We start from the raw sequence: 470,421 nt of genomic DNA on the forward strand, positions 1-470,421 counted from the left end.
TCTCTCCATAACTCCTCCCCATTCACTGTCATTTTACCTCCTGGGTTCAAATAAAACAAGCATAATTTTTCTTTCACACTATGACCCTTTAATACTTGAAGAACATAGTCATCTCTCATCTATATGTTCACCTTGCCCTCAGTTCATGTCTTTTAGTTCTCTCACTAGAAAGAGCCCTGTTTTCTCCCTTGAACCAGTGCCAGTTCATTCATCCTATTATACTATGGTGTTCCAAACTGAATACAGTTCTCTAAGTATAGTTAGCAAAGAAAAGAATTTTCAGGGCTTAATGACATACCATAGGCATGGTAATAAATGTTTATTAAAATGAATTAGTCAACTTCCTCATTTTAGATGGTATGAACTACTAAATACCTAAGTAGCTTCAATAAAATTTAACCTAATTTTTCATAATTTTTAATATATTCATTATATTATTCCAGACATATACTATTTTAAAAATATAGGAATCCTGGTTTTAATATGAGGACATGACAAAGCAATATGTAGAAATTGTATTTATTTGTTTATTGTGATTCTACCTTTTACGATAATAACTCCTCCACAGATATGTGTGTACATACATGTGTGTATAGATATAGAATAGAGATATGTATGTGTGTTTATGATTATGCATATGTAAGGAGAAAATATGTAAAGATACATACTAAGTTGTTAACATGAGTTACCTTGGATATAGGTGAAAGCTGGTGTGGTTATAATAGGCATGAGAGGTTGCATGGAGATGGATCTAGGTAAAAAGGAAAAAAAAACCCTACACTTTAAAAAAGCATGTTTAGTATTGTATAATATGAATATATAACCATTTACTTATTCATTCTACTGTTAGTAGACATTTGGACTGTCTCCAGTTTGGAGCTGAATAGTGTTTCCCTGGACATTTTTATTATGCAGGACATAGGTACAGTTTTCTTTGGGGTTTATACCTAGGAGTAGAATGAGAAAGAAACTACTGGTGTACATAACATGGATGATTCTCACAAACACAATATTGAACAAACGAAGACACAAACACAATGAGTTCATACTGCATGACTCCATTCATATAAAATCTGGAAATTAATCTATGGTATTAGAAGTCAAGATAGTCATTACCTTTCAGGGCTGATTGACTAGGAGGAGGCAAAAGATAGGTTCTGGAGTGCTGATGAAGATAAATTTTTTGATCTAGGTGCTAATGGAATGCATTTACTTCGAGAGAATAAAATTAGATACCTAAGATTTGTGTAGTTTCTACATACATGTTATGAAATTTTACATAAATGTTTATTTTTAAAGTATTTATATGCTCACTTTTAATCATTTATGCAAAACTTTATACATGTGCAGGTGTACATGTAAATTAAAATTTTAAGAAAAAAAAGATGGTGACTTGAGGCCATGTATTTACCTACCTTCTCTGCTCAAATCTCGCTGGAATGACTAGGGAACTAGGAAAATAAGAAAGGAATGTGTAGCAGTGCTAGCAAAAGAGCACTGATGGCCAGAGATGTTGAGAAAGGTCTTTTGAATGAAGATAAAGCAGATGGCATCAGACTGAGAGAAAAAGCCCATCAGTACAGACCAGCCCAAAATTCAAGGTACCAGAGGAACAAATTTTACAAAACTATCCTTTAAAATTCCCCAGGGCTTCCCTGGTGGCGCAGTGGTTGAGAATCCACCTGCTGATGCAGGGGACACAGGTTCATGCCCCGGTCCGGGAGGATCCCACATGCCGCGGAGTGGCTGGGCCCATGAGCTATGGCCGCTGAGCCTGCGCGTCCGGAGCCTGTGCTCCGCAACGGGAGAGGCCACAACAGTGAGAGGCCCGCGTACCACAAAAAAAAGAAAAAAAAATTCCCCAAACTCAGAGCAGCAGTGATTGGGAAGAAAGTGGCTGTGGGCCATCCAAAGAGTCCAAATCAAAGGATTTTGAGATCTGCATCAGGGTAATATTTACAGCCTATATTTGTACTCAGGCTTTGTAAACTGGGGACATTGCTCCACTATGCTGAGGAAGGGATCCCAGCTAGCACCACAAAGAAAAGTACACCCAGAAAGTTATCCTCATACAATGGAATTTCTGTTCATTCACTCATTCATTCATTTATGCATTGAGGACTAATATCTACCAGTTAGAGAATAATAGATATGGGAGAAAAGAGAAGACCTCTTTGATAATGTGGAATCTGGGCAAAGAACTGTGGAAAATGAGGCAGTACGGGCTATGAGGAATCTTGGGGGAAAGCATCAAAGCATGGGGAAAAGAAAATGCAAAAAAAAATGGGTGAAAGTATACTTGACATGTTTGTAGAATAGCAAGTGAGATGATGTAGCTGGAGCACAGTGAGGGAGATGGAGACCAGTAGGATGTGGGGTCAGAGAGGTTCTGTGGGGTCAGATCATGTGCTATCCTGTAGGCTTTTATGAGGATTTTGGATTTCATTATGAGTAAGATGGAAAGCTGTATGAAGATTTTGAAAGAAAGAATAACACAAGCTGTCTTAGGTTTCAGAAAGGATCGCCCTAGCTATTCTGTTGAAAATGGACTGTAGGGGTTGAAGGGAGAAGCACGGAGATCAGTCAAGGGGCAGTTATAATAACGTGAGAGAGGATGGCAGCTGGAATAGGGTGGTAGTAGTGAGGATGGTGAGCAGTGATTAGATGATGGATCTATATTAAAAGTAATATTGATCATTCCTTCCCTGCTTCCAATTGGCAACTGTCTCTTTACCCCATTCTTGGACAACCCCCAGATATTACAGCATGGGAGTGGCCAGGCAAGGGAGCATGTAGCAAGGAACAACCTGAAGGAATTTAGATAATCCATCAGAGGCCCACACAGAGATGCAGGCCACAGTCTTCCCTCCTTAGGTTTACTTGGATGGCACCCCAAGTAAAGGAGGGCTTTGTAGTACCTCTTCTTATCAGAAGAGAAGCCCCTACATTCTGGTTTAATGTCTGTGAGCACCAAAGGAAAAGTCTGTCTGCCCACCACCACACAAGGGATAAAACCTGCCTTTAACACCCCCAAAGTCAACAAACAGCCATCCAAGTTTTCTAGTCCACGTCCAAGATACCTATTACAGAAGAAATTAACTGCTCCCTTCATTATTCACTAAATTATCACATATACTTGAGCCTAATTTTGGACTTTCTAATCTGCTTTCCCTTAGCTCTATCTATTCCTACAGTATTATCCTGTATTGATTACTGTGATTCATGTTGTAAATTTCTATCTCATTTTCTTTTTTGGAAATTTCCAGTTATTCTTTCATATTTATTTTTCCAAATAAGACTTATGATTATTTTGCATTTAGTTTTTAAAAATTCACTTGGGATTTTGACTGAGATGCGATTGTAAAGATTAATTTAGGGAGAACTTCCATCTTTACAGTATTGAGTCTTCCTCTAGAACAAGATATAACTCTCCATTTATTCAAGAAGACTACTATGCATATTTGGGGTACCAACCTTTTCTTTCACTTCACCTTATCCTCCCTTCACCAATGCCCTCATTTAGGAAAAACCTTGTTGTAATTCAAGAGTTAATTAGCAAAACAAAATTTAACTTAAAACCCCCAAATTCTATAATTTGCATAACTACATCTGAATTATGTGATTGTGCGTAATTAATTATGCATAATTATGGGCCTTCCTGGTATTTACAAGTCTTGTATGTTTTCTCCAGTCACAAGTGGTCCCAAGGCTTCCAGTTTCTGATTCCATCAAGAGGTGAGTGTCCTGATGCCCAGCTTGTACCCACTCATCTGCGCCTTGGGAAAGCTCTTTTCAGGGCCTGCCCATCTAAGAAACTACAGATCTTCTCTAGTTTCTCCAGGGAGCCAGGAGCTACCAGGAGCTTCTATAGCTTTCACGCTTCCAATCTCAAACCTTGGGTTGATCTAGTCACCTGTGCTCTCTGCTTTGGAGTGCTGCTGGAAGATTTCACATGGCCAGTTGGTCATGTGAGTTGAAATCACTGCAAATGTATGGTCTCTAACTTGAGTTGAATCCAACAACAGACATTTTATATTTTCCTCTTCAACTTCCTCTCCTAGGGAGTAGGACTAGAGATACAAATCTGGGATTCACAATGTCTGGACTATTCTAAACTTTCACCACTCTTCTCAAGTTCTCTCTCTCAGCAGATGATCTTGTCCCCATTTTCACAGAGAACAGTGACACCATCAGATATACACTCCTTAAATTCCCACACCTCTTAAAATATACAATTGACTCTTGAACAATGCAGGTTTGAATTGCACAGACCCACTTATATGCAGATATTTTTCCACAGTAAATACTGCAATACTACATGGTCCATGCCTTTTGAATCCGAGGATAAGGAGAAACGAAGGATAAGAGGGCCGACTATAAGTTATACATGGATTAACCCCCAGTTAATCAGTTCAAGGGTCAACTGTATTTCTTTCACTTTCTGATTCCTATCTTAGTAAAAGTATTCTTTCTCTTGCCCAAAATGAAGCCCTTTTCCTGTGTACTCATCCCATCCTCTTCAGTCTCTTTCAGAACTTTGGTCTGTCAAATTTTCCTTCTTTTCATTTATTCCCCTCTTTCTTTCTCTAGGGTCTCTTTTCTCTCCATATATGAATGTTAGGTCATTACTATCTTTAAAAAAAAGCTCTCCTATCCTGTGTTCAATGAACAGCTGATTTTAGATCCCTTTACAGGAAAACTTTTAGATATAAGTCATTAGTACCATATTATAGCATTAGGAAACATTACAAAAGATATGTAGTCATTAGCAATACTTCAGTACCTCTATTCAGTTCTCAGTTTACTGCAGTCTCAGTGAGGACACCTCAGGCCACTGCAGTTTCTTTTTCCAGGTCAACAATAATCTAATTGCCAAAGACACTAGACATGTTTCAGCTCTCAATTTGACCCTGTCATCGAATCTGATGATGCTGATGGCTCTTTTTCTGCTTTGGTGTGACTTTTTCTCCTTGGCGTCTCTCTATTTGTTATGTAAAACTTAATTTTCTGATTAATAGTTTCCTTCTTGCTGAAGAATTACTAATTTTTATCTTCCTCTTTTCTGTGCAACACCCAACTACACACATGGAAAGCTCCACCTGAATGTGTCTCAAACTCAGTATGTTCAAAACTGAACTCTATATTTTCCAGCCAGCCTGCTTCTCCTAATGCATGTTTTCTCTTGGTAAGTGACACCATTCTTTTAATCATCCAAGTCAGAAGCCTGGAACTTATGCTCAACCACTCTTTTATTCTTTCCCCCACTTTTGCTCACTCATTAAATCTTTCTGCATATACCTCTTAAATGTCTATCACGTTGTTGTTGGTTTTTTTTCCTCCCCTCTATCCAATTGCCTCTGCTTTGATTCAGGCTCTCATCACTTCAACTTAACCAATGCTTTCCCTATAGTCCCACTTCCTGCCAATCGATCCTCTACTCTACTGTGACAGCAACCTCCTGAAAGGGAAATCCACTCACACTGCTCCTCTTGGAAGGTATTCATGGTCTCCAAACTCTAACACCTGTCTACCTCTCAAGCTCATCAACCACAAACTCCCAGGAACAACCCAGGCTCTGGCCACAACTATAGTTCTCTGAATGGCATGGGGTATTTCTGTTCTTGGCACATGCTGTTCCCCCTCCCTAACTGTCCCTTGACTTTACGGCATACTCCATATACCCTTAAAGATTTAAATCAAGGGTCTTCTCTGTGAAGACTTTAATTCTCTCTGATAGTATTATAATCATTCTTTTCCTCATGACTCCAATTAAAGCCAGCATATGCCCTATATACAACACCTGTTCCACTGTATTGTGATGCTTCCAGGTCTTTCCTCCTTGACAGGTTACATGTTCACTGAAGGCAGGGACAAAGAACCTACCACAGTGCCTGACACATGCTTGGTGTTTGATAAAAATTTGTTGAATGGTTTGAATTAATTGTCATGCCACAGGGTCCTATATGGTATAACTTAAATACTTTCTGTACATGACCAATCAGAGTAGAACAATAATTAGAGTACAAAGAGTAATGTTTTTGTCTGCCATGAGAGCTGGGGAGGGTGTCATTGTGAGAAAATCAAATTTCTTTTCTACAAACTAGAAGCCCTGTATGGTCAAGTAAAACTGCTTTCTCATGAAAAATATGAGTGCAGATTTTAAAATATATTTTCATTTCAAATATTTTATCTGTAATATTGACTTTATAAACATACATAAACATAGAAAAAGAAAAAATAATTTTACCTGTACATTTTTTTATTTCACAGAAATTTCAGTTTCTGTCATTAATTAGTTAAAAATTAATTGGGTACAAATGGATCAGAATCCATCCATTATTACTGATGGGCAAAAAAACGCCCGTCCAGCTCTAGGTGAGCAGTATCAAGTGTGTCCAAGGAGCAGTTCGTTCCCTCAGTAAAGGCTGCACAGGCGGCTGTGGGCCACCCTCCCTCTCCTCCTCCTCCTCTTCAGCTTTGCTCTGCCAACCGTGACAGCCTCTGATAAAGTCATGTCACTGTCTCTCATTATCATGATCGCCACTGCACCGTTACAGGGGTGTTTTGACCTCAACGTTGCTTCTCTCTTGTCTTCCTCCCAGCGTAGCCAGAGAGAGGAGAGGGGAGCAGAGACTCCTGGGGCCTGCCTACAGGTGAGGTACTCCCAAAGGCCACCAGGGGATAGTCACTCACCTTATCCCAGAGAGAGGATGGATTCCGGGGCAATCCGAGACAGAACAGAGTCCACTCCCACTTCTTAATCCTGTCTTGCAGCAGCAGGCACGACACCCTCTCTACCGTGGGGCCTGGTGTGTACACACTACCCCGCTGCGGTTGCCTAGGAAACCCGCCCTCCGCCTCCCGCGACCTCTGGGTGGGGAGGGGGGGAAAGGGGCGGGGAAAGCGGTGGCCGACTCGTTTATGGATCACGTGGTGGCAAGCTCCAACCAATCAGGAGAGGTCGGGGTCCACCCGGAAGACCCTGCTGGTGCTCCTGGGAAAGGGTGGAGAGCTTCCCGAGCTGCGGGTCATCTGATCCCTGCAGGTAGCTTTTCACTCACCTTCGCCGGATCAGAGGCCCGGACGGGAAGCGACGACTTATGGCGGGGACTTAGTCGTTGCCTCTTCCAGCCCCGGCTCTTTCCTACTGAAAATCTTTGACCTTCATTGGAAGCCCGGAGCCTCGCTGGACTTGAACCCCAAAGACACGACGCTGTGATGTCAAGGCGGTTAGATGGGCGGAACAGGCCCTGATGCCCCCCGCGCGCTCTTGGTCCTGCGGCCCGCCACCACCGCCCTCCAGGAGTGTAGCTGACTGCAGCCCGAAGCCGCTGAGCGCAGAGCGAGCCGAATGGAAGGACAGCGCAGGCCTACGTAATGCCCTGGTGCCCTTCAGAGAAGACATAGGACCTCCAAGGGTCTTCTTGTCGTTCGTCGACAGACTTTTGAGGGCCGTTTATGTATTCCAAAGTGTACAGGAGGCCAAAAAATTTTACAAGATAAAATTTAAAGAGGGAAAGGAAAGAACTTTTAAAAGAGTGGGCAGAGGGGCTGAGAAATGAATGAACTTAGGCAAATCAAAGTAACTGCAGGTCTCGTTTCATTTTCTAGATCTGCGCTGTCCCACATGGCAGCCACTAGCCACAGCCACGTGAAATGTGGCTAGTCCGAATTGAGTTGTGCTGTGAAACACACATGGTATTTTGAAGACCTAGCATGAAAAAAATATGTATTGATTACATGTTGAAATGATAATGTGTTTTGATATATTGGTTTAAATAAAAATGCCTTATTAAAATTACCGTTTCTTTTTACTTTTTAAAAGCGGCGATTAGGAAATTTTAAATTACATATGTGATTTCTATTATATTTCTGTTGGAGAGCACTACTATATTTTTTGAGGTTAAGTTGATTTGTGTAGAATATTTATGACGTTCAGTTCATGCAAAATAGTGTCTGTAGTGCTCTTTTCCGTCACCAGATGGCTGCCTCATTCAATAGACTATAGTTTAAAACTGCTTTCTCATGAAAAATTTGAGTGCAGATTTTTAAATATATTTTCATTTCAAATATTTTATCTGTAATATTGACTGTTTATAAACATACATAAACATAGAAAAAGAAAAAATAATTTTACCTGTACATTTTTTTATTTCACAGAAATTTCAGTTTCTGTCATTAATTAGTTAAAAATTAATTAAAATATTTATGGTTTAAGGGTTTAAAAAAAGGACCAGAAAAATCTGATTCATATTTGTACTTTTAGTATTAACTTCTCTGAAAATCTAGTTGAACAAGACCTGTCTGGGTAAATTTTCATCTTAGAGTGTAAAAGCTAGATAACAATAGTTTCGAAATTTAAACTTTTAAATTAAATTAAGAAATTGGATCGGAAATCAGTTAGGTGAATTATCTACATAAAGCTTCTCATTTTGGGAGATGCAACTCTTGCATACAAGTATAGAGATTATCTACTTTGATATTGTTAGAAATTTTTATTGTGACTTTCCTAACCAGTAAAGGACTAGGAGAAAGCTAACACAGTTTTCGTTATATAAATGAGTAATTTTAAGAATGTTATTTCTAGGTAAAGCTCAAGGATTTGGTCAGCAACTGAGTCAGAGTTCCTGTATAGCTGTAGACTGATAACCATTGGTGAGTTGCCAAACTAAAGCCCTTGTCCTAGTAATTCTTAAAGGAAGAATTGCCTGTTAGCATGTTCTAGATGGTATTTGGAGCAAAAGGTGATTACAGTTAAAACCAGAGAAAGCATACAGAATCAGTGACCATCCTTGTTAATCTCCTTTTCTTATTTTAAAGCTTCTTTATGATATGGTTTTATATGTCTGTACCAGAAACAACAGAAGTAGAAGCCACTAAAAGTCAAGCAAAGTAAAACATTCTAAGTGAAATAAGACTTCATTTCATTCATCAGTCTGTTCATACTCCTAGACAAAGGCCAAAACATATAAATCTAAATCTACTTTATTTATGGATAAAGGTATCTTGAACCTGAAAACAATTGGGAAGCTATCTTACCACTGATTATGGCACACTTACTGTGTCACCACCTGAATTAAAGAGGAATTACTTAAACAAAATAGAGGTGACTATAGACCTAAATAAGAAAATCTTTCTTTATTAAAATCTTTTGAATAGATGGTTAAATTGATTTCCCCCAAAGCCCTATTCTTATTGGTAGACAACAGTGGAGACATCTAATTACAATTTGGGTTTGTAATGTCTTCAAGTTTAATTCCAGAGAACCAAAAGTCTGGAGATTTCAAATGCTAATTTAATTTTTATATTCTTGTTGACATTTGATCCTTATGCAAATGAGTACTTTCCAGTTAATGATTTTATTAGATTATCTGTGAAGATTTGCTGTCACATGTTTAAATTTGATATTTCGTGAAAACACGAAGGCAGCACAACTTAGGGTTTACTTTGGCAGCGGAAGAGATAATTTTGTGGTGCGTATAAAGTCATCAGCAGGGGCCCTCTTATTACTCATGTCTGGCAATAAATATATATTATTCAATTAAAAGGTAGGAATTATCCTGAAATAAAACTTTAATTAGACCAACAGAATGCTATTTCTAATGAGTCTATCTAAAAATGTTAAATAATCTTTGTCCATGATTTGTTGACATATAATTAATGCACAAGCTTTTCTTAAAAGGCAGCCAGAACGGAATTGTAAAAAGATACTCCACTTCAGACAACATAACCTCCTTATTTTACCTTCCTAATTCTATTTGTATTTAGCTTTATGGTAGCAAATTGAAGGGTAGTGAATTTAAGAAGGGATGGTAACCATTGTAAAGCAATTATACTCCAATAAAGATGTTAAAAAAATAAATAAATAAATAAATAAAAAGTTAAAAAAAATAAATAAATAAAAAAAATTAAAAAAAAATAAAAAAAGAAGGGATGGTAGTCTTAATTCGCTCGAGAGCTGACCAGTTCTTTGTGTGGGAGAATTCTTTCTTCTACCTCCTTTCTTTTGTGTCTTTTATTTATTTATTATACCTGAAGCTCAGAAAGTTGATTGTCTTCCTCAGATCACAGCACATTATCGACATTTGTCTATATAAGGCCCTTGTTTTATTTTATATCCAGTCCCACCCCCATCCCAATAATAGGCATACATTTGATGTTCCTTATAAACCTTGAGTTGTGCATCTATCTTTGAAAAACAGGCAGTACTGTTTTGTGTGTCTGTATTTTTTATTTATAAAAAGTTATTGTGGACTTTTGCCAGAGCCTGCGACCGAGTGGGAGTGGAGTGGAGCGGCTGTTGTTGCCAACTCTTTCCTCCTCCCCACGGTCCAGTCAGCTGGTTGATTAGGCCATCGGCCCTCAAGCCGAGACCTGTCTCTTATTTAGTTCTGGGGAGTGCCTGGCCGACATGAGTGATGTAGAGAGAACAACTTCGAGGGCAGAGAGCCTCGCTCTCAGTCAAAATCTCCAACAGGAATTCCTGCTCATGTAAAATCAGAGAGGAGGTCAGGATCTCATAGTCCATCAAGAGTTTCCAAACACTCTGAATCCCATTCTCGATCAAGATTAAAATCCAGGTCGAGGTCAAGGAGGCATTCTCATAGACGTTACACTTGATCCAGATCCCATTCTCACTCTCATAGGAGACAATCTCAAAGTAGGTCCTAAACACCAGAATACCGGCGTCGCAGGAGCTGAAGTCATTCTCCAATGTCTAACCAGAGAAGACATAGAGGCAGCAGGGCAAATCCAGATCCCAACACTTGTCTAGGAGTGTTTGGCCTCAGTTTGTACACGACAGAGAGAGATCTTTGCGAAGTATTTTCTTGATATGGACCATTGAGTGGTGTCAATGTGGTTTATGACCAGTGAACTGGACGATCACAAGGATTTGCTTTTGTTTATTTTGAGAGAATAGATGACTCAAAGTAGGCTATGGAAAGGGAAAATGGAATGGAGCTGGATGGTAGAAGAATTCGTGTAGATTATTCTATCACCAAGATAGTGCACACACCTACACCAGGCATATATGTGGGCAGACCAACTCACAGTGGTGGTGGAGGCGGTGGAGGTGGAGGTGGAAGTGGAGGTGGAGGAGGTGGCAGACGTCGAGATTCTTACTATGATAAAGGATATGATCACGGGTACGACAGATATGAAGATGATGATTACCGGTACAGAAGAAGATCACCTTCTCCTTACTATAGTCGATACAGATCACGTTCAAGATCTTGTTCCTACAGCCCAAAACGCTGTTGATAAACAGAGTGGCTGCTGTTGAGGACATCTTTTTCTTTTTTTTTTTTCCCTTTCTCTTTTTTTGTTTAATTCTGGATTTCTCCAAGCTTCTAATCCTTCCTATTCCTTAAAAAGAACCCTTAAAAACATCTTTGGTTTATTTAGCATCTACAGTTTGTTGATTGTATTGCTGTTTTCACCCCTTTTATTATATTCTTAAAGATGTAATTGTTGTCATTTTGAGTAGTTAAACATCTTGGGTAAAACAGGAACCCCTAGTGTTATGCTTTTGTAAATGGTTTTTTGTTTGTTTGTTGCTTTTACAGAAAATTAACTCCTGCCTAATCGAATGAAGAAAGAAATGATCTTTTTAAAGCTTCTTTTGTGTTAGATATTGTATTAGACATGGTATTAGAGAGCTGCATTTACTACAAACTCCTTTTTTAACTTTCTTTTGGGGAAGTTAGTAACATAAAGTAGTTCAGTCATGTCAGGTTTGTCTGGGGTGGCATGGAGCAATCAAATAATTGAGTGTAGAAAGTTTGAAGCTATAGAAGAAAACACTTGGTCATTTCTTTTGAAGAATGGAATTTTTGAACCCTAAAAATTATGTCGTTTTTTTAGAGATGAAAAGCTTGTGGACTCCTACAAAACATGTTGTATTTAAAATACATTTGTTAAAACTTAAAAACGTAAAGTTTGATTTTTGTGTTGAAATTTTTGAGGTTTAATCAGTGAAGGACAAGCCTTATTATTTAGAGCAGTTGTATGCTTTGCTGTTAGAAATTTTGGTATTGGGAAAATGGTTTAAGTAGGCTATTGTATAGAGTCCTTAGAAATAGTGAGGGGAAGGGTAGTCTCCTTTCAAATAAAAGTTAATTTCTTTGAAAAAAATAAGTTATTGTGCTATAAATTGTATTTTGATTCTCTTTCATTCAGTGCTATTTTAGGATCTATCCTTGTTTCTGTATGTTCATGTAGTTCATTGTTTCTGTATTATGCACATTATTCCATAATATATATCTACCATGTTTTATCTTTCATTTGTTCCCCTAGTGATGGGCACCTATTTTGACTACAGTAAACAATAGGGTATTGAACAGCCTTGAAATTGTTTTCTTAAGGACATTTTCTCTGGGGTATATGCCAGGAATAGAATTATTGGGCAAAAGGCAAACATATACTTCACTAGATATCATCTGATAACTTTCCAGAATGGCTGTTCCAGATTTCCCTCCCACCAGTAGCACTTGACAATTCTCATTCCCCTTTCTGGGGAAATAAAATTAAAACCAGAATCTCCTGGCTACCCAGAAAACCTCTCCACAAAGGTAGAAGGAAAAGAAAGCAATTTTATTACTGAATAAACGTTAAACCAGAATATTATTCATATCACAGGCAATCCCCTGAAGAGATGGAAGACAGAAAGAAACCTAACCCTTTTATATAGCCAAGCAGATACAACCCATCCCATACATGTTCTCAAATGATAACTAGGCCTTAAACAAGAGGACGTGACATAGAGAATGGACTTGAGGACACGGGGACGGGGAAGGGTAAGCTGGGACGAAGTGAGAGAGTAGCATGGACATATATACACTACCAACTGTAAAATAGATAGCTAGTGGGAAGCAGCTACATAACACAGCTCTGTGCTTTATGACCACCTAGAGGGGTGAGATAGGGAGGGTGGGAGGGAGATGCAACAGGGAGGGGATATGGGAATATATGTATACATATAGCTGATTCACTTTGTTATGCAGCAGCAACGAACACAGCATTGTAAAGCAGTTATACTCCAATAAAGATGTTAAAAAAAATAATGTACTGCAAAGGCAAAGGTCGGGGAGGACCAAAACCACAGGCCATATTAAATAGAAAGTCAGGGGACAGCCAGCACATTCACTAACCCGAGTTCTCATTTGTAATAGGGGAAAAATCTCCCAACCATGATTATCTGATCAAATTCCTCCCTCCACACTTCCCCTCCCCCCAATACCTTACCATCCTGCCTTCCTTAATAATTCTATCAAGTTCTTTTGCCCAGAAACCCCCTTATCCTTGATGGTTCCTCTTGGCAATTTTCTTTAATCCACTGACCCCTCTTTACCTTGCTCCTTGGCTGTAAGTCCCCACTTGTCCTTGTTGTATTCAGAATGGAGCTTCATACTCATGTCTCTCTTCCCCTATTACAATAGTTCCTGCATGAAATTTACCTTCACCACTTTAATTTCTGTCTGGCTCTGGTTTTCTCTGACACTATTTTCCTTGATGATTCCATTTCAAAAAGATGGCTCCAAGGTCCTTGAGAAAGACGTTCCTGGGTTATAAAGTTGGCAAGAGGCTTAGGTTTTTAAAAGGGACAAAGAAAGAATTCGCAATTACAAGTACTCTAAAGAAATGCTCTGAAAGAAAAGGAGGAGAGAAGAGTCTCTTTACCATTTTTATACCAGGGAAAATTAATTTCTTTTTCTTTTTGGATTTGTATTTACTCTTACACCTATATCTTTGCTGAATGTTTAATGTCTGCCTCCACCACTACGCTTTGAGCTCTGTGAGGGCAGGAATCGCATCTCTCTCATTTCCCGTTGTGTTCCCAGCATCTACCTTAGTGGCTGTCACATAGCAAGTGCTCAAGAAAGACTTGTGGAATGTATGAATACCAAGTAATATGCCAAGGGCTTTAGATGAACAGTCTCTTATTTTGATCACTTTGGTGTATTAGGCCTCTAGAACACACCCATAGAATCCTATCCCTCCTTCACTTTCTTTGGGAAAGCAAGAGTTAGCAAATAATTTTTTTCATCTGCAAACTTACAGGAAATTCCAAGATGAAGATTGTGATTTATAAAACACAAATTGATAATGATAGTTTACCCTAAATGTCCACCTCCTTTCCCTGGAAGATAGTGGTGTCTCTCCAAAATTCAAGTCTATGTGGGACCTCACAATATGACCTTATTTAGATTTAGGTTCTTCACAGATGTAATTAATTAAGATGCAGTCATACTGGATTAGAGTAGCCCCTAAATCCAGTGACTGTGTCCTTATAAGGATGCCATGTGAAGACACAGACACAGAGAGAAAATCATGTGAAGACAGAAGCAGAGATTACGGTCATGCACCTGCAAGCCAAGGAATGCCAAGGATAGCTGGCACACACCAGAACCCAGGAAGAGGCAAAGAAGGACTCTTCCTGAGAACCTTCAGAGAGAGCATGACCTTGCCCACACCTTGATTGCAGACTTCTAGCCTTCAGAGCTGTGAGAGAATAAGTTTCCGCTTTAAACCACCCAGTTTGTGGTAATTTGTTATAGCAGCTCTAGGAAATAATTACATGTACTGTTAGGAAGGGGAAAGTATCTTGCCCAAAGTTATACATACAGGAAGGGATCCAAAGCAGAACTTAATAAAAGAGCCAGAAATAAGATTAGAGTTGAGAGCAGAGCCCAGTTTGAGCCAGGCAGAGACAAGAAGAGTGTAGCCAGACTTTTCTGCCCCACCTCAGGTATGAGGCAAGTTAACTCATACTAACATCCCTATATACACTTTGACCATCCCGTTTTCTTTCCTAATTCCTGCCCCAGTTGGTCCAGCTCATCTCCTTCTCTCTATTTCTAACACTACTGCCTTAGTTCAGGGTGCAAAATTTTTTTTTATCAATAGCCCCTAAATTATTTTCCAGCCACTAATCTTTGCCCACTAGCCTATCTTCCTCATTACCTCCACGGTTATGGTCTTAAAAAACAGATCTGATAAAGTCATGCTTTAATAGACCTCCCATGCATCATCCTTTACATGTGTGTTCATTTGTGCATTCATTAACTCAGCAAATATTTATTGAACTTCCACTGTGAGCCAAGCACTCTTCTAGACACTAGAGATACAGTTAGTGAACAAAATAGGTTAAAATATCTGTCTTTATGTAGCTTGCATTCTAATGGAGAAAAGACAAATAAATAAAATGTATAGCAGGTTAGCTAGAGGTAAGTGCTAAGAAGAAAAGTAAAGAAGAGAAAGGAGATAAGAAGTGTGTGTGTTTGTGTTTATGCAATTTCAAATTGGATGTCCAGGGAAGGCCACTGTCAGTAGATGATATCTGAGTAACGACTGGAAGGAGGCAAGGCATGAATCATGATGATGTCTGGGGAAGACTATACAGGATTGGATGTGGGGTGTGAAAAAAATGAGAGGATGATTCCAAGGCTTTGACCTGAGCAGTTGTAGAAAAGACATGGCATTTTCTGAAAAGGGAAAGCTGCAAATGAAACAGGATTTAGGGGTGGGAGGATATTAAAGCATAGACTTGCATATTTTAGGTTGAAGATTCCAATTAGAAATGCAAGTAGAGAAGCTAAGTAAGAAGTTGGACTTATGAGTCTGGAGTCCAGGAGAGAGATCCAGGCTGGAAATACAAATTTCATCAGCCTAAAGATGATATTTAAAGTCATTAGACTGGATTAAATTTCCAAAAGAGTAGGTGTGGGTAGAAAAGAGAAGAGGTTGAAAGATTAAGCTGTGGGACACTTGGATACTTAAGTTAAGAGAGATGAGAAAGAACCACCAAAGACTAAGAATCTTAGCCAAAAAAGTGGGAGGAAAACCAGGAAAGTATGGTGTTCTAGAGCCAAATGAAGAAAATTGAGTAATGATAGGTCAAGGAAGATGGACAGTTTCTAAGGAGTGGGTTCAAGAAGAATGGAAAGAGAGAAATTGGAGAACATGAGTATTACAGAAAACTCTTTCAAAGAGTTTTGCTATAAAAGGAAGAACAGAAATGGGGGCATAAGCTAGAGGAGAAGTAGGGTCAATGAAGATATTTTTCAAGTTGGGAGAATAACAGCATGCCTTTATGCTAATTAGAATGATCCAGTGGGGACCAAAATGTATCCAGGAGATAGAGGGAGAATTGTTACAGCAACATCCTTGAGGAGTTGAGAGAAGGTGGGTGCACACAGGTCACAGGGTTAGCCCTAGCTAAGAGCTTGGACAGGAGATCAGGTACAGTGGATTCGTACAGAAGCAGGTGGGTAGGTATATATGGTGGTAGAGGTGTGTAGAAGCCTTATTTTCATGGTTTCAGTTTTCTCAGTGAAGTAGAAAGAAGGTCATCTGAGAGTAAGAATTTGGAAAGATGCTGAGGTTTGATGAGAGATGAAAAAGTACGATGTAATGATCCAGGTGAATGAGTGGACTAGGGCAACAGTGTATGATTGCCTAACAGCATTACTTTCTTATGAGTTTAGTGATCAGGAGTGTAAGTGATACTTGTCAGTATGGTTGTGATTTTCCTCCGTCTACAGTCAGCTGTGTGGCTGCTAGCATGGAAGATAAGAAGAGTTGAATTTGGCCAGATATATGTAGCAAAGTGAAAGAGTGCAGATAGCTTGAGAGTGTATTCACAGGAAGGTTAATAGTGATTGACCTTGGAATTTAAGCTGGATGTGGAAGGAAGTGACTTCATGAAGAAGGTAAGGGGATAAGAGTGGTAGGATCTATGGATTATGAATACCAGTGGGGCCACACAAGAAAATCCCAAATTTTTAGCACTTCATAAAATACAAGCTCAAATTACCTCTTGCTTCCTCAACCCCACACCCCACTTGGCAGCAATTCCTCCATCCACACCAAACTTATTTCCAGAGTATTGCAAGGCCTTGTACCACATTACCCTTTTGTACTTACTAGTTCCTAGGCCTCAAATGCTTTTTTCCCCTTCCTGCCTACCTTATCCTACAAATCCCTTTCAACACCTTCACTCAATACCCCAGCAGAGTAAGCTGTTCTCTCTTCCCAACTTGCACCCTGGTTTTGGTTCATGCTTCCATTACAGATATAGCACATTTATCTATGGTGAGTCTCTTCAACCAGACTGTGATCTTTATGAGTCAGGGCTACATCTCATTCATCCTTGCATTTCTGTAGATAATAACAAAGTAGAAACCTAAAAATAATGCCTGAATGAATAAATGAATGAATGAATACCACTAGACTAAAGAACCACCACCTTAGTCTAAACCAAAATAGACTGCAAACCTATTGTTTGCAAACCTATCTGATTATTAGAATCACTTGTAGAATGTTTTTAAGATTCTAAGGACATATCCCAGAGAATACCATTCAGTAGGTTTAGAGTAAGGTTCACAAATTTGTGTTTTAAAAACTTTTCCAGATGCTGTTAGTAATCAGTCATGTTGAGATACCCTAGCTAATTATCAAGCTCTAACTAGAAGCTGATTCGATGATGAAGAAATTAGCTTCTTTATCTCTTTATTTTCCTTAGAAAAAATACAAGCATCCTTGATAAAAATGTCCATTATCCCACTGTCCTTTCTCAAAAAAACTGGTAAAAAAATTAACACTAAGATGATAGTTAACACTAAGAATTGATAGTATAATACTTCTCCCAGGAAAAGATTCCTCTTGTGGCACAATTTTAGGTTTCTGGAAAAAAAGTTTTTTTGGCAAGGGAGTTTATTAACCTGGAATCTTTTTGATGTTAAGTGAAGAAAATCCAATTCAAATGTTTAAGAAAATTGAAAAAAATTGACCTTCACAAGCAACAGGTCAAATGTCCACGGGTAGGAATAGGTTTAGGGAAAGCTACACATCCAGGATTCATTTAAATGAAAATATCTGGACTCAGTTTCTCCATGACTCTGATCTATTTTAATCAGCTTCATTTTCAGAGAGGAGCATCTCCACATAGTGCCATCTGCCAGCTTAAGGACCCTAATGGAAAGAGGGGGTCTTTTTCCTACTAGTTTCAACACAAGTTCTGGTATTCAAGCCTGATTGGCCTAACTTGGGTCATATGCTCAACTGGAATGCTCTGATTGGTCTGGGCTGAGAGGTGGGGTCAGGTCCACCAGAATCTCAGGTATACTGTAAGAAGAGAGTTGATACTTGAGGAAAAATTGAGGTGTTCTTACCGAATGTTGAATGCTGGGAAGGCAAAACCAGCAGATGTGCACTGTAGAGAGAGTGGCTGTCTCCACAACCTTTATATCACAATGTGTAGGTAAGCATTACACCCACATACACCAAACTAGGGCTGCTTTGACTTTGTATAGATTTATCCTCGTTTATTTTCCATCTGTAGTATTTTACAGTAAAATATTTGAGAAGTTAAGAGAGCAAATGTGAGACCCCACCCCCCTTCCCCACTCCCAATCTACTACAGGAGATTTGCTCCTGATTTCATCTGTTGGTGCCCCCAGATTAGTGGGAGGCAGCAATTTTGCCTAAGTGAATCGCCTGAATAGACCCAAATTTTCCCTCGAGTGCGCTCTAGCAAGATCTAGTGGGAATAGGGGATGCTAGTGAGCCTTTCTATACAGATACACAACGATTCTCCCAATGACTTTTCCAGTATTAAAGCTGATATTTTAATCTCCTGTTATCTGTCTCATGTCTATTTCCCAGTTGGTTCCAAGCTTGGGAAGGCAAGAAAGAGGTATTATTTATTTGCTTTTTAAAGCCTAATTCTATAGTTTGGGTTAAGTGTACTTTTGTGTAATCCAAATATTTGTAATTTAAAATGAATATTGACACTGAAAAAAACAAAGTATTCCATTATTCAGAATAAGGAACTCTTTTTCAATTTCGGGAAAGTGAAAGTTTGCTATACTGTTACTACAGGCTTACTTCTTAGCCACATGTACACAAAGATGACAGTATCTGTAGAAATTAGAGCCAGCCTACATAGAAACACTTGATTTGCTTTACAAACCATGGCTAAAGTACACATCTGTTCACTTGACAAGAGATCTTGGAAAAAGATGTAACACTGTTATTAAATACAGAGAACTCTGAGACAATTCCTAGTGGTGGCCAGCACCATTTTGCTAGCTATGCCAGAATGATCATTATATGATCCAACCTGCAAACACAACACCTGAATAGAAGCAGAATTTTAATTGTGCATATACAAGATGAATACCAAGCTGAACATTAGATTATAATTAACTTTAAATGACCCTCTTAAATCAAATCCAGGACCTCAAAAATAAGCCATTCATGCCCTTGAAAACATTAGTAACATATGGTAAAAGCTAATACATGTATGATGTTAATGTCTCATATGTATTTTCATTTATATATATGTATTTATACATATACTGAAGAATTTTACCTAAGATAGTGCATTTTGTATCAGAGTTATCAGAGTTTTAAAATTTGTGTGCTTATGAGACCTTGGCCATTTAACTCACCTTTTGTCTTAAAACAGAGTCACATTAAAAAATCATCCCAGATACTCTTTATTTAAAAGATATGTTAGCAATCTTTCAGTTTAATTTTTAAAAATCCCTATTGACAGAATGTTTATCTCCAAGCCTGACCTAAACCTGAAATTCTATAGACTCTACCTTTTTTTGTCTGTTTTCATCTTCAGTGAAGATAGCTACTGACCCCCATATTAAAAAGTTTGTATTCTAGATCAACCCTGTTCAGTAGAAACAAAATGTGGGCCATATATGTAATTTTATTTTTAAAATATTGATTGATTGATTGATTGATTTAATGATTTACTTATTTATTTATTATTGAAGTATAGTTGATTTACAATATTATATTAGTTTTTGCACAACATAGTGATTCAATATTTTTATAGATTATACTCCATTTAAAGTTATTACAAAATAATGGCTATATTTCCCTGTGCTGTGCAATATATCCTTTTTGTTTATCTATTTCATACATAGTACTTTGTATCTCTTAATCTCATATGCATATATGTAATTTTAAATGTTCTATTAGCCATAGTAAAAAAGTAAAACAAACGTGTAAAATTAATGTTTTTACAATATTTAAAATATCACATATATTATCATCAGAAAAGTCTTTTTTTTAAATTGAAGTATAATTGACATACAACATTATATTAGTCTCAGGTGTACAATGTAATGATTTGATATTTGTATGTATTGTGAAATGATCACCACAGTAAGTCTAGTTGATATCCATCACCATACTTAGTTACAGATTTTTTTTCTTTTGATGAGAACTTTTAAGATTTACTCTTTTAGCAACTTTCAAATATGCAATACAGCACTATTAACTATAGTTGCCATGCTGCACATTAATTCCTCATGACTTATTTATTTTATAACTGGAAGTTTATATCTTTTGACTCCATTTACCCTTTCATCACACCTACCCCCAACCTCCACCTCTGGCAACCACCAATCTGTTCTCTGTATCTGTGAGCTTGGTTTTCTTTTGTTGTTGTTTGTTTTTGATTCCATATGTAAGTGAGATCATACAGTATTTGTCTCTTTCTGTCTGACTTATTTCACTCTGCATAATGCCTCAAGGTCAATCCATGTTGTCACAAATGGTAAGATTTTATTCTTTTTCATGGCTGAGTTTTACATATGTATATATATATATATATATATATATATATATATATATATATCACATTTTTCTTTATCCATTCATCTATCAGTGGACACTTTGGTTGTTTCCATATCTTGGCTCTTGTAAATAATGCTGCAATGAATCTGGGGGTCCATATATCTTTTCAAGCTAGTGTTTTTGTTCTCTTCAGACAAATACCCAGAAGTGGAACTGCTGGATCAAATGGTAGTTCTATTTTTAATTTTTTGAGGAACCTCTATACTGTTTTCCACAATAGCTGCATCAATTTATATTCCCATCAACAGTGCTCAAGAGTTCCCTTTTTGCCATATCCTTGACAACACATATTTCTTGTCTTTTTGATGATAGCCATTCTGACAGGTGTGAGGTGGTATCTCATTGTGGTTTTAATTTGCATTTCCCTGATGGTTAGTGATGTTAACCATCTTTTCATGTGTCTTTATGTCTTTATGTCTTCTTTGGAAAAATGTCTATTCAGATCCTCTGCCCATATTTTAATTGAATTATTTGGTTTCTTTGCTATTCAGCTGTATGAGTCCTTTATGTATTTTGAATATTAACCCCTTATCATACATATGATTTCCAAATATTTTCTCCCATTTAGTATGTTCCCTTTTCATTTTGTTGATGGTTCCCTTTACTGTGCAGATGAAATTAATTTTAATGATTTTTTTTAACCCAACATATCAAAATATTTTCATTTCAACATCTAATCAATATAAAACATCATTAATGAGTGATTTTACATTCTTTATTTCATATGAAGTTTTCAAAATCCAGCGTATATTTTATCCTTGCAGTATATCTAAATTCAGACTAGCCACACTTCAAGTGCTCATAGACACACCTGTGAATAGTGGCTACCATATTCAAATGTGCAATTCTAAATGATTGTTTTTAATTTAGAATTTAGATGAATATTAAACTTAGGTTTGGCTGCAGTGAAAGAAGACACAAAATAATCATGGCTTTATAAATATAGAAGTTTATTTCTCTCTTATACAATGTTGGGAAATAGTGGTCTGGGATTAGTAAGGTGTCAGGGACCCAGCTTTTTTTATCTTGTTGCTTTGCTTTGTACGGCCTCGATTAATAAGATCACCTCATGGTCTAAGATGCTTGCAGCAGAGAGGAGGAAAGAGAAGGCGGAAATTTCATATGATAGTCATATACCATCAGCCAGAACTTAGTCACAAGTCCACAGATAGCTGCAAGAGGTGGTGAAAAATTTTAATGTTAATTTAAGGTAGCCCTATATCCATCTTAAAATTGGAGATTTCACTACTGTAGAAGAAAAGGAAATGGATAATGAGGGGAAACCAGTAGTCTTTATTTCAAGAGGGTCTTTGAAAACTCAATCGATTTTTGAGGAGATTGTCTTGAATATACTCATCACTGTTTGGAAGTGTAACAAGACATCTTTAGGGTTATATCTACTTCAATAGAATTAATCAACAAATTTGTTAATTTACTGGCAAATCTACTGACATTTAACATTCCAGAAGATAGAGATGCAAATGGGTTGTGTGACCTTAGAAGTAGAACAGTATGGTGTGTAACATTCAGAGAGGCTTCTGCTACAGTAAAAAGGTCCCCTCGGTTTTGGCTTATAAGCAGATCACTTGAGATGCCTTTTCTTATTCCAGCTTCCCAATCTTATATTCATACATGCACATATTTAAATGCCTAGTTATTAAATTTGAGTTTTCATGTGTTCAAGAAATGTATTAAATCTAGAAGTTCTCTAAATGTGGAGTAGTTTCTGGAGAAAAAATGGGCTAAGTGGAGGATGGACTCCATTTCTCCTTTTTTGGCAGGTTTGCTTTTTTACCATTTAATCATTTTGTTAGGTGTTTTTTTTCTTCCTAAATATCTCTAAATATCCAGAAGGCAAGGGCCTATAGTTTATTGTTTTTGTGTTTCCCAGACACAACTTTAGTAGAGTATTTGAATAAGCAGATATTTGATATTTCTAATTTGATATTTCTAATTAAAATATTTGATATTTCTAATTAAAAAATTTCTAATTAAAATTCTAAAACCACTACTCTAAGGCTATGAAATCTAGGGCAAATATCCAAGGATCAAGGTTACAGATAGTACAAAAAACTCAAAGCCATACTTTTCCTGCTCTTCTTCAAAAACAGTTTGCCTACTTTCTCAAGATATATCCTAACAGTTGAAACAAAAATTCTCTCATTCTCCATCCCTCAATCAATACTCTTAACTTCTGTTCCAACAAAAAGCATCACTGTTTCTGGAAAATTATTTAAATTGTGTGGAGACTTGAAGCCTGGTGATAAATAAATGGGTTTCCAGCTAAGTTTTTATGGCAACTTAGAGTGCCTTCAATAATCTAAATGGCTGCAGCAAAATTCTCAAAATGAATTCACTTTTATTTAAGTTAGTAAATGAATGCATTAGTAGACAGTTTAGGTTTGTCTGAGAAAGGGAAGGAGAGAGGAACCACCCAGGGGAAGTAAAATGTCATACAATAAAATAAATGGGAAAGAAACATCAAGTCAGCTTGAGCCTCACTGTAATTTTCTCCACTAGACTGGGCAGCTCTCAGAGGACAGGGTCCCTCTCTCAGGCTTCTCCTGCCTTCAGGCCTCAGGAGCACACTTGCCACTGAGTGGTTACTCAACACATGTGTGTCGCGAAATGACAGAACAGTTAAGACTCCTTCTTATTACAGTGGCCCCAAGAAATAACCCCTGAAATGCTGCCAATATACTTTTACTAACCAAAGTTGGTGAGCTAAAAACGTATCTGAATAAAAATGATGACTTTAAAGGGATCACGTTTGCCTTTCACACATCAAATCTTTTTAGTGAGTGTAATCATGTTGCTATTCTCATTTAAAACTATTTCAGCAGCCGCTTGATCGGATTCAAAAGGAAAATAAATGAGAAAAGATTTAAGCCCTTTCTAAAGTTGTAGATCTGAGAATGGAGAAGAAAGGATAAATGAGATGATTGCAGACAAGATCTTTGTGTTCTTCAGTTGTAGACGTTTCTCCCTTCCCTGAAAGCACTTTATATCTTTAAATCTTCACTTTTACTTCTTCCTAATTCAACTGAAGTGATTATTGAATTCATCTGCAAATCTTGTTTTGAATGCCTCAATTCTTTAAGTTGCTGTTAAGAATTTTCCTACTGGATATCCCATTTAAAGAAAACAAACCAAGGCTTATTTTTTCAAGGCTTTTAAAAATATTCTTAGATTTTGTCACTAATTTTCTTCCCTTAGGTTTTATTTCTTAGTTCAATTTAAATGAATTGCTAATCATTAGGAATATTATTAAAGCCATAAATACAATGACTCAGATGAGTCAATGACTGTAATGAGTGACTGACAGGTATTTCAAATCACAAGTTTATTGTGTTTCTATTTTTTTTGTAATAATAATACACTTGACTAATTTGTAAAATATCCCTATCTTTCCCCGCTTTCTAGAATATCAAAGCTTATTTATACTAGAGAGAGCTTTTAATTTAGAATTTCACCACATAAAAAGCTCTTAATTAGAACAGGAATACTCAACATTTTGGTCTCCTTTATACTGTTAAAAATTATTGAGGACCGCAAAGAACTTTTGTTTATGTGAGTTATGCCAATTGATATTTACCATTCAAAATTACAACTCAGAAATTTAAAACATGTTTATTCATTTATTTTAAAAACATTTCATGCTAACATAAACAACATATGTTTGTGAAAAATAACTGTACTTTCTTAAAGAAAAGGTTTGGTGAGAAACAAAGCAACGTTTTACATGTTTTAAAAATTCTTTAGTGTCTGATGTAAGGGAAGATATTTGAATTCTCATGCCTGATTTTGCAGTCAATCTGTTACAGAATCTCAGATCACGTAGCTTCATGCACCCATGAGAGAATGAGAGTGAAAGGCAAATAATAACTTAATATTGTTATGAAATCAGTTTTGACCTCACAAACCCCAAGAGTCACTGGCCACACACTGAGAACCACTGGTTTAGAACAATATTTGACCCATGAAAAGAAAAGGTGCAATGTATGTAATTGAAAGTAAATAAATTTAGAATTCTAAGCCTAGATGGTACTCCATCGGTTACTGGAAAACAATCTTAAGATACATTTTAAAATAACCTCTTTACTATTTAAGTTGTAGAGGTAGAGATTAGTTTTTAAATTCTGAAAAATTCCACGTGTTTGACACTGCTGAGTGCCAGTAATATAAGGATAGATATACACATGGAGCAGAACTTTAAAAAATAGTCTTCAGAAGTTGTCATTTGTGATCTTTGTTTCAACTAGTTACCACTGTCATATTGCCTAACAGAGTCAGCTCAAGGTTTTGAATTCTAACTTCAGAACTGACTGGCTTTGTGAATGTGGGCCAGTTACTTCACTCCTCTAAGCCTCTAAGCCTTAGTGTACTCATCTGTGAAATGGGAAAAAGTGCCTGCACTGCAGAATTGTAAGGATCAGAGGGTGTGTGTGTGTGTGTGTGTGTGTGTGTGTGTGTGTGTGTGAAGTCAGAGAACTAATAGCTGTGACTATAAGGATTAAATTTACAGTTTGGGACAGATTTTGATGGGCAGCCACGTTGAATTCCACCTGAAAACAGGTGGGGGCAGTGGTGAACTGCATGAGTTGGGAGGCTTTGGCAAACCTTAGCTGCAGATGGACTGCTAAGACCCTACTGAAAGAACGTCAAGCCAAATGCAAGCAAGATGCAGCGATGGCATCAGAGGAGTGTGCAGATTAGTTACAACAAATACAGAGACACAGAAGCCAGAAACCAGGGTTAACCCAGGGATGAAAACCGAAGAGCAAGGTGCCATGCTACTAGAGTGGAGAGTCAGATCAAGGCCAGGAACTAGGACCAAGGACCTAGAGAGGGTGCAGAGAATCTTGGGAGATAGAAGTCAGGTCCTGGTTGAGCTTAGTGAGGGATGACACCCTTTGAGGTGATGGCCTGGGCCAGTCACACAGCCCCAGCCTGATCTGAAAGACAACCTGCCCCAGTGTTGCCGTAGAGAAGGGGGGCGCATTGGGGGCTTTTACCATGCTTCCACCCAGGCACAAGATGGATCTGGCCTGGGTGAAGTGAATATTTTCCCCTGCTTCAGCCCCTCTTCCCCCTTTCTTTTGTAACAGAACTGCTTTTTCCTGTGGAGAACTCATTCCAAATAGAAAAATGGCTGACCCACCTAGGGTGATCAATCTTCCAGGTTTGTCTGGAACTGAGGGGATTCCCTAGTATATAGACTCTCAGCTTTAAAACTGGAAGAATTCCAGGCAAACTGGGACAAGTTGGTCATCCTGCCCTACATTATAACTAGCCCTCTTTCTAAAGGACCTCACATATCACCCCAAATCAAGGTGATGGAAGTCCTCCCCAGGGCACTCTCCTCAGAGCTATCAGCAAAGATGGTTTTATTGCTCCTGGCTGGACTAAGTTAGTGGGATGGATGTTATGATCTGCCAATGGTCATTTCACCCATTACAGGGAGAATTTCTGTCCGAGAGATAAAGATGAATCCTGATCCCTGATGATCATCTCAGTCCAGCTGAGCCTGAACTTATAAATTCTGTCTTCTGCACCAGGAGAGATTTAGAACAAATGAATGGACCTTTTGCTTAATCTTTGGACAATTGGATGCTGTTCTCGGTTGTAACAACCTGTTTTTGTCCTTATTGGAAACATGGCCCTCTTCCAAATAATACTCTCAGGCTTTCTGTGCTTTGGTTCTTAAGAGCTTCTTCTCCCATATCATATAATTTTGGGTGGTTAGATGGGCAAGGGATAGGGAGTGGGAAATTTGCGTAATAAATTTGTGAAAATGCTGAGTCAGGGCTGAATTAGGAAAGGTGCTTCCACAGCTGTAATTTTCAAGTTTTAGTGGATATAAGAATAATTTCAGGTGCTTATTTCCAGTGAATCTAATTCAGTAGGTCTGGGGTAGGGCCCAGGAATAAGCATCTTAAGCAAGAATATCAAGTGATTCTGATGTAGTTGGTCTCTAGAACATACTTTGAGAAATATTCCTCCATGGTATGTTCAGAACAATATGCTTGGGGAGAGGAAAGACCCTGATAGTCTGGGTGTACTAGAATAGATGCAGGATGGACCATCTTTGTGGTTTTTAAATGTCTTTTGGGCCTTTAATGATGCTTGGCTTATTTTCCTTAAGCAGTTTGGTAAGCTTGGAAGTCAGGATGAAGAAATATGGAAGAAGATATGTTTATATATCCCTCCCACATCTCTCCTGTCATATCCCACAAACCCCAAAAGTACTACCAACTGTTGGAGCTTGGTGGCCTGCCCCAATCATGCATGTCAGGGAATGTCTTGAGGGAAGATGATTCTAGAGAATTGACCTTTACAGTCTCATATTTGGGTTGATTCATTTCATCAAAGAGCCAGAGTTGCCAGCAGCAATTCAGGGTCATATGAGAGAATGGGCCAGAACTCCCTGGAATTGTGAAAACAATCATCCAGAATATGACTGCACCCCAATCCAACATGTAAAGAATGGTGTTCCTCAGCTGGGGCACTGTCAGACTGGTTGGAAGGAAGTCTCAGAATCCTTGAGTCTGTATTCTCAGAGGGATGAACATTCCCCATCAGAAGTGGGACTCCCAGCACCAGGGTGGTAGCTTCCATGGTACTATAAGTGTACTGGAAGTTTTGATATTCTCTGCATATCTCAGGAACACTTTGCTTGGCTGCTGGTTTTTGGACAGAGTCCAGGAAAACCATAGACCTTGTTAGGGGAGCAAAATGCCAGCTTTGAGGCAGACCACAAATTTTGAAACCTAGGAAAAAGTGGGATACATATTACACTCAGGATTACAGTCTGTTAGAGAAACAGAGTAGTTATCATGAAGAGATAGTTCTCAAGGTTGGTCTCTCACCATTTCAATTCCAGTGAGGCAATGAAGTCTGCTGAAGTGTTTGGCTCCTGGGAATGCCATTCACATAAAATGCGATGGGCATGGAGCTCTGTGGAATTTTTGAAGTATGGTAACATTTGGGGAAATATTGGGTAGAAGTAAATGTGGTCCTTAGTTATCAGTCAAAGTGTATAGTTCCCAGAACTTCTTAGGTTGGTAGAACTTGTTGAGGAACTGTAGAATGATCGATAAAGGTGCTGGGGTTGCTCCCTGATGAAATTCATCCTTTGGTAGGGGCCTCATTGCCCAGAGCTGGATTCTTCCACTCCCTCTCTCCAGTGGGGGCTTGTAAATGGCATAGTGGCTTGCCTGCCCAAATTCAAAGAGGAAGAGAAAGCTGGAGTGAGTGTAGCCTAAGTGTATCAGTTTAAGATGGTGCCTGAGAAGGCCACCAAGTTTGAAAAAAAATTACAGACACATCTGAGCTGGTATTTAAGGGGCATTGAATCAGCTTCAATCAGTAGGCACAGTAATCTGGACAGAATCACAACTATATCCTCTTAGGTAGCCCAAATGGACTGACTATTCAGACCTTCCTTAAACTCATTATCTAGAGTGGCTTTATTCCAATCCAAACTGAGCGAGCTAATTTAAATGAGCAATTTAGGAAAAACTAAGCTATGGCTCTGCTACTGCCACTGAAGCTTCCAGACTCAGCCATCATCTTTAGGCATCCTTCAAAATCCACCCCAATTAAGCTGTGTATTCTCCATAGCAGCAGAGAAGGAGACTGTATTTATTATCACTGGAGATTTGAATCTCTATCCCTCCTGGTGATTTATGAGGAAGCCCAAATTTCAAGGTATCTGTGCTGAAGTCTACAGGTCAAAGATTTTAGCTAAAGCTAGAGCCATGCCAAGAGTTTGGACAGAGTCTTCTGTTTCTTTCAAATTTATTTGGAAGGCTGAGGGAGAAAATTATAGGAGAAACAAGGGAAAAGTGCAATGGACTTCAGTCTTTGAAATATTTAGGAATGCTGTGACCTTTTACATGGCTGTGGGGTGGGGGTAGTATTCCTCTATGTGTCTTAGGGGTTAATGGGCAGAATAGGCAAGGACTGACAGAACGCAAGAAGTTAATTTTAGAGCCTGCAGGGGCCACAGCTGCACAAAGGCCTCTATCCCATGGGTGACAGACATAGAGAACAGAAAGCCAAGGAGTGGGAAGCTAGTGACTCTGCTTCATCTGGGAAGTGAGTGGAGACTTGCAAGGTGAAAAGAGGCTGAAGTGAAACTAGGGAAGGCTGAGTTCTCAGAAGGGAAGCCATATGTGAGGGAAAGACCAGGACAAGCAGAGATGGAAAGCTGAAGTCTCAGCTACTTCACCTCCAGAAGGAAAATGTGCATCAAAGCCAGAACCCAGGAAATCATAGCATCTGGAGGTATCTGGTGGAGACCCTGGGTAGATATCTCAGGAATCATATGGAGTAGTGTCCCTTGGAGGTGATGGCCCTGCTTAGTCTAAAGGATCCCCAATGTCTCTTCTTCTAGTGGGACTCTTCACACTTCATTCATTTATTTAGCCCAAATGTATTATCTACTGTATGCTAGTCACTTCTATAAAATGTGCATATAAATCAGTGAGCAAAAAGACATCCCAAGAAGTCAGTGATTCCCTGTTTAACACAACATATAGGAAGAAGTTCATTTTTACAGGACTGAAATAACTTTTGGTCAACATATATCAGTTTTTTTTTTTTACTACTGATTTTATTTATTTATTTTTAAACATCTTTATTGGAGTATAATTGCTTTACAATGGTGTGTTAGTTTCTGCTTTATAACAAAGTGAATCAGCTATACATATACATTTATCCCCATATCTCTTCCCTCTTGCATCTCCCTCCCTCCCACCCTCCGTATCCCACCCCTCTAGGTGGTCACAAAGCACCGAGCTGATCTCCCTGTGCTATGCGGCTGCTTCCCACTAGCTATCCATTTTATATTTGGTAGTGTATGTATGTCCATGCCACTCTCTCACTTTGTCCCACCTTACCCTTCACCCTCCCCATGTCCTCAAGTCCATTCTCTAGTAGGTCTGCATCTTTATTCCCATCTTGCCCCTAGGTTCTTCATGACCATTTTCTTTTCTGTTTTTTAGATTCCGTATATATGCGTTAGCATACGGTATTTGTTTTTCTCTTTCTGACTTACTTCACTCTGTATAACAGACTCTAGGTCCATCCACCTCACTACAAATAACTCAATTTCGTTTCTTTTTATGGCTGAGTAATATTCCATTGTATATATGTGCCACATCTTCTTTATCCATTCATCTGTCGATGGACACTTAGGTTGCTTCCGTGTCCTGACTATTGTAAATAGTGATGCAATGAACGTTGTGGTACACGTATCTTTTTGAATTATGGTTTTCTCAGGGTATATGCCCAGTAGTGGGATTGCTGGGTCATATGGTAGTTCTATTTTTAGCTTTTTAAGGAACCTCCATACTGTTCTCCATAGTAGCTGTACCAATTTACATTCCCACCAACAGTGCAAGAGGGTTCCCTTTTCTCCACACCCTCTCCAGCATTTATGGTTTGTAGATTTTTTGATGATGGCCATTCTGACTGGTGTGAGATGATATCATAATGTAGTTTTGATTTACATTTCTCTAATGATTAATGATGTTGAGCATTCTTTCATGTGTTTGTTGGCAATCTGTATATCTTCTTTGGAGAAATGTCTATTTAGGTCTTCTGCCCATTTTAGGATTGTGTTGTTTGTTTTTTTGATATTGAGCTGCAGTCTTTTCAATGTAGTTTCACAGCAGCACTCCTGGCAGTGGATCCAGCTGGTCAGCTCAGCACTGCTGTATCTTAGCATTTTGTAACAAAGCAGGGGCATCGTTGCCTGTGGCTCTGCATCCATTGATTTTTATGATGTTTCTTCAGCTTGCAATTATTTTGCTTTTTTGTTCACATTGGAGCACCTACCTAATATCTTGCAGCTGTTTGTGCTTTACATGTGTCCTGCTCAGGTGCAGTGTTTAATGTACCCTTATTTCTAGGGTAATTTAGTTTTCAGAAGCCCAGCTTTCTACATTTTGTGAAAATGCATCCCATTAATGGTAGTTGGAATGCTAGCATTGTCAATTTGGCTTTAGGTAAACCAGTATTTATTATGGGATCAAAGTGTCTTGAAGAGGCATTAAGAGCTTTCCCTTTAGAATAATTTAGAGCCATTTATTGAGTGCTGACTATATGTCAGGTATTGCGCTAAATACAAAATAATAGATAGTGTTTATTAAGAACTCACTATAGGGGCTTCCCCTGGTAGCACAGTGGTTAAGAATCTGCCTGCCAATGCAGGGGACATGGGTTCGAGCCCTGGTCCCAGAAGATCCCACATTGCTGCGGAGCAACTAAGGCTGTGTGCCACAACTACTGAGCCTGTGCTCTGGAGCCTGCAAGCCACAATTACTGAGCCCGTGTGCCACAACTACTAAAGCCTGCATGCCTAGAGCCCGTCCTCCGCAACAAGAGAAGCCACCACAGTGAGAAGCCTGCGCACCACAACGAAGAGTAGCTTCGATTCGCTGCAACTAGAGAAAGCCCGCGTGCAGCCACAAAGACCCAATGCAGCCAAAAAATAAATAAATTAAAAAAAAAAAAAGAACTCACTATACATCAGACACTATGCTAAGTCTTTTATATTATCATGTCATTTAATCTTCACAACAGTCCTGTGGAGGACATACTATTATTCTGATTTTCCAGATGAGGAAGCTGAGGCACAGAGAGTAGCTTACGTAAGGTCTCACAGCTAGACCATGGCAGAGCTGGCATCCAAATTCAAGCCACATGACACAGAGCTCATGCTCTTAACCTTAAATGTATGACCCACCTTATGCAAACATCACAGTAGTCTTATGAGGTCTACATTATGACTGTACTTTTATTATTATTACAGATATTAGAAGCTGAGGCTTTGGGGGAGTTAAGTTATTTCCCTGAGTTGAGTAGGTTGGATAGTCACAATTTGGACCCAGGAAGTCTGATACCACAATGCCCTTTTGTTCTTTCTTGCTATACTATACTGCTAATAAGTGATGCAATAGATATTCAAATCCTGCCTGACTTCAGAATCCCTAATCAGTCCAATACTGTCCATCTGGAAAGTCAGTCTCAGATGGTTTTCTTTGTTTGTTTTTCTGTTTGTTTTGGATAATGATTTGTACTAAGTGGGATAACTATTGGAGTTACTGAAGAAATTTTAGAAATAAAATACCTTAAGCATACCTTAAAATGCTTTGATGAAAGTTCAAGTCTATTATTCATTTGACAATATTACCTTCCAGAGAATGATCATATTAGAAAGCTTTTAATAAAGAGTAGTCAGAAAGCCCTTTGATAATTTTGGTATTCTCCATTTGAAGAATTAGAGTCTAGCAGATCTGAGAAAAAATGTATTGTAAAATTATAATGAAAGTCAATTGGAAAAAGCAATACAAATTACAAATACTAGGCTTACATGCAATTTTTCTTCTGCTGAAACCCTGCTGTTGCCACCTTCATGCTTTGCAGATGACTCTGCCTTACATGTAACCATCTGATGTGAATCTCCCTCATCACCAGCTTGAACTTTTTCTCAGTGTTCATCTGCCTTGTATTCTCTTTCTTCTATCTCTGAAAAAGAATTAAGTTTCCTACATTCTAAATTTAATCCTTGCCCTCAAGGGCTTGTACCAGGTGTGGGGTCCTATGGAGAGACTAGATTGGGTAGGGTTTTTTCCTAGGCTAGATGGGAGCTAACAAAAGTCTAGAAGTGATTGTGAGCTGTGGACCAAGAGGGAGGTCAATGTATCAGAGATAAGTATCAAGCATCTGCTGCAAGGAGAGCCTTCAAGTTTCCAGGGAAGCGGTCAGGATCCAAGGAAAGCAGGAGCAGACCAGAAAGCGACGTTGTGGTGGCTCCATATGAAATGGTTTAATACATAGGCAAAGACAAAAAGAAGGGATGGGTACTTGCTTCTTTTGGGGCGATAGGTATGGCAGGCGAGGAGAAGCAGGTGCTGATTCCATCTTAATCCACTGACTTCATCAATTATTTCCTGTCCTTGAATCTACAGTTTTCCCCTCTCCACTGTATTCTCCCCCTTAGCTTATATGTTTTCCTGTCCTTTTCTAAAAGCCCACAATTTCCTTTAATCCCTTTACTTCTTTAAGCAAGTATCACCTTTCTTCCCTGTCCCTCCTAGTGGCCAAATTCAGTGGCCAAATTCAATGGCCAATTCAGTCATCATCATCATCAGGCTCTCTGTGGGATTAAACATTGTTGAAGGTGTTCACACTTGAAATTCCTCCCTTGGGTGTGCTCCCCCATCTCTGTGGATATTCTTTCTTCTTCTTTGAATTCAAATAAATATATATTTCTTAAGGATGTGCTCTTGGCTGGCTTCTCAGATCTCAATATACTGTCTCCCGTTGCAGACTCATCCAACCTTATGACTTGGATTATTCTCTCTACCTAGGTGACTCCTAATCTCAATCACCAGCTTTGACCTTGACCTCCTTTTCATATTCTAGGAGCCAGCTAGATACCTTCACCTAAGTGTTTTATCTGCACATTAAATTCTGCATGGCCAAACATTAAAGAGTTATTCTACAACCAGCTTCTCTTCCTGTGTTTTTAAGTTTCCATTAATGACATTTATAAATTATCTGTCCCCCAAATTTTTTGGATCAACTTTTAGTCTTCCAACATTCAGTCAGGTACCAAATTCAGTTGATTGAAATATTTCTAATATTTGTCCCCCCATTTATATTATTATTTCCTCTTTCTTAGTGCTCTTCATCAAAACAACCTTAATAGCCTGCTACCCGGCCTCCTTATCATTAGTTTTCTTCCCCTAAAATCCATTTTAATTACTGCTGTCTTTTCCTGAATGACATCTATTTATGTCTCTTTAAAACTCTTATTTTAAAAACAAATCCAAACACCCTAACCTGGCTTTCTAGGTCCTTCACAATCTGATCCCAACCAATTTTTCTATTTTTATTTCCCACTTTACCTACCTTTTGCTCTAGAAAAATGTACTTAGTCACTCTTCTCTGTAAGTGCCCTATAATTGCTCTCTTCCATGCCCTTGCTGTTCCTTAGATCAGAATGATCTCTATTCATCAGCTCCTCATATACAGATCCTACAACTTCCAAAGCCTCGCTCAAATAGCTCTCTTTCCATAAAGCTTTTCTTGATATCTCCAGATGGCAGTAATTTGCCATAACACTTTATCTGAGCCTTTTTCCTAGTGCTTATCAACTTCTACTTTGGATTTTGATTATTCGCAGGCACATTTTATTATCTCCATGGTTTGATTATAAACATCTTGAAAAGCTGATTCATCTTTGTATTCCCAAAGTGTCTGGTACAAATGTTTGAACAAAGTTTATAAGACTCACCAAATATTCGATGTACTTCCTTACATTTCCCAGTATCCTTTGCATTAGACTTGGGGCTTATGACCCGTTTTGACCAATATTCTATAAGAAGTGATATGTGAAACTTTCAGTATGAGGTATTTTGGAACAGATGAGAATTCTACACTCTTTCTTCCCTTTTCCCCTTCTATGATGATCTACAAGGCTGTGTGTCCCAAATGGTCTAATGGCAAGTTGATGGACCATTATAAACATTTTCACAATTGTAGAGATAATTTCTGCTACACTATTACAATCTGCAAGGATTGTTGAACATGTCCATAATTTGCTGAAATATATTCATCCCTGGGGAAGTTTAGCATCTTCCTCTGACTCCTAAGGCCTGCAGTTGCAATCCCGCATGCTGTCCTACTTGGGCAGTGTGAAGTGCTGGCTGTTCTCTTTTTCTTACCAAAATCTAAGCTCAGCTTAGTAAAGTTACCTGATAATCCACTATAAGATATTAATACTGAGTTACCTTATGGGGGGATGCTACCATTTACAGCACTAGTGACCTTCCAATATTAAAAAGTCAAAATGTTGAATTTCCAAAACCATTGACAAGCTAGAGTAGGAGCAACATTTGGTAGTAAGATCTTTCTAAAGTCTCCAAAGTAAAGTTGCACAGGAAGCCACGATTCTGTTGAAGAATAACATTATTCCAGAGTATCATCTAGATGTTTCTGCAGAACAATTGTTTATGTTCTCTATTTTGCTTATTTAATCAAGTGAAACAAGTATTTCTCTTTACTGACTATGTGTAGATATCCTGCACCATCTTCATGTTAAGGACTTCTGTTTGGAACCTTCTACTATCATCAGGACCTTCACGTAGGTTATTTTTCCGGTTATGATAGGCTTATCTTGATTTATCACTGCTTTACACCTGTAACCAAATAGGAATCAGTGAGATAAATGACCAACGATGGGACAGTTCATAAGGCATACAAGCCACAGAGTTTGTGTAGTCCTGTCTGCTCTGTGACACCAGTGGTCAAACTTATATTATGGTGTACATGGAATTAAAAATAGAGCCTGGCTCTGAGCCCTTTTACCTCAGTATTCCCCTTAATTCCCTTGGCATTCTCATATAAACTTAAGCTTCTGCCAAGTTCTCTTTTAGGTCCCCACTTATAGTGGATTTCCTGCTTAGTCCCTAAATTTGATGAAAAGGCATCCTGATGGATAAAGAGCTGCAAGAAAGAAAAGAAAGAAAACATTTTCTCCTCAGACCAGGCTAACCCCAAAGAAACCCCTGGGACCTAGGATTTTCTAACATATTTTTCAGGCCCAAAGATGAAGGTATGTCATCTGACAAGACTACAGACTCTTGGAAGATGGTATGACCCTCTTCACCAAGAGAGGTTGGGATCATATTAATAAGGCCAGAACCCCTTAAATTGGAACTAACCCCGTAATGTATGAGTCAACCACTAATCTGGGGTTGCAGTGATTATAGTCAGTTAGAAGAAAACTGGTTTTTGGCTAATGCTCATACTGAGCTGTCCAGGGTTCTGACTTTGGCATGAGACATTCCAATCCTTGGGCTTGATGCTGGTGATTTTGCTTTAAATTCTGAGTACTTTGGATGTAGTTTGTGATCACTAATCTTGACTACCTCTGTAGTTTACCTTGAGCTCTATTGAGCTAGGCTATTGTTAATGACATACTGTGTACAAACTGTAAAATTGATTATACTGTGTCAGGACTTTTAAGTTGGAGAGCATGAGGCTTAGACTTTAATCAAAAGTCTTAGACTTTAATAACAGCTGCATTAGCCATGTGATTTTGAAGAAGTCTCTGAAGATTTTTCAGAACCTTGGTTTTCTCATCATCCTTGAAAATAAAATGTGAAAAATATCTGTAACATAAATGACAAAAATATAATACAAAGAGCATTTAAAAATATATGAGAAAAAAACTTGGAAAAGTAAACATGGGACACGAAAGTGCAATTTACAAAATAAGAAAGACAAATTGCCCACAAGATATGTAAAAATTAACTCAAAATGGATCAAACACCAAATTTTAAGACATGGAACTATAAAACTCTTAGAAAAAAACATAGCTGTAAATCTTTTGACCTTGGATTAGGCAATTGTTTCTTAGATATGACACCAAAATCACAAGTGACAAAAGATAAAATAGATGAATTGAACTTCATAAAAATTAAACAATTTTGTCCTGCAATGGACACCATCAAGAAAGTAAAAAGACAATCCACAGAATGAAAGAAAAATATTTGCAAATCATATATGTGATAAAGGACTTGTATCCAGAATATTTAAAGAAATTTTACAACTCAATATTAAAAGAAAAATAACCCAGTTTAAAAATGGGCATAGGATCTGAATAGACATTTCTCCAAAGAAGATATAGAAATGGCCAATAAGCACATGAAATGGCCAATAAGCACATAATGATGCTGAACACCATTAGCTATCAGGGAAATGCAAATCAAAACCACAATGTGATTCTACTTCACACCCTCTAGGATGGCTGTAATGAAAAGACAGATAATAACAAGTATCGGCAAGGATGTGGAGAAGTTGAAGTCCTCATAAACTGCTGATGAGATTTTTAAATGGGCCAGTTGATTTGGAAAACAGTATGACAGTTCCTCAAGTAATTAAACACAGAGTTCCCATATGACTCAGCAGTTCTAATACGAGGTATATACCCAAGATAAAAGAAAAATTACCCCAAAAAACTTATACACAAACATTTATAGCAGCATCATTTATAATAATCAAAAGGTGGAAACAACCTAAATGTCTATCAACTGATGAATGGATGAACAAATTTTGTTATATCTATACAATGGAGTATTATTCATCAAAAAAAGAAATGGAGTACTGATACATGCTATAATGCAGATGGACATTGAAAATCTTACGCTAAGGGAAAGCAGCCAATCACAAAAGTGCACATATGGTATGATTCCATTCATATGAAGTATCCACAACAGGCAAATTTATGGAGTCAGAAAATAGATTAGTGATTGCCAAGGACTGGATATGAGGTGGTAGGGATGGAGAGTGACTGCTAATGTGTATGAGGTTTCTTTTTGGAGTGATGAAAATGTTTTAAAATTGATTGTGGTGATGATTGCACAACCATGTGAAGATAGTGAAAATCATTGAATTATATACTTTAAATTGTACTGTATGCAAATTATATCTCAATAAAGCTGTTATTTTAAAAAAGAAATACAAATTATCAAGAAGCACATGAAAAAACTCCAGATTCATTGGTCATCAAATAAATAAAAAATTAATAATTACAGTGTTACCATTTTTCTTATCAAATTTTGGAAATTAAAATCATGTATATGTGCATGTATTAAATGAGATCGGTTTGTAAACTTCAAAGAAACTATTCAAAGAAAATTTACCTTTATCATGTGTATATTTCAGTTTTCTTGTCAAGCTCAGAATTTTTAAAAGAGGCTTTGTGAATCCAAAGCATGGAGAATTCAAGTTTCAGATCTCCTAATTCATGTTTTTGCCCAAATAAAAAAGTCTTTGTAGTTTTACTCGGATGTGCAAATTAAATAAGAAAAACGAAACTGGGTTCAATGAAAAGTGATCAACTCTCTTCTTTCCACCCCTACTGGAGTGGGAAGCATCTATGTTTTATGCATTAGAAGCATCTATGTTTTATCCCCTTGGATGGCAGATTAAGTAACAGCAGCCACTCCCTATGGACAGAAGGAGCCTGGTGTGTTCCAAATGTGCTGTGTGACATTTGTGAATGATGTAGTGGTCTCCTGGAGAAAACACAGCTGTCTCGGGCACCAGCCTGTAGCCTCTATAAATTAGTTTCAATCTAAACATTCTTTCACTGCAATAGGAATTGGAGAACTCTTCCTGATCAATTTCAAGAGCTTCTACATATTGTGGAAGGGTGAAAACCATGTTGCAAAATGAGCTGGTTGCTCCATAGACAAATTAAGTCCTGAACCAACCCCGCACATAATGATTTCAGAGAAATCTGAGGCTCCAGCGTGAATCTCATCTTGAGTCAAACACTTATCTTACCAAGTCGATGGGAGTGTTTCCACAGTTGCAGTCTCTCCTAAAAAGGTTCAAAAGTAGAGCCTTGGCTTGGATGCTAAAAGTTTTTAAATAAACCAGAGAAGGCAAATACTTGGCATGTGCTGCCACACCCCCTTCACTTGCCTGAATGTAGCTATTTCTTACCTTTCTAGACGCTCTTTTTTACTGACTCTGGTTGTGATCTAAGACTCTTTCTCAACACAGTGCCCCAAGCATTCATTATTAATCTATCAATGAGCTCTATTTGCCATTCCTGTTATAGGAATGGCAAGTTGAAATATGTATACATGCTTATGTGTGTTTTACACAACTACTTAGAAGAACCTTTGAAGTATATTTATCTTTATGTAAGGTTTGCCTTTCAGAATATAGAAACTACTAGAAATCTGTAGAAACAGATCAATAGCCACTCAATATCATTCCTTATCTAATTTGCTTTGAATGCCTGAAATGGTCACTGTTGACTCTCTGTTCTTTACAAATAGAAATATGCAGGCAGAGTGCTAACCATTATAAGCCATTTTCTGGAAGTAATTTGACATGTGCAATTAAATCTTAATAACATGCGTTACCTACGTCAACTCATTTAGTGCTCCCCCAAATCCTTTAAAGAAGGTGCTATTAAAATATCCAGATTACAAATGAGGAAATTTAGGCACAGAATGATTAAATAACTTTCATATTGAGGCTGGAAAGGACTTCATCTTGGTTAAAGTGTTACTTGTGGCACTCTTTCTCCATGTCCCCACACTTCTTCCCCCATGATATAAGCTTTGATCTAAGTTAAGAAGCTAGTGTTAAATAAATGCTCCGTACCAGATTCCTTCTTTTGAAAAAGTGAACAAAACTTTTCTTCTAAAAAACAATAGCTTAAGACAAAACCTGACAGTTCTTTTGTCTCAACTATCCTTGCTATGACTCCTTTAAAAGTGCCAACCCCATTTTTCTTTGTCACAAAAGCATTTTAGAACAACTCATAACTTAGAGCAACTCTGCAAGCCCTGGAATCCCATTGTTAACTGTGTGTTATGCCCATACATCGTCCTATTAGTCAAGGTTTGTCAGTTCACAGGGGTGCAAATGTAAAATAAATGATAGTGATAGACATTGGTAATTTCAAACCATAGCATAAAGTTGAAAATTCCTTCAACCAAATAGATAATTATTTGTCCACATCCAGTAGTAGAGCCTAATAAAGATAGTTGTGAAAATTGCTAAAACTAAACAGTGTGAACACCTCTTTAAAGCAGAGCAAAATAGAATAATTTATCAAAGTGGAATTTCAGTTAAATGGGAAATGGAAATGAAAATTTTCAATCAAAATGGAAAATTTCAATTTTCTCTAACAAGTAAAATCTAAATATACTTTAACTGGCTATTTCTTTCACACATTCTCAATTAGAGTATCGATCAGTATCTGATGAACCATGAAAAAGAACTGGAACCATATCCCAAAACTCCTTATCATTTTAGGTGTAAGGAAGTCGTGAGGCTTGCATAGTTACTCCAGTTTTTTTAAATGATGAATTTCATCAGTGTTTCTCAGAGAAACAAAATAACATTCTCCATATATTTCTGTATGTAATTCCCTTACCATAACAATTCTCAAATATTCAGTACCCATCGATAAGCACTCAGTTTTATATCATTAGTTTTCTATATTCTTGGCATGTTGTCAATAATGAAACTGTGAGAAATTTCCATCTGGTATTTCTGATATTCTAAACAATGGATTTTAAAAAACTCAGAAATGCCCCTGATTATATGAAAGGATTAAGCTTAATGGAAAGAGAGCAGTGTAATAGCTTTTCACCTTAAAGATTTCTTAAACAGGCTCATTTTTCCCATGGAAAGATTTTGAAAACCATGATGGTTCAGGGTAACCAATAATTGTTAATGTCAAAGGGGGTAACTTAAAAACAGCTTTAGGGCTTCCCTGGTGGTGCAGTGGCTGAGAGTCTGCCTGCCGATGCAGGGGACATGGGTTCGTGCCCCGGTCCGGGAAGATCCCACATGCTGCAGAGCGCCTGGGCTCGTGAGCCATGGCCGCTGAGCCTGCGCGTCCAGAGCCTGTGCTCCACTATGGGAGAGGCCACAACAGTGAGAGGCCTACGTACCGCAAAAAAAAAAAAAAGCTTTATTCAGGTATAATTGGCATACACTAAGTTGCACATATTTACAGTAAGTGATCTGATGAATTTTGACATATGTATACCCCTGTGAAGCTATCACCACAATCAAGCCAATGAAAATGTCCATCATAATTTTTGAAGATATCAATAATGTAAAATTTTGGTGATCATCATATCCCCAGGGGTATCTCGCCCTAGTAGGCCATATTTCTTGTCTATTGAGTGAACACATTTTCTCTAATTTATTGTCACTGAACAGAACAAATGGTTGGGCAGAATTCAGGCTTTTAACTTTCAGCATTTTTGAGGAGCATCTGCATGGTACTGAAGTTGGCCTTTGAATATATAAATTGACAGGTATGAAATCCTCAGCATGTCTATGGTGGCTTTGCAATCCCACAAAGCCTCACAGTAGCTTGCCTGATGCCCCACCTTCTCTAGAGAAGGAGCAGTGGATGGGCTTATTCCTCCACCCTGTGTGTTATTTTTTTTTTCCAACCACATCATTTCATAGACAACTTAGGAACCAATAAAGCATAAGTCTTGTTTGAAAAGATGTATCTAAATATAGGAATAATACATTATAAGCCAAGTCATTTCCCTCCTCTGAGTTGCTGTTTATCTGTCAAATATCTTGCATTTTATCAGAGAGAGCTGTAAAGGAAAATGGGTGGGTGGGGAAGCAGCAGCAAGCTTTCTGGAATGTCCAACTTCTCAAATAAAATAGACTGCACAGACAGCTTATAATTTGTATGGCTTTGGCTCAGGGTTTCTGAAAGGAAACATAAGTTGTTTTTGTCCTGCCTATTGCTGTCTTATTCACCCTCAGTGCTGGTAGGAATGAAGTCTGGTAAGTTTTATTCGGAGGATCTCCTGATAGCTCTTTCCTGTACTCCACTCTTTTAGGTTCTGTTTTGGAAACAGTTTATGGATGCAGCATTTAACCTCGGGGTTGCAGATTCCCTCGTCTCCATCTGTCAACAACCATCTTCACCCCTCCCCGCGAAGACAAGTCCCCTCCACAGATGATACTGGTCACCCTCAGAACTGTGGCCTTGAGGGCTCCAGCTTCCTTTCTTTGCCTCGGGTCCCAGGACACCAGTCCAGGTTTAACTTTATGAGTTGGGAGGGCAGCTTGCCTAATCAGTCACTCTTCAGCTGGGGGCTGTTTCTACCTGCTCATCCTCTCTGATTCTCCCCCAAATGAGAGGAAGATTCAAGTGGATGTGGCACATCCCCTAATCTAGGCCTGCAGACCGGTGGCTGACGTGTGCAAAGGAAGACTCGGACCAAACAGGCCTTTTTCACCTGCGTAATGACAGGTTTGGGAGTAGCAAGGCAGCAGCGGTGGCGGCGCCGGCAATAGGAGGAGGAGCGCAGGCAGCGGCCGGGGCGGGGCCGGGAGGAAGTGGAGGGGGAGGAGGAGGAGCTGAAACGCGGAAAGCGGCAGGCGGCAGCTCGGCCGGAGTTGCAGCAGCTGCGGCGGTGGCGGCGCTGACACCGCAACCTCCCCAAGCCCTGAGTCCCGGCGGGGGCAGCAGCAGGGAGCGCCTGCCCGCCCTCCCGCCCGCCCAGTCACTGCACCTCGGCCCCGCCAAGCAGCAGTCGCTGCGTCCGGGGAACTGCCAGCTATGGCCGCGCCGCCCGATCCCAAAGAAGAGCTGCTGCCGCTGGCCAGTCCCGGGTCCCAGTGGTTCGGGGACCGGAGCGAGGGGGAGGAAGAAGCAGTGACGCCGAAAGGGGCCAAGCCCGAGCCGCAGGTGGGGGAGCCCGGCCTTCGGCTGGGCTCCGAGGCCCGAGAAGCTGCGCCGCGGGAACTGGGCTCGGGCCCCGCCCGGCCGCCGCCCGTTGCCATGGAAACTGCATCCACAGGTAAGGCGGGCGGATGCCGCTGTCCCGCAAATGGCGTCGGGGACTCGGGTCCCCCAGCCGGTCCCCTTCTCTGCAGCTCGCCTATGCACCTACCTCGCGCTCTCTATCTTGAGCACCAACCTTAACTCCCCTTCGCCACAGGCGACTGTAAATATTAGCGGACTGGTAGGGACAGAAAATTTATTTTTCCAAAGGCTCGGAAGAAAACAAAATATTATTGATCCTTTTATTTCATTATCATTTTTCCGGCTTTCAAAGTTGTTCTCAGAGGCAAACCGCAGCATCCTGGCTGCCGCCGCGCCTGTATACAAGTTTTTTCCTTCTTGGAAGGGGCTGGGGGCCGTAGGGCCCGTTTGGCCAGTTGGGATGATATTCTGAGGCGTGTTTGTGCGCCCGGCGCGCGCCAGCGACAGGGGACGCTGGAAACAAAGCGACGGGAGGGCCTGCTGCCCCTAGACTCTGCTCGATCCAGGGCAGAGATGTGACTTTAACTCTCCCTTCCCTCCAAGAATTTCCACACCCTACTCCTAGCCCCTTTCCCTTCACCTCCTCTATCTCCCCCTCCCCCCGCACACTAAACCGAAACGCCACGGTGTGTCTAATTCCAGAGGGACAGCGTTGCCAGAAGGTTGGGAGTTGTGGCGGCTCCCGCCCAGAACCCTTCTTTCCCAGCTGCCCGGATGCTCCCATCTCGAAGGGAGCAGTGAAACTTGCAACCCTTTAGAGCGGCCGCTGGCTGAGGTGTTAGAGGGCTTGAGTGGCGGTGAGTGTTCAGGCACAGTTTACCATCAGTCTGAACCTGCCTGGTCCTTTGGAAATTGTCCTGGATTCGCCCTCCTTTCGCCTGACTTCCCCTTCCGACCTGGAGCACGTTGGTGCTCAGCGGGGACCAGGGATCCTGAAGCATTCTGTCCGAAGGATGCCTGAGGCGAGCTTTGGGGAGGGGCTGCCGGCTTGGGTAGGTCTGTGTTTCCAGGGAGTGGGGTAGAGGGTGCTGTGTTGTGTTTTTCCCGGAGAAAGCTTTGCTGTGGTGGAATGAGAGTTGTGTAGTTTTGGAAATGTAGCTCTTGAAGGCCGGTTGCCGGGTGATTCTGCAGGAGGGGAAGCGGGACGGGACTGGCATGCTTGTTCATGGCAGCTGATTTAGGGGAACCCCTTTCTTAAGCTATTGCCTCTCTTAAGGGTCGTGTGGAGTGTCTTAGGTAGTCCTTAGGTAGTCTTAATTCTTCTCTAGTACAAACGATTTGAGCTGAGGAAAGGAGGTTTAGGGAACGTGTCAAATAAAACATTATGAAGGGAAGAAAAAAAGTAAAGAAAGAAAAAAGAGAGAAAGGAAAAGGAAAGAAAGACTCAAAAGCAGAAAACCCCATTTGTCATATATTAGTTATTATATGGAGGAGGGGAGGATTTAAGACTAAGAGAGATCTCAACTTCTTCATCTAAATGGAGAGAAAACAAAACTTTTTATAATTGCAAAAGAAGATGGCAGAAGCTAATAGACAAAGGAAGGTACACATTTCATTGGTTTACCATTACCATTCTTCGTTGAGAGTAGCTCATAGTACAGAACCTTTATCCACTGTCATCAAAGTAAATCATTTATAAACATTGCCCACCTCCCATTGGTGTCCCCAAGGTTAGATGAACTAGGGAGAGGAAGCTAAGCGCCCCCTGTTCAGTAACATACTATCCACTAAAATGGTTGCTATGCACAAAATGCCTAGAACAACTGTGACAAAGTAGGCATTTGCAATTTTTAACATTATTATAGAAATATTTTACTTTGTTGAATATATTAGGGGTTTCCTATCCTAGGCAACAAATACACTAATAAAATCGAACATGATGCTAACTTTGGATGGGAGGAGAATGAAGGGAGGCAGAAGGAGCACATAGTTTGCATATTTATATAGAAATTTTTAAGTTTATTATTGCTGCTTGAAGGAATTTCTCATATAGTTGTTGGTTATTTAATGTTTTAAGTTTGTATATTTCTTTTTTAGTAGACTGTATGGGCTGTTATAAGAGTCCCAGATGCCAGAAATGGTATCTAAATAAATAACTAGATCTTGAAAAATTCAAATAAAATCTGGGCCAGCTTCCTTATCTGTTGTTTTGGCAGTTCTGTTGCAATAAGCAGAGTCAGCAGGTGCATCCTCAACTTAACCAGGGACAAAATCCAGAGGAAGCCTATTAAGCACATGACTTTCCTTTTTTTTAAAAGAATGGTGCTCTTTGGGACTCAAATCAAACTAAGAAGTAACTTAGACTTTGAGTGTGATGCACTGTAAATAGCTTTTGTTTCTTTCTCAAATGGAATTCTAAAATTTAAGACAGATATTGCTGTTTTAAAAACTTTTTTTCTGAAAAACACCACTAATCATGGCTATCTGGAAAGAAATTCTGTTATTTATTTTTATACATTGATGGTAATTAAAGTTCCTAAAGAAATATTTCCAAAAATATTTCTCAGCGATGTCCTGGAATGAATATATGTTTAAACATCATTAAAGTTGCACTATAAAGCTCTGTCAGTACTGTATTCTTTACCAGTACTCCATCAGTACAGATATTCTCATTGCTTCTGTCCCTTTTGTGGGATGGAAATGTCCTTAACAAAAAGTAACACTTTTTTCTAAAGCTACAATTTTTCATGTCTAAAATTGATAATGGGCATGTGATATGATGTCTGTTGCCAAGGGAACATTTAATGCACTGTATGTAGGCTACAACATGTTAGATTGTTAATCATGAAACAGTGCTATCATCAAATAACTTTATACAAAGAACGTGAAGAGCAACATTTTTGTTTTTTCACGATCAGTTATTTTATTCCTGGAAACTATTCAAAAGGAGCATACAATAACACAAGGATAGAAGAATCATCCTTTGTTTAAAGGAAGAATTTAAAATAGAATATTTGAACAAAATGCAATGGTAAGAATTAACTCATTGGCCACTTTGGAAATTAACTCATTGCCTGATTCATGCATAGAAGGCAAAATGAATAAGAGAATGGAGAATGGTCTGGAGAAAGCAGCCCAGTGTGATGATTTGCTTTAGTGATATTGACTTACAGATAATTTGACTTGAATTTCTAGATGATTGCCAAGGGGGAGGGAAGTGAGAGAGGGAGAGAGAGGTATTTTTCCAATTTACTTGGACTACAGTGCACATAAATTTATATTTTTCAAATGCTGAATGTGATACTCTATTGGAAAAAACTATTCTTAATCTATCATTATTTAAATACCTTTCAGAAATGTTTATATGTCCTGCATTTATTCTGTATAATATAATAAATTGTACCATACACATTACCAATCATCTTTTAAAATCCATGTAGAGACTGGATTAGCTGTCTTTTCTTGTGGTTGTGCTTGATAGATGTGTACATTTTTTAAAATTTTTGAGTCATTCCCAGCAATCCTCTTCAGAAGGTGTAAATTTCAGTCTTCTGTTTTCTTTCATCTTTTAAGAAAGGTACAGTTCTATTGAAATGGGAAGGAACACTACACTAGCTTTTACAATATTTTACAGAACCTATAAGAAAAATAAGAGTTTCTAATGCAATTTATTTCTCTGGACATAGGCTCTGAATATAATCAATGACACTTCTGGCAGTAACTACAGTACTTATCCTTTCATATTGGGAACTCAAATTAGGTTAAATTAAAATTTAGAAACACTTACATACCCTAAAAATACATTGATAAATAAATTTTATCAGAGCTTTCAGCATAACTTCCTTTTCATGAACTCACTGTTCCAGGAAACCCATCCTACTCATTGTCCCTCAGATACACCATAGACCTACCTGCTCCCATCTCTTCTCTAGGCTGTTCATCTACTGACTCTGAGGGTTTGGAGAAGAGTTGTGGATTATTTTGTTCATTGTACTGTCTATCTTGCATAGCCTGGAAGATAGACAAAACTTCCAAAAAGTTTATGGAAAGTTTTTATTATCTGTAAAGTGAAAGACCATTGAGATTCAATTCAATTTAGTAAACATTTATTGAATGCCCCCTTTGTGTAAGGATCTGTGCTAAACACAGGTTTTGGTTTCCTAGAACATGTGCACCTTTCTGTTTCACATTAGTATTTAGTTAAACAGTTCTTTTATGTCATTTTTAATTTTCCTCATTCCCAAGTCGTTGCTGGAAGATTGTTTAGAAGGGTATTATAATAATCTAACCACATGGGCACACAGGCATGAATTAGTTTTCTGAGGTCGACATAGGATAAATAAATACTAGCATAGCTTGCTCAAAGGGCATAGCTGGGGGAAAACAAAATCTATCTATCTACCTAACTAGCTAATTCTATCTTCCTCATAGAAGTAACTGTGGCTGAATAGTACTCAGAGATCCTTGTATTAGTTAGTAGTGCTTTTATTTTAAAGTTAAAGGAAGTGATCTCAGTGGTGACTAAGGGAGATTTGAAAAAAGGCACTGTAAAATATAGACGGCAGTGAAAATAAAAGACATATTTCAAGAGACTAGTACATCCACACAGGAATGCTTTCCATGAAAGAATATGGTCAAAAGATGAAAGACAACCAGTTTTATTTGTTTAAATAATATTTGAGGGCAAAAAGAACAATGAGAAGAACATGAGCTAGAGAGGCTCACTGCTTGTGGAAGGTGCTCTAGTGAGAGTAATGAAAAAAAGGAGAGGGAAGAGTTTCTCAGTTCACATTTAACCCGTATTATTTAAAAGGGACAGTGATCATTTTGAAATGTATAGGGATATTGAACCACTATGTTGTGTAACAGGAACTAACACAGTATTGTAGGTCAGTTATACTTCCAAAACAAACAAACTCATAGAAAAAGAGATCAGATTTGTGGTTACCAGAGGTGGGGGAGTGGGTGGAGGGGGAATTGGATGAAGGCAGTCAAAAGGTACAAACTTCCAGGTAAGATAAATAAGTACTCAGGATGTAATGTACAACATAATTAATATAATTAACAGTGCTGTATGTTATATATGAAAGTTGTTAAGAGAGTTTGAGTTCTCATCACAAGGAAAACATTTTTTTCTATTTTTTTAGTCTTACATCTATATGAGATAATGGAACTTCACGAAAGTTGATCATTTAAAAATAAATAATTAAAATGGACAGTGATTCTTAAGCTGGGCAATCTAAAACATACAGAAAGAAAGACTGGAAGCCCAGGATAAGTGAACAGCAAGTAGAATACTGTATCACTGCTCTGATAAGACTGGCTCTTCGGAGCCAACTACTTTATATCTCATGGTACAGAATGAGTGTGGTGAGCAGTTTTGATGTCATTTCTAGTATCTCCTGAGAATAAGACTAATGTTAGAAAAGTTGAAATGGGGAATGATTTTCAGAAAAGGGAAAACAATGGATATTTAAAACTTACAAGCCAATATATTTGTTGCTGAGTGCTGGTAGAATCTAAGAATGCATTATTATGCTGAATATTTATAAACCCTTAGAAAATAATAAACATGTTGATCACCGGCAATTCCCATTGGTTCACTAAAAAAATAATGCCCATAAAACATAATTTTCTCTTTTTCATATTCTGAATCACCAACATATGCACAGCACTTACTATGCACAGGAACTCTAGAAAGTACTCAACTTAAATTAGAAAGCACGCTCTTTAATTTTGCAAATGGCACAAAGTTTCAAAAGATGATTGATATGGTAGAGGGTAGCACTCCTATTTAAAATTTTTGATTTTAATGTTAACTCAAAAGCAAATTCTTTTTATTAAAATAAGTTTTTACTCTAGTTTAAAAAACTCCTTGTTGGGGTAAGAAGCACATGCACGTGACATTAAAATTTAAAAGCTACAAAAGGGTATACAGAGAAAAGGAAGTTTTCACACTCAGTCTTTCAACCAGCCAGCTGTTATCCCTCTTCAGCAGCAACCATTGTTATCAAATTCAGCAATAGAGCATTATTTAATTAATTCATGATTATACTATTATTTATTGAACCCCTGCTCTATGCCAGGCATTGTTCTAAGCACTAAGGGTACGGTACAGAAAAGGACAGATAAAAGTTTATCTCCTATAAATTATATATCCTACTGTGTGTGTGTGTGTGTGTGTGTGTGTGTGTAGGCAGGGAAGGAGAGAAGACAGAGAGGAGACAAAGAACAAAAAATATACGTCAAGGTATGATAAGTCCTAAGGAGAAAGTTAAAATAGAGCAGTAGAGTGAGAGAGATAGTCAAAAATGTCCTCTTTGATAAGGTGGCATTAAAGCAAAGACTTGAAGAAAGTGACAGAATAAGTCATGCAGATGCAGAAGATCATTTTAGGCAGAAGGACTAGTCTGTGCAAAGGCCCTGGGTGAAAGTACTCCCTGGAATGGCAGGGAGGTCACTGAAGTGGGGTGAACAAGGTGAAAATGGTAGGAGATGGGCTCAGAGTGTAGGGTGAGGGGTGATGGGCAGATTAGGTCCTATAGGCCATTTTAAGAGTTTTGGATATTACTCTGAGTTTGCTGGGAGCCACTGGAGGGTTTACAGTAGGAGAGGAACATGTTTAGAGTTAAGTTTTAAATTAAGTTTAATGGATCACTCTGTACTGTATTGAGAATCTAAAATAGGGGAGGAGGGGAGGAATATGGAGCAAGAATGACCAACTAGGAAGCTATTGTAATAATGCAAATAAGAGATGCTAGTGGCTTGCACTGGGGTGATACATTGGAGGAGGTGAAAAGTGCTTGGATTCTAGATATATTCTAAGTGTAAAGCTAACAGTGTATCCCTAATGGGTTTTGTACGGGTGTGAGAGAAAAGAGTTAAGGATGACACCATTTTATGGCCTGAGCAAATGCAAGAATGGAGTTGCTATTAGCTGGGATTGGGAAGACTTTGGGAGGGGCAGGTTTTGGGGAAAAGCCAGGAGTTTGGTTTTGCAAATGCTAACTCTGAAATGCTCATTAGATAGCCAAGCAGTGATGTCAAGCGGGTAGTGTAGAGGTCAGGGGTGGGGAATGGTCTGGTCTGGGTATGTAAATTTTGGAGTTGTTGGCATAGAGTTGAGATCACCAAGAGGGAGTGAGTTTTGACAGTGAAGAGGTCAAGGAGTCCTGGGATGCCCAAATACTCAGAGTTTCAAGCAAAGGAAACTGAGTAAAAATGGCTTAATGGTGTAGAGGGAGAACTGAAAAAGTGGGATTCCAGAAGGCAGGGAAATGTATTTAAGAGGGATGGAATGAGTGACTCTGTCAGATGCTGCTTGTAGGTTGGGTAAGATGAGGACTGAGAATCAGCCATTGGATTTGACAATGAGGAAGCCATAAATTTGATGAAGCTGTTTTATTGTGAAGTGTTGGGGGAAAACTTTGGTTGGAATGAGTTTTAGGGAAAATGAGAAAGGAGAAAATGAGAGACAATATTATAGACATAACTCTTTTGAAGGAGGAAACTAGAAAAACAGGAACATAACTACCTGGAGGGTTGGGATCAAGAGAAGGGAAAGTTTTATTTAATTATTTTTTTACTATGGGGGATATTAAAGCGTATTTGTAAGATGATACAAATGATTTAATAGGGGTGGAAAGATGGATGGTACAGGAGAGGGAGGGGGCATTTCCTGTACTATGTCCCTGAGCAGGTGAGGGGAAATGGATCAGGACACAGTGGAGGGATGATGTTAGATAGACGTAAGGACAGTTCACGGATATAACTGGAGGATGGGGGCACAGGTGCAGGGGTGGGGCTGAGGATAGGTAGAAGTTCAATGAAATAGGAAGAAAGGTCAACAGGAGAGTGAAGGCAAGAGTGGAGTTGGAAGTTTGAGAGGAGGGGAGAAGGTATACAAGTTTTGTGTAGGAGATTGGGAGAGTGAAACGTCTAGGGGAAATGGTAGGAATTCTAAGCATCCCCAGTGCCCACCTGGAGTTGAAGGTCATGAACTTAAAGCGAGACCAGTTACCATACATGTTGTCTTTTTTTCCCATCAGTGTTGATTTCAAGTAGGTGGACAGTTGGATTGGTTTTTGTTTTTTTCTGGTAAGTATGACAAGATGAGATGGGCGGTGGAGTTAAGGATGTGTGCAAGGCAGTGAGAGTACTGGAGGGTTGTGGAATCTGGGGAGGAGGAAGGAGGACAGAGGGGGATGAAGCACAGTGAAAAGATGATGTGAACAGTGGGTTGTGCGTACCGGCAGGGTTGAAGAAGAGCAGGAGCCGGGGTGCTAGAGTAAGGGGGCTGAAAGGATAAGATTCAAGGTGGAGTGTTTGATATGGAGATTATGGAGGGGGTACAGTTATTGAGGGGATTGGGAGACAGATGTAGTGGAGGACGACAAGGTCATCAGAGGAGTGGCGTCCAGAAGAATGGTAAGGCTGGGAGTGAGATTATTACCTACATGATTTCTGAAATTGCCAAGATTGTAGCACTTGGAGAATACAGTGAACTGTATTTCCTAAAGATAAAGGACACAGTGGCCTGGGCTTCAAAGCTAGGGGATTTTAGAGGGGAGGGAAGAATAGTAGCCTGTAAAATTATGAATTTCTGACTGTAGGTTCTGTAAATTCTATTTAATATGTTCAGAATGTAGGAGACACAACTTAAAATAGTTCATTGTGGGGGATGGGAGCTTTGAGGGTTGTAATTAACTAAATATGAGCTAGTGGTATGGTGAAATTACTAAAATATCTTATGTAATTTTAGGTAGTATTAATAGAAAGTCTTGGGTACACATTATATGAGGTAATAGTTCCCCTAGATTCTGTTCTAGGCAGACAAAATTTGGAATCTTATACTAAATGATGGGTGTCATGGTTTAGAGACACTGTAGTACAGTGAAAGGTGACTAGATTGGTGTGGCTTCTAGAAAAACAAAATGCTGTTTGAGAAATGGTTGAAAAAATTCAGACTTTTTAGCCAGAATAAGAGAATGAAAGGAGATCTGAAAGCAAAATTCAAATACTAGAAGAAATCTTATTAACCAAATGAAGACTTGACCGAGGTGATTTCACAAGGCAAAATTGGGACTGGTGGGTAAATCAGAGAAACACATTTCAACTTAATGAAGGAGAAAGTTCTAATAATTAGAATTGCCCAGAAAAGAGATAGATTGCCTCTCAGTTACTGATACTTAAGCACAAGTGAGGTTGCTGTTTACTGGGGGAAACAGAAAGGAAAGTGTTAAGTTATACCAAGATCTTTATTCCTTCATAAGAGAAAACAATACACCTAACCTTACCTGTGGTTGTTAGAGAAGGCATATTTCTCAAGAGTGAACAGCTCACAAATGAAACCAGAAACAGTACTCATCACAAAAACCACAGTTAACTTCAAATTGGCTCTCTAAAAAATGCACTCTCCACAGAATTGTGGCCATCTTTAAATTCTTCTCTAGTTCTCCATTGTTGAGAAAAACTCTATAATGTAACATACTTGCCTCTTGAGAACTATACAGTTTTATACAATTTGGGGTTATTAACCTAAATGTGAAACATGCTATCTGCAAGCACCTCTTTTATTTATTCTTTTTTCCTGAACTATCTTCTTCATTTTTTTTACTACAGACTCTAATTCCATAAATATTTGATATATTCTAAAATGTTTGGGGAATTCATTAACTAATTCCGTATTGCTAAAAGCATCGTATGATACTGTCCTTAGTCCTCTGCCTCACTATCTGCATGTTTATGCCAGATCATTTATTGTAAAATCATGTTTGCTGAGTTGCCTAATGATTTACATTCTTAGCTGGAACTGTTCTGCATTCTGACTTCCATGTCCAATCCCCAAATGGATTTTTCAATTCATCTACTGCATGAGATTGTTATAAAACCAGTTATAGACCAAATTCTTGCTTCCTGAATGTGGGGAATTTGTTGACTATCTCTCATCCTTAAAAGTACCTAGAATTTTGTTTTATGCATAGCAAGTCTTCATTTTTTAAAAACAAGTCTTGGACAACAGAAAATTGTGTGTATTCAAGTTACTGCTGATCCAGTTGGTAAGCATAAGAATAAAAAGCAGTGTCACATCTCCCTTTGGCATGAATTTTTCAACAGGTCCCGAAATATCAGGCCTTTCAAAATGTGGTCTGTAGATGACCTGCTTCAAGATCCCGTGAGGCGATTCACGGACCTCAGCTCAGGGAAACAAGCCTGCCAAATGCATGTTAAGACTTTAAGAAGCACTGATTTATTGACTCTCGTCCTTATGCTCAGCTAGGAGCTGTGGGGGATGATGGAACATGAGCCAGGTCCTCTTTCTCCGTTCTTCCAAGCTTACTGTCTAGATGGGAGATGTGACTAACCCACACAAAACAAAGGTAGTTTGTCCAGCCTGGTGCTTGGATGGATGCTACAAGCTATAAGCACTGTACAAATTTCATAATGTTATGGGTTCCAGGGTACCTGGTGTCTTGAAAGAGGTGGAGTGTGACTTACACCTAAAGGATAGGTAGATTAGAAATAAGCAGAAGTGGCAGAAAGGCAGTTTTAGGTGAGGGGAGAGACATGGGTGATGAAATAGAGATGAGCAATGACCAGCGCGTTTTAACCTGCCCATTCGGGTTCAGGGAGACAGATTCTGGGGGGTTTGAAAGCTATTCATGGGACTGTAGACTCCTTTTATATGGATTCAGGGACCTTTGAAGGTTTATACGTGACGGAAGTAATACAGTCAGCCCTCTGTATCCTTGGGTTCCACATCCACCTTCACTGATATGAAGGGCCCACTGTACTATACCATTTTATATAAGGGAATTGAGCATCCATGGGTATTGGTATTTACACGGGGTCCTGGAACCAATTCCCAGTGAATACTGAGGAATGACTGTATACAGCTGTGTTAAGGAAGATTAGTCCAACAGTGGCATAGATGATGAACTCAACGGGGATGATCCTGAAACCTGCACTTTTGCTGAAAGAAGGCTGACTCAATAACATCAGTTTCAGAGGCTTGATTAAATAAACATGGGAATGAAGAGGAAGGTACCTGGGAAGAAAGAGGAGGAAAGATGAGCACTTCATGGGAACATTCAACAGGACTTTGTGACTGACAGGACACGGGGGATGAGGGGAAGAAGGAATCAACTCTAAGGTTCTGTTCCTATGGCTGGGAGAATGATGGTGCTATAGAGAGACGGGAGGGGGCACTGGTCAGACAGATGAGGATATTGCATTCATTTTTGTCATATGGGGCTCAAAATGAAGAAAAGCATTTGAGTGGAAATCTCCACTTGGCTCTGTATATTAAGGAACGGATTTTGGAGATGAAAACAGGATTGTAGATAAAGGTTTAGAAAATTAGAAAAGGGGACTTCCCTGGTGGTGCAGTGGTTAAGAATCCACCTGTCAATGTAGGGGACATAGGTTCGAGCCCTGGTCTGGGAAGATCACGCATGCCACGTGACTAGGTGCCACAGCTAATCCTGTGCACCACAACTACTGAGCCTGTGCTCTAGAGCCCGCAAACCACAACTAGTGAGCCTGCATGCCACAACTACTGAAGCCCGCGTGCCTAGAGCCTGTGCTCCGCAACAAGAGAAGCCACTGCAGTGAGAAGCCCGCGCACTGCAACGAAGAGTAGCCCCTGCTTGCTGCAACTAGAGAAAGCCCGTGCGCAGCAATGAAGACCCAATGCAGCCAAAAATAAATAAAAATTTTCTTAAAAATTAAAAGAAAATTAGAAGAAAAGCCATAGAATAAATTAGTTTTTTGGAAGAGATTATGTAGTATGGGAGGAACAAAGGGCCAAGAACAGAGCAAGTGCTCCTTGTGTCTTCCTAGCTGAGTGGCATTAGGCCAGTTATTGAACCTCCCTCAGCCTTAGATTCTGTGTATGTGGCACTGGCAGAGTGCCTGGCAATTAGGTGGTAACTCCCCTCATTATTATAGTGTCATGGAAATCAAGATGGCGTGGTATAGAATTAGTCTTGACCGAGAAGACAGATTTGTCTAGTCTTGGCTTTGGCACCTAATATCATGTCAATGTGGGCAAATTTGCTTTATGTCTCAGTTTCTTCATATGTAAAATGGGCATGATACCATTGTCCTGGCTACCTTACAGGGCTGTTTTGAGGATAAAATGAGATAACAAGAGGAGGTACATGCAAATTGCAAATTACTCGACATCTGTAAGGAACTACTGATAGGAAGCCTGGTAGCACTGTCAGGTGCAGAAGAGAGGTCTAAGAGAATAAAGACTGAGAAAAAACCATGTCTCCTCGGCCCTAGGTGTTTTAATAGAAAATGCTTGCTGTGCTTAGCTGAACCTCAGCCCAATGTTAGTGGGGAGAGCAGGAGAGCGAGGAAGAGTGGGGCTGGGGAGAAGTTGGTTCTGGCAATCCACATTGGGAGACATTTTGGCTATGAAGAGTGCATTTGGAGTGGCGCCCCACCCCATTCTTCATGTCCTAAAGAGTGAACTGTGGCTGGAGCAGGGCTGAGGCGTGCCCATAGGGGCCAGGTGAGGTCTATTCTTAATCTCTTGCTCAGTGGAAGGGCAATAAATGTAGAAAGCTGCCCCATGTGTGCATGGTAGTCTGGAAGAGGCTGTCTCCCAGAGAGGCTATCACAGTGAAAGCCAGCCCCTGCACCTTACCCCCACCTCTCCCCCAAAGCTTAAATTAATTGGCCCTGTGGGCTTATAGGTACTTACATGCTACTCTTACAGCTCTATAGATTTAAAAGTCTTCCATAAATAGATTAATACTTCTGGAAAGATGGAGTAGACAGCTTTTCCTTATCCCTCTTGCTAAGTACAGCTAAAAATTCTGGACATTATATACAAGATAAGCATAAAAGACTGTGCAGTGAAAGTAGCATACCTGTAAGGCATTAACGTAGATGAAAACCTATCTGAACTAGAGTGAGAGAGAAAAGCTGGGTGAGGGAGACAGTAGCTAAAACTTGGAATGACAGAACTTGAGAATCCAGAGATTTTTCTTGCAGTAGGATTCTCAGACTAACTCTATGAACAGAATAGGAGGGTCACAGTAAAACTGCAACACGTATAAAGAAAAAAATAGAGGCGCTTTATTTAACCATAGTTAAATAAAGTCAGTCAATGGGGCAAGCCAGCTTCCCTCCAGGTGAGGAACTCTTAGTCTTATTAACTCAGGTTGCCCAGAACCAGGAGCTGAGAGTTGTGCTTGGCTCCGGGACGGTTGACCACATGCAGGGCTGGGCCAAGTCCTGAGGGTACTGAGAGCACCGGAGCAGAGATGGTAGCAGAAACCTGGACTCTGGTTGAAAGAACTGAAGATTTACAGCCTGCACAAGAGAAGATAGGATGGGTTATGACAGCCACCTAAAAATACATAAAGAGCTGCCAAGTGGCATAGGGACTGGGTATGTTCTACGTGACTCTGGAGGACGGAACTGTAGTCGATCATGAGTTAAGCCGTGAAATATGAAAATAGCTTGGACTACCTCATATGGTGGTGAGTTTCTTGTTACTGCAGGTATGTAAGCATAGCTGGGTTGGTCGCTTATATGACAGAGGAGACATAATAAAGAGGATACATTAGGTTAGTAATTCTTTATCTTTTCAGGATCACAGATCCCCACTGGAGAATCTCTGCTCAGGAAAGTGTACTTAAGGAATCTCTGCTCAGGAAAGTGTACTTACAAACACCGTTTTGGACACAAATTCTGGCATTTTTTCGGAGGCCTTTTATGGATGGAGGAATTAAATAACTTTCTGACTCTTAGAGATCAATAATTTCAGATACTGTCATATAAATCACTTTATACAGCAGCAATAGTTTCATGGTTTAATAAAATCTCATTGAATCATCCATTTATTTATTCAACAAATATTTATTAAGCACGAACTACGTGTGTGTGCGTTTGCATACACACACACACACACACACACACACAAGGTATGTAGCTGAGTAGGTGATACTTAAATATGTAACCAGAATATAAAAATAAATGCAGTAAAATAACAACATAGACTATTATGAAGAGTCTAAATTAAGGAAAAGTCTGCATTCCATAAATTCTATTTTGTTAGTTTCAAGAATATGTGGTAACTGAATTTGTGGCTCTCAAAGGATTACTGAGCCATCCTCTTTCCAAACTGGCCCTGGTGAAGTGGGAGAAAGAGTGTGAACTTGGAGACGCCATGCTGGTTTCCCATCTCAGCTCTTCCAATGGCCAGTAGCTAGTCTCAGCCTCTGTGGGAAGGGCTAAATGGTGGGTCTATATGAATCTGTAGTGTCTCGATAACGATGTATCATTTGTCTATTCACTGTTCCTATGTACACTGTACACTTCTGTGTACAGTTTAGTCATTACTAAAGTTTTTAGAACCAGTGGTTACTTTAGGCAACATTCCTTTACTGATTATCAGGAGATGCTTGAGGTTGGAGTAGGGGAAGATATTAATTCTCCCTCTAATAATATCCCCATCAGCCATCTAAAGTCACAATAAATAAACAAACAAATAAATAGATATCCTTTGATGTGAACAATTAATGTTTTCTCAATTTTATGTAAAATATACATGCGATATTTTAAAAAATTTGTACTACTTTTATTATTTACATATGAGCACATCATCAAAGTAAAAAGGTGCTCCCTGTGCAAATCCAGCTTTAAAATACTAAGTCAACTGGCTTCTACTCCAACCAGACTGTAGCCCCTAAGCACCATCATATATAGAAATTTTGGAGTTACTACTACTGATCATACTATTAATTTATTTAGCAAACCTTTTATTATAGATAATACAAGGTAAATTAAATTGCAACCCAGCATGTTTGCATTACCAGAATTGAACTTGTGTGAGCTTATTTTTTAAATTGAATCCATGGCATTAGAGAACTGTTCCTATATTATTTTACCATAAGCATGAGAAAGAATAAACACCTAGAAATTGTATAACCTTTTAAAGGCCAAGCAGCTCCTGTTTATAATTTGTATGTTTGCATATCAGAAGTCTCAGAAGAATTGGTTTCATTTCTGTGAATAAAGTGGAGCAATTTAAAAATACATTTTTAAAGAGAAGTAATGTACTTTCTAGAGAAATGAGTCCCAGAAGTATCCTATCTTGAAGGTAAACATGTGTTAGGAGTAGGGACAATTTGCAGTGGCCTGTCAAGGCCGTCTGTGTTACTATTTTTTTTTTTTAAGTGTAGTAATCTTCTCTGTGCTCAGTAGTTATCTAACTATTATAATAACTCCCAGGAACATTGGTTCCTAAAAGGAATCTTTATCAATCTGTTAAAAGCAAAAAAAGGTCCGCCATTCTGCCAGATGGGGGACATCAAGGTCAACCTTTAACTGTATCAGTTAACGCATAATGACTATGTTTGCACTGTTGATGGCTCTTGTGAAGATGTCTTTTTGATATTGAATTGATGTTGACTTGCTCCACTGTATAATCACATTATTATGAATCTTGTAAAACATAATTTTCAGTTCATAAAAGGAAGGGTTGGTACATCAGTTGATCACAAGAACCTAGAACTTTTTTTTTCTGTGAAGGTCCCTGTCCTTTAAGGAAAAAAAAAAATCAGCAGATGACTGTGGATAAGTAAAATGGGACTTAATTTAGTTGATTTTCTTAGTGAAATGGAAATGGTCAACTTTACAGCCTTGTTTTAAAATTGTAAAAACAATAGTAAAAGAAATGTTTGCAAGAGAAAACATTTATTCATGATCTCACTTTCTTTCTCTTTTTTTAAAATCTCACCCTGTCTTCACAACTCTTAATGCCAACTTCATATGGTGATTTGAGGAGTCAGTGAGCTAATATTTGTAGTTCTTGACACACAGTAATGACTGTATAAATGTTTGCTATTCTTATTGTTGTTATTAATTCCCTATCAACTTTATTTATTTGCATAATAATCACCAACCTCCCTTAAGAACTTTAGAATGGATGAAACACTGATGTCCTTTATGGAGTGATCCTCATTTTACAAATGTGAGCCCCATCTCTGGCTCCCGAGTCTCATGCTCTCTCTGTTGTACCACAGTGCCTTGCTGCCTTTGAAATATAGTATAAGGAAAAATAACACTGTCGTACAAGACAACAAAGCCAGGACCTGGAATTCAGCTTTATCTTTCAGAGAGAGAAGACAATAATGGGAGTCTTAGCTGGAGAGACTGGAGAAGAGACAGGAGGAGAGATGAAGGTGGAGAAGAGAGGGGGCAATGGGGCTGGAGAGGGGTGGTGATGGAGGGAGGAAGCTTGACCCCTGGAATGGACACAAGTAAACAAAGGGGAGGGGAGTTAAGACAGGGAAAGGGAGAGAGTTAGGGAACAGAGAAATACACAGAGGGAGGGAGGCCCTTCAAGGAAGCCAAAAATATATCTGTATTTCTATCTTTATATAAAGGAGTAGATTTGTGAAAAAAAGGAAAAGAGGAGTAGGTAAGAAAGCTTTCCTAAATTCTAGAATCTGGAGTGAGACCGGGTTCTTGGCTTTACTTCCCTTTGAAATGGTAATTTGCATTCTTACAGTTGCTTAGATCCTTAAACCTCCAGTGACTTTTCTAAATGGGGTGACCCCAGCAGGCCCCTGTGGCTCAAGGGTAGGAGTTGTTCTCAAGGTGTTCCGTACAGGGCTGCCCAGAGCTATCTCACCCCCAGGCTGGATGAAATCAGGCCGTGGGCTGAGTCAGGCCTGTGGGCCAAATGTTCCTTCCTCTGTCTGGGGATTTTCCAAAGGACTCACATTAACTTTGTCTAAACGGAGAAGAATTTAGCTCAGCGTTTTCCCTTAGATGTAAGAGATTTTTTGTAAACTCTTCCCCTATGTACAATGAGCACTGAGGTTTGCAAATGCAGTGGTCTGGGTATCGATATCAAGAAGTTAATTGGTTTTTCTTTTACCATGCTCAAGTATAAAAATGTACTCATACCTTGACTGGGGAACAAGGCTAGTTAAGGAAAAGAGAGAAAACAGATAAAAGTGAAGGAAGTTAACATTTATTTAGCACCTAGTGCTAGGCAGACAGGCACTGTGACAAACACTTTATATACTTTCTTAGATTAGTTTAGGATCCAGTGGCCTATTAATAGGTAGCAGAGGACTGTATTGTCATTTAGCTAATCTGAGCAGTGATGACAGATAATTTGCATAATTCTCTTTATTTGCTTCCAGCCAAGACCACAAACTAGACACAGGTAAGTCTTCTAGTGAGATCCCAGGATGTGGGACCAGATGTTGGGGTTCATGTCCTAGTTGGTAACACGTGTGCATTTTCAGGAATGTTTATTTAAACCACAGTCTTCCTGGGGCCTGTTGAAATAGTAAGCTAAGCATTTGGGGTCCTTCCTATCCTTGCGTCAATGATGATTTGCATACATGTACTTGTTTGTGTTCTATCAAGTGCATGCATGTTTCTTCTTGTATAGTCTGCAAGTCCCTTGAGGCAGGCTTTATGTCTCCAATAGTCTCCATAATCCCTAGCAGAGGGTCAAGTATATCAGTGTCAGAATTTCATTGTTTGATGATTTATTTTATTTTTTCCCTTGATTACATAAAATTCTCTTAGTACTATATTGGGATCATAGCACATTTTCATAAGCTTTCAAAGTTCACAGAATCAATGACTACTCATAGACATTAAAAGTAGGATTTGTATCTTTTGTGTATGACTCATGTGACCAGTATTCAATCAATTACAGTGTAAATTCTTTCTCCTGTTTCTGTGTTATAAGAATAATCAGCAAAAAATTTTCATATGTCATACCACTTTGAATTTCTTTTAAAAACTCGAGAGTGCTAACTTAAAAAATAAAAACAATTATTGGCAGTTATGATTAAAACTATCTGATGATAAATGAATTCTGTTGACATTTTAAAAAATTAATTGGATGGATGTCTTTGATAAGGTTTTCAATTATCCTGAGAATTTACATGATAAAATGCAGTCGTTTGCCTTGAGATTAGTTTGACACAATTGCCATTAACAGCTCCTCCTCTTTTTTTTTTGCGATATGCAGGCCTCTCACTGTTGTGGCCTCTTCCGTTGCGGAGCACAAGCTCCGGACGCGCAGGCTCAGCGGCCATGGCTCACGGGCCCAGCCGCTCCGCGGCATGTGGGGCATGAACCCGTGTCCCCTGTATCGGCAGGCGGACTCTCAACCACTGCGCCACCAGAGAAGCCCAACAGCTCCTCCTTCTTAGCACCTGGCAGCTCACCTGGCAGCTCTGCCCCCAAGAAGGGGATGCTGCACTGAGATGTAGACCATTACAAGTTAAATCTTCGTTTTCTTTTAGTAATAGGAATAATAATGGTGCATTCATTTTTCATTAGTTTGTGGAGAGCAAGGCATTACAGTCTTTCCAATTCAATTCTAGCCTCTTAAAGTGTGAGCAGTTACTTGAGGTGAAAGAGGCTCCAATGAAGTGGAACTTAAAAGCAGGTTTGGGCCTGGTGAAAATTTTATTTCAGGAGTTCCCGGGGTAGATGGCCTGGCTAAAAGTCTTCATATGGGATTTGTAAGTGAATTCAGGCATTGAGCCCACTTCTGACTGCTGGGCTGGGTAATCTGTGCCAGCTTCTTTCATCTCTACTTGACCCTGCCTATATGTATGTTGCTGTCTCTTCATATGGCAGGAAAAGTCTATGGTTCGAGAGTTAGAGCTGCTCAAAAGGGAATATAGCATGAAGTAGCATGTTCCCCATCCCTGGAAGGGTTCAAGTACAAGACTGCATGATCACTTATCGGGGATGTTTAAAATAGGGTTATTTTCAATTAAGTGAGAAGTTGAACTACACTACTTCAAATATTTTTTATATTCCTTTTGTCTCAGGATTCTACGATTTTACAATAAAATCAGGGAATTGTTATATACTATTGTTATATACTAAGTATATAATTGTTATATACTAAGTCCTGTGAATGACTTTGTAAGACACCTATATTTTGCATGTTGGGGATTTAGACCTTTAGCTAAAACCTTTAGCTAAAACTTTAGACCTTTAGCTAAAACTTTAGCTAAAAACTTGTATGAACCCATATGAGCAAACCAAAACACCAACAATCTAAATTTGCAAGTAATTTTAACAAAAAATACTTTCAGCTTATTATTTTTATGGCATGCTCAGGTAAAATGTTATTGATTAATAAAATGGAAACATTGATTAATCATTACATTCTGTAAAATACTATTGGTAGACAAAAATATTTATAATGTAGTGTTCACCGGGGACAACAGCAAAGAGATGGGAACTAATTATTCATTATTATACACTTACATGCCAGGTATTATGCTAAGTGCTGTGGATAGAGCGTTAAAAAACCTCTTTCCTCAAGAACTTATAGTCTAATGAAACAGTTAAATAGAGCATCAATTATATTTTATTGTGAAATATGATAGAATGATGTACATGATGCTATGTCAAGCATCTTAATAGAAGGGAAGGTTAGAAGAAGAGTTTTACTGGAAGTGGTTCTGGAACTGAGATTAAAAGGATGAGAAATTAGCAAGATAAGGCCCAGACAAGACTGTTCAGAGAGAACAGCCCTGCTTAAAGTCACGTTTCTCCCTTCTTTTTCAAAGAGGAATCCTTTGTTCTGAGAGTGCATATGGCTTTCAGAATTGGACAGACTGTGCATCTCAAACAGGTATGCAGACACTTGGCTAAGGATCAAGGGCACTCAGAGCCAGACTAGACAAAGTCAGTTTTTTCCAGTAGCAAGCCTTTTAAAACACTATTTTTTATTACAAAATAGATGGATGCATTGAAGAGTAAATTCACATGCAGTTTGCAAAACTGAGACTTTAAATAAACTTCCTGCATCATATACTAGACTTCACCCACAGGCCCTTGGGATACACACTTGATTTTCTTTTTCTGTTGTGCTTACTTAGTTGGAAATATTTGAGAACTACTAGGCAGAAAGGTGTCTGGGTAGGTGCTCTGGGGTGAGTACTGAGAACCTCAGGATCAAGGTAGCAGATGAATGTTATACGAGTGGGTGTGCATGCGTGTGTGTTGTACATGTGTATGTGCATGCACTGACTCATCGATATGGGTGCTGAGATGAGAAGAATGCTGTGAAAAAGACTGCTGGGTTTGGTGAGTGCTGTCTGCTATGGGTGAAAAATGGGAAGGAATAGAAGCAAAGCTGGGCCAGGATTTATGCTTTAGATCATTCTATTTCTCCTTCCTCACAAAAGCACTAGTGAACCAGGAAGGTTAGGGGAGACATCATCGTTCTGGTCCTGGTTCTTTCCTTCCATCATCCTTGTTATGCAGTATCGCTGACCTTCTGTTATGTCCCAATCTGGTTCACGGCCCATAGTGACCCACCCCTGATTGGTTACTTACTGAAATCAGGGCTGTTACTACAGAGAGTTCTTGGGGGTTTTTTTTGCATTGTTCCAAGTTCAGATTTTTAAATATATAGCCTTCGTCTATGGTACGTTTATAGTTCCAACTGCTGTTCCTAATCTACTATAGTGGAGTTATATATGATGCTGGAATTTAGGAGATTTGTTTCTCCTCCCCCATGTCCTCTTTAGACTTGTCCATGGCAGCTGCCTGAACTAGCTTCTTTTTCTGGGTCTTGAAGGATGTCATGTGCTGGAAAATTGTGCAGGGAAGACTTCCTAGGGAGAGGTTCCGGGGAGTACAAATGAATAGAGTTGTAAAGCTGGCATGATGGGATAATGACAAGTGGTTCCAGGTGTGCCTAGACCCTCCTGGGGAAGGGAACGGAGAATGGAATGGTGGATAGGACTAGTCTGTGAGAAGCTTAAAGCTGTTGGATGGCATAGTAAGAACTGTAGATTTTATTCTGTTTTGACAATAGAGAGTCATTTGATGTTTTATCAGTGAGATAGGAGCTCTCTCATATTGGTGTTGAGAAAGCGCTTTGGCGACGTGGAAGGTTGGAGTAGGAGCAGGCAAGGGGTGGGAGGTGAGTTGAGAGGCTTCCACAGCAGTCCCGTGAGACATGGTAGGGCAGAAGCTGTGGCAGTGGAGAGCAAGAGGCGTTGGGATGGAGAGATTTTGTGTGAAGTACAGATAGAACTTGGAGAGTTATTTCCGTTTCTGGCTTGGACGTGTGGGTGCACGGTGATGCTCTTAAGTGAAATATGGATACAGGAAGAGAGAAGAGAGAATCAATGTAAAACGCTTTCAAAGATAATAGCACTCCATTGCAAATGTAATGTATTAATATTGAAATAATATATCACTGAACTTATGTTTAAGGTAATGGTCATCCACAGGATTGATTATACAGATGTAGAGAAACCATTAAGAGTCACAAAGCAAGTGCTTTTATAAACACTATAAAAATGCAAACTGAACGCTTTGAATTTTTAATTTCTAATTGATGCAGGGAATCTACAATGTCAAGTTCGTGTATAAGGTGATTACATTTGTTTATAGATTTTACTTTATTAGTGCTTTTTGATGTGGAGAAACATTGACTAGTTCTACTGATTGAATATAACTGGATTCGCAATTGCTTTCTTATAATCTCATTATCTAGCATCCATAAAAAGTAACTGAAGTTGTTGAGTCTTAATTAGGCAACAAATTAAAGTTTGACAAGTTCTGATAAGTTGCAAAAGAAAGATCCTTGATTATATCTTAACCCATTTGATAATTTATTAAATAAAACGTCAGGAGAATTCATTATTTCATTATTTAATTTCCTCCTGTGATTATCTTTTTTAAAAATTATTTCTGGGCTTCCCTGGTGGCGCAGTGGTTGAGAATCTGCTTGCCAATGCAGGGGTTCGAGCCCTGGTCTGGGAAGATCCCACATGCCGCGGAGCAACTAGGCCCGTGAGCCACAACTACTAAGCCTGCGCGTCTGGAGCCTGTGCTCTGCAACAAGAGAGGCCGCGATAGTGAGAGGCCCGCGCACTGCGATGAAGAGTGGCCCCCACTTGCCGCAACTATAGAAAGCCCTTGCACAGAAACGAAGACCCAACACAGCCAAAAATAAATAAAAATATTTCTAATTGTGATAAAATGCACATAATGTTTACCATCTTGACCATTTTAAAGTGCAGTTCTGTGGTGTTAAGTACATTCACATTACTGTGTAACTAGTACTCCATCTCTCTCCAGAACTCCCTCTACCCATAAAACACAAACTCCCTATTCCCTCCTCCTCCAGTCCCTGGCAACCACCATTCTACTTTCTGTCTCTATAAATTTGACTATTCTGGAGCGCTTATTACTTTTTGAGCAAAAGAAAGTAATATAGTTTTTCTATAACCTGTTATTGGTTCTCTGGGATGGCTCACATGTAACTGACTCATGATCAGAATAACCTTCAAAAGGTTTTAAAGCGTCACAGTGCTTTGGGCTTGGTAAGAAAGTAGCACATTGGTGATCTTTGGACAAGTCCTTCAGATGCTGCCCAGTCCCAGTCAGAATCAGCAGTCTCCTGACAGGCAGTCATCTGAGAGCATAGTATCTGGAGTAGCTTTGCCTGGTTTGAATCCTGGCCTACCATTTTCTAATCATGCGATGTTGGGCAAATTGATTGAACTCTGAGAGTCTCAGTTTCCTCTTCTGGAAATCAGTAGAACATGCCTTACAGTATTGTTGGGAGGCTTCAATGAGTTGTTATATATAAAAGCATTTAGAACAGAGCCTGGCGCATCATAAGCATTTAATCAATATTAACTACTATCATTTCTCAGGTGAGCTCTTAATCTAAGTACCTTGTATTGTCGGTCTGAGCTGACCAGGGACATGATTGAACCATGATCATGGAATATTTTAAGACCTTGCCACAGTGTTTTTAAAATCAGCCAGAACTGGGATGTCAAATATAGTCATGGTTGGTAAAATTTCTGGGGTTCTACTTTGGTCCCAGTGTGTTTCTCCAGTTTTGATAATGGAAATATGAAGTGTGAACATTCTTGTGGCCTTAATATGGTGACTCACAACACTGAATATACGGTGCACTATTCAAAAAATTGTAAATCAAAGCATCACATACTAGAAGGATTGCTCAGGATCCTCCATATCATAACAGAAACTGGTCAGGAGATAGATTGTGGCCCCGTGTAAGGATTTTTCCCCTTTACGTTAGCTGAAACTTCCTTCCTCTTCCCCCAGGGTTTAAGTGGAAGAAATTGATTGCTCTAGTTGAAAAATCAAGAGTTCCTCCTACCCGCACTGCACCCTGTTACAATTTCTTTCCCATTCCACATTCACAGACTAAAATAGGGTTGTTCTTTCTCCAAGAACAAAGGTTTTGACCTCTACTTACTGCCAGTATTGTCTGACTGACATGGTGAGACAAGCAAGGGTTGTATCAGCAACTCTGTATTCAGAAACCTGGGGATAACAACTCACTTGTGAATACCTGGTTCATTTTTCATGTTTGGAAACTTTATGTTCCCTGAAGTCTCACTGTTATATCTCCACGGCCTAGAACAACGCTTGGCATATAAGAGTGTTCAAAACATGTATATTGAATGAAAGAATGATTGAATGAATGAATGGCTAGATTTCTTTGGTGAAGAAGTCCTGGGGAGATTACAGGGAGACATCAAGCAGAAAAGTCTTACAGGGAGACTGTAAGGGAGATTACAGGGAGACATCAAGCAGAAAAGTCTAAGCCCTAAAATTTCCAGGGACTCCATTTAGTTCTTCCCTGTTCAGAAAGTATCATGTGCTTCTTCACTTCACCTTGCCCATTTTACTTTTGTATTTTTCCATTTTAAAACATGTTTTCCACATAATCATCACAAACTCTTCATTTTCTTCTCATATGAATAGAAAGACCACTACTACAATCTCGTTTTTATTCCCTTTCCATCCCTGAAGTTGTGTTTATTAGATCTGGGTAATTGTGTCTGCGAGAACACCCACAAGCTTTTCTTGTTCTTTTGCCCAGACAGGACTCACTCCTCCCTTGCTGAACCAGCCTGTATTCTTGCAGAGGCAGGGAGTAACGGTGTCCCAGGAGGATGCTGAGATTCTCAAAGCAGTTTTTTTCATGGAACAAATTAAGGACAAACACAAATCATTTTGGGATTTCGACCTAAATCTTAACCCATTTATTTTCTTAAAATAAATTTTTTTTCCTAGTGTCTTTACAATGTTTGTAAAAAAAGCACTATTCTCTAATTGTTGTTTTCCAGATTGAAGACTTTGAGAATAAATGACACTAGTGGCAAAACTCCAATAGCTATGTAATTTATAAACATTTTATAAAGTTTATCTGACCATTTATAGGACATAGATTCTACAAGTTTTGTATTTCTTCCGATGTCTTACTTTAGTGAATTTGCGCTGGCTGTGTAATTTATAAACATTTTATGAAGTTTACCATTTATAGGACATAGGTTCTACAAGTTTTGTATTTCTTCCGATGTCTTACTTTAGTGCAGTTGCACTGGCTATGTAATTTATAAACATTTTATGAAGTTTATCTGACCATTTATAGGATATTCGTTCTACAAGTTTTGTATTTCTTCCGATGTCTTTCTTTAGTGAAGCTGTGCTGGCTATGTAATTTATAAACATTTTATGAAGTTTACCATTTATAGGACATAGGTTCTACAAGTTTTGTATTTCTTCCGATGTCTTACTTTAGTGCAGTTGCACTGGCTATGTAATTTATAAACATTTTATGCAGTTTATCTAACCATTTATAGGACATTGGTTCTACAAGTTTTGTATTTCTTCCGATGTCTTTCTTTAGTGAAGTTGCACTCAAAATTTCCCTCTCAAATCACGCATGCCTTCCTTTTTCAATTTGTTTTAGCTTATCCTTCAAAGGGTGTGCAGTTATACTTTCTTAACAGATATTATTAACAGGTATTTAAGTTAGAATAGCAATAATAGCTATAGTTTATGAAACATCATCCATGAGTCAGGCTGATTCTGTGATATAACTTAATTATACCATTTAATCTTTCAAAAATACTGGATGTAATTTACATACAGAAAAGTAAACAAATGTTATTTGTACAGTTTGGTGTATACACGTCCATGTAACCATCACCCAGATCAAGAAGGAATATTTCCATCATCCAGGAAGACTCTTTCATGCCACTTCTCTCAGTCAATCCCCCATTCCCAGAGGCAACCATTATTCTGGCTTCTATCACTACAGAATAGTTTTGCCTCTTTTTGAATATTTATGAAGGGAATAATTCAGTGTCTGGCTTTTTTTGCTTAATAAGATGCTTTTGAGTTCATCCATGTTATTTTCTTTATGGAGAGTTATTTTATTGTATCACTGTGTAGTAGCCTACAATATGAATATATCACAATTTGTTCATGGACTTTTGGGTTCTCCCCTTATTTTTTGGCTGTTAGGGATAAAGCTGCTATGAATATTCTTGAAACATACCATTTTGTGGATCTGTGGAAACATTCCTCTTGAGTATGTACTTAGGAGTACTTCCTTCCAGGCATAGGGTAGGCCTATATGCCTATATTTACTTTTATTAGAAACTCCTAAACAGTTTTCCAAGGTAGTTGTATTATTTTGTACTCCTATTCGCAATATATCAGTTGTTCCACATCCTCACCAGCACTTGTTATTGTCAGATCCTTTAATTTCAGGCATTCTAGTGAATGTGTAGTGAAATCTCATTGTGGGTTTTTTTCCAGCTGAAATGTATCAAGATATAATTTACATATAATAAAATGCACTCACTTTAAGTGTATAGTTTGATGAGTATTAAAAAAAGTTTAAAACCATGTGACCACCATCTCAATCCGTTTTTAGGTATAAATGGTCTGTGATTGCCATTTAGGTCAAGTTAATAAATAATCTGTTTCAGAAATAGAGTCACAGATGTGGAAAATAAACTTATGGTTACCAAGGTGGAAGGGGGGTGAGGGATGAATTGGGAGATTGGGATTGACAAATACACACTACTGTATATAAAATAGGTAACTAATAAGGACGTACTTTATAGCACAGGGAACTCTACTCAATACTCTGTAATGACCTATATGGGAAGAGAATCTAAAATAGAGTGGATATATATGTATATGTATAACTGATTCACTTTGCTGTACAGCAGAAACTAACACTGTAAATCAATTATACTTCAATAAAAATTAATTGCAAAAAAAGAAAATATAGTCAGAACAGCAAAAAAATAAATAATGTGTTTCATATCATCTCTGTCAACTCCCTTTGCTAACTGGAGATTCTGCAGATAACTAAGCCCTAATGCCTTAAGGTATTCATTGTTTGGATTTAGAATGGTGCTGGTTATATACCATCTTCGGGAAAATTGAAAAAAATATATTGTCATTCAAACCATTTTTAAGTGCTTAAATTTCTTGCACAACTCTAATTTATTAGAAACTCCTAAACAGGCTGTTCTACATCCTTATTGGTTTTTGTCTACTTATTTTAACCATTCCTGAAAGAGGGATATTAAAGTCTTCAATTATGATTATAGATTTTTCTATTTATCCCTTCAATTTTATCAGATTTTGCTTCATATAATTGAAGCTCTGTTATTAGATGCATACACATATATGAATGTTATGTCTTTCTGATAAACTGACCCTTGAAAAATTATAAAACTATGCTGATACTCCTTATTTTGAAGTGTACCTCATCTACTTGTTTTCTTGTGCTTATTGTTTGCATGTATATCTTTGCTGTTCAACTTTCAATCTATCTACATCTTTATAAAGCATGTGTCTTATATACAGCGTACCGTTGAATCTTACTGTTTTATCCAGTCTGACAATCTCTTATTTCTAACTGGAGTGTTTAGACACTTTTTACATTTATATTATTATTGATAATGTTGGACTTAAATTTACCATATTTTTGGTTTGTTTTTTATTGGCCTTATCTGGTTTTTGTTCCTTTGTTATTTTGTTTTTGCCCTTTATCAAGTTAATGAAAATTTTATTACTATCAATTTCATTTCTTCTATTGTCTTTTTTCCCACAGGAGGAGTTATATGACTTTTAAAAAAATTGTTTTATTGGGGTATAATTGATTTACAATGTTGTGTTAGTTTCACGTGTACAGCAAAGTGAGTCTGTTATACAAATACATATATCCACTCTTTTTGTAGATTCTCTTCCATATAGGCCATTACAGAATATTGAGTAGAGTTCCCTGTGCTGTACAGTAGGTCCTTATTAGTTATCTATTTTATATATAGTAGTGTGTATGTGTCAATCCCAATCTTCCAATTTATCCCTCCCCTCCCTTTACCCCCCAGTAACCATAAGTTTATTTTCTACTTCTGTAACTCTATTTTGTTTTGTAGATAAGTTCATTTGTAACCTTTTTTTGGATTGCACATATAAGCGGTGTCATATGATATTTGTCTTTCTCTGTCTGACTATTTCACTGGGTATGAGAATCTCTAGTTCCATCCATGTTGCTACAAATGGCATTATTTTGTTCTTTTTTATGGCTGAGTTATTTTCCATTGTATATATGTACAATATCTTCTTCATCCGTTCCTCTGTTGATGGACATTTAGATTGCTTCCATGTCCTGGCTATTGTGAATAGTGCTGCAATGAACATTGAGGTGCATGTATCTTTTCCAATTATGGTTTTCTCCGGATATATGCCCAGGAGTGGGATTGCTGGATCATATGGTAGCTCTATTTTCAGTTTTTTTAGGAACCTCCATATTCTTTTCCATAGTGGCTGTACCAGTTTGCATTCCCACCAACAGTGTAGGAGGGTTCCCTTTTCTTTATACCCTCTTCAGCATTTATTGTTTGTAGATTTTTTTGATGATGCCTATTCTGACCGGTGTGAGGTGATACCTCATTGTAGTTTTAATTTGCATTTCCCTAATAATTAGTGATGTTGAGCATCTTTTCATGTGCTTGTCGGCCATTTGTACATCTTTGGAGAAATGTCTATTTACGTTTTCTGCCCTTTTTTTTTTTTTTTTTTTTTGCGGTACATGGGACTCTCACTGCTGTGGCCTCTCCCGTTGTGGAGCACAGGCTCCGGACACGCAGGCTCGGCGGACATGGCTCACGGGCCCAGCCGCTCCACGGCATGTGGGATCTTCCCGGACCTGGGCACGAACCTGTGTCCCCTGCATCGGCAGGCGGACTCTCAACCACTGCGCCACCAGGGAAGCCCTCTGCCCATTTTTTGATTGGGTTTTTTTTTTTTTTTGATATTGAGCTGCATGAGCTGTTTGTATATTTTGGAGATTAATCCTTTGTCAGTTGCTTCGTTTGCAAATATTTTCTCCCATTCTCAGGGTTGTCTTTTTGTCTTGTTTATGGTTTCCTTTGCTGTGCAAAAGTTTTTAAATTTCATTAGGTCCCATTTGTTTATTTTTGTTTTTATTTCCATTACCCTAGGAGGTGGATCAAAAAAGATCTTGCTGTGATTTATGTCAAAGAGTGTTCTTCCTATGTTTTCCTCGAAGAGTTTTATAGTGTCTAGCCTTACGTTTAGGTTTCTAATCCATTTTGAGTTTATTTTTGTGTATGGTGTTAGGGAGTGTTCTAATTTCATTCTTTTACTTATAGCTGTCCAGTTTTCCCAGCATCACTTATTGAAGAGGCTGTCTTTACTCCATTGTATATTCTTGCCTCCTTCATCAAAGATAAGGTGACCATATGTGCATGGGTTTATCTCTGGGCTTTCTATCCTGTTCCATTGATCTATATTTCTGTTTTTGTTCCAGTACCATACTTTTTTGATGACTGTAGCTTTGTAGTATAGTCTGAAGTGAAGGAGCCTGATTCCTCCAGCTCCATTTTTCTTTCTCAAGATTGCTTTGGCTATTCTTCTGTTGTATTTTTAGCTATTATTTTTAATGATATAGCTCATATCCTTAACTTATCAAATTCTACACAGAATTGAAATTTAGCATTTCAACCATTTAATCTTCTCATTTGCTCTATGAAGTATGTATTATTATCCAGACTTTTTTGATAGATGAGGAAACAAGCCCCCCAAAAGGGTAATTACTAACTTGCTTAAGGTCACCTATGGGAAGAGGTGGATCAAAGACACCATCTAAAGAATGCTCAGTATGGTACTTAAATGGCCTCAATGATAGTTCAATGGATCTCTCCAGATAGTCATTGCTTGTGCAAATTATATTTATGAATGGCATGAAACAAATGTTTGTGCTAAGGACTTAGTGAAGGTTCCATGTAGTTTATCATCAGATGCATCTAATAAAAGAGGTTAGCATCTAGTGGCTGCAAGATTGGCTACTTACTCACTGAAAAAATTTTTTAATCATGAGGAAATATTAATTTTACCCTAGAGAACAAGTCTATGGAAGAGTACTTACAGAGGGAAAATGATGAGTGTTTTGAAGGTTGGACATGAAGAATATTTCAGTTTTGGATGTATTATAAGAGTGAAAGACTGAAATGATATAAATTTAACTGTACTAATATTACAAAAATTAATTGTACTAATATTTAATTGTACAAATATTATCACAGTTTTTCTTTTCTTTTTTTATTACTTTGTACCCTTTACTTTGAACCTCTCCCTATTTCCCACACCCCTTAGCCCCTGGTAACTACTTTTCTACTCTTTATTTCTGTGAGTTTTGACTTTTTTAGATTCTACATATAAGCGAGATCATGCAGTATTTGTCTTTCTGTGTCTGGTTTATTTTACTTAACATAATGTTCCCTGAGTTCATTCATGTTGTTATAAATGGCAGGATTTCCTTCTTTTTTTAAGGCTGAGTGATATTCCATTGTATATTTCCTTCTTTTTTTAAGGCTGAGTGATATTCCATTGTATATATCTGCTACATTTTCTATATCCATTTATCTCAGAGGACCCTTAGGTTGTTTCCATATCTCGGCTGCTGTGAATAATGCTGCAGTGAACATGGGAGTGCAGATATTTCTTTGAGATAGTAATTTTATTTTCTTTGCATATGAACCCAGAAGTGGTATTGCTGGATCCAAATATTATCACATTTAGCCCTTACAACTATACATGGTGCTTTTTGATCTTCAATTTGCAGATAAGGAAATTGAGGCACAGAGAGGATAAGGTATGCCCAAGATCACACAGCTGGAAAAAGATAGAGCTAGTTAGGCTGAGGAAGTCTGAGTTCTTAACCACTAAGTAAAATTAGGTGGAGAGGAGAGAATGGTTTTCATTTTACAGATCTTCTGGACTCTATTTTATGTAAGCCTCACAACAACTTTCTGAAGTCAATAAATGTAGTTATTATTTTAATGATGGGGAAGTGGAGACAGTGGTCAGGTGAGCTCAGCAGCATCCAAGATTGCTGTCAGTAAAGGTCTGCCGAGTCCAAGTCTCCTCCCAGTGATGAGGATGGATCCGTCCTGGAGTGGAGTAGAGTCAGAAGAAACAGAACCATATCAAATGAGGTACAAAGCAGGCAGTGGGTTCCAAACGCTAAAATTGGAAGAGTTTGGAAATGATTCTGGATAACTACTTTGAACAGTTTGAGAGGGTGAAAAAAAAAGATGGAAAGAAAGATTAAGTATAGAATACTAAGAATTCAGATAATTTTAGAACAGAGAGGAGAGGTTAAGCTTACAAGACAGGAAAAAAAAACAATTAAAAAAATTTTTTTTTGTATGTTTAACACCAAAAGCAGATTCTCAGTTATTCTTTGCATGAATGAGAATTCTACAAAGGAACTTCATTGCCTAAAATGAATTGTATGTATTAGAGAGAAAACAAAGCTGAGTTTTCCCTATGAGTCAAACTGAATTTGTTGAATTTTTAGCCTTAATTTATGGAAAGAATTTCCAGTGTCAGAATTGGAATTAGTAAAGGTTGAGTCACTTTGGATATATTTCCACTGATTTTCTTATAAGTGTGTAGATTGATACTTTGCAAAACCATAATACATTTTGCTAATGGTCTGAACTTGTGCTTTTTTTAAGCCTGTAAGACCAAAGTAAAACAAATGTTTTAGAAGGTGCCAAAGGACAATGGCCAGTTAATCTGTGTTCCTTAGGAGAGTTGGATTTGGGTGGAGGGAAGAAGATTATCAACTCTATAGTTCTCTGGGTTGTTTGACAGGTTACAAAAAGTAAGCAGGCATTACTTTGAAAGAGCAATAATTACAGTAAGAATAAAAGGAAATCATAATGTATTTTATGAGCTGGAGCTAAAGACAAACTAATGTGTGTCTTAAACATTCTTAGAGGAAGAATATGGTGCCTGTAATGAAAGTATTTTTGTAGTAATAGATACATAGAATGTTGATTTCTAGTGTAAAAGTAGTTACATCTGCATATATTTGTTAGGAAAGTGAAAAAAATGGTAGAAAGCAAAAAAACAAAAACAAAAACACCCCTGAATGTTATCTATTCAAGTGAATTCCCTTGATAATCTAATTCTAATCGATCATTCTCAGTCTTTCTTTTTGATTCATAATGAGGGATTTCGATGAGAAATCTGGAAGATTTTGCTAGTAAAAAAAAGAGAGAGAGAGAGAGAGCGCGCTTCTTTTTATTTTTGTTGGATGCTCTTTCCTTATTCAACTTTAGTAATATATACTACACTACAGAGTCAGTGGAAAGGGCTAAATAAACGAAACTGGACCATTGTAGAGGGAAATGGCAACATTTGAGACAAGCAGAGACAAATTAATAGAAGACTTTCTAGGTCAGAAGCACAGCTGTATTTCAGTGATCTCAAAATCCTCAGTCATACATGTCTGTGATGGCCAAAATACTACATGTAATTTTTTCTGTGTATGGATTCAGAATGGTTGTAAGACTATCAGTTGTTTCCCGTTGTGATCACCTCTCTCACTGCGAGCTGCGGCTCACTGCCCTGCCCAACATCACGAGAGAGGATTGAACTGCACATCACTAGACAAAGGAAAAGATCAAAATTCAAAATTTGGAGTATGGTTTCTACTGAATGTGTATCGCTTTTGCATCATTGTAAGGTTGAAAAATCGTAAGTTGAACTGTCCTAAATCAGGGACCACCTATACAAAAAAAAAGTCAGTGAAAATTTTTGATTGAAATGGGTATGTCTCTATTTATTCAAGTATTTCTTATGGTTTTTCAGAAGAATTCAACAGCTTTCCTCCTTCTGTACATTCTGTACCTTTCTATACTTCTTCACTCTTTGCTTCCCTCTTTCCCATTTAGCACCTTTTGGATTAATTTGCCTAAAGTTCTCCTATGATTGTGTCATCCCTGGTTTCTTGTCTCTGTGGCCCACTTTTACCCAAGTCCAAATCCTGTCCTCTTCCAATCCTGTTTCCACCCCCCTTTCCAATTTTATCACCCCTTTTGCTCTGGATATCCTGGACTCCTTGCCTTTCCTCAATGAGGAATTTAACTTTCCTACTTCCACCCCTTTATTCATACAATTTTCTCAGTCTGGGTTGTCATTTCTTCTGTTTTCATCAGTTTTTCCTAATAGCAACAGATTGTAGCACATCCATACATGAGAACAAGAGAGCAAAACCTCTAGAAACCATGGTTTATGAAGAAGCATTCTAAGAACTGACAAACTTAGGTGTGTTTCTTGCTGGGAAGTTTCTTAATGTCTCTAAGCCTCAGAGTCCTCATCTGTACAATCGGGACGACAAGAGGACTCACCTTATAGGATTGTTGGCATGATTAAATGGGATGATGCATGTAAGGTACTTGGCAGCGTGCTTGGTGCATAGTGAATGCAGTGAACGCTAAAAAAAAGGTTAACTGATGTGGTAGGCAGAATAATTCCACCCATCCCCCAAAGGTGTCCATGTCCTAATCCAAGCAAACTGTGAATGTTACCTTGCACGGCAAAAGGGACTTTGCAGATGTGATTAATAAGGACTTTGAGGGCTTCCCTGGTGGCGCAGTGGTTGAGAGTCCGCCTGCCAATGCAGGGGACACGGGTTCGTGCCCCGGTCCGGGAAGATCCCACATGCCGTGGAGCGGCTGGGCCCGTGAGCCATGGCCACTGGGCCGGCGCGTCCCGTTACGGGAGAGGCCACAACAGTGAGAGGCCCGCATACCGCAAAAAAAAAAAAAAAAAAAAAAAAAAAAAATATATATATATATATATATATATATATATATATATAAAATAAGGACTTTGAGAGGGGGAGATTATCCTGTATTATTCAAGTGGCCTAGTATAATCAAAAGGGTCTTTAAAAGAGGTAGGTGGAAGAGTCAGAGGCCAAGAAGATGTGATTACAGAAGCACAGGTTAGAGTGATGGGATGAAGGAATTGAGGCAAGGAATTGATTCTCCCCTAGAGCCTCCAGAAGGAACACAACCCTGATGACATCTTGATTTTAGCCCAGTGAGACCCATGTCATAATAAATTTGTATTGTTTTAAGCATGTGCTAATTTGTGACTGCATTGATAGGAAACTAATACAGTTCTATAATTATTTTTATCACCATCATTATAGCAATTATTCACCCTGGAAGAAAGCATTAGGAAATGATCCAGTCTTAACACAATTAAAGGATTTTCATATGGAAGAGTGATTCTAGGTGGTCCAGGGGACAGAAGCAAGGTCAATGGTTGGAAGTTACAAGGACATTTTGAGCCAATTATAAAAAGAAAACTTCCTGAGATGCAATAAGAGTAAATTACTGACATGTAGGAGTAGTTCAAGCAGCCACTGGAAGACATCTATTGTTTAGTTGTATATGCATCCTGCAAAGGGTGGGGCTAAATTTCAGCCTTTGAACTTAGCTTTCATGCCTTCCCTTTCAGTGTGTTTTCCATTATCATGCTAGCAAAAGTAATCTCTCATGCACAGTCTATCTGCTTTATTCCCATTACTCTTGGCTGTCCCACTTCTATGATATTTGTCACATGTGACCTTATATCTTGCTTCCTGGACTCTTGAGGACCAGGGCAGTGTCTCGCACACTTAGTAATTCACACAGAGCTTGTTTATGGTTTCTTGAACTCACCAAAAATATGTTGGAGGAAGGATTAAATTCATCACCGTTCAAGTGTAGAAAATATTCAAATTATCATTTGTCTTCCTTTGAGTTGGTTCATGGGATTAGAGACTATTTCTGCAATTATTTCAATGTTGATTCAGATTTTAATTTTGATGAAGTTATGAAATCCAGGATATGTGGGCAATAGTTGTTTAAAGGAATGCCTATTTCTCTGCTTCACCTTGTACTTAGGAACTGTATAATCATTTGTATTGTTTTAAAGCCCTAAGTTTTTGAGCTCCCTGTTACTGAATGCTTCCCATTTATCTTTTATATGATTTGCATACAGGACTTTTGAAACCCATGTGGTCTCCTGGAAACCTGGATTCTACTTCTGATCACTGCCGCCCTTAAACCCAGGCCAGAGGGAACCCTTATCTGGATCTTTCTCTTTAGAGGGCTCTGTGTATTACAAATACTGAGACACAGAGATTTAAAATCTTAAAACATTCTTTTTTCCATTTTCTAAAATTTTTTTTCCAAGTTTAGAAACCAACTGAGCGAATGAGATGACTGCTTGAGCCTTGTGCTCAGGCAAGCTTGCAGAGGTGAGAAAGCAGGAGTCCAAGAGGAGGAAGGAGAAAATTAGAGCCTCTGTCCTGGACACCAGAGGGTGCCTAGGCCTGATCTCGGGGTGGCCACAGTCTGCGGTGGCTGGAAGCAGGACCTGGGTCCTTGTCTTCTTTGGAGAAAGAATTCAGCAAAGAGACAGTTTGTGAAGGAGTAAAGCATTTATTAGAAGCAAAGTACATGTGGAGGAACACAGGGACAGACTCAGAGTGAGTTGTGCCCCAAAGGAGTGGCTTAAATCACTTATATGGGGGCAGTTTTCCGGGTTCCCTCTGGCCAGTCATATTGCCTGTGCCCATATTTGGTCTGACTCAGGGCCCTTCCCGATATGGGCGCACATCTTTTAGCCAAGATGGATTCCAGTGCGAGCATTTCCGGGAGGTTGGCAGGACATATTACAGGCTGGCACCCTCTCCCTTCTCTGACCCCTGAGGATCTTTTCTGTGCATGTGTGGTCTGGGAGGTCTCCTTGACCACAAGAATGAGAAAAATGTGGTTGTCTTATCTTTTGTTCAAAGCAGAGCTCTGCTCCTGTCATTAACAGGAGACTGTCTGCAGCTGCTCAGCGTGGGGCCCAGCTATCTCCTGCCTCAGGCCCACCAGGTTTTCCAGGTAACTTCATTCCTGTGCTGTGCTTTGCTCAGACAGTTTAGCTTTGGGAGGCACCTGGAAATCCTGAGTCTGGAAAGTGAAGCCTCAGGGAGGAGCTTGATCCTGTGAGTCTGATCAGGTTGAGAGGGGCCTGGCTTCTACCTAGCTGCTGCATTTTCATGGCCTCCTTCAGGCTTGCCCGGGGCCCAGGAAGGGTAGCTCCTTAGCCTCTAGCTCTTGGGCCTGAGAGAGAATGTGGGCTAGGAAGGAGCACAGCTTGATTTCTTGTTTTTGTGTGTTAAATCTGTACTGTGAGCCTCTATTTGCAGTCTTGACCCAGGCTCTGCAAATGTTAGGGGAGGACCTGCTCCTCACTCTACCAGTTTCTAAACTTTTTCCTGGCCTTAAACAAATCATTTTATTTATAAAAACAGAGATAATATTTTTAGAGGGGACCACAGTAGGGATTTTTGTCTACAGTTGACCATTGAACAACGTGGGGGGTTAGGGGAAGCCAACCCTCTGAGCAGTTGAATAGCCATGTATAATTTATATGGGTTCCTCTGAATCCCAGATTACTCCATATCCATGGTTCCTTAGCAGTGGATTCAACCAATCTCGGATCCATGTAGTACTGTAGTATTTACTAATGAAAAAAATCCACCTAGAAGTAGACTCGGGCAGTTCAAACCTGTGTTGCTCAAGGGTCAACTGTGGTTTACTCACTGTTGTATCCTATACCTATAATGGTGCCTGGTACAGAGTAGATGCTCAACAAATGTTAAATAAAAGAATAACATTTTTTTTCTTTTTAAAAAAGTTTGGTTGAGGTATAATTGAAATATAATAAACTCTACATATTTAAAGGTATAATGAGTTTGACATATGCTAAACCTTTGTAACCATCACCACAATCAAAGTAATGAACATTCCCACACCCAAAAAGTTTCCCGGGGTCCCTTTGTAATCTATCCCTTCCACTCCCACACCTGCTTTTTCTGTTACTATACTATTTTGTATTTCCTTGAACTTTATTTAAATGCAATTTTACAGAATGTACTTTTTTTTGGTCTAGCTTCTTTCACTCAGGGTAATTATAAAATTCATTCATACTGTGTGATAAATATTTCACTCCTTTCTATTGCTGACTCCATGTGTGGATGCACAATTTGTTTATCCATTTACTTTTTGATAGCCATTTGGATTGTTTCTAGTTTTTGGCTTCTACAAACAAAGCTGCTGTGAACATTATGAACAAGGCTTTGTATGGATGTAAGCTTTCATTTCTCTTGGGTAAATACCTGAGAGTAGACTGACTGAATCATAAGGTAGGTACCATTTTAAGTTTGTGATAAACTGACGAACTGTTTTTCCAATGTGACTACTATTTTTCATTCCCACCACCCATATACTAACAGGTATATAGTGGTATTTCATTGTGCTTTTAACTTGAATTTTCCAAATGACTCATGATGTTGAGCATCTTTTCTGTGCTGATTTGCCACCCTTACATCTTCTTTGGTGAAATATTCAAATCTTTGCTCAAGTTATTATTAGATTTTTCCTTATTATTGAGTTTTGAATGTACTTTATATATTCTGCACACAGTTCCTTTATAAGATATGATTTGGTTCTCTCAGCTGTGGCTGTCTTTTCATTCTCTTAACAGTCTTTTTGAAGAGCAGAAATTTTTTTTAATCAACTCTATCAATTTGCTCTTTCATGGATTACTGTCTTTTATGGATTTTGATGTTGTATCTAGAAATCTCTGCTTAACCCCAGGTGCCAAAGTTTTCTCGGAACTACGTTTTCTTCTGGAGTTTTATAATTTCAGGTTTGTGATCGATTTTGAGTTAGTTTTTGTATATGGTGTAAAGTATGGATGGAAGTCCCCCCCTTTTTTGCATGTGGATATCCAACTTTTCTGGCACCATTTGTTGAAAGACTCTCCTTTCTCCACTGAATTGCCTTTATGGAAAATAAGCTGTTCATATGTGTGTGGAACCTACTTCTGGACTCTATTCTATTCCACTGATTTATCTGTCTATCTTTAAGCCAACACTACACTCTCTTGATTATTGTAGTTTTATAATGTCTTGAAATTTGGTGGTGTTTGTCCTCCAACGTGGTTCTTCTTAATGAAATGATTTTTAAACAAAAGGAAAATTCTGAAACATTGTTTAGAAGAATCTTGCAGTGTTTCAGAGTTAGCATTTGCTTTGGGGATAAACATGTCTACATGACCTTTCTTTTTGCCTGTGCTCTGGATAAATGGAAGTTACCATATTATTTACCACTATGCGTGTTCTCTAAAACTAATGTATAAATCATGTCATTAACCTTTTCACTATTATTTGATGCATTCCTATAAGTAAATTTTTTATATTACTAATTTGAATATATGTTAATCACCATGAGACAATCAATATTTATTATATTCTTTTTCATTCTTTCTGTCTCTCTTAGACTTACATCTCCCATATGAATCCATGTGGATATAAATGTCTCATTCTCAGATAAATCTCTGAGTTATGAGCCATTTCTCTAGGATTGTGGATTCTGCTACTTGGAAAATATTTGTTCAAGCTTCAGTTTGGCAGCTACCCAGATGCATCTTATCATTAATTCTTCTCCTGAGGCCCTTTGTCATATTCTCTTCTAGACACGCTCTGTGTACCTCAATTATAAAGACACTTCCTGGTGTGTAATCTTTTTGGAGTACAGTCCTCATTTGTTCTGCATAGTTCCTTTCTTGACTCCCTGTGCTCTAAGAGGAGTGAGGGGAAAAGTGAGGAAGTGGATTCAATGACCATTTGTGGGCTCTTGGAATGCATGGATAAATAAGAAAAAGTAAGATAAATAAATTGTCTATACTTTATTACAGATAATTATAAATAATTATAAATTATTCATAAATAAATCAAAGAGCTAATATATCTTTATAAAAGCTATCAATCTTTTTATCTTTATAAAAATATAATTTAATTATTTATATTTGTAGATAAATATAATGACCCTTTTCAGGTCCTTACAACCCTAATTTCAGATTATAATTTTCCCATCTCTGCTCTTCAGGTACTGTGACTCTCAGAAACCTGTGGTCTTGAGTCTAAGTCAGATTTACCAGGGTGTACAGAGTTCATCAGTGGTAACACCGGGGAAATGTTGCCTCAAAAGGCCTCCACTTAAGGAGGCATCTTCTGTGCCCCATGGGGTCAGGGGTGAATAAGGCAGAGTGTTGGTTAGGTTGAGGTGGTGTGGCCCTTCTTTCAAGTGGAGGGGAAGAGAATTGGATTTTTTCTGGTGTCAAGAGGCTAGCAAAGTAATAATTTGACATTTTTTCTTTTGATTTAAAACCCATACCTTTAACTTTTATCTTTAAACCGAAACTCATTGGGAAATTGATCTAAAATGTACTTGTATCTTTTTTTGTGAATTGGTCCAGGACACAGAGCTGAGAGTTCTCAGGGTTGTTTCTGTGTCTTCCATTTTGATTAGTAATAGAAATAATAATAATAATAACAGATAATAATTATTTAGCCCTTACTACATAGCAGGCCCTGTTCTAAGGGCCTTACATATGTTAATTCATTTATTCATTACAACCATGCTGTGAGCTAGGTCCATTACTATCCTCATTTTACAGAAAATTGAGGCACAGAGAGGTTAAGCACTTGCTGAGGTTATACTGCTAATTAGGGACAGAGCTGCTGTTCAGGCACAAGTGATCTGGCTCTGAATTAGGAAGGTGCTCAGAGATGATCTGGTGCAATCCTCTGATTTTAAAGACAAAGAAAAGGAGAACTGGAAGAGGGTAAATGATTTGCTCAGAGGCACACGATCTGTAGGAGGCAGAGCTGAGGTTTGTCCTCAGGCACCTGTCACCCTGTCCTGGGTTCTTTCCCATGAAGCTGCCCTTGCTACCCTCTGTCACCCGACTACAGTCACTGTCCCCTGGGCTTCACAGTCCTCACTCAGCAGTTTGCCTTATTGCTGCCTGGGCCAGAGAACTCCCTGAGTTCCCTTTACTTTATGAGCAGACTCCGTGGGTAAGGGAATTGGGTTGGTCTCGTTACCGCTTGCTGTTTGATCCTTTGCTTACAGTGTGTGCCTGAAGAGTCAGCACAAATCATCTTTAATGTTGGCACTGAAGATGTTGGACCACTTTAAAATTCAGACTCAGATCCGGTGTAGCCAGAATTGCTTTCCAGCCAGCATTACCCACATCGATCCAGATTCTCTCTTATGCCTTCAGGAAGGCATTGTAACAGTAGTGTGCTACTGGCAGGCACATGGCTGAAGCAGCAGAGAGACCTCACACTCGCTCGTTCTGTGGCTGACCAGCTTGGGTGACTGTGCCAGTTAAATTCCTTTCAGAATTTACTCTGTTGTTATAAGAAAATCATACTTAAGACACATGCCCCAAGTACCTGTGGTTATCTTACATAGAAAACTCTTCAAAAACCAATGCCTGATGACACAGTTTGTGTTCTTGGGGACAGTAGTCATTAGTGCTATTTGCCAAATAGTTTTGGTTTTCTTCTGGGAACATCCTTGTCCCCTGGAAGCTAGATATGGCTGTGTGATTTGCTTTGGCCAATGAAACAAAAGTGCCATGTGCCTCTTCAGGGTGGAAGTTTTAAGAGCCAGGGTGTGTTTCACCACCTGTTATTTGTCCTCCTTTCTGGAGGCACAGAGGTAGAGCCTCCTTCAGCCTGTTGGTGGGTGAGGACTGCAGGGCAAGCCAACCTGCCTGAACAAGCAGCATGAGCAAGGAATGAAATGATGTTCTGTACCCCCTCACCCACCTGCCCGTTTATTTTTGTTCATATTGCAGTACCTTTAGATTTATAGGAAGTTACAAAAATAGTACCAAGAGGTTCCTTGTACCATTCACCCAGTTTTCCCCAATGGTTCTATCTTACATAACTATAAAGTGCGTCTTTAAGTCACTGAGATTTTCGGGTTACCTCAGCATTATCTAATCTCACTGATAGAGATATTTCTTTTTTAAAAACAATGCATACCTTAATTGCAAAGACATAAAACTCTTCCAAACTCACATCACATTCTGATTGCCTCTCTTTTACCAAATGGAACGTTTTTCCTTGTATTATAGTCACTCATATATATTTTTATTCTCCTTCTGCCAGATCACAAGCTCCCTAAGAGAGCACATCTGATTTATTTTTGAATCCCTCCCAAACAGTTCTGTGTGTGTAGAAGGCACTCTAAAATGTTTATTAGTGAATGAATGATGGATTGCTGTGTAGTTGCTAGCCTCTTGAGTAGAAAGGATGGGAAATAAGAAGCTCATTTGGGGACCTAAAAAAGACCAAATATCCTAAAGTTCATCATTATCCAGCTGCTTCAGTATGGAGCTATGAGATCAAACAGAGAAATGGTGAAAGCCTGAGAGGCTGAAAAATATAATATTTGGGAACTTCCCTGGTGGCGCAGTGGTTAAGGATCTGCCTGCCAATGCAGAGGACACGGGTTTGAGCCCTGGTCCAGGAAGATCCCACATGCCGCAGAGCAACTAAGCCTGTGCGCCACAGCTACTGAGCCTGTACTGTACAGCCCGCGTGCTGCAACCACTGAAGCCTGCGTGCCTAGAGCCCGTGCTCTGCAACAAGAGAAGCCACCGCAATGAGAAGCCCGCGCACCGCAACAAAGAGTAGCCCCCGCTTGCCGCAACTAGAGAAAGACCACGCACAGCAATGAAGACCCAGCACAGCCAAAAATAAATAAATTTAAAAAATATATATATAATATTTGGTAGAAGTGGGGCAGGCAGAGATAAGGCATTTACTATCCAGCTTTACTTCATTAGGAATAAGATTCTGCCTTGTACCTTTTATAGGCTACCTTGCTTCCTTATTGCTTACAGATGTTCAGTGCTTCAGAAAATTTATTTGTGACTATATGTCTCTTTAGAGCCAAGAATTTCGTACTGAAATCATAATACTTCACCCTCCCTCACAATTAGATTTTCATAACCATCTACCTTTGGGCCATGGGGGTGAAAAATCACCTGTTGGTTGCAGTCGGCAGTGCATTTACCCCTGTGGTGTAGCAGCAGGCAGCTGGCCAGGTGTTTTATGATCAGGAGCCTTCTGTAGCTGCATCTGTAGTAAGCCATTGCCTGAGACCAAAACTGGGAGATAATTAGACCACTGGCATCTGGTTTTAAGGCAGTTTGCAGTTACTCTGCTGCTGGTATGTAAATGGATGTTCTGCGGCCTTCCCTCCAGGCCACGTAATACCTGCTCATTCTCGCCAATCTCTTCTTTCAGGCCTCCGTCATTGTCCCTCTGTGCTCCTATCCAGTGACCTCCACAATCCTCTTAAGGTGGGCTTTGTCCAGCCCAGAAATCAGCACAGCACTCCACGGAGAGTCAGACTAGTCAGAACACAGTCCTTGCCTTCTGTTTAGGTATTACAGCCAGGCTCTCTCTCTCTCTTCTAATGATATACTTAACCCAATACTTCAATATTGAGAGAATGATTAGATCTTTGGATAGACTTGATCATGCATGTTTAATTCTTTAGCTTTCCTTTTAGAATAAAAACCAAGGACAAATATTTGAAGATCTTCAGGAAGTGATGGCAAAGATGCACAGAAAGAATGTCTGTGTCAGGAGAAATGATTCTGAATTTTTGTTAAAGATGTAAGATTGCATTTGCCAAGCTACATTCCAGTGCGAGGCGAACAAAAGTAAACAAGCTTCCCCTGAACTCATTTCCTGGGAGAGAAATAGCGTGGTAACTTATTTTGGTCCTGCATGGCTCATTAAACATGGAAGTATCCTGTTCATTTGCTTATATGGGAGAACTTAAATACCACAGATGAGTGGAAATAAACTGTACATTCGCTGCAACTTCTGGGAGTATGTCGTATTTGAAATCAAAGGACTTGTCTCAAATGCAAATATATGCAGAGGGAAAGTACGGGGAAGTTTGAGTACACAGGGGTAGAGAAGAACATCATGTGGCATCAGACAGGGCTATTCTGGGTCACTTGGGTTGGCTGACTGCAGCCTTTTGTTGAAAGCAAGGTAGAAACTGGTTTGAGAAGCCAGTGAAGGATAGGCAATGACTGAAGATTTCTCTTGGGACAAGGCTGCCTGATTTATTTTCAGTTACGGCTGAATAGTACTTGGAGCTGATGTAAAGAGTTATGGAGTCTATTGTTTTCTCAATAATGTTTCCATGACTAGTTGCTAGGATTGAGTGTGTGCTGAGTGTGGGCTGATGAGCGACTGGGTGGGCAAAATAAAATGGTCTGCCCAGGTTGCTATGGCAGCCAACAGGAGGGCAAGTCCAGTGAGAAAATGAACTCAAGTGAGGCAAAGAAAAAAAAGGCAATAAGAGCCACATATGTGCATGTCCTCATTGGCTGTAGGCCCATTTAGTGCCCCCTAACCTTCACTTGGCTGGGTGCTTCTTATCCACCAGGTACCAGCTGCAGCACTACTTCCTCAGAGGGGCCCTCCCTGACCACCCACTCTAAATACCACACCCCACCTCCCATTAATCCCTATCAGTGAAATCTGTTTTATTTTCTTTTTTGCACTCATCACTAGCTGATTCTATGTTTTTGCTTATTTGTTTATTGTCATTAGAATCTAATAACTGTGAAAGCAGGGGCCTTTCCTACCTCCATGGTATGCTCAGAGCCTGACATAGACCCCAGCACAGAGTAGGAGCTCAATAAACATTTGCTACATGAAGAACTGTGTACTGCTTGTGGGGGAACCTTATATTTTATTCATCTCTGTACTTTGAATTTCTGGCTTAGAAACATTTATTGAGCAAGTGTGGGCCATGATAAAGCAGGGAGATTATCCCTGTGACCTTTGTCTTCCTTGTCACTTGTTCCCAGGAGCCATTAGCCAATGCAAAGTCTGGAAGGAACTCAGGGGCTTCCAATGAGCAGCTCAGAATTATGGTTATGTGGCCAGACTGGGATTGGAAACATGGCAGACTGAATATGGAGGTGAAAAAGACACAGCTTGCTAGAAAACAGGACAAGAATTACTAACAGTTATGAAATGCTTACTATGTGCCAGACACTGTGCTGAACATTTTATATACACTGTGTCTTTAATCCCACAACTATATAGAGAGGTAGGTTCTATTATTATACCCATTTTACAGGTGAGGAAGCTGAGGCACAGAGAGTTTAAGTAACTTACCAAAGGTCACCTGATTGTTTAGTGGTGGAGCCAATATTCAAATGTACATCATAGGATCATGTTGAGAACCAATTGAGATAATTAGTTAAAAGTATTCAGTTTGTACTCATAAATGTGTGTTATCTCCTCCCCTCTTCCCCTCTCTCCTCTCTTCTTGTTAGTATTTTTCTGATCTCCTGATATTGTATTTTAATGCTTTTTCATCAACTTCTCTTTTTTTATCTGTCTGGTGGAGATACGTAAGTATACTATGATATGTTTAGTAGCGTAAAACATGCAGGTACAAATAGAAAAGCCAGTGCTAAATAATGAAATGTATGAACTAGGACACTGGGGATGGGTACCACAAACTGTTGGGGGCTCAATTCCACCATGCCTGGAAAGAGTGGCATGTGATGATGTTATAGGCTTTTGGTCTGAATTCAGTTGCTAAATAGCTTTGTGACGTTGGGTTTGTCATTTAGCCTCTGCAGACCTGTTTTATCTTCTCTAGAACTGAGGGTAAGATGGGGCACTGAGGCAGGAAAACTCTAAAATTCTTTGTAACTCTAAGAGCACATGATAACTTCGTTCCATGGTGCTTTGTGTGCTCTCGTGGTTTGATGAATGCTGCCCTGGCTGGCCTGAGAGCAGTGGTGCTACTGGAGACCAGAAGGCCCAGATGTGACACGTCTGTATTCTTCTCACACTGTGGGCTGTATAGTAGACAGCTCCCCCTCAGGCTGATAAAACTTTGAAAAATCAGAAAATGCATTTTAACTATTTTATTATTAGTTTACAGCAACTTTCTCTGAGTTAGAGCATCTTTCTGGATACTTCAGGCTTTTGAAAACAGGGAAAGCTAGGAGGAGAACAAGAACAGTGTTTGCCTAAAACGTTTTAGGGCCGGAAGCAAGGGTCGTAAATCAGATAGCCAGAGGTCAAGTTTATGAGGGTTAGCTAACATTCTCAGCAGGAGATGGGGGAAAAGTTCTCTCCCCAGGGAATATTTGGCAGTGTCTGGAGACATTTTTGATTGACATGACTCGGGGGAACTTTGGCATCTAGTGGGTAGAGACCAGGAATGTTGCTAAACATTCTATAATACACAGGATGGTCCTCCATAGCAGACAGTTATCCAGCCCAGAATGTCAATAATGCTGAGATTAAGAAATCCTAAACTAAGACGGGAGAGCAGAAAAAGTGTCACATCTACAAAATCTGAGATCAGAGATCAGGAACCAGGCAGGCAAACTGAGCAACAGCAGGGCAGGCAGCCCAAGGTAGGAGGTTTGAGCTACAGAGCTTCGGGAACCCAGCTGAGGATTAGGATTTAGGCCAGACATCTGGAAATAGGCACAGGCCACCCGCAGAAAGAAACTTCTAATGTGCCATCGGCTTTCTGAAACAGAAGCCTCTTTTAATTTTTTTAAGGGGCTTCCTGATGCTGGCTTGCTTGGGGTCAAACCTGGCATCAAGAAATAGGCAAAATTCTAGCATCTGCTCCTTACTACAGCTATTTGGGATAGGCATGGTCAGTATTATTATTATTATCTCCATTTTACTGCTGGGCCCTCTGAAGCTGAGACGGGTTAAGTGATTGCCACATATTACCAGTAAGTAAGTGACAGAGTCTTCAGACTTCAAGCCTGGCACTTGTTTGACTGAGGAGAGTGGAGGGGTCAAAGTCGACTCACGTGGCTGGAGCAGGGGAAGTACGCAGTTATCAAGCATAGAGTTAAGCTGTAGGTAGTTCTCCAGAGCCCTTCCCTATCAAAGCTGGAAGATGGGACGAAAGTGCTCATGGAAAGATAGTGTGGTTTATGCTCAGATTTTAGCACATAGGAATTTGGGAGAATTTTGTTACCTTTTATTGAACAAGTCTCATTAATGAAATCAGGAATTTTATACATTATGACAATTTTTTTTTCCATGCCAAACTGTGCCCAGCTTTATTAAAGATACTTTTCATAAACAATCATGGTATTTCAGGCAGGACATGGGCAGACAATCATTAACAGAATACAACAACTTTCAAATGCCCTTTTTCAATGGACAACCAAAATCAAAAAGCCACTATAAAACCTAATGAAGTCTTCATGTGATGCTCTGAACAGGGAAAGTTTAGAGTGAGGGTTGACATTTAACATTTAGCATGTTGTTTAACAACTTTGCACAAGCTGACCCTGACTTTCAGGAAACGGAAATGAAAATGGCAGAAGTATCAATCTGAAGATTCACAATCTAAAAAAGGAACCGCTACTCTTTTTTTGTTTGTTTTTTTGCGGTACGTGGGCCTCTCACCGTTGTGCCTCCGTTGCGGCACAGGCTCCGGACACGCAGGCTCAGCGGCCATGGCTCACAGGCCCAGCCGCTCCGCGGCATGTGGGATCTTCCTGGACTGGGACACGAACTTGCGTTCCCCGCATCGGCAGACGGACTCTCAACCACTGCACCACCAGGGAAGCCCACTACTAGTTTGTTAATGTCTGTTTAACTAAACATTAGCTAGAGGTCCCGTGAGGACAGGGACTATCACTCTTGTAACCCCCAATCTTGGTTGAGTGCTTGTCACACACAGGCACTTAGTAACAATTTCCTGAATAAGTGGGTGCATATATATTAGGACTTGAACTCTATGTTTGACTATTGCCTTCAAAGCAGAAATATTTCTTATGATGCCCCCTCTTGTTTTCTAGTAAGTTCACCACATACTGTTCATCATGCTGAGATCTGCTTTTAAAACATACACAAAATAAGCCTTACTAGTACTGAGTATTTTATAATTTAATCCTTCACAGTATTATTATTGTATCACTTCCCTTCCCCCTCCTCCAAATCTTCTGGATATTGGTCACAACTTGGTTTGAGTATTCCATCTCAAAACTCATTTCTATGTGCAACAAATACTTATTAAGCCCCTACTTTGTCTCAGGCACTATGTGAGATGCTGGAGATATAGAGCTAAATCTGATTTCATTCTGATTTCTTAGATGTACCTCAGGGATTGGAGAAGGCAGACAATGAGCTACATTACCATGTGGTCAGCTCTGTGGCAATAGAGAAGTGGACAGTATGCTATTGGAGTTGTGTGAGGATAGACAGCAGCTTCCCGGCGAATGGCTATTTTGTTCTTTACGAAAAGTCTGAATCAGCATTAATTAATCATTTGAGTACCTATTGTATTCGCATGCGTGTTTATGTTTGTGTGTATTTGCACCTCCCTTAGTCTCTAAGATTATGCATGTAGCATTAAAGATAATCATAAAAGAAATTGGAAACAAGGATCCTACATCAAGCATCAGGGAGAAATTGTGCTTCTGTGTATTAGCGGAGGTTGGGTAAAATAAGTGAGGTGGGGATTAATCAGGGAAGTACATGGAGGTACTTCATATTTCTGTCTAAGGAAGGACAGGTGGCAGAAGTGACTGCACAGTGGCAGGGACAAGGGGCACTGCTAGCAGACGTAGTACCCTGAGGAAAGGCACGAAGGTGGGAGTTGGTAAACAACACAGAAAATGGAGAGCAGATTACCTGGGCAGCTGGAGAAGGATGCAGATAGACAAAGGGCCTCTGGGGTTCTCCCAGGCCTGGGAATCAGCATTAAGGAAATAAAGAAGAAAGGGAAACTAAGAAGGGAGGTAGGGTACTGAACAGGCTGACCGCAAGATCGGGGCTGGGAAGGGAGGAATGGGAAATCAGTATGAGATGGGAGAAAGGCTGAGCGGTGGAAAGCTTGAGGTGGAAGGAGAGCTAAGGGCACCTTTGTGTTCCCAGGAGGGCACAGAGATTCTAGGTGTCCATAGATACCTTCTGCAGAATTGCCGGCTCAGTAGGCATTGGTTGATGGACCAGGAGCTGGTGGAGAGAGTGGGAGTCGAGAGGTGAAGACAGTATAGATTACCATCTAAGAATCTTGGTCTGAAGAGTATGAAGTAGAGAGACCCTGGCAACTGCAGCGGTATGTAAGGGTTCAGGAGGGGAATTTTGAAGTTAGGAGAGAGACTTAAGTTTGAGAGGGAGAGGGGATGAGCAATGCAGTGCCGTCTCCAAAGAAGCAGCAGGGAGGGCTCCTGTGGGCTGGAGGGAGATTTGCAGTCTGTATTGGGGGACCCCAAAGACTCTTCTTTAGTTATTCCAGAACTATCACCCTCAGAAGGTAAAATCCAAGAGAGAAAATTCTGTTTAAAATTGTAGAATGGAGCTTTACACAGTGCAGTGTGCTGCAGGGTAAAGAATAAACATTAGGAGGGGCGTCAGTGCCTGTGACAGTGACCTTAAAGAAGAAAGCTCTCTGAGAAGAAATCATTTTTCAGAGTAAATATGAACTGTCTTGCTGTAAGTGGTTGCATCTCAGGAGTAATTTATTGCATGCCCTGTTTGGAGCAAGTGAGTAATGCACAAGACTTTTGAGCCTTGAGCAATATAAAATAGCTCAGACACACTGTTGTGAGAGATATATAATCTTGGCTTTAAATGTTACTATTTCTGCTGTTTTAACAAAGTAGCTGATTCTAACTATTACAGAGCAAAAATTTCAAAAATACCGTATATGAGAAAATCATACAGAAGACAAATCAGGATAATTTGTTCCTTTTCAGGATAAAATTATCCCAGAGAGAACTTGGCTGCCATTCTAAGCCATGGACTTTCTATATTTCTTTCTTTGTTTGGGTTGCCTGTCATTAGCCTAAAATCATGGAATTTGCTTTACATGGTAAACGAATGACACCATTCATAGAATAATTTTTAGCATTTCCAATCAGGGTTTTCCCAAAGACTACTTTGAAGTAGCCCCCAATCTGGCTTGCTAAAGCCATAGATGCGCTGATGTACTATTGTTTGCAAAAATGAGTTAATGGGTTAAAAAAAATGAGATGGAGTGGGGCTTGTGAGAAGTTCATTTAGCTAGTCCTTTCTGTAGTCTTTCTCTACATTGAGCTGATGACTCTTTCCAGAGACGTGCTGACTTTACGTCTTCAGAGCTTGTACTTTCAGATGTAGAGCAGGTACTGGGCTGCTGCTCAGTGAGGACCCCATGCACACCTGCCCTGGCCGCACTCTAGGACAAGTGGGGCCCCTCACTGCCAATCCAATATGCGGTCAGCTAGAAATCAGGCTTTCGGCTCACTTTTCTACAGGAGCTTTCGTTGATGCCCAACTTTTAGCCTCTGACTCTGTTGCCTTCCCTGATGTATATATAATACAGGAAAAGCCTTAGTTGACCTCCCTAGATTTTTTTCCCTTGGGTGCCTAGCCCTGGGTTATCCGTTGAGGCCTTCAGCTAATGTGCATGTTCTATCTTTTTCCCTTCACCTTTCCCTCAGCTTCCTGCCTGAGATGTGGATATGATGTGTCCACATCCCAGGGTGCAACATGCCCCCAGGGGCATGAGGGAGAGTCCATATTTTAAACAAGACTGTGGAAAGACAGAAGGAGTCTGGGCCTTTCATGAGTCCCAGCCTGGGACTGTTCTACACCTAGGCTTCTTTTACTTAAGGAAATTAAACCCAGAAGTAGGATTTCTGAAAACTTGTAGTTAAATGCAGTCTCAACTGCTTAATCTCCCCATCAGCTTTAGCAGTGGTCCTCAAACCTTTTTGATCATGATGTCTATCAATAAAAATTTCAAGTATTTATATATATTAATTTGTATTTATAATTATTTATAAACTATCTACATGTACTATGTTAGACATAGAGAAAAAGGAATAAGTTAAAGACAAAAAACATTTTAAAATAGTATTGTATTTTTATTAACAACACAAATTTTTTTTTAACTTTTGATATTGAGCAACATGATTGCAATTTAATATGCTTTTGAATTTTTTGAAAATCTAAGCCAAACACCTTTTGATTGAATGATCTCAAGGTCTGTCTTCAAGGTTAGTTTAGCTCTACACTTGGTTTTATTGGCTGTCAAGTCTGAAAAATATACCTGACAAAGACACGTATTTCCAAAAGGAATAAGTAAATCATTGGTTGAACTTACTATATCTAGGTACTCATTTTTCAATTCCATCCCTCAACAATGCAAAGTTTTTTTTTTTTTTATTGAATTTGGCCAGTAAACCTCCATCTTCCCTGATGACTTTCCCTGCAAACTAACTGGAAGTGATGCTCTTTATACATTTAACAATTGGTTTCAAAACCTACTGACAGAAACTCCTCATGTTGAAGATTTTTAGATGGATTGGAAAATTCAGTTTCCAATTTAATGTGTGCAGGTTTGAGAGTTTTTATATATGACACATATCATTTTCAGCAAAAAATTACCCAATAATGGAATCATTTCCAGTTATTCATTTTCAGAATGCTCCCTTCAGAGCTATTCTCTTTTGAAAAGCCATTATTTCCTCCCTTGTGGTTAAAGGGAGAGTTTTTGTGTCTACTTAGTACTGTATTACAGAAAGCATTTGTCATATCAGGAGAGGTCCAAATTTAGCTTACTTGTCTTTTTTTGTGAAATAAAGATGGATAACTCAACATAAAGTTCAATAAATCTTTTATTTTCTTTACAATGAGATAACCTGCAAACCTTGATTTGATGTAAAAGATTTTCTTGGTCACTTTCCACCTCATTGCAAATTACTGAAAGATTATGCTATATTTCATTGTGTTGTTTTTGTAATTGTAAGTGGGCAGTTCTGCTATAAAGCTTATTTGAAAATGTGAGTTTGTTCCAATGCAATTGATATTTTAGGGAATACTTTGAGCATAACACAAATTTTGTGTTTGCTTATGCATAGTTTCATTCACGAGAAACACTATGTGAATGTGGGTGAATGCAGAAAATAGCTGAATCAGGACACATGCACATACACACACACCCCCGCAAACATTTATTAGCTGCCTCAGTTTACCACGTTGTGTGTTATGAGTCATACTCATTCACATCTGGTGTTGTAACTTTCCATCCAGTTTCAGATAACCCTCCTTCACCACTGCACAATAATCCACAAGCTGCAACACAAACCTTCAGGCCTTTTTCAAGGGACACTGCCATATCTATTATATATTTATGTATGTCTTAGCCATTTAACACATGTAAAACTGTGCTTCTGGTTTTATTAAAATTTTGTCTTTTTAAAACAGTCTGACACTGACAAAGTTTTTGAGCGTTGTGCTCATTTTCTTCGTAAGCCCTGTGATTTTTATTGCAATTTTGCGTAGTGTGGTGCTGTGATTTTTAAGAATGCATTTCATGTTATAGCAGAACTGACTATACACTGATGACCTCTAGTAGCAGTTTGTGCAATCCTGGCTTTAACTTCTTTGTAGCAACAGTTTGCTTGTGAATGATTCAGCAATGGGTTTCACATTGAGATGCTATCACTGCAACCTTCCTTCCTTTTCTCTTTCCTGACAAAAGAAGTATTTATAGTAATTCCGATTGAATTGGTCTGGGAAGGGACCTGGCCATGGGCATTTTTTAAAAACACACCCAGTTAATTCTAATGAGAACTTTGGGTTGAGAATCACTGCTTCATATATCACCAGAAGTAACTCTTTGTGTATTTTTTACTTCAAACTAGCAAATACCATAAGCCGAGACATGTTGAAACCCCAGTATTTTCACCCAGCTGTGTAGCAAACCTCCCGTATTGTATAATTTGTACTAATACACATCTCTTCAAATATGCAGCAATGTTTAAAAAATTTTTGTTTTGGCTGCGCTGCATGGGTTGCAGGATCTTATCTCCCCAACCAGGGATAGAACCTGGGACACCAGCAGTGAAAGCCTGGAATCGTAACCACTCGACTGCCAGGGAATTCCCACAGCAATATTTTTAATGCATCTTCCAACAGCATTTTCTGGGTTGAGGCACATATAATATTAAGTAGCACTGAAAAAACTGTAATGTTTACCTCCATGTTTAGGATGCTCAGTTTTTAAATGTCTGGCGAATTGTGGTGACTTGACACCAACATTAGCTAATATCTCAAGAATTAGCAGACACTTACAGTGAGGTTCATCTTTACCAATGGTGGATATAGATCCATATTTCAATTAACAAGGAAATGAATTCTTGTGGCTAGATCTGATTAAATTGTCATTGATTTTAGCTTATAATGTGGCTGATTGAAGAGGTGGACTAAATATGTCAGCCCATTTTCAGGTCATTTGTTTGTATTTGCATCATTACTGCTATTGTCAGCCTGTGGTTTCTGGAATCTTTTTAAGCCAATTGTCCCGTATTGTAAGAGTTAGCTTAATAAAACAAGGTAGTATAATCTGTACATATTCTTGACTGAGTACTCATAGATTGTAATGTTATAACATGCTAAGAGCCCACCAGTGATTGAGGAGCTTAGCACTGTTCCCCCGGGAATGCCCATATTCTGTGTGATACAGGATCATCAGAAATACAGATCAAGTGAGGGAGGCAGTGTCAATCCATATATTATATGTTAATAAAGTTAAATTATGATTTTTTCCTGTCACAGAAGACCTTTAATGGTCTCCTATTTATGGTTCTTTTGTTCATTTGTCCTGTTAGAGTTGAATAGACCATAATAACTTACCTGACATAACAAGGAATGCCACAGGTACAACAGATAAATGTGGCGGGTGGCCCAGGAATAAGGGTGTCACAAGAGAATCACTTAACAGAAGGGCCACAGACCTGGAGACCAGTCTCAGCCACCTGTCACTCCCCACACCCAGGATCCACTCACAGTGCCAGGCTAAACGCCGGCTCCTATTGGAAAGGAAGACGCAGCCCCCTCCGCCGGCATCTGTGGCTAGACCCTAACACTGAGCAGAGATGCTCCAGGAAGACGGTCCATTCTACACTCATCCCCTGAGTGCTCTCAGACCTGCAGGATTCCTCCAGAGACCCTTTAAGCAGCAAATTTCCCTCGAGCAATTCTAAACGGATTCCATTCCCACATTTGTGGTCAACTGATTGTGTGGGCAACAGGCGGGTCCCTGAAGAGAGGCTGGTCCCCCACCTGCAATCCCCCAAATTCTCTTCCTACCGGCCTGCCCCTCTGCCCAGGTCCCTCACCAGGGCTGACTAAGAGGTGGGCACTTTGGGAAGACTTGGACCAGCCCTTGGCACAGAATCCTGCCTGGCCCCCACCCAGGGTATTCCAGGTGAAAATGTGAGACTCAGGGCACAGCACGCCACGTGACATGGGAGGAATAGCCAAGTGCTATTTTGTGTTCAGTCCGAGTGTGCCCTTGGGAACCTGACCTCAGTTTCTCCTTGTGTAAGGTGGAGATAGTGCCAGGCTCTGCCCACCTCAAAGGAATTATTGCAAGGGTCATGGGAGAGGTGGGTATGAAGGGGGGCTCACAAATTCAGGGTGCGGTCATGGCCTGCGATAAAGCCTACATATTTGTTTGTATATTCCAATATATTTTTCTAGTGCCGCAATGGATTGCCTTGTGTGCCCCTCTGTGGAGACCACTGAGTACAACCAAAATTTAGGCTCCTGTGGAGAGATACAAGGGTCTCTATCTTTTGGCCTGCACCAACCATTCCAGCTGTAGTCTGAGTCAATCCCATGTTCACAGTTGATGCTTCAGCACCAGTGAATCGTTTACTTCTCTGCACACACCATGTTTTGCTGCCACAGAAACCTTTCCTGACTGTCCCTTCCTGCTGATTTTGCAGTGTACCCATAGCCATATGTCTAACACTCCATGTACACGTTATTTTAGAATATTTTTCTTGTTTTTACTTCCCCCAGAGACCTAGAGCTCCTTGATATGAGGAATTGAATGTGAAGAACTGTGAGAGGTTGGAGATTCTATCCTGCTTGCAAGCTAACAAGCCAGCCTGCCATAGTCTCGTGGAAGCTGACAGAGGACTGAGGACTCCTGGGTCAGAGACAGAGGACATATTTACTCACAGCACAGCAGGCAGCATGTGCTTCATGTTTGCGTCAGTTCCCTGTCCCCACATCCCAAACCCCATGGGGGCGATGCAGAGCAGCCCGGGTGGATGCTGCACACAGGGTGGGCTTGTGTCACAGCCCAGGAACTCTGAGCTTAGGGAATCCTCCAATCTTTTAAGGGACTGCCAGCAAACCTGTCCCACTTTTGCCCCCCAAGGGAGACTTCACGCTCTGGATGGGAAACAAATCTGCCCCTGCTTGGGAGGGAGACTCTTCCTATCTTCCAAGGCTGTTTGCTACACAAACATTCTTGAAAGGGTAGTCAGCAAGCCATCAATACCTCATCATAAGACATGTGGAATTAGGAAGAGACCCATGGAGATTTATATCCCAATAATAATCTTCTTTTCTCTGGCGGCTAGCACAGGGTTGGGAATGTAGTGGGTACTCAGTAAATATTTGTTGAAGAACGAGTGAAAGCAGCTGGAAATTTTTTAAAAAATCTTTGGGAGGAAGTGAAAAAGTCCCTATTTGAGAAGGTTTCCTTTTAGAATCCTTGGACAGAGACCAATTACTTTTAGTTTTTTTAAAAAAATTAATTAATTAATTTATTTTTGGCTGCGTTGGGTCTTCGTTTCTGTGCGCGGGCTTTCTTTCGTTACGGCGAGCGGGGGCTACTCTTCGTTGTAGTGCGCAGGCTTCTCACTGCAGTGGCTTCTCTTGTTGCGGAGTACAGGCTCTAGGCACGTGGGCTTCAGTAGTTGTGGCACGTGGCCTCCATAGTTGTGGCTCGTGAGCTCTAGAAGGCAGGCTCAGTAGTTGTGGTGCACGGGCTTAGTTGCTCCATGGCATGTGGGATCTTCCTGGACCAGGGCTCGAACCTGTGTCCCCCGCATTGGCAGGCGGACTCCCAACCACTGCGCCACCAGGCAAGCCCCTAGTATTTTTTTTAAAACCATGACAATCAACATGAAACTCTCTTACTACTTTATCAGGAGCAGCTGGGGCCTCTGCTGTGCGCTCTTCACTGAGTCAGTCCTCAGCCTTAGTTTCAGCTGCTCTGTAGGGTGGGCCCAAAGCAGGGAGACCTTCATAGGAAAACCTCTGGCCAACTGCCAGGCAGCCTGTGAAACTCTGTTCTTTCCTGTCCATTGGCTACGTTAAAGCTAAGTACCGAATACTGATGCTCACAATAAGGAAAGACAATTAGCAGATTTATTAATTAGGTTCCCGTTTACCCTTATATCCCACTAAGCCATTAATTTATATAATTATGGCCTTTTGCTTTGGCTCAGTGATATCGGAATAAGAAAAGTATTTGCCAAACCTGACTCCCTGCTGTAAAATGTTGGGACATTCCAACATGCTTATAGAGATGAAAACACACTTTTAGTCATTGTAAGTAAGAACAATTAATAATGTGCCTTAGGGTATATTGAAGGAGCAGGGCTCATAGGCTTCAAACAAAACCTTTATTCCCTCCTTACCCCTTTCCAATCTGCTTTGTGGGACTGGTTCTTCCCTGCTTTTTTGGATGCACTCTGGAGTGATTCCATAACTTTTCTGGTCACGCTGGGAAAACAAAAGGTCCTCAGCAACCTCAAGGGGCAAAAACATAGTCACATATTGCAATCAAAACGTCACATCCTTGTAAACTTCATCCCAGTTTCTTTTAAAGTTAAAGCTTTTCCCTGTCACAAATCAGAGCTATTCCGTTTGGGAGGATGCAGTGGAAAAGAGGGGACCAGTCAGTTTTTCTATTAATTCGGCCAGGTCCTAGCACAGCTTGTGACCTTCCAGGGTGAAAGTGGGGCTGGAGAGAGGAAGGGTCAGGAAAGATTTCACTTGAATGACAATGATGTAAAAGCCTGTTGCCTTCCTCCGAGTGTGGCAAGTGTTTAAAGCTTTCAATGGAGTATTGTGGATTCTTTGTAGATCACCCACATCCCTAAAGGTCTCTCGTCTGCAGTTCCTTTGGATCTCTAGTGTATTTTCACATCCTGAGGATCAACTCAGGCCTCACGTTCCCAAAGTCTCCTAGTAGTTCTAGGCTGACCTCTGGGGCTGGATCCAAGACAACCTCACGTCACCTTTCCTTTGGCCATAGAAGGAGACTGCATCTACTTCCCAAACTTAGGGCTGCACTCTGCAGCCATGTACCTCCTCACTGGCCACCAGCCCACAGTGCTTCAGGCACTATAGCATGTACCAAGCTTGGATATGTTCTCCAGAAAGACCCTCTCATTTGACTTGAAATCACACCTCATTGAAATATTCCTTTCAGTTGCTAACTGTCTCAGCCTCTCCAACTTTATCACTTTTAACATGTTGAATGAGTTACGGGCAAAGAGTTACAAAGCTGGTTTTCCCATTTCCTTTGGAATATGGGAGTACTCGCTACCTATTTCATTCTCAGCCTTTTGGAGCCTCAGCCAAATCTGAGATAAAGAATCCCATTTAAAAAATTCAGCTTTGAAAGGTAAAATCTAAAAATATACTACAATTTATGTTAGTTCAATTTTAATCTACTGGATTATAGTCAGACTTTTCAAAAATAAAAATGGTATCTCCACAGATCAACTTTGAGGAAAAAGATATATGATAATGAGAGGAGAAAGAAATATAATTTTACGGGCTATGATTCATAATTTTATTAAATCAAACATATATAGTTGTTTGTCGTTCATATCATCCATAGCAGACATCCTCTGATGTCAGTTTTATGAAACCCTCCTGTCGGATTGAATTCATCAACAAAATGAAATACATTGTGCATTCTTTGTCTTCGTTCTCTGCTCATTCCCAATGACATCAAAGATGTCCTTTGGGAAGTACCTGATAAGGTAGAGTTCATAATGTCCCCTTTCATTAAAAAAAATTTGGATGTATCATCCTGGGAACCTAACTGATGAAAAACAAAGGCTTTCATGGAAGAAACCTTTTGGACAATTTTTTAGGTCAAACTTTTGTTTTATCATAATCAGGGTTTATGACACTGTGTAGGCCTTCTAGGAAAAGACTCATTTATGGATGTGATTAATCTGAGCATCAGTGTTTGGTTCTTAGCTGTTTTATGGTCCTAAGGTTTATCCTTTGCTATAAATTAGAGCCTTGTGGTGGGGCAGGTGGGCAGCCATGGTTCAATCCCAGTCAGAATGTCCAGGGAGAGACCTGGTCATACACAGTTAGGTTCTTAGGTGCTCCATGCTGGGGACCTCCCTCTCTTCCCCTACCTTGCTTAAGTCTGTGAGCCTGTGTGCTGGAAACTATTTTGGAATTTGGGGATAGAGCAGTGAAGAAAGAAAAGTCTTTGCTAGTATTGAGTTTACGTTCTAGTGGGGATGGGATAGTACAGTAAACAAACAGTGTCAGCGTATGTAAGTATCAGAAAGAAAAATGACCAGAATAAGGAGATAGAGACTAGGACTTGGGGATGCTGTTTCAGATGTGGTGATTAAGGAAGGCATCCCTGTGGAAGGGGTCTTTGAATAGATGAAGAGATATAACGTTATTTGAAGATAGATTGTGATATATATCTAAAATACAGATGTATAAATATATCTAATATCTATACTTAGATATTAGAGAAAACCCCACTATTTTCAGTTCTTCCCATGCTGTTCCAAGTAAAATTCATGAGTAACACATGAAAAAATGTATCCCATAATCGAATACGCTTGGAGTTAGACAGTGCTTAGCAAACTTCTGAGGCCCATTAACGTGCTCTTCCATCTTATGCAGCATTTCCCAGGCGCATTTGAGTATGGAAACATCTCACAACTCACTTGTGTTCTAAAGAAATCGATCTGGGAAACGGTGTCTGGATATAGCACGTCATGGACAACTGAAGTTTTTGAAGCGACTGGTAAAGTTACTAATGTTGAATGAAATCTGCAAAAGAAAATGAGCTATTTTTTCTTTTTGGTTCCATTTATTTACTAGTAAAAATAAAGTCATGAAAAATTAGAGGATTGATTAATTGAAACCTTTTAAAACAGAATTGTGACTTTTTTAGAGGGAGGGGCCTCTAAAATGTGGACCATGGTCTAGTAGCATCAGCGTCACTCGGGAGCTTGTTTGAAATACACAATTTTGGGCCAAGCCAAAGACCTCCTGAATCCCTATCTGTACGGTGCTAGAAAAAGGCATGGCACTAGGCTACAGTAGAATGGAATATGACTTTCTCCATGTTATTTTACATCAGGGGATGCGATTTAAATCCGTTTGAATTTAAATCTGAGTCTGAGCTGTAAGAGCATCTGAGTTTGCATTTACTTCAATGACTGTTACAAAACTCAATCCAAATTCTGGTTGTTAATACATACTCTTTACATATAATGTTTATATGTAAATTCAGATGAAATAAGCATTTAGAGCTCAGTAATACATTTAGAATTTATACATTTAGCATTTAAGGTTTCCTTTAGTTACCATTTCCAGTATCCAAGCAGACATAGCAAAGAAAGAGGCTTCTAGATTTGTCCAAAAATTTCATCACTGGGGAAGCTTCACAGGTTTTGCCCTCCCAGCATCTGACCGTAACCTAAACCAAAATCTCACTTGCTAAAATGGCAACTAATTTCAGTTATATTAACAAATCTTTTTTCTTTATCCAGAATGATGTCGCCATCTTGCTAAGATAGATCACTTTTACAAAGAGGAGAAATGGAGCTGGGAATTTACAGGTGACATTTAATTCTCTCAGCTTTCACTCTGAAAAAAAAGAATCTACACAGCAATCCACCATCCCCTTGGTGAAACTGATAAAGACAACATGTCATTTACTCTGGGATAAACACCCAGGCCAAGCAGAAAATAGCGGTCTATCTAAGTGAAATCACGAGGACAGGATGCCTCCTGTTCTCATTTGGCTAAAAACAGCTGGAGAGAGGACACCTGTAATCAGAGTCCCCTGGAGCTGTGATTCTGGCAGCTCGCCTGCTGCCCGTTGAACGGAGAGGGGAGTCAGTTCCGTTTGAGTCCTTGTGCTGTGTATGACTCGCCTCTACCCTCAAGGACTGTACCATGGAATGAATCCCTTTACAAGCTCATAGTTCAATACAGATGGGAAGTTTCCAGACCTTTCCTTTCATCCTCCAGGAAGGGAATGTGTATCTCAGGGAATGAATGGCCTATTTCCCTCAAAGGCCAGGTCTCCACAGTCAAAGCAAAGAATTAGGGCAACTATCCAGATAATTCAGGCCACCCAAATCTACTCTGGCCTGAATCATTCAAGTTAAAAAGCAACCTTCTTTGCAGGATCCGGTCCCCCATATAATTCAGAGGGGTCGAGAGCCCATAGCGTTTTCTGCCCTGGGAAATCGGCATCATTTACTGGCCCACACAAGTGAGAAGTAAGAGTATTAATGTGACCCACTTATTTCTGTCTTCTGGTTCTTTCTGCCTGGATACATTATACTTTGCTTTCCATTCTAAACAGCACTTTCCTGAGATGCACTACCTGTGACCTGAGAGAGAAACAATAGTAAATAGCACATGAGGTAGTAAGCAGGTGGGTGTTTTGGGGCTGTCGACCTGGAGATTCAGAAATCTGAGGCCCCAGTATTCTATGCTCTGTTGTCTGTATGGGATAGAGACTCCATTTTTACACTGAACGTTTTGTGTATTTATTTATGTATGATGACTTATTTATTTAAACGTTATTTTAGGGTAGTTTTGGGTTCACAGAAAACTTGTCTTACAGGCTTCAAATTCCTCTCACTGTGGGATGCTGTTACCTTGTGCTTACTTGTGGTCATATAGTGCCAAACGGTTTTTCTCAGTTTTGCTGCTTCCCTCTCAGCTTGCAGCAGGCCCCTCCCATCTACTCCATGGAGGGAGTCTCTCCGTCTCTCTCCTTGCTTTTGCTTCTCCCCCCAACCAATAGACTTCATTTGCATATTACTTGGAGCAAAGCTTTTGGTGGTGGAGGTCGGAATTCTCCTGGTGCAGCTTTAGTTTTAAGCAGGTCCTCTGTGCTTAGAGATAAAAGTAAGGCTTCCTCAGTGTTCTTGTCTCTGTCCCCCTTAGGCCATCACACTCTGCCTCATATCGCTGGCAGCTCCTGGGAAGTATAGAATCCTCTCCCTCAGCCACCCCCAACCCCTGCCCATGACAGAAGACCTCTGCGATGTCTTGGTTCAGGATCCTGGTCCCCAAAGGTTTTCCTGCCCTTCTCCCAGCAGCAGAGGGCTCTTATTTCCACCTTTCTCCCTGAGGCAATAGAGTTTTGCTTGAGTCCTGGCAGTGGGAAGGTTTCCTATCCTCTTCCCCAGTGGTGTAAGGCATTTGCTTTGTAGGAGAGAAGATTCTCTTGAAGTGGTTGGTATTTCATGTCTGCCCCACCCTGGCAGCCAGTCACCACCTGCGAATCTGTGCCACCAAGTGCTCTTTCATGGTCTGCCCTTTTCAAGTCTTTCTTACGAGCACTCAGTGGGGACCCACGGAGAAGAGTGTCAACTCCCTACGTGTCTGGGACTCCTAGTTACTGTAAACTTACGCACTAGCCTATATTCAGCCTCCACAAATTTGCTAAAACTCTAGCTTATTTATTCTTTTATAGCGTCCATCTCTTCTTCCCATGCTCTGTCAAAGGTAAAAGAGTTTGTGTGTCCTATATCTCCTTGGGGAGGACTTGTCCCTGTGGAAATTCAGCTCAGTTCATTGACTTACAACCTATGCTCTTTGATGGCCTTGAGAAAATTGATGATTTTGTAGATTATCCAAATTTTTCTCAGTGTTAGAATGGGAGTGATGTTCTCTTGAAGCTTTCTTCTTAAGAGGAAGCAGAATTTTCTTCTTCATGGTTATTATCATGAGTGAAGTTTGATGAGTGTGGCTCACCGACTTATTCTCATTCCATAGGCATTTTGTTTTTGTTCACACTGAGTGTCCTCCTTGGCCTCGTCTATGAGTGCCACTGGGAGAGAATTTTTAATTCTTCTGTATCATCTCAGATCATGAGGTAATACCTCAAGTTGTATAAAGCAGATTATATGTTTAGAACAATAGTACATTTGTTTACGCAGTCAAGTCATAATTCACTTGACCTCATTGGAAAGAATTATTACATTTTTAGAAAATTCAGACACACCAATTGCCTTAAAAGTCTGGGAATTGTTTTTCAAGTGACCTCGGCAAATCACTGGCTGTTATTGGGGTGCTAAGAATCCTTTGCTGTTATCATTTTGCATCTCTTTTTAAGTCCTCAGTATTTGAAATGCTTTATCTGTAAGTTTATTAATTTCACCACCATTGAAGACAGAATAATGCCCCCTTCCTTCAAAGATGTCCATGTAAATATGTTAAATTTTTAACAAAAATCTAGTTCATATTTACAGGTTTACTGAAACCTGTAAATATGTTACCTTATATAGCAAAAGGGACTTTCAGGTGTGATTAAGTTAAGGGCATTAAAATGGAGAGATTATCTAGGTGGGCCCAATGTAATCACAATGGTCCTGATAAGAGAGAGGCAAGGGGATCAGAGAAGGAGATGTGATGATGGAAGCAGGGTCATAATCAGAGAGAGAGAGATTGGAAGATGCCACACTACCAACTATGAAGATGCAGTATGGGGCCATGAGCTGAGGAAAATAGGCAGCCACCGCCTGAAGGCAGAAAGGGCAAGGAAGCTGATTCTCTCCTAGGGCCTCCAGAAAGAACCTTTCCCTGCCAATATCTTGATTTTGGAACTCTGACCTTCAAAATTGTAAGGTAATAAATTCATGTTGTTTAAGCCACTAAGTGGTAATTTGTTACAGCTGTAATAGGAAACTAATCATAAATTTTGAAAAGCTAACATCCGATTTGCCTTCATTGCATAAGAAAAGGAATTACCCAGTGGATGTGACCATTTTAAAGAACTTTCAGTCAAGTGAGCAAGATTAGTTAGTAATCTTGAAACGGGTCCTTTATAATATCATATGAACTGTAATGAATTTTGTCCTATGATAAATTAATGATAAATGATCCATTTTAACAGAAGGAGAAGAGTCATTTTAAGAGTCATGCCTTTTAGTGGCCTCTCTTCCTGGGAAAGTGGATACTAAACGCTTTATTCCAGAGATTTACTGTGATGCCCTGTTTTATCATGGTTAATAATAGATGACACCCTATCTTTATAATGGGGAATATATCTTGTTTTTTTCTGGCTTAATATTTAATACATTGTCTCTTCACTTTGGATGTGATGGCCATGATGGGTTAATGCCCCCTCAGAGCTGGGCCATTATTATTTGCAGTAGCAACAATAACAACAGCAGCAGCAACAACAATAATCATAAATGTCCATTTATTATGAGCCATATACTATGTTAGGCACTTAACATTTATCTCATAAAATCTATATAACTTTAGAAGTAAGTATCCTTATCCATATTTTACAGGTAATTGAAGCTCAGGAACCTGATGTAACTTGCCCAATGTCGTACAACTAATCAGTGGAAGAACTAGATTTGAATTAAGAGACATGTGCTTCTAAGTCTCACGATCCTCTTCGCTATAAAACACTGCTCCTCGATAGTGCTAGCGGGGATGGCACTAGGCAAAAGTAATGAAAAGGCAGAATTTTACCTTTAATATGACTCCAGTGCCTCCGCTCCCATGTAAGGAAGAGGCAGACCTAATGTCTTAAAGCAAAGAAATGGCTCTAATAATGGGCGGATAGTTGGCAGCATTCAGACATGTTGGTGTATCTCTATTTTCACGCCATGCAGGTAGCCACCATTTTGGCTATGCTGAGAAGCATCCCTGGGTTACTCTTCTTACTAAGTAGTAGGTTCTGGTTACTCGTTGCACAATGGACTTTTGAATAGCTGAAAAGCAAGGTCTCTCTACAGCTTCACAGGAGGGAAGACTGCTGGATGTTGCACAAACTTTTCTGAATCAGAATCCACAGGTTCCCACTTTAATGTTTTCCAATGTTGATATTTAAATGGCACAGCAGTTTGTGTTACCAGTAAAAATAGTCCACTTCAATTAGGGAACCCAAGGTGGTTGTTAGGCAAGGGGATTTTCCCCATAGTAGTATATTACTGTCATATATTCTCTGTGCTTGTAGAAGTTGCTCAGAAAATGGTGCAGAGTAGTGGTGATGAAGATTTATTTCATGTTTAGCAATAGTTTGTTACATGGAGGAATTTCAAAGAGTTTGTTACATAAGAATTTCAAATTGTTTCATGCACAGTAAATCTTCCAGATAATCCTCTGTGGAAGCCAAAAGCTTGTGTTATTTCAAACAGTCATGGGGGGAAATGTTCAGAGAATTCAGGTGACTCCCTTGTAATGTGAAGGAGTTACTCATGGATGACAATAATTTGCACGGAGTTCATTTACAACCTTAACACATCTGATCCTTTACTCATTCACTCAGCAAATTTGTACTGAATTTTTATCTTGGACAAGCCACTATTCTAGGCACAGAAGATATGAAGATGGACAGGATGAAATCAGTGCCCGCCCCGGAGCCCATATTCTAGTGAGTGAAAGAGGTCAGTAAATTAACAGTGAGAAATAATGTGATGGATGCAACCAGAGAGGATGATTTCTTTGGAGGGAATTAGGAGGAGTAACTAATACTGTTTGAAGAGGTTGGGGAAAACTTTCTTTGTAAGGGAGGTGAAGCCTGAGCTGAATCTTGAAGAATGAGCAGTTAAACAGTGAGACCAGGCTGAGGTGGGAGTTTATGTAAAGGCACAGAGATGTGAAACAGCATAGAATGTTCCTGCAGCTACAAGAACTGTTGTAAGGTTAGGGTGTATTGTGTTACAGGGATGCGCCAAGTAAACAAAAGACAGGACATTATTAAAGCCCCGTGTATCTTGCCAAGAAGTAGGGGTATTTTCCTGTAAGCACCGGGGACACTGAAGGTTTTAAAGAACAAAAAATGATATGATCAGTGCTTTATTGATCCACAGCATTGCCTATATTACCAGACTGAACACATCACAGGGGCGTGGATGTCTTGTCTCCTTCTTCTTTTTTTTTTTTTTTTTTGGCGGTATGTGGGCCTCTCCCTGTTGTGGCCTCTCGCATCATGGAGCACAGGCTCCGGACGCGCAGGCTCAACGGCCATGGCTCATGGGCCCAGCCGCTCCGCGGCATGCGGGATCCTCCCGGACCGGGGCACGAACCCGTGTCCCCTGCATTGGCAGGTGGACTCTCAACCACTGCGCCACCAGGGAAGCCCTCTAATTCTTCGTTAACTGCCCCAGCCCCTCACATAGTAATTGGGACATAGTTGGCAATTAATACAAGATTTTTGGATTGATGTACATTACTTTAACAATTATATTTATTATAAAGCCCCTTTCTGGTCTGTTCTGTTTCCCAAGTACATATTACATTCCTGAGTAGAGCTCATACTGGGCCATTGGGATGGCCGAAACAAACACATCTTCTCTGACATTAATCAGCAACAATTACATGTATATACAACTAAATCGTTCAGTCCAGGTAAACTATTTGCTGCATATATACCAAGTATCAGTGTCATGGTTTGGCCCTTTATCTTTCAGGGGACACCCTAATGAGATGTTTGTTTTAAAACTCTACAAGTGAATGCAGCTTCCTAGGCACTGGGAAGTTATTTACAGTAAACTATGTAGATGAACACTAACAGATAATACAAACAGATGGATTTTATGTACTGGAACAAGTTCAGAATTCTGGCTAAGGCTACCATTGTCCGTAAGATTTAACATGAACTTAGTTATTTCTAAATGGTTCAAAAAACAAACTATTCTCTCATTAACTGGCCTTAGAGAGTAAACCCCACATTTGTTATGCTACTACTTAAAAAAGAAACACTTAAATGTCATCAAGCGAAAACAATTTAGTCTAATTCCAGTTTGTTCTATCAAAAATTAAAATTAGTCACAGAATATTGAAATTAGCCAGAGTTTGAACTTTAGTTGCTATGCACACAAACATACACACAATATGGAATTATTTTCATGTAGAACTCAGCAGATGGAATTGAGACTGCTAGATTGGGGTAGATATTAAATAGGTATAAAAGAACAAAATAGGGGCTTCCCTGGTGGCGCAGTGGTTGAGAGTCTGCCTGCCGATGCAGGAGACACAGGTTCGTGCCCCGGTCCGGGAAGATCCCACATGCCGCGGAGCGGCTGGGTCCGTGAGCCATGGCCGCTGAGCCTGCGCGTCTGGAGCCTGTGCTCCGCAACGGGAGAGGCCACAACAGTGAGAGAGGCCCGCGTACCGCAAAAAAAAAAAAAAAAAAGAACAAAATGAAATGATTTTGTAGATCGTAGAAGACAGATTATCGTACCCATAAGGGACAAACTGTGGTAAAGGTCAGGGTGCAGAACTGCTGTTTTTCTTCCAGTATTCATCCTTTTCTTCCCCCATAGTGGAAGACATGTTAGCAGGACATATGGCTGTCCAGACAAAGACTACATATATCAATCTTTGTTATAGCTAAATGTGGCTATATGACCATCTTCTGGTCAGTAGAATATGACTGCGAGTAGTATTTGGTACTGTTACCGACCCTCCCTGAGTCAGTTCCCAGCAAGAGACCTTCTGCCCATGTCACTCGCAACAATAAAAGAAGACCCAGGTGGGTTCAGAGGCAAAGGAAAGCTTCATTCTTTGATCAGAGAATGGAGAGGTGGGAGCTTCTGCTCCAGAGTCCACGCTCTCCCAACAGGCCACGGGCGGGGCTGCTTTATAGGGGTCTTGTCCGCAGGAGGGGAGGGGGCGGGGTTCTTACTGGGCTGGTGCAGCTGTGCAGCTCAGGCTCCAGATCCAGGTGCCGGGCGCAGCGTCTTTGCACACGGCCCGCCACCGCCGCCATCTTGAATTGAGTGCCCCGCGCCGCGCTTCTCCAGAGAGTCCTGAAGCAGAGGTGCTGTCGCACCAGACACTCTGAAGTGCCGAGGGCAGGGCCTCTGCCCGTGGCCTCCTGTGTGCTGGGGAAACTAGATGAAGCACAAAGGAAAAGTAAATTAAAAAGGTCAGTCTTGGGCTTCCCTGGTGGCGCGGTGGTTGAGAGTCCGCCTGCCGGTGCAGGGTACGCGGGTACGTGCCGCGGTCCGGGAGGATCCCACATGCTTCGGAGCGGCTGGGCCCGTGAGCCATGGCCGCTGAGCCTGCGCGTCCGGAGCCTGTGCTCCGCAACGGGAGAGGCCACAGCAGTGAGAGGCCCGCCTACCGCAAAAAAAAAAAAAAAAAAAAAGGTCAGTCTTTTTTATTACCCAGGTTCTATTTTTATTGCCCAGGACTTGTTAATGGACTTTGCCGGTGACACTACCTCTGAATTGTGCCCTTAAAAAAAAAAAGTATGCCCTTTCCTTCCTCTTTTTTCCCTTCTTCATCCTTCATCCAGGAACATAGGCTTGGTAGTGAGTCGCCTTCACCACACAGATGACACCACATTCGAGGTATGACAGTGCAACAAGGTCAAAAGAACCTGGGTCCCAACACCTTGGAGCTGCCATATTGGTCCTGGACCAAGTCATTTTTATTTTGAAAATTTGTTATAACAATGAAAACTTCAGTACAGTTGGGAAGCAGGAGGAATATGTATCAGCCAAGCACCTTTGTGTTGCAAATAACAAATTCAGTTGAGACTGTCATAACAATAAGGAAGTCCATCAGCTGATGAAATTGGAAACTTGAGGTAGATAGGCTTCAGGGGTGATTTAATACAGTGGCTTACACTCCCTTCAGGGCTCTGATGCTTTTTGTCCATAATTCTTTCCATCTGTCTTCCTCTGTAAGTCAACAAGATATTGCTAGCAGCTCCTGGGGCTACATGCATTTGATGTTAACATCCAGGGGATGGGGTGGGGTGCAGTGGGATGGGGAGGGCTCTTGTGCCTCCACCATTGAACAGAGAAATTGAGTTTCGTTTTGCCTGGTACAATTTTAGGTCACATGTCTACGCTTGAATAAGTCACTATGGCCAAGATAATGCTATATTCTCACTGACTTATCTTTGGGTTATCAGTAACTGAGGTAAAGAGGATATACCATCCTGGATAGCTTCAGTCAGTGAGCATCCGTGGGACTGGAGGAAGCGTCAGTCTGACTCAAGATTCTGGTTGCTAGTCAGTGCTGCTCTGGGGAGGCACCTAGACAGTACCCACTACTAAAGGTGGTCACACCTAAGGAAAGAGTGCGAGGCTTATGTGGCTTGGAGTGGAGTACACGCTGTGGTGTAGGGCACTGTGTATAGAGTTGGGTGGGGCTGCTACAGAAAGTGTTTGCAAGTTATGATCAGGATTTTGTATATACAATAACTTGGGCATTTGGGCTGAGTCTAAAGCAGGACTCAAAGAAGGTGATTTCTGACAGTAGCACAACAGCAAGTATAAATCAGTATAATGGCCCTTAAGAAAGTCAAAGGGAATATATGTCTGGGTAGATTTTGGATCTTGTTACTCTATGTGTGTGTCTGTATAATCCTGAGAAGGTAATGATATTTTTTTGAATTCCCTGCTAAAAGGTCCTGGGCAAAGGGAATGAAACATGTGATTGAAAACATACCCGATTACTTACATATAGTAGTCTGTTTCTTACTAGATTCCTAAGGTTAGGAATTGTTGTTGTCTTTGTTGTTGTTGCTCTTGTTTTTTTTTTTTTTTTTTATTGGAGTATAATTGCTTTACAATGGTATGTTAGTTTCAGCTTCACAACAAAATGAATCAGTTATATATATACATATGTTCCCATATCTCTTCCCGCTTGCGTCTCCCTCCCTCCCACCCTCCCTATCCCACCCCTCCAGGCGGTCACAAAGCACCGAGCTGATCTCCCTGTGCTATGCGGCTGCTTCCCACTAACTATCTACCTTACGTTTAGTAGTGTATATATGTCCATGCCTCTTTATCGCTTTGTCACCGTTTACCCTTCCCCCTCCCCATAGCCTCAAGTCCATTCTCTAGTAAGTCTGTGTCTTTATTCCTGTTTCACCCCTAGGTTTTTCATGACATTTTTTTTTTTAATTCCATATATATGTGTTAGCATACGGTATTTGTCTCTCTCTTTCTGACTTACTTCACTCTGTATGACAGACTCTAGGTCTATCCACCTCATTACAAATAGCTCAATTTCGTCTCTTTTTATGGCTGAGTAATATTCCATTGTATATATGTGCCACATCTTCTTTATCCATTCATCCGATGATGGACACTTAGGTTGTTTCCATCTCTGGGCTATTGTAAATAGAGCTGCAATGAACATTTTGGTACATGACTCTTTTTGAATTATGGTTTTCTCAGGGTATATGGCCAGTAGTGGGATTGCTGGGTCATATGGTAGTTCTATTTGTAGCTTTTTAAGGAACCTCCATACTGTTCTCCACAGTGGCTGTATCAGTTTACATTCCCACCAACAGTGTAAGAGGGTTCCCTTTTCTCCACACCCTCTCCAGCATTTATTGTTTCTAGATTTTTTGATGATGGCCATTCTGACTGGTGTGAGATGATATCTCATTGTAGTTTTGATTTGCATTTCTCTCATGATTAGTGATGTTGAGCATTCTTTCATGTGTTTGTTGGCACTCTGTATATCTTCTTTGGAGAAATGTCTATTTAGGTCTTCTGCCCATTTTTGGATTGGGTTGCTTGTTTTTTTGTTATTAAGCTGCATGAGCTGCTTATAAATTTTGGAGATTAATCCTTTGTCAGTTGCTTCATTTGCAAATATTTTCTCCCATTCTGAGGGTTGTCTTTTGGTCTTGTTTATGGTTTCCTTTGCTGTGCGAAAGCTTTGAAGTTTCATTAGGTCCCATTTGTTTACTTTTGTTTTTATTTCCATTTCTCTAGGAGTTGGGTCAAAAAGGACCTTGCTGTGATTTATGTCATAGAGTGTTCTGCCTATGTTTTCCTCTAAGAGTTTGATAGTTTCTGGCCTTACATTTAGGTCTTTAATCCATTTTGAGCTTATTTTTGTGTATGGTGTTAGGGAGTGATCTAATCTCATACTTTTACATGTAGCTGTCCAGTTTTCCCAGCACCACTTATTGAATAGGCTGTCCTTTCTCCACTGTACATTTCTGCCTCCTTTGTCAAAGATAAGGTGACCATATGTGCGTGGGTTTATCTCTGGGCTTTCTATCCTGTTCCATTGATCTGTCTTTCTGTTTTAGTGCCAGTACCATACTGTCTTGATTACTGTAGCTTTGTAGTATAGTCTGAAGTCAGGAAGCCTGATTCCTCCAGCTCCATTTTTCGTTCTCAAGATTGCTTTGGCTATTCGGGGTCTTTTGTGTTTCCATACAAATTGTGAAATTTTTTGTTCTAGTTCTGTGAAAAATGCCAGTGGTAGTTTCATAGGGATTGCATTGAATCTGTAGATTGCTTTGGGTAGTAGAGTCATTTTTGCAATGTTGATTCTTCCAATCCAAGAACATGGTATATCTCTCCATCTATTTGTATCATCTTTAATTTCTTTCATCAGTGTCTTATAATTTTCTGCATACAGGTCTTTTGTCTCCTTAGGTAGGTTTATTCCTAGGTATTTTATTCTTTTTGTTGCAATGGTAAATGGGAGTGTTTTCTTGATTTCATTTTCAGATTTTTCATCCTTAGTGTATAGGAATGCCAGAGATTTCTGTGCATTAATTTTGTATCCTGCTACTTTACCAAATTCATTGATTAGCTCTAGTAGTTTTCTGGTAGCATCTTTAGGATTCTCTATGTATAGTATCATGTCATCTGCAAACAGTGACAGCTTTACTTCTTCTTTTCCGATTTGGATTCCCTTTATTTCCTTTTCTTCTCTGATTGCTGTGGCTAAAACTTCCAAAACTATGTTGAATAAGAGTGGTGAGAGTGGGCAACCTTGTCTTGTTCCTGATCTTAGTGGAAATGCTTGTTGCTCTTGTTTTGATTTTGCCTAAATTATCCAGACAGTTGACACAATCATCTGCTTTGCCTTGGCTGAACAGACCTGGAATGGAGCCTGGTGCTGCTGTACCTAAGAAAAAAAGTGTTGCATTTATAGTTTAACTCCACCTTTGATTCTAAGGGCAGCTGAACGTAAAGGTGGAGACATAGTTTACATGTCCTGAACTATCAGACTGTGCCCAGCATAGAGCTCTGCTGTCACTTGGCAGGATGAATAAAACTGAGAAATCAAGTTTCTGTAGGAAAAAAAAAATCTTAGTTTTGTCTAGAACAAAGGAAAATACTACATATTTGTTTAAAAAATGTGTGTTCTATGTTTATTAGTACTTAATAGCTATGCTAATGCTAAGTTTGTTTCTCAGTAGAATTACTATGATGTGTGTTCTTCAGATTTTGCCAGTTTCAGTAATTTCTCCCTAGCATTGTCATGGTCTGACCTTGGGGCCAGAGTGGATCAATTGCTTAAAACAGTATTTTTAGAGCCTTTTAAAAAATACCAGGCTAAAATTGTCACATGATTTCAGGGAGGTTTTCATTGCCTTATTACTTTGTTGTTGGCACATGAAGTAATATAGTTCATTTCAATCCAGCATGACACAGAATGAAAAAGAAACTTTATTGTTCATCCTGGGGGCCACAAAAGAAAATCTTTTAACAGTTCTCTTTACTCACAGAAATTTACTGGAACTCTCAGGAAACCGAAGTATTATTGACCATTTCTTGCTTCTTATTAGTACTTTCTGAAGGACTCTGCCTTCAAATTCAATTTTTGAGGTCATAATATTCACCCTTAAGTGTGATTGTGTTAGAAATATGTTGAGAACACATTGGTATTTTTGATGAAATGGGAATGACAGTAAATACAGAGAAAGCGTGAAATGGGGGATTTTGATTCCTGTTTTCAGAACTGAGCCATAAAGAGTGTTGTTGATCCTGGTTTAAATTTCTTGGTGATACTAAGGCAGTTGTTATCTTGTCTTTTGTAAATCCCTGAAGCTTACCCAGTTAAATATGTCCAGTTCTCTATTTGGCTTTCATGTTTACTTATACTTGCACACACATACATGCATGTTATCTCAATAGATCTGTTACCTCAGAGCCTTTTTTTTCCCTCAGATTGAATTGATAGCCTTTTATATTTTCACTGTTGAAGAGTAAAACTTACTTTCAGTTACTTTGGGGAGGAAAGTCCCTGATATATATAGCCGTAACTCTACTTCCAGGGGAGGATGGTGGAGTGAAGCCAATCGCAGAATCTCCCTCTCCTGAAAGCCAACAGCATGCGCAAAGACTGAATACATTAAAAACCAGGAAAAAGTATGCTGGCTGCCATCAAATAAAGGCAGAGGTACAGCTTCCTGCAGTCTTAACAGCTGGGGAAAGAAAGAAGCACAAGACTCCAGGAAACTTCATGGCTCCTAATTTCATTACTTTGCTCCCTGTTCTCTTTGAGGGAATAGACTGTGAATGGACAAAGTCCTAAGAAGTCTCTTCAGTACTCCTCAGTTTAGTTAGAAGCCCTTGGGGAGAATTTGAAAATCCCTTTGTATGCCCTCAACGTCTCACCAAAGAGAGAAAAAACATCAAGACTAACCTTTTTGAAAATGACCAGGTGGAAAGAAAGCTGAGAGAGAATGGAGAGTGACTGTAACTACCCTGAGCAAATTATCTCCAGCATTGATAGTGATTTAGCCAACTGGAGGATGAAGGGTAAAGTAAATGGGATAAGCAGGAGCCCAGAGAGTCCAGTTGTTAGACCACAGGAGATGTTAATGTGGCCAAAATGCTTTTCTTTGGCCTCTGTTGGATGGGAAGAGAGTGGGATCCACTGTTGGGAAGAGGAGGGTGACACAGAGAAAGTAGACGCTGGGCCTGTCTAAATGAAGCTTCCGTGGCTCTGCCTTTTTGGGAAACTGGGAAAATGAGTGTAATGTCCCTTGATACAGGGTGAATTAGATAGTGTGCACCCAGATGCCAGCTCTTTATTTATCCAGAGCAGAAATGTGAAAGCAGCAGGCAGGTCGACTAGCCATAGCTTCTCATGGTCCCAGCTGAACTCACCCCCGGATAGAACCTGAACTTCCTAACTCTCAGACTGAAGATAAAAGGAGAAGATGAAGAGGGGTCCGATAATATGGAGGAGAGCTAAGAAGCAATTATACTGTCTTGACGGAGGACTGTTCAGGTTCAACATGAGCAAGGTGAAAGCAAACACAAGGAAACTAGGCAAGAGTAAAGGAGCAAAAAGGAAAACAAAGGAGAGGAGGATAGAATACCAATAAGAGGGAAAGAATTTGTTCTGGGAGAAAACTAGCTATGAAATGGAAACATATGATCTAAATGTTGCTTTTCTGTATAAAGAACTTTAAAGAGCATGAATTCAATGAAAAGGGGAACAAGGACAAGATGATACAGCTGCAGAATGAGATAAAAAGGGAAATGCCAGAGTCAAGGAAATTGAGGGCCGAAACAATGTTGTCACCCCAGTGACAAATAACTTGGAAATAGGAGGAAGAGGATAGTAATGGATAAAACCTGCAATAATGACATAGAAGAAAGGCTTGAAATAATCAGTAGGTGTAAAAGGGAAAGGTAGAGATTTAAACATTAGACAATAATAGTTATGGAATTCAAAGGTGATACAGCAAAAGGAAAATTGGTAGATCTGAGTTAGAAATAGAACAAATGGGACAGAAAAAATACTAAAAGAAATTACCACCCCCCCAATTCTGAAATAACTGATTCTCTAGATCAAAAGAAGGTACTGTGTTCCAGGAAAAATTGATACAGAAGCCTCAATGCCAAGACACACATTCTCTGATTAAACTTTGAAGCTAGAGAATGAATTCTGCAAGCATCTTCCTCACACATAAAAACAAATCACCTTCAAGTAGGAAAAATCTGACTCATCTCAGAATTCTCCAAGGTAACAATGAAAGCCGAAGGACAGTGGAGCAAAGTGTGCAAAGTTCTGAAGAAAGAGTGATTCGAGAATTTAATATAATTATTAGTTTAAAATTTAATTATAAACAAGCAAAAAAGAACTCAATCCCCTATTGCTACCACTCAGAAATAACTACTATTAATGTTTTTTCACATTCTTATTACTTTTTCCTAAGTGTGTGTGTGTGTATATGTATGTGTGTATCAGACATAATGAATGACTACATTGTTACCATTTAAAAAGTTACACGATTACAGATAAGTTAAATGTTCCAAGACACACATCTAGACTCTTTAGTATGTGTATCATTCCAGTCTTCATTTTTACACTTTTATGTATGTACCTATAAAAACCATACAACATTTTGTGTATTTTCTTTAATGTATACAAATAGTATCACTCTGTATGCATCATTTTTCAACTTGCTTTATTTTTTAACAAAAAATTTTAGATCCATCCTCATTAACGTTATTAATGTTCCTTATTCTTTTTAACTTATGTATTTTATTGTAGATATTTAGATTGTTTTTAATTTTGTTAGTTTTACAAATAAAGTGGCATTAGACATCCTTAGGTGTCTCCTTGTGCACAAATGTGACCTTTTCTCTAGGGTAAATATTAGAATTTCTGAGTTGGCAGGGTTGGTATATTTTTTAATTTGTCCCAAGAATGTTATACCCAGCCAAATTGTTGTTGAAGTCTAAGGCCAACAGAGTATTTTCAAACATGCAAGATCTCCAGCATATAATTCCTAGAGAAACATCCATTTCAACCAGGCTTTCAAACTTATTTGCATAAAAGTTTGCAAAGTATTCTTATAATTCATTTTGCTTTCTTCGTTAAATTTTCTTGAAGGATAAAAACCATATGATCATTTTAACAGATGCCAAAATGTACTTGATAAAATTCAATTCTTAAAAAGGAACAAGTGACTTTTAGCAAAATAGGAATGAATGACTATTTTCTTAACATTAGCTTAAAAAAAAAGGTAAATCGTACAACATTAAAAATTTTCCCATTAAAATTATGAACAAGTGCCATTTATCCTTATTACTTAGCATTTTCCTGTTTTTGAAAATGCATTTAGACCAAGGAAAGAAATAGACAGTGCTAGAAAGGAGGAGGCAAAATACTGTATATCAAGAAAACCAGAGAGAATCACACTAAAAAACTGCAAATATTACTAGAATATGGTAAGGTCACTCATTACATAACTGTTAAAGACATAAGTAATAGAAAATTTGAAGGAAGAAGAGATGCTATTTATAATAACCAAATGATAAAAATATATAGGAAAAAATTAACAATATTACATAATATGCAAAAGGCTGCTGTAAAATTAACATTAAAAACCTACCAAAGGACATACAAGAAGACTTATGTAAATTTGTACCTTATTCTTGAACAGGAAAACTCTAAAAGATGCTATTTTTCCCCTAAGTTAATTTCTAAATAAATACCAACTAGAAATCAAGATATCCATTTTGGAATTTGACAAAATTGTAATCAAGTCCATCTGGAAAAATAAGTCTGTAAGAACAGCCAGAAGATTACAGGGAGAGAAGAATGATAACCAATTAAAATATGAAAACAAATGATGGCGCTCTAATAACCAAAACTGTTTAGAGCTGAAAAAGAAATAGATAAGTGGAAATGAATACAGATTCTAGAAGTAAACTCAAATTCATGTAAACATTTGGTATTAAAAAATGAAGCATTTGAAATTAATATAATAAAAGATATTATAAATGGCCAATTAGATGACAAAGAGAAAGAAGAAAATCTTTAAAAAACAGAGAACTGGACAAAGAATATAAACAGCAATTTCATAGAAAAATAAATACAACATGAGTGAACTTGACATCTATAGTCAAAGTGAATATTTTCAAATTCCCATATGTTTAGTATTTTGCTAGACAAAAATGTGCCATTGATTGATTTTATATTTCTTACTGTCGTTATGAATAACAATATTTGTAGAGAATATACACATACACTATGTATCTAGTCTGCAAAGAAGTGGTTGAAAAAGGGAAAGTGTTTACCATATGTTTTGTCAAATACCAGTATGAGCTCTGCCAAAATTGATAAAAATGAATATTTTTACAGCATACAGACCCCCTGAATTGATTGAAATAGTAATAGCTGATACTTGTTTGAATGCTTATTGTATGTTAACCAGTATCATAATATTTTACATACATTAAATTTATTTAATCCTCATACTAACCCTTTAAAGTATGTATTACTATCCCTCTGTTACAGGTGGGATGCACCAAAAAGTTAAGTAATTTTCCCAAGTTCACACAGCTGATGACTAGAACCACAGGATTTCAGTACAGAACGTCTGACTCCATATACTTTACCCTATACTGTTTCAAATATAGAATATAAAGATTACTATCATACAGAAGCAGATAGTTTAAATTTTTTTATGACTCAGAGTTGAGGATCATACCATTTAAACATGTACACATCATGAGGCCGTCAATTTGTGCTTATGTATTTTGTTAAAGTAATTATTGGTGGTATGTAATTTTAATTCAAGGGAGTTCTTATAAGACCATAAGCCAACTCATTAAAATTCTCTGAATACTACTCAATCCAGAATCAAGGGTTTAAATAGTGACCTCTGAGACACAAACAGAATTGTTAGAGACAGTGTTTGAATTAGAAGTGTTTGAATTACTTATCATGATCAAGACAAACGCACATTAGGACTGAATGAAAATATAAATCTTGTGATCCTCAGCTTATTGTTTAGTGCTTTGCAGATTGAATATCTTCTCTTTCACAGATTACTATTCGACCTTGGGCATCAGATAACTATTCAAGGTTATTTAAATGATATCTGTGCCAGCAATTTTATTTCCAAATCAATATGTACTTTTTTTTTTTTTTTTTTGGTTGGGGTGTTGTTGTTCTGCAGTGTTGTGTTGGTTTCTGCTGTGCAGCGAGGTTGGGTGGAGTTCCCTGTGCTGTACAGCAGGTTCTCATTAGTTGTCTGTTTTTGTATGTATTGGTGTGTATATGTCGGTCCCGATCTCCCAGTTCATCCCGCCCCCTGTCAGTTTCCCCCCTTGGTGTCCATGCATTTGTTCTCTGCATCTGTGTCTCTATTTCTGCCTTGTGTGCTAGTCATCTGTGCCATTCTTCTAGATTCCACATCAATATGTACTGTTAATGGTAAGATTATTATATAGAGTTAACACATGCTATAATTTGAGTGTTAGAAATGCACATTATTTAAAAGCAAACTTTATTTGTAATATGTTCACTACCTAGAGAAAAAAATGTCTAAATAAACATTTTCCTCATTCCCCCCCAAAAAAGAAAAATAAATACAAATGGCAAAGAAACATGAAAAACAAACAAGTGCTGTGATTATATCCTTCATAATCAAAGAAAAGTCAAATAAAATGAGATTTTACTTTTCATGTGTCTAATGGCATGCTTGTGGCATTTGCTAGCCCTCAGTGTTGGCCAGGGTGAGTGGAAGCAGGAACTCTCGTGCTGTGGGTAGGTGTGCAGATTAGTGCATTATTTTTAAAGGAAATATTTGGCAGTATTTCCCAACAGAAAAAAAATGCGCATACCTATTACTTTAGCAGCCCCATTGCTGGAAATTTACCTTCTGGATAAATTTGCAAAAATATGTGAATTTATTTGTACAAGGATGTTTATTGAAGGATTATTATTATAAAGTGCTGAGAAAACAAATTAAATATCCACTGATAGGGGTCAGGTTAAAAAAATTAGAGTACGTTCATTCAATGGAATACCTCTACATCATGACAGAGAATGAGGCAGATCTATAATTGCACATATGGAAAGAGCTCTGAGATGAATTATTTAATGAAAAAGGAAAGCAGTGAGAAAGATCACATGTAAAATAACCCTGTGTAAATAAAGAGTAAGAGGTTTTGACACAGGTATAGGGATAAAAAAAGGAGTAGTGATTGCTTTAGGCTAATAGAGGTGTACAAGAATTTCCTGAGGAGCACACAAGAATATGCAATGATGGGCTATCAGAAGGGGAGGAAGCATTTTCTTTCCATCTTACGCCTTTGTCCTGTTTGCATTTTTAACCATGGGCTGGGCTCACATAAGGGTTATACCAATTACCGAGCCTACATGCGACCCCAGTCACACCAGTTCTGCCACCAGGCCCTCTCCTCTTTCTCCCCATTAGGGGAGTACGTGTCTACCACATTCATGGCTTTTTCTTTAGTTCGGACTTCAGTGGCAGGTGAGAGCTGCGTAGAAGAAAGATAGAGAGATCAGGCTTCACTTCTGTTACTAATATTAATGCGAGTGGTCACTGACATTTACTCCGAGCACTTCCCAGACATAGTCTCAGTTCCTGCTCATACGGACCCATGTGGCTGGTACTATTTCCCTGTCCATTTGACCAAAGAATTATACCATTTGGGACCACGTGGATGGACCTGGAAGACATTATGCTAAGTGAAATAACTCAGTCACAGAAGGACAAATACTGCATGATTCCTCTTATATGAGACATCTGAAATAGTCAAAGGTGTAGAAGTAGACAATAGAATGATGGTTACAAGGGGATGGGGGAAGGGAGACACGGGCAGTTGTTGTTCAATGGGTATAAAGTTACAATTATATAAGAGGAGTAGGTGGCAGAGACTGCTGTATAAAATAGTTAATAATTTGCTATTGTGGACTTAAAAATTTGTTAGGAGGGTAGATTTCATATTGAGTGTTCTTACCACAAAAACAAAAGCAAATGAAAAAAGAGCACAAGAAACTTATGGATGTGATGGGTATATTTATTACCTGGATTGTGGTGATGATAATACAAGTGTATACATATGTCCAAATTCACCAAATTGTATACATTAATTATGTGCAATTTTTCTTTACCAATTATATATCAATAAAGCTGGAAAAAAAAAACCCCAGTACTCTGAAGATTATAGACATGCAGTTACTTGCCCGGGCCTCCACCTACCTAATAAGAGGCAGGTCAAGGGTTCAAACCCTGATGTGCTTAACCCCAGCTAGAGCTTTCAACATGATTACACTACCTCTGTTGCACTCTTCAGAGTGCAACACGCTCAGCTCCACGGTGAGTCAAACAGTTCCCTGGACCCACCATTTATGCCTTTTTTTTCTTGATGGGGATGTTTTTCATGTTCCAAATACTGACCCAGATGGACTTGGGGAAATGCAACTCCTTTATAAGCGTGGACCATCTGCACTCAATGTTCATTTTTTTTTTCAATGTTCTTTTTAATAATACACTACAGCGGGAGTTCCTTAAGTACTTCTCTGCCCCTTGATTGCTTTCCCCAAATAATTTCTGATTGCTCAATTTTATAGCTGTCAGGACTATTTTTGGCTCTTCAAAGGTATATTTTTGGAATTACTCATTTTGCTCCAGTTCAGTTACTAAGTTCTGACACAGTAACTCTTACAGCTAACCATTGTTCCAGGCAGGTTGCTGATTTTCTCTCACAATGGCTGTGTTGCTCTCAGACAGCAAAGGTGAAATAATTGGCCAGAAGTTTATGCTGATGATAGAGTTTTAGCCTACATATTCATCAGACTCTTTGAACAGAAATTAACGGGGAATTTTTCACAGGTTATAAATTTTTGTCATTTTGTGTTCTTCTCTCTTCTTTATCTTATACTCTTACCCTTTCTCATAACTCTTTCTGCCGTTCCCTAAAATCTAGAAGCTGAAGGGGACCTTGACAAGGCCAGTTACAATCTTCCCTGTTAATAGGAATAGTGATGATGATGATACCTATTGGGTGCCCATTATGGGCCATGCATTGTTGCAGGTACTTTATATTCAGCATCATTTACTTCTGCATAGAAGAAAGATAGGCCTACACTTCTGCTCAGGCCTACACTTCTGTTACTATAATCCTAATTGTAACTGCTATTTACTGAGTGCTGTGAGATGGGTCTATTCATTCCATTTTATAGATAAGTAAAGGCTCTAAAAAGTTGCACCCAAAGTCACAATAGTAAGTAGTGTCACTGGAATTCAAACGTAGGCCTCCCTGACTGCAAATGCTTTGTTCCTTCCATGAACTTCTGTTCAGGATAGGGTTTCATCTTAGACACACAGGTAGTTTTAGTAATATCTAGCAAGATGCTGGTCCCTTTCTCTGTTGCCTATAGTCCTCCCCATTGGGCCGTTGACTTCTGTGGATTATTGATGGGATCTTGCACCTTCTAGATGGTGAGGCAAAGAGCTGCTTTCTCTACCCTCCTTTTTGCAGAATGGAGAGGAAATTTTGGCCAACAAGAGCAAGTACAGGGAAGACTTTTGGAAGAGAGAGGAAAGGACTGCTTCCATGGGTGACCCAGTGTTGGTCCATAGCTGCTAGACCTTAAGAACTCTCTCTCATACATGCTTCCCTAAAAGATACCATTAACAGCTCCAACCCTGGAGTCCCAGTCAAACAACATCAGACTGACCTTCATGGATGAATGGAAGGGTGGAAGTGTCATGTACTGGAAAAAATAGGGAGTGCAAAGACAAGACTAGTTCAAATTCCAGTTATACCACTTGAGAAATGTATGACTTTATGCAAGTTACTTAACTTCTTCAGACTTAGTTTCTTTATCTGTATACTGGGAGTAATAATAGTTATAGCATAGAGTGTATGATGGGGACTAAAAAAGTATGCAAAGTTTCTTCAAATAAACATACTTGTCATTTGATATGGAAGCCAGATTAATTCTGAGAGAAATGTTAATTTACTTAAATAAGTTTCCAAACAGATGGGAAAGAAACAAATGTACTTAGGTAGAGACAAAGCACCAGATGACAAAATTTATCTTGGCACTTAGATCTTATGTGTTTAACTTTTGTTATAATTTTTCATATGGGTTTTAGCAATGTACTTGTGTCATTAGGCACTAAAATTAACTCCTATAATGCAAGATTAAGAAGAAAAATGAAATTAGTGTTGCAGGAAGAATTAAGTATAACAGCTTGAGCACTGATCAGTTTTATTGATTAGGCTAACATAATGTTTGGAAAGCACATTATTTTGTAAATGGAAAAGGTGTCCAAGGCGATACCTGCTGCATTAAGGTTGGTAAACACTCAGACATCTAGAACATGAGCTAACATATTTACGGTTGTAAGACACAGAAACCTCTCTGTTTGAAGGAGTTACTGCAGGATTCATCCAGTAAGGTAAACTCTGGATCAAGGTTTGCAGGGTTTGTTGGATCAATGAAAATGGGAAACAAAAAGTGACAGTCGGAAATATATTTATCAGGAGATTCAGGAAGACTTTCTGTTATTAAAATGTATCAGTTAAAAATGGAACTGTAAGTCCAAGAAGCTTACCAGTTCCCAGTCCAATTTCTGTCCTATTTTTCTTGCATTATATGCCCCAGCAGTTATAGGATTAAAAGTATCACTAATTACTTACTCTTCAGCCACTAAGAGTCACTTAAATATCCCAGAAATATGAATTTGCATTTTGTATACAGTTTCTTTCTAGCAAAATATTCAAATGAAGAAAGAGGGAATAACATGTTTCACAAAAAGGAATTTTCAGTATGAAAAAGAAACACTGCTAAATTTCCTTTCCAAAGGGCTCAAACAAAGTGTACTCCCAAAGTATACCTCAGTAATATTTTTCCCACAATATACAAAACCCAAAAGACATAATGACAAATATTCACAGATTTAACCATATATAAGCTAAAACTGCTGTATAGCCAAAGATACCATAATTCAAGTTGAAAATAGTGAGAATGGAAATTTTTGAAACATATACAAAGATGAGATCAACAATCAAAACATGTTAAGAGTTTCAACAAAGTAATATAAAAAAGACAAATGACCCAATAAATGTACAAAGGATATGAAGAGTCATTGCACAGAGAAAGAAATGACAAATAGCCAATAAGCATTTGTAAAGATTCATACCCTTTCTGGAAACCAGGAAAATGCAAATTCAAACTGTGAAATATCTTTTTTCTGCCCACCAGATTGGAAAATTTTAATATTATAAGATTTTATTACCTCCTTTTTTTTCCATTTATTTGTCTATACCATGCTGTTTTTATTTTTATTTATTTTTTATTCAACACGCTAGTATTTATTCTTCTAGCGTATAGGGACCCTCTCTGTAGGAGTGGACTTCTTCCATCACATATTTATATGATACATTCTTTTTGCTTTTATTATTTGAGGTTTATAATGCATTTTGCTAGCTGGTGGGGAAAATGCCCCTTGATTATCTCTTCCCTTGTGTGTTCCTCAAAGGAAGGAACAACATCCTTGGTGATGGCCCTCAGTGATAACCCTGTGTTATCAGGTGTCACTGGCCCCACTCCCTTCCCCCTTTTGCTACAGGGAAAACAGAAGGTTTCATCTCACTGTTTATATTGCATCTGTGATTTTGATTCTGGTGACTGTTCCTTCACTGTTCTCAAGAAGAAATCTCAATACCCAAAGCACTTTCTCAGTTTAGTTTCTTTGCTGAAAATCAGAAGGCTGTGGGGGAAGAAGCATATTCCACATCACACAGCTTTGACCACCTCACCTACTGCTCCTCTCTCCTCCTTTTCACATCCCCAGTCATCCCACCCTCCACCCCTTCCAAATTTCAGGTGTTACATTCATCAGTACACCCAGCCTCCTGGGGAATGTAATCCAGGCACCACTCTAACTGCTCCTTCCATGGGATGTGACCCCACAGGGTCACTTTCTTGCCTGGTTCTCTCTCTGCGCCCCACTTCATCCAGATTTTCAGTGAACATATTTGTCTCCATCTTATTGCACGTAGAGTAGAAATTTGGACATATTTGTGATTGACCAAAAAACACTTATACATAGGCATGTAGGGTGATCACACAGCATAGGGATCAAGAGGTAGGTCTTGATTAGAAACTCAGGCACTGTGTGTTCTTGAACAATGTTCTTTTTTTTTTTTTTTTTTTTTTTTTTTGGTGGTATGCGGGCCTCTCACTGTTGTGGCCTCTCCCGTTGTGGAGCACAGGCTCCGGACGCGCAGGCTCAGCAGCCATGGCTCACGGGCCCAGCCGCTCCGCGGCATGTGGGATCTTCCCGAACCGGGGCACGAACCCGTGTCCCCTGCATCGGCAGGCGGACTCTCAACCACTGCGCCACCAGGGAAGCCCTTGAACAATGTTCCTTATCTCTCTCTGTCTTGCTTTCTTCATCTGCGCAATCAGGTTGACAGCTTTCTTTACGAGGTTGTTGAGAGCATAAATGCAATGATATATGCAAAGTTGCCAAGTGCCTAGCACAGCACAGGGGGTGATGGTAATCTGGTCCACTGCAGCCATCACTGAACCGTCGCTCAACATAGCCCACAGGGTAGACTTAACTCTAACCATTTCCACCTCCCCTTTGTGGATGATGATCAAACACTCATTCTCCTCAATAAAACAGGGAAGCTCACAGCTGAGTCAGGAAAGAGAAAAATCGCACCGACAAATATCTGTTGCAGTTCGACAACATTACATAACAGCCATTTGAAAAAGGTATTGGTGAAGTTCATGCCTCTTCTTGCAGTACAAGGGCAGCTAAAAATGAAGGTCTCAACCTGAAAAACAAACCGTTATAGCCTCTTAGGAAATCAGGATCGCATATTATTCTACCTCATCATTTGGTTGCATTTTGCCTCTTTATCGGCTCTTAATGATTAATTTAGGTGAGAAATTTGGGATAAAAGGCTGACTTAACTCCTTTCCATTTCCGCAACTGCGTGCAGTGAAGTTTTATTGGTGCTTTAAGATGGTTCTAGCTCTGCTAACCCAGGGGAAAATTGTACTCTCTAAACTGACAGAGTTATTTTATCTCTTCAGCTTTAATTTTTGCTCCTGGCTACTTTTCAATGTAAAAGAAGAGTCCAAAACCAGGGGATTATAATGCAAATATACTTTCTCCTTCCCCTACATGGATTTTATTGGATAGTGTTGCCAGGTAGCTATCTTCCAAAAACAATATCTGCATGACCCACCTTTCTGTACTGCGAATCTATATACTCTTTTATCATATCTTCATGAAATGTCTATCTTTACATAGATGTTTCAAAAGCTATCTGTTATTTCATTTTTAAAGTAATTCTTATCTACCCTACTCACTTCAACATTTTTGCAGTTTTAATCAAGTCAGGTATCCAAAGAACTCAGTGAAGAAAAGTGAATTTTAAATGAAAGGCACATTATAAATTCTTATACTTTGTAAACACCTAAATGTCAACTAATAATAACAGGAATAGGGGGGAAAGGGTACATGAAATGTATCCATGGTTATTTGGAAGGAAACCAAATAGTGACCAGAATGGAATATTTTATTGCCATTAGAATGACAAGTGGTGTGAACCATGTCAGAAGATGGGGCTGGATTTTGAAATAACATTGAATAGGAAAAGCAGAGACTCAAAATTATATCCTGATTACAACTAAGTAAAACCAGCATATATAGTAACAATAATTGGAGCAGAACAGTAACAAGAACATAAATAGTTGATAACTGAAATTCTGGAGATTTTTGTTTCTATAAAGATATTAAAGTGTACAAGAGAGTTATTTTAAGAAGAAATAAAATAGTCCAAGTGGTCTATTCTGATTTTTGTTCTGATCTGCTCTGAAAACGTAGAAAGGAGATGGCTAAGTGCTGGAGAGCCTGGGCTCTGGTATCAGTGAGAACTGGATTCAGATCCCAGCCACCCCCACCCCATACTGTCCATGTGACCTTGGTCCAGATATTTCTGTTCTCTTATCTGCATAGGGAGGCTAAGACACCAGTTCCACAGGGTTGTTGGGAGACTAAATGAGATGATAGAAGTAAAAGATGCTTTGCATGTTCTGCTCATTATTATGATGTACTTTGTACTTATTATATATTATTATATTAATTCTGCCTTCCATGCAGGTGCCATGCCCTGGAATAGCATCCAATAATGGTGCTATAAGGAAAAGGGTATGTGAAATCAGAATTTGCAAGGCTTTCACTCTACTTCTAAGGCAAATGCCTCCACCTCTAACATCATATCTATTGCTGTTACAAGTTGCAAGTAAAATGAAAAAATATTTGTGGAACTAATGGTTTTGCAGCACCTTCCTGTATTTACCTTGCTGTCTATGGTATAATTGGATTCATTGCTACAGAAATGAGTTTATGTTGTGGTAATTCACAGTCTTCTCCGTCCTTTAATTATTAGAAAAACTGGTAAAGTGTATCTGCAGTAGACCTTGGTTCTCTACTTTCCATAGCTTCTTCATTCAGTTAAAATGGTTCTGGTCCAAATTTCTCTTGAGTTTGATAACCACCAGCTTTGATTACCTCCTGTGTGATTGGCACCATTAGGTAACACTTGCTTCTGTTATGGTTTTTCTTCCCCCAAACTTCCTTTTGGTTTCATGACAATTGGATGTAAATCCAAGGTGGCATTTTGTTTCATTAGTAGACTCTCTAATTTATTGCATTTCTTTACTTTTATGGTTATGTACATGCTAAGAAAGTTAGGTTTCAGTACAAGCATCACATCTCCTCTCCAGACCCGAGGATGGAATTCGGCAAACTCTCTCCACCACTGATGGCACATACAAAGACCTCTTTCACAGCACAAATCACAGTGCTTTTAACTGTCAACCGGTTCAGCCTCCAGCAACCTGGAAGCTCCTTGAGAACACGGATCATGTGTTTTTACCTTTTATCCCTAGTACCTAAGCAGTGCATGGCAAAAGAGTGGTGAATGAAGGAACAAGGCCAGAATGTACAAGAAGTACCAGTAGTGCAGGGTTATCCACAAATTCTTCTTTCAAGTCCTGCCCTGCTCTTGACTAGTGATGTAATCCTTGCTGAATCATTTAACATCTTTGCCTTAATGTTCTTCTCTGAGATTGCCGGGTGGAGGTAGGGGGGAGAAGAAAAACAATGAGATTGTGAGCAGTCATTAGAGAAGTTAGCCCTATATGGACAACTTAAATGTGTATGCACAGAGCTAGACTGAGTTCTCTGAAAGAGGTCAGGCATTCTCAGAATCACTAAGCAGACTGGTAAGAATGTGCCAGAACACCATGAAAATGCCCCCCAAAGAAACGTAATATATCAGGAGGAGAGTATGATTTTCCTTATGTGGTTGGAATGTTTTCCATTCTCTATTGTTTAGAATAAAATTGTGGGGAATCATGTCTCTTTTTTTGGCTCCTGTTCTTCAGTCTACACCAAAAATGTGGGTTTGGTTCCTTGAGATTCTGTCTTCCCTCTCTGCAGCCTTCCCCATGGCCTCATTCACAACCATGGCTCCACTTACCAACATTAAGGTGAGATTTCCCGTATTCATTTCTCTAGCCCGGTGGGCAGCTACACTCATACGTTTTTCAGGCAGTTTAAACTCAGTGGGCCTCAAAGAGAATTTATTCTCTGTCTTCCAAGCCTCTTTCTGCCCTTTGTATGTGGGAAAGTTGTATTATGGTCCACCCAATCAGCCACACCCAAAACCCAAGGATCACCCCAGTCTCCTCTTAGCTTGCACACCCAGTGGGTATTAGATCCTGTTGACTCCTCTTCCTTTAATATCTCATATCTACTACCCTCCATTCCCACTGCTACTGCCCTAATTCTGGACTTTATTACCATTGTCCTGGGCCACTGCTGTATCCTTTATTCTGTTCCTTCAGTTTCCAGGCTCACCTGCTCCTAATCTGTCTACCTCTCTCCACTTCCAGAGTGACTTTTTTGAAATCTGGTCAGATCTTTCTTGCTTAAGACCCTTCAGTGACTCCCTATAGCTACAGCATAATCTCCAAGGTCCTTATAAGACATGTGAGGCCCTACCTGACTTGCCCTTGCCCGTTCACTCCAGCCTCATAACCTGTGTTCCTGTATCTCCAGTCTGTTCGCTGTGTCTCAGGGGGCCTCGCTCTCATGGTCTTCTGTGCCTTTGCTTCCAGGGCTCCCTCCACCCTAATGCCCTTATTACTAGTCTTTTTGGTAAGCACTTGCTAGTATTTCAAGATTCACTACTCTTCTGGTAGACCTGACCACCCTCTCCTGTATATGCCTGCTGGATGCTAGACAAACATCTTAGCCTGTGTAGTATTTTATTTGACTTATTTGTTTACAAACTTCTCTTGCTCAAATAGACTAAGAGTTCCTGAAAGAATTGTGACTTATTTGTTCCTTTATCCACTGTCTGGCACAGGGCAAGGCATGCAGTGGGCACTCCATAACTATTGGATGAACGCATGAATAAGTATGGTCTCGGGCTCTCCTAACTTACTGTAACTTGGACAAATCGTTTACTCCAGCAAACAGTGCTTCTTTGTCTTTAAAAATTTGAGTTTAAAATATCTGTAGCACAGGATTTTCTGAGAATTAAAAAAAGCCACTCATTCATTAATTCAAAACATGGCTTAAACTACCATGAGCAAAAACGTACATAATCCCTGCTGTCCTGGAGCATATGATCTAGTTAGAGAGAGAGAAAATAATCACAAAAATAAATAAAATTACAACTGTGATCAGTACTTCAAAACAGAGCCACATGTGGCTGGAGAGTCTGTGATAGAAGGACTGACCTGGTCAGAGAAGTCAGGGAAACCTTCCTGGAGGAAGCGATGAGTGAGCAGAAATCTGAAGGCTGAGGAGGAGCTGTTAGGTGAAGAGGGAGGAAAATTTTCCAGGCAGAGGACATCAGAGTATAGCATGTCCAAGGAACTGAAAGGAAGTCAGTGTGCCTGGGATGCAGAGAGCAAGGGTAAACGTGGAGCAGGGAACAGAGGCAAGTGGAGGCTGCATTGTGAAGCCCTGACTTGGCACAGGAAAAGACACAAAATAAATGTTAATTTTCCTAGTCTTGACTTTCCCTCATCTTTGATTTCTAAAGACTTAGAAAAAAGCTGGAAGAAAAAGATCATTCTCTTTTGCTGGAAATGTAGTGTCAATCTCATTAGATACCCACGCATTCCCCATGAAAGGGAGAACATCCTTTTGGTCCTAAGAGTACTCCTGAAAAAGGGCAAAAGTTCTGGGATTCAGAGTCCAGAATTAAAACATCCTTCAGCTGAGCAAAAAATACCATCAATGACTTTCATTTTATTCTGGAAAGTGATAGTTTGCAAGAAATGCCACCAAGTTAATGGCCAAAGGGAAGAAAGAGCCAGTGGTAGGTACCAATTACAATAGAAGGACATTTAGATGACAAAGCCACTGGGTTGGCACAAACTTAAAAGGGACTGAGATGGGAAGTGGTCTCATTCTTGCAGCTTTAACAAGTTTAATGTGCTCTATTTCCAGCTAATGAGTACTGTAACTACTATTGGGAGAAGGAGAAACATTGAGGGGTGAAAAGTCTGTGGGCCCTGATGAAAAACAAACAGAAAAAGCAAGCTGATTCCCCAGGATTTTAGGGTGTGCCTCTAAACCGAGCGAAGACGGATGACCCATCATGCTCATGATGATGATGTGTAGCATGTGCTCTCCTCCAATAACCTGGCACAAAACAAAGGAGGGCACAAGTTGGAGAGTCCACATGCTTCTCTGTGACATGGTCAGAATTCCGATGCTGAGGTTCCCTTGCCCAGGGACCATGTTTGCTGCCACCTTCAGTCTTCTTAGATGAGGGGCATGTTGCCCTGAGATGAACACTGTCAGCCATGGCAGGTGGATTATTTTTAGTTTGGAAGCTATAACTCAAATAATTTAGGATATCTGTGGGAGTTTGAGTGCCGATTAGTCTCATTCCTTCCCCTGAGTTCTGAACCAATCCAGTCAGATTGGAGCCTACATAGCTGCCTTATTTCTGGAAAACCTGGGTTGGAGGGCACAGCCTGGACCTGTGATTATAAATTGGGCTTCTTACTCCTTCATCCTCCTGAAATGAATTTTCCATCCGGTCCCCAGCAGAGCCTCCTACTGGATGAAGGAGAGGAGCCATGTGCAGCTCCAAAGGAGTATCAGAGAGGGTGAGAGGCAGGCCCAGGGTCGGCTCTAGATTGAAGATCCTTGGCTCAGCTTCTTGTCTTGGGCAGGGCAAATGAGGCAGAGAGAAGGGCTTAAGGGGTTGTGTCTCCCTCCCCCAAACCCCACACTTCCAAGATGAAGGAAGTTCCTATTGTATGGACATGTTCAGAAATGAAGAGAAAGAACAATGACTTAACAATGTTTTTCAAGTGTTGGCGCAAAGTATTTATTTTATTTATTTATTCTCCAAGATGCAATAGGCTTTTGACTGTAAAATAAAAAGGAAAGTGACAGAAATGAGCTCAAGTTGATTATAATATGGTATCTTATTGAAGGAAATTTTATTTAATTTTTAAATTATTGGATATTATTTATACTGATTGATCTCTGCAACCCCCAATTTAAAACTTCTTGTCCCTGGTTGTGAGAAGAACAGTTCAGACTTCAAATAGCTTCTCTTTTTTATTTCAGTTATTAGAAACAACTTGCTGTTCCATGAATGAATGGTCTTGCCTATTTGTGGAATGTATTAAAATATACATTGACGTAGAGGACCTTGATATTTGTCATGTAGATATAGAGCACAGGGTGTGTTATTATTGGTCTGGAGATGCATCATCTGGTATTTCAGTTCAGTTTCTGTTGCTGTGTGTCCTTAGCCTCACTGTACTTCAACGTTCTCATCTGTAAAATAGGAATAATGAATAATACCTACCTCGTGGGGCCATTACAAGGATTGAGTGAGTTAATAGCTGCAGAGAATTTAGAACATGGTCCCACCACCCACACCAAAAAAAAAAAAAAAAAAAAAAGTAGAATATGGTCCCACCTAGGAAGGGAGCTGGGAAATGTAGTCCCTGGCTGGGCAACTACATCCCAGCAACACCTGTACAATGTACAAGGGCAGCATGAGTAGGTGGACTGGCGGCCATTGTTGCCATAGCTTTGAAGGAGGTTTCTGTTTATTATTGCAACATTTGCTCCTGAAATGTTCATTCAGTAAAGTAACATAGAAGTAGTTACTTGGCCGTCTTTGCCTCTTGGAGTAATGAGAAAAAGATAGTACTTTAATTATCAGGAATACTTTTTGGAGGAGTGACTTCAGGTCATGTGGTCTCCCTGTAGGGATATTTGTGAGCTTTGTGAGTTGGCTCTTGGCTGACTACCGTATCACTCCCCAGACTCACCTATGGTGGTGGTAAACAGATTTATGCACATTGACTGCAGTTTATTCAGAAGGGAACATTAAGAATACATATATGAATATTAGATTCCAAATGAAAATTACTTGAATTTCATTGACTTCACGTGTCTTCATTTGAGATCTTTGGGGGAAAAGAAACAAAGTAAAGAATTGGACTATTAGGAACTGATTTTCTTCAATGTAGAGAGGGACTGCCAAATAGCTTTTTTCTCAGTCATTTTTTTGGCTTGAATTATAGGCCTAATTACTTTAGCTCTCAATTTTGCCCATGTTGACACAGCTAAAACAGTAGGTGACTTAACTAAAACTGCAGAGGTTGAAAGAAACCAACCCTTCAGAGCCAAATTATAATTATCTGTACAGTGTTTTGTAGATTATAAAGCACTTTCATACACTTTTTATTGAGTTGATTCCACATTCTACCAAGTGGGATGAAGAATGCTTTGGGGGGAAATTCAGCAAGTTTTCAAGTCAATTTAGTAGGAAACTCACATTGTTTGTCATAGAACAATAAAGAGCTGTGCTGTCGTTAACTCAGCAGTTGCATTATGTTTTAATTCTGCTACTTAAGGCAGCGGTCCCCAACCATTTTGGCACTGGGGACCGGTTTCATGGAAGACAATTTTTCCAGACTGTGGGTGGGGGTGTGTGGATGGCTCAGGCGGTAATGCAGGCGTTGATGGGGAGCGGCAGAGGAAGCTTTGCTTGCTCGGCTGCTGTTCACCTCCTGCTGTGCGGCCCGGTTCCTAACAGGGTGAGGACCAGTACCAGGGGTTGGGGACCCCTGACTTAAAGCATTTAAAGCTTCCCTTTCATTTAAGTTTAACTGGCAGTTCACTACAGATACTCTTTTACCCCTAGTGTGGATACTAGTCCAAGATTTGTAAATCTGGTATCCTAGTTAGCAAACATGTATGCAGGTTAATCCCAATTGTTTAATAACAGAGAAATAAGAGTAACTCTCCCTTATTAACACAAAAGAAAGAAAGGCCTGGGTGAATAAAACCTTCAGATAATCTAAAATCCTTTTTTCAGTCACCATATTCCGTCATCCTATTATGTTTTTCTTTTTTTTTCTGAAAGTGCCAAAAAAGAAGTACCGGAAGATGGACTGAATATTCATTTCTTTTCCTGTCTCTTGTCCTTTTCTTTCATCTTCTCTTGGGTAAGATAATGAGATGGTCATAAGCAGGGCGGGAGGAAGAAGAAAGACATTTAATGAAAAGCCAAGACAAATCAGCCCCTGAATACCTGAGAAATAGCAGTGCTCCCACCTACTTTTAACTTCATGGGCTTGTCCCGTTATATCTTAGACATAGCAATAGGAGTTGGCAACTCAGGTGGGTACTCTGCAGTGTCTTCAGGAGATTCTTCACTTCATGGAAAAACTACTTCTGATACTCAATTATGGAAAAAATATCTTTCATGAGATATTTAAAGTCTTAATCCAAAATGGGAATATTTATATCTGTAAATGAATATTATTATTGGTTTAAAGTGAGTTCTCGTATGCTGGTTTATTTGTCAGAAATTAGCTTTTAGCATCAGAAGATGCATAATAGATATATAATAATTCCTCATTTATTGGAACAACTACAGTAAATTACACAATATAGTACTATCTTTAGTTTTTTCTTAATTAGATTTAATAAGATTGTTTTTACTATAACAAGAAATCAATCACGAGAATACTTTTTCTAATATAACTAACCAGGTATTTTAACAGTTTATAACTAATGAGATAGAATACCCATATGTCTCATAGATTTACACTTTGCTCTTTGGGGGGTTCTTATCTAAGAAGCAACTTAAAACAGATAAGGAAAGGATAATGCAGTTAAAGCCTAATTTATGAACTCCTTTAAGGTAAGGAATTATATTCTTAATTAACAAATCTACTACTATATTAATTTATAGCAAACCATCTGAAGTGCATTGCTTTGAAATTTTCATTAGAGACAGTGTTCATTAGAGACAGAATGAAGTATAAGTTGGCCATAACTTGAGCATCGTCCAAGGGAATGCAATGACTTATTCACCAAAGAGCTCCATTTACCTGGAGTTCATTCACAGGGATCCCAGAGGCATAGCCACGGCGTTTCATAAATAATACATCTTTTCATTCTTTTTTCTAAGCCCTAAATTTTCCATCTCTAAAATGCCAAAAGACTCCCTTATGAACAAATAGGGATATGGTTAGAAGGTTGTCCACGTTCTTTGAGAACTTGAGATGTTAAATAATGAAGGACAAAGGGCTGTGTCTCAGTCTCATTCATCTTGGGGGATGAGTATTTTTCATAGTCTGTGAGGTCCCTAGAGGAGAAAAACAGTAACCTAAAAGATGCACAGTCACAGTTGCATGATTTAGCATCATGTTAGCTAAGGAATCAGCCAGCAGCAAAGATTTCCTGTTAGTGTACTTTTTTTTTCTTTATCTTGGAGAAGGAGAGGAAGGAATTAGACTGCCATGGAACTTAATTTGGAAGGGTGTAAATTGTTATGTTCACCTTCTTTTGCTTCTTTGGTAGCACTCAAATTACCTAATAAAGTGCTGAGCACATTGAAGGCAGTTAAATGTACTTGTTGGTAAGTTGAACAATGGGATTGGCATATAATAAGCACATTTGTAAATGAAAGTGACTAAGGAGTCAAAAAAAATCTATGAGGGATAACAACTCATGCAGATTTAAAATCATCTCAGGATCATTCTAAAAGATGTGGAAACAGCAGGTTGATTCACACAGTTTGGTTTTTTAAAAGTCAATTACATGATACAAAAGCCAACAGATTTTTTAAATGTTCTGTAGACAAAATATTAGTTGATTGACTAAAAATTTTATTTTTCCAGAATTTGTGTGTCCTCAGCCTCCATATATAAAAGGTAATTTTGGTGCTGTTGTCTTCAAATGTTCTATTTGTTCAGATTTTATGAATTTTTTTTAGTCTATGTATTCTCAGAAGTAATTACAAAAGGCAATAGCAATAAATAATGAGTAGCATACTCCAGTCTAAAATAAAATGGTTCTTCAGCAATTTAAATGTAGACATTTCTTCTTACTGTGTTTCTTGTTGTCTCATACTTTTAAAAAAAAGCACAGGGCTTCCCTGGTGACGCAGTGGTTAAGAATCTGCCTGCTCCAACCCAACCATTTTGCAAATAATGGACCAAAATATCAGTTGGAGAATGAGAATGTAAATGGGTTGTCTTGCATCAGGCTATTAGAGAAATAATTCAAAATACAGATTCTGTTGATGATGGAGGACTTAGATATAGGAAGGAATTCATGTCAGTACACAATTCTTTTTTTTTTTTTTTTTTTTTGCGGTACGCGGGCCTCTCACTGCTGTGGCCTCTCCCGCTGCGGAGCACAGGCTCCGGACACAGGCCCAGCGGCCATGGCTCACGGGCCCAGCCGCTCCGCGGCATGTGGGATCTTCCCGGACCGGGGCACGAACCCGTGTCCCCTGCATCGGCAGGCAGACTCTCAACCACTGCACCACCAGGGAAGCCCACTACACAATTCTTAAGTAAAATATTTAAGACTGCAAGCCTTTCGGGAAGTAAATCTGATTTGAAATTTTAAAGTGTCTATTTTCATTTCTGAATACCTGTGGTTGAGCTAATCACTATTAATTTCCATGAATTTCTAGCTTATGAAAATAGATATGTATATACATACATACACACATACATAAAGCTTGACCATAGCATTGAGGTTTTAGATGATAAATTCTGGGAGAGAACCATAGAAATGAGTAGAGCTCTGAAACCATTGAACTGGCCTTAATGCAAACTTGATACATTTCCAGATCCCAACCATCTAAATAAAAGGAAATCATGCATTAATCGTTGAAATCCCAAGTTCTGTGTTGTTTTTGGCTTTTGGTTTGTTTATTTGTTCTATTGTGTTCCCCATATGTGGCATACACTACACCAGATGATCTTTTTCTTAAGACTCAGACTTTCCCGTGGCTTTGCTTATTCTGTGTTCTCTGCCTGGGGAGGGTGGGACTTCTGTCTCCTTCTGTTGCCATCCTATCCATCCACCTAAACATCAACTCCTCTGGGACGCTCCTTGGTGTCCCACAAGTCAGAAAGGACTGCTTTGTTCTCTGCCTTCCCACACACATTGTCCTTCCTGTATCTTCAGGTCATTACCTTTCATCACAGCTGTAGCCAATGTACTGTAAAGTCCTGGAGGGCAGCAGACTATGTCTTACCTTGGTATCATGAGACCTGCTTATTGACTCTGTCCTTCGCAGATGGGATTTCAGTGACCACATGATGAGTCAAAATGGATCTTTTTCCCCCTCAAGCCAGCTAAGAGGTGCCTACACCTTTGATGTTGGCGGGGATTGTTTAGACTGTTGTGTGATAAAGCCAAAGAGAAATAATCCTTTTTATTTTAATTCTGTTTATGTTTAATCTTAATGCAAACAAATTCTGCATGGCCTATCTTATAAGACTGCATTTCAGAGTTCTACTTTCTCAGCTTCTTGCACAATGTGACAGGTTCTGCAAGGAGCAGGGCTTGCTCCTTCAGGATTCCCAGCAGAGTTCTCATCAATTATTCTGGAATTCTAGCAGCAAAACACTCATTGCTGGGGAAAGTGTCCATGAAAATTTTTTCATTTATCATGAGGTTTAGTGGTGAATCTTTTCTTATTCATGTTCATATTGTAGAGCCTCAGAAATGCTATGTATTGATACTGACTTTACTCGGGTGCCAAATCAAAAAGCATCTTTCCTAAAGTGCATATGTTAATAGTGTCTTGAAAAACACCCTAGTGGAGATTGCAGTGCAGAATGGCATGACTTCATGTAAAAGACCTTCCGGCTATTGCTGTTTCCATTTAACATTTGCTAAATACCCTACAGAGAACTTCCATTCTTTTTAGTAATTGTCTGCATCAGCTCAGGTGGCTATAACAAAATACCATAAAATGGGAGGCTTATAAACAACAGAAATTTATTCCTCACCATTCTGGAGCCTGGAAGTCTAAGACCAGGATGACCCGTCTGGTGAGGGCCCTCTTCTGGGTTGCAGGCTTCTTGCTGTGTCCTCACATGGTGGGGAGCAGAGAGCAGCAAACTCTCTCGTGACTCTTACAAGGGCACTGATACCATTCCTGAGAGCTCCACTCTCATGACCTCATTTAATCCCATTATTTCCCAAAGCTCTACTTCCTCATACCATCACATTGAGCTGTAGGATTGTAACATATGAATTTGGGGGGACACAGTCTATAACAGTAATGAATACTTAAAAAATAAGCAGGATAACATCATGATCAAGAGCAATGGCTTTAGAGTTCAACTATCTACGTTCAAATTCTTCTTCAGTTATTTATAGGGTAACCAATTTGTCTTGGTTTGTCCAAGACACTCCCAGTTTTAGCGCTGTAAGTCCTACATCCTGGATAACGCCTTGGGCAAGCTAAGATGATTATGACCGTAGAAATTTGATGCCTTGTTCACGTCATGTACTTTCTCTAATTCTCAGTTTTCCCATCTATAAAATGGGGATAACAATAGTGCCTTCCTCACAGGATTGTTAAAGAGCTTAAAAGAGTTAATGTATGTATAGCTATTAGCACAGTGCTTAGCACATAGGAAAGTTAAATAAATCCAGCTATTGTCATCCTAGCTAGTATAATTTTTTTAAACAATGAGTCACACAGAATTAAATAAAAGGAGGGGAAGAGAACCATGTTAATATGTTAGTGACAAAGTTCAAGGCCCTGAAACAGTCATTTCATGGATAAGACTCCCCTGCCGTCATCTCTGAGCCATTGATAGAATAGAAGCTGGGGCGGGGGATGGGGGTGAGTCTATGTGTAGCCCTCTAGACACAGTCCAGGGCCCTGTAGCCTATGGGCAAGGATGACAAAAATAGACCAGGTCAATAGCCATGATGCATCCACCATTCTGAGATAGAGCCACACTTCAGTTAACCTCTAGTGGTCCAGCCCTTGTGAGGACAAGACAGATGATCTAAATCCTGATTTTAGTCATTGGACCATGACCACATTTTTGGAAGAGCTGTCTTAAAAGATACAGTTGCTTTGAGGTCCTATTTTTGTGTTGCCAAAGAAAAGGGAATTTTTCAAACATTTGGTGAGTCCTTTGTAAACTTAGTCATTCAGTAAGAGTTATCGAACTCTCATTAAGTGCTAAGTACTGTGCTAGAGATACAGAGACAGTAGGAATATTCTTGCCTTCAGGTATCTCCCAGTCTAGTGTGACTATAAGTTAAGGTAGACAGCCATGCAATAAGGTTTATAACTGGCTGGTTAACTGATGTATGTGGCTTTTCACATAAAAGTGACAACTGTGGCACATTCAGAGAGATCAGGTACCCCAGTAATGGACCTATCCCAGGGCTTTTTTTTTTTTTTTAAGCTGTATGCGGGCCTCTCACTGTTGTGGCCTCTCCCGTTGCGGAGCACAGGCTCCAGATGCGCAGGCTCCAGATGCGCAGGCTCAGCGGCCATGGCTCACGGGCCCAGCCGCTCCGCGGCATGTGGGATCTTCCTGGACCAGGGCACGAACCCGTGTCCCCTGCATCGGCAGGCGGACTCTCAACCACTGTGCCACCAGGGAAGCCCTATCCCAGGGCTTTCATACTGGTGTATAATATTTGCACTCTGGCCCATGGGCAGGAGTAAGAACAAAGCAGTTGAAACAGAGAGAGGAAAAAGTCAAGGATTCCATTATGTTTCACCAAAAGAAAACAAAAAACTGCATATTGCCTCTTCTCATCCTTTAGGTCTCAGCTTGAATGTCACCCCCTAAGAGTGTCTTGAGCATCTTTTCTAAAATAACCCATCTCTCTCCACTGATAAACTTTTATTTTTTTTTCTTATCCAGTTGTTGGTTTCCTTCAGAGCACTTATTTTAACTGTTAGTTATTTTACTTGTTTGCTGTATTAATTAGGGTGTAGGCTAAGCTTCTGTAACAAAAAGATACAAAAACAGAGTGGCTCAAACAAGTTAGAAGTTTATTTCTCTCTTTTTTGACAGTCCAGAGGCAGGTGAACGGTCAGGTGAGGGTCTGCCCCAGGGCTCCCGCTTCCTTCTGTCTTCTTGCCCATTTTCTGTGAGTACTGCCTTCATCTGCATTGTTAAAGCTGGCTCAAAGAGATCTTGTTTATAGACTAAGTCATGGGAAGGGCAAAGAAAGTGGAGGCCAACCAGCTTCGTTTTGAAGGATGTGATCTAGAGGCACATACCTCACTTCTGTTCACATCCTGGTAATGCGTCCACACCTAGAGGGAAGTTGGGAAGTGTATAGTCTTTATCTGGGTGGCCATATACTAAAATTCCTTGAGGGGGGTCTATTGCTAAAGGGAAGAGGGACAAGTTAAACATTGGGCGACAATGAGCAGTTCTTGCTATGCCTGCATAGTTGTGTTTTTGTTTGTTTGTTGCTTGTTATTTGTTGTTTAGTTCTGTCCTCTATGGGGCCAGGGACTATATATCTGTCTTATTCACTGTTATTTCCTCAGAAACTGGAATAAGTGCCTAGCATATAGTAGGCACTCACTATATTTGGATGAATGAAGTTAAACAACTAAACACTGAAAAATATAATTTGCTATATCATAATTGGGTTTGGCTTGTCTTCATAATTCTCATGGTACTACTAAACAGTTACTTTAGAATGTTCATGTAGTTATTGATTGGCATCATCTAACATGGTGACTGGCAGGCACATAACAAGTATTCAACAAATGCCGTTTCCTTCCATTTCTTTTAGTTAGGAAGAAAAGATTCGTATATAGGATATAAATATATGTTAAGAAATAATATTGAAACAATTAATCTTGACATTCAGAGAAGAAATATGAAACATTAAAGAATCAAAGAATTTACCTTAAAGGATAGCATTTTCAAAAATTAGTTCTCTCGGGGATCATCTGACAAACAATGACCAACAGCCAACAAGCAATTGGATAGCTCTGCTTTAACTGTTGCTTTCTTCTCAAAATATAAGTGCATCTTATTGGTGTCTGACTTACCAACTTCCAGATAACTAAAAAATATGTTGAATAATGTACATGAGTTTGGAGCAAAAATAATAAAAACAAAGGTAGAAGAGCAGATATATATTGACTCTGGCCTGTTCCTACACAGTTAGGAAAGGGAAAGCTTGATCCTGTATTTTCTTTCCAATTGCTTTTTTCAAGAAACATTTATTTTGAAAACCACTTTGTGTTAAGGGACAGATTAAAACTTCAGCTAATTGTTACCCAAATTTTCTTAAAAAATAATACTTAAATGTGATTGACTTTTGTTTGTGGCCCAATCTGTTAATTCAGTCCTTAAATAGAACAAGTACAATTCTTAGGAGTCATGATTAGAGGGCTTTAAACAACACATGTGGGAGATAATGTCCTGCAGATTCGTTTTAGGAGTTTATAAAAAAAACCATGAAAATTTAATGCTTATATTGAATTATTTACGTAGTAATTGGTTGCTGGTTCCTCTTCCAGGACACATTTGGTTTTGGCTTCTGCTCTCATTTTATGAAATCTTATAGAATGAAGAAATGCAGTATCCTCTGCAAGCTTTTATTTATTTATGGTTTTATCCAGACTATTTAAACTGTTCATATACTAGCTTGTTTAGGGAGTCTATTTTTTTGCTCTCAAACATGACAGATTCATTTCAGACTACTTAAAAAAGATGCCTGTGAGATGGTGTCCAAAATTTAGATGAGATTTGTAGAAATTCATATAACTCTCTGAATACATTTGCCTGAACATCAGAGCATCAAAATTTCTGTCCTTGGAAATTTATTACCTATACTTTGGCCTATACAAATCCTCCACATCCTTCAAGATTGAGCTCAAAACCCTTCACTTCTGTGAAACTTCCTGAGCCAGGCACGTCTGTATTAAAGAACTTTCTTCTGAACCCACCTTCTCTGGTCTCTTTGAGAGCTGTGCTCTCTGGAGCCTAGAACTCCAGGAGATATATATATATATATAATTTTTAAAAATAAATTTATTTATTTATTTTTGCGTTGGGTCTTCGTTGCTGCGTGCAGGCTTTCTCTAGTTGCAGCAAGCAGGGGCCACTCTTTGTTTTGGTGCACGGGCTTCTCATTGCTGTGGCTTTCCTTGTTGCAGAGCACGGGCTCTAGGCATGTGGGCTTCAGTAGTTGTGGCTCGCAGGCTCAGTAGTTGTGGCGCATGGGCTTAGTTGCTCCGTGGCATGTGGAATCTTCCCGGGCTAGGGATTGAACCCATGTCCCCTGCATTGGCAGGTGGATTCTTAACCACTGAGCCACCAGGAAAGTCCCCAGGCTATATTTAAAAGCAAGTCCTGGTGAATGTTCACTACTTTTTCATGGCATCTGCTGAAACCACTCTTTTTCTTAGCCTCTGTGTACTTACGTATTAAAAAAAAAATGTTATAGTGATCATGTAATATTGCTTTTATAATTAAAAAAAGATTACAAATTAATTTGACATGACTCCCAAACCTGTATGCTGCCATTGTGGGAGCTATTATTGGACTAATTGCTCTAAAACAATCACTGGATCCTTGTTTCCCACCATCTCTATTGAAACCCTCACACTGGCTTCATAATCCCAGCCACCCCTTCTAGCCTGACTTCCCACTGCTTCCCAAGGTCTCCTGTTGGAGTTGGGATTCTTTCCTACTCATTACTTCATCTTTACCTTTGCTATTATTTTCTGCTCCCAAAATAACTTTGTACTGCTTCCCTCTGCCTCTCTAAAGCATATGTATTTTCAGATCCCCAGTGCAAGTCTCATTTTCCTCACAATAGCAATCTTTCTCCAAATTCCCCAAAACACAGTGCATTTTTATTGATCATCATTCAGGTAGCTTATACTAGAACAGTGCGATATTTCAGTTATCCCCTTCAAATATGCAGTTGATTGAAATTTTGCATTGATGGCAGAAATTATGTGTTTTGAATTTATTGCTTATTATTTATTGTTCTTTTTCTTCTTGGAGATAAAAGGAAGGAAAATGGGAAGAAAAGGAATCTTGATGTAGTTTCCTGACTGAGCACTCAAGCCACTTAGATCAATACTCCCAAACTCTGGCACATCAATGGCTGAGTTATTGTTTTGCTTTAAACATGACCTCGGCCCATAGATCAGATAGCTCAGAGAAGCAAAATGAATGCTGTTGTTGATAAAGGGCATTAATCTTTCTTTTCTTTCTCCTTGATTAGTATAGCTACTTCTGGGCTCCATTTTCTGTACACCTTAATAGAATAAATTTTCTACATATATTTGGATTGTGACTGCATGTGATTGTTTGTATATGTGTGTTAAAGTCAAGTGGTTTGCCTTTGAGCCTACCAAGTGATGCATCCTGAATTCCAGTTTTATGTTAATTTGTCCCCACATGTCATTCACCTGTTTCTACTCTTACAACCTGCATTCCACATGAGCTTATGTTTAAAATTAGGAATGCTCAAAATCCCAAATTAAATTTCAAATATTCTAGAACATAGGAGCTAGATTTTGAAAACTTGAGGAAGAAGGGGTACTGTATAAATGCAGAATGGTAGCTAATGTTAATCATGCTATTGATCCTTTCAGGTCCAACCACAAAAAGGGTCCTCCTGCCCAGTGTGGCTCACACCAATAGAACAAGACTGAGTTCTTCGTTTAGGAAGGAAAGGAAAGCTTTATTCTTTAATAAAGAATGGAGAGGTGGGAGCTCCCATTTCAGAGCACATGCTCTCCGCAGCAGCCTGTGGGCGGGGCTGCTTTATAGGGATCTTATCAGAGGGGAGGGGGAGTGGGCGGAGTTTTCCCCTGGGGCGGTTGCAGTGTCTGTGCTCACAGCCTGCTGCTGTGGCCATCTTTTTTTTTTTTTTTTTTTAACATCTTTATTGGGGTATAATTGCTTTACAATGGTGTGTTAGTTTCTGCTTTATAACAAAGTGAATCAGTCATACATAAACATATGTTCCCATATGTCTTCCCTCTTGCGTCTCCCTCCCTCCCACCCTCCCTATCCCACCCCTCCAGGCTGTCACAAAGCACCAAGCCAATATCCCTGTGCCATGCGGCTGCTTCCCACTAGCTATCTACCTTACTACGTTTGTTAGTGTGTATATGTCCATGACTCTCTCTCGCCCTGTCACAGCTCACCCTTCCCCCTCCCCATAACCTCAAGTCCGTTCTCTAGGAGGTCTGCGTCTTTATTCCTGCCTTACCCCTAGGTTCTTCATGACATTTTTTTTCCTTAAATTCCGTATATATGTGTTAGCATACGGTATTTGTCTTTTTCTTTCTGACTTACTTCACTCTGTATGACAGACTCTAGGTCTATCCACCTCATTACAAATAGCTCAATTTCGTTTCTTTTTATGGCTGAGTAATATTCCATTGTATATATGTGCCACATCTTCTTTATCCATTCATCCAATGATGGGCACTTAGGTTGTTTCCATCTCCGGGCTATTGTAAATAGAGCTGCAATGAACATTTTGGTACATGACTCTTTTTGAATTATGGTTTTCTCGGGGTATATGCCCAGTAGTGGGATTGCTGGGTCATATGGTAGTTCTATTTGTAGTTTTTTAAGGAACCTCCATACTGTTCTCCATAGTGGCTGAACCAATTCACATTCCCACCAGCAGTGCAAGAGTGTTCCCTTTTCTCCACACCCTCTCCAGCATTTATTGTTTCTAGATTTTTTGATGATGGCCATTCTGACTGGTGTGAGATGATATCTCATTGTAGTTTTGATTTGCATTTCTCTAATGATTAATGATGTTGAGCATTCTTTCATGTGTTTGTTGGCAGTCTGTATATCTTCTTTGGAGAAATGTCTATTTAGGTCTTCTGCCCATTTTTGGTTTGGGTTGTTTGTTTTTTTGTTATTGAGCTGCATGAGCTGCTTGTAAATTTTGGAGATTAATCCTTTGTCAGTTGCTTCATTTGCAAATATTTTCTCCCATTCTGAGGGTTGTCTTTTGGTCTTGTTTATGGTTTCCTTTGCTGTGCAAAAGCTTTGAAGTTTCATTAGGTCCCATTTGTTTTTGTTTTTATTTCCATTACTCTAGGAGGTGGGTCAGAAAGGATCTTGCTGTGATTTATGTCATAGAGTGTTCTGTCTATGTTTTCCTCTAAGAGTTTGATAGTTTCTGGCCTTAACGGCCATCTTTAATTGAGTGTCATGGGCAGCACTTCTGCACGGGACCCACCTACCTGAGGTGTCAGCACAGCCCTGTCTTGCTAGGACCTCTGATCTGAAGGGCCAGGTGCTAGGCCTCTGCCTGAGGCAACCTATGATCAAACGAAACTAGACTAAGCACAAAGCAAAAGAAAAGAAAAAAAAAAAAAAGGTTAGACTTTATTACCCAGATTCTATTTTTATTTCCTGGGAATTGTTAATGGGCTTGCTGGTGACAAAACCATTCAGTCTCCTTTAATCCTCACAGCAGTTCTGAGAATAGTGCTAATAGCATCTGTTTTGGAGCCAGATTGCCCTAAATCCGAGATCTGAGTCTGTCTTTTCTGGCTGTGTTCCTCAGTCAGTTCCTTAACCTCTCTAAGCTTCCATTTCTTTATCAATAAGTATGGGTGTAGTTTTAAAAAAAAGCCCTCAGATTGTTTAAGCTTGAAATGAGATAATCCATTTTAGTTGTTGTTATCTTCCTTTTGCAAGTGTGGAAACAGATTTCCTGAGAATTTAATGACTTATTAAAGGTAAGTAACTTGATGGAGATGGAAGGCCAGGTCCTCTAAAGCTTGGGACTTTTCTGTCACAGAATGCCACACTCAAAGCACCCTCACACAACAAACCACAGCATGTCCTAGCACTCCATACTGCGTGCCCTGTCATGTCAGGCCACAATACAACACAGCACACACCATGTCACACCACACCACAGCATGCTGTAACATACTTTATACCATGTCATGCCACATGACATGTCATCTTTCTAACAGAATTATCCCTCAGTCATCCTCCTTTGTCCTTCCTTATGTGCCTCCCAAATCGTATCACTTTACATAACATTGTTTTAGATTCCAGGGATCTGTGTTCAATTCCCAATGCAGGCACAAAATCCAAGATTTTCAGCAGAGGATGCATGTCTCAGGCACTGGTCTGTATCTGCCAGATGAAGGACATCTTTTTTTTTTTTTGGTCAAGACACAGTATGGGCTGATGGCAGCCCTGCAAGGGTTGCCTTATGCTGTGTGGACATAGATTTCCCTTTATAAAACACATTCTAATGAGACACGCTAACTCTAGCTTTATCTTGATCTTGTGGATTATTCCAGAGTGAGGTAAATTCCTTTTCTAGGGTCTTCTTCAATCTGTTCTAAATGATAGATGCAGGTCATAGGCAGTTACAAAAAATCTTTGCATCTGACTTTAATGTCTTTCAAACTTATGAGATATACCCAGTGCTGTGGCTAAAAGTGCAATTTGAAATTATACAGTTTTTAAAAAAATTTGTATACCCACACGTTTTAGTTGGACATAAATGCAACATGAACTAATAGTACAGGGCCAAAAATATAAAGGTTTGTGAATAAAAATAGGAAGTTTAAGTCAAGGGAATCAAAACTGGGAGGGGAAATTGTCTCACTGTCCATCTCTGGCCTCATCAGGTTGTAGTCAGGTCCAGGTCAGATTGTAGAGGGACAGTGACAAACTATAGTGTATCCCCTGGTTGTAACCAGTATGATGAGTATGGAAACATATTCATTGATTTATCCCATAAGTATTTACCAAATAAAACCTATATGCCAGCAAGCGTGCTTAGTATGAGGGAAACAGTGAGGTACAAGGTACAGTTCATGTCTCTTAGGAGCTCCCAGTGTGAGGAAAACAAATCATGTGAAAGAGAGAATGAAGAAGGCTCTAGCCTGAGCCATGAGAACCTAAGAGAGGACACAGGTTAATAAGAGGATCATAATAAGAGGACCTTCCTCCTCTTACGATCCTCCAACATCACTGCCACCCCCCAGCATTCACTGCCACAAGCAGCCAGGGACACCCAAACTTCCAGTTACAAACAATGACTTCACAGTGGATTTTTGTGACACCCGATTTCTAAGCCTACATATATATGGGAATGTCCTCCACTTTGCATATGGTAAGTGTTCAACAAATCTTTTTGATTGAATTAATACATGATTAATGGTAAAGCTTATAATAAAAGTTCTTGGATGTGACTCAATCATATGGTAATATGGAGATAATCATCCATTCAGTGATTACTGAGTACATACTGTGTGCAAAGCACAGTGCTAGGAACTCAAAGATATGAAGGAGTATAAGACATGGTTCTCAACCAGTATAGGAAAAGAGATAACTGGTGACAAAGGCAGAGAAGCTGGTGGACCCCAAACAAATGGTCGTGCCTCAGAGTGGAGATGAGGGAGAAAGCAGTGAGGAGTGGGGTGTTAGGAGGAGGCTGCTTAGAGGAGGTGTGGCATCACCAGAGGCTTTATTTGGACTTAGGGAGGAGTGAAGGGGCCTTTCAGTTGAGGAAAAGGACCTGTACAGAGGCATAGAAGTTGAAAATCTCATGTTTGTGGGTGAACAGGTTTGTTTCTTGAGCAGGCTCAGAAATAAAACCATAAAGGCAGACTGGGGTCTCATTGATGATGATCCTGAATTCTAAGCCAAAGGATGGGCAAAGATGCTCACCAAAAGCTTTGGAACAGAGAAGTGAAGCCGTGAAAGTGGTGTTTTAGGGAGATGAATGTGTCAGCTGTGTGCAAGGTGGCACAAAGGAGAGGCAAAGCTGGAACCCTTAGAACACTGAGGAAACTGTCACATTAATTCAAGTAGAAGGTGATAAGGGTCCAGCTGGGGAAGTAGCCATGGATGGGAAGTAAGGAAGAAAGGTCATGTAAGAAGGTTTCTGAGGATCAGCTAGATGATTCTCTGTCGGGGGAGGGAGTGAAAGAATCATTAAAGTGTAAACAGAAACATAGTACGTATTTTTTTTGCTACTATCAATATATACATAGCATTAATGAAACGACCAAGAACAATTATTTTTCTCTTTGGAAATTAGAGAGCAAAATTCTTCAACAAATAATAAAAAGATTGGGATAGCTTTTTTTGTTGTTCCAAAGGTAATTCTTTGCATGGTGAAGGTAACTTAGAGCTTTTTCTGTATTGAAAACATAAAGAGTGGAATATATCTAAATTAAGTGGGTGGATTAGTTGGTTGCATAACTCTGTGAATAAACAAAAACTGCTGAATTGCATGCTTTCGGAGTGAATTTTATGGTTTGTGAATTATAAATCAGTAAAGCTTTTATTAAAAAAAAAGCAATGGGAAGTCTAGGTAGGGTTGTAAGGAACTTTTCTTAAGATCTAAGTAAATTATAAATAAATACTTACCCCCTCCTCCCCCCAAATTTTCCCCACCCAAGAAGGCTGCAGAATCACATTTCCATCTTTGAACACAGGCAAAAGAAGTCCCCACACTTCGACGCTCACCAGAGCTTGGGCTTACTTTGCATCGCAGCACTTGGCAGCTTTGTGCTTTCCGAGACCCTGCTGAGAACTGTCAGAGAAACTTAGACAGTGGTTTGCTGCTGGGCCAGGTTTTTCCCTCTAACAGAATTTTCTGCTAAAGTGAAAACTCCACAGGCAATGCAAGCCCTGGCTCTTCATAGTGGGGGAAAAACCCAAAACTTGCTGAATCATTTTTTATTAAACATTAATTTTACAATCCCGACAGCTAAATCTGTTATTCTGGCAGGCGAGCTTTAAATAAGGCAGTGAGTTGGGGAAAGAAAGAGTACTTACTCATATTCTTAAACCCCGAGCATGTCATCAGCATTGGCTTCAAGTCTTTTGCTAGGGAATGCAGGCTCATCTTTTCCTTTTTACTCAATTAACTAATCACATAGATAAATTTTTAAAGAATGAATGTACCTTAATTTCTCAGTGCCCATTTGTCATGTTAAATAACAGGTACTTAATTTTAGAAGAGAATGTTTTCTAAGTGACACAGAGGCTCCTGGAGCCTCCCTGGCATATCCATCCCTCATAGATGGCTCTGTTGTCAAATGTGTCACAGCCTCCATACCGTGGGCCTGCTGATTTCTTAGCATTTAGAAAAGATGAGTGGGAGTTTCAGGGGAAAAGCCTCACTGCCTAACCTCTGTGCAGGCTACTACAATCCATCACATAGGCAGTCTAAGGGCAAATGATTCTGAGAAAAGTGAATGCAGATTCATTTCGGGTCAGTGTTTCTGGCCTTTAATTCTTGAATTTTAACATGCATCTCTCACCCTACTCCTACTGTCATTCCAGTTTTTTATATGCTCCCCCCCTTTAAAAAATATTTCTCAAATTAATGGAACTATTGTCCCCTATACCTGTTAGTGTTGACTCTATTCAAACAATAATTGGTGTTTTGTTTTTATTTTTAATCCAGATGTTTATCTAATGGAGCACATCTACCTCTGTGCTCAGAAAACCTTTTCATATAATCATTCTTTCTTTCTGGCATTCTCAATGTTTCCATTTCAGTGCAGTGAGAGGGTCTTTACTGAGTTACAGAAGTATCATCTTAAACCATAGACCCCTTATCTCCACCCTGAGGAGTCAGAATGAACTCCAACCACAAGGGAGAAACCTCATCTGTGGGCACCAAACACTCACCTTCCTTTTCTATTGTCTTGGTAAATTTCAACATATCATACCCAAGTCAGTCATCACCATGTTCATGACAGGATCCATCAGTTGTATCACTAGAAAGTACTTAACACCCAACCACCTGCTCATGGAGCTGTGCAGAGAACCCTGGCCTTGCACTCTTGGGACTTCAGCATCTACAGCAGACCCCAGAGGGCAGTGTGAGTGTGGACTGGCTATATTTAACTCCTCTGGCCCAAACGACCCTGATCACATGTCACTAGATAGGATAAAGTACCAAATGGACAGATGGTATATATTGTAAATGCTGGTGTCCTCCCTGCAAAATAGAGATAATCATAAAATCCACAGCTCTCATTTACTGAGTGTGTGTACTATGTGCCAGGAGTAGAGCTAAGTGCATAATCTCATTTAATCCCTATAACAGCCAAATAAGATGGGAACTATTATTGCCCCCATTTTAAAACTGAATAAACGAGTCTGAGAGAGGCTACCTTGCCCAGAGTCTCACAACTGATAGTAGAGCCAGAATACAAACCTGAGCTGTAGGCTAGCAATCCAGTGAGCTTGATTCGGTAAGGATAAATCAGAGTCAAGAATGAGGACTGTAGGATTGAAACTTTCCTTGAGAAAAGTCAAACTGTCTTCAGCTAGTCATCATTCCTTAGTATTGCCAAAGAAATTAAAAAAATAAAATACCCACCATTTAGGAGACTGCTGAATTTGTCTAGCTCATGATTAGCATTTCTGATCTAGGACATCGGTGAATACAAAAGCCTGATTTTATCAGCACGTGTGATTTAATGGCAATAGTTTTAGCTTATTTTCATTCTTCTTCCACTTAGCTTTCGACTAGAAATAGTGACCTATGGCTTCTTCAGCTTTTATTATAAGTACTTTCCTAAAAAGTTACTTGTAAAATGAAAATTTGAAAATCAATCCCATTTTAAATTTGCTGTGCTCTCCTGTCCAGCCACCTCCCGAGAGGGCACATGTGAGTCCACACATTGACTCTCAGTGTACATCTGCCTCCACATGAGTCAGGTTTCTAGATGGCCAAGGCAATAGCCAGAGAGAATGAGGAAATCAGATGTTCCCAGGAATCCTTGCTTATATAAAGAAAGTAGTAATTTCTAGTCTAGACAAGGAAAGCCCTTTTATTTAGTGGATTTGTATCTAACAATGTAACAATATTGGTTCCTGCCTGGGGCATCTGGCTTATGCTGTCTGCTCAGTCCCCACAGCTGCCAGCTCTGCAGGAAGCGCTGACAAGGATTAATTGGCTTTCCTGAGCCTTGAGGCTCAGTTCTGCTTCCCATTTCCAGTGATCCCACAGGACTCTGCTCTCATATAATTTACTGTCTGCAAGGACTTCCTATTTTCAAGAGTTGTATCTAACAGGCCCTATGTAATGTATACACATTTTCAAATTCAATAACTTCGAACCTTGAGAATCTTTCAGGATATTTAACTCAATTTAAGAAATGGGACATGACCACATTTAGAGTATTTAGATTATTTGTTGCTTTTATGAGGGTTCTTACATGGTGCCATTTAAAATGTGTGATTTACACAAACGGCTTTGTTCCTCTTCCTCTGCTTGGTAGTATTTGTAGAGTGTGACAAAGGAGTCCTTCCAATTTTATGCTGGGTTTTCTGAGCAAGATGAAGCTAGTAAGATGAGGATTTCAGGGGTGGGAGTTCTTCCCAATAACTGATTCTATTTATAGTCTCTCAAGTAATACAGATGTAATCTAGAGTCTGTTCCCTCACTTATTGCCATATATTTGGCAAGCTCTGTGGCATCACCTCAGGGAAAATTACATTGATTCCATTGTACAGGCAAAGAAGAAGTAAAGGAAGCTGTGTCCCACTATGGTGGCAGCCAATTGGTATAAAAATCACTGAGAGTTGGAAGAGACTTCTGCTCTTGTCCCATCCAACTTTCTACCAAATGCTGGTTCCTGCCTAGACAGATTCTGGGCCTCTCTCTCTCTGCCTGCCCACTGGGATCATAACAGTCTTGTTCCTGAGATTCAGCTCTATCCCATTGTTGGATAACTTGAATTCTGGATAGTTCTTTCACATAATAGATTAAAAACATCCTCTTGTAACTTGCATCAATTAGTTTGTTCTGCATAGAATGCCTACTCATTGATTGATTGGTCCATTCATTCATTTATTCATTTTGTATTGGGTGCCTACTATGTACAATATAGTGTGCAAGACATGAACCTCAGACTCCAGGAACTGACAGGTTGGCAGGAGATGACGTAGACATAGAAGTCGTGTGTCACGCATGTGACACAAGCAATATAATTAAGTGCTACAGGATAGGGGAGGGAGAAACATAGGAAGGGGTCAGGTCTTGACAGGGTGGTCAGCAAATTCATCTTGGAGTGGGTAGCATTTAAAGCTGTTTTTCTTTAATGGCTTGAGGTTAAAGGTGGAGATTTGGATGTGGAGATTGTAAGGATTAAGTGTTGGAGAAGTGATGGGTAGTTTTTATTAACCAGAGCTGAGAGTTTGAACTGGAGAGTGAAAGGGCTAGAAAGGCTGGTAGAGTGAGTGTGACATTGTGAAGGACTTTCTGTGCCTGGAGTAGAGGGTAAGTGAGAGGAGTAGTGGAGACAGGGCTGTGGCCAGCTGGCATTCACATCATTCATGTCTCTCAAATGCTAGGCTGCAGAGTTTAAGGATTATCCAGTGAGGCAAGGCAGGGCCCTGGGGCCAGTTGCTGAATAGGTGACAGTTGTGTTTAGTGTGATAACTGGTGGCAGGAGACAGTGGGCTGCAGGACTATAAGGGTCAGGAGTCCTGTGGTGGCCCCTGCAATAGAAACATTGACTGAAAGTTGAATGATAATGACTGTGACACAGCCCTGGAAACTATCTACTGTGTCTTCCCCAGGAGAGCATCCCCTCCCCCACTCCCCAGACTATTTATATCCAGTGGCAAACCCCTCCTTACTTTCTGGTGAACCATTACTTATTAACATGTGGAAGTGGTTCCAGGTAATTGTGGTAGAGAATCCCAGGATCCAAATGTCTGTAGTGAAATATCTCTGCATTGATTTCCCTGCCTCCAGTGAGGTCTACATGTAGGCTAAGCCCGTATAATGAAAGAAGCTTTAAATATCCTTTAGGATAATGGTGTCCGTGCACACATGGATTTAAATTGAATAGTTTTTCTTTGGTGGTCTATGTATGGTAGGCAGTAAGACCCATCATTACTACTATTCCTTTTGTATTGAGTTTGTTTTTGTTTTTGTCTAACTTGAAAAGCGGGACTGCCATATACAAAGACTAGCTGAAATGTCCAGATTTAAACTGGCCTGTTGCTCACAAAATTAGGCTACTTGCTGAATAAAGTGAATGTCACTAGCAATTTAGGGGTATGTTTCAACCTGTCTTCTCACACATTGTGTTATTTATGCTTTATTCTAAACTTCAAAATTACCTTCTTTAATTTTGCAAATATTTATTGAGTACCTACCATGTGCCTGGCCCTGTTCTAGGTTTTGGGCTACATTAATGAACAAAATAGTCAAAAATTCCTGCCCTCGTGGAACATACCTAGCAAGTGGGGGGGAGGCAATCATTAAATAAGTAATGAATAAATAAGTTAATTATATGGTATACTAGAAGGAGATAAGTGCTACAGGAAAAAGAAAAAGTAGAGAAAAGTAGGAAGGGACAGAGTTGCTTGGGAGTGTAGGGTGAGTTGTAGTTTGAGATAGAGTGGTCAGGGTTGCCCTCCTTAAGAAGGTGACATTTGAGGAAGACTTGGTGGTGAGTGAATTAGGTATGCAGGTAAAATGCAGGTATCTGGATGAAGAGAATTCCTAGGAAAGAAGGAAGCTCCTGCAATGGTGCTAAGCCCGAAGAGTGCTAGAAGTGGAGGCCTCTGTGCTTTTCCATTCCCCTTAGACTAACAGTAGCTCATGTAACCAAGGAGAAAGCTAGGAAAAGAAAATAGCTAAGTTTATTTGTAATAAAACTGATTCAAAATTACTTTAAAAAAAAAAACACTTCACAGACTGATTTAAGGAGGTACAAAGGACACTAGGCGAGGTTTTCTGACTTCTAGACTGCTTGGGTCTGAATCCTGACTCTGCCACTTCCTGCCTGTGCGATCTTTGGTGTGTCATTCAGCCCTTCTGTTCCTCAGTTTCCTCATCTGTCAAATGAGGCTAATTATAGTACCTATCTTCTAGGATTGCTTTGATGATTAAATGAGTCAATAAAAAGCTTGGTACTCTGACACGTAGCAAGATTCAAATATTAGCTATTAATATTATTATGTTACTGTTACTACCTTTGTTACTTTTATGAGTTGGTGCCCTAATCTGGAATATTCTTTGAGTGTGTCTTAAGGGCTGAGTGTGTGTGTATGTGTGATCTCTTGAGAATGTGGGGCTTAATTTAAATAATTAGTTTTGAAGAATTAGGTAAAATCCTGCTGCTTAGCACATGATACGGCCTCAATGAATGTTAGTTTTCTTCCCCTCTGGCAGTATTTTACAGCACAGAAAAATAATAAAGGGTTTCCTTCTTCTGCTTGCTATTAATGAATATTTTGGCTCGTTTACGAATAAAATGAAGGCCTGGTGAAAGCATTCTATAGACGCAAACTTGGAAACTTACTTTGCTTTTGAAACCCACCAAGAAATTCCCAGTGCGTCATTTTGAATATCATTGGAAGGCAAAGGGTGGGTAGTGGTGGGGAATTGAAAAGAAAAACAAAATGAGGGGAAAACTGAAGAAAGAGGGAAGCACTCCATTAAGGTGATACCACTTTGGGATGAGGCCACCAGAAAACTGGGAGTTCCTTTCTCTGAGAACCTTTAACAAGAGAAGGGATGGCATCAATCCAGGTAGGGCAGGAGTCCCTGAATGAAAGGGCTGGACCAGAGAGCCTTCTCCCAGCTTGTTGAGTCTCCAAGAGCAACCATTCTCCCTAGTGGACTAGCCTATTGTATTTACACACCTGAATTTGCCTATATTTCCACCTCTGTTTAAAGAGTCCTTAATACTTTAGACACAAAGAAGGCTTCTGTTGAATAATACCAAGTAAGAATCAGTCACTGTATATTGAAGTATCAGATGTTGAGAATCAACTTTCTAGTCGTCTGGGGTCTGTCCCCAACATCTCTGGATGTGGCAGCTTATGTGGTCTGCTGCCGGAAAAATACCAGTGCTTGGGGCTATCAGGGAGACAAGGCAAAGCAACATGAGAGTGGTCCGAAGGAACTCTGAGGTCTTGAGGAGAAAAGATGCTGTGTCTGCACGGGCCAGGGTGGGTGGTGGGTTAGGCTGGAGCGAGAACTGGTGCCAGGCGCCCCCTCACTGTCTGCTGCCGTTTTGATTCACAGGTGCGGCAGATGTTTCCAGGGCCATGGATCATACCTTTTCAACAGCAGCAAAAGATGGGGAAGGAGTGTGTTACACATCTCTGATTTCTGACATCTGTTACCCACCTCGGGAGGATTCTACATATTTCACTGGAATTCTTCAGAAGGAAAACAGCCACATCACCGCTTCAGAGAGCCCTGAGGAGTTGCTTACCCCCGGACCCTCCTTACCAGATGTGCCTGGGACGGAGCCTCGTGGCTTATTTAGTTCTGATTCTGGAATAGAAATGACTCCTGCAGAGTCCACTGAAGTGAACAAGATCTTAGCAGACCCCCTGGACCAGATGAAAGCAGAAGCCTATAAATACATTGACATAACTAGGCCAGAGGAGGTGAAATATCAGGAGCAACATCACCCCAAGTTGGAAGAGAAAGACTTGGACTTTAAGAATAAGGACACTGACATCTCAGCAAAATCCGAAGAGGCCCGTGGAGCAGAGAAACCATCTCCTGTGGAGGGAAAGATCCTCAAGGACCATTTATTTGAAGAATCAACGTTTGAACCATATGTAGCCGATATCTCTGAAGCACAGCACAGTGCTCCTCTGATCACTGCCCCTGTCAAAATCACGCTGACTGAGATCGAGCCTTCTGTTGAAACTGCTACCCCAGAGAAGACCCCCGAGAAGCAAGATATCTGCCTGAAACCAAGTCCTGACACAGTCCCCACAGTCACCGTCTCAGAGCCTGAAGATGACAGCCCAGGATCTGTCACTCCTCCGTCTTCTGGAACAGGTAAGGCAACGGGTGTTCCCTGCCTTGGGAAAACCCAGCATATGGAAAACTGAACATTAAGGAGTGAAGATTTGCATTCAAAATACTTAAATCTCAATTTAACTGATTTAATTAACATATAACTTTTTCAGTCTTGTGCCCATTATGCAAAGGTTGACATCTGGGATTTTTTAGAGTCCTCTCAGATTTGCTTTGTGAAATATTTCTTTCTTCCTTTGAGGGGAGAGGTAAAGATGACATGCTGGGGACATTAAAATCCTACTGTGGCTTTACTCTTCAGAGCAGAGAAGGAGATGCTGCCAGCTTCTAGGTTAGCTCTCCTCCCTGACCTCTGGGCATCGTGGAGAGTACCTTGACTGTTCTTCCCAGACCAGGTGGGCCACCTTGGACAGAGCATTTAACATTCCTGGCCCCAACTCCAAGTCTGAACAATGAAGGGGGGTAGGGTAGAGGTTAGAGTCTTTTTTTTGTGGGGGGGAATGGGCAGTGACAGTAAACCTAAACAAAGGGTACTCCTCCCCTCCCCCTTCAATCTCAGCACATCATTTTCATCTTTTTAGTTTATTGAAGTTCTGCATAAAATTTTATTTTTTAAACTAAAGATCCTATTTGGTTAGAATAAAAAAAGTTCAGAATTCACTAGCCTATGATGTTTTTCAACCTGAGCCTTCTACTCTGACTCAAGGCAGGGTGTTGTTAAACCACATCGAAACCCCTCTCAAACACAAAGGGGACCTCCCATACCCTAATGAAAGGCCAGCTACCACTGGTAGCTAGAGCTTCCCCATCCCACCCTGTACCACCATCCTGGGTAGTAGAAGTGGAGCCTTTGTATCTCCATCGCTCTCAAACGCTCATGAGGCATCAGGATGAAGAGGATAATGAGAGATCCTTGAATCGTCCCCTGCCTCCAGTGGCTGGAATTCTGACCCCACCCAAAAGAAATTTACAAACCTTTTTGAGTTACAAAAAGCAATTTTCCAAAGAATAGATATAGGTATATGTATAACTGAATCACTTTGCTGTACACCTGAAACTAACACAACACTGCTAACTACACTCCAATATAAAATAAAAAGTTAAAAAAAAAGCAATTTTCAGCACCTCAGGTAAAAGAGCTTCTACTGAACTCTTAAAACAGATCTAAACCCTTACAATTAGGAGTGACTGCTCTAAATCCTGATGATGCAGTAAGTCCAAGTGTTAGAACAGAGGGGATTTAATGGAAGTCCTTCCTGTCTTATTTCCCTAAAGATTTTAGCATCAATTCCTCCCCTCCCCAGCCTTACCTCAGACTCATTCAGCTGTAAACTGACTGCACCAAGTTCCTGATTTTCAAATTCATTCATTCACTCAACACACACTTTTCTTTTGGTCAGGCACTCGAATAGGCACTGGTGATGCTGGAGTTGAAAAGCAAACAAAAAACAGTCCCTGCCTTCCGGTGAGACAGATGACCAGGGAAATAGTCACACTCCAGTGTGACTTATCCCAACTGACAGCAGGAGGTAGGGACATATCTGAGTCTCAAAGCCTCCTTGTGGTTTTTCTGGCAATGCATGTAAAACCCTTCGATTATCCCATGACATAAAGATACTGACACTCTGAAGATATAAACTACATTATAAGCTGTGTTTACAGAGCTCCAGGGTTGTCTGGTGGTCATTACAGAAGAACTTTGGCCAGTCTTCAGGAAGAGTGAAATGACCCCATACGTTTTGGTCCATTTATTATATGACACATGCCTCGTGAGAAAATTACAGTTTACAAAGCTGATGGTAAAGACTTGATACAGGATTCGTTAATTAGGACGGAATTTTTTTTTCTTCAGTAGTCACGACTCACTGGGGTTCGGGAGCATCTTCAAGAGAAGACAAAGTCGGATTTGGCTCTCATGATCTTGGAGTTTTATGATCTGTTGGTGGCCATTTGACAGCAAGGAATTAGGGCAGTGGTTTTCTCTGCAATTGTTTCAAATAAACATTCTAAGTAAGGTTTATTCCAGAAAGAGAAAGTCCCCTGTCCCATTACACAATTACCTCTCATGTTCAGCTCCTCTCTCCACACACATCCCACACCATAACACCTGAGTCATATGAGAACACGTAAGAATAAAATTAATAGGAGAGATAGGAGGACTCGGTTCGTCATTGAGGCTTTTCTCCTTGTCTTTTTTATCCCAAGAGGTTACCCTAACCCCCTCCCCATCTTGTGAGCCCCTGGTACCATGTGACACTGTGCCCATAGACACTGGAGGATTTGGGCTTTGTTACATCTGTTGGGTCTTGATTCACTCTGCCATTTCCTGTGCTGACAGGTAAGACAAACAAAGAATTACATGTAATCCTACACAGAAACTGAGGAAAAGGAAAGCATCCTAAAGAAAAGGAATTCAGTTTTTCACTGTTTAATAAATAAGGAATTATCAACTGACTTTGGGGAATAATCTTAATTATGTGAATTATGAATCAGAAGAAGATCTAATTTAGGACAGTTTTAGCAGCAGACCCTAAAGCTTAAGCAAGGAGTCTAATATACTTTCTTCAATTCCAATAGATTATTACATTTTGTAACTTTCTCCAACATACTTAATTATTTTCATCATATTAAATAATGTACCATGAGGTACGGAGGTAAAAATCCTTACAGCTTAAATATTGAAAGTTTCTTCTAAGCAGAGATCAGTCATGAATACAAGTGAAGTATTTTAGGAAACTATAGTAAGTGCCCTGATGCATCAGACCACTGGCCCATCAGCAGCATGTTGTTTCTGACACAAACTCCTAGAAGGATATTATGGTGGTCATGGATGTTATTTGAGGTGTTATCCTCAGAAAGGACAATAATCAAGAGGCCACCATAAAACCACACCAGTGTCCCTTAAAAAGAAATAAGCAATAAAAAGTAAATCAGTTTAAACTCTGAAAACTGTTGCTGTTTCCTTGCATTGATGAGGTCTGTGATTCTCCTACCCATTTTGAAAATTTATTCTTTTATTCAAAAATACTTATTGAGTGACTTCAATGTGTCAGACATGTGCTGGGCACCAGAGAACAGTGAACAAGATGTGTAAAGTCCCTGCCCTCACGGAGCTTACTTGCTAGTGGGAGAAGTCAATAAAAGTAAGCACATAAATAAATAGTGTAATTTCATGGGGTATGAATTCTGTGAAGAGTGATAGAATGTTGTGTGTGAGAGGGTCAAGGATGGCCTCTCTGAGGTGACGTGTGATCTGAGATTTGAATGAGAAGAAGCCCACAATTCAGAGAGGGGTTAAGAGGGGCCCCAGGTGCAGAGGACAACTAATACACAGGCCCCAAGGCTGTATTACTTGGGAACTGAAAGATGGTCGAAAGGAGCAAGGGAGGAGTATGGCATAGAACAGAATTGGAGAGGTAGACAGGGCCCCGATCATTCAGGGCTTCACATGCGAGGATAAAGAATTTGAATTTTGTTCCAAATGCAGTGGGAAAGCATTGGAGGGTTTTAATCTGGGAAATGATGCCATTCATTCATTCATCCTTTCACTTAACAAATATGTATTGACCGTTTACTCCATACCAGGTATTGCTCCATCACTGCTGGGGATACAGTGGTGAAACATAACAAGTTTCCTGCATTCATGGAGTTTGCATTCTAATTGAGAAGACTTACATACAAATAAATAATAATGTAATGTCAGGTCGTTATAATGGTTATGAAGAAAAATAAAGCAAGATAGAATGTAAGAGGGTGATGGGGTGGCCATGAGGAAGCGCATTTCCCTGCTGATGGTTTTCAGCAGAGACCTGAATGGGGTGAGAGAGCAAGCCATATAGACACCTGAGGAAGAAATGCCAGGCTGAGGAGACAGCCAGTGCAGAGGCCCGGAGCTGGGAATGTCCTCTGTGTTCCAGGAGCAGCTAGAAGGTCAGTGTGGCTGCAGTGGGGAGAAGGAAGGGAAGAGCTGCAGCATCAGATTTGTGTTTTCAAAAGATCCTTCTGGATGATGAGTGGAGAATGAGCTGGGAGCAAAGGGGAGGCCTGAATGGCAGCATTGTTCATGGTTGTTCACTGGCATCTGCAACTTGGTAGACTGGCCCATGTTCACCTTCCATTTTATCAATCTGAATTATATCATTCAAAATTAGCAGCAGCAGCAAACACATCTCCCCATGTGGGGTGGTTCTAACCTCCTCAGTTTCTATATTCTATTTAATTATTTTCAACGACTGTTTCTAGCTTTGCTGTGTCAGACCTGACACATAACTAGTGTCTTAGCTAGAGGCCCATAAGTTTTTAACAAGGGTAGGAAAACCTCTGTTTTGTTCTAAATTTTCTCCTGATTCCTCCTAGCACTTTGTTAAACTTTTACTTCACTTTAAGAATGGAGGGCAATGTCTACACTATATACCGAGTCCCCTTTCACTCATAATAAAGATGATTTTTTTTAAAGTAGTACTTTTATTTACCCAAGATGAAACTTATCAGGCCCTTTCCTCCCACCCCACAGCTGTCTGATACCATCCTTACTCTTGAGTAAATAAAGCAATATCCTTGAGCCTTCTTTTCTGAATGCTCTAACACAGTGGTTTTCAGCTAGAGGTAGGGTTACCAGATAAAAATACCAGTATTTCATGGGACATACTTATACTAAAAAAATTCACTGTTTATCAGAGATTCCTATTTAACTGGGTATCCTGTATTTTATTTGTTAAATCTGCCATCCCTAACTGGAGGTGATCTTTAGAATCACCCTTAGAGTTACAAAATGCAGATGCCTGGGCCCCATTCAGACTTACTTCTACTAAGTCAGAATTTCTGAGGGCAGTTTTGAGCCATACACCTGACGAAGAACCACTGTTCTAAGATCTGAGGTAGTCCTCACATGAGCTCTGTTTGTTGCGTACCTCCTATGTGCCAGGCATTGCACTAGGTGCTGGGGATATGATAGTGAACGAACACCTTGGCTGCCCTTTGCCCTCATGATGCTTTCAGTCTGGGGTCAGGGAGAGTGCGGGAGGGTGAAGAGAGAGATGTTAATGAAATCATCACATACACATACAGAGCCACCCAGGGGCACCCGGTTGTGCAGAACGAGTGGGCACCACCCTGTCTCCTGAATGATGCAGCATCAGGCCGGTTTGCACACGAGGCAGGCTACCCTGCAGGGTCGCCTGTGGTCCTCTTAGCCCAAGAGCCTGCCTGCCTGCTTTGTGGTCTCCTAGGAATGTTGTACAAGTAGGAGTTCGATCAGTCCTGGCAGTTTGTATGGTTAGACAGAGGCTGCCAGCATGAGAAATTGGAAGGATGTGTGCTATGGAAAGGGATGAAATATCCAGGATGAGAACTTTCTTCCCCTGGCCCATCAAAACAGCTCACTGTTCTGACTTCCATGTTTCTGAGTATGGAATTCCTATTCATTATACTTACCCAGGCTCACTGTTTCTGAGTGATCTTTGACACCCCCCCCCCATTTCTTTCTCACTTACCACATGAAGCAGACCCCAAGTCTGTGCTTTCTCTCTCTTCAGTGTCTCTTGAATTATCCTTTCTTTTCCATCCCTATGACCACTACAACTCATTAGGTCCCCTTGACTATTGCAGTATCCTCTTAATGGGTCATCCTTCTTTTATTCTTTCTTTCCTAAGTTCATCCTGACCCTTCTAGGACCCACCAGTGCCTTCCTGATAAAATATTGACTTCCAGGCCTTTCTATGATCAGGGGTCTGCTTAACTTTCCAGTCATACGTGGTCTTTTGTGACTGGCTTATTTCACTTAGCATACTGTTTTCAGGGTTTAGCCATGTTGTAGCATGTATCAGTATTTCATTCCTTTTTATGGCCAAATAATATTCCAGTGTATGGATACACCACATTTTACTTATCCATTCATTAATTAGTGGACATTGGGTTGTTTCGCTTTTTTGACAGTTATGGATAATGCTGTTATGAACACTGTGTACAAGTTTTTGTATGGACATAGGTTTTCAATTCTCTACTTATGAGTGGAATTTCTGTATCATATGATAACTAAATAGTTTAACTACCAGACTGTTTTCCAAAGCAACTATACCATTTTTTATTCCCACCAACAGTGGATGAGAGTTTCTATTTCTCCACATCCTTTCCACCACTTGTTACTCTCTGACTTTGTTATTCTAGCAATCCTAGTGAGTGTGAAGTGGTAACACACTGGTTTTGATTTGCACTTCTCTGGTGAATTATGATGTTGAGCATATTTTCATATGCTTTTTTGTCACGTGTAAATATTCCTTGGAGAAATGTCTATTCAAGCCCTTTGCCTATTTTTTAACTGGGTTATTTGTCTTTTTATAACTGAGTTGTAAAAATTTTTAACATATTCTAGATACACGTCTCTTACAAGATATATGGTTTGTAAAATTTTCTCCCATTCTGTGGGTTGTCCTTCTACGTTCTTGATGTTGTCCTCTAACACACAAAAGTGTTTAATTTGGATGCATTCCAAGTTGTGTATTTTTATTTTGTCGTTTATGTTTTTGGTGTCATGTCTAAGAAACCACTGTATAATCCAGGGTCATGAAGATTCATTTCTGTGTTTTCTTCTGGAGTTTCTGGTTTTAGCTCATATATTTAGGTTGGATCCACGTGGAGTTAATTTTTACATATGACATGAGGTAGGGGTCCAGCTTCATTCTTTTGTATGTGGTTATGCAGCTCACTTTTCCTCTTCGTCTCATTCTCCAAAATATAATTTGCCCTATCTGAGACCCCACCCCCTTTTTGAACAGATGTAGCATGATATAGTGAGAAACACATGGAACATAAAGACTTGAGTTCAAATTTAAGCCGAGTCATTTCTAGCCACATGGCTATATCATTCAGGGTCCTGTGAGGAAACAAAGTGACACACTCAAAGGTTGTAACTGAAGAGGGTTTAAAGAGGTAGCTATTTACAAATGTGTAAAGACAGTTAAGAGAACAAACAAAAGATGGTAAAGCACTCAAGGACTGGCAATATTAGGGATCTATTAGCACCCCTGGACCCGAAGGAGGAAGGGGAGGGAACAGCGTTCCCAAAGCCTGCCAAAACCTGGAGCTTCATAAGCAGCAACAGGTATAAATACCCTAACATTTCTCTCCACCCCCTCCTCCTATGATTCCTATTGGCTGAAAACAACCAGAAACTAGAGGGGAAGCAATTCCAGGTAATGCCTTCTATGTAGGTCAGCCTCTCAGAACAGAGAACAGGGCAGAGAAAGATGGGAATAAGTCCAAGGGGGCAAAGATAGAAAAACCAGTACAGTGACCTTGGACAAGTCACTTAACCTACTGCCACTAGACTCGAAGCCCCATATGTGAAGTGCCTCTATCCCAGCAGATGCTCGACAAGTGGAGCTGTGACGATGTAGCTACTGATAGTGCTCTGGAAGTACAGGCTGTTCCTCCATTCACACTAGCCTCTACTCCCTATCTTCTTCCTCCTCCGTCTGGCCTACCAGTGAGAATTAATGTAGCTTTTATACTTTTATGCTGCTTGTAATCATATCAAGGAACTATGTGCATGACTTATTACGGAACTAACTTCTATAAAAATAGAGTTTGGGATCATGCAGTAAATCTTTACACATAAATTGTGTGCAAGATAATGAGGATGTTGTTGTTTTAAGTTATTAAGAAAAACAACAGCATAGATCATATCACTTCTCTGCTCAAAACCTTCCAATGGTTTCTCATTTCTCTCAAAATAAAAGCCTGATGAGATCCTACATGATGATCCCCCTTCCCTGAATGCTTTTGACCTCTTTTCCTATTATTCTGCCCCTTATTCACTTTGCCCCAGACATAACTGCCTCCTTGTGATATCTATAAATCATTGCGTCTCCCACCTCCAGGCCTTTGTACTATCTGTTCCCTCTGCTTGGCATGCTTTTCCTCTGGATATCTTCATGAATCCCTCACTCACCTTCTCAAGTGTTGAATATCGGTTTCCTTCTCAGTAAGGCCTACCTTGACTACCCTATTTAAAATTGCAAACTCATCCCCACCCTGTCACAGCCCTCCTGATCCCATTACCCTACTCTACTTTTTTATTTCCATAGCACTTAACATCTTCTAACATACTATATACTTTAATTATTTATTACATGTATTGTTTGTGTATTGTGTTCTCCTCCCACTAGAATATAAGCAGAGATTTTGTTTCCTGTTTCATTCACTGATACATCCCAAGTGCCTATAAGAGTGACGACACATAGTAGGTTCTCAATAAATAACAGATGAATGAATGATACATGGATAAAGGATAAAATCAATTCAGCTTTATAGAGAATTAGACAGATCTAAAATGTTTTATCCATTGGGGTTCTCCCACAGTCCTAAATTGACAGATTACTTAGCCATAGATAGTCTACCTCTTACCCCTCCTATATCCCTCCCAGTGACCTCGGAGCTTTGGAGAAATGACAAGTGGTTCTTGCTTACAAAAGGGCCAGAAATCACTGTCTAGATTGCCCTGCTGCATGGGCAAGGGGAGAACCAAGCTCCTGAAAATTGTTGTCATGGCGATCCCAGGTAATTTCAATTAAGATAGAAATATCAGTAAGATTGCTGGTGAGGTTTGGGGGCCATCTGGATAAACGTCAGACAGAAGGCAGGCACTCACCCAGTAGACAGGGGTTGACTCCTGGGTATTGTTCTTCTCAAGAGGAGGTGAAGAGATGAAAAAGAATGACAGTGGGCTCCACCACTAGAAGCCCTGTGGGGTTGTGCAGTATGGTAATCTGCACAGCCTGCTTGGTGGAATTGGCAAAAACTATCTATTGTATTGCTTCACTTTGTTACACTTTTCACTAAAAAGGGAGTAAAAGTATTGATTCTTATGGGAAATGTAAAGCTTAGAAGTCAAGTTGTATACAAGGATCCAAATTAGCTTTCTTTGTCTTATTGAAGTAGGGAATACGAACAGAAACAGACAAGGAATAATGGATGATTTCAGATTTTTTGACATTGGTGGGCCAAATTAGAGAGTTATATACATTGCATTATCTAATGAAATCTGTGAAACTGGAAAACTCTCCTCACAGAATGGATTAGAAATCAAAACCATGACTTCTAGAATCTTTCCCACATTGGAACAGAAAAACCAACGAGGTGCTAACGCTAAGAAATTGCTGGGTCATTTTTAAAAATAGCTAGATTAAGATAGATAGGTATATCAAACACTGATTAACTGGGCCATAACAGTAATTAGCCTTTTAGTTCAGGTGGCCTGTCTTTCCAGCATAGCCCTGGAAACAGACTATTTTTGTGCTAATGAGATATGTATTTTTTAAGCAACGAGGAAATACCTCCCCTAATGGAATTTTGTTTTATTTCTTCTTTTTCTGTCCATCTGTCTTGTCCTTGTGTGTGCCTCTTTGGCTCTTCCTCGCTCTGTGGGACGACAGAACCATCTGCTGCAGAATCCCAGGGGAAATGCAGCATCTCCGAGGATGAGCTGATCACTGCCATTAAGGAAGCAAAGGGGTTGTCCTTCGAAACAACGGAGAGTCCACGGCCAGCGGGCCAGGTGGCCGACAGGCCGGAGGCCAAGGCCAGGTCCGGGCTGCCCACCATCCCTAGCCCCCTGGACCACGAGGCCAGCAGCGCGGAGTCGGGGGACTCGGAGATCGAGTTGGTGTCCGAGGACCCGCTGGCCGCCGAGGACGCTCTGCCCTCGGGCTACGTGACCTTTGGTCATGTGGGTGGCCCGCCGCCGTCGCCGGCCTCTCCGTCCATCCAGTACAGCATCCTGAGGGAGGAGCGTGAGGCTGAGCTGGACAGCGAGCTCATCATCGAGTCGTGTGACGCCTCCTCCGCCTCGGAGGAGAGTCCCAAACGGGAGCAGGACTCGCCGCCCATGAAGCCGGGCGCCCTGGATGCCATCCGGGAGGAGCCGGGCACCCGGGCCGAGGAGCGCGCCCACAGCCAGCAGGGCCTGGCGGAGCCGGGGCCCTTCCTCAAATTCCCTTCGGCCGCCCCCCAAGTCTGCTCCGAGCTGCCCTCTGGAGACGGAGCCCCTGTGCCCGAGGGGTCTGCAGTGCCACGGACACCTGTGGAAGCAGCGAGTTACGACCAGAGCTCCCAGGCCACAAAGGGCCCTGGGCCTCAGGGTCCAGGCGTCGCGCCCCCTCTGCTGTTTCTCAATAAGCAACAAGGTAAAGTGACAGCTTTCTTGATTGAAGTAGCTTGTCTTGCTTACTGGGTGCTCTGAGATATTCAGCAGAGGGAGGTGGTTCTGCCTTAGCCCTATAGTCATGTCCTAGCTGGTCAAACAATCGACCGGAGAACAATTCTGAGGCGGGTGGGGAATAGATGAGAGGATTCAGATTCGCAGCTGGGGCTTCCATGGAAGAAACACGTGCTCCGAGCTGCTCTGGGCTGGCTGAACCAGAGCATCTCCAATAATGAGCGGTTTTGTGTACATTCCAAGATCTCCTGAATGGAGTGAATGTGTCCCTCCTTTCGTTCCAGGACTGGGTTTCCTCACTTAGGAAGGGATGGGGTTTTGTTTATTGTCCAGTCTCATTTCCAGTTTCCCACCCTCTCAGTGATGGGATGTGGCTACAGTCCCTCTAGGTGCTGGAACCCACCATTAGCACTTCCATTTTGCCAAACTTCTTTCTTAAATGGGCCAAGAGCATCTCAGCGCCATCCTTTCTCTTACCAAAAAACAAACAAAACAACAACAATGACAAAACCAGCAAGGAATTTGGGCCTTGATAAGGTTTTTGTGTCCCAGCTAGCCAGGAAAGACAGGGACCGAAGTTAGTCCCAGGGTTTCTCCTGTGCCTAAGCAAGGCCTAAGGTGACTAATTAATTTTAAAGTCACTTTTAACTTAGAATGATTTTAATCTGGCCATTATAGTTTTCCTATGAGAAATCTTGAGTTGAATGAAGTCTTCAAATGCAGAAAAAATGGAAGTCATTATTTTGTCTTCCAGGCACTCTTCCCCCCAAGTCATCCCCCACACCGGATTGCAGTTGTATAATGGAATTCAGGAAAGGAATGAAAGAGTCAGATGAATAAATTAGGCCCTGCACAGTCTAGTTAATGGGCTACATTGAAGATAGACAATCTCTTCCCAGATGCTGGGTAGAAGAACATCCAGGTGGAACTTGAAAACAAACCCTAAAAGCACAACTCTGTTCAAGGTCCCCTTTTACCCATCTCCTCTGCTTTCTGTTTTTTAAGAAGTATTTTGCCTTTTGGGGATAAATGATTCTGAGAGTACACCCTCTCCTTCCTGTTTATATGCTAACTTCAATGATGTTAGTAGCAATTAAAGTGCCTCATCTAAAAATAGAGGACAAAAACTTTCTCATTATAGATTGGAAGCTGGCTTCTAAATTCTTTAAAATTAGCACACTGGAAAGGGGGAAACTGGAGGAATGTAATGATAACCCTGCTGCATGGTTGCCGGAGGCCTAGACATGTGGCATCATGTTGGGGCTGATATAATTGACTCCTGATTTCCCAAATAACTTATCCCTGAGAGTTTAAAGTGTATTTAGTGTGTGCAGTAGGGAGGCTATTCTGTGACAAACTTAACAGTAGGAATGTGTATTTGTTGGGTGAATATTAGAACTAATTTGGATTCTTTTGCTACCACTCTTGACTGTAGTGGGAAAGGGCCCTGCAGCTTTCAGGGAGCTTTGGGAAACAGCATTAGCCTGAACAACCTGCAGTTCCCTGTGGTCCTGAAGCAGTCGTTCGGAATATAGTTTCATATCACTGTACTGTAACACGCATGTGTTTCCATTTTATCCCCTAACTAGTGTCCCCATAGTGAAATAGTCACCATGTGCACAGTGCTGCTCAAATATATTTATCCTCAAAAGTAAGTAAATCTGAAGGCTAATAAAGAGAAAATGGTATTGTGCAGGCCCATTTCCCTCGTTAGTATATTTGAGAGACAAGTTTGACAGCTGGAACTGACCAAGTGACCAGACATCCGATGAAGACCTAAGGTGATGGAATACTACAGCTGTTAATGCAAAGGCTTCAGAGCATATTTAATGGCTGATTCTGGTGTCATTCTAATCTCTGTGCAAGTTGCCTCATAAGGCTTGGATCCTCTGCTGCCAAGTTAGACGTTAGAAAGGAGAAAGTGGCAGTCTTTTCAAACAATTAAGGCATGGCAGGGTGAATAGCCTCTGCTCTCCTCTGCACTGAGTGATCCTTTGAAATCCAGTCTCCCACCGAAACTTAGCGCTCAGCCTCATTATCTATGAAGAGAGTCTAAAAGGCCCTGGGGCAGCCAAGCACTGAAGGTTCTGGGCAGATGACTCAGCGCTGCCAGCAGGTTATTGGAGCCCTGAGTTCTTCTGGTCTCCGTGCTCCATCTCAGCAGGTGGGAGTATCAGTGTTGACCAGCCATCGCCAGGCTGTTCTTAATCACTGTCAGTGGACAGTAGGATTGTGCTCAAGTCAAGTGTGACTCCCCTCAGCAGTGAGGTCAGGTCAGCTTCTGTGGTTTCCTGAAGGCTCTGGCAGTATAAATGGATTCAGGTTCATGCATTCACAAGTATGCTCATCTCCCTGACTTTGGAGTTATTGTGCTGATGCTGGGCCAAGTTTTAGAAAGGTCCAGAAATATTTAGAATGAGGTTTGGCAAATATCTGACGGCATCAAAGCACATACTGTCAAGGAACATCAGGCTTTACTGGTGTGCACATGCCCTAACAAGGTCTATTTTTGGACCTTTCTTACCTTTTGGAGACCTCTGCTGCAGTTTCACTGAAGACAAGGTTTGGTTCGTCATATTCCAGTTTCCCTTCTATGTGCACCCCCTGAGCTCCTGCTACCTTATCATTCTGCTTCCTCATAGCCTCTAGGATGGCTTATCATGAACATGATAGGATAGATAAGTTTTCATTGTTGCAAGGTTAACCCTGTTAGGAACATCTAAGTGAAAGCCAATTAAAAATTCTCAATAAAACACTAATACCCAGTGTGACTCATCAGGATGGGTGTGTGGTATTTCCAGACCTATTTTATTGCAGAATCTTTTATTAGAGTGTACTGTAGGGTTCATCTTCTAGGGCGCATTCTTTGGGAAATAGTGGTCTCTGGGTACTCACCTTCATTCCCTGCATTCTGATTACTTTTCCTTGCAATTCAAAAGCATAGTGTTAGACCAGCCATGTGGATATCATATGGGAGCCTGTTAGAAATGTCAGGGTCCTTCCCAGACCTACCTACCGAATTGGAATCTGCATTTTACCAAGGTCCCCTAGTGATTCCTATTCACATTGAAGCTTGAGAAGCAATGTTTTAGACCATGGCAGTCAGCTTTCACATTCCAACCTGAAACTGTTCTGATGAAGGTCACCAACGACAACCTTCTTACCCCCTAAAAGACCTCTTTTCAGTCTCATCTTCCTTGTTCTTCCTGGTACTTCAATGTCATACTGCTGAACAGTCCTTAAAACAGCGAGAAAATAATGTATGTTCAAAATAATAATTTAAATTGTAAGAAATGGTACAAAATAAAAAGTTAAAGTTCCCCTACTCCAACCTCACATTCCTAAGTCTCAGAGATAACCACAGGCTTCTGTTTTGTTGTTGTTGTTCTTCTTGTTCCTTTCAGAAATTTTCTTTATGTATCACAATTTTTTATTGCACAAGTGATATCACGTTGGACAGACTTTTGCAACTTATTTCTTTTAGCGGTAAAATCAGGGATAATACCGGCTCACATGGAGACTGTTCTCTTCGTCTCAAAACTTTCCTCCCTTATCTCCCTGATGTTTCTCCTACCTGGTTATCCCCTCAGTCTCTGACCTCTTTCCCAATCTTTTTTGCTACCTTCCTTCCAATTCCTCTGTCTAGCCCCGAGTTCTTTCCCTGTCTTCCTTTGTCCCTCGTTTCCTTGCTCTCATCCACACAGGTTTTCAGCCACTGCCTCATGTGTAGCACCTCCCAGATCTCTGGCTTTGGAGAATCTTTTGTTCTGGGCTCCAAGCTCATTTCCTCACTCTTTGTTGGACATTCTATAGACCACCCCCCACACCTCCAATTCAGTACACTGATGTTATTTGTCAAAATCTGCTCCTTTCCTTCTTCTATTCCCTTCCTGAGTGAATGAACGATATCATTCAGCCTTTACCGTGGTGTGGATATTCAGATCAGGTCTGGATCTGAGTAAAGACTCATTGGCTTGAGACAAAGTTAGAGGGACAACCTGATTGTAAAACTTTAGTGGAAGCCTTGCGGTAGTGTTTGATTATAAAATTATCATCCAGGTAATCCAGGATGTTGTTAATATTTGAAAAATTATCGAAAACAAAGTACAAAATGCAAAAGTTATTTGAAACTTTCAACAAGGCATCCAGTGACCCCAGTTTGAGAAATACTGGTTTAAGCCAATGGTTCCCAAAGTATTGCCTGGGCACCGGGTGCCTCGAAGTGCTGACTAAAAATGCAGGTTCCTGCTCTGCCCCTGCCCCAGAACTACAAAATCAGGATGGGCGTAAACTTGCACTTTCAATAAGCATGCTAAAGAGAATTTTTGTTGTAAGCAGATGAGCTAAGCAGCCCAGACCTATAGTGTAAAACACCTTGGTGAGCGTGCCCTGGGCATATGGTGTTTTTTAGTGAGAGGGACTGAGGGGGCACGCAGCTGTTTCCATCCCTTCCTGTGCCCTGGGAGGTGGGCCCCTGCACCTTTTCTCTGTGGGCACCAGCTACAGCAGCCAGAGTTTGCAGGGCTTAGCCCCCTGTGGCAGGGAGAAGCTTATCTCCTTATAGGGAAGTGATTTGCAAGAAGACTCCCAGATGGAGGTCTTCTCAGATAGACCTAGCATTTATGATATTTATTATTACTTTTCATTATTATATCAGATATTGCTTCTGTCCTAAAATATTTTGGAGAGAACCAAAATAAGTGTGACCCATTTACTTTTCTACCTGTAATTTTTTAAAAAGTTATGCTCTAGTCCCATATTTATGTGCTTCCATGAGACTGAATTAGTGAACCAAGCCATAAAGATCTTTGGACAGTATCTTTCTTTCACAATGCAGGTTTCAGAATCGGCATAAGGACTTATGCCCCTTCAATTGTAGCTGCTTCCCCCATGCCAGCTTTCAACAAGATGGACCAGTAACTGCTGGATAAAGTCTGGCTTCTGTGAGGTTGTATGCAGTGTAAATATTTAGATGGGGGCACTGAACCTTCCATCTTATATTATTCAAAGCAGTTAAGCTACTTTTATGAGACTCTGCCCAGTGATAGAAGGTACTCTCCTGGTTTAGGCATCACAGAATGAGGCTGCCAGTAGCCAGTTCACCTCATTGGCTTTTACTCTGAAACAGTCACAAGGTTAGCATTGTCCCAGATTGCATATTGGTCTGTTTTTTAAATGGCGGCTTCAGGACGCTGGGAAGGTTTCCTTCTCAGTCTTGAAGAGAATTGCTCCAAATCTTGATGACCCAGCACTTACTATTTCAAGGGACAGATATTTTTGACACTTCACCTATTGGATGTATATATATAGATCCAAAATGGTGGTTGTAATTTTTTTTAATTTTTTTAAATTTTTTTTATTTTTTGCGGTACACGGGCCTCTCACTGTTGTGGCCTCTCCCGTTGCAGAGCACAGGCTCTGGACGCGCAGGCTCAGCGGCCATGGCTCACGGGCCCAGCCGCTCTGCGGCATGTGGGATCCTCCCGGACCGGGGCACGAACTCGTGTCCCCTGCATCGGCAGGCAGACTTCCACTGCGCCACCAGGGAAGCCCGGTTGTTGTAATATTTTGATGGCCAATTCCTTGGGGGCACAATGAACCCCAACTCCCTAGTAAATTTTGCCTGGGCACAGAGTGGGGCATAGATTAGCTCCTAAGATGGATCCAAGTCAAAATTGCCTGTAGAGGTAGAGTTCACAGATGGGAGACATTTTGGTGCCTCTAAGAAATAATGGCCCTATTTAGATGGTGATCCTGATTCTCTATCTAGTCCCTTTTTCCTTCACATAAATCATCCTTGCTTACCAATGCAGTCATGAGTCTTGGAGGGTATAATTCACATACCTCTAATTCTCAGCACCAATACTGGCTCCAGGGGATTCTCCCCTCCTTTCAAATGCTAACCTCATTTTCCTCTAAAGTCTGCGTGGGATACTCACAGTTATGGTCTCTGCACTTCTGGATTCTATCTTTGTAACCCCACAAACCACTGCTGTAACACAGATAACATAAATTTTACCCAAGGTTATGCCAGCCCCGCCCAAGCAAGACCTTACCCATTCATTCATTCATCCTTCCTTTGATTCAACCAATATGGTATACTGCCTGCCTGACACTAGCAATATAGTAATGACCAAAGCAGACATGAATCCGTCCCTTGCAGGGCTTACATTTGGGTGGGTGCGGGGCTGACATTAAATAGTAAATCAACAGAGTGACGTGTTCTCTTGAGCAAGTACCTGGTGATAGTGGAACTTAGATCAGAAGGTCAGAGAAGGAGGAAACTGAGGAATCAGCTGTGGCAAGAGATAACTTTTAAAACTTCTGGACAATAGACAATGCGAAAGCCACAGGCAGGAAAGTTCTGGGAGCATTCTAGAAACTAAAAAAAAAAGTCTTTATAGTTAGAGTGTAGTAGGCAAAGGGAAAAATGGGGTTGGAAGGTTGGCAGTGCCCTTTCATGCCCAGACCATGGTGCAGAGTTTAGTCTTTATCCTACTCATCATAAGATGCCATTATAGTATTTAAGGCATGAGATGGTGGTGTCTGGGAGAGGGAGGTAGCAATGAAGGTGGAGAGGAATAGATGGGTTTAAAGTATATTTTGGAGATTGACTTAATAGGACTTACTGATACATTGGATCGGTGGTGGGGGTGACTTTATTCCCAACATCTCTCAAATTATATTTCAATTTTTGTCACCAGAATCGTTATAAGTAGATGCAAAAATACTTACAATAGGAAAAATACCCCAAACTTAGATGCTGTTTCTTTAGTCATTGAGCCCAGTTTTTTATGTCTGCTATTGGAAAATCATCCATTTGGGTTGTGCTGGCACTGAAGTATTCTCTCACAGGTTGAGCTGTATATCTAGTATATTTTCATGGCCAAACATCTGGGAGTATAATGGTCATTAATGTGTTTTGGTGATAGTGATATTTGAGTGGCTGAGACTGGAGCTTAGATGAGGGTCAAATATGGTACTTGTGGAGGTTAAATAAGACATATAGTGAGGTAGGCAGGGATGGTGGACAGCAAGTTGGTTTTTTTAAAAAGAATTAAGTGTAAGTTTGGCTAGGGCCAGGAACTCACAAAAGCCTCAGGAGTCTAAAGTGCAGTTCCAAATATGGATCAAAATTACACTAACAGACAAAAGAAAGACAGTAGTCTTGCCAGAGAGCAGAGGTTAAAGTCAGAGAAAAGGCAGTTTAAGGCAGGCACTCAAACTAGGGTCTGAAGTGAGGACAAGCATACCGCTGGGTCTAGTTAACTTCAGCTCAAGCCTACAGTTGACCATTGTCTTTATCTGTGATTACTCAGTGCTTCCTGAGTTAACCCTATCTCTGTAATGGTTCTTCTGGGTTTTAAATGACCTAGGCCTGAGAAAGTGGTCCTCTTCTGCCAGGTAAAGCATTGATCCAGGACTCTTCTCTCTTCTTGTGGAAACTGGGGGCATATGACAGGGAGAGTGAATTGGGGGCTCAGTGGAACCATTTGTTTTTCTAGACAGTGTTTTTCAAAGTGTGGTTGGTGAACTATTTATATCATAAGCCATTTGTTAAAATACAGATTCCTAGGCTCACCCCAGGATCTCCTAGGAAGGGGCTGAGGAATCTGCTTCATTAAGTGGCTCCCCAGTGAATACTTGGCACACCAGAATTTGAGAATTATTGTTCTAGGGACTGTGTTGAGGCTGATATGTCAAAGCCCTCAGAGTTATCTTTGGCAGGTTTTTCCTCTAGTGTCCCATCTTTTTCCAGGGCCTGAGCCAGAATCCTGCAAGGTGGGTTTTCTGATTGAGTTTAAGTGTTAGTTAAAATGGCTTATGTGTGGGGTTTAGAATGAAATTTATACTGTTAACTCTGAGACTTCCACCTCCTCGTAGGAGAAGTAGAGGGAAGATAACGTGAGCATACCCTGGCCTTACCAGCTCACTCTGGAGGGTGCTCCTACTATCTCCCCACCCCACAAAGCCTCTGGAACAGAGAACTTAATAGGGTTAGCAAGGACACAGAGAGATAACCATTCATGTTCCCAGTAGTTTGGGGCCTCCTGGGTTAGAGGAGTCCTCCAGGTTGCCTCTGTCCATAGCTTGGAGAATCATGAGAGAGGGAGAAGTCCTGAGGGTGGGGTTGAGCTCTACACTTGCAGTCACAAATGGGGAATAGCAAGCTTAATCTTCTTACACAAGATCAAAAATTTCACTACCACTAATAAATAATTCAGTTCAAAGCTGCATACTCTGGTAGATAACAGTATTCTGGTTTATCTCTTCTCTTCTGGCTGGGCCTCATTTTCTTACAACTCTTGGCTGAACACTGAAATCCTGGGGGATTTACCTACACACAGAGCACTTGCAAAAGCAGAATATGTTTTCCAAAACTATTTTTTTTTTTTTACTTCCAAACTCACTTTTGTTTACCTCCCCTAGCAACTCTAGGAAATTTGATGCTATGTCTAAAAGCACAGAGGAAATCAAGTAAAGCAGAAGAATGGCTTTCATATTGATTTTCCCCACTCACTGTTAATGTCTTGCCATCCAGTGGTTGTGATGAAAATATCCAACCTCTACTTTTTAACCCCATCTCAAACCACCAGGATTTGAAACTTACAGATCTCCTGGGTTATGTCCCATATGTCCCATAGTTGCATAATTTTATGTTTTGCCTCTCCTTCTCTGTACCTTTCTCCTTTGTACTCTCCTTTGCTGATGCTAATTGGTCTTACTGTTAGAAATACTGGTGAGGTAATTCTGAGCAAATTAGAAAATGACAATCTTGCCCTCAAGATGTTCTATTGCTACTTAGCTAAATATTGTCATATCTTTGAATGATTTTACAATGTCCACATGGCTGGACCATTTATATGGTGATTGATAATTTACATTATCATTCATCCATATTTTCCTTGGAATAAGCACAAGGACAGAGGTCCAAATAACCTGTTAGTTTTTACCATAGTTAATTTTAAGCTAGGCCATTTGGCCTGTGCCAAAAAATATAGTATATAGGATTCATGAGCCAAAGTTTCATACTAACTGGAGTTTTTGGATCAACGTCCTTCTTTTAAATTGAACTCAGGGTTTGAGGTACAGTCAGTTGTTCTAGGTGATCTTGCAGGGATAGAACCAGGATTTGAGATAAGATCTCCTGACTCTCATCCAGTGCCCTTTTCCAACTAAATTGCTTTCTGGATAGTTGACTTCTTTATAAGCAAACCTAAATGCTTTTCCGTGTGAAGTTGCTTTAGAATTTGGAGATTTAAGATTTCATATCTTAAACATATATTGCTGTAAATAGTTTTATAATGGTGCAATAAGTGCAGCTAGTTTAAGTGAAAGTATGGTCAATGAGGTGGAAATTCAGTCCAGTCACCTGGAGAGGATTTAATTTTTTTTACATTTTAAGTTAGCCAAGTGATGGTTGAATCATTTTACACAGAGTCATAGTTTTCTCAAATGTTAGACATAAATAAAATCATAAATAACTTGGTCCTAGATACTTTTGATATAAGTAAAATGGCCTTATTGCCAATTTGTCCCTTTTATTTTCTCTCTCTTCCCTTTGTTGGGGTCCACATTTTAAAGCCCCTTTCTTATTCCTCTGAAAACAGAATCTTGAAATTTTGGGTAGATTTTATATAATCCACAAGTCTATGCTCTAATTCCAAAGCCAAAGATCTTGACTTTGACTTTGATTTCTAAAGCACCTGATTCCTGTTGACCACATCTTTCCCTCAGATCCTGATAGTATGGCCAAAAACACCAGAGACCATGTTGATAGGGAAATTCCTAGGGACTGATGGCAAAGTCCTCTTTGAAGGAGACAGCTTTCAGATTTCAGCCTTACTGTTCATCTGTCAAATCCGAACTGATTTGCCTCTAAGATGACACATAAGATCATTCACTTGAACTGTAAGTTTTTATCTCTCCCATTGTATATTATATTTGTTCTTGTGATTTATATAATGCCCATTTTGTAACAAGTAAAGATGGGTCACTTTCTACCAAATTGATACTTCCTCTTCCATAGTGTAGAGTCATTGCTGGGTGTGACTGCTCAGTCAGAGACTGCATTTTCTAGCCCCCCTTGCATGTAGATGAAGCTAAACCCTGATTGTTATCAATGGAATGTAAGTGGAAGTGATGTGAGTTACGTCTGGGACAAGGTGGTTAAGATGCAGTTATGCCTTTTCTTCCTTCTAGGCTGTAAGGGATGACAAAAGGGAAGGAACCTGGGCCCCTGAATGACTGTTTGGAGGAAAGCTGCCCGCTAATGAACACTCACATTGATCTATTAAGTTAGCCCCAAAACAAATTTCTCCCATGTTAAGCCACCGAAATTTTGGGGTGATTTGTTACCATAGCCAGCCTCATCCTAATATGATAACTCATGATGTAAGGGTGAGGTTGAGAAAGAAGACCTACAGTTAGAATGTATGTTGGACCATATGTCCCATAGTTGCACAATTTTATGTTTTGCCTCTCCTTCTTTGCTGATGCTAATTGGTCCTACTGTTAGAAATACTGGTAAGGTAATTCTGAGCAAATTAGAAAATGACAATCTTGTCCTCAAGATGTTCTATTGCTCTTTACCTAAATATTGTCATAAAAACTGAACAAATCTTTAATAACCACAAGGTGAGTGTTGATGCTTTCTGGAGTTCTGCAAAGTAAGAAACAGCCCTGGTGGTGGTCATCAGGTCCACCAGAACAGAAGCACAAAAAGTTTCTGTGACATAGACCACTGGGAGAACTGGAGAAGTCCCATTGATTGGGCTAACCCCAGGCGAAATTGGGAAATAAGTACAGTATCTTGGGGTTCTCTGCCTCCCACAACTGGTGTGTTCCTGTCCCTCAGCTACTCAAGATCCCCACTTTGGAGCCCAGTGCTCCTCAGCTCCCCCTGCTTCCCTTTCAAAAATGCATTTCGTGTATCCTGTTTCGTTGGGGTTCTTCATGCTCTCCATTTATAGAATGTGCTGTAGAGGTTTAATTTAACAAAGCAGTTCTTTTTCATGTGTTAGCGAGCTAGTGTGTGATCCCTTCTATGTAACAGAAGATCTCCAGAAGGCTCTGAAGGAATGAGCCACCCTAGGTTAGAGCTGGTCCACTCTAGGGAGTAGTTTCCTTAGTCCAAGACTCTGTTCTCAGTAGTAAGTGTACTGAAACACAAATGTATCTGAATCTGGTATAAACCAGAATGCCTCTTTACAATTTACCTGGAGATGTATCAGGAGAACTCCACCCCAGTGTGGAGATCAGCTCATTGTTGCCTGAACATAGAATTGGGGCAAGAAGAGTAGATTGTTTCATTGGAAATTTCCACCACACTTTGGTGGCATGTGAACTGTTCTGTTCTCTAAGGACTTGGGTCCTCAACTAGAATCAGAACAGCTACTCCCTGAGCCCATGCCTAAGGTGCTTCCCCTCTCGTGGCCCCTTGTCTAGAGTAACTTTCTCCAAACTCTGTATTGTTTTGACTGCATATCCCCCTCTTCACTGGGACAAGGAATCATGAGCCAGCTGGGTTTGGATCCTAGTTCTACCATTTATTACTAGCTGTGTGATTTTGGGCAGTTACCCTGTCTGCTCTTCAATTTTTTCATTTGTTCAAAGGGGAGAATAGTACCTGTATCACAGGATTCTTGTGATGATTAATTTTGATGATTTAAGTAATTATCCTCTCATTTTATTACTACTTAAATATTTATGTTAATAGTAATTTTACAACGAGATGGAGCTTTGGAAGAATCTAGTCCAGTTACTCATTTAGTATAAGAATTCTTTCATAATATTTCAGTCATCTTACGGGTTGTCTTCATATGGTACAGTTTGCTTGGCTGCTTTCCAAAGATTTATACAAAGTTGACTTGATCTCACTAATTTGCTCTTTCCCAAGCATATTGTTGGACAGGTTGTCTCTGGGGAGGTTTCTTAAAGCCAACGGACCCGATTTATCATCTTCTGTGAGTAGTTTTTTTCCTCAAAATATATATGCTTAGGCCGTACTCTAAATATCCCAGAGCATACTCTTTGGGTATAACGTCATCTGTAGATTAGTACTTTTGGTATCCCTTGGGTGATTTAAAATGTCCATCCGGGGTTTACAGCCACTGAGTTTAACCCCATCCATGGTGTATGGGCTCCCATTTGTTCTCTCCCCCCAGACTCTAGCATTTCATACTTTTTTGACTTAGTTTGAATTAGTCAGGCCATACTGCAGTGAGAAACCCCCAAATCTCAATGGCTTAGCTCAACAAATGTTTATTTCTAGCTCACACAAAATCAGGTGCTAGTTGATGGGGGGCTCTTTTTCATCCAATTACAAAGGGATCCAAGCTCCCTCCCTCCTGTGCCACTGAATATCCACATATGGCTTCCCAGGTTGCCACGTCAGGGGAAGAGAGAGCTGGAGGGGCACGTTAGCTCTTCAAAGCCTCCTCCTAGAAATGACACATGTCACTTTTGCTTATGGTCCATTGGCCAGAATGAGTAACATGACTCTCCCTTGATGCATGGGGCATAGGAGAAATTCGATGAGCATCAAGTCTTTATCACAGACCTCTTGCACAAATTATCTCTTATTATAGATCTTCATAGCATTTATCATTACCCAGTGTATTAAATATGCATTTTTATTTGTTTATGGCTTTTCTTTACCACTTAGACTTTAAGCTCTTTGAGATCACACACTTGCTTTCAGTGCTGTGTCTCCAGTGCCTACAATAGTGCCTGGTAAGTTTGTAGAGACTCAATAAACATTTGGTGACTAAATGAATGGTGACTCCAGACACACAGATGAAGCCACAGAAGTATATTATGGGATTTTATTATATGTCAGTGTGTTTTATAGATTGTGCTCTTTTCCAAGAGCTCATTTAAATTTTATTGAATCCAATGAAAGGTAAAAGGATAATAGGCCAGTTAGGAAGAGAACATTGTGTGTGTATCCCCTACTGTTACTCATGAACAGCATCAACTTCTTGGCTGTGTTCTTCTAGAGTGATCATCAGCCCAGGAAAGGGCATATAGAGTCAGCAGAGAAAGATGCTTTCTGAGGTTCAGCTGACAAAGCCAATAATAGATGTGAGTTGACAAAGCAGAAGGTGACATCACTGTAGGCCAGTGTTCAGCTTTTCTTTGCTGAGCCTATGGAATGTGTACAAGACCAGTCTATTGAAACTTTATAACCCCTATAAAATGGGGACACTTTCTGCAGTAAATGCTTCTTGTTTTGAATATAGCAGAACCCAGTTAAAAACAAGATTTGTTATTAAGGTTGTATTACATAGTGATTAAGGCGTGAGCTCTGAAATCAGACAGATTTGGGTTTGAACCCTAGTCTACCACTTGCCGGCCTAAAACTTCCCAGGCTTCATCTGCAAAATATGGCTAGTAATTCCTACTCCCTTGAATTGTAATTTAAATTTAAATTGAATACATTGAATAATGTTTTTAAGGAGCTTAGGTTAGTAGAAGACCTGGCACATTGTAAATGGCAGCAATTATTATCACATTCCATGACTGGATCATGTTTTCTGTACTAGGTAAGGCTATACACGGAGGCTACTGTCAGTAATGGTGGTTACCAAGGATATAGGAGAATATGAGGCAGCAGGGATGGGCTTTCCTTGGTGGGTCAGCACCTTGGCCTTCCAAGGCTGGCTGTATGGCAGGCCTACAGATCACAGCCACAGCAGCCTGGTCATGCACCTGAGCTCCATCGGCAGCTTGCCCTCCTTCTGTGCACTGAGGACTCCTGTTCTCCAAAATGGGGAGGATCTGAGTGGGCTGCTTCATCACCATCTGATGCTCTCCTGTCACACCTCACCTCATCAATATTTAGGTCAAGCCCCCACCTCTGGTTTGATCAGATTTCTCTCAACGCAGAATGACCAGTGCGGTAGCAGCTTAAGCAGAAATAACCATTAGGGCTACTTTCCTTTAAAAGGGACTGAATTCATGGCAAACGTGTAATGTTGCGGGTGCCTCTTTCTCATTTCCCAAAGCATGACTATACACAAAAAAGAAGATTCACCCCTCTGATTTATTTTTTTGGAAAACTACCTTCTGAACAATCAGATTCTTTAGGACTATTTGAAATAACATTTGGGGGCAAGATTTAACCACATTCTCACAATGATAAACATGGAATTACCCCTTTAGAGTAGATAGACAAATCCTTGAGGGTTTATTTGTTTCTTATATGAAATGCTTCAGATGACTGCTGTTTCTCTCAAAAAGCTCTTCCATTTTTGTTACATGCTTTCAGTTATCCGAAGTGGGAAGGCATCTTTGGCATGCTTCCAGTTCAGGGCAGTCTCTTGTCTGCCTGGTCTCCTACGGGCAGGCAGACTGGCAGCAGGCAGGGAGCAGGATTTATGCAGTATTTCTGTCTCCATCTAGGGAGGTCTCGTGCAACATCTTGCTTATTTGGTGCATTTTGCTTCATCTTCTTTGTCCACCATTTTCATGCTTTCAAAAATACTTGTCCATCAGCTCACTCCAAAAATCCACATAAGGTATTTCAGAAGCACTGACAAAGACTTGTCATCCTTAAAATAGTATATATTTTAATCATCCTTTAAGGAAGGCAAGATTAGGGTTGACCCTTCAAATATTTAACTGTTACCTGTGATTTGAATGAGTACTCATGCTTCTGTTTTTTTCAAAATATTTAAAGTAGATTATTATAGAAAGTTTCATACATACATTGGAGGGAATAGTATAATGAACTTCCAAATATAGATCTACAAAACTTAACAGTCATTACCGTTTTTTCACATTTGTTTCATCTAATTTGGGGGGAGCACTTGAAAATTAAGTCATAGCCATCAATATATTTCCTCTCCTAAATGCTTCATTGTACATCTCTAAAAATAGGAACATCTCTTATGTAACCACAGGACCACTGTTACATCTAATGCCCAGTTCATATTCAAATTTCTTTAAGAATCCTCTAAATTTTTTGGTTGGTCACTTTTAATTAGCCAACGAACAAATATCTCTCTTCTATTTTTCAACTGTATTAACTGTAATAAGAACATGGAACAGTGGAAAGTTCCCTTGGTTTGTGTATTATATGATGATCAGATGTGTTTGCTTTTTTCCCAATATTTTATTATGAAAATCTTCAAGCATACAGAATAGTTGAAAGAATTCTTCACTGCACACCTGTTTACATGGTTCTATTTTAAATTATTTCCCTTCCTTTTTGGGGGTGACTGGGACTTGATAGTTTTTATACCTCAGGCTCAGTGAGAAAGTGAGTATTTTATGGCTTCTTTTTAGGTGGAAGCCTTAAATAATATTTGCAAAGCAGATGGATAAGATACTGATTACTTTGCATGGTTTATAAATCTTGAAAGTATGTTCTCCAACTAGGTAGCCCATGCCAGCCTATAAATACTATTAAGCCTGACTTTCAATTGTCAGTATGTCTCTGCGGCATCCCCAGAGAGCCAGGTGCTGCACTGTTGACAGCAATATCACCATTGTGGGTTAAGCGAGAAAATGACAAGCCACCCCGTCTAATAATGAAGCAATTGGAACAGGCAGTGTGTTTACACCTTATGCAATGTCAGTTGTATTTCAACATTATCCAAAACATCATGCAAAGGTACTTGGAAAAGAGAAAAACAAATCTGGTTTTTAAAATGTCTGTCTGAGGGTTGCTGCTGTCGCTATGGAGATCAGAGAAGCAGATCTTCACGTCTTTACCACACGGAGCTTGTTTTTGAACAGATTCATGAGACTGAGCTTTTTTTTTCTCCTATTCTAGGTGGTTTTGTTAGACATAACCTTGCCTGAATAATATTAACATACCGCTTGTGTGAAAGCACATTAGATGCTAATGCTTGGAGTTGTTTTTAGCAGAATGGTGTAACAATACCAGATTCATTTTTCATATGCATGTTTTTAAATAGACTGACTCCCCTAATCAGCGTGAACAGAGAGCTCAGCTTGGAGCATAAGGAAATGTTAGTTTAATATTTTAGTGCCATCTGCTGTAAGTTTCATGGCATTCTACCCCATCTGGTTTATTTGCAACTATTCCTCCCCCTTTTCTTTTAGTCTTAATAGAATGCAGCAAATCTCTGTCCAAATCGTTTATAATGATTGGCCCTGTTTCTTCCTACTGATCACTGGCTGAGGCTTTTGTCAGAGGAATATGTTCCTTTGGCTCTAGGTATTACTCATTTCCTGAAGACTTCAGTTTCGGCTTAGTGTGATGTGTGCCTGTGTGTGTGACAGTCAAGCAGTTAACACATTCCTAGACCTCTTTGCTTTATCTCAAATGACAGCCTGACTCTTGGTGAGTGAACATTTGTAAATTCAGAAACATCACTAAATAAATAATTATTGAAAGCCTATTAATATGCCAGGCTCTTTCCTAGGCACAGTGGGGGTCAGGGGGAGAGTGGAGAACAAAGCAGATGCCCTGCTCTCATGGAGTTCAGTTAGTAGAGGAGTTTAACAATATACAAGGAAACACATATTACAGTATCACGCAGTGGTAAGTGCTGTGAATTAAAAAAATAAAGCAGGCTAAGGGGAACTATTTTAAATAAGATGGTCAAAGATAGATAATAGAATTAAAATATTGCAGTGAACACCTCTAACATTAAGGTCACTAACAAGGACAACAAATGTGCCCTCCAACCCTGTGCCTTGAGGCTCTTGTTAAAGATAGAGTCATCTTATTGTTAGTTAATCAGTTATCTTTCAACTGAAGCAGAAACATTATACAGATGAAAAATCTGTCCTTTGAGAGCTGTCTGACGGTTTCTGCTATTGCTGTGGAACTGGGTGGACCTTGGATTTGATTTAGGTGAGCAGTTCTGTACTTCAGCACGTGATTAGAGCTCCTATGTGTGTCCAGTTCTTTGCTAGGTTCCATGGGGACACCAGAGGATTTTAAGTCAGAGCCTGCTCTCCAGAAGTTGCTTTTAAGTGACTACTCCACCAACCCTCAACTCATCCGGGGGATAGAATAAATACAAATGGGAATTTAAATAATAACAACAGGTACCATTATGATTAACGCTCACTACAAACGCTGTCAATCTTAAATGCAATCATATTGGGTGTCAGAGGAGGGAAAAGTGTTAAGATGCCCAGTGCATTTCTCTTTACCTACCCTCTTTAAAGATCAGTTTGAGCTGAACATTGAGCTTATGGAGATTACTAATATTCCTGTCATTAGAAACAAAGGATTTTCTGAATTGTGTAATTAGAACTATGAACAACCCATGTGGATTCCAGTGTGTGTGTTTGTGTGTGTTTGCTCACATGTGCTCACGCACTTACATGTGCAAGTGCTCATTCATTCATTCAAGAATCAAGTCTCTGGCACTGACTACAGGTGCGTGATAGGGCTGTGTCTGAGGAAGCAAAGATAAGATATAGTCCTTGCCCACAAGGCATTTGTAAGGACAGACATAAAAACAAATTAATGCAATAAAGTGTTGTAGGAGCAGTAAAAGCCATACCTTTCCTAGGTCTGCCTACGTTACCGATTTACATTGCAGTGATTGAGCCATTGTATGAGTATTCTGACCTTTCTGGGCTGATTTTCCCATATCTTAACAAATCTGGGGCAGGGAGAAGTATTTGAGGAATAATGATTCCTGTCCCTTGAGGAGAAAGATTGAATTGTCCTGAAGTGATAACAGTATTTGTTTTGGATTGCTGTGAAATGAGCCACATAAATAGAATCATTGCTTTAATAGCTTGAGTATCATCATCAGATGCTGTAGTAATAATACACCAGTGGGAGATAAGCAAATGGTAAAAAGGTATGTTCTCCCTGTTTTCCTGTTTATACAATGTACTTGAAGTCACTGGATAACTTTAGAGACTCATTAGCCCCCTGTATAATTAGATATAAATGCTCACCTCAGTAGAGGCTGATCACAGTGTAGCTGTGAGGTGGGTGGGTGCTGTATTCACTCCTAAGTATGCACAGCTCCTCTGCCCTGTGCCTGGGAGCTTGTGGTAGCTTGCATGGAAGCAAAAGTAAAACTGAGTTTGGGAATAGGGGAAGGCTGTTGAATGTCTTATGTATTGCTTTTAATAAATGTTTTCTAGGTATAAAGGAGGGATTTAGTCCATCATATTACCCTTACTGTATATAAAATTTCCACCCAGTTGAGTACCACTTTTCGAAGCCAGGAAAGTATTTGTTGGGCTAACAAAAAGCTATAAATGCTGCTTTTTGCTGAGTGTTTATATTGATGGTCCAGCTCTCTTCTTACCCACTTCTCCTCCCTTCCCCCAATCTAATATACTCAGCTGACATCAAAATGATATTTTTATGGTCTCTGGTGCAGCCTTTGTGAGAGGTGGATTTTCCTCCTGATTATTGTGTCAGGGAAAATCAGTAGTAGTAGCAGCAGCAGCAAGTCAAACTCCAGGACCAACACTGGCTCTTCTCAGATGCTTTCACTGTATTTCCATATCTTCTCTCACTAGCTGGCACTTTGAGTATTTCTACAATTTCCTTTACTTCTGTACTGTCCTTTACTTCTGTACTGTCTGCACAGGACAATGCTGAATTCAAAAAAGAAAAACCTGACCATCACTTCATTCTGTTGTAGGGACATCCTGTCAATGGAAACAAGGACTAGTGTGTAGATTCTACTGACTGTAGACCTTTGGAGTTCTAAAAGCTGACTCTTAGGTGCCAGAAGGTTTTCAAAGCTCGAACTATTTCTGTTTCTCCTTCTCCTGATGGCAGACCATATTGTACCCACTGCTCTTTCATTCCATCTTCACAAAGGCATAAGGAGTAGTTTCCCCTATTCCCATCGTTAAATATTGGATGGGATTTCTGAGCAATGTTGCATAATCTTCTCAGTAGATCTTTGAATCTCGCAGAGATTTGACTATTGGAGTGTTGTTCATAAAAGGATTAACATTAATGAATTTTTATGATGGGACCATGATATGGTCTGAATATTTGTTTTCACCTCCCCCCAAAATTAATATATTGAAATACTAATTCCCAAAGATTTTGGTATTAGGAGGTGAGGCCTTTGAGAAGTGCTTAAGAAACCATTGCCTATCCAAAGTCACAAAGATTTACTCCTGTGTTTTCTTCTAAGGGTTTTGTAGTTTTAGCTCTTACATTTAGGTCTTTGATTCATTTTGAGTTAATTTTTTTATTTAGTGTGAGGTAGGAGTCCAACTTCATTCTTTTGTATGTGGCTATCCAGTTGTTCTGGAATCATTTGTTAAAAAGACTGCTTTCCATTGAAGTATCTTGTTATCCTTGTCAAAAAAACAGTTGACCATAAATGTGGGGGTTTTATTTCTAGATTATCAGTTCTATCCCATTGATCTACATTTCTAGCCTTATGCTAGTACCATACAGTTTTTTTTTTTTGTTTTTTTTTTTCCGGTACGCGAGCCTCTCACTGCTGTGGCCTCTCCCGTTGCGGAGCACAGGCTCCGGACGCGCAGGCTCAGCGGCCATGGCTCACGGGCCCAGCCGCCCGGCGGCATGTGGGATCCTCCCGGACCGGGGCACGAACCCGTGTCCCCTGCATCAGCAGGCGGACTCTCAGCCACTGCGCCACCAGGGAAGCCCCTACCATACAGTTTTGATTAATGTAGCTCTGTTGTAAGTGAAATCTGGAAGTGTAAGTCCTCCAAATTTTTTCTTCTTTTTCAATATTGTTTTATCTCTTCTGGGTCCTTTGCATTCCATATGAATTTTAGAATCAACTGAAAAACAGAAACTGATAAAGATTGCTTGGACCTTGATAGGCATCCCTTGACAGGGATTGTGTAGTTTGGGGAATATTGCCATGTTAACATTATTAAGACTTTTAATTCATGAACACGGGCTACCTTTCCATTTAATTATTTAATTTCAACACTGTTTTGTAATTATCTTTGCATAAGTCTTGCACTTATTTTATTAAATTTATCCCTAATTACATTATTCTTTTTGATTCTTATCATACCACCACCGGTTTTTTTTTTTTTTTTTTAGGTTGTTGTATTCCCTTTATTTACAAAAATAGCATTTACAAAATAGCAATTACAAAATAGCATTTACACATGTTGCTTGTTAGGTTTAAAATATTTAAAAGGTTTGACAAGATATACTGTTCATTTAAGAGATTGAAAAGGCATTGAAGAATCATTTATTTAGTAAATAGTCATGGAGAACCTCTTTGGGGCACTTTTTTTTTTAATTTAATTTTATTTATTTTTTTATACAGCAGATTCTTATTAGTCATCAGTTTTATACACATCAGTGTATACATGTCAATCCCAATTGCCCAATTCATCACAAACACACCCCACGCCCCGCTGCTGCTTTCCCCCCTTGGTGTCCATACGTTTGTTCTGTGTGTCTGTGTCTCAATTTCTGCCCTGCAAACCAGTTCATCTGTACCATATTTCTAGGTTCCACATATATGTGTTAATATACGATATTTGTTTTTCTCTTTCTGACTTACTTCACTCTGTATGACTGTCCCTAGATCCATCCATGTCTCAACAAATGACCCAATTTCGTTCCTTTTTATGTCTGAGTAATATTCCATTGTATGTATGTACCACATCTTCTGTATCCATTCGTCTGTCGATGGGCATTAGGTTGCTTCCATGACCTGGCCATTGTGAATAGTGCTGCAGTGAACATTGGGGTGCCTGTGTCTTTTTGAATTATGATTTTCTCTGGGTATATGCCCAGTAGTGGGATTGCTGGATCATATGGTAATTCTATTTTTAGTTTTTTAAGGAACCTCCATACTGTTCTCCATAGTGGCTGTATCAATTTCCATTTCCCACCAACGGTGAAAGAGGGTTCCCTTTTTTCCACACCCTCTCCAGCATTTGTTGTTTGTACATTTTCTGATGATGCCCATTCTAACTGGTGTGAGGTGATACCTCATTGTAGTTTTGATTTGCATTTCTCTAATAATTAGTTATGTTGAGCAGCTTTTCATGTGCCTCTTGGCCATCTGTATGTCTTCTTTGGAGAAATGTCTATTTAGATCTTCTGCCCATTTTTGGATTGGGTTGTTTGTTTTTTTAATATTGAGCTGCATGAGCTGCTTATATATTTTGGAGATTAATCCTTTGTCCATTGATTCGTTTGCAGATATTTTCTCCCATTCTCAGGGTTGTCTTTTCATCTTGTTTATGGTTTCCTTTGCTGTGCAAAAGCTTTGAAGTTTCATTAGGTCCCAATTCTTTATTTTTTTTTTATTTCCATTACTCTAGGAGGTGAATCAAAAAAGATCTTGCTGTGATTTATGTCAAAGAGTGTTCTTCCTGTGTTTTCCTCTAAGAGTTTTATAGTGTCCCGTCTTACATTTAGGTCTCGAATCCATTTTGAGTTTATTTTTATGTATGGTGTTAGGGAGTGTTCTAATTTCATTCTTTTACATGTAGCTGTCCAGTTTTCCCAGCACCACTTATTGAAGAGACTGTCTTTTCTCCATTGTATATCCTTGCCTCCTTTGTCATAGATAACCTGACCATAGGTGCGAGGGTTTATCTCTGGGCTTTCTGTCTTGTTCCATTGATCTGTGTTTCTGTTTTTGTGCCAGTGCAATATTGTCTTGATTACTGTAGCTTTGTATATAGTCTGAAGTCAGGGAGTCCGATTTCTCCAGCTCTGTTTCTTTCCCTCAAGACTGCTTTGGCTATTCAGGGTCTTTTATGTCTCCATACAAATTTTAAGACTTTTTGTTCTAGTTCTGTAAAAAATGCCATTGGTAATTTGATAGGGATTGTATTGAATCTGTAGATTGCTTTAGGTAGTATAGTCATTTTCACAATACTGATTCTTCCAATCCAAGAACATGGTATATGTCTCCATCTGTTGGTATCATCTTTAATTTCTTTCATCAGTGTCTTATAGTTTTCTGCATACAGGTCTTTGGTCTCCCTAGGCAGGTTTATTCCTAGGTATTTTATTCTTTTTGTTGCAGTGGTAAATGGGAGTGTTTCCTTAATATCTCTTTCAGATTTTTCATCCTTAGTGTATAGGAATGCAAGAGATTTCTGTGCATTAATTTTGTATCCTGTGACTTTATGAAATTCATTGATTAGCTCTAGAAGTTTTCTGGTGCATTCTTTAGGATTCTCTATGTATAGTATCATGTCATCTGCAAACAGTGACAGTTTTACTACTTCTTTTCCAATTTGTATTCCTTTTATTTCTTTTTCTTCTGATAGCCACGGCAATCAGAAGAAAAAGAAATAAAAGGAATACAAATTGGAAAAGCTTTTCCAAAACTTTGAAAAAGCTTTTCCAAAACTATGTTGAATAATAGTGATGAGACATCCTTGTATTGTTCCTGATCCTGTAGGTAATGCTTTCAGTTTTTCACCATTGAGAATGATGTTTGCTGTGGATTTGTCATATATGGTGTTTATTATGTTGAGGTAGGTTCCCTCTATGCCCACTTTCTGGAGAGTTTTTATCATAAATGGGTGTTGACTTTTGTCAACAGCTTTTTCTGCATCTATTGAGATGATCATATGGTTTTTCTTCTTCAATTTGTTAATATGGTGTATCACATTGATTTACGTATATTGAAGAATCCTTGCATCCCTGGGATAAATTCCACTTGATCATGGTGTATGATCCTTTTAATGTGATGTTGGATTCTGTTTGCTAGTATTTTGTTGAGAATTTTTGCATCTATGTTCATCAGTGATATTGGTCTGTAATTTTCTTTTTTTGTGGTATCTTTGTCTGGTTTTGGTATCAGGGTGATGGTGGCCTCGTAGAATGAGTTTGGGAGTGTTCCTTCCTCTGCAATTTTTTTGAAGAGTTTGAGAAGGATGGGTGTTAGCTCTTCTCTGAATGTTTGATAGAATTCACCTCTGAAGCCATCTGGTCCTGGATGTCTGTTTGTTGGAAGATTTTTAATCACAGTTTCGATTCTATTCCTTGTGATTGGTCTGTTCATATTTTCTATTTATTCCTGGTTCAGTCTTGGAAGGTTATACCTTTCTAAGAATTTGTCCATTTCTTCCAGGTCATCCATTTCATTGGCATAGAGTTGCTTGTAGTAGTCTCTTAGGATGCTTTGTATTTCAGTGGTGTCTGTTGTAACTTCCTCTTTTTCATTTCTAATTTTATTGATTTGAGTCCTCTCCCTCTTGATGAGTCTGGCTAAGGGTTTATCAGTTTTGTTTATCTTCTCAAGGAACCAGTTTTTAGTTTTATTGATCTTTGCTGTTGTTTTCTATTTCATTTATTTCTGATCTGATCTTTATGATTTCTTTCCTTCTGCTAACTTTGGGTTTTGTTCTTCTTTCTCTAGTTCGTTTAGGTGTAAGGTTAGATTGTTGATTTGAGATTTTCCTTGTTTCTTGAGGTAGGCTTGTATAGCTATGAACTTCCCTCTTAGAACTGCTTTTGCTGCATCCCATAAATTTTGGATCACCGTGTTTTCATTGTCTTTTATCTCTAGTTATTTTTTGATTTCCTCTTTGATTTCTTCAGTGATCTCTTGGTTATTTAGTAATGTATTGTTTAGCCTCCATGTGTTTGTGTTTTTTATGGTATTTTCCCTGTAATTCATTTCTAATCTCGTAGTGTTGTGGCAGAAAAGATGCTTGATATGATTTCAGTTTTCTTAAATTTACTGAGGCTTGATTTGTGACCCAAGATGTGATCTATCCCGGAGAATGTTCTGTGCGCATTTGAGAAGAAAGTGCAATCTGCTGTTTTTGGATGGAATGTCCTGTAAATATCAATTAAATCTATCTGGTGTGTTGTGCCATTTAAAGCTTCTCTTTCCTTATCTATTTTCATTTTGGATGATCTGTCCATTGGTGTAAGTGAGGTGTTAAAGTCCACCAGTAGTATTGTGTTACTGTCGATTTCACCTTTTATAGCTGTTAGCAGTTGCCTTATGTATTGTGGTGTTCCTATGTTGGGTGCATATATATTTATAATTGTTATATCTTCTTCTTGGCTTGATCCCTTGATCATTATGTAGTGTCCTTCCTTGTCTCTTGTAACATTCTTTATTTTACAGTCTATTTTATCTGATATGAGTATTGCTACTCCAGCTTTCTTTTGATTTCCATTTGCATGGAATATCTTTTTCCATCCCCTTCCTTTCAGACTGTATGAGTCTCTAGGTCTGAAGTGGGTCTCTTGTAGACAGTATATATGGGTCTTGTTTTGTGTCCTTTCAGCAAGCCTGTGTCTTTTGGTTGGAGCATTTAATCCATTCAGCTTTAAGGTAATTATCGATATGTATGTTCCTATGACCATTTCCTTAATTGTTTTGGGTTTGTTTTTGTAGCTCCTTTTCTTCTCTTGTGTTTCCCACTTAGAGAAGTTCCTGTAGCATTTGTTGTAGAGTTGGTTTGGTGGTGCTGAATTCTCTTAGCTTTTGCTTGTCTGTAAAGTTTTTGATTTCTCCATCAAATCTGAATGAGATCCTTGCCAGGTAGAGTAATCTTGGTCATAGGTTCTTCCCTTTCATCACTTTAAGTATATCGTGCCACTCCCTTCTGGCTTGTAGAGTTTCTGGTGAGAAGTCAGCTGTTAACCTTATGGGAGTTCCCTTGTGTGTTGTTGTTTTTCCCTTGCTGCTTTTAATAATTTTTCTCTGTCTTTAATTTTTGCCAGTTTGATTACTATGTGTCTCAGTGTGTTTCTCCTTGGGTTTATCCTGTATGGGACTGACTCTCTGCGCTTCTTGGACTTGGGTGGCTATTTCCTTTCCCACGTTAGGGACGTTTTTGACTATAATCTCTTCAAATATTTTCTCTGGTCCTCTCTCTCCCTCTTCTCCTTCTGGGACCCCAATAATGCGAATGTTGTTGTGTTTAATGTTGTCCCGGAGGTCTCTTAGGCTGTCTTCATTTCTTTTCAGTCTTTTATCTTTATTCTGTTCTGCAGCAGTGAATTCCACCATTCTGTCTTCCAGGTCACTTATCCATCCTTCTGCCTCAGTTATTCTGCTATTGATTCCTTCTAGTGTAGTTTTCATTTCAGTTATTGTATTGTTCATCAGTTTGTTTGTTGTTTAATTCTTCTAAGTCTCTGTTAAACATTTCTTGCATCTTCTTGATCTTTGCCTCCATTCTGTTTCTGAGGACCTGGATCATCTTCACTCTCATTATTCTGAATTCTTTTTCTGGAAGGTTGCCTATCTCCACTTCATTTAGTTGTTTTTCTGGAGTTTTATCTTGTTCCTTCATCTGGTACATAGCCCTCTGCCTTTTCATCTTGTCTGTCTTTCTGTGAATGTGGTTTTTGTTCCACAGGCTGCAGGACTGTAGTTCTTCTTGCTTCTGCTGTCTGCCCTCTGGTGGATGAGGCTATCTAAGAGGCTTGTGCAAGTTTCCTGATGGGAGGGACTGGTGGTGGGTAGAGCTGACTGTCGCTCTGGTGGACAGAGCTCAGTAAAACTTTAATCTGCTTGACTGCTGATGGGGGGGACTGGGTTCCCTCCCTGTTGGTTGTTTGGCCTGAGGTGAGCCACAGCCACCCTCTGCCTCTGCAGGAGACCCTCCAACACTAGCAGGTAGGTCTGGTTCAGTCTCCCCTGGGGTCACTGCTCCTTCCTCTGGGTCCCGATGTGCACACTACTTTGTGTGTGCCCTCCAAGAGTGGAGTCGCTTCTTCCCCCAGTCCTGTCGAAGTCCTGCAATCAAATCCCACTAGCCTTCAAAGTCTGATTCCATAGGAATTCCTCCTCCCGTTGCCGGACCCCCAGGTTGGGAAGCCTGATGTGGGGCTCAGAACCTTCACTCCAGTGGGTGGACTTCTGTGGTATAAGTGTTCTCCAGTCTGTGAGTCAACCACCCAGCAGTTATGGGATTTGATTTTATTGTAATTGCACCCCTCTTACCGTGTCATTGTGGCTTCTCCTTTGTCTATGGATTTGGGGTATCTTTTTCGGTGAGTTCCAGTGTCTTCCTGTCGATGATTGTCCAGGAGCTAGTTGTGATTCTGGTGTTCTTGCAAGAGGGAGTGAGAACACATCCTTCTACTCTGCCGTCTTGGTTCTCACCTGTTATTTTTTAAATATAATTTTATTAGAACACAGCCATGCTTTTTCACTTACATATTGTCTTTGGCTTTTTTGTTACAAGAGCAGAGTGGAGTAGTTGCCACTGAGACCATGTGGCCCACAAAGCCGAAAGTATTTACTCTCTGGCCCTTTACAGAAGAAGTTTGCTAATCTTTGTCTTCGAATATAATTTGTTTTTGGAAAATGCCAATTCTTCTCTTTTTCTCCCTCAGAGATGCTGTGTGGTAAGATGGAAGAGGAATCAGAGTTATTTTATTTAATGTTGAGAAATACAAATTATATTAGATAGGATGAGTTGTGGAGTTCGTGAGAGCTAGGTCCTATCCTGGGTCATCACTTCCTGTTTGATCTCTCTGAAATTGTTTCTTCTCGTTGAAATTTTCGTTTCCTTTTCTTAAGAGGGCAGAAAGTGACTTGCTAATGTCATATGTTATAGCATATGTCAAGAACTCTGAAGTTCTACCTTTTTGTCCATTTTCATTTCCACTGCTTAGAAGTTAAATCCTGACCAGGAGATATAAGCTAAAAGTTGCTTTTTCCCTACTTCCCTCACTAAATTTTTAATATCAGCTTGTTAGATGTGCCTTTATTACTTATTTATACCATTTTCTTCTTTTTCATAAAAAGTTAAGTGCAAAAAAATATGTTGGTTACTCAGTATTAGGTGATATTGGGAAAAGTTTTGTTTTTCCCTTAAGAAAAATATGTTACCTCCATTTCTTAGTAATGGCATTCTAGCTTGGTTCATAAACATGTAGGACACATTTATATTAGCCGCAATGAGATGGAAAGCATAGCTGTTTCAGCCACCAAAAGCATTTCTCCTGCATTATCTATTTTGTTGGTATAGATGACGACAGGCTTCCAGCTGGAACAGATTCAAATGGCTTTCCTCTTGCTCCATTATTTGAATCTAGAAGAATGTTGACTATACCAAAATGGATCAAAATATTACTCAGCGACTCTGGTTGTACAGGTAAAATACAGACTTCCACTCACAACTGAAATTTTCAAAGTGCTTCAGAAGCGTGGTTATCTGGAAACAGTAATTATCTGAGAAACAAACCTTAAATCTAGTGCTTACATAGAGGACTTTCTCAGTCAATATTTTTTTTAGCTTGATTCGTAATGCTTTATAAAAAATTAGGTCTTGTAATCTGTTAATAAAATGACAGGCCATTATAACTACTCATTCTTTCAGTGGGAGGTAATAGTAGAAATGATCACTGTTGAGATGATGTTATCTTTTTCTAGAAATCAGGGAAGCTTCATTTTTTTTTAACTTGACTGATCAAAGAGCTCAGGATCAGAGAGTTTCTGGGTTGGAAGGGACTAAAAACGTCATGCACATTTTGAGTGACAGGGAACTCACTGCTTCCAGGCTTACTTTCCATCCTTGGTCCATTCTTAAATTTATCTCATATGTTGATGATATTTATCATGGTTGGCACTTTGGAGGGAGATACTAGACCTTGCATTTTATTGCTACTAAACTTGATCTTGTTAGGTTAACCCCATTTTTCTAGTCTGTCAAGATTTGGGAGGATTCTTTCACTGAATGCATTTGCCGTCTCTGCTGATGCAGGGGACACGGGTTCGTGCCCCGGTCTGGGAAGATCCCACATGCTGCGGAGCGGCTGGGCCCATGAGCCATGGCTGCTGAGCCTGTGCGTCCGGAGCCTGTGCTCCGCAACGGGAGAGGCCACAACAGTGAGAGGGCCGCGTACCACAAAAAAAAAAACAAAAAAACCAAAAAACTGAAACAAAATTATTGGGTTGGCCCAAAAGTTCATTCGGGTTTTTCCGTAAGATGTTACGGAAAAACCCGAATGAACTTTTGGGCCAACCCAGTACAACAGCCTCCCTTCTTTCACAATAAGGCCTAAGAATACAAAAGAACTTGTCCTTTTATTAAGTTATGCTACTGACCTTTTAAGTGGTGTCTTGGCCCTGGGAATGATGAGTGACTTGGGCAGAAAGCCATCTGAAGACACCAAGGTAATTCTGCTGCGGGCCAAGTCATTCATTTAGTTGGAATTGACCATGCATTTAGTAATGATCCTGCAGCTTTAAAAGCAAAGTCATTCTACCTGTGGCCTCAGCATAAAGGCACATGACCTTGTCCTCTGCCAGGCAGGTAAATGCATGTATTAAATTGCTGTTGACAGTGCAGAAGTTGAGAAGTTTAAAAGTTAGCTAAATTGTTGGAAACTTAGCTGAATAGTTGCTCTGACTTCAACTTCACAAGCTAAATCTTTCTAAATCTCCAGGGAAGCCAAGAATAAAATGAGAGCCCTAAGAAGTAAAATTTTTAAAACTACATTACATTTCTGGTAGCTTGCTATTCTTTGTAGCTTTTATCATGGTTTTAAATTACAGATTTATCCCTGTATTCATTCATTAATGAGTATATCCCTGATAGAGTATAAGCTCTAGGAGGGCATGGACCATGTTTTGTTTGTCATTGTTTATACGCTCACCACCTAGCACAGTATCTTCCTTGACCTGAAGGAACTCAGGATCCAGTAGAGGAAAAGTGACAGTTACTAGTTACTCCTTCTACCTTTGCCTCTTGAGCCCATAGTCTGGCATCCTTGTTGGTTTTGCACATAGCAACCTAGAGCTGAATGTTCCTGGAGAGTAGTATCCCTAGTGAAGGTTCTTAAGACAAGGTGAGTGCCAGAGAAGAATCTTCCTTGGTGATACTTTTCTTTCTTGTCAACTCCTATTCAAAGGCAAAAGTGGAAGCAGCATTTATAGACAATGTGTCTGGGTTGAGAAATAGTGTATCTAACTCACATATATTTTCTCTCAACCTCTCTTTGCCTGTCATTTAAACAATCAATAAAAAATTCCATTATGCATACATTTACTCTTTCACTTATTCAATAAACATTATTAAATTCCTATTATTTGCAAGCCCTGTACTAGGTACCACATGGAAATAACAAGTAAATAAAAATACGACAAACATAAGCATTTCCTTTCGGGGTGGTTCCCTCCAAGGCTGGGGGATGGTGTATTGGTGGATATCAAACTGGAAGGTTGACCAGGGTGACTGGGAGGATTTACCTGCCTGAAAGAGGTATACATGGTGGCAACTGAGAGTACCTCTGGGTTCTGTTTCACCACTAGTCTGCCACCCTTTGGCTCTTCCACATAAGGACTGCTTAAAATTACCCCCACACACACCTCATCATCTAATGTGTGGTCAATATATATAAGATTTGGGGCCAAGTCAGCATATCATTTGAATATTTTTATGGACTCAATCTGTAAAGTGCTAGAATTTTTCTGACATTGATAGGTAAGTAGACAGATGGATAGATAGATTCTATGCAGTTAAATTGAAACTGCTTAAATAATGAAAGGTAGATTTAGGAATCAATAATTAAAGTCAGAGAAAAGAATTATTCTTAATTTATATGGATAAAACAGATGCTAAATTCTTTTGTCACCCACTAAATCAGTGAATTCTCCAGCTTTTTCTAGTTTATAACAAATAAATCCCAGATCTCAGTAGTTTACAACAAAAAATAGTTTTTCTTCTGCACATTACATCAAGGTTTGGCTCTGCTATACTTTGTTAGGCTCGGCTCTATGTGTTCTTTCATTTTGGAACCCAGGCTAAAGGAGCAGTCCTTTTCTAGGACATGCTGTTCTCCTGGTACAAGGATGAAGCAAGGTAGCCCCAGCCAAGCCACACAGTCACATGAAGTTTCTGCTCAGATGTGGAAAATGAATGTTCCCTCACGTACCATTAGCTGAAGTATGCCACACATAGCCAAGCCTGAAGTTAATGGATGGGTAAGCGGGGTGAAAGGAGGAGCAAATAATGTAAACAAATAATTACACAGCCTACCAGTCAGCATTACAATTGTAGTCATGCTCCTTGAACTTTCTGGCATTCAGCTACATTGCTATAAAAAAATAATGTTCTGTTTTGAAAACAACTGCAAATAAAAACCTTTTAGTTCAGTGTACACTGCGGAGATTTGTGAGGCTTTAACTTGTATATAGTGCTATACATGAAACCTTAAAGAAACGACATTACTGTTATCAGATCCTTTGATCCACATAGCGAAACTTTTGGGTTGTTTAAGTTCTTCCACAATTACTGGGATTGATAATTTTGTAACAGAGCAGAACCCTTCCGATAGGCCTTTAGGGAAAAACTAGGATGACCACCAAAGAACCATCCCAAGATGTAATATGCAATTTAAGTGGGCACCTAAGCTGGATAATGTCAGTGTTGCCCAAAATGAGTAAAAATGGAAATGATCTGAGAAACCATTTATATTCTGAGCATTATTTGAATAATGTTCATGTCGGTGACTATTGTTGACATTAGAATAAAATACTTTCTTGAAATGTATAATTAAGGAATTTAATAAGTTTGTCAGCATTAACCAAAGTATCTTTCTGACCATGATGAATATTATCTAGAAAATGCAGAAATGTCCCATTTCAGACTAAACATTGATTGCAGAGAAGTCAGCTGTAGGTCATTTCAACAAATGCATCAATAATATAGTCATTCCAAATGCAGAATTTAGTTCAAGGTTTGAGAAAATATATTGCCAATCAGACTATTCCATATTATTTAAGACATTTTTAATATGCCATTGCTATGTCAGGTTGACCAGATTAATCCAGTCAGGTCTTGAGACATGAGACACTTTCCAGTCAACAGTGATAAATGTTGCCGGAGCCTAAGGACTTACAAAGAGCATACAAATGGATTTAATTATGTCTGTGAGAGTGAATAAGCTAAATCTTCTTTTAATCTGAAAACCTCAGTTTCTGCAGGGACATAAATAAAATGATTGGCTGTTGGTATACGACAGTAGTTTTTTACTCATGATAAGTGGAGGGAACACACTCAAATACAGAGATACAAATTAATCATGTTCTTTATTATGATGATATGTATACTCATCAATCAGTGAAAGGCCCCTCTCTTATTTTATGTTATTTGATTTTACCCCTTCTTTCTGCTTACTCAGTCCCATTCCCCTGTCCTTCTCATCACTCACTGTAATGGGAGTGATATACATCCTTGGGTTTATGTATATAAACTAGATGTTTGGTATAAGTGTTTTTAATTTTAAAAAGTGGTACCGTGCTATAATTCTCATTCTGTTTCTTACATTTTCTACTTCAACCGTGTTATTAAGACAGTGATACATGTGCAACTAGTTCATTGCTTCCAACTACTGCACAGTATTTCATTGTGTGCATCCATCAGATTTCACTTATGCATTCCCTGATGATGGACTTCTAGGCGGCTTCCAGTCTCGCACTGCCGTTCATATACAACACTGTCATAAGCCTCCCACATGTGTCTTGTTATAAACCTATGGCAGAATTTCTATAGTCTATACATCATATGACAGGATTGCTACCTCATTAGTTATTTGCATACCTAATTTAACTAAATACTGCTAGGTTTTTCTCCAGATTGCTTGAATCAGTTTACATTCCTACCAGCCAGGCATGGAAAGGTTTTATTTCCTCTTCCTTTCCCCTTCTGTGCTTGCTAACATTTGGTATTATTTGAATTTCTAATTCTGATCGATCTTACAGGAATAAAAAGCTCTCTCTCTCTTTTTCTTAATTACAAGTGTGGTTGAGCATCTCTTTATATACTTGTTAGCTGTTCAGGCTTCCTTATATGTGAATTGGCTAGTCATATTTGGTTTTCCATCTTTTTCTTGTTTATTCTCTTATTGGTTTAGACCTTCCTCTAGTTTGTCACCCATTTGTTAACTCTGTTGTGCAGTTTGTTGAACAGAAATCCTTATTTTGATGTAGTCAACTATACAAATTTTTCACTTTGTGGTTTCTCCTTTTTGGTTAAACACATTTTCAAGACACAAAGTTATTTTCTTGCATTATCTTTTACTATCTAGATTTACCTTTACATTTAATTACTTAATCCATTTGTAGTTTACCTTTGAATATACTATGAGTTAAGAATCTAGCATTCTTCATATGTAATGAGTCGATTTTATCAGCAGAATTTATTGGACAATTTATCCTTCCCCCACAGAACTGTGATACCACCTTTATCATATATCAAGTTTCAGTCTATGGTTCTGTTCATGAACTCTCAATTCTCTTCCATTGGTTTCATTTTCTGTTCTTGTGTCAAAACATTTATTTTTATTGCTATTATAGTTTAGTTGTTTGCCTTACTATTTGCTAGGGTGAGTCTACCCTCTTTTCTCCCCCCAAATTGACTCTGTTTTGCATTGGTTCTTTATTCTTACATTTAAGTTTTATAATACATTTTTTAAGTTCTAAGAAAATCGTACTGGAATTTTTATTTTTATATCGCCACTTACTTGAGTCCTTTGTTTGTTTATTGGATTATTCAGTGGAGTTTAAAGTTTTTCTAAATAAAGATCTTGTACCCTTTTACATTAATTCCAGTGGTTTCCATTGCTGTTATAAAGTCAGCAGTGTATTTTTTGTTGGCTATTATTGGTATAGAGGAATGCTCTGTGTGTGTGTGTGTGTGTGTGTGTGTGTGTGTGTATGTGTACACATAATATACATATATATTTTATATCTGACATATTTGCCAAACTCATGTATTAGTTCCATATCGTGTCTGTTGAATCTTTTGGGATTTCTGTGTAGATGATCATACTTGTTTTATGCCTAATCATAAAGGGGAATACATTTAAACTTACTCCATTAAGTATGATTTCTATAATTTGATTTTTACATACAGCCGTAAGGAAGGAAATTTCCTTGTATTTCCTACTTCTCCAATACTTTTCAGTCATCAGTAGGAATTTAGGGCTTCCCCAGTGGCACAGTGGTTAAGAATCTGCCTGCGAGGAAGGATTACAACTCCCGGCATGCCCCTGTGCGGTTGTCAGGAGCAACCACGGAATGCAGACTAACAGATCCACTGGAGTCAGGACTATCCACCAACAGACAACCAACCAACCATGGGCCAGGATTATTACTCTGTGCTCCAGATCACTCGCAATTCAGAAGATGCCCAGATCAAGAATGCGTGAGTGGGGGCAGGAGCGAGGCTTTTGGGTTGTGCTGGGACAGGGCCCACCCTCATCTCTTCCAAACTGAGGTTTCCTGCACAGCTTAGGACAGGCAAGGTAGACCTTGTTCCTTTTCTTGCTTCTTGCACACCTACTTCCTGGCTTTGGGCTGGGTCAGGGTTCCCAATCCATCATCCTTTACCCTCTATGCCCTGTCTGCTCTCCTGGGTACCCTGGTTTTCCTAGCAATTAAATGGGAACAAAGGAGAAAAAAAAAAAAGAATGCACCTGCCAGTGCAGGGGACACAGGTTCGAGCCCTGGTCCAGGAAGATCCCACATGCCGCGGAGCAACTAAGCCTGTGCTCCACAACTACTGAGCCTGTGCTCTAGAGCCCGTGAGCCACAACTACTGAAGCCCGCATGCCTAGAGCCTGTGCTCTGCAGCAAGAGAGGCCACTGCAATGAGAAGCCCGTGCACTGCAACAAAGACCCAACACAACCATAAATAAATAAATAAATAAATAGGAATTTAACTTTAAATGCTTTATCTGTGTCTAGTAAGATAATCGTGATTTTTCTCTTTTGGCCAATTAATGTAGTAAATTAAACTGATAGGTTTTCAAAAGTTAAACAATCTTACATTCCTGAAATAACCTCTGGTTTGATTAACTACTGTTTTATATAGCATTTTAATATATGTTGGTTAGCTACTATTTATTTATAACTTTGATATTCATGTCAATATTAACAATTACTGACACTTTCAGAACACTTGCTCCATACCAGACACTGGCCAAGGACTTTACATATATTGACTCATTTTATCCTCACAACTTGTGACATATATACTAATATTTGTCGTTCTCATTTGACTGATGAGGAGACTAAGGCACAAGGAAGTTAAGTAACATTCCCAAGGTCACACGGCTAGTCAGTGGTGAAGCTGCATTTGAAACTCAGAAAGCCCAGCCCTGGAATCTGTGTTCCTACATACTGTGCTTTACTGTCTCTCGTAAATAACTGGAGCCTGTAATCATTTTGTCTTGTAATGCCCTCATCTCATTTTGGAATCAAGATTATACTTGCAGCATAAAATGATGTGGATAGTTTTCCCTCTTTGTCTATTTCTGGAACAACTTGAATAAAATAGGCATCATCTAGTCTTTGAAAACAACCCGGTCAAAAAGTGGGCAGAAGACCTAAATAGACATTTCTTCAGAGAAGACATACAGGTGGCCAACAAACACGTGAAAGAATGCTCAACATCTCTAATTATTAGAGAAATGCAAATCAAAACTGCAATGAGATATCACCTCACACCGGTCAGAATGGCCATCATCACAAAATCTACAAACAGTAAATGCTGGAGAGGGTGTGGAGAAAAGGGAACCCTCTTGCACTGTTGGTAGGAATGTAAATTGATACAGCCACTGTATGTATGGAGGTTCCTTAAAAAACTAAAAATAGAACTACCACGTGACCCAGCAATCCCACTACTGGGCATATACCCAGAGAAAACCGTAATTCAGAAAGACAAATGCACCCCAGTGTTCAGTGCAGCACTATTTACAATAGCCAGGACATGGAAACAACCTAAATGTCCATCAACAGAGCAATGGATAAAGAAGATATGGTACATACATACAATGGAATATTACTCAGCCATAAAAAGGAACGAAATTGGGTCATTTGTAGAGATGTGGATGGACCTAGAGTCTGTCATACAGAGTGAAGTAAGTCAGAGAAAAACAAATATCATATATTAACGCATATATGTGGAATCTGAAAAAAATGGTATAGAAGATCTTATTTACAAAGCAGAAATAGAGACACAGACGCAGAGAACAAACATATGGATACCAATGGGGAGTGGGGAGGTGGGATGAATTGGGAGATTGGGATTGACATATAAACACTATTGATACTATGTATAAAATAGATAACGAATGAGAACCTACTGTACAGCACAGGGAACTCTACTCAATGCTCTGTGGTGACCTAAATGGGAAGGAAATCCAAAAAAGAGGGGATATATGTATATGTATAGCTGATTCACTTTGCTGTACAGTAGAAACTAACACAACATTGTAAAGCAACTATAACTCCAATAAAAAAGAAAATTACTAAAAAAAAAAGTATGGTAGAACTAAAATGTAAAACCACCTGGAATCTATGGGTTTCTTTTATAGAGGAAGTCTTTGATTGCTATTTCAATTTCTTTGAAGACTACTGTTTAGCATTAAGATTTCGACTCTTTTTTTGGTACTAATTTGTACTATATTCCCCCCAAATGTATCCATTTTATTCTAGTTTTCATATAATTGATGTATAGTTGCCCATAATATTATTTTGTAATCTCTGTTGTGTTTGTAGCTATTTCTTGTCATGTTGCATTTTATTTGTTTCTTCTTTCTCCTTTTCTTGATCAGTCTGTCTGATTTATCTTTTCAAAAAAGCAGCTTTTGGTTTTTCATTTTCCCCCTTTTTGTTATTTTCTACTCTATTTTATTGATTTATTTTCATACTGATATTATTTCCTTCTCTCTTATTTCTTTGGATTTTTTTCTGTTGCTCTTCTAACACTTGAGTTGAAAATATAGCTCATTTATTTTTACCTTCTTATATTCTGACTAATAATTTTAAAATTCTCACAAATTTTGACATGTGTTTTTCACTGTCATTCAGATGTAAGTTTTCCCTTATGACTTTTAATTTTATTACAGTTTGGTTAGTCTTGAATGTCTATAATGTTGATTCTCTGGGATTTATTAAGGTTTTCATTGTGTCCTGGCAAGCAGTCTATTTTTGTGAATGTTTCATGTATTCTTAAAGAAAACAATATATATATTCTCTGTTGGATGTAAAGTTCTCTATTAGTTTGAACTAAATTATGATATTTAAATCTTATATAACTTTGTTAATTTTTGTGTGCTTGATCTATGAGCTGCTGTGCAGGGTTTATTAAACTTTCCAGTTTCAATTTTTGCTTAATCTGTTTCACCCCATAGTTTGATCAATTATGTTTTATATATTTTGAGATCCTAGCTTGGGCCTCTCATAGTAAGCCTAAGGAGTGGCAAAGAGAATGTTCTTCAAAGTAGAAGGCTCTACTCTTATGGTCTGGACTTGATGGTCCCTCCTGCCCCACCACCTCACTACCAACCGCCTGTACCCTGTCACTCAACCATAGCACCACCAAGTGACTTTAGCTTTCTGGGAACCTCTCTGCTTCTTCACCCTAGAGGATGGGGGAATGCTCTGGTGCCACCCTGAGAGGTGGAATTGCTGTTTTTCTGCCTCTGGTGACCTACCCCAGGGCAATAAGGGGAGAAGAAAACTGGGAAGCTCCATTCCAGTCTTTCACTTGTGGTTTCCTGTCCTCTTGCTCTGGACTCCTATGTGCTGTGCATACTGGAACCCAGACACTACTCTCCTTTGAAGGATTTCTCAGTCTGTATATGAGTTTCCAAGGTGCGTCAACCTCCTTTTTTTTCTATGGCATCTCCAGGGTTGGGTTTGAAAGATGGAACAAGTAGCTAGTATTAAGTTCAGAATCTCATTAGGCTACCTTGTGTTGTGTAACCAGTAATTTGCATATCTAACTATAAATTGACTCTTAATGTTGGGGCTTGGCTGTCAATATTGAATATTGTAGAGGATATAAGGATATAACAGAAATTTTCTTTTCAACCTGAAGCTTTGAGGTTCTAAGTCACCATATGGCATTTTCTCCGTTTTGTAATTGATGTACTGTAATGTTTTTGCACTGTGCAAATCTTCAGAATTATTTTCAGAAGCTTGCAATTAATGCTTCTTGAAAAAGATATTTAATTATCCTTTGTCATATGAAATATCTTGTGATGCAATTCTGATTCTCAAGAGAAGTATATACTGTGTATAAGTTTGTACACAAGCACTCACATATGTTATTTCTTCCCTCCATTCTTGTGGTGTTTGCCAATCTTTTATGCCCACTGAGAGTGATTTTCCTCTCCTTCCCACCTGTCCTGAGCTATGGCTCTCCTTGTTTCCAGATAGGTAATCTACTGCATTTAAATGTCATGCTAGTATTACCTTTGTTGAGAGTTGACTATGATCGATATTTTATTGAAGTTAAAAAAAAATTCTGATTTAAAAAACTGGGGAACTGAGGAATAAGAGCTGAGTAACAAAACACCTAACTGAAGAAGGCAAATGCAAGGAAGGCCCTATACTGAAAGATGGTGTTTAGAATTAAAGTAAGGTTTCAGAACCAAAGGGACCATTTGCTTTGGGATGCATCTCTTTTAAACCAAATTGAGGTGTGTACAAAGGTGAAGGGAACTGAAGTGTCATTCTGGTTCTGAGCATATCCTGTGTTCATCAGAAATCATCTCTGGATGTGTCAGCATGAAGCAGACTGACTTCCTTTTTTGGCTGAACTCACTTACCTGTGGTAGTATTGACTAGCCTTTGTTTGGATTTATTGCATGCATTTTTCTGTAGTAGCATTGTCTGAATGAATTATAGGCAAAAGTAAGGCACAGGTAGAAGAACAATTTTGGGCAGCATCCGTATTGAATTGGGCTACTAGAGTTAAAGCATAGTTTGTGCAAAAGAGTCAAAACAGGAGCCATATTCAATTAAATGGACATAGAAATGTGCATTAATAGTCTAGAAAATGCTGCAGAGGTGAATTGTGCAAAAACTGATCAAGGTTGCTCATTTGTTTCTTTCTGGTCCTTTGCTTGGCTCTTGCCCCCTACAGGCTGTTCTGGCAGCTACAGAAGCATGATTCAGAGGCTGTGATCATTCATTGTCTTCCCAGTGCTCTCAGTAAAATCTGAGCTCCTTGCTGTGACTTAAAAGATCCTAGAAGATCTGATTTCTGCTTCACTCTCTGACCTTACTTCATACCACTTTCCTTCTCATGCACCATTTTCCAGCCACACTGACCTTCACGTTTCTCTAGCATACCAAGTTTGTTCCTATCTCAAGGCATTGTACTAACATTGTTCTCTTTGCCCAGCATTTTCTCCATTCCTGATTTCTCTATGGCTCTTTCTATATTTTTATTCTATTCTCAGCCTACATGACACCTCAGAGAGGCCTTCTGTGACCACTAAATCTAAAGTAGCCACCGGGCTAGTTGCTTGTACATTATCCTATTTTAGTTCTTTCTCTAAAATAGATTTACTAAACTCTGGGCGATCCAGTAGGGTTCTAGTTATATAATACACGTAAGTCCTCCCTCTCTATGTTAAAAAGGTATTTTATGCGGGATACCCCGATTTTCAGATAGTGGTACAATCCTGTGATACTAAAAGATAATTTTAGAATACTTAAATATTAATGCTGGGAAGAAATTTAGAAAATCCCCATTAGCCCTATTCACTTTAAAAATGAGGAAAACCGGGCTTCCCTGGTTGTGCAGTGGTTGAGAGTCCACCTGCCAATGCAGGGGACACGGGTTCGTGCCCTGGTCTGGGAGGATCCCACATGCCGCGGAGCAGCTGGGCCCGTGGACCATGGCTGCTGAGCCTTCGCGTCCGGAGCCTGTGCTCCGTAACGGGAGAGGCCACAACAGTGAGAGGCCCGCGTACTGCAAAAAAAAAAAAAAAGAGGAAAACCAACACAAAGATGTTAAGTGAGTTTCCAAATAATTATAATTGAGTTATAGCAAAGCCAGGAACAGATATGTATTAATAAAACAATGGTTACATCTTCAGAGGAAAGATTGACAACAGGGTTAAATTGTACCAGGCTTTAGAAGATATCCAGAACTGTTTGAGGGGCTATCAGTTTAGGATGACAAAGCAAGCAGTTGTGCCCACCTCTGCTCCCTCCCATTTTCCCATTGAGATGACAGAAAATATTTTTTAAATAATACATTTATATAATCACTGGAAAATAAGAACTAGTGAAATCAGTGGACAAAGAAGTTTTGAAGAATTTCTGAAAAACAGAAAGCAGATTGGATTGAATTGGCAATGGAATTGCAGAGGAAATCCAGGCACCAGCTCTTGGTGCAGTTCATCCCAAGAAAACCTAGAAAGGCTCCCAGTTTAACAAATACCACAGGCAAGGTGGGATGGGGGACCTCTCTGTGTGCATCGGTGTGAGACAACAGGGCTCACTCCCATCCCTAAGTAGAGCTGGTGATGGAAATTGAGACCTTTGACTAAAGCTAGAGAACACTTTCTAAGGAAAGCACTCCTTCCTGCTGGGGAGGGCATCTTGAAAGAGAACTCTGGTTTCAGGGAGACATAACAAAGCGAAAGAAACTCCAGACCTCCACAACAGATACAGAGGGAGAAGAAAAGAGAGGATAGGCATTTTCTTCCAGAAACACTAAACACTTCCAATCCCAAACTATAGCCCTCTTGCTTTGGTAATTGGGAGCCCTGGGTCTATGAGCCTGTTGCCTGCACACATACCTAATAGCAGTGCTTCTTAACTGAACTGTACATTAAAATACCTGAGGAGCTCAAAAACATACTGATGCCTAAGCCCCACTCCTGATTTAATTGGCCTAGGTCAGGACCTGGGCAACTGCATCGTTAAAAATATCCTGATGATGCTAAGATGTGCATAAGTTTTGGGTTTTTTTTAACATCTTTATTGGAGAATAATTGCTTTACAATGGTGTGTTAGTTTCTGCTTTATAACAAAGTGAATCAGCTATACATATACCTATATCCCCATATCTCCTCCCTCTTCGGTCTCCCTCCCATACCACCCCTCTAGGTGGTCACAGAGCACCTAGCTAATCTCCCTGTGCTATGCAGCTGCTTCCCACTAGCTAACTATTTTACATTTACTTATAGTATATATAAGTCCATGCTACCCTCTCACTTTGTCCCAGCTTACCGTTCCCCCTTCCCGTGTCCTCAAGTCTGCGTCTTTATTCCTGTTCTGCCCCTAGGTCCTTCAGAACGTGTTTTTTTATTTTTTTTAGATTCCACATAGATGTCTTACCATACAGTATTTATTTTTCTCTTTCTGACTTACTTCACTCCGTATGACAGTCCCTAGGTCCATCCATCTCACTACAGATAACTCAATTTCATTTCTTTTTATGGCTGAGTAACATTCCATTGTATATAGGTGCCACATCTTTATCCATTCATCTGTCAATGGACACTTAGGATGCTTCCATGTCCTGGCTATTGTAAATAGAGCTGCAATGAACATTGTGGTACATGACTCTTTTTGAATTATGGTTTTCTCAGGGTATATGCCCAGTAGTGGGATTGCGGGTCATATGGTAGTTGTATTTTTAAGTTTTTAAAGGAACCTCCATACTGTTCTCCATAGTGGCTATATCAGTTTATATTTCCTCCCACAGTGCAAGAGGGTTCCCTTTTCTCCACACCCCCTCCAGTGTTTATTGTTTGTAGATTTTTTGATGATGGCCATTCTGACCTGTGTGAGGTGATAACTCATTGTAGTTTTGATTTGCATTTCTCTAATGATTAGTGATGTTGAGCATCCTTTCATGTGTTTGTTGGCAATCTGTGTATCTTCTTTGGAGAAATGTCTCTTAAGGTCTTCTGCCCATTTCTGGATTGGGTTGTTTGTTTGTTTGATATTGGGCTGCATGAGCTGCTTGTAAATTTTGGAGATTAATCTTTGTCAGTTGCTTCACTTGAAAATATTTTCTCCCATTCTGAGGGTTGTCTTTTCGTCTTGTTTATGGCTTCCTTTGCTGTGCAAAAGCTTTGAAGTTTCATTAGGTCCCATTTGTTTATTTTTGTTTTTATTTCCATTTCTCTAGGAGGTGGGTCAAAAAGGATCTTGCAGTGTATGTCATAGAGTGTTCTGCCTATGTTTTCCTCTAAGAGTTTTAGAGTGTCCGGCCTTACATTTAGGTCTTTAATCCATTTTGAGTTTATTTTTGTGTATGGTGTTAGGGAGTGTTCTAATTTCATTCTTTTACATGTAGCTGTCCAGTTTTCCCAGCACCACTTATTGAAGAGGCTGTCTTTTCTCCATTCTATATTCTTGCCTCCTTTATCGAAAATAAGGTGACCATATGTGCGTGAGTTTATCTCTGGGCTTTCTATCCTGTTCCATTGATCAATATTTCTGTTTTTCTGCCAGAACCATACAGTCTTGATTACTGTAGCTTTGTAGTATAGTCTGAAGTCCAGGAGCCTGATTCCTCCAGCTCCGTTTTTCTTTCTCAGGATTGCTTTGGCTATTCAGGGTCTTTTGTGTTTCTGTACAAATTGAGAAATTTTTTGTTCTCGTTCTGTGAAAAATGCCATTGGTAGTTTGATAGGGATTACACTGATTCTGTAGATTGCTTTGGGTAGTAGAGTCATTTTTGCAATGTTGATTCTTCCAATCCAAGAACATGGTATATCTCTCCATCTGTTTGTATTATCTTTAATTTCTTTCATCAGTGTCTTATAATTTTCTGCATACAGGTCTTTTGTCTCCTTAGGTAGGTTTATTCTAGGTGTTTTATTCTTTTTGATGCAATGGTAAATGGGAGTGTTTCCTTAATTTCTCTTTCAGATTTTTCATCATTAGTGTATAGGAATGCACGAGATTTCTGTGCATTAATTTTGTATCCTGCTACTTTACCAAATTCATTGATTAGCTCTAGTAGTTTTCTGGTAGCATCTTTAGGATTCTCAATATATAGTATCATGTCATCTGCAAACAGTGGCAGCTTTACTTCCTTTCCAGTTTGTATTCCTTTTATTTCTTTTTCTTCTCTGATTGCTGTGGCTAAAATTTCCAAAACTATGTTGAATAATAGTGGTGAGAGTGGACAACCTTGTCTTGTTCCTGATCTTAGAGGAAATGGTTTCAGTTTTTCACCATTGAGAACGATGTTGGCTTAGGTTTGTCATATATGACCTTTATTTTGTTGAGGTAGGTTCCCTCTATACCTACTTTCTAGAGGGTTTTTTTTTATCATAAATGGGTGTTGAATTTTGTTGAAAGCTTTTTCTGCATTTGTTGAGATGATCATATGGTTTTTCTTCTTCAATTTGTTAATATGGTTTATCACATTGATTGATTTACATATATTGAAGAATCCTTCCATTCCTGGGTTACACCCTACTTGATCATGGTGTGTGATCCTGTTAATGTGCTGTTGGATTCTGTTTGCTAGTATTTTGTTGAGGATTTTTGCATCTATGTTCATCAGTGACATTGGCCTGTAGTTTTCTTTCTTTGTGACATCTTTGTCTGGTTTTGGTATCAGGGTGATGGTGGCCTCGTAGAATGAGTTTGGGAGTGTTCCTCCCTCTGCTATATATTGGAAGAGTTTGAGAAGGATAGGTGTTAGCTGTTCTCTAAATGTTAGATAGATTTTGCCTGTGAAGCCATCTGGTCCTGGGCTTTTGTTTGTCGGAAGATTTTTAATCACAGTTTCAATTTCAGTGCTTGTGATTTGTCTCTTTATATTTTCTGTTTCTTCCTGATTGAGTCTTGGAACATTGTGCTTTTCTAAGAATTTGTCCATTTCTTCCAGGTTGTCCATTTTATTGGCATAGTGTTGCTTATAGTAATCTCTCATGATCCTTTGTATTTCTGCCATGTCAGTTGTTACTTCTCCTTTTTCATTTCTAATTCTACTGATTTGAATTTCTCCTATTTTTTCTTGATGAGTCTGGCTAATGGTTTCTCAATTTTGTTTATCTTCTCAAAGAACCAGCTTTTAGTTTTATTGATCTTTGCTATCATTTCCTTTATTTCTTTTTCATTTATTTCTGATCTGATCTTTATGATTTATTTCCTTCTGCTAACCGTGGGGGTTTTTTGTTCTTTCTCTAATTGCTTTAGATGTAAGGGTAGGTTGTTTATTTGAGGTGTTTCTTGTTTCATGAGATAGGATTGTATTGCTATAAACTTCCCCCTTAGAATTGCTTTTACTGCATCCCATAGGTTTTGGGTCGTCGTGTTTTCATTGTCATTTGTTTCTAGGTATTTTTTGATTTCCTCTTCGATATCTGCAATGATCTCTTGGTTATTAAGTCATGTATTGTTTAGCTTCCGTGTGTTTGTATTTTTTACAGATTTTTTCCTGTAATTGATATCTAGTCTCATAGTGTTGTGGTCGGAAAAGATACTTGATATGATTTCAGTTTTCTTAAATTTACCAAGGCTTGATTTGTGACCCAAGATATGATCTATCCTGCAGAATGTTCCATGAGCACTTGAGAAGAAAGTGTATTCTGTTGTTTTTGGATGGAATATCCTGTAAATACCAATTAAGTCCATCTTTTTTAATGTGTCGTTTAAAGCTGTGTTTCCTTATTTATTTTCATTTTGGATGGTCTGTCCATTGGTGCAAGTGAGGTGTTAAAGTCCACTACTATGATTGTGTTACTGTCACTTTCCCCTTTTATGGCTGTTAGCATTTGCCTTATGTATTGAGGTGCCCCTATGCTGAGTGCATAAGTCTTTACAATTGTTATATCTTCTTCTTGGATTGATCCCTTGATCATTATGTAGTGTCCTTCTTTGTCTCTTGTAATAGTCTTTATTTTAAAGTCTATTTTGTCTGATATGAGATTTGCTACTCCATCTTTCTTTTGATTTCCATTTGCATGGAATATCTTTTTCCATCCCCTCACTTTCAGTCTGTTTGTGTCCCTAGGTCTGAAGTGGGTCTCTTGTAGACAGCATATATATGGGTCTTGTTTTTGTATCCATTCAGCCAGTCTGTGTCTTTTGGTGGGAGCATTTAATCCATTTACATTTAAGGTAATTATGAAAATGTATGTTCCTATTACCATTTTCTTAATTGGGTTTGTTATTGTAGGTCTTTTCCTTCTCTTGTGTTTCCTGCCTAGAGAAGTTCCTTTAGCATTTATTGTACATCTGGTTTGGTGGTGCTGAATTCCCCTAGCTTTTGATCGTCTGTAAAAGTTTTAATTTCTCTGTCGAATCTGAATGAGATCCTTGTTGGGTAGAGTAATCTTGGTTGTATGTTTTTCCCTGTCTTCATTTTAAGTATGTCTTGCCACTCCCTTCTGGCTTGAAGAGTTTCTCTGAAAGATCAGCTCTTAACCTTATGCGGCTTCCCTTGTATGTTATTTGTAGCTTTTCCCTTGCTGCCTTTAATATTTTTTTTCTTTGTATTTAATTTTTGATAGTTTGATTAATATGTGGCTTGGCGTGTTTCTCCTTGGATTTATCCTGTATGGGACTCTCTGTGCTTCCTGGACTTGATTGACTGTTCCCTTTCCCATGTTAGGGAAGTTTTCGACTATAATCTCTTCAAATATTTTCTCAGTCCCTTTCTTTTTCTCTTCTTCTTCTGGGACCCCTATAATTCGAATGTTGGTGTGTTTAATGTTGTCTCAGAGATCTCTAAAACTGTCCTCATTCTTTTTTCTTTATTCTGCTCTGCAGTTGTTATTTCCACTGTTTTGTCTTCCAGATCACTTATCCGTTCTTCTGCCTCAGTTATTCTACTATTGATTCCTTCTAGAGAATTTTTAATTTCATTTATTGTGTTCTTCATCCTTGTTTGTTTGCTGTTTAGTTCTTCTAGGTCCTTGTTAAATGTTTCTTGTATTTTCTCCATTCTAGTTCTAAGATTTTGGATCATCTTTACTATCATTACTCTGAATTCTTTTTCAGGTAGACTGCCTATTTCCTCTTCATTTGTTTGGTCTGTTGGGTTTTTATCTTACTCCTTCATCTGCTGTGTGTTTCTCTGTCTTCTCATTTTGCTTAACTTACTGTGTTTGGGGTCTCCTTTTCACAAGCTGCAAGTTCGTAGTTCTTGTTGTTTTTGGTGTCTGCCCCTAGTGGCTATGGTTTGTTCAGTGGGTTGTGTCGGCTTCCTGGTGGAGGGGACGGGTGCCTGTGTTCTGGTGGATGAAGCTGGATCTTGTCTTTCTGGTGGGCAGGACCGCATCCAGTGGTGTGTTTTGGGGTGTCTGTGACCTTAGGCAGCCTCTCTGCTAATGGGTGGGGTTGTGTTCCTGTCTTGTTAGTTGTTTGGCATAGGGGTCCAGCACTTTAGCTTTCTGGTTGTTGAGTGGAGCTGGGTCTTAGCATTGAGATGGAGATCTCTGGGAGAGCTTTTGCCATTTGATAGTACGTGGAGCTGGGAGGTCTCTGGTAGACCAATGTCCTGAACTCGGCTCTCCCACGTCAGAGGCACAGGCCCGACACCCGGCCAGAGCACCAAGACCCTGTCAGCCACACAGCTTGGTGTGCCCAGTGGCAGAGAATTCAATACGTGTGTGCTCCCTCAAAGTGAGGAAAAGCAAAGACTGGTTTAGGTTCTGAAATGAAGCTTATTTTTTGAGATTCTTTAGAAATGCAGCAAATCTCTCCACATACCATGAGCTAGAGCATCCCATGACAACTCTAGTTAGACGACTCCCCGTTTTCCTGCACTCCATGCGCACATGCGCTCCAGACCCTCAGTAGGATGCCAGTTGCACAGGCGCAACAGGCCTCTCCTCTCAGATGTACTTAAGTTTGAGAATCACTTCCTGTCTGGGGAGACTTGCCTGTTAGAAAAACATGCGTATCATTAGCATACAAACTGCCTTCTCAATTGTGTTCTTCATTCATCAGTAAGAATCACAATCAATATCACCACATTTTGGTAAGTCTAATTTCATGTAAGTTACACCTCAATAAAGCTGTTTTTAAGAAGGTAGAAAGGAAAAGAAATCACTGGTGACAGTGTTCAGGGCACACTACCCTAAAATATGGCACCTTGGCATATTGAATATTTCAAGCTGAAAGGATTTGAGAAATGGCATGTGTAGGAAGGACTTTCTGACTTTCCCCTGAAGCAGGTCATAAGACCCTCACGTGAGTGGTACCCTGTGCATACCTGGAGGTAAGGAGCATCCTCATCTCCAAAGACAAAGGGACACAGAGAGGAGTCTGAACGAATAGGCCTTGCTAAGTTACCCCCAGTGTACACTTACCTCATACTCTTTGCCCTATCATATCTTTCCATGACTATGTAGTCTTCATCAAAGCTAATATAAAAATACTCAGGTTTAACCATTTCTTCGAGTCTTCATTTCCTTATGAAGGCTTCCTGTAACATAAAACTTACATTAAATGTTTGTATGCTTTTCTCCTGTCTTTGTCAGCTTAATTTTTTTAGACCCAGCCAGAGACTCAAAAAGGGTTGAGGAAATCTTTTACCTCCCCTACACCAGATTTTGAGGAAAACTAACAACATGAAAGGAAGCTGGGATGTGAAACAACTATTTTAAAAGGACAAATGGATAATTGGCCAAAAGGAAATAGAGATAAATCAAAGAAAATGGGTGGAAGGGGTGTAAGAATATTTTAAAAGCTATAGTTAGTATCCTTACAGTGATTAGAGAAAGGTATTTCAACCACAAAATGAAAACAAGCTGCTGTGAATGAGGGACAAAGGAGAATGAGTTCCTCAAAATTATAAATATGATGTTTAAAAATCCAGTGGTAGCATGAATTGTAGAATGATAGATAAGACTAAAGACCAAGCTGGTGATCTGAATTTGGTATCAAGGAACTCTTCCTGAAGGGTAAAACAAAAGTCTTAAAAGGTGAAAATCACCAAAAATATAAAAGGCCTGGAGGCTACACTAGGAGGCTCATCATCTAATCAGAGTTTCAGAACAATGGAAAGGAGGAAGTAATAATAGCCAAAATACTAATAATAACAGAAAAAGAAAATTTCCTTGAGGTTTAGAAAGACATGAATCTTCAAGCTGAAAATAACTACCAAGTATGGAGTGAATGGAAGGAGACGCATAGCTAGACATGATCTGTTGAAATTTTAGAACTGTAAGGATAAAGATACTTTTTAATATTCCAGAATGGGGAGATTGAAGGAAGAATGAAGAATAAAGAATGAAGGAATGAAAATCTGTCCGGTATTATATTTCTTATCAACAGCACTATACACAAGAAGACAGAGGAACAACGATTTCAGATTTGTGTGGAGAAATGATTTTAAGCCTAGATTTCTATACTCACCCAAACTATTATTCACGTAAACTCACCCAAACTATTATTCACGTAAAAGAGCAAAATCAAGATATTTTCTGTCTTGCAGACTTTGAAAGTTTTTCTACTCAAGTACCCCATATGAAAAAAAATTCTCAAGGACAAAACCTTAACAAAACAAAAGTAAACTCAAGGAAGAGAATGGAGCAAAATATAGGAAAGAGTGGTAGCTGAATATGACCTATAAAAGCAAAGAAAGTTGAAAAGAAGTTAGTAGAAAATGTATTCCTAATGATTGAACCTTTTTCCTGTTGACCAGTGGGGCGTTTAGTGATATAGATCACATGCCCTTTCTTTTAATCTAAACACATCATTTATTTCTGTATAAATAATATTTAAATAGTTGTAAAACAATAGCTCTGTATATACACCATAAATTTTATCACCCCCATAGAAAAGGCAGAGAAGTCTTTAATTATAGATGTTTAAAAGAATGTAAATTTTATAAACCTTGGCTCTAAAAATAAAGTGAAAAATCTGTTAACTGGAAAGGAAATGAGTAGTAGTGAAAGTGCACTAAATTTAAAAATTTTATGTAACAGGTACTACCTGAAATTAATAAATCAAGAAATGGTTGCAAAAAGATAATTTAAATAAATCATAGTAACCACCATAAGTAAAAATATCAGAAACTAAGTAAGAAGAATGGGTTAGAGTGAGGAAGACTTTACATTTTTTAAAAAGCCTTGTTCTAAGTAAAAAAAAAGTCTCAGTTGTATGATTATATAATTGCAAACTAAATATACCCTATATATATTTTACTTGACTCATTACAGAACTCTAAATGCAGAAGCTTTCTGAGCCTGTGAAAGTCAATCACTAAAATTATTACTTTTGAGAAACTAATTCAAAGCACAATACTTGATAATAAGAATGACACAAAGACTATCAAAGCACTAGGGTACTATTCATAGTAAAGGAGTTGGCTTTGACAAGAATGGAAAACCAAAGAAGAGCAAATTAGATGGGTCATCAGTTTTCTTTCATGGCAGACAGAAGTCAAGAACACTTCTCTGACTAATAAGGTCAACTACCTGAAACCAAAAAGATTAAGGAAATAAAGAGTAATTCTAAAGCAAGAAAAGGGAGCTCTTCAAGGAACCCACTATTGAGCTGGAGTATCTAATCTTTCAGGAAATAGAAATGAATAAACAGATTTGTAACTTGGCTCACCTGGTTTGAAGAACAAAGAAAGTTTTCAAATGTTGTGATAAAATCCATCATTTGCAACATTCAATCCTACAGTGAATGGACCTTAGGAAAGTATATCAGTATATCATAAAGTGTTCTGGGACTGGCCAGAGAGATACTCTAACCAAGCTTCTTTCAATTTTCTAAAAGAAAGTTAAAAAAAGAAGGAAGGAAAGAAAGAAAGCAAGGGAGGGAAGGAGGAAGGGAGAGGTCCTATTCTTAAATGCTTAATAAATTGACAAAGATTCATAATTGAATCTACATCATTTCAAATATGCAAGATATATTTTCTATCTCAACCATATTGTAAATGTGCAGTTTTCACTTCCCCTACCCAAGGATGATTTGGAAACATTTAGATTTTAAAAAGTCGTAGTGTTAACTCATGAAAATCAATACCGTCTTTGTACATTTTTAAACTGATTCAGTGAAAAAAAAGCAAAAGGTGATGCCAATTAGCAATTTAGAATAGAAACAGAGATTGAGTTTGGATTAAGCCTCAGTACAAAACCCAGAGAATGCCTTAGTAAGAGAGAATGGGGTTGACAGATTCATACATCACCCACAGAGTGAATGTCAACAAATATTTTGTGTTTGATTTTTTAAATATTAATCAAGAACCAAAACGTTACTTCTCTAGCTATAAGTCAAATTTCTACTCCTTTCTCTTGCCTGTATCCCTAAACGCTGAATAAAACCACAAGTAAGATTTTTATCAGGCAGATTAGTGCAGCGTGGATTAGAAATCACAGTTTCTAGAAGTGGACTACAATGGGACTAAATATTCCCTACTATCGGTCACTTTAATTATGGATTATGAACTCAGAAATTATCCATTCGTATCTCAAAGCATCCTTAAAGACTCCGGAACCATGTGCTCTCTGAATACAGTTGATCTTGCTCCATGGAAATGTAGATTTGTGTTTTTCTCTTATGAAGTATCAAGCACTACTTATTGGAAATTATGAGTTACTTTTACAGTTACAAAATTTCATCATTCAAAACACTGTAGTCAAAACACTGCAGTTTCAGTTGGTTCAACACACGCTTATTAAGTACCTCCTTTTGCCAAGTTCTGAGAATACAAAGATGATTATGATCCAGTCCCTGCCCTCTAGCAGTTCAGGGGAGACAGAGGTGTAAATAAGCCAGGGCAGTAATAGTGATGGGAGTCCCTCTGCAGGGGCAGAAATGTCTATACACCCAGCAGCAAGCACAGTGAATGGCATAATGTTCGATGCTTAGTAGATTTTGGTTGAATAAATAAAATATCATGAGAATATATACAAGAGATTGTGATGCCACAGAGGAAGGGAAACAAGAGGTGCTGAAACTTAAGCTAAGGTTTGGAAAATGTGTAGCTTGCAGACAGATGGAATAGATGAAAGGATCCCAGTTGAAGAGAAGCATATGTGGTAAGTCCCAAAGGGAGGAAATAACAGGTGGGTTCAGAGAACCAGATTAGCTCTGTTTTCCTGGATTGCTGGATGTCAGTGGTGAAGCCATGGGAGATGAAGTTGGGCAGATGGGAGGGAGCCTGATCAGGTAGGGCATGCTAAGCAGACTTCTATCTTCTTAAAGGGGAGTGCCATGATCCAATTTACATTTTAGAAAGATTTCTCCATGCGAAGGATAGATTGGCAACCAAGAGGGTAGTTCGAAGCTCATAACAAAAATCTACTGAGAGGTGATGAGGGTTTAAGATGAGCAGATGAACTTGAGAGATCTGGGAAGTAGAAATCAAGGTGTGAGGGTGGGCACACAGGGGACAGTGGAAGAGAACAAAGAATCTGAGGTGATCCTTGTGTTCTGATTTTATTGACTGTGTGAACAGAAGTGCTAGTTACCAGAACACAGTCTGAGGAGAAGGTGATGCAGGAAGGATGAGTTCATAGATGCCTGTGAGACATTCAGGCAGATATATTTAGTAAGCAGTTAGTGACTGAGTCTGGAACTCGGAGCAAGATCCAGGCTAGAGAGAGAGTTGGTAGTGCACACGTCTAGTGGTAACCATGAACGTGGGTGATATAGTCCAGGGGGAGACTACAGAATGAATATCCCAGATTCATTATTTCCCAGTGCCTGTTACAGTATATGGTCAACATTTGGGGATGTAAAAATTTAGTATTATCAAATTATCATTTTTCAGGTTTAAAGTTTTTTTCTACTGAGGGATAGTGACTCATAGAGGAAAACAATCTGTCAAGAACCAAATAACTTAAAAGCAAAGTAACTAATTTTTTTGTTAGAGAAAATGTCTGTTCATATGTACAAATTAAGAATTGTTCCTTGCACATAAAGCTCAGTTAGTATTTGATGGGTGGGTACATGTAGAATTCTAAATTGTATTCAGTAAATATGGAGTTAATAATGTAAAGTTTAGTTTTATTTTATGGACACTTAGAATGAAGGGAAAGAGAGGCAGAGAAAAGAATGAGAAAGATAGTGATACACAATCTATTATTATGTCTATTAAATACTGATACTATTAATTAAGAAATGTATAAAGGACAAAAATAACTATCATCCACAATGCAACCACCTAGGGTTAACCACTGCCAATTTCAACATATTTTCCAATATTTTTATGTACATATTTTTACATACTTTATACATATTATGCTGTATATATAATTTGGTTTGTTGCTTTTTTACTTAACATCATGATAGACATTTTCCTCAGTTATTAAAAACTCTTCATAAACATGATTTTTTTATCCTTTAAATCATGTATTTGCTGTGCTAAATAAAAAAAGTATTAAACACATCACTCTAAAAAAATTTTTTTTGCAGCAAAGTGATTCAGTTTATATATATATATTTTTTCAGATTATTTTCCATTATAGGTTATTACAAGATATTGAATATAGTTCCCTGTGTTATACAGTAAATTCTTATTGCTTATCTATTTTATGTATAGTAGTTTGTATCTGTTAATCTCATACTCCTAATTTATCCCTCCCCTCTTCCCTTTCCCCTTTGGTAACTGTAATTTTGTTTTCTGTGTCTATGAGACTGTTTCTGTTTTGTATATCGATTCATTTGTATTATTTTTTAGATTCCACATATACATGATATCATATAATATTTGTCTTTCTCTATCTGACTTCCTTCACTTAGTATGATAATCTCTAGGTCCATCCATGTTGCTACAAATGGCAATATTTCATTGTTTATTATGATTGAGTAATATTCCATTGTATATACCACATCTTCTTAAACCAGTTGTCTGTTCATGGGCACTTGGGTTGTTTCCATGTCTTAGCTATTGTAAACAGTGCTGCTATGAACATTGGGTTGTATATATCTTTTTGAATTAGAGTTTTTATCTTTTCTGGATATATGCCCAGGAGTGGGATTGCTGGATCATGGAGTAGCTCTATTTTTTAGTTTTTAAGGAACCTCCATACTGTTTTCCATAGTGGCTGCACCAATTTACATTCCTGCCAACAGTGTATGAGGGTTCCCATTTCTCCACTCCCTCTCCAGCATTTATTATTTGTAGACTTTTTGATGATAGCCATTCTGACCAGTATGAGGTGTTACCTCATTGTAGTTTTGATTTGCATTTCTCTAATGATTAACAGTGTTGAGCATCTTTTCATGCACCTATTGGCCATCTGTATGTCTTCTTTGGAGAAATGTCTATGTAGGTCTTCTGCCCATTTTTTGATTGGGTTGTTTAGGTTTTTGATATTGAGTTGTATGAGCGCTTTGTATATTTTTTCTATTGACCCCTTGTCGGTCGCATTGTTTGCAAATATTTTCTCCCATTCCGTAGGTTGTCTTTTTGTTTTGTTGATGTTTCCTTTGCTGTGCAGAAGAAGCCTTTAAGTTTGATTCGGTTCCATTTGTTTATTTTTGCTTTTATTTCTTTTGCCTTGGGAGACTGATCTAAGAAAATATTACTACAATTTATGTCCAAGAATTTTCACCTATGTTCTCTTCTAGGAGTTTTATGTTGTCACGTCTTATATTTAGGTCTTTAAGCCATTTTTGTACCTGGTGTGAGGGAGTTTTCTAATTTCATTGATTTATATGTAGCTGTCCAGCTTTCCCAACACCACTTGCTGAAGAGACTGTCTTTTCTCTATTGTATATTCTTGCCTCCTTTGTCATAGATTAACTTACCACAGATGTGTGGGTTTATTTCTGGGCTCTTTATTCTGTTCCATTGGTCTATATGTTTGTTTTTGTGCCAATACCATGCTGCATAAACATGATTTTTTTTTTTTTTTTTTTTTTTTTTTTTTTGGCGGTACGTGGGCCTCTCACTGCTGTGGCCTCTCCCATTGCAGAGCACAGGCTCCAGACGCGCAGGCTCAGCGGCCATGGCTCATGGGCCCAGCCGCTCCGCAGCATGTGGGATCTTCCCAGACCGGGGCACGAACCCACGTCACCTGCATCGGCAGGCAGACTCCCAACCACTGCGCCACCAGGGAAGCCCCATAAACATGATTTTTAATGTCAGCACAAAGATGCCCATCACCTTCCAATTATTTGCTTACATATTCTTTCTTGTTTAACATTTAGGTTTTTGTTTTTTCTATTTTAAATACCACTCCAGTGAGCATCTTTGTTATAAGGTTTTGTATCTGTTTAAAATAATTTTCTTGGGATAGATTCCTGGAAATGGAATTACCATATTAAAAGGTGCTATGGTCTGAATGTGTCCCCTCCAAATTCATATATTGAAATCTTAATGTCGGATGTGATGGTATTATGTGGTGGGGGGGCACTTGGGAGGTGCTTAGGTCATGAGGGTGAGGCTCTCAGAAGTGGGATTAATGTTCTTATAAGAGACCCCACAGAGATCCCTCACCCCTTTTACCATGTGAGGACATAGCAAAAATGCGCTGGCTATGAACCAGGAAGAGGGCCCTCAGCAGTACATGACCATGCTGGCACCTTGATCTTGGACTTCTAGCCTCCAGACTGTGAGCAATAAATTTCTGTTGTTTATAAGCTACCCAATTTGTGGTATTTTGTTAAAGCTGCCCAAATGGACTAAGATAAAAGGTATGAACATTTTCAGGCTGCCATTGCCAAAGTGCTCTTGAGAAAAATAACATCAGTTTACACTGCTGTCAGCTTTATATGGCAGTGCCACGAAGCATATTATATAGCCTGTATTTGGGGTCATTGGGAATAGGCACTACCCTTGCACTTTATTGATTCAATAAATATTCTGATCGGTTCAAATTATTATAAAATTGACCTTATTGTAAACAATCACTATATCACTACTATCCCTTTTTAAATTTTTTTTATTGAAGTATAGTTGATTTACAATGTTGTATTAGTTTCAGGTGTACAGAAAAGTGATTTATATATATATATATATATATATATATATATATATATAGGAGTGTGTGTGTGTGTGTGTGTGTGTGTGTGCTTTTTCAGATTCTTTTCCATTATAGGTTATTACAAGATACTGAATACAGTTGTTCCCTGTGCTATATAGTAGTTCCTTGCTGTTTTTCCATTTCATGTATAGTAGTGTGTATCTGTTAATCCCAAGCTCCTAATTTATCCTTTACTATCCCTTTTCTTAACCTTTATGCAAAAGAATCTTAAAATGTAGTTCAAAGCACAATACAGTCTGTACATTTTGCATGGTCTTGAAGCTTGGAAATACTTCTCTAAATGAAAGAAATAAGAAATGTTTCTCTAACTGGTATGGAGGGGAAGAAGGTTTATTATTTTTTAGTGAAGTTAAGAAGTATTTAACAACAGTTGTTTATTTTGGAGGGGTTTTATAGCTACTTAAAAAAAAAAAAACAAAGTGTCCCATTTATCTATTCAAGAGCAAAGCTTTTAGGAAGCAGTAGCCAAAGGCTATATTACTAACTTGATTGTTCCAAGAGGAGTGCTGCTCAGCTACCATGGTGATAGGTACCATGGAAATAGACACACTTGTCAGATGTATTGTAAATGCTTTGGGGTATGAGGGCAGCAGTTACAGCGAACATTTTATTGTTAAACTGTGGAGGTTGCACAACATACCGAGGCTTATTTAGATTCTATTGATAGGTATGACCCAGGTTAAAACAAAACGTTCTTATTTTTAAAAAAATGAACAAAAACATCACCAACCTATTAGACCTAAAATGAAATGAGAGCAATTTACAAGGCTCACAGCCATCTTTTATGAGAATAAGCAGGTTTGTGTGGAAGCTCTAGAAAAGTATATGATATTCCAAGAGCTGTGAACTTTGAAATGTCTGTGGCAGTAGATGATGGGTAGCACGTGAATAATTTAAATCCATAAATAATCCTCAGACTTCAGCTAAGTGGTTCATCTTCCTCATTGGTCAGTGCAGTGTTAATTTTTATAAGGACAATGTGAAATTATTAACAGTGATTACTAATATTAATGTCTATTTTGTGCCCTGCTCAGCCCTCTTTAACAACCCACCCTAAAGGTACAAATGACTGGTACCATAAGCACGTGCATTCCCTAATAGGGGAAATTAAGGCATAGAGAAGAAATAAAGACCTCCTGGTCTCAACTGACAGGGGTGGAGTTTGAATTGAGAAAAGTTAGAGCCCCAACCACCAACCTTATTTACAAACATCTCCACGATGGCAGACAAAACCTAAGTCAAACGGTGTATGGGTTATCATTGTGGCTGTTTAATAGATAACGTGGTTTAGCAGCAAGCACTGTACTGCTGTTTAATTTTGGAGCACCTACACAACCCTGACACTTAGGAGGGAAATCCAGGATACTTCCCAGTTCATACGCAGGCCACCCTTAAAATTACACTAGCACATGTTACTCAATACAGTCAAGTGAGGGATTCTGTTGGCCTTTTTCTACTAGGTTCCTACCTGTTCCCAGTCCTTCCCAAATACCATTATCCCTCACAATCCAATCTCTCACCTTCCAAATCCTAGGAAACAATAAGATCCAGATGCTGTTCTTTGCTTTCCGAATTCACTATCGGACTCCAGAACAAAATTGATTTAGATATTAAAACTTTGCACCTATGGTTATGGTTGTTGAACCTACACACTCAGAAGAATAACCTGGGGAGCATGTTAAAAGTACAGATTCCCAGCGGCTCATTCTGACTCAGGAGGCCATATTTTAGCAAGCTCTTCTGATGCTTCTGAAGCAGGTGGTCTGCATATTGCACTTTGAGACACCAAGAAGTAGCTTGTCAATTGGTTAGAGCCTCATCCATACCCATGGTCCTCAGCTAAATGGGAGCAATGGGGAGATTATGGAGGTGGCCCTAGTGAAAAGGGAGGCCTGGGCCTCTGGGCCTGGGAGCCCAACGAGGAGGCTTCTGCCCTTGAGTTCTCAGTATATGCTGTGGCCCAGACTGGATCCATCTACGTGTGAAAAAAGCAACAAACCTTGGGTCTTCACAGGGGAAAAGGCATGGGGAAGAAAAACGGACGCCACGTGGCAATCTGCAGTCTGAGTAATTGGTCCCTGAGTCAGTAAGAGTCAACTATAATTACCTAAGTGTTGAAATCAGTTTTCTTCTCCCAGATACTGGACACCAGAACATGCATTAAACAAAGACTAGGCCCCAGCTGTGTAGAGAAATGAAAAGTTTTGTAACTTATTGATGGCTTCTTTCTTGTTGTTAGGAAGACCTGTTCAGAGTCGCTGAAATAATGGAGCTGGGCCACTTGAGCATTAACATGCAGTCCTTGAATAAAAATTTGGAGAAAAGACCCCTTCTCTCATCACCCACACACTCCCACTGCAGCCCCTAAGCTTTGGCAGCCTTTCACATCCTCTCGGAGCCCACAGCAGGACTTGTCCCCTTGGCTTGTTTTCCAGGGCTTATATGACGCCCTTGTTCCCTTCTTGGCAATTCAAGCAAAGCTCTCTATCTCTGGCCACAGCAGTGGTAGTTGTTGTAAACAGCTTGGACCAGTTTATCTTTCAGAAACGCTTAGAATAGCATTTAGATGCCAAGATACTTGGAGTGGGAAAAGAATGTTATTTTTATAAGAAATACTATTTTAGGAGATTGTTCTAACATTAAAAGACAGAAATGGGCCATATGGTTTGTTAAGAAATGTCCTTGCAAAGCTAAAATCCATGTTACTGCCTATATGAGTGGGGTAGTTAGCCACTTTCCCACTTTCTCTTAAATCAGGTCACGATTCCTGAGTTATGGCCACCTCTCAAAGCTAGAAGGATGCATGAGCCTGGCCAAGTGCTTTGAATTAACTCAAGAGAAAGCCAACACAGGCCTCATTTGTTTCCATATACCTGCGGAAGCCAGGTCCATAACTTCCTTTGGCTGAGTAATTATTGACCATCTGCATTATCTCCATCCACAGGGCCAGATTGTTTGATAGTTTCATTTTAGTGATTAAAAACTCCAGTATTAATGTCAGTCTTTTGTTTCATTTCCTTTTACATCATATTCTAGCCACTTAACTGCAGTATTTGATCCCTTGAGCTACATTTCAAACTGTAAATCTCTCCTCATGCCTCCTTAAAAAAAGTGGACCTTTTTTGGTTTCTTTATTTCCTGCTTTTATCTCCGGACTATAACCACTGTTTCCTCATTGACCAGAGTGATGAGGTACCATCAACCCTGGAAAGAAGATGTCCTGAATAACCTTTGAGGAAAATCAAATGAAGAGAGCCTTTGCCTTTTTAGATGTTGAAAGTCTGAGAAAAATCAACCTGATATTGTTTTTTAAATTCAGAGATGTAACAACTATGAATACATCACATCAACATAACTTAAATATTGGCATCTATGGGTATGTTCTTTATATAGGGACTCAAAAGACTGGGGCTCCGGGGAAAGGGGCTAGAAAGCACAAAAGAAGAAAGAAAGAGCAAGACCTAAAGACAACCGGGAGGTGGCAGCCAGCCCACCACCCTCAGGGAAACGTGGATGAGAGCAGTGGAGTGGGGAACATGTGTAGATGTGGTGAGATCTGCCTGCCTAAATAGGATACGATGAATATGATGAATCTGTTGCTATCATCTGAATTCATGATGCCTTTCCAATGCTCATCTTACCTCTTAGAGAATAAGCATGTCTGAACCTCATACTTTTCTATGCTGCGGTTATCATGTTTCGTGGATTTAAGAACTAGTGGTTCACTATTTTTTCAATGCTTAAAAATGACCTGAGAAACCTGTTAAAATGCAGATTCTTGGGTTTCATCCCCATCAATTCTGATTTGGTTAATCAGGGATGGATCCAGAAATTTTCAATTTTAGTGAATACACCAATTGATTTTAAAACTGATAGTTAAGTTAACAGAGCTACACTGTCCTACCATTTGCTTCTTTTTACCATCATCTTTCATAGTCCTGCCTCCTTTTTGGCATTCTTCCAACACACACCATATTTGTGCACATGTCCTTTGCCCTCAAATCTCCTTTCCAATCATCAGTTAGCTAGGTACCCACTTCTCACAGAATTTCATTATTGTTTCTTTGCCTCAAACTGTGACTTCTCTCTTAGGCCATAAAACTACTGGTAATTAATTGAACCTGTTCCCTAATTGCTGTCACTGCAGTTATAAATGATGATGATATTCTCAAGGTCATTTATGTACCACAGAAAATAAACAGCATTTGCTATATACACAGAACCTTCTGAGGACCTGGTATATACAGAAGACATTGACTCATTAATCTGTACAGTCCATGTGCAAAAACTAGATAGAATTACTCCTTCCACTTTTCAGTTAAAGGCAACTGGTCATAAGTGCACTTTCCAATGTCAGTTTTTTTTTCTATTAATCTTGATTTAGAAATTGCATTTAGTGGATGTTTATAGACTACCATATATCAAGCACTATGCTAGGTGCTCATGATACAGTGATGATCCTGCCCTCATGAATCTTACGATCTAATTGGGAAGCAGACAAGAAGACAAAGGGACTCATGAGCACACACATGGTGGCACCTAATCCAGTACTGAATGGGAGGGGCAGGGATATCAAGGAGCCATCTTGGAAGGCTAAAAGTTAAGTTGGACTAAATATGTTGACTCTATATCATGTCCTTGATGGTTGGTTTCATTTAAAACAAAACTCCAGAATTTATTTTCTTTTGATTTTTTAGTCTTAATTATAAAATTGCAATAGAAAATAAGTAATAAAAATAACCCAGGGTGTTGAAATTGGACCCCTCTGAGTTTAAATCTGAGCTCCACCACTTATACGTGGTGTGACTCTGGACAAGTTACTTAACCTCTCCGAATCTTAGGTCCTAATGTGTAAAGCAGAATTAATCGTCCTTAAATCACAGGGTTGTTGTGAAATTAAATGAGGTGACATGTGAAAAGCAGCTAGAGCAGTGTCTGGAACACAGTAAATGCTCAATAAATTTTAATGTTATCCTCTAATTGTTGTAGGTCTCAAATAATTAAATTGTTTACTTTAATTAGCCTCTTGGCTCCCAAATTAGCATTCTGGCCTCCTGCTGAGCCTTCTGACTTTTGCATCCACACTCCCTGGCCTCTAGGACTTCGCATGTGAGATTCCCATTTTCTCTTTCCTTTCTTCCCCACCATCCATGCCCATATGCACACACCCTCTACGTGACTCAGTGTACTGATCCTTCAAGACTCAGCTTAGACACCACTTATTCCAAGAAACCTGCCCTGACCCTCTTGTCCATATCTCATTTAGCTACCCCTCTCATGGACACTGTAACTCACTGTTTTTCCCCATAATTGTGCCTTTCACACCTTTTGATAATTGTGTGTATGCTCATCTGCATACCCTACCAGCCTACATGGCCTCATGTGTGACTTATTTACCTTCTTATGTCCAGCGCCTAGAAGAAAGCCTGGCCCATGATAGGTTTTCAATATGCATTTTTGAATGAATAAATGAATGAATAGGTGGATAGATAGATGATAACTTCCCCCCAATTTTAGATGAAGAATATATTTAGTGCATATACTCTAGCCTTACTGAGCTCCACATTATAATTTTTTACAGATCACTTATCTTTTTACTCTTTGCTATTTGCAGTTTTTGAAGTGCTGATTTATCTCTTTTGTCACTTTTCACCTTTTTTTGCCCAAGTATCCTCAGTTGTTTGTATCTTTCAATTTAGAATTATTCACGTTTAATATGAAACTATAGGAATAAAGATGCAGACGTAGAGAATGGACTTGAGGACACGGGGAGTGGGAAGGGTAAGCTGGGACGAAGTGAAAGAGTGGCATGGACTTATATATACTACCAAATGTAAAACAGATAGCTAGTAGGAAGCAGCCGCATAGCACAGGGAGATCAGCTCGGTGCTTTGTGACCACCTGGAGGGGTGGGATAGGGAGGGTGGGAGGGAGACTCAAGAGGGAGGAGATATGGGGATATATGTATATGTAAAGCTGATTCACTTTGTTATAAAGCAGAAACTAACACACCATTGTAAAGCAATTCTACTCCAATAAAGATGTAAAAAAAATATGAAACTATAGACTCCCTTCAGAGTAAAAAGAACTTTTTTCAGTATAAAAGATGAAAATCTTTCACTGTTTTGAATACTACACATACACACACACATACTCGTACCCTTTATGTTTGGGTTTTGTTTGAATGCTATTTGTTAAATCATTTGGTAATAATCCCCCTGTTCAGAGCATTTTTAGGGATTGGCAGTTTTTAACTGTCATTAAAGTATCTCTTCATCTCTCCAACTCTGTTCCTTAGTCTATAACTAGAAACCAAATATTTGAAAGAAATTGTGATTGGAAGTTCACTAAACTTATTGTGGTAATCATTTCATGATGTATTGTAAGTCAAATCATTATGCTGTACGCTTTAAACCTATACAGTGCAGTATGCCAATTATCTTTCAATAAAACTGGAAGGGAAAAAAGCTAAAAGTAAAAAAGTAAAATACATAAATTTAAATGAAAGTTAAAAATAAGGAAATCAAAGCCATAAAGAAAATTAGGTGAAGTAAATGTGCCATGATAAATATTAGTATTTTTTTCTCTGATTTTATATTAAATTTGGCTTTGAGCTTCCTGGTTGGGCACAAAAGTCAAGGCAAAAAAAGATATGCTTTGTATTCATTCATTCAACAAATAATTATCTGTTAAATAACTTCATTATGTAATATAATTTGAGAAATGTAACACACCTTGATATTAATTTGGATAATAATTTGTCACAAGGTGGTGTGTCCTTTATGTGTATTATATGAAACTCAAAGCACCATAGCAGAAAGAAAATAATTCTCCTTGGAATATAGCAACATTTTAAAGTAGCATCCTTTAGGGACTTCCCTGGCAGTCCAGTGGTTAAGATTTTGCCTTCCAATACAGGGGATGTGGGTTCCATCCCTGGTCAGGGAGCTAAGATCCCACATACCTCATGGCCGAAAAACATAAAACAGAAGAAATATTGTTACAAATTCAATAAAGACTTTAAAAATGGTCCACATCAAAAAAATCTAATAAATAAATAAGTAAATAAATAAAGTAACATCCTTTAAGGTCCTGCACTGGCTTTGTTCAAGCCGAGGCAACTTGATAGTTCTTCACTTTCAACTATGGAATGGCTTTTTATGTTGAGGTGATCTGTCCAATTTCACCCTCTTCCAAATTGACCCCTAACTGCTGGCTACTGACCACCATAAGTGCTGTCCTATTTACATATGTGTGGTGAGGAGTAGTATCCTTTTCCTGCTGATGAAGCTGAGCTCAGGGAAGTCAAAGAATCTGAAGTAGTAAGACCAGTAAGTGGCAGAGACAGAACTCTTTCCACTGCCATTGCTGCACTTTAACCAGACTAGATTCGTATCCCGAGGCCCAGAGAGAAAGTGAGGATGACTTTAGAGACTCCCAGAATTCATGCTTCCAACTAATCACTTCTAATCCCTGCAGCATCAGGTTGTATGGTATCCACTTCAAGGAGAAAGGCAGGAGCTAGATGTCAGAAATAGAGCATCTGAGCTTTCTTGTTTTCATTCTGGGGGCAGAATGAAACATTAAACACATACTATCTTCTCCCTTCATTGAATTCTGAGCCCAAGTCCAGCTCCATAGAGCAGACACACTGGGGAGACTCAGAACTGTTCCTTACCCTCGGGATTGGCCTTTTCAGGTTCAGATACTTTAGATCTTTTGTTTGCCCAGCACCTGGCTTCTCTGGTGCAGACTGTGGGTGGTTGTTAGGAAATGTCAGTAGGCAGTACAGTCTCCTGAATCACAGCTGGAGTTCTGAAGCCGGGGTAACCTGGGTCTGAACCTGACTCTGCTGCTTATGGGTTCTGGGGCTGGAGTCAAGTTCCCTAATCTGAGACTTACTTCCCCTCTGGGTAGAATGGATGTATTAGCAGCCCTTCTTTATAAGTCTGTGGTGAGGATTAAATGCGAGAATCCATGTGAAACACTTAGCCCCGTGTCTGCCACTTGGTATATGTTAATAAATGTGTGCTTTTATTGGTATTGCTCTTATTCTTTTAAGTGTAGAATGTTTTTCTCTGCTCTTTGATTTATGTATGAGTCATTCCATGTTATCTGACAATTGCAAAACGAGGAATAAGGAGGACTTTTTGCACAAACTCCTGATCTTTAACTAACGGAGATTAAAAATGGGAAGTAAGAAACATCCTCCACAAATCTGGTAAAACTATATAAAGAAGGATGTTTAAATAGGGAAGACTTTGACACGACATTTTCTCCTTTCCTTTTCACAAGCTTGACTCTCTGACATGTATCTTTGCAAGACAAACATCTCCTTAAAAACTTAAATAGCAGCCTTCTCTCCTCCCCATGTACGTACACGTCCATCAACACCCAAGCAAAGACTTAGCCAGTGTGTACTTCTGTAGAGTCTACCACTTAGGAAGTGACAGGATGGAGTGGTATGTGCTTATTGTCATAGCAGTGAAGGTGCTGCTATTCGCTCTGTATGGTGGCCTCGGTTAGAAAGTCCTCAAGGAATATTGTGCAAGCATAACTTGCCCAGTTTGCCTTTATTTTCATGGGAATTGCTTAAGAAGACTTGGTTAATAATTACATTGATATTATAGGACATTGTAAGGAAACCATTACTTGATTATAGCAAACATATTCTGAAATGACTTAAAATACACATGCAAAAATATGCTAGACATTATTTATAATTGAACGTCATTTACCTTTTTGATGCATAATAGCTTAGTGTGTGAACACTTATTTAGCATATACCAGCACATTTTTTAATCTTCAAGCAAATGAATAGGCTGAAAGATGGCTGTACTCCTATGGAGGTATTGAAACACATAGCTGAAGGAGATTGGGCAAAACATGCCAGAGTTCTTTTCACTTCAAGTTTAACATTAGATGTCAGTTTTGCTGAATTATCTTTAAGCAACTGTCTCTAACCTTCAGGAATCTTAAAAACCATCAACACCTGGAATATTAGATTAAAGGAAAAATAAGAATATAATTTGAGTGCAGCTGTATCATTATTTTATACCCAAAGAGTAAGTCTATGCTAAGAACACTGAAGCTGAATCAAGAAGTGGTCCTAACTCTGGTTGAGACCAGCAGACCTGGGAGCACACACATCTGTCTGGATCTCAAGTTAACCAACGTAAAATCATTCCTACAGGGTCACTCGACAACAACTGAGTCATTCTAAGCACTTTTAATACTCACCTCACATGAGTTTTTAGCCTGAGACTTGCTATAGCCATTATTACAAAAGAATGAATGCCTTTCTGGTCCCTGAGACTTTTAGACTTGCTGTAATGCAGATAATATCTTACACATTTATTTATTTATTTATTTATTTTGCGGTATGCGGGCCTCTCACTGTTGTGGCCTCTCCCATTGCGGGGCACAGGCTCCGGACGTGCAGTCTCAGCGGCCATGGCTTATGGGCCCAGCTGCTCCACAGCATGTGGGATCGTCCCGGACTGGGGCACGAACCCGTGTCCCCTGCATCGGCAGGCGGACTCTAAACCACTGCGCCACCAGGGAAGCCCTCTTACACATTTTTTAAAAAGACGTTAAACAGTTATTGGGTTGGCCAAAAGGTTCATTTGTTTTTTTCTGTAAGATGGCTCTAGTAGCACTTAGTTGTCTTTAACTTCATTCGAAACAATTTTGTTAATTTGTAAGTGACAGCTGTCATACCAGCATGCATTTAAAAAAAGACATCAAAATTGGTGAATTTTTGTGTAGCCATTTTAATATTGAAGATGGAAGAAAAAAGCAACATTTTCGACATATTATGCTTTATTATTTCAAGAAATGTAAAAATGCAACTGAAACGCAAAAAAAGATTTGTGCAGTGTATGGAGAAGGTGCTGTGACTGATCGAACATGTCAAAAGTGGTTTGCGAAGTTTCGGGCTGGAGATTTCTTGCTGGACGATGCTCCGCGGTTGGGTAGACCAGTTGAAGTTGATAGTGATCAAATTGAGACATTAATTGAGAACAGTCAACGTTGTGTTACTCGGGAGATAGCCGACATACTCAAAATATCCAAATCAAGCACTGAAAATCATTTGCATGAGCTTAGTTATGTTCATCACTTTGGTGTTTGGGTTCCACATAAGTTAAGCCAAAAAATCTTCTTGACCGTATTTCCACATGTGATTCTCTACTTAAATGTAAGGAAAACGTTCCGTTTTTAAAACAAATTGTGATGGGCGATGAAAAGTGGATACTGCACAATAATGTGGCATGGAAAAGATCGTGGGGCAAGTGGAATGAACCACTGCCAACCACACCAAAGGCCGGTCTTCATCCAAAGAAGGTGATGTTGTGTATATGGTGGGATTGGAAGGGAGCCCTCCATTATGAAGCTCCTTGTGGAAAACCAAAAGATTAATTCCAACAAGTACTGCTCCCAATTAGACCAACTAAAAGCAGCACTCAACGAAAAGCATCCAGACTTAGTCAACAGAAAACGCATAATCTTCCATCAGGATAACACAAGACTGCATGTTTGATGACCAGGCAAAAACTGTTATAGCTTGGCTGGGAAGTTCTGATTCATCCGTCATATTCGCCAGACATTGCACCTTTGGATTTCCATTTATTTCAGTCTTTACAAAATTCTTTTTTTTTTTTTTAATTTTTATTTAATTTTTTTTTGGTACGCGAGCCTCTCACTGTTGTGGCCTCTCCCGTTGCGGAGCACAGGCTCCGGATGCGCAGGCTCAGCGGCCATGGCTCACGGGCCCAGCCGCTCCGCGGCATGTGGGATCTTCCCGGACCGGGGCATGAACCCGTGTACCCTGCATCGGCAGCGGACTCTCAACCACTGCGCCACCAGGGAAGCCCTACAAAATTCTTTTAATAGAAAAAATTTCAATTCCCTGGAAGACTGTAAAAGGCATCTGGAACAGTTCTTTGCTCAGAAATATAAAAAGTTTGGGGAAGGGCTTCCCTGGTGGCGCAGTGGTTGAGAGTCCGCCTGCCGATGCAGGGGACATGGGTTCGTGCCCTGGTCCAGGAAGATCCCACATGCCGCAGAGCGGCTAGGCCCGTGAGCCATGGCCGCTGAGCCTGCGCGTCCGGAGCCTGCCCGTGAGCCATGGCCACTGAGCCTGCGCGTCCGGAGCCTGTGCTCCGCAATGGGAGAGGCCACAACAGTGAGAGGCCCGCATAACGCAAAAAAAAAAAAAAAAAAAAAAAAAAAAGGTTGGGGAAGATGGAATTATGAAGTTGCCTGAAAAATGGCAGAAGGTAGTGGAACAAAATGGTTAATATGTTGTTCAATAAAGTTCTTGGTGAAAATGAAAAATGTGTCTTTTATTTTTATGTAAAAACTGAAGGCACTTTTTGGCCAACCCAATATTAGGTTAGCTAAGAGTGGAGAGGTGTTCATATTCTAGGAAGCATATTCTTTCAGTCTTAGTGTTTTTATTCCTTTGAGCTCCTATGGTTGTGTGTTTTAGAATTTTGCTGTGGTTTGTCCTAACACATTTCTCCACAATAACGGACTATTCTTGTCCTTTGTCTGCTTACTTTTTTCCTAACACAAGGGCCGCCTCTGAAATTCCAGACCTAAATAGTGAGACTGGTTTTGTGGATTCAGTTTGCCTCTTGCGGAGAAAAAATATTCAGTGCTGCTTCAGCAGCTTCCTGGACTTTCAGATTAGTTTTGGTTTTTTTTTCATTTCCTTCTAGGTATGTTAGGAGTGGTTTACAGAATTGCAACTGTTTGCAAAAATTTACTGCTGTGCTGTAAATGTTTAATGAGATCATTATTTTAAATCCAGTTTCTGGTCCTTGTTCACTAATGCATGTTCAGCAGAGGAAACTTTTTTGGGGGGGGCGGGAACTTTATACTGATGAGGTACTACTGCAAAATTATCAATATGTCCCTTCTATGATGATTTACTGAGAAATGTTTCCTTTACCTTGAATGTATAAGGCAAATTTTTGCAGTAGAAACCCATTGATTTAGTTATTCTATTTGCTGTGGCTTTCTATAAAAGTAGTCAATGATGACCTTCAAAGAAAATGTCTAACTAATTAATGGTGAGAGGAATAAGCAGAAAATGGAAACACAACGTGGTGTTGCTCTTCACTGGTACAAGGAATTTGTAAAATGAAGAAGGGAACCAGGAAAAAGTACAACAGTGCTCACCCTGTCAGTGAGTTTATCCATAGGAACGCTTTTGGCTGCAATGACAGAAAATCCAACTAGCATCAGTGTGAACCATAAGGACATTGACTGTTTACTTAATAAAAAGTTTAGAGGTGGGAGATTCCAGAGACCCAGGTGGTTCAACAGACCTACAACGTCAGGGCGCTAGACTCCTTACAGTTATCATTGCCTTCTCCTCATGACCTCCAGATGACTGTAGTAGTTCCAAGCATCATGTCCTCATAGAAAACTGGGGCCAACCAGAGTGACAAAAGAGTTCACCCTGCTTTTCATCAAGAAAAAAATCTTTCACAGTGGCTCTCCAGCAGACTTTTCTTTATATCTCATTGGCTAAATCTGACTCCATTGCCACCCCTATGTGCAAGGCATTCTGGAAGAATTACATGTGCATGCATATAGCTATATGTTACTATATGTTTTTTATAGGCTCCATAGTAGAAGGAGAACATGAGAGAAGAGGGTTTAAAATGACTGTGGCATCTACCACAGTGGGCCACATTTTAGAGTGTTCGGTACTTGCAGCCTTCTCTGTCACAACTTCATCTAGCATGCTCCAGATTTCCCTTTCAGGCCTTGTCAGTTTCCTTAGAGTAAATTTCACCATCATTATTTTCCTGGAAATATCAGAACATTCCTTTACAAAAAACAAAATAAAGCAAAGATGTTATGTTGTTAGATCTTTCACCCCAGCCCTTTCTTTCCCCCTATATGCAAGATTACCAGTTCATGTCCCAGCACAGATTCAAATTCAGCATGCCAAAACTAAACCTCATCACCAACCTGTATTGAATTAATCAGCAGAAACAAAGAAAATAAGTTAGAACATTCCTGATAATGATGGTAGTGAGATGAAGGAGGTTGTGGAAGACCCTAATTTCAGTGATCAGCAGTTTTAATTTAAAAAGCAATTAATGGAACTTCTGGCATAGACCTGTTTCTCTCCATTCACTTCCACTAAGCACAATTATAAACCCTGGAAATAATGCAAGAGACAACCAAAGGAGGATACAACCAAAGGAGAATTCTGAAGGGTGGTAGAAGGTAAACTAATTTGAACCCTAGGACTGGAGGAACAATATAGAAGCAGGATGTCTTACATCCCCCCACTCAACAGAAGACCACCCATACCTGGTGTTGTCTGATCTTCAACCTAGCAACAGAAGGAAGCAACAGGTAGGTTCATTTCTCCCTCATATCCAATGGGAATCTTTATAGCAACACCAGGCTAGCCTGGCAAAGGTGGCAAAGTAAGGTCAATCAGGAACCCTGCCAATAATAAGCATCTAGGGGAAATACTCTCCTTCCCTTCCAGGCCTGAGATTCTCCCTTTCTGCGAAGAGATACTGAGGCAGGTAGGCAGAACCAGCAAGAAGAATCCAGCTGCAGCAAGTGGCCCAGTTTTGGAAGCCTCATTGCTCTGTGGGCTTGAGATTTTCCTCCCCTGCCAGCAGATACCAGGGCAGCTGGGAAGTACCAGTGGGGAGATCCCATCATACCACTGCCCTACTGAGAGACACTGGTTGGCCCAGTCTGGTGAAACCTCCTCTGCTGCCTCTGGCAGCACCAGCAGAGACCAGTGGGAGCCCCAGTGGCAGCAGTAGAACAAAGACCAAAATATTTTTCAAAGGTTCTAAAAATTAAAGAACTGCCTTTAGAACTATAGTTAACAAAACTTGGTTAGGACTCACATGCTAAACCTAAACAAGAGTGCCTGCCTACTAAAATAAAAGCCTTAAATAGGAAGCAAAGTCTCCTGACATAATACACCAAATGTTTAGGATACATCATACCATACATCATACCAAGAACCAAGAAAATCACAATTTGAAAGAAAAAACAAGCAACCGATGCCAACAACAATATGAATCATATGTTGGAACTGTCTGGAAAGGATTTTAAAGCAGCTGTCACAAAAAGGCTTCAACAATCAATTACAAATTCTCTTGAAACAAAGGAAAAAATAGAAAATCTTAGCAAAGAAATAGAATTCATAAAAAAATAACCAAATGGAAGTGATAGAACTAAAAATATAATAGCACATTTTTCAAAATTGCTGGATAGCTCAATACTAGCGTGGAAATGACCTAGAATAGAATCAGTGAACGTGAAGACAGAACAATAGAGTTCACCTAGTCTGAAAACAAAAAATATACTGGAATAAACTATATGAACAGAGCCTCAGGGACCAGTTGAGAAATAACGAAAGATCTATGGTTTGTATTATCAGAGTCCCAAAAGGAGAAGCACGAGAGTGGGGCTGAAGGGACATTTGAAGAAATAATGGCTGAAAACTAACCATACTTGACAAAAGACAAGCCTCGAGATTCAAGAAGCTGAGCGAGCCCCAAAAAGGATAAACCCTCCAAATCTATGTCAACACACATCATAATTAAACTCTTGAAAACTGAAGACAAAATCTTAAAAACAATTAGAAATGACACATCTATATGGGAACAGGAATTCAAATGACAGCAAATTTCTCACCTAAAATCATGGCAACCATAAGGAAGTAGCACAATATTTTAAAGTGCTGAAAGAAAGCTGTCGACTATAAATTGTGTATCCAGTGAAACTATCCTTCAAGAATAAAGGAGAAATAAAGACATTCCAGGTGAAGGAGAAGACCCCCCAAATTCTCTGTGCTCTGCCTATTCATCTCCTGTACCCCACCCCTGGCAACCACTGCTTATTTTGTTGTCTCCACGGTTTTGCCTTTTCTAGAATGTCATATACTTGGACTCATACAGCATGTACCCTTTTCAGATCACCTTCTTTCACTTAGTAGTGTGCATTTATTTCCTCTTTGTCTTTTCATGGCTTGATAGCTTTTTAGCACTGAATAACATTTTGTTTTCTGAATGTACTACAGTTTATTTATCCATTCACCTACTGAAGTTACTTGGTTACTTTCAAGTTCTGGCAATTATGAGTAAAGCTGCTATAAATGCCTGTGTGCTGGCTTTTGTGTGGGGATAAGTTTTTAATTCCTTTGGGTAAATACCAAGAAGCACAATTGCTGGATCATATGATAAGAACGTGTTTCATTTTGTAAGAAACTGCCAAACTGTCTTCCAAAGTAGCTGTAGCATTTTGCATTCCCACCAGCAGTGAACAAGAGTTCCATTGTTTCACATCCCTTCCCAGCATCTGGTGTTGTCAGTGTTCTGGATTTTGGCCATTCTATTAGGTATATGATGGCATAAAATTTTAATATTCTGTGTTACTGGTTTCTTAATCAGGTTATTATTTCTCAAGGTACGATCAACATAAAATTAATGTCAGCTTCAGATGCATTTAACTTTATTGTTCTGTGGTTGATTTTGTGACTTTTCATGTGTTGTTTATTATTCACAAACTTCCCTCTTTCCAACTACATGTGGACTAGGTGTCCTTTTTTGCTGTAAACATAAAATGTTTTATGTGTGCTTGAGAAAAAAATTAAAGTGAGGGTCATGCTAATTCTTGTAAGTCAGCCACTGACTGATGGGTAGCAAGACAAGAAACAGAAAATCAAGAGTCAGATTAGAAGATAGGAACATGTGGAAAGCAAGGCTGAGGAACTAATCCCTAGTAAAGAAAAAACCCTCAAATAGAATCATGCCTGGGTTTGGTGGAAATGTGTAGACTGCAGAAACCAATTCAAGTTACGTGCTTAAAAAGTCCAGCAGGGGAAATTCTGAGAGATGTGATGGGAAGGGAGGACGAGGAGAGGGACAGCAATAAACTCAGGTTGTCAAGGAGCTCCAGGGAGCAATTTTGGCCTGAGCCAAGGAATTATACTGTGAGTAGACTGAGACAGAGAAAAAGGCTGACCTGGAGGGTGGGCTAAAAATCAGTCCAACCTACTGTGTAAAGTTGTCAGGCTGTGCCCTTTGCCAGGAGTGCCTGGCCACAGTGGCAAATGAGGCCTGACTCCAGCTCATGCTCTGTTCACTAAGCCCCATGCCAAGGTGCAACATTACAGCCACCTGGAAGAATAATCTTATTGTAATTCTGTTCTTCTGTTTTTAAATCAAGGTATAATTTACATATAAAACACCCTCCTAAAATGTACAATTCATTAGTTTTCAGCATATTCACAAAGTTGTGCAACTATCACCACTAATTTCAAAACATTTTCATCACCCCAAACGAAGCCCATTAGTAGTCACTTCCCATTCCCTCCTTCCTTCAGCTCCTAATTGACTTCCTATCTCTATAGACTTGCCTAATCTGGACATTTCGTATAAACGGAATCATAAAACATGGGCCTCTGTATCCATCTTCTTTCCCTTAGAATAAGGTTCTCAAGGTTCATCCATGTTGTAGTGGATATCACACTTCATTCCTTTTTATAGCTGAATAATATTCCATAGAATGGATATGCAACATCTTGTTTTTCCATTCATTATTGATATGTGGTTTATGGTTTCTATTTTTGAGCTGCTATGAATGGTGCTGCTATGAATATTTATGTACAAGTTTTTGTGTGGACATATGTTTTCAGTTACCTCAGCTATATACTTAAGGAGTGGGATTGCTGGGTCATATTATAACTCTATGTTTAACTTTTTGAGGAACTGCCAAAATGTTTTCCAAAGTGGCTCCACCACTTTACATTCCCAACAGCGATGTACAATGGTTCCATTTTCTCAGAATCCTCACCAACACTTGGTATTTTCCATCTTTTTGATTAAATACATTGTAGTGGGTATGAAGTGACATCTCATTTTAGTTTGATTTGCCTTGACCTAATGATGGTCGCATCTTTTCATGTGATGATTGGTCATTTTTTTCATATGATTTTTTTCACGTGATGGTTGGTCATACTTTCTTTGGAGAAATGTCTATTCAACTCCATTGCCCATTTTTAAATTGAGTTGTCTTTTAGTTGTTGAGTTGTAAGAATCCTTTTTATATTTTGGATACATATCCCTTGTCAGATACAAGATTTACAAATATTCTGTCCCATTCTGTGGATTGTCTTTTTTACTTTCTTGATAGTATCCTTTGATGCCCAAACATTTATTTCCTTTTTGAAGTAAAAAAAAGCTTCATCAAACTTGATGAAGTCCAATTTTACCTATTTTATCTTTTGCTCCTTGTGCTTTTGGTGTCATATCTAAGAAACCTCTGCCTAATCCAAGGCCATGAAGATTTATGCCTCTGTTTTCTTCTAAAAGGTTTCTAGTTTTATCTCTTTGGTCTACTTTGAGTTAAATTTTGTACATGGAGTAACGTAGGGGTCTAACTTTATTATTTTGCATATCCAGTTGTCCCAGCACCATTGTTGAAAATACTACTCTTTTCCCCATTGAATAGTCTTGGCACCCTTGTCAAAGACTAGGTTGACCATATAGGTAAGGGTTTATTTCTGGACTCTTAATTCTGTTCTGTTGATCTATATGTCTAGTCTTACAGTACCACACTGTCTTGATTACTGTAGCTTTGTAGTAAGTTTTGAAATCATGAAGTGTGTTTTTTATCACCTTTTTCTTTTTCAAGGTTGTCTTATCTATTCTGGATCCCTTGCATTTCCATATGAATTTTAGGATCAAGTTGTCAATTTCTGGAAACACACACACACACACACACACACACACACACACACACACACACACACACACACACACACACACACACACACACACACACACACACACACACACACACACACACACACACACACACACACACACCCTACCTGGGATTTTGACAGGAATTGTGTTGAATCTGTAGATTAATTTAGGGAGTATTGCCATATTAACAATATTAAGCCATCCAATTTATAAACAAAAATGTCTTTCCATTTAACCTTTTCTGATTTAATCCAACGATTAAATTGTTTAATTTCTTTTAACAATGTTTTGTTGTTTTTAGAGTATAAGTTTTGCATTTCATTTGTCAAATTTCTTCCTAAGTATTTTATTCTTTTTATGTTACTGTAAATGGAATTGCTTTCTTGAGTTCATTTTTGGGTTGTTCACTGCTAGTGTGTAGAAGTACAATTGATTTTTTATACTGATCTCATATCCTGCAAACTGCTAGACTTGTCTGTTACCTCTAAATATTTACCCCTTAAAATTTATATATTCAAGATCATTTTGTCTTCAAACAGAGATAGTTCTACTTCTTTATTTCCAGTCTATATTACTTTTACTTCTTTTTCTTGCTGCATTGTGCTGGTTAGAATCTCCAGTACAATATTGAATAGACGTTGCCAGAGCAAACATATTTGTCTTGTTCCAGATCTTAAGGGGAAAGCTTTCAGTTTTTGCCACTACGTATCATATCAGCTGTGAGTTTTTTGGTGACTCCTTTTTATCAGGTTAAAGATGTTTCCTTCTATTTTTAGTTTGTTGAGTGTTTTTTATCACGAAAAGGTGTTGGATTTCTCAAATGCTTTTTTCTACATTAATTGGGATGATAGTATGGTTTTTGGCCCTTATTCTGTTAATATGGTATATTATGTTCATTGGTGTATTCTATTGCTTGTTTTAACCCTGGGATAAATCCTGTTTAATCATGATGTTTCTTTTTTATATATTGCTAATTCAGTTTGTCAATATTTTTTTAACAATTGTTTCTTTAAGTTAATTAATTTATATTGTTTTGCTGCATTGGGTCTTCGTTGCTGTGCATGGGCTTTCTCTAGTTGCAGCAAATGGGGGCTACTCTTCCTTGCAGTGTGCCAGCTTCTCATTGCGGAGGCTTCTCTTGTTGCGGAGCACGGGCTCTAGGTGCGTGGGCTTCAGTAGTTGTGGCACGCAGACTCGGTAGTTGTGGCTCGCAGGCTCTAGAGCGTAGGCTCAGTAGTTGTGGCGCATGGGCTTAGTTGCTCTGCAGCATGTGGGATCTTCCTGGACCAGGGCTGGAACCTGTGTCCCCTGCAATGGCAAACGGATTCTTAATCACTGCGCCACCCGGAAAGTCCAGTTTATCAGTATTTTGTTGAGGATTTTTGCATAAGGGATATGTTCTGTAGTTCTCTTTCCTCATGATGCTTTGTCTGGTTTGGCATCAAAGTGATATTGACCTCATAGAGTGAGATGGAAAATTTTCCTATACCTTCTACTTTTTGGAAAAGTTATGAAGGATTGGTGATAAGCCTTCTTTAAACGTTTGGTAGATCAGCAGTGAAAACATCTGAACCTGGGCTTTTCTTAGTGAGAAGTTTTAAAATTACTAATTCAATGCATTTTCATCTCAATCTATTAACATTTTATATTTCTCTTAGAGTCAGTTTTGGTAGCTTGTGTCTTTTTAAAAATTTGTCCACGTTATCTAGGTTATCTAATTTCTTCATCTGCAGTTGTTCATAGTATTTCTGTATAATCTTTTTAATTCTGTAAGGTTGGTCGTAATGTCCCCTCTTTCATTCCTGATTTTAGTAATTTGAGACCTCTCTTTTTTTTTTCCTTTTTCTAGCTAAAGGTTTGCTAATTTTGTTGATTCTGTCAGAGAACTAACTTTTAGTTTCATTGATTTTCTGTGTTGTTTTTCTCTATTTCATTAATTTTCAGTCTAATCTCTATTACTTCCTTCATCTGCTTGCTTTGGGTTTAGTTTGTTCTTCTTTTCTAGTTTCTTAAGGCAGAAGATTGGGTTATTGATACGTTCTTTTTAAATATAAAAAGCCTTTCCCTCTAATTATCTTTAGCTATACCTCTAACTTTTGGTTTTATTTTCATTCATTTCAAATCATTTCCTAATTTCCCTTGTGATTTCTTCTTTGACCCATTGCCTATTTAGAAGTGCATTGGTTAAATTCTACATATTTGTGAATTTTCAAGTTTCCTCATGTTACTGATTTCTAATTTCATTGCATCATCATTGGACAACATATATTGTACGATTTTCATCCTCTTAAAATGTATTGAGTCTGTCTCATGGCCTAATGTATGTTCTGTCTTAGGGAATGTTCCATGTGCACTTTTCAAGACTGTATTTTGCTGCTGTTGTATGGTATGTTCTACAGATGTCAGTTAGCTCTAGTTAGTTTATAGTGTTGTTCAATTCTTCTTTCCTTGTTGATATTCTATCTAGTTCTATCCATTGTTAAAAGTAGGGTATTGAATAATAGTTGTCCAGCAACTATTATTGTTTGTTTATTTCTCTCTTCAGTTCTTTTAGTTTTATTTACTTTGGAGTTCTGTTGTTAGGTGCATATATATTTATAATTTTTGTCTTCTTGATAGATTGCCATCCATATATGTTATAAACTCAACAATACACTGTTATGATTATTGGTTTACAATCTTATGTCTTTTAAATAAATGAATAGAAAAAGAAGAAAAGATAAATTTATATAGTTTGTTTTGTTCACCCATATATTTACTCTTTCTGGAACTCTTTCTTTCTGTGGATTTTAGTTGCTGCCTGGAGTAATATCCTTTCTACCTGAAAGACTTTCTTTAGTATATTTTCTAAGGCAAATCTGCTACCAATGAATTCTCTCTTTCTTCATCTAGGACTATATGTCACCTTCATTTTCAAAGGATAATTTTGCTGGATATAAAATCCTTGGATGACAGTATGTGTTTTAGCACTTGAATGTCATTCAGCTTCTTTCTCATCTCCATTGTTTTTGACGAGAAGTCAGTTATTATTAGTATTGATACTCTCCTGTATGTGATGAGTCATTTTTTACTTGCTGTTTCAAGGTTTTCTCCTTCTGTCTTTAGCTGTTTGATAAAGGTATGTCTAGGTATAGATCACTTTATATTTAAACTATTTGAAGTTTGTTGATCTTAAATCTGTTGATTAATCAAGTTTTAAAATCAAATTTGGGGATTTTTCAAGAATTACACCTTAAATATTTTTCTGTCTCTCTCCCCTCTCTCTCTCCAAACTCCTATTATAGATATGTTGGTACACTTGATGTTGTACCGTAAGTCTCTGTGGCTTTGTTCATTTTCTTTTAGATTTTTCCTCCATTCTTCAGGTTAGATCACTTCTATTCGTCTGTCTTCATGTTCAATGCTCTCTTCTCCTATTTTACATCTGCTGTTGAGTTCATCTAGTGAATTTTAATTTTTAGTTATTGTAGTTTTCATCTCTAGAATTTCCAATTGGTTCCTTTTTAGAGTTTCTGTGTCTTCATCAGTTTTTCCTTTTAGTTGAATCATTGTCATTCTATTTTTTGCAAATTCTTTAAAGTATAATTTATTTTATTCTTTAATTATATTCATAGCAGCTGCTTTGAAATTTTTGTCTGCTAAATCAATATTTGTTCTCACTCAGAGTCAATTTTTATTGATTGCTTTTTTCTTGATTATGGATCACAGTTTCCTGTTTCTTACATGGCTAATAATTTTTTATTGAAAACTAGTCATTCTGAGTCTGACTTTTTAATTGAGTTTGTGCTATTGTTTGGATTTTTCTTTTGGTTTTGTTTTTAGTAATTTTCATGGACTTAATCTGAGTTTTCTCTCTCCCCCATTGTATGTGGCCACTGATGTTTCTGCTCAGTATTATTTTAATTTTTAAAAAATCCTGGATTCCTAAGTATCCCCTTTGTGTCTGCAGAGTTCAGCAGACAGCTAATGATTGGTCAGAGTCTGTGCTCTCACATCTCAAGTCATCAGTAAAGCTTTGACCTGCAACCAGTGGATCTGTGTACGGGCTGAGAAATACATTAAAAGTTCAGATGGCTTTCACCTCTTTTACTGAGAACACCTCTGAGTGTGGATTTTTCACCATCCAGTCTAAATCAAGTCAAAAGAAGCTGTTCATTTTCACAGAGTCCCACCTTGGTAACAATAGGGTGGGATGGGGATAGAAGTCCCAGTCGAACACACAACAAATTCCCACTGTTCTTACCCAAATATTAGCAGTTTTTCATGTATAAATGCTTCTCAATTTGTTTCTGTGTTTGGCTGATTTCCAGAGCTGTGAAATGGTTGTCTTTGGCAAGTTTGTCCAATTTCATAGTTGGTTTTGGGAAAGATAATTGGCCAGCGTCTTTACTCCACTATTGCCAGAAGTTATGTTGTATATATCCTTTTTCAAGTTGAATTTTTTTACTCAACATTCTGTTTTCAGAGTTAGGTATGCTAATTCATGAAATCCTAGTTTATTCCTTTTAACCACTATGTAGGCTTCCATTGTATGAATAAAGCACAGTTTATCAGTTTCCTTGCTGAAAGTATTATAGACATGGCTATAGGGAACAACTTTTTTCATATCTTCTTGTGCACAAGTTTGAGGTTTTTTCCAGAGTAGATACCTCGAATGGAATTACTGGGTCTCAAGGTATGGATATCAGCTTTACTAGAAATTGCCAAATTGTTCTACAGATCTAGCATTATATGTGTTGCTGTTTCTGTATCTTTACCAAAAACATTTAGTGGTATCGAACATTTAATTTTTTAAAGTTTCAGCAATGTAAATATTTCACAGTGGTCTTTATTTTTATTTCCCTGATTAGTAGAAAACCACACCTTTATTGTGTTTATTGACTCAAAGTATTTCCAGTTATAGAAATTGCCTATTGTATTTTTTTCCTATTTTCCTGTTGAATTTCTTTCAGTATTGATTTGAAGTTCTTTCCCTGATGCCTTCTTCTAGTTTGTGGCTTTTCTTTCTACTTTGTTTATATTTTCAATTGTCAAACTTGAGGGTTTTTAATATAATCAAAGTGATCACAATTTCCCTTTTAAATTTGTAATGTTTCTTCCTTACTCGGATATTGTAAAGCTATATTCTTTTACTTTTTCTAAAACTTTGATTTTTAAACTAAGTCTTTAAACCATTTGTTATTTATTTTTATATATAGTGTAAGTTAGAAATTTAATTTTGTCTTTTTCCAGATAGCTAGCCAATTATTCCAGAACCCTTTATTGAATAACCTTCCTTTACCACTGAATTATGTCACCATATCAAATGAATTAATATCTGTAAAGTACTGAAAACATTGCCAAACTATTTTATAAGTAGTGGTAACAATAGTAGTAATACTTCTACTACTGTGTCAACATTTTACATATACATGGGTCCATTTCTAGGTTTTCTAGTTGGTTCCATGGGTCTGTTTAACTATTGCTTACCAATATTATGCTGTTTTTTAAATTATAATACTTATATAAGTATTGATACCTAGAAGATGAGAATCTTCTTTTTCCTTTTTGTCTTCTTTCTCTTCCCCTTCTTTCTTTATCATTTTCTCTTTCAAAATTGTGCTGTTTTTGGCATTTTCCTCTTCCACATGAATTTTAGGATAGTTTGTCCAGTACTATGAAAAAGTTTTTTGGAGTTTTGATAGAAATTGCTTTGAATTTACAAAATGATTATAGGGAGAAGTTCTGTCTCTGCAATAGTGGGTCTTCCTAGCATGGAATATCTTTTTATTTAAGATTTCTTGGGCTTCCCTGGCGGCGCAGTGGTTGAGAGTCTGCCTGCTGATGTAGGGGACACGGGTTCGTGCCCCAGTCTGGGAAGATCCCACATGCCGCGGAGCAGCTGGGCCCGTGAGCCATTGCCGCTGAGCCTGCGCGTCCGGAGCCTGTGCTCCACAACGGGAGAGACCACAACAGTGAGAGGCCCGCATACCGCCAAAAAAAAAAAAAAAAGATTTCTTTATGTCACTTAAAAAAAGTTTTATACTTTTCTCTTTAAGTTTCTACAGAATTATATGTACTCCTAGTAACCTTATATATTTGTTACTCTTATGATAAGTAACCTAAACATAATATTTTCCAAGTGACTTTGCTATTTTATAGGAACACTATTTTTGTATATTGAACTTGTGTCCAGCAATACACCATGACTTAGCTCAGTTCCTGTTTGAAATGATGTGATCAACCCAGCTTCTTAGCAAAGGGAGGGTGAACCCTTTTTATGGGAAAATAAAATCAGCTGTCAGTCTTTATGGTTCTTGTGTACACAATATCCATTATACTATAAAAAAATTTGCTAGACATGTAAGAGGCAAGAATATGTAACTGATAAACAAAAAAGGCAATAGAAGCAGACCCACAGATGATCTGGATATTGGCATTAGATAAAGTTTTTAAGTAACTATTATAAATATATGAAACAAGATGGAGAATTTAAACAGAGAAGTGGAATTTATAAAAACAAAATCAAGTGAATTTACTAGAACTGAAAATTAAAATTCTGATAGTAAAACTTAATTGGCTACATTTAATAAGTCTTTGGACACAGAAAAAGACAGTTAGTGAACTCAGAGAACTCAATAGGAAATATTCAAAATGGTGAATGAAGGGAATAAAATATGAAAATAACAGAACAGAGTATTAAAAAGTATGCTGTATAAGAACATAAGAACATATAAAGATACAATAGTTTGAAAGTAAAGGATGGAAAAAGCTATATTATGCAAACATTAATCAAAAGAAAGCTGTTAAAGATAGCTTCCATATTAGCTAAACTAGACTTTAAATCAAGGAGTATTATTAGAGATAAAGGGGAATATTTCATAGTGATATAAGAATCAATTCCAGTGTAAGACATGATAATCTTAAATTTATAAGTGCCCAATAACATAGCTTCAAAATATATAAAGTAAAAGCAGACAAAATTGAAGGGAAATATACAAATCAACTTCAAAGTTGAAAGTAGTATTTCTTTTCATATTTGACAGACACATAGACAAAAAATTAGTGGGGAACTAGATTATTTGAATAATACTGTTAACTAATATGATCTAATTGACACTTCCCCTTGAAACTTCAACATGTATGTTCAAGTCCACTAGACATATGTATCAAAGTACATCACGTTCCAGGCTCTCAAGCACGTCTCAATAAATTTAAATGGATTAAAGTAATACAAAATTTGTTCTCTGACTACACAATAATTAATCTGAAAATAAACAATAAGGATAGTTAGAACAATCCTCAGAATTTTACAGTTCTATAAAATCAATAGATCAAAGAAAAAACTCACTTTCCAATGCCTATTGGAAAACATTTTGAACAATAATATTGATATAATGTATCAAATTGATATATCAATATAATGTATCAAAATTGTAGGATGTAGCTACAGTGTTTAGAGAGCATTTTATACTTTTATTTTTTATAATATTTGTTTATTGCTGCATCAGGTCTTGTGGCATGCTCTTCATTGCTGCATGCAGGATCTTTGTTGTGGCATGCAGGATCTTTTTAGTTGCAGCATGCAGAATCTTTAGTTGCAGCATGTGGGATCTAGTTCTTGGACCAGGGATCAAACCCAGAACCCCTGCATTGAGATCACGGAGTCTTAGCCACTGGACCAGCAGGGAAGTTCCCCCAAGAGGGCATTTTATACTTTTAAATGAAATATTAGAAAAGAAAAAATGTTGAATACAATCTAAGCTTCCATTTTAAGGAGCTAGTAAAAGAATAGCAAATGAAAGTAATAAATAAATAAATAGATGGAAATAGAGAGCATATATACAAAAGAGAAAAAACAACAAAATAAAATTGTATTCTTTAATTCATTATATTGATAAACTTCCAATAAAATGATCAAGAAAGAGGAGAGAAAACAAAACTTAAAATATCATAAATGAGAAAGGAAACATGACTATGACTCCTCCAGATTATTAAAAAATTAAAAGATGATATGAATAATTTATGCCAATAAATTTGGCAGTATATTTTAAATGGACAAATTCATTTGAAAAAAACCTGACCAAAATTATCATAAGCAGAAATTGAAAATCAGAATAATCCTACACTATTAAAGAAATCTGTAATTAAATATCATCTCACAAATAAAACTCCAGGTCCAAATGGGTTCCCTGGTGAATTCTTGCAAACATTCGAAAAAGAAATAATACCATCTTATATAAACTCCTTCAGAAAATATTGGTGGGATTAACACTTTTCAACTCATTTTGTGTGGCCAGTATAACCCTGATGCAGAAACTTAAGAAAAATATTATAAGAAAGGAAAGGAAGAGACCATATCTCTCATGAATATAGATATAAAAATTCTACACAAAACATTAACAAATTGAATCCAAATTGAACAGCAATATATAAAAAGGATGTCACATCAGGGCCATATAAAGTTTATTCTAGGAATGCAAGTTTGGTTTAACATTCAGAATTCAATCCATGTAATTTATATATTAACAAAATTAAGGAGAAAACCTATGTGATCATCTCACTAGCTTCAGTAAAAGCATTTGATAGAATTTAGTACCTATTCATGATGAAAAATCTCAGAAAACTGGTGCCAGAGGGAATTTGCCTTATTCTGATAAAGGATAGCTAAAAAATTCACAGCTTGCACCATATTTAATGGTGAAATTTTGAACACACTTTCCCCTTTAATTCAAGAAAAAGACAAAGGATAGTCCCTGTTACCACCTCTACTGAACAGTATACTAGAAGTCCTAGCCAAAGCAGTAAGTCAAGGTAAAGAAATGCAAGTATAAAAATTGGAAGGGAAGAAATAAAACCATCTTTATTCAGAGAAGATATGCTTATGTACATATAAAATTCAAAAGAATCTACAAATAAAATTAATAAGTTAATCTAGCAAGGTCACTATTACAAAAATTTATTAACCTGGTATAACTTTTTCCATTTCTACTTAGAACATTTCTGTATCAGTATGTTTTAGGACTTTCTTTTGAAAACATCCTTTGACTACATCTTTTTCATCCAATATGAGAGCTTTCATCATTTTTAGTTGGCATTCTTTAGATATATTTAGAAGTATTTTTAATATTTTATTTTGTGCTTTCAATTTACTAGTTATTTTCTTTGCTTCTAATTTTTCCTAATTTTTTGTATTTGATTGAATAAATTACCTTGCTTATACATTTTATTCATTTTGAAGTTACATGTTCTCGTTATTTTCTTTTAGTGGTGACCATTAAATGTTTGACACATAAATCTGACTCTTTCACAGTCTAAATATCTCTATCTTCCTCCTGAACAAATACTAGGATCTTAGAATGCTTTTACTCTTGTCACTCCTCCTACCTATGTTCTATTTTGTCTACTGTTTTACTTTTTACCTTTCTTTTATAACCCTCCCCTCAGATGAGCCATTACTGATGTTTATGCTCAGCATTCTTTCATGCATGTCACTTCTTCCTTTTAACTGAATTTAGGTTCAGTTTTCTTCTTTCTGGAGTACTATCTTTGATAGATTTTTCTGCAGTCTGCCATTAGTAAATTCTCTCATTTCTTTCATATTTGAAAATCCCTGTATTAGCCTTTCTGGATGTAGAATTCTAGATGATGGTTATTCTCCCTCACTACTTTGAGGACATTATTTCATTGTCTTCTGGCTTCTATTAATGAAAAGATTGCTGTTCATCTTACAGTTTCTCTGAGGTAATCTTTTATTTATGTCTGCTTTGAAGATTTCTCCTTATTTTTGATGCCCTGCAGTTTCACTATGATGTGGGTCAGGGTATTGGTTTCTTACTTGTCTTGCTCAGGGCTAGAATTTATGTCTTTTATCAATTCTGGAAAAATTCTCAGCCAAATTGGGATAAATTATTCAACTTCCCATGTTACTCCTCTCCTTGAAACCCTGCAATGTCTCCCTCATCTATTGACAGTATTACTACTCAGGCCTGTCACAGTTTGGCCTCTATACATTTCTGTAATTAAGTTTCCACGTCCGTCAGCCAGGAAAGCCCATCACTCAAACTGGTAATACATTTCTTGTTCATAACTCAGTTTAATTATCACCTATTCTCAGAAGCCTTTCCTGAAACCTCTGCCACTAAACACTCTCTGTTTTGTGTATCCACTCTTTCCTGTTCATACAATCCACTGATTGCATTTATCTATTTATGTGTAAATCTTCCCCCCAGTAGACTCAAATTCCCAGTGGGCAGTTCCCTTTGTATTTACAGAGACAGGCACTTAGTATAGGCTCTATAAACCTTTGTAGATTGAATGAATGAATCAATCAAGAAGATGAAGGTAAACACTATCTACCTCATAGGGATCTTGTAACAACCAAATACACACCATGTGAAAATAAAAAGTGCTAATCTTTTATTTGAATTGAAGACAACTTATGCATTGTTTTGGTACAGTGGGTTACGTAACAAACTGGTTGTTCCTTTAAATTTCCTTATTCCATATGGCATAGAGCAGAGTTCTTAGTGTTCTTTGATCATAATGAAGTTTTTTTTTTTTTTGGTTCTGTGCCTTTTCTGCCAATTGCTATACTTCTCAGAGCCTAAAAAAATCCAAGGAGTTCTATAAGATGCTTGATATAGTTTACTGGCTATTATAATATATTCTGTCCTGAAAACTCAGTGCATCTGTGAATGCTCTTCCTCCATAGATCTTAATGGCTTTCTCCTTTATTCCATTAGGTGTCTGCTCTAATTTTACCTTACGAATTAGCCTTCACTGACTCTCATTATAAAACAACAAATTTCTACCCCAGCCCCTTCTCTGTCCTCTTTTACCTGCTTTATTTTCCCCAATACACTTCTCCACAAGTGAAATATATATTTACCTCTTTTATTATTATCTACTCCTCCCATACACACTAGCATGTAAACTTCTTAAAAGTAGGAACTTTGCTTTATGCTTAGAGCAGTGTTTAGAATACAGTAGGTGCTCCGTAAGTATTTCTTAAATAAATGTGTCAATATAGGTGCCATTGAGTCTCATCAGTAAAAATCCTGATGCTTAGTAGGCAAAAACAATACAGCCACTCTGGGCATAGCAGCCTTCAACATTCATCTTGATCTGGGATGAGATTATAAAACTTGGCTATTTTGCTTTTCCTTAGTACAGACTAATGCACGATTTCATCCTGAAAACTAAAGAAATCACTTCCTTTCCTGGCAGTACCTAAACCAAGTTCTAAGCTGGCTGCATACAAAGCCCGTCTGTTCTCTCCTGGTTTAAAGACAGCGGCAGTTCCTGCCTGCTTTTAGTAAGCTTTATTTTGCTTTCTGTTTTCTTTCACTGCTTAAGGACAATTTACATATCTTTTCTACCCATTCTATCATTTTGATCTTGCCAAGAGCTTTCAATTAATATTTTGTGGGCACTTGTGCAAGGAAAGCACCCATTTACAATGTCTTTGGGAAATAAATTCTTATTATTTCATAGAAACAAACATCTAAAGCTATAACTCATTTGTATATTATGAGGGAGAGGTCCAGAGATACTTATTTGCTGGAAGCCATATAACTAAAGTTTGTAACACAAGTGTGTCTAACACCCACATCCCCAGTCGTTCTTCATACTCTTTTGCCTGATTTTCCTTTAATAAGGTCATTTTTGTTTCTCTTAATCACCTGTGTATTAACCGAAAGCCCCCAATTCTTACTTTACTAGTGTGTGTCTTTCTGGCATCAGACATCTTACCTCCTCAGTCTTCAACTATCCAACTGCTATATTGATTTTTCGGGTGCCATCAAGCTTCTCTTTCCAGATTTAGCGTGACTGAAAAGCATGTGGTCTTTCAGCTAAGCTGACATTCCAAGGTCAACTTTGTGGCCAGTGAAAACTCATGGCCCAAAAACTCTGACAGAGCTACCCTCCACCTGAGGAAGAGTTTGCCTCTGTGCCTACTCTTCCTTGCTAGGGACGTGCTGCTCCCAGCTTGCTGCCCAGTACTGACTGTCAGAGCCACACACTGGCTCCAGTAACACTGAATACTCAGCCACTGAAAATACCTGGGTTTTCGTCTTGTTTGTGGTTTCCTTTGCTGTGCAAAAGCTTCTAAGTTTCACTAGGTCCCATTTGTTTATTTTTGGGTTTTTTGTTTGTTTTTTAGGCATTTGAAATATTTATTTTCCATCTTTCTGTAATTGGGGACTTTCAGTTGTTTTTTTTTTTATATACAGCAGGTTCGTATTAGTCATCCATTTTATACACATCAGTGTATACATATCAATCCCTATCTCCGAATTCATCACACCACCCCCCGCCCTGCCACTTTCCCTCCTTGGTGTCCATGCGTTTGTTCTCTACATCTGTGTCTCAATTTCTGCCCTGCAAACCGGTTCATCTGTACCATTTTTCTAGGTTCCACATACATGCGTTAATATATGATATTTGTTTTTCTCTTTCTGACTGACTTCACTCTGTATGACAGACTATGCGTCCATCCACGTCTCTACAAGTGACCCAATTTCGTTCCTTTTTATGGCTGTGTAATACTCCATTGTATATATGTACCACATCTTCTTTACCCATTCATCTGTCGATGGGCATTTAGGCTGCTTCCATGACCAGGCTATTGTAAATAGTGCTGCAGTGAACATTGGGGTGCCTGTGTCTTTTTGAGTTATGGTTTTCTGTCGGTATATGCCCAGTTGTGGGATTGCTGGGTCATATGGTAATTCTATTTTTAGTTTTTTAAGGAACCTCCATACTGTTCTCCATAGTGGCTGTATCAATTTACATTCCCACCAACAGTGCAGGAGGGTTCCCTTTTCTCCACACCCTCTCCAGCATGTTTTGTTTGTAGATTTTCTGATGATGCCCATTCTAACTGGTGTGAGGTGAAACCTTATTGTAGTTTTGATTTGCATTTCTCTAATAATTAGTGATGTTGAGCAGCTTTTCATGTGCCTCTTGGCCATCTGTATGTCTTCTTTGGAGAAATGTCTATTTAGGTCTTCTGCCCATTTTTGGATTTGGTTGTTTGTTTTTTAATACTGAGCTGCATGAGCTGTTTATATATTTTGGAGAGTAATCCTTTGTCCTTTGATTCATTTGCAAATATTTTCTCCCATTCTGAGAGTTGTCTTTTCATCTTGTTTGTAGTTTCCCTTGCTTTGCAAAAACTTTTAAGTTTCATTAGGTCCCATTTCTTTATTTTTGGTTTTATTTCCATTACTCTAGGAGGTGGATCAAAAAAGATCTTGCTGTGATTTATGTCAAAGAGTGTTCTTCCTATGTTTTCCTCTAAGAGTTTTATAGTTGACATTAGAGTCTCTAATCCATTTTGAGTTTATTTTTGTGTAAGGTGTTAGGGAGTGTTCTAATTTCATTCTTTCACATATAGCTGTCCAGTTTTCCCAGTACCACGTATTGAAGAGGCTGTCTTTTCTCCATTCTATATTCTTGCCTCCTTTATCAAAAATAAGGTGACCATATGTGCATGGGTTTATCTCTGGGCTTTCTATCCTGTTCCATTGATCTATATCTCTGTTTTTGTGCCAGTACCATACTGTCTAGATTACTGTAGCTTTGTAGTATAGTCTGAAGTCTGGGAGCCTGATTCCTCCAGCTCTGTTTTTCATTCTCAAGATTGCTTTGGTCATTTGCAAATGAAGCAACTGACAAAGGATTAACCTCCAAAATTTACAAGCAGCTCATGCAACTCAGTATATAAAAAACAAACAGCCCAATCCAAAAATGGGCAAAAGACCTAAATAGACATTTCTCCAAAGAAGATATACCAAGATTGCCAACAAACACATGAAAGAATGCTCAACATCACTAATCATTAGAGAAAGGCAAATCTTAACTACAATGAGGTATCACCTCACACCAGTCGGAATGACCATCATCAAAAAGTCTACAAACTATAAATGCTGGAGAGAGTGTGGAGAAAAAGGAACCCTCTTGCACTGTTGGTGGGAATGTAAATTGATACAGCCACTATGGAGAACAGTATGGAGGTTCCTTAAAAAACTAAAAAGAACTACCATACGACCCAGCAATCCCACTACTGGGCATATACCCTGAGAAAACCATAATTCAAAAAGAGTCATGTACCACAATGTTCATTGCAGCTCTATTTACAATAGCCAGGACATGGAAGCAACCTAAGTGTCCATCGACAGATGAATAGATAAAGAATATGTGGCACATATATACAATGGTATATTACTCAGCCATAAAAATAAATGAAATTGAGTTATTTGTAGTGAGGTGGATGGACCTAGAGTCTGTCATACAGAGTGAAGTAAGTCAGAAAGAGAAAAAAAATACCATATGCTAACATATATATGGAATCTAAAATAAAAAAGTGGTTCTGAAGAACCTAGGGGCAGGACAAGAATAAAGACACAGACGTAGAGAATGGACTTGAGGACATGGGGAGGGGGAAGGGTAAGCTGGAACGAAGTGAGAGAGTGGCATGGACATATATACACTACCAAATTTAAAATAGATAGCTAGTGGGAAGCAGCCTCATAGCACAGGTAGATCAGCTCGGTGCTTTGTGACCACCTAGAGGGGTGGGGTAGGGAGGGTGGGAGGGAGATGCAAGAGGGAGGATATATGGGGATATATGTATAGCTGATTCACTTTATTATAAAGCAGAAACTGACACAACATTGTAAAGCAGATATACTCCAATAAAGATGTTAAAAAAAAAAAAAAATACCTGGGACACCTTCTGTACTGAGGCTGATGTCTGTGGCTATCATTGGACTGTCAGTGCCTCCTAGTGGCCAAGGTTCCAAAGGATTCCAACTGAAAAGTGGCCAGGACAGGAACAGCCCACCTGGCAGCTCTTTCTCTCTCCTTCTGAGTCTTGTCCCCCACCTATTTGCAGTTTGTCCCAGCCCCACATCATGCAGTGAGAATTCATCATCACATACCAGTCATTTCATCATTTTGCTGATTGAATTCCCAAACATGACCATGATGATGAAAAAATTGGGAGGCGGGGGGAGGGAGAGGGAGGAGGGGGGAGGGAATATAAATATAACAAAAGTCACTAGCACCTCTAGAGCAGGTCAGTTTGAAAAGTGCTGTGTAATAATGTGGTCACTGTTCTTCCTTCCCATCAGCCCCATGGGAGCTCCGACAAGCCCACTCTTTTAGGAGACTTCAAATGCTCAAAAGTGCTAAATCATCCTTCTGAAATCATTCTTTATTAAGCTTCCTTAAGAATAATTTTACATGTTTTACAGAGATATGCAGAGGCTTAGCTGGTTTCTCTGGAGGCTTTCATTCTAGAAAGAACACGCATGATCATAAAGATCATATTTTAAAGTGTATATCGTTCATAAAATGAAAGATAAATCATGTCCACAAGCATAACCTTGAGATTACTGTCATTAGGCTCTTGCTGGCACAGGATGTACAGATGTAGATTTGGGTATGGGAAGGAATGGCTCTGTAAACTGCAGAGGAATTGTGGAGGCTCCACTTCTCCATGAGGGAGAGAGAAATTCTGTGTAACAGATAAGGCCATGCTACAACAAATGAAGTGGGAACTCTTCCTTCTATATACCCCTTTGGTCCCCAAGGCATCCTTTGTCCTCATGCTATGTCTTGTCTCCTCAAGGGTCCCCTCCACCAGGACTTTCTTTCCCTAGAAAATGCCTATATTCCAGTCCTTTCTCTGTGCTATTTCTACCTTTTCCTCATCAAAACATACCTATCCCCTGTCCATTCTCTCAACTGCCTTGGAATATAATCCGATAAAGTATTTCATGCTAAGATTTGAATAGTAGCTTACTACCTATTTTTCTGCTCCTCCCATTAACATTTGCATTGTAACTGGGGACACCTGAAGCCCTTGACGCACAAGGCTTGGAAACCAACTTTATCTCGCAAATTATACACACCACCCATGCCCATCACCCCTCAGCACTCAATCTCAAATATGATGTTGAGGAAGAATGCCCTTTGCTTCCCTGAGTTCTGTTTGGATGTCCCCAGAACTGACCACTCTTGGAGGGTCACTGCAGTGGCTAATAACTCCGTGTGTCAGAGTCCAAAGGCTTTGATCTGGAGCCTGCTGGCGCACCACATTCTGATATTATTTATTCATTCAACCCACAAACAGAGCTGGAGAAGAGAGGTTAACAGGAGAGGACACGAACCCTCAGGGTTTCTTTGCAGTGATTGCGGCTTGCCAAGGAAGGTTTTGGATAGCCGTGGCCTATTCCAAAAGAGGGAAAGAATCTGTCAGTTGTTTGGAAGATGTCAAGCAAGTAAAGTGTGACCACAATGTAAAGAATTGGGGGCGGGTGAAGGGGGGAAGGTGAGTGAGCGCTGCGGCAATTAGGGGACATGATACTGAAAGCCTGAGATTTGTACTGCCATCAGCTATGTCTTATCCAACAAGTTTCATGGGTTTCTAAGACATTTCTAGAAAAAGCACCATGCCATGCCGGGCAGGAAGTCCCAGAAACTGCCGAAGTGTTGTACTCTCATCCCTACCCTTGGCCCTTTCTCCTCTTTCTCCCAAACTTCCCACCCCCCGGTCAGCTTTTGTGCCTTCCGGGTAAGAACCGGCTTCACCATCTCTCGGGCAGCGAGCCTACGCTCTCGCCTCTAGCGGCGCCCGCATCCCCGAGCGCACAGGCCGACCCGGCACCGCGCCGCGCTGATTCGCTGCCTCGGAGACTGCGGTGCCCGCGACGCGCCCGCCCCTCGCGGCGCACGCCGGCTGGTTCAGCCTCAGTCTGTCTGCAGCCGCGGCCACCGCGAGCAGCGCTGCAGCCGGGGCACCGACGCCTCAGTGCTCGCTCAGCGCCCCCGAGGACAGCAACGGCGAGCCCCTAAAGCGCGCACGATGCAGGCCACCGCCGATTCCACGAAGATGGACTGTGTTTGGAGCAACTGGAAAAGTCAGGGTATTCTCTTTATTTCAGTTGTGCATGCCTGCGGCGCACGGGAGCGCCGGGACCCAGACTCGGCCATTGTGCATCATTTCACCTGTGGGACCTATGCATGCTTTATACCCAAGAGCTTTCTGATGGGGGGAGTAAACTTGTTCTGTCAAAAATCAAAGTGGATGGTGTTTGATTTTTGTGGGGTTTTCCCCTTGTCCTGTCTTTTTTAAAAAATCCCCCACCCCCACCCCTTTGTTTTCTTGTTGTCACGCTAGTATTTTAAAAAATGCATCTTTTGCCTCCTCCTGGAACTCTTTTGGGATCCTTTAATCGTTCAGTACTTGTTTAATCTCTTCTTATTCCCGGAGTTAAAATGCTTTCTTATTGTTCCATGCATCCCAGTGCATTTAATTTATGCCTAAAGGTTGAAATCTCCTGGTAGAACCATTAGCTGAGAAGGCTGTAGTGCATCCTTTTAAGAGGGACACACCCATTTTAGGCTTATTATTTGTGGTCACACAAAGGAAACTGGAAATGCAGAATAGCTCTCGAAATCCTGAAAATATGATGGCGTAGACTCATATTAGGATGATTCACTTTGAAATATTTCAGGGTTTTTTTGTCTTTCATTGGGGTAACCTGTAACTACTGTTTATTAATAATGGGTATATGTGGAGCAAATGGAGGGAAATTAAAAAACAGTGCCAGTTGCCCTCTGGTATAACAGATTTATTTTGAAACAGTCCATATTAGCACTGGGTGTGGCCACCCTCCAGCCTTGCTTGGATTGCTTTTCAGCCATTTTTATTCAGCCTCATACTTCACACATCTCCATCTCTCCTTTGTTACATTAAAATTCTCTCCTTCATCTTGCTCAGTGTGAGATTACTAGGAGAAAGAGAGACTTTGAAAGAATTAGGTGTTGTAAACTTGGATGTTTGTAATATGAAGTGTCTTTTAATATTTAACAAATATGGTTCTGAAGAAGGTGCGTTTGACTTAACCTGCAGGGTTGCAGCATCCCTCAGGGGGCCAAGAATACACTGGAGCAGGAGCTGATTTTTTTTTTAAACCTGGCATCTTCCTCTTGTAATGTTATATCATAGAAAGAATGGGATGTCTTTTAATCTTTAATGCCCCAAGGAGTTTTTCTTTGGTAAATCTTTTAAGCAGAGAAAAAGTAAACATGAACCTCAGAATTAAGAACATATTTTCTCTGTCTCTTATTTGTTGGTTGGGCGGCTAAGACATAAAATACAATAGTCTAGTTCAAATTATGTGGGCCTATTGGAAATACAACTGTCAAAAGTAAATAAATGAACCTAATAAATTTAAATGCCAGGAAATAAGAAATGTATGGCCATTCAGGGGGCATAATTTTAGAGAATGATGTCAACTACATGAACTAGCATATGTTTTATACAGGAGGCAGCTGTGAAAATTCTTGGTAACATTTCATTCTTGTTATGTGTTTAGACTCAGCCAGTTTATTCCGTATACACACTCAGCATACATCTATGGCTTGAAAGAATACCAAGTTTAGTTGGACATAACAAACTTGGTTTTTAGACTATGCTTATGGATTTCCTCTATTCTTACCAAAAGTAAGTACCAAAAGTGGCAGATTTTCTGCCTTATTTGTGTAAGATGTAAGACACTATTTCATCACAGTCCTATGTGTTTTGCCTCAGTTGACATTCTCACTGGGGGGGAGGTTAAAAAATGTGGACATTTATAATCAGAAAATAACACAAAATGCCATAATTTGTCCATTGAAGACAATCGTTTTCATTTCCACTATACAGCTGCTTACGAAGATTGATTCAGGATCATTGAGGGTCTTTCCCACTCTGTGACCTTTGATAGTGTTCAGTACCATTGATTTCCTTTTGTCAAATAGAACAAAGCCATTATCCTGAAAATTAACTAATAACTGGGTGGGTGGGTTTATAGACATAAAAGGGAAATAATAAGTAAATTATTCCTGTTTCTCCCTACTAGGAGAACTTTCACCTAAACTAAAATCTACAGTAAGATTCTTGTTTAGCATTTTCAGTGTATCTTCATTTTAGTTCCCTCATTATCAAAAACAGTTGTTCTTAACACTGGCTGTATATTAGTATCACCTGGGAAGCGTTAAAAACCCATGAAGGATGCCTGGGCCCCACCCCTAGAGGTTCTGATTCAGTTGAGCCAAGCATCAGTATTTTTCAAAAGCTCCTCAAGTGAATTTAATACATAATCAGGGTTGAAGCCACTCATGTGTAATAATTCTTAGCCCAATCCATAGACCAGCAGAGCAAGGTCTAGTATACAAACGATGAAATGGGTGTGATCAAGGAGCAGCTGTGAATGCAGTTAAAAGAAGTAAGTATTAACATTGTTGATAATGTCCTCTGAAGGTATTAAGAAGTGAAAGTTTTGCTTGGAAAAGGGAATAAAAGTGAGTTTCTGTTTCCTCCATGTTAAACAGTTCCATGGAGAAATTTGCAGCCCATTGGATATGTCATGAAGACTGTACTGAAACTAATACAATGCATCCTAAAAACTGTAGTATATATGCAAAAGGAACCTTATATTTATTTTACTAATATATATGATTTTAGCTGTAGAAAAGAATGTTTAAAGAGAGACTAAAGTCCACATTATACTACATTACACACATTCTGTTCCCAGTTTAAAAAAATGGTACTCATACCCAATTGGTTAATAAACCAAAGCCCAATCTACTCAGTGAAGATGAAATAAGACAATAACCTAATAAAACATGGCAATCTTCAGATTACTAAGTATTATTATTATTAAATATTGACATTTATTTGGCACTTTTACTGAGTGATATACTCGCATCATTGCATTTAATCTTCATGAATCCTATGATGTGTGAGTTGTTTTATTATCCCATTTTACAGGTGATGAACTGAGGCTTCTGCCAAGGCACACAGCTGGTGATGCCAGAGGCTGGATTCAAGCCTAGGGCTGTCTGACCCCAGAGCCCCTTGATTCTTGCTGTTTTACCATCTGCCTCCGAAGTAGATGGCTTCTTCCTCAATGGTTTTTCTAAAAATGTGAATTATCTAGGTAATGGGGGGTGTTAATAACCCATCACATTTACATAGTTTTCATTTTGCCAAACATCTTCTCATTTGAGCTTTTCAGTTTACTCTTGAACAACATGAGGCTCAAAGAGGTTAAGTGACTTGCCCAGAGTTTTTCGATAAGTGGCAAGTTGAGTAATGAAAAGGTGACTCTGGCCGCGAATCCAGAACTCTTCCTATCTCAACACTCACTACTTCTTTCGCTAATGCTGAGTTACAGAAAGTGAACTCTCCTTTCACCTTCAAAGATATTTTCACACAGGTTACCTCTTTAAAGACAAAGCAAAATTGAGCAGTTGAGGCAGTGATCTTGACCAATTTATGCCGTTGTTGTCATCATCCCTATCATCAACTCATTAAAAATTCTCCATCAGGGCTTCCCTGGTGGCGCAGTGGTTGAGAGTCCGCCTGCCGATGCAGGGGACACGGGTTTGTGCCCCGGTCTGGGAAGATCCCACACGCCACGGAGCGGCTGGGCCCGTGAGCCATGGCCGCTGAGCCTGCGTGTCCGGAGCCTGTGCTCCACAACGGGAGAGGCCACAACAGTGAGAGGCCCGCGTACCGCAAAAAAAAAAAAAATTCTCCATCAGTATTATCCATGTGTTGGTCATCGTCCTAAACTCTTGTTACATATCTTAATCTCATATCTTCCTGAGATTATTGTGTTACTCTCATTTTATAGAGGACGAAACTGAGGATTTTAAGGCTGAGATGGCCAGTAATTTGCCCTAAGACTTAGGTGGGTCCCAAACGCAGAGCAGTCTGATCCCCAAACCTACACTTCTAACCACTTTACTATACTACCTGAATCCAAATGGTACTAAGGCAGGGGAACAAAGTTTGACTAGAGCCACTTATCCATATCATTTCACTTGTGCTCCAAAGATTGCTGTTTTCCAGATATCGCTGTACATGACAAGTTCATGGGCAGGACACTTGGCAATGTGGGGGGCTGAGGCTAGTGGTCAGCTCCCACTTTACTGCACGTGGCAGCATTTTGTACTTACAGGTTCCCCTGCCTGTAAAATAGTGAAGGGTGAAACACTTTCCAGGAATATAATCTTACATGTTTCTGATTTTGTTAGAAAATAAAATATTTTGAAAATTTTATGCTGGCCTACAGTTCTCTGTGGAAACACTCTTGAGGGTAGTCTGTTCTCAAAGGTGCTAGTTCAAAATGGCCAAGCCTCCCCAAATACACAGAAGAAATGTCTGTTGTAGCCACAGGAATTGAAAGAAATGCTTGTATTTTGAAAATGGCATTTAATAAAGACAGTTTATCACACAGACATAAAGGCAGACCAGTCCCACCTTTTATCAAAAACAGCATTTTACTTGGATTCAGTATTATTAGAATACTTGTGCAAACATTACAGCATAAATAATTTCATTTACAAACTCCCTCTCTGCAGATTGTAATGAGGTCTGATGGGAAAACTGGCTTAGCTGAGGATCTAGGGATTTTTTTTTAACGAAACAAAACTCTCATTGTACAGATAATATACCAAACGTACGTAGGTATTACTCCATTGAAAAATAAAATTCTCCTTTTTCACAATGTATTTTCATTTTCAAGAGAATCTTTATAAGGGAATATTTCAAAATTTGGGGGTAGAATAATGGCCTTACTTGTTTTCTAAAAATAATACATGCACATTATGAAAATTTCCATTTCTACAAAGAGTTTCAAATGAAAGCCACAAATCACCCAAAGTCCTACCACCTAGAGTTAATTAATGTTAGTATTTGCTGAATATCTTCCAATATCTGTATACCATATAAAATGAATCTGTAGAACTAGGTAGGGAACAAAAACAGCTTTTATTAAACAAGATTGTACATATCTCAAAAAGTATGTAAAATAATTTAATGGGAAAAACTGACATGAAAGAATTGCTGAACTTCAAATATATATGTTTCTTTACATTACGAGCTATTCCTTACTAAAATTAAGAAAAAGACTATGATAAATATCAATAGGTTAGAATCATTTTTTATTACATGTTGTGGTTTTAGACTGTACAGATGGACTCTGCAGTGTCTTTTTTTTTTTTTTTTTTTTTTTTGCGGTACGTGGGCCTCTTACTGCTGTGGCCTCTCCCGCTGCGGAGCACAGGCTCCAAACGCGCAGGCCCAGCCGCTCCGTGGCACGTGGAATCCTCCTGGACCGGGGCACGAACCCACGTCCCTTGCATCGGCAGGCGGACTCAACCACTGCGCCACCAGGGAAGCCCTTTTTTTTTTTTTTAAAGGAAGAGCCACCATGGATGAGAAAGATTGACAGAAATGCCATGCTAAATCCACATCTTCAAATCTATGGTTTTTCTCATAGTTCCATGAACTAATATTTCTTTCATTAAAAACAATAATATTCCTGATATGCCATCACGAAAGCGTTAATTATGATTACCGTACATCAATAGGGGTTGGATGAAATCTTCTGTCTTCTGCAGGCCCTTCCTTCTTCATCATTTTTAAAATGATGCCTTACCTCCCTCCCACTTTCTTCTTATAGTATTTGAAATTATATTCTTTACTCAATTGTTTTTCCTCTTTAGAATAATTAATAAATTCAGGAACAGAATCTGTGAATTGATCTATTTTAAGTTCACTTAAAATAGAATCCTAGAATCTAATGAAAGCTAATTAAATTTACATCACCACCAAATTTCCCATCCTTCTCAACCTGATGTCCTAAGTGGCGTGCATATTTGACCATGTATTAATATTTACATATTGTCACCTTTTCAGTTCTTATGAAAGTACACACAGCCATTAAAAGAAACATGACTACCTTATAATTAAGCTCACAATTTGAAAGCTAAGAATTTGACATTAATAATTCTTTAAAAGCCATCTTCTGCCTATGTGATAGATAATACTAACTACATTAAAACCTTGATCGTTATAATTGTATTCTAAATTTATAGCATATATTTCAAATAAGAAAATAAAATTGTTAGGAGTTTTAGAACTTAGAAGTATAGAGTACTATTTCCCCCAAGTATGTTTGAGCTATAAACTTAAATCTGAGCAATTATCTTACCGTTTCACAAGATAAAATCCTTAAATTCTTCCTTATTTCTTGTGTTGCCAAAGGGGGGAAATAATTCAAGCATTACTTACAAGTTCTTTGCCCAAACTGGTGAACAATGTTGTTCAATGTTGAACAAATGAAAAGTAGAGAATGGACTTGAGAACACGGGGAGGGGGAAGGGTAAGCTGGGATGAAGTGAGAGAGTAGCACTGATATATATACGCTACCAAATATAAAATAGACAGCTAGTGGTAAGCGGCTGCATAGCACACGGAGATCAGCTCGGTGCTTTGTGACCACCTAGAGGGGTGGGATAGGGAGGGTGGGATAGGGAGGGTGGGATAAGGAGGGTGGGAGGGAGAGCAAGAAGGAGGGGATATGGGCATATATGTACACATACAGCTGATACATTCCCTTTGTTATACAGCAGAAACTAACACAACATTGTGAAGCAATTATACTCCAATAAAGAAGTTTAAAAAAAAAACACAGACAAAAATTTAAAAATCAAAAGAAAAAAAGAAAAAGTACAAATGTAATAGGTTTTTATGTTTAGAATTTATTGCAGTTACACCCATTTCACAATGGGCATACTTCACATGTAGTCATATTTTATCTCCTGCCTTCAGAATCATTTCACCAAACGGCAGATCAAATCTAGTGATAATAAGGGTCAGGAAGGACATAATATTTTATTGAACAGAACGAAGTTACCATGAGAGATCATTCCTTTTCCTCGTCTTATATATCTTTTTAGTTCAAGAAATATTTTAGCCATTATGGTCTTTGTCAAAATTTTAAAATATATTCTTTAAAAACGAGAGAACCAACAGCAGTCTACCTTCTATTCCAATACAATGATGGATTTTAAGAAGGTATGGCCCAGACTTAAGATTTTGTGGCTAATTATGACATACAAACCAACCAATGAACAGTTTTGTATTTTGATCCAGTCAGAAAGCTTATTGAAGAAAGAAAAAACACACAAAGACATTCATTATTCAATACCTTGGAAATCTTTCTATGTGCCTCCCTCAACTACCATGTGCCCAAAGCCTGTCTTTCTCTCCATATGGCTGTGTCTTCCTTTAATCCTAAACGAGCCTATTTGCTGGAGGTTTAGCAGGAGAGGCTGACCACCCAGTCTTAAATACTGGGCCCTACTGGTTCATTTCCTGGCCAGGCCTACTCTACCAAGGTGACAATGGCTTAAGCATCATTGTGTTAATTTCACAAAATGGAATATGGTCCTAGTAGTTAGAACTAGCAAACAGGAATCACATTCAGCTGTTAAACCCAGGAAAATGGTAAATCCTTCATGAGTATGAATGTAGTTTATGCCATCAGTCTAATCTGAAGGGTAGTCATTAGAAGAACATGTTTGCTTTTGTCTCCCATGGAATAAAAGTCCCAGAGATTGTTGCTAGCCGTGGCTTTGGCAATAAAATCCTTCATTTCTCATTGTTCTGCCAAAGCTGATTAGAGTAGAAGATCATCTGTGCGGGTTAAATGCTGTGCTCTTTTACTCTCTACACAGAGCACCAGGCTTAACATATATTCCCTATCAGAACATCCACAGAATTACTTAACTGTCTAGAAAATAATGTTGGCATTTTTCTCTTGACAGTCAGATGGGCTGCATTTAAAAGATGTGAAGGAAGGACCTAGAAAATGGAATCACTGCAAGAGTCTTATCTACAAAAGTGCCTTCTAGCAATTTCCTCTCTGGGCTCAGGGCTCCTGGATTACCTTTTAAATTTTTACCTTATGTAGGAGACTGTTTCATGGCAAATGAAACTTATGGATTAGTTGACCAGAAGATGTCATCTTTGAAGGTCTCTCTGTATGTTTAAAGTATTTTATTACTTCTCTTTCCATTATGTTTCTCTAGTTTGATGGCAAAATGAGGGAATAAAGTAGAAAAAGTTACTGCTATTATTGTTAACTTTTTGTACTGATATTTTATTTGCCTAACAAAAATCAGAGTAATGGACTTTTCTATCACTGCTTTAGACACTGAGTTGTAAAGAACTGAGGGTTTTCTAGCCTTGTAATCCTTTTCACAAGGTAGTAAATTATTGGAGGCTTGCTGAAAAGTAAACATAAAAGTCAAAGCATATCATTTTTCAGCACTTCTTTTGATGAAATGCTGATATCATTTGTGAACAGGAATTTCACACATTTTCTTTTCTGACTTGGCCTTTGAAAAAGTAGCATTAATTTGTCACATAGCAAGTGATGCAATGCTGCCTGAAATCTTTTTTGGACCAAGATGAAATATAAATAAATACATTTAAGAATATGGTGCAGTAATGTAGATAATTGTGCACAATTTATTGCCATTTTATATATTACCCACATTTTGCCTTATAAATAAAATATGAATAGCTGCACCACTGTCTTTTCAATTCATACATTTTTGGTATACTTTCTGAATGCTAGAGTCACTATTGGATCATTTAATTCAATACATTTAAAATAATGTCCCAATCCAAAAAACTTTAGACTGCAGCAAAGGGCTTTCTTTCTAGAAACTTGACATTGAATTTTATTTCCATTTAGGTATTAATTCAAACCTTGGATCACCTCTTCTATTTTATTCTATTCTTGCCTGGATTATGGAAATGAGAGTAGCACTGATTTCAGCATTTGAGATTAGGATTCTTCAAATCTGCCAAATCTTGCCAGTGCACCCCGCTAAGTCAGCCCCAGGCAGGCTGCAGAGTGTGCTCCCACATGTGGTTTGGGGACAAGGATGAGCTCAGCAAGCCCAGTCTATTTATTAGATTGATAGAACATACGGATCTCCCATTTCATTGCATTGCTCCTTGGTTTTTAGCAAAGTAATTTAATTTTTATAATTGGCAAAGCAATACAGTAATTTACCTGTCCCAGTGAGTATGCTTAGTGAATGTGTACTCAGCTGTTTAAACTCTCACCTAGCCTTCCTGTATTAGGAGGATATTGAAAGAGACAAGCTATCTACTGCTGTATCCAAAGGCTACTTGTGATAATTTGCTGCAGTTACAGAGATACTTATGTTTTTACTTGGATTCTAAGGAAGCTTTATTCAAATACCCATTTTTCTGGACCAGATACTATAAAGCTTCCTACACAAGTTTACATCACTCTAAGCAAAATTAAAATGTGAAAAATCAGCATTTATACAGCAGCTTGGGAACACAGAAACTCTCTTCTGTGATCACACTTCATCACTTCCTACCCTTCCCACTGAATCATCAGGGCTTCAGGCTGTTTGCCGGCACTCGGGCCACACACAGCCCTTGCCATTCTCCCAATGCGTTAGTTCCCAAAGGTCTTCACTGCTTGTCATTCCCAGCCTGAGCCCAAGGTTGTTCATTTCAATTCTGTCCTTTTGGATCTTTGACTCCTCTAACCATGCCAGTTCACAAATCTGGGCCAGCCTCACAATCCACAGATCAGAACACCCAACCTCTAACCCTGTTGATTGGATCCACAGAGATCCTTGACTTTAACCAAACCCTCTTTACTTCCTGGAAGCCCTTTTATTAATTTCTTTTTGAGTCCTACTGTATTTTTCTAGATCAGCGCTGTCCAATAGAAATATAATGTGAACCACATATGTAATTAAAAATTTTCTAGTGGTCACATTAAAAAGTAAAAAGAGAGGCTTCCCTGGTGGTGCAGTGGTTAAGAATCCGCCTGCCAATGCAGGAGACGGGTTCGAGCCCTGGTCCGGGAAGATACCACATGCCGCGGAGCAACTAAGCCCGTGCGCCACAACTACTGAGCCTGCACTCTAGAGCCCAAGAGCCACAACTACTGAGCCCGTGTGCCACAACTACTGAAGCACGTGTACCTAGAGCCTGTGCTTCGCAACAAGAGAAGCCAGCGCAACAAGCAGCCCAAGCACCACAACAAAGAGTAACCCCCGCTTGCCGCAACTAGAGAGAAGCCCACGCACAGCAACAAAGACCCAGTGCAGCCAAAAATAAATAAATAAATAAATTTATTTAAAAAAATAAGTAAAAAGAAACAGGTAGAATTACTTTTGATAATACACTGTATTTAATCCAGCATATCTAGAGTATTAGCCTTTCAACAACAGAAAATCAATATAAAAAGCATTAATGAGATACTTTTTTACGTCCTTTTTTGTACTAAGTCTGAAATCTGACATGTACTTTACACTTGCAATATGTTTTAATTGAGACTAGCCACATTGCAAGTGCTCAGTAGCTACTGTGACATCACTACTATATTGAACAACGCAGGTCTGGACCTCTCCTAATCTCTTCAAGCTCTACCCCTATTCTCCTCAGTCTCAGGGGGACCTCATGACTCATTTTCCAGGGAAAACTTGAATAAATCTACTCCGAGCCACTTGATATTATATCCTATCCACCTCAACAAATATCTGTAGCCACACCAATACTTTGACGAAATGTTTCTCCATCCTTCCCCACCCTGTCATTCTTTTTCCTTCTTTGAAAAGAAAGAGCTGTGACTGATCCCATCCTTCCCCACCTTCTCTGAGACTTTGCTCAAACAAATATCTTCTCTTTTCGGGGATCTTCACTCCTCCCTTTTCACTAACATTCCCAGGTTTGCTCAACCTTAAGATTTGCTTGTTGCTACTCCCAAAACTACCATTTTCTTTTCCATCTTCTTTATTACTTTGAACTTCCCACCACTGACCCAAACCTTTACAGTAGGGCTTCCATCCTCACCAGCACCTAACACCACTCTCCCCCCAGTTCTGAGTGACTCCCCAGTCTTCAAAACCAGTGGTCCTTTCTCATTTCCCTCATTGCATCTACCGCATTCCACACTGTAGCCTACCCCTTCTGAAAGGTTCCTTCTTCTTTACTGCCAACCCCTTTCTTCTGGAAGTTTCCTTCTTCTTGACTGCCCTAACCAACACTCTTGTGGGACCCTTTCTAATACCCAGACGGGACTCCTTTTACAGCTTTACTCAATCCTTTGAATCCTTAACTGTGGTTCATCCCTTATTACATCTGTTAGTTTCTCCTCTCTTGGAGGTTTTCTCTGCTTTCATGGCTTCAATCATCATTTCTACTCAGAATACACCCAAATGTAAATATTCAACCCTCTTAGCTAAATGCCATTCCTGCACTTCCAATTCTCTACTGTACATATCCATCTGAATATCACATGGATATTACTGTCCGTTTTAACTCAGGGCTACTGTGACAAAGCCTATAAAAAAAATCATTTTATTTCCAAGCCTCTAAAAAATTAATAAGTATTGTGTGTAATTGTCAGTTACATCTCGTTTGTGATCCCTGTCCCATCTCTGCCCCAGGCTGCCCTGCTTGATGTCATCACAGCAGAACCTGTATAAAAACAAGTGCTGGCTTTTTCCCAAACCAGTTCTCCCTCAGATTTCCTATTTTTGTCAGCGATACTAATCACTCTGTCACCCAGCTTTGAAATGTTGCTTTCACCCTTAATTAGTTCTTCCTCCTTTCTCCCACAGCTAATTAGTCACCATTCTTGTCAACGAATCCTTCATAATATTTCCCTGTATCCACCCCATCTCCTTAACAAATTGTTAGCCACAGTCCCAAACCATCCCACAGCCTCTCTCATCAATTCCAGTACTGTCCCTTCTTTGAAGTCAACTTTTGCCACCTCTGACGACACAAGGTATATTGGCATTGATGCAGCATTAAAAAAAAAAAAAAAAGAATGTTCAGTCTTCCCATCTAGATCTTAAGTTAACATAAAAGCAGGAACAAAATGTTAGGATCTCTTCATTCCTGTGTTTACTAAATAAACAGATGACCAATAACTGTTTACTGTTGATAATGACTTGATTGCCCTTACCAAAAAAAAACCACTATAAATATCTAGCTCTGGAAGCAGATTGAAATATAATTAAGTTGCCCCAAATTAATTTTGCATACTTTGGGGGACAGTTAACATTCAACCACATAACATGCGAGAGGCAACTGGGTTTTTTTTTGTTTTTTTTGTTTTTGCGGTACGCGGGCCTCTCACTGTTGTGGCCTCTCCCGTTGCAGAGCATGGGCTCCGGACGCGCAGGCTCAGCAGCCATGGCTCACGGGCCCAGCTGCTCCGCGGCATGTGGGATCTTCCCGGACCGGGGCACGAACCCGTGTCCCCTGTATCGGCAGGTGGACTCTCAACCACTGCGCCACCAGGGAAGCCCGGCAACTTTTTTTGAAAACATCAAACTTAGGGTTTGATCTTGTTTCTCCTATTAAATAGTCAGTATGCGAGTTTCTTAACTTCTAGTTTCCTTGCCTGTTATACACCTGTGTAATGGAGTTTATTGTGAGGTTTAAATGAACTAATATCTGAAAGTGCTTTGAACATTTCAGAATCTGTAAGTAGAGAATCATGTCACAAAGTACCCAGAATCAACATCCATTGATGTTTTAAGATACAACTTTTGTTGACTTCCCAATTAGAAACCTCCAGCAATTTTATCAAGTTGATTGAAAGACCTGTTGTGTAATTACCCTACACCAAACTAACGTTACTTAGTTAACAGTTAATGTTCTATGCCCACAGCTTCTTCTAGTGAAGCCCCTACCTGGTGCCTGCCATTCTTGGGCTTTTTGAACAGGGGTCCAAAGATTCAGAAGGTTTTTTCTAGAGGCCACATCATTTTTAACAGGTGTTATGCAATTTGTTAAGTGGGGATTCACTTGAAAATAGTAAATTCTGTCTCGTCTTTGCCTGAAAACTACTTGCAGTGTCTCCGTGCCCCTTTACATCATCTCAGGGATGGGTAAGCCTACCATCCCTAGCACTGTGTACCCCCATAGCACAGATCATGCTGTCTTATAATGTGTTTATTTCTAAACGTGTCTGCCATGGGAATCTGTGGGCATCATAAAACAGAAGATTACAATTTATTTATTTACATATGTTTTCTTTTTTAAACAGTTCATTTATTTTGATATACCTGGCACTTAGCACAAAGCATGGCACTTAGTACTTGCTCAATAAATACTGAATAAATGAGCAAATGTGGAAGAGGTAACACTGCAGGTGATGGTGATGTTTTAGTCTCCTTCCCCACTCCCCTACACTTAACAGAATAAATACTAAGAGGCTCCTAGCCCACAGGGCCCTTTAGGCCTGCTGGTCTAGACTTAGGCCTAGGCTTACCTCAATTTGTTGTCTCCAGAGCCACTCACACCCAGGGGGGAGCAAGGCTTCTGTGGAGATCCCTTCTTCTCCCACTTCTGTCATCTACCCTCAGGGGCCCAGGGGTTTCTTGTGTCATGTCTTCCCAAAGATTACTCTTCTCTGCCTGAAAAGAAAGAAACCATTTGTTACTTGCCTAATTGAAGAATAAATTTGCATACATTCTTCAACAAGTCTTCTATGCTTTTTTCATAACCTAGTGACTGGAATATTTAAAATATTTCCATTTTGTATCATATTTGAAGCACCATGGCTTTATTCTTTTGAATTTAATGTTTTGTTTCTGAGTTGAAAGAGGCAAATAACTGAATGATAGGTGTGATGTAGATTTTAAAGCTTGTATTCCAGATTTTTTAAGTCACAAGAATGTAAGTGAACAAATCATATGATTACAAAATGGTTTAATCCAAATTCCAGGTATTCTTGAGAAAGCTACTAACCCTTCAGTTCTGCACATTTTAGAGGCAGACCATATCTCTATTCAGAAGCCTTTGGCATTAGCTGGGGTCTCCCAGACCTGCTGCCATGCTTCTGAAGGTTCCACTTCTCCAGAACCTCTGTTTTCCTTGTTGCTGCCCCTTGTCAGCAGCAGGGCCATGTGTACGACTGATGTGCTCATCTACGGGCCACCATTGAGACACTGAATTGTAAGCAGGGCATCAAGATGCGTACAATCAATGCCATCCAAAAGAAGCAAACAGGTACTTCACAGAGTCCTCTGAATTTTCAATCTTGTTTCAAAGTCACATAATTAAGGCCACTGTACAGATGTAGCCCACTGAGATTCACTCAGAGAGATATTGTCACTGGAGGTTCAACAGCCTATTCTTATCTGTGAATTTACTGATTGACCTCAGGGATAGAAAAGATTCTTCCAAAGCAAAATGGGATGACAGTAAGTGCTCTGGGAATAGCGCTGTGTCTATTCATCTGTGTTTAGGAATCCAAAAGCTGGTGAGAACCTGTAGCAACTGTGGCTTTGCAAAAGGGGCTGCAACAGCTCCCGCAGTGGTACTGCCAGTGTTAACTGGTGTGTGTTATGTGTGTCTCCTCCCTACAGCTATTGACCTGCTGTACTGGAGGGACATCAAGCAGACGGGGATAGTGTTTGGGAGCTTCCTGCTGCTACTCTTCTCCCTGACCCAGTTCAGCGTTGTGAGTGTCGTGGCCTACCTGGCCCTTGCTGCGCTCTCAGCCACCATCAGTTTCCGCATCTACAAGTCTGTTTTACAAGCTGTGCAGAAAACCGACGAGGGTCACCCTTTCAAGTGAGTGCCCGCACCAGACCAGCCCTTGCCCCACCTCTCACGTGGCTCTTTCGTCTGCCTCTATTTCAGCTCCTGTGCACTATGGGTTGTGCTTCTCTGACGCCTAACAGGCCTCACAGAGTCTCCTTTAATGCTCTCTCTCTTTTAATACCTAATGTTTCTGTTAAATTTCTAAAACAAACTCATTTATCTCTATTCTAACCCTTACTGATTTATTAGTAGTAATAAAGTAACCCTTTATGACTACTAATTAAATATTAAATATTTATCTTTAATTTAAATTTATATAATTTATATAATATAAATTCTTGTGTGTTAATTTATGAAATGTGAAAACGTTAAATTTATGTTTAATATTAATTTTATATTATTACTAATAATAATCATAATTCATTATATGTATACAATGTTTTATAGTTTGAAGTGTTTCAACAATTATTCCTCCCAACTCTCTGAGGAAGGCAGAACATTATAATCCCTATTCACAGATGGAAAAACAGAGGTTCTAAGAAGTAAAGTGACTTACCCAAAGTCACATGGCAGTAAATAGCACAGAGCCAGGACTGGAGTGTTTGGATTTTTATTTCTCTGCTCTTTCCAGAAGTTTAAAATCAAAGGGCCAAACTTCTGAAGAATGCAAGGTTCGTGAACAGTATTATGCACCCTCTTCCATATTTTTATACAGGGGAAGTCTAACTAGAATGAACACTGAAGAGGAGGATTTTTTTAAGGCAGTGTATTAAGAGGATATATGAAATGTGGCAGAGGGAGATGTTAGCACTTCCAGCTGCATGCTCCCCAACTCCACCCCAATTTAGTTGTGAGTATAGCTTGTAAGCCCCAGGTATTTTAGCGCTGACTGTCAGAGTCACCCCCTCACCTGGTGCTGGCCCCAGAGTGCAGGCCCCACTACAGGTGTCCTCACCTCCTGGAACTGACGGATATTTCTGCATCCCGAATGAGACCTGTAGGTACTGCTGCATGATGGCTTCTGAGCCAGCCCCAGTAATTCACTGGGGATGCCTCTGAATCCTCCCTGGCTCACCCTCACCAGTCAGCTGAATCAAGGCGTCAGGGCACCAGGCTCTTAAAAGAGGGAAAAGACTCCTGTGTTATGGGGCCTTGTTGACAAAAGGGAAAATGCCATGTTTCAGACTTCTCTTCCCAGCCTCTGGTTCCTGGCCTCAGTGTCAAACACAGTTACAGTCTGATCTTTCTCGCCCTTGGGATGTATTTGGCCTTCTTCTAATGCAGAGTTAATGGGTTTTCTGGGCCATAACTTGGTTACACATGTTCCCATCCCAAAAGTGGGAAGAATGGAGAAGTGGAGTGTCATTTTACCAGGGTGAACACTATGCCTACTTCAGTGACCCTAGCCTGTGACCAGTATCCACACTGTTAGAGTCCTGCCCTGCCCCAGCCCCTATCCTTAGCCATCTGAGAGAGGCTGGTTTCTGCCATGTTCTTGTATCCAAGCCTGTCAAGTTACACTGAGAACTCATCTCTCACTTCTCTTATTTCTTCTGTAACTACCCAGTTGTAGGACCAAGAGTCCAACTGTAATTAGCTCAACTACTTTATCTTCCATTAGGAGCATTTAAAATGTAAAACACCCCTTTGGCTGAATTGTTTTTATCAGCAAAAGGAATATATAACTCAGTACATTTTGAATCAAAACATATTATCTAGACAAATCAGTTTTTCTATTTTTTTCTAAAAAGCCAAGCATATAAACATAAATTCTCTAAAACTCAAGCCAAATTCTGTTTTACTCTTTTCTTCTCAATCCTCAGAGTTAGGTGAGCACTTTAAAAACTCTAGAAATATCCTCAAAATAGACAACATCGTAGAGTGGGGGAAGGAGAGAGAGAGGATGGGCCTGGGGAAGGGGGGAAATGGCCAAAGCAGGAGGATGGATGGATTTTTATATACTTGAAGAGTTTATCTACCCAAGAGTTCAAATTAACCATTTGAACAAATGGAAAATGCAATTACTAAAAATACCACTCTTACTAGAACCAGTGAGCATTTTAATATGGTGCAGCTCACTTGCATTTTCAGAGTTCTCTAGATAAAACCTGAAAGTACTTTCCAGAATTTAAATATGAAATCTTAGAGTTTTGATGACAGATAATAATTGGCAGCTAGGATTTGCAGATATCTCAGTTATTTAAAAAGACAATTCATCTTCATGCAGCCAAGAAGAAAGGAAGACTTTCACAATTGCCTGGTGGGCCAGAGATATACAGAGAATTCAGCAAATGAGCTGGTTTGGATTGACTTTTCTCTGTTCTCAGCCAGTTGCTCTGAATTATCAGCTCACACTGTAATGTTGCCTATGGGAGACGGAAGCAGTCAGAGTGCCCCACTAAGTGCCGTGATTCCTGTGTTCCCCAATGCACCGGCTGTGTGTGTGTGTGGTGCCCTGTAGCCTTCTGGCTGGCATGAATCCTTCAGGATGACCGGGCTGTTATCCTCAGGGTTGGAAAAGGAAAACTTCGCTGTTTCAGGATTCCCTTTGATGGAGTTCTCTGTGGGGGTCCTTTGTTGACAGGGCCTACTTGGAGCTTGAGATCACGCTGTCTCAGGAGCAGATTCAGAAGTACACAGACTGCCTGCAATTCTATGTGAACAACACGCTTAAAGAACTGAGAAGGCTCTTCCTTGTCCAGGACCTGGTGGATTCCTTAAAAGTACGATTGCTTAAGGCGTTCCGTTTGACGGTCTTGGTTTTATTTTCCCTAACGGTGTAACATTATAAACTGCGACACAATGGAGAATAAAATAACAAGTGCTAATTATATTCTAGAGTCAGAAAATCTCCAGCTGTACAGTACCATGGAGCTCATCCAGTCTAATCCCCTCATTTTACAGATGCTGGAACTATGGTTCAGAGAGATTAAGATACTTGCCTGAGGTTGCCAAGTGAGTCACTGATAGAGCTGGGATCAAACCCAGGTCACACAGCTTCTAGTTCTGTACTTTTTACAGTATCCCAGGTTGCTTCTCCTTACCATTTTCAATTCCTCAATTTCCTAAAATTATTTTAAAAATAAAAATCTAGTTTAGGGAATGTAAAAAATATATATGCTTTTTCTTTGAAATGCTGGACTCTGCTAATAATAAGACATGTGGGCTGTGAGACTGAACCCCTGAGGGTAGAGGACCTTGGGCACTTGGGTGTTATTCCTGGTGCCATCACTGAACTCATCAGGTTTCTTTGAACAAGCTGCTATGACCACCCCGTGGCTTACTTGTAAAACCAAGGTCAAACAATCATGATTCAACAGGGCCATGAGCAGAGGGGTGGGAGCCCAGGCAAGGATGTTTTGAGTTCCCCGTTCCCCCAGAGCACTTTGTACACACCAGGGAGGGGTCTCCCATGGGCTGCTCCATAACTGAGGAAGAAAGAGCAGAAGGAAAGTGAGTGATGAGGCCTTAACCCTCAAGGTGCTTTACTGGAATAATGTCTTGGCAGGTAACGACTAAAAAAGAGATAGCAGGGAGATTTTAATTACTTACCGTAGGGCTTTTAAGGTGACATTTCTCTGGACATTTGTAATGTAAAAATTGTGGGCTAGAATGGGGATCAACAAACCTTATCTATAAAGGGCCATATAGTAAATATTTAAGGCTTTGCAGGCTACACAGTCTTTGTTGCAGCTACTCAACTTTGCCATTATAGCAGGAAAGCAGCCAAAGACAATATGTAAATGAATGACTGTGGCTGTGTGCTAATAAAACATTGTTTATGCATACTGAAAAGTGAATTTCATATCATTTTCACATATCACAAAATGTTATTCCTGTTTTGATTTTCTTTGACAATTACAAAATGTAAAATCCATTCTTAACTTGTGGGCCCATACAAAAACAGGCAATGGCCAGTTTGCTGACCCCTGCCCTAGATTATTATTTCATTGAGTCCTTCAAATCTTACAACAAAGAGATCCAAAGGGTTCGGAGAGAAGTAAAGACAGGATCCTCTTTCAGTAATTCTGTGATGAGCTTTAAATGCTCTTACATTTTCTATTGAAACCATGACGTAGTTTGCCTCAAGTTTTAATCTAAAGAAGTCAATGAAATGAGACTCTTATCTGTCACGATGGTTTTAGAAGCTCTGATCATCATTTCATTCTTTAGTTTGCAGTCCTCATGTGGCTCCTGACTTACGTTGGCGCTCTCTTCAATGGCTTGACCCTGCTGCTCATGGGTAAGGACAGACAAGTGTGTTATGTCTCCCCTCACACGTTCTGTGAGCATAAAGCTTCCTAGGCTGTTAGCTGTTAGCTTGCTTGGATGGATTCCTAGCAACAAATGCCAGATTCTCTGAGTCCAGAGCATTTCCCCGACCATCATAGTTCAGTTAAAGAGTATAATGTATATTACATAGTAATAATGAATTTCTTAATCTGAAGTTTTCTTCAACTGTAACTGGTTTTATTTGGCTTCAAATATGTATCTGCTTCAATGGCATTTATGTGTAGAAGTTCATTTTCTTCTTAGGAGGTCATTCCCTCATTCCAGGAATAATGACTTAATATCTGTGAAGGCTTCAGCATATTTTTGTTTTCCTTATGAACTAGTCCTGCCATCTTTTAGCTAGAATGCTGGCTACTGCAAATAATGTCATAATATCACATGACTATATAAAAATGTATCTATAAGCTTATTCTTACTGACAACTCTCAATTTTAATACTATATTTGTTTTTCATCCCAGCTGTGGTTTCAATGTTTACTCTACCTGTAGTGTATGTTAAGCACCAGGTAAGTTCTATGTAGTGTCAAACATTCATGTTAAGTTTTGACCTTGTGAACCTTGGATGTACTCATGATTTCTTCCTCTTTGTAGGCACAGATTGACCAATATCTGGGACTTGTGAGGACTCACATAAATGCTGTTGTGGCAAAGTAAGTTACATAGTGCAATTTATAAAAAGGAGAGACCACCTTAGGCAGGTGTTTGACTGGATTAGATAGGAATAATAAAAGGATAAGAAAATAATAGGTTGATTTATGATCATTCACTTATTTGAGGCTTATATTCACACCCTTCCCAATTATGTTATTTCGTAAATTAAGTATGAATTTTAAAACTTCCAATTAAACAAAACTTTCAGTGGTTTATTTCAGGTATAATGAAATGAATTTTAATGAATGAATGATATTAAGCTCTATCTGGGCGCTGGCTCATGTCCAGGAATAAGATGAGTTGGAGGAAAGAAAGAAGCCTGATTCAGGAAAGTGAAATTAATTTGTAACAGTTTGATCAAAATAAAAACAATTAAGTTAACATTTTCAATTTTTAAACAGTAAATATCACTAACTTTTTAAACCATTGAAATTATTTTTAAAACTTTTTTTTTTTTTTTTTCGCGGTACGCGGGCCTCTCACTGCTGTGGCCTCTCCCGCTGCGGAGCACAGGCTCCGGACGCACAGGCTCAGCGACCATGGCTCATGGGCCCACCCGCTCCGCGGCATGCGGGATCTTCCTGGACCGGGGCACGAACCCGTGTCCCCTGCATCGGCAGGCAGACTCTCAACCACTGCGCCACCAGGGAAGCCCAAAACATTTTTAATCTTTAGAACTTTTGTTACATTTTAAATTACACCATTTCAACTCAACATGTGTGTGTGTTTGCTTATTTTATTAACAGCATTGCTTTCCAAACCTGAGTCTTAAATAGACTCTACTTTATGGCTACTTTATATATTAGGAGATAAAGCTTCCAGTTATAAGTACCTACAGTTAATATGGTCATTAACTTAGTAGTTTTCTTAATTCTTAAATTAGTGTTTTTAGATATGTCTTCATCTAAAATGATAGTTTTTATGTTGTCCTTATTACTCAAGATTTTGTTTTAATCAAAAGCTGACCTAGGCTTCAACTACAAATACATGTCTCAAAAAACTAGACTTTCTCTCTAGTAATCTTAGAATCATGTGGCTAGACCTAGGTGATGGTCAGAATTCAAGGAAAGTATTTTACATAGTAAAAGATGTATAAAACAAAACAAATAAGAAAAAAACAAGCAATTTAAAGTTCCTCTGCTATTTGATTTGCATATCATCAGTTACAGTTCTCTCCTGAAGTATATAAAGATTTTTGCTTTTTACTGTGTATTGTTTATATTCTTCTCTTAAATTCATGGTGAATTTGGATCTGTATCAGATCTGTAGCACATTTCAAAATGCCTGAAATTATCAACTTGGACACAAATGCAACTAATACCTAATGAAAATCAACAAATTGAGGATATTCATTACTTTGTACTAAGAAATGGCAGCATGGTATAAGGTGAAACTTGGTGTTTACTAAACCTGGGGAACCTGTTAAAAATATGAATTTCCAAACTGTACAACAGACTTATGGAAATAGAACTCCTAGAATAAGGGTCCTGTAATCTATGTTTTAATGAACTCCCTAGGTGCCTTTTTGGCAGTTAGAACTGTGTTTAGGAACTACAGCAAAGAACACCAGAATAGGAGCTTGGAAAATGGAAGATAGAAGCTTCAGTGCTCAGTCGTCCAATACTTAGTTTGAGGATCTTGAACAAATCACATCTCTTAATTTTTTATTTGACTGATTGGTTGCTTGCTTCCAAAAAAAGACATACTGGGCTTCCCTGGTGGCGCAGTGGTTGAGAGTCCGCCTGCCGATGCAGGGGACGCGGGTTCGTGCCCTGGTCCAGGAAGATCCCACATGCCGCGGAGCAGCTAGGCCCGTGAGCCATGGCCGCTGAGCCTGCTCGTCTGGAGCCTGTGCTCCGCAATGGGAGAGGCCACAACAGTGAGAGGCCCACGTACCGCAAAAAAAAAAAAAAAAAAAGACATACTTATTATTTTATGGGAACTACATGTAACAGGCACAGAGTATAAAGAGGAATGAGATGATCCTATCCTAGCAGAGCTCTCAGCCTTTAGGTGCAGACAAAACTGTAAAGAAATAACTATAAGACAGTATAAGGATGACAATAAAGTTGCATAAAATATTAAAGTGAGGGAGATAAGGAAACTACTGGTCTTACCTGGAGGGGATAACGGAGAGCTACTAAAATGAGGGCCCTTGCCAGCATGGTCAGGTTCTGCTGCAGAGTTCTCTCTGTGTCCTCACGTGGCAGAAGTGGAAGGAAGCTAAGAACAAAAAGAGAAACTGGGGAAGTTACGTAGTTCTTGTTTTCAGAAAGGAGGAAACAGCAGTTCTTCAAAAGAATCTGTTTTGCCTGACACTAAATTTTGAAGGAGATTTCTTGGTGGGATCTTACCTCTAAGGCTCCTTCAACCTCTGAAATTCTGATTCCATGCTAGAATAACTCCACCAAAAGAACTCACACCCTTTTAGTGAAACGGTTAAGAACATGATCTTTGGAATCAGACTAGTTTGAGTCCATTTCTGGCATTTTTCAGCTATATAAGTTCATTATGCATGTTATTTGACTCCCTGAGCTTGTTTCCTTATCTATACATTGAAAAGATAACATCTATAAACTACTCTTACTTGGACATAGGAAGCACTCAATAAATAGTCAATGATCATGATCATGATCATCCTCCTCTTACCGCTTAGAGATCAGTTCACGAGAGGTGTGGAGGACAGTCCCAGACTGGGTCAGGAGACCTTGGTGCCCCTCCCTTCTCTATACTGAGTGGATGATGAACCTGTCCAGGTCATTTAACCTTCCTGTGTCTCAGTTTTCCAGCTCTGAAGGCTGACAAATTTAAAAAGGTAAAATAAATGTTTTAGAGGAAATTAAAGCTTTAAATAACTGAAAACTTAATAAGAAATCTGCCTCAAGTGAATACAACTCTCCACGTCCAGGTGAGTTATATTCTAGGATGGTAAAACAGTCTAAAATTGGGCAGGAGCTGTCCTGATTTTCAAATGAGAAAAACAGATTCTAGAAATTACCTTTTGATGAATCGAATGCCTACTTTCAAGCAAAGTTCCAGAATGAATTAGTAAAAATGTAGGTAAATACTCAGATCGTTCTGTGATCACTAAACTGAGGGATCATACAGCTTGCTCTAGCCAGCAAGAATTTGGATTTCAGTAGGAGTACTAGAAAAGTCTTCCTGGTGTCCTTGAGGAGAAAATGGAGATGTACGGTCCAGGTAATAGCACAACTGGTAGAGTTCTAGAAGGTTGAAATAGTAGACCCTAGGGATGTTCATTAATCCATCAAATATCCGTCTGGGCAAGGTGCAGTAATGTGACAGAGGACTCTGCCCTTGACTCCACGACTTTCCATCTCAGTATTTCACATGACTATGTGAAGACAAATCAAATATACTCATCAGAGTTCTAGGTGACACATAGCTTAGAGCAAAAGCACATTCAGAAGACCACAAAACTCAATATTCAAAATGAATCAAGTGATCTTGAATAATGTAGAATTGTGAACTGAAATTAATAAAATGAAACTGACAGGGAAAGCAAAGTTTTATATTTAGGAAAGTCAACTTTGCAAATATAGAATGGGAAGAAGGGAAGATGAGATAGGGTACAACAGTAGCTGTGTAAAAAATACCCGAGGGGGTTTAATTGATGAATTGATCACAGCCAAATATGAGTCAATAATGTACTGAGGCATATTTTAAAAAATCTATGCAAGTTTAGATGTTACTAATAGAAGTATAAATCAAAATCAAAAGAGGCCATAGTTGTTTCATATTCCATATCTGTGTTAAATTTCAGAGTCTGACATATTAAGAGCTGCAGTTATATACTGGAGTAATGTCAGAAAGATGACCGGGTATTGAACTATTGGAAATCTGACAGTAATGGCGAGTGACAGCCCAGCTTCACAGGGGATGATTACTCTGGAAAAGAGATAACTTTAACCTCTTTTTTTTTTTTTTTTTTTTTTGCGGTACGCGGGCCTCTCACTGTTGTGGCCTCTCCTGTTGCGGAGCACAGGCTCCGGACGCGCAGGCTCAGAGGCCATGGCTCACGGGCCCAGCCGCTCCGCAGCATGTGGGATCTTCCCGGACCGGGGCACGAACCCGTGTCCCCTGCATCGGCAGGCGGACGCTCAACCACTGCGCCACCAGGGAAACCCAAGAGATAACTTTAAAAGAACACAGTAGCTATCCTCAAATATTTGGAGGTCTAACATTGTGAAAGAAGTAGTCTTCCTTTTTTTCTCTAACGAACTGTGAATGGAAAGTCCAGAAGGTCTGAGATTTGAATGAAACGTGAGGGAAAACCGTACCAATTAGAGTTGTTCAACAATGAAACCATTCGCCTCATGAAACAGTGAGCTCACTGACACTCATTCAGGTATTCACATAAAAGTTAGTTGACCATTGTTACAAATGTGGTAAAAAGGACTTCCACAATGGGAGAAGAGTAGAATTAGTTAACACCTAGTCTACTGTGGTATTCCAAAGCATTTCAAAACTAAAACATATATCTTGCACAATTTTTTTCTAATTTTTGAATTTTATTTTATTTTTATACAGCAGGTTCTTATTAGTTATCTATTTTATACATATTGGTGTATACATGTCAATCCCAATCTCCCAGTTCATCCCACTACCCCCATCACCCCTGCTACTTTCCCCCCTTGGTGTCCATACATTTGTTCTCTACATCTGTGTCTCTACTTCTGCCCTGCAGACTGGCTCATCTGAACCATTTTTCTAGGTTCCACATACATGCGTTAATGTACGATATTTGTTTTTCTCTTTCTGACTTACTTTGTATGACAGGCTCTAGATCCATCCACGTCTCTACAAATGACCCAATTTCATTCCTTTTTATGGCTGAGTAATATTCCATTGTATATATGTACCACATCTTCTTTATCCATTCGTCTGTCGATGGGCATTTAGGTTGCTTCCATGACCTGGCCATTGTGAATAGTGCTGCAATGAACATTGGGGTGCATGTGTCTTTTTGAATTATGATTTTCTCTGGGTATATGCCCAGTAGTGGGATTACTGGGTCATATGGTAATTCTATTTTTAGGTTTTAAAGGAACCTCCATACTGTTCTCCATAGTGGCTGTATCAATTTACATTCTCACCAACAGAGCAAGAGGGTTCCCGTTTCTCCACACCCTCTCCAGCGTTTGTTGTTTGCAGATTTTCTGATGATGCCCATTCTAACTGGTGTGAGGTGATACCTCATTGAGTTTTGATTTTCATTTCTCTAATAATTAGTGATGTTGAGCAGCTTTTCATGTACTTCTTGGCCAGCTATATTTCTTCTTTGGAGAAATGTCTGTTTAGGTCTTCTGCCCATTTTTGGATTCAGTTGTTTGTTTTTGTAATATTGAGCTGCAAGAGCTGTTTATATATATTTTGAAGATTAATCATTTGTCTGTTGATTTACTTGCAAATATTTTCTCCCATTCTGAGGGTTGTCTTTTCATCTTGTTTATGGTTTCCTTTGCTGTGCAAAAGCTTTGAAGTTTCATTAGGTCCCATTTGTTTATTTTTGTTTTTATTTCCATTACTCTAGGAGATGGATCAAAAAAGATCTTGCTGTGATTTATGTCAAAGAGTGTTCTTCCTATGTTTTCCTCTGAGAGTTTTATAGTGTCCAGTCTTACATTTAGGTCTCGAATCCATTTTGAGTTTATTTTTATGTAAGGTGTTAGGGAGTGTTCTAATTTCATTCTTTTACATGTAGCTGTCCAGTTTTCCCAGCACCACTTATTGAAGAGACTGTCTTTTCTCCATTGTATATCCTTGCTTCCTTTGTCATAGATTAGTTGACCATAGGTGCGTGGGTTTATCTCTGGGCTTTCTATCCTGTTCAATTGATCTATGTTTCTGTTTTTGTGCCAGTACAATATTGTCTCGATTACTGTAGCTTTCTAGTACAGTCTGAAGTCAGGGAGTCTGATTCCTCCTGCTCCGTTTTTTTCCCTCAAGACTGCTTTGGCTATTCGGGGTCTTTGTGTCTCCATATAAATTTTTAGATTTTTTGTTCTAGTTCTGTAAAAAAAATGCCACTGGTAATTTCATAGGGATTGTACTGAATCTGTAGATTGCTTTGGGTAGTATAGTCATTTTCACAATATTGATTCTTCCAATCCAAGAACATGGTATATCTCTCCATCTGTTTGTGTCATCTTTGATTTCTTTCATCAGTGTCTTATAGTTTTCTGAGTACAAGTCTTTTACCTCCTTTGGTAAGTTTATTCCTAGGTATTTTATCTTTTCGTTGCAATGGTGAATGGGATTGTTTCCTTAATTTCTCTTTCAGATCTTTTGTTGGTAGTGTATAGGGATGCAAGAGATTTCTGTGCATTAATTTTGTATCCTGCAGTGTTACCAAATTCATTGATTAGCTTTAGTAGTTTTCTCCTGGCATCTTTAGGATTATCTATGTATAGTATCGTGTCATCTGCACACAGTGACAGTTTTACTTCTTCTTTCCAATTGGTATTCCTTTTATTTCTTTTTCCTCTCTGATTGCCGTGGCTAGGACTTCCAAAACCATGTTGAATAATAGTGGCAGGAATGCACATCCTTGTCTTGTTCCTGATCTTAGAGGAAATACTTTCAGTTTTTCACCATTGAGAATGATGTTGTCTGTGGGTTTGTCATATGGCCTTTATTATGATGAGGTAGGTTCCCTCTATGCCCACTTTCTGGAGAGTTTTTATCATAAATGGGTGTTGAATTTTGTCAAAAGCTTTTTCTGCATCTATTGAGATGATCATATGGTTTTTATTCTTCAATTTGTTAATATGGTATATCACATTGATTGATTTGCATATACTGAAGAATCCTTGCATCCCTGGGATAAATCCCACTTGATCATGGTGTATGATCATTTTAATGTGTATTGGATTCTGTTTGCTAGTATTTTGTTGAGGATTTTTGCATCTATATTCATCAGTAATATTGCTCTGTAATTTTCTTTTTTTTGTAGTATCTTTGTCTGGTTTTGGTATCAGGGTGATGGTGGCCTCATAGAATGAATTTGGGAGTGTTCCTTCCTCTGCAATTTTTTGGAGAGTTTGAGAAGGATGGGTGTTAGCTCTTCTCTAAAAGTTTGATAGAATTCACCTGTGAAGCCATCTGGTCCTGAATGTCTGTTTGTTGTGAGATTTTTAATCACAGTTTCAATTTCATTCCTTGTGATTGGTCTGTTCATATTTTTTATTTATTCCTGGTTCAGTCTTGGAAGGTTATACCTTTCTAAGAATTTGTCCACTTCTTCCAGGTTATCCATTTTATTGGCCTAGAGTTGCTTGTAGTAGTCTCTTAGGATGCTTTGTATTTCTGTGGTGTCCATTGTAACTTCTCCTTTTTGTTTCTAATTTTATTGACTCGATTCCTCTCCCTTTTTTCTTGGTGAATCTGGCTAAAGGTTTATCAATTTTGTTTATCTTCTCAAAGAACCAGCTTTTAGTTTTATTGATCTTTGCTATTGTTTTCTTTGTCTCTATTTCATTTATTTCTGCTCTGATCTTTATGATTTCTTTCCTTCTACTAACTTTGGGTTTTGTTTGTTCTGCGTTCTCTAGTTCCTTTAGGTGTAAGGTTTGTTTGTTTATTTGAGATGTTTCTTGTTTCTTGAGGTAGGATTGTATTGCTGTAAACTTCCCTCTTAGAACTGCTTTTTCTGCATCCCGTAGGTTTTGGATCATCGTGTTTTCGTTGTCATTTGTCTCTAGGTATTTTTTGATTTCCTCTTTGATTTCTTCAGTGATCTCTTGGTTATTTAGTAATGTTTAGCCTCCATGTGTTTGTGTTTTTTACGTTTTTTTCCTTGTAATTGATTTTTAATCTCATAGCGTTGTGGTCGGAAAAGATGCTTGATATGATTCCATTTTTCTTAAATTTACCGAGGCTTGATTTGTGACCCAAGATGTGATCTATCCTGGAGAGTGTCCTTTGTGCACTTGAGAAGAAAGTGTAATCTGCTGTTTTGGGGTGGAATGTCCTATAAATGTCAATTAAATCTCTCTGCTGTTGTATCATTTAAAGCTTGTGTTTCCTTTTTAATTTTCTGTCTGGATGATCTCTCCATTGGTGTAACTGAGGTGTTAAAGTCCCCCACTAGTATTGTGTTACTGTTGATTTACTCATTTATAGCTGTTAGCAGTTGCCTTATATATTGAGGTGCTCCTTTGTTGGGTGCATATATATTTATAATTGTTACATCTTCTTCTTGGATTGATTCCTTGATCATTATGTAGTGTCCTCCTTGTCTCTTATAACATTCTTTATTTTAAAGTCTGTTTTATCTGATATGAGTAGTATTTCTCCAGCTTTCTTTTGATTTCCATTTGCATGGAATATCTTTTTCTATCCCCTCACTTTCAGTCTGTATGTTTCCCCAGGTCTGAAGTGGGTCTCTTGTAAACAGCATATATATGGGTCTTGTTTTTGTATCTATTCAGTGAGTCTGTGTCTTTTGGTTGGAGCATTTAATCCATTCAGCTTTAAGGTAATTATCGATATGTGTGTGCCTATGACCATTTTCTTAATTGTTTTGGGTTTGGTTTTTTTTTTTGTTTTTTTTTAAATGTTGGGGGTAGGAGTTTATTAATTAATTAATTTATTTTTGCTGTGTTGCGTCTTTCGTTTCTGTGTGAGGGCTTTCTCTAGTTGTGGCAAGCGGGGGCCACTCTTCATTGTGGTGCGCGGGCCTCTCACCATTGCGGCCTCTCTTGTTGGGGAGCACAGGCTTCAGACATGCAGGCTCAGTAGTTGTGGCTTACGGGCCCAGTTGCTCCGCGGCATGTGGGATCCTCCCAGACCAGGGCTCGAACTCGTGTCCCCTGCATTGGCAGGCAGATTCTCAACCACTGCGCCACCAGGGAGGCCCCTTGGGTTTGTTTTTGTAGCTCCTTTTCTTCTCTTGTGTTTCCCACTTAGAGAAGTTCCTTTAGCGTTTGTTGTAGAGCTGGTTTGGTGGTGCTGAATTCTCTTAGCTTTTGCTTGTCTGTAAAGCTTTTGATTTCTCTACTGAATGTGAATGTGATCCTTGCCAGGTAGAGTAATCTTGGTTATAGGTTCTTCCCTTTCATCACTTTAAATATATTGTGCTACTCCCTTCTGGCTTGTAGAGTTTCTGCTGAGAAATCAGCTGTTAACCTTATGAGAGTTCCCTTGTATGTTATTTGTCATTTTTCCCTTGTTGCTTTCAATAATTTTTCTTTGTCTCTCATTTTTGTCAATTTGATTACTATGTGTCTTGCCGTGTTTCTCCTTGGGTTTATCCTTTATGGGACTCTCTGCGCTTCCTGGACTTGGGTGGCTATTTCCTTTCCCATGTTAGGGAAGTTTTTGACTATAATCTCTTCAAATATTTTCTCTGGTCCTTTCTCTCTCTCTTCTTCTGGAACCCCTGTAATGCGAATGTTGTTGCATTTAATGTTGTCCCAGGGGTCTCTTAGGTTGTCTTTATTTCTTTTCATTCTTTTTTCTTTATTCTGTTGCATGGCAGTGAATTTCACCATTCTGTCGTCCAGGTCACTTATCCATTCTTCTGCCCCAGTTATTCTGCTATTGATTCCTTCTAGTGTATTTTTCATTTCAGTTATTGTATTGTTCATCTCTGTTTGTTTGTTCTTTAATTCTTCTAGGTCTTTATTAAACATTTCTTGCATCCTCTCGATCTTTGCCTCCATTCTTTTTCTGAGGTCCTGTATCATCTTCACTATCATTATTCTGAATTCTTTTTCTGGAAGGTTGCCTATCTCCATTTCATTTAGTTGTTTTTCTGGGGTTTTATCTTGTTCCTTCATCTGGTAAAAACTCCTCTACCTTTTCATTTTTGTCTGTCTTTCTGTGAATGTGGTTTTTGTTCCACAGGCTGCAGAATTGTAGTTCTTCTTGCTTCTGCTGTCTGCCCTCTGGTGGATGAGGCTATCTAAGAGGCTTGTGCAAGCTTCCTGATGGGAGGGACTGGTGGTGGGTAGAGCTCTATATCTTAAACTTTTGAGAAGACCGACCTAAGATGTCTCTGTTGGAATGTTTCGCACTCTCTGCTGCGTTATCAGTTTCTGCCTGTACGTGCTTATTTCCACAATCATAATTTTTCCAGTCTTCTGTCCTTGATATCTCTTTCATCTCTCCCCACCTCACTTCTATCAGGCCTTCACCCTGAGCACTGAAGTTGCTCTTTGTCAGGGACCCAGTGACTTCCATATTGCCATATCTTGCAGTCATCACTCCATCCTCATCCCTCTCAATCTCTCAGATACTCTTCGTCACTACTGCTATCTTTGTTAAACACTAGTCTTGACTAGTGACACTGCTCGAGCCTCAGCTGCTTTCTCCCAGTGTCTTCTCTTGGCTCCTCCTTCTCTGGTTCACCTTTCATCCAGTCCTGTGGCCTCAAAGTTTATCTCTATGTCAAGGACTCCAAAACGTGTATCTCCACAAGTTTAGGTTTTTAAAAGTCAGCTTTACAAATATAGAATGGGAGGAGAGGGAGGTGAGGATGATATAGGGTACAACAGTACTGTGTATAAAAAAAATAGCTGGAGGGTTTTAATTGGTTAACTGTTCATAGCTAAATATGAGTCAGTGATGTGCTTGAGACATTTTTTTAAAAATCAATGCAAGTCTAGATGTTATGAATAGATGTATAAAGTCTAAATAAAGTCTAAATTTACTGAGGGACTTCCCTGGTGGTCCAGTGGTAAAGAATCCGCCTTACAATGCAGGGGATGCGGGTTCGATCCCTGGTCAGGGAACTAAGATCCCACATGCCACAGGGCAACTAAGTCCACGCCCCTCAGCTGGAGAGCCTGTGTGCCACAAACTACAGAGCCCCACGCGCCCTGGAGCCTACATGCCAAAACTAGAGAGAAGCGTGCGCAGTGCAAGAAAAGATCCTGCATGCCTTAACGAAGATCCCACGTGCTGCAACTAAGACCTGATGCAGCCAAAAATAAATAAATAAATAATAAAAGTAAATCTAAAAAAGAAAGGTTTACTGAGAGCCAGGTCTATTCATCTGCTTATCTGATGTTTTCTCTTGAATGTCCCAAATACATTTCAAATTCAACGTGGCCAAACAGATCTTGCAGTTTCAGCCCAGAATTTATTTTTCCTTCAGTCGTCACCATCTTGGTAAATGGCATTATCATTTACCTGGTTGCTCAGGCCAAAAATCAAAGAATCTTCCTTGATTATTCTCTTGTCTTTCCCTTGCCTGCACATGCAATCTATCAACATGACAGGTGGGCTCTGTTAGCTCCATCTCCACACTAGATCCCCAGAGTGTTCACTTCACTCCATTTCCAATGCTCCAGTTCTGTAACACCCAGGCCATTGCCATCTGGCACCTGGACTGCTATAGTTTCCCCCCATCCGTTATTTCTCTCACCTCTGTTTCCCCAGTTTTTTCACATAACCATCATCATGATCTTCTTTGGTCACATCATTCCTCTGCCTAAAATTCATCAATGGCTTCCCATCCACAGAATAGAATCTAAATTCCTTACCACTGCCCACAAGTTCCAACACCGTTGGGTTACCACCTGCCTCTCAGGCCTCCTCTGCTCGCTCCCCAAGCACACTGTTCTCTACTCTCCTTGCCTCCTAAGCTTGTCCTCACTTTGTGGCCTCTGCACTCCCTGCTTCCTCTTCCTGAAACACTTCACACCCAGATGTTTGCCTGGTGGCCCCTTTGGGCATCTGTTTCTTACATAAGTGGATTTAAAGTAGGCATCTCCCACCTTATCACTGCTGCCCCCTCACTGCCTATCATTCCGTCTTGTTGGGTTTTTATAGCATTTATCACCATATGCACTTCTCTTGTTTGTCTACTTGTTTGTTTATGGCTCCTCAACCCCTAGGAGAATGAAAGCTCCATGAGAGCAGGACCTTCTCCCTTCTGTTCACTGAATTCCAGCATGTAGAAGGGCACTAGGACAGAGGAGGGTCTCAGTCAGACTCTGCATGGGGAGCTCATAAAGCTTTGATTTAATGAAACAAAATGCTTCCAGTATAAACCTACCCTAAAATAATACTGTGAGAATCACAGAATTTTAGGGGCATTGGAGATGTCTAATTTGTACCTAATAAATACTCTGGGACCAGGAAAGCTCATTAGCTGGCCTATGTCACACAGCTAATTAGTAGAGAGCTGAAACTAGGATTCAGGTTTCTTAACTCTAGCTCTGGGCAGTTTACGCTGAGGGTGACCATACGTTTCTTTACCTGGAATCAGCCATGTTTATGCTTGTTGTCCTAGCGTAGTTAGTAACAGCACCCTCTTTCTCTTTCAGAAGTGTCCCAGAATGAGTGATAAATGGTCACCTAACTATATCACAGTTTCTATAATTCTGAAATAAATTGACCTCTTTGTCTACCTAAAAAGTTATAATTTAAGGAATATGGCTTCCATGGGTCATTCATTATCTAATTTATACTTTCTTCTTATTGCTGCATAGAAATGTGTTTATAGACACTCATACATAAAAATTGTATCTTTTGGAATATTAAGCGATTTGGTCACTTAGTTAATTAAAGCAACAACACATAATGATGTCATTAAATGATTTCATTAATAACACTTGTGATTTACCATCTTCTGATATTGTTTTTTTAGGATTCAGGCTAAAATCCCAGGCGCTAAAAGGCACACTGAGTAAATCAGTACCCCACCAGGGACTGGACACCAAGAGGAATGTCTGAAGTGGTAACAGCTCTGTCTTATATGTTACTATAAATTGATTGTTTCTCCCCCCCAGTATCATAATCTTAGAGACAAACTTTAAAACAGCTGTTTTTAGGCTGTTTCTGTACTCTTAGGGTATTTGAGTCACTGTGTCAAGCACTAAAGCATAGAGAAAAGTGTATTAGATGTGGTTTTTAATTTTGTGTTGCTAAAAAAAAGTGCATGATGGTGAGAACCCAACTTATCTTTCCTTCGTCGGTGTTCTTCTCTCTGCAATGCTTCTGTAGCTTCTCATGTTCCCTGTGGCTAGGCCTTTCCTGCCCAGTGCACTGATGCAATAGTGGAAATCGCTTATATGTCCTTGGGTTGTTGCTTGGATTAATCTTTAATAACAATATATAGACTTGTAGATCGATGTTTAAGTGTTTTTCCAACACACACAACATAAAAATAAAAACAAGTCGACCGTACTTAGGATAATCAGTTTTGTATAAATTAAAATAATTAAATAAACAAATAAACCCAAAACAAACATGCAGTACTTTTGTTGTGTGAGACTGACGGGCTGATTTACATGTATGGTAACTAAAAAGTACCAGCATGTTAACTTTATTACAATTTGTATTACTTTCTCTGTAGTTCCTAATGGACTTAATTATGGACTCTGGATATTTGCACTTATGTACTTGATACTGAATGCATAAATAAATGTTACTAAATGTAGAAACTTCTCCCTCTCTTCTCATGATCTCACCAGAAAATGCAAAAGCTCTAAGAAATAAATCTCCCGTGAACGTGCTGGGAAGGCTGAGGCCAAGTGCTCACTTTACTACTGTGTCCAGGACCACACAGTCCAACTCCAAAGTAGTATATGGCTCCTTTGGGTTATTAATAGAAATCACTGGAGACTGGTAAAACTGGAAAACACCCTTAATATTGTACTCTGTGGGGTTTATGCAGATAATTTAAATAGTTTTTTTAAAACTTGAAAGTTATATAAATCCTTTCATAAACTTCTTATAATAATATGCAACACAATATTGTCATAAAACAATTATAATTGCTATGAACTCACTGTTTTGGTAATTATTTATGGAGCACCTTCTGTGTGCCAAGCACTCAGAACAGGGCTGTGAATGAGAGAGATAGTCATTCCTGCCCTCACCAAGCTAAGTCTTCTAAGGATTGTTCACTACTTTTTGCAGAAGTCCAATTGCCTATGTTATTTCACTGTTAAAGTCAAAAGTCAAAGATGATGAGGTAGAAGTGGATGAAAGTAATAGCAATAGGAGAAATAAAAATTAGAGAAAAAAGGATAGTTACTTAAAAAAAGCTGCCTTTGACCAGTTTTGGACTTGGATTCAATAAATACTCATGGAGTTACCCTTCTGTGCAAAGTATTGTGATGACAACATAGCTAACTAACTGGACACTGTGCCAACAGCCAAGACTGGGGGTGATGGGAGATGGCTATGTGGAAATGCTCACTAAGTAAAAGGCAGCATGAAATAAGAGCTGCAGTGTAAGACTAGAGCAACAGAGAAGGATTCTCAGAGGTGGACTTTGGGGCTGGGTTCTGATTTGGCTTTTTCCAGAGGGAGAAGGTTCATCCCAGTATGAAGAAAGAACATGGACTAAGGTGCTAAGACATGGAGGCACATGGCATATGCAGAGAACAGTGAGTAATACGCTGAATTGTGCTGTAAAGTGCTTGGGTGGGAATGTAGTGCCAGGCAAGGCTGAAAGGGCGGGTTGAACCACACTAAAAAGAAACTTGAATGTTAAGGATTTTGTGCTCTATTTTTTAGATCTCAGAGAGATGCATAGACACAATGAGGATGTATGTTACTGGAGATTAGAAGAATATAGGAGATAATTGTGACATAACTAACAGCAGACAGGCGACAAATGAACGACAAGGCTTCTACTAAGGCAGCTGAGAATACAAAGGATATATTCATCTGTCCCTGATCCTCTGTATCAACCCAGCATGCCTAGCACCCACTGTGCACAGAGGAGCCACTAAGAGAGATGACGTGGAGGGGGATGGGACTGGAGTTGGTGATTGACTACATGTGGGAGTTCAAGACCAAGGCTGACCCTGAGAGTGAGTGCCTCCTTAAATTCTGCACCCTAGGCAGCTTGCTCGCCTCACCCTAGCCCCAGCTCTGTCAGAGACTAGCTGATCAGCAGAGTGCAATACCATTTTTTCAGGTTAGAAAGCCCAGAAGAGCTTGTCTGGGGAAGGAAGATAATAAGCTTGGTTTGGTGCTTGCTATTTTTTATGGTTACTAGGTTAGAAGAGAAGTGTGTGTGTGTGTGTGTGTGTGTGTGTGTGTGTGTGTGTGTGTGTTTCAGTGTACAACCTTTGAGATAAAGTTTCTTCTAAATGGCTTTATTGTGTCAAATTAACCTTCTACAAGGTCTGCACGTGCAGCATTTGCCTCCCTCCGGAGAGCCCAGAATTCCTTTCATAAGCAGCTGCTCATTCAGAGGATCTAATGAGGAATTCTGTTTGCTAGCAGTGGTGAAGAAAGTTTCCTGAGGAAACTCCAGCCTGACAAAATGATAGGTATGGATGCAGAATTTTAACAGATGGAACACAGGGCACATATGATCCTGCTTTTACAGGAAGCATCAGTCAGAGTGATATTTGAGATGATGGAAATAATGTGAGGATCCAATGCCCAGGTAAGAAGCAGACCAAGGATAGAGCCCTCAGGGACACAGAGTGAGTGAGGTTATCCTGAAACTAGTGAACAGTAGAAGATTCTTATGGCCTACACATGAGTTAAGCAAGCAGGGGGTGAGTAGGTGAAGAAGCTGTGGTATATTTTATGGATGATTTCAGGAAAAAGGGAGTAGGATAGTTGTATAGTCTCTGCTCTTTCCCCACCTATATCAGTTTCCTTGTATTGCGCTAACAAAGTACCAAAAACTGGATGACTTAAAATGACAGATAGTGAGGGTGGGAGAGAGACGCAAGAGGGAGGGGATATGGGGATATATGTATACGTATAGCTGATTCACTTTGTTAAACAGCAGAAACGAACACAACATTGTAAAGCAATTATACTCCAATAAAGATGTTGAAAAATATATATTAAAAAAAAGTTTTAAAAAAATGACAGAAATTTATACTGGCACAGTTCTGGTGGTTAAAAGTCCAAAACCAAGGTGTTGGCAGGGCCGTGCTCTCTCTGATAGTTCTAGGGGAGGATTCTTCCTTGCCTCTTCTAGCTGCTGGTGGTTGCCAGCAGTCCATGGCATTCCTTGGCTTGTAGGTGCATCACTCCAGGCACAAAGCCATCTTCTCACTGTGTGTCTTCACATCATCTTCCCTCTGTGTACAAATTTTCCCTTTTCGTAAGGACACCAGTCACATGGATTAGGGCCCCCAATGACCTCATTTTAACTTGACTGGTCTGTAAAGATCCTATTTCCAAATAAGCGCACATTCTGGGGTTTGGGACTTAAACATATCTTTTATTGGGGACACAGTTCAACTCATAGAACCCCCTGAGCCTCATGCTGGCCCTTACACCACTGTGAAGATTTTTCCTTCTGTACTGAGCCAGCTCTGTTTCCCCAGTTGTTTCTCACTGTGAGGAATTACTGCTGAGAAGTAGTGGGACAGCTCCTCCTTTACCAAAGTGTACTTGAGTGTAGCCGAGTGTTGGGCCTTGCTTCACTATTATGGGGTTCCAGCAACTGCCACTTGGTCATTGTATAGGGCAGCTTCAGGCGTCCAAACTTTAGCACTCTCTTCTGAGTGTAGGGAGTGGGTGGGGCATACAGGAGACCCCACTGCAGTTTGGCATCAGCCAGTGTGGTTGTGGCAAAGGAGCAGTAAACAAACTCTGTAGATCTAGGCAAAGGGTCATTTTCTCTTCACACTCCAACTTTCTTCTATAGTGCTTTGTATTGGCACCAATCTCAAGCTCCACACTATGATTTTCTTTAAATTTTTTCTTTAGTTCAATACATTCAATATTACAGAATTAACTTAGCTGGCCACATTTTCTTTGATGAGTAAATTGAAATGAATTATTTTGTATCCTGTGTCCCAGTTGCCTTTTAAAAGAATCCTGCTGGAATTAGTTCTCTCTGGTTGCTCCCCAATATGCTAAAGGGAGTTTTGCAAGTAGAAATGAAAGGACACTAAATGGCAACATGAGAATATAAAGTATGAAGTTTGTTGGTAAAGTAGACTTTAAGTCAAAACTGTGTTTGGGGGACTTCCCTGGTGGTGCAGTGGTTAAGAATCCTCCTGCCAATGCAGGGGATACAGGTTTGATCCCTCGTCCAGGAAGATCCCACATGCCACGGAGCAACTAAACCCGTGTACCACAACTACTGAGCCTGCACTCTAGAGCCCATGAGCTACAACTGCTGAGCCTGCGTGCCACAACTACTGAAGCCCGCATGCCTAGAGCCTGCACTCCACAACATGAGAAGCCTCTGTAATGAGAAGCCTGCGCACCACAATGAAGAGTAGCCCCCGCTTGCCACAAGTAGAGAAAGCCCATGTGCAGCAACAAAGACCCAACGCAGCCAAAAATAAAAATATAATAAATAAATAAATTGATTTTTAAAAAAAACTGTGTTTGGAGACAAAGAAGGTATTACATAATGATAAAAGGGTCAATTCAACAGGAAGATATAATGATTGTAAATATATAGGCATCCAACTTTAGAACACCTAAGTATATAAAACAAATATTGACAAATCTGAATGAAGGAATTTACAGCAATACAATAATAGGAGGAGACTTCAACACCTCACATTCAATAATGGGTAGACATCCAGACAGAAAGATTGATAAACAGTGGACTTGAACAACACTAGAGATCAACTGGACCTAACAGACATATGCAACTTTTACCCAACAGCAGAGGAATACACATTCTTCTCAAGTGCACATAGAATATTCTCCATGATAGATCACATGTTAGGTCACAAAACAACTCTTAAAAAATTTAATGAAATAGAAATTATATCATGTACCTTTTGGACCACATTGGAATGAAGCTAGAAATCAGTAACAGAAAGAAAATGTGGAAAATTCATAAACACATGGAAATTAAATAATACAGTCTTGAACAACCACTGGATCAGAAGGGAATTTTAAAAATTTCTCATGAAATATGAAAACAAAAACACAAATTACCAAAACTTATGGGACGCAGCAAAGGCAGTACTAAGGAAAGTTTATGGTGATAAACACCTACATTAAAAAAGAAGATGTCAAATAAACAATGTAACTTTACACCCCAAGGAACTAAAAAAGAACAAACTAAATCTAAAGTTAGAAGAAGGAAGGAAATAATAAAGATTGGAGCAGAAATAAGTCAAATAGAGAATAGAAAAACAATTTTTAAAAATCAACAAAACTGGGCTTCCCTGGTGGCACAGTGGTTGAGAGTCCGCCTGCCGATGCAGGGGACACGGGTTTGTGCCCCAGTCCGGGAGGATCCCACATGCCGCGGAGCGGCTAGGCCCATGAGCCATGGCCGCTGGGCCTGCGCATCCGGAGCCTGTGCTCTGCAACGGGAGAGACCACAACAGTGAGAGGCCCATGTATCGCAAAAAAAAAAAAAAAAAAAAATCATTATCAGTAAGGGAACAAAATAAAGGGCATCACATAAGCAACTGAATAAAGTTATTTAAAAAAATCAACAAAACTAAGTTTGTTTTTCAAAAAATAAAACTGACAAATACTTAGCTAGATAAAAAAGAAAAGAGAAAAGACATGAAATCAGAAATGAAAGAGACATTACAATAGAAGCTTCAGAAATAAAAAGGATCATAAGAGACTATTATGAACAATTATATGCACACCAATTGGATAACAAAGGAGAAATGGATAAATTTCTAGAAACACACAACCTACCAAGACTTTATCAAGAAGAAATAGAATGCCTAAACAGACCAATAACAAATAAGGAGATTGACGTAGTAATCAAAAACCCCCTAATAAAAAAAGCACAGGACCAGATGGCTTCATAGCTGAATTCTACTAAACATCCAAAGAATGAATACCAATCCTTGTTAAACTCTTCCAAAAAATAGAGGTAGAATAGTTTCAGACTCATTTTATGAGGCCAGCATTGCCCTGATACAAAAGCCAAAGATACAAAAAGAAAACTACAAGCTAATATCTCTGATTAACATAGATGTAGAAATCCTCTATAAAATACTAGCAAACTGAATTCAACAGCATCATCAAAAAGATTATACACCATGACCAAGTAGGATTTATCCCTGGGATACGAGTTTAGTTTAACATACTCAAATCAATCAATGTGATACCCCACATTAACAGAATAAAAGATAAAAATCACATGAGCTTCTCAGATGCAGAGAAAGCATTTGACAAAGATCAACATCCATTCATGATAAAAATTCTCAACAAAATAGGTATAAAAGGAAATTTCTTCAACATAATAAAGGCCGTTTATGAAAAGCCCACTGCTAACATCATAATCAATGGCAAAAACTGAAACCTCTTCCTCTAAGATCTGATGCCCACTCTCACCACTTCTATTTAACATAGTACTGGAAGTACTAGCAAGAGCAATCACACAAGGAAAAGAAATAAAAGGCATCCAAAGCAAAATAGAAGAAGTAAAATTATCTCCATTTGCAGATGACATGATCCTGTATGTAGAAAACCCTAAAGATTACACACACACACACACACACACACACACACACACATTGTTAGAACTAAAAAACAAATACAGTAAAGTTGCAGGATACAAAGTCAACATCCAAAAATTAGTTGCATTTCTTTACATCAACATTGATCTATCCAAAAAGGAAGTCAAGAAAACAATCCCATTTACAATAGCATCAAAAAGAATAAAATACCTAGGAATAAATTTAACTAAGGAGGTGAAAGGTCTGTGCACAGAATACTATAAGACATTGATGAAAGAAATTGATGAAGACCCAAATAAATGGATACTCGTGTTCATGGATTAGAAGAATTGATATTGTTAAAATGTACATAATACCCAAAGTGATATACAGATTTAGTGCAATCCCTGTCAAAATTCCAGTGGCATTTTTCACAGAAATAGAAAATGCAATGGAATCACAAACCCTGAATAGCTTAAGCAATCTTGAGAAAGAAGAACAGAGTTGGAGGTATCATGCTCCCTGATTTCAAACTATACTAGAAAGCTATGGTAATTAAAACAGTATGATACTGGCATAAAAACAGACATATAGACCAACGGAACAGAATAGATAGAGAGCCCAGAAGTAAATCCATGCATATTTGGTCAACCAATTTTCAACAGTAGAATCTAGCTCATGTCTTTGCTTCCTCTAAGTGGGAGAGAAAAGCCAGATGTTTGCTACCAAAAAATGTATTTCCAACAGAATAAGTGGAACTTTCTTCACTCTATTATATTTTAGGTTATCCACATTAACTCATTTGGGTGCCCAGTTCATGGTAGAATTTTTAATCTCCATTGGGAAGAATAGTGCTAAACCAAGAGCAATTTTTTCCTGGCCTTTATAGAGTTTCTTCTTAACAAGTAAAGTGCATTTATTTATTTTCTTTTTTATAAAAATGTATCCTAATTAAAATTTTATTCCTTAATTCCTAAATTGGTTATTATATTAAATGTATTTAGCCAATTAACTATTTTATAATTTAGCTGCATGATTTATTAGTCAATAAGGTTACTTTGAAGCTATTAAAATGAAACTTGTTAACAATAATATAGCACCATTGAACCAGACACTGTGCCTGGTGGGCTTTTTACAAACATTACGTCTAATCCTCAGAATTTCAAAATCCTGCATGATTAATATTTTTATTGTCCAAATGAGGAAACTGAATGTCAAGATGTTTAAATAACTGGCACAAGTTTACATAACTAGTAAGTGATGAAACAAGGACTTGGATCACTAGTTGTCTGATTTTGAGGCCTGGGCTCTTTCCACTGAGAACATCGTCTTTCCTGTGTTTCTCTGCCCCCTCCCTACAATCTCTAACTCAGGAGCAATGCTGCCTCAGCAAGACTATTTGATTGCTAGTAATAAAAACTCAACTAAAGTATATTAATTATAAACAGGCGTAACACAAGGGAGTCCAAGGACTTAACTACAGGAGGTTGAGTATTTTTCCAAACATACAATTTTGCTGCTTTGACCTTTGTAGTTAAAGACAAAAGTGCTTAAATCCAGGTATTACCTAACAACCCTGCCGTGAATAGAGGCAGTAAAGAAGAGTGCACAAATCTTCAAGATATCATGGCTTAATTTTATATACAGATTCATCCTGAACCAGAATGAATTCACAGTGGAACAAGAAAAAAAACTGTTATGTTGGAGCCACGGTGACAATTCATTTTTCAACTCCAGAAGCTCATTGATCTTGCAGAGCTGGGAATCCAAAGTTCTCATTAACTGAAATCATGGTTAAATAAGAGTTATCATTTAAAACTAATTATTAAGGAATAATTCTGATGTAATAAAATTCACTTAGAGGCAAACGTTAAGTGCAGCTTAATCTGGTGGTTCACAATGTTCTTCAGGGTCTTGTAATGGTAATGATCAGTAAGACTTCTATGAATGTCAGTTCTTGCTGTACCAGCCTACATGTAAAACGGGTGTTAGACCCTGAGGAAGTTGCCTTTTTCTCCAGTATTATTCTTTTTTCTACTAAAACCTAAACTGCAGGAGATTTTGAGCTCTATATTTTAAAAAACTTCTGAGCACATGAATCTCTCCTGTTATCCATTTCAACAATATCTTAAGCATCTATTATGTGAAAATTGCTATGCTAAGTGCTACAGGAGATTAAAAAATGAGTAAAACACAGTTCCTACTTTTAAGGAGTTCATAGTATAGCGATGAAAACAATAAATATATGGAGTTGTTTGTTTTGTTCCAGGCATTGTTTTAAACACTTTAAAGTGTTTATTAATTTATTTAATTCTCAAGACTACCCTAAATTAAGGCCTCATTTACGGATGAGAAAACTGAGGTGTAAATGCTACACAGCTATTTAGTAATAAGACTATCACACAGAAAACTATTAGACCACTCAGCCTACAATGACTAACCATAAAAAAATTTGAATAAAGTGCTCTGGAAGCACTGAGATTATTGGGATCCAGAAAAAAACTTGTGGATGATACAGCTTTTCAGATGGGCTGACAATACAAGTATGTTTTCAATAGGCAGAAAAACCACCTGCAATGCAGATTTTGATTCTGAACTGGTTGAATTTGACATGCTGGCAGCATAGGCTGATGAGAATGTTTAGTCTCGTCTACAAGATTAATTCTTAGAGGAGAGGTCGGGCAGGAGGTACAACCTGAGAGTTATTTGTGTAGATTCAACTCTATTCAAGGGAAGGGTTGAGAGAGCCTGAAGAGAAGACCAAGGATGGAGCCCAGGCAGCATGCCCAAGGAAGGCAGTGAAAGAAGTGAAGAAGGAAAAGCAAGAACCAATTAGGAGGTGAGTTTCTAAAGAAGGGTTGGTGAGAGCTGGGTAGTTGTGTCAAATACTGCAGGAAAGGGATGTGTGGGATCGGGGCTTGAGAAAAGGCCATTAGAAGATGAGGAAGAGGTAATTTAGAATTCAGGGTGAAGGGATGCATTATAGCCAAGATGTAGACCACACTTTCAAGAAGTTTGGTAATTGAGAGGTAGGGTGGCCGAAGGGTTGAGGAAAGGCATGAATTCAGGAAGTGATGACTGGGCATGAGGTCAGAGGAAGACACAGGTGAGGGAGGAGCTAATTGAGGAAGGTCCTTGAGGAGGTGGGAAGGAATGGGATTCAGAATTGCCATGGTTTGTATTTTTACTTTCCCAAATAAGCTCTGGAAATTCTCAACTGCAATCATATATGCAGGGAATGGTCAGCCAGCGTTAATCTGACACTTTCTAAATTTGTTAAAGGAAGAAAAAAAGAGAAAGATTTTTAAATCAAATGGAGGGTACTTACTCCAATTATCTTTACCAAATCGTCTTCATATGAATTACCTTATCTATTCTTCAAAAATAAGAGTTAACTAAAATGAGAAAAAATAAGGAAAATAAGAATACTGCTCCTGAAAGATCGTGAATGTTAGAAAAGTCTAAAAATGCTAAGTCAGCCTTAACAATTATCCCCAGCTACCTTTCTAAAAGAGGATACCCTTTGAAACTTCAGTGACTTAAGTTAATAATAGTAAAAGACATTCTTGCTAAATATGGCATGGGTTGTTTCAGGCCCAATTTAATTTCTGATTACTCTGCAGATTCTCACTTGAAAAAATGAGAATGCCGTTAATGATATTCTGTCCTGTGATAAAATGTTACCTTAGGCAAAAATAAACTGAATTACCATGCAGCTGCCAGCAGGGACAGCTTAATCTCTGCTCTCAGCAGCATTGCCCGCAGCATAAAACCCAAACTCCTGAGCTTGGAATTCAAGGATCTTTGTAGTGAAATCACAACCTAAATTTCTGATTGGGCTCCTGCTTTTCCTCTCCATTCACCCCATGCCCATTGGCACACCTCCATGGCTCTGCTGACGTCCTGTGTAGTCCAGAGCACTCCTTACCTGAGCCCCAATCCCCTGCCCTGGTCACAAAGCCACAGTGCAGCTCTAGCATAGCAGACAGTGCCCCAGTCCTGGAGTCAGAAGGACTGCTCTGCCATTGTCCAACTTTAAGGGCCTCACCCGAGGTTATCCCCAAGGTCATTGAAGCTCTCATCTTGGGGTGATTTTCTGAAAAATAGGGTAATCATCATAATTCACCCCAGAGAGTTATGATAAAGATTAAGTAAGGCATGGAAACAGTTACAAAATGTACATTTTCTAAAACCACAAACTGCTTTGCAGGTGTGCTTCAAAACCGACCCCTCTTTTTCACCTTCAAGGCCATTTTCTTGAAAACAGGGGGCCAAATCTTGTCCATGTGTTTAGTCAAAGCACTGATAAGAGTGTCTGGTATGTAATAAAGCTCAATACATGCTGAGTGGACTCATCAGAGAAAGTGAACTTTTAGGGGAAACAAGAGGAAAGGAGGCTCTCATGAGAGTAGACAGCTGACTTCTCCAGATTCTTACCCCTTCTGTCTCCCCTTCCTCCTCTTATTTCTCTTTCCTCTTTTTGCCTTGTCTCTCTGACCTCTTTCTCTCCTCCACTAAGAGAATAATAAAAGAAGGCTGACTCCTCACCACTATGTCCCCCTTCCTCAGAGAGGCCTTCACTGGTGCCACCTATGGGTCTCATTTTTATAAGCTCAGTGCCCAGCACAATGCCCAGCACACAGAAGGCACAACCCAAACACATAAACCAATGAGTCCAATGCCAACACACGTGAGGCCGTGCCTTTCTCTGGTAACCTGGCAGGCATCTTTCTCTGCAGAGACTCGGCCCTCAGAACCTCCCTAACTGAGCACTCCAGGCAGTCACTGCTATCCAGCAGAAATAACATGGAAATAAAACCAATTTCCCATCTCTGGGACAGCAACTGTTGATTTAATTGCAGTAATTGTCACTAAGGGTTGAATGACCAAGAGGTTTAAGGAAGGCAAGGGATGCAGAAAGGACATTAACATCTGTATTTCCGAAGAAATGTTTCTTGTTTTCCATTTAGTAGAAGTAAAAGATGGGAAATAGCATGTACTCTGTGGTAAGTACATCATTATTCTACATAAGCTTCATAATCCCAGGATGTAAAATCCAATTTTACAGATGAAGAATGGAGATTGAGGTTAACTGCCTGAGCCAATCAAAAACCACCAGCAAATGATGCAATGGGCATTTGACTCAAATCTGTTTAGCCCCAAGCAATTGCTGATTACAGATAAAAACTAGTCCAGAGACAAAGTTGAAAAGGAGGCTCCTTATCAGGTGTTGTTACAATGATATGGTCTGCCCTTTCTTGGAGACACCGCCCTATCCTTGTTTGGCGTAGCTCCATCAGGGACACTAATCCATCTGTCTGCTTCTCTAACCATCTGGCATTACCTAGGGGACATGCTTTTCCTGCCATTTTACCACAAATGACTGTGTGATGGAGTCGCAGGAACTAAGAATTGCAGACTGATCACAGGACAGGTACTTCAGAAGCTGTGAGAAGCCCAAGGGGTATGGAATCTTTGTCTAATGTATAACCATCTTGCAGACATAGGCATAAAGCCAATATGAAGGCTTAAAAGGTACCCAATGGGCAAGGATCAAGAATGCCTTTCTATTCAATGCTAAAAGCGTCACTGATTCCTTTACCTAGGAAAGGCCCACCCAGCCAGCTGGTTTAGACCTAATGTTGGGGCTGACAAATATTAGTTCAGAGAATGAATGTGTGTCTGACATTCCATGGGTAACTGTCCAACTGTTCTGAAGCCTCTTCTCGCCTGCAACCTGGAAATGCAGATACCCCTTGGCCTAACCTCTCTTTCATGGGTGACCTTGTGATCTGGTACTAGCCATTGAGACATAAAAGGAAGTAGACAGATTTCCTTCCCTGATGAAAGGGAAGAAGGGCTTCCACAGGTGGACCCTTTCTCCTCCTTTCCCCTTTGTACAAGGGCATGAGGTCTGGGGCTACAGTAGCCATTTGTGACCATGAAGCAACAAGCCTGAAGATGAAACACAACATGCAAAAGATGGCAAGGCATTAAGATAAGAAAATCCTACTGACAACCATGATGGGGAGGCAGGGCCATGTGCCCATATTAGGCCCTATGCTTGGTACTGGTAGGATCAGAGTGAGGAAGACAGAGACTCTATTTTCTTGAATTCTTACTTCTCAGGGGGATTTGAGTATGGTCCAATACCGAACCGTCAGAGATGCTGAAATGCTGAGCACAAAGCACTGAAGCGTGCAACTACTTCCTATATGTGAGATGTTTAACACATCACAGAGACTGGGACCTTGGCTTGGTCTAACCCAGGGTCTAGAAACACAACCAAGAAGTTGATGCTTTCTCTAGAGGTACTGGATTTATGCAGAGGCAGGAACAAGAGCAATGTCATCGTCAAATACCATATACACCTCGAATACTGGAGAAACTGCAAATACGCCTGAATACAGTGTTGTATACGTTCCTTTGCAAGTAGGGGTCAAACTCATGCAGCAGTTGGGTTCTCCTGGCCCTGTCAGCAGCAGGGGAAACAGAAGCAAACTTGCTTACCATAACTTAAAAATCAGTGTCAGCGTGGGACTGGCGTATTCTGATATGCTGTTCTGCTGCTGAGCAAAAGTCTGCCTGAAAAATATTGACTGGAAGAGAAAGTATCTGTTATGTTACCAGAGTAAAAAGGAAACATGAGAGAAGTAGGACATGACTTTTGGCTCACTGAACACCATCTATGGCTACTGAAGGATCAGAAAGCTTTTTTTATACTCTCAACTATTTTGTTTATCTTCTGTATCTTTTTTAAAATTAAAAAAAAAAGCTTTACTTTCTTTTCTAATTACAAAGTTATACATGCAATGTCCCCTCAGGGATTGGCCTCACTCATAGACAATGGAGAGCAACGTGATCCAGATGAGGTGATGAGTAGGAATAATATTCTGGTGGCAGCATAAAGGTTGGCTTAGGGCAGTCCAGTCCAGGTAGTTCAAGAAGAGAGGAATTTATCAGAGGAAGTATGCTGCAAGGGCTATAGAAACCAAAGGGAAGTAACGTAAAGAAGATCCCAGACACGAGGAAGCTGCCACAAACCTGTACAGTTCCCACATGCCTGCACTCACTGATAAGCAGCTGGAGACAGCTGGAGACACCAATTCCCACTCCTGCCACCTCTGGAGCCACCCAAACTGCTGGGATGCAGTCAACTGTGGTGGCCTGAAACTGCCGTTCCAGGAGACAAACAGAGTGGCTTCTTTGCCAGCTAATCTCCCACCAGTGTCTCCAACCAGCTGACGAGTGTGTTTGAGGAATGTGGTTTCTAGGCATCCTCCCCCTGCCTCACAGAGAAAAGCACGGAAGGACACGGATGGATCTGAATGCCAAATCTTGCAAAAGAGGGGACCCAGGAGAGTGTTAAAAGCCAGGATATGGTTCTCCCTGGAGGAAGGAGGCTGTTGTTGTATTGTGTCCTCTCCAAGGCAGTATAGCATAGTGATTCAGGGCATAAACTTTGTGTCCTCATATGCAAAATGGGAAATAACACCTCAAAGGATTGTTATGAGGGTTAAATAGGTTACTGTAGGTAAAGTATTTAGGACAGTGCCTGGAGTATAGTTCCATTCAGTAAAGGATAGCTGTTGTCATGTTACTTTCACTCTGATTTCAATTTTGCCATCTGTAAAGAAAACTTAAGAAGGAGGGGGTTAAATCATCTTCGCTGCTCTCTAACCAACCAGAGGAAAGGGGAACTAATAGTTACACTCAATCTGATCCTGATGCAGGGCTGGAGTTTGGAGACGCAGAGAAAAATAATATCTCTGCCTTCAAAGAGCTCACTGTTTGATGAGAAGGCAGAAGAAAATCACTGATTCAAGTTAAAATGTGCACAGTGGTAGAATGTATACAGGGAAAGGTCTAGAAGAGTACAGAGATGGGTATTGTAGCATAATGGAAAGATTTATACAGACTCCACTTTAAACCCAAAATTATTCTCTTGTGACGCTGGGCAATTCAGTTAGTCATCCCTGCCTCAGTTTCCTTGTCTGTAAAAGTGGAGATAATGAAAGAACTTCCCTCACTAAGCCATTGTGAACATTAAGGGAGCTGTACATACAGCTGTAGTACCTAGCACAGAAATGCGTTCAAAAGTGATCATTATTATGATTCCCACGGTCCACGAGAAGTGTACAAGGGTTCAGGCACAAGTCCTGAACTAAAGAAATGGAAATGGAAGGAGGAAAGGGCGGCTAAAGAGGGACTTATCCTTATAGGATCGCTTGATTATTGTGTATAAAGTTAGAGAAACTGGCGAGGCACCCACCCCAGGTGGCGCGCTGGCGCTCTGCCTCGGCGTCCTCGTTGCCCGTGGCAACCGGCAGTCCATACCTCTGGCCCGGTAGGCGCTGCGCAGGGGCAGCAAGATGGCTGTGAGCTCCTGGTCCTCAAAGCTGGGGTTCGGCAGCGAGAAGGCGCTGCAGGCGGCCGCTGTCTCCACTGGCCCCTCTCTGGAATTATGCACCTTCCCCTCCACCCTGGGCTCCTCGGTCGCGGCTGCCGCCCTGGAGCAGCTCTTTGTTGTCGGTGAGAGGCCCGTGGGCTCCCGGAGGGACGTCATCTCGGAGGTGGCGCCTAGGCGGCATTAAGCGGGAACCTTCGTGGGGACCCTCCTCCCAGAACTCAGGGCATCCCTGGTAGGGCAGAACCTTCTCCAGCTCCTTGGGGGAGAGGGAGGCGAAAGAGTGGGACCCAGGGCTCAGCTCTGTGGCTTGGCCCAACTCACACTAGTAGCTGGTGACAAATTGCGGACAAATCCCTGGACTCCCAGGCCACTGCTATTTGCCTGTGATTGGAGTGCCCACCTGCATTTAGATTATGTATTTAATTTCATCTTGTCCCTTCTTGCGTTTTCTTTGCAAGTTAATTTCCTCCAACACTTTGGCATGGCAAACTGGAGGATTTAACAGGTAAATAACAAAGGAAGAAACACCTGTTGCATTAGGCAAGGAATTGTGCATTAGGCACAAATACTTTTTCTGCTAATAATTTCTTGACGCTCAGAAAGTTTGTCATAGGAAAAAAATTCATTATGCTTTCTTGCCCTGAGCGTGAGTTATAAAGTGTGTAGCTCTCCAGCCCATTTGCAAGTGGGAGTACGCTTGTGCTTATTCATTCCATAGAAAAAAGGAAAAGAGACAGCAGGCAATACCTGTCCCTCCCTAACACACATTTGCTTGGAAACTCAGTAACTGATTTTTCACTTGGTTTGAGAGCTTAGTTCATTAAGAGAATCCAAGTTTTCAGGAACTGAGGGCAGAAATTGCTATTTACTCTTCTGAGAGTTGAGGATGGCCACTCAGGGCATGGACTCTGGAGTCACACCATTTGTGTCTGAATCCAGACCTCTTATAAGTGATGGGCTCTGTGACCTTGCGCACATGACATGACCTCAAAAGTCTTAGATTTCTCACCTCTGAGATGGGAATCATCATGAAGTTATAAGAATCAACTTAGATTATACATACACGTGAAACATTAAACACATCAAACTCATCCCACACATGTGGATACAGGCCGGAATCCATTTAGACAGAATCTGTATAATGGAATGGTGACAGAGCCAAGGTGAGTAGAGCTTCCTCTGTTCTCTCTCCTCTTCCTTTTATATTTTATTTTTCCTTCCTTCTTCCCATTCTGCATGTATCTTGTCTTCCTTTGCCTGCCAACATTTTCCAAGCCTCTTTTCCCATGTGATTTCAACTTACAGTGTGTGAGAGAAAAGGCGCTATCTTTTATATGTCAATGAATGAAAAGGGTTAGAAACTCTATCTACCTCACACCTACCAGTTTTACAAATACTTACTCTCATCCCATGATTAAAATATTGGCATGGAAGTGAAAATGACATAATGAATTTTTAAAGAATTAAGTAAGTGTTGTTTTGTAAAATATTACGTTTAGGATATACGTATACAAATTTATATGAAGACATTCTTAAACCTACACTATGGGCGTGTTATATTTATCCCTTTTATAAATATATATGGATTTTTTTGTCTTGTCCTATACAGATTCCTTCTTTCTACCATGAGTGATACAAAAATAGAATCTTAAGAGGAGTTTGTCCTCAAGAAACATAAAGTATATACCTAAATTAGTACACTGTAAAATAAGAAATAACAAGTACAAAAGAGATTCATATGATGTACTATAGAAATTCAAAGATAGAAGTTGTAATTTTCAGCTAAGCATTTGAGTTGGATCTTAAAGGTTAAACAGGATTTGGTAGATAAATAAGAGATCTTAATTTTCTAATTTTTTTTTAGAACAATCACTGCAAAGTGACTACTTTAAATGCAATGAAGAAGCTAAGACCTTTCTTAAGGACGTTGCTATTGCTGTTAAGAAATTGGTATTGTATTATCTATAAGAGCTACTTTTTCAATCTTTCACTTATTTCTTCATCAAACTTTAATTTAGCACCAGCTCTGTTCAACATACTTCAATAGATGAATAGGGAAAATATTTGCCCTGAATGAAAATTTCTCTCAGTTTGCTAAGCATTTGCACCAGTATGGATCAGTAGTGGATTGGTGCCTGATTTCCCATGCAGAGCACTGAATTAAGGACCTGTGCTATGGATGAGGGCAAGACGGCTCAAGAGAAGAGACCCTGCTGATAACAGAGCTCAGTTAAGGGGTGGGCCACATGGGCAAATGCTTGTGACATCAATATGTGAGCATTGCTTAAAACCATCAAACAACCTCTGGGATAAACTGCACGCATAGTGCCAATTTTCTCAGGTCTCTGTAAGCAATTCCTCACAAAACTGGTGAAAGATTATTTGGCACCTACTCCACTGACACACAGTGATTTTCAGTGAAAAGAAATAGGTTCTCTTTCAGTTATACTAACTCGGCCCCATCAAAGAAATATTTAAAGAATTTCCTCTTGAAGTGTCACAAAAGTGTCTCTGTTTGGCCCTGGTCCTCAGTGATGTTTCAGAATGGTAATGTCTCCTCATTTGATTTAAAAATATTGCATAAGAATCTACTACCTATCAAATATCTAAAAATGTAGAAATATGGCTATAAAGTTAATGAGCTTGAGTCTACAGACTGCTGAGAAAAGTTAATCTTATTACTTTATAATTATATTTTTATGTAATTATATATAGTTCTGTAGGTATACTACAGAATTATAGTTTATAATCCCAGTTAGGTACATATATGTAAACACTGAGAGTCTGTGTGTGTTGTACTGCACTGTGGTCCTGTGGAAACCCTTTCCTCTGTTTCGTTCTTTTAGTTATGTCTTTCTCCAAGATTTGAAGTGTTCAAAATAATTATTGTGGCTTATTAAAGTATCTAGTATGTCTCCATTTAATATCTGAGCTGTGAAATCTCTTAAATAGAGATAAATCCTCCCATTTTTTAAAGTAACACATTTTCACTATTATAGAAGCATTGCGTGTTTATTCTGGAAAATTTAGAAAAAAATAGACAAGCAAAAGGAAGAATGTAAAAACCAACATGATCCCACCCTAAAACAATCACGATTGACTCTTTGTTGAATGTCTTGACTACTTTCAGGATATAGATGATTCCTGTATTGAATTTTATTTTTTACAGAAAAGTGGTCTTACTAAATATACAGTTATGCAACCTGCTTTTTTATTATTCATAAAATACAATGGCAGTTTCTCAGGTCATAAAGTAACTATAGCCATTATGACCGTTTATTTAAGAGGTGATTTATCTGTTCTTTCCACTAGCAGATTTTTGAATGTTTTTCCCTTTTTGAAACTAGCCCCATATATATATATATATATCTCCAAACAAATAGGCAGGGAGATATTTTTAGGTAGGTATAAGAAAACCACTGTTCTTTTTATACCTAAGCATAGTTTTATAGGCATTTTCCATTTTTAAATTAAGTAGCTTTCTTTCCTTCTTTTTTTTTTTTTTTTTTTTTTTGCCTCTTGGCATGTGGGATCTTAGTCCCCTGACTGGGGATCAAACCCGCACCCCTGCAGTGGAAGCACAGTATCTTAACCACTGGATCACCAGGGAAGTCCCAAGAAGCTTCCTTTCTCAATGTCACCCTTTTGTTGGAGTCTTTGCTTTTAAATTTATTGAAACTGCATACAAGGGACACACACACATAGCGAAAGATAATTTCTGAGTAGAAGAAAATCAGCAGAAATTAAAAGATAAATTAACAATGACACATTAAAAACTCATTGAAGAACAGTTATTTTTCCCACTTGCTATTCCAAATAAAAATAATGGCAAAAGGTACTTACTGAAAAGCAAATTTTGATCTCTGAAAACATTTACAGGGCCTTGTTTAGGAAATCAATCTTATTATTTTAATGTCTTAACTTTTTAACTATGTAATTTACATTTTCAGGAAGAAATGAGAAAATCCACAATTGATCTTCTGGAAATTGAAAGCATGGAACTCAGCAGACTATATTTTCTACTGGAAACTCTTCCTGCTAGTGTTAGCAGAGAATTCGAAGGTACTGTGAGGTTATCAACTATAGAAATTTAGTTTATCTTATAAGAAAATAGAGCCTAGTACTTGTAACAAGATGAGTTTAATAGTTATTTCATATCAAAAAATAGCCAGAAAGAGTATACAACACAAATATAGTGAGATCCATAATAAGTTTCCCTTACTTTTTAAGTGGAAATAATATATATGACTTGAATTTATATAATTATTGTAAATAGACTAAAGACAATATTGGTCCTTTTGTGACTGGCTTATTTCACCTGGCATGTCTTTGGGGTTAATCCATGTTGTAGCATGTGCCAGAATTTCCTTTCCTTTTAAGGCTGAACAATATTCCATTGTATGTATATACCATGTTTTGTTTATCCATTCATCCATCAATGGACCCTTGCATTGTTTCCACCTTTTGGCTGTTGTAAATAATGCTGTTACAAAATAATAATAACAATGAAATAGTAAATAATAATGCTATTACAAACATGGGTGTGGAAATATCTATTCAAGGCTCTGCTTCCAATTCTTTTGGGTATAAATGCAGAAGGGAATTGCTGGATTGTATGGTAATATAGTAATTTTATGTTTAATTTTTTGAGAAGCTCCCATACTGTTTCCCACAGTGGCTTCACCATTTTACCGTCCCTTGCACAATGCACAAGCATTCCAATTTCTCTACATTCTTGCCAGCACTTGATATTTTCTCTTTTTGTTTTGTTTTAAATAACAGCCATCCTAATGGATAAGAATTGGTATCTCATTGTGGTTTGCACTTCCCTAATAATTAGTGATGTTGAGCGTTTTTCATGTGCTTATTGGCCATTGGTATATCTTCTTTGGAGGAATGTCTGTTCAGACCATTTGCCCATCTTTTAATCAGGTTGTTTGTTTCATTGTGGGAATTCTTTATATATTCTGGATGTTAACCCCTTATATGATTTGCAAGTATTTTTTCCCATTCCATAGGTTACCTTATCACTCTTGTTAATAATGACTTTTGTTGCACAGAAGTTTTTAATTTTGACATAGTCCAGTTTATCTATATTTTCATTTGTTGTCTGTGCTTTTTGTGTCATATCCAAGAAATTATGGCTAAATCCAACATTATGAAGGTTTCCCCTATGTTTTCTTCTAAGAGTCTTATAGTTTTAGCTCTGACATTTAGGTCTTTGATCCATTTTGAGTTAAATTTTGTATTTGGTGTAAGGTCAGGCTCCAACTTTATTTTTCCAGCTGCCAGGAGTGTTGGCTGAGGCTCACAGCTCAGTTCCTCTACAGGAATTGCCCTAGACAAAAGAGAAAAGCTTCACTTCAAGTTAGACTCCCTCCCAACTGCTGCTCACATTCAGTGATTGGTCACCAAGAGAGTACAAAGGTCTGCCTCCCTTGTTCCACGTGGAATAACTCTGAAGTGTCATCACAGCTCCAGCTCATCATCATTTAAACGCTCCACCCTTGCCCAACCCTTATGTCCTCAGAGGAGATGTTCCTCAGAGCTTTACACACAAATTTTAAGATTTGTTTCCCAGGGAGCCCAACCTAAAACAGTTGTCTAAATTTAAAAAAAAAAAAAAAAGATTTTTAAAGTAGATGTTCCCTTGCAGCTCCAAGTCTACGTTCATTGTCTGCTCTGTCATAAGGGAGCTGGGGCGCTGTAAATTTCCCCTTTTGCCAGCTGGCGCAATGTTAAGCTTTGTCAGTACAGAGCACTGAAGGGTTACTGGAGGAAAAAGGGGTTGTCTTCCTGTTCTAGTGTGCTCAGCTTGGCCGACTCTTGCAGTGCAGATAGCTTCTGCCAGTGGCGTGCAACAGTCCTTGGTGCCCAGAAGCTCCCTCCAGTATCCCCTGAGTGGCTTCATGGTAGATTGCTCCCTGTGAGGCAGGTACCCTGGCACCGTTTAGGTGGTTTTGCAGTGAGTTCTGAAGTACAGCAATTCCCTGTGGACCAGTCCCCCCAGTGCCCCCAGAAGCCATATTTCTAGTAAGTTCTGCCAGCGGAACATTTCACAAACTTCTTTGCCATCCAATGAGCCACAGACCTCTTCAATGAGGTCTAGATCTCAGGTCTGGAGGTGCTGCTTCCTACAGCCCCTGTAGGGCTGCTCCTTGTACCTAGTACTCCTAAAGTCTTCAGAGTTCTCTTTACTTTCTTAGTATTCGTTCCCTCATTACTCTACTTCTCTGCTACAGTTAATAATTCTTTATATTAAAATTTCCCTATTCAATATAAGATTTCTATCTCCCAATTAGACCCTGAGTGACATAGTTAGTTATAAAAGAATTTGCACAGTGTTAGTCTAGTTTGGCAGGGAAAATACAACAAACTCCTACATGCAGATAAACAATAAGACTTAATCTGTGCTCAAGGCAGAATTAAGAATGTTTTCGTTTTATTTTCTTTGGTTGCCTTTTTTTTTTTTTTTTTTTTTTTACTGTCCAGATTGGGTTACTTTTATAAGCAGGAAAAATATTTTAGAAGGAAAAAGAAATACCATGCTAGCTTGTAAGGTCCTTGATACACACTGAATACTTAGCCAAGTAAATTTAATTGACCTTGTGTTTTAAAGCTTCTCAGCTTGAAGTATGGTCCTTGGGTCAGTAGCATCAGCATCACCTGGGAGCTTGTTACAAAATGCAGAATCTCTAGGTCCACCTCTGACCTACTACATCAAAATCTGTATTTCAACAATATCCGCAGGTGATACACATGCATATTCAGGACATAAAGTTTGAAAAGCCCTGCTGCAATGAGCAATTTAACTGTAGCCTCCAAAAAAAGGATCCAACTCTCTCAGGGGAGCTACCAGCCAGTTTCTAGGGAATTCATTGCATAGAAATGGATGGCCCAGTATCCATTTCTAAACAGCAGTGTTCAAAAATTCATGCATTTTAACCATATATCTATCAAGCGCTGAGGTAATCCTTTGAAGTCTTATGTGATTACACTGATTTGTTATTTATTAATGAGTAATTAGTTCTTTAACACACTGGGTTCCCTTGAAAGCACAGCCAGAAGCAATGGCTTTTGCACTATTATTTTATTAGGACATACAATCCAAAGAGGAGGAGGGTGGGATAAGGAACCAAAGCAGGGAGAATGGAGAGCTAATATGGCGTGCAGTATGATGTTGACTGCCGCTGACGGCAGGTAGTTGAGTATGAGAATACACCCTCAAGACACAGTGTTACCTCTTCTCAGGAACACCTAAGCAGTGACTCCTGTCTGCGATTGGTCCAATGCTTGCCACACCTCCCAAACTTTCAGTTACACATGCATGGGGGGTGTGAGTGTCTAAAGAAGTCCCATGGTAGAGGTGACAAGGACGTCCTAGACAGGTAAGAAGTGGATAGGACAGGCAGGAATCAGGTGCTATCAGACTGTACCGCCTGAAATTGTGCAGAGCTCATAGAAAGCTGGTCACCGACCATAGCAGCAGCTGAAATAAGGGAAATAATTGATAGGTAAGATTGAGAGGGCCCAAAGGGATGATTAAGAGGTGTCTGATCCAGGAACATAATTAGAAGAATATTTCAAAGAAAGACATAATTTGTTTATTATTTGAAAAGTCAGTATCTACAATTGTGCAGTTTCTCAAGTAACTGAATAACATTTCTTCCACTTACTTTTAAGAATGTGTCAGGGATGCCCGAAGATTAAATCTTGTTGAGATAAATCAATTACACATGAAAATTACGAAGATAAATGATGAAATAGAGTTTCTGAAGAAGAAAATACTTGATCTGAAAAAAATTAATAAAGCTCTGGGGTAGGTTTTTTCAGGGTTTTTTTTGTTGGGTTTTTTTTTTTTTTTTTAGTATTTGAGGGAGTCAGGGGCTGGGGCTAAAGTGGGAAATCTTTCCTAAGGGATTGTCCTCTGGTCCGAACTGGTGCAGGGCAAGTTAAGAGGTGGAGATCACTTATAGAAGATGACTGGGCTGATGAGGGGTGTGCGATGGCTGCAGAGAGCTGGGAAGAGAGCAGAAACTCTTCTACCACCACAGCCAGGAGACCTGTCAAATTTAAGAGGGAACTCAGCTTCCCAGCAGCAACTACTCTGTGTCCATCACACAGTGCCTCGCACCCCACCTCCAAAGGTAGAAACACACCGTGGTTTTCATTTCATTTTTAGTAAAATTAAGTTTACAAACCTCAACCACCAAAGCAAGAAATTTTTCTGGGTATTGTGTTGCAAATATAATATCAAACCTGATATATTGTAGCTAGCTTAGTTCCTTAAAGACATTCAGTTATAATCTACTGGAGGGTTGAAAATGGGATTGGCCCTAGATTTTATCTTCAATTAAATGAGAGCTGACACCTGTTAGTTTCTTTTCTTTATTCCTCAGCTGTGTTGTTAGCACTTCCCCCTCTGTGGAAGAAGTGCTTTTCTCCATCTATAAAATGGAGATTACAAATCTTGTCTTAGCCCACGGAAGAAGAGATACTCTGAAAGAAAAAAAACAATAAAACCCTGAAGAATAACTCAGTACTACAAGTAAATTCTCAAAAGTAATGTATAAATGTCAGACTTTCAGTTTGTTGGAGTAAGAAATACTCAAAGAGCCCTCATCATAGTGAAAAAATCTTCTTGGGAAGCTAAAAGAATCAGAAGGTTGCTTGGTGCACAAGGTATCAAAGCATCAGGAGTTAGGTGGGGACCTCAAGGCCCAGGGACAGGTTCCCAAAGTAGGTCCTCAGAACACCTATTCTGGGAGATGCTCCATGAAAAAGAAAGTTCATGACCATGTAAGTTTGAGAAAGACTGCGTACTCTAACTCCTCTTAGGGATTCACGTGCAGATTTGTGCATGGTGCATGCTAGCCACGATCACAACTAGACTATCAATTTCTAAACTAATAACAAGGAAGATAACATCCAGGCTGGAATACTCATATCAACTGACCAGCACCATCACACCCCTGTAGACCAGTGATTCTTAAACTTGAGTGTACATCAGAATCACCTGGAACTCTTGTTAAATTACTGGGACCTCCACCCCAGATTTCTGATTTAGTAGGTCTGGGGAATGGGGGTAAGAATTTGAATTTCTAACAAGTTCCTAGATGCTGCTGTTGCTGCTGGTCCTGACCACACTTTGAGAATCACTGCTCTAGAGAAATCTTTATGGAAAGTCAAATTACAAATGAACATAATGTGGGTTGCCTGATGAGCTAGCATCATCAAGCTACAATCACTTATTGCATCCATTTTTCAAAGAAAGATGTATATCAAGGTGCCCACACTCTCTGACAAGTGATCCTCTCCTGGACACTCTTCAAAAACTGGACACAGTCCTTAGAAACTGGGGATGGGGATTTCCTTGGGTCCTACATTCCGTTTCTGAGAGCTTTCCCAACCCAGCACAATACACCTAGTCAGGTGTATTGATTTGACTTGTTTTGTTTTGCTTTGCTTCATTAAGGCCACTCAATCCTTAGTTTGCTTCATTCTTAGAAGCCTTCCTCTACTAAACCTACAAGGCACCCATTATCTGGCCCCATGTAGCCTGAGCTTCTCTTAATTGCCTTTCTGTGGTAGAGTGGACTTCTGGAAAATAAACTTACCAACAACCTGTTTCCACTTTCCTGAGCCTTTCACACAGTCCGCCTGAACTAGAGTGTTTAGCCTTGGAGATTAGAAAAAGAAAAAAGTCATTACATTGCAGGAGCTTTGAAAAAAGGAAAATAGAGAAATGTCACCAATTGTCCTTCCTCCAAATCTTTTATTGTTAGCCCTGGGGTAGATGTTTCTCACAGTCTTAAGGTGGGTGTGGCCAGCAATGGATATGTGAGGTTAATGTCTCCTCTTGAACTCAGATTTGGCTACAGCTGTGAGAAGATAAGTGGGTTCAAATTAGATTTCAAACACCCTCTGAGCAGTGAAGACAGACTCAGATCCCTCCTCGCCAACTCCTTTCCATCAGAGGAGGGTTAGCTTTCTTCTCCTGGGCCTTCTCTGCAGGGCAATGGCATCAGAAGGTGGCTAGAAGAGTGGTGGGATGTTTAGCTTTCCTTGGCTTAAACTGCATATCTCAGGATGATAAGGTAGCTATGGCAATGCTACGTATCAAACCATTTGTCCGGCCAGATTCCATTCACCTATTCAAAACTGGTTTTGAATCATTGTATGTTTTAAACTAAAATATCCCATAGTTACTACCTGGTGTGTGAGAATGGGTGGGGTGAGGCAGGACCACAAGACACTTTTGCAGTGATAAAGAGTTACAAGGTTGACACTTGTGTTTCCTTCTGTCCTTCATCGCAACCAACTTTAGACAATCACAAATTCAACTCTAAAATAAGTATTCATTAAATTTCCCTCTTTATGGTGGTTCATCTCATCAAGCCGACTTTAAATTTCTTCCTGGAAAGCCATCCTTTTCATGCCAAGAACGATTCTTTTTCTCCTAGTGAACAGCAAGAGGAACTAGCGAGGCGTTATGAAAATTTTGTCCTGTCACTCAACCATGCGATGAAAGAAAAAGCCACTATCACTGTTTACATCAATGAGATTTATACCAAAGTTAACTCAGAGAAGAAAGAACTAGAATTGCAAAAACGATATATTCAAGAAGTAGAGGAGCAAATGGAAAGAGAAAAAGCAGAATATTTGGAAAAAAAACAAAAATTGAGTCAAGAGGTAAGTGGCATGATTTATTTTTTAAAAAAATACAGAATTGAGGGCAGGAAATGAGAAATAACTTATTTGTCCTTGAAGCTAGCAAGCATTCCTGTGGTATCTTCTGCAGGAATAGAGCAGAGGCTCAAGGACACTGGAGCCCGTGGGGAAGATGTTTGATTGTGTAGCGGCATCTGAGTTCATGGGAAAGAATATGAATGACAGGAGTGGTAACACTGGGGTGGCCCCTTGCTTATATGCAGCACTGTAGGTACTAGGAATTTGATTCTGTGTCACTTGGTTGTCTCTGCAGACAGGATGAGCCAGTTCAGCTCTGCCGGAACTGATGCCAAAACCCAAATTCTGTGCACCGTCACCACATTGAGTCTCAGAGTTTTGGGTGAAGTAGAAAAGAATAGCTTTATTGCTTTGCCAAGAAAGGGGGGCCACAGCGGGTTAATGCTCTCAAAACTGTGTGTCCCCAGCCTGGGTGGGTGGGTGGGTTGTGAGGGGAAGGGTTGCTGATAAGGATCAGGGCGCGTGTGGGGCCTGCATCCCTTCAACCCAGAGATCATCTGGAGTCTGGTGGTCTGGTGATGGCTTCTGCGGTTCTCAAGGTTATCGAACTGTGACCTTCTCTCTGGAATGAAGAGCGCTTCGACAGGTAGTTAGCATCTTCCGTTTGGTGTGGGTTTTAATGCTGTAGAAGAGCTCAGAGATATTGTTATGTGTGTCCCTTGAGGAGGAACCAGGACTCTGCCCCTAGGCTACACTATTGTTTCCTCACTGCTCCTCCCTTGTCTCTGGATCCCCTCCCTTCCCTGATTAGCAACTGTTTAAACCTGCTCTTTGGAACTCAGGGAAGGTCATGGAGGCTGACTAAAGTGTATTTCCTACAAACAAGAAACAGGGGACAGGGAAAGACTTTTGTGCCCGGGAGCCCCAGAGTGTACTGCTTGGTTTCAGAACTTGTGCCTCTTACTGAATGAATCCAAGAGGAGAGGCCTGCAGAGGGTCTAGGCAGAGCCAAGGGCCCTGTCGACTGAAAAGAAAAAAAAAAGTGCAACCTAGAAGTTGTGAATTATGTTGTATTTTAGGACCTTACTGAGGACTGTAGCCTGGGAAGGCAGCCTCTCAGATAGTTCTGAGGAATTGTTCCAAAGAGGTAATGGAGGAGCCAGGATATGTAGAAGTTTTTGCCGGGGGGAAAAAACAGATAGTCCAACATCAAAAGATTACTGCTAATCACAAAAAGACAGGCATCTCAAGGTAATGATTTTAGTGCTTTTCTCTGCATGGGAAGATGCAAGAGTCTGGGCTCATTGAAATCATTCCTTTGATACCGTCTTAACTACCTAGGGTCAGTATCCTGTTTTTCTCCATCCTGAAGCCCCTCAGGGCACACCATCAGGCTGAGGCTGCGCAGTGGCTGATGGCTTGATGGTGAGTAACATTCGTTGTTTACTGAAATGGCAGGCCACATTTTTTTGTCCACAGCCCCAACAGAGAAGGGTATTTTGAGACCAGCAATTTTGTGAGGGTCAGTGGAGATAGCTACTGCATCCTGAATTCTAAATAATTCACCCTCAGAATGGCTTCTGATTGATTCCTCTTTGTTCTGCTTCCGGTTGCCCCAGGGGAAGCAGGGCTATCTCCGTGCTAGGTGTTCCTAGCAGCAGCCTTCTTTTCCTCCATGCAGTGAGGGCCTAGCCCAGGATGGAAATTGCTGTTGAGCTCCTGGTGCTGCCCTCTGCATCATGGGAACTGGTATAACTATAATGCAGGAAATTGGACCTGGGCTTGCAACCCTGCCATATTAAATACGCATAAAGGTATATATATATGTATAAAGAAAGAAAGAAAAGAACATTTATTAAATTGCACTTCTTGAGTCTTAATTAAAATTTAGTAGAATACAATCTGGCAGTGATCAACATTTTGATGCAAGAGAGAGAAATATCACTCCCTGGGAAGTGCAGGCCCCTGGGACAGACTGCCAAGTGAGGGTGCTTGGCTTCGCAAAGAAAAGAATTCAAGAGTGAGACAAAGTAAAGGGAAAGCAAGTTTATTTAGCGAGATACACATTCCTTAGGCAGAATGCCGACCTGTCTCAGAAAGTGAGAGTGGCCTCAGGGTGTGCGGGTGGTTAGTTTTTATGGGCTGAGTAATTTTATAGGATCACAAGTGGGAGGAATATTCTATTGCAATATTTTGGGGAAGGGGGTGAGGATTTCCAGGAATTGGGCCACTTCCCTCTTTCTGGCCTTTTATGGTCAGCCTGGGAACTGTCACGGTGCCTGTGGGTATGTCATTTAGCATATGCTAATGTATTACAATGAGTGTATAATGAGGCTTAAGGTCTACTGGAAGTCTTCCACCATCCTGGGCCTATTGATTCTAACAAGTTTTTTTTTTTTTTTTTTTTGGCTGCACTGGGTCTTCGTTGCTACGCTCGGGGCTTTCTCTAGTTGTGGTGAGCAGGGGCTACTCTTCATTGCAGTGTGTGTGCTTCTCATTGCCGTGGTTTCTCTTGTTGTGGAGCACGGGCTCTAAGCGCTCGGGTTTCAGTAGTTGTGGCATGTGGGCTCAGTAGTTCTGGTGCACGGATTTAGTTTCTCCGCGGCATGTGGGATCTTCCCGGACCAGGGCTCAAACCGGTGTCCCCTGCGTTGGCAGGGGAAGCCCCTAACCAGTTTTTAGAGTATCCTGTTTTTCTCCAACGGCTTTGTCCCCTTCCTCATTCTTTTAATGGTTTTGCCCTGCCCTCTCCCTTCGTCTCAATTTGGTTCTTGGGATGATTGGTTTCATGATAAGACTATTCATAAGTTCCAGTCAGGTCTGAGAGTCTCTATCCTTTAAAGTGCCCCTGGCTTCAGAAACAGTTTTACACTAAAACCATGGATTATTTTTCTTAAGTATAGACAGTTCAGCCCTAGTCATCCTCAGAACAGGCACTTTGTGAAGCCGCTGGCAAAGAGTCCCTTGGGCAGTCTGCAGCCACCAAACAGAATTTGTAAAAGTTGAGTTCCCTGGACCTTTTCCGGGGATGAAGGCAGCTGTTAGCCTACATTGCAGTAGTGGAGTCAACTGAAATTCCTGACTCTTATCATTGGACCAGACCTTGCTTGGATTTTTTGTTATTGCAATGAAATAGAGTCAGGACAACAAGGACCTAAAGGGGTTTTCCTGTTTTCATTCTCTACCCACAACAATGATGAGAGGACTTCATTTCACCCACTGTTTCCAGCCCTCTGCTGGACTTTCTCTATGAGCAGTCTGGAAGCCCCACACTGGAGGGGTTCACTGAAGTTATAGGGGCAGAAAGTGGGATGTGTCTACATGGACACAGGGGAGGGACAATGTGCAGGGCAGTATAGGTTAGGAGTGGGGAGAGCCTTGTCCCTTTTCTTTACTTCCCCAGGGGCTGAAACAATGGTCAGTAGTGGCATGGGATCTGAGCTTTGCCCACCAAAAGGAAGGCTCCACCAGGCAGGGATTTTGTCTGGCTTTTTTCATTGCTAAATTCTAGCATCAGGATCAGTGCCTCTCGCATGTTGTAGGCACTCTATAATATCACTGTATTGAATGATTGAGTTTCTAACTTCATTTTAAGCTCTAAAGGGAAGTTTCTACCCTCCCCAGCCCCTTCCTATTCTTTAATATAAATGTTAAAAGGAAGGAAGCCCAGAGGGGCTTCAAATTGAGAATTTGAGAACATGATAGGTTCTCCTTCCTTTTGTGAATAGTGTTTCTCAGGGATCCACAAACTTTTTCTGAAAGGGGCCAGAGAGTAATAGGGCTTTGTGGACCATATACAGTCTCTGTCACAACTACTCAACTCTGCCGTTTTAGCACAGAGAAGCCAAGAGCACTACCTAAATAAATGAATGTGGCTTCACGAAAACAGGTGGAGGCTGGATTTGGCCTACAGGTAGTAGTTTGCCTACCCCTGGTCTATCTCCCTGGAAAAGGGTTAGGATACTTTCAGATGCAAATAGCAGAAGCCCTGACTCAAACTGACTTAAATAGTAAGGACGTTTATTATCTTACACAGTAGGAATTCCCAAGGTTGGGCAGACTGCAGGACTAGCTAATTCAGTAGCTCATCCCTCCTCCGTCTTTCATCTTAAGGCTGGTTTCCCTCTTCATCACAAGACGGCTGCCAGTGACAACTGGACTATGTTTCCTTTCTCAAGTAGAAAGAAGAAAACCTTTCCCAACCAAGGACATAAGTTTCTTGCTATGTCTGATCCGGCCAGGTTAAGACAGTGCCCACCCCAGAACAATAGTGGATCCTAAGGGAAAACGTGTACTAGTGGGCTAGACCAACTGGGAGTGGATATTAAGGACTCAACCACTAATGCTCACTAAATGCACATCATATGCCATAGTAACAGCCTGTTAATTCCCTTTGTTTCCAATGAGAAAGGAAAAGCTGTTTACACCTGTCAGAGTCTTCAAACCGTAAGTTCTCTTCTAACACAAAAGAGTTTTTGCTAATATTACTTCTATAATTGCAAGACCCAAGACCTTGGGAGAAGGCTTAGGCCAAAGTATGAGCACAGAATTTCAATTTTCAACAAAATTTATTATCACCAAGTTTCATTTTAATGCACCTGTGCCCTAGTGCAGAGATAACTGATAATGATCACATTCATTGAGAGTAACCACTTTGGGTGAATTGGCTGGTGGCTTTGATGGAAAGCCACACAAACATGTTTTCATAACTCTTTAATACAGAGTTAAATATACTTTCTCTGGCCTTACTATTCAGTTACCTTTTTCTTCATAATTCATTTTGCCAGACAAATCCATGATGTGTCTGATTTTGATAAGGTGACTCATTTCAATAGGATCTGACAGGTAATCACAATATGTTTAATCATAGGAAAACTGTTATTTATCCTGTTAGTGAAAATAATCAATAATCAATCTGTAACAAGAATAGAAGAGTTTTTTATTTGAGCCAAACTAAGGACTAGCTCAGAAGCCATCTTCCCAGATTACTCTGAGAAGCTGCTCCAGAGAAGCATGGTTTTCAGTATAGTTTTTTTTTTTTTTTGCGGTACACGGGCCTCTCACTGTTGTGGCCTCTCCCGTTGCAGAGCACAGGCTCTGGACACAAAGGCTCAGCGGCCATGGCTCACGGGCCTAGTCGCTCCACGTTCCTATATCTCAATATGTAAAAATTTCTTTTATCAATCCCCAACAGATCAGTGACCCCCTCAATGGGTCCTTTGCCCAGTGTTGCAAATGCCAATCAAACGAGACCGGGTTCAAGATCAGAAACTCGAGTCATTGATCAAGGAGTGGAGAAGGGAGAGCTTGTGCTCTAAAAGCACCATCTCCCTGAAGGGAGGGGAATAAGGGAATTTTAAGGATTAGGAGGCGGTGGTCATCAGGGCTCTAGGAAGGGGGCAGAGATTTACAGAGGCAGCCAGAGCAGCTAGGGCATGCACAGTCTTCCATGCTTCCTCGCACAGGGCATGAATTGTGCCTAGCAGAGTATAAATGCCCCCTTTGGGCAGAGATCTTAACATGGTAATGAAGCAAAGGTAACTTTCTGACACCTCTAGGCCTCATCTGCGCAGGCAGAGCACTCCTGTGGTCAAGTCACAGTCAGTTCAGGGCATTTGACCACTGAATATCTCTTAAGACACAGCTGCAAAACATTTCTACCAAATACTGGGCGCTTTTGAAACAAGCCCAGGTAAATGGAGATAAGGATCCTTTAGCTCTCAGGGGCTGGTATGGATGACAAAATGGTAAGTTGTTTAGGATTGTGAGCTGCCCTATCTTCAGTGATTTTGTTTTTGGTCTGTTTTACTTCTCATGAAATAACGTGAATTTAGATTTCCAAACAATTCTTAATTCCTTCCTTTGACTCTTCTGATGTGCTTAGCGCACAGTAAATCTGGTAACAATTGCTATGATGTTTTACTAGTAAATTTTACAATGGCAGTTGCCTTTATAATTTGCTGTTAATGATCATTGTTTCATTGTTCCTCTAAATTTACTAGTTCAACATTTTATAATTAAGTTTGATCCTTGTGATTTATTATTTTTCCTCTGATGCTTCAAACTAAGCAAACCTGTTTTTTTTAATTTGATAATATACTTAGATTGAATATGGTATACTTAAATATGAATTAGGTTGACAAAATTTAAAAAAAGATTTCCTAAACTGTGTTGTCCTCTTAAGCTTTTTGATTTGTTTATTATGTTTGTCACTACAGATTGATGAATATAAAAAACTCTGTGAACTAAAGAGAAAGGAGACTTACAAAAAGAAGAAAGAATTGGATGCATTAAGGCTTAAAATGACAAAAATGAGAGAAACCCTTGCTGCCAGCAGAGTGGTAAGAAAGAATAAACTATGTTTCTTCAAGCCCGACCCCAAGCACCTCAATATACACTGCCTTGAATACAACTAATAGCAGGTGGTTTAAAAAAGGAGCTGATATGAATTAATCTTCATGCCATTCGGGGGAGAATGTTTTCGGCATGTTAATCTTTTCTGACATTTAAAGTGTTATAGGGCAATTGTGTTTTCTTCTTTAGGAATATGATGGAAAGAAAGAAGTTTGGAATGCTTAGGTACACATTGCATTTGATGGGCCAAAATACTGTAAAAATGTTTTTTAAAAAATACATACAGAACCGACCAAATGGATGTAGAATCATATGTAATGTTTGTGTGAGATTGCTTTATTTTACATAACAAAGTGAATAAACATGGGCAGATTCCTTAATTCTGAATGTGTGATAATAAAACAGAATTTAGGCTCTCCATTTATATTGAGTACACTAATATGGAAAGGAGACTATTTGTCTCTTTGAGTTAGAAAATACTTCAGAGCTCTGTACTTCTATTTTTCTTTTGTTGTTGTTGTTGCTAATTTTTATTTTATTTTTTTTTTTCTTTTTCTCCCTCCCTCCCACCCTCCCTATCGCACCCCTCCAGGCGGTCACAAAGCACCAAGCTGATCTCCCTGTGCTATGCGGCTGCTTCCCACTAGCTATCTACCTTACGTTTGGTACTGTATATATGTCCATGCCTCTCTCTCGCTTTGTCACAGTTTACCCTTCCCCCTCCCCATATCCTCAAGTCCATTCTCTAGTAAGTCTGTGTCTTTATTCCTGTTTCACCCCTAGGTTTTTCATGACATTTTTTTTCTTAAATTCCATATATATGTGTTAGCATACGGTATTTGTCTCTCTCTTTCTGACTTACTTCACTCTGTATGACAGACTCTAGGTCTATCCACCTCATTACAAATAGCTCAATTTCGTTTTGTTTTATGGCTGAGTAATATTCCATTGTATATATGTGCCACATCTTCTTTATCCATTCCTACGATGATGGACACTTAGGTTGTTTCCATCTCCGGGCTATTGTAAATAGTGCTGCAATGAACATTTTGGTACATGACTCTTTTTGAATTATGGTTTTCTCAGGGTATATGCCCAGTAGTGGGATTGCTGGGTCATATGGTAGTTCTATTTGTAGTTTTTTAAGGAACCTCCATACTGTTCTCCACAGTGGCTGTATCAATTTACATTCCAACCAACAGTGTAAGAGGGTTCCCTTTTCTCCACACCCTCTCCAGCATTTATTGTTTCTAGATTTTTTGATGATGGCCATTCTGACTGGTGTGAGATGATATCTCATTGTAGTTTTGATTTGCATTTCTCTAATGATTAGTGATGTTGAGCATTCTTTCATGTGTTTGTTGGCAGTCTGTATATCTTCTTTGGAGAAATGTCTACTTAGGTCTTCTGCCCATTTTTGGATTGGGTTGTTTGTTTTTTTGTTATTAAGCTGCATGAGCTGCTTATAAATTTTGGAGATTAATGCTTTGTCAGTTGCTTCATTTGCAAATATTTTCTCCCATTCTGAGGGTTGTCTTTTGATCTTGTTTATGGTTTCCTTTGCTGTGCAAAAGCTTTTAAGTTTCATGAGGTCCCATTTGTTTATGTTTGTTTTTATTTCCATTTCTCTAGGAGGTGGGTCAAAAAGGACCTTGCTGTGATTTATGTCATAGAGTGTCCTGCCTGCCTATGTTTTCCTCTAAGAGTTTGATAGTTTCTGGCCTTACATTTAGGTCTTTAATCCATTTTGAGCTTATTTTTGTGTATGGTGTTAGGGAGTGATCTAATCTCATACTTTTACATGTAGCTGTCCAGTTTTCCCAACACCACTTATTGAAGAGGCTGTCCTTTCTCCACTGTACATTCCTGCCTCCTTTATCAAAGATAAGGTGACCATATGTGCGTGGGTTTATCTCTGGGCTTTCTATCCTGTTCCATTGATCTATATTTCTGTTTTTGTGCCAGTACCATACTGTCTTTATTACTGTAGCTTTGTAGTTTAGTCTGAAGTCAGGAAGCCTGATTCCTCCAGCTCCATTTTTCGTTCTCAAGACTGCTTTGGCTATTCGGGCTCTTTTGTGTTTCCATAAAAATTGTGAAATTTTTTCTAGTTCTGTGAAAAATGCCAGTGGTAGTTTGATAGGGATTGCATTGAATCTATAGATTGCTTTGGGTAGTAGAATCATTTTCACAATGCTGATTCTCCCAATCCAAGAACATGGTATATCTCTCCATCTATGTATCATCTTTAATTTCTTTCATCAGTGTTTTATAATTTTCTGCATACAGGTCTTTTGTCTCCTTAGGTAGGTTTATTCCTAGATATTTTATTCTTTTTGTTGCAATGGTTAATGGGAGTGTTTTCTTGATTTCACTTGCAGATTTTTCATCCTTAGTGTATAGGAATGCCAGAGATTTCTGTGCATTAATTTTGTATCCTGCTACTTTACCAAATTCATTGATTAGCTCTAGTAGTTTTCTGGTAGCATCTTTAGGATTCTCTATGTATAGTATCATGTCATCCGCAAATAGTGACAGCTTTACTTCTTCTTTTCCGATTTAGATTCCTTTTATTTCCTTTTCTTCTCTGATTGCTGTGGCTAAAACTTCCAGAACTATGTTGAATAAGAGTGGTGAGAGTGGGCAACCTTGTCTTGTTCCTGATCTTAGTGGAAATGCTTTCAGTTTTTCACCATTGAGGATGATGTTGGCTGTGGGTTTGTCATATATGGCCTTTGTTATGTTGAGGAAAGTTCCCTCTATGCCTACTTTCTGCAGGGTTTTTATCATAAATGGGTGTTGAATTTTGTCAGAAGCTTTCTCTGCATCTATTGAGATGATCATATGGTTTTTCTCCTTCAGTTTGTTAATATGGTGTATCACGTTGATTGATTTACGTATATTGAAGAATCCTTGCATTCCTGGAATAAACCCCACTTGATCATGGTGTATGATCCTTTTAATGTGCTGTTGGATTCTGTTTGCTAGTATTTTGTTGAGGATTTTTGCATCTGTGTTCATCAGTGATACTGGCCTGTAGTTTTCTTTCTTTGTGACATCCTTGTCTGGTTTTGGTATCAGGGTGATGGTGGCCTTGCAGAATGAGTTGGGGAGTGTTCCTCCCTCTGCTATATTTTGGAAGAGTTTGGGAAGGATAGGTGATAGCTCTTCTGTAAATGTTTGATAGAATTCGCCTGTGAAGCCATCTGGTCCTGGGCTTTTGCTTGTTGGAAGATTTTTAATCACAGTTTCAATTTCAGTGCTTGTGATTGGTCTGTTCATATTTTCTATTTCTTCCTGATTCAGTCTTGGCAGGTTGTGCCTTTCTAAGAATTTGTCCATTTCTTCCAGGTTGTCCATTTTATTGGCATAGAGTTGCTTGTAGTAATCTCTCATGATCTTTTGTATTTCTGCAGTGTCAGTTGTTACTTCTCCTTTTTCATTTCTAATTCTATTGATTTGAGTCTTCTCCCTTTTTTTCTTGATGAGTCTGGCTAATGGTTTATCAATTTTGTTTATCCTTTCAAAGAACCAGCTTTTAGTTTTATTGATCTTTGCTATCATTTCCTTCATTTCTTTTTCATTTAATTCTGATCTGATTTTTATGATTTCTTTCCTTTTGCTAACTTTGGGGTTTTTGGTTCTTCTTTCTCTAATTGCTTTAGGTGCAAGGTTAGGTTGTTTATTCGAGATGTTTCCTGTTTCTTAAGGTAGGATTGTATTGCTATAAACTTCCCTCTTAGAACTGCTTTTGCTGCATCCCATTTATTTTGAGTTGTCATGTCTCCATTGTCATTTGTCTCTAGGTATTTTTTGATTTTCTCTTTGATTTCTTCAGTGATTACTTCATTATTAAGTAGTGTATTGTTTAGCCTCCATGTGTTTGTATTTTTTACAGATCTTTTCATGTAATTGACATCTAGTCTCATAGCGTTGTGGTTGGAAAAGATACTTGATACAATTTCAATTTTCTTAAATATACCAAGGCTTGATTTGTGACCCAAGGTATGATCTATCATGGAGAATGTTCCATGAGCACTTGAGAAAAATGTGTATTCTGTTGTTTTTGGATGGAATGTCCTATAAATATCAATTAAGTCCATCTTGTTTAATGTATCATTTAAAGCTTGTGTTTCCTTATTTATTTTCATTTTGGATGATCTGTCCGTTGGTGAAAGTGGGGTGTTAAAGTCCCCTACTATGAATGTGTTACTGTCGATTTCCCCTTTTATGGCTGTTAGTATTTGCCTTATGTATTGAGGTCCTCCTATGTTGGGTGCATAAATATTTACAATTGTTATATCTTCTTCTTGGATCGATCCCTTGATCATTATGTAGTGTCCTTCTTTGTCTGTTCTAATAGTCTTTATTTTAAAGTCTATTTTGTCTGATATGAGAATTGCTACTCCAGCTTTCTTTTGGTTTCTATTTGCATGAAATACCTTTTTCTATCCCCTTACTTTCAGTCTGTATGTGTCTCTAGGTCTGAAGTGGGTCTCTTGTAGACAGCAACTATATGTGTCTTGTTTTTGTATCCATTCAGCCAATCTGTGTCTTTTGGTGGGAGCATTTAGTCCATTTTCATTTAAGGTAATTATCGATATATATGTTTCCATTCCCATTTTCTTAATTGTTTTGGGTTCATTATTGTAGGTCTTTTCCTTCTCTTGTGTTTCTTGCCTAGAGAAGTTCCTTTAGCAGTTGTTGTAGAGCTGGTTTGGTGGTGCTGAACTCTCTCAGCTTTTGCTTGTCTGTAAAGGTTTTCATTTCTCTGTCAAATCTGAATGAGATCCTTGCTGGGTAGAGTAATCTTGGTTGCAGGTTTTTCTCCTTCAACACTTTCAATATGTCCTGCCACTCCCTTCTGGCTTGCAGAGTTTCTGCTGAAAGATCAGCTGTTAACCTTATGGGGATTCCCTTGTGTGTTATTTGTTGTTTTTCCCTTGCTGCTTTTAATATGCTTTCTTTGTATTTAGTTTTTGACAGTTTGATTAATATGTGTCTTGGCGTATTTCTCCTTGGATTTATCCTGTATGGGACTCTCTGTGCTTCCTGGACTTGATTAACTATTTCCTTTCCCATGTTAGGGAAGTTTTCAACTATAATCTCTTCAAATATTTTCTCAGTCCCTTTCTTTTTCTCTTCTTCTTCTGGAACCCCTATAATTCGAATGTTGGTGCGTTTAATGTTGTTCCAGAGGTCTCTGAGACTGCCCTCAGTTCTTTTCATTCTTTTTTCTTTATTCTGCTCTGCATTAGTTATTTCCACTATTTTATCTTCCAGGTCACTTATCCGTTCTTCTGCCTCAGTTATTCTGCTATTGATCCCATCTAGAGTATTTTTCATTTCATTTATTGTGTTGTTCATCATTGTTTGTTTCATCTTTAGTTCTTCTAGGTCCTTGTTAAATGTTTCTTGCATTTTGTCTATTCTGTTTCCAAGATTTTGGATCATCTTTACTATCATTATTCTGAATTCTTTTTCAGGTAGACTGCCTATTTCCTCTTCATTTGTTAGGTCTGGTGGGTTTTTATCTTGCTCCTTCATCTGCTGTGTGTTTTTCTGTCTTTTCATTTTGCTTATCTTACTGTGTTTGGGGTCTCCTTTTTGCAGGCTGAAGGTTCGTAGTTCCTGTTGTTTTTAGTGTCTGTCCCCAGTGGCTAAGGTTGGTTCAGTGGGTTGTGTAGGCTTCCTGGTGGAGGGTACTAGTGCCTGTGTTTTGGTGGATGAGGCTGGATCTTGTCTTTCTGGTGGGCAGGTCCACGTCTGGTGGTGTGTTTTGGGGTGTCTGTAGACTTATTATTATTTTGGGCAGCCTCCCTGCTAATGGGTGGGGTCGTGTTCCTGTCTTGCTAGTTGTTTGGCATAGGATGTCCAGCACTGTAGCTTGCTGGTCGTTGAGTGAAGCTGGGTGCTGGCGTTGAGATGGAGATCTCTGGGAGATTTTAGCCGTTTGCTATTATGTGCAGCTGGGAGGCCTCTTGTGGACCAGTGTCCTGAAGTTGGCTCTCCCACCTCAGAGGCACAGCACTAAGTCCTGGCTGCAGCACCAAGAGCCTTTCATCCACACGGCTCCTTAATTTGGGATGATTCGTTGTCTATTCAGGTATTCCACAGATGCAGGGTACAGCAAGTTGATTGTGGAGCTTTAATCCGCTGCTTCTGAGGCTGCTGGGAGAGATTTCCCTTTCTCTTCTTTGTTCTCACAGCTTCCAGGGGCTCAGCTTTGGATTTGGCCCCGCCTGTGCGTGTAGGTCGCCGGAGGGCGTCTGTTCTTTGCTCAGACAGGACGGGGTTAAAGGAGCCGCTGATTCGGAGGCTCTGGCTCACTCAGGCCGGGGGTAGGGAGGGTCACGGAGTGCAGGACGTTGCACCAGCCTGAGGCGCGCCGTGCGTTCTCCCCGGGGGAGTTGTCCCTGGATCCCGGGACCCTGGCAGTGGCGGGCTGCACAGGCTCCCCGGAAGGGGGGTGTGGATAGTGACCTGTCTTCGCTCACAGGCTTCTTGCTGGCGGCAGCAGTGGCCTTAGCCTCTCATGTCTGTCTCTGGGGTCCGCACTTTTAGCCGCGGCTCCCGCCCGTCTCTGGAGCTCCTTTAAGCAGCGTTCTTAATCCCCTCTCCTCGTGCACCAGGAAATAAAGAGGGAAGAAAAAGTCTCTTGCCTCTTCGGCAGGTCCAGACTTTTCCCCGGACTCCCTCCTGGCTAGCCGCGCGGTGCACTAACGCCCTGCAGGCTATGTTCACGCTGCCAACCCCAGTCCTCTCCCTGCGCTCCGACTGAAGCCCGAGCCTCAGCTGCCAGCCCCGCCCGCCCCGGCGGGTGAGCAGACAAGCCTCTCGGCTGGTGAGTGGCGGTTGGCCCTGATCCTCTGTGCTGGAATCTCACCACTTTGCCCTCCGCACCCCTGTTGCTGTGCTCTCCTCCGCGGCCCCGAAGCTCGCCCCCTCCGCCACCCACTGTCTCCGCCCGCGAAGGGGCTTCCTAGTGTGTGGACACTTTTCTTCCTTCACAGCTCCCTCCCACTGGTGCAGGACCCGTCCCTATCCTTTTGTCTCTATTTTTTTCTTTTGCCCTACCCAGGTACGTGGGGGGTTTCTTGCCTTTTGGGAGGTCTGAGGTCTTCTGCCAGCGTTCAGTAGGTGTTCTGTAGGAGTTGTTCCACGTGTAGATGTGTGTACTTCTATTTTTAAAAATTAACAACATCGAGTGAAAGCCAGTATTGTGATAAATATTTTGTGAGGATTACCCTCATTTTAAAGATAAGAAAACTGAAGCTTATGCAGTGACTATAATTGAAGAGGTTAATGTTAATACTACTTCTACGTTAATTAAAACAGAAACACCTGTTAATCTATCACAGTTGAATTAATGAGTCTAGCGTATTTCTTCTATTTGTGTTGAGAATTACATGGAAAACTATGTGGGGCAACAGTAATACTAAAACATCGCATTGCTTATCAGAGTCTTCAGTTAATTCCATTATATCAATACTATTTATAGTGTGATTTTGACCATTATAGTTACAATATATCTATTATGACATCCAATTACAAAACATTAGTAAAATCAAAAACTTCCCCCAGATATGTGCGTTTAAAAAGGTGATTATCTGTTTCTTCATATATCAACATAGTAAGGAAGCATGAGTCAGGCTAGGCTCAAAGGAGAACACGGGGATTGTATAAAACAGATCTTATCGGCACGCCTAAGCTCATATCCCCAGTTGGGGCCTCATAAATTATGCCAAGCACACCACCTGGTTTGGAAAAATGAAGTATATGTTCCTTAACCTGTTCTTCAAAGATCTCTAAAGACAAATAAGTCAAGGCTTGAGGTGGCAGGGGTAAACTCAGCTCCAGTGTCATTCTCTTCCTCCCCCCAATCCAGCGCCCCACCCCACCTTACCAGTGGAGAATTGTGTTTAAAGCACGAACTTCAGTATCACAGAGACCTGGGTTCAAGTCTTGGCTTTACCAACCCGAAGTTTCCTCACCTATAATATGGTGGTAATAATATTACCTATTTCAAAGGGCTTTTGTGGAGATAGAATGAGGTCATGCCTATAAGGCTTTTAGCTGAGTGTTTTGTATTTGGTAAAGTTTGTTGTTGTTATTGCCTGAGATTAGAAAACAACATTTTGGCTATGGACTTGAGACTACAGGGAATTTCAGGTTCATCTTCATGTGGTGCTTTTAGTTTAGAAAACTCTGCAGCCAGGTCAAACTGGTGTGATGCTGGCAGAAAAGAATAATGATGTGTGATTCTCAAGGTGCCCTACATGTCCAGGGCGGGGAGGATCGAGGGCTAGAGGTTATGGATGTCAGGCAGGACGGGCCTTCAGTGTATAGTCACTAATCCTGATTATTGGTCAGAGTTCTTTGGACATTCTGCTAATTTTTGATGGCATATCTAGGATTTCAGACTCCTGTTAACTCTGGAACTACTTATAGCCCACAAGTTCAGTCATATGAGTGCTTTAGAGGAAAAAAAAATAGTTTGGGGAGCTTTCACCCACCTGTCTCACCTGGCATGACTGAAAGAACCTCTATACCCCCAACAGGTGTTTTTCTGACCCCACACTGATGTGCAGGGTTAGGTGGCTCTAAATAATCTGTCCATGGTAGCTCTATGCCAGAGAGCAAAGGAATTTGTTTGATCAGCTTTTCTCTCAGCTCCACTTTCCCTCACAAGCTGAAATGCAGACCCAAGCTCTGATAAGTTTGCTTTCCCTTTTCTTTATTCCAAAACTGTGTTGTAAAAATATGTTCACTATGAATTTTCTCCATCCGTATTTCCTTTTTAATCATGCTAACATTTTTTCATAGTACCCAATTTTTCCATTTCTAAATTACTGATTAAATATTAAGAAAAAAATCTTTGCAACATGGACATAGCTATCAACTAAGGTGAAAGACCCAATTTGTTTTGACTTTTCTTTTTATAATACTCATTCTAGTATCCTGGAATAACATGTTGAAAATAATTATGAAAATGTATATTTAATTTTTTTAAATGGTAGTCAAGATGAATTCATGTCTTGAAAACTGTTTTTATAGTTTTCACATTGCTATAATTGGTTTCTCTCCCTCCCAAATTTTGTTTTCTTTTCTGATGAATTCAGGATTATTTCTGTCTCAGTTTGTTTTATAAAGAAACAAGCAGTATAATGATTGCTTTATATATATATTTTTTTAATTAATTAATTAATTAATTTACTTTTGGCTGCGTTGGGTCCTCGTTTCTGTGCGAGGGCTTTCTCCAGTTGCGGTGAGCGGGGGCCACTCTTCATCGTGGTGCGCGGGCCTCTGACTATCGCGGCCTCTTGTTGCGGAACACAGGCTCCAGACGCGCAGGCTCAGTAGTTGTGGCTCACGGGCCCAGCCGCTCCGCGGCACGTGGGATCTTCCCAGACCAGGGCTCAAACCCATGTCCCTTGCATCGGCAGGCAGATTCTCAACCACTGCGCCACCAGTGAAGCCCCGATTGCTTTTTATTTTAACTAAAGGACACCCCCAGTGTAAAAGTTGAATGGATGATACATGAATATTTAGTGAATTGGACTTCTGTCATGAATCATTTGATGATGATTGAATGCCCCAATTTTACTGAATTTTCAACAGGTTCTTAGTGATCACAATTTAGAGATATCACAACTACAAGAATCAATAAGACATTGGGAACAACAGGTTGAAGACATGAAGAAATCCTGTAAGATCCTGGAGGATAAAATGTAAGTATAATACTTTATCTTTACAGAAGCACTTCTAGATGTTATGTTCCTTTCATTAAAAAAAAATTTATTTAATAGTAGATGAAAATTATTCTCTTATTTTACTAAAAGTTGTGTGATTGTCAGCTTTATAGAATCACCTCTTCATTTTGAAATTAAACAGTCTTTCAGATGATCAAGAGAAAAAAATTGAGGATGATGTGGTTAGTTTAGGAAAAGGGAGGGAATTTGGGGTGTGTACTATCCTTATTTCAGTTCCTTACTCCCTACAAATACACGCTTGGAGGAAGGCACTGCCATAGGGCTACAACTCACCTAACCATGCTGCTACAGTTGTTGTTCTTAGTCAAGGGGGACTTGCAGCACTTATTGAGAAAATACAGGGAAGCCTCAAGGCAAAAACTTTTACCATGGAACTGAAACCAGAAACATAAGGAAATATTCCATCTGTCTCAAGGCCTAGTGTTTGCTTCCTTCTGCGATTCTCTCTTTATCTACATGCTGGGTTCTCTTCCTGGTGAGTCCGTGGCTAAGCATGGCCATTCCAAACCCTCTGAGTTTACCTGTCACAGATCCATCTATCTTTAGAGACTGACCAACAGATTCTCTCCCAGGAGAATTCCCAGATTTCCCATCAAAAGCTGTTTGGCTCAGCTCTGGATAGGAAGGTGGGGTCTTTTAATATAAACATGGCTTCTGGGCTTACCCCCAGGGTTTACTGACAGTTTAAAAGACAAATTATGGTCTGAGCAGATTCCGCAAAAGATAAGTAATTCCACATGTGGGATCCTGTTACAATGTGGCTCATTTCTACATAGATTTGAATGTATTGGGATTAAAATTATGTCTTCTAAAATAACAACTGCACAGTACTATTCTACTCTATCATCAACAGTCCATAAAATATGCAATAATCCTTATACTCAGTACCAGATTTAAAATTGGAAAGCTCAAGTAATACAACAATTAAAAATCAGAATAAAAAATCTTTTTCTTTGAAAGTGATTCGATAATTTTAGTTATCTATTTCTTAAAAACTAGGCAAAGAATCATAGTGGAAAATATAGATTAGCTCGTAACTTATTTCTAGGAATTATGATTAAAAGCCTTGAAACACTGATAAAGTTTTATTTATAAGCAGACTTCATGTTAGCTAACTGGTTTTAAATGTATGTTCAAGATAAAAATGGGGATTCATTGATCTTTCATTTTGAATGGCTCATCTTTTTGTTTTCAGTCCCAGCCTTTCAAGGGTTTTCATGTGGAATCTCACTGAGGAAAAGTGCTTTTGATTAATTTGGTGATTGAGGATATAAGTTTCCCCCCCTTTTATTAATAAAACTTTACTTTTTCTTCTTTATAACTTGGCAAATTAAAAGAAAATTCTCTGTATTTTTATTTTGTCACTTAGTTCCTTTTCTCTATCTTTGGAGGTAGGGAGAGGCAGCTCAGTTCTTGTTTGGTGGATTTGAAGAATCAAACAGTGTTGTTTTATAATATTCTATAAGATTCTTTAAGAATAAATTATACAAGAAACAAATAATTTATATAACTCAACTTCCTATTAATCTATTAGTCTTAATTTCCCCCATCCCACCCACCATGAAATCGTTAACTTGCAAGCTCATTATCTATTTTGAGGTCAAAATATTGAGGGAAAGCAAAAATTACTCAACTCCAAGTTTAAATTCTATATGTGGACAGTTAAGGGTACCTCAAATTCTTCACAGATCCACAGGAGGCATTGCTAGTTTAATCCTTCTTCTTTGCTATTATTGATATCCAGCATGATGTATTTGCATAATAAAGGCAAATCAGTGCCTATCTTTCTAAATTGCTATGACATTTTTCGTCATTCAGCTGGTTATCAACATGTGGGAAGTGGGGAATTGGAAGCTAAATATTGTGTATAAATGACATCCAATTTGTGACCCAAAGTATATACTTACCATTATAGTGCAAGAGGCTATAAAAATTATAGATGCTTTTTAAAAAGGACTGACATGGTTTCAAAATTGTCAAGGTTACCAAAGACTTTCATCCTGCCAAATTTTAGTAATCTGATCTATTCCTCAAAGTTTTTAAATTCTTTATAGAATTTGACACAGATGTTCACTTCCATCTTCTTGATATACTTTCTTCACTTGGCTTCCCAAACTTCACATTCTCTTATTTCATTTACTACACTGCTTCTTCTCAGGACCCTTTACTTGTTCCAGTTCTTCTTTTTGTCTCTAAATTTAGGAGTTATCAGCCCTTCACTGTTCTCTATTCTCTACTCATACTCTCCATATGTGATTTCATTCAGTCTCATACTTTCTGTACCCCAGTGACTTCCATATCTATATATCCAACCCTGACCTCTAACTGCATATAGTCTACAGCTTATTTGACCTTTCCACTTGGAGGATATCTCAAATATACATGTCCTAAACAGAATTCTTAATTTCCCATCTCCTTGAAAGAGCTCTTTCTTTAGTCTTCCATATCACTATTTACCTAGTTACTCCAGCCAAAAAACTAGGAGTCATCCACCATTCCTGTTTTCCTTGCTACCTAACCCTAACCCAGCTAACCAACTAACCTAACCCTAACCCAACTCTAACTCCAGCCAAATCCAAAGCATGTCCTGTTGCCTTCATCTTTAAAATATATCCTGAGTCCAGCTGTTTCTCACCAGCTTCACCACTACAACCTTAATCTGAGCCACCATTATCTCTTCTGGACCACTGCCATAGACTTCTACGTAGTCTATCTTCCTATACTATTGTCTTTCTCTACTAAGTAGCCAGAGTCATTTTTACAAGATGTGAATCAGTTCATGTCACTCCTTTCCTTAAAAAATCCTCCCCTGGTTCCCTTCAAAATAAAATCTGAACTTCTACCTTGTCCTCAAGACCCTATATGATCTGGGCTGTGTCTAACTCTCCAGCCTTCTCACACTCCTGTCTTCATCAAATATTCAATACACCAAGCTTGTTCCTATCTCAGGATATTATCACCTGCTGTTCCTTCTATATGAAAAGCTGTTCCTTAAGATCTTCAAATATCTGGCTCCTTCTCATCCTTCAGGTCTTTCACAAGTTATCCCAAGAGATGTTCCCTAATCACCTGTCTACAGTACCATCCTCACTCTCAGGATTTCTCTATCCTTTACCCTACTTTGTGATCTTTGGAGCATTTAACACTATCTGAAATATATATATATTTTTTGATAACTTTCTTATAGTCTGTCTACTCCACTAGAGTGTAATTTCCATGAGGGTAGAGACTTTGTGCTGTATCTCCCAGAGTGTAGGTGTTCAAAAATTGCTTCTTAAATTAATATATAAATAAATGAAATATTAATACATCAATTCAAAAGAGTAAAAATTTTGTTTATTTTAATGAATTGTAAATAAATATATTGTATAGGGAGATGGAGACTGGAAGTTTCTGATGTCATAAGTAAATGTGGCTTTGCTGGAAAACATGTCCTAATAGGAATTTATTTGGCTTCCTTTGTTCATAGGCTTTTCTTTAGGAATAACAAGGAAAAACTGGATGATGAATCTAATTTTGAAAAAAAAGAATTATTGCTGAAGATAAAACAGGTAGGAAGACAGAAATGATGGCTTTAAGATTATAATTAATTTTTAGTTAACATTTTAAGTATATGTGAAAAATGTGAAATTTTCCAAAAGTAGCATTTTCATTAACTAATAATAATCATGATCATTCACAGTAATTGATTTAAAGATTTGATCAGAAAACTGGAAGAGAATAGTGAAAATCACCTAAGCTGAGCAGAAAAAAGGATTTTTAAAAAATGAGGATAGTTTAAGAGACCTCTGGGACAACATCAGTGTATTAATATTCACATTATAGGGGTCCCAGAAGGAAGAGAGAGAGAAAGGGGCAGAGAACATAATTGAAGAAATAGTAGCTGAAAACTTCCCTAACCTGAGAAAGAAAACAGATCTAAGTCCAAGAAGCATAGAGATTCCCAAACAAGATGAACCCAAAGAGGACCACACCAAGACATATTGTAATTAAAATGGAAAAAATTAAAGATAAAGAATCTTAAAAGCAGCAAAGGAAAGGTGACTGGCTGTGTACAAGGGAACTCCAATAAAACTATCAGCTGACTTTTTAGCAGAAACTTTTTAGGTCAGAAAAAAGTGGCATGATATATTTAAAGTGATGAAAAGAAAAAAACCTACAACTAATACTCTACCTGGCAAGGCTATCATTCAGATTTCAATGAGAGATAAAGAGTTTTACAGACAAACAAAAGCTAAAAGAGTTCAGTAGTACTAAACCTACTTTACAAGAAACATAAAAGGGACTTCTCTAAATGGAAAAGAAAAGACCACAGCTAGAAATATGAAAATTATGAAAGGAAAAATCTCATTGGTAAAGGCAAACATAGAGTAAAGGTCAACTACTTATAAAAGCTAGTGGGAATGTCAAAAGACAAAAGTAGTAAAATCATCTATATCCACAATAAGTAGTTAAGGGATACAAAAAACAAAAAGATGGACAATGTGATATCAAAAACATTAAATGTGGTGGGGGCGCATAAAAATGCAGGGTTGTTAGAATGTGTTCAAACTTAAGATCATCAACTTAATCACATATATAAAAAAGTTGTTATATATATACTTCATGGTAACTACAGACCAAAAATTTATAATAGATGCACACAAATAAGAGAGAAATGAATCCAAACATAACAGTAAAGACAGTAATCAAATCACAAAGGAAGAGAACAAAAGAAGAAGAAATGAACAAAAAAGAACTACCAAAACAACCAGAAAACAGCCAACAAAATGTTAATAAGTACATATCTATTAATAATTGCTTTAAATGTAAATGGACTAAATACTCCAATCAAAAGACATAGAGTGGCTGACAGATTTAAAAAAAGAAAAACTCTCTATATTTGCTGTCTATAAGGGACTAGCTTCAGATCTAAGACACACACAGACTGAAAGGGCATGAAACAGGTGTTCAGTGCAAATGGAAACAAAAAGAAAGCTGGGATAGCAATGCTTATATCAGACAAATAGACTTTAGAGCAAAGACTGTAACGAGAGACAAAGAAGGATATTATAGACTGAGAAATGGATCAATCCAACAAGAAATAACAATTGTAAACATATATGCACCCAACATAGAAGCACCTAAATACATAAAGCAAATATTAACAAATATAAAGGGTGAAATTGATGGTAACATAATAATAGTAGAGGATTTTAACACCTCACATCAATGGACAGATCATCCAGACAGAATACCAATAAGGAAACAATGGCTTTAAGTGACACATTAGACCAGTGGAATCAACAGATATATAGAGAGAGAGCTTTCCTTCCGAAAGCAGCAGAATACACATTATTTTCAAGTGCACATGGAACATTCTGTAAGGTAGATCATATGCTAGGACACAAACAAGAGTCTACAAGTTTAAGAAATTGAAATCATATCAAGCATCTTTTCTGACCACAGTGTATAAGACTAGAAATCAACTACCAAAACCAAACCAAAACAAAACCCTACAAAAAACACAAACACATGGAAGCTAAACAATATGCTACTAAACAACCAATGGGTCACTGAAGAAATCAGAGAGGAAATTTAAAAATACCTGGAGACAAATGAAAATGGAAACACAATGATTCAAAATATATGGGACACAGCAAAAACAGTTCTAAGAGGGAAGTTTATAGTGATACAGGCCTACTTCAGAAAGAAGGAAGATCTCAAACAAACAACCTAACCTTACATCTAAAGGAACTAGAAAAATAAGAACAAACAAAACAAAGTAGGAGGAAAAAAATAATAAGGACCAGAGCAGAAATAAATGAAATAGAGACTTAAAAATAAAACAATAGAAAAGATCAATGAAACTAAGAGATTGTTCTTTGAAAAGATAAGCAAAATTGATAAACTTTTATTTAGACTAATCAAGAAGAAAAGAGAGAGGGCCCAAATCAATAAAATCAGAAGTGAAATTCCAACCTACACCACAGGAATACAAAGGATCATAAGAGATTACTACAAACAATAATATGTCAATAAAATGGAAAACCTAGAAGAAGTGAATAAATTCCTAGAAATGTACAATTTCCCAAGACTGAATCAGGAAGAAATATAAAATATGAACAGACCAATTACCAGTAATGAAAATGAATCAGAAAAAAAAAAAAACTGTCAATGAAGAAAGTCCAGGATTGGACAGGTTCACAGGTAAATTCTACCAAACATTTAAAGAAGAGTTAATGCCTATCCTTCTTAAACTCTTCCCCCAAAATTTAAGAACCCGTTTTATGAGTCCAGCATCACCCTGATACCAAAACCGGACAAAGACACCACAAAAAAGAGAATATTACAGGCCAAAATTACTGATGAGCATAGTTGCAAAAATCCTCAACAAATATTAACATACTGGGGCTTCCCTGGTGGCACAGTGGTTGAGAGTCTGCCTGCCGATGCAGGGGGCAGGGGTTCGTGCCCTGGTCCGGGAGGATCCAACATGCCGCGGAGCGGCTGGGCCCATGCGCCATGGCCACTGAGCCTGCGCATCCGGAGCCTGTGCTTCGTAACGGGAGAGGCCGCCACAGTGAGAGGCCCACGTACCGCAAAAAAAAAAAAATATATATTAGCACACTGAATTCAATAATACACTAACAGGATCATACACTATGCTCAAGCAAGATTTATCCCAGGGATGCAAGGATAGTTCAGTATCTGCAAATCAATCAGTGTGATATACCACTTTAATAAATTGAAAATAAAAATCATATGATTGGGACTTCCCGGGTGGTGCAGTGGTTAAGAATCCGCCTGCCAGTGCAGGGGACATGGGTGCAATGCCTGGTCTGGGAAAATCCCACATGCCACAGAGCAACTAAGCCAATGTGCCACAATTACTGAGCCTGCGCTCTAGAGCCCACGAGCCACAACTACTGAGGCCATGTGCCACAACTACTGAAGCCTGAGTGCCTAGAGCCTGTGCTCCACAACAAGAGAAGCCAGTGCAGTGAGAAGCCTGTGCACTGCAATGAGGAGTAGCCCCTGCTTGCCACAACCAGAGAAAGTTGCTGTGCTCCACACACAGCAACCCAGTGCAGCCAAAAATAAATAAACAATAAATAAATAAATAAAAATTTAAAAAAATCATATGATTATTTTGATAGATCAGAAAAAGCTTTTGACAAAATTCAGCACCCATTTATGAAAAAAAACTCAATAAAGTGGGTGTAGAGGGAACATACCTCAACATAATAGAGGCCATATACAACAAGCTTATAGCTAAAATCATACTCAAAGGTCAAAAGTTGAAAGTATTTCTTCTACAATCAAGAACAGGATAAGGCTGCCCACTGTCACCCCTTTTATTTAACATAGTATTAGAAATCCTAGCCACAGTCTTTTTCAGACAAGAAAAAGAATCCAAGTGGAAAAGGAAGAAGTAAAACTGTCAATGTTTACAGATGACATGATACTATACATAGAAAATCCCAGAGCCACCACCAAAACAAAAAACCACTAGAGCTCATCAGTGAATTCAGTAAAGTTGCAGCATACAAAATTAATATACAGAAATCTGTTGCATTTCTATACACTAATGACAAACTATCAGAAAGAGGAATTAAGGAAACAATTCCATTTATAATTGATTCAAAAGAATAAAATATCTAAGAGTAAATCTAACTAAGGAGGTAAAAGACCTGTACTTTGAAAACTATAAGACAGTAATGAAAAAATTGAATATGACACAAATGGAAAGATATATATTTTACCATTGGGAGAATTAAAATTGTTAAAATAACCATATTCCCCAAGACAATCTACAGATTCAATCCAATCCCTATTAAAATTCCAGTGATATTTTTCACAAAATTGGAACAAATAATTCTAAAATTTTTACCAAAACACAAAATACCCTGAATAGCCAAAACTATCTTGAGGAAGAAGAACAAAGCTGGAGGTATTACACGTTCTGATTTCAAACTATACTACAAAGCTACAGTAATGAAAATGGTATGGTACTGGCACAGAAACAGACACATAGATCATGAAACAGAATAGAGAGCACAGAACTAAACCTGCATATATAGTTTATTAATCTATGACAAAGAAGGCAAGAATATACAATGGGGAAAAGATAGCCTTTCTAATAAATAATGTTGGGAAAACTGGATAGCAACATGCAAAAGAATCAAATTGGACTACTTCCTCACATCATATACAAAAATCAACTCAAAATGGGTTAAAGACTTAGATGTAAAACGTGAAATCATAAAACTCATAGAAGAAAACATAGGCAGTACACTCTTTGACAACAGTCTTAGTTATTTTTATTGAGTATGTCTCCTCAGGCAATAGCAACAAAAGCAAAAATAAACAAATGGGACTACATCAAACTAAAAGGCTTTTGCACAGCAAAGAAAACTATTAACAAAACGAAAAGACAGCCTACTGAATGGGAGAAAATATTGGCAAACAATATATCTGACATGGGGTTAATATTCAAAATATGCAAAGAACTCATACAACTCAACATCTAAAAAACAACCTGATTAAACAATGGGCAGAGGATCTGAATACACATATTTCCAAAGACATACAGATGGCAAACAAGCACATGAAAAGATTCTCAACATCACCAATCATCAAGGAAATGCAAATCAAATCCTCAATGAGATATCACCTCACACCTGTCAGAATGGCTATCGTCAAAAAGACCACAAATAAGTGTTGGATAAAAACTGAACTCTTCCTGACATCCAATCTTAATTCTCGTGAGTTATAGGAGGCAAGTTCAATAATGACACAAAATTCTATTCTAACTTTAACTTTTATTATGAAATATTACACATATACAGAACAGAATATTTACTGTAAGTGTACAGTCTTCGTGTACATATCTATCTTTTGATAAATGTAGTTTATTAATTTTAATGAAGTATAGTTTATCAATCTTTTCCTTTTTGGCTTATGCTTTTCATGTCCTATGTCTTGAGGATATTCTCCTACGTGATCTTGTAGAAGCTTTAGTGTTTGCTTTTTCACGTTAAGTACTGCAAGCTGTCTGGAATGTGTGTGTGTGTGTGTGTGTGTGTGTGTGTGTGTGTGTGTGTGTGTTCTGTGAAATGGTAGTCCAGATTCATACTTTCACATAAGATTGTCCAATTAACTAGCACTGTTAAATGGAAAGATAGTACTTTCCTCCACTATATTTCAGTGGCACTTTTGTCATAAATCAACTGTGGATCATAAATATATTATAAGTATATGTGTGAATCTGTAGCATCTATTTTATTCATTTGGACTTAATCTCTTCTCACATTAAAACCATGCACTCTTAATTAGTAGCTTTAAAATAAGCCTTTATAGTTAGTAGTAAAAATCCTTTAACTTTGTTCTTCTACAAGATTGCTTCCATTATTCTTGGCCCTTTGAATTTCAGTCTGTCAAGTCCTGCCCAAAAGCCTGTTTGGATTTTGATTGGGGTTGAATTAAATCTATAGATCAATTTGGGGAGGATTTTATGTTTTAACAATATTGAAGTTTCCAATCCATGAACACAGCATGTCTTCCATTTATCTTAGGTCTTTTTTGTTCCCTTTGACCTAGTTATTCAATTTCACTATGATATGTCCAAGTTTTTCTTTTTATTTATCCTGCTTGGGATTTATTGGGCATCTTAAATCCGTGAGTTGCTGTATTTTGTAAGTTCTGCAAAATTCTTAGCCATTATCTGTTCACATATTTCTTTTGTCCCATGCTTTTTCTTGTTTTTCTGAGACTCCAGTTATATGAACACACTTATTTGTACTAATAAAATATCCTGTCTGTATCTTACTCGCTCTTCTCTATTTTCTACTTTTTGTCTACCCCTGCTGCATTCTGGGCAGAATGGTCTTATTTCAATTCTTAATTTTGGTTGTTGTATTTTTCAACTGGTAATTTTCAAATCTGCTTTGTTGCTCTTTATTTTTTCCAATTCCTTGCCATATTTTTCAAGCATGTCTAGTATTCTTTGATCATAATAAATACAGTATTTTTATATTTCAGTGTCTATTTCCAATACCTGGTATTTTTGTAGGACTGGTTCTGTCATCTATTGTTTCTGCCAATTTTTGTTCATGCTGTCTTGTTTCCTTCTGTTGGAAAACTGTACACTGGACATTGTATTTCAAAAAAGGTGTTTGTAGAAACAATTTGAGGTCTAGGATGACAGTGTATTTCTCAGGAACAGATTTCATTCACTTCTGTCAGATACCTGGGATGTTAACAGTCCCAAACCTCCTTAATCCACCTTTAGGTTCCCTGGTGATCTAAGTCAGGCTGGACCATAGCTTGTTAGCTTCTAATTCACTCTTCTTCAGAGGGTGAAGCTCTCTGGAATCCCAGACTAATGTGGCAGGAGGTTTATCAGGCGTAACACCTGGATAAGCTCTAAGTGTTGACTTTTGTCCCCCTTGTCATGTAAGAGAACCAAATCTCAGATTCCAAGTGGCTTCTTCTATATCAGTAAATGTCCTCAGAGTAAAAGGAGTTTTCAGTGCTAGGTTTACCAGTCTGGATTCTTACTTTCTTGTAGAATTAGGCTTACTAATTCCTCATTATCTTGTTAGTTCTGCAACAATTTTTTTTAAATAAATTTATTTATTTTATTTATTTTTGGCTACGTTGGGTCTTTGTTGCTATGCGCGGGCTTTCTCTAGTTGTGGCGAGTGAGGGCTACTCTTCATTGTGGTGCGCAGGCTTCTCATTGCAGTGGCTTCTCTTGTTGCGGAGCACGGGCTTTAGGCGCACAGGCTTCAGTAGTTGTAGAAGTTGTGGAAGTAGTTGTGGAAGTAGTTGTGGCTTGTGGGCTCTAGAGTGCAGGCTCAGTAGTTGTGGCGCAAGGGCTTGGTTGCTCTGCGGCGTGTGGGATCTTCCCGGACCAGGGCTCAAACCCATGTTCCCTGCATTGGCAGGCAGATTCTTAACCATTGCGCCACCAGGGAAGCCCCTCTGCAACACTTTTAAGAACTCTTTTCATCCATCTATTTTAGTGATCCTTAGCCCACCATTCCTACCTAACCTAATTTTCTTACCTCATTTGAAGCAATTCAGTAGAGACATCCAAGCACAAAGTTCTCACCTCATTCAGAACACTAATGGGTACTATCTTTTGTCCTTGAATAGAAATATTTAACAAAAGTTAAGCATGATATCCAGTCAAAGAGGTATTGAACAAGAGTTCCTATGGATGTTACATTTTCTTTTCCCTGGTGTAGTTTATTTTCTGGGAAAAGGACATACAGATCTTGTTGAATGATCCCAGTTTATTAATCCCAATTCTTATTTTAATATCAATTATTACTTTATGGTTTACTACTTTACTATGGTTTATTACTTTACTTTATGGCATCAGTGTTTACTACCTTTCTACACATTTGTCATAATTTATAGAAGAGGCCCCAAAATGTACAGTTACATATTTGATATAGAATTAGATCACTCAACATTTAAGGCATAGTCATTGTATGTTAAATAATATACCCAGTGCTCTAGAGAGTTGCCCACTGAAAGAGCCGTGAAACAAATCCTCTACTTCAATTCCTTTTTTTTCTAGGTGGCTGAAAAGCTACACAAATGTCATTTCAAGAACAAAGATCTACGAGAGAAACTGCATACTGTTTCGAGACAATATAAGATTGTCCTAAATGAGGAGGATAAAGTTTTTATGCAGAAACAGAAAATTTATTCTGAGTATGTTTCTATCCATAATCCATACATGACTCAACATGCTTTAGTTATGGGTTACTTCTCCACTTATGCTTATCCTAGTTTAAAATCTGTTGATAACAATGAAATGTTCTTTACCCAATTGTAAATACACTCCTAATGCGCCTCTATATATACTGAATAATGCTTTCCTCATATGGGTCGGATCAAATCCATAAACGCCAAATCTATTATTTTTACTTCTAAATCAGACTCTTGAAAGAATAATCATGCTTTTACCCTATGAGACTGCCTAGAGAAACTATGAGATCGACCTTCATCAGAAGCTGGCTTTGCACCTACATTTCCTTTCTCAGAAAAAGGTTTTGTCATTGACACAATCCCCTAACCCAGAGACTGGGAAATTATTCAAGGAAACCCCTATCTTTTACTAGGACTCCATTCAAGCACCAAGGCTTGTCAATTCCACCTCCCAAATATTTCTCAAAAATATCCTATCCTCCTCTCCAACTCCACTCTTTTCACCCCTTTTAGCTTCTTTGGTTTGGCTTGCCTCTCATAAGTTCTTCCCACTTTCTGTTTTACCACTCCTAACTTATCCACCTCCCTCTCACCACAATGATCCTCTGGAACGTCCCTCTGAGGTCATTCCTTTTTATCAGTCACTGCATTGTTGTCAGCTGGGTACAAATCCCTTTGTCCCACTGAACTATGAACAGATCAGAGCAGTTGCTCTGTCTTACTCAGCACTGTATCTTCAGGATCTTGTCCATTGCTTAGCAGGTAGTGGGCTTTCACCAGTGTTTTCCTGATGAGTATTACAGAATAACATCTTGCAAGTATGAGTTATGTAAGTAGTAATACATTACTACACTCAAAGTTAAATCACATGGAAGTGTAATTATGGTGTCCAGGCCCACTTATGTGAAGCTGAATTTATGGTCACTGTTGCAGCATTTAGGATGCAGAGAGTTATTGCAATCATTTTGTATCATCCAATTGAATAGCCTACTAATAGTATTCTTCAGGCAAAAACTTTCCTCAGATCCATACTAAGTTATCAGTTTGAATCACAAAATGTGCTGATGACAAATAATTGTAACAATAAAACATTTACTACTGTTGTTGGTTTGTGTCTTCTTCAGCTTGGGCTACCATAACAAATTACCATAGACCAGGAGGCTTAAACAACAGAAATTGATTTCTCATAGTTCTGGAGGCTGGACATCTGAAATCAGGGTGCCAGCATGGTCAGGTTCTGGTGAGAGCTCTCTTCCTGACTTGCAGATGGCCAACCACCTTCTTGCTATGTCCTCATAGAGGGGAAAGAGAGAGAGAGAGAGAGAGAGAGCGCGCAAAAGAGAGAGAGCTGTCTGGTGTCTCTGCTTATGAGGGCACTAATCTCACCATGAGGACTCCATCCTCATGACCTCATATAAATCTAATCACCTCCCAAAGGCCCCATCTTCAAATACTATCTCACTGGGGCCTAGGGCTTCAGCATATGAATTTGTGGGGGGACACAATTCAGTCCATAGCAGTTTTGAAGAAGATGAGACACTTAGATAAAGTACTTCCTGTTACAAGCACATTCCTATCAATGTCTAGAAATTTGAACAAAATCATAAACTTCCCATTATTCTCTCTGTAAGTTAGAGATGAAAAATAACCACTCTTTACAAAATGCCTCATGAGTGCCACCCACTGGCGTTGTCACTTCACATCTCGGTTAATCCTTAAAACCAGTGAGATAGGTATTGTGATCCCCACTTTATGGATGGGGAAACTGAGACTCATCCACAGGTGAAGTCTCTTTTCAAGGTCACACTACTAGGAAGAGGTAGACCACTATCCAAAGTCGGTCTGATTGATTCCTTCACCTTTTACAAAATAACATAACAGAACTGATAAATTCATTAAAAGAGACATACCCACTCAGCATGATAAAATACTATAGAATTGTTCTTGTGCTTTTATGGTTACTATTGCAGTTAATGTTCCTTTCATGGCTTAGAGATTTTCATAAATTTAGCCACCACTAGCAAAAAGACTTTGTTTCTATTTTTACTAATTTATTTGATAAACAGTTCATGAACTAAACTTTCCAAACTACTTTTTAAATTCTTGTTTGTGGTTGCATATTTTCTTATGCTGAGGAGTTAAAAATGATTATTTCAACCTTAAATATATGATTACTCTGTTTTTTCATGGTAGAAATCAGAAACAACTGGCATTTATATCTCAGAAAGAAAACTTCCTATCAAAAAGAAAAGTAGACATCAGAAATATGGAAGAAGGACTTATCAGACTCAATGAGCTTCATCGGTATGTTTGTTGCCTTTGAAAATTTTAATCTTCATTCCTCTACATTTATCTTTTTAATAAATGGTAGCAACAAATCTATGCCAATTTCTAATATACTATAGAAAAGGAGGTTCATAATTGACTCTCTTTTACAGTCCAGAAAAGTCATTATCATCGAATCTTTCACTAAAAGGATAGACAGGCACTGAGTTGTACATAAGCTGTGTCTAATACCTCTGTTACAGCCTTCACATTCCCCTTCATCCCAGATTCACAAGCACATCTTCTATCCTTAGTTACCACTTATCCCTAATTCAAGAATATTTATTGGCTTTCTAAATTATACATGGCAGTAAATCAGAACTCAGTCTAGAACCCAGAGTTCCTCACCAATTTGTTGACCTTAACCCTTCCTATGTCAGTGTTATTTCCCTTCATGTCCTCTGTATGCAGCAAGTTTGCCTTAGTCACAAGAGTCCTGACTTGCTGCTCCTTTCCTCTGTTTCTTTGCATAGGATGATGTCCTTTCCTTGGTGAGATTGCACCTCCATTCTGGCAATCCATGTTCCTCCCTCTATTAAACATTATCCTCTAATAACCTTTCCTCAACTGCCTCGCCAAAATCCGTTCTTCTCTATCCTTGGCTGGAATACTTGCAAAATCAGTTTACACTTGCAAAAATTGTAATTGTCTTTCCATTAGTCTGCCAATAAAATCTGTTGTTTCACAAGGTTTGTTTTGTCTCCCAATTAGATGGTAGCCTTATTGTGCATGTGAATTATACATACAGTCTACTATACATTTTAACAGCTCCCACAAATGCAAAATCCAATATATTTTTCTTGTTTTTAGAGCAACAAAGGAAGCATATCGGAAACAAATAAAAGTCCTGAACGATAACCTGGAAAGAAAACTTCAGAGATGGTAAAAAAAAGAAAACTCATTTATATTATAAGTAGTATATGTTATCTTTTTAAAATTTAATTTTATTTATTTATATTTTTATACAGCAGGTCCTTATTAGTTATGTATTTTATACATATTACTGTATTTATTTCAATCCCAATCTCCAAATTCATCCCACCCCCTGCACACCCCCTCAGCTTTCCCCCCTTGGTGTCCATACGTTTATTCTTTACATTTGTGTCTCTATTTCTGCCTTGCAAACCAGTTCATCTGTACCGTTTTTCTAGATTTCACATATATATGTTAATATTCAATATTTGTTTTTCTCTTTCTGACTTACTTCACTCTGTATGACAGTCTCTAGGTCCATCCACATCTCTACAAATGACCCAGTTTCATTCCTTTTTATGACTAAGTAATATTCCACTGTGTATATGTTCCATATCTTCTTTATCCATTTGTCTGTCCATTGTACATATGTACCACATCTTCTTTATCCATTCGTCTGTTGATGGGCATTTAGGTTGCTTCCATGACCTGGCTATTGTAAATAGTGCTTCAATGAACATTGGGGTGCATGTGTCTTTTTGAATTATGGTTTTCTGTCGGTATATGCCCAGTAGTGGGATTACTGGGTCATATGGTAATTCTATTTTCAGTTTTTTAAGGAACCTCCATACTGTTCTCCATAGTGGCTGTATCAATTTACATTCCCACCAACAGACCAAGAGGGTTCCCTTTTCTCCACACCCTCTCCAGCATTTGTTGTTTGTAGATTTTCTGATGATGCCCATTCTAACTGGTGTGAGGTGATACCTCATTGTAGTTTTGATTTGCATTTCTCTAATAATTAGTGACGTTGAGCAGCTTTTCATGTGCTTCTTGGCCATCTGTATGTCTTCTTGGGAGAAATGTCTATTTAGGTCTTCTGCCCATTTTTGGATTGGGTTGTGTGTTTCTTTAATATTGAGCTGCATGAGCTGTTTATATAGTTTGGAGATTAATCTTTTGTCCATTGATTCATTTGCAAATATTTTCTCCCATTCTGAGAGTTGCCTTCTTTTCTTGTTTATAGTTTCCTTTGCTGTGCAAAAGCTTTGAAGTTTCATTAGGTCCCATTTGTTTATTCTTGTTTTTATTTCCATTACTCTAGGAGGTGGATCAAAAAAGATCTTGCTGTGATTTATGTCAAAGAGTGTTCTTCCTGGGGCTTCCCTGGTGGTGCAGTGGTTGAGAATCTGCCTGCCGATGCAGGCGACACGGGTTCGTGCCCCGGTCCGGGAAGATCCCACATGCCATGGAGCGGCTAGGCCCGTGAGCCATGGCCGCTGAACCTGCGCGCCTGGAGCCTGTGCTCTACAACAGGAGAGGCCGCAACAGTGAGAGGCCCGCGTACCGCAAAAAAAAAAAAAAGAGTGTTCTTCCTGTTTTCCTCTAAGAGTTTTATAGTGTCCGGTCTTCCATTTAGGTCTTTAAGCCATTTTGAGTTTATTATTGTGTATGGTGTTAGGGAGTGTTATAATTTCATTCTTTCACATGTAGCTGTCCAGTTTTCCCAGCACCACTTATTTAAGAGACTGTCTTTTCTCCATTGTATATCCTTGCCTCCTTTGTCATAGATTAGCTGACCAGGTATTTGGATTTATCTCTGGGTTTTCTATCCGGTTCCATTGATCTGTATTTCTGTTTTTGTGCCAGTACAATATTGTGTTGATTACTGTAGCTTTGTAGTATAGTCTGAAGACAGGGAGACTGGTTCCTCCAGCTCCGTTTTTTTCCCTCCGTTTTTTCGCTTTGGCTATTCAGGGTCTTTTGTGTCGCCATACAAATTTTAAGATTTTTTATTCTAGTTCTGTAAAAAAATGCCATTGCTAGTTTGCTAGGGATTGCATTGAATCTGTAGATTGCTTTGGGTAGTATAGTCATTTTCACAATATTGATTCTTCCAATCCAAGAACATGGTATATCTCTCCATCTGTTTGTGTCATCTTTGATTTCTTTCATCAGGATCTTATAGTTTTCTGAGTACAGGTATTTTACTTCCTTAGGTAGGTTCATTCCTAAGTATTTTATTCTTTTTGTTGCAATGGTGAATGGTATTGTTTCCTTACTTTCTCTTTCTGATACCTTGTTGTTAGCATATAGGAATGCAAGAGATTTCTGTGCATTAATTCTGCGTCCTGCAACTTTACCAAATCCATTGATTAGCTCTAGTAGTTTTCTCGTGATATCTTTAGGATTCTCTATGTATAGTACCATGGCATCTGCAAACAGTGACAATTTTACTTCTTCTTTTCCAATTTGTATTCCTTTTATTTCTTTTTCTTCTCTGATTGCTGTGGCTAGGACTTCCAAAACTATGTTGAATAATAGTGATGACAGTGGACATCCTTGTCTTGTCCCTGATCTTAGAGGAAATGCTTTCAGTTTTTCACCAATGAGAATGATGTTTGCTGTGGGTTTGTTGTATATGGCCTTTATTATGTTGAGGTAGGTTCCCTCTATGCCCACTTTCTGGGGAGTTCTTATCATAAATGGGTGATGCATTTTGTCAAAAGCTTTTTCTGCATCTTTTGAGATGGTCATATGGTTTTTCTTCAATTTGCTAATATGGTGTATCACATTGATTGATTTGCCTATATTGAAGAATCCTTGCATCCCTGGGATAATTCCCACTTGATCATGGTGTATGATCCTTTTAATGTGTTGTTGGATTCTGTTTGCTAGTATTTTCTTGAGGATTTTTGCATCTATATTCATCAGTGATATTGGTCTGTAATTTTCTCTTTTTGTAGTATCTTTGTCTGGTTTTGGTATCAGGGTGATAGTGGCCTTGTAGAATGAATTTGAGAGTGTTCCTTCCTCTGCAGTTTTTTGGAAGAGTTTGAGACAGATGGGTGTTAGCTCTTGTCTAAATGCTTTATAGAATTCACCTGTGAAGCCATCTGGTCCTGGGCTTTTGTTTGTTGTAAGATTTTAAATCACAGTTTCAATTTCATTACTTGGTCTGTTCATATTTTCTATCTCTTCCTGGTTCAGTCTTGGAAGGTTATACCTTTCTAAGAATTTCTTCCAGGTCATCCATTTTATTGGCATAGAGTTGCTTGTAGTAGTCTCTTAGGATGCTTTGTATTTCTGCGATATCCATTGTAACTTCTCCTTTTTCATTTCTAATTTTATTGATTTGAGTCCTCTCCTTCTTTTTCTTGATGAGTCTGGCTAAAGGTTTATCAATTTTGTGTATCTTCTCAAAGAACCAGCTTTTAGTTTTATTGATCTTTGCTATTGTTTTCTTTGTCTCTATTTCATTTATTTCTGCTCTCATCTTTATGATTTCTTTCCTTCTACTAACTTTGGGTTTTGTTTGTTCTGCGTTCTCTAGTTCCTTTAGGTGTAAGGTTAGTTTGTTTATTTGAGATGTTTCTTGTTTCTTGAGGTAGGATTGTGTTGCTATAAACTTCCCTCTTAGAACTGATTTTTCTGCATCCCATAGGTTTTGGATCATTGTGTTTTTGTTGTCATTTATCTCTAGGTATTTTTTGATTTCCTCTTTGATTTCTTCAGTGATCCCTTGGTTATTTAGTAACGTATTATTTAGCCTCCATGTGTTTGTGTTCTTTATGTTTTTTTCCCTGTAATTGATTTTAATCTCATAACATTGTGGTCAGAAAAGATGCTTGATATGATTTCAATTTTCTTATGTTTACTGAGGCTTGATTTGTGATCCAAGATGTGATCTATCCTGGAGAATGTTCTTTGTGCACTTGAAAAGAAAGTGTAATCTGCTGTTTTTGGATGGAATGTCCTATAAATATCAATGAAATCTCTCTGGTCTGTTGTGTCATTTAAAGCTTCTGTTTCCTTATTAATTTTCTGTCTGGATGATGTGTCCATGTTGTGTCCATTGGTGTAAGTGAGGTGTTAAAGTCCCCCACTATTACTGTTTTATTGTCAATTTCCTCTTTTATAGCTCTTAGCATGGCCTTATGTATTGAGGTGCTTCTATGTTGGTGCATATATATTTATAATGATTATGTTTTCTTGGATGGATCACTTGATCATTATGTAGTGTCCTTCCTTGTCTCTTGTAACATTCTTTATTTTAAAGTCTGTTTTATCTGATATGAGTATTGTTTCTCCAGCTTTCTTTTGATTTCCATTTGCATGGAATATCTTTTTCTATCCCCTCACTTTCAGTCTGTATGTGTCCCTAGGTCTGAAGTGGGCCTCTTGTAGACAGCATATATATGGGTCTTGTTTTTGTGTCCATTCAGTGAGCCTGTGTCTTTTGGTTGGAGCATTTAATCCATTCACACTTAAGGTAATTATTGATATGTATGTTCCTATTACCATTTTCTTAATTGTTTTGGGTTTATTTTTGTAGGTCTTTTTCTTCTCCCACTTAGAGAAGTTCCTTTAGCATTTGTTGTAGAGCTGGTTTGGTGGTGCTGAATTCTCTTAGCTTTTGCTTGTCTGTAAAGCTTTTGATATCTCTATTGAATCTGAATGTGATCCTTGCCAGGTAGATTAATCTTGGTTGTACGTTCTTCCCTTTCATCACTTTAAGTATATCATGCCACTCCCTTCTGGCTTGTAGTTTCTTCTGAGAAATCAGCTGTTAACCTTATGGGACTTCCCTTATATGTTATTTGTCCTTTTTCCCTTGTTGCTTTTAATAGTTTTTCTTTGTCTTTAATTTCTGTCAATTTGATTACTATGTGTCTCAGTGTGTTTCACTTGGGTTTATCCTGCCTGGGACTCTGTGCTTCCTGTACTTGGGTGGCTATTTCCTTTCCCATGTTAGGGAAGTTTTCAACTATAATCTCTTCAAATATTTTCTCAGGTCCTTTCTCTCTCTCTTCTCGTTCTGGGACCCCTGTAATGTGAATGTTGCATTTAATGTTGTCCCAGAGGTCTCTTAGGCTGTCTTTATTTCTTTTCATTCTTCTTTCTCTATTCTGTTCCGTGGCAGTGAATTCCACCATTCTGTCGTCCAGGTCACTTGTCTGTTCTTCTGTCTCAGTTATTCTGCTATTGATTCCTTTTAGTGTATTTTTCATTTCAGTTATTGTATTGTTCATCTCTGTTTGTTTGTTCTTTAATTCTTCTAGGTGTTTTTTGTTTAATTCTTCTAAGTCTTTGTTAAACATTTCTTGCATCTTTTCGATCTTTGCCTCCATTCTTTTTCCAAGGTTCTGGATCATCTTCACTATCATTATTCTGAATTCTTTTTTGGAAGGTTGCCTATCTCCACTTTGTTTAGTTGTTTTTCTGGGGTTTTATCTTGTTCCTTCATCTGGTGCATAGTCCTCTGCCTTTTCTTTTTTTTTTTTTTTTGCGGTACGTGGGCCTCTCACTGTTGTGGCCTCTCCCATTGCAGAGCACAGGCTCTGGACGCGCAGGCTCAGTGGCCATGGCTCTCGGGCCCAGCCGTTCCGCAGCATATGGGATCCTCCCAGACCGGGGCATGAACCCATGTACCATGCATCAGCAGGTGGACTCTCAACCACTGCGCCACCAGGGAAGCCCTGCCTTTTCATTTTGTCTGTCTTTCTGTGAATGTGGTTTTCTTTCCACAGGCTTCAGGATTGTAGTTCTTCTTGTTTCTGCTGTCTGTCCTCTGGTGGAGAGGCTATCTAAGAGGCTTGTGCAAACTTCCTGATGGGAGGGACTGGTGGTGGGTAGAGCTGGCTGTTGCTCTGGTGGGCAGAGCTCAGTAAAACTTTAATCCCCTTGTCTGCTGATGGTGGGGCTGAGTTCCCTCCCTGTTGGTTGTTTGGCCTGAGGTGACCCAGCACCTGAGCCTGCAGGCTCTTTGGTTGGGCTAATGGTGGACTCTGGGAGGGCTCACACCAAGGAGTACTTCCTAGAACTTCTGCTGCCATTGTCCTTGTCCCTGCAGTGAGCCACATCCCTCCCCCACCTCTGGAGGAGACCCTCCAACACTAGCAGGTGGGTCTGATTCAGTCTCCTATGGGGTCACTGCTTCTTTCCCCTGAGTCCTGATGTGCACACTTGTTTGTGTGTGCCCTTCAACAGTGCAGTCTCTGTTTCCTCCAGTCCTGTTGAAGTCCTGTAATCAAATCCCACTCGCCTTCAAAGTTGGATTCTCTAGGAATTCCTCCTCCCATTGCCATATCCCCAGGTTGGGAAGCCTGACGTGGGGCTCAGAACCTTCACTCCAGTGGGTGGACTTCTGTAGTGTAATTGTTCTCCAGTTTGTGAGTCACCCACCCAATGGTTATGGGATTTGATTTTATTTGATTGTGCCCCTCCTACTGTCTCATTGTGGCTTCTCCTTTGTCTTTGATGTGGGGTATCTTTTTTGGTGAGTTCCAGTGTCTTCCTGCTGATGATTGTTCAGCAGTTAATTGTGATTCCGGTGCTCTCACAAGAGGGAGTGAGTGCATGTCCTTCTACTCTGCCATCTTGAACCAATCTCAGTATATGTTATCTTAATTAACAGTGCCCCAAAGTTGGAAGGATGTCAGAGTGCTTGCTAGAGTCCAAGGAAATTATTTTCCCAAATTAAATTGTGAGTTTTCTTGGATCTAGATGTGTTTGTTAGTTTTATTTTTTTGGCATTAAACAGAAACAGAGTTTTTCATTCTAATCATGGCAAGTCACCAAAGAGTAAAATTGCCAAGATGTGCAATGCCTCTTTGCACCAGTAAGGAAGGTGATGTGCAGGGACAGAGGAGAGTGGTTAAGTACACAGGCTCTACAGATGGACTACTTTGTTTGCTCTGCCTCTTATTGGCTCTGTGACCGGGGCTAAGTTATTTAATAATCTCTCTGCTCCCATCCCTATAAAGTGAGGAATGATAGTAGCACCCGCCTTGTAAGGTTGTTGTGAATGGTAAATGAGATGATCGATGTACAGTATGTAGCTCAGTGCCTGACACCTAGAAAGCACTTGCAGAAACGTAGCTATATTTTATTATTGTTGTCATTATTATAATATTATTTTTAAGACTCCAGTTGCACATTTTTACTCTTCTCTGGTTATATAGCTTTTTTATGTTAGAGTGGAGAGAAAAATTTGAGAACCTAGAAGCTTGAAATTTCTTACTAGCACTTTGAGTAGTTTAGGTAATTCTTTTACTATTTCTGTCTGGGACTCTTCTTTTTCCAACACCCCTGAGCCTTCCCCATTTCTATCCTTTACCTAGAGGAGGCAAGCTCTAGGTAAAGTGTGGTTTGTCCACTGTCCTGTTAGATGTACTGACACAACTTAATGTGAAGCAACTTGCAGAGATGGCATTGAGGCAGTTAATGTTTTGTCTTATTTTTTCAGCTAATATGTCTAGTCTACAACATCAATAGCACGAACAATTTTATATAATCATAGTAGGATTTGTTTTGTTTTGAATTCCTTCATCTTTTCAGTAAACTGTGATGTCAGTCTGATGATAATTCTTTTTGTTCTAATCTCTAGTATTATAACTCAGTGGAAAATAGCTTGTTTGCTAAAAAAACATGCACGTTGGACCAACAAGATAAGGGCTGAAATACAAGAAATTTTAGAGAAAATTCAGGATGCTGAACTTAGACGCAGTAAATTATTACAAGAGGTAAAGGAACTTAGTATTTACTCCCTATATTGCATGTCAGTAATTCTTCAATATTTCATTAAACCTTACCTTATTAAAAGGTATTTTGCTTTCTGCTGATTTCATGTTTAGAGTGAATTATGTAACTTCCTTGAGAAATGTAGACAATTGCTCTGTATTAACTATAGGAATTTAACAAAGTAGCAGTTCTGTCCAGAATATGCTTTTGAAGCATGTAACTGAAACTTGAAGATAGTGTTTAGGGAAACTATCTAAAAATAAGGAGACTAAACATCATTTATTTAGCTCCTATATTCATCCTGTGCCTACCCTCCATCCCCTACTATTCCCATTCCCCATTTCCTCAAGTCATTTATAGCTATTGTTTGGTGAAGAAATTAATCTCTGGAGGGAAAAAAAGATCCTCCTCAGTGGTTACTGAGAAATAATATAACCTGAAATCAGAGCCAAGTCTCATGCACAGAAATATTAATTTACCTGGCTGTTTGAAAATTTAATGCTGACTGCTACAAAACAAATGATAAATCCTCATTTATTTCCCCTAATTAGACCAGTTTTAGAGAAAATGAGGTCAATGAGTTTTTGGCACAGATCGAACAACTTACATTAGAATTAAAACAAGAGGAAGAGGAATTTGTTGCCAAAGAAAAAGAGTTAATTCAAGAGTTGAGCGAGTATGAGGTAAATTTTATTTTACTTCTAAGAATAATTTTAGATGGTGATATGCAGGGGAGGGTGTATTTCATGCTATTTTAATCAGTTAGAAGTAAAGTAAATCTTCTAGTATAAACAAGGCTACAATTAAATTATGAATCTTTCTTCTTTTTCTAAAAAAGAAATAGAACAACAAGAAATATGTTTTCAGTTAAAAAAAAAATCACACACTCCAAGTTTTGTGGAAGTGCTGGCAAAATCCATGGAGACAGGTAGAGTGTTGGATAAAACCATGAAGAGCTGGAACAGGAGAGGCTGGAGAGAGTAATGAAGGGTGAGGGAGACCAAGGAGGCCAATCTCAGAAGTCCTCCTTAAAGACAGGGCATGGCACTGACCTGGGAACTGCCAAGGGCTGACCTGAGGTAGAATAGAGCATGGATGATGGGGGAAGTGGAGAGAAAAGTCACTGCAAGGACCCAAGGGGCCCAGAGTGGCTAGGTCTCTGGAAACACAGCAGAAAACAAACCTTTTCAAGGTGATGGTGTTACCTTGATAGACAAGGCCATGTTTCTTGGAGACCACCATTGGAAGAGTAGCTGAGGAGAAAAGAGATGGTAGCAGAAGACTTCCTCAACTTGATTCAGTTTGAAGAGGGAAAAGAAGGCCTGACTACCCCAAAGAGAAGCTTTATTTGAAGGCAAGGGAGTAGGGAGTCCTTACACTTCAAAGTTTAGATCTTACCCTGGTCCAAGCCCACTCTTCCTCCCACCACACACACCCTGCCACATCCTGCAGAAACCCTCTGCAGATAACTGGTCCCAGAAAAAGCCAATTCTTTCTGATGTAAATAGCAAAAAAGAAGCAGATATGTCTTCCACACAAAAATACTATGAGAAAAACAAGTGAAGGGGCAATGAAACTTTCCATCAAATGAAGAGCACTCAGAAAAATGGTGCTGGAAATGGTGTTGAAAACTGTGACTCAACATCCCTCCATGAGTTCAGAAAAAAATAATTTCATAGAAGTGCCAAGGAAGATTAGCAATATGGAAATACAGGAACTCAGGGAAGAGACGTCAGAAAGGGATGGCCAGAAATAGGAAGAGGGGAAATGGGAACTGGCACAACTCAGGGAACAAACCAGGGAAAGAAAGCATTGCACAAACCTATACAAAATTAGAAGGAACAGAAGGAAGAAGCAAGGCAGAAAGCATTTCTCCATTGGTTGTAGCATGTGTGGGTACCCAGTATTTTTCTAGATGCTGAAAAACAGAAATTTTTAAAAAGGGGGAAAGAAACAGAAGCCTTATGAAGCTTACATTCTAGTGGGGTGGGGGAGATTGAAAATAACAAGATAAACAGTAGAACATGTAATATATTCAGTGGTGATGAATGCTCTAGAGAAAATAAAACAGGGAAGTGGGATAGGGTGAGCGTGTGTGACGCGGTCTGTGTGCCATTTTAAACAGGGAATCAGGGAAGGGTATAGCCCCAAAGGCTATGAGGAAGTGTGATGTGCAGATATCTGGCGAAGGTGGCTGCAAGCAGAGGACATGCTGAGCATGCAGGTTCTGACACAGGACTGTCCTATTTGCGGACTGACAAGGAGGCAGTGTGGCTGCAGCAGAGATGGGGGAGAGTGCTGGAGGTTCTAGGGACTCATCTTCCAGAAGCAGATGCTGACATGGAATTAGGAGTGCAAAGGTTTATTAGGGTGTAATGCCTATGAAAGGACTGGGCAGGGACCATTATGTAAACTGCAAACTCTCTGGGGAACTCCAGAGCAAGGATCGTCCATTAGAAGAGGCCTGCCTTGGGCAGAAATGGCTATACCCTTGTACCATCTCTTCGCTCACACAGTTAGTTGGAAGCCACCCCTCAAAGAACATGGTCTTGGCTAGATAGCCAAGGCCACTCTGAAGGAGCCAACCACACTGGAGGCTGTCAGCTAACCACACTCCTTGCCACAGGACAGTGAATTCTTCCTTGAGGGTAGATCTAAAAGGGGCATCCCCAGGCTTGCCACACCTTGTGAGAACTTTGTCTTTCACTCTGCATGGGCTGGGAAGCCAGTAGTAGGTTCTGAGTGAAGATTATTTATTCTGAAATAATCTGATTTTCATTTAAATAGGATCACTCTAGCTGCTATGTTGAGCAGAATTTAGGAAAGCACTGGTGGATGCAGGAAGACCAATTAGCAAGCTAGAGCAATACACCAGGTGGTTCAAGTAGCTTGAACCAGAATGATAACTGAGGAGGTGGTTGGAAGTAGTCAGCATCTCAGACGTTTTTTGAAATAGAGCTGACGGAGGTTACCAGTCGTACTTAATGGTAAACGAATGAAGGCAATCCTCTTAGAGTCAGGAATAAGACAAGGACACCATTTAACATTGCATTCAAGCTTATACAATGAAATTAGGCAAAGTAAGTAAATCAGAAGTATAAGGCTGCAGATGAGAAAATTTCTGCAGACAGTCTGCTTGCCAGGCTGTGTGCTCCCTGCAGGACTCTGTCCACCTCTGCCTCATTTACACAAAGTCATAGACAGATGGCAGCCTGTGCGCCATTATTATAAATCCCTTTTCCCCTTGAAAATCATCATCAGCAACCCTGGGCACATTGGAATCCCATTTCTGCCTTTAGTTCAGTGGCATGAGGAGCCCAAATTGGAGAGGAACCACCCTCAGATTTTGGTTTATGGAACCATTATTGTACCCTTGATAGAATCATTCTTCTCACCAGTAGTAAGATCTCTGGACTGACAGAGCCAAATTCACAGGGAGGGGGAGCAAAATCATTAGGTTTAATAGTGAGAAGGCCCACTGCATTCCCAAGGAAAAGAGCCCTGAATATTAGTCACTGGTTCAGAATGTAAACTTCCAAATCTTGAGAGGTGTTTTCTTCTAGGCGGTGCTGTGACTAATTCTTCTGTAGACTTGGCTCCGATACCCAGGGGCCTCCACTACAATGTTCCTGTCAGAGCTTGCAAAGCCTTCTGCATCACTCTGATCTAGCACTGACACATTGATCACGGTTGGATCTGCTGGGTCCTTCAGCCCTGTGTCTGGCAAGGTTCAGTCAGAGAAACAGAGCTACCAGGAAAGGGGTTTATTAGAGGATTTGACCTTCTGCCATTGTGGGAGCTCGTTATGTAGTCTAGTGAGTCTTTTAGCTTTACATCTGGAGCCGGGGCCCAAAGGCAGCAGGGTAGGCAGTTCGGAAGGAAAGATGGACAGGAAGTGGAGAAAGCAAGGTCAAACTGGAAGTCGCAGGATGAGTGGAACTCATGAGCTTGGACTGGTACCTGCATTGGCCACTCTCCTTTCCAAGGCTTCAACGCCCAAAAATTGCAGCAGAAGCCGGAGCCTTTCATCACTGGGCTACGTATGCACGTGGCTCAGGACTCAGGGAAGCTGAGGGGAGATTTGAATGATCTGAAGAAGCTGTGGGCCTGACAGGTCACCCAACTCCAAGAAGCTGAGCCAGCAAACACCACCTTGCCTGAGCTGCAGCAGCAGCTGATACCCAAACCCTCACTCCTAGCATAAAGAAGAGCGTGGTTTCTTGTCAGGGTGCTGCTGGCAGCTTCAGCCTTGTGCAGGCAATGGGAATGAATTAATGCATTCACATGCCTCCTTATCCCCCCAGGCCATTCTCTTTTACAGAATATAGTATAGATATGCGTTTCTTAATACTGCAGTCTGGAGAATTTACTCCTGATTCTGCATAGTAATATTTTTATATTACGGTGTTTTATGTATGTTTTTGTCTTTCTGTATTATTCATAAGGATTCTAATGGTAATTTGGAATGGGACAGCATATCACTGTATTAATTAGGGTGCGAGCAAGGTGCTCTATCAAAGAGATGCCAGAATGCGGTGAACATAAGCAAGATGTGTACTAAAGGGTTAACAATCCTCTACCTTTACTAGGAAATCGACCTTGGCTTAACTTTCTGGCTCTTCCCCTCGTAGCCTGATAAAGGTGGATTATCAGTTGTATTATCAGGCAACATTGCTTATATAGAACAACCCTTTATTAGTATGCTGCATCTTGACCAGGAGAATAACTAGCGGGAAACCAGAGCATTGGGCTTTCCTGGATTTGGTGCCTCTTTTAAATGGGCATGTCCCTTGTATAGACCTAGAAGGTATGCCCAAGAGATGTTGGTTCCAATTTAAACATGGGGCTTCTAGGCCAGGGAGTCCTTCACATCTACCCCTGTGGATCTCCTTCTCTTGCACTAACTTACCACTTTGGTGGGGTCAATGGAAACTAGCCTCTGGTAGGCTATGTTGTGAGGGCATCTCCCACTGGGGAAGCATGTCTGGCATTGCTCTGCTGGTCCTCAGGGTTTCCTTTAAATTATGTGTGTATGCAACTTAGATAAAAATAAAAATAAAAAAAGTTCTTAAGAGTAAACTGGGTCAATTATGGCCAGTTTAAATCTTTGAGTCTGAGTATCTATTTAAGACAGATACTCAGATACTTCTGACATGGTCATTACAGAAGAGAGATACTTATTTCTCTTTCCCAGTATAGGCTGAAGGGAAGGGGTGGCGGGCTGGAAGGGTAGCTCTGCCACCCTCGGCATGAGACTAACATCTGTGGGTCCAAGTGGCAGCTTCCATTCTCATCCTCTTCCAGCCAGGGGAAGGAGGAAGGACCCAGGGGGCATATACCCCTTCCTGTTGAGGGGCAGGACCCAGAAATGGCACACTCCACTTCCGCTCACAAACTCATTGGTCACACCCACCTGCAAGGGAAGCTGAGAACTCACTCTAGTTGGCAGCCATATGCTCAGCTAAAACTCAAAGAGTCCTGATATTGAAGGGCAGGAGAGTGGATAGTAAATGTCAGTTGGCTGTCTTTGCCTTAGTCGCTATTTTAAATCCACCCTGACTTTCTAAGAGAGATTCAACCATATTCCACTTGAAACTAAATAAAACCTGAGTTTGAATAAATACGCAGGCATTTTCATGTTTTACTTTCGGCACTTTTAACCCATTTATTGTAGTATCATATCCATTTATTTCTACCCCCTTCCCTTTCTTACTAACATCCACATTTCTTAGAGCTGGTATATACTTTGTTTTTCTGCCTGGTTTTGTTTTGTTCTTTTTCATAAAATATGATCAATCAAGAGAAAGTTTCTCAAATACGTTTTTGAGGTACACATTAGGTAGCAGTAATAGAACCATAGCAGTACAGCTATAGAACTGAAAGGATCTTTGGAGAGCCCAGTGAATTTAATCTCCTAACAGTATAGATTGCCAGAGAGTCAGTGAGTCAGCCAACAAATATTTATTAAATATCTAGTATGTGCCAGATACCTTTCTATGCACCTTAGGATAAGAGGAGTCCAGGACAGACAGAACTTTCCCCGCCAAAGAACTTACCTTCTACTCTAGAATACTGTGTGAATTCTCCAAAATCATACTCACAATCAGCTTTACTGTCTTTAAAGCAAAGATTCGCTGAGGAAACACAAATTAACAAAGAAAAGGAAAGTGAACTAGTCGAGTGTCTTCCACAGCTTCAGGTGGCAGAAGAAGAATACATGGACAAAAACAGACAGTTTGAAAATCTCATTGATACTCTTACAGGTACATATGAAGCACTTAGTAATTGAACTCAAGCCCAGGTAAGGATTTCACTGTTGTCTGCTAACACAAAGTGGATCATTCATCACAAGCCAGTGGTGAAATTCTCCCAACTTCTCCCATCACCTTTAACTCTCTGTTCTCTAGTTTTTGCCTCTTCTATTAATTTCCTCTTCTCTGCACCACAATCTTACTGTTAACTCTTGTCAAATTCCTCCTTTTCTCTTTTAAAACTGTTTAAAATTAAGAATTAGTAGCAACTGGATTATATGGTTTCTCTCTGTACTTGCTAAAGGTAGAACCAACTCCTTTATCTCCTGCCATGTGGAAAATTTTTTGTTTCTTAACATGAATTTACAGCTTGACTTTAATCATTTTCTAGCTATGACTTTAATCATTTATAAGGTATGTACTCCTTACACTTTTTTCACTAATCTGCCCCTAAGGCAGAGATAGATAAGAGCTTGTCTCAGATCTGGGGGCTTCATAGAGAAGATGAAATGTGTCTGAAAGTATGCATATTTTGCATTTTATTACATGGCACACCATGTGTGTGTTTAATATAGAAGATAATTATTTTCTCCACAAAAATTGGATGTGGTCAGCTAACCCTGAACCCCAAATTTCACAGATCCAGAACCATCCCTAGAGTCTTGTTTTGAATTTGGGGAGTAAAGGATCATTATCCAAGGATTTAGGTTTTTAAGAAGGACAACTTCTAGAACTTCTATCTTCTAGATGATGGAAGGAGTGCCATTGGAATCAGGCCAGGACCAAAATTACAGAAAATTTGCACATTTTTTACTGGAATGGGAGTAAAAAATGTGCATTGTGGTGGGACTGACCAGCTGGCAAAGATGAATATGGGGATAGGAATTAAAGCAGTGTGTCAAAACAGGGTAGTCATGTGGAAACCCAATATGGTCAAGTGTGAAATAAACAGATATTCAAAGTGAATAGTGGTAATTTTCAAGGAAGGTGGATTTTTAAGAATATAAGAATATTATAAGAAAAAGTACCTGGGTCTGGTTCCCATTCCTCAGTTGATTTTCCACTTTTGCCACATTTTCATTTAGTCAACTCAGTTAGGTTTTCTTGTTTTTTTACCACTTTTACCAAGACTTGCATCATATATGTACTCCGTTCCCAATTTTCTACTCCCCCACCCTTCCTTCATCCCTTCTTGCACTGGCTGGAGGATATAAGAAACACAATGAGTATAAAAATAGGCAATATATTGCAGTATATTGCAAGAACTGATTCTCTTAAGTCAAAGAAAAGGGATAAAATACTGAAGAAAGTAGAGAAAAGAGAGGAAGGCAGGAGAAAAGAAGGAAAGGGGACATAAGAGCAATGTGCTTCAGAGAGTAGGAAAGTATACTTCACCTGCCAGGAGTGAGACTTATAGAGGGTAGAATATAAAGGCTCAGTACACATAAAGAATAATGTTGTGACTTGTGATTAAATATGATGGATAAAACACATGCATCTATCTTTGCTCCCTAATAAAACTTCATAAAATATGTGCAAAAGATTTATTTAAAGATATAAACCCACAAGTACAAAGAGACTGGCAGAGAAGACATCAACAGATAATAACTAACAGCAAATTGTTGGAAGGTGTAATTGGATAGAGGTATTAGCAGAAAAAGAAGTTTAACTAGCAAGTGCTCACGGAGAAGCATAGCATGAGGACAAGAAGTTCTCTCCTCAGGACCAGGGAAGTCTTGGACATTGGAGGACAGGGATACTGTGAAGCCTGAGATGAGTCATGGGGCTGAAGATTTGCTGGAAGTCTTTATAGCAAGCAGTTAGACCCCCAGGTCAAATGTCCTCTTCTGTGCCACTGACTGACTATTCCTCCACAATGCCAGCAGAGAAATTGGGCAAGAGGGTTCTAAACTTCAGGATATCAGATATGGCTGAGCGCAGAAAACAGGTGCTGTTCTGAGACCCCCTTCCACTGCTCAGCTTGATGAAGGCTGCCAGCCAGTTGTGTTATAACTCTTCTGTGATCCCTTCCCCACCCTGAAGATGGTTGGATTCTTCCCCAAGGACACTGAACAGTTTCAAAGAGCTCCACAGAATCTAACATTAGAGAGCCCCCCAACAAAATGGGTGATCACTTCCTGATCACTGTACAGTGAAGTCCACCCAGGAACCAAACCTTTTAGTCCCTCACCCTTAAGTAGGATTAGATAGTCAAAGATCACCAGACATCTCAGGAAAAACTCCAGCATGAATGACATAAACTAAAGCAGATAGAAAAACAGAACTTGGTGGAAACATAAACACAAATAACATAAGAATACTTTTAAAGATAAATTCTCAGTATATATTCTCTGTATATTATTATATATAATACATATATATTCTCTGTATATTGTTCAGAATATATGTTCTCTCTAGTATAGAGAATATATCTTAAAGTATATTCTTAGAGAAATAAGATATTGCATTTATGAAAAAGAACAAGATGCTTAAAAGAAAGAACAAAGAACAAAAAAGAGCTCTTAAAAATAAAAAATATAGCAACTAAAATTTTAGAATTCAATAGGATTATAAGAAAAGTTAAGGAAATCTCTCCAAAAATAGAACAAAAAATAAGGAGATAACAGGATAAAATGGTAAGGAAATTATAAAACTGTTCTGAGGTGTCAAATATCTGACTAACAGGAAGGCCAGAAAAAGAGGCCAGAAAAAAAGTGGGAAGTATAAAGTTATCAATGAAATATTACAACATATTTCTCAGAACTGGAGAATATGAACTTCCTATTTTAAAGGGCCTGTCAATCCCCAGTACAATATATGAAAGAAAAGACATTAAGCTACATCACTGTTGGATTTCAGGAGAAAAAAAAAAAGAAGATCCTAAAAGCTTCTAGAGAGAAAAAGCAGATCTCACACAAGTCTGAGAATGGTCTCAGACTTCTTTACATCAATATCATAATAGAATTTAGAAGACATCGCCTCAAAATTTTGAGGGAAAATAATTTCCAACATTAGATACCCATCCAAACTACCAGTCAAGTATAGATTTAGAATAGAGATATATTTAGATATACAAGATCTCATTTACTCTGTCTCAGGAAGCTACATAAAATTTGCTTCAATAAACAGAGGAAATAAATCAAGAGAAAAAAAAAGGTATGAGATTCAGAAAGCAGGAGGTCCAACATGAGAGAGATGCAGAGGGAAGTCCCAGGAGGTCACCTTTGCGGCAGGACTAAAGAAAAATGTACAGAAGGTAGTGGGAGAGGGTAGAGAAAGGGAACTGATGGATTACGTAACGTGTTTGACCACGTGGGAAGTAATGTTCAGAAAGATTTTACAATTCTGTTATAGATTTTGATATGAATTAATGACATGTACATGGAAAACTAAGCAATTCTTTTAAAAAGTGAGGTAATTTTTACCTCCAGGAAAAACAAGAAACTATATAAGAAAGGAAGTGTAATCATACTACACTGTCTCATCAGTGAATAATATTTACATTGTCATAATGATCCAAACAGTTAAAATTCATTTAAACAAAATCCACAACTTCACGAGGAGGTTGAGGGAGGGAACATGGAGCTGCGGGTGTGGGCGGGAGGTGTAGGGATGGGGGTAAGTGGGCTGTGTCCTCTACTATGTTAGGAAGCGAGCAGAAGAAGTTAAGAAAGAAAAAAGTTTCTTAAAGAAAAAATTTTAAGAAAAAGATTTTTAAGAAAATGTAAGAGGAAAAAGTTAAAATGAGTTTAAAATGGTTGATTCTGAGGAGTCAAACACAGGGGTGGATGCAGCATTGGGGAGTGCCTGACTTCCAGTGTTTGTTATAAGCCTTTTCATAGTGTATGGCTTCTAAAACCAGGCATATGTCTTGTTTTGATTATTGTCTTTTAATCAAAGAACATTGTAGGTGGTTATTTTTTCCTTTCTGTCTTTTTTATAGCACAAAAGCAGGAGCAGAATTTACTGAATTATGACATTTCTCAATTGTCAAGAGACTTTTTAAGATACCTTAACAAGACGGTAAAGAGTCAATGTATTCATTCTTTTTTCTTTTATTAGAATATTGGTATATACAGACAGTGATACTTACCTAGCACATTAGAGTTTTCAAGAAATTCACATTTTTTAAACTTACTCTGTTAATATCAATGTTTTGAAATTTTTAGTCACAACATACACATATGTATATAGATATATACATATACACACATATATATACGTGTGTGTGTGTTTGTATGTAGAGAGAGAGCAACTTCAGAAGCAATGAACATGTAACCTGGGACTTCCCCAGTGGTCCAGTGGTTAAGAATCCACCTTCCAATGCCAGGGGCACAGGTTCGATCCCTGGTCAGGGAATAAGATCCCAAGTGCCGTGCCACGTGGCCGAAAATTCAAAAAACAAAACAAAACAAAAAACTGGAAAATCACTGGGGAGGATTCAGTTTCCTTATTTAAAAGGTAGAGATCAGAGTATGCTTCCTAAGGTTCTTTTCAGATCTGTTATTCTGGTAAATTCCTATGAAGACAAGGATAAGTGGGCCAAAGTTGTGGGTGTGGAGGGGGTGAATGAGATGGGAGCAGGTGAATAGATGCTTACTACCTTTTCAAATTTTATAATCAATACTTAATGATAAACATATGTATGTGGAGTTGGTTAATTAAAAATAAAATGTATTCTTTGAGAGTCACTGATCTCAAAAGTAACTTTCAGTGCATTATGGAAATAGAAACATATGAAGGGGAAAATTACAAGTAAGTATACTATATATATAATTCTATATTCTTTATAAGATGCTGCTAGGGATGATTATACAATGTACAAAGATTATGTGACTTATAGCAGTATAATAATAGAAAACTGCTTAGAGAATTCAGTAGAGAAAACTGTAGAGAACTCTGAAAAATCCATAAAGTAATATTCTTCTTCTTTTGAGAAATATTAAGTCCTCACTGAAAGAGCCTCAATAAATTCCACTCCCTGCTTCCCCACTTTTGCCAGGTAATTGTTCATATGTCAAAGTATATTCTATTTTGTGAAATTGTCTCAACAACTTAACTTTGGCTCTTAACTTGGGATCCATAGACTCGTTTCCCAGAGTCCTTCGCTTTGGAGTTTATATAAAGTTTTTCAAGGGAAGGTGTCCATAACCTCTGCTGATGGTCAAGGAGTTACAGTTGACCCTTTAACAACATAGGTTTGAATTCTGTGGGTCCATTTATATGCAGATTTTATTCAGTGAATGAGTACTACAGTACTACGCGGTCTGTGGTTGGTTCAATCAGCGGATGTGAAACTGGGGATACAGAGGACCAACTGTAAAGTTACACGCAGATTTTTGAGTGGAGGGGGTTTGTGCCCCTCACCCCTGCATTGTTCAAGGGTCAGTTGTAATTAGAACCCCTCTCTGAATGTGGTCCAGGTGAACTAATACACTGGGGCCCTGCTAGTTGAACTCTACGCAATAACTGTGGGTTTTATGTTTGAGCAGAATAAAGTGAAGCAAGAATTAAAACAATTAAGAGATCACGAAAGCCATAAAATCAAAGCTCATTTTGAAGTTCTAAAGCACTTAGAAAATGAAATCTATGTACATGACCTAAAAACAGATGATTTGCTTCTGGCAAATAAAAGATTAAAAGAGGTAAGTTCAAGTGCACTTCACTTTGCACAATGGTCTTGGTTGATTGTCTACACCTGCACTAGTTACAAGAGAAGAGAGAATAACTCTTAAAACTTTTTAAGTGAAACTTAAAGTACACACAGAAAAGTGCCCAAATCATAAGTGCACAGCTTAATGAATACACTGGGTAACCAACACTTAGATCAAGAAACAAAGCATCAACAGAATCCAGATATCTTCCATTGTGCCTTCCTGTCACTAACCTCCTAACAAGGGTAATGCTATACTGACTTCTAATACCATAGGCGAGTTTTGCCTGTTTTTGAACATTATATGTATGAAATGATACAATATGCACTCTGTTGCCCAACATTATGTTTTTGAGGTTCATTCTTATTACTGAGTGAAGGTATGATTCATTCATTCCTTAGTTCTGTATTGTATTGTATTGTATGTAGGTATTGTATTCCATTGTATAACTAATACTACAGTTTATTTATACAGCCTACTGTTGATGGGGGTTTAGAGAGTTTCTAATTTGGACTATTACAAAGAGTGTTGCTATGAACATTCTACTACCTGTTTTTTAGTGAATAAAATTACATATTTCTTTTGGGTAAACATCTCAAGTGTAATTCTCGAGCCATAGGGAGGCATATGGTCCACTTTAGTGCTCAGTGCCAGTCTCCCAAAGACGTTGCGCTCACTGCCACTGCCAGCAGTAGTGTATGAGAGCACAGTTGTTCCTCATTCTCTATGAAACTCGGCCTTTGTCAATTTAATCATTCTGGAGGGTGTATAGAGGTGTCCCTTGGTGGTTTTAATTTGCATTTTCCTGATGATTAATGAAGCATCTATTCATAGGTTGTTGGCCACTTGGATGCCCTCTTTGTGAAGTACCTGTCCAGATCTTGTGCCTATTTAAAAAGTTAGGTTGTCTGTTTCATATTGATTGCAGCTTTTTTTAAAGCAAAGGAATTTGTTCATCCAACCCCTAAAGTTAAGGTCTCAATCTCAAATGATTAAATTTTACTTATTTATACTTGAGTTACTTATTTGAATCTGTCACTCACTGGTAACCCTGTGTGACTTTGGGCAGATCACTTAACTTGTGAGCTTCATTTTTCTCCCCTTAAAATGGGAATAACTCCTAAATTCATAGTGTGAAGGTGACTTCTTTGTAAACTGAAAGTGCAAAAGGAATGCAATTTAAAAAATATTTTTTTCTGGTAAACCTTATTGACCTCAAAGATCAGGATCTGTATCAATGTATTTCAAGAGTTTTGCACAATGCCGCACATGTAAAAGGAATTCAGTCCCATTTGATGCTCACAATAACCTGGATAATGTATGTGGATATTACATTATGTCCCTTTTATAGATTAGGAAACTGAGTCTCTTTGGGGTTTTTTTTGAATTTTTAATAACTGGAAAAATGAAAACAGTCCTACAGTGGTAAGACTCTAAGTAAGGGGATAATCTCTTTACCTCTTTGAGCAATATTTTTTTCCATTGGTTAAATGGCAACAATTTTCCCACTAATATCATGTGTTTTTTGGTAGAATTAAAATGGCATAAGAGGTACTAATGTACTTTGAAAAGGTAGATGTGCTCTGCAGAGCCCAGGTACCATCAGCAAGAACCTGCACACATCTGACACATCTTCATTCTAGCCCTTGAAACAACCTTGTAAGAAATTTCATCCACCTGTGAAATATTCCACCAGGCTGTCTTCTATCAAGATGATGTAGATTATTTATTAATCTAACTGGAATTTTCATTGCTGTTTTGGCAATGGGTGAGCAAATGGATGACTGACTATGTTAAAGACTGATTCTAAAAGTTCTGTTTTTGGATTCAAGGTCCACCTACTAGTCCCTGGATGACCCTATTCGTTTATCTTATTCACTTACCACTCTGTTTTAATGATCGCATTCCTTCATTCAACAAACATTTTAAGCATCAGTGAGTCCCAAACTCTAGGGAAGGCACAGTGAATACAAATATGAGTAAGACACGGTCCCAAGCCCTTAGAAAGCTCGCAGTCTAACTGGGGAGATGGGTATACAAATGGAATTACAATTTGGTTGTTAAGTGTGACAGTCTACACAGGGTGCATATACAGAGTCACCCAGAGCAAGAGCACCTAATCACACCACGGGAGGAGCTCCAGGGAAAAGTCTGACAGGGTGTCATTAGCATAGAGGTAGGCTTTACACCTGGGAGATGGTGAAATTCCTCAGGGATAGTGAATGAGAACAGTGAGGTGTGAACAGAGTTCTGGAGAAAGACAGCTCTTAAAGAGTCAACAGAAGAGGAGACCAAAAAGGGGGACTAAGAGAGGAAAGTTGGAGAGTTACGAGAGGCCTGCTGAGCTAGGCAAGTCTACGAATAGTGATCCATGTTCAAAGAGAGCGAGAATGATGACTTGGACTTGGCGTAAGGTGACTTGCACTTTGGTTTACTACAAAACTTTCCAGCAAGCCATGCAAAGACTGCCACAAGATCAAGGCTGCATGAGAGACCCTCTGAAACATGCTTATAAACACAGTCCTCTGGAACAGTTCCATGTCTACTTCTCCAACGGTACCAGACACTATTTCTAAGATTTTTATCAGTAGTTTCTAGTATTTGACTAATTCTCGCTTGAAACTGGGCCAGTGCCAACATTATATCCCAAAGCCCATACTTTCAGAGTTCCCAGAGACTTTAGAGGTCCTGAGCATTGGGTGGTCAGAACAGAAAGCCATGACTTTAACACTCAAACCACTGCTACCACTGCCACCCAATGCAATGAAACATCCAACTAGAGTGAGCAATTCCATAGGCTCTCCTGACTTGATCTCTGTGAGGTCTTATGAACGCCTCCAGTGAGGCATCAGTGCTGCCTTGTAACGTACTGAACACACATTTTGCAAAAAAAAAAATCATTTTTTTTTCCTGTGAAGACAGTGTGTTTAGGCAGAATACCTTTTAATTCGTTTTTGTGGCAAATTCAGAATACCATGTTTACTTGGCTGTTGAAATGCTTACCAGGAAGTAATGTCCTTTACCTCCCTCACCAGAATGTAAGCTTAACAAGGGCTATGTTCACCACTGTTACCCTTGTACCTAGAATGGTAGGTCACACAGAGGAGGAATCAATAAATGTTTGCTAAGTGACTGCATGGATAATTAACTAAATGGCTTAAAGCAAACACATGCCTTTAATTTCCAGTATATTGCATACATAAAGAACAGCACAGAGCAACACAGAAAGGGAGCAGAAGACCTCATGTGCACCTCAGGTGACCTGTCGTCTCAGCTGACAGCTCTTCAGAGTAAGTAATGTGTCATGAATGACCTTTACATATAAAAAATAAAGTTTTGTTTAAATCAGTTTTACTGGTTTGCATATAATAAAATGCACCCATCTTAAGTTCAATGTGTTTTGACAAATGTATGTACCACTAGAACGACTAGTACCACAAGAAAGATATAGAACATTTTCATCATTGAAAAACGTCCCTTGTGTCCCTTTGTGGTTGATTTCCCACCCTACCTCCAGTCCCTAGAAACCATTGAGGTGCCTTCTGTCCCTAAGGATTAGATATAAATGGAATGATAGAGCATGCACTCTTTTGTACCTGGCTCCTTTCACTCAGCAAAGTGTTTTTTAAGATCCATCCATGTTGTTGCATATATCATCATTGGCTCTTTTTTACAGCTGTATAGTAATGTTCCATTAAATGGATATACCATATTTTGTTTATCCATTCTCTAGATGAAGGACATTTGGATTGTTTCCAGTTTGGGGTTGCTATTTGTTTATAAGTGTTTTTGAGAATATTTGTTTTCATTTCTCTTGGTATATACAAAGTAGGGGAATCGCTGGGTTACACCGTTAGTGTAACAGGTTTAACTTTATAAGAAATGGCCAGTTTGCCAAAGTACTTGTACAAATTTATCATCCCACTATCAATGGGATACTCCACATCCTCACCAACAATTAAAATTGTCAAAACACTTAAAATTGTTAACATTTTAGCCATTTACTAGGCATGTAATGATATTTCCTCTTTTTTTTTTTTTTTTTTTTTTTGTGATACGCGGGCCTCTCACTGCTGTGGCCTCTCCCGTTGCGGAGCACAGGCTCCGGACGCGCAGGCTCAGCGGCCATGGCTCACGGGCCCAGCCGCTCCGCGGCATGTGGGATCCTCCTGGACCGGGGCACGAACCCATATCCCCTGCATCGGCAGGCAGACCCTCAACCACTGCGCCACCAGGGAAGCCCCATGATATTTCCTCTTGACTAAGTTTTCCTGTTGACTAAGGTTGTTAAGTATCTTTTCATATGCTTTTTGGCCACTTATATATCATTTTTTGTGAAGTGTTGTGAACAAATTATCTATTACAGCATGACGTTACAAATTACTTTGCTCACAAATTGTCAATTTGGTTAGAACTTAGTGGAGGCAACTCCTGTCTGTTCTACATGACATCGGTTGGGGCCACTTGATGGCTGGGGGGTAATTCAGCAGCTGGGGACTGGAATCATCTGAAGACCCACTCACTCACAATTCTCGTGTCGATGCTGGCTTTCAGATGAATTCAGGGGAGACTGTTAACCAGAACACCTCCATGTGGCCACTCCATGCATGTAGCTGCTTGGCCTGCTGTGTTCCAAAAGTTAGCATCCCAAGAAAACAAAGTGGAAGTTCATGGCATTGTTGTGACTTGACCTTGGTAGTCAGAGTACCACTTCCACAATGTCCTAATGGTTGAGGCAGTCACCAGGCAAAAGGGGAGGGGACAGAGACATCACTACTAATGGGAAGAGTGTCAGCATCATGTTGGGGGAAGAGCATTTGAGATGAAATATATCGTGGAGCCATCTCTGGAAAATACAATCTGCCACATGTCTGTCCAAATCTTTTGCGTATTGCTTTGTGTTCTTTGTGTTTCTTATTGAGTTAAAATCGTTATATAGTCTGGAAATGAGTCCTTTTTCAGTCTGAGGCTTGACTTTTCATTTTCTTAATGGTGTCTTAGAAAAGAAGTTAAAAATTTTCTTTTGAACAAAGACTGCTTTATCTAGTTTGTCTTTTAGGGTTAGTATTTTCTGTGTCCTAATACATTTTTTTTCAACTTTTTATTAAGAAAAATTTAAAACTTACTGAAAAGTAGCGCATAGAATAATGAATCACATGTGCTCATGTCTAATACATTTTTGCCTAAGCCAAGTTCTCAAAGATTTTTTCCTACGTTATCTCTGAGTTTTTAGTTTAGCTTTTATGTCTAGATCCCTGATTCATTTCAAGTTAACTTTTTCATATGATACGAGGTAAGGGTTGAAATGTCATGGTTTTCTCTTAGGCATATTCAATTGTGCCAGCACAATTTTTGAAAAGACTCTCCTTTTAGCACTGTATTACTCAAATGATGTTTTTAAAAAATCAGTTTTATGAGTCTGTTCCTTTATTCTAAATATGTAACTTTACACCAGTGTCACACTGTCCTGGTTACTATAGCTTCATATTCAGTCTGGAAATCATGTAATGCAAGTTCTCCACATTTGTGCTTCTCTGTTAGAATTATTTTGGCTATTTTAGATCTTTTGATTTCCATATAAGTTTTAGAATCAGCTTATTAATCTATACGCACCACACACACATACCCCTGCTGGGATCTTAATTGGGTTTGTGTTGAATCTGTAAATCTATTTGGGGAGAATTGACATCTTAACAAAATGAAGATTTCCAATCCAAGAACACAGTATATATCTCCATTTATTTAGAACTTCTTTAATTTTTCTCAGCAAGATTTTACAGCTCTTTGTATTGTTTTAGAGGTCCTCAAGACAGTCCCCATTCTTGGTGATTAGCTGGAAGGATTCACAGGACTCAGAAGTTGTTATACTTTATAGTTATTGTCTATTACAGTGAAGGGTACTGAGTAAAATCAGCAAAGGGCAAAAGGGCTTGGAGGAAACCAGGTGCAAGCTTGCAGGCATCCTCTCCCAGTGGAGTTGCAAAGATGCACTTAATTCCCCCAGCAATGACGTGTGACACATGCAAAATGGTGCTAGGCAGGGGAGCTCACAGGGGCTTGGATGTCCAGGGTATTTATTGGAGGGGGTCAGTCACATAGACATGCAGTGCCTGTGTGAATGACCTCAGTGACTCAAGCAGCTACCGAGATGCTCGGGTGGTATTTCTCCTTTATGACGTTAGTATGGGAAATTGCATTGATTGATTTTGGAATGTCAAACCAATCTTCCACTCCAGGGATAAAACCCACTTGTTCAAAACCTAGTATTGTTTTCATATATTGCTGGATTTGATTTGCTAATCTTTGAGCAGATTTCTCTATCTGTGTGAGACTGCCTTGCTCTGCTCACACCCCCAGCAGAGAGCCCAGTGGTCATAGCGCTCACATTTCTCCCCCTTCTTTCAGGTGTCACAGTTCTGTACTGCGCACTCTCCAGTATCTGAAAACTGGATATTGAAACAAATATACTTGTTTTATACATTTAGTCCCATTTTCTCCTTGTTTAAAGTGGGAGGGCAAGTGTTGTTCTGACATTTTGGAAGTAGGAATTTTTATTTTTTTAATTTTTTTATTTTTTTGCGGTACGCGGGCCTCTCACTGTTGTGGCCTCTCCCGTTGCGGAGCAACAGGCTCCGGACGCGCAGGCTCAGCGGCCATGGCTCACGGGCGCAGCCGCTCCGCGGCATGTGTGATCTTCCCGGACCGGGGCACGAACCCGTGTCCCCTGCAACGGCAGGCGGACTCTCAACCACTGCGCCACCAGGAAAGCCCTGGAAGTAGGAATTTTTAGATAAAAATAATTTTTGAAAAACGAATAGTGTTACTTGAATAAAAATGTTCAAATTATTTCACTAACTTTTGCATTTTAAAAATCTTTAATTTAGCACAATATTCGGATTTGTGGACTGAATTTTGGACTACACTTAAGGTGAGCTTTTTTGTGTTGCCTCCATAAGTATCATACTTCTAAGATATTCACCTACCTAATAAGTGTGTGTGTAAGGAAAGAGGTCAGGATTTGTGGGGAGTGACAGAGCTGGTGTGATCATCATATCCTAAAATGTATCCTTTGTGCTGTTAGAAAACAAATTTCAACTGAGTAAAATTTAAAGATCTTATTGGCTTTATTCAACACTTCATGAATCAGGCATCATTCAAGCTAGCAGGCAGGAAGGAGCCCTGAGGAGCTGTACAAATGAAAGATTTTATAGTCAGAAGGGATCAGGAACAAGGAAGTTATTCCAGGCAAAAAAGGCAGGTTGGCTGTTGCAAGGTCACTTTCATCTCAGGGATGGCAGGGGTCTACTAGGCAAATTACTTGACTAGTACTGATCAGGTAGATTCCTGATTGACTGGTTTAAGATTCCATTTCTGAGAGAACTGAAACTGTAATTAAGTCTCACAGTTTGGTGACATGGGGTTTAGAGTAAGTGACTCCATTTTGGGCCTGTTGTCTTATTTTTAAGAGTACCAAATATCACTATGAAATCTTAATCCTTTGGGAAGCTGTCTTCCCACTCTACCACTTCAGTTAAAGTGGGAATGGGGGAATTACAATTTTTTTTTTCAAGCACAAACTGAACACAGATCATTTTAGGACAAAGTTGTCAATTCTGAACTCCATCTCTCCTCCATGTTTTACCAGCCATTCACAGTCTCCAACCCTCCCCCCTTTAGAGGGAGGTAGGCTGTAGTTCAAATCCTGGTTCTGCTACTTTCTAAGTATTTAAAGTTTACATGTGATCCTTGTTTAACCCTTAAAACAGTGGCTAAGGGAAGTGTTAGTAGTGCCTTTTTTAGATGAAGCTACAGAGGCTCGGAGAGTTTAAGTGACTTGCCGAAGACCAAACAGTTGATGAACTTATGGGGATTTAAAGCTCAGATCCAGCCTGATTCCAAAGTTCTTAAGCTTTAAGCCATGCTGAATCTCCTCTGCAATTCTGTGCTGCTCTTAAGATGGGCTGGCTTTTTTATACCACCACCACTACCCTACCCAGTTAAAATTTGGAGTTCAGTGAGTACTCTGTTAAATCTTCTCATTTGCTAATCCACTTTTCTGAGATCCTTTACAGAACCTTGTGAATTTGCTGTCTACAGACGCTTATTTTACATGACTAGTACCAATTTTGCCTATGTATTTTTGTCTTGTGTATGACTCACTTATACAAAATACGTTTTTATTTATTTTGTTGCAATTTATATTCACATACCCCCAAATGCTACTTTTTAAAGGAATTGGTAGAGAGTGGTAATGAGACCTTGCAAGAAATAAAAAATCTGATAGGGAAGCTGCATGAAAGAGATGAAAAAATTGAGCAAATCAGTATTTGGCTTCAAGAGGAAATTGAAGAGATGCGTTTTCTTATGGAACAGGAATCGCAGACAGACCTTCTCAGTAAGTAACACCTCAAGAGCTTTGGGTAACAAAGACCTTTCTGCTATTCTACTTAGCTGGTGACATCTAAAATAGCAAAAAAAAAGAGAATGCCTATCAAAAATTTAGTTATCCCCAGTAATCCATTCTCAGTAATGTCACATATGTTCAATGAATGTTGATTCCCATTTGTGGGGTTGAATATGGTAATGCAGCAGTGTTGGGCAAGTCTCCCTTCCATCTGAGTGACTCTCCTAAATAACTGAATCTCAACTTCTTTCTGATTTTTTAAAACATTTTCCTCCCAAAATCTTTTTAAACTCTTTTACATACTTCCTTGTCTTCTTAAACAGAAGATATTGAACATCATTTTCCCTTTTCTTCCTGAGCTGAGTTTAGCATTAAAAACAGCAGCAGCATTAAAGACAGCAATAGTTGCTGTTTTCTAGCCATGCCTTCTGGGGCTTCTGAGATGATAACACATCCTATGCAACACGATTGACTCATGAGCAAGCAACCCGGGCTCTCCAGAGGAATATCATCCTCAATCCCTACTCTAGTGTCATGTTAGACACAAGGGCTACAGAACTCCTTCCAGATCAGGGCTGCAGCTAGAAGTGAAGGTGAATCCTCGCACAGTACAGCCCAGAGGTCCCAGGGCTGGAATCCCTTGGGAAGGTGGGATGGTGGAGGTAGAAGGGGCTGGTGAGAAGGAAGGAGAATAGAGCGTAGGGGAGAGATGAAGTGGTGAAATGAAAATAATGTCATCTGGCAAGTGTACAGATCTGTTAGAGGTTATTAAGGTTTAAAAGCATCATCATTAGATAAGCAATATTAAAGGTGGGTTGTAGAAAATTTACAAATAAGATGAAATAAAAGTAAAATGAGAGAAAGTGGTACAACTAAAAACATCTCAATATTTGGTAAAAACCAATATTCTGAGGGTATTGCTTGACAAAAGAAATAATGTTTTAGCAGCCAATAAGGAATTTTGTGGGTGAACCTTCTTATCAACCTCAAAGCTGTCTTGGTGGTCCTGCTCCAGGTTGGTGATACCTATCATGTCTTAGTGCATAAGGGTCCCTGGTGAATCTTGCTTAACTCTGCATTTTCTTTGCTAGGTCAGGCCATCCCTAGCAACTGTAGAGCAAGCAGAATTTTAAGAGCCAAATCATCTCTAGGTGTCAATTGCACTGTTTTCACACAAGCAAATCTTCCATTTTTGTCTGAAACCTGATGCAATCTTTGCACTGGAGCAAAAAAATAGACTATATTGAAAAGCTAAACCCATGGAATAACTAATACCATATTCCCTTTTTCATTTATTTTGAGTACTGTCTTATTGATAACCTATGGAAAGTGGAGGATTGCAGCATGGAAAAAATTGCAGGCCACCCAAACGAGAACAAGCTGAGGCATAAAGCTTGGTAGAACAAGGGAGTCAGAGGCACCATCGCTTGTTTTTGCCAGAGATTCAGAGGCAGGTGCGGGAGTGAGAGAGGTTTATTGTGGGGAAAAAAAGGAAGGTTTCAGGTGTGTTCCGATTGGAGGTTGTTTGCATGGGGAGGCTGGTAACAGGCTGACTAGAAGGAGGACAGCCTATGTGATTGATTAGTAAGCGTACTTGGCTTTTCTCTGGTTGGTGCCAAGTTAGAAGAAGGGTCATAAAAGAGGGAAGTTGGTGGTCATTGATCAAGTTATGACTGTTCTGGGCTCATTACATATATGGTCATTGCTTGGGTCTATTGTCATGTATGGTGTGGCCATTGTTGGTTTGTATATTCAGTCTCAGCATGGATCTTAATTTTTACTTCCATTTTCAACTTAAAGTATCATGTTCAGAATAGAGTAATAGTTGCTTTGAGTGAAAACCAACCCAAATAAAATATAAATAATAGGCCAGTTCAGCATGTGCCATTCATTTTTATTTTATCCAAATGGTACAATCATTTAATTAAAATTTAAGTTCATTTGATAGGCAGTCCGTATATACGACTCTTAATTAAACCGTTCTTATTCTAGACAATTGGAACAAGTTCCAGTTAATATTTATTATGAAGTATTGCAAGTATGGAAAGTATTGGCTTGGCCAAAAATTTTGTTCGGGGTTTTCTGTAAAGCTGCCCCCTCCTGTTTTTATAGGGCTCAGAGCTAAGAATGGTTTTTATATTTTCAAATAGTTGGGAAAAAATCAAAAGGATAATATTTCCTGGTGCCAGAAAATTATATGAAATTCAAATTCCTATATTTGTAGATAAAGTTTTATTGAACCCCAGCCATGCTCATACAGTCACACGTTACATATGGCTGCTTTTGTGCTACAATGGCAGACACTGACAGGGACCATGTGGCTCGCCACACCTAAATTATCTATTACGGAAAAGGTTTGCCAAACCCTGAGCTAGAGTATTGCATCTTCTCCTTTGATCACTCATGGAGTGGGTGAGATTTTTTTTGGCAACATGGCAAACCCTAAGGATCCTAGGCCATGCAATGATGAACATGCTCTGTTACACAGTGACCAATTCCGGAAAAAATTAAAATATTCTTTTTGTTGTTGGAAATGAAAAGAATATCACTTAATTTTATAAGAAAAAACACATATTTCTACTGAAAATATTTTCAGTCAATAGATTACTGATTGGAGGAATTTCAATTCAAAAAGTCAGTACTGTTTGCAGCCACTGAAATGTTCCTAACTGGGCATACTGATACTTGAAATTCCTCCTGTTTTTAAGGTTTCATCCATGTTTCACTATTAACACTAAACTGAATTCCACAAGTATTTACTGAATGCCTATTCTGTGCCAAGTACCATGTTAGGCTCTGGGGTTACAGTGGTGAATGAAAACAGGTATAATCCCTGCCCAAATGGAATTCACAGTCTAGTACAGAAGCCGGCAAATGTTAAAGGGCCATAATATTTTTTGGCTTTGTCACCCATAAGGTCTCTGTAGCAACTACTCAGGTCTGCCATTGTAGCAGAATTGCCCCTGTAGTTTGCCCACCCCTGACACAGTGGGAGAACCAAGTATTATGTAAATGTATGTAAAACCTCTTGTCATAGGAATTTTACAGGTGGGGTATGAGAGCTATGAGAGAACCTTAGAGGGAGAGAGACTTGACCTAGTTAAGGAATCGGGAGAGGTCTCTGGAGAACTGGAAATGGAGCTGAGATGTAAAGGAGGATTTCTGGATTCCCTTACTCCACTTGCTTCTGCTCCTGGAGCACTGCCACCACATGGGCTTTGGAGGAAGGTGGACCTGGGATGGAATCTCAGCTCTGCTTCTTACATGTTATTTAACTTTCACTCTTCAGTTGCCCTGGTTAAATATGAATGCTAACTAACAGGAATAATAAATAATGCCTCAGACACAAATTAGGCACTGAGATCCCTGAAATCTTCTGCCCTCCTGAGGAGATAATAGTCACCCTGGCTCCTTGAATTACTTGAACATCTCTGAGGCACCTCTCAGCTCTTGGATATTTCACGTTGAAAGTATTCTGTCACTGATGGACTTCTAGAGAAGCCCTTGATCTCTTCCAGCTTAACAGCCCTCTCCTGCCCTCTTCTGGCCACAATGTGTCACTGTGGCCCTGCAGGTCCTGGTGCTCTCCTTCAGGGTCACTGCACTATCTGTATTAGCATATTGAATACCTTTGAGCCCTGTACTAGAGCACATGCCCAGTTACTGAGTCGAACAAGACCAGTCCCTGAAACTGGTCATACACTGTGAGAAGCAGACAAGTGAAGAGATGATTAGAATATGGTGGATTCCTTCTAGCGAGTGGCTATGGAGGGTAAAGAGGCACCTCTCAATCTTTTGGGGCGTTGGGAATATACAGGGATGTCTTCCTGAAGAAGCAGCTGACGTAAGCTGGCCAGGAACAGTAATAGCGTGGCTGAGTGGAGATCTGCTGGGGGTACCAGTTGGCAAGAGTGGGGGATAGGCTTGGCCGAATGTGAAATGCCAGACTTCATCCTGAAAACTAAAATCATTACCTTTTGCTTTAACGTTCTTTCTTGTAAATTAAAGGTAAATAAGTTAATTCTTGGTGTATACCTAAACCAAATAGTAACTGTGTACAGATTATTTGTAAAGAAGTATTAAAAATAATTTTGTTTTAAAATTCCAAAAATCCCTGAGTATTATACCATGTACTATAACTTAGGTTACAGATAAACACTTTGTGTGCTAATCAAATATTTTAACTTGATATGTGCTCTACAGAAGACTTTTTTAGGCCAAGAGATATTTTTAGAGAAAGATCAAAAAATTCGTGTAACTCTCTGTTAAAGTTATCTTTTTGTTATTGTGATGAAAAGGACTTGATATAATTTATTTTGATCATTTAATTCTGGAAAAGAACCTAATTATTGAAGCAGAATCAAAATTTCAGTAAGAAATACTTAAAAAAATCATTTGCTCAGAAATTTTCAAAAGATCTCTTCGAAAAATTAAGATCTGAACTAGGAAGAGAGTTTAGACCATGGTTTTCAAACATTAGAGTCACCTGGAGGAAGTTTTAAAAATCCCTCTGCTCAGCCAGACCAATTCACCCTGAATCTCCGGGGGTGAGACCCCGGCGTGTTTTTAGAACTCTCTCCAGCTGGCTCCATTGGGCAGCCAAGTCTTGAAAACTATCGGTTTGAGACAAATATATAACAATGTAATTGTTAATTTTTATCAGTTGACCCAAATTAAGAAAATATTTTAACTTTTATATTACCTATCCAGTGCTAGTTAGCAAAGTAATTACTATACACTGTAGCAGCCAGAGTAGTAATACAGTACAAGGATCTAAGACAAAACAAAGCTGAGCTAGAAAAAGGGTTGTTTTTTGTGTATTTTTAATGACCATTTTAACAAATTATTTAGTAACATTAGCAACCACAGTTGCTATGAATTGGTCTAGTCTTGTTCTTAAGGAAGCAAATTAAAAATGCAAATATGTATTATTTCCGAAATTCTTTGCATTTGAGGACTTGTAATCATATTACTTGCACAATTTCTCCTTTTGCATACGCACTTTTCTGCTAGAAGAGGACATTGGAGGGGAAAATAATTATTAAAATGACTCCAAATGTACTGCGACAAAAAGATGGTCCTGGTAATCAGATGCATGATCCCTCAGCACCATCCCCCACCCACCCCCGCCCATTATACAATCGTCCAGTTGAGGATTCTTGGGGCAATTTAAAGTTGTAACTACATAAACTTATATAAGATACATATAGACTTTTTACATTTTATTTATTCCTACAGAAAATAAGAAGAAACAGAGTCCTATCAAAAGAATCCGTCTCCCAGTGGTTGAATGTACTATGAAAAAAAATCAACAAAGAAAAACTAACAAAATAACTTAAAGGATACAACTGCTGTGAATTTAAAAGGTACAAAACTACAGAAAAAGTGAGTGCATTTTCTTTTATATTTTGCAACTGTCAACGGAAGTCTTAAAAGTTTGAGATGTAACAAACTCACGCAACCCTCGCCAAGGAGCAGAAAAAGGAAATAACCTAAAAATACAAATGGATAAACATGGTCAGATTATTAAGTGCAAAAATCTTATTTTGCTCCCAATAATGAGTCTCCTGAAGACTTCAGAGCATAAAAATCACAGCACACGTATTACCAACCAACCACAGGAAAACTTTATGTACTGTAGATATTCTGTATTTTGTTAAATCTAGGAAGCCACCAATTGAGATATCACAATGTGACAAAAATTGTGTCTCAGGATTCATAAAATATGGCACGTGCATATATCCTTCAAAAATGAGATATGGGGGAAGGAAGTATATTTATTCATTTGGGAAAGAGACACTAATCTTACTACTTAACATTTTGAATTATTTCCACAATTAGTGTGGCAAATACAATTAAATGCCAGATATTTGAGATTTTTTTGTAGTTAAGCGTTTTATTATCATTTTTCTTTACAGGAACAGGAATAACCTGAAGATGTCTTCAACCAAACTACCTAAAACAAAAGACCTGTTATATAAATTATGCTCTATTTTTGTAATAGATCAAAATACTGTATTGGTGAAAATAAATAGATAACAAAAAACAACATACTTGATTTCCATGTTTGCTATCAGACCCCACAAGTACGTTTGACTTTAAAATTCAGTATACTTGAAACACTGAAACACAACAGGCATGCACAATTATGCCAATGCTAAGGATTCCAGATTATACTTGTTACAGTTTTTCTTAATAAAAGCGGGAACAACACATTGCTAGGTACACAGAAACATGATTTTGCACAAAAGAATAGCTAAATTATTGCGAGAGGCAAGTGATTCCTAATAGGTTTCTAGGGTAGTATAACCGTGTGCTCTAAGTGTATGGTGTGTTATACTACATAATGGAGAATTATGGGATTTTGTATTTTCCATCAAACCACAAAATCTGTTAAGTCAAAAAAAGAAAACAAACAACAACCCCCCCCCCCATAACATTAGGTGTACTGACAATCATATTCCCATGTATGACAGAAGAGTACTAATACATTTTTTTCTTTACTTCCTTTTATTAAGAACACTTCTTAGGGTTTTTTGGCATTTTACATTCAGTGTCCATTGGCTCCTTCTGAGAGTATCCGTGAAGGTTCGGTAAATTTTGCGGTGAACAAGTAAAAAAGGGCTGGTGTGGGTACCAGTGCCAAAAGGGGTAAATCTTGCTCGAGTTTATCCACTCTGGAAATGGAGATTATTCCATAGGCATGAAGTAACCAGTGGCTGAAGAGAACAATGAGTCTTTTCTTTCTGACCAGAAGATCATAGCAGTTCTACATAATTTTATAAAAGAAAGAAAAGAGAAATACAGATTATTGGGCTGAATTGGCTAGATAATTGATTACATTTTACTTTAAAACATATTATTGTCACACAAAATCATAACCTCAGAATCCCAGGGACCTAAGAAATCACCCAGTCTTGCTACTACACTTCACAGATGAGGAAACTGAGGCTTCCTACATTCCGCACTCAGCGGCAGCACCAAGATGGGAGCCCACGTCTCTAAGTTCTGGTCTGCACCACCATTCGACCCTGGAAACACTACCGCTTCTTCTGAAAGAGCTGAACTGGAAGGGGAACGCCACATTATGTGCCTTCTTCCTGCCCTGATCCACAGCAGCTGAGTCTACCAGTGCGAAGGAGGAGGTACATACACCCAACTTCCTTAACTCCAGCATTCCTAGAGTCTGCTTCCTTAACTCCCTTAGAAGGGAGCAGAAATGACATGTGACTACTCTGATTTCCCTTGTATCTTTAACACTGCTCTACAATATACAGAAATTGGAAGGAACAAATTATTATAAAAGTAATATCTAAATGTGCTAATGAACACACTAAAATGTAATTTGCAACTGGTTACTTAGCAACTATCCCTCATTAAATGGCTCATCAGCTCACCTAGAGCTTGACTGTCTTTTCCTGACTTGAATCCCTATTTCTGATTCATGTATAGAGTGCTAATTGAAGCACATGAATGTTTTATATATGGGGGATTCCCAGCAGCAGAGAAACAAATATGATTCAAGCTAATCGAACTTTCCATAGTAACTATGGATAATAAACAAAAATTCAAAAACTTCATTTTATTCAAATATCCAATCATTTTCCCCCCCATTTCCCTAGAGTTGATAAAAGTGCCAAAACTAATTTGCTTATCTTTAATTATACTGCAAAGTTGATTAAAGATTACCAAGGAGAAATGGGAGTAGAATACAAACGGAAGCATCTGAAAAATCACCATAAAAATACTGTCTAGTTCCTCTACTGCTAGTCTACCTAAAAGTCACTATGATTTCTAGGTGGTTTGTTCCCCCCTCTCATTCTTTCACTAATGTAATAGAAACAGGAGTTTCAAGAGCAACCACTCCAAAATAGTTAACAACTTTCTCTGGGGTGAACTTTTTTATGTTAAGAATTATAAGAGAGCACATATCAACTGTAGTGGGCAGTTGAAAACAGTGCATAGGCACTAGATTAGCAAGCATAGAATGGAAGAGTACTAAGACATGTTACACTTTTATTCCTTTAGAGTTTACTCTCTAAGAGTTCCAACAGTGGCCTTCCACTGAAATATTAAAAAGTTAGAGGCACAAAAAGGATATCTCAAGATAGGAACAGCATCGGAACTAATGTGAGTGTTAATAATATTTCCAAATCACCAAAGTATTACAGATATTAGAGGGCAAAAGTAGACATCCGTAATCAAGAAAATAAAATTAGGGACAAAACATAGAAGGGTATGGAATGTACACTGTAATTATTGATGACTGTTACTGTTCACTGCAAAAAAAAAAGCCTAGAATCAGTTCTATATAAAATAAAGCAGTTTTATGTTTCCTTCAAAATAGTGTTAATAGGGTTCAACATTTCAATAATTATACATTTTCTATGTGGATAAATGATGTGAAATGAGTTTTTTTCTCTAACATGCTGGAGTTAAGCCTGACTACTTCACTAATTTCCCAAGCAAATATTGTCTAGTATACAACTTTTCATGAACTAATGAGCCAAAAGCCACTGAGTGGCATCGTTTAGCCAAGGATTACTAAAACAATCAGTTGTAACATATCATATCATATGCACTATTCTCCTATTCAGTTATCAAATCTATAAAAAAAAAAAGTCTTTAACAAAGGAAAAAAGATGTCCTACCTCTATTTCGGAAGCCGACATGTACACAGCCAGAGTAACCAAAGATAATACTAATATAATGTATGGGAAGGCATAGTCTGAAAGACAAACATTGGTATTATGCTGAAAATTAAATTTTCTGAATAAACCATCAAAAAATTCAAACAGTATAATTCTTTCCACAGACAAAAACCTTCTCAACCAGTCTTGGGAGACAGTGAAGCCCTAATGCTCTAAGGCAGGGGTCAGCAAACTTCTTCTGTAAAGGACCAGATAGTGAGTACTTTTGGCTTCGTGGGCCACGCAGTTTATGTCTCAGTCACCTAAGTCCGCAGTTGTAGTGGGAAAGCAGCCAGATCATACAGAAAATGGATGTGTCTGTGTTCCAGTAAAACTTACTTTATAAGTTTGTAAGTTATAACTTATTTATGTTATTCAGACAATAAAATTCAAATTTCATATAATTGTCACATGTCAAGAAATACTACTCTTCTTTTGATTTTTTTCCCCAACAGTTAAAAAATGTAAAACTATCATTGGCCCAGCTTTGAAGACCCCTGCCTGAAGGCTTCCACTGCTGTAAAGAATTAAATTCTCTCCTATGCATCTCGCATGATACTAGTTATGTATCAAACTTGGGAGAATTGGCAAAATAATTACTCAATTTTCTGTGTTTTGTGGTCCAGATGGGGAACTTCAGTTGAGAAAGGCTATATATAAGAGTAATTCAGCTTTAATTAAAAGGTCATATACCAATAAACCTCAAAGGCTAAATGGATCATTCAGTGCTCTTAATGTCAAATTTCTAGACAGTTCTACTTCAAATACAGTACAGTAAAATAATACTTTAAGTGAAATTTTTTCTTAAAAATACCACCTCTTAAAATGTTCTAAATTTATAGCTCACTAAAACAAATGGACAAATTGAGAAAGATACCTTGAATTATTTTTATACAATTATTTTAAAACGATTAACTTCAGTTACTAAAACTATTAATCATTCTACAATACAATGCAGTGGAACCCATCTGGAACATTTTCAAATGTTAGTTAAGGATATATGGCAGCCCGAGTCTCTGAATTATCTATGCAGGTCTGATTCCAATTACTAAATAACTGACAATGATTAGGTCCTAACCAGCCATTCAAAAGAATCCCAATTAACTTATAAATAGCTAAACAATGTTGCTAATGATAGTAAGAACTGGTAGAGAAAGAAATGGTAGTAAAAAGGAGAAAGAGGAAATTTCCAACAAGCCCCAAACTTGTGGGGAGTAGAGGGAGGTTCTGGGCTCAAAGCAGGATTTAGAGTGGTTCTTACTCTAGGGTCTAAAACAATGTAATATTTTGAGCAACTAGGTCTGGCTGGGGGTAGTGCCTGGAAATCTTCATTTTAGTTCTGCTGGTGGTTCAGAGGAAGATCACACTTAAAAACTGGCTTCAATAATACTTCCAAGCAGGTAAAAATTTGTCACTGACATCTTCCTAATTACCCCAGTGTCTCTCTCCCTAGACCCTGGTATCTTGAGCTACCAGAAGCCTCTTGGTGCTCTACTTTGCTCAGACTTGCTATATTCCCTTGTCATGGACTAAATGTTTGTGACCCCACTCCCCAAATTCTTATGTTGAAATCCTAACCCTCAATGTGATGCTGTTAGTAGGTAGAGGGGCCTTTGGGGTGGATTAGGTCATGAGGGTGGAGCCCTCATGAATGGGATTTGTGCCCTTATAAAAGAGACCTCAAAGACCTCTTCCCTCTTCTGCTATGTGAGGATACTGAAAGAAGACAGCCATCAATGAACCAAGAAATGAGTCCTCACCGGACTCCAAATCTGCTGGTGCCTTTTTTCAACACCATAAAATTATGAGTTGGTATGATACCCTCTGTGACTAATCTCAGCAGATTGTACAAGTTTATACTTAGTGCAAATAAACAATAACTCCTTGATCCTCCTATGAATGTGCTTTGAGTGGAGGCTTGTTAACAAAATGATCCAAAGACTTTCAGTGTGGGAAAAGGCATTTTCCATATAGGCAGCTACAACATAGGAAGTAACACTGTCTGGCAGTCTCCTTAGGTTAACTTTCCAAACCTTTCCCTACTTTACCACAGCTTTTCCATTTTCCCCATTTCATAACCAAGAGGTTCTATACAATAGCACAAGTGGCAGTCTAGGACACAGGGATTTGAGGGCTGGCAATTCTTAAATCTTTAAGCCTAGTCAGCTCTCCCAAGCTTGTCTAGGATAAATGACTACCTGTGCTCTTTTGAATATTCCATGAATACCTAAAACTGAATTCACTTCTCACCACCCTATTTGCTTATTCTAACATTCATTATTCATACATTCACTAGTTACTAAGTCAGAAAGCTCCTTTATCGTATTCTCCTCCCATTTCCTCAACCCCTATATTTAGTTACCTAGCTTAGTTAATTCTGTCTTTGAAATAGTTCTTCTTTCCCAATGTTCCTCTGCTTTAGGTCAGACAGTCAGGCCTGGCCTATGGCTGTCATCTCTTAACTGATCCCCCAGGTTCTCTTCCCTGCCAATCCATCTTCCACACTGCTACCAAGTTATCTTTCTAAAATGCAAATCTAGTCATGTCACTCTTCCTCCTGAAATCCTTTTAAGAGCAGGTCTCTAGTCCCTAGAGCAAGAATAGCAACCTCAAATGCCTACAGAGGTCATCCAGGAGAATGACTGAAGTGGGCCAAATCTAAGAAAATAGGAAATGGTAGGAACTAGGAAAAACTATAGATTTTCAAATACTATGCAGGCCAAAAGAAACAATACATCTGTAAAACCAGAATATGAGGGATAACAGACCCCTGACTAGTCTCCAATTTCTTCTTCCCGTGGCCTTATCCTCAGCTCCACCCTCCTAACTTTGAATCAACTTCATTACTAAGCTACATTACTTGCACAGTGATGCTATCTTGCCCAGTTCCTTCAGGCCAGAAGCTTGCCCTCTGCACCCAGGCAGGCTCCATATAAAGATGGTATCCAACATCCTTGCAATGTTCAATGTCACACGTTCAAAAAGTCCCTCACTATGTTCTCTCAGCTACTTATAGCTTTCCTAGCAATATATGAGCTCTTTAACACCAACTTTCTCTCATTCTTCTTTCGAGTCACAGATCAGTCTAAATGGTTGCTGAATAAATGAATGGATATATTAAAAAAATATATTGAGGATTTTTTACTATATCTAAGTCTTTCATAAAGGAATTTAGAAAACTAAGACTTAATGGTAAACAGTATATATTATCACGAGTAATTTCCATTATATGTAAAAACCATCTATTATATCAAGAATAATTTCCATCTATTATATGTTTTTTAATTTATACTCAGGTTTTAAAAATCTTCCTATTGACGTGAGCTTCAAATACAAAGTATTCTCTAAACAGAAATCAGTTTTGATAAAGGATGATATGTTTTAGCAAAAATATATACTATGGTTTATTTTCAAGAATAAAAAACAGAAACCAAACTACAGAAAAAGGTCCAAAATTATACTCAGAGAAAATATTGTTTATCACATATAGTAAATATATTTCATTGACTTTACCCAACAAACTTACATAAAAGGCCTCCACCAACTGCCTGAAGCACGGTTAAAATTGGGAAGAAGTAAAGTGCAGCATAAATACTTTTAAATCGATCAGATTTCCCTAACCCACAGGCAATCTTCTTTACCAGAAGAGGTCGGAGCAGCATCATTAATACCAAGCAGAATGCATAATAGATAAATACAATGGTGTATCTGGAAGATAAAATAAAAAATTATAACATCAAAAATATGTTTTAAAATGTATTTTTACCATTGATCATTTTAAAATCAAAGATCCTGAAAAAGGTTTAAAAAGTCTATCCATCGAATATTCAGACTGGTGGAGGGTTCACCAAAAGACTCTCATAATACCACTGCAAAGTGTATGCTGAGTCATTTCCGGTAGACAGTTTGGAAATGTGTATCAAAAATCCTAAAATGTTTATATCCTTTAATTCAAAAATTTTACTTGTAGAAATTTATCAAAGGGAAACAATCAGGTATACACAAAAACCTGATGAACAAGCATTTTTATTGAATCACACAATAAAGAAAACTCAGGAAGAAAATAAATATTCAACAATAGGACGTTGGTTAAATTTTAGAGTACATTTATGCTGGAATACTATGCAGACATTAAAAATCCAGTTATGAAAGAAATGTTAACAACAAAAGCAACTGTGCCTCATACATTAAGTGACAAGAACAGGCTACAAAACGGCATGTGCATAGAATAACCTTAATATTCTTTAAAAAAGAATAAAAGAATAAAATAAAAATAAAAAGTGCAGCTGGAAAGACATTTTTAGCAGTGATCATCTTAAGAAATGGAATTACGGATTATTTTATTTGGGGTATGCCTTTTCTGTTTTCCAAATATCCTATAATGTAATTTTTACAACCAGAAAAAAAGCTGCACAAAGATCTCTGTATCAGCAGACTATAGTTTCTAGCTCCTTATTTTGAATATTTATATTTCTATGCACATAGTTTTAACTTCCTTTCCATGAGGATTTTCAAATTATTTTTTTTACTATCTTATACGCAAACCCTCTCCCTTGCAGGGGGGAGTCAAGGGAAGCACGGGAGTTGTTTCAAATAACTGACCACATGCCTCTTCTCCACACAGCTTAATGATACCGGTTGCTGCGCTCTCATGATGCTTTTAGGTCCAGCCCTGTACCATACTGCATTATTTCAAGCCTCACTTCTTGGATGATGAGTTTTGTCTTCTTAGGCTACCTCTTACCAATATCAAAACAAAATAAAATCTGTCTATTCCTTCAGCTTGTAGTTCCTTAAGAGCTCCAAAAAGACTATTATTTTAATCAGAAGGAAACCATCATGTGCTACCTGTCCTAAAGAACTAGGAAACTAGCCTTTGGAAGCAGATACCTGTTTCCTGCCCCTGCTCTCCACCAGAAGACCTCATCCTCTACCTCCTCCCCCCACATCCATGCCCCTCATATGCACATAGGATAAATCTGACAAGCTAAAGCTAAGTTTTGTTACAACAGTAATTACTGCTCATTGTCAATAACTCAAAGTTTTAGTAAACATTACCTTTTGCAGTAAGTTTCTAATGATAGAAGCTTGCATATTTTTCCATATCTTATCTAATTAATTTCCCCTCAAAACTATAATTATCAGTAAAAGCATTCTGATATTTTCCAATTTGTAAGGAATTTATATATACCAATGGAGAAGATAATCCTCCACTAGTCAATGTAATAGTGTTCCAAAGGTTTCTGTTAATATTGCGCCACTACATTTTGTTGACTTACAAAAAAAAAAATTCATTATGACTTTGGTAGTCCTACAGCTTTCAGAAATGTTTAGCCCCAGTCTAGCCATATATGTAAGTTTAAATGGTTATGTAAAGTAACATGTATGAATTCAAATGCTAGTATTATAAAATCTTCTCATACTTTTAATAAAACATTGTTTTGTATAATTAGTAAAACAAGGCAGACAGTCCATTCCACAGTGACTATTGGTAAAGCTGCTAAGAAAAAAAAATACCTACTTAATTCAAAGATGGTGAACAGATGGAAAATGTCCTAATCAATGAAGTTGTGTGATGAGTCTGACTGAGTGCTGTGACAAGGCTCTGAGGCTACACCCAACTCAGCAGGACAAGTGCTGTAATAAATTAGAAGTGGCTGTTATGACTGCAGAATGAGGGCTGCGAGTACCTATTTGCCATCTCTGTTCTCATATTTTTTGACTCTCCTACTACAGGATTTACAGATATTATAAAAAACACTATAGATGTGAATAGCAGTAAATCAGTCTGATTTTGTTTTAAATAAGATGTTTTAAATACATCTTATTTAAATATAATATCTGATTCAGTAATTAACTTCTCTGTATAGGACCAGGTTAAGTTCTGCAAGTCCCCAGGACAACATGTGACAAGAGAATAATCAAAGCTGAGGGTTATAGCTCTATGAAATCAACAAATAAGATAGTATCAGTCTTTTAGATACTATATATATATATATAAATATGTCTGGTTGTCTCTGTATATATATAAATAATTTGCAGGACTTAAAAGGTAGGCAGGTGGAAAAGATTTTTATAGCTCTGTATCTGGATCTCGTTTTTTGTTTTGTTGTTGCTTTTTTTTTCTACTTTTTTTTTTGGATCTCGTTTTTTGCAAAGTATCTTTTTACATACGTGCATGTTTGTTTTTGACACTTAGTACTATTAAGAATTGCACAAAAAGTATTATTTTGTTGAGCATATTACATAATGGTAACTTGCTACAACTATGAGAATACAAATACCAGACTCTTCTATTATACATTTACTGAGAAAAACACATCAGAATGAACACTAATTCACAGAAATTCTAAAAATGTAGGCCAGGGTAATATTATACAGAATCTTATGAATTTGATATTTAAAAAAAAAAAAAAAAGAAAGAACATGAAGCCAAGCACTCTAATAATAATGCCAGCTACTTATAAGTGCTTCCTGTATGTAAGGCATTTATTTAAGTCACCTTATAAGGTATCATTATTCCCATTTTTACCAACAGGAAAGCCAAGGTTAAGAGGCTCTTAACATGTTCAAGTTAACAGCTGACAGACCTGGGATTCAAACTCAAGCCTGTTTTTAGCTCCAAAGCCTATACTACTTCCTGTATGTCAGATATTGCTTCTCTGTTGTATAAGAAAAAGGTTTTCCTTATAATTCCCTTTTTAAGAAACAGATATAGCTTATTTTAGAAGTGCTCAGACTTCAACATCAACACAAAAATACTTTCACTTCTATTACACTAAGATGTATTTCTATTTCCTCTTCTCAGACTATGTATCACGTAAAAGAAGAAAATCATTTCTGTATATCTCCCCCAGTGCCTAGGAGCCATTTCGCAAGGCTCAATCTGCTTAAATGAATGAAATCTATAATCATCATTTTAAAAAAAATGATCTTACGTCTAAATAAATACTTACAGTGGGTAGACAGCTTCATGAGTACAGTGCACTGTGGTAACATAATCTGGACTTGGATTGTAAAGCATGGTGTACCAATCAGAAAGCATCAATACTCGACATGAATGGATATAAAGCACACCGACTGGATCGCTCACAAGTAAGGTGATGATAGCTGCCATAGTGCATTCAAATAATGCAGTGATGTGTTGGAAAAGGGCACTGGAACTAGTAAAACAAAGGAAGCACAATCACCAGAAAATTCTCAGCATGTTACGTGGCTTTTAATAAAACCTGTGTATGCTTCAAAATATGTATTCTAAAAAGAAGTTTTAACTGATAAATCCTGAAACAAAAAAATCTTCTAAATAGGTAAGTAAAGCCAAGCACATATGAAAACTACTTGAGAAGGATTTAACCTTTACTAAAGGTTTACTAAAGGTTTACTAAAAAGGGATACTCATCCCAGATAACACTGTGCCAATATTGTCTAAATGTGTAGAAGAGCAGAAATTAGATCTACCTTTATCTTCAGTAACTCGCCAAATTATTAAAAACGTCTTAAAGTTATCTCTGCATCATTTTAAATTATCTTAAACATTAAAAGTACATAAAAGATTATATGTAATACATATTAGTTATAAAATATAATAAACATTCTAAGCTCACCACCTAACCCAATAACTAAAACATTAACAACTTATATCTACCTGTTCCTCCCCATTCCATATTCCTGTCTCTCCCCTAGAAATAACCATTATACTAAATGTTCTTTATCAGTTTTCCTAAACAGTTTTTATTCCAACTGTATTTATACTTCAAAACCACTATTTAGTTTTGCTTATTTTTCAACATGATAAAGTGAGGTAAGCTTTCTGAGATTTTTCTTTCCACTCAAAATTACATTTCCAAGATTCATTCATGGTTTTGCTTATATCTGAAGTTCAGTCATTTTCCTTGCTGTAAAATAATCCATTGTGTGATCTTTCCATTATTTATCCATTCTGCTTTGTTAGTAAAACGTGTTGCAAATGTCTTCCTCTCAGTTTGCGGGTTGAATTTTCATTTTCTTTGTGATGTCTTTTTATGAATAGATGTTCTAAATTTTAATATAGTTGCCTTTATCAATTTTTAAATTTCTGGTTAGCAGATTCTCACTCTAAGAAAAATATTATCCTACATTTTCTTCTAAAAGTTTTAAGGTTTTGCTTTTCATGTTTCAATCTTTAACTCAGAAGAGATTTCTGTGTCTAAGTTAGTATTTAACTTTAGCTTTTCCCATTTGGATATCCAATTGTCCCAGCAGCAGCATTTTCTTGAATAGTTACTGTTCTTCCCACTAAGCTGCCATGCCATTTCTGCCATATCAAGTCTCCTATATAACCGGCCTGTTTCTAGGTTCTCTATTTTGTTCCTGGGGTCGTTTTATCTATCCCTGAGACAACAGAATATGACAATAATTCTTGATATTACATACATTCTTTTACTTTTTCAGTGGTCTTGGTCATTCTTGGGCCTTTGAACTTCCATATAAATTAGAGAATTAGCTTGTCAAGTTCCACAGTATAAATCCAATGTAGCTTAGCTACCTTGGTCTTGGCTACCTCACAGTACTGTGATTCTGTAAATGAAATATAGGGAGGTAATTGATTTTATATACTTAGCTTACAGCCAGCCTCTTCACTAAACTCTCATTATTTATGATTGCTTCTCTATAGATGCTTTTGAGTTTTCTATTTGAACAATGTTTCAGTTACCTATCACTGCACAGCAAACTACCCTAAAACTCAATGGCTTGAAACAATCACCAGTGATTATTTCTCACTGTTCTGTGGTTTGACTGGGCTCATCTGAAAGAATGAAAAACAAATTCACAGAATTGCTTCCTAGGAAGCAAAACACATCCCAAGCAGAATAAATAAAAATAAATTCACATTATAATTAAGCTGCAGAATACCAAAGATAAAAGAGCAGCTGGTCAGCAGCCCCCATGTGCTCACAGCTGACAGCCAGCACCTACTCCAGCATATGAGTTACTCATTTTGAACACCACAGCCCAGTCCAGCCTCTAGATGGGTGCATCCCAACTCAACATCACGTGAAACAGAAAGGACTACCCAGTTGCTATCGGCAGTTAACCTTTGGCCACCCTCCCAACCCTACTGCCTGGTTTGTCACTCTGGCCCCAGCTCAGGGTGGGTTTGCTTGTTTTCTGAAAAAGAAGAGTTCTCGAGATCCCCCCTTATTCCTGTGAGACCAGCAATGTCTTAAACAGTATGTCTCTTCCAGACTTTAGTTCTTTCATGCAGGAGGGTGACCTGGAGCTCCTAATTAGCCCATGGTGTTGGAAGCAGAACTCCTGTGCCATTTTACACAGATGAAGACACAAAATATGTAAGTAAACGTGTACACTTTCATATTATATAATCCAATCTTTTGCTTCCCTACAGAATTCATATTTTTAGAGGCCAAATCCCAACCTCATTATTTCTTGCCATGACTTTGGCAACCTTCTTACTGGCTTCCTCTTCTCATCATGCTCCCTTTCAATCCATCTGCAGTCAACTACGTAATCTTTACAAAATGGAATCTGCTTTGAAAACTCCCCTTATTAAACTACTTCAGTGGATCCCATCTGCCTTTCAGGAAAAATACTTCCTACCAGCCTTACCTCCCACACCTCCTGCCCTTACGAAATTACTTTGTTTCCTCACTGCTCCATTCATCCCAGCATGCTTCATGCTCCACCTGAAAACATGTCACCTATCTGGCAAATGGTGTATCCTTCAAGATCAGCTCTGGGGTTGTCCCCAGGTCTTAGGAGTATTTCCTAAGACTCCCCCAGCCCCAAACCTCTTTATATCTTGGTCTCATTTAGTCCCTATTTCTCATAGCACCCTCAGCTCTCATTTCTTGGTTATGCTGTGCTCTTTCTTGGCTCTAGACTTCTGCACATCTTTTTCCTACTGTCTGACTCTTTCTTCAATTCCTCTCTCAAAAACTATTCATTTTTCAAAGTTCAACTTAAAGTCAGTTTCTTCTCCTGTGACACCACCCTATTTTGAGAGGACAGAATTGACTGCGTCCCTCTTTAAGCCAGCCTTAAACCTCTGTACACACCTCTCCTATAGACCCTCACATACACTGTGATGGTTTGTCTGCCTCATCCGCTGGACTGTGAGCACCCACATCTTCATCATCTCTGAATCCCACAACCTAGCACAGCACCTGGCACATTGCAAACATCCCTAAAGATTGTTGCATGAATACATCTGGAAAGCTATAAATTACATAAAAACAAATTACAGAAGAAGCACAGCTTCTGGCTTCATTATATTAAAAAAAATGCAATTTCTGCCTATCTCTGCCCTGGCCTCAAAAGAAAAACAAATTTAATACTAAACTTTGGGGAAAGCAAGCAGGCCAGAAAGGGCAAGTTTTGATTAGTGTCTAGCCCATGCATTCGCAATGGGCACTAGCACTCCCAAGGGGACAAGAATGGATCCTTGGGTACAAAATAGTATTACACTTTTTATATATAAAGCACATGTATACATACACTATATAAACCAATAAACAATATATCTGCGATATTAAAATTTTATGGGGTAGGTGGAATTGGGGGAAAAAAGGTATCTAAAAAGCTTCTTTAAGGAGGAAAGAATGAAAAAAATGTCGAGAAACATGAGTCTAGCCTCAGTCAGCTAGGCCACTGCTTCCTTGATTTTAAGTGCAATGTCTCAGGAAAATGCAAGCTAGTCCTTGTCTTCCTTGCTACCAATTTCCTAGGCAAAGCATGGATACGCAACCTCCTTTTTAAACCCACCTCCTTTCCTGCCTAAGCACTGATCACACCTCTGCTTTACCCCCAAACCAAGGCTCTACCCTCTGCTCTAAAATTCTCTCTCAAAACATATCTGATGTTTTAGTTCAAATGCATTTGGTGAGGTACATCCATTAAACCCACCTCTTCTCCACTCTGGGCTGAGAAGTTCCAATGAGCAATTATTCTATTTTAGCTCTGTTAATCACATCTCTTTTCTAGCCCTCATCTCTCATCATTCTATAACAGAAATTAAAAGCAGGATGAAAGCTGCTTTAAAAAATTTTTTTAATAGAGTCTTCTGAAAAAGTAATGAATGCTCTTCCAACGTAAATAATCACTGTGGACTTATTAGGTAGATCCAGAAAAGTACTGATTCTACTTCCACCTGACCTTCTCTTCACTTCCGTTCCTACCACTGGCCATCACTATTTCTTGGACAACAGCTTTCTAATATGTCTCACCACTAATCTGCCCTCCACAGAAGTTATCTTCCTAAAACATACATCCAAGATGCTGTTTCTCTAAACCAAAACCTTCACCAATAAATCATTCACTTGGCAAATACTAAGTGAGTATCTACCGTGTGCCAGCGGCTGTGCTGGTCTCTGGAGATTTCATAGACAACAACAGCGATGGCCACTGCCCTCATGGAGCCTATGGCCAGGGGTGGGAAATAACATTAAATGAGGAGACAAACATAACTACAAATTGTGTTGACTGCTAAATACAAAGCAAAAACAACAACAAAATGAGAGTGCTATTAAAAAAGAAAAATAACGGGGACAAACCTACATTAGATTGGGTCAGGGGAGGCCTCTCTGAGTAGGTGTAATTTAACCTGAGATCTGAAGGAAGAAAAGGCAGCTAGGTAAAAAGTTGCAGGGAGAAGAGAGTATTTCAGGTAGAGAGGAGTTTGGGGAAAGGGACAGGACTTAAAGCAGGAAAGATGCTGAGATGTCAGAGGAACCAAAAGCCAGGATGGCTGAAATGTACTACAGTAGAATATGGTTCCTCATTCCCAGGGGGATGAGGTTCACAACATCACCAAGAACTTTCACATTCTGGCCTCAACCCCCTTTCCCACCTTCCTTTTTATTACCTTTCTCTCATATGCAATCCACACTTTGAACACCCAACTACTTCCATTCCCACTCACAAGAGATCACGTTTCATACCTCCCCGCCAGTGTTCATGCTGTTGCTTCTGCCTAAAATGTTCCTTTTTTGAAGTGTTTCGGGTGCCACCAGGCACAATTTATCTCTTCCATTCTTAGTGATTCCAGAGCATTTTGTTTATAAAACTTTTATATACTTTTTGTTATATACTTTTAAGACTGATTTGTATTATAATTAGTTATGTATACATTTGTCTTCTCTACAAGAGTATGACTATAAACCACATCAGTTATTTTTGTATCTCCTTCCCTGATCTTTTCAACATAAAACACAATGCTCAGTAAATTTTTTGGATTTGTTTTAGTATGAGTTTTCATAATTAGGTTGCAGCTATAACATTTTAACTACATTATACTAGATTACTAGTATTAAGTTGCAAAGTATTTGTTTTAGAACAATAAACAGTTTGTAATCATAGACAAGTCTTTGTAGAAAACCAATGAAATTAAGAAATAAAAATATAACTAAAATACTCCCTCAGCATCACTCAGAGTAAAACAGACAAAGGATATTTCCCTTAATATTTACTGAGGCATGCCCTAGCATTAAGTTTCCTTGCCACAGTCAAAAGTAATCAGAAGATAAAGGAAAAACAGGTTTGCCACTTTTACAAAAACAGAAGTATAATTACTTGATAAGGTCTTCTAAATGATAGCTATTCCAACATCAGTCCACCCAGATACATTCATAGAAAGTGCTAACCTCTTTTTCCCTGAGTACCATTCAATGAAGAACCAATGTAAAACAAGAGGGAGCATAGCCATAAATCCAAGATAGAGCCAATCATAAAGTTCTGGAGACTCTGTGCAAGGCTGACAATACTTCTGTGCATTTGTTCTCTGTCCTCTTGGACACACCTATGATATATAAGAACAGTATTTTATGTAGAGATATTATCCTAGAACGTTAACACCTCCAAAAAATCATTCACTAAGACATCACATTTCAGTTTAAACATCTGTTTACATGTGCATCTTTTAAAAATAAAAGAGAAAGCATAAGTAAAATAAAAAGCAATCTACATTGCATTTGCTATACCTGGATAAGGTTATTAAAGGACTCTTTATTAAGTTACTAAAATAGTTGACTAATATTACATGAAAAACCTAGTTATTAACACCATATAAAAACTGCAGAGAAATGCTCTGGAGTTGTAATGCTAAATTATTGTCCAAATCACTTTTCTATATTAATAAAAAGTAATTAGAAATTATTATAAAACTATCAAATTAGAAAACTTAGTAACTGTGACCGTCAAGATGTATTATAGATATATAACCAATATGACAACACAAATAAGGATTTTATTAATGCCTCCATAGTCTTTTACAAGTTGAATACATTGAAGAAAAAAGTTATTCTACACGTGACAAGGTTTCAGAAGCAAAAAGATTTTACAAATGAAATAACATACAAATGTTAAGACTTACCCCACATTCTCCATATATTTCAGTTGAGCCATTTTTAAATAACAGGGTCTTCCCACAATACAGTCCAAGGCATGCTGGTTGAATATCGACAGCTTTTTAAAAACAAATGCCAGTATAGTAACATCTTTTGTGATTATAAAAAATAAGGTAATAAGAGCTGAAACATTTGGCAGAAATATCTCAACACACTTTCAATTAAAAAATATGTATTAGACAAATGTCTTGATGTATTTATTTAAAGGTTTCCTTTTACACTGTGACAGTATTGAAGGTTACATGGAACCTTATTGCTAATACTGTTCCTTAAGATTAAGGTCCTCAACCAGCAGAGCGGACTTTATGCCCACAACTCAAAGCCTAACCTGGTACATCTCCAGTGGCTCCAACCAGCCATTCCCCTTGATTAGATGGCCTAGCCTTTTGAATTTCCTTTTTTTTTTTTTTTTAACTAGAGGACTAAGAGAGGATGGATACTTTTTATTTTGCCCAGTCAGGACATTAAGTGCGAGCATACACACGAAATCTATTATCACCTTCCTTCATGACAGAACACCCTTTAATACCAGAAAAGCAGAAAGGACATAAGTTCAGAATAAAGGGAAGGCCTTTAAAGTAAATACATTCACCTTACAAGAAGCTTGTAAATTATCCTAACTTTGGTCATTTTTGTAGAGGACAAGTGAAGATTTCATCAAGGCTGTCACTGGGCCTCTGACCAATACTTAGGAACCACTGCATTAGAATCAACCCTCTGATCTCATGGCTTGGACAACATAAAAAGCGGCTCTTTTTAACCAAAAAACTCAGGGCCTACAGATTGTCTTTGACCTCATCTACAGGGAGAAACTATCGAACGAGTTTGTTTCATCAGTGACATCTGATTCCCTTCAATCATTGACTCATTCCTTTAGTAAACATGCATTAAGTGTCTGATTCCACTGGTGAAGGGCCCCTAAAGATTCACGGAGGAACATGACAGAGTCCCTACCCTCAAAGAACCTACAGCCTCGTGTGGAATAAATCCAAAACAACTGTGGCCAAATGTGAATTAACTTGGGAAATTATGCATTCTATGGCTATTCTTGAACAATCATTTCCCAAATTCTTCATGAATTCACAATCTAGAGACTGCCTGATCCACCATACTCTTTCTTCTTTCAAACTCAAGTAGACTTTTTTCTTTCTCCTTGTGCTTAAGAGAAAAATAGAAATGGCGCTGACTAAAATGTCTCAAGTTTAATATTTTCCCTTTTATCAAATTTCTGACTTTTTAAAAAACCCATGGGCTTCTTTACCTTACTTGACACTTATTTTTAAACCAGTTGTAATCACAATGTTCTAAACTAATAGACGGAAACGAGTTGTTTCAGATTTTTTGAGAAGGCAGAAGGTAAAGAACTGGAAACCTTCTATACCGGTTTTGCACCTAGCAGATGCATAATAAATACATTTGAGTGTAAATATTCTAAAATTTCTCAAAATCCAAGGCCTGAAAACCGGTATGATAAACTGAACGCAACAGCTTACCGTCGACCAAAAAAACCCTAGCTCCCACTGCACGCTCACTTTCCCCTTTGATTTCCTTTAGTAAAGGAGGTCTAGATTTTTTGTTTTGCAACCGTCATGCCCCTTTGTGAAAGGCCCCCCAAACTTAACGTTTGATGCTGAAGCAGGACACAACCGTTAAGCAGCAATTAGCTTCTGCTTCCTTTCCTGTTTTCCTGCACTTACGCCCGCGCTTTAAATTGTCAAGTCAACTCTCAGGAATGTTAAACAAAGGGACCGAAACAAAGGGACTGAGGTGACATTTTGAACAAACAACAAAGGCCTGGCCTCTTCCCCCAGTACGCAGCCGGCGTCCCCTCTGCAGTCGGTCTCCTCGCTGCAGCCTGTCTGGAGCAGAGACTACCCCTATCCCACCTCGGCCCGGCCAAGAGTTGCTGGGAGCAAGGGACAAGGATTCGCCGCTATCCGGAGGCCACCCGCTGTGGCCGAGCCCAGAGCTGGGAGTGTAGGGAAGAAGCAGAGACTAGGATAAATGCTTCCCGGGACCTCGGCAATCACTCACCCATCGGCAGCTTGTAGGTTTCCTTGGAGAGTTTCGTGGATCAGCCGACCCGGCCGCAGCGCCCGGACATCCGGGCCAAAGCCGCCTCGACGGCTCCGCCTCCTGGTAACCCGGGCGACTGCTCCGAAGCCCCGCCCCGCCTCGGGCTTCCGGGTCTCGGCTCGAAGGCCCCGCCCTTCAGGTGGCGCTGCGGCCTGGCCCTCTGGCGGGGAGGAGGCGGGTTGGAAACGCGAGCGGCTGTGCGGTTGTCGATTCCCCATCTGGACGCAGACGATGGCGAGCCCGCCGGCTGTGCCCCGGCTGCCTCCGCACGACACGAGGACGCCGGCTCTGTCGGTGGTGGACATGCACACGGGCGGCGAGCCTCTGCGCATCGTGCTGGCTGGGTGTCCGGAGGTGGTCGGCCCCACGCTGCTGGCCAAGCAGCGCTACATGCGCCAGCACCTCGACCACGTGCGGCGACGGCTGATGTTCGAGCCCCGGGGGCACCGGGACATGTACGGGGCGGTGCTGGTGCCGAGCGAGCTGCCTGACGCGCACCTGGGCGTCCTGTTCCTGCACAACGAGGGCTACAGTTCCATGTGTGGCCACGCGGTGCTGGCTCTGGGCCGGTTCGCGCTCGACTTCGGGCTGGTGCCAGCGCCCCCCGCCGGCGCCCGCGAGGCCCTGGTCAACATCCACTGCCCGTGCGGGCTGGTAGCCGCCTTCGTGGAGTGCGAGGGCGGCCGCAGTGGCGGCCCGGTGCGCTTCCACAGCGTCCCGGCCTTCGCGCTGGCCACAGGTAACCGGCGGGACCCTTCCGGCCCTGCAGCCCAGGACCCAACTAATTACACTGTCTCTCTGGGCTGGAACCCACGCACCGCAACTAACCCACCCCACAAAGCCTTTACAATCAGTAAAAAGGTAATTCTAAATAACTGCAAGTGTGTGTCAGCACCTTGCCCTTGCGAATTTGTGTGGTGCATGCAATTTGATTACCCCGCAGATCTATCCGTCTGTGGTTTGGGGAGAGTCTTGAGGGGTACAGAATTCCGTGCTTCCCATACTCAGCGACTCATGCTCCACTCGTCAGGCATTCCTAGAGATTTCACAGTTGGGTAAGGCAAGGTCCACTAGGGTCAAGGAAAGTGCAAAGAACCGGAGCTCCAGGCTGGCTAGAATATGATTGCTAGACACATTATTACACCCTGACAGGTTAGTAAACACGTTACTAAAAGTCATCTGTAAAAATTGCCTTCCCCACTTATTGGGGGAAGAATTAAATATTTTCGAGAAGATACAGATGTTGCTGGTCTAATTCTTTAAGAACAGGTACAGACATTGCCTGGGTCCAAATCCTGACACACCCTTAAAGCTATGCGAACTTAGTCAAATTACTGACGCCCTCCGTGTCCATTGTATCTTCATTTGTTATCTCATTGATGTTTTTTTGAGGATTTAATGAGTATACAAGGTACTTAGAATTTTAAAAAAACATCTTCCTAGACATAGAAAGACTGCAGAATATATAGGGTTGCTAGTTACAGTTCTCTAGGTGTGCAGGGCCTTTAAAAGGCTTTGGTGGGTTCTCTAGTACAGAGCCTGTATGTCATGTAAAACAGAGTGTAACTATTCATCCTTACAAAGAGGGAGATTGCTACAAACTCCATCAGCAAAGGCTGAATTCTATCAAGATGCTTTAGTAGTCTGACTGGAAGTGAGCTGGGAGCTAATTTAGTCAATCCAGCAATAGGGTTATCATTCCTTTTCTTCAAAGTCTTCCAGCTGTGCAAATCATTCTGTTAATTTGATCTTGATCCTCCTCGTGGATTTGGGTTCAAGTTTAGCCTGATTATAAATGTTATGAATGATGCAGTAATAGCCCAGGTGTTTGAGAGTCTTAGAATACCTCAGGCAGCTGAAACACACAAGTTGATAAAGAATGCCACTGGGCAAACTGATGCCAGTTTCCCAGAAAGAATGGTGTCACGTCCGGATTGGGAGGGAACTTGAGGGAGACAGGAATTTATGTTAGGATTGCATCTTTAAAAATCTCAGCAGTTAACTAGCTTGGCTACCTGATTTCCCCTTAGGCCACCCCAGCAGCAGATTAGAAGCACTCTAGATTTTGTGAGAAATGACAGCTGGCAGCAGGATCACCAACTACATACATCATAGTTTGGGGTAGGTTAGGGCAGGGGCAGTCAACCCCACAAGCACAGTAGTTCCTGAAAGCATCACTGTGTGACCATACTATAACCAGTGGGCATTAATGGTCACTTTGAGCCATTAAGAAAACGAAATCCTTAAATTCTCTACTTTGAAAATTGCATAAAAGGCAGATGGGTAGTGTCCAAGATCACGGCTCTGCCCCTCCCCATCTCTGTGACCTTGTGGAAGGGATTCCATGCCTCAATGTCATCTATAAAATGAGGATGACAACAGTCCCTACCTCAGGATTGCTGAGTTCATCTCCACTCCACCCAGCTAAAATGAAGACTCTTTAGTTTTATTCACTGTATTTAAGTGCTAGAACAGTACACAGTCAGTGACTATTCGTTGTGTAAATAAATGAAATTCAGAGAAGAATATGCTGATTGGCAAATGTAAATATCTGTCCTCTTAAGAGCCCTGTTCCAGTTGGAAGTTAAACTTTTGGCTTTAATATTAACATTTATTGTATTCCTAAGCTGTGCCCACTATTCCCCACACATTATCACATGGAATTCTCAAAACAATCCCTTTAGGACGGAAACAGCAATTCCATTTTACGCATGAGGACTTCAAAGCCACACTTAGCTTTCCCCATTCTGGCAGTCCCACATTTCCATCTATTTCCTGAGTCTCCTTTCATTAAACCTGCTTTTCATGTTGCATCAGCATCAAGATAAAGACATTTTTGATTCACTTTTGCTCTTAAGTTCCACAGGTGTGTTTTACTCCTTTGATTATAAACTTGCTCTGTTTTGACACATCATGTGTTAAAAGGGTCCTGTGGTTCTACTCTAACTGATAGCCCCCTGGTATCTTTGTATGACTCACTGTGCAAACTCAGGAATACAAGAACTATTTTATTTTTCACAACTTAATTTCTGAATTTGAGACCCCTCTCTGCCCTGTTGGTTGACTTAGCTTCATCCTTCCACAGGCTGGCCCCTTTTTTGATAATTGCATGAGAGGCACCTACATTTTCCTTCATAGTTTTCACACATTCATGTCCCAGAATTTCCTCTCTCTCTGCCTCTATGATGTTTTCTAGAAAAGATCTTCAGAATAGTTAACAAAATATGTATGTATGATTTAGGAAAAACATGGCATTCATGTTCTAAAACTTATACAAACCTCATTAACTTAAAAATAGAAAGATGTACTGAGCTAAAGGTCTGTTATTAATTACGTGATGCATACTCATTTTGAAAATGGATTTTTACTCCATTCCTTTTTACAATAGGAAAAAATACCCCCACCCCAACCCCCAGAAATACACATATATTTAAAATGCTGTGAATTTTATTGCTGAAATACTAAAACAAACTTATTTTCAAACACATCTTTTTTAGATCTCCTAGTGGATGTTCCCGGTCATGGAAAGGTGGTGGTGGACATTGCATATGGTGGCGCGTTTTATGCGTTTGTTAGTGCTGAAAAGTTAGGACTTGATGTTTGTTCCACAAAGACAAGGGACCTCATGGATGCAGCAAGTGCAGTGACAGAAGCAGTGAAAGCTCAGGTCAGTACAGATGCTGCTATCATAGCAGATACCCTCCTCTGTGACATGGAGGGGATAAAAATGACATGTCTATACAGAAAATTAAATATCTCTGAGTTCAAATTATCAGTAGTACTAAGAATAGGGTACTGGTTATAATCTTAGACTCTAGAGCAAGACTACCTGGTAGTTGTAGTTTTGCTACTTGTAGCTTTTATAACCTTGAACAAGTTATATAACTTCCATGTGCCTCAGTTTTCCTAGCTGTAAGTGGAAATTATGAAATACCTGCTTCATAGGGAGTTGTAAGAATAAGTCAATATGTGTAAAGGACTTAGAATAGTGCCTAGCCATAGTAAATGTTCAATAAATGGTAACTATTATTAACTTTAATAATACATAATAATAATATAATTTGTGGTTACTTAAACATAGAAAATGTATTATATAATATTCCACTAATTTGAAATGCTTTGATATATGTGGTCATTCTGCAAACCTTGAAAATAATGAATGTAAAATATAGCTTACAAAATAGATTTCATTAAATCTGATCAGACTTTCTCTTATTTCACAGAGAACATTAATTCCTAGTTAGTGAATTTTTCCTATATTGCTAAGAAGTTACTTAAATAACCACTCAAGTAACTCTAGTTTGGCTTGGGAAAACTATTGTTATAAAATCAGTTTAGATAATAAATAATTCTAGAATATTCTTTCCTTTCTAGCACAAGTGTGCCTTTTTACCTAATTGGGACCTATATATAAAACTCAATTTTACCTAATTGGGATCTCTATATAAAACTCATATACATATTTTAGCATATGAGAATTTATCATTCTAAGTAAAAAATAACTTAGGAAAGATAGAATCTAATATACTTCTACTAATTATTTATGGGCCTATTTAACATATCTGAGGCTTTATTTTAATATAATAACTTAAATAACAAAATGAATATATACCATATCCCTGTTCTAAATTATCATCTTTCCAGGACTGTCAATACCAATAGGTAGAATTATTTTATCATAGTAACTTCTGAAACTCTGAATTTACATCCATTTTCTGTTCTAGTAAGCAGACAGCTAATAGTTTAACAGTTTGACACAAAATAATTTGACCTTATTTTTAATAAAATCAAGAGAAAAAGGCATTGTTTTCTTAATAAAAGGAGTAATTTTGAAGTTCTCAAAGCTAGAACTTCTCACCAAGGTGGCAAGGGGTGGACTTTGAGGGAGGAAGGATTCTGAAAAAAATATGAGTAGTTCTGTCAGTGGTGAAGCAGGCACTAGGACTACTTTGTGAATTGCCGATTATTCATACTGCTAATGCAGATTTAGGCAAAGGCCATTTGCCGGGGGGGAGGGAGCTAAAGTAAATATAAAATAAATTCATCTTTGTCCTTTTAGCAAACATTTACCAAGGACTTATTGTATGTCGGACACCATGCTAGATGCTGGAGACCCAGAGGAAGACCAAACCCCACGACCTTCAAGGAGCTCAGTCTAGTGGGGGAAACATCCCTGTGGGCAGTGTGATGTACTGGTGCTATTGTGGAGGTGGGGCATAGGGGCTTTAAGAGGTCAGAGAACAAAGATCCAATATACGGGCCTCTTTAACTGGGTTATAGATGGACTCTTTGGATTTTAAGAATCCAAATCTCTTCAACTGCTTTAAATGACAGGTAAGTGGTAGTGGAATATACTAACTGTAAGGATACAATGGAAGTAAGGTTATAGTAATCTCAGCCAAGCTACAGGCATTACAGGAATCCAGAAGTTAAACAACCAGACCTCCCAAGTTCAGGAAGCATCGCACATTTGGACCTGACCAAGCTTTACCACTGACGTGACCTAACTTCCCTGCCAGTGCCTGCTTCTCTCTGTGTGTACCTGCTGCTTTTTATGATACTGACTTCATCCTTTCTAAGTCTTTTTTGACCCATCCAATTGTTTCTCTTACCTAATAGCTTCTGCATCCTTATACTTTTTGCTTGCTCATGGCCTCTGACAGTTCTTGTATCTATCAGTGGTATTAATTTCAGCTCTAGATACTCATTGCTTGATTTTTCTACATTATCCCCTTCAAGTTCCTGAGGGTGAGAGTAGGGTTGCCTTAGCTCCTCCTGCTTGAGCAGCCGTGGGTGGCCTGTGAATTGACCATCCTGGGGTCAGTGCTGGGGTCAGCGGTTAAAAGAGTATGTGTTTTGGGAGGTATGTGTATAAAATAGGACTGTTCCTTTAGTAGAGGCTATGTGCAGGCCGACTTCCTTAGAAAGGGCTCAAAGTTATGATAAAAATCATAACTTCCAACAAAACTATCTTTATTCATCTAGAGAAAGACATAATTTCTAGTATTTAGTGCTATGACCCAAAAAATATTTTTTAAATGATAAAGATGGAAAAATTATGTCTGAGTACCCCATATATGTTATTTAAAAGATAAGTTTGAATGAAAATATTTATTTTATGTGTGGTTGATAATTATTTTATTTACAGTTTAAAATTAATCATCCTGACAGCGAAGACCTTGCCTTTCTATATGGAACTATATTAACAGATGGAAAAGACGCTTATAGTGAGGAACCAACCACCAACATCTGTGTGTTTGCAGATGAACAGGTATTAAAACTGGAATTTTTAGGCACACAGCCAGGTAATATGGAACTAGAACACTGTAAACACTCTCATCTTCATTTATTCTGCGACAGGTTGACAGAAGTCCTACCGGCTCAGGAGTGACAGCCCGAATTGCCCTACAATATTACAAAGGGCTTCTAGAACTGAACCAGACCAGAGCCTTTAAAAGCAGTGCAACCGGCTCAGTATTCACAGGGAAGGCTGTGAGGGTGAGTGGCACCCTTAGCTTCTCATTTGTAAGTATGTTACTTTTGAGACTGTGGAGAACTAAGGTGGGTGTTACATAAGTTTTTCACTTAGCTCTTAGAAGAGAATTTTAAGACAGGCCTGAAAAAACTTCCGTTCAACTAGGATATTGGTTTTCAAAGTGTGAAAAGGACCTTGAGGTCCTATCCATGGGTCCACAAAATCAAAAATATATTCATAATAATACTGAGACGTTGCTTCCTTTTCACTTTCATTCTCTCACAAATGTACAGTGGAGTTCTCCAGGAGCTACATGATGGGTGGTATACCAACTGATTGAATGCAGAAACAAATACAAGAAACTAGCTGCCTTTTGTTATGCCAGACATTAAAGAGATTTGCAAAAATGTAAAAAATGCCATATTTCTCAATTTTTTTTTGTTTTGGCAGATATAGTTATTTTCACAAAAATTTGTTTATGACAAAATGTAATCGGTTTATTATTTTTAAATGCATTAATGAACAAATATCTTTTTTTTGAATTTTAGAATTTTATTTACTGTTTTTATACAGCAGGTTCTTAACAAATATCTTTAATTCCCAATATAGAAAATATTAATTGATATAACTGAAATAAACAAAAACTCTTTGAGGTCCTAAAATCTTTTTAAATTGAAGTATAGTTGATTTACAGTATTTTGTTAGTTTCAGGTATACAACATAGTGATTCAGTATTTTTGCAGATTATATTTCACTGTAGGTTATTATGAGATGTTGGGTATAATTCCCAGTGCTATACAGTATATCCTTGTTGCTTATCTATTTTATAGATAGTAGTTTGTATCTGTTAATCCCATACCCCTAATTTGTCCCTACCCTCTTTCCTTTCCCCTTTGGTAAGCACAAGTTTGTTTTCTATATCTGTGAGTATGTTTCTGTTTCACATATACATTTATTTGTATTATTTTTTAGATTCTACAAATAAGTGATATCATATAGTATTTGTGTTTTTCTGTCTGGCTTTCACTAAGCACAATATTCTCTCCATCCACGTTAATAATAATAATGGCATCCATAATAATGGCATTATTTCACTGTTTTTTGTGGCTGAGTAATATTCCACTGTGTGTGTGTGTGTGTGTGTGTGTGTGTGTGTGTGTGTGTACACCACATCTTTTTAATCCAATCATCTGTTGATGGACACTTGGGTTGCTTTCCCATCTTGGCTCTTGTAAATAGTGCTGCTATGAACATTGGGGTGCATGCATGTTTTTGCATTAGTGTTTTCATTTTTTCAGATATATACCCAGGAGTAGAATTTTTTGAGGAACCTCTGTATTGTCTTCCATAGTGGCTGCACCAGCTTACATCCCTACCAACAGTATAGGAGGGTTCCCTTTTCTCCACATCCTCACCAACATTTGTTATTTGTAGACTTTTTGATGACAGCCATGTTGATTGGTGTGAGGTGGTACCTCATTGTGGTTTTGATTTGCATTTCTGTAACAATTTCATGTGCCTGTTAGCCATTTGTATGTCTTCTTTGGAAAAATGTCTATTCAAGTCTTCTGCCCATTTTTTTTAAAGATTTTTTGATGTGGATCATTTTTTAAGTCTTTATTGAGTTTGTTACAATATTGCTTCTGTTTTATGTTTTGGTTTATTTGCCCTGAGGCATGTGGGATCTTAGCTCCCCTACCAGGGATCAGGCCCACACCCCCTGCATTGGAAGGCAAAGTCTTAACCACTGGACGACCAGGGAAGTCCCTTCTGCCCATTTTTTGATTGGATTGTTTGGGTTTTTTGATATTGAATTGTATGAGCTATTTGTACATTTTGGAAATTAAGCCCTTGTTGTTCACATCATTTGCAAGTATTTTCTCCCATTCCATAGGTTGTCTATTTGTTTTATTGATGGTTTCCTTTGCTGTGCAAAAGCCTTTAAGTTTAATTAGGCCCCATTTGTTTATTTTTGCTTTTATTTCTTTTGCCTTAGGAGACAGATCCAAGAAAATATTGCTACTACTTATGTCAAAGAGTGCCTATGTTCTCTTCTTCCAGATTTCCCAGCACTACTTATTGAAGAGACTGTCTTTTCTCCATTGTATATTCTTGCCTCCTTTGTCGTGTGTTGACTGTAGGTGTGTGGCTTTGTTTCTGGGCTCTCTATTCTGTTCCATTGATTTATTTGTCTGTTTTTGTGCCAATACCATGCTGTTTTGACTACTGTACCTTTGTAGTATAGTCCAAAATCTGGGAGGGTTATACCTCCAGCTTCATTCTTTTTGCTCAGGATTGGGGGCTTTTATGTTTCCATATATATTTTAGGATTCTTTGTTCTGGTTCCGTGAAAAGTGGCCTGGGTATTTTGATAGAGGTTGCATTAAATCTGTAGATTGCTTTGGGTAGTATGGCCATTTTAATAATATTATTTCTTCCAATCCAAGAGCATGGGATATCTTTTCATTTGTTTAAATCATCTTCAGTTTCCTTCATCAGTGTTTTATAGTTTTCAGCATATAGGTCTTTCATCTCCTTGGTTAAGTTTATTCCTAGGTATTATTTTTTTGACCTGATTTTAAATGGGATTGTTTTTTACTTTCTGACATTTCATTATTGGTGTGTAGAAATGTGACCGATTTTTGTATATTAATCTTGTATCCTGCAACCTTGGTGAATTTATTTATTAGTTCTAATAGTTTTAGAGTGGAGACATTAGGGTTCACTATATAGAGTATCATGTCATCTGCAAACAGTGACAGTTTTACCTCTTCCTTTCCAATATGGATAACTTTTATTTCTTTTTCTTGTCTGATTGCTATGGCTAGGATTTCCAATACTAGGTTAAATAGAAGTGGTGAAAGTGGGCATCCTTGTCTAGTTCCTAAATTTAGTGGGAAGGCTTTCAGCTTTTCACCATTGAGTATTATACTAGCTGTGGGTTTGTCATAAATGGCCCTTATTATGTTGAGATATGTTCTCACTATACCCACTTTGATGAGAGTTTTTAATCATGAATGGATGTTGAATTTTGTTGAATGCTTTTTCTGCATCTGTTGAGATGATTATGTGGTTTTTGTCTTTCCTTTTGTTAATGTAGTATATATCACATTGATCGATTTGTATATGTTGAACCATCCTTGTGACCCTGGTATAAATCCAGCTTGATCATGGTGTATGATCCTTTTTATGCATTCCTGGATTTGGTTTGCTAATATTTTGTTGAGGATTTTTGCATCTATATTCATCAAAGATATTGGCCTGTAATTTTCTTTTTTAAGTGTCTTTGTCCGGTTTTGGTATCAGGGTAATGGTGGGTGAGGTCCTCAAATCTTAGGGTATAAAGGGATCCTGAGACCAAAATGTTTGAGAACCATTAAATTAGGGTTTGGATTTTTTTTGTTTTTATTCTATAGGAATGTTCCATTTTATATAGTAAGATGTGAAAGTCCTGAAAAGTTGTGGAAAGTATTTTTGTAACGGAATCAAATTATAAATGAGCTAACAGCTAATTAATGAATTTACTCATAGTAGTAAGTAAAATCTACTGTAGTTTGATTAAATTGCATCTAATAAATGAATCTACTCACAAAGAGTCCTTTAATATAGCAGATAACTTATCCTAATAAAGAGTTTTATATCCTAATGTAGCTGTTTTTAAAGTTTGTTCTTTTCTGAATATGGAATTTGCTTTAAGTTAGGGATTCATATATAATACGCTGATCTTATGGGATATGAAACCATTTATGTTATATGCAAAAACTTGGAATACGTTATCTTCAAGTCTGAGACTCAAGACAAAATAATAATCGACAACGTTTATTGGGTGCTTGACTATGTGTCAATTTCCAAGCTAAGCACTTCACATATACCGTCTCTTTTAATTCTCCCAAGAATCCTCTGAGGTCAGTAATGTTATCATCCTTTTTTCACAAGTGATAAAATGGAGAATTAGAGTTTAGATAATTTGCCAGAGGTCAAACAGACAGGTAACAGAGCCAGGCTGTGCATGTGGGTCCCTCTGAGCAGAGCCTGTACTGTTAACCACCACATTTTCTTGCTCTTAGGCAAACGTTTGATGCAGATGGGCAGTTTCACCCACGTGAGAGTGAACTCAACTCTCAACCACCCACTAATGATGACTCCCAAAGCTTCATCCCTACCATGCTTACCTGTGCCTCTCTCCTGAGTCTGACACTGTCCACTAAACTCATCTCAAGATGATTGTCCCAGAGATATCTCAAACTCAACTTGTTTACAAGTTCTCCCTTCCTAAATGTGTTCTTCCTGTCTCATTCCCCATCTCAGCTAATGGTGGCGCCAGCTTCACTTCCAAGCTAGAAACTATGGTCATATTTAACTCATCTCTATTCCTCACCTCCTACGCACATCAGTCCCCAGGTCTATCAATTCTGCCTCCAAAGTATCTCTATATTTTGTTCTCCATTCTCTAAAAACTGCCCTCCTGTCTCTAGATTTAATTGATGAATTAAGGTTCCTCTTAACAGATTGCTGGGTTTCTAGTCTCTCTCCTCTCCAATTTGTTCCCTACTTTACAGCTAAACTAAATAAAAAACACAAATCCAGTCACTTACCTTAAAAACCTCCCATTGCCTATATGATTAACTCTTGGGTTCTCTTTAAAATGATAAAAATTGAGAATACAACTTTTAGGCTAGATAAACTATGAGGGCAGTATCTTGATATTCTCCTTTTACCTTCTTCTTTCAGGAAGTAAAATGTGGTGATTTTAAAGCTGTTATAGTGGAAGTATCTGGACAAGCCCATTACACAGGTACAGCAAACTTTATAGTAGAAGATGATGACCCACTGAGGGATGGATTTCTTCTCAAATGACTTATATGACTTTTAAGGGCTTTCTTTAAATTGTTATCATAAGTAAATTTTCTCTGAATTACGTGGAAAACTGTATCCAAATTGTACATGTAAGCCAACTAACATTCTTCTTAAAATAATACACTGTGGTTAAATATAAAGTCATTATTCCTGTTTATACATGTGTATTGGTATATTGCTTATAGAATACAAAATGCAGAATACTTTTCTAATTATTAACATATCAGGTAAAATTAAAACCTTAGTTCTTGTTACTTTTAAATATTCCTCTGTGGTAATTACTATAATATTCTGTTTTAAATGCTCTTTGAATAATAGCTTCAATTGTAGCCCTCACAGCAATGAGTCTTACAAGTTCATTATTTTAGTCTTCCAGTTTTTGAGTAAAATAATGCCCTCTCTCTAAGCAGCATGCAAGGGAGACAGCTTATTATAAAGTCCTCAACACTTAGCAGTCATAAACTGGGAAGTAATGGGGTGGTCAGCTTCTTTGGGTGAGAGTTTTTGTAGCTGCTGCAGGGATGTCCTCTGTGCTGCAGAGCCCAGCTCCTATACCCGTAAACTCGTGAGAGAAGATCAAGAATCAGGCTTTTGATATACCTTTAAGGCTGTTATAAAAGGGGTTGTTTATTGCATTACTGAAGTATAGGTACACAGTAGGAGTCAATCAATAAATCTCTACAGTGGGGCAAGTCACATACTCTGCCAACTACATGCCAGGTAATTTAAAACATGAAGGACATGTTAACTATTGGCGTTCTTGCTAGTTAATTGTGAACCTGTTAAAAAATAAAACTTGATCATTATCAGTCATTATAAAATGAAGTATTAAAAATTATTCACCATGTGATTTTCTCAATATTCAGTAGACTTTTTTTCTGGTGGGTGGGGGGTATTTTCTCAGTTTATTTTAGATTCATTGTTTTGACCTTAGTTTGTGCTCTGAACTCTGTCAGCCTTGAATCAGTAGACTCTTTTTTGAGGTAAGTAATAGTATTTCTTTTTTTGAGCATACAGTGAAATAATCAATTCATTTCAACTGGCTGTATCATCCAGCAAGTCTGTGTAGACCCAGTTATTAGGTCTCTGAATTACCTGACCAAAAGGAAGGCTGTAAAGTTAATGTTCTTGACTTCCCTGTTAAATACACAAAAACTAATGTTTTCCATTCATTATCTCTTAAAATCTGTGGTAAAAAATTCACTTACCTCCAAAAAATAACACTAAATATGACCAAGAAATTTTCTACAGATTAGGGAGATTTGCTGTACTTTAATAGAAATAGAACCACTATTTGCTCTCTAAATTTCACAAGTCACATTAATTTGAAGAAAAAAAGACACATAGATTGTTTAGAAGTTTATAGCATTTTGTAATGTGCACACACATCTCCCCTGCTCTAACGAGGTACACTGTGAAATTTGATTGTTATTCTATGGCTACTGAGGGTGGGGAGTATTTTATCACTGACATTCTTTAGAATTGTTAGCACGTGGTGATAACAAAAATGCAGACTGACATTTAGTCAGTTTTATTATTGTTTCAAAATTCTCTACAGACAGTGCACCCCCTGATCAACTGCACCCAGGCCGGCACTCCCTCTGCCCACCCATGGCATGCCACTGCTTTTGTCTCATTCATGAATATGAGAGAAATGCAAGCCGGAAGTGTCACCTAACTCCCTCAGGTCGCATTTAAGGCTGTCAGTCTAGGGCTTCTGACCCCAAGTCCAGTATTTTCCTGCTACACTTCCTCTGCCTCTAAGACAGGACAGCCAGAACTTGTTCTATGATAATACTTTAACAAAAATGTTATGTTTGTTGAACGTTGAAAAATAGATACTGCCTAAATCTTCCTAACTTCTAATCCAAACCAGAGCCAAACCCTTGCAATAATATTCATTCCTTCTGTATTTCACCATGTCTCCCGTGGAGTCAAGACCACTAGGGAAATCAACTGCTGTTCCTCTCACCTCCAAGTGTCTAATCAGTCACTAAGTCCTGTTGATTCTACCTTCTGAATACTGCTCACATCTATCCCTTCCCATCCTTGCTAAGGGTTTTGTCTCATCACTAACCTCTTTCAAGCAACCTCCTTCCCCTCATTGGTTCCTTCCTCTAAGGTCTTACTGAGTATCATCATAAGCAAAATGAAACAAACACCCCTTGTCCACCTTCCCTCTTCAGCCTGCTGTCTGTCACCCCTATTGCCTTCCCTTTGCAGTCAAGCTCCTAGATTCCTTACTCTCTTCTCATTGGGTACATTTTCTCATCTTCCATTTGCTACTCAACTATTGCAATCTGGTTTTGACCTCATTACTCATTGGAAACTATGCTTGATCTAACGGCCAGATTTAATGGTCACCCAAGGGTTTATGCAATCCATGGTGGATGCTGCTCCTTGCTTCTTGCAGGCAAGTGTGGTACATTTTAGAGCACCAACCTCTACTCCCTTGGTGCAGAGCTCAGACACAGAGCCATCCACTGAGGTTCTCAGGACCATAGGTTAGTACTCAGGCCCCATTAGTACCCATCGGGTGCTGCAGTTGTGTGGGCCCAGGTCCATCTCCTCTTCACCATGCACTTGCAAATCTTTGCTCCAGGTCCTCTAGACTCTGTAAGAGTTGGGGCACCCTCCTCTTCGTCCCTCAAATTCCACAATTTCCATACCATCCCTCCTTAGGACAGTGCCTCTCATACTTCAGTGTAGGTGTGAATTACCCAGGGATCTTAGAATGCAGATTCTCATTTCCTAGGCATGGGGTGGGGCATTTCTAACAAGTTCCCAGCTGATGCTGGTACTGCTGGTAGGAGGACTGCAGTTTTAACCAATTGATTTTAATTCCCTATTTGGGCCCAGGCTTTACAGGTGAGTCTCCCCTACCTGGAAACTTCTCCTCTTCGCTCTGAGATACACAAGAAGCCTGCTACCTCCCTACCTGAAGGTAAAGAATAGAGCTGACCTCATCATCACAGCAACTTTTCTGAGAAGAGGCTGGAAACTTACATTCTCCTCTTTTCTGAAAAGCAAAAGTAAAACAAAGCACCCCAAAACACAGGACAGCTGATTTCTCAGTTGACCAAATATGCCTCATCAAATACATCGCTCACCTGCTTAGCTTTTCTCCCTTTACCTGCTTCTTAATTTTTGCTACTCCCTAGCATTCCACCTATGGTTCCTTTCTCTCTTCACTCAATACTCTGTTCCTAAGTCATATTCATGCCTACGTTTTTCTCTCTTGCAGAGAGGCTGACATCTCCCAAGTCTCTAAATCCCAAGCTCCAGAGCCATACTGCAGATTCACTACTTGGTGGACAAAGCAGACTCATCTGCCCCTAGAATGTGCCCCTCCTCCCATATTCCCTAATTTGATCAATGGTACCACCATCCATCGAGCCAGGAACTTGGGATCTATCCTTGGCTCCTTTTTCATGCTCTTTTGTCCTGTCTGTTGATGCTCTGAGGTGGATGTCTGTGGATTTGGCCGGCATCATTCCTTTCCCCTTCTTTTATCAACAACACTCTCCTTTTCCTTTGGGAAACCATCCATCCCCTGCACATAGCCTTGATGGGGCTGCCAGACAAGGGGAACTCCAATCAGACTGTCTCCTCTAAGACCTGGGATCTTGAGAGAAATGACATAAGGTCTGAAAAATGGTTGAAGCAGACTTATTCCTATAGAGCCCTAAAGAGATCACCCTCAGTTCCTTTCTGCTATCTCTACCTGTAGAGCTGCCCTGACTTCTCTTGTTCTTGGGGTTGGCTGTTAGACTGTCCTTTTGAACTACCCCTATCCTTCCAGTAAATTCTGCTTTTGCTTAAATGAGACAGCGCCCTCAATGTATTGTTTATATCCAAAGACTCTAATCCATATACTGCCTCCTTCTTCACTGTAAATGCCTTAGTTCAGACTCTTTCATTTCTCCCCTGGGCTATTATAATGCCTTTTCTTTTTTTTTCCAAATCTATTTATTCATTTATTTTTATTCATCTATTTTTGGCTGTGTTGGGTCTTCACCACTGCACGCGGGCTTTCTCTAGCTGTGAGGAGTGGGGGCTACTCTTCGTTGTGGTGCGCAGGCTTCTCATTGCGGTGGCTTCTCGTTGCAGAGCACAGGCGCTAGGCACGCGGGCCTCAGCAGTTGTGGCACGCGGGGTCAGCAGCTGTGGCTCATAGGCTCCAGAGCACAGGCTCAGTAGTTGTGGTGCACGGGCTTAGTTGCTCCACAGCATGTGGGATCCTCCCGGACCAGGGCTCGAACCCGTGTCCCCTGCAATGGCAGGCGGACTCCCAACCACTGCGCCACCAGGGAAGTCCCACAATGCCTTTTCTTAACTGGTCTCCCAGTTGCCAGATTCTCTTCCTACAGTCCTTATATTTTTAAACATTTATGACATTGTTTGCCTAAAACTAAGGTCTTTGGGCTAGGATCCTTATTTGTTGTTTCTGAAAACCTAAATAAACTAATCTGTTATATATTTTTGGCTTAGTTCAGTGGTTTTCAGCTGAGGTTGGCCTCCCCTGTCCCCCTGAACATTTGGCAATGTCTGAAGACATTTTTAGTTGTCACTACTGCCATCTCGTGGGTAGAGGCTAGGGTTACTGTTAAACATCCTACAGTGCCTAGGATAGCCTCCACAACAGAGAATTACCTGGCTCAAAGTGTCAATAATGCTGAGACCGAGAAACCCAGTCTTATTTACCACCTTAAATGAACTTTACTTATACTGTAAGTTTCCAGTAGGATATTTTTCCTCACTAAAATAAGTGCCCAAAACACTAATATTGTTGATTCTAAGACCTGAAGGTATACTAGTCATTCCTGAGATCAGCGTTTCTCAAACCAGCATCAGAATCACTTGCAGGGCTCGTGGCTGGGCTCCATCCCCAGAGTTTCAGATTCAGTAGATTTGGGGTGTGGCCTGAGAATCTGCATTTCTAACAAGTTCCCAGGTCATGCTGATGCTGCTGGTCCAGGGTCCACACTTTGCAGACCACTGCTCTAGAGAACCCAAGGGTTTATCACACTTTCCCTCATTAGAGGCCATGCCCCGAAACTTGAGATGCAGCTTCCCTGGGCATGCAGGCCCTTCCTGTTCCTGTATCTTCCCGCCAGATACCTGAAACTGCGTCTGTGGCGACTGCTTGGCTGGCAGCACCTTAAACTCAAAACATACCACATTCCAGAGAACTGATGAAGGCTGCCAGCAGGGCAAGGAACCAGTGGCTCTCCCCTCTTCCCTGACACGTGTGAGAGAGTAATGGTCCTGGGGTCCAGGTCCTTGAAGACAAGGTGACATCCTGCCTCCAGGATCCATATCCTAGCTCCTCAAAGCACCTGTATCGGAATCACCTTTGGCGTTTAGATTCATGGGCCCATCCTCAGTACTCCTGGGAGTCAGCCAGCCAATGTGCATTTTAATAAGCTTACTACATCAGTGGTTCTCAAAGTGTGGTCCTTGGACCAGCAATATCATCACCACCCAGCAACTTGTTAGAAATGCAAATTCTCGGACAAGACCCCAGATCTACTGAATCTGAACATCTGGGGCTGGGCCCAGTCAACTGTGTTTTAACAAGCCCTAGGTGATTCTGTTGCATGCTCAAGTTTGAGAACACCTGGTTTAAGTTTTGCTGCTCCCTCAGGTTTAAGATCTCCGAATTTAGATTGTTTTCCACTTCAGGTTCTAGATTCCTTTCCTACCTGTAGATGCCAGAAACACCCACAGGAAGCAAAGCAACCCCCCCCCTCGCCCCCCGCCTCTCTGTAGGACATGTGTATCCAAGAGAGCTTGAGAGTGAACCCTTGTTGAATTTGGCCATCTGTGTGAGGACCAGTCCCGCTTTATCTGATCTGGCTGGGCAGTGGTCCCTGAGGGGGTCGACCTGGCACTCTCTGAAGCCCACCTCCCTGGCCGCATAACCTCGGGGAGAGGTGACATCCTGGACCAGCTTTTCTGAGGGTACTCGGCCGGCGTCCCGCCCCGCGCTCTCGCGTAAACACACGGTTTCCTAGGCAACACCTGGAACGCACGTCAAAAGCTCCGCGGGTCGCGGGCAACGGTCAACCCTTCGGCCGAGCGCAACTCCAGGCAGAGGCCCCTGACCCCGGCCCCGAGCCACCTCGGGCTTGCGGGCGCCTCCCCCGGTGCGGGATGAGCAGACCTGCGGCCGCCGCGGGGCCCCATGGAGAAGCAGCCGCTGCCGCCGGTGCGCCCAACAGTGAGCACAACCCTGTCGGGCAGCCCACACCCCGGCGCCCCATCCGCGGCCGGCACGCCTGGCCGGACTTCCTCTGCGGCGACGGCGACGGCCGTGCTCTCCTTCAGCACCGCGTCGGCCGCGGCGCTGGGGAACCAGAGCGGCGGGAGCGGGAGCGACAGCACTGGCGCCTCGGCTGGCGGCGGCCTCGGCGGGCGCGGCGGAGAGGCCACCGCTGGGCCCCGCGGCGGCGCCGCTGCTATCTCAGGGGGCGGCGGGGACGGCCCAGGCGTTCGTCCTCCTGCTCATCTTCCTGCTGTCTAGCCTGGGCAACTGCGCGGTGATAGGGGTGATCGTGAAGCACCGGTAGCTCCGCACCCTCACCAACGCGTTCACCCTGTCCTGTCTCTGTCGGATCTGCTCACGGCGCTTCTCTGCCTGCCAGCCGCCTTCCTGGACCTCTTCACGCCGCCCGAGGGCCCGGCGCCCGCCGCCGCCGCGGGGCCCTGGCGCCGCCAGCCATTTCTTAGCTCGTGCTTCGGCATCGTGTCCACACTCAGCGTAGCCCTCATCTCGCTGGACCGCTACTGCGCCATCGTGCGGCCGACGCGGGAGAAGATCGGGCGCCGCCGCGCGCTGCAGCTGCTGGCCGGCGCCTGGCTGGCGGCGCTGCGCTTCTCCTTGCCCTGGAAGCTGCTCCGTGCTACCTGGGAGTCCCCGGCGGCGCAGAGCTTCCACGGCTGTCTGTACCGGACGTCCCCGGACCCCGCGCAACTGGGCGCGGCCTACAGTGTTGGGTTGGTGGTGGCTTGCCACCTGCTGCCCTTCCTGCTCATGTGCTTCTACCACTACCATGTCTGCAGGACCGTGCGCCTGTCGGACTTGCGCGTGCGGCCCCTGACCACCTACGCGCGCGTGCTGCGCTTCTTCAGCGACGTGCGCGCGGCCACCACAGTGCTCATCATGATTGTCTTCGTCATCTGCTGCTGGGGGCCCTACTGCTTCCTGGTGCTGCTGACCGCGGCCCGGCAGGCCCAAGCCACGCAGGCTCCCTCGCTCCTCAACGTGGTGGCCGTATGGCTGACCTGGGCCAATGGGGCCATCAACCCTGTCATCTATGCCATTCGCAACCCAAACATTTCGATGCTCCCAGGGCGCAACCGGGAAGAGAGCTACCGGACTAGGAACATGGACGTTTTCCTGCCCAACCAGGGCCCGGCTCTGCCGGCTAGAAGCCGCAATCCCCTTCGAAACCGCTATAGCAACCACCTGGGGGCCTGCAGCAGGATGTCCTCTTCCAGCCCGACTAGCGTGGTGGGAGGAGACGTGGCCATGCGGGCTCGCAAAACTCCAGTTGTGCTTTTCTGCCCGGAGGGGCCACCAGATCCTGCGACAGCAGCAGCTAAACAGCCTAAATCCGAAGCGGGGGATACCAGCCTCCAAGAAGGGTTGGGATGCAGAGCTTGTGAAGACAAATTTTCACCCGCTTCGATGAACAATACAGGATTCCGGGGAGAATCGTGTGCTTAATAAAGCCAAACATTTACAAAAAGGACAGAGAGGAGGCTTACCACTTCCCCCAAACAACATACAAAACAGTGTCCTTTCCTTCAGAAGCGCTGAAAGGAATGTAAAGTGCAAAACTTAAAACGATGTTTAACCACACCACCAAGCATTGTGAACTGTAAGTGCCAAAAATGACAAAAATAAAATTCCCAATTACTGAAAAGCTCATATTACAGGAATCACAGTGGGAAACAAACAAAAAAATTCATTGAATCCAACTGGTTCATATACATAGACTTTCAGGAAAGAATGAAGACCTTAAGAATTGCTCGAAGACCCCTCTAAATCACCAGCATTCAGCAGAACTTCAGATTTCTAGAACTTGCACCTCTGACACATGCCTTGGGTGCTTAGGTTAGGAGTCAAAAATTTTTTTCCTTACACACTTTGGTGCATTTCCTCCCCACCCCCACCCCCATAATCTTTGAGAAATTTTAAATTCATATCCCGTTTAAAACCATTTTAGGATTTTGAAAAAATGGTTTATTACTAAAAGTGGTTTATTACTACAAAATCCAACCATTTGAGGGGCAAAGAGAAGTATGAACGTAAAGAAATGTGGCTATTTTTTAAAGTATTTCAAGATTATACTTAGAAATGAATGTCCCCCATCTAACCCCCAAAATTATCTGCCTTGGAAACTTTGAGACGTAAACCTTACTCTAACCTGCTACTTTTTGTTTCTAATGATTTAGGGGTGCCACTCTCAGAAAGCTTTCACATTCTTAAAAAATAATTTTCATAGTAGAAAATCTTTGCATTTGAGGTAAATTTGATTTTTGGATGCAGCCAAAAATGTAATTTGAAGTCAAGTTGATTGAATTTTGTGAGTAATGCATATATACATGTATGAGAGCTCTATAAAAGTAATAAGCTTGGCTATCCTAGGTAGCTTTCATCTAACTGAAGGTGATTCCAAAGAGGAATTCAAAAACTATTTTGAGAAGTGGATGCATTCTTGGAATAAGCATAAAGCTCTCCAGGAAAATCATGTTCTTCTACATTTGGAAGTTTGGGTACATATGTTTTTAAAAAATAGTTGCTTAATAGACATGACATATAAAATAATGTGATCTTTATTTGAAAGGAGAATGGCTGTGGAATTATTATACATAATAGAGTACTCATAACTTAGGGGTAAAGTCAGAGAGGTAGTTTAATCAAGCCAGAAATACCTTCAGAAAGGTGCAAAACAAAGATGCTGTTTTAAAATATTTGAAAGCACAATTCGGGATTTGTGTAGGTAAAATTTCTCACATTAAATGCCACTGTACGTAGAGTCATTTACTCAGAATTTTACAAGATGTTTTTGTGTTTTCTTCCTCTTTCCTTTCTTCCATCTTGCCCCTCTTTTCTTCAGTATTTCACAGCCTTAATTGAATAAGTACTTTAAACTAGATATGAAACCTCTGCTCTCATATAAAGATTTTAATGTGAAATGGCCACCTTTTTTTCTTGTATTTAAAGATCTTCATTAGTATTTAATTTTTTTGTGTGACAGAAGGGTGTATGTCATTATTTTGTAATCAAAGATGGAAATATATGATTTTTTTTTATACAGCAGGTTCTTATTAGTCATCCATTTTATCCACAGCAGTGTATACACGTCAATCCCAATCTCCCAATTCATCCCACTACCACCCTCACCCCCACCCCCCCGCCACTTTCCCCCCTTGGTGTCCATACGTTTGTTCTCTACATCTGTGTCTCAATTTCTGCCCTGTAAACTGGTTCATCTCTACCATTTTTCTAGGTTCCATACATATGTGTTAACATACGATATTTGTTTTTCTCTTTCTGACTTATTTCACTCTGTATGACAGTCTCTAGATCCATCCACATCTCTACAAATGACCAAATTTCATCCCTTTTTATGGCTGAGTAATATTCCATTGTATATATGTACCACATCTTCTTTATCCATTCATCTGTCGATGGGCATATAGGTTGCTACCATGTCCTGGCTATTGTAAATAGTGCTGCAATGAACATTGGGGTGCATGTGTCTTTTTGAATTATGGTTTTCTGTGGGTATATGCCCAGTAGTGGGATTGCTGGGTCATATGGTAATTCTATTTTTAGTTTTTTAAGGAACCTCCATACTGTTCTCCATGGTGACTGTATCAATTTACATTCCCACCAACAGTGCAAGAGGGTTCCCTTTTCTCCACACCCTCTCCAGCATTTGTTGTTTGTAGATTTTCCGATGATGCCCATTCTAACTGGTGTGAGGTGATACCTCATTGTAGTTTTGATTTGCATTTCTCTAATAATTAGTGAAGTTGAGCAGCTTTTCATGTGCTTCTTGGCCATCTGTATATATATGATTCTTGTCAGAGCTAAAGATGTTTTAATTTTTTCGCTTTCTCAAGGCATCACACAATCAGAAGTTTATGAATTATCTTTATATATCTTCCTACACTGAGTGTAGTACAGAGTAGATGAGATCATGTCTCCTCTTTAGCACTTATTATAAAACATTTACAGACAGTGCAGCTGAACTCACGTTGAACAGATATCCTGTTAAAGGCAAAAAGGTTGTGTATCTTTCACATTTTGAGAAAATGGAAGTCATGTCTGATATTTCGGGGAAAATGATAAAGTCTTCCAATTCTGAAAGGTATCATAGCACAGAAATTCAGCAACTGTGAATAGAGGCAGAAAAAGAGTTAGAGCTCTTAGGGGAAGGAGGCAAGCATGTTGCAAAAGAGGGTATTGTCTGAGAAGAAGAATTGAAGGAAGACATTTAAAAATAAACGTAACATGAAATAAACCTGCTTCGTGAGTGAGGGGGAAATCCATGAGATTGGGAGTGACAAGGTGGTGGCATGAAGGACTGTAGGCAGAAAAATGAATCCCCACCCTGACTCTTGGTAGGCAGGCGTAGGAAGTTTTAGGAAGGGGGTGCCTTGGGAAGGAGATTGTTCTGTTAGTGGTTCTAAGAGTAATGGTGGGTAAGAATGTGAGGGGAGAGAGAGAAAGTAGCTAGTAAGTTACTGAACAATTTACAGTGTTGTGTTTGTCTTTAAATTTGAGGCTATACAACTGGTCAGTGATAGAACTAGGACTTGAACCTCAGAACCCCATATTCCCTTCTCTACCCTCTGTTGCCCCCATAAAGATCAATAGATAGAGAAACTAAGGATGAGAAGTTGTGGTACTATCATCATCATCATCATCACCACCACCATCAACATCATCACCATCTACTGGTTTTATTTCGTACTTTATGTAGAACAACTTCCTGGGCACTAAGGCTATTAACGGGTAGAAATCACATTACCTGCCTTAAGAGGGCATACAGACTAATCGAAGACTTTGTGCTTTATAAAAATGGGCCATAATCAGGACTCTTTAGTTTACCTGTAAGGAAGAAAAGGTGCAGCATTTTCAGAAGTGGTTAGCAAAGAAGAGATGGATTTGGAAGCAAAAGACATGCAGATAAAGGCCGGGAACAAATCTGGTCCAGTTGTAAATACTTAGAGACAAAAATTAGCGCCTTGAATAAAAGATGTGAAAGAATGACTCAAATAAATATGACTTAGACCTTTCCTCATGGGTTTGTGGGAAAAGGAGAAAGAGAAGCTGTGCAATATTGGGATGTATTAAATATTGTTTAGACATAAAGGCCAGAATGTAATCCTTCATATCTCATTCTGCTCCCAGCTTGAGTATTTCATTTAAATTCCAATAACAAGTCATACTCAGCATAGTACATACATTAGCTCATTTAATCCTCAAAGCAACCCTCTAAGTAGTGGGTGGGTGGGGGGATGCTATTACTATCACACCACCCATTTTACAGATGAAAAAACTGAAGCAGGGCTTCCCTGGTGGTGCAGTGGTTGAGAGTCCGCCTGTTGATGCAGGGGACACGGGTTCGTGCCCTGGTCCGGGAAGATCCCACATCCTGCGGAGCGGCTGGGCCCGTGAGCCATGGCCGCTGAGCCTGCGCGTCCGGAGCCTGCGCTCCGCAACGGGAGAGGCCACAACAGTGAGAGGCCCGTGTACCGCAAAAAAAAAAAAAAAAAACCTGAAGCACACAGGGACTACGTGATTTGTCTAAGATCACACAGGAAGTAAGTTCTAGATGTAAGATTTGTCCCTAGCAGACTGGTGCCAGAAGTGTCATCTTAACCACTGCACGGTACTGCTTCTCTAATTTGTGAAAGCTAATGGGAAACCTGAAAAAAGCCTGGGAAGATAAAAACAACTATCAAAGGGATGGGAAATAGATATCATAAAACTTAAAAGAAAGGATTTGTTTAACTTGGAGAACAGCTATATAAGATGTGTGTTTTAAAAATATATGAAGAGATTTTGAGCAGTTATTTTCTCATATAAATCCCAGCCCTGGATGACTCCAATCATTGGCCTTCTCCATTCCTGCTCCAGGGTGGCTGAGCACAGCTGGAGAAAATTAGAGTCAGATCAATTGGTACCGTCTACACCTAGAATGCATAGCCTCCCCCTACCCTTCCACCCTGCCCGGCAGTCTGAACCTCTTCTCTTGTCAGCTCACTCTTTCTGCCCATTTTAGTGACCCTCAAACTTTCAACCAATTCTCCCCTTTTGGAAGATCACTTTTGCTCCTACTTCACAAAGAAAATAGAAGCCATCAGATACATAGACCCTCATATTTTAGCCATCAAATGTAACAAACTAAACTGAATTTATACCAGTTCTCAGCTCTGTCTTTCTAATAGTAAAGAAGCTGGTCCCCTCACCAGCCTCAAGACCCTCATGCTATCAGTTATCTCCTTTCTGTGGTATCCTTAGCCTTACCTGCTGAACCAAATCCTTCCCATGAGCTCTTAAGCATTCTTACTTAAAAGGAGAAAACAAAGCCTCGCCGATTTATTCATCCCTTTTCTCTCCCTGAGCTCCCGCCCTTCCACTAAACTTGTCAAAAGAATTGCCTACACTTTATCAGATCTAGATCCTGGTCCATAATGTTCATGGTGCAAGAAAGTCACTTATGCAACTCAATTTTTCCCCAATCCCCTATTCTGCCAGATGGCAGAAACTTAAGATGGGCTTAAATAAGCCCAGGCTCTATGGGCTTATTTAGCGCCAAGGCCCAGGTGAGCGTCAGTCTTCAGTGGTCAACTGTCTGTACTGAGGTACCCATCGATCTGTCTCTGGTCACATCCACAGCGGGCTGTATGAGTTATCCCCACACAGTCTGAGAGGACCCAGGCCTAACTCAGACAGCTTTAGAGCCCTTCTTTGGACACAGAAAGATTATTGCTCCATCTCAGCACCGATGGAGGGCTGTGGCAACCCCTATAATGCTGTCTCATTATTTTCTCATATAAATCCCAGCCCTGGATGACCCCAGTCATTGGCCTTCTCCATTCCTGCTCCAGGGTGGCTGAGCACAGCTGGAGAAAATTAGGCACCTCAGGCTGTTTTTTAAATTAGTTTTTAATTTTTTTTTTTTTTTTTTTTTTGCGGTTCGCGGGCCTCTCACTGTTGTGGCCTCTCCCGTTGCAGAGCGCAGGCTCCGGACGCGCAGGCTCAGCGGCCATGGCTCACGGGCCCAGCTGCTCCGCGGCATGTGGGGTCGTCCCGGACCAGGGCACGAACCTGTGTCCCCTGCATCGGCAGGCAGACTCTCAACCACTGCGCCACCAGGGAAGCCCCAGTTTTTAATATTTTGGATTACTTGAAAATTTTTAGTATTGTTGGGTCAGTAAATCAAAATAATACATAAAGTATATGTTGGGGGTTCTACTTATGGAATGGCAATGAGGAGCTCTGTGACCTGCTCCCCAGTGTAGCTGGTGAAAATTATTTAAAAAGCAGCCATTTGAAGCGTCTGGAAATTGTAAGAGTAAAACCATGCATAATGGTTGGTCAAATTCATTTCATCTGTCTTCACTAATCAAGGTCATTTTAAGACTCCAAGCAGCACATGGCCTAAACAATAAGATGTCTGCCTGAGTTAGTTTCCAAGAACTTGGAGTCAGCTGCATCTAGTTTGAGCTGGGCTGATTAAGGCTGGATAGGATTGCCAGCCCTCCAACTGGGCAGGCATGAATGTCCTCTCTGTGACCTTTTGACGTCAGAGGGCTGAAAACTCCACCCTCCGATGGTGCTAAGCGCCTCCACGTTTGAACTGAAGAGGCCTGTAGTTAGTTACACCTGCTCAGAAGGACCGTTACAGCACCTTTTTCCAATCACCTTTCCCTACACTCCCCACGCCTCAGACCGCCCCGCTTCTTTATTCGTTATCCCATAAATACCCGTGCCCTTGCCTTTGGGGAGGTGCGTTTGCGATTCGTTCTTCCGCGTCATTGCTTGACGGCTATGAGAATAAACCCTCTGCTACACAGCTCAGTGTCTCAGCGTTTCGCTTCCTGTGCGTTGGGCAAGATGAACCTGGTTCAGTAACAAGAGCATACAGCAAATGAAGAAATAGTTATGCAAGAAAGTCTGCTATAACTCAGTAAGAACAGCAAGCGTGGGTAGAATTTGAATTATAACCCGCTCCTTCTCTCAGCTCATTGTGACAGAAACTCCACTTCAGGTGAGTACCGCCAAGAACCCAGGGCTCCCTCTTTCCCCAGTTCCCAGTCCAGCACTGTGGTGCTTCCCGGGAGGAGCAGGTACTGAGAACTTCTCATCTTTCCAGCTACATGTTGCAGAGACTAAATCCCAGGTGATTGCGGCCATAGAGATTGGGAGTTCTCTTCTTCCGCCTGGTCCCCATTCACAGGGTGGGTGCTTAACCTCAGTACAGCATGCTGGGAATACTGGGACTGTGATTGCCCCCACCCAGCTTGTGGTAGAGCAGAGCCTCCATGCTAGGAAAGACTAAGAAGCTGCGAAGATTAGAGGCTACTGTCCCCACCACTGCCTTGCTCCTAAAGCGGGGTATTACTCCAAAAACAGCAGGCACCCCAAAGAAGAAGACCACTCTCTTCCCCCAGCCTCAGAGCAGTGGTCAGGTGTTTTGATCAGTGGTGTGGACAGGCCTTTAAACAGAGAGTCCTGAAGGTTCTCCCTGAGGAACTATATTTGAAACAGAGTGTGGGGAATTTCAAATCTAAGGGCATTTTTAGAAACAGTACATTTTTGTGTAAACAAAATTTGGGGGCCTGATACCTTCTTTTTTTTTTTTTTTTTTGCGGTACGCAGGCCTCTCATTGTCGTGGCCTCTCCGTTGCGGAGCACAGGCTCCGGACGCACAGGCTCCGGACGCACAGGCTCAGCGGCCATGGCTCACGGGCCCAGCCGCTCCGCGGCCTGTGGGATCTTCCCGGACCGGGGCACGAACCCATGTCCCCTGCATTGGCAGGCGGACTCCCAACCACTGCACCACCAGGGAAGCCCTTGATATCTTCTTGAGAGATACAAACTAAACCGTAGGTCAGCTAGTTTACCAGAGAGAATCAGGGAAAGATATGTAAAAAATATATCATTTGTTGAGCAATTTCACTTCTTCCAAAGTAGTTTATAGAAATATTCACAAATATGGGCAGAGATTTAGGGATGATTATCACTGTGTTATCACTGAGAATAATCAAAACACCCAATGATAAATGGTTAAATAAATGAAACATTTATACAAAGAAATTTTATGTTGTCATTGTGAACTGCTTTGTACACATTTTAATAAGCTGGGAAAATCCTCATAATTTTAACTTAAGCAAAATTGTGAACTGAATGTTCAGTGTAACACCTCCTTTTTTAATGAATGCACACACACAGAAAAAGACTAGACATAAATATATCAGTGTTAACAGTGGTGATAGCATTGTTCCATAGTTCTGGTTATACTTGTACTAGTTTCATAGGGATGCCATTAAACAAAGTACCACAAGCTAGGTGGCTTCAAACAACAGAGACTTATTGTCTCCTAGTTCCTGGAAGCTAGAAGCCTGAAACCAAGGTGTTGGCAGGGCTGTGTGCCCTCTGACGTCTGTAGAGGGAGCACTTCCTTGCCTCCTTCTAGCTGCTGGTGGTTTGCTGGCACTCTGGCATTCTTTGGCTTGCAGCTGCATCCCTCTAATCCTATTTTCAAATGGCATTCTACTTGTATGTCTGATATAACATCATCTTCCCACCGTGTTAATCTATGTGCTCAAGCTACCCTCTTAAAAGAACACCAATCGTATTGCATTAGTGCCCACCCAAATGACCTAATCTTAACATGATTACATCTGAAAAGACTCTATAAGGTGATGTTTACAGGTACCAAGGGTGAGGTCTTCAACACATCTTTTTAGGGGGACACAATTCAACCCACAACAGTACTGTACTACATTTTCCAAATCTCCTGCAATAATTACATACTCATTATCAGGAGTGGCTAAGGGATCCAGCTTAGGGGTCATACTAACCTGATGTAAAGCTAACCTCCACCACTTAACAGCTGTTTGACAGTGAGCAAGTTAACCTCACAATATTTCCATTTCCCCATGTGTAAAAGAAGGAGAATAATAATACCTACTTTAGAGGATAGTATATATGATGCATTTAACATTGTGCCCTATCCTTAGCCAGGCATTTACTGTGAATATTTACTACTATGGCTGAAAGAATAATAGACTAATGCTATATAGAAATAGAATGAGGATTGAAAAGAAGCAATTAGAAGGTAATTAGTGGCTGTAATGAGCTGTTTTAGGAGCCATGCTGTAACAGACACCAGGTACCTTAGTGGTTAGGAACTGAGAAATTGAAGGTAGCAAATAGAGGCCAGTCTCTTATGGACTCGGGCTATAGAAAGCAGAGGAAGACAGCTAGAGGAAACAATGGAATTAAGTATGTTTTATATTACTAGGGATAACTAGCACGTATTTAAAAATAAAGGGAAGTATTGGGGTTGGCCAAAAAGTTCGTTTGTCTTTTTTCTGTAGATGGCTCTAGTAGCACTTAGTTGTCTTTAACTTCATTCGAAACAGTTTTGTTAGATTGTGTTGTGACAGCTGTCATATCCGTGTGCATTAAAAAAAACTTACCAAAATTGGTGAATTTTTGTGTAGTTGTTTTAATATTGAAGATGGAAGAAAAGCAACATTTTTGGCACATTATGCTTTACTATTTCAAGAGAGGTTAAAAACGCAACTGAAATGCAAAAAAAGATTTGTGCAATGTATGGAGAAGGTGCTGACTGATCGAACGTGTCAAAAGTGGTTTGCCAAATTTCGTGGTGGAGTTTTCTCGCTGGACGATGCTCCACGGTCGGGTAGAGCAGTTGAAGTTGATAGTGATCACATCGAGACATTAATTTGAGAACAATCAACGTTATACCATGCAAGAGATAGCCGACATACTCAAAATATGCAAATCAAGCGTTGAAAATCATTTGCACCAGCTTGGTTATGTTCATCGCTTTGATGTTTGGGTTCCACATAAGTTAAGTGAAAGAAAAACGTTGACTGTATTTCCGCATGCGATTCTCTACTGAATCGTAATGAAAATGTTCCGTTTTTAAAACAAATTGCAATGAGCGATGAAAAGTGGATACTGTATAATAATGTGGAACAGAAGAGATCGTGGGGCAAGCGAAATGAACCACCACCAACCACGCCAAAGGTCAGTCTTTATCCAAAGAAAGTGTTTTTGTGTATATGGTGGGATTGGAAGGGAATCCTCTATTATGAGCTCCTTCCAGAAAACCAAACGATTAATTCCAACAAATACTGCTCCCAGTTAGACCAACTGAAAGCAGCACTTGATGAAAAGCTTCTGGAATTAGCCAACAGAAAACGCATAATCTTCCATCAGGATAACGCAAGACCGCATGTTTCTTTGATGACCAGGAAAAAGCTGTTACAACTTGGCTGGGAAGTTCCGATTCATCCACCGTATTCACCAGACATTGCACCTTTGGATTTCCATTTATTTCGGTCTTTACAAAATTCTCTTAATGGAAAAAATTTAATTCCCTGGAAGACTGTAAAAGGTACCTGGAACAGTTCCTTTCTCAAAAAGATAAAAAGTTTGGGAAAGATGGAATTATGATGAAGTTGCCTGAAAAATGGCAGAAGGTAGTGGGACAAAATGGTGAATACCTTATTGAACAAAGTTCAAGATGTCTTTTATTTTTACTTAAAAACCGAAGGCACTTTATGGCCAACCCAATATATGGATAAAGAGAAAATGAAGATAAAATAGCAGTGAAAGTTGAAGTCAGGCATTGAGAGGGGTAGGTCGTCAATCTTCTGGATAATATAAGTATTTAATATACTATCCAGAAATTTGAGTATCTATTAAGGATTTTTAAGGCATATTTTTGTCTTATCATTTTTTTAAACTCTGAAAGCTTACCACCCTTAAAAAAAGATTTAACTATTTTAGAGCAGTTTTATGTTCACAGTAAAATTGAGAGACAGGTAGAGAGATTTCCTGTATACCCCTTATCGCCACATGTTTGGAGCCTTCTCCATTATCCACCTGTATCCTCCACCAGATTTGTTACAATCAATGAACCTACATTCATACATCATAGTCATTCAAAGTCCACGGTTTATATTAGGGTTCACTCTTGGTGTTGTACATTCTGTGGGTTTGGACAAGTATATCTTGACATGTATTCATCATTATGGTATCCTACAGAGTAGTTTCACTGCCCTAAAAATCCTGTGCTCCACCTATTCATCCCCCAACCACCAACCTCTGGCAAGCAGTGCCTTTTTACTGTCCCCGTGCTTTTGTCTTTTCAAGAATGTCGTATAGTTGGAATCATACAGTATGTAGCTTTTTCAGATTAACTTCTTTCACTTAGCAATCTGCATTTAGGGTTCCTCCACGTCTTTTCATGGCTTTATACACTCATTTATTTTTTGCACTGAATAATATTCCATTGTCTGGATGTACCATGGTTTATTTTTCCATTCACCTACTGGAAGACATCTTGGTTGCTTCTATATTTTGTAAATAATGAATAAAGCTGCTATAAGCATCCATGAGCAGTTTTTTTATGGGCACATAAGTTTCCAACTCATTTGGGTAAATACCAAGGAGCAAGACTGCTGAATTGTACGTTTAGAGTACAATTAGTTTAGTGAGAAACTGCCAAACTCTCTTCCAAAAAGGATGTTTCATTTTGTATTCCCACCAGCAATGAATGAGAGTTCCGGTTGCTCCACATCCTCATCAGCGTCAGCATTTGGTGTCGTCCGTGTTTGGGGTTTTGGCCATTCTAACAGGTATGTACTTGTATCTCATTGTTTTAATTTGCTTTTCCCTGATGACCAATGATGTATAGCATCTTTTCATATGCTTATTTGCCATCTGGATATCTCCTTTGTGTCTGTCCAGGTCTTTGGCCCATTTTCTGAAATGGGTTGTTCATTTTCTTATTGACTTTTAAAAGTTCTTTGTATATTTTGGATAACAGCCTTTAATCAGATGTGTCTTTGCAAATATTTTCTCCTAGTTTGTGGTTCGTCTCTTGATCTTTTCAATATTTTAAAAATGCATTAATCTAACAGTTTTAAGGCTATGATGAAAAGAGAGAGTTGCTATTATCATTAGGAATATTACCCTTTCCTAAGGGACATTTTAGAAATTGTGTGGGGGGATTTTTGGTGTCATAATGTCACTGGCATTTATTGAGTGGTATCTAAGAATGCTAAATGTCCTACAAAACATATGAGAATACTGCCTGAGGCAGAGTTGTCCCACATCCCATACAATTATCAAATATCCCACCAAACATTGAAATAGCTGACATCTATGAATCATTATGTAATTTTAGAACTTTAATCCATTCTTCATAGAAATAGTTTTTAAACATGGTTTTATATACCCTGAAAAGTTTATTTAAATACAACTCTTTTATAAATAAAAAAAATGTGTATTTGTTTTAGATTTTTATCAAGCAGTATTCACCATTTTTAAAAGTTTCATCACAATTTGCTACATTTCTTGAGATAATGGGTCATGAAGAAAGCACTCTTGTATCTGTCTACACTCGTAGCTATTGTAATCACTGATTCTACATTTAGGTGTAAGCATCTAACTACTTCATTGTTTACTTTGCAATAAACTACTTGCCACACAATAATAGACGAATGCTTGATAATTTGCCAAGAGAAGAATCTGGTACAAAAGGGTACATACTATATGACCCCATATGAAGTTCTAAAATAGGAAAAATATATAGTAGAAAAAAATAGAATTTCTAGTTCTGAGAGTTCCCACATGTTCATTCACCATATCCACCTTTTCCTTTAAGCCCTGAATCATATTTGTAACAGGTGTTTTTAAAGTTCTTATCTGGTATTTCAAACATCTGGGCTATACAAATTACTGCTTCTCCTGGATTATGGTTGGTATTTCCTTTTTTTCCCTTGTCTAGTTATCTTAGATTATATATTTTACATTGAGACAGTGCATTGTAGACAATGGATTTTGTGTTTTCCTTTAAAGGACATTTTACTTAAATTACCAGTGGGTCCTTTAGATCCTTTCAGACTTGGTTTTTAATCTTTGAGCCACTCTAGTTTTGGCCTTAGTCTCAGGATATGACTCTTGTTTGGGGGCATGATTTTCATTGCCAAGTTATAGTCTCTCTATTGCCTTAAATGAATGCCCAATGTTCTCCATGAAGTCTCTCCACTCTGGTCGGACTGTAACTCCATCACCCAGTCCAGTATGATTTCAGGTATCTGTATTCATACATCTCCCAGTTTTACCCTCTCCTAGTAGTCACCCTCTCCTAGGGCTCATGGCAATTTTTTTTCTATATATTTACACCCCAGTTCTGTAACAAAGATCTATGGGAGAACCCCCAGGCAGACTTCTGTCTCCCTCCATCACATAACTCCTTTTTCTCTAGTACTCTGGCCTGCAAATTCCAGTTTGTTCTGCTGCCTTGAACTCTGATCTCTACATTCTCAGCTTGGGAAGACCACCGTTCTCTACCTGGGCTCCATGTCCCAGTGCTAAAGTCTGAAAAATAGCCCTAGGCAGAAAGATTGAATACTTTATATAATACCTATGCATATAGGGCACTTAGCATGATGCCTGCCCAGAGAAAATGGTCAATAAATGCTATTTTTATTATGAAATCTATATTTAGTAAAATATAGCTACAAATTTCATTTTAGAAAAAAACTGTTATTAAAATATTTCGAGGGCTTCCTTGGTGGCACAGTGGTTGAGAATCCACCTGCCAGTGCAGGGTCCACGGGTTTGATCCCTGATCTGAGAAGATCCCTCATGCTGCAGAGCAGCTAAGCCCATACGCCACAACTACTGATCCCGTGCTCTAGAGCCCATGAGCCACAACTACTGAGCCTACGAGCCACAACTACGGATCCCACGTGCCACAACTACTGAAGCCCACGTGCCTAGAGCCCATGCTCTGCAACAAGAGAAGCCACCACAATGAGAAGCCTGCAAACCGCAATGAAGAGTAGCCCCTGCTAGCCACAACCAGAGAAAAGCCCACGTGCAGCAACAAAGACCCAATGTAGCCAGAAACAATAAATAAATAAATTAAAAAAAAATACTTCAAGTGATCTCATTTTTGGAAAACGAACTTGCATTGATAGCTGAAAAGATATTTATTAAAAATACTACTAAAATCTTTTACCAAACTATGATTATAGTGGTCTTCAGGTAAAGACATAATGGGATAAATTATTATAATGTATTTTTTAAATAAATGATAAAAAAACACAAAAGAGCACTGTTAGTGGTCTGCGAAGAGAGGGGGCAGGTCCCTCCACTTGGCCTTGGATGGAGTAAAATCATTTACCTATTTTTCATTGCAGTGGACCCTTGGGTTTTTGGGACTATTGGCTGGAAGTACTGTCTTCTCTGCCCAGTAGCCTCTGAGTGAGGCCTGAGTTACTGGCCTGGGCTCCTGAAAATATACCACCATAGGAGTACTTCTAAATTGTGTGTTTGAGTAGTTTAACTGAATTTTTCCCAGTTTTTTTCCTTAAACTGTAAGCCAGTCTTATCTTTTTTGTGTGTGTGTGGTACGCGGGCCTCTCACTGTTGTGGCCTCTCTCGTTGTGGAGCACAGGCTCTGGACGTGCAGGCTCAGCGGCCATGGCTCACAGGCCCAGCTGCTCCGCGGCATGTGGGATCTTCCCAGACTGGGGCACGAACCTGTGTCCCCTGCATCGGCAGGCGGACTCTCAACCACTGCACCACCAGGGAATACTGGTTACTGTTAGTACTCATACTGGTTACTGTTAGTACTCATACTGTTAGTACTCACTTGGATTCAGATAATTTTTTTATATCAGTACCCTGTTTTATCCTCTCCACATGAGTAAAGGAATAGAGGATGATCATATATCTTTACACCCTTGTCCCTGGGTGTTCCTCCTTCAGCTGGATCTCCCTGTATCATTGGTCAAGAAAGCACAAGCCACCAGAATCTAACAATTGTTATCATGTTTATTCAGGAAGTTTAGCTGGCTCATCTAGATGGCTAGCATCTCTCTCCCAAAGCATTGGGCTTTGTTAAATAAGGCTGCCTTTCCTCTCAGAGGAATATGCTGTCTAGTCAAAAGCAGAGAAATATCTCTACTAGATTAAGGCAAAACACACCCCTGACTAATATAATATGTTCTCAAGGATCCCACTATGTGGGCTACTTTGAAAGTCAGCAATTGTCAGTCACCTTGTTGTTTTCTCTCCAAAGAACCTAACAATCAATTTAACTAAAAAAAATACTGTTAACTCTGCTTTACCTTTAGCTACAAGGACTATAGACAAACCAAAGGAGAGATGGCAGAGTTCACCATTCCCTAGTAGTCATTCAGTGCCTGCAGATCTCTGCATGTCAGGGGTTCACAGGCAAATACATATTTTCTTGGGAGCACTACTGTATATGCTTCCACTGCGAGTGAGGAAAAAATTAAAATAACATTTTACCTGTGATTTGAAAGACTGAAGTACTATTAACTCACCACAAGGAGGCTCCATTATGAAGTACAACAACTTTCAAAGAGGAAAATACCAACCATTTTAAAAGCGGCACATCACAGTGCATTTAAATGCTTTAACATTCTTGTTGATTATGGTTTGGTTCTCATAAAAATAATGTATCCTCTTGGTGCTATGCAAATTTAAGGCAAATGTATCATGCGTTAGATCCATAATTTAAATTGAGGTGAGTGCATAGAATAAGACAGTCTTTTTGTGGGACAGAGAAAGTTAAAGGGTGGTAATAAAAAATATAAAAACAATTTGCTTCAGTTATTACATTTCATCCAGCAGTTGACACAAAGATTCAGCTTTCGCTTTCTAAGTCAAATAAGAAAGGTTATTAACCTTTGGCTAAAATTCTTTCCCTTTATATTACCTGTTTGGTAGCACCTCGGGCCATGATGTTATTTGTATTTATTTGTTTGTTTCTAAAAGGTTTTGTTTTTTTAACATCTTTAGTGGAGTATAATTGCTTTACATTGTTGTTAGTTGCTGCTGTATAACAAAGTGAATCAGCTATATGTATACATATATCCCCATATCTCCTCCCTCTTGCGTCTCCTTCCCACCCTCCCTATCCCACCCCTCTAGGTGGTCACAAAGCACCAAGCTGATCTCCCTGTGCTATGTAGCTGCTTCCCACTAGCTATCTATCTTACATTTGGTAGTGTATATATATCAGTGCCACTCTCACTTCGTCTCAGCTTACACTTCCCTCTCCCTGTGTCCTCAAGTACATTCTCTACGTCTGCATCTTTATTCCTGTCCTGCCCCTAGGTTCTTCAGAACCATTTTTTTTTGGATTCCATATCTATGAGTTAGCATACAGTATTTGTTTTTCTCTTTCTGACTTACTTCACTCTGTAGGACAGACTCCAGGTCCATCCACCTCAGTACAAATAACTCAATTTCGTTTCATTTTATGGCTGAGTAATATTCCATTTTATATATGTGCCACATCCTCTTTATCCTTTCATCTGTCGATGGACACTTAGGTTGCTTCCATGTCCCGCCTATTGTAAATAGTGCTTCAATGAACATTGTGGTACATGACTCTTTTTGAATTATGGTTTTCTCAGGGTATATGCCCAGTAGTGGGATTGCTGGGGCATATGGTAGTTTTAGTTTTAGTTTTTTAAGGAACCTCCATACTGTTCTCCATAGTGGCTGTATCAATTTACATTCCCACCAACAGTGCAAGAGGGTTCCCTTTTCTCCACACCCTCTCCAGCATTTATTGTTTGTAGATTTTTTGATGATGGCCATTCTCACTGGTGTGAGGTGATACCTCATTGTAGTTTTGATTTGCGTTTCTCTAATGATTAGTGTTGTTGAGCATCCTTTCATGTGTTTGTTAGCAATCTTTGGAGAAATGTCTCTTTACGTCTTCTGCCCATTTTTGGATTGGGTTGTTTGTTTTTTGGATATTGAGCTGCATAAGCTGCTTGTAAATTTTGGAGAATAATCCTTTGTCAGTTGCTTCATTTGCAAATATTTTCTCCCATTCTGAGGGTTGTCTTTTGGTCTTGTTTATGGTTTCCTTTGCTGTGCAAAAGATTTTAAGTTTCATTAGGTCCCATTTGTTTATTTTTGTTTTCATTTCCATTTCTCTAGGAGGTGGATCAAAAAGGATCTTGCTGTGATTTATGTCAGAGTGTTCTGCCTATGTTTTCCTCTAAGAATTTTACAGTGTCTAGCCTTACATTTAGGTCTTTAATCCATTTTGAGTTTATTTTTGTGTATGGTGTTAGGGAGTGTTCTAATTTCATTCTTTTACATGTAGCTGTCCAGTTTTCCCAGCACCACTTATAGAAGAGGCTGTCTTTTCTCCATTGTATATTCTTGCCTCCTTAATCAAAGATAAGGTGACCATATGTGTGTGGGTTTATCTCTGGGCTTTCCATTGATCTATATTTCTGTCTTTCTGCCAGAACCATACTGTGTTGATTACTATAGCTTTGTAGTATAGTCTGAAGTCAGGGAGCCTGATTCCCCCAGCTCTGTTTTCCTTTCTCAAGATTGCTTTGGCTATTCGGGGTCTTTTGTGTTTCCATACAAATTGTGAAATTTTTTGTTCTAGTTCTGTGAAAAATGCCAGTGGTATTTTGATAGGGATTGCACTGAATCTGTAGATTGCTTTGGGTAGTATAGTCATTTTCACAATGTTGATTCTTCCAATCCAAGAACATGGTATATCTCTCCATCTGTTTGTATCATCTTTAATTCTTTCATCAGTGTCTTATAGTTTTCTGCATACAGGTCTTTTGTCTCCTTAGGTAGGTTTATTCCTAGGTATTTTATTCTTTTTGTTGCAATGGTAAATGGGAGTGTTTCCTTAATTTCTCTTCCAGTTTTTTCATCATTAGTGTATAGGAATGCAAGAGATTTCTGTGCATTAATGTTGTATCCTGCTACTCTACCAAATTCATTGAGTAGCTCTAGTAGTCTTCTGGTAATATCTTTAGGATTCTCTATATATAGGATCATGTCATCTGCAAACAGTGACAGCTTTACTTCTTCTTTTCCAATTTGGATTCCTTTTATTTCTTTTTCTTCTCTGATTGCTGTGGCTAAAATTTCTAAAACTATGTTGACTAACAGTAGTGAGAGTGGACAACCTTGTCTTGTTCCTGATGTTAGAGGAAATGGTTTCATTTTTTCACCATTGAGAACAATGTCATATATGGGTTTTAGTATGTTGAGGTAAGTTCCCTCTATGCCTACTTTCTGGAGGGTTTTTTTTTTATCATAAATCGGTGTTGAATTTCATCGAAAGCTTTTTCTGCATCTATTGAGATGATCACATGGATTTTATCCTTCAATTTATTTATTTGGTTTATCACATTGTTTTACGTATATTGAAGAATCCTTGCATTCCTGGGATAAACCCCACTTGATCATGGTATATGATCCTTTTAATGTGCTGTTGGATTCTGCTTGCTAGTGTTTTGTTGAGGATTTTTGATTCTCTGTTCATCAGTGATATTGACATGTAGTTTTCTTTCTTTGTGACATCTTTGTCTGGTTTTGGTATCAGGGTGATGGTGGCCTCGTAGAATGAGTTTGGGAGTGTTCCTTCCTCTGCTATATTTTGGAAGAATTAGAGAAGGATAGGTGTTAGCTCTACTCTAAATGTTTGATAGAATTCACCTGTGAATCCATCTGGTCCTGGGCTTTTGTTTGTCAGAAGATTTTTAATCACAGTGTCATTTTCAGTGCTGTGATTGCTCTGTTAATATTTTCTATTTCTTCCTGGTTCAATCTCGGAAGGTTGTGCTTTTCTAAGAATTTGTCCATTTCTTCCAGGCTGTCCATATTATTGGCGTATAGTTGCTTATAGTAATCTCTCATGATCCTTTGTATTTCTTCAGTGTCAGTTGTCACTTCTCCTTTTTCATTTCTAATTCTGGTGATTTGAGTCTTCTCCCTTCTTTTCTTGATGAGTCTGGCTAATGGTGTATCAATTTTGTTTATCATCTCAAAGAACCAGCTTTTAATTTTATTGATCTTTGGTATCGTTTCCTTCATTTCTTTTTCATTTATTTCTTATCTGATCTTTATAATTTCTTTCCTTCTGCTAACTTGGGTTTTTTTTTTCTTCTTTCTCTAATTGCTTTAGATGTAAGCTTAGGTTGTTTATTTGAGATGTTCCTTTTTTCTTGAGGTAGGATTGTATTGCTATAAACTTCCCTCTTAGAATTGCTTTTGCTGCATCCCATAGGTTGTGGGTCATGGTGTTTTCATTGTCATTTGTTTCTAGGTATTTTTTAATTTCCTCTTTGTTTTCTTCAGTGATCTCTTGGTTATTTAGTAGCGTATTGTTTAGCCTTCATGTGTTTGTAGTTTTTAAAAGAAAAAAAACTGTAAAAACTACAAACACATGAAGGCTATTTTTCCTGTAATTGATATCTAATCTCATAGTGTTGTGGTCGGAAAAGATACTTGATATGATTTCAGTTTCCTTAAATTACCAAGGCTTGATTTGTAACCCAAGGTATGATCTATCCTGGAGAATGTTCCATGAGCACTTGAGAAGAAAGTGTATTCTGTTGTTTTTGGATGGAGTGTCCTATAAGTATCAATTAAGTCCATCTTGTTTAATGTATCATTTAAAGCTTGTGTTTCCTTATTTATTTTTATTTTGGATGATCTGTCCATTGGTGAAAGTGGGGTGTTAAAGTCCCGTACTATGATTGTGTTACTGTCAATTTCCCCTTTTATGGCAGTTAGCATTCGCCTTATGTATTGAGGTGCTCCTATGTTGGGTGCATAAATATTTACAATTGTTATGTCTTCTTGGATCGATCCCTTGATCATTATGTAGTGTCCTTCTTTGTCTCTTGTAAGAGTCTTTATTTTAAAGTCTATTTTGTCTGATATGAGAATTGCTACTCCAGCTTTCTTCTGATTTCCATTTTCATGGAATATCTTTTTCCCTTCCCTCACTTTCAGTTCGTATGTATCCCTAGGTATGAAGAGGGTCTCTTGTAGACAGCATATATACCACTCTTGTTTTTGTATCCATTCAGCCAGTCTGTGTCTTTTGGTTGGAGCATTTAATCCATTTAAATTTAAGGTAGTTATCGATATGTATGTTCCTATTCCCAGTTTCTTGTTTCGGATTTGTTATTGTAGGTCTTTTCCTTCTCTTGTGTTTCCTGCCTAGAGAATTTCCTTTAGCATTTCTTGTTAAGCTGGTTTGATGGTGCTGAATTCTCTTAGCTTTTGTTTGTCTGTAAAGGTTTTAATTTCTCTGTTGAATCTGAATGAGTTCCTTGCTGGGTAGAGTAATTTTGGTTGTAGTTTCTTCCATTTCATCACTTTAAATATGTCCTGCCACCCCCTTCTGGCTTGCAGAGTTTCTGTTGAAAGATCAGCTGTTAACCTTATGGGGGTTCCCTTGCATGTTATTTGTTGCTTTTCCCTTGCTGCTTTTTTCTTAAATTAATTAATTAATTTATTTATTTATTTATTTTTGGCCGTGTTGAGTCTTTGTCGCTGTGTGTGTGGGCTTTCTCTAGTTGCGGCGAGTGGCGGCTGCTCTTCGTTGCGGTGCACGGGCTTCTCATTGCGGTGGCTTCTCTTGTGGAGCATGGGTTCTAGGTATGCGGGCTTCAGTAGTTGTGGCTCATGGGCTCAGTAGTTGTGGTGCATGGGCTTAGTTGCTCCGCGGCATGTGGGATCTTCCCAGACCAGGACTCGAACCCGTGTCCCCTGAATTGGCAGACGGATTCTTAACCACTGCACCACCAGGAAGCCCTCTCTTGCTGCTTTTAATATTTTTTCTTTGTATTTAATTTGTGAAAGTTTGATTAATATGTGTCTTGGCATGTTTCTCCTTGGATTTATCCTGTATGGGACTCTGTGCTTCCTGGAGTTGATTGACTATTTCCTTTCCCATATTAGGGAATTTTTCAACTATAATCTCTTCAAATATTTTCTCAGTCCCTTTCTTTTTCTATTCTTCTTCTGGGACCCCTATAGTTCTAGAATGTTGTTGCATTTAATGTTGTCCCAGAGGTTTCTGAGACTGTCCTCAATTCTTTTCATTCTTTTTTCTTTATTCTGCTCTGCAGTAATTATTTCCACTCTTTTATCTTCCAGGTCACTTATCCGTTCTTCTGCCTCAGTTAGTCTACTATTGATTCCTGCTAGAGAATTTTTAATTTCATTTGTTGTGTTGTTCATCCTTGTTTGTTTGCTCTTTAGTTCTTCTAGGTCCTTGTTAAACGTTTCTTGTATTTTCTCCATTCTAGTTCCAAGATTTTGGATCATCTTTACTATCATTACTCTGAATTCTTTTTCAGGTAGACTGCCTATTTCCTCTTCATTTGTTTGGTCTGGTGGGTTTTTACCTTGCTCCTTCACTGCTGCGTATTTCTCTGTCTTCTCATTTTGCTTATCTTACTGTGTTTGGGGTCTCCTTTTCACAGGCTGCAGGTTTGTGGTTCCCATTGTTTTTGGTGTCTGTCCCCAGTGGCTAAGGTTGGTTCAGTGGGTTCTGTAGGCTTCCTGGTGGAGGAGACTAGTGCCTGTGTTCTGGTGGATGATGCTGGATCTTTCTGGTGGGCAGAACTGCGTCCAGTAGTGTGTTTTGGGATGTCTATGACCATATTATGATTTTAGGCAGCCTCTCTGCTAATGGGTGGAGTTGTGTTCCTGTCTTGTTAGTTGTTTGGCATGGGGTGTCCAGCACTGGAGCTTGCTGGTAATTGAGTGGAGCTGGGTCTTAGCGTTGAGATGGAGATCTCTGGGAGAGCTCTCACTGATTGATATTACATGGGGCCAGGGGGTGTCTGGTGATCCAATGTCCTGAACTTGGCTCTCCCACCTCAGAGGCTCAAGCCGGAAACCCGGCCAGAACCCCAAGACCCTGTCAGCTACATGGCTTTTGGGAAGTCTGAGGTCTTCTGCCAGCATTCGGTAGGTGTTCTGTAGGAGTTGTTCCACATATAGATGTACTTTTGATGTATTTGTGGGGAGAAAGGTGATCTCCACATCTTACTCCTCTGCCATCTTGAACGTCCTCCCTCTAAAATGTTTTTGTCTAGCTAGTCTGCCCTTTTCCAGACCTTTGGTTAAAGAAAGCAGGCTTTTGTTGGGGCTCATTTTACCTACACCCATTGGTCATTTCGGGTTGCCAGTTTCTTCAGTAGCCAGTCTTTTTAGATTGGGAAAGGCAGTTTCTGCCTAGCTCCAGCTTGAGTTCACCTATGAAGAACATAGTCTGCTATGAGGCAATAGTGGGAAGCCTGATGGGAGAACCCAGATCACAGTGCTGCATGGCAGAGGCCTTCAAACCCAGGTCTGACTGCATCCCACGCTCCTTGTAGCTTTCAAGGCTTTCCTTCAAGCCTCTGTCCTGAGAGTGCCAGGCAGGGACTGTCCAGGCCTCCTCATTTTCCCATGGATGCTCTGGGAGGTGGTATATGGCTGCCCTAGAATCCCTGAACTTTGTTTTCCTCTCTGATGTGACTAAATTACTGAACACACTTCAGGCATCCACGGCAGGAGTGCCGCCTGGGAAGTCCATAGTGTTATTTCAGTATCACTCTTTAAAACGGAAGCAGTGAATACTTCTTATTGGATGATGTAAGGTCTTAAAATATTGGTAATAACATTTCTAAATAGCCAAAAATTTAGTTGAAATATTTAATAGGAAATACAGACTAAATACATAATTATTTATATGATTAAGACCTTTATCACCATGATGTTAAAACTAAATGTTTGATTTAACATCATACAGTGTTGCAACTTTCTTTTGCCTCCTAATTCTCTGAAAAAAAGAACTTAGAATAAATATGACTAGTGCTATGAAAGTTCAAATTGTTTACTTAATACATGGTTAAGGCATTTATTTCATAACGTGTTGATAAAACGTCAGGGCAACTGAGAGACAAATTTCTTTAGATGGAAAATAGAATGAGGCTTATAACTTGGGAGTTTTAGTCTTCTAAGACCTTACCCTCTAGAGGGGGGTGTTGGATCTAGCTAGCCTTACTGAGTGCCTCCATTAGGTCCTTTGCTTACATCGCTTATTTCATATCTGTGGGCCAGTTATTACTATTCCATTCCACAGATGAGAAGACTGAGATTCAAAGAAACAATTTACTCAGGATCACATAGGCAGCTAGACAACAACTAGAATTGGAGGTACTGGTATTGGAAGCCCAGCAGGGGTCTGGGGTGGGTAGGGATGCAGTCTGGGAGTCTGTGAGTACAGAGGAGGCAGGTTGATGTGAAATGAGCATAAAGTCTAATCATCTGCGTGCTCTCAAATGTGTGATTTATCTCGGTTAGCATGCCTTCCTTGTCCTCCTCCGGCTCTCTGCTGCCAGATGGAGCTCGAATTTTTTTTTTTCAGTTTTAATTTCAGCATCAATATTATATTTGAAATGTAAGAGTAAAATTGACTTCTGTGATAACTTCTGAAATGATGACTGGGTGCCCAGGCAACCAACTGCGGAACGTCAGGTCCCTCTTCCTAAAGGTCTGGACTGTGCCTGGCTGGCTCTGATAATACAGTGAACCTAGTGGCTATGTCTCAGGGCAGCCTGAGCCAAGTGTTCAGGAACTAACAGACTCATGGGTGCCCCCTGTGTACCTGGAGGAACCTGGTTTCCTTGGAGATGCTCAGGCTGCATGATTAACTCCACCCCTTGCCTCCGCCATCAGGCCACCCGGCCTGCCGCCTACCGTGGTATAAACCTTTGTGGCTGGGGAGACCCTCTGGTCCTCCCCACAGGAAGGACAGGAGGCTGCAATAAAGCTTGCTTCTATTGCTTTTAACTTGTAGGCAGACCCACCTCTTTAGAGGAAAGAGAAGATTCCCCTAGTTCTTTGGAAATGGAAAGTGAGTCTTACAGTCTTATGTTACGGCTAAAACAGATTATCCTCAGATTATCCACACAAACTGCTTCTGGGAACTGGGATCGGTCAGATTCTCTCAGACAAGGGCTGGATGGGAATGCTTTTCGATTGTGGATTCTTTCTCTTAATTACATGAGACCCACAACAGGACAACACCTCCCTTAAACATTAAAAAAAAAATTAAATAAAATCATGTCAGTTCAGGCCTTCCTGAATTTGGTGAAAATGTAACACAGGAGAGGAAGAATAGAAAATGTGGTCATGTGTAAAGGTTCTGTTCTCTTGTTGTTACTGAACATTGAGTGTCTCCTAAACTTTTTCCTGTGACATACTTTGAAGGGAGAAGAAGGGTAGGGAGGGGAAGAAATCTCTTCCTAAAAGAGAGATAAAGAGAAGAAAGAGAGGCTGAGGAGGGAGGGAAGGGGATAACAAGTTCTTTAAAAAGGAAAGAGGGAAAGAGAAGTTGGCTGCAATTATAGGGTGTCAGATGAGCAACAAAAACATTAGTTTGAAATATTTACTGAGCATCTACTATGTGCCAGGCTCTCAGACCCTGGTTGAAAGCAGGGGAACAGACAGTTGTTTTGTCTTACAGAGTACGTAGATTGAAGGAAGCACAAAATCTATTAAAGTAAATTAGGTTGCTAATAAGTTCTTAGTTCGTTCTATTTTACCCTATTTCCTTTCATCCCCCATAAGTTTATCCATAAACCTAAGTAAATAGAAATGAACTACTCTGGACTATTAAAATATAACATTGTCTTAAATTTTTTTTCCAAGTTAACTTTTTCTTTTTGCTTTCCTAATTGGGGTAATGTTTTTGTATTACTGCATGTCTACATATTTTAAAGGAGCTGATAAAAATATATTCATTCCCATGTAGTCTACTTGATCAGCCTATTTGCCAAAATTTTCCTGAGGAATGTGTAGGGGGAAAAAAGAGTCAAGAGTAGATTTTGTTTTAAATCAATAATTGGAATAGATGTGAGACAAAAATAATCTGAAATTAAGCACAGTGCTGGATTTAGCTTGAAGTAGATAACAGTCTATCAAAAAAAGAGAAGAAATCAGGGACTTCCCTGGTCGCACAGTGGTTAGGAATCCGCCTGCCAATGCAGGGGGCACGGGTTTGATCCCTGGTCAGGGAAGATCCCACATGCTGCGGAGCAACTAAGCCTGTGCGCCACAACTACTGAGCCTGCGCTCTAGAGCCCGCGTACCACAACTACTGAAGCCCATGTGCCTAGAACCTGTGCTCCGCAACAAGAGAAGCCACCGCAATGAGAAGCCTGCGCACCGCAATGAAGAGTAGCCCGCACCTGCAGCAACTAGAGAGAAAGCCTGCGCACAGCAACGAGGACCCAGTGCAGCCAAAAATAAATTAATATATTTATAAAAAAAAGAAAAATCAAATACGCTTGTGTACCACAGCATTTAAGTCAATAACAGGTAAACTTGAAGTCAATGCTGTTATAAGTTCTATATAGAGTCCAGACTGGTTCTTTGCTTTGGTGCCAAAAAGACTGATCAACTTTGTATTTACAACTTACCTTTTAAATGATTAAACTGTAGGTGAGATAGACAAATATGTAACAACCAGTATGGCATGGACACAGATACTGGCTATACACCTTAAAATCTACTTTTGGGTGCATCCTGGTAGAATGAATATCCACCCTAATTATGGGGAAACTGATAGGTAGTTCACATGGAATGAAATTCCCTCCTTGGTCCATTTAAAAATGAAGCTACTCCTTTGGAAGAAAGCTACTATGACCAGCTTTGTCCTCAAACAGCATAACTAACATGGGAAAAGAAAAGATGTTCCTCCTAAAGATATTCTCCATTTTTGGAGAACTTCTCAACCTTTCTAAAATAATGTTGGCATTCTGGTTGTCAACACTACGTAGCAAAGATATAGAGGATGCAATTTGAAAGCACATGTCTGTTTAGTATACATTGAAACATCAATAGCCATACTGTGAGACACGTGTAGAAAAGAATCAAAGGGTGGAGACTTTTTAAGTGCTGGCTTCCCGGATGGACGAACCTAGCTATGCTTTTCAACTACGTTGTAGGCGCCACAGGTCCAGCAGGAGGCAGCACTGCTGTTACACAACGGGGAAGGAAAGATAAACTTTGTTTCACGTGGTCTCCTGGGTATCATTTAGTATTCTCCTGCCTAACTCGGCAGTAAACAAGTGCCTTGAGGAGAGCATAGTGAACACGGGTTTGGATCACACGGTAATGAGGGTCTGGGTCATCTGAGCAGGTAAGCCACCTAGACTAGCAGAAGTTCTAGCCAAGCGTGAGGAGAATTTGGGCTGTGTAGTAGAGAAGGGAGATGCTGAATATTCATTGCAGCTCTGAGATCAACTGCTGGAGTGGGATCATCCCACTAACGTTTTTCCTGTAAGTTTCCCAAGGGAAAGAGACCAACCAGAATCCCAAGGACGCTGTACCCCTGTGGAACAAATGCTTTATACAAAGCAACTGAACCCAGGCAGTGGTAGGGGTGAACACTGGTGGATGCTGTGATACCCTGTCCAGATACCCACTTCTGGACCAAGTCGCTCGTTTTCTGAGCTGGCAGATGTATTACCAGTTGATGGCTCATAGCTAATCCCTCCCTAAGATGAAAGGAATTCCTTTACCCAAGGATATGCCCACTCCCAGGGATAGCCCATATCCAATGACTGGTCAATCTCAGGGTACAAAAATCCAGGCCTCTTATCTTTTTTGTGTGTGTGTGTGCGGTACGCGGGGCTCTCACTGTTGTGGCCTCTCCCGTTGCGGAGCAAAGGCTCCGGACGCACAGGCTCAGCGGCCATGGCTCACGGGCCCAGCCGCTCTGCGGCATGTGGGATCTTCCCGGACCGGGGCACGAACCCGTGTCCCCTGCATCGGCAGGCAGACTCTCAACCACTGCGCCACCAGGGAAGCCCCAGGCCTCTTGTCTTAATTTGGGATAGCTCTGAAGGACCATGCCAGCTCTCAAGCTCCTATGAGTTCTGCTGAGGACTTTCTTGAAATTTCATCACAGTTCAACTTCTTTCATCCATACTGCTGCCTTAACGCCTCACAATTTTTATTCCTGAGAATAAAAATACACTCTATACTATACAATAAACTTCCTGTATACAAATTTCTTTCCTGGAAAATATGATGTAAGCATTTCCTATTAACTGTTTTATGTATTTATTTTTCCTATTTTGTACCCCTTTCCCATTGTGGATTTTCCCTTATTTGTAATAAACACTTATTCTGAATTTGGATTTCACTTCTGTGCTTGCCATGCTTTGCCAAGAACACCATCTGTTCACTTACTGAATGTCTAGTCATCATCAGGTTAAACCAAACAATATTCTAAGAAAACTCAATTTGCAATGAAAGAAGTAAGGCAGTTGGTTGAATTCATGAGATTTGTTAGTCTTGTGCCCCCAAAACAATTGGCCTTATGGAATATTGGAATTATTTTCTTGCTGTTAATATATTTTTTTGAAGTATAGTTGGTTTGCAATGTTGTGTTAATTTCAGGTGTAGAGCAGTGATTCAGTTATACATGTATGTATATATATATATATATATATATATATATATATATATATATATTTCAGATTCTTTTCCCTTATAGGTTATTACAAATTTTTTTTTTTTTTTTTTTTTTTTTGTGGTACGCAGGCCTCTCACTGTTGTGGCCTCTCCCGTCGCGGAGCACAGGCTCCGGACGCGCAGGCTCAGCGGCCATGGCTCACGGGCCCAGCCGCTCCGCGGCATGTGGGATCTTCCCGGACCGGGGCACGAACCCGTGTCCCCTGCATCGGCAGGCGGACTCTCAACCACTGCACCACCAGGGAAGCCCACAAAATATTGGTATAGTTCCCTGTGCTATGCAGTAGGTCCTTGTTGGTTATCTATTTTATATATAGCAGTGTGTATATGTTAATCCCAGACTCCTAATTTATCACCCTTCCTTTCCCCTTTGGTAACCATAAGTTTGTTTCTGTGTCTGTGGGTCTATTTCTGTTTTATAAATAAGTTCATTTGTATCATTTTTTTAGATTCCACATATAAGCAATATCATATTTGTCTTTCTCTGCCTGGCTTACTTCACTTATTATGATAATCTTTAGGTCTATCCATGTTGTGGCAAATGGCATCATTTTATTCTTTTTTATGGCTGAGTAATATTCCATTGTCTATATGTACCACATCTTTATTCATCTGTTACTGGACATTTAGGTTGTTTTCATGTCTTGGCTATTGTAAATAGTGCTGCAATGATTCTATTAACTATTTTAAAGATATGTGGAAAAGTATGTTTGTGACACATTTAATCAAAAATATGCTAGATATATGCTATGGTTGAGTTCGTTAACTAATTTAGCAAACCTCAGTAAAACAAATGTAAAGATTTAGCAAAAGAACAATATTTGGTACTTAGTTCTAAATCACTAGACAGGCATTCTAAACATGCTATTTTAAGGCTGTGTTTTAATAAGTAATTAATATTTGTTTAGCCAAATCAAATAAACTGCTTTAGTTCTTTTCATAACATTTGAGGCTAATAAAATAAACACCAATATGATAATGCTTTCACTTTTCCATGTTGTCAATTTATCAAAAATTTTAGCTAAGCTTCATAGTCATGAAACACATTTTTAGGCCTAAGGTTTACTTTTCAACCTCATGCTTTCAATAGTTTGGTTTAATTTGTCTGATAGGATGAGTTTCAAAATTCCTTAAAGATTATTTTGTTGAAATTTCATTTCTCTAAATGGGAGATTCTACGTTAGATGTCTTAAAGTTCATTTCACAAGCACATGAAATTGAGGAGGGCTGAGAGATAGTAAATAATAAAGCAATATCGTAAAAGCTGTTAAGCACCTTTGTTTTAACAGCTTTGATATATAATTTATATACCATTTGATTCACCCTTTAACGTATACAATTTAGCAGGTTATGGTGTATTCACAGACTTGTGCAACCATTATCACTATCTGACTTTAGAAATTTGTCATCACCTTAGAAAGAAAGCCCACACCCATTAGCAGCCAGTCCTCATTTCTCTCTCCTTCCAGCCTCTGGCAACCACTAACCTACATTGTCTATGGATTGGCATATTGTGGACATTCCATATTAATAAAATCATACAACATGGGTTATGTTGTTGTTTTTGATGACTGCGTTTTTTCACTTAGCATATCTTTTAAAAATTTATTGAAGTACAGTTGATTTATAATGTGTTAATTTCTACTATATAGCAAAGTGATTCAGTTATACATATATACACATTCTTTTTCATATTCTTTTCCATTACGGTTTATCACAGGATATTGAATCTAGTTCCCTGTGCTATACAGTAGGACCTTGTTGTTTATCCATTCTGTATATAGTCGTTTGCATTTGCTAATCCCAAACTCCCAGTCCATTCCTCCCCAACCACCCCCTGCTTTGGCAACCACAAGTCTGTTCTCTCTGTGAGTCTGTTTCACAGATAAGTTCATTTGTATCATATTTTAGATTCCACATATAAGTGGTATCATATGGTATTTGTCTTTCTCTGCCTGACTTACTTCACTTAGTCTGATAATCTCTAGGTCCATCCATGTTGCTGCAAAAGGCATTATTTCATTCTTTTTATGGCTGAGCAATATTCCATTGTGTATATACACCACATCTTTATCCATTCATCTATTGATGGACATTTAGGTTGGTTCCATGTCCTGACTATTGTAAACAGTGCTGCAGTGAACATTGGGGTGCATGTGTCTTTTTGAATTATGTTTTTCTCCAGATATATGCCCAGGTGTGGGATTGCTGGATCATATGGTAGCTAACTCTATTTTCAGTTTTTTAAGGCACCTCCCTACTGTTCTCCATAGTGGCTGCACCAATTTACATTCCCACAGCAGTGTAGGAGGGTTCCCTTTTCTCTACACCCTCTCCGGCATTTGTTATTTGTAGACTTTTTTTAAATGATGGTCATTCTCACCAATGTGAGGTGGTAGCTCTTTGTAGTTTTGATTTGCATTTCTCTAATAATTAGCAATGTTGAGCATCTTTTCATGTGCCTGTTGGCCATATGTATGTCTTCTTTGGAGAAATGTCTGTTTAGGTCTGCTGCCCATTTTTTGATTGGGTTTTTTTTGTTGTTGTTGAGTTGTGTGAGCTGTTTGTATATTTTGGAAATTAAGCCCTTTTTGGTCGCATCATTTGCAAATATTTTCTCCCAGTCCGTAGGTTGTCTCTTCATTTTGTTTGTGGTTTCCTTTGCTGTACAAAATCTTGTATTTCACTTAGCATATTAACCTTATTTTCAAGCTTTATCCATGTTGTAGCATGTCAGTGCTTCATTCCTTTTATTGCTTTACCCTTTTATTGCTGAATAATATTCCATTGTATGGATATACCACATTTTGTTCATTCATCAGTTAATGAATGGGTTGTTTTTGGGGGTTGTTCCCACTTTTTACCTACTGTGAATAATGCTGTTATTAACATTATGAGTTTTATATGGACATATGTTTTAGTTTCTCTTGGGTATATTCCTTGGAGTGAAACGTAGGGTTATATGGCAACTCGCTGTTTAACATTTTGAAGAACTGCTAAACTTTTCCAAAGTGGCTGCACCATTTTCTATTTTTATCAGCAGTGTATGAGGGTTCCAATTTCTCCACATTCTCCTCTACACTTTTTATGGATTATTGTTTTGTTTTGAATATTAGCCACCCTAGTAGGTATGAAGTAGGTATCTTCTTCTACCTAGTAGGTATCTACCAGGTAGATACCTACCTAGTAAGTATCTCAGTGTGGTTATTTTCATTTCCCTGGTGACTGATAACTGTCCTGTGAAGGTTAGTGAAGAACAAAATGGACGTTTAACTTGGAAAAAGGAAGGTTTTGGCAGGAGGGCCTGATAGTTGTCTTTAAGTGTTTAGAATAGGGGCAGAATTTTATTTAATTACAGATGTACAGAGAGGTAATGTGGAACAGTGGAATTTAGCTCTGTGTAAATGGAATGTCTAATGAAATAGATTGAACAGGGAAACAGTAGGTCCCCATTCCCTAGGGATGTTCAAGCAGATGGTGTAGAAGGATTCTGTGGTGCTACTCTAATATGCTATGGTTTGTAAACCTGTGTGGCAAATTTACAAAGTATATCGTGTCAGGTAGGTACATGCCACACCAACCAACCGGACAACCAGTCATCTGTTGCTGATATTATTTGTCTCTTGCTTACTTTCACTGTCTTATCACCTAAGTACTTACCCAGTTAAGAGAAGATGTGAACTTAGGAAACAGGAGGTTCATTTCCAGCACTGAATCCTCTGTTGATTGATGATATCTGCTCAAGTAAAGTGCTTTTGACTCAGTTGGAAAGGAGGAAAATTGAGCTTAACCTGGTGCCTGGCATTTGCCGGAGAGGCATCATGACCACTTCCTGAGTGATGTGTGGATGAGCTCTGACCTGGGTAAAACCACTGGCAAGTGACATCCAAGTCAAAACTGTGGGGTTACTCAGAATCATAGATAACAATATTTAGAGAGATCAAATTTTTGGATAGTTTTAAAAATATTATTAAACTTATTATTTCTTATTCTAAGAAAACTGTAGATTGCCATGCAGTTCTATGAAATAAGAGAGCCTGTGTGCATTCTACCCAGTTTTCCCCAATAGTAACATTTTAAAAAACAGTATTACAACCAGCATATTGATGCTGATACAGGCAAGATGCGAGACATTTTCATCACCCTCTGAATCCTTCCTGTTGCCCTTTTGTTGCCACAGCTGTTTCCCTCCCACATCCTTAATCCCTGGCAAACACTAATATGTTCTCCATTTCTATAAGTCTGTCATTTTAAGAGTGTTACACAAATAGAATCATACGGAATGTAACCTTTTGGGACTGGCTTTCTTCACACAGCGTAATTCTCATAATTGATCCAGGTTGTTCCGTGTATTAAAAATTGGATCCCTTTGATTGCTGAGGAGTATTCTGTAGTATGAACGTACCACAGTTTGGCTTTTGTTAGCCATTCATTGACATCTTGCTTGTTTCCATTTGGGGGCTATTACAAATAGAGCTCACGTGAACACTTGTGTATGGGCTTGTGTGTAAATTTAAGTTGTCACTTCGTGGGGTAGATACCCAGGAGTGCAATTGTTGGGTTGTATAGTAGGTGCGTGTTTAGTTTGTTAAGAGACTGCAAGTTATTTTGCAGAGTAGTTGCACCATTTTTTATTCCCACCAGGAGGGTATGAGTGATCTTGTTTCTTCCTATACTTGCCAGTATTTGGTGTTCTGATAGGTGTGCAGTGAGACTTCATGGTTTTCATTTGAATTTCCTTAATGGCCAGTGATGGTGAGCATCTTTGCATGTGCTCATTTGCTTATTTCAACTGCTGTCTCCAAGAGCGTGCTTGGTGTCACCATGAGGTGGACATGGCAGCCAAGAGAGCTAGGCGCAGGGGCCCCCCTCTGCTTCTGCCAAAGCTGCTCTATTTCTTTGAAAAACCTGTTTTACTTATTGGGCTTTTAAGCAAGATTTCTTTTATTTTTTAAATTTTTATTTTTTTAAATAAATTTATTTATTTATCTGCTTTTATTTTTGTCTGTGTTGGGTCTTTGTTGCGGTGTGCGGGCTTTTCATTGTCATGGCTTCTCTTGTTGCAGAACACGGGCTCTAGGTGCATGGGCTTCAGTGGTTGTGGCACGTGGGCTCAGTAGTTGTGGCTCGCGGGCTCTAGAGTGCAGGCTCAGTAGTTGTGGTGCACGGGCTTAGTTGCTCCGCAGCATGTGGCATCTTCCCGGACCAGGGATCGAACCTGTTTCCCCTGCATTGGCAGGCAGATTCCTAACCATTGTGCCACCAGGGAAGCCCCAAGACTTCATTTAAACAGGTTTCCTTTGCTAAAGAAAAAAAAGTGTGGAATCAACTTACTTCATCTATTTTATTGATTATTTTGTAGGAAATGACTTAATTTCCCACTATCCTGACAAAAATTAAATTCAGAATTAGGAATAAATGCATTCAAATATATTATATAAAAATATATTCAAAAGCCAACTGCTTAAGCCAGTTCGTGCTCTTTTTATACTTTTCAGTGAATGATTGCAAGCTGACTCTAATTTTTTAAAATGAAAATTGTATGTCTCACTAATTTTAAAAAGGCTAAAACATCTCTCATTAATTATCTGGAAGACAGTTTCCTTTCCCACAGGACCAGCACATTAATTATCTTTCTACGTGTCAGGCAGGAAGGGCACTAGTGTAGAGGAATAAAAAGTGAAGGCTCTCATAATTTGCTTGTAATATCCTAGATATAATATACTTATAACACCTAACATTGATGGCAAATACATGCAAAATGCTTGCATACCATCTGATTTTGTGATTCTATAGATTAGGTTTTAGAAAATAAAACATTCCCAGGGAGTGTGAGTCACGCTCACTGAAATCTTGCAAGGAGAGTTTCTCTGGAGACACTATATTTTAGCCTTTCTTCCCGTTTTCAGGTTCTCTTGCTTCTTCCTCAGGGAGAGATCTTTTTGAGCATGGCCAAAAAACTTGTCACGTTAAAACAAACAAAAAATGCAACAACAGCAACGCTATCCCTGCTATACTTTTCCTAGTAATTTCACAGCCCAGTGATGGGGGTGTCAGAGTCGGCATTCTTGGAGGGAGGTACAAGAGGGCATTATGTAGCCGGCTGATGCTAACTTGGCAGGATCTCAGATGGCCTCAGTGAGGCCATGTGAGCCAACAGGCTGCAGCTGGACAGGAGCCAGTGTGAACCACATCCTCCCAGAGGACTGAGAGACAGAGGCCACTCCATCCTAGTTCCTGGGGAGCAGCATGACCTCCCCAGCCACTGCGGGAGGCAACTGAGTCTCTTGGCTTCCCGTCCACGTGCACACAAACAGCGCTCTGGAGGAACAGGAACTGGCCACAGTGGAACATTTTTCTCCCATGTCATCATCCACCCTGATCCTTCTGCTGGGAAATCTGTGAAAAGTCAAGGATAGGCCTGGTGAAAAGAAAATTGAAACAAAACACATTCGTGCATCTTGCTTCTGCACATGTACCTTCCCCAAATACTGAGGTCCCCACGGCTATATTTGAGGGCTTCGTACATGGTGGTCAGAAGGCTCTCTGGAGAAGTTCCATGCTGTTGGCTTGTGCGTGGTTTTCTTTTTCTCTGTGTGTGGTAGAAGGAATTAGTGCGGGGGAGGGGTGGATAATCTCTTTCGGAATAATGTTTTACGATCCCATTGGACCTTGGGGTCTCTAGCACAAGTACATGTCGAGAAGGAGTGTTTGCATCAAGGTAGAACAGAGGCCTGCTGTCTGACTACACCTTGGGGAAGAATTTCTGCAACCTCAGCTCATGCTTCATTGGATTTCCCGGCCCGGGCCCAGTCAGAACCCTAGCAAAACTGGAAGGTGGAAACAGGGCGCTGGCCAATTCCTTCTTTCCCACGAATAAGTTAATGGCGTTCCCACCAAACTCACTTTAGCACCAGCCAGAGGGTCCAGGACTGGCAAAGCCTTCACTATTTTTCCTTGAGGAAGTAAAGGCCCTAGTGCCTAAGAAAATGTGAGACTTGAGCCCATCCCCAAATAATTAGGGAATCAAGGCAATTACAGTGTCCTTCTGGTCCTGGCCCTTCCAAAGTAAATGTGGTTGTGAGTTTTAGCAGAAGAGCATTGTTCTAAAATAGTACACTATCAGTTTCTGTCCTGGCTTCAAAATAATCTACATGTGTCAACAGTCAGGGAAGTAAGACACTTTGAAAAGAATGATTAAAAACTGGGATGGGGATTTTATAAATATTATCTCATTTAACCTTCATAACTACCTGTCAGGAAGGTACTATTACAAGTTCCAGTTTAAGCACGTGGAAACCGAGGGCTGGTAAGCTTGAATAACTTTCCCAGAGTCACAGACAGCAAGATGAAGTGCTGGAAATTGAACATGGAGTTGGGCTCCAGAGCGCTCATGCTTAACCATTCAATAACACCACCAAGGAGACCTGCCACGAAGGGTTGGTTATGAGGGCTCACAGGAGAGACACCAACAGACTGGGGGTGAGTGCGGCTGCTGAGACTGGGAGAATTCTCCCAGGACTCAGAACCTTGCTCAGTCCTGACGATGGAAAGGAATTAGAAAGGGAAGAAGGGTAAGAGGTGGGAAATGTGAAGATTAACCCAGAAAGGGGAATGGGATGTACAAACACTCAAAGGCGAGGGGGAGCATAGCAAGGGGAGGAAAGCTAAATGGTGCGGTGAGCTCGGATCATTGAATTTCGGTTGAACTGAGCAAGGGGGTGGGGTAGGGAGCAGAAGTCGAAGTGAGAATTAAAACTGGAGATGTTTCTAACTCATGCCAAACAGAATTTAATTTTGAAGGTTAAGGGTAGCCAGTAAAGGATTTTAAGCAGAGATCAGGGTGGTAAGTTTTGCATTGCAGAAAGATCACTGTTCAGGGAGTCTCTGCAGGAAATGAGGGCTCAGGTTGTGGCAGCAGAGTCAAATGTGAGACAGCAAGACTAGTTAAGAGACAATGCCTCATCCATTAAGAAGCAAAGGTACAGGGCTTCCCTGGTGGCGCAGTGGTTGAGAGTCCGCCTGCCGATGCAAGGGACACGGGTTCGTGCCCCGGTCCGGGAAGATCCCACATGCCGCGGAGCGGCTGGGCCCGTGAGCCATGGCCGCTGAGCCTGCGCATCCGGAGCCTGTGCTCCGCGGCGGGAGAGGCCACAACAGTGAGAGGCCCGCGTACCGCAAAAAAACAAACAAACAAAAAGAAACAAGGGTACAGACTAAGAGTGGCAGTGGAGGTGGAGAGGAGGGAATGGCTCTGAGAGCTACTGAGGGAAGTGGAAGGACTCTGATGACTGAATGAGTGGGAAGAGCAAAGGACAAGGAGTGTTCACGGTGAAATAACATTTACGCATTTCGTAATACACGATGCTGGTATTCATTCAGCAGGGGGGAAAGGGGCAGGGCTGGCAAGGAGATGGGAAGGGTAATGAGAGCAACTTACAACATAATTGAGTTTGAATAACAATGGGGCATCCAAATAAATATTCTGGGGGGCGGGTTTTTGGCTGAATGAGCCTACGGCTCAAGAGGGAGGCTTGGGCTGGGGAAACAGGTTTTTAATCCTGCTGTGGTATTTAAGACTACAGGGCTGTGCCAGTTTTTCTTCTCTCTTGATCCAAATTCAGTCTCTGCTCATTTTCAGCTGCTGGAGCTGGGACTCCACAGACCATGTTTCTGCTTTGCCAGTTGCCTCTTCCCCAGGCTTTGCCACCAGAGGGCAGCTGCAGGGCTGGAGGAGGGACAGTGGAGCGGGTCCCCTCCAGCTCCCTTCTTCACTCCAGTGGTTGTAGTTCACTCCAGTAGGAGCTGCTGGGGCCAGTGTGCAGTTTTTCTAACACTTGAAGAACCAGCTTCCTCTTGTCCCCATTTGAGGCATTCCAGCCCCCAGCTATGCCCCCTCCCCCAAGGTCTGGGTCCCACCTCATGCGGCCTCTTCTCTATATGCTAGTTTTAATAATCCCAACCTCTTCCTTTTGTACTTTCAGTCCTAGAGGTAGAATTGCTTCCAGTAGGAACTACCTGCCATACCTTAGAGTTCTCTTTTCACCCTTTCAGTTACCTAGTTAACAACTTTATGCCTAGTCAACAGACAATTCTGTATATTAATTTATCTCAGTTAAAATAACTGATGCGGTTCTGTCTCCTCACTGGCCCCTGACTTTGTAGGGTGAATATGGGGACACCCAAGGAAAGTGTGGAGGGTAATGAAGAACAGAGCTTTGCAAAGGACCCGGCGGCCGCCTGTGTTTAAGGGCTGTCAGTCCTTAAGGCATGGACCAGGAAGATGCTGGAGAATCCAGAGGATTCTGTGTCTAACGGGAAAAAATCCAACCAAGGAGAGAGAGAGTATTCAGACTAGAGACATCATTATTAATGCGGCAATGTTCCTAAGAAGGTGGAGCCTTGTTCCTGGAAAAGAAAGGAAAGGAATGGACGTAGGTGAGGAGTAGATGGGGAGGTCATCAACTGAGAGTGCAGGATGTGGAGAGTAGGTTTGCAATAGCCTCTGAAGAGGATGGAAGAGAGGGCTGGCTGGGGGTTTGCTAGGGGTTTCCTGGGAGACAGCGCTGAGGGTCAGAGGGGCAGTCCTGGAACAGGAAATTGACATGACTCTATTCAAATTACTGGGTCTGTGTGTGTGTTTGTTTTCTACTATTAGAACATAGCAACCTTTTGTGGGGCATTGACAGTGGGATTAACTCAAGGGAAGGAGTTTGCCAGGTGCTCAAGAGATGCCGGTATGACCGAGAGAGGGATTACATGAAGGACCTTGGGCCAAGGTTGGCTAGAAAATGAAGTGAAGCTCATGGGGCTGATGTACAAAACCACACGACTCTATGTGAGCTCACGATGGTGTGCATAGGGTTGAACTCTCTTTAAAGCCATAAAAGGAAAAGTTTCAAATATGCTCTAGCCAGGCAGAAGAAAATCTCCTACAGAGATGGGACACTAGTTTTAATAAAACATGGTGGTTCATTTTTAGTTCCAACCTAATTTACAAGTTACCCAAGTCAAACAGCTTATAAATCTGTATATTTAAAGTCCTTATTTATTTAGTAAAGGAACTGTTTTTGAGAAGCAGTGTACTAAAGAGCTTAGAAAACTTTAGAACACCTCAAATATGAAGAATCAGGGATGGAGGGATGTCGTTGTAATGAACACTACTTTTTTTTTTTTACTACTTAAACTTTCTTATGGCTGAGATCAAGTCTGATAAGCACTTTAAGTTAGGCAAATAATGACGGTAATAAAATACTATGCCCTTGCAAAATATACTAAATGCCCAGGCTTCCGAACTTTTCCAATTATTTTCTTGTAAATGCATTTGTATGGGGATAGTTTCCCCCTAGGGCAGACTATAATTTAAAAAACTTGAATTCACTGCAGCCCTATAAATTACTGTTTCCCCTTAATGTTGGCAAGTAGTGATTTATTTTAGTCAAATTGCAGACCTCACTAGGTATGTTTTACTGTATAAGTACTTCCCTAGGGCAAGGAAGACTTTTTAGTGTATTATTTGGGGGAAGCATAAAAGCTATTAAATTCATAAATTAATTTACACTTGAAATCTTAGTTTACCCTGATGTGTCACATATTTTGTACAAAGTGGCTGTTATATGTGCATAACCCATAAGCAACTAAAATATACAACTATTAGTAATTCTTACATTTTTAGAATAGAGCTTTAATATTGCTAAATATTTTCAAATGTATCTTTTTCACTTTTGCAATCCTGATTATGAAAAGGCATTTCTATAATTTATATCTGAGGCTCATTGACATGAAAATCTATTTTGCTTTCATTGACGTGAAATCTATTTTGCTTCTCTCATCACAGATTTATCTAAGAAGGGCATAGGAAAAATAGTTAAGCTGAAATAGGAGCGCTTTTCTTTAATTTCAGTTATAGAGGCATTTGAAAATAAATGTATCCAGAAAAATATACGGAAAGGTGAATGTAGTATAAAATGATGGAACACTAAATGGTTTGGGGCAGGGGTGGTATGGGGATCCAATGCCATGAAGTGCAGCTACGCCATCACCTAAAGAGTCTGAGTACTGCTGCATCAGGGACCATGGTGGTGAACAGTGTAGGGATCTTCACACACCTGAGAGAAAAGAAATTACTTAGGAGGAAAACCACTGGAGTTAGACAAATGTATGTTCAACTTATAGCTCAGCCACTTACTAGCTTTTGACCTTGGTCAGCGTTAACTTTTCTTAGTCACCATTTGCTCGTCTGAAAATTGAAGATAAATTAATTACCTCTCAAGGTCCTTGTGAGAAACCATTGTGACTACACGTGTTGAGTGCTAGCACCTGGAAAGCTTGGGGCACCATGGCCTCCTGCCTTTATGGGCCCTACATTCCTCAAGCCTCAGGTTCTGACCTCCCAAATGACCATCTGGGGAGACATCAAGTAAGATTTTGCTAGAACTTTAAGGGCAGATGCCACCAACAGACCACCATCCTTTGACTGACGGCAGACTTTAAAATGTGGAACTATTTACACTTTGAAGACCTAATGTAAAATGTGTGATGAAGAAAACAAATTTGTTCTAGAAGTTGTCTCCTTCCAAGAAGGGACAGTGGATGGCACCATTGATTCCTCCACCAATGCCTTGTCATAGAAGCCCCCAAGTATCATTACTTAATTTGGAAACATGACTGAAAACGGAGACTCAAAAAGCAGTTGGAATAATCAAGAAAGTTGGAAGGATCAACCTGGTTATTTGAGGCACAGAGGAGAAAATCTCTTGTCAAAAATAGCTTGGCTTGATGACTCCTTTGCTATCGCATCCTATCCAAGGAATAGCAGTGTGATTATTTCATTTGATTGTTCCTCAGAACCATCAAAAAATCAATCCCAGTTGTACTGTTGGTTGACCTTCTCCACAGCAGCTGTTCATTCTTCTGTTTCTCATCAATTTGAGCCTTTGCAGGACTTGACAGCTTGTAAAGGATTTTCCTGCTGTTAACCTCCTTAGGCATGCAAGACAGGTTTCATCGATCTTTCCTCAGTTCTTGTTTCTTTTTTTTATGGCAGTCTCAACTCTCCTGTGAAGATCTGTCACCCACTCCCTCACTTCCACCAATAGTTCTTGGCAGGTACCTCCAGGATCTCTAGCCTGGACACTTCCATGATTTAGCCCCCTTTTCTAGTTGTCTGCTGGACACCTTCACACTCGTGTCTCCCAGGTACCTCGATTTCCTCCACGCCAAAGCTGAACTTCTCTTTCCTCTTAACTCATTCTTCCTGGTTAATGACATCACTATTCCCTTGGATACAGACTCAAAAGCTTTGGCTTCTCTTTTGCCTCCAAAATGTAAGCAGTCTCTGTGTTCTATATAGTCCGCTTTTATTAAAAGCCTTTCGAATGGACTCCTCATAAAATTTTTATACTTTCTGCTTCATCACAGATCCTTATTACCTCCCCCCAGGACTATTGCAATAGCCTTCTGAAGAGTAGCTCAGCATTACCCCATTCTGCATGCTCTTGCCAAAGCTCAGCTCTAATGCTCGTGCTCCCCTACTCCAGCATCTTTGCAATTCCTTACTGCTTAGGGATCTAAGATCCAACTTCTCATCCCACATGGAGGCTCTCTGCATTACGAGTCCAACTTACTTTCTGCTCCCTTATATCTACTTATATTCCAACCAAACCGATTGAAACCAAATTTTTATTGATCACTTACTATGTTTTAGACATAATGATAAACATTTAAAATATATCATTTAATCCATATAGCATATGATGATATTATTTTGCCCATATTACAAATGAGGAAATTGAGATTTGGTGAATTCAGGTAAATTGCCCAAAGTGTTATGGTTAGTAAGTGGCATTGAGAAATTTAAGTCTGAACTCCCCAAATAGACACTATGCTTTCTTGCTTATCTGCCTTTATTCATGTGATTTCCTCCATGTACAATTGTGTCATGTCTTCTCTCCATACATTTTTACCTCGAAATCTTACTCATCCTTCAAGACACATATCAAGTGCCACTTCTTCCTTGGGGTCTGTCCTGACGTCTCCAACCAGTGGTGCTTGCCCTCCATCTGAGCGGCCACACATTGATACGTGCCTGGCGTTAATGAATGGTGAGCTTGTCCACTCTCATCTTCATCACTGGGGCTGGTGGCTTTGTGAGGACAGCGGCCACGTCTTGGTCGTATTTTTACCCCTGCGCTGAACACAAATCCTGGTGTGTTCCAGATGCTCAGTGTTGAAATGAATTGTCCTATAAATAAACAGAGAAGATGCAACACTAGTGTTGGCAAAATAATGGCAGGAAGTCCCTACTTTACAGTCCCTGTGCCTTACCTGGAAATCATGGTGCTCTGTCTAGCAACTAAGCAATTAAATATGACACAGAGGAGGAAAGGGTGCCTTACTGAAAGGTTGGCTTCTGGCATTCAATACTTGGTTTGTACCTATGAACAAACATAGACGCTTTCTTAGATAATTAGTGGGCATATTTGCTGATCAACTGACTCTTTTTTTAATAAGTCAGAGGTGAGTGATTACACAGTTCTTGTTTTGGCCAGAGAACTATGTAGTGATATTGGCAACAAAATGGACTCTTTTCTATGTCCATGGGTGCGACATTAACCAATACCTTCCCCTCTGTTCATCAGTTATGAAATCTGGGGGTGTTCAACATTGAAAAGCCCTCAAACTGATAGCACCTAGCAATTCGGCTCCATAGAAAATGTACGAAAACACATGTTCACACAAAACCTTGTGCAGCATTATTCATAACAGCCAAAACGTGGAAACAACTCAATGTCCATCAACTGATGAATGGATAAACAAAATAGGTATATAACTATCTATACAATTGAGTATTACTCAGGAATAAAAAGGAATGAAATCCTGATGCATACTACAACATGGATGAACTCTGAAAACATGCTAGGTAGAAGAAGCCAGTCACAAAAGACCATATATTGTAAAATACCATTTATATGAAAATGTCAAGAACAGGCAAATCTGTCGACAGAGAGTTGATTAGCGGTTGCCTAGGGCTGGAGGAGAGAGGAATGAGGGGAAATAGGGAGTGACTGTTAAATGGCGTGGAGTTTCTTTCTGGAGTAATGAAAATATTCTAAAATTGATTGTGGTGATGGTTACACAAATTTGTGAGTATACTAAAAGCCATTGAATTGTACATTTCAAGTGAGTGAATTATATTGTGTGAATTATATTTCAATAAAGCTGTTATTTTAAAAAGCTGTCAACATGATATCAAGGATTATTGTGGGATGAAGAGATGTGCTAGTCAATTGTTACACAAGCTGTTAAAAATTCTGTATGAAAAAGACATTCAGCATTTGAGTAGGCCTCTACCAAACTTTCTTCTTCTCAAAACAGATTATAAGGAAGCAGAAGAGATGAAAGGGAAAAGGTATTTGGTTCTTTGCACAGCGCCCTGGGATATTTTATTTGGAGCAAAGATTATGCTTTGGTTTAGATCAGTCAGGAGATACTTTTTCAAAACTACTCTCTACTCTTCTCTGTCTTGAAAAGGCAAAAATGAATATTTTATCATTTGGATAATGAGGAACTTTTATTTTTAGCTTTGGTATTTTAATTTTAAAAGGCGCTTAACACTAATGAGCATTTTTACCCAGCTAGATATATGTATTTTAACACAAACAGTTTAAAACTTATCTAAGAGCATTTAACAACTGAGCTATACATGGAAACTATTAAAAAAAAAAAAAAAAAAAAGCAGCTGTGGTGTTAATGACTATTGCGTACTCCCAGCCAGCTGAGACTTGACAGAACATTGGACTCCAGAAACCCTATGAGTGAATAACATGGGAAATAGTCTATAAATAGGAAGAGTATCAGCTATTCGCCAAAACACACAGATTCTGGTGTGACCACACAGAAAGGAGTAGGAAAGGCATCAGGATTTCTGACAAGCTGAATGAAACTTGGACATACAGACAGCAATAAAGATATTATGTTCTCCTGAGCAGATGTTAGGGGCTATGGCTCAGACCTCATCTCTTACTTGGTTCCGTTCCAGCTCTCCAGAAGCGAAAGCTGAGCCTGGGAAGATGAAATGCGTGAGAGTGAAATCGGGGACTTTGGCTCTGATGCTGGGCTCCCTGTGCTCTTAAAAGCCAGTGCACAAGCATTGGGTTGGCAGGGACCATGCGCTTGTTTCAGAGATGCTGAAAGAGTTTGGGGGGTCTGGAGGGCTCCTGACCGTTGTGCCTGTGGCTGCGTGAGTTTCTCCCAAGAGACTTATACTCCAGCTCCGCTGAGTTTCTCATCATTTCCAAACACGCTTGGTCTGATACTGCTGTATCTGAGCACATACCATTCCCTTTAGTCAGAATTCCCCTTCTCTTCATCTGGAAACCTCCTACTCATCCTTTCAAACTCACCTTTTCCTCAGCTCCCTCAAGCAAAATTCGTTATCTCCACCTCTGTCCTCCCAAAGCTCTCTCCAACACAGCCCTTAAACCAGGCATCATCCTCCCTCCCCAGACAGTGTCTCAAATACAAGGATTACATCTATGTTTTAAAATCTTTATCACTTAGCTTGTCTGGCATATAGTTTGTACTTAATAAATGTTTGTTGAATTCCACTAGATTGAGATTCTGATATGCAGTCTGAGAATAGAGATGAGTAAACCAGCTGCCTGGCTCAGAAGGAGCTACGTGTGTGTGTGTGTGTGTGTGTGTGTGTGTGTGTGTGTGTGTGTGTGTGAGATGTTAAGATATTATTAAACTGAAGAGCCAAAGCCAAAGGGACTGACTGCCTCTCATGGGACTATTCTAGGCGTCAAGGGGAGAGAGTTGTTCAAATCATGTTACAGTGAGCGTGTTAGTTTGTTGGGGCTGCCATAACCAAGTACTACAGACTACAGTCATTTAAACAACAGAACTGTAGTTTCTCTTCTGATTCTGGAGGCTTGGAATCTCAGATCCTAGCATCCGCAGGGTCGGTTTCATCCTGAGGCCTCTTCTAGGCAGCTGTCTTCTCTCTCCGTCTTCACAGGGCCTTTCCCCTGTGTGCATCTGTGTCCTAATCTCCTCTTCTTACCAATTATATTGGATTAGGGCCTACCCTAGTGACCTCATTTAACTTTAATTACCTCTTAAAGATCGTATCTCCAAATACAGTCACATTCTGAGGTGCTAGGGCTGGGGACTTCCACATATAAATTTTGAAGGGATGGAATTCAGCCCATAGAAGTGGGTAACCACCCACTTTGCCTGAGGTTAAGGCATGCCTTGTACATCAGTACTGCAAACTCGTTTTTTATCTCCCTTCAACTTGAATTCAGATCTAAGCAATGTTGACAGAGACCCTTCAAGTGCACATTTAGATGGTAATTGGAACTGGCAAATGGGAAGCCTGGATGCTAGTGTAGATTTTCTTTTCATTCTTCTCAGCGCTGCCTGGGCTGGGGAGACCTAGCCTTGGGTCTCTTTCATGGGATGCCAGGAGGTACCTGGTCTCCGACTCTATCACAGCCTTTATTTCACAGGCTGCTTTTATGCCACAAAAGAATGTGCATCACGAGTCTCTGCCAGCATGTTCTCTCACTGCTTTCTGGTGAGCACAGCTCGGCACCAAACCAGCTTAGTGCGCGTGCATGACGCTGGAGGGGGAGAGATGACCAGCTAAGGTCTCTATACCATCCTGACGGACTACAATTGTGAACAGTTAAAGACATCCAGCCCCGGTGCTGGACCGAAAGCTAGGCAGGTCGGAGCAGCACATCATTCAAGTGTAGGTGTCCCTTTCAAAATAGAGCAAAATAATCATTATAATATAGTGAAACTGCTCAGAGTGGATTCCTCTTGGAAAGAGCAATACTGGAGTACTTTCCTGAGATAAGATAAGCTTGGGCTTATAGGGTTGGCACTCCAGAGATGTTCTTCCCTTGCTTTAGTTAACTATTTCCCCAAGTGAGGTCCTAGGCCACTGATGGTGGACTCACATGGGGTTCCTTTTTTTTTTTTTTAAATGAATTTATTTATTTTTGGTTGCATTGGGTCTTGGTTGCTGTGCGCGGGCTTCTCGTTGTGGTGGCTTCTCTTGTGGCATAGCACGGGCTCTAGGCGCGTGGGCTTCAGTAGTTGTGGCTCGCTGGCTTCAGTAGTTGTGGCTTGCAGGCTCTAGAGCACAGGCTCAGTAGTTGTGGCACATGGGCTTAGTTGCTCCGCAGCATGTGGGATCTTCCCAGACCAGGGATTGAACCCGTGTCCCCTGCACTGGCAGGGGGATTCTTAACCACGGCACCACCAGGGAAGCCCTCATGTGGGGTTCTTAACTAAGCTCCTCTGCACCTCGTGATGACTAAATTGGGATCTCTGGGTGAACATAGGAGAAGGAATTTTAATTTTGCCTGTGTTATTCTTACCCAAACATGTGCAGACCACTGATTGACTGCATGGAAATGTAGGAGGGGCACTGCCACGTGAGTGGTTTCTGCTTGGACTGTGGCCTCATGACCCACTCAGCCTTTCCATGGGTGTGGTTCACGGAGACTCAAACAGACTGACAGTCACAATGACCAGGTACCAGGACGCAGCTCTTGAATCACACTCCAGGGCTCTGCCCACAACTCCAATTGCTCTGTCTTCCTTATCCCTTTATTCTTTGAAGTCACAGCTTAGATCGTCCCTAATTTAAAAAAGAAAAGTACTTGAAAGTTTCCTAATCCTGAAATGACTCAATGTTGATGGTGGTGCAGTCAGTAGAAGGGAAATATCACACCCAGCTCCTGGGAATGTAAACTGGTACGATCACCTCCAGAGGGCATTTTAGCAATGTGTAGTGAGACACTGTGATTTCTATTTCCAGAAATGAACCCCAAGGGCAAACTGATTCTAGGACTGTATACAAGAATATTGATCAGAGCCTTGTTTGTAATAGTGACAAATGTTCAACAGATGGGAAACTTGTCAAAAAAACTTGTCAAAAAATTAAAATACTAAGTAGGCTTTTAAAATTCTGTTGTCACAAAATACCTAACATGTGGGGAAATACATTTTATTAAGTTAAAAAAAATAGGGTAAAATCTCTCTACATATATAATAATTCCAGTTCTCCCTCCCCCTGCCATACACACACACAAATTTCTCTGTTTCTATCTGAAGAGAAATATACATAGTTGTTAAAAATGATTATCTTTAGGTCAGGGGCTTCCACAGGGAGTTAAAAGGGCAGAACTCTGAGGACTGCATCACCTAAGTATTCTGTGAACTCACATTAATCTATTGTCTTCATCTTCACTTGAGCTGAGATCAGCAAGCTTGGGTGAACAGAAACTTGGATTTGGAGTAGAGGAGGAAGTAGGCAATTAGAAACCAAAACGGTTAGTGCAGTGGCTCTCAAACCTCACTGTGTCAAAGGATCACCTGGGGAGCTGGGTTAAAATGCATATTCCTTCTAGAAAGTCACCACTTACAGAAACTTCTGTGTAAGAGATGGGGCTTAGTCATCTTCATTTTAATAAGCCCCTGATGTCATTTTGCTGCAGGTGACTTGAGGGTAGTAGAACCTGAAGGACGAATAAGCCAGAGAGAGAACCCCAGAGGAGGTCTAGGGAAGCAAAGCATGCTGGGAAGCTAGGGTGAGGGGCAAAGAAAGAGGCATCAGATTTTAACATGTTCCTTTCTGTTCCATATAAACCAGGACTATTTACTGTAGTGCCAGGGCTATTAGAACAGTCTGAAAGCCCTTTGTAGGCTAACCTTGAGGACGTGGTTATCATTTTGAACATGATTTCTAATGGAAAATATGTTTCAAGTTTTCTAACTCCCATCTGAGCTTTTGGAATTCAATTTGTTCCTGTCCTAAGGACTATCTGTTGTAACCACCATCGCCATAAGCCCCCCAGCCCTGATGTAACTCTTTAGATGCCCTTCCATTTTTCACATTGATTTTAGCTCATTTATCAAAACAGAAAAAAGGATAAATCTATTTTTGACAAAAAAAACCCCAGATATTCACTGTTAAATATAAGATTACATTCAATCTCAAGCCAAAAAACTGAGTTAGATTTGAGTCTCTATTTTTCTTTTTTGCAAAGAGCCTTAGATTTTTGCCTTTTTGGAAAGAGATAGTATGAGGAATAGGGAGGAATGTAGCTTAAAAATTCTGATCAATTTCTTTAGATTTAGTCTTGAATTTGGACTCGTCCCTTAAAATTTTATAAATTTCAGATTCAATAACTCTAAAGAATAAATTATTGAACAAATCTCTTTTGACAGACAGGAGTAGGAAATAATAAAAACTGCCAACGCTGAATGTGTACACAAAGAATGTGCTGTCGTACAATTTGGTGGTCATAATAAGTCGTTTAAAGGAAAGTTCAGATGTGATTTGGAAACAGGTTTGAAGGTGCTGGCAATGGGGTGAGTTAGGACGGCAGTTGTTCCCGCGTCTGTCTTGACCGTGTACAAATGGTGGTGAGATTAAAGAGGCTCCGAAGGTGCCACCCTCTCCTCATGTTTTAATTCATTTGCAGAATAAATGAAAATTAAATAAAAATCAAAATTATAGGCTCCAAGAGCTGAACTAGTTGGTCACAGTTTGAACTACCAAGGACAAAGAGAGCTTAGATGAGATTTATGATGCTTCAAACTTTAAAAACACAAAACCCTTGGTTCAAACAACCCTTTGCTGAAGCAGAAGCAGAATCCTGGCCCCTCAGCCCTTTGAACACCCCCAATTAGACATTTGTATCAGGATTCTTCAGTTCCAAGCAACAGAATCTGACTCTGGCCAGTTTTCAGAATTGCTGGGAAAACTGAAGAGCTAAGCTTCAGAAAGGACTGGACCCAGGGAAGCTCCTGAGTTCTGGGAAGCAAGGACTAACGGCAGTCTCTTTAGGGACTGTCACTGGACCCAGACTTGGTGTTCCTCAGCTCTGATTTGCCTTGCTTGGGTCACATGACCATCCCTTGATCTAGGGGTATGGGAACATTCTGATTGACCTTCTGGTGGAAGAGGATGGTTAGCAGAAGAAAGGGGAGTTGATAGTAGGAAACTAAAATGTGTGTCCACTACAATAGTCCTTTGAGGTCTCCTCCAGTCCCAGGATTCTAGGACTACTGTTCCATTATCAGAAAATTCCACTTGCAACAGTGAGCCAAAATGGCCCCAGGGAGCTAGCTGCAGGCTCTGTTCTAATTTCAAATTCTCATCTCAGAGAATAGCATCACCAACACAGGAAAAAAAAATTAGGTGGATAATAGCAGTGTCTTGCAAATTTTTAAAATGGAATATTTGTTAAGGTCTCAGACTTTTTGGTCAGATTATAGTTGAATTTTGTGTAACCTTGGGTAAATTTATTTTCCTGAGCCTAGAGTTCCTCCTCTGTAAAATATATGAGTCATTGGGTTTTTATTGGGTTGTTTTTATGACAAATGCTTATTACAGGGCCTAGCCTTAATAAATGGTATTTATTATCATTCTAAAATGAATTTCCTCTCAAATGTTAATCATGAAAATTTATACAGTCATATTTTAATGAGTTCATTTTCATAAATTCATTAAAGCTTAGAGACATGGTAAACAGATATTCTTGATTCTCAACAACCAAGCCCAAGGGGACTAATGAAATGAATGGTAGCAATTCACTGATTCACTAAAGCTGCAGATTTGTTTTCCATGAACACAGACATGTCATAGGGATTGTGTCCAGGTATGTAGATGGTATTTATATTTGACAGCAACTCGGGCAACATGGTATAAATATTATAACTATTACAAATCCTCACTCCGGGCTTTGACATAATGGCATGGAGACTACATTTCTATAGAATTTTGGTATAGCATCAAAATCCTGTATATCCCGTGTCCTTTGGCAAATGGGAGAGGTTGCTGTGACTCTTTGGTACGTCACTGTGATGACTAAAGCACAGATGCTTTTCAAGCCAAACATGTGTCCTGGGAGTTACGAAACCACATGCTTCCGGAGGCAGCTCTCTAAGAAGGATTTTAAAACAAAGAGGTGCTGAAGTCTGGGGAGAGAATTCCACTCACTTAGTTCATCACAAGCACCTTATTAGGAATGGGAAATGGGGAAAGGAACTGTTTCTAATGCAGATTTACAAATTATCCTCGTGTGACCAGAATTATGTCTGAGAGAGAGATCCCTGCGCCTCCACTGAACACACTTCCTTCCTCTGGAGAGTGTGAGTTGGAAAGTTTACCCTTCCCTCCCAGAAACAAATGCCAGTGTTCAAAAGCTCAGCATTAACCCTCCAGGACTCCCCAATCCTATTATTTCTAAAACCAATGAACCAAAAACATTTGTTGGCCATGTACCTACCTATCTTTTTATGTATCACCTTGCTGCCCACTTGAGCGCTCAGAAGAAAAGGGTGATTCAGCACTTCTAGTCTCCTTGGGAAGACATGGAAACACATGAAATGGTAAGACCAAGCAAAAATCAGTATGAGGCTTCCCTGGTGGCGCAGTGGTTGAGAATCTGCCTGCCAATGCAGGGGACACGGGTTCGGGCCCTGGTCTGGGAAGATCACACGTGCCGCAGAGCAACTAGGCCCGTGAGCCACAACTACTGAGCCTGCGCGTCTGGAGCCTGTGCTCCGCAACGGGAGAGGCCGCGACAGTGAGAGGCCCGCGCACCGCGATGAAGAGTGCCCCCCGCTTGCCGCAACTAGAGAAAGCCCTCGCACAGAAACGAAGACCCAACACAGCCAAAAATAAATTAATAAATTTATTTTTTAAAAAATCAGTATGAAATAAAAATGCAGCTCGCAGGCCCGGTGGGGCTAGACAGCTTTGTGAACTTTGCTGCCTGCGTGGCCAAACCCCTTGCTCAGCTGGAGGAGATTTCAATCAGCAAACTTATCTGTGCCTAACGGAACAGTGTCCAAATTTGTCACCAGGCCATGCTCAAAGGAACGGGCAATTTGTTGAAGTCATTTCGGATGCAGGAAATCCTGTGTTTACTACCTAGGAAATACTACACAAAGGTTGGGATTTTTTTCCCCTTGTAATGCTCTTTCGAATTGAAATTTGGCAACAGAGGCACTGCTGATAAGGAGAACGTTGCTCAGGAAATGACAATACGGTGATAGCCGATCATACACAATAGGCCTTACTTCTTTGTTCTGGTTCTCAAAGTTAGTTGATAGAATCGCTTCCTTCAGGGTGTCCAGTCACTCGCAGGTTCATGTTTTGAGTGCTGATGCCTTCAGGGAGGCGCTGTCATCTCCCTAATCACGTCTAAAAGGATGTAGGAGAGAAATGCCTTGAAAATACTGGACTCCTCTGTAAAGTTGATGGAGAATGTATAAGAGGGACAGTGAGAATCACTAGGTCTCAGTTAATCCAACTAAATCAACTAAATGAACAAGAAGTAGGCCCTTTCTAAAGTCACCAGCTTATGCAATAACATCTATACTTGTGACTGAAGAGCTTCCTCTAGTCAGAACATCGGGGGCTGCAGACAAAATCTGACGGACGTTACACAGCATGACAAAGACGTGTGGTAGTATATTTAAAGGAAAAAGACATCAACAGAAGCCAGAGATAGGGCACCCAGAAAAGGGGTGAGTAGATGTAGAGTCATTAGAGTATATCCAGTACTACCCAGGAATTAAAGGTCTTGATTATAGTCCCACCAGCAAGGCTGTAACTAGAGTGGGCAAGGGTTCCTCCTTTAATTAACTTAGCTGTGAGGCATCCCTTGAGATTACTAATTTTGTTTTCTTTCGGTTTATTTTGTTGCTTTCTCATTTTTAAGTTAAACTTTTAGTTCATTTTTAGTCATTTCTGTTGTTAAGAAATGAAGGCATGGGACTTCCCTGGCGGTCCAGTGGTTAAAACTTTGCCTTCCAGTGCAGGGGGTGCGGGTTCGATCCCTGGTGGGGGAACTAGGATCCCACATGCCTCACAGCCAAAAAACCAAAATGTAAAACAGAAGCACTATTGTAACAAATTCAATAAAGACCAAAAAAAAAAAAGTCTACATCAAAAAAAGTCTTAAAAAAAAAGAAATGAAGGCATCAACAGACATAACTTTGCCTTTGAGTATAGTTTGGGCAGTATTCCGTGTGTAGTAGCTATATTTTTATATGTAGCAATGTTATCTTCATTATTTTATAGAGTTGCCACATTTAGCTAGTAAAATATTAATATCCCCAGTTAAATTTCAATTTCAGATAAACAGATACATTTTTGGTGTGTGTCTCAAATATTGCATGGGACATACTTATACTAAAAAATTATTATTATCTGAAATTATAATTTAACTGGGTATCCTGTATTTTATCTGGCAGCCCTATTATAAACAGATCTTAGATGTAGTTTTGGTTAACTTTTGACCCAGTATTTCTTGGAAGATTTTCTCCCCAAATGATTGTGTTATTTTTTGTTTTAACTTTTATTATTAAATTCTGCTCTTTTTGTGTATGTATGGCTTAATTTTAGGAACGTAACCGTAGATGAGTGGGTCTCCACTGCGAGAGATTTTACTCCCCAGGGGACCCTTAGCAATGTCTGGAGACATTTTTGGTTGTCACAACTTGGGAAGGTGTGCTAATAGGTAGAGGCTGGGGATGCTGCTAAATATACTACAATGCACACAGCAATCTCTATGACGAAGAATTATTCGGCACAAAATGTAATAGTTGCTGTTGGGAAACACTGTCAGTCATTTGAAAAGAGGGTTTATCTTTTCAAATATATCTTTGTTTAAAATATATCAATTAAATCAACCTCACCAATTGCATTATTCATGTCATCTCTATTTTTTGCATATTCAGTCTATCAAAGAGAGTGATATATTGAAGTCATTCATTCAATTTAAAATACATCACTGAGATCCTCTAGTATGTCAGAGCTTGTTCCAGATGCTGGGGATCCTCAGTGAGCAAAACAGAGTAACATCTGTGATTTCATGGAGCTTTTATTCCAATGGGTGGGGTCGGATCAGGAGACATAATAAACAAATAGTATATAAAATATATGATGATAAGTGTTATGAAGGAGAGCAGAGAATAGGGATGGGTGCTGGGATAGGCATAGGTTGTAATCGTAAATTGAGTGGCAAGAAGGTTACATTAGAAGAAAGACCTCAAGAAGATGACAGAGAAAGTGATGTGATATCTTAGGAAAGAGTGTTTTAGGCAAAGGAAACAAGTGCAAAGACTCTGTTGTAGGTCAGCACTTGGTATGATCAAGGAAGAAGACGAAGCAAAGGGAGGAGTAAGGAAAGTAATGGTGACGGATGAGGTCAGAGGGGTGATGGTGCTGGGCTGATGTCCAGACCATTTAGGGCCAAAGATGCCATTGTGAGAACTGTTGCATTTATTCCTAAGTGAGATAGGAAGTCAGAGCTTCAGTAGACTTGCTAGAATTTTACATACATTTTGAAAGCATCACTTTGGCTGTTGGGTTGAGAATAGATTATGGGGTGAAAATGCTGAAGCAAAGAGACTAGTTAGAAGGCCACTGCCATAATCCAGGAGAGAGATGACGGTGTTTGTTGTGGGGGCGGGGGGGAGAGGGGTGGGTAACAGTGAAGATTGTGAGAACTGATTGAATCCATTAGGCACACCTACACGCAGATGGAGAGAATGCAAAATGGTACAACCCCTATGAGGGGAATTCAACAGTCTTTAACAAAGTGACCTAGGTGTCTACTCTTCAACCCAGTGATACCACTTCTAGGAATTTATACTGGAAATATACCTCCAACAATAATTAATAGAGATACATAAGGTTATTTATTGCAATGTTATATGTAACTAGAAGGTATTGGAGATTGGTTGAATAAACTATGTTTATTCAGTACACACAATGAATGCTATGCAGCTGTAAAAAAACAATGAGGCTGAAAATCTGTATGAATCAATATGGAGTAATTTCCAGCACATATTAAGTGTAAAAGGCTCACTGCAAAAGAGCATATGTAGTTTGCTACCTTTTGTGCAAAAAAGAAGGAAAAATACATTTATCATTATAAAAGAAAATGTTAAAGTTGGGTACCTACAAGATAGCGTGACGTGAAAGGCACACAGGGTAGAGTGACACTTCCAAGTGTACCTTTTTGTAGAGTTTTGACTTTGAAAGTATGTGAATGACTACGTATTCAAAAAATAAAATTAAATCAAGAAGAATGGGAAGGGGACAAAACCTGACTAAAACTGAAAGAAAATGGAAGCAGATGAATCTAAGTGTATTTCAAATGATTACTATAACTATACTGAAGGGGGAGAAAAAGCCAAACCAAGTTATTTATGAACACAGTTTTTGATTATCTTTCTCAGTCTGGAACAGAATAGGATGTGGGGAGGGGAAATAGAAGAGAGAAGTACTCTTTAGTAGGTTAGTTTTTGGTAGTGTTATGTAAGAAGCAATTTTGAAGCTCTTTTATGTTCAATATAGGATTGAGTAAATGTGTTGGTATGGTTGGGAGCTAAGGTTCACACGGTGTAAGGAGGGACACAGAAATACAGAACAGGAGGCAAGGAGGACCCTGTGGGGATGGAGTAGAACTTGAGGTATCATTTCTAAAACATCTTACGTATATACTTGTTTTTGTGCATTTGTATATTTGTGTATATGTGCGTTATATGGATATATACATGTATACATTTCTTCACTCTGTCTGTGGAAAGGGTCAAGAAGGAAAATAAATCTTGGTCTCTAATACTATTCCCACTAAAAGGCACCAGAGTTCCTTGAAGAAATGTCTCACTCCAAGGTTGGGGCAGGGTAGGTAGAAGATAAACCTGGAAACTTTGGTTTTGTTAGAAAATTAGGAAATGTTTTTTTTTAAAATAGGATATATTACAAGGACACAGGAGCAAGCTTGAGGGGGCTCCCCTTGGTCAAATCTAGAACAATTTGAGCATAAAAAATTATAAACCACCAGGCAAAATAGGACTTTATGAGTCCATATTGATCACAGAAAATTAACAATGGAGGAGGTGGGAGGGATCTTGCTTACAGTAGAATATTGAGGCCAACTGGTAAATGTGGAAAGAGTATTGGAGCTGAACTATATAATCATTTTGCAATTATCGTAGTAAAGATTGGTTCAGCCAAAAATCGTTGAAGAATGCTAAACCTATGGGGCTCTTTTGATGAGGAGCAGACTGCTTATTAATTGCAAGAGAGAACAAAGCCCTGTAATTACACAGAGAAGAAACTGGGTGATACGTTGGCTGAGTGATCAAAATTTATGTCACTTATGAGGGGTGGACAAACATTGTGTGCCTCCAGATGTGATTTCTTGGTACCACCTATGATATATTCCAGCTGAGAATGTATAACTTCATTCTAAAAAAAAAATCAAACACAAAAAAGGGAAAATTATAGTTAAAAAATGTAGGTGGGGAGACGTGTATTCCTTGGCTGGTGGCCTCCTTCCATCTTCAAAGACAGAAGTCGCTTAACTCTAAACTCTGCTTCTGTCCTCACATCTTCTCTGATCCTCCTGCATCTTTCTTATGACCTTGTGATTACAATGGTCCCACCTGGATGACCCAGGCTAAACTTCCTATCTCAAGATCCTTAATCGCTCTGCAAAGCCCTCTTTGCCATGTAAGGTAACATATTCATAGGTTCTGGGGACTAGAACATGGCCATCTTTGTGGCAGCCATTATTCTGCCATCCACAGGACTATTGTTCAAAAACATCAATGTCATAAGACAAAGGCTGAAGAGTGTAATAGGCTAAAGAGATATGACAACTACATGCAATATATGAATCTTGGACTAGATCCTTTTCCAGAGGGGGGACATTTTATACATGCTATAAAGGACATTCATTATTATGTCAGCTGACAAAACTGGAACATGGATGGTTGATTAGATACAAGTATCAGTATAAATTTATAAAGTTGACAAATGTAGTGAAGTAATGTAAGAATATATCTCTATTCTTAGGAAATGCACACTTGAGTATTTAAGAATTAAGGGCCATGATACATGCAATTTACCCTCAAATGGTTCAGGGAAAAACATGTGTACACACCACACATACAAAGAGCAAGAGAACAAATGAAGCAAAATGGGGTGAAATGTTAACGATAAGCAAATCTGGGAAAAAGGGAAAAGGGTGTTCTCCATGGTATTTTTATTTTTGCAGTTAGGTTTGAAATTATTTCCAAATAAAAAAATTTTTAAAATCATTTTTCTAACCTGCCATTTAATCCTAAGCTTCTGACAACACCCCTCAAGGGTTGAATGGTCATTCAGTCTAGAGATTTGAATGCCTCTAAGGATAGTTGGGCTCAGTATCTAATGAGGCAGCCTGTCCAATTGCTGTCAGTTAAAGGAGATTTGAGGTTCTCTACAGGTTAGGGAAAGTGAAATCAGTGTGTGGGTGACTTTCACCTGTTGGTTGCAGCCCTGTCTTCTGGTGAAATACAGAATGTCTTCTCCCTCTTCAAATACCTGAGGCCAGCTGTTGTATCTCCTTCATAATTTGTTTCGCTAGCTAAAAGGTTCTTATCAGTGGATGCTTCTGAGACAGTTTTTAAACCTCCTTACTGGGATGTGTTTTTGTTGCATTTAAAATGCAGTGTCTGGGCAAACACAGCACTCCAGCTGTGGCCACTCCTGTGAAGAGAGCAGTGGGCCCATCCCGTGAGTTTGATTTGTTCCTTCCTCCTCTTCCACTTCACTCTTCCTAGGTCGCCGAAACCTGTACAGGGAAAAGCCACGTCCATGGTATACACTGACTTCATGACTAAATCAATGCATGTGGTTTTGGTGTAGCCCCGATGGGGCTCTGAGGATCTGCGTTACCATGGTTGCCTGTAAAACAAAAGAAAACCCTGGAATGAGCCTTTTTGCTACTGAGACATAATCTGCTCTAAGCAATTGAGTGACTGCTGGACAGTGCAATCAGGAGAGTGTGTTTAATTCTAGTGAGTAAGTTGGTGGCATTGAATCCCCGGCACGCAGGGACAAGGATCTCTGAGGCAGGACCACGCGTCCCACTATGGGAAGTTGTAGAACTGCTTTGCCTAGCTCCCAAAAAGGGAAGTGAAGGCATTCAGGAGGTTCACGAGGCTCCTAGCTCATGGACGCTGGCAACAGACAGCTCAGAGTGATCGGGTTCTAGAGTGTCGCTTAGAAATCAGGGCGAGGAAGCTTGGGAGCAGCCTTCTGTGGGGAGTACTTCAATGTTGAAATTTTAACTGTCGCAGGAATGATCAGGGTCACCTGCGCCGCATGCTAGTGAGGGAAAGTCAACGCCAGGTGCCCTCGAAGCATCATTTCTCCAGATCGTGTGGTAGAGGCTTCTCTTCCCCGTTGCATTAATCCTTTAGCAGCGACCCAGTAAGACAGGGCCGGCCTGAGCCCTCCTAGCTGTGCCTCTAGCCATAGAACTCACCAGCCATAAAAATGTCAGGTCACTAAACAGCTGCTGCATTTCAGGGTCAAATATCTTACATTCAAGGCGATAGGAGAGGAGTGTTTTCTGCAAAAGGCTTTTAAGAGAATTCCAAATAATGAGGCCTTTATGGTGGTGGAGTGACTAATGAAACTGGTTTGAGGGAAGGAAGAAAGGGAGCGAGGCAGGGCAGCCTCTTCCTGTAAGCCTTCTAATGACAGTCAACATGCAGAAACTGTCTTAATCTGGAAATCCTGTTTATGGTCTAAACTGCCTGGGTGTGACTAGTTCACTAGTGACTAGCCCTTCCTTTTGTTTCTTCCCCCCTCCACCCCTGGCTTCTAAGGAGCTGAGACATGGACAGCAAGGTCCTATTGGTCTAAGAGTTAATCCTGAGTTTTTAGAGACTGGGCTGAAGTCTCAAAAGGTGTTTTTTTTGGAGATACACCCAGATGTGAATAAACTGGGGAAGTCAGAGGGCACCATAAGTTAACCAAGGGAGTTTAGCTGAGGGAGTGTGTTCAAGGGAGGAGGGCAGCCTCGGCCAGTTTGGTAGGGAAGTGTGTGGCCAGGCATACAGGGGCTTTTCTCTTTTTAAGCAGCTGGTAGAGACACCTCCTTCTCTCCGCTGTCCTGTCTTCCTGAGTCATTGCTCGGCATCACAATCACCGAGTCTCCAGGCACCCCTCCCATCCCTGGAGAGTCAGGGTGGCTCCCCAATCTCATTAGACTTAGGAAGGTTTCTTTACACTGCAGGCAGAGTGGGGGAATGGGGACAAGGACACTAAGAGATGCTCACCACTGGGGGATTGCCGCTTCCTTTGCCACAGAAATGTCCCCACATGACCCTAATGGGTGTAAATGAAATGGGAGATGGTACCGAAGGTCAGTATAGAACCATTGCCTTTTTTCCACCTCCCAGTAAAAGGAACCACAGGCAGAGAAGCAGAGAGAACACATGCTTTATTTAAGTGACATGGGAAAATTATACTTTGGAACCTTTCTCTTTCCCATGGAAAACAAAAACATATCAAGGTTTGATTAAAATAATGATCTCCATTGTCAAAACGCCCTAGTGTGCAATCTCGTGTTCGTGTTGTTCGTTTGATACCATGGAAACACACAGTTGACTGCAGGGGACAAAAGCATGTCAGGGAAGAGGCCAAAAGGTTAGATCTGATCTTTTCCTGACAAGTTGAATGAAAAGTAATTGACTGGTCTTCACTATGGAAAACATGAAATCCTTATAAATTTCCTTCCTCCAGGGGTACCAAGCTTTCTCCAAGATAAAGAATTATAGATTTTAAGCCATTTCTCAATAATGGACTCAAAAGTTTTTAGACTTCAGTAGAGTTCCTATTAATAGAGGGAACAGGGATATAGAGATATAAGCCAATGTACAGACCACATGGAGAAAATGAGCACCTAACTCAACATAGTGATGGTCCATGAATGACCCAAATACAAGAAGAAACCTGACTTTAAATCTCTCCATACAAAGTTCAATGGTTCTAGAAGCTAGTGCTTATGGAACTGAATGGTATCAAGTAGCTGTTAAACATTGGGAGGTCTTTTTTTTTTTTTAACATCTTTATTGGGAGTATAATTGCTTTACAATGGTGTGTTAGTTTCTGCTTTATAACAAAGTGAATCAGCTATACATATACATACATCCCCATATCCCCTCCCTCTTGCATCTCCCTGCCTCTCACGCTCCCTATCCCACCCCTCTAGGTGGTCACAAAGCACCAAACTGATATCCCTGTGCTATGCGGCTGCTTCCCACTAGCTATCGGTTTTATATTTGGTAGTGTATATATGTCCATGCCACTCTCTCACTTTGTCCCAGCTTACCCTTCCCAATCCCTCAAGTGTGTCTCAAGAATGTCCTCAAGTCCATTCTCTAGTAGGTCTGTGTCTTTATTCCCATCATGCCCCTAGGTTCTTCATGACCACTTTTTTTTCCTTTAGATTCCATACATATGTGTTAGCATACGGTATTTATTTTTCTGACTTATTTCCCTCGTATGACAGACTCTAGGTCCATCCACCTCACTACAAATAACTCAATTTCGTTTTTTTTATGGCTGAGTAATATTCCATTGTATATATGTGTCACATCTTCTTTATCCATTCATCTGATGATGGACACTTAGGTTGCTTCCGTGTCCCGCCTATTGTAAATAGTGCTGCAATGAACATTGTGGTACATGACTCTTTTTGAATTATGGTTTTCCCAGGGTATATGCCCAGTAGTGGGATTGCTGGGTCATATGGTAGTTCTAGTTTTAATTTTTTAAGGAAGCTCCATACTGTTCTCCATAGTGGCTGTATCAATTAACACTCCCACCAGCAGTGCAAGAGGGTTCCCTTTTCTCCACACCCTCTCCAGCATTTATTGTTTCTAGATTTTTTGATGATGGCCATTCTGACTGGTGTGAGATGATGTCTCATTGTAGTTTTGATTTGCATTTCTCTAATGATTAATGACGTTGAGCATTCTTTCATGTGTTTGTTGGCAATCTGTATATCTTCTTTGGAGAAATGTCTGTTTAGGTCTTGTGCCCAGTTTTGGATTGGGTTGTTTGTTTCTTTGATATTGAGCTGCATAAGCTGCTTGTAAATTTTGGAAGTTAATCCTTGGTCCGTTGCTTCATTTGCAAATATTTTCTCCCATTCTGAGGGATGTCTTTTCATCTTGCTTATGGTTTCCTTTGCTGTGCAAAAGCTTGTAAGTTTCATGATGTCTCATTTATTTATTTTTATTTTCATTTCTATAGGAGGTGGGTCAAAAAGGATCTTGCTGTGATTTATGTAATAGAGTGTTCTGCCTGTGTTTTCCTCTAAGAGGTTGATAGTGTATGGCCTTACGTTTAGGACTTTAATCCATTTTGAGTTTATTTTTGTGTATGGTGTTAGGGAGTATTCTAATTTCATTCTTTTACATGTAGCTGTCCAGTTTTCTCAACACCACTTATTGAAGAGGCTGTCTTTTCTCCATTGTATATTCTTGCCTCCTTTATCAAAGATAAGGTGACCATATGTGCGTGGGTTTATTTCTGAGCTTTCTATCCTGTTTCATTGATCTGTATTTCTGTTCTTCTGCCAGTACCATACTGTCTTGATTACTGTAGCTTTGTAGTATAGTCTGAAGTCTGGGAGCCTGATTCCTCCGGCTTTGTTTTTCATTCTCAAGATTGCTTTGGCTATTCGGGATCTTTTAAGTTTCCATTGAAATTGTGAAATGTTTTGTTCTAGTTCTGTGAAAAATGCCATTGGTAGTTTGCTAGGGATTGCATTGAATCTGTAGATTGCTTTGGGTAGTATAGTCATTTTCACAATGTTGAATTTTCCAATCCAAGAACATGGTATATCTCTCCATCTGTTTCTATCATCCTTAATTCCTTTCATCAGTGTCTTATAGTTTTCTGCATACAGGTCTTTGTCTCCTTAGGTAGGTTTATTCCTAGGCATTTTATTCTTTTTGTTGCAATGGTAAATGGGAGTGTTTCCTTAATTTCACTTTCAGATTTTTCATCATTAGTGTATAGGAATGCTAGAGATTTCTGTGCATTAATTTTGTATCCTGCTACTTTACCAAATTCATTGATTATCTCTAGTAGTTTGCTGGTAGCATCTTTAGGATTCTCTATGTATAGTATCATGTCATCTGCAAACAGTGACAGCTTTACTTCTTTTCTGATTTGGATTCCTTTTATTTCTTTTTCTTCTCTGATTGCTGTGGCTAAAACCTCCAAAACTATGTTGAATAATAGTGGTGAGAGTGGACAACCTTGTCTTCTTCCTGATCTTAGTGGAAATGGTTTC

At 39.5% G+C, this 470,421-nt stretch overlaps 5 protein-coding genes and 1 pseudogene across 11 annotated transcripts; 5 read left to right on the top strand and 1 right to left on the bottom strand.

The window, feature by feature from the left end:
- Positions 1-10,411: 10,411 nt before the first annotated feature.
- On the top strand, positions 10,412-11,654 carry LOC309960087 (annotated as a pseudogene). The gene is made up of 2 exons: positions 10,412-10,746; positions 10,936-11,654. The product of its transcript is annotated as an uncharacterized misc_RNA (transcript).
- A 30,155-nt stretch (positions 11,655-41,809) lies between these two features.
- RTN1 (reticulon 1) lies at positions 41,810-283,403 on the top strand (the record flags this gene model as incomplete). Of its 3 annotated transcripts, XM_082845526.1 has the most annotated exons (9): positions 41,810-42,050; positions 152,029-152,802; positions 162,214-162,963; positions 265,620-265,827; positions 268,382-268,520; positions 269,971-270,040; positions 270,550-270,596; positions 270,682-270,740; positions 283,361-283,403. In XM_082845526.1, 9 exons carry the CDS (start codon positions 41,810-41,812, stop codon positions 283,401-283,403), a joined length of 2,331 nt encoding a protein of 776 aa, XP_082701652.1. The 3 variants fall into 3 exon arrangements, with proteins under 3 accessions (XP_082701652.1, XP_082701653.1, XP_082701654.1); XM_082845527.1 differs by lacking the exons at positions 152,029-152,802; positions 162,214-162,963; XM_082845528.1 differs by lacking the exons at positions 41,810-42,050; positions 152,029-152,802; positions 162,214-162,963 and adding an exon at positions 251,200-251,260.
- A 15,041-nt stretch (positions 283,404-298,444) lies between these two features.
- CCDC175 (coiled-coil domain containing 175) lies at positions 298,445-373,413 on the top strand (the record flags this gene model as incomplete). Its single annotated transcript, XM_082849856.1, has 20 exons — positions 298,445-298,604; positions 300,347-300,432; positions 302,433-302,544; positions 306,166-306,301; positions 308,946-309,174; positions 315,390-315,512; positions 325,147-325,256; positions 328,768-328,849; positions 336,871-337,007; positions 339,198-339,308; positions 340,140-340,211; positions 347,632-347,767; positions 348,317-348,448; positions 353,890-354,028; positions 357,960-358,039; positions 359,509-359,661; positions 362,858-362,960; positions 366,555-366,598; positions 367,903-368,065; positions 373,313-373,413. 20 exons carry the CDS (start codon positions 298,445-298,447, stop codon positions 373,411-373,413), a joined length of 2,409 nt encoding a protein of 802 aa, XP_082705982.1.
- A 1,120-nt stretch (positions 373,414-374,533) lies between these two features.
- JKAMP (JNK1/MAPK8 associated membrane protein) lies at positions 374,534-392,273 on the bottom strand. Of its 3 annotated transcripts, none has more exons than XM_082834832.1 (7): positions 392,199-392,273; positions 390,131-390,204; positions 389,403-389,557; positions 383,721-383,927; positions 380,291-380,472; positions 376,726-376,802; positions 374,534-374,843 (listed from the first exon to the last, which is right to left on the bottom strand). In XM_082834832.1, exons 1-7 carry the CDS (start codon positions 392,200-392,202, stop codon positions 374,625-374,627), a joined length of 918 nt encoding a protein of 305 aa, XP_082690958.1. In that variant the 5' UTR covers positions 392,203-392,273; the 3' UTR covers positions 374,534-374,624. The 3 variants fall into 3 exon arrangements, with proteins under 3 accessions (XP_082690958.1, XP_082690957.1, XP_082690959.1); XM_082834831.1 differs by having other exon boundaries at positions 390,131-390,222; XM_082834833.1 differs by lacking the exon at positions 376,726-376,802 and having other exon boundaries at positions 374,739-374,843; positions 390,131-390,222.
- Positions 392,274-392,390: 117 nt separating this feature from the next.
- On the top strand, positions 392,391-404,599 carry L3HYPDH (trans-L-3-hydroxyproline dehydratase). 2 transcript variants are annotated; one of them, XM_082840401.1, is made up of 5 exons: positions 392,391-392,979; positions 395,738-395,907; positions 398,389-398,511; positions 398,601-398,765; positions 403,447-404,599. In XM_082840401.1, the coding sequence occupies exons 1-5, from the start codon at positions 392,472-392,474 to the stop codon at positions 403,570-403,572; spliced, it is 1,092 nt and encodes a 363-aa protein (XP_082696527.1). In that variant the 5' UTR covers positions 392,391-392,471; the 3' UTR covers positions 403,573-404,599. The 2 variants fall into 2 exon arrangements, with proteins under 2 accessions (XP_082696527.1, XP_082696528.1); XM_082840402.1 differs by having other exon boundaries at positions 398,601-398,738.
- Positions 404,600-409,759: 5,160 nt separating this feature from the next.
- Positions 409,760-411,304, top strand: GPR135 (G protein-coupled receptor 135; the record flags this gene model as incomplete). The annotated part of the gene is given in 4 exon segments (XM_082849869.1): positions 409,760-409,980; positions 409,982-410,141; positions 410,145-410,172; positions 410,175-411,304. Coding segments are annotated over 4 exon segments (1,539 nt in total).
- Between the last annotated feature and the right edge of the window lie 59,117 nt (positions 411,305-470,421).

This window comes from Leucopleurus acutus, assembly GCF_964270905.1.
Source record: "Leucopleurus acutus genome assembly, chromosome: 1".
Classification (NCBI taxonomy): Eukaryota; Metazoa; Chordata; class Mammalia; order Artiodactyla; family Delphinidae; genus Leucopleurus; species Leucopleurus acutus.

What these genes read in the sequence shown, in the direction of transcription:
- JKAMP (XM_082834831.1), bottom strand. An exon ending in AAATATATGGAGAATGTGGG is followed by an intron (nt 389,558 to 390,130) that starts GTAAGTCTTAAC and finishes TATATATCATAG; the next exon opens with GTGTGTCCAAGAGGACAGAG. An exon ending in CATGAAGCTGTCTACCCACT is followed by an intron (nt 380,473 to 383,720) that starts GTAAGTATTTAT and finishes TTTATCTTCCAG; the next exon opens with ATACACCATTGTATTTATCT.
- L3HYPDH (XM_082840401.1), top strand. Translation starts at nt 392,472, where the DNA reads ATGGCGAGCCCGCCGGCTGTGCCCCGGCTGCCTCCGCACGACACGAGG. An exon ending in GTGTGTTTGCAGATGAACAG is followed by an intron (nt 398,512 to 398,600) that starts GTATTAAAACTG and finishes ATTCTGCGACAG; the next exon opens with GTTGACAGAAGTCCTACCGG. An exon ending in GCACCCTTAGCTTCTCATTT is followed by an intron (nt 398,766 to 403,446) that starts GTAAGTATGTTA and finishes TTCTTCTTTCAG; the next exon opens with GAAGTAAAATGTGGTGATTT.